Genomic DNA, 544,641 nt, shown 5'->3' on the forward strand with positions numbered 1-544,641 from the left:
TAACCCCCAACAGCTAATAAGATAAACCTAGATTTATAAGTAAGAGCAGCACCCCTGCCTTGCTTCGCATCACGAGGGACGTGACTAAATGTATATGCTGGTGGGCAGGCCTCATTTAAGGGGAGGACAGCTGTAGGTTTATGCCAGGTTTCACATAGCCCAATCATATCTAAGTGATGATCAATAATTAGATCATTGATCAACAATGATTTTAAGTGATGATCAATAATTAGATCATTGATCAACAATGATTTTAAGGACAGTGATCTTATGTTAATGAGACCCAGTCTAAGGAGCTCAGTGGGGTTGACAGTTGAACTGTTTGGGTTTAGGGGTGGCTCCAGAGTAGCATATATAAGATTCCTAGAAGTAGGTTTAGGTTTGAGACATTCCACGTGCATTGTAGGTAGCAGACACGAAATCTTTGCTATTGCTGGAACAACCACTGGGCCATCCTCAATTTCAACATCATCCAATATAGTAATGGGTATTAAGTTTGGAAAGCATATCCCTCTATAATTTTTATGGACACAACTACGTATTTAATGTCAGTTTTTTGTGGTCACCCCCATGCTCTGGGCCCCGGGTACATAGTACCCTTTACCCCCCCCCCCAGTCCGACACCTGTGTGTGTGTGTGTGTGTGTGTGTGTGTGTGTGTGTGTGTGTGTGTGTGTGTGTGTATATATATGTGTATATATATATATATATATATTTTATTGATTCTGCTTATCCATCTGATTCCCTTATCGATACCTCTTGTGGATTTTCTGTGTACTAAAAGTAGGCTTTACAGGTTTTCTGTGTCAACAACATTTTAAATTGGTTGCTGGATCCTTGTTCTCTGGAAATAAATAAAAATAAATACAATCTGTAGTTTTTGTCAAAAGCATTTGCTTTCAGACATTTTGGCATGAATGTCTCTCCATACCTCTGAGTTGAGCTCAGCCAGCTGCTGCACATCAGCGCAGGACATCTCGTTTTGGGAGGAAAAAACGTTTTGATCGATTGCAGTTTTTGTATTACAACGTTTGAAAAGAGGTGTCATTTGATTTAAATGGCATTTCGCTTTGAATTTATTAATTCTGACTGGACTCTATCATTCTAACTTGACTCGGCAGGGAGCTGTGCAGCGTTTGGAGCTGTGTGAACAGAACAGAGGACAATTCTCGTTTCTTTCTTGCAACAAGGCAGGAGTCCCGGTTAGTGACTTTAATCCTCACAAAAGTGATTTACGATTGACATATTCAGGGATGAAAGTGGTGAAAAACAAAAAAGCAGAAACCCAAATTTACCCCCCCAACACCACCCGCACAAAAATTTTGGAATTCTAGAAGCTCTGAAATGCAATCTGGGACTATTCCAGACAATAAACTGCAGTGAGTGCAGCATCCATTTTGGTGAGGGGGAAAAACCCCAACTTTCCTTATTCAAATTCATTCCAGTAGTATCCTGCCCTTACTAGGATGCAGCAGTTTTTCAGCTTGGCAGATAGTTCTGGAGGAAATCACTGAAGAAATTAACAAATTGAAAATACTGTTTGACAGAAACAAATTGTCATTAAACTTAAATAAAACGGGGATGCAGTGGAGGTGTAAGAGTAACTAGGTGTTCACAGGAAGGCAGGCATCGACATTAACGCTTGTCCGATTGTCCGGGACAAGTGTAAAATGTGATCGGACAAGCATGCTCTAATTGTTGTCCGACCAGACAAGTGGCATTTTTTTGGTTTAAAACGTTCATATTCTTTATTTTCATTGCTCTGAACCAAAATACCTGACTGCAGCCTTTTTCTTTTCTTATTTACATCACGTTTTGTCTCTCACCTCGCGAGAAATCGTAATCGGTTTGTCCCGCCACTCTCCACGCAGCGGACAATCAGAAAACATGATAACAATGCGTGCGTGAGACCACTGTATGGAGTGTGCATTCGTAGTACAGGCTGACATTTTTTCGGGAATCCCATGGGATGGGAGTCAACTGTGATTCACGTGATTGGTACGGTATGGAATTAAAAATTCACAGGAGCAGACAGGAGCGAGAACCAAGGTTTTAGGCAGCGAGCCTGGTGTCATTTGAGCGGTTAATTTTCGAAAAAGACGCCGAAAAAGTAGCGGGCAGCTTTGCTTAAAGCCGTCTAAAATTAAGTCTGGTTCCAATTGCTGCAGCCAGCCGTGTGTGTGCGCGCGCGAGTCGGGTGGCTGCGAGGAGGGAGAGGGTGGGGGAGGGGCGAGTTGAGCGCAGTGTGAAACGCAACACAAACTAAACTGTGGCGCTGCCTTTATTTCTCTCTGGACTGTTCTGACGGTACGTCCTATTCACATGGTGTGCACATGTCGGTGACAGTTATACTGAAATTGTGAGATGAAATAAATTGGTCAAAATTCCTTAAAATGAGAATATATGAATGAACAGAATAAAAATCACACACACGTGTGTTTAAAAAAAAAAAATACCTGATGTGGAGAAACTGCAGTGATGTTCAGAAGCAGAAATCACATAAAGCAGCTGAGAACTCGCAACTTTTAGTCCGGCGGTTAAGGGACAAATTTTTGGGGAATCATGCACTTTTTTACAAAAGCGCCAAAACTTTATCTGAGGAACCTTATAGTGTCCTGAAGTATATAAGATCGGGAGACATTGAATCCATAAACGTCTACACTCTAAAAACTTGGGTTTAAGAGAATAACCATTTTCAGCCTTCTACAGCATATAATTCATGACAAACTCTTATCCAAATGTCTATTTAAGTTTATAATTTAAACTTTTTGGTTATGAAAAATGTATTAAGGCTAAGTAGGGATGCTTCGAATGTACTTCAGTGTGCTTACACTCTTAGAAAAAGCGTTAATCTAGGGAAAGTGACTAAATATGGTATAACTCATTGTGAATATCAATATACCTATGCAATATAGCTGTTTGCGAGCATAGGACAAAGGAAAGATGCTACTCATGCACTCTAACATATTTACACTCTAAAATAACAACGGTGTTTGAATGGAAAGAAATGCTTTTTTATTAATTACAAGAAATCAATTTTGTTTTTATGGCCATAACCATTTAGTTTACAATTTAAAACACTCAGTTTACCTCATGCTATATCTTCCATAACATAAAATCATGACTCTATATTTAATTTACTTAAAGTGACTGAAAGCTGTTTTCACGCATAGAAAAAGAAAGTATGCTACAAATTCACTTAAACATAGTTTACACTCTTAAAAAATAATGGTAAATTAATGTTACAATTTAACCTCTTTCCATTTTGAAACATACCACTCTGCTAATGTATAAGGATGTACGACAACGTATGATGCCGCACGACGGACGATACATGATCACATAGCTCAGTATAGCTTTGCACTAGTTGCAGTAGCCATTCTCTACAGTTTAACAAGGTCCAATCTTGATCACTGGCTCCCTACATAATAACCATATGATCATATTGTCATATGAATAACAAAATATACACTGTATTATAACCATGCAAACACCCTTTTAAAAAAGCAGGATACAGGGCTAAAATCAAATGTCTCCCGCTTTGACATGACTTAATATAGCCTAAAGAGTCCCTGGACAAAGTTTGGCGCTTTTGTAAAAAAGTGCACGATTCTATCCCTTAACTGCTGGACTACTTAACAGGCTGTTATTTTCCACAGATATTTATTTTAGATGACTTAATGTAGTTGTTTAATGTTCAAGCACAAAATGTGACTGAGGAGGAGAAAAAAAAGGAAATGAACTCTAGTCTGAATAAAAATACAAGCTGCTGATTTTTATTTTTCAAAATTAGGCTGCAGCTCTGCGCTTCATTTATTTCAAAGTCAGTTACCGCTTATTTTCAAAAATCACGAGTCAAATCACGAGTCAAATCAGTCTGCATTGTTCAGTTTTGTGTATTTTTTCCTTCTTTATAAGAGTTTGGTTTTTGTGTTTGTTATACTAAAAAGTTTTAAAAAACAATAAAATGTTAACACTTTTCCTTATAGTAGTTCTTTAATTTCAGAAATGGAACAGAAACAACCACAAATTAAAAAAGCAGGGACTGTATGTAAAATGAAGATAAAAATGTTATGTTCCCACTTTCTCCACTCAACACCCACAGAAGCTAAACATTCTTCCAAAGTTGTGTCTTGGTGGCTTCCCTCACTTGTCTTCTTCCAGCATGGACATTCAGTTTTTGAGATCTGCCTACCTGACACAGATTTACCATAAAGTACCACACTGTTTGTATTTATGAATGATTGATGTAAATAAAGTCTAAGAAATATTCAGTGAGTTGGAAATATTCATGTATTCATCCTCGGACATTTCCCAAGAAAACTGGCTGTAAATATTATTAACTAATTCTTCCATTAACAATAAACTGCCCTGTCCCAACCTTTTTTTCTTTGAAAATGCTGCAGGCCTCAAATGTAGGAATGGATATATATTAACAAATAAATAAATAAATAAAGCTAATCTCACAAAACAAATATGTTGGTTTCATACAGTCTGCAGTTACAGAAATAGAAGACAAAGTAAATGTCAGGATCATTACATGTCCACCACCAACCACATTTTGAAAAACTATAAGACCACAGGCCATGCATTATTTATGTTTTGTGTCTTTTAGTAACGTTTTTTAGGGCCTGAGTAGGAAAAAGTCCTACGAGGACCCTATTGTAATTACGCTGTTTATTATTATTATTATTATTTATAGTAATAATTACTCCCCCTCTAGCTGCCACCTTATCGTGGTGGGGGAGTTTGCGTACCCGGATGATCCTAGGAGCTATGTTGTCGGGGCTTTGTGCCCCTTGTAGGGTCTCCCAAGGCAAACAGGTCCTAGGTGACGGGTCATACTAAGGGCAGTTCATGACCAGTAAAAAATCAAGGACCGAGACATTGCCCGGTATGGTGGAGCCGGGGCCCCACCCTGGACCCAGGCCTGGGGTTGGGGCGGTCGGGCCTTAGCCCATGGGGCCCGGCCGGGCTCAGCCCGAAAGAGCGACGTGGGCCCGCCCTCCTGTAGGTTCACCACCTGCAGAGGGGGCCATGGAGGTTGTGTGCAGAGAGGATTGGGTCGCGGTCGAGGGCGGGTCCTGGGACCTCGCTGGGGGCGAATGAGCCTAAGCTTGTGCGGGAGATTGAGAGATACCGACTAGAGATAGTCGGGCTCACCTCCACACACAGCTTGGGCTCTGGTACCCATCTCCTGGAGAGGGGCTGGACGCTCCACTTTTCTGGTGTTGCCCACGGGGAGAGGTGGAGAGCTGGGGTCGCATTGCTTATTGCTCCCCAGCTCAGTCGCCATGTGTTGGAGTTCACTCCGGTGAACGAGAGGGTCGCGTCCCTACGCCTTTGGGTCGGGGACAGGTCTCTCATTGTTGTCTCGGCCTACGGGCCGAGCGGCAGTGCAGAGTACCCGACCTTCTTGGAGTCCCTGGGAGGGGTACTAGATAGCGCTCCGACTGGGGACTCCATTGTTCTCCTGGGTGATTTCAACGCCCACGTGGGCGGTGACGGTGGGACCTGGAGGGGGGTGATCGGGAAGCACGGCCTCCCCGATCTGAACCTGAGTGGTGTTCAGTTGTTGGACTTCTGTGCTAGTCACAGTTTGTCCATCACGAACCCCATGTTCGAGCACAAGGGTGTCCATAAGTGCACGTGGCACCAGGACACCCTGAGCCAGAGGTCGATGATCGACTTTGTAGTCGTATCATCTGACCTTCGCCCACATGTCTCGGACACTCGAGTGAAGAGAGGGGCTGAGCTGTCAACCGATCACCACCTGGTGGTGAGTTGGATCCGATGGGAGGGGAGGAAGCCGGTCAGACCTGGCAGGCCCAAACGTATCGCGAGGGTCTGCTGGGAACGACTGGCAGAACCCTCTGTCAGCAAGGTCTTTAACTCCCACCTCCGGGAGAGCTTCTCCCTGATCGCGGGGGAGGTTGGAGACATGGAGTCCAAGTGGACCATGTTCTCCACCTCCATTGTCGATGCGGCCGCTCGTAGCTGTGGTCACAAGGTCTCTGGTGCCCGTCGCGGCGGCAATCTCCGAACCCGGTGGTGGACGCCGGAAGTAAGGGATGCCGTCAAACTGAAGGAGTTCTACTTGTCTTTGTTGGTAGGTGGGACCCCAGATGCAGCTGACAGGTACCAGCAGGCCAAATGTGCCGCAGCCCGTGCGGTTGCAGAGGCAAAAACCCGGGTCTGGGAGGAGTTTGGGGAGGCCATGGAGGAGGACTATCGGTTGGCCAAGAAGAAATTCTGGCAAACCATCCGACGCCTCAGGAGGCGGAAGCAGCTCTCCACCAGCACTGTCTACGGTGCGGGTGGGGAGCTGTTGACCCTGACGGGATGTTGTCGAGCGGTGAAAGGAATACTTCGAGGATCTCCTCAATCCCATCGTCACGTCTTCCGAAGAGGAAGCAGAGACTGGGGACTCAGAGGCGGACACATCCATTACCCAGGCCGAAGTCACCGAGGTGGTTAGAAAGCTCCTCGGTGGCAAGGCTCCTGGGGTGGATGAAATCCGTCCTGAGTACCTTAAGTCTCTGGATGTTGTGGGACTGTCTTGGCTGACACGCCTCTGCAACATCGCGTGGCGGTCAGGGACAGTGCCTCTGGATTGGCAGACCAGGGTGGTGGTCCCTCTGTTTCAGAAGGGGGACCGGAGGGTGTGTTCCAGCTACAGGGGATCACACTCCTAAGCCTCCCCGGTAAGGTCTATTCCAGGGTACTGGAGAGGAGAATTCGACCAATAGTCGAACCTCGGATTCAGGAGGAGCAGTGTGGTTTTTGTCCTGGTCGCAGCACACTGGACCAGCTCTACACGCTCCATCAAGTGCTTGAGGGTTCATGGGAGTTCGCCCAACCAGTCCACATGTGCTTTATGGATCTGGAGAAGGCATTTGACCGTGTCCCTCGGGGCACCCTGTGGGGGGTGCTCCGGGAGTACGGGGTCCGGGATTCTTTGCTAAGGGCTATCCGGTCCCTATACGACCGCAGCAGGAGCTTGGTTCGCATTGCCGGTAGTAAGTCAAACCTGTTTCCAGTGCACATTGGCCTCCGCCAGGGCTACCCTTTGTCACCGGTTCTGTTCATTATCTTTATGGACAGAATTTCTAGGCGCAGCCAGGGTGTAGAGGGGGTCTGGTTTTGGAACCACAGAATCTCATCTCTGCTGTTTGCGGACGATGTGGTTCTGTTGGCTTTATCAAATCAGGACCTTCAGCGTGCACTGGGGCGGTTTGCAGCCGAGTGTGAAGTGTCCGGGATGAAAATCAGCACCTCCAAATCCGAGGCCATGGTTCTCGACCGGAAAAAGGTGCTTTGCCCTCTTCAGGTTGGTGGAGTGTCCTTGCCTCAAGTGGAGGAGTTTAAGTATCTCGGGGTCTTGTTCACGAGTGAGGGACGGATGGAGCATGAGATTGACAGATGGATCGGTGCAGCATCTGCAGTGATGCGGTCGCTGTATCGGACCGTCGTGGTGAAGAGAGAGCTGAGTAGGGGGGCAAAGCTCTCGATTTACCGATCGATCTACGTTCGGATCCTCACCTATGGTCATGAGATTTGGCTCATGACCGAAAGAACGAGATCGCGAGTACAAGCGGCCGAGATGAGTTTCCTCCGCAGGGTGGTTGGGCGCTCCCTTAGAGACAGGGTGAGGAGCTCTGTCACTCGGGAGGTGCTCGGAGTCGAGCCCCTGCTCCTCCACGTTGAAAGGAGCCAGTTGAGGTGGCTCGGGCATCTTTTCCGGATGCCCCCTGGACGCCTCGCTGGAGAAGTGTTCCGGGCACGTCCCATCGGGAGGAGGCCCCGGGGAAGACTCAGGACACGCTGGAGGGACTACGTCTCTCAGCTGGCTTGGGAATGCCTTGGGGTTCCCCCGGAGGAGCTGGGGGAGGTGTGTGTGGATCGGGAGGACTGGGCGGCTTTGCTTGAGCTGCTGCCCCCGCGACCCGACTCCGGATAAAGCGCAAGAAAAATGGATGGATGGAGGGGTCGAGTAGGAAAAAGTCCTACGAGGACCCTATTGTAATTGCACTGTTTATTATTATTATTTATCATCATTATTATTAATTATTTATTATTCTCACTTTTGAAATCCAAATTTCTGCCTTTTCCCATGCTCAAAAACTCACCAAACTTTGCAAAGTCAGCCGGCCGGATCCGAAATTCGATATTTTGGGGGTCTCACACATCGTTGCAGCGAAATAGCTCCCCCTACAAGTTTTCAAAAAAACCCTCCGCATTGGGGTTTTTATCGTAGCCTCACAAAATTCGGTACACATATTTACCATGCTACGAGACACAAAAAAGTTTCTTAATGAACATCATGGTGAAATGTCTACAGGAAGCCGGTCATTTTGATTTTAAGTTTTGATTTTGAGGTAATTTTTGCCATTTTTGGCCATTTTCATGACTTTTTTGTACGTCTTTGCAAGTCATACATTTGTACCAATTTTCATCTCCCTACTCCAAAAAAACTCCTATCATCGCCTACGTTCACCAACTTGTTCTACATGTTTTAGAAGTGGAATGAAGTTGATTGGGTTAACTATGTGACATCAGGACCTGTTTAAGAATAAGTTCCATGGCGAAGGGTCAAAATGGCGGCACCATAGCGGCCATTTTTTGTACGTCTATGCAAGTCACGTGTACCAATTTTCATCTCCCTACTCCAAAAAAACCCCTATGGGGAGGGTTTTTTGAAAGTTTCAAGGGGGCGCTATTGAGGCATTTTGCCCCGCCCATGGGCGACGCCCCTATAAATTGTAAGAGGTTGTCGTACTTGACCTGTGTATCAATTTTCATGATAATATGACAAAAATTAAAGCCATCAAAAGGAAGAACGTAATTTCATGGCGAAGGGGCGATATTCGGTATGCTGCCACATGGACGCTGTCACTCGTAACTTCACGGTGATCATCTCCTACGTTCACCAACTTGTTCTGCATGTTTTAGAAGTGGAATGAAGTTGTTGGGGTTAACTATGTGACATCAGTACCTGTTAAAGTAAAAATAGGACATTTCCTGTTACCCCGGGGGGGGGGGGGGGGGGGGCGGGCGCTATGGCGGAGGTGGGAAGTTATTATATGCAGACGTTCACGGCGGAGGCCTCATCATGTCCAGCAAGTTTGAAGGATCGACGATGAAGTATGTGGGCGTGACAGCCATTCGAAGTGATAGCCAAGACCAAAGAGCTGTCTAAGGACACCAGGGACAAAACTGTAGACCTGCACAAGGCTGGGATGGACTACAGGACAACAGGCAAGCAGCTTGGTAGAAGACAACAACTGTTATGCTTATTTATTAGAAAGTGGAAGAAACACAAGATGACTGTCAATCTCCCTTCGTCTGGGATTACATGCAAGATCTCATTTTGTAGGGTAAGGATGATTCTGAGAAAGCTCAGAACAACACAGGAGGACCTGGTCAATGACCTGAAGAGGGCTGGGACCACAGTCGCAAAGATTACATTAGTAACACATGATGCTGTCATGGTTTAAAATCCTGCAGGGCTGCAAGGTCCCCCTGCTCAAGCCAGCACATGTCCAGGCCCGTTTGAAGTTCACCAGTGGCCATCTGGATGATCCAGAGGAGGCATGGGAGAAGGTCATGTGGTCAGATGAGACCAGAATAAAGCTTTTTGGAATCAGCTCCACTTACCATGTTTAGATGATGAGAACAACCCCAAGAAAACCATCCCAACCGTGAAGCATGGGGGTGGAAACATCATACTCTGGGGGTGCTCTTCTGCAAAGGTTACAGGGCGACTGCAACGTATTGAAGGGAGGATGGATGGGGTCATGTATTGCGGGATTTTGGCAAACAACTTCTTTTCCTCAGTAAGAGCATTGAAGATGGGTCATGGCTGGGTCTTCCAGCATGACAATGACCCAAACATACAGCCAGGGCAACTAAGGAGGGGCTCCGTAAGAAGCATTTCAAGGTCCTGGAGTGGCCTGGCCAGTCTCCAGACCTGAGCTCAATAGAAAATCTTTGGAGGGAGCTGAAACTCCAAACCTGAAAGAGCTAAAGAAGATCTGTATGGAGGAGTGGACCAAAATCCCTGCTGCAGTGTGTGCAAACCTGGTGAAAAACTACAGGAAACGTTTGACCTCTGTAATTGAAAACAAAGGCTACTGTACCAAATATTAACATTGATTTTCACAGGTGTTCAAATACTTATTTGCAGCAGTAACATACAAATTAATTATTTTTAAAAAATCATACATTGTGATTTCCGGATTTTTTTTTTTTTTTAGATTGTCTCTCACAGTGGACATACACCTAAGATGAAAATTTCAGACCCCTGCATGATTTCTAAGTGGGAGAACTGGCAAAATCGCAGGGTGTTCAAATACTTATTTTCCTCACTGTATGTGTACCGAATTTTGTGAGGCTCGCCAAAGTTTGACGAACCCTAGCAGCCACGCAGTTTGAACTAATTCCATTCTTTTGAACAATTACATTCCACCAACTTGTTCTGCATGTTTTAGAAGTGGAATGAAGTTGATTGTATTAAGTATGTGACATCAGGACCTCTTAAAGTAAAATGGCAAAAAATAGCTCAAAATCGAAACTTAAAATCAAAATGGCCGACTTACTGTCGACATTTCACCATGACAGTAAGAGACTTTTTTGTGCATTCCAGCATGGTAAATATGTGTACCGAATTTCGTGAGGCTACGACGAAAAATCCCCTATGCGGAGGGTTTTTTGAAAATTTCTAGGGGGCGCTATTTCGCTGCGACCTTGTGCGCGACCCCCAAAATAACAAATTTCGGATCTGGCCGGACGACTTTGTAAAGTTTGGTGAGTTTTTGAGCATGGGAAAGGGCCGAAATTTGGATTTTAAAAGTGATGATAATAATAATAATAATAATACATAAATAATAAACAGCTCAATTACAATAGGGTCCTCGTAGGACTTTTTCCTACTCTGCCCCTATTAATAATAGTAATAATAATAATAACAATAATAAACAGCTCATTTACAATAGGGTCCTCATAGGACTTTTTTCTCCTCTGGCCCTAATAAATAATAATAATAAACAGAACAATTACAATAGGGTCCTTGCAGGACGTTGTCCTACTCGGGCCCTAATAATAATAATAATAATAATAATAAATAAATAATACAATTACAATAGGCTCCTCGTAAGACTTTTTCCTACTCGGGCCCTAATAAATAATAATAATAATAAACAGAACAATTACAATTGGGTCCTTGCAGGACGTTGTCCTACTTGGGCCCTAATAATAATAAAAATAATAAAACAACACAATTACAATAGGGTCCTCGTAGGACTTTTTCCTACTTGTGCCCTAATAAATAATAATAACACTATGTAACAAATGTTATTTTTGTTTTGTTCCTGGGTACACAGTGTGTTTTCCTAACCTGTTATGTCTTAAATAAATAGAAAATAGCTGTTATTCCACAGAAACTTTGCTTCTGTGATCAGGACAATGATATTTTGAAATTTGACTGTTTTCAAGAATATTCTCGATTCGCCTTCACTGCTACTGAGTAGTCTTCTAGAATATAATATTCTTTAACTGCTATAACTGTCCAGAATTTTGTAGAAGTTTCGAGAATTATCTAGAATTTCAAGAAACTTTCTAGAACGTTAAAAAAAATAAAATCAAAGTTTGTGCTGAATGTAGTCATTTTTCCATAGACTTTAGACATAAGCTGTTGAAATATAACACTTAGAAGCCAGGAACAAAAATTGTGTTACATAGTGTAATAAACAGCGCAATTACAATAGGGTCCTCGCAGGACGTTGTCCTACTCGGGCCCAAATCACAACGTCTATAAACCCAGAGAATATATTCACGAGAGTTTTAGGCACAATATACAGAGAGTTTAATGCTGTTGGCCGTGTGGAGCCTGATAAGAGCGTCTCAAATGCATTCCTCCTGTCGCGACTGTACTGAGATGACCCATAATGCACCTGGACACAGCATGTCCACACTAAATCCTTCAAAATTAGTGCAATACTTTAAAACTAAAACATATAGCTGATGTTTTCATTTTATAAAACTTCAGAAGTGATGTTAATTTAATGTCCAAAATTAGTTTGGTTAAAGTTTTAACCATGAGGTAAAACTGTATGCCGGTGAGTTAGTATAGTGTCGAGAGCAATTATCTCTTCTTTGGCTGCAGAGGATAGAGCGGTTTCTCCTGAAACCAGCTGTCCTCTCTTTACACAATATAGAGCTGTTTATCTGCTACTAAACACTTAACAGTTAAGCGCTAAAATCTTTGATATGAGACTTAACAAATATTTTTTAACTGTTTCAGATTTATTCACTTCACCTACAAAAACATGTTTGCGATCTAAAAATGATCAGACCAAAACTTCTCGGAAGGTAATTGGTCCGATGATGGTTTTTAAAGTTATTTGAAAAGCTAATCCTATAATGAAAACATTCACACTGCGCGCAGCTCTGACTGTACCAAGTCATCGCTGCAATATGGGCTTGTGGTAAGGCTGCCGGACTACTTGCGAGGTTTCCCGGATGTAAACAAGAAGACATCCAACATGGCATGAAGCCACACGCATGCATCAGTGAGAGGGTAAGTACACACTGCTCCACTCTGAATGTGCCAGTCGTGGATGGATGAGCAGTAACGGAATGTAAACGTGAGGCCCAATAAAATTTAATTTTGCTTCTTCATGAGTGCTGAAATTATTCATTTTGTGCCTCAGAAAATATTTTCTGGACTTATTCCTTGCTATATTTGATATATTTATGTATTTTTAAATCGAAATACACTTTTTGTTGTGGGACTACTTTAGGTGTAGTGATCACTTCTTGGTGATGAGGCAAGAGTGCGGATACGCACAAAATATTAAAAATCTTAATAGTGGTTCAGCTCAACTGAGAGAGACCACTGTCTGAGCAGTGGCAAGTGGTAGAGGATGGAAAACTTTAGCTTCGATAATTAGTGGTTCGCGGATTAACGGAACTGTGCCCACCACTGCAGCTAGTTAAGCGGTGGAACAGTCTGAATTGTCAATACCATGTTTTAGTGTTAAGAAGAAGAAGAAATAATATCAGCCCTGAGGCTCAGTGGTGCTGGTGCTTATCCATGGATTCCATCCTGGTGGATACCAGTCCATCACAGGTTACTTCCCCAGGCAAGGCCTGCACCCATTTAGAGATGGGTGGACTGGGATAAGGCAGATGTAGGACACAAGTAGCGTGATTAGAAATCAAATCCAAGTCTACATATTGGTAGCTCAACTCCTTATCCCACTGAGCTACCTACTCTGCAATCTACCAGTCCAATTTTAAAGAGACTAATATGAAATAGCTGCAGAAAATTACGTATGCATTTATACATTGGAATAAAGGTTTAGATACCATGGAATTTGTGTTATGATTTAGAGATTTTATTTTAAATTGATGAAACAGAAATTCTGACTTTAATTAAAATTAAAAAAGCTCTCATTTTAATTTCCCTGGTGTCTGTGTGGGTAGCAGCTGGTCTGTTGTAATGTGCACCAAGCAGTGCATTAAACATTCATGCTGAGGGGCCAAGGGAGACAAAGACAGAGCACAGAGGGACTTTAGACTAAACATGGTCAGTTCCACTGACCGGTGAAAATAAACTATTCTAGTCAACTGCTGAGCGGCGTGGTGTAACCAATAGTAACAAGTCACTATTGAATTGTGTCCAGGTTCAGATGAAGCTGTGCCCCCACGCTTCAGCAGTGATATCTTGGGGCATGAAGACTCAAAGTTGGATCGTGGGGTGACAATCAGACATACAGAAGGCATCTACAGCAAGAGGGCAAAAACTGGAGGCGTCAAAATGCAAACAACAGGACACAGAGGTGAGCTGAACACAGGCCACTGTTTACCCTTCAGTTTATTTTGCTACATCAGATCCTCTGCAACATTTTTTCATTGTCTTGAAGTAACAGGGTGGACAAATGTTTATTTCTTGTAGGTGTTTTTGTGGCAGCTGACTGCAGCTTACACCCGTGTATAAATCGAGCTCCAAAGCCACCTTCTCGGGTGTCTTCTGCCCTGACCACAGTGCCTTCATCATGCTACCAGGAGGTCTCTAAGAGAGACCAGGGAACCAGCCCAGTGCAGTCCCTCAATTATGACCAACCACAGGCCAGAGGTCAGGTATTTTATCCAGCTCACCTTGAGCCAGGTCCAGTCTCTCAGGTAAGGGCGGAGCAAGACAAAGAGAAGAGGGTTTCTGACCTGAATCAGCCTGCCGCCAAGCAAAGGAGCAGCACTCTGGACCAGTTGTGGCAAAGGTGCTATGATCAATGGTACCTAGATGAGTCCCTTCCGACGAATGATAGACAGTCGCTGCTGGAGCGGGCCGAGTGTCTGTCACTTCTTATTCAAAGGACAAGGGCTAATACTCTGTCAGAAGAACAGCACAAGGAATATCAGAATCCTTACACCATGGAACAAAGGAGCAGGAAGAAGGGAAAAGATCCTGCAGTGGTGAGAGACAGAAGGGGGAGTGTTGGAGAGGTTAAGAGGGGTGTGTGTGCTGAGTTCACAGCAGTGAGAGAGGAAGTGCCTGAACGGAGAGAGGAGTGTTCCTCCCTCGTCTCCACCCTGAGACAGCAGCTCTGTCCTCCAGAAAGAGAAGAGTCAGACAACTTGTCCACCGCATCTGGCTCTATGTCCACTGTGGATACAGCCCGGCTGATCCAAGCATTCGGCGCCCACAGGGTCCAGCGCCTAAACCCAAGCTCCAGCCTCAGTAAACTGTACAACACCATCCACAAGCAGAGGGACGAGACGGGAGGGAGTAAAAAGCTACATAAGGCGCCTCCTGCCATGACTGTGCCGTCAGACGTTGCTGATGAATCCTCAGTATGTGTTGCTGCCTTCTTGATGTCTTAATCACTGCTGTTAGTGTGGTAAAGCCAAATTCTGATCATGTTTAACAAGTTATGAGCTTTAGTTCAGTTTTAATAGTTTACTTTTACCAGAATGATAAAATTTGGATTAAGTTTTTTTTTTGTTGTTGTTGTTGAATAGAAAACCAGAATTTATTAGGACTATTTGTCCACCCTTTCATTCATTACCCAACCTGCCTCTGCATATATAGTAATGGTAAATGGCAGAACCATTTATGGACATTAATACACATACAGTAGTGTTCAGAATAATAGTAGTGCTATATGACTAAAAAGATTAATCCAGGTTTTGAGTATATTTCTTATTGTTACATGGGAAACAAGGTACCAGTAGATTCAGTAGATTTTCACAAATCCAACAAGACCAAGCATTCATGATATGCACACTCTTAAGGCTGTGAAATTGGGCTATTAGTAAAAAAAAAAGTAGAAAAGGGGGCGTTCACAATAATAGTGTGGCATTCAGTCAGTGAGTTCGTCAGTTTTGTGGAACAAACAGGTGTGAATCAGGTGTCCCCTATTTAAGGATGAAGCCAGCACCTGTTGAACATGCTTTTCTCTTTGAAAGCCTGAGGAAAATGGGACGTTCAAGACATTGTTCAGAAGAACAGCGTAGTTTGATTAAAAAGTTAATTGGAGAGGGGAAAACTTATACGCAGGTGCAGAAAATTATAGGCTGTTCATCTACAATGATCTATGCTGTGACAGTTAGAAGACGCCTGTGTGAAGCTAATTTATTTGCAAGAAGTCCCTCTGTTAAATAAAAGACGTGCAGAAGAGGTTACAATTTGCCAAAGAACACATCAACTGGCCTAAAGAGACATGGAGGAATATTTTGTAGACTCATGAAAGTAAAATTGTTCTTTTTGGGTCCAAGGGCCGCAGACAGTTTGTGAGATGACCCCCAAACTTTGAATTCAAGCCACAGTTCACAGTGAAGATAGTGAAGCATGGTGGTGCAAGCATCATGATATGGGCATGTTTCTCCTACTATGGTGTTGGGCCTATATTTCGCATACCACGTATCATGGCTCAGTTTGGAAGAGGTCATGTTGCCTTATGCTGAAGAGGACATGCCCTTGAAATGAGTGTTTCAACAAGACAGTGACCCCAAGCACACTAGTAAACGAGCAAAATCTTGCTTCCAAACCAACAAAATTAATGTGTTGCAGATGTGAAGAAATCGTGAAAAACTTATACAACTAAATACTAGTTTAGTGATTCGCAGGATTGCTAAAAAAGCAGTTTGAACATGATAGTTTTGAGTTTGTAGTGTCAACAGCAGATGCTACTAATATTGTGAACACCCCCTTTTCTACTTTTTTTTTTTTTTTTTACTAATAGCCCAATTTCATAGCCTTAAGAGTGTGCATATCATGAATGCTTGGTCTTGTTGGATTTGTGAGAATCTACTGAATCTACTGGTACCTTGTTTCCCATGTAACAATAAGAAATATACTCAAAACCTAGATTAATCTTTTTAGTCACATAGCACTACTATTATTCTGAACACTACTGTATATACAATTTATTCTTGCAAGACAGACGGTATGGTGTGTGTGTGTGTGTGTGTGTGTGTGTGTGTGTGTGTGTGTGTGTGTGTGTGTGTGTGTGTGTGTGTGTGTGTGTGTGTGTGTGTGTGTGTGTGTGTGAGAGAGAGACCTCATCTGCCCTTCCCGATCAGCCTACAGCATCATACTCAAAGCCAACTGACAGCTTCTATCAGGAAGGGCCGACCACCAAAACAACACGAAGACAGACAAGAACGAAAGGCAAGTGGTGAAGGCAATAACTGTGAAGTGATGAGAAATGAGACACCGAGGAGACGAGGCCCCAACCATACAACTTACCAGGACAGCCAACCACACATGAACAAGTAGTGACAGCAACAGTCTGTTGTCTAATTAGTGAGCATCCATACCTTAATCTATGACACCAGAGTCTTGATCCCCTTGAGAGTACCCAAAACCGAATTATGGGCCACAAACGCACAACCATCCACACACAGAGACCCAGATCACAGCTAAATATCTGATCACTACTGTGGCTGGTGTGTTGGGCACAGAAAAAAAAAAAAAACAGAACCTCACCATATGACGTGGACCACTCTGGCATGTCAGAAGCCATACGGCCGCTTTCACGCAATAGACGGACATGGATCCAGGACGCAGGGCCCCAAGAGAAACCAGGAGAAAAAGGGCAGTGGAAGAGCACGGGCCAGGAAGGGCAGCCACCAGAGCCACCGGGACAGGCTGATGAACCACCAGGGGAATGGTTCAGCAGCGCCAGAATGCACCCCCAACACCGCCCTCCCCCCACGGAAGCACAGGAAGCATACCCAAGGGAAGCACACCGGCATGGGGCCAGAAAAGGGGGGCCCCAGAACCACACCACCCGGACCAGGGCCCACAAAGGGAGAGCGAGCGGTGGCGAGGATGGGGGTGCAGAGGAGCCATTGCAAAAAAAAAAGTCTGGGCAGAGACCACCAAGCCAAATGAGGACGGCGTTCGGCCCCCAGACAAGAGGCGGGACCCAACCCCCCAGGCCAGGAAGCACACGAGGCCCCGCAACACCTAAGACTCCCCCAGCACAGCCAGCAGGACCCCCCAGCCTCCAATCCAACCCCCACCCTGGACCCCACCCCAAACACCAAAGCCCAAGATCATGAGACCGCCCAAACGAGAGCTGGGCAACATCCCACTCCATAGAGACCATGGCCCCCAACCCCCCCCGCAACTGCCCACGCCCCACCGCAACCACCCCCACCTCTGCTAACATATTTTTGGAGGCGTGGTGAACAAAGCGTTATAATTACAAACATTAAGAGTAAAATCAGTTGAGTACCTACCTGTTACATGTTTTGTAGTAGATGTGCAGTTCTATCCCCTGCAAACAGAGAAGACTTGGTTCAAAAAGAAACCGCTCTATCCTCTGTAAACAGAGGAGAGCTGGTTCCAGAAGAAACTCCTCTATCCTCTGCAGGCAAAAGGGAAATGGTCACAGAAATTGAAAAAAAGCTCATTTCTTTTGACCCCATACTGATAAGCTGGCAATATCACCCAAGTCATCCAGAGGCATGCAGTTTTAACTCACGGTTAAAATTTTAAACATACTAATTTCGGACAAGCTATTTAAATTAACGTCGCGTCTGAAGTTTTATAAAGTGAAAATGTTAGATATATATGTTTTAATTTTAAAGTATTGCACTAATTTTGAAGGTTTTAATTTGGGCATGCTGTCTCCAGGTGCATTATGGGTAATGTCAGTACCTTCACAACAAAAGAAATGCATTTGAGACACTCTGATCAGGCTCCACACGGACAACAGCATTAAACCCTTTGTATATTGTGCCTAAAACTCGTGAATATATTCTCTGGGTTTATAGACGTTATTGTATTTGTTTTATGTAAAAATGCCAGAAGAAGCCCAGGTTGCTTCGCCATTATTTTCAATTGGAATTGACCCCGGTTATATCAGACGGTTGTCAAAATAACAATTCGACTTTGTGGCTTTTTGCAAATGGCTTTTTTTTACAAATAAAAAAGGCATATTTTACAAAAGCACATTTATATGTAAACACTAACACATGACACGACACACCTCGCATTAATGTTCTGGTTTTTACATAGAATGAATTAGTCAACCAATCAGTGTTAGCGGAGGCACATTTTACTCATAATCCCTTTGTGTTTGTGACAAAACTTCAGAATTAGTGCATTATTTAATAGAGAAACTGAGAGCCTACACAGAAACATGCATTATTTAAAATTCAAAGATATATGTTTATATTTTAACTTTGTAAAATGACAGAATTGACATTAATGGAGTTATTCTATCGGTATTAATTTTATTTATAAATCAAATCCATAAGTCAGCACTGCTTTATTTTCCAAGACCTCCGCCTCACAGCGACACTGCTATTGAGTAGACAGTTGGGCTTCGCTGCTCCTCTCAGCTGCGTCACTGCTGGAAGCTATGTAGTAAACAGGAGCTTCTAGTAGTGGGCAGGGCGCACAAAGACAGAAGTGCTGACTCATTGTTTGGGTCTGGTTGCCTTTGACGCTACCAGAAGCAATTGTGGTGTTAAAACTCAAAATCAGCTTGTTAGTAGTTGCAAGTGTACTGGAGACAATACTGGAAGTTATCGATTTTCTGTAGCTTCCGATATATTTTTGGGTGGTTTATTGGTTTAGCTTTATAAAAGATAACTTTTTTTGTTAGCTGATTATCTGTTATTGAAGCTAACTTTTTGGTTAGCTGTGCCCACCACCAGTGTTACTCTAATCTAACCACTTTTTTTTTAGTAACGAGTAATCTAACGCGTTAATCTTTCCAAATCAGTAATCAGATTAAAGTTACTTCTCCAAGTCACTGTGCGTTACTATCATTTTTGCATTGTGGGTCGATAGCAGCATTAAACTTAGTCCGTGGGCAGGGGGTGTGGGTTCGACTGAACTGCCCCCTTTAAGCGAACTGTGAGCTTTTCATCCATGGTTTTCTGCAGCAAACGTGTGGTTAGTGTCTTTCTTTCGTAACACTAACGAACACTACATAGGTGAGACTAAGCAACCTTTACACAAAAGGCTATACCAGCACCGCAGAGAGGGCGCCAGTGGACCTCAGTCTGCAGTTCATCTCCACCTTAAAGACACTAACCACACGTTTGAGGACAAGGAAGTTAAAATATTAGCCAGAGAGAAGAAATGGTTTGAGAGAGGGGTCAAGGAGGCATTCTTTGTGAAACGTTTGAAACCCAGCCTTAACCGGGGAGGGGGTCTGAGACACGCTTTATCCCCTGTTTACAATGGGGTACTCAGGTCAAAGCAGTTTCAGTCTTTTGTTCATGGTAATGAGTCATTCATGTCATCAGCAGAGTCGTCAAGGGAGCCATCAGGAGAGGGACAGCTGCCCTGTCATTAGGAGGGTGCTAACTAGAGCACAGTAGGTGCTAATTAGAGCTATTGCTTAGTCACCAGCCTATAGCAGTCTGCATCTCGGTAGGAGGGGTCTGGTTAGGTTTAAAACTCCAGTTTTTGTGACTTCTTGATTATTCTTCTCTACAAGAGTCAAGACAGAAGTCAGACCACCAGAGCAAGAATTTTAGCTGAGGAAGCTTCTGCGATTTGAAGCGAAACGTCCTCGTGTCAAGCAACCCAGTCCAGTCGAAGATTCAAGCTTATTTACTATGGAAACCACCTGGACAACTGAGAGCCTACACAGAAACTAAAAAAGTAACTAGTAATCTAACTTAGTTACTTTTACAATAAAGTAACTAAGTTACTTTTTCAAGGAATAATCAGTAATTGGATTACTGTGAATTGTTCTGTAATTTATGTTTGTAGCATGGCCCAAGCAGAGGGTCACCCCTTTGAGTCTGGTCTGCTTGAGGTTTTTCTTCGTGAAGAGGGAGTTTTTCCTTACCACTGTTACTCTGGGGTGTGTGAAGCGCTTTGAGGCAACTCTGTTGTGATTTGGCGCTATATTTGGCCCTCAGCCCCAACCAGTCCCAGCAGAAGACTGCCCCTCCCTGAGCCTGGTTCTGCTGGAGGTTTCTTCCTGTTAAAAGGGAGTTTTTCCTTCCCACTGTAGCCAAGTGCTTGCTCACAGGGGGTCGTTTTGACCGTTGGGGTTTTACATAATTATTGTATGGCCTTGCCTTACAATATAAGGCGCCTTGGGGCAACTGTTTGTTGTGATTTGGCGCTATATAAAAAAAAATTGATTGAATTGATTGATATATAAATGAAAATAAATTGAATTGAAAATTGGGATTACTTTTTCAAAGTAACTGTGGCAACACTGCCCACCACTGATTAAAAGGGTGTGGGCGTCACATGCAGGGAGTGAGCCACACACACCAGCCCCACTGGGCCCCGCGGCCCACCCCCAGACCCAACGGAGGCGCCAGGGAAACCATGAGATAGGGGGAGGCGGGCAGTCCCGGACAAGCGCCAGACGCCCAGGGGAAGAACAAACCAACAGGGGGGACAGGGGGCCATGCAGCCGGAGATGGACAAGCCACCCCGCATGGCGGTCCCCAAACCAGGGAAGGCACGAGATGAGACCCAAGAGCGGCACGGGCATTGAGGGAGACAGGCGGGCCCCACAGACCCGGAGGGAGAGGCAGGGGCGTGGTGGGCCAGATATGCACCGGGCCCCAGCCCACCAATGGAGAGCGGACAGACTCCCACATGAAAAGGAACGCTGGCTACCCAATCCCCCCACCCCCCAAATAAGACCAGCAGCCCTGCGGCACAGCACCGGGGCCCTCACAGGCAGCCCCCCCCCCCCAAAGGCACAGAGGCGCACCCACACCCCGCAAGGGAGGAGCCGGAAGGGCGTGCAGGCCAACCCCCCCCCCCCCCCCCCCCCCGAAGCCCGCAGAGCCACCATGCAGCACCGGAGAGCAGACCCCCAAAGCCCAACCCCAAATCCCCAAGCAAGCCCAGGGCTCCACACCCAGAGAGCCAAAGTATCCCTGCATGCACAGGCCGCACAGCCCCACCGTACCCGAGGGGCCATCCACTCTAAAAGACACAAACTCGCTTCTCCACCAATTCAATCATTTTTAAGAGGAAAAAAAACACAGTGTCAATCTCTGACAGCAAGAGTACCACGATGAGCTGCAACCTGGATCTGCAGCACAAGAAGGAAGAGTGAGTAGGTCAACAATAATGGGTACAAGTCATAATCTAATATTAATACAGTACTTTAACAGATGCAAGAGTGGCATTCCCTAACAGGCAAAAAAAAAAAAAAAAAATCAGACCTCCAGTTTCCCATTCAAATTTACTCTAATACAGACCATGTTTCATTGTGGTAATTGGTTTCTTAATGAAGCAGATATTTTTTCCATTGATATATGTTTGGAAAGGTTTGAGCAGCAGTTAATATTGATTGATTGTTTATCTTTCCAGTTCAGCAAAATTGTTTTCATTCATTTCACTACACGTGAACTTTAAAATCATTGAAATGTCTTTTAGTTCATTGTGCAGATGGTGGTCCAGATACAGAACATCATTGATAATTACAGATCTTTGTCAGCTCTGCGTGTTTGATTTTGTCCTTCTGATGTGCAGTTTGCTGCTGATAACTCATCATCCTCTAGTGCTTATGCGTACCCACCACATCATGGACCCTCCAGAGCTCTGGTAGCTAAAAAGGCTATTAAACTGGTCAATAAATGCATCCAGGCAGGTGAGTCAAAGCACAGACATCAGACACACACACACACACACACACACACACAATGTGACATTTCAGTTAGTCCATGAGCCAGTCATGAATTTTGACCTAATTGGTACCACTTAAGGGGATAGTAGAGAAGCTTGAATCTTCGACTGGACTGGGTTGCTTGACGTGAGGACGTTTCGCTTCAAATCACAGAAGCTTCCTCAGCTAAAATTCTTGCTCTGGTAGTCTGACTTCTGTCTTGACTCTTGTAGAGAAGAATAAACCAGAAGCCAACAAAAGCTGGAGTTTTTAACCTAACCAGATCCCTCCTACCGAGAGCCCGACTGCTATAGGCTAGTGACTAAACAATAGCTCTAATTAGTACCTATTGTGCACTCTCCTAATGATGGGATGGAAGCCTCCCCTGATGGCTCCCTTGACAACTCTCCTGATGACGTGAATGACTCATTACCATGAACAAAAGACTGAAACTGCTTTGACCTGAGTACCCTATTATAAACAGGGGACAAAGCGTGTCTGAGACCCGCCCCCCCGGTTAAGGCTGGGTTTCAACTGTTTTACAAAGAATGCTTCCTTGACACCTCTCTCAAACCATTTCTTCTCTCTGGCTAAGATTTTAACTTCCTTGTCCTCAAACGTGTGGTTAGTGTCTTTCAGGTGGAGATGAACTGCAGACCGAGGTCCACTGGCGACCTCTCTGCGGTTCTGGTATAGCCTCTTGTTTAAAGGTTGCTTTGTCTCACCTATGTAGTGTTCATTACAGTTTTCCTGACATCTGATATAATACACTACATTGCTCTATTTGTAACTAGGGATCCTGTCCTTAGGGTGAACTAATTTCTGTCTCAAGGTGTTAACCAGTTTAAAGTAAACTGGGATTTTGTGCTGTCTGAAGATCCTCTGTAGTTTTTCCCCTACTCCTGCTAAATAAGGGAGAGACACTCCTCTTCTTCTTGTCTCCATCTCCTGTCTATCTGGTCTCTTTGTTTTCTGGGACTTCTACACTTTGTCCAGGGACCATCGTGGGTACCCACATACTGTGAGGGCTTTCCGTACAAGTTGTTGTTCTTTAGCCCTTCCCTCTGCAGTTGTGGGCACCTGTAGGGCTCTGTGTTGAAGAGTCCTGATCACCCCGAGCTTGTGTTCAAGGGGGTGGTTTGAGCCAAAGAGCAGATATTGGTCAGTGTGAGTGGGTTTTCTGTAAACCTCTGTCTGGAGCTGCCTGTTCTCTCCAATCATAACATCACAGTCCAAGAAGGCTAAATGGTTGTTTCTGGCATCCTCACATGTGAACTTGATATTGGAATCCACAGAATTGATGTGTTCTGTAAAGTCCTCGACCTCCTGTTGCTTGATTTTAACCCATGTGTCATCGACATATCTGAACCAATGACTGGGAGAGATGCCTGTGAACGATGTCAAGGCTGTCTTCTCTACTCGCTCCATGTACAGTTTGGCCACAATGGGGGATACCGGAGACCCCATCGCACAACCATGGATCTGCCTGTAGTAATTCCCCCTAAACAGGAAATACGTGGTGTTAAAAAAGATCTCCAAGAGTTGGCAGATGTGGTCTGGTGTGAGTTTGGTCCTTTCAGGTAGAGACACATCCTCCAGCAGTCTCTGCCTCACAGCTGAGATGGCCTCAGTGGTGGGGATGCAGGTGAACAACGAAGTCACATCAAATGACACCATAGTTTCATCTGCCTCCAGCTGCAGGTCCTTGATCTTGTTCACAAAATCTTGTGTGTTCTCCACATGGTGGTCTGAGTTACCTACTAGAGGAGCCAAAATCCACTTGAGGTGCTTGGCCAAATTGTATGTGATGGAATCTGTGCTACATACAATAGGCCTGAGTGGCACGTCCTGTTTGTGGATTTTGGGCAGTCCATAGATGCATGGAGTGGTGTCCCCCGGGTACAGTCTGTAGTATGTCTGCCTGTTGATGAGTCCCTCTTTCTCCAGGTTTTGGAGGTAGCTAATGATTTTCTTCTTATAGCCACTTGTGGGGTCTCTCTTCAGACGTTCGTATGTATTGAAGTCACTGAGCAAGTTGTTGATCTTGGCCTCATAGTCCGATGTGTTCAGGACCACTGTGCATCTGCCTTTATCCGCTGGCAGGATAAGGATGCTTTGGTCCTTCTGCAGTGCTGCCAAAGCTTTCTGTTCTTCTCCTGTGATGTTGGACGCTGGCAGGATCCTTATCCTGCCAGCGGATAAAGGCAGATGCACAGTGGTCCTGAACACATTGGACTATGAGGCCAAGATCAACAACTTGCTCAGTGGCATTGAAAGGTTGAAAAAACAATACACAGAGACTGTGAAAAGAGTCTCACAATTTTATGGAAAAAAGTCCTGTAAACCTGTCATCTGTGCACACATATTTAACAATCTGCAAATAAATGCATAAGTAAAAAATAAATGTCATGTGTGGTTTTACTCATTTATATAAACAAAAAGCTTTTTGAAAGAGAAAATGATCATGTTTATAAAGTTTATCATCTCTTTATTAATAGTTATATTCAGGTAGAGATATTTGTGTTTGTAAAATTGTTTGTGTTCAAATTGTGTATTGTTTGTGTAGATTTGAATACACTTTGGTGAGCATCCATATTTATGCAGAAATTGTTTTGAAACCTTTATTTGCAGATTTGGAATTCTGTGGAGGAAACTGCAGTGGTTCCTGACCCATTTTATAATTTTTCGTGCCCATGAGTTGAAATGACAACCAACTCAAAGGAATGATGGAATAGTGATTGTTTGACAAATAATGTAAAATTAAAAAGTCCAACCAGAGAGCAAGGAGAACAAACCTTATGAAGGAGTCTCTAAATATTTAGATTGATTTATTTTGCTTCAGGTTATTTTTTTTTTTATACAAGTATGGAACATTTTGCTGTATGCATTAGACATTCACTTTTTTATTACAGCATTTGTTTTGTTTACACTTGAACATTCCTGCCCAAACATTTAGCAACAAATTGGAAATTTTATTTATTTATTATTATTTGGAACAGTGAAATCTGTTGTTGTTGTTGTTTTTTTTGTTGTTTTTTTTGTTTTGTTTTTTGGACAGATTTGTTGTCCTGCTTTGGGAAAACAGAGCAGTTTTTCAGTTGAAATATCTTTTCCTAGGTGATACTGAGATTGTTAATAATGGCACTTGGCGCCACACCAGGGATGTTGGAACCACGTTTCCTTCACCTGGAGAAAGCAGACCTCCTTGGCTGCTCTCCTCGTCTTCTTCCAGTGTGGTGAGAGAAAGCGGAGGGCAGAAGAGCAGCTGGAAGACACAAAGAAAGAATGCAAAACCTGAAGGTTTGTCCAATGACTGACATTGACTGACAATGACTTCTATTCTACTCTACAGAAGCGTATTGCATTCACTTGATAAATTTATTTTTTGGTTTTTCAGAGTAATTATTTGTGTTTTTCGGAATAATTATTTCTGTTTTTCTGAGTAATTTATTTTTAGGGGTTTTTTTTTGTTTGTTTTTTTTTTTTTGCTATTTTTTTCAGTTTTTTTTTTTTTTTTTTTTTTTTTTTTTGTTTGTTTTTTTTTTTTTTTTACTATTTCTTGAGTCATCACGTAGCCAGTCTGAATGCATTTCAAATGCATCATCCTGTATCCGTGGAGCATACCGTATATGTCTAACTGATGCTGAAGAAAAGCTGCTATGTCTAGCAGATCTGAATGGGCTTTCCTTCTGAACAGCCGCAAAGTCCTCTAATGCAGTGATTTTCAACCTTTTTTGAGCCGCGGCACCCTTTTTATATTTACAAAATCCTGCGGCACACCACCAACCAAAATAATATTATAATGCTATTACCTCTGGTTTTGCGCAAAACCCAATTATCGCAATAGAAAATCGATACAGAAAACACCGCATTTCGAAAATCCCCAAGCATTTTGCGCTCTGATCTCAAGTAGGGCTGTCACGATTAGGAATTTCTGGAGACAATTAATTGTCAGACAAATAATTGCGATTGACGAATATATTGTCTATTTTTTTTATTTTTTTTTCCCCTTCTTTATATTCTGCTATTGTAGTATAATTACACAACTCTTGAAGAACGTTTGGCTTCTGTGAGTGGAGAAACTGGGAATGGTGCAACATTTTTATTTTTATCTTCATTTTACATACAGTCCCAACTTTTTCTGAATTGTGGTTGTTTCTGTTGCATTTCTGAAATTATTTCTCCTCATCAGTCACGTTTTGTGCTTAAACACTGCATTAAGCCCATATTGAACAAATAAATACCTTTGGAAAGTAACAGCTGTTAAAGTTCAGAGTTCTCACCTGCTTTTTGTGATCTGTGCGTCTGAACATTGTTTTTTTTTTTTTGTGGCTCAGTTCATTCATATATTCTCATATTTTTAAATATGTTTTTAAAGCTATTTGACCGTTTATTTTATCTCATGATCTCATAAATTCAGCATACGACGCGCACATGGTGTGAACAGGACGGTAACGGCAGAATCACACCGGGAGAGAAAGTTCAGAGAGAAGTAAAGGCAGCTTCACGTTTCTGTTTTGTTAACGTTCACTCGGGTTAAAATCCTCTCTCTGCTCCGCGCTCGCTGCGCACTGAACGTGTCGCGCCTGCATTCAGGAATCTCCCTCACCCACCCCCTCCCTCACAGTCTGCAGCCTGTTAACTCCGCGCGCGCGCACACAGGCACAGACACACACACCGACAGCTCCGCATTTTAGACGCGGCTTTTGAAGGAGACGACACTGTTTTAATCGGCCGTCAGCCTCCTTGTTATTGTCCCGCCTTAAGACGAGAGCGAGGATGCAGCACGTTTGACATCAGATTCTGAGTCGTTTTATGCTTTGTGGATAAAATAAATAATTCACGGTAATCGCGAATATGAAAAATAATGGCGAATATGAAAAATACCCACGGCACCCCTGACAATCGATCACGGCACCCTAGGGTGCCGCGGCACCCCGGTTGAGAATCACTGCTCTAATGCTCTCTAAACTCAGAAAAAACTGGTCTGAAAAACAGAAGATTTTTTTTTTCAGAAAATCAAGAAAAAATTAATCTGAAACTCCAAAAAAACAGAAATAATTATTCCAAAAAAGACAAAATAAATTACTCAGAAAAATACCCCCCCCCCCCCCCCCCCCAAAAAAAAGTATCAAGTGAATGCGGTATGCTTTCGTACTACTCTTCTTTTTTAGATATACCTTAGTGTACACTAGTGGAGTTCTACCTTAGAATTGGAATGTATTATAGAAGACATACATTACTGATTTGGATGTGTTAATTTTCTTATGCAAATTCATCAGAATGTTCTAACTAGTATTTAACTAGTAACTAGTATCACATTTACAGACACTTATCCAGGAGACGTACGGTCTACAACCACAATGAAACACACCAGTGTGTGTCGGGGGGATTTTTTTTTATATGTTGTAAAATCTGTCATAGTTGAAACAAAAATATTCCGGTTCATCACAAACACACTGCCGGGAGTTTTTCCATCATAAGAACAAGGTTTCAAACTGAACTTCTGGGATGCATTTCTGTGAATGTGAGAACGGGGCTGGAATCACTTCTTGCTTCCATCATGATGGTTATGTTTTTGTTTCTGTTTGTGGCTCAGCAGGTTATCTCAAATGAACATTGACAGCCTATAGTAAAATTTGGTGGAGAAATAGGCCTTAGGTCTTGATCACTGATCTTTTATCCTGATTTCTTTGATCCCAATCCTTCCTATGATCTGGTTTTATAGGATCAAAGGAACCAGGATCTCCATTTAGTGATCAAGGTCAGAGATCAGCGATCCAAATCAAACTTCAGGTTTGAAGATGAGTGCTAAGCATAGTGCAGCAGATAACAGAATATTTACAGAGGAGTCTTTCAAATTGTGAAACAACCTCTAAATTTGACACAAATACTCCTTCGACATTGCTTTTTTTTTTGAAGAAAAAAAAGACTGGCCACTTGAATTTTCAATAAGCAGCCAGGTAGGGGTCAAATGAAGAATTACACAGGGGTCAAAATTTACAAAAGCTCCAATCATATTGAAAACTACACCACATTATTGGTCTGATCACAGATATTCCAAAAAGGTATAGTTTGGACTATATATGATCGAATGCTATGGAGTTATGAGGTAAGAACAGCAAGAATGGTGACAAAGGTCAGTTTGTTTGTACAGGGGTCAAATGTTAAAGTTTATCCGATTTTGGTAAAACATTTGGTCAAAAGACTAATGTCTAAGGAGTATGTGTGCCAGTTTTGGTGTTAGTTTCCAGAAATGAACATTTGTTACAGTTATCTGCTCTACTACGTTAAGAGTTCATTAGTCAGAAACAGTGGATCAAAGTTCAGGAACATGAGAGATGAGTGAACAGGATCACAGCTCAGAAATAAAGGTGAATGATCTGGATCAAAGTGAGTGTTTAGGATCCCATTATTGTCTATCCATGATCTGTAATGATCTAAATGTGGTAGACTGAAATGTATTCTTGCACAGGGGGAGAGTCTAATTGCATGTACATCCTGAGGAGTAGAGCTTTGTTTTGTTTTGTTTTTGTCTTAAATTTAAAGGGGGCTGTGGGGAATTGCTGAAGGTTTACCGTCTGAGTGCTGTTCTAGTTTGTTATTAAATGCTCTGTGTTTAACTCACCCCATCTTGGTTCTGGTTGCAGGGTTTTAAGTTTACTGGTCCCTCCTTCAGATTTACTGGCCACTAGAAAAGTGGGTGAAAATCTCACCATGCAGTCAGTGATGCACTCCAATGAAACGCAGCCAAAAACTTTGACATTGTACAAATTAAAATTCCATGTTTGTAACTTTTTAATTTTCTATAGTGATGCCTGAAGTCAAGGACTCATGTGTCACAGAGTCACGGCAGTTTGGATTTAGACGGACTTCAAAGTCACAGAGTTCTGGACGTGAAGCTTTTTGACCACCTCAGGTTGCGGCTGCATCATAAAATGAAAATTATTAAAACACTTAGTTGCTCTGCTCATCTGTTGACCTAAAACTCTCCGTCAGACCAGTGCAGGCAGGTGACGTCACTGAATGTTCTCTTGTCAGACAGCAGGTGGCAGTCTGCAGTGGTTTTGTTTTGTCTGGAGTTACTTCAGAGGTTGTTTTTAAAGTTAGGTTCAAATAAAATAAAGTCAAACCTAAACACTGTACTGAGTTGTTCTGTTTCCTTGCAGCTGTTTCATGGTTCATCCCTGCTGATGACCTGAGAGTGGAGGAAAGGAAGGAAAACCATCCGGAGGAGGAGTCATCTTGGAGGCCATACACCTGGTTTGAACCATACAGCAGAACCGATCCATGGAGAGAACCGCTTAGACAAAGACAAGCGCATAATTTAGATCCAAGAAGAAAACCAGCTGCTTCAGGTCTGACTTGCATTTCTCTCCAGGTCAGTTTACTGAGGCAGTATTTTTCTTTCTAAATTTTTAAGATGAGACTTGTCTCTGTTCTTCGAGGATGCCGCTGTGGCATGCAGGATATCACCACAATAAATCACAGCCCATATATATCCTCCCTGCCTTCATGTTTAACTGAACATATGACTTAAGTTAAAATGTATATTAACAAAATCACTGATGATATGATGTCTGGCTACACGGATCTCTGCAGAACGAATCCAAAACATTAACATTTTAACTCTCCAGGAGGCTCTGGAGATGCGTCGTCCAGATTTTATCTCCCAGTCGAGGCAGAGGATGAAGTGCTTGGCTCTGCAGATGGAGGAGAGAAAGCTGCAGGCCGTCCTCAACAAACAGCGACATGAACACTTTCACCATCTTTGTCCCCCGGGGAGGCTGCAGAGGTTTGCAGGTACCAGAGTCCTCTGCTCGCATGTTAAAAGTCCAAGTCTCCAAAGAGGACTACAGTTGCTTGCAAAAGTATTGTTTTGCAAGCCACTGTAAATGTTTACTATGATCCATTAGCCACATTTGGTCTCTATCCCCTGCTGGCCGAAGGCCCGAAAGGGGATTATGTTGTGGCGTTTTCCATCCGTCCGTGTGTCCATACCAAAAAGGGGATAAGCATTCTGAAATCAGCTCCTCTGACATTTTTAGGAGCAATTTCATGAATCTTGGTATCCACCTTATTCCTGCGGGCGCTGCTGTCGAAGCGGTCATAGGTGCAACTTCCTGTTAGACACCGGAAGTAGCTGTGAACCATTGTTTACTAGTTGTTTTTCGTTTCCTGGACGGGTTTATATGAAAGTTTATTTTTTCTAAATGATGATCAGCTCCCGTAGCATTTAAAAATGTGTTTTCGCAGCTCGGGAACATATTGCGCTGTTCGCGTTTGTACTAACAAGCAGATGAAGTTAAATTTGTGGCTACAACAGCGATGTTTTGAACATGCAGGTATAGGTTGCTAACCGACTGACCGAGAGATAAGGAACGCAGAAGGATATGGCTGAAAAAACTCAACTTGAAAAGATAACCTAAAACATTACACGTGCTTTTTTCACTTTGTTGACAAAAAGCCCACAGAGTAACCCCCTACTTTGTGGTTGGGATATAACAGACCACCAGAAAAGAGACCGTTAGCTGGGTGCTAGCTATGATTAACAGCAGTGTCATGAGAATAACAGGTGTGTTTTCATGTGTTTGGAGACACAGCACTGTAGTATTAGACATTAGTAACAACATGCATTACCCTTTTCTGAAGAGTTAAAATGTAACATGCGTTTGGACTGCTGGTCAGTGTGAACCTAAAAATGCCATAATTTCAGTACAGACATAACAAAACATACTGCATCGTTGAGATGCAGTATTTTAATCTTAATCTGAATTTAATATTTTAGCTGTTATTATGTACCAGGTTTTCTCTTGGTTTCTGGAGCACAGAGGCGATGCTGTTATCAGTGGGAAGTAGTGGGGTTGATGGAAGGTGAAACTCAAACCCAGGCTCAGTGATCAGGGACTTTAAGGATTTTGCTGATCGCTACGTCTGCCTTAAGGTAAATAATTTGTGTCCCAAGACCTCTTTTAACAGAATGGGAGTGACCTTATTACTGTGCAGGTGGTGACACGCCTCAGAGCTTTTCAGATTGTTCATCGCCTCCCCGTCCAATTCAATTTAATAGCTTATAATGCGCCAAATCACAGCAAAAGCCATCTCAAGGCACCTCACACGGAGCAATTCAACATAAAATTTAAATAAATAAATTAAAAATGAATAAGAATTTCAAATACATAATTAATTAAAAATAGAAGTAAAAGAATAAAAAAAACTATTCATAAGAAAGAGAATAAAAATAGTTTTTCAGTCTTGACTTAAAAATGTCCACGGACTCCCACGATGAGAAGAGGCTCCGTCCGACGCGACAGTTAAAGTAGCTAAAAATGCTACTGTATGTTATCTTAGGCCACTTCATGTCATCCTTCCACCGCTCTATATTTGTAGACAACAGGACTGTAATATTGTCTCGTTTGAGCTGTGACTGCTGCGATTTACATCTCTAAGCCTCGTAGACAGTGGATTAGCGCGAACAGTTAACGTACCTGAACAAACGCCGGTTCTGGTTCACACTGGAAGTCTCACCCATAATTCACGCAAAGCCTCATGGGGGCTCGGAATAAGGTTGATAATTCCTTGTTATAGGTTGGTAATACGCATATTATCATGTTGTTATGGCCGTTGATTAACAAATTTAGATGCCGTCAGTTTCATGAGTGGGTGTCTGCATTCTGAAATCAACTATCACGTACCATAAAATGTTATCAAAATGTACCAAGCACTTGTACCAAAGCAGCATTTGCCAGCAGGGGATATTGTGCTCTGTTGTTCAAACTGACTGTTTTTTTTTCCCTCTTTGTGCAGGTGCTGCTCGGATCAGGAGGGCCGTCCCTAGGAAGGAGATGATCCAGAGGTCCAAACTGTAAGCATTTTCTCCCCTGCTTTGGAGAACCAGTGAAGTTGAGGTGGTGTCAGCTGTTGCTTTTGCAAGTTCTAAAATGACACCCAAACTGAGTTGGGAAGTCTGGTGTCAAGTGATCAACTTTATCTCACATCTGATAAAATATGGTTTGGCTGTTTCTTTCTTCTCTTGTTAAAGATGTTTTCCTGATTCAAAATCAAAATATATTTCATGACACACTGGCAGGCATACGTGTGGGAACCCCTGGGCTTTGTAATGTCAAAAAAAAAGTGTGTGTGTGGGGGGGGTTCTATATTAAATTTCACCCTTTAGTGTAAAACAAGTAAAGTTTTTTTTTTTTTTTTTTTTTACAGAGCTTTCTTTAGACAAGTTGAGGGATGGAAACATGAACATTTCAAAGTCACTGAATATATGTCTTAGAGAGGTCTTCCATTGTAGATTTTTATTTTGGATATGATTGTGTATGTTTTTGGCACAAAAAGAAAGAAAAATTTGATACCCATTCGAGGGCTGAAAATGAATGTGGTCTGTGGTAAAAGTAGCAACACAGTGAAGACGTCCAAATTGCGGAGTCTTATAAATATCCTGGCACAGTGTATCAACTGACGTTTACCTCTAACACAGACTCTCTTGTCCAGCGCGGACACCAGAGAATCTTTTTGATGAGGACCCTGAACTTTTTTTTTTACTGTCATTCAGAGGATTTTTAAAAACAAGTCTTAACACTCTCTTTTATCTGCTGGATTAACGTATTAACGTATTACCCATAAATGAAAAGAACCACCTGAACAGCTTCATTAAGCTCTGCTCCAAGATCAGTGTTCCTTAAAGACAAACAGGTGAAAAAGAAGGCAAAGAACATAATCAGCCACTCAGATGGTGTTTTGTCTTCGGAATTCTAGGTGACGCCGTCGGGCTGCTGCTGTTATTATCTACGTCTGAGGAGAAATAAAAGATACTCTGAATCTTTTATTGTCTCTGCGATCAGGCTGCTTGATTCTGACAGCTGCCATTTCAGTTTTTTTCCTTGGTTAAAGTCTTGCTGTTCTTATGCCATGTTCACACTTGGCGCCACAAGAGCGACAGCGGCGAGAGGTTGCCATGTAATCCCTATGGAAGGACGCGTTGTGGCGCCACAAAAGTCCAAGCCATGCGAATAAAGCGATTTTGAGCGATTGGCTCATTTGTGGCGCAACAGTCTTAACCCCTTAATGCCTGAATTTATATAGCTGTATATAAAAAAATGTTTTTTGTGTGTTTTTGCCTTTAAGTAGATGGTAAATAATGTTGAGATTATTAATTTCACTTTTGCACAAAAACTAGATAGTAATATTGGGTATTCTGGTAATGACTTTATGTTATAATGTTATAATAATAATGGTATGTTGCAAATTTGCGACAAAGGGCATACAGGTCAATTTGGTAAGTTGCATATTTGAGTCAGAGATTGTAGCATATATGCGACGATGGGCGTTAAGGGGTTAATGGCCCAGTCACACGGCACTTAACGAAGGGCAACGAAGCCCTGACGAAACAAGAAATCTGGACTTTGGTTGGCATCGTTTAACCTTCGCACAGCTTCGTTCCTGCAGCTGGAGCTTCGTCAGGATTTTTAAACAGTTGAAAAATTTGAACGAAGGGCAACGAAAACCTCAATTCTTCTGTGTTTCGTTTTGCTGTCCTTCTTGACGTTTTTTAATTGTTTGTTTAGTTTTTGTCACGTTATTGTTTAATTTGACTTTGTTGGAGCAGCTGAATGTTTTCACACAGTGCAGAAGCCAGTTTGTGAGCGCTGAGGCTGCTGCTGCTTCATGCACCATCGGAAATTACAGGGCAAACTCAGCCTGCTTGCCTGGATTTTTTTTATCTGGGTGGGGGTCAGCTTCAGTGGGCTCAGGCACCATACATAGGCCAGAATTTATCCTTTGTGTGGATACAGTTAATTATTTTGCCACAAGCAACTGCTGAATTTGAAACAAAAAAAAAGTTGTGTAATTTCCGATGATACCTGAACATAGCAGCAGAGAGAGCAGCAGCTCCTGCGTGCGTTTATTATTATTTTTTATTAAGTATAAAAATATGAGTGTAGGAATGACAATCCAGCCCTTATGTACATGTGGCAACAGGTAGATAATTAAAAAAAAATATAAAGAGCTGTTGTGGAAGGCAGAATTCACGTGGATCAGCTGCAGCTCATGGAATAACCGCATGAGTCAATGCGCATTCACACGCACTGATCAATTTACTGCTCTCATATATTCAGTCATCTTTACACTTATATTTATTCCGTTTTGACAGTTTTCTCTTATAAATCAATATATATGGCTTAGTAACGTAATACAGTGATACAGCAGTGACCACGACACAGCAGAGTTTTTTGAAGCGAGCGCGCAACAGACAGTGAGGGTTCTGATGATGATGGAGATGATCCCTCTTTTGTTCTGGACGAGGAACCAGAGCAGGTGGTCCGCCGACGTGCACACAGATCTCCACAGCTTCTGTTTGTAGTTTGTCCAGGACTCAGGCGCTATGAGCTCCGTCCCAGCGCCGAGTCCTGGAACTCGGAGATGCAGACACACACTGCTCCAGCTGTGGCTACAGGCGCGTTTCGTTTAAAGCGTCGAGATCGTGAGCTTCGGTTTTGTTAATTTCCTCTTTCGTCCCTTTTGCGTTCTTGCTTCGCAGGCTGTTCGGTGATAAAAGCTCTTTCGTCCACCTTTTCTCAACGAATTGTGACATTTTTTACTTTTTCCCTTCGTTCAGGAATCGCCATGTGACTGGGCCAATAGGCTATGAAATTGGGCTATTAGTAAAAAAAAAGTAGAAAAGGGGTGTTCACAATAATAGTAGTGTGGCATTCAGTCAGTGAGTTCATCAATTTTGTGGAACAAACAGGTGTGAATCATGTGTCCCCTATTTAAGGATGAAGCTAGCACCTGTTGAACATGCTTTTCTCTTTGAAAGCCTGAGGAAAATGGGACGTTCAAGACATTGTTCAGAAGAACAGCGTAGTTTGATTAAAAAGTTGATTGGAGAGGGGAAAACTTATACACAGGTGCAAAAAATTATAGGCTGTTTATCTACAATGATCTGCAATGCTTTAAAATGGACAAAAAAAACCACAGACGTGTGGAAGAAAACGGAAAACAACCATAACCAGAATGGCAAAGGCTCACCCATTGATCAGCTCCAGGATGATCAAAGACAGTCTGGAGTTACCTGTAAGTGCTGTGACAGTTAGAAAACGCCTGCGTGAAGCTAATGTATTTGCAAGAATCACCAACAAAGTCCCTCTGTTAAATAAAAGACATGCAGAAGAGGTTACAATTTACCAAAGAACACATCAACTGGCCTAAAGAGACATGGAGGAATATTTTGTGGACTGATGAGAGTAAAATTGTTCTTTTTGGGTCCAAACAGTGAAGACAGTGAAGCATGGTGGTGCAAGCATCATGATATGGGCATGTTTCTCCTACTATGGTGTTGGGCCTATATATCACATACCAGGTATCATGAAGAGGAAATGACCTTGAAATGGGTGTTTCACCAAGACAATGACCCCAAGCACACTAGTAAACGAGCAAAATCTTGGTTCCAAACCAACAAAATTAATGCCTCGCAGATGTGAAGAAATCATGAAAAACATGGTTATACAACTAAATACTAGTTTAGTGATTCACAGGATTGCTAAAAAAGCAGTTTGAAGATAATAGTTTTGAGTTTGTAGCGTCAACAGCAGGTGCTACTATTATTGTGAACACCCCCTTTTCTACTTTTTTTTTTACTAACAGCCCAATTTCATAGCCTTAAGAGTGTGCATATCATAAATGCTTGGTCTTGTTGGATTTGTGAGAATCTACTGAATCTACTGGTGCCTTGTTTCCCATGTAACAATAAGAAATATACTCAACCTGGATTAATCTTTCTAGTCACATAGCACTACTATTATTCTGAACACTACTGTATAAGCATTCCATTATTTTTGGCTTTGATTTTGTTTGGCATGTTGTAGAAATTTGAATGTAACAGCATTTTGTATGACACTGTTCATCTCTTCTAGCATGTATGAGAACCTGCCGGAGGTTCAGAGGAGGAGAGAAGAGGAAAAGAGGAAAATGGAGTATTGTCTCAACAGACTAAATGCTGAACTCTACAAAAAGGTAAAACACCACATCAGTGGAAAGAAAAGATCTGAATGTTGAAGCATTAGAAAATCACTGAGGTTTGTCTGGTTGCAGCTGCACTTTCTTCTGACAGAATCAGTTAGTTTTTGTTTTTCCTCCCCCCCTCAGAGAGTCACTGAGCGTGTCCTCGGCAGGAGAAAAGCCTGGCACTGAAGTCTGTGTCAAAGGTTTCTTATTTTTATTTTTTAGGTTTGTGCTGCAAGAAGCATTTTAATAACATTTACAACAAAACTACCTACCAAAGGTTTTTATAACAAACCTAAAGTTTCTGATTATGTAGAATTCTGAGTGATTTTCACGACAGCTTTGTGCCCTTGTGTGATCGCACTTGAACATGTATTTAAATAAAAAGATGAAAATAAAATACATCTGACTTCTGAGAATGAACATATTCAGTAATATTTGCTCAAACAAGAACAGACGACCAACAGGTGGTTTAAATTGTTTTATTGATTGACTGTTGGTTGTGTGTGAAGCCATGGGGGATACACTTATGAGCTGCAGAGATCTGAACACCAGCCACTCTGACTGCAGATAAATAACGGAATAAACAATATGAGACATCCTTTGAGCTGAGTCAGATAAATGTGACATTTGGGTGAATTTTTCCCCCCAATTTAAGCCCAATAAAAGTTGATTCTTATGTAAAATGCGCTCAGGATTATGAAAACGAAGTCAAGCATGCAAAATCGTTTACAGTTTCAAAGTTACAGTGCTTTTATTGAGGAGTTTACAGGGTCCCAATTAACTGATACTTTACTGAAAGTGGTGGGCACAGTTCCGCTAATCCGCTAACCACTCGAAGTTAATGTTTTAATTATCGGATTATCTTTTCAGATAACTTTGAAAACCATCATCGGACCAATTAAGTTTTGGTCCGATAATTTTTAGACTGCTAACATTTTTGCAGGCGTGGCGAACAAAGCTTAACAGTTAGAAATATTTATTAAGTCTAAAATCACTTGTGTACCTACCTGTTAAATGTTTTGTAGTAGATGTGCAGTTCTATCCTCTACAAACAAAGGAGAGCTGGTTTGAGAAGAAACCGCTCTATCCTCTTCAGGCAAAGGGATCTTTTTTTGATCACAAAAAAGAATAAAAAAAAGCTCATTTCTTTCAACCCCATACTGATATGCTGGCAATATCACCCAATAACAATAGAATAACTCCATTAATGTCAGTTCTGTCATTTTAAGTTAAAATAGAAACATATCTTTTAATTTTAAATAATGCACTAATTCTGAAGTTTTGTCACAAAAACAAAACCAAGTCCAGAGGCATACAGTTTTAACTTACGGTTAAAATTTTAACCAAACTCATTTTGGACAAGTTATTTAAATGAATGTCACGTCTGAAGTTTTATGAAGTGAAAAATATCAGATATATGTTTTAGTTTTAAAGTAATGCACTAATTTTGAAGGTTTTAGTGTGGACATGCAGCTGTGCCCAGTGCATTAGGGGTATTCACAACAGAACAAATGCATTTAAGATGCTCTGATCAGGCTCCACACGGACAACAGCATTAAACTCTTTGTATATTGTGCCTAAAACTCTGGTGAATATATTCTCTGGGTTTATAGACGTTTTTGTGTTATATGTAAAAATGCCAGAAGCCCAGGCTGCTTCTCTATTATTTTCAGTTGGAAACATTGCATTCGATTCCTGTTTGCTTTATAACGTACTGCTTATGTCAAACACTGTCTGTCCTCTTTGTTCCAGAGTAATATACTTATATGTCTGAAATTCAGTTTGCTTTAATTAAATTCCACACATCTTAAATGTAGCAGACACAGATTATCTGGAATTTTGTTTTGGCAAGTTTTCACTGTCTCTACTGCCATCTACTGGCCAATAGTGTTTATGGCAGTATTTGACCTAAGTACTAAAGCGCCTGGGTACCAGTAGGTGCCAGTGTTCTATTTATTTTGACAATGGTTATATAACTACGACTTCATTTTGTTTTTGTGACAAAACTTCAGAATTAGTGCATTATTTAATATTAAAATATGTTTATATTTTAACTTTGTAAAATGACAGAATTTACATTAATGGAGTTATTCTATTGTTAATTTTATTTATAAATCAAAACCATAAGTCAGCACTGCTTTATTTTCCAAGACTGCCTCACGGTGACAGTTATTGAGTAGAGTTGAGCTTTGCTGCTCCTCTCAGCTGCTTCACTGCCGCAAGTTATGTAGTAAACTGGAGCTTCCAGTAGGGGCACGGCGCTCAAACACAGAAGTGTTGACTCGTTTGGGTCTGTGGTCGCCTTTGATGCTACCACAAGCAATTCAGCTTGTTGTGTACCAGAGACAGTACTGAAAGCTATCGATAAGCTGTAGCTTCTGATCATTTTTTGGGTGGTTTAGCTTCATAAAAGATAACTTTTCAGTTAACTGATTATGTTATTGAAACTAACTTTTTGGTTAGCTGTGGCCACCACTGACTGAAAGCAAATCTGAGCCTGGAACTTTGGAGTGAGGCAGGTACTGAAAAAAGACATCCAAGCTGTCCAGAGGATTTGATGGAATAAAACCAACTATGTAGTCTGATTTTGTAATGGAAGAAGGATTCTGTGTGTCTGCCTTTGTATTGTCATTTTGCACGGTAGACTGTGCTTGCCTGCTGCCTTCGCGCGTTGAGGTACCAGGCAGTGGTTCTGTAGGCTCCACTTGCCGCCTCATTTCAGCAGCCTTCTGCCTCACTTTAGATATAGATTCCTGATGTCTTTTAGTAGAAACCAGCTTCCTCTTTCTTTTCTCTCAGCTGTGAGGACTCATAGGTGTCATTTAATTGAGGTCGTCCCCTCAATTAAATGGCTGCTGTTCTGTGGAAGCTCCAGACTTGAGGTTTTCAGATTTGTTTCCTTTGCCTCTGGAAACCTGAGTTGCATGGCAATGATATGCACTTTTCTCATTCTCACAAAGTTGAGAATATTCTCCAGAGGGGCGTCTTGCATGTTTAGACCCTTTCTACTTTGGCATGTCTCCTTCTAAAAGTCACTCTGCAATATAAAAAAAAAAAAATGCCATTAACCCATTGATGTGAAGTATTTGTATTTTGGAAACTCAATTAAAATCTATTCCTGCAGCTTCAGCTACTTTAGTCATCATCATAGACAAAAGTTCTATGATGAGTGCATTGCCTTACAGAAATGCTAAAATGAAAAACACAAATTTGTTGTAAACAAACAAACCCTTAATCTCTTCTGTGATCACATGTGCCTAAATAATATATGGGCTCCTTGAGTTCTGAAATTTTGAAGAACCAAGTTCACTACCACAGGAAAAGGACAACGTAAAAGTCTTCTTACTGTAACATTTTATATTCAAACAAAATTGTCACGTGACTTCTGCTGGAATTTTGTGTTTGTCACAGAAATTTGACATGAAATATATTAATATACATAGAACACAACACAAACACTAAAATCAAAGGTTAATTGAAAAACAAACTGCTTATTTTTCAAGTTACAGCTGATGACATTTGAAAGTCAAAACTGTCACAAATCTGCGTTTTTACATGTTTTGGAGCATAAATCATTCAGAAGCTTGGTTAAGGACTAATTTTCAGACTTAGATGTTTTCATTTTAAAGAACTATTTTCTTTGCCATGAAAAACACAATCCATCACAAGATTTGTGCATGTGGAAGCTACAGGATTTTTTTCCCCACACAAGTGTCACATTTTTCTGACCCAGACCTCAAATCCAGTTATATATGCAGATCGACTTTGCCCATTAATTGCAGAATAAAACTTCAAGTCATGTCAGTAATGTAAACAGTAAACAAATAGCTTAATAAAATCAGTGGTGACAAATGAGGCAAAGCAAATCAAAACCATTGGCAAAGATGAAGTCTGACTTTAAATGAGGTTAAAATAAGGCAGATGACTGTCGCCCTGGAGGGTCTGCAGGTTTAAGGCTCGCAATTTTCAGTGACAGAACTCAGCACTTAATCCAGTGTGTCAAATCTGCTCAGGAATTTACACGATAAATACAGAATAATTTAAATCCTATGCTTTCAGCTGAGGAGTCTAAAGTATGTTTTAAATAAATAAACATGAAAACTGTCAAAAAACAAAAACCTCTAAACCTGAACATTTTTTTCAACATTAAAATTTCTCTCTCTTTCCCTCTCTCTCACTCACACACACACACACACACACACACACACACACACACACACACACACACACACACACACACACACACACACACACACACACACACACACACACACACACACACACACACACACACACACACACACACACACACAAAGGCAGTGCATGATATTGTTCTACTCTGTCTATAGAAACTTCTTCAGTGTGCAAAATAAAGTCAAAATAAACAAAATAAAGTTTGGCCTCGTATGCTGCAGACATGATGAGCCGCATGGCCACAAAGGAAAGATTTTAAAAAGCCAACTGGGCACCATGCAGCAGCACGGGAGGACCTGAGAGACATACAGCTGATTCTCCAAGAACGTGACCTCATGACTACCGATCTGGGATGAGTCGATCCTGGATGGACTATTGGGCTCTAGATGGAAACCAAGCAAGTAGCTGATGGAGGGCGTCGGGATCAGGAGCACAGGCTTAACGTTGCAGCAAACTGTGCACACTCTGGAGCTGAGACTGAGACAGGACGATGCGGTGGACCTGCTCCTGTCCACGGGGACACAGCATCATGACCCGACCTACCAGTACCGTGTCAGCTTGCTGCTCCTCCTTCACCTGCACGGACAGAACAATGGTGATGGTGCAGTTATTTTTTATTTTTTTTTTACTTTATTTTTATTGTTTTTAAAGGTTCATACCAACATTAAATCAACAATAACATCAGTCACAGTAACATAACAGTCTGAAGTTACAGATTTCTATAACAGATTGACAGATATTTTAGTACAATATCAAATCAAAATATGTGTCACTACATTGGTGCCATTTAAGAAGATTTTCCACTTTTTCCATTGCTTGGCATATTTGTCCCCTTTCAGCTTAAGATTATAAGTAATTTTCTCCATCCCTGAAATATTTTCCACAATACTGATCTGGTCTGGTTGTAACCATTTCTTTGTGATTGCTTTTTTTTAGAAGCAGCTAAGATGATTTTTGTGAGATACATGTCTTCATTCCTCACCACTTCGGTTATGTTTCCCAGATACAACACCAGACATGTAAGATGGTGCAGTTATTTTAAGAGACTGTTGCCACACTTGCACAAGACAGAAAACTAAGATCGCACATTATTCTGGAGCTACACACTGAATTTACAGAATGGTTCCGAAGAAGAAAACTGCAATAAAAAATAATCCACACAATTTGCAGAATTTGTCCTTTTTTTTTTTTAAAGCTAAACTACCACTTTTCATTACAGACATCTTAATGTTTGTGTTGCTATGAAATCCATGTGTCTACCTGGGAAAAGAGATTCCTTCAAACAAAGTGGGGAAGATTACTTTTATGTATGAAAATTGTGTGTGTGTGTGTGTGTGTGTGTGTGAGAGAGAGGGAGAGACAGACACACACACAGTTACTGCCTGTATTCTGGTCACATGACTGGCTTGCACATAAGACACACCGGTGACTCCACCTCCTCAAAAGTATGACTCGGCCTGCCTCTCCCTCTCCACACAGGGGAAAAATACACACACACACAAAAAAATCATTACTCTGGCTACCACAATCCAGGCAGAAAAATACACATCTGCCATCCAAAATATCTTTGAGAAAGAAATCAGTCCAACGATGTATGTCAAAATGAAGGCGAGGTGCTGTCGCTGATAGACGTATTCCTTCTTGATAAACTCAGAATTTAAATTTATAAAAACATTATTTATTCAAGGTGATTCATTAAGCCTTTTGATGCCATCAAAATCAAGCTTAAACTTATTAATCTCTTTATAGGCAGCACAAATGATTTTTCAAAACTGAGTAATGAGAAGTGTGGGTTTACTTCTGGCCCAGTCACACGGCACATGATGATTCCTGAACGAAGGGAAAAAGTAAAAAAAAAAAAAAGTCACAATTCGTTGAGAAAAGGTGGATGAAAGAGCTTTTATCACCGAACAGCCTGCGAAGCAAGAGCGCAAAAGGGACGAAAGAGGAACTTAACAAAACCAAAGCTCACAATCTTGACGCATTAACGAAACACGCCTGGAGCCACAGCTGGAGCAGTGTGTCTGCATCTCTGAGTTCCAGGACTCAGCGCTGGGACGGAGCTCACAGCGCCTGAGTCCTGGAGAAACTGCAAACAGAAGCTGTGGAGATCTGTGCACGTCGGTGGACCACCTGCTCTGTTTCCTTGTCCAGAACCAAAGAGGGATCATCATCATCAGAATCCACACTGTCTGTTGACACGCTGGGCGCTACGTCTTGCTCCAATTAAAAAAAAAAAAAAGTGTGCCATGGTCACTGCTGTATCACTGTATTATGTTCTAGGGCATATATATTGATTTATAACAGAAAACTGTCAAAAGGGAGAATAAATATAAGTGTAAAGATGATGAATGATGAATGATGCATGATGAATATATCAGAGCAGTTAATCAGTGTGTGTGAACGCGCGCATTGACTCACAGGTGCGGTTATTCTGCCAGCTGATCACTGATGATCAGCTGACGTGAATTCTGCCTTCCAGAACAGCTCTTTATATCATCATTTTGATTCATCTACCCATTGCCACATGTACAGAAGGGCTGGATTGTCATTCCCACACTCATATTGTTATATTTAATACAAAATAATAAGCGCACGCAGCTGCTGCTTCTGCTAATGCTGCATTCAAGTACAGTCAGAAATTACACAACTTTTTTGTTGTTTCAAAGTCAACAGTTGCTTGTGGCAAAATAATTAATTATATCCACACAAAAGATTAATTCTGGCCTATGTAAGGTGCCTGAGCCCATTGAAGCTGACCCCCACACAGATAAAAAAAAAAAATCCAAGCAAGCAGGCTGAGTTTGCCCTGTAATTTCCAACGGTACATGAAGCAGCAGCCTCAGCGCTCACAAACCGGCTTCTGCACTGTGTGAAAACATTCAGCTGCTCCCGCGAAGTCAAATTAAACAATAAAGTGACAAAAACTAAAACGATTAAAAAACGTCAAGAATGACAGCAAAACGAAACACGGACGAATTGAGGTTTTCGTTGCCCTTCGTTCAAATTTTTCAACAGTTTAAAAATCCTGATGAAGTGCCAGCTGCAGGAATGAAGCTGCGCGAAGGTTAAACAATGTCAACGAAAGTCCAGATTTCTTGTTTCGTCAGGGCTTTGTTGCCCTGTGTTAAGGTCCGTGTGACTGGGCCATTAAAAACTAAAATGTAAACATCTGATTTTAATTGCCACCCTGCCCAAAAGCTGAATTTGTCACTGTAATGCTTTAAAGTTTTTGTGGAAGTCTCGATCTCTGAGTCAGTGAATCTTTGATGCAGAATCTGTTTTGCGTTCACCTTTACAAAGGAGGCAGAAGGGAACGTGGCAAAATCAGACGAGACTTGTGCTCCAGGCTGCTGGCTGACGACGTGCTCGGCGACCTCATCCTGATGGAGACCAAACCAGATACAGACCAAAGAAAACAAGTCCGTAAAGCGTGCAGTCATGTGACTGTTTAATTAGCACTTTTTATCCTGACGTGCAGTGATGAAGTGTGCGTGTACCTTTAGTCTGTCCAGAGTGTCACGGAGAGACTGTAATCTAGCCGTCTGTTCCAAGAGCTGGGCCCCAGGTGTCACTGCAGTCCAGAAATAAGATAGAAAATAGATATTCATACAGAAAATTAAATAAAAAAAAAAAAATTGAGGAATAAAACAAAATGGCAATTAAAAGTAAGAATAAAAATAAGAAAATTATTAGTACATATAATGTTTGATTTATTTTTTTTTTTTTATCATGAGTCAACAGAAAGTCTAATTTGAAATTTGCATATTTTTGTTCCAAAAAAGAAACAAAAAGAAACCAGTGACACTGGATTAAATACACTCAATTTTCTTTGATACTGACACCCTGAACCTGATCATAAAAATTACACAGTAATTTAAATCAACCTGCATGTTATAATGAAAAAGAAATTGGGTTATTGGGTTTGGATCTACAGCTGGTTTTGTAGATGACACTTGATTCAGATACAGCCTCAACTGTTTCCTGTGTCGGAGTAAGGAAACATTAGCAGAATCCACAATGATGTGACAATAAAACAACTGTGGCTGCTTTTGGCAAAGAATACTGTCTGTCTAGAACACTGAAAGTCTGATAATAAAAAACATAAGCACTTCTTTGGGCCTTCTCAGTTTGTCCTCCAGAAATGTATGATACCTGCATTTCTTCCACAGAGATAGAATGTGCAAACACTTTAAAGTAGACCTGCATTGAAATAAATGTGGTCAGATTTCAGAAAGAAATAGCTGATATGTATTTATAAGACCCTTGTGAATGCAGTAAAGTAAATCTGTAAGCCCAAATTTGTAATTCAGCGGAGAAATCTTTGTTTAAAAATGACAAATTTGCAGCTAAAATTTAGCCCTCTGTGAAAACAGTTTGTACAGCCGTATCATTTCCATGACGTCAGGGACAAGACGACGCGCTCCCGCCTTCAGTCCGATCCCGCATTGAAATCGATTTTATCTGTTAATAATGTTACTTATACACGTCCTGGTTTCAACATCCAAAAGTAAGCTGCAATGAATGTGAGATACAGATCTGTGTGCTCAGATCAGCAATGACCGACAGCGGGTGCCGTTCTTCCTCTCCCGCTCTCTGCCTCCGCTGCGCTTATTAAGTCTGCGGGCTCGTTAACGAGCTTGTTAACCGCCGACGCGGGCCACTCACACTGCCCGAGTCTGCTTTGCAGCCGGGGTGTTGTACCAGATTCAGCGCACAACACCGGCATCACCTCTCTGTCTACTGAATGGAGCTGCAGCACACTTGGCACAAGTCCTGAGATTACGCTCGCTGTTTTAATGCGAAGCGGCCGGTACACCTGTTGCTGCAAGGACAGACTTCTTGCGGCAAAATCCACAGCACCGTACGTCTCGGCAATCAGAGCCCCAGAGCTCCATGGACGCTGAGAGAGGTTTATATATTTTTAATGACTGGGATTCTTTGCGGGTCTCGCCTCCATATGCCGCGATGGTACCGGAGGCGAAAGACAGTAGATTTTCTTTGTGACACCACTCAATCAAATGAGCGTATGAAAAAGTCCCCCAAAATAATTTTCAAGCACAAATAAAAGAAATGTGTACTCACCAAACGTGCCGCAAGACAATATGAAGTTTTAAAAAAGTAGATCCTTCCGTATAAGACAAGAAAAAGGTGCAGATGCAAACTGACGTGAATCCACAAATTACAATTGGTGCAATGCATGGTGGGAGAGGGTCTTGTCCGTGACGTCTCAGCAGCGTCCATGATGAGTGGGACAATGTGCGGAGGGCTAAATTTTAGCTGTAAATTTGTCATTTTCAAATGAAGATTTCTCCGTTGAATGACAGATCTGGGCTTGCAGATTTACTTTACTACATTCAGAAGGATCTCATGTGTAAATGTAAGTCATTTTTGTTCAAAAAATCTGACCATTTTTTTCAATGCAGGTCTCCTTTAAAATTCAAATTCGTAGTTTAACACAGTTTTACAAATTTTACTGCAAAATGGAAACATATTTGTGACTGTTTTTGTTTTCTGTTGCAGATATGAGATACAGTAGTGTTCAGAATAATAGTAGTGCTATGTGACTAAAAAGATTAATCCAGGTTTTGAGTATATTTCTTATTGTTACGTGGGAAACAAGGTACCAGTAGATTCAGTAGATTCTCACAAATCCAACAAGACCAAGCATTCATGATATGCACACTCTTAAGGCTATGAAATTGGGCTACTAGTAAAAAAAAAAGAAAAGAAAAGGGGCTGTTCACAATAATAGTAGTGTGGTATTCAGTCAGTGAGTTTGTCAATTTTGTGGAAGAAACAGGTGTGAATCATGTGTCCCCTATTTAAGGATGAAGCCAGCACCTGTTGAACATTCTTTTCTCTTTAAAAGCCTGAGGAAAATGGGATGTTCAAGACATTGTTCAGAAGAACAGCATAGTTTGATTAAAAAGTTGATTGGAGAGGGGAAAACGTATACGCAGGCGCAAAAAATTATAGGCTGTACATCTACAATGATCTCCAGTGCTTTAAAATGGACAAAAAAAACCAGAGACGTGTGGAAGAAAATGGAAAGAAGAATAACCAGAATGGCAAAGGCTCACCCATTGATCAGCTCCAGGATGATCAAAGACAGTCTTACAGTTACCTGTAAGTGCTGTGACAGAATACGCTTGTGTGAAGCTAATTTATTTGCAAGAATCCCCTGTAAAAGTCCCTCTGTTAAATAAAAGACGTGCAGAAGAGGTTACAATTTGCCAAAGAACACATCAACTGGCCTAAAGAGACATGGAGGAATATTTTGTGGACTGATGAGAGTAAAATTGTTCTTTTTGGGTCCAAGGGCCGCAGACAGTTTGTGAGACGACGCCCACACTCTGAATTCAAGCCACAGTTCACAGTGAAGACAGTGAAGCATGGTGGTGTAAGCATCATGATATGGGCATGTTTCTCCTACTATGGTGTTGGGCCTATATATCGCATACCAGGTATCATGGATCAGTTTGGATATGTCAAAATACTTGAAGAGGTCATGTTGCCTTATGCTGAAGAGGACATACCCTTGAAATGGGTGTTTCAACAAGACAATGACCCCAAGTACACTAGTAAACGGGCAAAATCTTGGTTCCAAACCAACAAAATTAATGCCTCGCAGATGTGAAGAAATCATGAAAAACTGTGGTTATACAACTGAATACTAGTTTAGTGATTCACAGGATTGCTAAAAAAGCAGTTTGAACATAACAGTATTGAGTTTGTAGCGTCAACAGCAGATGCTGCTATTATTGTGAACACCCCCTTTTCTACTTTTTTTTACTAATAGCCTAATTTCATAGCCTTAAGAGTGTGCATATCATGAATGCTTGGTCTTGTTGGATTTGTGAGAATCTACTGAATCTACTGGTACCTTGTTTCCCATGTAACAATAAGAAATATACTCAAAACCTGGATTAATCTTTTTAGTCACATAGCACTACTATTTTTCTGAACAATACTGTATCTGGCACAGCACACAAACAAAATAAAGTTAAATAAATAAAGCGCTTCAAGCATCTGATGCAGATGAAAAAGCGCTATATAAATGCAGTCCATTTACCAAAGTGTCCTCATTTTACAAACCAATATAAAGAATTCAGGTTTGGGGCTCTGATAACTGACTATATTAAAGCTTCAAGAATAGGATGTTCATGTTTTGTGCAACAACCAGCTGAAGATGCCACATTGGAAAGGATCATAAAAGAAGTGAAATTTCAGGTGCAGTTTACCAGAAAGAGACTTGTTTGTACGTCTATGCAAGTCACACATGTGTACCAATTTTCATCTCCGTACTACAAAAAACCCCTATGGGGAGGGGTTTTTGAAAGTTTCAAGGGGGTGCTATTGAGGCATTTTGCCCCACCCATGGGCGACGCCCCTATGAATTGTAAGAGGTTGTCATGCTTGACCTGTGTATCAATTTTTATGATGATATGACAAAATTAAAGCCGTCAAAAGGAAGAACGTAATTTCATGGCGAAGGGGCGATATTCAGTATGCCGCCACACAGAAGCCGTTACTCGTAACTTCACGGCGATCATCGCCTACGTTCACCAACTTGTTCTGCATGTTTTAGAAGTGGAAGGAAGTCGATGGGGTTAACTATGTGACATCAGTACCTGTTTAAGTATAATGTTCCATGGCGAAAGGGTCAAAATGGAGGCGCCATAGCGGCCACACCCTTCGACACAGATAAAAGCTTTTGAAAACTTTTGATCAGTATCGTCTCTGGATGATCTGGAAGAAATTTGAAGTGCACTGGACAAAATCCCTAGGAGGAGTTCGTTCAAATACAACGTGTGGAAATCACCCCAAAATGACAAGAAAATTCAAAATGGCCGACTTCCTGTTGGGAGTAGACCCATGGTGCAAGAGACTTTTTTGTACGTCTATGCAAGTCACACGTGTACCAATTTTCACCTCCCTACTCCAAAAAAACCCCTATGGGGAGATGGAACAGAAACCCTATGGGGAGGGTTTTTTGAAAGTTTCAAGGGGGCGCTATTGAGGCATTTTGCTCCGCCCATGGGCGACGCCCCTATGAACTGTAAGAGGTTGTCGTGCTTGACCTGTGTATCAATTTTCATGATGATATGACAAAATTAAAGCCGTCAAAAGGAAGAACGTAATTTCATGGCGAATGGGCAATATTCGGCTTGCCGCCACACGGACGCCGTTACTCGTAACTTCACGGTGTTCATCGCCTACGTTCACCAACTTGTTCTGCATGTTTTAGAAGTGGAATGAAGTTGATTGGGCTAACTATGTGACATCAGGACCTGTTAAAGTAAAAATAAGACATTTCCTGTTACCACCGGGGGGCGCTATGGCGCAGGTGGGATGTTAATATATGCACACATTCAGGGCGGAGCCCTCATCATGTCCAGCAAGTTTGACGGATCTACAATTAAGTATGTGGGCGTGACAGCTGTTCGAAGTGAAACGGCGTGCTCCGAAAAGCTCGCCAAAGTTTGACCAACCCTAGCAGCCACGCCGTTTGAACTAATTACATTCTTTTGAACAATTACATTCCACCAACTTGTTCTGCATGTTTTAGAAGTGGAATGAAGTTGATTGGATTAAGTATGTGACATCAGGACCTCTTAAAGTAAAATGGCCAAAAATGGCAAAAAATAGCTCAAAATCGAAACTTAAAATCAAAATGGCCGACTTACTGTCGACATTTCACTATGACAGTAAGAGACGTTTTTGTGCATCCCAGCATGATAAATATGTGTACCGAAGTTCGTGAGGCTACGACAAAAAACCCCCTATGCGGAGGTTTTTTTTCGCGATTTTGCTGCGACCTTGTGCGCAGCCCCAAAATATCGAATTTCGGATCCGGCCGGACGCCTTTGGAAAGTTTGGTGAGTTTTTGAGCATGGGAAAGGGCTGAAATTTTGATTTCAGAAGTGATATAATAATAATAATAATAATAATAATAAACAGCACAATTACAATAGGGTCCTTGTTGGACGTTGTCCTACTCGGGCCCTAATAATAATAAATAATAATAAACAGCGCAATTACAATAGGGTCCTCATGGGACATTTTCCTACTCGGGCCCTAATAACAATAATAATAATAAACAGCGCAATTACAACAGGGTCCTCGTAGGACATTGTCCTACTCGGGCCCTAATAATAATAATAAATAATAATAATAATAAACAGCGCAATTAAAATAGGGTCCTCCTAGGACTTTTTCCTACTTGGGCCCTAATAATAATAAATAATAATAATAATAATAATAATAAACAGCGCAATTACAATAGAGTCCTGGTAGGACGTTGTCCTACTTGGGCCCTAATAAATAATAATAATAATAATAAACAGCGCAATTACAATAGGGTCGTCATAGGACTTTTTCCTACTCGGGCCGTAATAATAATAAATAATAATAATAATAATAAACAGTGCAATTACAATAGGGTCCTCGTAGGACTTTTTCCTACTCAGGCCCTAATAATAATAATAATAAACAGCACAATTACAATAGGGTCCTCGTAGGACTTTTTTCTACTCGAGCCCTAATAATAATAAACAGCGCAATTACAATAGGGTCCTCATGGGACATTTTCCTACTCGGGCCCTAATAACAATAATAATAATAAACAGCGCAATTACAACAGGGTCCTCGTAGGACATTGTCCTACTCGGGCCCTAATAATAATAATAATAATAATAAACAGCGCAATTAAAATAGGGTCCTCCTAGGACTTTTTCCTACTCGGGCCCTAATAATAAATAATAATAATAATAATAATAAACAGCGCAATTACAATAGAGTCCTGGTAGGACGTTGTCCTACTCGGGCCCTAATAAATAATAATAATAATAATAATAATAAACAGCGCAATTACAATAGGGTCGTCATAGGACTTTTTCCTACTCGGGCCGTAATAATAATAATAATAAATAATAATAATAATAAACAGTGCAATTACAATAGGGTCCTCGTAGGACTTTTTCCTACTCAGGCCCTAATAATAATAATAATAAACAGCACAATTACAATAGGGTCCTCGTAGGACTTTTTCCTACTCAGGCCCTAATAATAATAATAATAAACAGCACAATTACAATAGGGTCCTCGTAGGACTTTTTTCTACTCGAGCCCTAATAATAATAAACAGCGCAATTACAACAGGGTCCTCGTAGGACTTTTTCCTACTCGGGCCCTAATAAATAATAATAATAATAATAATAATAAACAGCGCAATTACAATAGGGTCCTCGTAGGACGTTGTCCTACTCGGGCCCTAATAATAAACAGCACAATTACAAAAGGGTCCTCATATGACTTTGTCCTACTCGGGCCCTAATAAATACCAGAAATCCTGATCGCTACTGGTTTACTGTCTACTGCTGTTCCTCTCCTTCCCGTCTTGTGTCTTCCTGTTGCTCCTCCTCCCCCTGAGTGAGGAGTTGTACAGTCTGATGGTCTGAGGGACAAAGGAGTTTTTCAGTCTGTTGGTCCTGCACTTGGGAAGGAGCAGTCTGTAGCTGAAGAGGCTCCTCTGGTTGTTGATAACAGTGTGCAGAGGGTGACTGGGGTCATCCATAATGTACAGCAGTTTGTCCAGTGTTCTCTTCTCTGCCACCATCACCAGAGAGTCCAGCTTCATGCCAACCACAGAGGCAGCCCGCCTGATCAGTTTGTCCAGCCTGGATGTGTCCTTCTTGGATGTGCTGCACGCTGCGGTGTAAAAGAGGATGATGGTTACTATGGACTGGTAGAACATCCACAGGAGTTTCCTACAGATATTAAACAACAACAACCTCCTCAGAAAGTACAGCCTGCTCTGTCCCTTCCTGTACAGGTGGGTGGTGTGGATTGTCCAGTCCAGTTTGCTGTCCAGCCACAGCCCGGGGTACTTGTAGGAACTTAGGAACTGTAGGGATGGTGCCTGGTTTACTCTAAACATGACACCTGGCATTCACACCAATCATCAGGACTAGAGAATTTTTTTACTCATGGTTTGAGAGTCCTTCAGGTGCCTTTTGGCAAACTCCAGGTGGGCTGCCATGTGCCTTTTACAAAGGAGTGGCTTCTGTCTAGCCACTCTACCATACAGGCCTGATTGGTGGATTGCTGCAGAGATGGCTCTTCTTCTGGAAGGTTCTCTTCTCTCCACAGATGAATGCTGGAGCTCTGACAGAGTGACCATCGGGTTCTGGGCAGCCAGCTCTAGGAAGAGTCCTGGTGGATCTGAACTTATTCCATTTATGGATGACGGAGGCCACTGTGCTGATTGTGACCTTCAAAGTAGCAGAAATGTTTCTGTACCCTTCCCCAGATTTGTGCCTCGAGACAATCCTGTCTCAGACAATTCCTTTGACTTCATCCTTAGTTTGTGCTCTGACATGCACTGTCAACTGTGGGACCTTATATGTAGACAGGTGTGTGCTTTTCCAAATCATGCCCAATCAACTGAATTTATCCCAGGTGGACCCCAACTAAGCTGTAGAAACATCTAAAGGATGATCAGTGGAAACAGGATGCACCTGAGCTCAGTTCTGAGCTTCATGGCAAAGGCTATGAATACTTCTGTGCATGTGATTTTAATTTTCAATAAGTTAGTAAAAATCTTAAAAAAAAACAACAAAAAAAAAAACTTTCTTCACATTGTCATTATGGGGTACTGTGTGTAGAAGTTTGATGGGAAAAATATAAATTTCATCCATTTTGGAAACAACGTAATATAAAATGTAGAAAAAGTGAAGCACTGTGAATACTTTCTAGATTCACTGTACTTATCTATTATATCCTTTTTTGTATTATTTGTGTCCTGCTTGCCTAAATTTTGTCTGACTATGCTGCTGTCAAGAGTGAATTTGCCCAGCATGAAAACAAAGTCTTGTGTAAAGTTTAGGACCTATTTAGTGACTTGCAAATATTCATGTGTCCATCCCCGGACTTATCTACACAAAAGTGGCTGTAAAAGTGATTATTTGTGTACAAAGCTGCCTTTGCAAAAAAAAAAAAAAAAAAAAAGTATAAATTTTTGCTACCATGATGAGATTTAGTGTGTGGTGTTGTTTCTGTGATGCATTGGGATATATTTGTTCCTCTACATGTGACAGCAGTCTTTTTAAGGTCTCTGCACACCTGGAGATTTTCCAGTAATATCCACCACCTTAACGTTGGCACTCAACTGCAGCAGTGTCTCCAACAACTGGTCAGTCTTGCGGTAGAGGGCGCTAGAGAGCACCTCTGGACGGGTGTCTCTGGATGGAAGCTTGGTCACTCGGAGAGGAGGCAGTGATGCGAGCTGGGTGTGCATCTTCTCTGCCTGAGGAGGAGAAGACCTTACTGCAGCCGTATGAACTCGCAAATGTATAAACAGGTCTAAATGCGAGTTAGTATTCTACAAACAAAACCACCAGCTTCAGTCTGTCCTCATTAATGTGGTACGTGTATGTGTACAATGAACCTCTTTAATATGTATAAACATCTTTAATGAAAGATGGGTTGGGGGGGGGGGCACTTCAACAGCTGACCAATAAGTTTTAAACTATTGTAAGTTTTCTGAAATGAAAAATGTGCACATAGCACACACCTAGCATTTGGCCCAATCTCTCTCAACAAGTTTTACCTTGTACTCAGTCATCATCAACCACTTTTTCATAGAGTTTTGGGTATCTGCCCACTCTTCTCAGCAGAATTGGTAATTAATTGCGTTGGTTTTCTGGCACCGACCAGACTTTAAGGACTAAACTAGATATTTAGACCATTTTATTCATTCTACCACCAGCTCTGATGTGTGTTTGGAGTAACTGAGTTGCTGAACATCCAGCAACTCCAGTTCCATATGGAGGCGTATGCATGGCTCCTGGTGTTCCTCAAAGCTAAGTACTTAGCAGGAACTGATGGGATCAGGTGTGCACACAGTATCATGACTACATAGGTAGTTTAGAAATATTTAACATTACATATAATTAAAAGTTGTGCACCAAATATCCATCCATTTTCTTCCGCTTATCCTAGGTCGGGTCGCGGGGGCAGCAGCTCAAGCAAAGCCACCCAGACCTCCTGATGCACACACACCTCCCCCAGCTCCTCTGGGGGAACCCCGAGGTGTTCCCAAGCCAGCTGAGAGACGTAGTCCCTCCAGCGTGATCTGGGTCTTCCCCGGGGCCTCCTCCCGATGGTGCACCAAATAATTTGTTTTTATTAATATTACAGATGTATGTTATACAACCCCTGGCAAAAATTATGGAATCACCGGCCTCAGAGGATGTTCATTCAGTTGTTTAATTTTGTAGAAAAAAAGCAGATCACAGACATGACACAAAACTAAAGTCATTTCAAATGACAACTTTCTGGCTTTAAGAAACACTATAAGAAATCAAGAAAAAAAAGATTGTGGCAGTCAGTAACGGTTACTTTTTTAGACCAAGCAGAGGAAAAAAATATGGAATCACTCAATTCTGAGGAAAAAATTATGGAATCACCCTGTAAATTTTCATCCCCCAAACTAACACCTGCATCAAATCAGATCTACTTGTTGACATTGACCCTATGCCATGACATTGACCCTATGTGTCTTTTTTACAAGGAATGTTTTCGCAGTTTTTGCTCTATGGCAAGATGCATTATCATCTTGAAACATCCCCAAACATCCTTTCAATTGTCCAAAATATCAACGGAAACTTGTGCATTTATTGATGATGTAATGACAGCCATCTCCCCAGTGCCTTTACCTTACATGCAGCCCCATTTCATCAATGACTGTGGAAATTTACATGTTCTCTTCAGGCAGTCATCATTATAAATCTCATTGGAACGGCACCAAACAAAAGTTCCAGCATCATCACCTTGCCCAATGCAGATTCGAGGTTCATCACTGAATATGACTTTCATCCAGTCATCCACAGTCCACGAATGCTTTTCCTTAGCCCATTGTAACCTTGTTTTTTTTTCTGTTTAGGTGTTAATGATGGCTTTCGTTTAGCTTTTCTGTATGTAAATCCCATTTCCTTTAGGCGGTTTCCACAGTTCGGTCACAGACGTTGACTCCAGTTTCCTCCCATTCGTTCCTCATTTGTTTTGTTGTGTATTTTTCGATTTTTGAGACATATTGTTTTAAGTTTTCTGTCTTGACGCTTTGATGTCTCCCTTGGTCTACCAGTATGTTTGCCTTTAACAACCTTCCCATGTTGTTAGTATTTGGTCCAGAGTTTAGACACAGCTGACTGTGAATAAACAACATCTTTTGCAACATTGCATGATGATTTACTCTCTTTTAAGAGTTTGATAATCCTCTCCTTTGTTTCAATTGACATCTCTCGTGTTGGAACCATGATTCATGGCAGTCCACTTGGTGCAACAGCTCTCCAAGGTGTGTTCACTCCTTTTTAGATGCAGACTAACGAGCAGATCTGATATGATGCAGGTGTTAGTATTGGGGATGAAAATTTACAGAGTGATTCCATAATTTTTTCCTCAGAATTGAGTGATTCCATATTTTTTCCTCTGCTTGGTCTAAAAAAGTAACCGTTACTGACTGCCACAATCTTTTTTTCTTGATTTCTTATAGTGTTTCTTAAAGCCAGAAAGTTGCCATTTGAAATGACTTTAGTTTTGTGTCATGTCTGTGATCTGCTTTTTTTCTACAAAATTAAACAACTGAATGAACATCCTCAGAGGCTGGTGATTCCATAATTTTTGCCAGGGGTTGTACAACTATTCCAACTCAGAAACAAGAACAGTGCAAAGCAATCATTGCAGTGACAGTCATGACCAAGATGAGTGTATGTAAACGTCTGAGAACAACTGTAGAATCACTACGAAGTGCTGAAGTGGACAAAGAAAGAGAAAAAATATATATCAAGATTATGTTTTAAGAATTAAGTCCAAATTCATTTTAAACACAAATGAAAGCTTTGATTGAGCTTAAAATAAAATAAAAATAGAAAACTGCCTTTAATTCAGACTGCAGAGGGGCACAAGAACGAGTGCTGTAAGGAGGTGACAGCGGGAATGAATGACTTGGCCTTCTGTGCTGCCAAAATGTTTGATTCATTTATCTTTTGTACAGAAACTCATCAAAACGTGGAAACTAAGTCAACACAATGTGGAAAATAAACAGTTTCTCAGGCACATGCAACAGCATTTTGAGTGCCTGATGAAGAACATCATCTTAATTAGGTATTTTTCTCTCTGTGGCCTCTCCGGGGATGTGTACTGCTCTGATGTTGGCTCACCTTTAGCCTGTTGTTGTCATTCTTCAGGTGTTTGATGCACAGTCTCTGTGTTTCGATCTGCTGAGTCAGCAGTGGTGAGTCGATCACCTGGGAACCCGAACCTGCAGCTATACCGGACATCATACTGGCTGCAGGTGAGAGCAAGTGGACATCAGCCACATCAGACGTGGAAATTTATTTTATCCTTTGTAAAATGTGAAGATGTGCTTGTTTTCTGCTTTGGCACAACAACGATTGAACACCAGGAGATTATAATGACAGCAGCAGCTCTTAAACTGCTTCAAATGACTCAAATGACCTTTTGACCAAAGTAAGCTGCTTGAATTAGACTTACACCAGCTAAACAAACTTAGAAAGTTTGTTTAAACAAAGAAAATGATGTCTTTAGATTTTGGACAAAGTCCTTCAGGCTCTGAGACACTGAATCGTTGTTTGATATAAAGAAACAATTAGTTAGTCAATTTAAGTCTAAACTTAAATTGCCTAATGTCCACCATACACCCTAAAATACAATCACCTCATCTAAACCTCAGGGAGTACCAATAGGGTAAGTGCCAAGTGTTTACTATGTATTGTTGTTAATGTGTTGACAGATAGACAGATGCAAGCATGACAACATTATGGCCCACATGTTATGTACACAGTGGTGAGACATAAAAATGATGAAGAGATTGATTTATAATAACAATAGTCATCAGGAGATGACATATCCCCCTATTCCCCACAAATCAGTAAAACAAAGTGTCGGGGAATCATACACTCGTATACTAAATATGAATGAAATAGGTCAACTGGTTCTCTTGAGATATCGCGCTAAGAAGTGAAACCAGACGAGCGGGTGGACATGCTGATCGCTTATATCCCCCCATATTCCATGCCGGAGGGATAAAAACTGTAATTTGTGACAAATCAAAGTGACAAATTTTCTGCTCTGTGCAAAAATCTCTCAGGGCACTCGTGGTGTCTGAGCACATTCATTATTGCTCCCAATGTCAGCAATTATTTCAGCTACTGAAGAAGTTTAAACTTTTTTTTTTTTTTTTTTGCTTAGTCCTCAAACGAACATAAAGTAGCTGTAATGAAACATGCATCCAGGATTAAACTGCAGACAACATGCAAAATTAAAACATAAAGTGTCTCCCCTGAAATAATAATAATCCACATGCAGCATCAAAGAGATGCACTCAAAGTGGTGGATACCTTTTTGTTCCTCTGCAGACACAGGAGGCAAAAGTTAAAAAGAACAAACCACACAGAGAAAAGAGGATGTTTCAAGAAACATGAAAACAAAACGTTAAGCTGCACAATATAGACTCTAAAACTATTTAGTGGAGGTACAAAAATGTAGGACAGACAGCTGAATAGCTCTGCCTCCTGCACTATTCCAATAACAAGCAAGATACTTACATGAATCACATATCCACTTAAAAGTTTGGAGTGTTCTATCTCAGGCAGTGTCATTAGTTTTCCCCACAGTCACCTTCCCTTTTCACAAAGCTACACCAATGACATACTGTAGTGTTCAGAATAATAGTAGTGCTATGTGACTAAAAAGATTAATCCAGGTTTTGAGTATATTTCTTATTGTTACATGGGAAACAAGGTACCAGTAGATTCGGTAGATTCTCACAAATCCAACAAGAAAAAGCATTCATGATATGCACACTCTTAAGGCTATGAAATTGGGCTATTAGTAAAAAAAATAGTAGAAAAGGGGGTGTTCACAATAATAGTAGCATCTGCTGTTGATGCGACAAACTCAAAACTATTATGTTAAAACTGCATTTTTAGCAATCCTGTGAATCACTAAACTAGTATTTAGTTGTATAACCACAGTTTTTCATGATTTCTTCACATCTGTGAGGCATTAATTTTGTTAGTTTGGAACCAAGATTTTGCTCGTTTACTAGTGTGCTTGGGGTCATTGTCTTGTTGAAACACCCATTTCAAGGGCATGTCCTCTTCAGCATAAGGCAACATGACCTCTTCAAGTATTTTGACATATCCAAACTGATCCATGATACCTGGTATGTGATATATAGGCCCAACACCATAGTAGGAGAAACATGCCCATATCATGATGCTTGCACCACCATGCTTCACTGTCTTCACTGTGAACTGTGGCTTGAATTCAGAGTTTGGGAGTCGTCTCACAAACTGTCTGCGGCCCTTGGACCCAAAAAGAACAATTTTACTCTCATCAGTCCACAAAATATTCCTCCATGTCTCTTTAGGCCAGTTGATGTGTTCTTTGGCAAATTGTAACCTCTTCTGCACATGTCATTTATTTAACAGAGGGACTTTGCAGGGGATTCTTGCAAATAAATTAGCTTCACACAGGCATCTTCTAACTGTCACAGCACTTACAGGTAACTCCAGACAGTCTTTGATCATCCTGGAGCTGATCAATGGGTGAGCCTTTGCCATTCTGGTTATTCTTCTATCCATTTTGATGGTTGTTTTCCGTTTTCTTCCACGCGTCTCTGTTTTTTTGTCCATTTTAAAGCATTGGAGATCACTGTAGAGGAACAGCCTATAATTTTTTGCACCTGCGTATAGGTTTTCCCCTCTCCAATCAACTTTTTAATCACACTACGCTGTTCTTCTGAACAATGTCTTGAACGTCCCATTTTCCTCAGGCTTTCAAAGAGAAAAGCATGTTCAACAGGTGCTAGCTTCATCCTTACATAGGGGACACCTGATTCACACCTGTTTGTTCCACAGAATTGCCGAACTCACTGACTGAATGCCACACTACTATTATTGTGAACACCCCCTTTTCTACTTTTTTTTTACTAATAGCCCAATTTCATAGCCTTAAGAGTGTGCATATCATAAATTCTTGGTCTTGTTGGATTTGTGAGAATCTACTGGTACCTTGTTTCCCATGTAACAATAAGAAATATACTCAAAACCTGGATTAATCTTTTTAGTCACACAGCACTACTATTATTCTGAACACTAATGTAGACAGGTGTCTATGAAGAAATTGGGTGTCATCTCTCGGGATCAGCAACACAGCTGATTGCGCCTCTGCATCATTAGCATAATGGTTACCCTTCAGCTGTTCTTTCAGCTTGAGGGAAAAGAAAAAAGTTGGAGGGTGCAAGATAGGGTAGAAGTGGTAAGACCTCATAAAATTCAAGCCGCTGTAATGCATCCTCTGTTTGTTGACTCGTGTGGACGAACACTGTCATGCTGAAGAACTGCATCTTTTCCAGAACCAACTCGCTTCAAGTGTGCATATAGCTTTTGCAAAGTGTCCACATATCAGTCGGAGTTGACAGTTTTGCCCTCTTCCAAAAAATTCTTTGAGGACTATGCCACTGCAGTCCTAAAAAAATGGTGGTCAAGATTTTTCTCGCTCAAGGAATGACTTGACATTTTTCTCCTTCAAACGTCTTGCCCACCTCCTGACGTGAGAAATTCAATAACAGAATGTTGTAACAGCACGTCCATGAACGTTACCATTTTTTTTACTGACTACTGTGTGCATGTGTTACATCAAAGGCAATTCTGCGCATATTTGAAATTTCAGAAGAAAGCAGTGTGGTGTAGTGACGGTCTGTAAGTGAAGGATTATTGTTGCGCCAGTTTCACTTCTATATCTTGCTTGTTGAAATGATCTCCACTGTAGGCAGAACTTGTCAGCTGGGCCTTGTAAATAAACAGGCAGGTAAGTCCCACACGATTCTGAGCACAGTTAGAGTAAGAGACGCTGGGTCTGGTATGAGGTTCCTTTCCTCACTGCCTTTGCATGATATCAGGCACCGATCTCAGCAAGCAAAAAACAACTTTTAGGAGGAATTCTAATAATAAAATTGTGCTTCATGAGAAATATCAAATAATCCAAATAGGAGAAACTCATGAGAAACATGTTATTTAGTTATTTAGTGTGATGGGTATGTTACACTCACCCCCCGAAATTCCTGTGACGATGGAAGCTATTCCTGATGGGCCAGTTCCCCGCAGACCATCAATGGTCATTTTTGATTGGCTATTGATGCGCTGTTTGAGCTCTGCCTTCTCGGACTCCAACTGATCAATGTCGGCCTGCAGAGCATCCATCGTCTCCTCAAACTCCCTGCAGGAAAGACAACAGCACAGAGAAGTAACCAACCAGCTGGACACTTCTGAAGCTTCCGATCCGATGGACACTCTGTGCACAAGCTTACTTCTCTTTCCTCTTCAGCAGAGTCTGGGCCTCGTCCAGTCGCGTCTGGATCTTCTCCACACGTTCATCTGCATCTTTGGAGGAACTGTCCAGCTTCTTCTCCAGCAGACTGAGCCGAATGTTTGCCTCGCTCAGTTCCTCTCCCTAAATCACACAAACTCAGGTTTTAACATTTTAACTCTCTAAGTACTCTTCACTTATGCGGCAGAATGTACTTATTTACTGTAATAGTTGTATTGTCACTGTAAGTACACTGAGTGAGAACAGGGCACAAGGTGAACATGGCTCTGTTCAGCTGTGTGTCTACCTTAATCTTGAGGGATTTTTTCAGCTCTTTGATAACTGTTTCTCTGTCCTCCAGCTTTAAGCCGAGACCTTCTGCGTCAGTGATTTCTGCGCGAAGTGCTGCTGCTCGCTGATCCACTGGTGGCATGTTCTAATGGACATCAACATTGTACCAAAATAATAACGTTCTTCTGTAGTAACAAAACCGTTCACCAGCTGAACTGAAGCGCAACGTTTATCGCTTGACTTACCTTGTTCTGAACCTTCTCCGAGTCATACTCTCCCTCCTGCATGGCTGTAGCCATTTTGTTCATGGTTGCTATGACAACGCCACAGGACTGTCTCAAACACTCGTAGGGGTTGGCGCCCTGTGATCCATAAATCTGAAAATGGCAGCTTGTCAATAATGAGAGATGTGAACGATTGCGTGTTGGCTGACACTCCAGATCAATTACACACCAGTTTTCATTTCTGCATTTATTTCCATGTATAAACCTGTTACAACACATTTTTCATGACTTTTCAGCAAATTTAACATTAAAGCAATATGTGGTGTGAATAGTAAATTATTTCAGATTAATGTTACATTCCTGTCCACGTTCACCTGCTGCAGCTGCAAAAGACAATCCAGAGGCTGATTTATCCTCAGTTATGGTCTAAGAAGGACAGTAAGAAATTCATTCTGTTGGTGCAGAGACACTTGGATATATGTCTGACGAACTACAATGACTTGCAGTCTTTGATGTTCAATACATCGATCCTTGTCCTATACAAAAAAGGACCTGTCCTACACTAGTGGGTAAAATGACGAGGACAATCCAATGAACACCAACGGCAAGATGCACACATTAAACGGGAACTCTGGGCATTTTCAATCTAGGCTCTATTTTTAGACATTTTTGTGTTCATCTTTTCACCCGGGAGAAACAACTTTAATCAGTTCCATGTAGATTTAGAGCACTGGAAGTGTTTGGTACCATAGAAAAGATCCCTATGGAGTTAAATGTGTGTATGTTTACCTCACTTAAAGCAACTGACTATTACAGTTAGTCACCAAATTTTGTCCTTATTCAGAGACAACACGCTCCACCAAGTCATAAGTCGATTATCACCAAGGGGCTCGTTTTTCTAATTACAGTAGGGTCGGGTATTTGTTAGTTGAGAACAAACCCATGTTCTGACGTTTACGTACCTGCTCTCCGGCTTTGAAAGCCACATCCTCCAGTTTGACAGCTGACAGCCCGTCCTGTTCACCGAGCGGTGACATCATTTGCGCGCCTGCTGCTGCCACTTCCTGCAGCACCGCCACCACCCACGTCAGGTGCTTCCTGCAGTCTGATAGTGTGTCTGACACCTGTAGGGAAAAATTCAAATATCAATGTTATTAAGATTAACATAACATCAATGAACCATAATTTACTGAAGAGATTTAGCTGAAATTTGCCAGCCTTGTCCACTGTGTATACACCTCAAATGATTCTAAAGATCAAGTTCGTGCACACAGTTTTTATAGTTACTGCCCTTGTTTTTGTCCGTTCACAATCAATACAGACAGGAGTAATAAAACTAAAATTTAACAAAAAGTACAAATGAAATTTTTCATAAAAATTTTTCATTCGGAAGATTCAGACGGCTTTCGGTGGCTTTTCAGTCGTGTTACTATCCGAAAAACTGTGGACGAGGTGAGCATGTCACAACATGTCCTATGAGACTTCATCACAGTGGCACTTTTGTTCCGCCATCAGCTTCGTGACGATGAATTTCGCTGCAACTCTTTTCATGGCAAAATCTTCTGTCACAGTAGAATGTGCCGAAAAAGTGCTGATGTTCACCTCTTCCACAATTTCTCGGACAGTCACACGACAGTCCCACATCACCACAGCGTTCACTTTGGAAATTATCTGGTCATTTCAGCATGTTGATGGCCGACCGGAGCGTGGCTCGCTCTCCACCATTGTGCAGACGTCTTTAAACCGGTTGTACCGCTCCTTAATCTGTGTGATGCCCATAGGATCGTCACCGAAAGCCGTCTGAATAATCCGAATGGTTTCCACCTGGCTGTCGCCCAGTTTCTGGCAAAATTTGATGCAGTCGTGCTGCTCCAGTCGTTCTGCCATTTCCTTGCAAAGTAAAAACGACGAGAAACTCCACCCATCCTCACACAAAGGCTGCTTACAAGCAAATGATGCAATCGACAGGCGTGAAAAAATCACGCATGCGCACGAAGGTTCAAAGTTGGCTCATGCAAGCACACGTGATTCAAATCCATCAGGTTTTTGAAAAAAATAAAAAGGTCGTATACTTTTCTAACAGACCTCATACATATTTGCAGCAGTTATGCCATATTTTTATGCATGAAGGTATCGCCCTTATAAATTAATGTTTTGTTTTTGGATACATTATGGGTAAAACTAAGTGGCAAGTGAAGTCAGTTTTTTTCTTATCAAAAGTAAATTTTGTGGATGTCAGTGTCTTTGTATTTATTTCTCACAACAGAGGAAAGGTGGCCCAAAAGTGTTAAATATTGACAAATATTACTTGTTGAAGCTTAAACATTTATTTTTCCATGAATTATTTCTATAATTTTCACATACGTTTAACAACAGATTGTGGGTTTAGGGTTTAGGAGGAAGTGGAGTCACTTCACTGCTGGGTCATGAAAAATCATGTGTTTTTCATTATATTGTAAGCTGATTCACTGTGCCCCAGACACTGATTCACTGGGCACAGTGAATCAAAAATTTTAAAATTGATTTTAAACACCTGTAAATTACACTTGGGGAGAAATAAAAAACACAGCCTTATAAACAATAACTTGCTGTATTAAATCTAGGGATGCATCGATCCACAATTTTTCACTTCCGATCCGATCCTGATACCTGAATTTGTATATCTACCGATACCAATACTTTTCCGATCTGACACCAGAGCACTGTCTGCTTTAATATTATATTATTATTGTTGTTGATTTTATGAGAATTTTCTAAAAAAGGAGACCTAAATATTGAACTACAATTTGCCAGAAGGAGCATCTAAGATGAAAGCCTAGATTTGATGTTTTTATGAAAGAATTAAGTACTTTTATTTTTTTTTATAGAATTTTATAGCTTTATTTTTATACAGTTAAAGAGAAAAGACAGCATCTTGATAGTCTTCACAAAAGGTTAGAAACTTTAGTGGAGGAAGAGGCCCATAATAAGATCAAAAGTTCATAGTTAAAATTCAAATGTCTGAGCATTTAAAAAGTAACGAGTGGCAAATCAGGAAGTTTCACAACCTTTTAGTGCAGAAAAGGCGTACTTTCAGTGGGGGTAGTTTTAAAGATACACCCAGACAAATTAGTTACAACAGGGAAAATTGGGTAAAGAATCTCTCAGACAGGGTTCTAACACAGACAGAAAAGGATGTGGTCGCGAAAGGACTAAATTTCTCAGTGACCCCTAAACATATTCCGACAGTAGAATACATCACTGTAGTAGAGTCAGCCATTAAACATAACAGGATGTCAGAGTCAGAAGCTGGGGACCTCCAACTAAGAGTCACAGCAGTGCTGAACAGTGCTAAGCCTCCTCCGTTCAGCATCACAGGAGAAGAACGGAAAGCTTTGTCAGCACTGCAGAAGGACCAAAGCATCCTTATCCTGCCAGCGGATAAAGGCAGATGCACGGTGGTCCTGAACACATCGGACTACGAGGCCAAGATCAACAACTTGCTCAGTGACTCCAATACATACGAGCATCTGAAGAGAGACCCCACGAGCGACTATAAGAAGAAAATCATTAACTACCTCCAAAACCTGGAGAAAGAGGGACTCATCGACAGGCAGGCAGGCAGCTTTTGTGGCTTCTGTTTGTTCTTCTCTGTACCCTGGGGACGCCATTCCATGCATCTATGGACTGCCCAAAATCCACAAACAGGACGTGCCACTTAGGCCTATTGTATGTAGTAGGGCTGTCACTAATGAATTATTTTCATTGTCGATTAGTTGGTGATTATTTTTTCGATTAATCGACTAATCAAACGATTACTTTCTTTTCTTGCTAAAAATGCATCAAGCTGCTGTGCACATTAGAATTGACCTTTTAAGTCCACTTAATGGACCTTAATCAAAATACTTATAATAAATTCAGATAAACAAAACACACATTTAACTTAAAAGTGTAAAATAAAACGTTTGAGGAATGGAAAGAGAAGGACAGCAGATGAGAAGAACAGCAAAAGTAACAGTGTAAAGATTTAACATAAGACAAACTGGACAAGATTGAAGACGGGAAAGAAGAAGAGAACGGTTCTATCCTTGCAGGCGGCCGAGCGTTCCCCATCAAAACAGTGAGCGTTAGTTTCTGGACCTGTTTGCCAGAGTTTGACACAGCACAGCGGGGGGGAGGGGGGGTTGTGAGTGGCCTGCTGCGGTGCAAGCCCACAGACTCGGTAAGCGCATCAGAGAGAAAACATAAAATAGTCCCAAATACTCACACATTTTTATCAAGTTCTGTTAACTTAAATAAATATTTGTGTGTTCACTCACTGTGTGGGACCATGGTATAAGCGGATTAAACAACGAGAAGCCATGCATTATACGGTTTGAATGCACTTCGCGGAGTAACACCACTCCACTTCGCGTCGTGGTGTTTTAGACTCCGAGTCGTGCATTCAAACGGTATAATGCACGTCTTCTTGTTGTTTAATCCTTACATATATCAATACACGATAACTGTTGGGTAGCTAAACATGCTAGATTACCTTGTGTTGTTTGGGGTAGATTCGGCTGCCCTGGGATGTTTGCGTTTCAGGTGCTCGTGCATGACTGTAGTGCTGCCATGATATGCTAGCACGACTTTGCACAGTCTGCATGTAAGTGACTTGGCGGCTTTGTTTTCTGTGAAATGCTCCCATGCTTTGGATTGTTTCGGTCTTGCTCTAAATTTCTCTGTTAACTCCACTTCGGCTCCTTGCTGTTGCTGCTCCGCCATTGTTTATCCGAGTGCGTTGTAGCGGAGTCTTTGCATAGAAAAAAAAAATCACTTGGCTACCGTATCCGCTTCTCCCTTGAGGAAACACCGCCCCCCCAAGTTCCTGTTGCAGTTAGCGCTTCCACAAAATGGAATGGTAAAACATGACTGGGCGATTTGTCGACAATGAAAATATGTGCCGACAAATTTTCATTGTCGACATTATCAATAATGTCGACTAATCGTGACAGCTGTAGTATGTAGCACAGATTCCATCACGTACAAGTTGGCCAAGCACCTCAAGTGGATTTTGGCTCCTCTAGTGGGTAACTCAGACCACCATGTGGAGAACACACAAGATTTTGTGAACAAGATCAAGGACCTTCAGCTGGAGGCAGATGAAACTATGGTGTCATTTGATGTGACATCGTTGTTCACCTGCATCCCCACCTCTGAGGCCATCTCAGCTGTGAGGCAGAGACTACTGGAGGATGCGTCTCTATGTGAAAGGACCAAACTCACACCAGACCACATCTGCCAACTCTTGGAGATCTGTCTTAACACCATGTGTTTCCTGTTTAGGGGGAATTACTACAGGCAGATCCATGGTTGTGTGATGGGGTCTCCAGATTGGCCCCATTGTGGCCAATCTGTACATGGAGCTAGTGGAGAAGAGAGCCTTGACGTCGTTCACGGCCATCTCTCCCAGTCACTGGTTCACGTGAGGATGCCAGAAACAACCGTTTAGCCTTCTTGGACTGTGATGTTGCGATTGGAGAGAACAGGCAGCTCCAGACAGGGGTTTACAGAAAACCCACTCACACTGACCAATATCTGCTCTTTGGCTCAAACCACCCCCTTGAACACAAGCTCGGGGTGATCAGGACTCTTCAACACAGAGCCCTACAGGTGCCCACAACTACAGAGGGAAGGGCTAAAGAACAACAACTTGTCCAGAAAGCCCTCACAATATGTGGGTACCCACGATGGTCCCTGGATAAAGTACAGAAGTCCCAAAAAAACAGACCAGACAGACAGGAGACGGAGACAAGAAGAAGAGGAGTGTCTCTCCCTTATTTAGCAGGAGTAGGGGAAAAAACTACAGAGGATCTTCAGACAGCACAAAATCCCAGTTTACTTTAAACCTGTTAACACCTTGAGACAGAAATTAGTTCACCCTAAGGACATCAGGAAAACTGTAACAAACACTACATAGGTGAGACTAAGCAACCGTTACACAAAAGGCTATACCAGCACCGCAGAGAGGGCGCCAGTGGACCTCAGTCTGCAGTTCATCTCCACCTTAAAGACACTAACCACACGTTTGAGGACAAGGAAGTTAAAAACTTAGCCAGAGAGTAAAGTCAGCCATTAAACATAACAGGTTGTCATAGTCAGAAGCTGGGGACCTCCGACTAAGAGTCACAGCAGTGCTGAACAGTGCTAAGCCTCCTCCGTTCAACATCACAGGAGAAGAACAGAAAGCTTTGTCAGCACTGCAGAAGGACTAAAGCATCCTTATCCTGCCAGCGGATAAAGGCAGATGCACGGCGGTCCTGAACACATCGGACTACAAGGCCAAGATCAACAACTTGCTCAGTGACTCCAATACATACGAGCATCTGAAGAGAGACCCCATGAATGTCTATAAGAAGAAAATCATTAGCTACCTCCAAAACCTGAAGAAAGAGGGACTCATCGACAGGCAGGCATACTACAGACTGTACCCTAGGGACGCCACTCTATGGACTGCCCAAAATCCACAAACAGGACGTGCCACTCAGGCCTACTGTATGTAGCACAGATGTGCCGTGGATGTTGGCCAAGCACCTCAAGTGGATTTTGGCTCCTCTAGTGGAGGAGACCACCATGTGGAGATCACACAAGATTTTGTGAACAAGATCAAGGACCTTCAGCTGGAGGCAGATGAAACTATGGTGTAATTTGATGTGACATCGTTGTTCACCTGCATCCCCACTGCTGAGGCCATCTCAGCTGTGAGGCAGAGACTGCTGGAGGATGCATCTCTACTTGAAAGGACCAAACTTACACCAGACCACATCTGCCAACTCTTGGAGATCTGTCTTAACACCACGTATTTCCTGTTTAGGGGGAATTACTACAGGCAGATCTATGGTTGTGCGATGGGGTCTCCGGTATCCCCATTGTAATAATAATAATAATACATCAACAGCAGTTGAGAGGTTCTATTTCATTCCTCCTGACTGCCAGAGGGTGGTGCTTCAGAATATATATAAGACATATATATAAGAATATATACCAACAAAGTCACACCATTGGATGTGACCTGGGTGATGTCACTGGTTGTCTTTACATGCCAGACGCACCCAGCGCGCACTCTGAGGAGGTTGAGAACGCATTTAGCTACGATTGCCGCTCTCGCTTGTAGCCTCGCAACCCACCTTCAGTTGGAGCTAAGTGCACTGCAAACATCCTCCAGAGGCTGTGAGATACGACTTCACAGTTTTGTATTCTTTGACTGACGCCTGTCATGACTACATCTTCCTCGCCGGGTGCGCGCCTTCACCACTGCCCTGCTGGGTATTTTCCTCTGTGCACAGTTGAAGTCATTAGCTGCTAGCTGCTAACCCTTTAGCTGTGTTGTTTTGACGAAAACTGGCTACAACCCCTGGCAAAAATTATGGAATCACCGGCCTCGGAGGATGTTCACTCAGTTGTTTAATTTTGTAGAAAAAAAGCAGATCACAGACATGACACAAAACTAAAGTCATTTCAAATGGCAACTTTCTGGCTTTAAGAAACACTATAAGAAATCAAGAAAAAAATTGCAGTGGCAGTCAGTAACGGTTACTTTTTTAGACCAAGCAGAGGGAAAAAAATATGGACTCACTCAATTCTGAGGAATAAATTATGGAATCACCCTGTAAATTTTCATCCCCAAAACTAACACCTGCATCAAATCAGATCTGCTCGTTAGTCTGCATCTAAAAAGGAGTGATCACACCTTGGAGAGCTGTTGCACCAAGTGGCCTGACATGAATCATGGCTCCAACACGAGAGATTTCAATTGAAACAAAGGAGAGGATTATCAAACTCTTAAAAGAGGGTAAATCATCATGCAGTGTTGCAAAAGATGTTGGTTGTTCACAGTCAGCTCTGTCTAAACTCTGGACCAAATACAAACAACATGGGAAGGTTGTTAAAGGCAAACATACTGGTAGACCAAGGAAGACATCAAAGCGTCAAGACAGAAAACTTAAAGCAATATGTCTCAAAAATCGAAAATGCACAACAAAACAAATGAGGAACGAATGGGAGGAAACTGGAGTCAATGTCTGACGAACTGTAATAAACCGCCTAAAGGAAATGTGATTTACATACAGAAAAGCTAAACGAAAGCCATCATTAACACCTAAACAGAAAAAAACAAGGTTACAGTGGGCTAAGGAAAAGCAATCGTGGACTGTGGATGACTGGATGAAAGTAATATTCAGTGATGAATCTCGAATCTGCATTGGGCAAGGTGATGATGCTGGAACTTTTGTTTGGTGCCGTTCCAATGAGATTTATAAAGATGACTGCCTGAAGAGAACATGTAAATTTCCACAGTCATTGATGTTTTACGTTGATATTTTGGACACTTTTCTTATCCCATCAATTGAAAGGATGTTTGGGGATGATGAAATCATTTTTCAAGATGATAATGCATCTTGCCATAGAGCGAAAACATTCCTTGCAAAAAGACACATAGGGTCAATGTCATGGCCTGCAAATAGTCCGGATCATAATCCAAGGCACGACAAGGCTCCAACCTGCAAAGCTGATCTGGCAACAGCAATCAGAGAAAGTTGGAGCCAGATTGATGAAGAGTACTGTTTGTCACTCATTAAGTCCATGCCTCAGAGACTGCAAGCTGTTATAAAAGCCAGAGGTGGTGCAACAAAATACTAGTGATGTGTTGGAGCGTTCTTTTGTTTTTCATGATTCCATAATTTTTTTTTCCTCAGAATTGAGTGATTCCATATTTTTTTCCCTCTGCTTGGTTTAAAAAAGTAACCGTTACTGACTGCCACAATTTTTTTTCCTGATTTCTTATAGTGTTTCTTAAAGCCAGAAAGTTGCCATTTGAAATGACTTTAGTTTTATGTCATGTCTGTGATCTGCTTTTTTTCTACAAAATTAAACAACTGAATGAACATCCTCCGAGGCCGGTGATTCCATAATTTTTGCCAGGGGTTGTACTTGTTTAGTTGTTGTCGCTAACCCCGTTAACTACGTGGTAGTGTGTGTATCAGAACCAGTATAGTGTACTGTGCTGGGCATGCCGTGAGTGTTTTCCACTCCTTGAAGTACTTTCGTCTACGCTGCCGCCATTTTGCTAAGTTCAACAGCTCCGCTGGAAGCTAGTGTTGTCGTTGGTGTGACTTAGCACTTGGACTGTATTTCGGCTGTGTGCATCATGTTACCATCCCCTCCCCCCTCATTAAAACCTGTCTCCCCATAATTTCTCCACTGATCACAAATATCATAAACTCCTCACTGTCCTCTGGTTCTGTTCCACAGTCTCTCAAGCTGGCAGCTATCACGCCCATTCTCAAAAAACCTGGTCTTGACCCCGATAACTTCATCAATTTTCGGCCCATATCCAACCTTCCCTTTCTGTCTAAAATCCTAGAATGGGTCATTGCTGATCAGCTCCAAACCTACCTCAGTTCCGTTAGTCTATTTGAACCTTTCCAATCCGGCTTCCGTCCAAAACATAGTACTGAAACAGCTCTTCTCAAAGTCACCAATGATCTCCTCCTCTCCTCTGACTCCGGCCATCTCAATATTCTCATTCTCCTGGACCTCACCGCTGCCTTTGACACCATCAGCCACTCCATCCTCCTGTCTCACCTCAAGACCTCCCTCAACATCACCAGCTCCGCCCTCTCCTGGCTTCAATCATACCTCACAAACCAGCAACAGTTCATCCACGTTAACCGCTGCTCTTCCTCCATAGCCCCCCTATCTCAAGGTGTTCCCCAGGGTTCGGTACTTGGTCCTCTCCTCTTCATTCTCTACATCCTCCCTCTCGGAAGTATCATCCGTCATCATGGTCTCCACTTCCACTGTTATGCTGATGACATACACCTTTACATTTCCACCACATCCATGAACCTTAACATTCACTCCACCCTCACCCACTGCCTGTCTGAGTTAAAAACTTGGATGCAACACAATTTCTTGAAATTAAACACTGACAAAACAGACATCATCATCATCTGCCCTAAAAACATCACAAAATCAACCCATTTTTCATTCTGTTTTGACAACACTACACTCACTCCATCCCCCCTTGTCCGCAATCTTGGAATCCTTCTTGACCCCACCCTGTCATTTGACCCACACATTAAACAAATAACCCGGACTGCATTCTTCCATTTGAAAAATATCGCACGTCTCCATTCATCCCTCACTTTCTCCGCTGCTGAAACCCTTATACATGCTTTTATCACATCCACAATCGACTATTGCAATAGCATCCTCTATGGTTTACCTTACAAAATACTCAACAAACTACAGTATATACAAAACTCTGCTGCCCGTCTCCTCACCACACCCGCACTCGAGAACACATCACCCCCGTCCTACAAAACCTACACTGGCTCCCCATCACTCAACGCATTCACTTCAAAATCCTCCTGATCACTTTCAAAGCCCTCCATAACCTGGCCCCCACATATCTCACTGACCTCCTCCACCGCCACACTCCATCACGCTCTCTCCGCTCCTCCGACACAAACCTTTTGTCCTTTCCCTGTAGGACCAGGCTCCAAACCTGGGGAGACAGAGCCTTCTCCATCGCTGCCCCTACCCTCTGGAACTCTCTGCCTCAACCACTTCGTGCTTGCCCCGACCTCCCCTCCTTCAAGAAAGAACTCAAAACCCACCTGTTTAAGTTAGCTTTTAATGTACAGCCCTGATTTTTAACGTTTTTTTTTTTCTTAGTGTTTTTTATCTTTTTCTTTTGGTTTGTAAAGCGTCTTTGAGTGTCCAGAAAAGCGCTATACAAATAAAATGTATTATTATTTATTATTATTATTATTACTACTGTGGCTGTGAGTGCTCCACGCTCCGTGCCTTTTATTAGCTTTTACACTGTGAGTGCTTCACGCGCCGTGCCTCGTATTAAGTCTGCGGCTGTGTGTGCTTCACGCTCCGTGCCTCGTGTCAAGTCTACGGCTGTGAGTGCTTCACGCTCTGTGCCTCGTGTTACAGCCATGACTGTGAGCGATTCACGCTCCGTGCCTTCTGTTAACATTACGCAGTGAGTGATTCACGCTCCGTGCCTTGTGTTAGCATTACGCTTTGAGTGATTCACACTCTGTGCCTTGTTATGACTGTGGTTGTGAGCGATTCATGCTCTGTGCCTTGTATTAGCATTACGCTGCGAGTGGTTTACACTCCATGCCTTGTGTTACTATTTACACTGCGTGTGATTCACGCTTTGTCTTTCTATCTGTAGCACGCAGTTCACAATGTTGTCAGGGCCTTTGTTGCATAGCTGTAGTACCTGTTTGGCTCCCGTGAGACCAGATGATGGACATAAGTTTTGCCCCTCGTGTCTTGGGATCGGACACCTGAGGGAAGCCCTGGCGATGCCTGCCTTAACTGTGCCAGCATGCCACTGGCAGAGAGGTCTGCTAGACTCGCGGCATTGGAAAGTGGGATGCCTAGTGCGACTTTGACCTCCAGCCCCAGGAAGGAACCAAAGCGCAATAAACGCCCACATGCAGGGACCCCTTCTGCTAAGAAGGTTACTCATGACCATGCTTTGGCTGAAAAGGTTGAAACGCTGACTTCTGAGTTTGCTCAGATTAAGTCTTTGCTACTGAATCTACAGCCTAGGGACGCCGTAACAGTTCCTGTTGTCCCTAATGAGGCTGATCAGACTGATGTAGTTACTCAGCAGGAAGAAGATGTTATGTCTATTGCTGCGACTGATTCCTTGTACATAACAAGTGATACAAACTGTGTGGAGGATCAGGATGAGAGGGTCTCTCTCCAAGCCATTCATTAGTGGGCTCTCACACCTCTGAGGCAGAGTCCCTGCCGCAAACCGGACCTGGACTACCTGGCAAGCTGTTCAGTTGGCTTTATCCAGGCTTGGCGTCGACAATCCCCCTGCGGAAACCACCACTTCAAGTGTCTTTTTCAAAGTCACTCAGAAACCTGAGTTAAACGTTCCAGTTTCGCAACCATATATCGAGGAGCTCCACTGATGTTGGGCAGACCCGAAATCATTAGACCCATCTATCGCAGGACTGCAGAGCCCTTAGCTATATGTGTGATTCGGCGCAGTATGGTCTGAACCGTATGCCCGCCATTGACAGCATTATTGCGAACCTGGTTGTGGCTCCGGCTGATGCTGCTTGGCCGGATGCCCGCTGCCCACAACCTCAGTGTAGGGTCACTGATGACCTCCTCACCAAAAGCTATGACATAGCTGCTCGCAATGGTTGCCTAGGCAACTCACTGTCCCATATAGCCCTTGCCCTCTCAAAGTCTTTGAGGGAGGCAGAGGTTGATGATGCTCCTCAAAGTCTTAGCGATGCCTCACTCCAAACCTTTGCTTATATGTCCAGAGAGCTTGGCAGACTAATGTCAACACTTACCATCACTAGACGTCAGGTGTGGCTTGCGCATTCCCCACTGTCCGAATCCTGCAGAGGTACACTCCGTTCACTGCTGGTTCTTCCAGGCCAAGTTTTTGGACCTGTGGCCCAACAAACTTTGGAGCGTGCTGTTGAGGCTAGTAAATCTCGGCGACAGTTTGTTGACCTACGCCAGTCTTCCAGGCCTCAGCTAGTCAGACGGGCTACAGATTTTCACTCTACATCAAGGCTCCCGCCTACTCCCAGAGTTGCACGTACCTTCCCACTTGAGGGACAGCTCTCCCAGCGGCTTGCCTTTCGGGAGCCTACGGGCAGACCCCCGAGAACTGAACGGTTTCTCAGAGCTTCCAGTAATCGTGCCCAGAGGTCCTTAGGGATACGAGGCAGAGGTGGTCGGGTTTGACTGCCAACGTTTGGCCCCCAGCCATTTTTTTCTAAATCATCTCAGCCACTGGGAGGCTCAAGTTCAAGACCCATGGGTCATTTCAACCTTGTTTGAGGGTTATAGAATTCAGTTCAGATGTCGTCCTCCAAAGTTCAGTGGGGTGAGGGTGACTGTTGTTTCCGACCCCCTGCAGTCTGCCGCCCTACAGCGGGAGATTTTGGAACTCCTGGGGAAGGAGGCCATAGAGCAAGTACACAGTTCAGACCAGCTCAGGGGGTTCTATTCAATTTACTTCTTTGTTCCAAAGAAGGATGGCGGCTTTCGTCCTATCCTCGATCTCCGACGTCTGAATCATTATCTCAAGGTGATGCAGTTTCACATGCTCCGCACAGTAGACATCCTTCAAGCTATCACACCAGGAGACTGGTTCACAAGTGTCAACTTAAAGGACGCCTATTTCCATTGCCAGTGGCACCTCGTCACAGGCAGTTTCTCCGCTTTGCTTTTGAGGGTCAGGCATACCAGTTCAGGGTGCTTCCTTTCGGCCTCTCTCTGTCCCTCTTACATTTACCAGATGTATGGCTGCAGCACTAGCCCCACTGCAAGCTCTTGGATTAAGAATCCTACCCTACTTAGACGATTGGCTTGTCTGTGCTCCGAATCAGGAGCAGGCGCACAATGACACAGCTCTTCTACTGAATCATGTCTCTCAGAACTCACACTGAATTTTGCGAAGAGTTCTCTTGTTCCCCGCAGAGAGTAGACAATGTAATTTGTCTCGTCTCACACATTCAAAGGGCTGTGACACTGCCTTTTGGTTTGCTGCTCCGGTTGATGGGCAAACTGACTGCAATGTCGCTAGTGGTACCTTTGGTACTTCTGTTCTTGCGTCCCCTACAGATTTGGATCAACAACCTAGGCCTCAACTCAAAGATGCATCAACACAGGCTTGTACGACTGTCCAACCAGTGCCTTCTGCACCTCAGACACTGGGGGAACGTGGACTTCATCTGCAAGGGTGTCTCCCTAGGCTCCGTCCCTTCTCATCGAGAGGTGGTTGTTACAGATGCAAAGGCTGGGGGGCCGTGTGGAATCACAGGATGGTGAGGGGTGTCTGGAGTCCTCAGGAGAGACTTCAACACATACGAGGTCTGTTAGAAAACTATCCGACCTTTTTATTTTTTTAAAAACTATAGGGATTTGAATCATGTGTGCTTGCATCAGCTAAGCTTGAACCTTCGTGCGCATGCGTGAGTTTTTTTCATGCCTGTCGGTTGCGTCATTCGCCTGTGGGCAGGCTTTGAGTGAGCACTGGTCCACCCCTCTCATTGGATTTTCATTGTCAGCGAAATGGCTGAGCGATTGGAGCAGCGCTGAATCAAATTTTTCCAGAAACTGTGAGAGACAGCCAGGTGGAAACCATTCGGAAGATTCAGACGGCTTTCGGTGAGGATACTCTGGGCGTCACACAGATTAAGGAGCATTACAACCGGATTAAAGATGGCCCACAGTGGTGGAGGGCGCGCCGCGCTCCGAGCAGCCATCGACAGGCTGAAACGACCAGATCATTTCCAAAGTGAACACTGTGTTGATCCGGGACGTCGTCTGACTACCAGAGAAATTGCAGAAGAGGTGGACATCAGCACTTTTGCGGCACATTCCACTGTTACAGGAGATTTTGTAATGAAAGACGTGCGGAGGAATTCGCGCGTCAGGACGGAGCCGCAATGGCGCACAACAAAAAGCACGTCCGTGTTGGAAGTCTCACAGGACAAGTTGTGACATGCCCAGCTGTTACACAATTTCTCGGATACTCACTCGACTGAAAAGCCACCGAAAGCTGTCTGAATCTTCCGAATGGTTTCCAACAGTGAATGGTTTGAGCAGTGTTGTCTGCCTCCACTCCCCACTGCTGATGCGAGATGAGTGTGACTCTTCGTGACCTTGTTGGTATTAAGTCATCCAGGTGCTAAAGCACCGCCCTCTGGCGGTCAGGAGGAATGAAACAGAACGAGAGTTACGAATGTAACTACGGTTCTATGAATTCCGGATGACCGCCAGAGTTGCTTTTCACTCACAGTCTTGCAAGTTCATTCCGAAAAGAAGCAAGCGCTGGGTGCATCTGGCATATAAAGACAACCAGTGATGTCACCCGGGTCACATACAATAGCGTTACTTTGTTGGTATATATTCTCCACCGCTCTGTGCTTGCGCACATGTAGTTATCCAGGTACTAAAGCACCGCCCTCTGGTGGTCATCTGGAATTCAAAGAACCGTAGTTACATTTGTAACTCTCGATTCACAGCGGCTCTTCTCCGGTATCGGATAATGTTGCGGGTTGGATTGGTATTTTCCGATACGTGAATTACAGGATCGGAACGGTCCCATCCCTAATTAAATCCACAACAGAATGACCTAAACGTATGCATAATATGTTTATGCTGCCACAAAACAACATTTCTGATCCATGATGCCCCGGTTTCCCCTAGCCTCTCCAAAATCGTATCTGTAGTTACCTGCTGCCCAAAGTTTAATGCTGCTGGGATTCCAGATGCATCAGTTCCAGGCATTCTACGGCGTATCTTCTTGCAGAACTGGCGGATGTCACTGCAGGACGTCTCCAGGTCCTTCAGCAGCACAGCAAGGTCGGCCTTCTCCTGACCCGCATGCAGGAACGCCCGCAAACGGCCAACTTCCACAGCCATGCAGTCCAAGGCACTCTGGATAAACTGCACACAAACAACATAACAAAGCCTGGATTTAAACAGCTTGACTCACAGTTTAAATATTCATAATCGTGGTGGTTCACAAGTTGAATGCTTTGAAAAGGAGCTCAAAGAAAACTGTTATGAAGAGTGATGCAATTATGGAGTCAGGCCAATCGGTATCTTTTAAAACACATCATCAAACAATTCAGGACTGAAGAAATTCATAAAAACGTAACAATATCTAACTCTGTATATAAAGGTGAAAAGTATGCAAGTAGAAGGGGTGTGCTTGTAGTTTTTAAAATTGGTGCAGATTCTTCACAGCACACGCAGCTTCAACTTTATCTAAATTCTGGGTCTTTTAGTGAAGCTTTGGGTTAGTGGCCGGCGATCACCTTAGTATTTCTTCTGTTTTTCTTGTTGTTTACTGCTGACGAATTATACTGTATCTGTTGTCTTTCTGATGCCTGATTGTTTTTTTTCTCTGTTTGAGGTGTGGCTCCATCCAGAGATGGATGTGATGTCTGTTTCTGCAACCCTTGTTGGGAAGGTGTCATGACACGGACCCACAACAGGGGGCGTTAATGAAGGGACAATGGAATAGCCAAAAAGTAACAATTTAATGTTGTGAAGGTGCACAACGTGATACAGACAGATACAAATGTGTTATATCAATCTAACAAAAGGTGACGTGTGGCAGGCTCGAAGATAGGAGACATCCGGTGAGAGAGAAGCCGGAACCCACACAAGCCTCACCACCAACGGACCTGAAGAAACACCGGAGCCGCCAAGCCCTGCGCCCCAGGTGGCCACTGTCTTCAGCAGTCAGACCCGGTACTGCTGGCAGAAAACAGAAACAGTTCTGGATGAGTGTGAGTCCGCACACTCAGTAATCCCACAGTCTGTGTTCAGTCAAGGAGGGAGAACCTCCACCTCCAATCACACACTCGTGCAGCTCCTGTCTAACCACTTATCTGATTGGAGTGTGAAGCGAAGCCGTCGCTGATCACACCAAACGCCACAGATAAGGCAAACACCACAGGATAACGGCTGCAAAAGAAGTTCAGATTATTACTCAACGTTTCGAGTCAGCAGAGAAAATTACCTGTATGGTAGACGATTTCTCGGCGAGGAGGTGGAGTTGCAGTCCGGTCTTTATAGTTGTGGTGATGGGTGACAGCTGGTGTTGATTGATGACAGCTGTCACCTCCAGCAGCTCCAACGCTCTCTCGTGCTTGGAGACCGCACTCCAAGCAGGGCGCCATCTGGTGGTGGTGGGCCAGCAGTACCTCCTCTTCAGCGGCCCACACAACAGGACCCCCGCCTCAACGGGCGCCTCCTGGCGCCCGATCAGGTTTATCCGGGTGCCGGGCGTAGAAGTTGGCCAGGAGGGCCGGGTCCAGGATGAAGCTCCTTTTCACCCAGGAGCGTTCCTCCGGACCATACCCCTCCCAGTCCACCAGATACTGGAAGCCCCGACCCTTGCGACGTACGTCCAGAAGCCGACGCACGGTCCACGCCGGCTCCCCGTCGATGATCCGGGCAGGAGGTGGGCCGGGCTGAGGACCTTGGTGATGGGAAAGGGTCCAATATATCTGTCCTTCAGCTTGTGTGATTCCACTTGAAGGGGGATGTCCTTCGTTGATAACCATACCTCCTGCCCAGGCTGGTATGCAGGGGCCGGGGAACGCCGGCGGTCTGCATGGGCCTTGACCTTCGTCCAGGCCTTCAACAGGGCAAAACGGGCGGTCCGCCACACCCAGCGGCACCTCCTGAGGTGGGCCTGGACCGAGGGCACACCGACCTCACCCTCCACAAGCGGGAACAATGGGGGCTGATACCCCAAACACACCTCGAACGGGGAGAGGCCGGTGGCAGATGACACTTGGCTGTTGTGGGCGTACTCGATCCAGGCCAGATGGGTACTCCAGGCCGTCGGGTGCGCGGAGGTAACGCAACGGAGGGCCTGCTCCAACTCCTGGTTGGCCCGCTCTGCTTGTCCGTTCGTCTGGGGGTGATACCCGGAGGAGAGACTCACGGTGGCCTCCAGTTCCTTGCAAAAACTCCTCCAGACCTGAGAGGAGAACTGAGGGCCACGGTCTGAGACGATGTCCGCTGGTATCCCATGCAGACGCACGACGTGGTGGACCAGGAGGTCTGCTGTCTCCTGGGCCGTAGGGAGCTTCGGGAGGGCCACAAAGTGGGCCGCCTTGGAGAACCGGTCCACTATTGTCAAGATGGTGGTGTGGCCCTGGGACGGCGGGAGGCCCGTGACAAAGTCCAGGCCGATGTGGGACCAGGGGCAATGAGGCACCGGTAGGGGTCGGAGGAGTCCTGAGGTCCTCTTGTGGTCTGCTTTGCCCCTGGCGCAGGTGGTGCAGGCCTGGACGTAGTCCCGGACGTCGGCTTCCATAGACGCCCACCAGAAGCGCTGCTGGACTACTGCCATGGTCCTACGCACACCAGGATGACAGGAGAGTTTGGACCCATGGCAGAAGTCCAAAACCGCAGCTCTGGCCTCTGGTGGGACGTACAGCTTGTTCTTCGGGCCGGTCCCCGGGTCCGGGTTCCGTGCCAGGGCCTCCCGAACGGTCTTCTCCACGTCCCAGGTGAGGGTGGCCACGACAGTGGACTCGGGGATGATGGTCTCTGGGGGGTCTGACAGCTCGGCCCTGGCTTCCTCTTCATGCACCCGGGACAGTGCATCCGACCGTTGGTTCTTGGTCCCGGGGCGGTACGTAATCTGGAAGTCAAAGCGCCCGAAGAACAGTGACCAGCGGGCTTGCCTGGGGTTCAACCGCTTGGCGGTCCGGATGTACTCCAGGTTCCGATGGTCCGTGAAAACCGTGAAGGGCACCGTCGCTCCCTCCAACAGGTGTCTCCACTCTTCAAGAGCCTCCTTCACCGCCAAGAGTTCCCGATTGCCGACGTCATAATTCCTCTCAGCCGTGGTCAACCTGCGGGAAAAATAAGCACAAGGGTGGAGGACCTTATCGGACTCCCCGCTCTGGGACAACACGGCTCCTATCCCTGAGTCAGAGGCATCCACTTCCACTGTGAACTGGCGAGTAGGATCGGGCTGCACCAGTCGAGAACCGGCGTTTCAACTCCCTAAACGCGACTTCGCACCAATCCGACCAGGTGAAGGGGACTTTAGTGGAGGTCAGGGCTGTCAGGGGGCTAACTACCTGACTGTAGCCCTTTATGAACCTCCTGTAGAAATTTGCAAAGCCGAGGAACTGTTGCAGTTTCCTACGGCTTGTTGGGTGGGGCCAGTCTCTCACCGCCGCAACCTTGGCCAGATCAGGGGCGACGGAGTTGGAGGAAATTATGAACCCCAGGAAGGACAAAGAAGTGCGGTGGAACTCGCACTTCTCGCCCTTCACAAACAGCCGGTTCTCCAACAACCGCTGTAGGACCTGACGTACATGCTTGACATGAGTCTCAGGGTCCGGAGAAAAGATGAGGATGTCGTCTAGATACACGAAGACAAACCGGTGCAGGAAGTCCCGCAAGACATCATTAACCAAAGCTTGGAACGTCGCGGGGGCGTTTGTGAGGCCGAACGGCATGACCAGGTACTCAAAGTGACCTAAGGGGGTGTTAAATGCCGTCTTCCATTCGTCTCCCTTCCGGATCCGAACCAGGTGGTACGCATTCCTAAGATCAAGTTTGGTAAATATTTGGGCTCCATGCAGGGGCGTGAACACCGAATCCATCAGAGGTAACGGGTATCGGTTGCGAACCGTAATGTCGTTCAGCCCTCTGTAATCGATGCATGGACGGAGCCCGCCGTCCTTTTTACCCACAAAAAAGAAACCAGCACCCATCGGGGAGGTGGAGTTCCGGATCAACCCGGCAGCTAACGAGTCCCGGATGTAGGTCTCCATTGATTCACGTTCCGGACGTGAGAGGTTGTACAGCCTGCTGGACGGGTACTCAGCGCCCGGAATCAAATCGATGGCACAATCGTACGGTCGGTGCAGGGGAAGAGCGAGTGCCAGATCTTTGCTGAAGACGTCAGCAAGATCGTGGTACTCACATGGCACCGCCGTCAGATTGGGCGGGACTTTGACCTCCTCCTTAGCTATCTCACCGGGTGGAACCGAGGATCCTAAACACTCCCGGTGGCAGGTTTCACTCCACTGCGTCACAACCCCAGACGGCCAATCAATCCGGGGATTGTGTTTCAACACCCATGGAAAACCCAAAATCACTCGGGAGGTAGAAGGTGTTACAAAAAACACTATCTCCTCCCTGTGATTCCCAGACACCACCAAAGTCACTGGCTGTGTCTGGTGTGTGATTAATGGAAGAAGAGTGCCATCTAGTGCTCGTACCTTCACAGGGGAAGGCAGAGCCACCAGAGGGAGCCCTACTTCCTTTGCCCATCTGCTGTCCAGCAGATTCCCTTCTGACCCCGTGTCTATAAGTGCTGGGGTGTGAAGGGTTAAATCCTCACAAAGGACTGTGACTGGGATTCGTGCTGATTTTCGGGGTTCCCCCGCGTGCGTGTTATGGCCCACCCTTAGCAAAGTTTCTAAGGACGGGCGTTGTAGTTTGACCGTTTGGGACAGTTCCTCTGTATATGACTGTTAGACCCACAGAAAAAACACTCCCTGCGGGCCTGCCTCCCTTGTCTGTCCTTTGATTTTATTTTGGCCCTGCTCGTGTCCATAGCTTCGTCAGCAGGGGGAGCTGTAGCCACACGGGGCCCTCTGGCTGTGGAGCGTGGGGACGACGGCATCCTTTCGGACCCGGAAGGAAGAGGGACGGCCTGTGCCCGGTCACGCCCCCCGCCCTGCTCCCGACGGTGTTCCTCTAACCAGTTGTCTAAGCGTATAACCAGGTCGACAAGCCCGTCAAAATCCTGCGGTTCCTCCTTAGCCAGCAGGTGCTCCTTCAGGACCGGAGACAGTCCGTTTATGAAGGCGGCGCGGAGTGCAACGGTATTCCAGCCGGACCTCGCAGCCGCGATGCGGAAGTCGACTGCATACTCGGCTGCACTCCGGCACCCCTGTCGCATTGACAGAAGCATGCTCGAAGCAGTCTCGCCTCTGTTGGGATGATCAAAAACCTGTTTGAACTCCCTTACAAACCCAGCGTATGACGTTAAGAGACATGAGTTCTGCTCCCAGAGCGCCGTAGCCCAGGCGCGTGCCTCTCCTCGAAGCAAATTGATGACATAAGCCACCCGGCTAGCGTCTGACGCGTACATGACGGGACGCTGTGCAAAGACGAGCGAGCACTGCATCAGGAAGTCCGCGCACTTCTCAACACAACCTCCGTACGGCTCCGGAGGGCTTATGTATGCTTCAGGGGATGGTGGGGGGGGTCGTTGAACGACCAGTGGAACGTTTGTGTCTGACAAAGGATCAGCAGGAGGAGGTACTGCAGCAGTGCCTTGATCGCGTGCCTCCACCCTGGCGGTGAGAGCCTCCATCCTCCGATTGAGGATAACGTTCTGCTCGGTGACCAGATCCAACCGAGCAGTGAAAGCGGTCAGTATTTGCTGCAGCTCCCCTAACACGCCTCCTGCTGGTGCCTGTGCACCTTGCTCTTCCATTGGCCGTTCAGGCTCGAGTTGACGCCCCTCGGGATCCATGACGCTGGCCGAGAAATCCTGTTGGGAAGGTGTCGTGACACGGACCCACAACAGGGGGCGTTAATGAAGGGACAATGGAATAGCCAAAAAGTAACAATTTAATGTTGTGAAGGTGCACAACGTGATACAGACAGATACAAATGTGTTATATCAATCTAACAAAAGGTGACGTGTGGCAGGCTCGAAGATAGGAGACGTCCGGTGAGAGAGAAGCCGGAACCCACACAAGCCTCACCACCAACAGACCTGAAGAAACACCGGAGCCGCCAAGCCCTGCGCCCCAGGTGGCCACTGTCTTCAGCAGTCAGACCCGGTACTGCTGGCAGAAAACAGAAACAGTTCTGGATGAGTGTGAGTCCGCACACTCAGTAATCCCACAGTCTGTGTTCAGTCAAGGAGGGAGAACCTCCACCTCCAATCACACACTCGTGCAGCTCCTGTCTAACCACTTATCTGATTGGAGTTTGAAGCGAAGCCGTCGCTGATCACACCAAACGCCAATTCCACAGATAAGGCAAACACCACAGGATAACGGCTGCAAAAGAAGTTCAGATTATTACTCAACGTTTCCGAGTCAGCAGAGAAAATTACCTGTATGGTAGACGATTTCTCGGCGAGGAGGTGGAGTTGCAGTCCGGTCTTTATAGTAGTGGTGATGGGTGACAGCTGGTGTTGATTGATGACAGCTGTCACCTCCAGCGGCTCCGACGCCCTCTCGTGCTTGGAGCCCGCACTCCAAGCAGGGCGCCATCTGGTGGTGGTGGGCCAGCAGTACCTCCTCTTCAGCGGCCCACACACCAACCCTCCTGTCCTGTGCACCAGCAAAATTTCCTTTACAGTGGTCCCTCGCTATAACGCGGTTCACCTTTTGCGGCCTCGCAGTTTCGCCAATTTTTTGCATGCTTCTTTTTTTTTTAACAGCGCATTGTGTTCTGCGTCCTTATCAGGCGGGCCGGTCCGGCACAGGTTGGCATCACCGCGATTGCTCTCACTGCCTCCGCAGCGGGTCACTCACACCGCTCCACTGTCTGCTGTGCGGAGTTGCGGCCAATTTCTGTCAACAGGTCCAGAGACTACGCTCGCTGTTTTGCTGCAGAGCGCTCCAGCAGCCCGCAAGGATAGAATTCTTGCGGAAAAATCCGCAGCACCGCATGGTCTCGGTAACCGCAGCCGCAGAGCTCCGTGGCCACTGAGAGAGGTTTGTATCTTTTTAATGACTTGAATTCTTTGTGGGTCCCGCATCCGTCCTGCAACGGTAACATCGGAGGCAGTGAGCGAAGAAAGAGCACGAGCATTGTGTTCTGCGTGTGCCTGTTTATAATCTTCTCGCTCAGAAGAAAAAAGAGCGCCAACAACTACCCATAACTGCGTTCTTCACTTGGAAAAGACACCTGCACCGAGGTGTCACTTAGTGGAAAAAGACGCTACAGCAGAGCGGCGCCAGGACGCAGAGGCACGGTCAGAGGAACTGTGAAATACTGGTCAGTCACTATTAATAATTTCTTATGTGTCCAACCTCGTAGGTTGATCGTTAAAATTAAATTTGTTGGTTCTAAAAGCTATCATAAATATTTATAGGAAACGTTCTATTTTTATTTCTCAAACAAATGTTTGGGCCTGAAAACAGGTTTTGATCTTTGGTTTCATTCTATAATACTGGACTTACGAGGTCTGTCAATAAAGTAACGGTCCTTTTTATTTCTTTCAAAAACTATATGGATTTCATTCATATGTTTTTACGTCAGACATGCTTGAACCCTCGTGCGCATGCGTGAGTTTTTCACAAGAGCTGGACATCAGCCATTTTCCGGCAGATTTCACTTTTAACAAGAGATTTTGTCATGGAAAGCCGCGCGGAGGCTTCGCGCGTCACGACCGATTCGCTTTGGAAGCGAGACAAAGGAACACCTCCGTTTCGGCGTGTCAGAGGACAAGTTTGGACATGTCCAGCTCTCCACAATTTCACTGATACTTACTGAACTGGTAAGCATTGAAAGCCGAGATAGACATCTCCAAACTTGTCCTCTGACACGCCGAAACGGAGGTGTTCCTTTGTCTCGCTTCCAAAGCGAATCGGTCTTTACGCGTGAAGCCTCCGCGCGGCTTTCCATGACAAAATCTCTTGTTAAAAGTGAAATCTGCCGGAAAATGGCTGATGTCCAGCTCTTGTGATAACCAGAGAAAGAGCACACGACGGTCTCGTATCCACAGAGCCATCCGTTTAGAAATGGTCCGGTGACTTGTGCTGCGTCGTCGCAGCTCGGAGCGTGGCACGCCGAGCGTCCTTAAAGGGGTCCTTAAAGCTGTACTAACAGAACTTATTCTCTGTGAAGCCCGTAAAATTTTCACCGAAAGCCAGATAAATTTTTAGAAAGGTTTCCAGGTGCCAGTCTCTAACAGCTTCTGAAAAAATTCTGATGGAAAAAAAGTCCTTTTCATTCCGCCATTTCCAGACAATGAAAATCCGACGAGGGGGCGGGACCACTCCTTCCTAAGGCGTGCTCACAGGCGAATGACGTCACCGACAGGCGTGGAAAAACACACGCATGCGCACGAGGGTTCAAGCATGTCTGACGTAAAAACATACGAATGAAATCCATATAGTTTTTGAAAAAAATAAAAAGGACCGTTACTTTATTGACAGACCTCGTATTTTTCTACTAAGGTTTGAACTTTGAGAGTGTTTACACAGGAGAGAAAAGTGAGAAAATGTTAATGCCTGTTTGAGAAAAGTGTATAAAGTGTGTAGTGAGGGGTTTTACAGCCTTAAAACATCTATAATAATTGTAAAAAATAACGCTTACTTCGCGGATTTCGCCTATTGCGGGTTATTTTTAGAACGTAACTCCCGCGATAAATGAGGGACCACTATATATTCATTTTGTAAATTGTTTTGTCAAGTGTGTCTGTAGCATGGCCCAAGCAGAGTGTCACCCCTTTGAGTCTGGTCTGCTTGAGTTTTCTTCTTCAAATCATCAGAGGGAGTTTTACCTTACCACTTTCACCTGTGTGCTTGCTCTGGGCGTTGGTAAGGTTAGACCTTGAGGCAACTTTGTTGTGATTTGGCACTATATAAATGAAAATACATTGAAATTGAAAACTGGTAATGTTGGTACTCACTTTGATGTGATCGGCCAGCTGCATGGTGCAGTCCTCACTCTCCTCTGCAAGATGGATACTGTACAGGTGCTGAAAACAACACATATGCACAATGGCCAGTGTCATACACAGTCCACAGCCGCAGTTATCGGTTTAATTCCAGCCGAACAATTAAAGTTACATAAGTATTCAAAGCTGTCAATGACTTCTATTTCCGTTTATAAATCCATCAGTAAAAGGAAGATGCAGATCCACGTGTACAGTAATGTTCAGAATAATAGTAGTGCTATGTGACTAAAAAGATTAATCCAGGTTTTGAGTATATTTCTTATTGTTACATGGGAAACAGGGTACCAGTAGATTCAGTAGATTCTCACAAATCCAACAAGACCACACATTCATGATATGCACACTCTTAAGGCTATGAAATTGGGCTATTAGTAAAAAAAAGTAGAAAAGGGGGTGTTCACAATAATAGTAGCATCTGCTGTTGACGCTACAAACTCAAAACTATTATCTTCAAACTGCATTTTTAGCAATCCTGTGAATCATTAAACTAGTATTTAGTTGTATAACCACAGTTTTTCATGATTTCTTCACATCTGTGAGGCATTAATTTTGTTGGTTTGGAACCAAGATTTTGCTCGTTTACTAGTGTGCTTGGGGTCATTGTCTTGTTGAAACACCCATTTCAAGGGTATGTCCTCTTTAGCATAAGGCAACATGACCTCTTCAAGTATTTTGACATATCCAAACTGATCCATGATACCTGGTATGCGATATATAGGCCCAACACCATAGTAGGAGAAACATGCCCATATCATGATGCTTGCACCACCATGCTTCACTGTCTTCAATGTGAATTGTGGCTTGAATTCAGTGTTTGGGGGTCGTCTCACAAACTGTCTGCAACCATTGGACCCAAAACGAACAAGTTTACTCTCATCAGTCCACAAAATATTCCTCCGTGTCTCTTTAGGCCAGTTGATGTGTTCTTTGGCAAATTGTAACCTCTTCTGCACGTCTTTTATTTAACAGAGGGACTGTGTGGGGGATTCTTGCAAATAATTTTCCGTTTTCTTCCATGCGTCTCTGTTTTTTGTCCATTTTAAAGCATTGGAGATCATTGTAGATGAACAGCATTTTCCTCAGGCTTTCAAAAAGAAAAGCATGTTCAACAGGTGCTGGCTTCATCCTTAAATAAGGGACACCTGATTCACACCTGTTTGTTCCACAAAATTGATGAACTCACTGACTGAATGCCACACTACTATTATTGTGAACACCCCCTTTTCTACTTTTTTTTTTTTAACTAATAGACCAATTTCATAGCCTTAAGAGTGTGCATATCATGAATGCTTGGTCTTGTTGGATTTGTGAGAATCTACTGAATCTACTGGTACCTTGTTTCCCATGTAACAATAAGAAATATACTCAAAACCTGGATTAATCTTTTTAGTCACATAGCACTACTATTATTCTGAACACTACTGTATGTGTGTCTACCTGATAGTACTTGATGGCTTTGGTGAGCGGCTCCACATTGACTGTTTCATCCAGCTGGTCTTTGTGCAGCAGGTCAATAAGGAAATCCAGCGAACGTTCATGGACACTCATCTCCGGGTACAGAGAACCGATCTTCTTGTAGACCTCCACTGTGCACTGGGACAGAGCCCTAACAGAAAAAAACAAACTAGAATCAATATACAGCAGGTATTACATGTCAATATGAAAGTGAAAAAAAAAAAAAAAAAACCCCAGCTTCATTTCTTTGACAGTGAAATGGACTGCATTTAAATAGCGCTTTTCCATCTGCATCAGACGCTCAAAGCGCTTTACAAATAATGCCTCATATTCACCCCAGTGTGAAACTGCTGCCATACAAGGTACTTACTACACACAGTGGCCTATAAACAAACCAAACTCTGTCCTCTTTAAAGCAGCCTGATGGAATATTAGATTATATCTTCTGTTTAGGTGTCAAACTGCAAGCAAACCAATAACAACCGAGTCTTATCTCTTACCCTTACCAAACATGCACCTGTGTTCTCATGGCAAAGGTACAACAGCAACAAAACACGCTGAAGACTCGAGTTCTGAATGTCATGAGGTGTGCTTCACACTTCGACATATATAGCTGACTCCAAGTTGTTAGCTGCACAGTCCTCCCTGGGAAAGCCACTCAGGAGCGTCAATAATCATGGTGCATCCAGAACGTATTCACAGCGCTTCAGTTTTTCCACAATCTGTTGTTACAGCCTTATTCCAAAATGGAGTAAATTAATTTTTCCCTTCAAAATTCTACTCACAACATCCCTTAACATGGAAAAAGTTTTTTTTTACACTTTTGCAAATTTATTAAAAATAAAACACTAAAAAAACACATGTACGAGTACATAAGTATTCACACCCTTTGCTCAATACTTTGTTGATACACCTTTGGTTTTGTCCATTCCTCTTTGCAGCACCTCACAAGATCCATCAGGTTGGATGTGGAGCATCGGTGCAAAGTCATTTTCAGATATCTCCAGAGATGTCCAATCGGATTCAGGTCTGGGCTCTGGCTGGGCCACTCAAGTACATTCACAGGGTTGTCCTGAAGTCACTCCTTTGATATCTTGGCTGTGTGCTTAGGTTCACTGTCCTGCTGAAAGATGAACCGTCACCCCAGTCTGAGGTCAAGAGCACTCTGCAGCAGGTTTTCATCCAGGATGTCTTTACATTGCTGCATTCATCTTTCCCTCAATCCTGACTAGTCTCCCAGTTCCTGTTGCTGAAAACATCCCCACAGCATGATGCTGCCACCCCCATGCTTCACTGTAGGGATGGTGCCTGGTTTCCACCAAACATGACACCTGTCATTCACGCCAAAGAGTTCAATCTTTTTCTCATCAGACCAGAGAATTTTGTGTCTCATGGTCTGAGAGTCCTTCAGGTGCCTTTTGGCAAACTCCAGGTGGGCTGCCATGTGCCTTTTACTAAGGAGTGGCTTCCATCTGGCCACTATGCCATACAGGCCTGATTGTTGGATTGCTGCAGAGATGGTTGTCCTTTTGGAAGGTTCTCCTCTCTTCACAGAGGAATGCTGGAGCTCTGACAGAGTGACCATCGGGTTCTTGGTCACCTCCCTGACTAAGGCCCTTTTCTCCCAATTGCTCAGTATAGACGGGCGGCCAGCTCTAGGAAGAGCCCTTGGGGATCTGACCTTCTTCCATTTACAGATGCTCACTGGGACCTTCAAAGCAGCAGAGGTCTCGGAGGTCTACAGACAGTTCCTTTGACTTCATGCTTGGTTTGTGCTCTGACTGTCAACTGTGGGACCTTATAAGTAAACAGGTGTGTGCTTTTCTAAATCATGCCCAATCAACTGAGTTTACCCCAGGTGGACTCCAATTAAGCTGTAGAAACATCTCAAGGATGATCAGTAGAAACAGGATGCACCGGAGCTCAATTTTGAGCTTCATGGCAAAGGCTGTGAATACTTCTGTACATGTGAGTTCTTTGCAATAATATAAAAAAAGTCCAGTGCTGTGAACACTTTCTGGATACACTGTAAACATAAAGATTTTCCAGGCTGATCTAAACTTTGCTCTTTTTGAGAACAGAAGTACAGCATCTTTGATGGGATGAAATCTGCAAACTTACTGTAAAGATGGCATCAAAAATTATGTAAGGCCACTTTAAGTGCAGCAAGTGAAAAAGAGTGCAGTTCTTGTAATGTTCTCATTGTTTGTGCACACTGATTTTCTGCTTGGGTTTCAGTTCAGAATGCCTCTAAATAACCTCAAATAACCAAAATTTAACAAACTCAAGTTTCAATGCAATGTGCCTTTGAAGAGCACATTAAATAAGACTTCTGCAACACACTACATACACTATAGTCAAACAGCAGAGTGACATTTTCCGCCAACTGTGTATCCACTGTTGAACGGCTCCATCACAGTCATGCAGCTGATCTGTGGTCATCCATCGGGTCAGTGTGCATTGCTTCCAAAAGCCTCGCAAACTATATCAGATTTGCGCAAAACTCTTTCCTCTACTCCACTGTCTCATTCATGCGTGCATGCATGTTTTTTGTTTTTGTTGCAGCTGCTTGTAGATATGAAGATTAGAAGTGTTATTTTAGTCTTTATTATATGATTCTTTATGTATTTTTGTGGATTTTTAAAAAAAATGTGCACCAATTTGTACTGATTTTTTTATTATTATCTTTCATTAAATTGGAATTTCTGATCTTAAAGGAGGGTGTGTTCAGTTTTGGTTCCCTGTCTGAAGTTTGGAAGGATGAAAGCCACAACTTAAAATGCACTGAATAATGAGCAGATTGAAAAGTCTGTGAATGTGTTCTGTATTCCCACACTAAGGTCCCTGCGCTCAGCCTGTCTATGAAATAATCTGCATATTTGACATTTATTTCATGCCCACACATCTTCATGCTTGTAACGTTAATTCAATGCATTTAAGATAATAATTTGCAACAGGCACTGAAGACATAATTTTACTCTTAAATAAATACAGAATTAAAATTTACAATAGTTTATAGCATAGTGAAGCATGGTGTGAGCTGTGTTAGACATGTTGAAAGTTAAACATTGAGTGTTACATGATCAACCTTTATTTAAAGTGCAGCATTAATTCAAAAATGCACAAACGCATTCATTAAAATTAGTATCCCCTCTTCTCATGGCAACAATAAATCACATAAAGTAGCAGCTGTGAAGGTGCGGTTTATGCAGATACGTACTGCTCGTATTTGTGCAGCGTGGCCTGCAGCAGACTGAGTGAGTAGCCGAGGCCGGCCGCAAAGCTCAGCTGCTCGCCGATGGCTCCCTTCAGCCCCACTCGCTCCACACAGTACTCATTCAAGTCAAACTTCTCCTGGGCTTGTTTGCTGATCAGCTCAGCCTGCACGTGCACACAGACACGATTTATTTTGAACTATAATACATATAAAGATATTCCAGGCTCTTCTTCCCCGTTGACTGCATGCCTGTTGGATCAAAACTCATGTCTGGAGAAAGTCTACCCACAAGCTTAGCCTGAGAATGATTGCAAAATAAACAGTGATGTTTCAAATCCCCCACAAATGCTTAAAAGTCTCATGTCTGCATTTTAAAATGGCTAGTCAAAAATACTTCTGATGTGTCAGCTGTTGCAAAAACCAAATCTGAACAGCTGTATCTGTAGCTGTTCAGATTTGGTTTTGTGTTAAGTAAAATCATAAAACATGTTTTTGCTTGTTGAGTCCAGGTGAAAGGCCTTTATTAAACAAACTCAATTTTGTATTTATGACATGAATGACTGTCAAACATTCTAAATTATGAAGTTCTTTAAGTAGAATTTGATACAATTCCCTTACCAAAAAGTAGTATATGCAAGTACGAGGTCTGTGAGAAAAGTAACGGACCTTATTATTTTTTTCAAAAACTATATGGATTTGAATCACGTGTGATTACATCAGACATGCTTGAACCTTCGTGGGCATGCAAGAGTTTTTTCATGCCTGTCGGTTACGTCATTCGCCTGTGGGCAGTCTTTGAGTGAGGAGTCGCCCACCCTCTCGTCGATTTTTTCATTGTTTAGGAATGGCTCAGAGACTGCTACTTTGTTTGATAAAAATTTTTTCAAAACCTGTAAGGCACAACTGAGTGGACACCATTCGATAAATTCAGCTGGTTTTCGGGGAAAATTTTAACGGCTGATGAGAGATTTTGGAGTTTTACTGTCGCTGTAAGGATGGCCCACGGCGCCTGACGGAGATCTGCGATCCGAGGCGGCGTCATCTCGCTGTTTCAAGCTAAAAACTTCCTAATTTCAGGCTGTGTGGACCCAAGACGTCGTGAGATAACAGAGAACTTTCAGAAGAATTCGGGATCATGAGTTTATCCAGACATTCCACTCTTAAAGGAGATTTTGTAATGAAAGAACGTGTGGGCAGATTCGCATGTCGGGCCGGACCCGACCGCGGGGGGGTCGCCACAGGAAAAACACCTCCGTTGGAAACCTTAACGGACAAGTTGGAACATGACCAAGCTGTTAAACAATTTCTCAGATACTCACTTGTTGAAAGCCATCAAAAGCCGCCTGAATTTTACAAATGGTTTTCAACACAGAGGTATTTTTCATGTCGCGGCACAGACGGATTTGCCACGTCGTCACGGATCCGACTCGGCAAATTTGTCTGCACGTTCTTTCATTACAAAATCTCCTTTAACAGTGGAATGTCCGGGTAAACTCCTGATGCCGGCTTCTTCTGAAACTTCTCTGTTCTCTGACGACGTCCTGGGTGAACAGAGCTTTAAATTAGGATGTTTTCAGCTCGAAACAGCCAGACGGACGCCACCTCCGACCGCGCCGCGCCGATCCGCTTTGTGGGCTGTGCTTAAAGTGAAAGAAACTCTACAATCTCTCATCAGCCGTTAAACTTTACACCGAAAACCAGCTGAATTTCTCGAATAGTGTCCACACGGATATCTCTCACCGGTCCTGAAAAAATTTGATAAAGCAACGCGCGCTGTCTCCCTGCAGCTTCTCAGACAAAGAGATTCCGACGGGAGGGGGAGTCCACACCTCACTCAAAGCCTGCCCACAGGCGAATGACGTCACCGACGGGCATGACAAAACTCACGCATGTGCACAAGGGTTCAAGCTTGTCTTACGTAAGAACATATGAATCAAATCAATTTATTTTTTGAAAAAAATAAAAAGGAACGCTTTTTTTTAATCACAGACCTCGTATGTTTCAAGTATACTTCTAGTTTACTTTTTATATACTTATCAGTACTATTTTTTGGTAAGGGTTCTTAATTTCTTTTACATTTTGCAAGGAGCTAATAGGATTAATAAATGGAATAGTTTTGACTGTGTTGAATGCTTGGTCTCCAAAGTAAAAGGTCAAAGAAGGTCGACGTGTCCATTGGATTCTATGACATGTGATATGTGTTTCCCCGTAACATGATAACTAAGCATGACAGATGGTGCAAACTATTCCATTTATTAATCCTATTAGCTCAACCAATAATTTGCATCACTTTTAACCAAAATTGAAGTAACTAACCTTTAACCCCTGTACAAACTGAAACTGACCTTTGTCACTATTTTTGCTGTTTTTACCCCATAACTCCATGGAATTCAGTCATAGATAGTCCAAACCGTTTTGGAATCATTTTGATAAGACAAATAATGTGGTGTAGTTTTCAACATGATTGGAGCTTTTTTTTAAATTTTGACCCCTGTGTAATTCTTTATTGACCCTGTAGCTCATTAGAGGTCAGCTCCAGGATGGCTCCATACCTGAAAATAAACATTAGTTAATTTAGAGTAAGTGTGCCAAATTCTATGCTTTTATCACAAAATGCACTACTGTTATGGAAATTTTAGCTAAGCTGCAACACTATGATACTGAATGTGAAATGACAGAAAGATAACACAGTAGCACAGAATGATGGTAGACATTGGGATATGATAATCCAGTCATGTGACAGATGAATGACAGGTCATGACAGTATTCCTCTAACTTGAGGGTTGCAAACTAAAATCTACAAATATGTGGAAAAAAAAGTCCAGTCAAAAAAAATTATTTAATGCTTGTAATGTTAATTCAATTCAAATCAATAAGACATGAAGTCCTAATGAAATGACTGAGGCCTCCATCTTTTTAGTTTGTAAAATGATTTTGTCCACCGCCAACCTTCATTCCTCTCTTTCATCCTTCCTCATCACAGCACACCAAACACACCATTATAGGGAATAAAAACACTTTATTTTCTGCTTACCTTGCAAATAAGCCTGGGAATAAGCAGCAGCACCAGTATGCAGTCATGGTCGCTACCGTGACGAAGGAAGGAGTCAGGCATGAAGGAAGTCAAAAGAGAAACATGCCTATTGGCCTGTCCCACCTCCATCTTCCTCAGCTCCATCTCAATGGCCTGGACATGTGAGTGCAAACATACAGTTAAAAACAAACAAACAAACAAACAAAACAGCTACATGTCACCTAAGGCCGTAATTATTGGATTAATTAATTTATGGATTCGCCGACTGTTCTAAAAATCACCAAGTCAGTGAAAAAAATTGCCAACAGGCACATTTTTGGATTTTTCCCACAGACTGCTTGGTGCGCCGGCCAAAAATTTCAAGACTTGAATGGTTTTCTTTCTTTCTTTCTTTGATCGTCGGTCTTCAGCCCCAAACAAGATGGCAGAACATGCCACATTTTGTGTGTGTATCGTTCATGAAAGAGGTGCGGGCGATAAACGGTTCTTTCACAGAGTTACAGCCCATGAAAATGTTGGTGAACATGTGGAGATGGAGGCAACAAAATATGTTCCATATCAGCAATCGTGAACAAAACAATCACCCTGGCACTGGACGAAAAAATGACGGTGTTGGAGTTGTCAGAATTTTCAGTCCTCAACACTTTTCCACGTCGTGAACCGCAGACATAAGTGTGATTTTGTGTCACAGTGACTTGGTTTTACAGTCGGCAAAAAATCACAGTCTGCTTGGAAGAAATTCTGCAGCTCTGCTCAAACAGACTTAAAAAAAAGCCAAAGCCTCTGAGTGTGTGCTGATAATCTATGAGCAGGACCTGAATGAACTCTGATCTAGGGCTGCCACAAATGACTATTTTGATAGTCGACTAGTCAACGATTATTTTTGCGATTAGTCGACTAGTCGGATCATACGTAATTTCCTAAATTAAGGCCTGCAGCATTTTCCGAGAAACGTCAGGATGAAAACATAAACATTTCCAAATCAGTGACTATTTCTTAGAGTTCATTTACATCAATCATTCAGAAATACAAACAGTGTGGTACTTTATAGTAAATCTGTGTCAGGTAGGCAGTTCTCAAAAAATAAATGTCCATGCTGGAAGGAGACAAGTGAGGGAAGCCACCAAGACAACTCTGGAAGAACGTTTGGATTCTGTGAGTGGAGAAACTGGGAATAGTGCAACATTTTTATTTTCATCTTCATTTTACATATAGTCCCAACTTTTTCTGATTTGTGGTTGTTTCTGTTGCATTTCTGAAATTACAGAACTGCTATAAAGAAAAGTATGAACATTTTATTGTGTTTTAAAACTTTGTGGAGCAAATGCAAACACCAAATTCCTATAAAGAAGGAAAAAGTACACAGACGTGCAGGAAAACTTTGATATAAACTGAACAGAGCAATGCAGGGTGACTTGGCTCCCCCTGTTTTTGTATAAATAAATCAGAATAAAATAAGAGGGAACTCACTTTGAAATTAATAAAACATATAGCTGCAGCTTATAATAACTTTGAAAAATAACAAAATTCAGCAGCTTGTATTTTTATTCTGACTCCAGTTCATTTTAGTGTGATGAAGTCATTCTTAAAAGTCATTTTTCTTTTCCTCATCAGTCATGTTTTGTGCTTGAACACTACATTAATCTTAAGATTGAATAAATACATACCTCTGGAAAATAACAGCTGTTAAAGTTCAGAGTTCTCACCTGCTTTTTGTGATCTGTGCCTCTGAACATCAGCTTCTCCACATCAGGCTTTTATTTTTATCCCATGCATGCGTAATTTTGGCTCAGTTGATTTATATATTCTCATTTTTAAGGATGTTTTAAGGATATTTGACAGTTTATTTCATCTCATGATCTCATAAATTCAGTATACGACGCGCACATTGTGTGAACAGGTCGGTGCCATCAGGACCGCATGGGTAGAGAAAGTGGAAAGAGAAGTAAAGGCAGCTCCACGCTTTGGTTTTGTTGTGTGTGTGTGTTTTTACATGTTCTCTCAGGTTAAATTCCTCTCTCTGATCCGCGCTCGCTGTCTCAGGCGCACTGATGGTTCCCTCGCTCGCAGTCTGCAGCCAGTTGCCCCCAAGCGCGCGCACACACACACACACACACACACAAACACCCCGACAGCTCCGTTGGTAAACTGTGCATTTTAAACGGCTTTGAACAAGATGGCCATTGTTTTAATCGGCCGTCTTTCCAAAATTTGAACATCCAAATGACAGCAGGACGGCTTGCTGCCTAAAACTATGAATTGAGAGAAAAACAAAGACTTAAATAAAATAAATGACTCATCGACTAATAAATTAGTTGTTGATGGTTCCAATAGTCGACGTAGTCGTGACTAGTCGACTAGTTGTGGCAGCCCTACTCTGATCAGTGAGGAGTGAAGAGTTAAAGTTATAAATTCAGATGAGTTTTGTGCTTTTTTCCTTTATATTTTCATGGTTTTCACAAAAGCATTTTTTTTAATTCACTTTTACTGTTTACGTTCAGTTCTTTGTTAAAAAAAACAAAAAAAAACAAAACAAAACAACGAATGTGTTTTGCCCCAAACATTGGCTGTAAACCAACGGAAAACATAAAATAGTTCAATTCTGAGTGTTGATTTAGGTGTCCTATTGGCTCAATAATAGCTTAAGTCAATCTAAACTTTGATTATTATTATTATTTTACTGATCAAACCTTCAAACAATGTTGTTTTTCCTCGACCAACCCTTGGCTTAAGGAAAAATCCTTAAGCCAAGAACTATGGCCTAACACGCATTTGAGGAAAATGAATCACAAGAAAAGGGGAAAACCATCCCACCCCCGCCCCATTGTGGATCACATTATTCCACTGCCTGTTTCTAACCTTGGCGTAAGCCTTCGTCTCTGCAAACTTAATCTTGAAATCAAACATCTCAGCTGGAGGCTGCTGCTGCAGCTCTGCTGATGCTTCCTGCTGGCTGGTCAGCTCTCTATTCACTTCCTGCAATGAAAACACAGCATCACGTAGAAATGTGTGCTAAAGTCACGTGCTGTAAACACTCTACAGCTGAACACAGCTGTGTCAGGCCGTTACAACCATCTTTACCTGCAGGTGGGCGGTGAGCTCACGGTACTTTTTGATGGTTTGCTGATAATCGGCGACAGTCTCTTGCGCGGCTTCCACCCGTTTCTCAGACTCTCGCACTCTTGCCGCTCCCAGATCCACCATCTCCCTCAGTTCCAGCTCAGTCTCCCTGGCATTCTCCTGCAGCTCGTCGTTCATCTCATTGATCGCTTCCTGTCATGTTGAGCCAGCGATAAACAGTGTTAAGGCCTAGCTGAGGTTCTTCATGAAAACATTATTTACTATAATAATACAACATAACAGTGCCTTTCATGTTTTTCTGATTTTGGCGTAACGTTCTCATTGAAGTAGCCTTTCCAAAGGCCACGCTATCTGCAGGTGGCGCTATTTTTCTAGGGATTATTCCTCATGCTAACCTCCTTACTAACAAGAACTGACAGCAGAGGGTTACGTGTCCCTGCACATACTGTGACTCAAATAATAATACACACAGTGAATTGTTCATTCATGGTTCCAAGAGCTGAGAACATTTTGAGTGGTACCTCCATCTGCATTCAATAATTTAACATAATTCAAGTTGTCCTCTCCTTCCATCCTATATGTATTTTTGTACAACAGTTGAATGGATCCTTGTCAACTGATTGGTGCTTTGTATGTCACGTGACATGATTATTCGCCCCATTTGTGATGCATTGCATTTAGAGTGCAATTTGGTTCCATACATTTGGTACTATTGTACTCTACGCGCACACGCGCAAATGCACGCACACACACACATACACACACACAATAGGGCTGCCACAAATAGTCGACTAGTCACGACTAAGTCGACTATTGAAACCGTCGACAACTAATTCAGTAGTCGACGAGTCGTTTATTTTATTCAAGTCTTTGTTTTTCTCTCCATTCATAGTTTTAGGCAGCAAGCCGTCCTGCTGTCATTTGGACATTCAAATTTGGATAAGACGGCCGATTAAAAGTGGCCGTCTTGTTCAAAGCCGTTTAAAATGCACAGTTTACCGAAGGAGCTGTCGGGGTGTGTGTGTGTGTGTGTGTGTGTGTGCGCGCAGAGTCAACTGATTGTAGACTGCGAGGGAGGGGGGGAAGATTCCTGAACGGAGGCACGAGACGTTACATTCTGCTGAGAACCATCAGTGCACGTGAGACAGCGAGCGCGGAGCAGAGAGAGGCTTTTAACCAGAGTGAACATGTTTAAAAAAAAAAAAGAAAGAACCAAAAGGTGGAGCTGCCTTTACTTCTCTATGCACTTTCTCTACTCGTGCGGTTCTGATGGCACCGTGCTGTTCACACCATGTGCGCATTGTATACTGAATTTATGAGATCATGAGATGAAATAAACAGTTAAATATCCTTAAAAATGAGAATAAATAAATTAATGGAGCAAAAATTACACATACACGGGTAAAAAACCCTGTTGTGAAGAAGCTGCAGTGATGTTCAGAGGCACAGATCACAAAAAGCATGTGAGAACTCTGAACTTTAACAGCTGTTATTTTCCAAAGGTATTTATTTGTTCAATCTTAAGCTTAATGTAGCGTTCAAGCACAAAATGTGACTGATAAGGAGAAAAAAATGACTGTTAAGGATTTTATATATATATATATATATATATATATGTTATCACTGTTAAACATTTGTAGCTTTGTCTTCTTTCTCATGAGAACGGTGTTGTGCTGTTTTGCACTTCACCCTGAGAACGTACGTGTTATTCAACCTTGTTTTAGCTTTGTCTTCTTTCTCATGAGAACGGAGATGTGCTGTTTTGCACCTGTCTTAATGCAATCCTGAGAATTCAATTTTGTTTTAGCACTCTGGGGTCAATCTGAACTGGGAATGAAGGACTGGATGTACTTATTGTTATAACATAACTTTGTTTTCGTAGCCGCTAACGACTGGGAGTAAAAGAACTGAAGGTTGAATTTTGACTGATTGTGATGCTTAGTGTTCCAGGCAGATGCAAAACAGCTGATAACTGCAACAGACGAACGAGATGTGCTGACCTGAAGTGTTCTTCCTTACAGCTGCACTTGACGTATGCGTTTATGTTATGGGAAGAAACTTGTCTTGCGTCATTACCCCCACCCTTAGGACAAGTTTCTTGTTTATGTGATGAGGGCGTCTCTTAATAAAAAGAGCGGAAAAGCAGGCCAGACTTTAGTGTAGCCTTGGTGTACAGCCTGGCCGCACTCCGCGCGTAATATTTGACTTTCTGTCTCACTGGTGTTTCTTGACTCTGTTTGTCTTGTTAAAGGTTTAAAAATGTTTGGAGGAGAAAATACCCAACAATGACTTTTAAAAATGACTTCATCACACTAAAATGAATTGGAGTCAGAATAAAAATACAAGCTGCTGATTTTTGTTATTTTTCAAGTTATTATAAGCTGCAGCTATATGTTTTAATTATTTCAAAGTGAGTTACCTCTTATTTTATTCTGATTTATTTATAGAAAAAATATGGGAGCCAAATCAGCCTGCATTGCTCTTTTCAGTTTATATCAAAGTTTGCCTGCACATCTGTGTATTTTCTTCCTTCTTTCTAAGAGTTTGGTGTTTGCATTTGCTCCACAAAGTTTTAAAACACAATAAAATGTTCACACTTTTCTTTAAAGCATTTCTGTAAGTTTAGGAATGCAACAGAAACAACCACAAATCAGAAAAAGTTGAGACTATATGTAAAATGAAGATAAAATAAAAAATGTTGCACTATTCCCAGTTTCTCCACTCACAGAAGCCAAAAGTTCTTCCAGAGTTGTCTTGGTGGCTTCCCTCACTTGTCTCCTTCCAGAATGGACATTTATTTTTTGAGAACTGCCTACCCGACAGATTTACTATAAAGTACCACACTGTTTGTATTTCTGAATGATTGATGTAAATGAAGTCTAAGAAATAGTCATTGATTTGGAAATGTTCATGTTTTCATCCTGACCTTTCTCGGAAAATGCTGCAGGCCTTAATTTAGGAAATTATGTATGATCCGACTAGTCGACTAATCGCAAAAATAATCATTGACTAGTCGACTATCAAAATAGTCGTTTGTGGCAGCCCTAACACACACACACACACACACACACACACACACACACACACACACACACACACACACACACACACACACAACAAATCCACTGTGCTGTAAGTTGTCTGATGTGATTTTTTTTCGCTCCACTGAGGAAATACAGTCTTTTTTTGGTAGTACATGCGCGCACAAGCGCCTTCCTGCATGTTCACATAAGCCGGACAGCGCTTAGCTTTAAAATAAACATGGAGTTTGTTTTGCTGACAGACAATGGTTTGATGCGCAGCATGGCGGACTTCATCGTCAGAATTATTTTTGGACTCCTATTTAGAGTGATGCACCACAACTGGATTAATTTCTGACCTTATTTTTTTTGTGGCACTGAGGAGGGACCAAAATTTAAGTCCCTTTTCTGTTGTTTGTAAATGAATATAACATAAAATGACAAGGATCTATTTTAGTCGTTATATAAAACAAATAATAAATGTTTTTACATTCTTCAATGGTATGAATATTTAATTCGGTGAAAGCTGGAACGTACCATTCAACAAGGCTTCGTTGAATGGTACGTTCCAGGTTTCACCGAATTAAATATTCATATCACTGAACTCATAAACATTCATTATTTGTATGTCATAAAAGCAACACAACACATGCTGTGATTTCATAATTTTTTTAAACACCAATAAAAAGTTTCTCATTTTCATCAGGTGTTATCCTTAATAAGTGTTATCCTTATTCCACTGATGTTACTACAGCAAGAAAGGAAACAGTGTATCTTTCTTGAACTATGACTCCAATCAAATAAGATGCAAACACTACAAGGAAGTACCTACATATTAAAGAGCGTGGCCTATACAAGAATGAAATGAGTCAGAAAACTGTGGCACATTAATTTTCTGTCCTTTAAATATGCACAGAGGTAAAATTTGATTTTGGGAAATGCAATGTTCTCCAGACTGAAGAAAAAAAAAAATCAATCCAGATTGCATTCCTTAAATTAATGAACAGAATAAATTTTTCTTTGTCTGAATCCATCATGATATTTTGTGACCTCTGCTTGTGCTGGTTTGTTTGTTGCAGCAGCTGATGGCCATAAATAGAGTTTTAGCTTCATCCTGGGTATCTTCTGTACCTATGCTCAGAGTGAGATGACATTTTTCTCTTACCAAATCAGTGACGGTCTCTCTAAGCTCCCTGACTTTCTCCTCCAGGTCCAGGTTCCGCTCTGTAAGAGTCTCCACCATCTCCTCTGCTCCCAAAGCAGCATCCACCTGAAGCAGAGAGCACCTCATCACTAGAAAATGTTATCATGACCGATGAATGAAAAAACTCCTGAATTTGGAGACCACCCAAAACAAAATCCTCCCCTGCATTTAAAAAAAAAAGAAAAGAAAAATTCATCCACGATTTGGGTGGCCTGCCATTAAGCTGAAACTGTAGAGTTTCAGCATAATCTATTTGACAAAACACTAACCTGCTCTTTCAGCTCATCAATGGTCTTTTCTGCCACTGTCATCTCTTCCTGCAGTTTTTCTTTCTGGCTCCTCAGAGCGTCCAGCTCCACGTTCTTCTTCTCCATCTGCTTCTGCAACTTCACATGTTCCTGCTTCTCAGACGCAGACAAATCACGCATCCTGATGCACAGGGAAAATACGCCATCACAGCACAGACCTTACTGCCATATCAACCAGTGGTTTGAATACAAGTCACGGAGAAGCAACACCAGTCAGATCGGGACTATTGCCGGGTTTCTTTCCTGCCTCACATAACCAATTATGTGTATATTTATCATCTTTTCTTTATTTACTCTTATTTTTAATGAAGCAAAACAACACTACAGTACTTTTCATTGCAAGCCTTACTGCTATGATGCAACAAGTTCATTTTGGGAAAAGCAGCAAACCTACCTGACCAGTGCTTCCTTCAGTCTGCTGTTCTGCTCTTCCAGTTGTTTGACATGGTAACTGGAGGCTGCACCATCTGAACCTGAACCCCAACACAAACAAAAATGGACAACTACACATCTGTATTTGAGATAAACTGTTGTGCATTTATTCAATATCAACTTCCAAGAAGATGTAAACAGTATCTGAACACTCCAACACATGGGTATCTTGAACGGTGCTATAGAAATTTACATTATTATTATTTATTTTCCCTTAAACAGAGCTGGATGAGGCACAGTTTACGATGTTGAGATTCTCTTTGGGAGTGACGAGGATGGACAGGATTAGGAATGAACATATCAGAGGCACAGCTCAGGTGGGACGGTTTGGAGATAAAGTCAGAGAGGTGAGATTGAGATGGACTGGACATGTGCAGAGGAGGAACCCAGGGCACATACAGTAGTGTTCAGAATAATAGTAGTGCTATGTGACTAAAAAGATTAATCCAGGTTTTGAGTATATTTCTTATTGTTACATGGGAAACAAGGTACCAGTAGATTCAGTAGATTCTCACAAAGACCAACAAGACCAAGCATTCATGATATGCACACTCTTAAGTAAGTAAGTAAGCTTTATTTATATAGCACTTTTCACAGACCAAGGTCACAAAGTGCTTCACACGATATAAATAGACAATAAAAACAACACATACAAATATAGAACAATAAAATAAATTGACACTAAAATGCCAGTTTAAAAAAAAGGTGTCTTTAGTTGCTGTCTAAAAACATCCACAGAATCCAGTGAGCGAAGAGAACAGGGAAGCTCATTCCAGAGGCGAGGTGCCACAGCTTTAAAAGATCTGTCCCCTCGAGTTTTAAAACAAGTTCTGGGAACCATCAGCAGGTTCTGATTGGAAGACCTCAAACTCCTGCTGGAAACATAAGGCTGGATCAGGTCCTTAATGTATTCCGGTGCCTGCCCATGTAGAGCTCTAAAGGTCAGCACAAGGATTTTGTAATTTATCCTGTAAAAAACAGGGAGCCAATGTAAAGACTTGAGGACAGGAGTAATATGCATTCATCATAGCTTAAGGCTATGAAATTGGGCTATTAGTAAAAAAAGTAGAAAAGGGGGTGTTCACAATAATAATAGTGTGGCATTCAGTCAGTGAGTTCGTCAATTCTGTGGAACAAACAGGTGTGAATCAGGTGTCCCCTATTTAAGGATGAAGCTAGCACCTGTTGAACATGCTTTTCTCTTTGAAAGCCTGAGGAAAATGGGACGTTCAAGACATTGTTCAGAAGAACAGCGTAGTGTGATTAAAAAGTTGATTGGAGAGGGGGAAACTTATACGCAGGTGGATCTGCAGGCAAATCAACACAGGCTGTTCATCTACAATGATCTGCAATGCTTTAAAATGGACAAAAAACCAGAGACGTGTGGAAGAAAACAGAAAACAACCATCAAAATGGATAGAAGAATAACCAGAATGGCAAAGGCTCACCCATTGATCAGCTCCAGGATGATCAAAGACAGTAAGTTACCTGTAAGTGCTGTGGCAGTTAGAAGACGCCTGTGTGAAGCTAATTTATTTGCAAGAATCCCCCGCAAAGTCCCTCTGTTAAATAAAAGGCATGTGCAGAAGAGGTTACAATTTGCCAAAGAACACATCAACTGGCCTAAAGAGACATGGAGGAATATTTTGTGGACTGATGAGAGTAAAATTGTTCTTTTTGGGTCCAAGGGCCGCAGACAGTTTGTGAGACGACCCCCAAACTCTGAATTCAAGCCACAGTTCACAGTGAAGACAGTGAAGCATGGTGGTGCAAGCATCATGATATGGGCATGTTTCTCCTACTATGGTGTTGGGCCTATATATCACATACCAGGTATCATGGATCAGTTTGGATATGTCAAAATACTTGAAGAGGTCATGTTGCCTTATGCTGAAGAGGACATGCCCTTGAAATGGGTGTTTCAACAAGACAATGACCCCAAGCACACTAGTAAACGAGCAAAATCTTGGTTCCAAACCAACAAAATTAATGCCTCACAGATGTGAAGAAATCATGAAAAACTGTGGTTATACAACTAAATACTAGTTTAGTGATTCACAGGATTGCTAAAAATGCAGTTTTAGCATAATAGTTTTGAATTTGTCGCATCAACAGCAGATGCTACTATTATTGTGAACACCCCCTTTTGTTGAACAGGTGCTGGCTTCATCCTTAAATAAGGGACACCTGATTCACACCTGTTTGTTCCACAAAATTGATGAACTCACTGACTGAATGCCACACTACTATTATTGTGAACACCCCCTTTTCTACTTTTTTTTTTTTACTAATAGCCCAATTTCATAGCCTTAAGAGTGTGCATATCATGAATGCTTGGTCTTGTTGGATTTGTGAGAATCTACTGAATCTACTGGTACCTTGTTTCCCATGTAACAATAAGAAATATACTCAAAACCTGGATTAATCTTTTAGTCAGATAGCACTACTATTATTCTGAACACTACTGTAGGGAGAAGGATGCTGAAGATGGAGCCAACAGGCAGGAGGAGAAGAGGGAGGCCAAAGAGGAGATTTATGGATGTTGTGAGGGATGACATGCAGATGGTTGGTCTGACAGAGAAAGATACAGAGAACAGGGTGAGATGGAAATGATTGATCTGTTGTGGCAACCTCAAGCGGGAACAGCCGAAAGAAGATTATTTATTCTCCCTTGCTGTGTGACAGTATGTGTAAATAGACTCTGTGCATTCTATTTTATGCACTCTAGATATTTGATGTTTGAGAAATGTCAGGACTACAGGAGATAGTTATTATTGTTGTTATTGTCTTATTGTTTTTATTAATTCTTCATTTTTCAGCATGAGCCTTGTAGTCACAGGCTCTTTTTAATAACTATTCCTTATGTTCTTCTTTCAGCTGCTCCTGTTTTGGGGTCTCCACAGCAGCTCACCCATCATTATACTGCATTAATAATATTCTTTTTTTTTCTTAAATATTAATGATTGCAAACAATCTTTGGTTTTTCTTCCTTAAAAATGTTTTTCAGACAACACTAACACCAAGTGATGAGAGATGGAATAATGTGATATTTCCCATAGTCTATGTATGAATGTTTCCACATTCAACTTAATAAAAGAAAAATGCATCAGAACTAAAACGTTTTCCCTAACAAGAGCATAAAACATGTCTGTATCTTAGCAGTACCTTTTTCTTCAATCTCATGTTTTAGGATCTCAAGGTCCATGGTGAGCTCATCCACTTTTTCCTTGAGGGAGTCTACCTCCAGTTGCAGAGATTCTGCCCTCTCTTCAGCCATTTCTTTATCCAGTGTGGCCATCTCAATTGCATCCGCAGTGTCTGACATTTCCTCCATGTATCGCTCCTTGGCCTCAAGCGCTTCTTTTGCCTCCTGAATGTAAAAAATAATGTTTTCATTAATGGGGATATAATTTTGTTTTTTTTGAAACAGGCAATTCTTCTCACAAATCCATCTTAATTAATGTCATTGCATTTTTTAAAGGTGCTTAAATTATACATTACACATTAATATAGCAGTCTACAGTTATTTTCTGTGTTAAGACTGAGTGGTTCAATTGCTTCCTGAGCAGAGAATGAAGCAACACTCCTTCTGTGCTCTGAGGTTTTCTGGCCAGTTTATATTGCTGGTCGGGCCACGTGTGCATGTTTAGTGCATGACAGTTCCATGTGTGCACGTTTTGTGCATTAGATTTCCATGTGTGCATCTTTAATGCATGTGAGTCTGGCCCTATGAAACAACTGCCCCTCCCCACATTAATAATGACACACCTTTTACTCACTCAGGGCTTGAAATAGTATGTGCATGTGCTAGTTTATGCACGTATCATTCGAGCGGTGCACGTAATTTTATACTGCACTTGCACTGGTGAAAGTAACTTTATCCAAGTTTTATCAACTATAAGCACCAGTAGAATGAACCAATAAAGGAATAAATAAGGAAAAAAAACAATTTCCAGTGTGTTGTCTTTGTCTTCCCTGCGTTTTATGACTCTCACACACGGAGCGAGTTGATGTGATGATTCGTTAGCGTGCGCACGTAAAAAAAAAAAAAAAAAAAAAAACTGTCTGCTGCTCTTCCCTCAAACTCTGTCATGTGGTTATCCACACCGGACCTGCTTTGAGTTGCTTCAGCCCCTTTCACACCGGGGCTGCTCCCAGTTGCCTCATGTGTCGCTATGACGATGCCACATGGAAGCAACTCAATGCCGAGACAATGCAGCTCGGAGCCACAACAGCACGAGGGACGCAAAGGAAGAAGCAAATCAGACGCTGAAAATTAAACATGTTTCATTTTTGTTTGCATCCTGTGCTCGAGGGTTAAGTGGTTTCAGCGCAAGTCAGAGCAACAGGACGGTACTCGACGTGACTGTAAGCCACACACTCACAAGACGTTACTCGACGCCAATGATTCCTGCTGTGTTCCATTGTTCCCGCAGTATAAATCACACAGGATTGTTTTTATACCATGTACACAATGCAGTACAACTACACCTTCAAAAAATGAGCACAGAAAAAAAAATGCTGATGGCAGCAGCTGCTCTTCCTCCTCCTGTGAGAAGACTCTCACTAAAGTGTTTAAATAAAATCCATAAGTCCTGCTCACAGACTGATTGCCAGAGACAGGACATGTCCTCATCCAGTAAAAAGTCCAGACATCTCCAGTCCTCTCACGGACTGTTCGTTCACGCGCGCACATGTGAAAAACTGTCTGGCTGCAGGCAGTTAGTTCCTCGCTCTCCGCTCAAACTCTCTCATCTCTGTGTTAAAAAAAGGACATAAGTCCTGCTCACAGACTGATTGCCAGAGACAGGACATGTCCACGTGAAGTATAACTCCAGACATCTCCACATTTACTCACGGACGGTTCGTTCGTGTGCACGCATCTCGCGGTCACAGGAGGAAAGATAAACTATAACAGAACTCAGAGCGCAGAACTGCAGCTCAGCACTAGAACAAATATAAACTAGAAGAGAAGTCAGAGTGCACAGTCTGGCTGCACTCTGGCTGCAGCCAAACTGTGCACTCTGATTTCTCTGTGCAGAGAACCTGCAGGCTGCGTTCTCACCTCCTCTCTGCCCCCTGCTGCGCGCACCTGATGCAGATATTCCTGTGTCGTCATGACGCAACAGGAAGCAACTCGAAGTGGGCCCAGTGTGAAAGTGACTTTTGGTTGTGCAAGTAACCTTTTTTTTGGTGCAAGTAATTTTTTTGTTACTAGCACCAGTGCAAGTAGGTTAAAAAATGTATTTCGACTCCTGTCACTGCACAGCTTTTTAATTTTTTTTCAAGATGGTGGATGCCAGTGCCCTTTCACAACCACATTTTATAGTAAATAAATCAGTCACATTTACAGGCTAAACATGCTTCTGATCAAGAAAGTGGTTGGACTACAATCCACTTATGTCTGGCTTTTTCCACATCGTGTGCAAATCTAACTGCCATTCCTTCTACTCGAGGCACAGAGTGATAATGAGAGTAAGATGGTTTCCCTGCTTGATCAGTGTTGTTGGTCATTCTACAGTCATTCAAAAAAAGCACGATCAGTTTTTATTACTTGAAATAAATATAGCCAAATTATAATGTACCTGCACCCCCAGTAAAAATCTGGGCACCCCTGATGATTTCCATGATTTTCCTTTATAAATCATTGTTTGTCTGGATCAGAAATTTCAGTTAAATATATCATATAGCAGACAAACACAATGATATTTTAGAAGTGAAATGAAGACTGTAGTATTTACAGAACGTGTGCAATAATTATTTAAACAAAATTAAGCAGGTGCATAAATTTGGGCACCCTTGTCATTTTATTGATTTGAATACATTTAGCACTAATTATTGGAACACAAAATATTCATGTTTTCATGAATATTTAGGACCCTTGACCTCCTTATACTGGTGAATCCAATCATGAGAAAAGGGTATTTAAGGTGGTCATTTACAAATGTTTCTCCTCTTTGCATCTCTTCTAATGAGTGGCAACATGGGAGCCTCTAAACAACTTTCAAATTACCTGAAAACAAAGACTGTTCAACATCATGGTTTAGGGGAAAGATACAAAAAGCTATCTCAGCTGTGAGGAACATAGTGAGGAAATGGAAGACTGCAGGCACAGTACTAGTTAAGGCCCGAAGTGGCAGGCCAAGAAAAATCGACAAGCTGAAGCGAAAGATGGTGAGAACAGTCAAAGTCACTCACAGACCTGCTCCAAAGACCTACATGATCTTGCTGCAGATAGTGTCTCTGTGCAATGTTCAACTATACAGCGCACTTTGCACAAAGAGATGCTGTATGATGCTGTAATGCAGAGGAAGCCTTTTCTGCGTACACGCCACAAACAGAGTTGCTTGAGGTATGCTAAAGCACATTTGGACAAGCCAGCTTCATTTTGGAATAAGGTGCTGCGAACTGATGAAACTAAAATTGAGTTATTTGGACATAACAAGGGACGGTATGCATGGCTGAAAAAGAACACAGCATGCCAAGAAAAACACTTGCTACCTACAGGAAAATTTGGAGGTGGTTCCATCATGCTGTGGGTCTGTGTGGCCAGTGCAGGTACTGGGAATCTTGTTAAAGTTGAGGGTCACATGGATTCCAGTCAATATCAGCAGAGTCTTGAGAACAATGTTCATGAATCAGTGACAAAGTTGTAGTTCAACAAGACAACGACCCTAAACACTGCTCAAAATCTACTAAGGCATTCATGCAGAGGAACAAGTACAATGTTCTGGAATGGCCACCTCAGTCCCCAAACCTGAATATTACTGAAAATCTGTGGTGTGATTTTAAGCGGGCTGTCCTTGCTCGGAAACCAACAAACCTGAGATGTTTTGTAAAGAAGAATGATCCAAAATACCTTCAACTAGAACCCAGACTCTCATTGGAAGCTATTCACCTTATTCAGGAAGTCAGGGTGGGCAGCTCCATTTTGTCAAACAACTTCCGGTTTGTCACTGTGTCGATGATTAGCTACGTGAGAACACAGTACGTTAGAAGTGTCCAAACATGAGCAGCATTAATTGTTCAGTTGGTGGGTGCCACAACAACTGGAAGAAGAGGAAACTGTCGCTTTCAGAACAATGTTTTGAACATGGAAAGCAGAGATCTGAGCAGAGAGGCGCTGAATTTGAAAAATCCACCCAAACGTCCCAATGTCCGTTCTTTTTATTTTATGGAGAAAAAACCCACAACACTGCATCCTTACCCAGAGAAATGGTTGGACTATGACGCTCCGTTGAAGAAGCCACGGCGGACGCTAGTGAGACAAACAGGTAAGCTGTGTTTGTAGCGTTAGCTGCCATTTAATTTACTCATTTTCTGGCATTTGATACAACCAAACACTGCATGAAATAACACCATACCTATATTAACATTACGTAATCTTGGCATTATGGTGGTACTATTTGTCGGGTAGTATTTTAACTTGATTGTGCTTTTATACGCACTTCAGCTGTGCTGTGCGGCACGGAGCTCGTAGTTCTTCACAGCCAAACTGTCCACGTCGAGTGACAACACAAAGTAGTTAAAAATAATCGAGGGCCAGTTTTTCATGCCATCTTCCCACTCTGTTATAACCCGTGGGTGAGCCAGAGTTGATCCCTTTGAGCTTTTCAAAAAGGTTTTTATTTCTACCCGTGTAATATTGTCCATTGTTCTATACTGAAACACCGCTCACCCGAAGTCCTAAGACAAAACGGAAATGACACTGTTGTAAAAGTGGGTGGGGATGAATAAGGTGATTAGAGGCTGTTATTTCTGCAAAAGGAGGATCTACTAAATATTCATGTACAACCCCTGGCAAAAATTATGGAATCACCGGCCTCGGAGGATTTTCATTCAGTTGTTTAATTTTGTAGAAAAAAAGCAGATCACAGACATGACACAAAACTAAAGTCATTTCAAATGGCAACTTTCTGGCTTTAAGAAACACTATAAGAAATCAGGAAAAAAAATTGTGGCAGTCAGTAACGGTTACTTTTTTAGACCAAGCAGAGGGAAAAAATATGGAATCACACAATTCTGAGGAAAAAATTATGGAATCACAAAAAACAAAAGAACGCTCCAACACATCACTAGTATTTTGTTGCACCACTTCTGGCTTTTATAACAGCTTGCAGTCTCTGAGGCATGGACTTAATGAGTGACAAACAGTACTCTTCATCAATCTGGCTCCAACTTTCTCTGATTGCTGTTGCCAGATCAGCTTTGCAGGTTGGACCTTGTCATGAACCATTTTCTTCAACTTCCACCAAAGATTTTCAATTGGATTAAGATCCAGACTATTTGCAGGCCATGACATTGACCCTATATGTCTTTTTGCAAGGAATGTTTTCACAGTTTGTGCTCTATGGCAAGATGCATTATCATCTTGAAAAATTATTTCATCATCCCCAAACATCCTTTCAATTGATGGGATAAGAAAAGTGTCCAAAATATCAACGTAAACTTGTGCATTTATTGATGTAATGACAGCCATCTCCCCAGTGCCTTTACCTGACATGCAGCCCCATATCATCAATGACTGTGGAAATTTACATGTTCTCTTCAGGCAGTCATCTTTATAAATCCAAACAAAAGTTCCAACATCATCACCTTGCCCAATGCAGATTCGAGATTCATCACTGAATATGACTTTCATCCAGTCATCCACAGTCCACGATTGCTTTTCCTTAGCCCACTGTAACCTTGTTTTTTTCTGTTTAGGTGTTAATGATGGTTTTGTTTAGCTTTTCTGTATGTAAATCCCATTTCCTTTAGGCGGTTTCTTACAGTTCGGTCACAGACGTTGACTCCAGTTTCCTCCCATTTGTTCCTCATTTGTTTTGTTGTGCATTTTCAATTTTTGAGACATATTGCTTTAAGTTTTCTGTCTTGACGCTTTGATGTCTTCCTTGGTCTACCAGTATGTTTACCTTTAACAACCTTCCCATGTTGTTTGTATTTGGTCCAGAGTTTAGACAGAGCTGACTGTGAACAACCAACATCTTTTGCAACATTGCGTGATGATTTCCCCTCTTTTAAGAGTTTGATAATCCTCTCCTTTGTTTCAATTGACATCTCTCGTGTTGGAGCCATGATTCATGTCAGTCCACTTGGTGCAACAGCTCTCCAAGGTGTGATCACTCCTTTTTAGATGCAGACTAACGAGCAGATCTGATTTGATGCAGGTGTTAGTTTTGGGGATGAAAATTTACAGGGTGATTCCATAATTTATTCCTCAGAATCGAGTGAGTCCATATTTTTTTCCCTCTGCTTGGTCTAAAAAAGTAACCATTACTGACTGCCACAATTATTTTTCCTGATTTCTTATAGTATTTCTTAAAGCCAGGAAGTTGCCATTTGAAATGACTTTAGTTTTGTGTCATGTCTGTGATCTGCTTTTTTTCTACAAAATTAAACAACGGATCCTCCGAGGCTGGTGATTCCATAATTATTGCCAGGGGTTGTATTTTTTCTGTTGGAGTACCCAAATTTATGTACCTGCAAAATTTTGTTTAAAAAATATTGTACACTTTCTGTAAATCCTACAAACTTCATTTCACTTCTCAAATATCACTGTATTTGTCTGCTATATGATATATTTAACTGAAATTGCTGATCCAAACAACCAATGATTTATAAAGGAAAATCATGGAAATCATCAGGGATGCCCAAACCTTTTACATACAATTGTATTAGCAAAAAACTCTTTTTACCTTCCAATGATTTTTGTGTATGAACCATTAGTAAATAATTTTGAGGTCACTTGTACCTTTGTACATAGATTTATTTTACTTGCCCCCAAACATCAAAAATAATATTTAACTATTTTCATTCAACTGCTTATCTGTTATCCATACATCCTTTACTCAGCTTCGTTATTATCATTGTGAATTTTTTGCAACTGTCCACGCAGACATCCATCTGTCCTGTTACTTATTCACCACACAACCTCTACATCTACTCAATGGACCCATGCTTTTCACCCGCTTAGCCTCTTTGAGCTGTTTCTGCAGCTCAGCCTGCTGCTCCTGCATCTTGGTCTTCCACTCCTGCAGTTGCTCCAGCTGGATTTTGTGCTTCTCCAGCTCCTTGAGCTTGGCTTTGTCTTCTGTCCTCTTCATCTTCAAGGTCTCCAGCTTCTCCTCTAGGTCCTTCACTTGGGCACGCAGCACCTCCTCCTCCTAAAGCAGGGGATGAAAAAGCAGAAAGACAAAGATGTAAAAGCAACATTGGCGATGAAGCCTCGCAGAGTACCGTTAATGCACAGAAGTAAAGCTTGATCACTGCTATACTATCTCCATTTCTTTACTGTCACATTTAGAATTTCTTCAGTGTTCTGTCAAACTGCATCCACACTACAAAAATGGCCATTATGTGCCAAAATGTTGTACATGAGGGCACAGTTCTACTGTTTAATTAACATTTACTGTAAATGAGCAAGCGCACATACAACTACGGGCATAAGAAAGTCGGCTTCCTCAAACCCTGTTCTCACTTTCACGAATACATTGCAGAATGTCAAAGTCATTAATGTGGCCCCCAAATGTGATTTGGTGCCCTGTTTGATGGTGAAACAAGGCTTATACCACTGGATGTGTAAAAAATACAGCAGCATAACTGCAGACACTGCAGCATGCAAGTAGTATAAGTTTAGTAGTAGTATAAGCAACCCTGAGATGCGCAGCTGACAGTGGCGCATCTCAGGGTTGCTGCGTGACCTTCACCAACTTGCCTCAATTCGGATAACGGACCTCTTCAAATTTAGTGCACATAAACAATGTCAAATGTGTATGTGCTGTCTTTAATTCTGATGTGTGCCATTATTACGGTAAACAAGTAATAATTGTGGACTAATTGCTGTCTGAGGTAACTGGAGTGTAAACATAATTTCTCCACTGTGAGATCGATAAATCTCAAGTTTACCACAACTGTAGCACCTCCATAAAAACCCACCAGTGATGTTAGTGTGTACAACAACATTACAGGCTCCACAGCTTCATGGAAGGAATGGCAAGGACTACAAGAGTATGGCAAAGGTTGGAAAGGGAAAAAAAAACTACATTTTTGAACTTCCTGAAAATTCAGCCACATTTAAAATAACTCTACTGACAGCCTATCCTGGTTCACCATGGACACCATCCTGTGCCCACTAAGGTTTTTCAAGAGGCAAGGGTGAGGTTTTAACCCGTGAGCATGCATATCTATGAAAGTGTGTTGTGTTGGCCATTCGGCTGCTCCCGACGCGCAGTGAACACATCAGCTAGCAGCTCCTGTAGCTGCAGCGCTCTGATCGCTTCATACGTCTTTTATGATGAAATAATGATGAATTCATGTGGAAATGATTGTTGTACAAAAGCTTCAGATATCTGTCACTGAGATAGATGATGACTGGAGTACACTTTTAAGAAGAAATGAGGTGTTAATCTGTGAACCGCGGCTAATGACGCATGCGCAGTGAAGGCAGGACAGATGGATTTTTAGTGGGGACTGTTCGGTCAGTGACACCGGCTCCAAATGGGACCAGTTGTAAAATAAACAATAAAAATCATAACCAATCAATCAATTTTTTTTATATAGCGCCAAATCACAACAGTTGCCCCAAGGCGCTTTATATTGTAAGGCAAGGCCATACAATAATTATGTAAAACCCCAATGGTCAAAACGACCCCCTGTGAGCAAGCACTTGGCTACAGTGGGAAGGAAAAACTCCCTTTTAACAGGAAGAAACCTCCAGCAGAACCAGGCTCAGGGAGGGGCAGTCTTCTGCTGGGACTGGTTGGGGCTGAGGGAGAGAACCAGGAAAAAAGACATGCTGTGGAGGGGAGCAGAGATCAATCACTAATGATTAAATGCAGAGTGGTGCATACAGAGCAAAAAGAGAAAGAAACAGTGCATCATGGGAACCCCCCAGCAGTCTACGTCTATAGCAGCATAACTAAGGGATGGTTCAGGGTCACCTGATCCAGCCCTAACTATAAGCTTTAGCAAAAAGGAAAGTTTTAAGCCTAATCTTAAAAGTAGAGAGGGTGTCTGTCTCCCTGATCTGAATTGGGAGCTGGTTCCACAGGAGAGGAGCCTGAAAGCTGAAGGCTCTGCCTCCCATTCTACTCTTACAAACCCTAGGAACTACAAGTAAGCCTGCAGTCTGAGAGCGAAGCGCTCTATTGGGGTGATATGGTACTACGAGGTCCCTAAGATAAGATGGGACCTGATTATTCAAAACCTTATAAGTAAGAAGAAGAATTTTAAATTCTATTTTAGAATTAACAGGAAGCCAATGAAGAGAGGCCAATATGGGTGAGATATGCTCTCTCCTTCTAGTCAGTACTCTAGCTGCAGCATTTTGAATTAACTGAAGGCTTTTTAGGGAACTTTTAGGACAACCTGATAATAATGAATTACAATAGTCCAGCCTAGAGGAAATAAATGCATGAATTAGTTTTTCAGCATCACTCTGAGACAAGACCTTTCTGATTTTAGAGATATTGCGTAAATGCAAAAAAGCAGTCCTACATATTTGTTTAATATGCGCTTTGAATGACATATCCTGATCAAAAATGACTCCAAGATTTCTCACAGTATTACTAGAGGGTAATGCCATCCAGAGTAAGGATCTGGTTAGACACCATGTTTCTAAGATTTGTGGGGCCAAGTACAATAACTTCAGTTTTATCTGAGTTTAAAAGCAGGAAATTAGAGGTCATCCATGTCTTTATGTCTGTAAGACAATCCTGCAGTTTAGCTAATTGGTGTGTGTCCTCTGGCTTCATGGATAGATAAAGCTGGGTATCATCTGCGTAACAATGAAAATTTAAGCAATACCGTCTAATAATACTGCCTAAGGGAAGCATGTATAAAGTGAATAAAATTGGTCCTAGCACAGAACCTTGTGGAACTCCATAATTAACTTTAGTCTGTGAAGAAGATTCCCCATTTACATGAACAAATTGTAATCTATTAGACAAATATGATTCAAACCACCGCAGCGCAGTGCCTTTAATACTTATGGCATGCTCTAATCTCTGTAATAAAATTTTATGGTCAACAGTATCAAAAGCAGCACTGAGGTCTAACAGAACAAGCACAGAGATGAGTCCACTGTCCGAGGCCATAAGAAGATCATTTGTAACCTTCACTAATGCTGTTTCTGTACTATGATGAATTCTAAAACCTGACTGAAACTCTTCAAATAGACCATTCCTCTGCAGATGATCAGTTAGCTGTTTTACAACTACCCTTTCAAGAATTTTTGAGAGAAAAGGAAGGTTGGAGATTGGCCTATAATTAGCTAAGATAGCTGGGTCAAGTGATGGCTTTTTAAGTAATGGTTTAATTACTGCCACCTTAAAAGCCTGTGGTACATAGCCAACTAACAAAGATAGATTGATCATATTTAAGATCGAAGCATTAAATAATGGTAGGGCTTCCTTGAGCAGCCTGGTAGGAATGGGGTCTAATAAACATGTTGATGGTTTGGATGAAGTAACTAATGAAAATAACTCAGACAGAACAATCGGAGAGAAAGAGTCTAACCAAATACCAGCATCACTGAAAGCAGCCAAAGATAACGATACGTCTTTGGGATGGTTATGAGTAATTTTTTCTCTAATAGTTAAAATTTTGTTAGCAAAGAAAGTCATGAAGTCATTACTAGTTAAAGTTAATGGAATACTCAGCTCAGCTTCTTATTTTCTTCAATTAGTGATGAGTAGAAAGATGTCCTAGCTTTACGGAGGGCTTTTTTATAGAGCAACAGACTCTTTTTCCAGGCTAAGTGAAGATCTTCTAAATTAGTGAGACGCCATTTCCTCTCCAACTTACGGGTTATCTGCTTTAAGCTACGAGTTTGTGAGTTATACCACGGAGTCAGACACTTCTGATTTAAAGCTCTCTTTTTCAGAGGAGCTACAGCATCCAAAGTTGTCTTCAAAGAGGATGTAAAACTATTGACGAGATACTCTATCTCCCTTACAGAGTTTAGGTAGCTACTCTGCACTGTGTTGGTATATGGCATTAGAGAACATAAAGAAGGAATCATATCCTTAAACCTAGTTACAGCGCTTTCTGAAAGACTTCTAGTGTAATGAAACTTATTCCCCACTGCTGGGTAGTCCATCAGAGTAAATGTAAATGTTATTAAGAAATGATCAGACAGAAGGGAGTTTTCAGGGAATACTGTTAAGTCTTCTATTTCCATACCATAAGTCAGAACAAGATCTAAGATATGATTAAAGTGGTGGGTGGACTCATTTACTTTTTGAGCAAAGCCAATAGAGTCTAATAATAGATTAAATGCAGTGTTGAGGCTGTCATTCTCAGCATCTGTGTGGATGTTAAAATCGCCCACTATAATTATCTTATCTGAGCTAAGCACTAAGTCAGACAAAAGGTCTGAAAATTCACAGAGAAACTCACAGTAACGACCAGGTGGACGATAGATAATAACAAATAAAACTGGTTTTTGGGACTTCCAATTTGGATGGACAAGACTAAGAGACAAGAGACAAGACATAACCAATGAATATACCTGTACAGTATTTAGCACAGTGCTTTAATTTACCTCAAATTATTTTATTTTACAAACTATATCTCCTCATTTATGAATGGTTTTTCTATTAAAGAGTTAAAAACTGAAGGAAATCAACTGTAAGTGAGAAGGGGTTTCATCATGTCACAGCACCAGGGCTGTAAACAAACCTTTATCATTATTTGTCATCAAAAGTTCTGTTTTTTTTTCTTCCCCTCATCCACACTAAAATACGAGGGCATCACCAGATTCATCTGCCCTGGGAAAGTTACATTTGGGAATGCAAATAATGTTAGCTTAATATGGGCAAGATGCCAAAACACACACAGAAAGAGAGAGAGAGAGAGATGTCACTTCAGTTTTCATCAACTTAGTGTGGAAACAGTCTGACAGAACAATGAATGTGCAAAGGATTGCACTCTGCAGTAGCATCACTTTCATCCTTGCATGCACCAGAAAGCTTTAATCTCACTTCGACACACAGTGACACCACCTGTAGAAAGAAGGCAATGAATATTAAGACGGACCCGCACACACATGCATGCGCACTCACAGAGTTGGCATGGATAGACAGTCACATGTGCTAAACAGCAGGAAAGTTTAATTCAATTCCAGTATCAGCATGCATTTCTTTGAAAAATCACCTTCTTTGAAAACAGGAAGACCCGGACTCATTCCAATTAAACACTAGCAACCACACTGCTTGACAAGGTGTTAAAATAGCTGTGACAGAAAAACAACACTTCAATATGCAAGCACGTCACACCACTGCACCTGCGTTTCCATAGCGACTTCCTCCTGGGGTTGGGGGATAGGACAGTCTGATTAATCTGGTCATAAAATTAAACACGAGATGACAGATGGCCTTATGATGACCACTGACATTTTCAGAGTAAATTAATGTCCATGTTGTTTCAATTTCAGTTGATTTATGAAGAAGTTACAACCAAATTTATTTGTGAAAAAAGACTGAAGGTTTAAAATTAACTACTGGCTGCTCCCATTAAGGGTCGCCACAGCAGATGATCTGTGTCCATCTCACCCTGTCCTCTACATCTTCCTCTGTCACACCAACCACCTGCATGTCCTCCCTCAGCACATCCATACACCTCCTCTTCTTCTCCTGCCTGGTGGCTCCATCATCATCATCCTTCTCTCTGTGTACCCTGGGTCCCTCCTCCACACATGTCCAAACTATCTCAATCTCATCTTTCTGACTCTCTGTCCTACCTATACCATCCCTCTGATCTGTTCATTCCTAATCCTGTCCATCCTCATCACTCCCAAGAGAACTGCAGTATCTTCAGCTCTGCCACCTCCAGCTCTGCCTACTGCTTTTTGTTAGCCTCACCTTCTCTAAGCCATACAACAGAGTGGGTCTCCCGTCCGTCTTAGACTTTCCCTTTCACTCTTGCAGATAGTCTTGTTTCACAAATGACTCCTGCCACCTTTCTGCACCCACTCTACCTTGCCTGCACTCTCTTCTTCACCTCCTTACCACACTCTCTATTACTTTGGATTAAAGTGTAGGTGACACATAATGCCATGTTTTCATTAATACAACCTCTGGCAATAATTATGGAATCACCGGCCTCGGAGGATGTTCATTCAGTTGTTTAATTTTGTAGAAAAAAAGCAGATCACAGACATGACACAAAACTAAAGTCATTTCAAATGGCAACTTTCTGGCTTTAAGAAACACTATAAGAAATCAGGAAAAATAATTGTGGCAGTCAGTAACGGTTACTTTTTTAGACCAAGCAGAGGGCAAAAAATATGGACTCACTCAATTCTGAGGAATAAATTATGGAATCACCCTGTAAATTTTCATCCCCAAAACTAACACCGGCATCAAATCAGATCTGCTCATTAGTCTGCATCTAAAAAGGAGTGATCACACCTGGGAGAGCTGTTGCACCAAATGGACTGACATGAATCATGGCTCCAACACGAGAGATGTCAATTGAAACAAAGGAGAGGATTATCAAACTCTTAAAAGAGGGTAAATCATCACGCAATGTTGCAAAAGATGTTGGTTGTTCACAGTCAGCTGTGTCTAAACTCTGGACCAAATATAAACAACATGGGAAGGTTGTTAAAGGCAAACATACTGGTAGACCAAGGAAGACATCAAAGCATCAAGACAGAAAACTTAAAGCAATATGTCTCAAAAATCGAAAATGCACAACAAAACAAATGAGGAACGAATGGGTGGAAACTGGAGTCAACGTCTGTGACCGAACTGTAAGAAACCGCCTAAAGGAAATGGGATTTACATACAGAAAAGCTAAACGAAAGCCATCATTAACACCTAAACAGAAAAAAAACAAGGTTACAATGGGCTAAGGAAAAGCAATTGTGGACTGTGGATGACTGGATGAAAGTCATATTCAGTGATGAATCTCGAATCTGCATTGGGCAAGGTGATGATGCTGGAACTTTTGTTTGGTGCCGTTCCAATGAGATTTATAAAGACGACTGCCTGAAGAGAACATGTAAATTTCCACAGTCATTGATGATATGGGGCTGCATGTCAGGTAAAGGCACTGGGGAGATGGCTGTCATTACATCATCAATAAATGCACAAGTTTACGTTGATATTTTGGACACTTTTCTTATCCCATCAATTGAAAGGATGTTTGGGGATGATGAAAAAATTTTTCAAGATGATAACGCATCTTGCCATAGAGCAAATACTGTGAAAACATTCCTTGCAAAAAGACACATAGGGTCAATGTCATGGCCTGCAAATAGTCCGGATCTTATTCCAATTGAAAAGCTTTGGTGGAAGTTGAAGAAAATGGTCCATGACAAGGCTCCAACCTGCAAAGCTGATCTGGCAACAGCAATCAGAGAAAGTTGGAGCCAGATTGATGAAGAGTACTGTTTGTCACTCAAGTCCATGCCTCAGAGACTGCAAGCTGTTATAAAAGCCAGAGGTAGTGCAACAAAATACTAGTGATGTGTTGGAGCGTTCTTTTGTTTTTCATGGTTCCATAATTTATTCCTCAGAATTGAGTGAGTCCATATTTTTTTCCCTCTGCTTGGTCTAGAAAAGTAACCGTTACTGACTGCCACAATTTTTTTTCCTGATTTCTTATAGTGTTTCTTAAAGTCAGAAAGTTGCCATTTGAAATTTGTGTCATGTCTGTGATCTGCTTTTTTTTTCTACAAAATTAAACAACTGAATGAACATCCTCCGAGGCCGGTGATTCCATAATTTTTGCCAGGGGTTGTATTTAAGACTAAAACTAAACAACAGTTTGAAATTTATCCATTCCTGGTGCACGGTTCTTGAAGACATAAATATTTGGATTTTGAACTGCGCACCACTAACAACCAGGAACTTCCCAGCGAGTGCCAACATTGGACAAGAAGGAGGAAGTGGCGTCAGCTCCAGAGCCATTATCATAATTGTCCCATTAATTTATGGATTTTTACAGGCTACTGACAGCTCCGTTTCCACCAAGTGGAAACACTTATATTGACGAACGCGTACACATGGTGTCTGCAGCTTCTCCACTTGACACAGAGACAGACTGCGTTCAGACTGAGACGTTATGAGCATATGACGTTGGAACTACTAATGGATATCTTTACATATGTATATGTTAATTTGTTCAACCAGAACCTCGCCAAAAATTTGACAAAACCTTGTGTACAAGGAATAGAGCTTCATGATGTAGCTTTGCGCTGCAAGTTAAAAGACTTGCATTGATTGATAACAGTGATTTTCACAGGTATTGAAATACTTATTTGCAGCAGTAACATGCAAATAAATTATTAAAAAAAACCATACATTGTGATTTCCGTATTTTTTTTTTTTTTTTTGGATTATGTCTCTCACAGTGGACATGCACCTAAGATGAAAATTTCAGACCCCTCCACGATTTCTAAGTGGGAGAACTTGCAAAATCGCAGGGTGTTCAAATACTTATTTTCCTCACTGTAGGTTGAAGAAGATTTCAATCAATCAATTAATCAATTTTTTTATATAGCGCCAAATCACAACAAACAGTTGCCCCAAGGCGCTTTATATTGTAAGGCAAGGCCATACAATAATTATGTAAAACCCCAATGGTCAAAACGACCCCCTGTGAGCAAGCACTTGGCTACAGTGGGAAGGAAAAACTCCCTTTTAACAGGAAGAAACCTCCAGCAGAACCAGGCTCAGGGAGGGGCAGTCTTCTGCTGGGACTGGTTGGGGCTGAGGGAGAGAACCAGGAAAAAGACATGCTGTGGAGGGGAGCAGAGATCGATCACTAATGATTAAATGCAGAGTGGTGCATACAGAGCAAAAAGAGAAAGAAACAGTGCATCATGGGAACCCCCCAGCAGTCTACGTCTATAGCAGCATAACTAAGGGATGGTTCAGGGTCACCTGATCCAGCCCTAACTATAAGCTTTAGCAAAAAGGAAAGTTTTAAGCCTAATCTTAAAAGTAGAGAGGGTGTCTGTCTCCCTGATCTGAATTGGGAGCTGGTTCCACAGGAGAGGAGCCTGAAAGCTGAAGGCTCTGCCTCCCATTCTACTCTTACAAACCCTAGGAACTACAAGTAAGCCTGCAGTCTGAGAGCAAAGCGCTCTATTGGGGTGATATGGTACTACGAGGTCCCTAAGATAAGATGGGACCTGATTATTCAAAACCTTATAAGTAAGAAGAAGAATTTTAAATTCTATTCTAGAATTAACAGGAAGCCAATGAAGAGAGGCCAATATGGGTGAGATATGCTCTCTCCTTCTAGTCCCCGTCAGTACTCTAGCTGCAGCATTTTGAATTAACTGAAGGCTTTTTAGGGAACTTTTAGGACAACCTGATAATAATGAATTACAATAGTCCAGCCTAGAGGAAATAAATGCATGAATTAGTTTTTCAGCATCACTCTGAGACAAGACCTTTCTGATTTTAGAGATATTGCGTAAATGCAAAAAAGCAGTCCTACATATTTGTTTAATATGCGCTTTGAATGACATATCCTGATCAAAAATGACTCCAAGATTTCTCACAGTATTACTAGAGGGTAATGCCATCCAGAGTAAGGATCTGGTTAGACACCATGTTTCTAAGATTTGTGGGGCCAAGTACAATAACTTCAGTTTTATCTGAGTTTAAAAGCAGGAAATTAGAGGTCATCCATGTCTTTATGTCTGTAAGCTAATCCTGCAGTTTAGCTAATTGGTGTGTGTCCTCTGGCTTCATGGATAGATAAAGCTGGGTATCATCTGCGTAACAATGAAAATTTAAGCAATACCGTCTAATAATACTGCCTAAGGGAAGCATGTATAAAGTGAATAAAATTGGTCCTAGCACAGAACCTTGTGGAACTCCATAATTAACTTTAGTCTGTGAAGAAGATTCCCCATTTACATGAACAAATTGTAATCTATTAGACAAATATGATTCAAACCACCGCAGCGCAGTGCCTTTAATACCTATGGCATGCTCTAATCTCTCTAATAAAATTTTATGGTCAACAGTATCAAAAGCAGCACTGAGGTCTAACAGAACAAGCACAGAGATGAGTCCACTGTCCGAGGCCATAAGAAGATCATTTGTAACCTTCACTAATGCTGTTTCTGTACTATGATGAATTCTAAAACCTGACTGAAACTCTTCAAATAGACCATTCCTCTGCAGATGATCAGTTAGCTGTTTTACAACTACCCTTTCAAGAATTTTTGAGAGAAAAGGAAGGTTGGAGATTGGCCTATAATTAGCTAAGATAGCTGGGTCAAGTGATGGCTTTTTAAGTAATGGTTTAATTACTGCCACCTTAAAAGCCTGTGGTACATAGCCAACTAACAAAGATAGATTGATCATATTTAAGATCGAAGCATTAAATAATGGTAGGGCTTCCTTGAGCAGCCTGGTAGGAATGGGGTCTAATAAACATGTTGATGGTTTGGATGAAGTAACTAATGAAAATAACTCAGACAGAACAATCGGAGAGAAAGAGTCTAACCAAATACCAGCATCACTGAAAGCAGCCAAAGATAACGATACGTCTTTGGGATGGTTATGAGTAATTTTTTCTCTAATAGTTAAAATTTTGTTAGCAAAGAAAGTCATGAAGTCATTACTAGTTAAAGTTAATGGAATACTCAGCTCAATAGAGCTCTGACTCTGTCAGCCTGGCTACAGTGCTGAAAAGAAACCTGGGGTTGTTCTTATTTTCTTCAATTAGTGATGAGTAGAAAGATGTCCTAGCTTTACGGAGGGCTTTTTTATAGAGCAACACACTCTTTTTCCAGGCTAAGTGAAGATCTTCTAAATTAGTGAGACGCCATTTCCTCTCCAACTTACGGGTTATCTGCTTTAAGCTACGAGTTTGTGAGTTATACCACGGAGTCAGACACTTCTGATTTAAAGCTCTCTTTTTCAGAGGAGCTACAGCATCCAAAGTTGTCTTCAAAGAGGATGTAAAACTATTGACGAGATACTCTATCTCCCTTACAGAGTTTAGGTAGCTACTCTGCACTGTGTTGGTATATGGCATTAGAGAACATAAAGAAGGAATCATATCCTTAAACCTAGTTACAGCGCTTTCTGAAAGACTTCTAGTGTAATGAAACTTATTCCCCACTGCTGGGTAGTCCATCAGAGTAAATGTAAATGTTATTAAGAAATGATCAGACAGAAGGGAGTTTTCAGGGAATACTGTTAAGTCTTCTATTTCCATACCATAAGTCAGAACAAGATCTAAGATATGATTAAAGTGGTGGGTGGACTCATTTACTTTTTGAGCAAAGCCAATTGAGTCTAATAATAGATTAAATGCAGTGTTGAGGCTGTCATTCTCTGCATCTGTGTGGATGTTAAAATCGCCCACTATAATTATCTTATCTGAGCTAAGCACTAAGTCAGACAAAAGGTCTGAAAATTCACAGAGAAACTCACAGTAACGACCAGGTGGACGATAGATAATAACAAATAAAACTGGTTTTTGGGACTTCCAATTTGGATGGACAAGACTAAGAGTCAAGCTTTCAAATGAATTAAAGCTCTGTCTGGGTTTTTGATTAATTAATAAGCTGGAATGGAAGATTGCTGCTAATCCTCCGCCCCGGCCCGTGCTACGAGCATTCTGACAGTTAGTGTGACTCGGGGGTGTTGACTCATTTAAACTAACATATTCATCCTGCTGTAACCAGGTTTCTGTTAGGCAGAATAAATCAAGATTTGCAAATAATTGTATTCTGTTTTTATTTACATTTTACACAACATCCCAACTTCATTGGAATTGGAGTTGTATTTGAAAAATAGCTGACATTTTCAGTCCCTCGTGACATTTTTCATATTTTAAATTGTTTCTAAGGAGGAAAAAAAAAACAAATAAAAAATCAACACTTCCTCATCACTTTTTTCTGATGTCACAGATAGTAAAACTATTTTTTTAATCAGTTGATTATGACCAAAGAGCTGGAAAACAAAACAGTTTATCATCTCCACCCATGCTGAAATTGCCTGCATTATTTATTTATTTATTTATTTTTATAATCACCAATACGTGTTCTGAAGGTTTTCCTCCAAAGCTTAATGTCATCTAAATAAGCCTCAAAACCATAACGCTGTGTCCCCCACAGTTGCTTCAGAAACACCTTCAGACTGGACTTAAAAAAGCTCCACATTAGAAAAAAAAATCTTCCAGACAGGACATAAAAAAAAAGAAAAAGAAAAAAGCTCCACATTAAAAAAAATAATCGTCCGAAAACAGCTCAACCTCTGCTGTGTTTACAATTGATTTGGGCTTGAATCAGCAGGTGCCGTTCTGGTGATGATGTAGCAACATTATGGCCACAACTGACGTCTTAAATAGAGCGCAGGCTTCAGACAGCTGTAGTTTATCCTTCACCTGCACACTTATCAACTTTTATTGTTCAGGAGTTTTTAAAATATTAACATTTCATCATTTTTAGTGATTATTTGTGCACATGCTTTTGGTGTCACCTACACTTTAATACTTTGGAGTATTTGAACTCATCTACCTTTACCAGTTCTACTCCTTGTAACTGCAGTATTCCACTGGGCTTCTTCTCATTCACACACATGCACTCGGTCTTGCACCTACTAACTTTCATTTCCCTTCTCTCCAGAGCGTATCTCCAACTCTCCAGGCCAGTATCAATCTGCTTGCTACTCTCACTACAGATCACAATGTTATCTGGAAACACAATAGTCCATGGACACGGGCACGGACATGGTCTGACCTCATTGTCAACCTGTCCATCACCACTGCAAACAACAAAGGGCTCAGAGCTGATCCTTGGTGTAATCCCACGACAACCTTGAGTGCATCTGCCATTCCTACTGTGCATCGCACCACTTGTACAATCTCTATACATGTCCTGCACCACTGTCACATACTTCTGTGCCACTCCAGACTTGCTCATACAGTATCACAACTCTTCTCTTGGTGCCCTGTCATAAGCTTTCTCTAAATCCACAAACACACAATGCAGCTCTTTCTGGCCTTCTCTATACTTCTCCATCAGCACTCTCATCACAAACATTGTATCTGTTCTTGTCTTTTTCAGCATAAAACCATATTGCTGCTCACAGATCTTCATCTCTTTTCTAAGCCTAGCTTCCACTATGCTTTCCCAAAATTTAATGTTGTGACTGATCAACCTTATGCCTCTGTAGTAGTAACTGGCTGCACATCCTTTCCAGCATGGTCCCTCTGTCTGGTAAATTGGTACAAGCCGTTTTCTTTGCCCTTAGTGTTCAACTTCATGTAGAGCTTGCAATATGCCTTTTACATAGCATATACCACATCGTTTCATCTTCTCTCTGACTATCCTTATTCTTTTTCACTAAACTTTCTCTGTATGCCTTCTTGAACATATTCATTGAACCACCAAGTCTCCTTTGTGTTTATTCCTCAATCCAGATTTCACACCCAGTACTTCCTTGCGTCACCCTCACCATCATCTGCAGTAGTTTTCCAGTTGTCAAAAATCATTTCATTTACATGCAGTGCCCATCTCACCTCCTCCCTCAATTTCAGAAGACAGTGTTGCTCCTTCAGCTCCCACCATCTGATCCTTGGTTCAGCTCTCATTGTCACCTCCAAAGTCATCCTACAAACACCATCCAATGTGGTCTAAGGACAGTCTCCCCTGCTACCAACTTACTGTCTCCAATTTCTTTTTGGTAGCATCTGCGACACAGAATGTCATCCTAACTGTAAGTGAGAATCATCCTCCACTCTTATACCTTATGCAAGCACACCTTATGCTCTTTCTTCTTCTTAAAATACGTATTCACCCCAGACAAGTCCATCATTTTTGCTAAATCTTTTTGTAAGCTTTAATGAATGATTTGATTCAGAAGTGTCTTTCCAGGGAAAAATCCGTTATCAAAAAGTGGTGATATTCAAACTTCAACATGATGTGGTTTCCTTCAGGATTTTATTTTGGGTTGAATTATTTTTAGTCTGAATCAATGTTATCAGAAAAAAATCTGATAATTTCTGATAACATGAATCAAGGATGAATGAATAACATTAATAACATGAATCAATGTTATCAGAAAAATTTTTTCCATCATTTGTCTGCTGTGTGTCTCCATGTAATCCTGTAAACAACTAATTGCATTCGTAACTAACATCCGTGGATGACTCAAAAGCTAAATTAAAACTAATTGGTTGATTTGTCTGTCCAGGCTTCACCAAGTCCCTACCCTAACCTAACCCTAACCCTGAGTTTTTTGGATGGTATCAATAAGAACTAACACCATGTTAAAAAAAAACATATGTTATATGTTTAAAAAACCATATAAAATGCAGAACTACAGTTCTGCATTTTATATGATTCCTAAAATAATAATAAAAGAATATATGCTATCTTCTTGTACCAAACTAATACACACCTTGCTTGGGATAGGAGCTGGAGGGTTTCCAGGGGAATGGAGTGTGGGGATGACCGGCGCAGCCAGTGGGGTTTGGGCTGGGGTGCTGGGCTCGCTGCTACTCATCTCGCCAGCAGAGGCTGAAGCTGAGCCGGAAGCAGCCCCCTTCCCACTTGCAGTTCGGCTGCTCTGCTGTGGAAATAATGGAAATGTTTTTTTTTTAAATAAAAGATGATCTTCAACAAATCATGGCCATAAATACAATGGCAATATCGCAATGGTGTGAATGATGTCAGATGATGTAACAACAGCCAAAATGAAAGTTGCAATATTTTTCTGCAAGCGCTACTCTAAAAGACTATCCTTCCACCTTCCTATATTCTCAGCAATTACAATTTCACAATAAATAACACCTGAGTTCCAAACGTTCAGAGGCCCCTTAACTGCTTAATTGTGATCATGACAGACTACAGCTGATAGCTTTTCTGTGGCAACATAAAAAGGGGTTGGATTGACCAACATGCAGTGTAATGGGAAAATGCAAGTGGCTATGTAGTACAAATCAGAATGAATCAGAAATGTTCATCCACTCATCATCTTGTGGTGAGGGCTTGTGGTGTGTTGTTGAAAAAAAAAAAGATTCACTCAGAACAACTGTGGAGGAGGAGGAGGGCAAAAGCAAAAAGAGATATACAGCTCCGGTGCTGAAATCTGGCAAGTGAACTACAAGTAAGCCTGCGTCTGAGAGCGAAGCGCTCTATTGGGGTGATATGGTACTATGAGGTCCCTAAGATAAGATGGGACCTGATTATTCAAAACCTTATAAGTAAGAAGAAGAATTTTAAATTCTATTCTGGAATTAACAGGGAGCCAATGAAGAGAAGCCAATATTAGTGAAATATGCTCTCTCCTTCTAGTCCCTGTCAGTACTCTAGCTACAGCATTTTGAATTAACTGAAGGCTTTTCAGGGAACTTTTAGGACAACCTGATAATAATGAATTACAATAGTCCAGCCTAGAAGAAATAAATGCATGAATTAGCTTTTCAGCATCACTCTGAGACAAGACCTTTCTAATTTTAGAGATATTGCGCAAATGCAAAAAAGCAGTCCTACATATTTGCTTAATATGCGCACTAAAGGACATATCCTGATCAAAAATGACTCCAAGATTTCTCACAGTATTACTGGAGGTCAGGGTAATGCCATCCAGAGGAAGGATCTGGTTAGACACCATGTTTCTAAGATTTGTGGGGCCAAGTACAATAACTTCAGTTTTATCTGAATTTAAAAGCAGGAAATTAGAGGTCATCCATGTCTTTATGTCTGAAAGACATTCCTGCAGTTTAACTAATTGGTGTGTGTCCTCTGGCTTCATGGATGGATAAAGCTGGGTATCATCTGCATAACAATGAAAATTTAAGCAATGCTTTCTAATGTTTCTGTGTAGGCTCTCAGTTGTCCAGGTGGTTTCCATAGTAGAGAAGCTTGAATCTTCGACTGGACTGGGTTGCTTGACGCGAGGACGTTTCGCTTCAAATCGCAGAAGCTTCCCCAGCTAAAATTCTTGCTCTGGTGGTCTGACTTCTGTCTTGACTCTTGTCGAGATGAATGATCTGAAGTCACAAAAGCTGGAGTTTAATAGAGCACAATAGGTTTTAATTAGAGCTATTGTTTAGTCACTAGCCATAGTCTGCCTCTCGGTAGGAGGGGTCTGGTTAGGTTTAAAACTCCAGCTTTTGTGACATCGGATCATTCTTCTTGACAAGAGTCAAGACAGAAGTCAGACCACCAGAGCAAGAATTTTAGCTGAGGAAGCGCACACACACACACACACACACACACACACACACACACACACACACACACACACACACACACACACACACACACACACACACACACACACACACACAGCTCCTCCGGTAAACTGCGCATTTTAGACGGCTTTGAACAAGACGGCCACCGTTTTAATCAGCCGTCTTATCCAAGGTTGAACGTTCAAATGACGGCAGGATGGCTCGATAGGCCGCGAAAGGTGAACCGCATTAGCGAGGGACCACTGTATTTATTTTAGGAGCAAAATGCGAATGAAAGGGTTGAAATACATTCTCGCACACGTGCGCCCGTTTTATTTTTTTTCCTCACACAATCAAATTTTAGGCGCAATATGCGAGCAAAATGCTCACACTGTACAGCCCTGGGAGGAAGTGACTAATGAAAGTAACTCAGACAGAACAATCGGAGAGAAAGAGTCTAACCAAATACCAGCATTACTGAAAGCAGCCGAACATAAAGATATGTCTTTGGGATGGTTATGAATAATTTTTTCTCTAATAGTTAAAATTTTATTTGCAAAGAAAGTCATGAAGTCATTACTAGTTAAAGTTAAAGGAATACTCGGCTCAATAGAGCTCTGACTCTTTGTCAGCCTGGCTACAGTGCTGAAAAGAAACCTGGGGTTGTTCTTATTTTCTTCAATTAGTGATGAATAGTAAGATGTTCTAGCTTTATGGAGGGCTTTTTTTTATAGAGCAACAGACTCTTGTTCCAGGCTAAGTGAAGATCTTCTAAATTAGTGAGACGCCATTTCCTCTCCAGCTTACGGGTTATCTGCTTTAAGCTGCAAGTTTGTGGGTTATACCACGGAGACAGGCACTTGTGATTTAAGGCTCTCTTTTTCAGAGGAGCTACAGCATCCAAAGTTGTGCTCAATGAGGATGTAAAGCTATTGACGAGATAATCTATCTCACTCACAGAGTTTAGGTAGCTACTCTGCACTGTGTTGGTATATGGCATTGAAGAACATAAAGAAGGAATCATATCCTTAAACCTAGCTACAGCGCTTTCAGAAAGACTTCTACTGTAATGAAACTTATTCCCCACTGCTGGGTAGTCCATTAAAGTAAATGTAAATGTTATTAAGAAATGATCAGACAAAAAGGGGTTTTCAGGGAATACTGTTAAGTCTTCAATTTCTATTGACAGAGTGCTCACCCAAACCAGAATTTGTGGACATAATGTACTCAGGTGCAGTCCAGACTGTATGGATGAAAATTTTACCTTGTAAACAAAAGCTTTTATATGATAAAATCTCACACTTTTGGGCACACAGTGCCCTCTATCATGAACTGGTATCGTATGCATGGTGTGTTTTTTTTTTTTTTTTTGTCATTTCCGACACACTACCACCGAATTAAGAGATGTGTGTGAAACAAAAGTGTTGATGTGTATCGCGCGAAAAACAAACAAACAAAAAACCTGACACACTATGTGGCCTGGGTGTGCAGGCTGCACAGTGTGTCATCGTAGGTTCACCCCTTAACATTTAGCTTTTTATTGACTTTCCACCAAACCTGACTTCAGCTCTATTGAAAATATCTGGAATTTGTTTTCAAGTCAAGTCCATGCTCAGAAACTAATAAATTTATTCGAAATGACCAATTCTGCCAAGAAGAGTGGTTAAACATCAAACCAGAATTGTGCTAGGAGCTAGTTGATGGTAGCCACAAATGTCTGGTTAAGGTGAAACTTCCTAAAGGACGTACAACCAAATATTAGATGTGCAGTATGTAGAATTTTGACCCTGGACCTGATTTCAAAAAGTTCAAAATAACTTTAAAAAGTTCTTTTATAAATGTTGCACAGTCATTTTGCTCTAGAAAATGGTTCAAAGAAATCACTGACAGGACATTTATGTCTATGATGAGTGGATGTAAATTTTGACAACAGCTGTGTACATTTATTGAGCAATGTGGTTGAATTTATAATCCACAAAACACTGTTCTACAACAGATGCTCAAGATAACCACAAACCAGGTTTAAGATACAAATACCAAACTCCCAAAGAGCAATTTTTAAACTTCTTCTTCTTCTTCGTCTTTCGGCTGTTCCCGTTAGGGGTCGCCACAGCAGATCAATCGTTTCCATCTCACCCTGTCCTCTGTATCTTCCTCTGTCACACCAACCACCTTCATGTCCTCCCTCAGCACATTTATAAACCTCCTCTTTGGTCTCCCTCTTCTCCTCCTGCCTGGTGGCTCCATCCTCAGCATCCTTCTCCCTATATACCCTGGGTCCCTCCTCTGCACATGTCCAAACCATCTCAATCTCGCCTCTCTGACTTTGTCTCCAAACCTTTCAAACTGAGCTGTCCCTCTGATATGTTCAATCTTGTCCATTCTCGTCACTCCCAAAGAGAATCTCAACATCTTCAGCTCTGCCACCTCCAGCTCCGCCTCCTGTCTTTTTGTTAGTGCCACCGTCTCTAAACCGTACAACATAGCTGGTCTCACTACTGTCTTGTAAACTTTCCCCTTCACTCTTACTGATATTCTTCAGTCACAAATCACTCCTGCCACCTTTCTCCACCCACTCCACCCTGACTGCACTCTCTTCTTCACCTCTCTAACACACTCTCCATTACTTTGAACAGCTGACCCAAGTATTTAAACTCATCTACTTTCACCACTTCTACTCCTTGTAACTGCACTATTCCACTTGGCTCCCTCTCATTCACACACACTCAGTCTTGCTTCTACTGACTTTCATTCCCCTTCTCTCCAAAGCATATCTCCACCTCTCCAGACTAGACTCAACTTGCTCTCTACGCTCACTACAGATCACAGTGTTATCTGCAAACATCATAGTCCAATGGGGACTCCTGTCTGATCTCATCCGTCAACCTGTCCATCACCACTGCAAACAGGAAAGGACTCAGAGCTGATCCTTGGTGTAATCCCACCTCCACCTTGAATGAGTCTGTCATTCCTACTGCACATCTCACCACCGTCACACTATTCTTGTACATATCCTGCACTACCCTAACAAACTTCTCTGCCACTCCAGACTTCCTCATACAATACCACGGCTCTTCTCTTGGCACCCTATCATAAGCTTTTTATAAGTCCACAAACACACAATGTAACTCTTTCTGGCCTTCTCTGTACTTCAACAGTATTCTCAAGAGCAAACATTGCATCTGTAGTGCTCTTTCTCGGCATGAAACCATATTGCCGCCCACAGATCTTCACCTGTTTTCTAAGCCTAGCTTCTACTACTCTTTACCACTGATCATTGATCAACTTATGCCTCTGTAGTTACTGCAGCTCTGCACATCACCCTTGTTCTTGAAAATAGGAACCAGCACACTTCAGCTCCACTCCTCAGGCATCCTCTCACTTTCCAAGATTTTATTAAACAATCTGGTTAGAAACTCTACTGCCATCTCTCCTAGACATTTCCATGCCTCCACTGGAATGTCATCTGGGCCAACTGCCTTTCCACTCTTCATCCTCTTCATAGCAGCCCTCACTTCTTCCTTACTAATCTCTTGTACTTCTTGACTTACTCTCACCACAGCATCCAGCTTTATCTCTCACTCATTTTCTTCATTCAACAGCTTCTCAAAATATTCCCTCCACCTTCTCAACACACACTCCTCACTTGTCAGCACATTACCATGTGCATTTTTTACCACCCTAGCCTGCTGCACATCCTTTCCAGCTCTGTCCCTTTGTCTGGCCAATTGGTACAAGTCCTTTTCTCCTTCCTTACTATTAAACTTCGTGTACAGCTCGCAATATGCCTTTTCCTTAGCTTTTGCCACGTCTCTTTTCACCTTACACTACATCTCCTTGTACTTCTGTCTACTTTCTTCATCTCTCCGACTATCCCAAAACTTTTTCGCCAACCTCTTTCTCCAAGTCTCGTCTTCCTTCCACTGTCCAGATGTCATACCCAGTACTGTCCTAGCTGTCTCCCTCACCACATCTGCAGTACTTTTCCAGTTGTCCAAAATTGCTTCCCCTCCAACCAGTGCTTTTCTCACCTGCTCACTAAATTTCACACAAGTCTTCCTCCTTCCATTTCCACCATCTGATCCTTTGTTGAGCTCTCACCCTCTTCTTCTTTACCTCTAATGTCATCCTACAAACAACCATCCTATGCTGTCTAACGACACTGTCTCCTGCCACCACCTTACAGTCTCTGATTTCTTTTAGCTTGCATCTCCTATAAAGAATGTAGTCCACCTGTGTGCACCTTCCTCCACTCTTATATGTTACCCCGTGCTCCTCCTTTTTTCTTAAAGTAGGTGTTCACCACAGCCATTTCCATCTTTTTTGCAAAATCAACTACCATCTGTCCTTCCCCATTCCTATCCTTGATACCATATCTACCCATTACTTCCTCATCACCTCTGTTCCCTTCACTAACATGCCCATTGAAGTCTGCTCATATCACCACTCTTTCATGCTTGGGCACACTCTCCACCACCTCATCTTACAGACTCCAGAAATCTTCTTTCTCCTTCATCTCACAACCTACCTGTGGGGCATATGCACTGATGATATCATCACCCCTTCAATTTCCAACTTCACACTCATCACCCTGTCAGACACTCTCTGAACCTCCAACACATTTTTAACGTACTCTTCCTCTAAAATCACCCAACACCATTTCTCTTCCTGTCCTCACCATGGTACAACAACTTGTACCCACCGCCGATGCTCCTGCTCTCACTTCCCTTCCACTTGGTCTCTTGCACACACAATATGTCTACCTTTCTCCTCTCCATCATATCAGCCAGCTCTCTCCCTTTACCAGTCATACTACCAACATACAAAGTCCCCACTCTCATTTCCACCCTTCTCGTTTTCTTCTTCTCCCGCTGTTTGTGGAAACGTTCTCCTCCTCTTCTTTGTCGTCTTCGCCCAGCAATTTTTAAATTTATGTAATGCAAAACAAAGCAATTCTGAAAATGCCCTCAACTGTGAAAAAGCAGCATCTACACAGCAAGGTGAAAACAAACCATGTCTTGTGAGAATAATCAATGAAGATAGGCTGCACTATTAAAGACAAATAAAGCAAATCAGTAAAAATGGGAATACAGCAACCAATATGTGAGCCGACTGCAGTGCACACAATACAGAACATGTTGATGGTCCTCCTGTGAAAATAAAACTGATTATCAATAATGCCAGTGATGCAGTGTTTCTCCCCATACACACAAAGTACTGCATGAAATACAACAATCATAAATAAAGCAAACAAATAAAAATGAGACACCCTGATGACTGCTGCTGGGCTCACCTTAGGCCTTCTGGCTGTGGTCTGAAGAGGAGAGGGAGGAGTAAGGAGGACAAGACAGGAACAGAGGACAAGAAGTGGAAAAGGTCAAAGGGCAGCAGAAGGGCAGGGGAGGTGAGGGAGGGAAACAGAGCCTGGGTTAGTGGCATAATACATATTTAATATTACAAAATGATATTACAAGCAATAAGGTGATAAAAGCGATGAATCTGAACAGTGTTGAAATGTGGAAAATTTACTGGCAAAACAAAAAACAAACAAAAACCAACAAAAGTAAAACCTGTAATAGACCCTTTTTTTCCTCAGCGCCACAGAAAAAAGCCTTCTGCTGTGAATCACCTATTGTGTAGCATACAGGTTCCTGCATTGGCATTTCCATTCTGATCTTCTGCTGTATTGTTTAACCCTGTCTCCAAGGCATCCTCCCTGCACACGTGATAAAATCATCAGTCTCAGCACAGATACTGTGACTGGTACTGCTACTGTGACCTAAATGACTATTGTGTCTCAAGAAGCGGGTGAGATGTGGCTCTTAGAGCACCATTCTGTGTTTATGTACAGTGGGACCACAGCTTGTTATTTTGCCAATGTCACCTATTTTAGACATAATGCACATCTGCTTGAACAACATTTTTTATGATGTGTGCAGGAAATGTCCACATTTGTACTTTCTGGGCAGCATGTACTCCAGACCTGAGGAGGGGAGGAGGGTCTTCAGTTTGGTGGGCTCAGGGTCTCATCACTGTTTTGTGCAGATGATGTGGTCCTGTTGGCATCATCAACCTGTGACCTCCAACACTCACTGGGTGAGTTCATAGCTGAGCGTGAGGCTGGGATGAGGAACAGCACCTCTAAATCTGAGGCCATGGTTTTCAGCAGGAATCTAATGGATTGCCTACTCTGGGTAGGGAATGAGGTCTTGTCTCAAGTGAAGGAGTTCAAGTACCTCGGCGTCTTGCTCACAGGTGACATTGTGACATTGGCCAGAGAATTGGCACAGCGGGGGCAGTACTGCATTCGCTTTATCTTACTGTTGTGATGAAAAGGGAGCTGAGCCAAAAGGTGAAGCTCTCGATCGACTTGTCAATCTTCATTCCTACTCTCATCTATGGTCATGAGAGTTGGGCCATGACTGAAAGTACTAGATCACAGGTACAAGAGTCAGAAATGGGCTTCCTTAGGATGGTGGCTGGTGTCTCCCTTAGAGATAGGATCATTTTTGAGGAGCTCGGAGTACTGCTGCTCCTACGAAGGAGCGCCTCCATTTCTGGTTCCTACGCAAAGGTGCAGCGTAGCTGAGAGGAGATCCTGTGGAAGACCCAGGACAAGGTGGAAAGATAATATCACCGCAATGGCCCTGGGAATGCCTAGGATTAATGTGGCACCAGAAAGGGAAGTATGGGATCCCCTGCAGGAGCTGTTGCCCACACGACCTGATCCCAGATAAGTGGTCGAAGACGGGAAGGAAATCTTTTCAAGAATATCACAGTATGTAAAAAACAAGAACTATACTGTAAGCAGCATTATTACTGCGGCTGACAGGTAAAACTTCAGCATCTAATTTAATGTTAATTTTATTGAGTTTTGCCATTAGAAAATCCTAAACTGTGAAAATGTAAAAATCTAAAATATAAAATCTAAACTTTTCATAGATATAAATCAGACTTACAATTAATGTGACTAAATGTTATGTTTGAATGTATATTTTCCAGTTGATTGCATGAAGTGTTATTTAAAAGATGTCGTCCCTTTCATTTTTTTTAAACATTTTATTCATAAAAATGATTTTGTTCTCCACGACCATAAAATACAGCAACAAGACACATTTCTGTGAACAGTATGCTGGGAAACTACACCATTTGAGGGTCAAACAGCTACTATGCTACATATGCTAACATTAGCATCAAAAACAAACATGGGAAACCTTCAATTATAACTGAAAGTGTCAAGTAAACGGACAAAAATTCAATGTGAAACTGAAGCATAAAGACAGTGAAGTACACAGCTGACAAGCAATCTGAGCTCATGCTGGGAAGAACTCAGGACCAAATCTTGACCTATTTCACACAGAACCTTTCTTGGATATCTGCTGGAAGGGTAGGATCACACGCACACAGGTCTGCTCTGGCAGGTGTCAGTGCTAAGATTCGTTACATTTACAATATTTTTTTTACTTAGTTTCCCAACATGAGTCAGCGGGAATGCCAACACTTTACCACAGCATTATTAGATTATTTTCCTGGCAATAATTTAGAAATTCCGAGCTCCCATGTTCTACACAACGCAACATAACCATTTCAAAATTTACTATATTTGCCATGGAATTCCCCAGAAAAAAACTCTACCAGCAATAAAACTGGCTGTAATTTTGCATTATTCCATAGAACTAAATATACAATTTAGATGGATTTCAAGACAAAGTAATTGCTTGTCTGTTATTTTTCAAAATTCAAAAGGGACTACACCTTTAAGAAAAATTGCAGTAAACATTATTTTTCACTCCAAACACTACTTCTTTACACCTTGATTTTTAAATTTTTGAAACTCAGACTTTTAAGTGACACATTTTCAGCCCAAGCATCCTTTAACCCAGGTCTGTGAACATGCTGCTCCATCATCTGAAACCACCAAACAATATCATTTTACAGTATGCAAACTTCGTAAGCTGCACTTTGCCCTTGACCCAATGTCTCCCGTTGCTTTGTCTTGAATGTGGCCATCACTTTAGCTTGTTATCAGTCTTATTTGAACTGGACCATTTATCAGAAATTAAATGGAGCTAACAGCAGTCCAAATAAGAGCTGACGTGTCTAAAGCTACAGCTTGCGGCTGTAGACAGAACAAGCTGTACTGAATTAACATCAGCCTGTTGCGTTTATCTGCAACGAAAAGACTTGATTCTCGCTGATGGTCTAAAACTCAGTGGCTTCAAAATGTTATGGAAGGCATGGCTTCTGCATGATGTGACCAAATTAAACACACACACACACACACACACACACACACACACACACACACACACACACACACACACACACACACACACACACACACACACACACACACACACACACACACACACACACACACACACACACACACACACACACACACAGAGATTGATTCAAACACAAAAAGCTTCTGTAGACACAGTGAATGATTTAGTGAAACTCAAGATAATAAGAACTTAAACTGCCAAAAAGATACAGGAAACAAACATTTTTTACTTCATATTATTTTTCCACACTGGGAATTTAAATATCATTTAAGAAGCAGAAAAGATAACTTTCCCCATAGTGACATAAAATTATCTTTATAGCATTAAAAATGAATACAATAAATAAATAAAACTCAACAACCAAACAGAGAAAATCACGTGGAGGTCTGTACCTTCCGGGGTGCAGGAGTCTGTCTCATCATATTTTTGCAAGACACACACACACACACACACACACACACACACACACACACACACACACACACACACACACACACAGAGAGAGAGAGAGAGAGAGAAAGGTGATAAAACAGATAACAATGCTGCAATCACAGAGACCCAAGAGCTGGGTTCAGGACAGACAGACAGACAGACAGATGCTCAGGTTGCCAAGCTGCAGTACTGCAAATGGTTGTGCTGTTCTTTCTCCTGAGGCTATCATTCTCTTCTTGCTGCTATCATCCTTTTTTTTTTTTTTATTTTGTCCTGCTTCTCAGCCAGTGTCATAATCCAAGCTGCATGGTGGCGTTTGCCAGCGCTTCCTTCTTCGTTCTGGTCTGATTAAGAGTCAGACAACAAGCTGCTGTGAGCCTCCAATCCGACACTGTTCATGGGAGACGCCTCGCCTCCTCTAACAAGCCCCCTCCTCCCGGGCTCCTTCACCTTCTCGCTCCTCTTATTGTGATTTGTCAGCTGAGCCAGTTCCCTGCTCCCGCATTACATCACTGCATGCCTTCCTCCCTCTCCTCGGCCCAGTGCCCACCCACTCATCACCACCTCTACCATGGACAGACAACAAGGCATGTGCGCAGCAGCGACGGAGGACACAGAGCCAGAATGTGAGACGAAACATTGGGGGTGGGGAGTGTTACAATGAGATGAGAGGGCTAAATGAGCATGAGACCCCTCTTGTCTCCTAGCAACACATCCTCCTATAAAATAAGCCTCAGGAAAAGATCCCCAAAAGAAACAGAGAATTCATTTGACTGAACACACATTTCAAATTAATTTTTTTGTGTTACATTTTTCTTTATGTGTAGTTTATAAATGTCACAAGCTTAATATGACACAATTAATCATTTAATATGAAAATATTTCTTAATTAAATGTATTTAGCCAGCGCCCAATCACTACTTAAGTACTACACATAAACAGCAAAAAAAAAAAAAAAAAAAAAGAGATGAATTTTGGCTGAAACAACTAGCTGAAAATGGGCAATTAAGATAAATGACTGTTTATCTTTTAATTGCTGAAAAACGCTAAATTCCCATCCAGTGTGGGGGTTTTCTGTTTATCTCCACTTTGAAGTCACTGTGAATTAAAATTTTAATGATTTTTGGTTGTTATTTGATATATTGTTACTTTATAAAAGGTGAGAGACCTGTAGACATCACCACAGATTCTGAGAATTAAAATAAGTTTTTTTATTTTATTTTGGGGGGCATTTTGTGATACTGACAAAGCAAATAATAATTAAAAAAAAGACTACAAATAAATCAATCAGTAGTAGTATGTAAGTTCTTAATGGGCCTGAGGCCCATCGTGCCGAAACTGGTGCTTATCACCGGTTTCAGTGAAGCGGACAAGAGTCTATGACTCCCCTGGGTGGGACGCCAGTCCATCGCAGATTACTTCCCAACCAAGGCTGGTACCCATTTACAACTGGGTGGGCTGAGACAAATCAATCACTCAACAATAATATTAATTATATTTGTTGCATCTCTGCAACAGATTTGGAATTGTTTAATCATGTAATGTGTTGTGGGTTATTTATACTAATAAGCCAATATTATCAATGTAAATTCTTGTATTTGGCAAAACAGACAAATTTCAATAAGAGTATCAAAAACAGATGACCCATTCCTAAATAGCTGTGTGAATTCCAGAAGCCATTTGAGCCTCTATCATAATATCTGGCTCAGCTACACTAATCTGCTTATCTACATGAACAGCTCAGCAGGAAGAAAAAGAGAAATGTAAAAGGATTATTACAGCAACAATAATGTGATTAACTTTGTGTTGGGAAAGTGTAGTGACACGGACTCACAACAGGGGGCGTAAATGAACGGACAATGGAAGGAGTCAAATTATAACACTTTACTGGTGTGAATGTCACAACCAAACACAGCAGAATCAGAATGTGCAACAGTCAATTAATAAAAGGTGTCGTGTGGGCAGGCTCGACGATAGGAGACGCCCGTCTGGAAACGAACCGGAACCACACGATTTCCACCGCCACCTGAACCCGAGGAATACTGGAGCCGCCAAGTCCCGGAGTCCCCAGGTGGCCACCTTCCCGGCGTGTCGGATCTGGTACTGCTGGCAGAAAGCAAAAGACAGTCAAAGGGTGGGTGTGTGAACACCCAGTAACAATGGTGGGAATGCCACCTCCACCTCTCACTCAGCGCGTTGCAGCGGTCTCAGCTGAAAAGGAGCGCCGTCTTGCACAGCCTCCTCAAAAACGACCAGTTCTCCTGCAAACACTCACAATAATAGATTTATCGATCTCACAAAAGGGGCTGAGAGTATTACCTCCAGATGAAGATGATATCTCGGCAGTTTGGTGAAGGTGTCTTCCTGCTTTTATACCAGATGTGTTGATTAGTGACAGCTGTCACGGATGATGGGTGACAGCTGTCACCACGGCTTGTTCCCGAGGCGGCAGCGCCCTCTCGTGCCTGAAGCCCGCACTTCAGGCAGGGCGCCTTCTGGTGGTGGGCCAGCAGTACCTCCTCTTCTGGCAGCCCACACAACAGGACTCCCCCTCAACGGGCGCCTCCTGGCGTCCGACCAGGCTTGTCCGGGTGGCGACGATAGAAATCGGCCAGGAGGGCCGGGTCCAGGATGAAACTCCTCTTCACCCAAGAGCGTTCTTCGGGTCCATACCCCTCCCAGTCCACCAAATACTGGAAACCCCGGCCCATTCGACGGATGTCCAAAAGCCGGCGAACTGTCCAAGCCGGCTCCCCGTCGATAATACGGGCAGGAGGCGGCGCCGGACCGGGTGCACAGAGGGGTGAGGTGTGATGCGGTTTTACCCTGGAGACATGAAAGACCGGATGGATCCGCAGTGAGGCCGGGAGTTGGAGCCTCACTGCGGTAGGACTGAGGACCTTGAGGATGGGGAAGGGTCCAATGAAGCGGTCCTTCAATTTGGGGGACTTGACCTGGAGAGGAATGTCCTTGGTGGAAAGCCACACCTCCTGCCCGGGCTGGTAAGTAGGGGCCGGGGACCGTCGACGGTCTGCATGGGCTTTAGCCCTCGTCCGGGCCCTCAACAAGGCCGAACGGGCGGTGCGCCACACCCGACGGCATCTCCGCAGGTGGGCCTGGACCGAGGGCACACCGACCTCTCCCTCCACCACAGGAAACAAAGGGGGCTGGTACCCCAGACACACCTCGAATGGGGAGAGGCTGGTGGCAGAGGACACCTGGCTGTTATGAGCGTACTTGATCCAGGCCAGATGTTCACTCCAAGCCATCGGGTGTGCGGAGGTCGTGCACCTGAGGGCCTGCTCCAACTCCTGGTTGGCCCGTTCGACCTGTCCGTTAGTCTGCGGGTGATACCCAGACGAGAGGCTTACAGTGGCCCCCAGTTCCCGGCAGAAACTTCCCCACACCTGCGAGGAGAACTGGGGACCGCGATCCGAAACGATGTCTGTTGGTATCGCATGCAGCCGGACAACATGGTGGACGAGGAGATCCGCCGTCTCCTGGGCCGACGGGAGCTTCGGGAGGGCCACGAAGTGGGCCGCCTTGGAGAAACGGTCCACTATCGTGAGGATGGTGGTGTGCCCCCGGGACGGCGGGAGGCCCGTGACAAAATCCAGACCGATGTGGGACCAGGGGCGGTGAGGCACAGGAAGTGGCTGTAGAAGTCCCTGTGCCTTCTGGTGGTCAGCCTTGCCCCTGGCGCAGGTGGTGCAGGCCTGGATGTAAGCCCGGACATCAGTCTCCAGGGACGCCCACCAGAAGCGCTGCCGGACCACTGCCACGGTCCTACGCACCCCTGGGTGGCAGGAGAGTTTGGACCCGTGACAGAAGTCACGGACGGCAGCCCTGGCCTCTGGTGGGACGTATAGTCTGTTCGTCGGTCCTGTTCCGGGATCCGGGCTCCGTGCCAGGGCCTCCCGGACGGTCTTCTCCACGTCCCAGGTCAGAGCAGCCACGATAGTGGACTCCGGGAGAATGGGTTCCGGTGTATCCGACAGCTCGGTCTTGACTTCCTGTTCATGCACCCGGGACAGGGCATCCGATCTTTGGTTTTTGGTCCCGGGGCGGTAGGTGATCCGGAAGTCAAAACGGCCAAAAAACAGTGACCAGCGGGCTTGCCTGGGGTTCAGTCGCTTGGCGGTCCTGATATATTCCAGGTTCCGGTGGTCAGTGAAAACCGTGAAAGGCACTGACGCTCCCTCCAGCAGGTGTCTCCACTCCTCAAGGGCCTCTTTCACCGCAAGGAGCTCTCGATTGCCCACGTCATAGTTCCGCTCTGCTGGGGTCAACCTGCGGGAAAAATAGGCACACGGGTGAAGAACCTTATCGGTTTCTCCGCTCTGGGATAGCACGGCTCCTATCCCCGAGTCAGAGGCGTCCACTTCAACCACGAACTGGCGACCAGGATCGGGCTGCACCAAGACCGGTGCAGTCGAGAACCGGCGTTTCAACTCCCTAAACGCGGCTTCGCACCGATCCGACCAGGTGAAGGGAACTTTTGGTGAGGTCAGGGCCGTCAGGGGGCTAACAACCTGACTATACCCCTTAATGAACCTCCTGTAGAAATTTGCGAAGCCGAGGAACTGTTGCAGCTTCCTACGGCTTGTCGGTTGGGGCCAGTCTCTCACCGCTGCGACCTTGGCCGGATCCGGGGCGACGGAGTTGGAGGAGATGATAAACCCCAGGAAGGACAAAGAAGTGCGGTGAAACTCACACTTCTCGCCCTTCACAAACAACCGGTTCTCCAACAACCGCTGCAGGACCTGACGTACATGCCGCACATGGGTCTCAGGGTCCGGAGAAAAGATATCATCGAGATATACGAAGACGAATCGGTGCAGGAAGTCCTGCAAGACGTCATTAACCAAAGCTTGGAACGTCGCGGGGGCGTTAGTGAGGCCGAACGGCATGACCAGGTACTCAAAATGACCTAACGGGGTGTTAAATGCCGTCTTCCATTCGTCTCCCTTCCGGATCCGAACTAGGTGGTATGCGTTCCTAAGATCCAACTTTGTGAAGATTTTGGCTCCATGCAGGGGGGTGAACACTGAATCCAACAAAGGCAACGGGTATCGGTTGCGAACCGTGATCTCGTTCAGCCCCCGATAATCAATGCATGGACGAAGACCGCCATCTTTTTTTCGCACGAAAAAGAAACCCGCTCCCATCGGAGAGGTGGAGTTACGGATCAGCCCGGCAGCTAAGGAGTCCCGGATGTAGGTCTCCATCGATTCGCGCTCAGGTCGGGAGAGGTTGTACAGCCTGCTGGACGGGAACTCCACGCCTGGCAACAAATCGATGGCACAATCATATGGACGGTGCGGGGGAAGAGTGAGTGCCCGATCCTTGCTAAAAACGTCAGCAAGATCGTGGTACTCAACCGGCACCGCCAACAGATTGGGGGGTACTTGGACCTGCTCCTTCGCCTGGGAACCGGGAGGAACCGAGGATCCCAAACACCTCCGATGGCAGGTTTCGCTCCACTGTACCACCACCCCGGACGGCCAATCAATCCAGGGATTGTGTTTCAACATCCAGGGGAACCCCAGAATCACACGGGAGGTAGAAGGAGTCACAAAAAACTCAATCTCCTCCCTATGATTCCCTGACACTACCAGAGTTACTGGTGGTGTCTTGTGTGTGAGTAAAGGGAGTAGGGTGCCATCTAGTGCTCGCACCTGCAATGGTGTAGGTAGCGCCACCAGAGGGAGCCCTACCTCCCTGGCCCATCTGCTGTCTAACAGATTCCCTTCTGACCCTGTGTCTACCAGTGCTGGGGCCTGAAGGGTTAAATCCCCACTAAGGATTGTAACTGGGAGTCGTGCGGCAATATGTGTGTGTCCCACGTGAAGTTTTTGGCCCACCCTAAGCCCAGTCTCTAGGGGCGGGCGTTGGTGTTTAACCGTTCGGGGCAATCGCTCAATTGATGCTCCATTGAGCCACAAACAAAACACGCCCCGCGTGGAAACCTCCTCTGTCTATTAGGTGGTCTAAATGTGGCCCTGCTCGTGTCCATAGCTTCGTCAGCAGGGGGAGCTGTCGCCCCACGGGACGTAGAGGCCAGGGAGCGTGGGAAGGGCGGACCCTTCTCAGACCCGGAAGGAAGAGGGACGGCGCGCGCCCGGCCACGTCCTTCGTCTCGTTCCCGACGGCGTTCCTCCAACCGATTGTCTAACCGTATAACGAGATCAATAAGCCCATCTAATTCCCGCGGTTCATCCTTGGCCACTAGGTGCTCCTTTAGGACTGACGACAGTCCGTTTACAAAGGCGGCGTGGAGCGCAACGTTATTCCAGCCAGACTTCGCAGCCGCGATGCGGAAGTCGACTGCATAAGCGGCTGCGCTCCGGCGTCCCTGTCTCACCGACAGCAGCACAGTTGAAGCGGTCTCTCCCCTGTTAGGGTGATCAAACACAGTTCTGAACTCCCTCACAAACCCAGAATACGTGTGAAGGAGCCGTGAATTTTGCTCCCAAAGCGCTGTAGCCCAAGCGCGTGCCTCTCCCTGAAGCAGAGTGATCACATAAGCTATTTTGCTTGCGTCTGACGCGTACATGACGGGACGTTGTGCGAAGACGAGCGAACACTGCATAAGAAAGTCCGCGCACGTCTCCACACAACCTCCGTACGGCTCAGGAGGGCTTATGTATGCTTCAGGGGATGGTGGGAGGGGTTGTTGGACCACCACTGGAACATTAATATCTAGCACAGGATCGACAGGAGGAGGAGCTGCAGCAGCGCCCTGAGCGCTCGCCGCCACTTGCGCGGAGAGAGCCTCCACCCTGCGGTTCAGGAGGATGTTTTGCTCGGCTATTTGATCCATTTGAGCCGTAAAGGCGGTGAGAATATGCTGTAGCTCACCAATCACGCCTCCTGCAGATGCCTGCGCTCCCTGCACTCCCATTGGTTGTTCAACAACCTGGTGACGCCCCTCGGAGTCCATGACGCTGGCCGAGATATCCTGTTGGGAAAGTGTAGTGACACGGACCCACAACAGGGGGCGTAAATGAACGGACAATGGAAGGAGTCAAATTATAACACTTTACTGGTGTGAATGTCACAACCAAACACAGCAGAATCAGAATGTGCAACAGTCAATTAATAAAAGGTGTCGTGTGGGCAGGCTCGACGATAGGAGACGCCCGTCTGGAAACGAACCGGAACCACACGATTTCCACCGCCACCTGAACCCGAGGAATACTGGAGCCACCAAGTCCCGGAGTCCCCAGGTGGCCACCTTCCCGGCGTGTCGGATCTGGTACTGCTGGCAGAAAGCAAAAGACAGTCAAAGGGTGGGTGTGTGAACACCCAGTAACAATGGTGGGAATGCCACCTCCACCTCTCACTCAGCGCGTTGCAGCGGTCTCAGCTGAAAAGGAGCGCCGTCTTGCACAGCCTTCTCAAAAACGACCGGTTCTCCTGCAAACACTCACAATAATAGATTTATCGATCTCACAAAAGGGGCTGAGAGTATTACCTCCAGATGAAGATGATATCTCGGCAGTTTGGTGGAGGTGTCTTCCTGCTTTTATACCAGATGTGCTGATTAGTGACAGCTGTCACGGATGATGGGTGACAGCTGTCACCACGGCTTGTTCCCGAGGCGGCAGCGCCCTCTCGTGCCTGAAGCCCGCACTTCAGGCAGGGCGCCTTCTGGTGGTGGGCCAGCAGTACCTCCTCTTCTGGCAGCCCACACAACACTTTGAGCTTTTAACCTGAAATAATGTCACAATGTGAGTGTGAAAATGGGTGGAAATAATCTGAAATGGATGTAATTAAACCTGGGAAATAGTGGGTATAGGAGGTGAAATGTTTCTGTGCAGGACATGTAAATGTGAAAATGCTAAAAGAATTAAACTACAGCAACACAAACTAGACATCTAATAATAAGCACACAAAATGATACTCCCACTCTGCAACACGAGTTGTTTGCATGTATCGGTATTATACTGTATATCAGTGGTCGTAAATCTTATGTGATTAACCATCTCAATTCAATTTATTTATACTGAGCCAAATCACAACATCTGCTCTAAGGTGATTCATGAAGGTAAGTTCTAACCTTACCCACCCCTGAGCAATCACAATGGCAACAGTGGTAAGGAAAAACTCCCTCAGGCGTTCTTTGATTGTAGGAAGAAACCTCAAGCAGAACAGACAGAGAGGTGATCATCAGCTTTGTTCATACTACCAAAGCAGGTGGTCCACATGTGAACTAAACTGGTCAACCTCTGTAGATGTACCTGACAGACATGATTTGTTTAAGAAATAAACAAAACAACATCTCCTCTTTAAGTTGCAGGATCAAAATGGTTTTCTTTCATATACATCTTCAAATGGTGTGGTACAACTGAGTGATGTTTCATTAAAATCCATAAAACCATTTAGGAGGAGCTACACATATGATGCCAATATTATACACTATGATGCATTAGTTAAACACAAAATTACAATTTTCTCCACTTGAAGATGCTGGACAGGATTCATTATCCTTCATACAAAGCTCCATATGGTGTGCTACCACTGTGTGAAATGCTATAATAATTCGTATCTCCCCTTGAAGAAGTCAGACCAAAATCATTTTCCCCTGATGCGCACATTCAGATGGCCTGCCCCCACTGTGTGAAACTGACCAAAACGGCCTAACAGGTCTAACACTTACATGACGATGTTCTTAAAAAGAAGACTTGAAAGTTCAGCTACAATCTGACAGAAGGTACATTTGAGATGTAAGCCTCGATCTGATGTTTTGATGAAAGAACATCCTCCTCTATACCACTTCATCATGAAGCTGTGTAACTGGGGATAAAAAATACAAAACATGCAGTATGCACAATTTCTCCAATCACAACCAGAGAAGCCGAGAATTTCTTCTGGGTTTTCTGGGCGTCTTGGTGGCTTTCTTCACTCTTCTCCTTCTTGCACAGTCACTCACTTTAGTTACTCATTTGATTTAAATCTAGGCCATACATATTTACCATAGAGTGCCATACTGTTTGTATTTCTTCACAATTGATGTAAAGAAAGTTCAAGACATATTCAGTGACTTGGAAATGTTTATGTATCCTGAGTTGTCTGAAGAAAATTGGCAATAAAACTGATTATTTACAGGTATTATACCAAAGCTTTCTATTACTTATGCAACCCATCATCTTGGATTTTATATTTTTAATTCATTTACATGAAGTTGTAGAGATTTGTTTTCAGTTTGTGTTTAAGGAAGGAAATTTTAGAAATTTTTATTTTTTTGTATTTGATATGGCATAAACAAATTAAAACTTGTGAAATACCAAGTGTTCCAATACTTTTGAAGTGCACTGTATAACTATGGCTTCAAGAGTTTAAAGAAATAAGACTCCAAGAGACCAGGCTGCTGAAACAGAATAAAATAATGGTTTACTGTATGTGTATCCATTAGTGAACATCTGTGGGAAGTGTGTCTTCCTGAAATATTAAACATCTGTGTCTCTCTGTCTCTCTCTCTCTCTTCTTCTCAGATGAAGTGCAGCACTGAAGAAATCTGCAACTGAAGTGATAAACTGAGAGAGTCAGACAGAAATAATGATGATGTCGGGTGGAGTCGTATCAAGTTCATGCCTTCCCAGCACTCAGCCTGGATCACTACTTCCGAGGTCAGTGTTACGAAGCTTCCAGTAGAACTACACTGGATACAATTACTGCCTACAGCACCTTAACAAAGCATAACTACTACACATTTGTTGTCACCTCAGGATGGCATTTGATATTTAAGGAATCAAACTGCAGGAGGTAAAGAAAAAAAAAGCACCTGGACCCAAAAAATTAAACTGCACATCATTGTGTGGCAGAATACAAATCTAAACAAACTTTATATTACAGTGTATTTAAATGCAGTGGTGGGCACAGCTAACCAAAAAGTTAGCTTTGATAACCTTTAATCTGCTAACTGAAAAGTTAACTTTTATAAAGCTAAACCGATAAACCCCTAAAAAAAAAATTGCGGAAGTTACAGTTAAACCGATAACTTTTAGTATTGATTCCAGTACACTGGCAGCTACTAATACTTCTGAGTAAATTCAAAGGCAATCATGAACAACAACAAGCCACCGCTTTTATCTATGATCAGCCTTCTCTCAGCAAAAGAGACCTGGTGACCAGAGAAAAAAAAGGTAATTTATTTTCACAGCCATACAGTCTTGCAGACGTGTCACATGAGACATGCACAGCAAGGCAGTTTTGAATTATGGTTAAAACTTTAAAACAAACTAATTCCGGACAGGTTAACACCACCTCCGTTGTTTTTACAAAGTGAAAATATCAGCTATATGCAGTGGTGGGCACAGTTCAGATAATCAGATAACAGATAATTATCGAAGATAATGCTTTCATTATCGGATTAGCTTTTCAGATAAGTTTTAAAACCATTATCGGACCAATTATATTCCGATAAATTTAGTTCTGATAACTTTCAGTCCAATAACATTTTTTTTGGCGGTGAAGTGAGTAAGGTTTAACAGTCAAAAAGGTTTGTAAACAGCTAAAATTGTTCCTGACTCCAGGCTGTCTGCAACAGTCAGGCCGCTGTCAGAGGAGCTCAAAAGGGGGGAGGGCACTCTCACTGTGCCTTCACTGCACGTGTGTCATTTCAGTGCTTCAGCAACAATTCATAGATTGCCTCGTTTTTGCTTAAAACTGCGCTCCAGTTATCATCTATCTCAGCGACAGTTATCTTGAAGCCAGACGTGAGCGCTCTCAGAGCCTGACAGAGTTATAGATTTTACCAGTCATATTGAAAGCAACACCTCCCCGCCTCACTGACTGTAGTGAACTCAACCTCCCCCCTTCAAAACAAGCAAAATACAAAAAAGAAATAATTTTTGCATGATAGGGTTTGTAATCAAGATTTCTTGCAGTAATTGATGCGTAAACTGAAATCCATAAACTGCTTTTATATATATATATATATATATATATATATATATATAATGAATGATATTCTCATTCTCAGTCTTTTGTGAGACCCACATCATTCATGTTTAGGGAGATATTTTCAGTATTCATATTTTGCAATTAAAGGTTTGTGGATAAGTCACTATTTGCAGCTGATTCATGTTTTGGGGGTGAACAACTTATTTAATATTTATTTAGTATTACATGGAACTTAATTGATGATATATTTGTTTAATAAACAGTATGTTGTACTCCTTAATTTCATTTGTTCATGTAGATCATCATCTGATCTTGGTATGCTGCACCTTTTTGGAAAGCTCAGTGTCTACAACATATTAAAATTTCAGCTTTCTAGGTCTATTTTTCAGGGTTTTAGAGGCAAAAAATTAAGCTAAATTCACTATGTTGGAACTTTCACGCCATTTGGACAGCCTGAGGTCTTACTTAGCAACTGCTTAGCCAGCCAGTGTCAGTGTGCACTTAAAAAAAAGTAAAACTTCCAGTTCACAAGTCAAAGCACAAGTGCTGGTAAGGCTGCTGCTGTTGCAACACTTCGTGGAGAACAAGCTGAAAGAAGTTACACTGTGGACAAAAATGGTATGTAAGCAGCTCAAAAGTCTATTTTTGTGCATTTGTTTTGTGAACATAATATGAGCCATAGCTCCATAAACGGTTTAATATAAACTGACTTCTAATTACTGCTTTTGATGAAGATGTGTTTGAAGTGTTTGGGGTTTTATTTATTTTTTTGTGCGTTCCTTTTTGTGTTTGTGACTTAACCTTTACCCTGCAGCAGTGCCTGCAGTGCTGAGATTCAAAGGTAAGCCGTTAGTGTAATCCAATGTAGCCGTGCATCCCCTCGTCAATACTAAAAGTTATCGGTTATCTGTAGCTTCCGATAATTCTTTTATCTGTTTTATCGGTTTAGCTTTATAAAAGACAACTTGTCAGTTATCTGATTATCTGTTATCGAAGCTAACTTTTAGGTTATCTGTGCCCACCACTGGCTACAAGCTTTAGTTTTAAAGTAATGCACTAATTTTGAAGGTTTGAGCAGGCATTATGGGAAAATGAGCTTTCTGTCATCAGTCGTCGGCCGGTTTATTCATTCATTCATTCATTCAACTTCTACCGCTTAGTCCAATTAAGGGTCGCGGGGGGCTGGAGCCTATCCCAGCAGTCATAGAGCGTGAGGCGGGGTACTGTAATGTGTGTGTTGGGGTTTTTTTTAGAAATAAATCTGTATTTCTAAATATGTTGCTTTTTTCCATTTGTAAAAAAAAAAAAAAAAGGCAATTTGAAAACTGAAAATTCGGTTTGTTCAGTGTGATTCAAATGTGTGGCAATTGGTATTCGCACTGCCATGAACACTGCAATCTACTATTGTCACCTCTTCTCTTCCTTTCGCTCTGGTAGCCAGGTTTCCTCTGCTGGCAGAGGATTGAGCTCTACCTCTCGTAGCTGTCTGTCTGCTACAAAACACGCAACAGGCAGGAACTAAAATGTATGGTTTCAGGCTTTACAAATGTTTTTAACTGTTAAGCTTTATTCATTATGGCCACAAAAAGACATTAGCGGTCTAAAAGTTATCAGGACTAAATTGAGCGGAAGTTAATTGGTCCACTAATGGGTTTCTAAGTTAGCCGAAAAGCTAATCAGCTAACAAAAAAAGTTAGCTTCGCTAATTAGCGGTTAGCGGATTAGTGGAACTGTGCCCACCACTGTGTAAATGGCCATTTTTATGCAGGTCTGGCTGTTGTCCGCTGTGAGGTACAGTAGGTTGTGGGTTGGTTATGCAAATAACAACACTGCATATTTAATAGTATAAAAAAAATAAACCTGCAAAAGATTTTTTTCAACTCTTTAGAAGTAAGGCTCTATTTAAAAAAAAAAGTTTATCATCCCCACCTGCATGCTGAAATCAGCTGGCATCAATTTTTTATTTTTGCTGAATTTCATTGACGGCAGTACATGATGATGCAAGAACTGGTGTCGCAGACAAAATGGTGCCCCCCCCCCCAAAAAAAAAATTGGTCCGCCCTGCCTTCACTGCGCATGTCACTCTTGGGACCACAGCAGACGGACTCTCTACACCCAAAACAATTAAAGGGAATAATGTGATTATTAACCATCAGGTGACAAAGTAAAACCTCTTAAATCATTCTAAAGTCAGTTTTAAGCAGAAACGAGGCGATAAACGGTGAGTCACGACTGACGCTTTAAAATGACGGAAGCACAGTGAACGCAGCAACCGCTTGTCTGGCTGCTGTAGCGCTCTGATCACTTGCCCCATTTTTTATTATGAAATAATGCTGAATTTATGTGGAAATGATTGTTGTACAAAAGCTTCAGATAACTGTCGCTGAGATAAATGATGACTGGAGTGCAGTTTGAAGCAGAAACGGGGCGATAATTGGTGAACCGCGGCTGATGCACAGAAATGACGCATATGCAGTGAAGGCAGGGCAGACCGATTTTTAAGGGGTACTGTTCGGTCAGGGACACCAGCACATCCGCTAAGTGGTGAGTATGCTTTGGCCAAAGACAGCCGAAGTTTTACCGAGCCGGGCCTGGAATTTGCCATTTGTTGTCACTGACAACCACACAGTCAGTGACTCTGTCTCACTCACACACAGTATACATTTAGCACGCTATGTGCAGTACACTGACTGTATTCAACATGGAAACAAGATTTATTTTAAAAATAGGTGACATTTTCAGTTCCTCACTTGGTATGCAGATGCTGTATGTGTCATTTTTCATGTCTGAAATGGCGTTGTATGTACCCGTTTCTAAGAAAAAAATGGCTGCCCTCATCACTTTTTTTCTGATATCAAAGATGATAAACTAATGTTTGTTTTTTATGGGGCCTAATGCACTGACTCATGCCATTTTTAACTACACACAGTATTCATTTGTATATAGAACAACTTATGAACATGGCAGCAGCAAGCAGTGAGAACTGGACTCCACGACACTGTGTTTAGCCCTAGAGCTACACTTAAAAACATTGCTGAGGAGGAGATGCAATCCAGGAGATAATCAAGAAAACCCCAGCTGACAGAAAATCCATTTTACGCTGATCTATTATGCTCTGGAAGAAGGTGGAAACCTGAGTTCACCTTGGCTACAATCTGACATTTTCAAGTCGCTGCAGCATCAGTACGCCTGCGTGTATGACTCAGCTGAAGATGATTTTTAAAGAGCTTTGGACTGTCAAGAACCTCAAGATGAATCCTCAAGCAGACCAATCTAAAATAATCCATGAAGAAATACAACATTGATTTAATCTTACTCAATGTACATTTGATGAAATAACACAAATATATATAATTAAATGGGCTTGAAGAAATCTAACACTATCTCTAAATAAAAAAAACATTTTAGGACCATGAATCTAACTCATTATAGAAGCCTAGAAATATGGATATTATAAATTCCAAAATGACTCAAATACAGCTGCTGTGACACTTAATTCAGGTGGCCACTATACTACTAAGTACACGTTGTGTGTGTGTGCACAACAAAACATTACAAGCAGTAGAACTATTAAAGGGTCCTCTTCTTGATTTAGTTTTTTTAATGCCAGCATAATTTAGTCAATAGAAGTGGTTCTGAAGTATCTCTAGTCAAAACAGTGATTCAAATAAACTGCTCAACCTTGCCTTCCACACATCATCCCCACATGAATGTGTGAAAAATATGTTGAGAAATAAACGATTTAGCAAACAGAATTATCTTGTGACCTCATGATACTGAAGTTGGAAGGGAAAGCAACTTCAAAAAATTTGTACCTTCACACCTAAGTAAGTATAAAAAAGATTGCAACTCTGGCAGACGTAACTCATAATTCAGTGAGAGTTTCACGTAGAAGCAAAGGAAAAACTTTTGAAACTTCCCACACACACAAAAATGTGCATTTTTCAGATGTTCAGATGTTCTACCTGATGACATCTCGCTTGCACTGAGATTCATTTTTCAGCAGTGCAATATTGCAAATATCTTGAAAGACAAAAAGAAGGCAGGTTTTGTTTGACTTCATTGTGACTTTCACATGCTTCCAAAACGAGATGACAAATGTAAGAGCTGAATCAATGCAAACAGACTAGAGCAGAAAAGACAAGCCAGCACAATGTGGGACAGGTGTGTGGAACGAGTTTGTTTTGTTTTTGCACGATCATCACACATTCTGTAACAAGAATAATGATGGTGGTGTGGCGAGCTGTGAGGAATCGTAGGTAAATGGGGGGGGGGGGGGGGGGGGGGGGCTCTGTTGCCATGCAGTAGTGAGGCCATTCAGAGCTACAGACACCACAGCCACCATGACATTACCACTGTACCGAGGTTAGAGAAACATGCACCACCTTTTTGGGCTTCACTCCTCGCTGCATGGTCAAAGGAGAAAAGGGCAGGAAGGTAGAGTGAGGGTTAAAGGTCAATCTAAAGGAATGCAGAAGTGGCACGTTGTGGTGAAGGAGACTGTGGGAGTCTGGTCGTGTGTCACAATCATCTTTCTGCTCACCCAAACATTCACATACATTTTTTTTTTAAACAAAAAGCATTTTTTAAAGCACATAAAAATACAATACATATAAACATGTTAAATGTTCAAACACCCTCTTAATGTCAGTATCTTAAAATGGTAAACATTTACATCTCATACCTCATACACATGCATATAGTATTATGTGTGAGTACTACTAAATACATAATGCATATAAACTGGTTTTGACATGACAAGAAAAAAGAGCTTTGCAGCGTTGAGACTTTTACTGTCGTGCAAACAAAATGGAAATTACAGCTATGGCATTTCACCTGTTGTCAGACATAATATGAAACGCTAATCTAAAAACAAAAACAACAAAAAAAAAATAGAAATCCATCACGATGTGCACAATACCCTTGCCCTGCTGTAACTAGCACACACACATCTCCTATAAAACTGTCACAGATAGTGTAGTGATCATAATCACTACACTATTTTAATTGCTGAATATAGCAAAATAAATATGACTATGACTTCCCAATTGATATTTTATTACATTTCTGATCAATGTTTACTTTTTTCCAAGTATAACTGATCTCTGTTGTTGCAGTCTCTACTGGTAGAGACTCCAATCGCAATCTCTACTGGTAGAATCGCAGTTTTTACCAGATCGCAGTCTCTACCTTGACATATATATATTCAAAAGTAGTACTGCATTTTCCAGAGTATAAGTGTATTTTCCAGAGTATAAATCGCACTGAGTGTAAGTCACAGGATCTCCCAAACTAGGAAAAAAAAAAAAACAATAAAAAAACCACGACCTATACTCTGGTAAGTATGGTAAATCTTTTGTTTTGTGATGAAACACCTGTATTACAGTAAGAAACTGGTCAACCTCTGTACTGAAGAGGCTAAAAAGGTCTGCTTATAGATTAATTGCCAAAGGTAATGTATACAAAATTGTACAATCTCCAAATGAAGATGTCAGACCATAATTTTTTTCCTTCATGCACATCTTCATATGCCATTCTAACACAGTGTGAAGTTTTATTAATTCAATTTCAATTTATTTCATTTATAGTGCCAAATCAAATCAAATCAATTTTATTTATATAGCGCCAAATCACAACAAACAGTTGCCCCAAGGCGCTTTATATTGTAAGGCAAGGCCATACAATAATTACAGAAAAACCCCAACGGTCAAAACGACCCCCTGTGAGCAAGCACTTGGCGACAGTGGGAAGGAAAAACTCCCTTTTAACAGGAAGAAACCTCCAGCAGAACCAGGCTCAGGGAGGGGCAGTCTTCTGCTGGGACTGGTTGGGGCTGAGGGAGAGAACCAGGAAAAAGACATGCTGTGGAGGGGAGGGGATCAATCACTAATGATTAAATGCAGAGTGGTGCATACAGAGCAAAAAGAGAAAGAAACACTCAGTGCATCATGGAAACCCCCCAGCAGTCTAAGTCTATAGCAGCATAACTAAGGGATGGTTCAGGGTCACCTGATCCAGCCCTAACTATAAGCTTTAGCAAAAAGGAAAGTTTTAAGCCTAATCTTAAAAGTAGAGAGGGTGTCTGTCTCCCTGATCTGAATTGAGAGCTGGTTCCACAGGAGAGGAGCCTGAAAGCTGAAGGCTCTGCCTCCCATTCTACTCTTAAAAACCCTAGGAACTACAAGTAAGCCTGCAGTCTGAGAGCGAAGTGCTCTATTGGGGTGATATGGTACTATGAGGTCCCTAAGATAAGATGGGACCTGATTATTCAAAACCTTATAAGTAAGAAGAAGAATTTTAAATTCTATTCTAGAATTAACAGGAAACCAATGAAGAGAGGCCAATATGGGTGAGATATGCTCTCTCCTAGTCCCTGTCAGTACTCTAGCTGCAGCATTTTGAATTAACTGAAGGCTTTTCAGGGAACTTTTAGGACAACCTGATAATAATGAATTACAATAGTCCAGCCTAGAGGAAATAAATGCATGAATTAGTTTTTCAGCATCACTCTGAGACAAGACCTTTCTAATTTTAGAGATATTGCGCAAATGCAAAAAAGCAGTCCTACATATTTGTTTAATATGTGCACTGAATGACATATCCTGATAAAAAATGACTCCAAGATTTCTCACAGTATTACTAGAGGTCAGGGTAATGCCATCCAGAGTAAGGATCTGGTTAGACACCATGTTTCTAAGATTTGTGGGGCCAAGTACAATAACTTCAGTTTTATCTGAGTTTAAAAGCAGGAAATTAGAGGTCATCCATGTCTTTATGTCTGTAAGACAATCCTGCAGTTTAGCTAATTGGTGTGTGTCCTCTGGCTTCATGGATAGATAAAGCTGGGTATCATCTGCGTAACAATGAAAATTTAAGCAATGCTGTCTAATAATACTGCCTAAGGGAAACATGTATAAAGTGAATAAAATTGATCCTAGCACCGAACCTTGTGGAACTCCATAATTAACCTTACTCTGTGAAGAAGATTCCCCATTTACATGAACAAACTGTAATCTATTAGATAAATATGATTCAAACCACTGCAGCGCAGTGCCTTTAATACCTATGGCATAAAATAATAAATAAAATTTCTGTAATAAAATTTTATGGTCAACAGTATCAAAAGCAGCACTGAGGTCTAACAGAACAAGCACAGAGATGAGTCCACTGTCTGAGACCATAAGAAGATCATTTGTAACCTTCACTAATGCTGTTTCTGTACTATGATGAATTCTAAAACCTGACTGAAACTCTTCAAATAGACCATTCCTCTGCAGATGATCAGTTAGCTGTTTTACAACTACCCTTTCAAGAATTTTTGAGAGAAAAGGAAGGTTGGAGATTGGCCTATAATTAGCTAAGATAGCTGGGTCAAGTGATGGCTTTTTAAGTAATGGTTTAATTACTGCCACCTTAAAAGCCTGTGGTACATAGCCAACTAATAAAGATAGATTGATCATATTTAAGATCGAAGCATTAATTAATGGTAGGGCTTCCTTGAGCAGCCTGGTAGGAATGGGGTCTAATAGACATGTTGATGGTTTGGAGGAAGTAACTAATGAAAATAACTCAGACAGAACAATCGGAGAGAAAGAGTCTAACCAAATACCGGCATCACTGAAAGCAGCCAAAGATAACGATATGTCTTTGGGATGGTTATGAGTAATTTTTTCTCTAATAGATAAAATTTTATTAGCAAAGAAAGTCATGAAGTCATTACTAGTTAAAGTTAAAGGAATACTCGGCTCAATAGAGCTCTGACTCTTTGTCAGCCTGGCTACAGTGCTGAAAAGAAACCTGGGGTTGTTCTTATTTTCTTCAATTAGTGATGAGTAGTAAGATGTCCTAGCTTTACGGAGGGCTTTTTTTTTTATAGAGCAACAGACTCTTTTTCTAGGCTAAGTGAAGATCTTCTAAATTACTGAGACGCCATTTCCTCTCCAACTTAGGGGTTATCTGCTTTAAGCTGCGAGTTTGTGAGTTATACCACGGAGTCAGGCACTTCTGATTTAAGGCTCTCTTTTTCAGAGGAGCTACAGCATCCAAACTTGGCTTCAATGAGGATGTAAAACTATTGACGAGATACTCTATCTCACTCACAGAGTTTTGGTAGCTACTCTGCACTGTGTTGGTATATGGCATTAGAGAACATAAAGAAGGAATCATATCCTTAAACCTAGTTACAGCGCTTTCTGAAAGACTTCTAGTGTAATGAAACTTATTCCCCACTGCTGGGTAGTCCATCAGAGTAAATGTAAATGTTATTAAGAAATGATCAGACAGAAGGGAGTTTTCAGGGAATACTGTTAAGTCTTCAATTTCCATACCATAAGTCAGAACAAGATCTAAGATATGATTAAAGTGGTGGGTGGACTCATTTACATTTTGAGCAACTCCAAGTGAGTCTAATAATAGATTAAATGCAGTGTTGAGGCTGTCATTCTCAGCATCTGTGTGGATGTTAAAATCGCCCACTATAATTATCTTATCTGAGCTAAGCACTAAGTCAGACAAAAGGTCTGAAAATTCACAGAGAAACTCACAGTAACGACCAGGTGGACGATAGATAATAACAAATAAAACTGGTTTTTGGGACTTCCAATTTGGATGGACAAGACTAAGAGTCAAGCTTTCAAATGAATTAAAGCTCTGTCTGGGTTTTGGATTAATTAATAAGCTGGAATGGAAGATTGCTGCTAATCCTCCGCCTCGGCCCATGCTACGACCGTTCTGGCAGTTAGTGTGACTCGGGGGTGTTGACTCATTTAAACTAACATATTCATCCTGCTGTAACCAGGTTTCTGTAAGGCAGAATAAATCAATATGTTGATCAATTATTATATCATTTACTAACAGGGACTTAGAAGAGAGAGACCTAATGTTTAATAGACCACATTTAACTATTTTAGTTTGTGGTGCAGTTGAAGGTGCTATATTATTTTTTCTTTTTGAATTTTTATGCTTACATAGATTTTTACTGGTTATTGGTGGTCTGGGAGCAGGCACCGTCTCTACGGGGATGGGGTAATGAGGGGAGGGCAAGGGGAGAGAAGCTGCAGAGAGGTGTGTAAGACTACAACTCTGCTTCCTGGTCCCAACCCTGGATAGTCACGGTTTGGAGGATTTAAGAAAATTGGCCAGATTTCTAGAAATGAGAGCTGCTCCATCCAAAGTGGGATGGATGCCGTCTCTCCTAACAAGACCAGGTTTTCTCCAGAAGCTTTGCCAATTATCTATGAAGCCCACCTCATTTTTTGGACACCACTCAGGACAGCCAGCAATTCAGGGAGAACATGCGGCTAAACATGTCACAAATCACAACAAAGTTGCCTCAAGGCACTTGACACAAGTAAAGTCTAACCTTACCAACCCCTAGAGGAAGCACACAGGTTCAAACACAGCGCGTTTGAACCTGTGTGGTGGACTGGTGGTGGCTGGTGGACTTTTACCTGTGTGAACAGCGTGGCTTCGTAGTAAAAGAGTGCCGGTACTAGACTGGCCTGTCTGTAGTCCAGACTTGTCACCCATTGAAAATGTGTGGCACATTATGAAACGCAAAATACGACAAGTTAAAAACTCCCTCTGAAGATTCGAGGAAGAAACCTAAAGCAGACCAGACTCAAAGGGGTGACCCTCTGCTTGGGCCATGCTACAGACACAACTGACAATACAAATATAACAGGAAATTTTGGGATTCCATGCTGGTGCAGAGGAAGAAGAAGAAGAAGAAGAAGACACCCACTCCTACCTCTGGATGGAGCCGCACCTCAAACAGAGAAAAAAAAAAAAAAAAAAAAAACAGAATCAGGCGGCAGAAAGACAACAGATACAGTATAATTTGTCAGCATTAAGCAACAAGAAAAACAGAAGAAATACTAAGCTAATCACTGGTAACTAACCCTAAGCTTCACTAAAACACCCAGACTTTAGATAAAGTTGAGGCTGCGACCTGCTCTGTGTACTAATAAAATGAAATGTATGACAGTATGCTAGCGATACGAAATGGAAAATAAGTGCGTCTTAAGTCTGGACTTGAAAGTCCAGGCTTAAAATCCATCAGCTGTTTTAGGAGGAGTTGCGCTTACAAGACTCAGATGAAAAGGCAGACAAAAGGATGGACAGACAAGCAGAATGATGCTATATACCCCCACCCCCCATCCAAAGTTTTGTGTGTGATTGTATGGACAAAAAACTAAAATTACACATGGCTTTTTTGGGGTTGGGTGTGTGTGTGTGGGGGGGGGGGGGGGGGGGGGGGGTAATAGTGTGCCTACATAGAGAGAGTGGCATCAACATAAGGTGCCATTTTGGTTCCAACTGCGCTTAACTACTGAATGAAGCTTTAATGTTCTAATGTTTCTAATAATTTAACAACATACAGGTACAGGTGCTATCAAAATAAATATAAAAATAGTTAAGCTATGAATGAATGAATGAATGAATGAATTAATGAATGAATGAAAACTGTTTATTTCGAACATTTGATACAACAACAATTACAAGGTAGATCAGTAAAGACAACAACAAAAAAGTTCCTACTGTGTACCCAACATGTCCGAAAAGGGGTAGGGTGAAGCATCAGCTTATTTATCCCTACCCCTTCTTCCCCACAACCAGTAATACCCTTTGCCACATATACACATAGATTCCTACACACCTAAACCGATATCAATATATATATATATATACATATACATACACATACACATATATATATACATACACACATCAACATACATACACATATACATACACATATATACACATATACATATATACACATATATATACACAAACATAAATATACACCTACACATACCTACTTACATACAAAATACTATATATTTACAAGCCGAAGCAAAAAACAAAAACACCCTAACCCTCATTACCCTTCCTCCTCCCTATACCCAGAAAAAAACATATTTTTGTACCGCTGTTTGAACTGGGTCATGCTTGGACATTGCTTGAGCCCCACTCCCAATCTGTTCCACATCCTCACCCCACAGACAGAAATACAGAAACCTTTTAATGTTGTTCGTGCCCACTGATGCTTTAAATTAAATTTCCCCCTCAGACTGTAATCCCCTGATCTGTTAAAAAACATATTTTTAATATTTGCTGGAAGTAAATTGTTTATTGCTTTATACACAATTTGTACTGTTTGAAAATGAACCAAGTCTGTGAATTTTAAGAATTTGGATTGTAAAAATAGTGGATTTGTATGATCTCTATAGCCAGTATTATGAATAATTCTTATAGCTCTTTTCTGCATTACTGATAGTGATTGTGTTGTACCTTTATAAGTATTACCCCATACCTCTGCACAGTACTGTAAATATGGTAAAACCAGTGAGCAGTAAAGAATGCGGAGTGAGTTGTGGTCCAGAATATGTTTCGCTTTGTTTAGAACTGAAATGCTTCTTGACAGTTTACTTTGTATATGTTTTATATGAGTCTTCCAGTTTATCTTATCATCTATTATCACCCCCAGAAACTTATTTTCATGTACCCTTTCAATATCTACCCCCTCGACTTGTAACTGAACCTGTATGTCTGTATTACAATAGCCAAATAACATGTATTTTGTTTTACTTAAGTTTAATGATAATTTGTTTCTGTCAAACCATATTTTCAATTTTCCCATTTCTATACTGATCCTCCTCAGTAACTCCTGCAAATCCCCCCCTGAACAAAAAATGCTTGTGTCATCTGCAAATAATACTAATTTTAATATTTTGGAAACATTGACAATATCATTTATATAAATTAGAAACAGTTTTGGACCCAATACTGACCCCTGTGGGACGCCACAAGCATTGTCCAAGCATGATGATGTATATTCCCCCAACTTCACAAACTGTTTTCTGTTACTTAAGTAGCTTCTCACCCAGTGCAACACCAACCCCCTAATCCCATACTGTTCAAGTTTATTGATTAATATGTCATGATTAATTGTATCAAAAGCCTTTTTAAGGTCTATAAATATTCCAACTGAATGTAATTTGTGGTCTATGGCGTTTGTAATCTCCTCAACTGATTCTATTAATGCAAGTGATGTTGAACTATGTGCTTTGAATCCATATTGACTATCAGTAAGTAATTTATGTTTATTTATGAATTTGTCTAATCTATTATTGAATAACTTTTCTAATAATTTGGAAAATTGTGGAAGCAAAGAAACAGGTCTATAATTTGTGAAGTGGTGTCTATCCCCAGTCTTATACAGCGGCACAACCTTAGCTATTTTCATTTGATTGGGAAATTTACCGGTTTGAAATGATAAGTTACAGATGTATGTTAATGGTTCTACAATCCATTCAATGACCTGTTTTACCACCACCATATCAATTTCATTTAAATCGGTAGATGTTTTATATTTACAATTATTCACAATGTCTATAATTTCATTTCCATCCACTGCTGTGAGGAACATTGAACATGGATTTCTTTCTATAAGATTATTATCCCAATCCTCAGATTGGGAATCGGGAATTTTTTCTGCCAAGCTTGGTCCAATATTTACAAAAAAATTATTAAAACCGTTGACTACCTCATCCTTATTTTCCTTCTTGACATTATTATCAATGAAATACTGAGGGTAACTCTGTTTTTTATTACCATTTTTGATAATGCTATTTAATATATCCCATATTCCTTTAATATTGTTTTTGTTATTATATAATATGTTACTATAATATTCCTTCCTACATACCCATATAATATTAGTTAATCTATTTTTGTATTTCTTATATCTATTTTCTGCCTCTTTAGTCTTTAGTTTTATGAATTCTCTATACAGTGTATTTTTCTTATTACATGCATTTCGTAACCCTTTCGTCATCCATGGTCGAGCTTGGATTTTTTGTTTTCTGTAGTCTTGTTTAATTGGACAATTATCATATAATGATGTAAATATTTGTAAAAAAAGTTTCATATGCACTATCAACATCACTTTCACTGTATACCTTTTCCCAGTTTTGCTCCTGTAAATCCTTCTTTAGTGTGTTCATGTTTTCCTCTGTCCGCACTCGCCTGTATTTTATTTTCTCCACTGGCTGATTCCGCCGATGGTTTCTATTATAAACGATGAAAACTGGTAGATGATCACTAATGTCATTGATTAATAATCCACTCACAGTGTTATTCTCAATATCATTGCTGAATATATTATCAATTAAGGTGGCACTATGGGATGTAATTCTGCTTGGCCTGGTGATTTTTGGATATAAACTCATACTGTAATATATACAGCATAACTGCTATCAATTTACAATTTATGATAATTTATTTAATTAATTTAAAGCCTGATTTATGCAGCTGCAGCTCTGTAACTCTGTGTGATACAATGATGTGTGTGACCGTTTTAAAGTTTTCAGTTCTTGGATTATGCTTTATTCTGGACTAATATGACCCTCAACAAGATTTTCTTTCTACAACCCCAATTCCAATGAAGTTGGGATGTTGTGTTGAATGTAAATAAAAACAAAATACAATGATATGCAAATCCTTTTCAACCTGTATTCAATTGAATACACCACAAAGACAAGATATTTAATGTTAAAACTGATAGACTTTTTTGTTTTTGTGCAAATATTTGCTCATTTTGAAATGGATGCCTGCAACACATTTCAAAAAAGTTGGGACAGTGGCAACAAAAGACTGGGAAAGTTGATGAATGCTCAAAGAACACCTGTTTGGAACATTCCACAGGTGAACAGGTTAACTGGAAACAGGTGAGTGTCATGACTGGGTATAAAAGGAGCATCCCCAAAAGGCTCAGCCATTCACAAGTTAAGATGGGGCGAGGATCACCACTTTGTGAACAACCGCGTGAAAAAATAGTCCAACAGATTAAGAACAATGTTTCTCAATGTTCAATTGCAAGGAATTGAGGGATTCCATTATCTATGGTCCATAATATAATCAGAAGATTCAGAGAATCTGGAGAACTTTCTTAAGCGGCAAGGCCGAAAACCAACATTGAATGCCCGTGACCTTCGATCCCTCAGGCGGCACTGCATTAAAAACCGACATCACTGTGTAAAGGATCCTACCGTGTGGGCTCAGGAACACTTCAGAAAACCACTGACAGTTAACAGAGTTCGTCACTACATCTACAAGTGCAAGTTAAAACTCTACCATGCAAAGTGAAAGTCATACATCAACAACAACAAGAAACCTGCTGCCTTCTCTGGGCCTGAGCTCATTTGAAATGGACAGAGGCAAAGTGGAAAAGTGTGCTGTGGTCTGATGAGTCCACATTTCAAATTGTTTTTGGAAAACATGGATGTCGTGTCCTCTGGACAAAAGAAGAAAAAGACCAGCCAGATTGTTGCCACCGTAAAGTTCATTTCAACATTGAGATCAGACGGGACATTTTATCTGATGTGAGGGAAAAATCCATTATATACTATGTTTATTATATGGAAAACAATACAACTTTGGGACTTTTTATGTCCGGTGACTGCAAATATCCGGTTTATACGATGACGGTTTAGGTGAGTTTTACGGTATATGGGACTGAACAATATATTTACCTTGCAAAGCTTTGACAATGAAGTCGCTTCCATCCCACACACCTGACTTTATTTTCCCAAATTTTTATTCTGTTCGGATCTGAAGGGAATCTGCACATCTTGAAGCCCTTGCTGTGTCTGTTTGTGCCTCAAAACGCTCAGCAACCTGTCATTTTTAGTGAATAAACAAATAAAATAGCTGGATTTACAGTAGTGTTCAGAATAATAGTAGTGCTATGTGACTAAAAAGATTAATCCAGGTTTTGAGTATATTTCTTATCGTTACATGGGAAACAAGGTACCAGTAGATTCAGTAGACTCTCACAAATCCAACAAGACCAAGAATTCATGATATCAATTCAATCAATTTTTTTTTATATAGCGCCAAATCACAACAAACAGTTGCCCCAAGGCGCTTTATATTGTAAGCCAAGGCCACACAATAATTATGTAAAAACCCAACGGTCAAAACGACCCCCTGTGAGCAAGCACTTGGCAACAGTGGGAAGGACACACTCTTAAGGCTATGAAATTGGGCTATTAGTAAAAAAAAAAGTAGAAAAGGGGGTGTTCACAATAATAGTAGTGTGGCATTCAGTCAGTGAGTTCGTCAATTTTGTGGAACAAACAGGTGTGAATCAGGTGTACTCTATTTAAGGATGAAGCCAGCACCTGTTGAACATGCTTTTCTCTTTGAAAGCCTGAGGAAAATGGGACGTTCAAGACATTGTTCAGAAGAACAGCGTAGTGTGATTAAAAAGTTGATTGGAGAGGGGGAAACTTATACGCAGGTGGATCTGCAGGCAAATCAACACAGCTGGGAGCTGAACATGTACAGGAGCAGCCTCCAGCACAGCTGCTTGAGGTGAAGCAATTGAGCAGCTCATTCCTGCAATGCCTCCATCTCTGTACACCTGATCTCTCCTAAACCCACCAGAAAGTCACCCTGCCCCCACCCCACACCCACCTCCACCGGCCCGTATCAAGACTATCGTCCCCCAAATGCCCCAAACATACAGAGGACTAAAACCAGTGTAAACCTGAGATCTGTGATCAAGCTCACAAAATGATACCACCCCACTCTGCCATGTATTATATATTGTCTGTGATGAAATACCTATGGTAAATTAACTAATAGGTCAAGATGAAAAAAAATGTTACAGAGGCAAGAAAAGGACGTTCCTTATAAAATTATTAAATTACTGATGTCGTCAACAACAACAACACATAGAGTTTGTTTGACAAAACAAAGTGTGTGTGTGTGTGTGTATGTGTGGAGGTACAGTTTGCATGCATGCTGTGCCATTCTGTTTATACATGCGTGTGAAGGTATAAGCTTTCATAACTGGTCCTGATTTGCTGCAGGGAAATGTGGTACCACAGTGCAGTTTAATCATCTGACTCACCAGTTTTGCGGACTTTGGGGTTTCTTGGATCTCTATTGGAAAAACAAAAGCAAAAAAGAAATGAAAACAAACTCTCATTCACCACCAGCACTTACTGTCCCATAAACCGTCAAACACTGCAGAGATCCTGAACTGTAACAACAATGTAAACAGATTAAAGCCAACATGACTTTGACCTGTCACAAAGTGGTTCAGCTGTGGAAATCCACTTAAGAGGTCCTGTTGATCACCCACAAGCTTTAAACAGTTCTTTGACAATATTGGATGGTTGTTCTGTTGGTGATCCACCAGAATGTGTGCTCATTTTGCTGCGGTAGCAAGGCTCTCTTGTATAAGCATTGAGGAAAATATTAACTTTTTTGTAAAAAGAAAGACAACTACATCAGTACCATCTGGTACCATCATGGTCAGTTTAACGTAAAGAGAACAACAACAACTACTACTACTACTACTACTACTACTACTACTACTACTACTTGGTGCCAACAGTCAGACGATGGCTAATCTAAGACAACTCAAACTTCCTTTTAGTTTTTTAGTTTACAAAAATCTGAACTACCATCCAAGCAGTAATATAGGATCTTAATATCACTAACCAAAGGACAAATATGCTTAAAGTTACATGTAGCTTGTCAGTTTATTTCATTTCCAAAGCCCAGGTCTAATGCCCACTGCTGTTTGTTTCCATTTTTCTTGTGATGATAAAATTATTCTATGGATTATTCCCTGCAGCAGGCTCATACGTGTCCAACAGATGGCGGCGCTCAGCAGATGGTATCTACATAGACCCATTTACATTCTGGGTGTCTCTACAAATGATTCCCAGCGTGGCGCCATATTGTCTGGCAGAAAACATAAAGAAAAAGTGAGTGCCAGTGAGCGCTCAAGTGAGACAATGGTGAATTCATGCACAGTGTTCAAGTGTGAAAACCGTGATAATAGTTATTTTTTGACATCCTGAGTCATTACTCATCAAAGAGAAAGGTCTGAGGAGCGTTCTAGCAAGCGACACAGGCTGTGGTTAGCTCGGATCAACCCTGACCAAAGCAAACAGCATTACAAAGTGTGCTCTGAGCATTTCATCTCACATATGTATTTTTAGTTGATAATTCTGAAATGACTGAAGCAATAAGCATGTCACGGAAGCTCGTCGGTATATCACCATCTCATTTAGGTTCTTCAGACTTTATTTTGCGTATATGCTCCAGGGGAGCATTAGCATGGCAAAAACCTTTCAGCTTCTCTGGGGGTGTCCCCCCCCCCTTTTTAAGCATTTTTATTTATTTGCCTCTCACATACCTGGAAAAGCTCCTGGCCATCTAACCATGTTCCTTTAGGTTCTTCAGACTTTTTTCAGTAAAATGGTTCTTGTGAGCATGAGCATGACTAAAACCCTCCACCTTTTTAAGCATTTTCTTTGTTTTGCCTTTCAGCTGACCCCGCTAATTACAGCCACTTCAAGCATTTTTTTTTAATGTGGACGTAAATTAATATTCAAAGTTTTCAGCTAGTTGACAGTAGGGCTGTACAATATGGACAAATTATCGTATCTCCATATTGTTATATCAGTACAATATGACTATGATTTGACACAAAGTGCAGCAACAGTGAAAGTTAAACATTCTTAAACAAAACAGTAATAATACCACAATTATTTTGCACTCATCATAAGGTTAGAATACAGTGCCCTCCAAAAGTATTGGAACACTTGGAATTTCACACATGTTAATTTGTTTATGCAATTCTAAATACAAGAAATACAAAAGAATAAATAAAGAAAAAAAATTCTAAAATTATCTTCCTCAAACTCAAACTGAAAGCAAATCTCTAAAACAAGTCAGGGGGTGGAAACATGAACATTTCCAAGTCACTGAATATGCTTTGGACTTTACTTACATCAATTACTAAGAAATACAAAAGTTTCTTTCACCAAAACATCAAATCTAGGCTTTCATCTCAAATGTACTTTCTGTCAAATTGTAGCTGGACTTTCAGGTCTTCTTTTTAAGAAGACCACTTCATCGGGAAGCTGGATTTTATATTTTTAATTGATTTATATCAAGTTGAGAAACACTGAGGAGCAGCATCTTACATCTCATATATAGTGCAGCAGATAAGAGAATATTTAGAGTGGAATCCTGCAAATGGTGACACAAGCATCAAATTTGGCACAAATAATCCATAGACATGAACTCTTTTGAAAAAAACTGATTGGCCACTTGAATTTTCAATAGGCAGCCAGGTCGGGGTCAACTGAAGAATTACACAGGGGTCAAATTTAAAAGATGCTCCAATCATACAGAAAACTACACCACATTATTTGCCTGATCATAAAGATTCCAAAAAGGTATAGTTTGGACAATCTGTGACTGAATGTTATGGAGTTATGAGGTAAAAGCAACAAGAATGGTGACAAAGGTCAGTTTCAGTTTGTGCAGGGGTCAAAAGTTAAAGTTGCTCCAATTTTGGTAAAAAATTGTGCAAATTATACAGAAGCTGAAAGGTTTTGGCCATACTAATGCTCCCCTGAAGCATTTACCCAAAATAAACTCTGAAGGGCCTAAATGAGATGGTGAGATGCTGACGAGCTTTGCTCGTTCATGTCCGCGACATATGCATATTACATTCGTCATTTTAGAATTATCAACTAAAAATACGTATGTGAGATGATATGCTCAGAGTACACTTTGTAATGCCATTTGCTTTGGTCAGGGTTGATCTGAGCTAACCACAGCCTGCGTCGCTTGCTAGAACACTCCTCAGGCCTTTCTCTTTGATGAGTAATGACTCTCAGGATGTCAAAAAATATTACTGGGAATCATTTGTAGAGACACCCAGAATGTAAACGGGTCTATGTAGATACCATCTGCTGAGCGCTGCCATCTGTTGGACATGTATGAGCCTGCTGCAGGGAATAATCCATAGAATAATTTTATCATCACAAGCAAAATGGAAACAAACAGCAGTTGCCTTGGTGGCCATTAGATCTGGGCAGTGAGTACTGGACCTGTAATATCTATGTATATACACATACACACACACCCGTCAGACGGCCCAGGGCCAAGCATCAGCCCACCCCTTTTTTTGAAGAAAGCTTTGAAGAAACACCCACCTGGTGCGTGTGTGTGTGTGTGTGTATGTGTAATATCACACATCCAGTACTGAATACTGTTTGAATAAAGACAAAGCATTACAAAACTATGCAAAAGTCTGTGTCCTCACCTCGTTTGGGAACCTTGGTGGTGCCTGTCTCAGGTGTCTCAGGAGATGTTGTATCAAGCCCATCATCAACTAACTGGATCTGAGAGACAGGAACAAAGAGTCAACAATGATCCCTGCTTCATTTATCAGATATCCCCTTCAAAACAAAAAGCAGAATTGTCAGAGAAAGTGCAGCAAATGTTCAATATCAGCACTCCCTACGTGAATGACAAATTTCTCATCTCCATAAAGCAACAATTAAGTGTCAAATAGGAGGGGGAAAAAAACCCAGTTATGTTATAGGTCACAGTTAGCTGAGCAAAAGGATAATGCTGTAGCATGAAGACAGCTACAGCATTTAGTTTTGTGCTTTGTCATTCTGTTGTGTCAGTGTTATAATGTGGGGTGGATGGTCGAGTGTCCAGGTATCAAACTGATTCCAGAAAGGGCCAAAAGGGTGCAGGTTTTCTTTGTAAACACCAACTCCGTCAGGTGATTTCACTGATTAACATCACTGTGAGCAGATGGCAAGAGTTCATCAATGAAATCACCCGGTGGAGTTGGTGGTTACAAAGAAACCTGCACCATCTTGGCCCTTTCTGGAATGAGTTTGACACCTATGGTCTAGTGGTTAAACCAGAGGCCCTGAGACCAGAGAATCCTTGGTTCAAATCCATGCCACTAGAAATCACTAAGGGCCCTTGGGCAAGGTCCATAATCCCCCAATTGATCCTGATGTGCAGTTGAGCACTTTGCATGTCCTGCCATCAGTGTGTGTGAATGGGTGAATGCAAGGCATCATTGCAGTAATTGCACTGCATAAATGGAGACCATTTTATGTGTCTAACGAATCTGACTTCATTGTCTGCAGTGCTGTGTGAAAGTGTGTCTGTACTGTCTGAGCATATTACCCCCTATGAGCAAGTGCTTGCTCATAGGGGGTCGTTTTGACCGTTGGGGTTTTTCTGTAATTATTGTATGGCTTTTGCCTTACAATATAAAGCGCCTTGGGGCAACTGTTTGTTGTGATTTGGCGCTATATAAATAAAATTGATTTGATTACAATCAAAATAAAATTAGTTCAAAGCCAATCTGAACCTTATCACAATGACACTATAATGACAAGTAACAAGGGTCCAAAGGGCTTAACCAAAATAAATGACAGTGTTCTGGCACATCTTTTGGAACTTGGGTATAAAAAATAAAAAAATTAAAAAAATTAAAAAAATCGCTGTTGCTGCTGTATGTACCTGTGACTGTCTCACAAATATCCCATGATTCTCCTCACAGGTGAAGTAACGCTTGCCCTGCACAGTGCCATCGTTCTTGCCCTTGGCCTCATCAAGGATTACGCCCACCCATTTTCCAGAAGCGAAGAGTGTAGTACCGATGTAAGCCACTGTGCCGTGCTGTCCCTTCCCAATCACCTCCACCAGAGAGCCAACCTTGACAGGCCGGCTGCCCCCGTCAGAGCTCATCCTGCTGTTGCTCCCGCTGCTGGTGGTGGTCTGAGACAGAACAAGCAACATCGTCACAAATTCAAGCTTATACTGCCACTCCTTGCTGTAATTTCATGTGTATGTTTTAAAACGCACTGTGACTACAAGTCAGACAAATTAGATTCACATGGTATAGTGACTACACAAAACTGAAAAAAGGATCATACTGAAGAAAATAGAAGGAAATATTTTTGTCTGATTATTTTCACTATCACTACAGGCTTAAATTAATTTGTTCCATGCTAATGTTAAAATCCAAGCTATCATTTTTGTGTTTTTTTTTTCCATGCTCAGGTACCTGAGCACCCTTTAGCTAAAATAAGCTGTAGAAGTAAAAATTTCCAAACAGAAGAAGATGCATTCAGACAAGAAACAACAATCAATAAAGATGATGAAATTTATCTACCAACTTAAATGGAATTACCATTCTCTTTAATATCACTAGTTGTATATAGCAGCAGGAATTAACCACTAACTGTTTTATCTGTCATTCAGTGAGGAGTGTACACAAACATCATAAATATCACAACTGTAACATATTTCATTACACAACACTTTATCCATCACACCCCCATAAGACATGTTTTTTCTGTGCTTGCACAGGTCAGAGGCATATTCATTGTTAGAATTTTACAGAAGCAACTGCAGCCGCTTTAAAGGTAAATTTCACAGCAAACAAAAAGCCTTTTTCAGAAAGCAAGTCATCTTTTTTTTTTTTTAATACAGCATCAAATCACAACACAAGTCTCCCCTTGATACATGAGTATGGTTTCAATCTTACCCACCCCCTGAACCAACATGAGTAAAGCCCCCTTCACACAGGATGGTGGCAATTGCAAGTTTGTTCAACCCCCACCACAGATAGGATTAGGCTTCATATTATAATAGGTGAGTCCCTCTTGACTATTTCCAGGCATGTTGTGGTTGCAAACTGTCGTGTAGAAAAAAATCTACTTATATAGTAAAACGTTCAATGAGGCGTTTTCATGAAAGTGCCGTTCTGCGCACAGCAGAGGAAAAAAAACAACAAAAACCCCGCACACATGCATAATCCAAACTAAATGTGCCCCTTCCAGAAGGACAACCATCTCTGCAGCAATCCACCAATCAGGCCTGTATGGTAGAGTGGCCAGACAGAAGCCACTCCTTAGTAAACGGCACATGGCAACCAACCTAGAGTTTGCCAAAAGCACCTGAATGGCTCTCAGAACATGAGAAACAAACTTCTCTGGTCAGATGAGACAAAGATTGAACTCTTTGGTGTGAATGACAGGCGCCATGTTAAAAGGAAACCAGACACCTGCCCTACAGTGAAGCATGGGGGTGGCAGCATCATGCTGTGGGGATGTTTTTCAGTGGAAGGAACTGGGAGACTAGTCAGGATTGAGGGAAAGATGAATGCAGCAATGTACAAAGACATCGTGGATGAAAACCTGCTCCAGAGCGCTCTTGATCTCAGACTGGGGTGACGGTTCATCTTTCACCAGGACAAGGACCCTAAGCACACAGCCAAGATATCAACGGAGTGCCGTCAGGACAACTCTGTGAATGTCCCTGAGTGGCCAAGCCACAGCCCAGACCTAAATCTGATTGGACATCTCTGGAGAGATCTGAAAATGGCTGTGCTGTGACGCTCCCCATCCAACCTGATGGAGCTTCAGAGGTGCTGCAAAGAGGAATGGACAAAACTGCCCAAAGATCGGTGCACCAAGCTTGTAGCATCATATTCAAGAAGACTTGAGGCTGTAATTGCTGCCAAAGGTGCAAAGTATTGAGCAAAGGCTGTGAATACTTACGTACATGCCATTTATAGTTTTTAAATTTTTAATAAATTTGCAAAAATAATAATTAATAAAAACTTTTTTCATGTTATCATCATGGGGTGTTGTGAGTAGAATTCTGAGGGAAAATGGATGTAATGCATTTTAGAATAAGGAATAGAATAGAAACTTTATTGTCATTGCACATACATACAATGAAACTTGTCCTCTGCATTTAACCCATCCTAATTACAGTTAGACACAATCCAACCACTAAGAGCAGTGGGCAGCTACAGTCCAGCGCCTGGAGACAAACTCCAGATGTAAACACTGCCTTGGGCAGAGGCAGAGAAAGGAGCAATCCCTAAATAAATAAGCATGTTTTGATTGTGGGAGGAAACCGGAGTGCCCAGAGGAAACCCACGCAAATACAGGGAGAACATGCAAACTCCACACAGAAGGGCCGGGAATCAATCCCATGACCTTCTTGCTGTGAGGCACCAGTGCTAACCACTAAGACACAGTGCCGCCCCTGAAATATAAGGCTGTAATATAAAGTATGGAAAGAGTGAAGTGTTGTGAATACATTCCGAATGCATTGTATAAAGTCCAGTAATCCCAAAATCAAAAGGCTCAAAAGACAACCAAGATGTGAAGAGCAGGATCCCATTGATATCTCCTATACAAATACAAAAACAGACATACCTTAAAAGACAGCATGATCTATGCAATGAATACAGTGCATAGCATCATATCAATGAATATTTTCACATTAAAATATGCTTTCTAAGACCATTTCAGCACACAGTGCCCATATAAGCTGTGAGGCGAGAAAAATCATTTTAGTGTGATTTTGGACACACTGAGCAACACAGAATCACACAAATCTGTGTCTTAAATACCAATGAATAGTTAAACAGCACTACCAAGGAGCCAAATGTTTGCATAAATTCTGTCAGCAATCACATTTCATATTGCAGTTCTAGTGTGCAGTAGAACACTTTCACTGTGCATCAACTGAACATAACCCAATTTATAGCTTGATGTCCTTGAACAAACAGTAACTCAGAAGAATAAACTTGATATTCTGACCTTGTGAGAGAACATTTTCAGATTCTCCTTCAGCTCAGTGTAAATAAATACCATTTATATAGTATTTTTTAAAGGTGAGACCTGAAAATAAAAACAGAAAGGTTACAGCTTATAGCATTAGTACCAAGACATTTTTATTTTTGAACTACAAGAGTCTGTATTGATAAGCTTTAACAATAAGACATTAGAACCTTATTTTTTAAAAACACTGTGTCACTATGTCTAAAATAAAATTTGTACTGTCACCACTAGCTGTGGTCCTCATTTTTTAAAAAGGGGACCCCCAGAGAGTGTGTGTCAACTACAGGAGCATCACACTACTCAGACTCTATGATAAAATCTGCTCCAGGGTGCTGGAAAGGTGGATTCGGCTGATAGTCAAATCTCAGACTGAAGTCGTTGAACAACCGACCAACTCTTCACTCTCACAAGGATTCTGGAGGAAGGCCTGGAAGTATGCCCATCCAGTCTACATGTGTTTTGTGAACTTGGGAGAAGGCGTATGATCAGGTACCCCAGGAGATACTGTGGGATGTGCTGTGGGAGTATAGAGTGAGGCGGTCCCTTCTCAGGGTCATCCAATCTCTGTACTCATAAAGTGAGTACGCACTTTGACGTACCTCGCTAACGCTTGGGCTATACTGTCACCGCAGTCTGATATTCCTGTACAGACTGAGGTTTATATATATATATATATATATATATATATATATATATATATATATATATATATATATATATATATATATATATATATATATAAACAGTAGAGTTCAGAATAATAGTAGTGCTATGTGACTAAAAAGATTAATCCAGGTTTTGAGCATATTTCTTATTGTTACATGGGAAACAAGGTACCAGTAGATTCAGTAGATTCTCACAAATCCAACAAGACCAAGCATTCATGATATGCACACTCTTAAGGCTATGAAATTGGGCTATTAGTAAAAAAAAGTAGAAAAGGGAGTGTTCACAATAATAGTAGTGTGGCATTCAGTCAGTGAGTTCGTCAATTTTGTGGAACAAACAGGTGTGAATCAGGTGTCCCCTATTTAAGGATGAAGCCAGCACCTGTTGAACATGCTTTTCTCTTTGAAAGCCTGAGGAAAATGGGATGTTCAAGACACTGTTCAGAAGAACAGCGTAGTGTGATTAACAAGTTGTTGATTGGAGAGGGGGAAACTTATACGCAGGTGCAAAAAATTATAGGCTGTTCATCTACAATGATCTCCAATGCTTTAAAATGGACCAAAAAAACAAAAACAAAAAAAAAACAGAGACCTGTAGAAGAAAATGGAAAACAACCATCAAAATGGATAGAAGAATAACCAGAATGGCAAAGGCTCACCCACTGATCAGCTCCAGAATGATCAAAGACAGTATGGAGTTACCTGTAAGTGCTGTGACAGTTAGAAGACGCCTGTTTGAAGCTAATTTATTTGCAAGAATCCCCCGCAAAGTCCCTCTGTTAAATAAAAGACGTGCAGAAGAGGTTACAATTTGCCAAAGAACACATCAACTGGCCTAAAGAGAAATGGAGGAATATTTTGTGGACTGATGAGAGTAAAATTGTTCTTTTTGTGTCCAAGGGCCGAAGACAGTTTGTGAGACAACCCCCAAACTCTGAATTCAAGCCACAGTTCACAGTGAAGACAGTGAAGCATGGTGGTGCAAGCATCATGATATGGGCATGTTTCTCCTACTATGGTGTTGGGCCTATATATCGCATACCAGGTATCATGGATCAGTTTGGATATGTCAAAATACTTGAAGAGGTCATGTTGCCTTATGCTGAAGAGGACATGCCCTTGAAATGGGTGTTTCAACAACACAATGATCCCAAACACACTAGTAAACGAGCAAAATCTTGGTTCCAAACCAACAAAATGAATGCCTCGCAGATGTGAAGAAATCATGAAAAACTGTGGTTATACAACAAAAGATTCACAGGATTGCTAAAAAAGCATAATAGTTTTGAGTTTGTAGCGTCAACAGCAGATGCTACTATTATTGTGAACATTACAGTATCTTACGGTATCTCGCCCAAATATGAAAGCTGCTGACAGTTTTGGGCTCGTAGTCAGACCTGTTCGCTACACCTCCATTAAGAACTTGCTAACAGATGGTCCAGTTGTTAGCTGGTAAGCTTTCAATCTGTGCGTTTTTTACGATGCTGTTTAGCTATTTATGGAGTATGTTCGCGTCCGACTTGGTTTTTCTCATCGTGCTTTTAGCTTTCTGGATTGTAACAAATGTGATACGCGTTCCGGACCGATTGTCATGGTAACCAGTCTGATATGGGAAAATATCAGACCGGAAATCAGCCAATCAGAGTGTGCATAGTGTCACAGGCATATAATAAAGAGTTTTACTTTTGGGCTTTCTTGACTCCTTATCGGTCCTCTAACATCATTTAGAGAAATGTAGTGATTGGCAGACCATGGTTTGTGGAAAACATTTCAACATAAGCTTTGAGACTGTGTCAGTTCTTTATGAGCATTCTGATTTATTTACTTTTTGCCACCACAATTTGCCATTATTATAATGAATTATTTTCAGAGCTGCAACAATTAATCAATTATTAAATTAACTGGCAACTATTTTAATAATCAATGAATCATTTTCAGTCATTAAAAAAATCAAAATGATCAGATTTCTGCTTAAATGTGAATATTTTCTGGTTTCTTAATTACTTTGTCTCCTCTTTGACAGTAAATCAAATATCTTTGTGGACTGGGGACAAAACAAAACATTTGAGGACATTATCCTGGGCTTTGGGAAACAAAGTTTTTCAGGATTTCATAACATTTTATGGACCAAAGGGCTAAACGATTACTAAAGAAAATAATCGACAGATGCACAGGTTAACAACTCTGCAATAAAATAAAACTGCTGTAATCATCAACCTTGAAACATCATGAAACAGATGTGTAAGCTGTAATTCCTCCCTACATCCTTGACTTGCATAGTGAGCTTTTATGTGCAACACTGATAAGACATACAGCCAGTAGTTATTCAAAAACTGAAATACTGAGATTATAAAAGGTTTGTCTTATTACTCATGTCATCCCTTCCAAAAAAGTCTACTTATGTAACATATTTTATTTAATGGGTGTGCTGTCACAGTAAATTCTTCAAACATTAGTTTCAGAGATAAAATCTCTTTAAGTCCTTCATATTCCTAAACAGAAGCTGTAACTGAAGAGTTTCAGTCAGGCTTCAGAATTCATCATTGTACAGAAACAGCATTAGTGAAGGTTACAAATGATCTTCTTATGGCCTCAGACAGTGGACTCATCTCTGTGCTCATCCTGTTAGACCTCAGTGCAGCTTGTGATACTGCTGACCATAAAATTTTATTACAGAGATTAGAGCATGCCATAGGTATTAAAGGCACTGCGCTGCAGTGGTTTGAATCATATTTATCTAATAGATTACAATTTGTTCATGTAAATGGGGATTCTTCTTCACGGACTAAGGTTAATTATGGAGTTCCACAAGGTTCTGTGCTAGGACCGATTTTATTCACTTTATACATGCTTCCCTTAGGCAGTATTATTAGAAAGCATTGCTTAAATTTTCATTGTTACGCAGATGATACCCAGCTTTATCTATCCATGAAGCCAGAGGACACACACCAATTAGTTAAACTGCAGGAATGTCTTTCAGACATAAAGACATGGATGACCTCTAATTTCCTGCTTTTAAATTCAGATAAAACTGAAGTTATTGTACTTGGCCCCACAAATCTTAGAAACATGGTGTCTAACCAGATCCTTACTCTGGATGGCATTACCCTGACTTCCAGTAATACTGTGAGAAATCTTGGAGTCATTTTTGATCAGGATATGCCCTTCAATGAGCATATTAAGCAAATATGTAGGACTGCTTTTTTGCATTTGTGCAATATCTCTAAAATTAGAAAGGTCTTGTCTCAGAGTGATGCTGAAAAGCTAATTCATGCATTTATTTCCTCTAGGCTGGACTATTCGTTCTCAGACTGCAGGCTTACTTGTAGTTCCTAGGGTTTGTAAGAGTAGAATGGGAGGCAGAGCCTTCAACTTTCAGGCTCTTCTCCTTTGGAACCAGCTCCCAATTCGGATTAGGGAGACAGACACCCTCTCTACTTTTAAGATTAATCTTAAAACTTTCCTTTTTGCTAAAGCTTATAGTTAGGGTTGGATTAGGTGACCGAAAAAGTGCTGATGTCAAACTCTTCTGCCATTTCTGTGGTAGTCAGACGACGTCCCGGATCAACAAAGCATTTACTTTGGCAATCAACGGCACATTCCACTGTTACAGGAGTTTTTTGTCATGAAAAGATGTACGGAGGAATTCGCACGTCGGGACGGAGGCTCAGGGCACAGAACAAAAAGCAACGCCATGATGAAGCCTCACAGGACATGTTGTGGCACGTCCAACTCGTCCACAATTTCTCGGATAGTCACACGACTGAAAAGCCACCGAAAGCCGTCTGATTTTTCTGAATGGTGCAAGAGCTGGGCATGTTAGGGCTTGTCCCGTGAGACCAACACGGAGGTGCTTTCGTCCCGCACCATGAGCAGCTCCGTGGCGAATTTCTCCGCTCCTCTTTCCATTACAAAAACTCCTGTAACAGTGGAATGTGCCGAAAAAGTGCTATGTCCAGCTGTCTTGCCATTTCTCTGGTAGTCAGACGACGTCCCGGATCAACAAAGCGTTCACTTTGGAAATGATCTGGCCTTTGAGCCTGTCGATCGCCGCTCGGTGCGCAGCGCGCCATCCGCTGCTTTGGGCCATCTTTAATCCAGTTGTAATTGTCCTTAATCTGTGTGATCCCCATAAGATCTTCACCGAAAGCCATCTGAATTTTCCAAATGGTTTCCACTTGGCTGTCTCTCACACTTTCTGATGAAGCAAAGCGGCAGTCGATCAGCCAATTTCCTGACAATGAAAATCCGACGAGGGGGCTGGACCACTCCTCCCACAAGGCGTGCTCACAGGCGAATGACGCAACCGACAGGTGTGAAAAAACTCACGCATGCGCACGAAGGTTCAAGCTTGGCTGATGCAATCACACATGATTCAAATCCATATAGTTTTTGCAAAAAATAAAAAGGTCCGTTACTTTTCTAACAGACCTCGTATGCACCACTCTGCATTTATTCATTAGTGACTGATCTCTGCTCTCTTCCACAGCATGTCTTTTTCCTGACTCTCTCCCCTCAGCCTCAACCAGTCCCAGCAGAAGACTGCCCCTCCCTGAGCCTGGTTCTGCTGGAGGTTTCTTCCTCTTAAAAGGGAGTTTTTCCTTCCCACTGTCGCCAAGTGCTTGCTCATAGGGGGTCGTTTTGACCGTTGGGGTTTTTCTGTAATTATTGTATGGCTTTTGCCTTACAATATAAAGCACCTTGGGGCGACTGTTTGTTGGGATTTGGCGCTATATAAATAAAATTGATTTGATTTGATTTAACTTCTCCTGACAGTATGTCTCGTCTAATGAGATCAAAAGCATGTCAACATTCTGCAAACAAATGTCAGCTTGTCTACATAATGCATTTTTAAACCAGTTAAAGTAATCAAAGCTAAATTAAAAAAGGAACAGTTCTGTGTGGAGTTTGCATGTTCTCCCCATGTTTCCATGGCTTCCCTCTGGGTGCTCCGGCTTCCTCCCACAACCAAAGACATGCAGGTTAGGTGGATTGGAAACTTTAAAACTGTCCATAGGTGTACGTGCGGGTGTGAATGTGTTTGTCTATATGTGGTCCTGCGACAGACCGGTATCCTGTCCAGGATGTACACGCGCTCACGCGCTATGACTGCTGGGATAGGCTCCAGCCCCCTCATGACCCTTAACTGGAGCAAGTGGTTGAAGATGAGTGACTGAGTGTATGGGACACCTTGTCTACATGTCTGCTGGTAAAGCTTTGGAACCAAGCATTCAGTGTTGCTCACTGAGTGTTCCAGCCTGTTTGCTGAAGGCAGCACTGACCTGAGGAGGTCATCCTGAATTATTTACTGCAACTCTACACTTGGATCATTCAGAAACTTAAACTAACAACAAAGGTCTATGTTAAAAAAGGTGCAGAGCTTCACGTGCAAAGACTGATGCTGAACTACCTTCAGTCTGATCATTATCGCTGAGATCAAAGTCTTATGGCAGGTCCCAGATAATGACTGCATGAACAATCCAAACTTCTGCCTGTTGGATTTTACCGGTGATTTGCTAAAAGTAAATAGGCAAATGATGGTGGCAGGTAACGTGACGCAGACAATGGTATGTAAATGAGAATTTTGCATGCTATAATGGGTGTAAGCACAAAATTAAATTCAATCAGCTACTGATGTATGGAACCTTGTGCTTCACTGTGCACAACTCTGCCAGACAACTGAGTATGTGGCAATTTAAAAAAAATCTCTAATTTCATACATCTAATTAATGGTCCATCCAGGGTATTTCAGTAAACTGGTGAATTATTATGGTGCTATGAATTATTATGGTATTATGGTACACTCAAACAGATTTCACTCACGAACATTCCCAGGTCAGACGGGAAATCGCGCAAAACTTTGAGACCAAACATTACTTCAAAGTAAACAAACATGGTGGACGAGGAAGAAGCAATGGCGATAGTTTGTGGACTATTTCTGAGAAAAAAGCATACAAAAAGAAAAACAAAAAGGCATTGGTTAAAGAAGTAGAGGCAGCATAAGCACCAGACTTTCTTGTGTGCCATGGCAGCTGTTTTGATTTTGGATTACCCTCCGCTCTTCCATCACCTTGCTTTCTGATTGGCTACATGTCACATTCAACAGGCTGCGTGCTCTTTTGTGCTCTGGGCACACCCCACGCGCTGGGATATTGAGCAAAGACAATCCAACATGTTGAATATTGACGATTTGAGGAATGAGAGGGCCCGATGTCCTTCTGAGCAGACTAGAGCACTCTTGTCAGCAGGAATATCTGATAAGATTATCTTTAGAGCCATCACAATAGTCAGGGCTTCCTTAAGATTGTCGGAAGGAAAAAGGTCACAGCAAAAAGGTCATGGGATCGATTCCCACCTATATCCTTTCTGTGTGGAGTTTGCATGTTCTCCCCATGTTTGCGTGGGTTCCGTCCAGGTGCTCCGGCTTCCTCCCACATCCAAGACATGCAGGTTAGGAGGATTGGAAACTTTAAATAGTTCATCCGTACGTGCGCATGTGAAAGTGTTTTTTTTATATGTGGCCCTGCAACAGTGGCGTCCAGGGTGTACCTCACCTCATGCCCTATGACTGATGAGCTAGGCTCCAGATCCCCCCCCCCCCCCCCCCGACCCTTAATTGGAGCGGGCGGTGAAAAATGAAAATTGTGAAAAATGCCCTTTTTTTGCCATTGTTGGGAGCCCTGGGGTGCTCACAGATATTCAATCAGAACCCCAGGATTGTGTCAGGATGTGAGGTTCTGCCTGGTTTTGTTTTCATGCTTTTATTATGTTTGCTTCTGTGTAGTCTTATTCTCTTGTCGGGGTTTTTCCCTGCTTGGGTTTTACTGTCCCTGTCTCTCGTTTGTATCTCTTGTCTCTTGGTGGTGGGCATTTCCCTCTCCCTGGCCACACCCTCATTCTGTTGAGTTCCACGCACACTTGCTCCCAGCAAGTGTGCGTGGAACTACACCTCATCACTTGGGTGTTTTTAAGATCCTCTTTTTGCCCTGTTACCTCGCCAGATTGATGCGCTCTATGCCTTCTCTCCAGCCTTCTTTATCTCATTCTCGACCTGCTTGCTTCCCGTGTTCTTTGACCTCTCACTTGTATTTTCGACCATGCACCTGCCTGATGTTCTTGCTCTTGTTTGCCTTGTTGGATTGCCTACCCGTGTACCAGACCCTGTTTTTTCCCAAGTAAACTGCTTTTGCCTACTAAGCCTTGAGTCCGAGTCCAGCATTTGCCAGTCTTGATAGATCAATCTGGCCAACGATGGATGCAGCAGACACGGCTCCATTCCAAAATGCCGTACGCCACCACAGTAGGCAGCTGGCAGGGCAAGAAGACCGGCTCACAGCTCTCAGTGCCGGTTTTAGTGAGCTTGCACAAAGACAAGAGGCCTTCATGTCATCTGTAAGTTCCCAAATGGAACTTCTCTTGTCTAAGCTCGACATTCAGCCCGGCCCCGCCCCGGCAAGATCCAACCAGCCGCCACCTGATTCACCGGCCGCCCTACAGGCTTCGGTAGCTGAGTCTGCCCTCTGCACCCAGCTCTCCCGCCTGGAGCAATTCTCTGGGGAGACCGGTGATGTTCTGCCGTTCATAACCCAATGTGAACTGCATTTTGAATTAATGTCCACCATGTTCCGGTCAGATAAGACCAAGATAGCCTACATGATCTCGCAGTTATTCGGCCGGGCTGCAGCGTGGGCTACAGCGGAGTGGAGCCGTCAGGCGCCATCTTGCTCCTCCCTCCAAGCATTCACTACAGCCTTGAAGCAGGTCTTCCAGCACACGTCTCCGGGACGTGAGGCAGCGCGCTCCCTTCTAAGGCTGAAGCAGGGCACTCGCCAGGTGGCAGACTACGCTGTTGACTTCCGGGTCCTGGCTACCAAGAGTAAGTGGAATCCTGCCACCCTCCTCGACGCCTTCTACCAGGGGCTGGCTCCCGACGTCCAGGATCAGCTTATTTCCGTCGATCTGCCCCAGGAATTGGATGATCTGTTCGCCCTCGCCATCAGGATCGACCGGCGCTTCCCGGAGCACTCGCGCTGCGAGCCTCGTTATGCTCCTCGACGCTCCGTAACGCCAAATCCCGGACCATCAAGCACCCACCATGCAGACGTCGAGGCAATGCGTCAGGACCCCGACAAACCCATGCAGGTGGGCCGAACACGGCTGTCTCAGGAGGAACAGTGCCGCAGACGGGACGAAGGACTTTGTTTTTATTGTGGACAATCGGGTCACGTGGTCACTAGTTGTCCAGTCAGGGGTGCTGCAATGAGGTCTCAGGCGTCAGTGCGGGTGAGTCACAGTTCAGTTTCTACCTCAATATCTCAAAATGTAATTACTGCTACAGTAATTGGAATCTGATCATTGTTCCGAGGTTGTGCATGTCTTTGTGGATTCTGGCTCAGATGCCAATTTAATGTTATCCTCTCTCGCCAGGTCCCTGCATCTTAAGTTGTTTCACGTCGGTCGCCCTCTGGTGGTCAGGGCAGTGGACGGCCACAAATTAGGACACATAACACATAAAACACAGCCTGTCCATCTCACAATAAATAGCAACCATGTTGAAACCATTAACTTCCATGTGTTTGATCAAATGACTCACTCTGTGATCTTGGGGCATCCCTGGCTGCAACAACACAGCCCTAATTTCGAATGGTCTAAGGGAGTGATTAAGGAATGGGGTTCCTCCTGTTCTGAGAAATGTTTAATCAAATGTGAATCCCAGCAACAACCTGTTTTTTCAGCTCTCCAGGAGGTTCCTATCTGCTATCATGATCTAGCACCCATGTTTAGCAAAGCTAAAGCTAAATCGTTCCCGCCTCACCGTCCTTACAAATTGTACAATAGACTTATTGCCCGGAACCAGTCCGCCTCGTGGTAAATTGTATTCACTGTCCAGTCCAGAACGCACTGCCATGTGGGAGTATATCCAAGAGTCACTCATTGCCGGCCTGATACGACCATCCTCCTCACCAGATGGAGCAGGATTTTTCTTTGTTGAAAAGAAGGACAAGACTCTGCGTCCGTGTATTGATTATCGGGGACTGAATGAAATAACAGTCAAGAACCGCTACCCACTGCCACTAATGTCATCCGTCTTTGAATTGTTAGAGGGGTCCAAAATATTTACCAAGCTAGATCTATGAAACGCCTACCATTTAGTCAGGATTAAACAAGGGGATGAGTGGAAGACTGCCTTCAATACCCCCACTGGTCACTATGAGTATCTTGTGATGCCTTTTGGCCTTACCAATGCGCCAGCAGTGTTCCAGAACCTAGTTAATGACGTGTTGCGAGAATACCTTAACAGGTTCATTTTTGTATATTTGGACGATATTCTGATCTTCTCGCCAGACCTTGAAACCCACACCTGACATGTGCGAACTGTTTTACAGACCCTCCTACAAAATGATCTTTATGTCAAGGCGGAGAAATGCAAATTTCATAAGTCAACAATTTCCTTCCTTGGTTTTGTTATTTCTGAGGGAAGGATCCAGATGGACCCCGACAGGGTGGCAGCAGTGCAGGATTGGGTGGTGCCCAGTAGCCGGAAAGAGGTTCAGAGGTTTTTAGGATTTGCAAACTTCTACCGTAAATTCATTCGTAACTTTAGCTCTGTTGCCGCACCCCTTTACAATGTGACCTCCTCTCTCCGAGCATTTAAATGGACCCCGGAATGTGATGAGGCCTTCAGGGTCCTAAAGCAGTGGTTCACAACCACCCCCATACTACTCCTTCCTGACCCCGCACAGCAGTTTGTGGTGGAGGTCGATGCTTCAGATATTGGTGTGGGTGTCATCTTGTCTCAAATAAATCCCACAGACAGATGGCTGCATCCATGCGCCTATCTGTCCCGTAAGTTGTCTCCAGCGGACTGCAACTACAGCATCGGCGACCGCGAATTGCTGGCAGTCAAAGTGGCCTTGGAGGAGTGGCGACACTGGCTCGAGGGGGCACAAGTACCATTTCTCATGTATACCGACCATAAGAACCTGGCTTATTTACGCTCAGCAAAACACTTGAATGCTCATCAAGCTCGGTGGGCAATTTTCTTTAGTAGGTTTAAGTTCGTCCTTACTTATCGACCCAGGACTAAGAACGGCAAACCGAATGCGTTATCCAGGCAATTTGATGGCCCTGACCCTCCTGGATAATCTGGTAGTATCCTCCCGGCTTCTTGTTTTGTTTCGGCCCTCACGTGGGACATTGAGTCACGGGTTAGAAATGCTCATGGTAATGATGCTACTCCGGCAGGCTGTCCGGCGGGGAAGCTATTCGTTCCGGTCGCATTAAGAGGGGAAGTTATTGAATGGGGTTACAGTAGCCGGTTTTCCTGCCACCCACGTATCAAGAAGACATTATTTGTAGTTCAACAGCGATTTTGGTGTCCACGGGTGGTTGCAGACATGACCGAGTTTATTAACGCCTGTCAAGTATGTGCCATGTTTAAGACCTCCACTCGTCCTCCCGCCGGTTCATTATATGCACTGTCTGTTCCTCTGCAACCCTGGACTCATATCTTTCTTGATTTTGTCATCGGCCTTCCACCCTCAAAGGGTCATACTGTGATTTTAGCTGTTGTGGACCGCCTCTCGAAGATGTGTTATTTTGTGCCTTTATTGAAACTACCCTCTGCTAAAGAACTTGCCGAAATAATGCTTACACATGTCTTTCGTCTCCATGGCTTTCGGCAGGATATTGTCTCTGACTGGGGTCCGCAGTTTATTTCTGGATTTTGGAGGGAGTTCTGCCATCTCCTCGGGGCCACCTCCAGCCTTATGTCCGGGTAGCATCCCCAGGCAAACGGTCAGTCTGAACGGTTTAAACAAGAATTGGAAAAGGGTCTCAGAATTCTATGTTTACAGCATACGTCAACCTGGTCCTCATAAATTTCTTGGATTGAACTAGCCCACAACAGTTTACCATTGGCTTCTTCCAGGTTTTCTCCTTTTCATGTGGTTTACCGTCATCAACCTTCTCTCTTCTCTTCCTCTATCCTTTGTTCCTCTGTTCCATCTGCCCTTAGTCTGATTGTCAGGTGCCAATGAACCTGGGTCGCTCTTCGGCCCTTTATAAGGTGACCGTAAACGGTCGGTTGCCCCAACTTACTCGGGGGGCCGAAGGTTTGGTTGTCCACCCGTCACTTGCCGCGCCGTGGGTTTCGCGCAAGCTGGCTCCCAGGTTCATTGGTCCCTTCCCCATATCGAAGATCATAAATCCTGTTTCCGTCCGTCTTTGGTTGCCTCCGTCTATGCGTGTTCATCCCACATTTCATGTTAGTCACGTCAAGCCGGTGAGGTCTAGCCCTCTGTGTCCTCCGGCCGTTCCCCCGCCTTCCGCCTGGTTTGTGGGCGGGGGGGGGCGGTGTTTTCTGTGTGGCGGCTTCTGGCTTCGTGTCGCTGGGGTTGCGGCTTTCAGTATCTGGTTGATTGGGAGGGGTATGGTCCGGAGGAGCGGTCGTGGATTCCCTCCCGTTTTATCCTGGACCCCGGTCTCATCCGGGATTTTCACGTTGCCCACCCTGCTGCTCCGGGGCTGTCTGGGGCCGGCCTTTGTGTGGGGGGGTACTGTCAGGATGTGAGGTTCTGCCTGGTTTTGCTTTCATGCTTTTGCTATGTTTGCTTCTGTGTAGTCTTATTGTCTTGTCTGGGTTTTTCCCTGCTTGGGTTTTACTGTCCCTGTCTCTCTTGTTTGTATCTCCTGTCTCTTGGTGGTGGGCGTTTCCCTCTCCCTGGCCACACCCTTATTCTAGTGAGTTCCACGCACACTTGCTCCCAATCTACACCTCATCACTTAGGTGGATTTAAGATCCTCTTTTTGCCCTGTTACCTCGCCAGATTGATGCGCTCTATGCCTTCTCTCCAGCCTTCTTTATCTCATTCTCGACCTGCTTGCTTCCCGTGTTCTTTGACCTCTTTTCTTGTATTTTCGACCACGCACCTGCCTGATGTTCTTGCTCTTGTTTGCCTTGTTGGATTGCCTACCTGTGTACCAGACCCTGGTTTTTGCCCAAGTAAACTGCTTTTGCCTACTACGTCTTGAGTCCAAGTCCAGCATTTGCATCCTGTCACACCCATTTACCAGTCTTGATAGATTGTCTGTACCAAATTTTAGAAAACTAAATCCAGCAATTTTTCAGAAATTCATCGGAGAGTGTACCATATATGAATGTTGATGGCATTAGTCCTATGGACCTCAGTCCAAAAAGGAGTAAAAATACTTCAGTCGCTGATATACAAAGTATCATTACTACTATGACCCAGTGATGTATGTGACACAAGTGTGTACAGGGGTCGAAATACATTTTTTTTACCTACTTGCACTGGTGCTAGTAACAAAAAAATTACTTGCACCAAAAAAAAAGTTACTTGCACAACCAAAAGTCAGTCTTATCAACCTTAAAACTCCTCCTCTGATGTGTCAGACTCTTCCTTTCTGGGGAGAGTTTGAGGGGAGAGCAGCAGCAGCGGCAGCAGCAGCAGCAGCGGCAACGGCAGACAGTTCTTTTTACGAACGAATCGTCCGTGAAGATTCTTTTATTTATTAACTACACAGATGTATAATAAAACAAATGGTGACTGGTTTATAACACAATTATGACAGTTTGAGGGGAGAGAGCGAGGAACCACAGCGACAGCCAGTTTTTTTTTCTTTTCTTTGTTTACATGTGCGCATGCGAACGGGGCAGGAGGTCCTCAAACTGGAGATCCAGCAGCTCCAATTATTTGCTGCAGCTCCTGCAGCAAATAATGAAACTCCCAGAATTGGGAACATCTTATGAGGATGTTGTGAACCCAGGGACGGTGCCGCTGGCAACGTTTGTCAGCTTTCCACAACAAATAGAGCACAGCAACTTGAGCCGCGTGTGAGAGTCATAAAACAGCGGGAAGACGAAGACAACACACTGGAAATTGTTTTTTTCCTTATTTATTCCTTTATTGGTTCATTCTACTGGGGATTATAGTTGATAAAACCTGGATAAAGTTACTTGGACTAGTGCTAATGCAGTATAAAATTACATGCACCGCTCGAATAATACGTACACAAACTAGCACATGCACATACTAATTCGACCCCTGGTGTAGGTTGTGAGAAGTCTGTGGTAGATACAACTACAGTCAGTGAGACCTTCTCCAGAGGAGTCAGACACATCAACCTGGTGACATACTTGCCTTTTGATTGGGGCCATCAGAGGACACTGCAGAAACGGTGACAGTTTTTGCATGTCAAAAATGTCAACAATTGTACATTTGAGCTGTTTTTGTTTTAACTAAAGACTAAAACTGCACCCAAATACTTTGTATGTGCTAAGTCAGTGAATACATACTATCCAAGCATTACTGTAGTATGTACATACTAGAAGGAAACAAGCGAGTAGCAGTGACACAATTGACATACTATGTTTCTGCCATTTTACCAAGGTATTTATAGATGGTGCATATGTACAGCCAGTCTGCTCTGTGTCAGCCTGATCCCATCAAATCTCAGAAGCTAAGCAGTGCGGGATCTGGTTAGTACTTGGATGGGAGACCACACTGGAACACTAGTGGCTGTGAGTGTTTCTCCTGCTGAGTTGCATCAGGAAGGGCATCCCGCGTAAAACTTGTGCCAAATACCAATGCAGATCTCGCTGTATCCACTGTGGCAACCCTGAACAAAACGGGAGCAGCCGAATGGAAAACAAACAAAAAAGCATATGCGCATACATGCAGTGAAAATTTCTATTTTGCAAAGAATTTTTTTTTTCAAATGGCTCCTAGTGTATATTTGTACAATGCCACAGCCCCTTGGATGCTGCTACTGTTTTTAAAATACAATCCATTTGCCCAATATATTTTTTTAATTTTCCCCATTCTCTTTTGGTTACCAGCCTCCAGCTGCATCTTGCTCCTCCCTCCAAGCATAGTGCCGTCCATTCGCACACAGACATACTAGCTTTCTGACATTAAATGTTTGGTTAAATTCTTTGTCTTGCTTGTGTCCAAAACACGACAAGAGCAATGCAAAGAATTCCTATAATAATAAATAAACATACATTCTCAGATACATACATACATACATAAATCATAATTTTATTTAATGTTCTTTTGTGTGAACCGAATCAAGACACATGCAATATGGTTTCTGAAACCTTGGGTAATTTTGAATGTCATAATGTACAACCCCTGGCAAAAATTATGGAATCACCGGCCTCGGAGGATGTCCATTCAGTTGTTTAATTTTGTAGAAAAAAAGCAGATGACAAACATGACACAAAACTAAAGTCATTTCAAATGGCAACTTTCTGGCCTTAAGAAACACTATAAGAAATCAGGAAAAAAAAATTGTTTGTTTGTTTTTAGACCAAGCAGAGGGAAAAAAAATATGGACTCACTCAATTCTGAGGAAAAAATTATGGAATCATGAAAAACAAAAGAAGCTCCAACACATCACTAGTATTTTGTTGCACCACCTCTGGCTTTTATAACAGCTTGCAGTCTCTGAGGCATGGACTTAATGAGTGACAAACAGTACTCTTCATCAATCTGGCTCCAACGTTCTCTGATTGCTGTTGCCAGATCAGCTTTGCAGGTTGGAGCCTTGTCATGGACCATTTTCTTCAACTTCCACCAAAGATTTTCTGGACTATTTGCAGGCCATGACATTGACCCTATGTGTCTTTTTGCAAGGAATGTTTTCACAGTTTTTGCTCTATGGCAAGATGCATTATCATCTTGAAAAATGATTTCATCATCCCCAAACATCCTTTCAATTGATGGGATAAGAAAAGTGTCCAAAATACACTCAACAAAAATATAAAAACAACACTTTTGGTTTTGCTCCCATTTTGTATGAGATGAACTCAAAGATCTAAAACTTTTTCCACATACACAATATCACCATTTCCCTCAAATATTGTTCACAAACCAGTCTAAATCTGTGATAGTGAGCACTTCTCCTTTGCTGAGATAATCCATCCCACCTCACAGGTGTGCCATACCAAGATGCTGATTAGACACCATGATTAGTGCACAGGTGTGCCTTAGACTGTCCACAATAAAAGGCCACTCTGAAAGGTGCAGTTTTGTTTTATTGGGGGGGGATACCAGTCAGTATCTGGTGTGACCACCATTTGCCTCATGCAGTGCAACACATCTCCTTCGCATAGAGTTGATCAGGTTGTCAATTGTGGCCTGTGGAATGTTGGTCCACTCCTCTTCAATGGCTGTGCGAAGTTGCTGGATATTGGCAGGAACTGGTATACACTGTCGTATACGCCGGTCCAGAGCATCCCAAACATGCTCAATGGGTGACATGTCCAGTGAGTATGCCATCCATGCAAGAACTGGGACATTTTCAGCTTCCAAGAATTGTGTACAGATCCTTGCAACATGGGGCCGTGCATTATCCTGCTGCAACATGAGGTGATGTTCTTGGATTGGCACAACAATGGGCCTCAGGATCTCGTCACGGTATCTCTGTGCATTCAAAATGCCATCAATAAAATGCACCTGTGTTCTTCGTCCATAACAGACGCCTGCCCATACCATAACCCCACCGCCACCATGGGCCACTCGATCCACAACATTGACATCAGAAAACCGCTCACCCACACGACGCCACACACGCTGTCTGCCATCTGCCCTGAACAGTGTGAACCGGGATTCATCCGTGAAAAGAACACCTCTCCAACATGCCAAACGCCAGCGAATGTGAGCATTTGCCCACTCAAGTCGGTTACGACGACGAACTGGAGTCAGGTCGAGACCCCGATGAGGACGACGAGCATGAAGATGAGCTTCCCTGAGACGGTTTCTGACAGTTTGTGCAGGAATTCTTTGGTTATGCAAACCAATTGTTTCAGCAGCTGTCCGAGTGGCTGGTCTCAGATGATCTTGGAGGTGAACATGCTGGATGTGGAGGTCCTGGGCTGGTGTGGTTACACGTGGTCTGCAGTTGTGAGGCTGGTTGGATGTACTGCCAAATTCTCTGAAACGCCTTTGGAGACGGCTTATGGTAGAGAAATGAACATTCAATACACGAGCAACAGCTCTGGTTGACATTCCTGCTGTCAGCATGCCAATTGCACGCTCCCTCAAATCTTGTGACATCTGTGGCATTGTGCTGTGTGATAAAACTGCACCTTTCAGAGTGGCCTTTTATTGTGGGCAGTCTAAGGCAGTGATTCTCAACCGGGGTGCCGCGGCACCCTAGGGTGCCGTGATCGATCGTCGGGGGTGCCGTGGGTATTTTTCATATTCGCGATTATTTTTCATATTCGCGATTACCGTGAATTATTTATTTTATCCATAAAGCATAAAATGACTCAGAATCTGACGTCAAACGTGCTGCAGCCTCGCTCTCGTCTTAAGGCGGGACAATAACAAGGAGGCTGACGGCCGATTAAAACAGTGTCTTCTCCTTCAAAAGCCGTCTAAAATGCGGAGCTGTCGGTGTGTGTGTCTGTGCCTGTGTGTGCGCGCGCGGAGTTAACAGGCTGCAGACTGCGAGGGAGGGGGTGGGTGAGGGAGATTCCTGAATGCAGGCGCGACACGTTCAGTGCGCAGCGAGCACGGAGCAGAGAGAGGATTTTAACCCGAGTAAACAAAACCAAAACATGAAGCTGCCTTTACTTCTCTCTGAACTTTCTCTAAAGGTGTGATTCTGCCGTTACCGTCCTGTTCACACCATGTGCGCTTCGTATGCTGAATTTATGAGATCATGAGATGAAATAAACGGTCAAATATCTTTAAAAACATATTTAAAAAATGAGAATATATGAATGAACTGTGCCACAAAAAAAAAAAAAACAATGTTCAGACGCAGAGATCACAAAAAGCAGGTGAGAACTCTGAACTTTAACAGCTGTTATTTTCCAAAGGTACGAGTATTTATTTGTTCAATCTTGAGCTTAATGCAGTGTTTAAGCACAAAACGTGACTGATGAGGAGAAACAATTTCAGAAATGCAATAGAAACAACCACAATTCAGAAAAAGTTGGGACTGTATGTAAAATGAAGATAAAAATAAAAATGTTGCACTATTCCCAGTTTCTCCACTTACAGAAGCCAAACGTTCTTCCAGAGTTGTGTAATTATACTACAATAGTAGAATATAAAGAAGGGGAAAAAAAGAAAAAAAAATAGAAAATATATTCGTCAATCGCAATTGTCTGACAATTAATCATCTCCAGAAATTCCTAATCGTGACAGCCCTACTTGAGATCAGAGCGCAAAATGCTTGGGGATTTTCGAAATGCGGTGTTTTCTGTATCGATTTTCTATTGCGATAATTGGTTTTGCGCAAAACCAGAGGTAATAGCATTATAATATTATTTTGGTTGGTGGTGTGCCGCAGGATTTTGTAAATATAAAAAGGGTGCCGCGGCTCAAAAAAGGTTGAAAATCACTGGTCTAAGGCACACCTGTGCACTAATCATGGTGTCTAATCAGCATCTTGATATGGCACACCTGTGAGGTGGGATGGATTATCTCAGCAAAGGAGAAGTGCTCACTATCACAGATTTAGACTGGTTTGTGAACAATATTTGAGGGAAATGGTGATATTGTGTATGTGGAAAAAGTTTTAGATCTTTGAGTTCATCTCATACAAAATGGAAGCAAAACCAAAAGTGTTGCGTTTATATTTTTGTTGAGTGTATCAATGTAAACTTGTGCATTTATTGATGATGTAATGACAGCCATCTCCCCAGTGCCTTTACTTGACATGCAGCCCCATATCATCAACGACTGTGGAAATTTACATGTTCTCTTCAGGCAGTCATCTTTATTAGGGTGATTCTTAGACTACAGGCACTTATTATGTCCTTTGATGATATTGTATGAAAAACAGAAAAAGGGGAAGTTTCACACTTTTATAGTTATCTTTACAATGAAAGTGTGTTAAGAAATTTGTTCTAGTAGTCTATGATGACTTTTTCACCTTTTTTCAGCATCATTATATGCAAATATTGCCGTTTTGTGCTTGTCCCACACCCAGACTTTTGATCTTCAATGATAAAAATGAATCGTAAAGAAACGTTTTTTCTAATGTTTTAAAATATCTCTGAATAAAATATCAGTAAAATAATCAAAACATAATTGGGGTATTCAATGTCATACAACTGTTGTGATTTTTTTTTTAAACAAAACGTAGTTGTCCCACACTATTGCCGTAATTTCCACCACAACACTGTAATGTGTCCCTTTAAACAGTTTGTATGAAAGATTGTTTGGGTAGTTTCTATGGAGATAAACAGTGACATCAGAGCACATGTATACAGCGCCAAATCACAACAAACAGTTGCCCCAAGGCGCTTTATATTGTAAGGCAATGGTGTGGTGGAAATTACATTTACAAGGCCAATAGTGCCCGTAGTTAAAGAATCACCCATAAATCTCACTGGAACGGCACCAAACAAAAGTTGCAGCATCATCACCTTGCCCAATGCAGATTCGAGATTCATCACTGAATATGACTTTCATCCAGTCATCCACAGTCCACAATTGCTTTTCCTTAGCCCATTGTAAACTTGTTTTTGTCTGTTTAGGTGTTAATGATGGCTTTCGTTTAGCTTTTCTGTATGTAAATCCCATTTCCTTTAGGCGGTTTCTTACAGTTCGGTCACAGACATTGACTCCAGTCTCCTCCCATTCGTTCCTCATTTGTTTTGTTGTGCATTTTCGATTTTTGAGACATATTGCTTTAAGTTTTCTGTCTTGACGCTTTGATGTCTTCCTTGGTCTACCAGTATGTTTGCCTTTAACAACCTTCCCATGTTGTTTGTATTTGGTCCAGAGTTTAGACAGAGCTGACTGTGAACAACCAACATCTTTTGCAACATTGCGTGATGATTTACCCTCTTTTAAGAGTTTGATAATCCTCTCCTTTGTTTCAACTGACATCTCTCGTGTTGGAGCCATGATTCATGTCAGTCCACTTGGTGCAACAGCTCTCCAAGGTGTGATCACTCCTTTTAAGATGCAAACTAAGGAGCAGATCTGATTTGATGCAGGTGTTAGTTTTGGGGATGAAAATTTACAGGGTGATTCCATAATTTATTCCTCAGAATTGAGTGAGTCCATATTTTTTTCCCTCTGCTTGGTCTAAAAAAGTAACCATTACTGACTGCCACAATTATTTTTCCTGATTTCTTATAGTGTTTCTTAAAGCCAGAAAGTTGCCATATGAAATGACTTTAGTTTTGTGTCATGTCTGTGATCTGCTTTTTTTCTACAAAATTAAACAACTGAATGACCATCCTCCGAGGCCGGTGATTCCATAATTATTGCCAGGGGTTGTATTGTTTAATAATAAACATACACCGGTAAGGTGACACCAAAAAGCAAGTACTGATCAATTCTGAACAACATCCCACCATACGCCCTGACGTCATGTGTCACTGGGACCAGGAAGCTGACTGACTCAGAGACGGATGACAAACAGGCGTCTTCCCAGGACCATGGACAGTGTCTGCTGATAAGAAAAGCCTCATAAATCAATTACAGCAACAGCTTTTTAAATATGGTCTCTTGATTTACAGATCATGAAGAGAGTCATTGCACGTACTCGTATCTAAAACCCATCATCACAACACAGACGTCAGGCCCAGAGGGCCATCGGAGCTGAACAAAGAGACAACAATTCAAACAGAGGAACGCAGCAGTGAAAATGGATGAGACACTCTTTTGTTCAGACTAAAACCAGATGACAAAGTGAAACAAATTTACCACACATCAAGAAAAACACTAGAACCCAGATCAGCAGTATTAACCTAACAACAGTCTCGAAATCTGGACTGTCTAGAGTCACACCAACCTCTTTACACACTCACCCGGGTGTTCCTCCTAGACTGTAACATGTTTCTTGGTTGCAGATCCCCTGAATCGACTGTCTTGACTAAAGTAGCCTGTTATTGGGCAGAGCGTCAGCCACACGGAAGGGAGAAGGACGACTGGTGATGCTGTCAGAGTATGTCTTCCTCTTTGTTGATCAAACTAAGCCTCTCCTGATGCTCCGAACACAAAATTACTTTCAAAAGTCCTCCTTGCTAATCACATGGAAAGCCAGTGAGAGCACAGCTGTCAGAAGTTTCTAATGGGCAGATTGTGCCAATTCTGCTTGTCAGCTCAACCTCAGCATACATGAATGGGACAGAGTACGACAGAAGGGAAAACAGAGGTATATATATATATATATATATATCAAAAAAATAAAAATAAGGCGGGCTCAGTCTGCTGTGAGTGTCTGAGCTGAGCAGCAGCACTGCACTGTGCTAATGAGCTGGTTTCTGCAGGAGGGAGACTGGTGTAGGCCCAGACAATGCAGCTGGGTCCTAAAGCCTGTATGGTGTCTAAAAGCCATTATTCAAAACTGATGTAACATTCATCACATTTGCAGTCGTGTAGTTTATTTTAAAACAGCCCTGTTTATGACAACAATTACATGTCACGTAAGAAATATTCCTGCAACTAATTATATCCTTCAACAATCATTACAGTTAAACACTGATTAGGCAGCCAACAAAAACAACTCCCATTTGTAACAGCATCGCTCTACATTCTCTGCACTGCCAGCTGTCATATTAAGGTCAAATCTCATCAAAAAGCTTTTCACCTTGATTGATATTTTGTCTGATATGAACATTAATAAGGAATACATTTTAGCCTACAAATTTAAAATGAAAAACACAAGCAGCAGGCTTTCACAGGGGCATTTGATACCATTTCATTGTGACTGAAAACAAAGACCCGGACGATTCTCTATAACGCAATGCAGGCAGCACAGCACAAGTACAGGCCAGCAGATTGCATTACTGTGCAGCCTGATGTTTTGGCTCATCAGAGCAAGGATTAACTCGCTTTTATCAGTCAAGTGAATGGCTGTGCGTGAGGTTTTTTTTAACTCTCTCTCCTCCTACTTGTGTTGTCATCTTTTTTACAAAGGATGCAAATGCTGCAGGGTTTCTCTGTAAAAACTTTCATTTTCAAGTCAGATAAAAAATTCACACATGCGCACAAAGGTTCAAGGTTTGCTCATGCAAGCACGCATGATTGAAATCCATCAGGTTTTTGCAAAAAAATAAAAAATAAATAAAGGTCAGTCAGATACTTTTCTAACAGAACTCGTACGACACACTGCATACCGCCCCCGCCCTAAAAAACACTATTTCAACCATTCCCATTTACTTGGGGCTGCAACAGCAGATCCAGTATGGATCTCCATATTGATCTAGTGTGATATTTTATGTCAGTTGCTCCTGCTGACTCAAACAGGGGAGATGATGCCCTCGTGGTTAAAGCAGTGGGGTTAAGACCACAGAATCCTTGGTTCAAGTCTTCATCAGACTAGAAAATCACTTAGGGCCTTTGAGCAAGGTCCTTAATCCTCAGGTTGCACCTGGTGTGCAGTTGAGGGCCATGTATAGCAGCATGTCGACATCAGTGCAGAGCTCTGGACTGCCCCCAAATAGTTGCATTTTACAACTTTATTTATTTATTTATTTTTTGTAACAACTGCTCATGCACGTGTGACCTGCAAATATGGCAGATGGGGGTGGGGTGAGTGTTGGAAGTGATTAGTCAAGTTAGGGTTCAATAGGGCAGCGCAGTCTCGTTTGAACCCTGTGTGATATTGCAGGATTTGACAACTTATGGGGACAGCCAGTCCTGTTGCGCAATATATACACAGCATAACTTCACATGGAAAAATGGTGTACTGTTTTGTTTTTCGGCTGCAATCACCAAAGCAGTCGCAAAAATACAGTTATTTTTTATTCCCAGTGGAGAAGGGAAGACAAGGCAAATGTAAGAGGTCGTGTCGGTTAAGTGTTAGCCTACACAGCTAACCAGAGTAGCTACGTTCGCTCGCCTGCACAACCGCCTCGACATGTTTGAGCTCTGGGTCACAAAAACAAACCACAACACATGTCCACTTTACACCGCATCATCACTTTTTCTTTGCATTTTCACTTTGTGTGTAATTTGTTGTGGGCTGCCTGCTCTGTTCCTGCTGCTCCTTTTTCCCCCTCTGCACAGGTGGCACGCTGCAAGCTGATCGACACACCTGATCTCCATCCAATCAGCACCTGCATAAGAATCCCGGCTCCTCATTCTATCTTCGCCAGAATCTCCGCTAACCTTCCACGGTAAGCTTGGCCTCTCTATTTTTTCCAGAAATAGATTTTTTCTGACTTTTTGGGTGTTTCCACACACCACCTGTCTGAGCCTCAGCTTAGAGCTGACTTCGTCCTCGTTGCTGCCGCACCGAGACCAGCTTGACCTGCAGCTACACTCTGCATCTACCAACTGTTTGTTCACCTCTGCTCACACGAGCCGCTTCACACTGAACTCTACTTGGAATATCATACAAACTGAACTGTGAACTTTTCCTGATAACAAACACTAAGAAGCAACTGAACTGATTCCTGGCCATCTGCTTATTTGGACCAGCTGCAATCAGTTATCACTGATTCAAACTGAACTGTGAACTTTTATGATAAAACATAACTTGAAGAATTTGAACTGTATCACTCTAAGAACTGCACTCCTGGACCAACTGTGATAGTTTGTCACTGATTGACTGTGAGAATCACTTCTGGAAGTGACCGACTCAGCACTCACTACTCTGTCTCTCCTCCCCAGACACGTCGACAGCTTGCAGGCGACCACCTGGCTCTGTGTCCCTTCCACCTGAACTGAAGACATCTGGGCTGCGGTTCCCCTGGTTCCACCGCTGAGCGGGCCAGTCTCCATGCGGCTAGATTGCCGCACACTTTACTCATTAACCTCAGTATTTGAATAAATCTCTTTTCTAACATACCTTTTCTGCTCCCTGCTTTTGGGTTTGTCCTTCATCCATGCCGAACCATAACATAATTTGCCCAAAAACTCAGACAAAGTGCAGTGTTTCTGTCCCCGGAAGTAAAGAAATTACATCATATTTTACCCCTTTAACACCTGCCCTCAAACGAGACTGTGCTGCCCAATTCAGATAGCCACCTCTCTTAAAAAAAAAAGGGGGGGGGGGCAAATATAAAAAGGATGCAGATTTTATGTAACCACGTGGATGTGAACTGTCTGATATCAGCCAGAAATTTCTTCCCCAAATTTCGATATTGTTTACCCATAGTGAAGAATGGACCTCGAGTGGCCCGTTCCTTATCTGCAAGTGTGTTTTGTGTGGGCATGGTGACAGTGAACACCTCTATAGAGTATGAGAAAAACGGGGTTAAGCGGTAACTTTATTTTTTCCTGTCACTCTTTTTACTCTTGTAATTATCAGTGAGGTTTCAGTTAATATGAAGTAATTTCAAAGTGTGTAACTTTTTAGTTTTTTAAACATAGAAACACCAAATGTATTTCAAAATGAATACACCTCTATAACAATACTAATCCTTGTGTTTAAACCATGGGTTTGAGCCAGATGATTTTTGTTTGAATTATCCTTGCCCTTCTGTTTTTTTTTTTTTGTCTGTTTCTGTTTCTTCTGATGGTTAAGAAAATCTTGTAAAAATTGTAAAACCTTGTAACTGTTAGAATGGCCTAAGCAGTGGGTCACCCCTTCTCATCACCATAGGGAGTTTTACCACTGCCGCATGCGTGCTTCCCGGGGGGAGGGGGGGGATGCACTGTTGTGATTTGCCGCTGTACAAATAAAATAAAATAAACTGAACTGAATTGCGCTCCTAAAAATTTTCAGTAACAAGCTACAATGCTTCTACTGAAAAAGGTCAGCCTGGACTCCTGCGGTGTGCGTGTGTGTGTGTTAGGGTGAATTTGAGTCATCACTGTAAAGTGCTTTGAGATTCTGATTCTGATGGAAAAGTGCTATATAAATGCAGTCCATGTAACTACAGTGATACAAGAAGAAATAATATAACGTGCATGTTTTGATGGTGGGAGCTATGCAAAGGTAGCTCATGCAGCCATGCGGACAACATGTGAACGCCGCACAGAAAGGAACTGGGCTGTGACGCAAGAGTGGTAACCACCGTAAATGGACTGCATTTATATAGCGCTTTTCCATCTGCATCAGACGCTCAAAGCGCTTTACAATAATGCCTCACATTCACCTCGATGTGAGGGTGCTGCCCTACAAGGCACTCACTACACACCAGGAGCAAGTAGGGGATTAAAGACCTTGCCCAAGTGCCCTTAGTGATTTTCTGGTCAGGCTGAGATTTAAACTGAGGATCCTCTGGTCTCAAGCCCAATGATTAACCACTAGACCATCACCTACCCCGTGTGCTGCCCCCTTTCTCCCCCTTTTTATAAACATACCATGGCAATTAGGCAGGGCAGTCTCGTTTGAGTACAGGCGCTAAAGGGGTAAAATATGACGCATATGATGTAATTTCTCTACTTCCGGGGACAAAAACACAGCATTTTCTCTGAGTTTTTGGGCAAATTATATCCAAACAAAGTGAAAATGCGAAGAAAAAGTGATGATGCATGTGTTGCGGTTTGTTCATGACTCGGAGCACAAATGTGTCAAGGCAGTTTTGCAGGCCAGAGAATGTAACTACTCTGGTTAGCTGTGTAGGCTACATGGATGGGTATCGAGAACCAGTTCTTTTCAGGTAAAACATTAAGAAATTATTCGATCCACCGACATCAATAGCCTCTTTGCTTGTCCTTCAGAGCAGCTGTTGTTTTTGAGGGTCTTTGTCGGGAAAAAATGATAATTTCTCTACCTTGATTACAGGCCCTGCAGCGGGTCTGTAATCAACCGTTTCTGCAGTGCAGCTTTGCTTTGAACCTTAAACCAATGAAGCAGTGCGTCGATCCGCTGCTTCAATGGGTCTTTGCTTTGCGCCTCTTCAGAAGCGTCAACTCTGCTTCATAACCCCTCTCAAAGCCATTAAAATATATCAATTGTGAGTCACTTTGTGTGGATTAAAGTCAGTAACTGGGACTCCTGTTTTTTTGCGAGAAAGAAACGAGAATCGTCCTCCGTTCCATTGCTCCAAACACTACGCCGCCGAGTCAAGTTAGAAAGATAGAGTCCGCTCGGAATTAATAACTTCAAAGCGAATCGCCGTTGGAATCAAATGACACTTCTTTCCAAACGTTGTAATACAAACAATAAACTGCAATCGAACTAAATGTTTTTTTTTCCTCACAAAATGAGACGTCCTGGCTGACGTGTAGCAGCCCAAGACTGTATGGCTGTAGACTTGCAGACTCCAACAGCCGGCTGAGCTCAGCTCAGATGTATGGAGAAACATCCATGCCATTAATGTCTGAAAGGAAATACTTTTGACAAAAACTACAGATTTTTTTCTATGTACAGAGATCAAGGATCCACCGTGTAGATTTTATTTACTGTAAGTCCAGAGATCAAGGATCCAGTGACCAATTTCATATTTATTTAATTTAAGACTCAATAAAATGTTGTTGACATAGAAAACCTGTAAAGCCTACTTTTAGCACACAGAAAATTCACAGGAGGTATTGATAAGGGAATCGATAAGGAAGCAGATTGATAAGCAGAATCAATAATGGGATCGATAGATAAAATCTTATCAATACCCATCCCTAGTAAGCTAACACTTACCACCGACACGATGACTCCCATTTGCCTCGTCTTCCCTTCTCCACTGGGAACCAAAAAAACTGCACTTTTTGCGAGTGCTTCGGTGACTGCAGCCGAAAACAAAACAGTACACCATTTTTCCATGTGAAGTTATGTTGTGTATATACTGCACAACAGGAACGGCTGTCCCCATAAGTGGTAAAATCTAGTGATATCACGCAGGGTTCAAACGAGACTGCGCTGCCTTATACATTCTTGATTTCATGGGTTTACAACAAACACAATTTATATGAAGCAGTGATTCCTAAAGTGTGAGCTGTGGCCCCCTGGTAGGCTGTCTTGGCACTGCATGAGGCCATGAGAAGTCATTAAAATAAATAAAAATGTCTTCAGTTTTACATTTTGTAACAGAAATAACAGAATAACAAATTACCCCAAAATATTTATGATTAATTTTTAAAATGTAATCAGAATTAACTGCAATAGATTGGCTTCCTGTCCAGAGTGTACTCTGCCTCTTGCCTATATAACTCCTGGGATAGGTTCCATTCCCCCGTGACCCTTAATTGGAGTAAGCAAGTATAGAAAATAATACCCATCCCAGGAGTAAATTATTATCTGATTAATAAAACAATGGTTTTGTTTTATTAATCAGAATTAATAAAACAAAGCCACTTTTTGTTATATGTTTTTGTTAATACCGTTATTGTAGGGTTAAACTACGCTATTGTACTTTATATGCTAGTTACTGGCTTTGTTTAACCTTGTTGGCTAGCAAGGTTGGCTTATTAACGGCTAATTTAGCGGTAGCTCATCTAGCTATAGCTAGCTTATTTTCGTAATTTACATTTTTATTTTACATGGTGTAGATTTTTAATGATTCTTCAGTTTATGGGTTCTTTAATAGATATCAACATATAGTATCTAAGTTTGGGGTTTCCATTAGACAACATATAGAATATGTATTTTGTCTTCTTATAGTAGGCTAGCATGGTGAACTTTAGATAGATACCTAAACATACTACATCATAGCTTCTGTTTCTATAATAAACCATATTTATCACTTAGCCTACGAGCTATAATTTAATTTTACTACTGGTCTACAGACTAGGTATACATATAATACATTCTTCTCCTGTATGAATATTTAGGTTTTAGAAGCTAACTCCTATAATATTATGTAGCAACTATATTTCTTGTATATGTTGTTTATTACCCTTACTGTGTAAATATCACTTATATACACGGTGTCCATTTTCTTGACCGGCTTAGATGGGTAGGGAGAGTTCCCATGGGATAAAAAAAGTTTTTCAACCTACCATCCCTGGTTCTCAAGACCAAGCACCTAAGTGGCTCTACTCTACTCTATTCTACTCTTCTATTGTACTCTTCTTTTTTAGATATTTAGATATACCTTAGTATAGTTCTACCTTAGAATTGGAATGTATTATAGATGACATACCTTACTGAATTTTCATGGAATTTAGAATGTGTTGTTCTCCTTTTGTCTGACCTTGTTTAACATAATGTGTGTGCGTATATATAGTAAGTCCCTTCGGCTTCTCCCTTGTTTTCACTTGAGGTTGTTGCAGCAGTTGATTTTGGCACAAGTTTTATGCTGGGTGCGCTTCCTGATGCAACTCCATGTTACATGGAGAATGGGCAAGGGTGAATTTGTGTGTGTGTCTGGCTATCTGAATCTACCGAAGCAGGCAGATGTACAGGACCAGTCAAGCAAGTACAAAGAGGGTGAAAACAGTTTCTATTCAACTGCTGTTAAAGCTTTGAATGCCACTGGAACCACATGTCACCTGCCACACCTGAAATGAGTGCAATATTTGTTTACATGCAATATCCACTGCCACTGAAATATCCACAGTTTTGTACATACTTTTCTCTTTTTTTATGTAATCTCTTTTTTGCTACTAAGTATGATTTTTTTTTTTTGTGCACTGGACATACTGTTTTCATTCTGTTAAATTTTAAGTTTGCTTTCTTTTCTTCCCCAGACCGTTCAAGTCTGCACGTTTTACTCAGGTTTGTATTTGCACTGAAAGGCTTGCACCTTACCTTTCGTTGCACCTGTTACAATGATATAAAGAATCTGTATCTGTGCATGTCTACCTGCTCGCATGCACGTGTGCCCCAAGTAGACGTTTGCTTTTAATAGCTGTCATGGAGTTACTGACAATGTGTATTTTGTATGTGTTTGTATATTAAGTAGTGGAGTTTTGTGCTGAAAAACTTATCCTTAAAGATCATTCAGTTATTAAATACGGCCATAAATCTCTAAAAAGATTAATTTCCTGCTGTTTTTCATCCATGTCTTAACACTGAAGAAACAGATATAGAGAGGGTGATGTATAAATACACAATTATGCATGACTGTTATTCGTATTCTTCATAAATTAAAAGAAAGTAAATGCCGTGCTTTTCTCCCCTACTTAAAAGTCATATAATGTAAATATGTTTCCAAATACGTTTTCTCAGTCCGAATTAACCCAACTGGGTGACAAGAAGACAGGTATGACTATGGAGTTTCCATACATAAAGCCAGTAAATGCAGCATCCAATGGATCAAGATAGGAAACAATCATCTTGTTTCAGCTGCTCCCGTTAGGGGTCGCCACAGCAGTTCAATTGTTTCCATCTTACCCTGTCCTTCCCCTGTCCACATCCATAAACCTCCTCTTTGGCCTCTCTTTTCTCCTGCTGCCTGGTGGCTCTATCCTCAGCATCCTCATATGTACCCTGGGTCCCTCCTCTGCATATGTCCAAACCATCTCAGTCTCACCTCTCTGAGTGTGTCTAAACTGTCCCATCTGTTCAGTCCCTCTGATATGTTCATTCATATCGCTTCAATCTCTAATTGTTGCCACTCTCAGCATGTAGACACCCTAGTGTGATTCTCCATGTGAAACTGGAGGAAGGGCATCCAAGATAGAGCCCGACCGATATATCGGCCAGCCGATATTATCGGCTGATATAAGCCCTTTTCAAAGTACTCACTATCAGCCGAAATTTTGCCGATAGAACGCCGATAATTTCTCATAAACAGAACAGTTACTGAAATAATGTTTGGGTCGGCAATGTAAACTGTCCTTGCACCGTTTGTCCAGTAGATGGAGCTCTGACTCCATTCAACTGAGATCTGCTTACACCCTGCTTAAATGTGTTCATCACCGGCCCCCGTAGTTCGCCGTCACACTGCACTGATCGGCTGACAAAAGCATACGGGTAAGTTTACAAGGATGTTGTTTGTAATAAATTTGCGATTACATTCACCCCACATTTCTCCCGTTTCAGTTCAACTCAGTTTGATTAACTCAGTTTATGTAGTAAAGTGTCAAATGTGCTTCATTGCATCGGCCACGCTTTTTATTAAGCCCACGTTGTGTAGACATTATGTCTAGCATGAAAAACTTTTGTTTACTGCTCACAGGTTGAAACATTCAGATTCACTGGTCGTCCGGAAGGGTTCTGGGAATTACTGCCGTTCGCCATTAACCCTCTGGGGCCGACACCGTCATATACGATGGCTGGGACCAAGCTTTACTAAATTGTAAATAACTTTTTAATGATATGAGATAGAAACTTACATTTTTTTGCTGAAAAGTTAACTCCACAGACTTTCGATCCACCGTCGGCCATCTTGGTACTCCTTATAGAAGATGTGCGAGGACGTGCGCAATGTGAGTGTCCAATCGGAATTGGTTCTTCGTCACATGGTTTTCCAAAATCCAACCGCAGGGCAGATTTACCTCACGTGATATGGCAAAGATTGTTTTCAGGAGTATCTTACTTGTTGGCCCATTTGAATAGCCCCCTAACTGCTCCAATTGTATTTTTTGAACTTGAAAATTATTCTCTGTTATAAAGTTAATCAATATGAGAACAAAGCTTCAGCTTTTAGCTCATACCTTTTTTGTTAAGGGTCCAAAAAAGAACATTTTATTCATTAAAAAAAAATAATAATAATATCGGCTGATTTATTGGCTATTGGCAAATCAGCCGATTTATCGATTATCTGCATTTTTTCCATCCAAATATCGTTATTGGCATCAAAAAATCCATATCGGTCAGGCTCTAATCCAAGATAAAACTTGTGCCAAATTCCCCCAATGCAGACCTGCTGTGGCAACTTTGAACAACTGGGGGCAAACAAATGGACTGCATTTACAGTGAGGAAAATAAGTATTTGAACACCCTGCGATTTTGCAAGTTCTCCCACTTAGAAATCATGGAGGGGTCTGAAATTTTCATCTTAGGTGCATGTCCACTGCTTAACCACTAAACCATCACTACCCTGCAAGTGCAGCACTTTAGTGATTTACTACACAATGGCAATCCTGTACAGATGATTAGTTTCACAAATACCTTTATATTATTTTTCCTTAGCAACATAATTTTATGGTCTAGAAAATTATAATTATTCAATATTATTAATATTCCAGACAAAAGACAAACAACAACAACAGTCTGAAGACCTACTGTTAAAAGAGTAGTACCGTCGTTGGAAAAAAAAACCAAAAAAAAACAAACCAAAAAACATTTCAATAAAGCAAGTAGCACCAAGCCTTAGAAATGTTTTGCAATGTTAAAGAAGTACTCTGGCGCCACCCAGTGAATGCAAATGCTCATGCACCATTTCTTCATAACCTGCTGTAGAAAAAAAAAAATACTCCTGCAATCGATAGAGTAACATTGTAGTTATGACTATACATGTGCATTACACGAAACTACTTAATCTGCTGATTATGACACAGCGATAATAAATATCAGCCTGGCTGTGGTTGTATCCTAAATACTTTCTCACAGAACAGAAAACCTAAACAACAAATATAAATCACAACCAAGACTAATTTTGTGATTTATATATAGAGAAGAACAAAGACGAATGATCCCCATTTGGACAGATATCACGGGAAGCTGATAAACTCGTGTAAATGCTGTTATTACAGAATGTGTGCCGTTATTATTTTTAATTAAATGAAGCTGATGTGCGGCTGTCAGCCGGCGCTGGGACACTCCCTGAAACCAATACTAGCAACAGTAGCCACTAGACTCCCTCTCGACTAAAAATAAATAATAAAAATCCTTGACCGGTGACATTTCGGCAATAACACTACTTAATCACGTTTCCACGGAATGAAACCCACCCGCAGCAGATGTAATGTGGGCTAAATCTTACCTGGTTATAGGTTTAACAAACACGCTAATAGCTTAGCTTCGTCGATGCTACAGATTTCGGGTCCGTTGTGGTGTCCGAGCTTTCGCCTGACCGAACTGACCATCACATTCGGCTCGTCTTCTCCGTGATTTTTTTTATGTCATTTTCTCCACAGCTTTCCCAGTCTTTATTTTAAACAAAAACATTTTCTTTCTGACATAGTGATGCTGTCTTCTTGCCTGTTTTCTATGGTATACTTTAAATGACTGTTAAATGAATGTTAATTTTTACTTATTTCCTGTGTGGAAGGTTCGTGGATCACGACCATGTAATGTGGATTTGCATTAGGAAGGCCATCCGGTGTAAAACTTGTGCCAAATCAACATTCAGATCCACCAGGATCTGCTGTAGTAACCTTGAATTAAGTTCACACATACACAGGTATTTTTGAAAATGGGCATTTTCTGCCTTCAATTTGAAAGAAGAAAAAAAAAAAACAAAACAAAACCAAACATCCACAAAAACAGTTAAAAAAAAAAAAAAAAACCTGAATCCACATGAAAAACGCAAAACACATTGTAAAGTAGCGGTGGGCGGATCGGTCCTGTAAAATCGGTAATATTGATACCAACACTGGTATTGATATTATCAGTTATCAAGCTGTTCACCAATGAATATGGCTTTTTACACCCTGAAGAAAACCACACACATACAAGGGTGTGAAAAGCCATATTCATTGGTAAAACAACTTGATAATGATTTTATCATATACCTATAAATGATAAATGGTGTATGGTTTTCAGAAGGGTGTAAAAAGCCATATTCATTAGTGAACAACTTGATAACAATTTTATCATACGAGGTCTGTTAGAAAAGTATCCGACCTTATTATTTTTTTCAAAAACCATATGGATTTGAATCACGTGTGATTACATCAGACATGCTTGAACCCTCGTGGGCATGCAAGAGTTTTTTCACGCCTGTCGGTTACGTCATTCACCTGTGGGCAGTCTTTGAGTGAGGAGTGGCCCACCCTCTCGTCGATTTTTCATTGTTTAGGAATGGCTCAGAGACTGCTGCTTTGTTTGATCAAAATTTTTTCAAAACTGTAAGGCACAACTGAGTGGACACCATTCGATAAATTCAGCTGATTTTCGGTAAAAATTTTAACAGCTGATGAGAGATTTTTGTCTGGTAGTGTCGCTTTAAGGACGGCCCACGGCGCCTGACGGCAATCTGCGCTTCGAGGCGGCAGCGTCTCGCCGTTTCAAGTTGAAAACTTCCACATTTCAGGCTCTGTTGACCCAGTAAGTCGTCAGAGAACAGAGAACTTTCAGAAGAAGTCAGCATGAGGAGTTTATTTGGACATTCCATTGTTAACGGACATTTTGTAATGAAAGAACGTGCGGGCAGAGTCGCATGTCGGGCCGGACCCGACCGCGGGGGGTCGCGACAGGAAAAACACCTCCGTTGGAAACCTTAACGGGCAAGTTGGAACATGCCCAAGCTGTTAAACAATCTCAGTTACTCACTTGTTGAAAGCCATCAAAAGCCGCCTGAATTTTACAAATGGTTTTCAACATGGAGGTGTTTTTCCTGTCGCGGCGCACACAGATTCGCCGAGTTGTCACGGAAACGACTTGGCGAATTTGCTCGCACGTTCTTTCATTACAAAATGTCCTTAAACAGTGGAATGTCCGCATAAAGTCCTCATGCCGGCCTCTTATGAATCTTCTCTGTTCTCTCACGACGTCCTGGGTGAATTAAGCCTTAAATTAGGATGTTTTCAGCTCGAAACAGGCCGATGACGGCGCCTGGAAGCGCTGCGCGACGTCCCGCTCCGTGGGAAGTCCTTACACCGACAGAAACACCCCATAATCTCTCATCAGCCGTTAAACTTTTCACCGAAAACCAGCTAAATTTCTTGAATAGTGTCCACTCGGATATTCCTCAAAGGTCCAGAAAAAAGTTTGATAAAGCAACGCGCGCCGTCTCGAGCAGCGTGTGAAACAAAGGAATTCAGCCGAGAGGGCGGGACCACATCTCACTCAAGGCCTGCCCACAGGGAAATGACGTCACCGACGCATGAAAAAACTCACGCATGCGCACGAGGGTTCAAGCATGATTGGTGTAATCGCACGTCATTCAAATCCATATAGTTAAAAAAAAATAAATAAAAGTGTCGGTTTCTTATCTAATACACCTCGTATACAGTGGTCCCTCATTTATCGTGGGAGTTACATTCTAAAAATAACCCACGATGGCGAAATCCGCAAAGTAGTCAGCTTTATTTTTTATAATTATTATAGATGTTTTAACGCTGTAAAACTCCTCACTACACACTTTATACAGTTTTCTCAAACAGGCATTAACATTTTCTCACTTTTCTCTCCTGTGTAAACACTCAAAGTTCAAACCTTAGTAGAAAAAAATCTAAACGTTTTTCTATAAATAATTTTATATTGTATATAGTCCCTAGAGGCAACTATTTTTGGTTTCAAATCTGGGCAAATGCAGTCCCAGAAAATTCTGACTGTGACAAACAAGAAACAGATGTTGTAAACAAGTCAATGCTGCTAAAAAATACAAACTTGTAGAAACAAAGATACTACTCTGACATGGTTTTTTACATAAGACTGGCATAGCATGTTTCAAGTACACACATATATGTCAGAAGGTGGGGAGACATACCATATTCTGTCCCCCCTGGTTGAAAAGGTGGGGGGGACATGTCCCCCCTATCCCCCACCAAATTGTGCCCATGATTCCTGGTATCGCCTACCTTTATTGTAAAGCCCGAGAAATCCTAACCTTATAGCCACATTGGCCAATCAGGAGCACAAAAAAAAAAAAAAAACAGAGAAAAAGACAAAAACTCCTCATAAACAACTAAATTGTGACTTTCTGAAAACTTCACCTTGGAAGTTTAAATGCAAAAGCTCTGTTTTCAGTGACTTAAAATACAGTTTACAGGTGCATGAAAGGCAAAAACACACAGAAACCTAAGTTTTCTGAAATATCTGTGTATGTGTAGACATCAGGGCCTACAACCACTGGGTTTATGCAGAGAGAGCGGCGTCAACTCAGAACATGGTTCCATTTTGGATCCATCTGCGCTGAACTATTGAATGAACCTTTAATGTTTTCAATATTTTTTAAAATCATTTAACCACATACAACAACACATCCAGGTACAGATGCTATCAAAATAAATATAAAATAGTTAAGCTATCAAATTTACATAAATTTACAATTTATGACATTTAATTAATTTAAAGCCTAATTTATGGAGCTGCACAGCTGTAATTCCCTGTCATGCAATGACACGCATGACAGTTTTAAAGTTCTCCGTCTCTGGATTATGCTTTATTATGGACTAATTTGACCCTCAACAAGCTTTTCTTTCTACAATCATCACCTCCAATTCAAAAGGTAAGAGGTACAATTTCCTCTTTTACCAACTTCGTGCTGTAAACGTGCAGACTTTTCTGATCCATATGTAATTAGCATCCGCACTGCAAAACTATATGATGGCAGACGAAGTAGTGAAAGCAGGAAAGTGTCAAATCACAGCCTTTTGTGTCTGACTTAACAGGTGCACATCAGCCTGCGGGTCCGAGTCTGAGCACGGTGTGAAAAAAAAAAAAGGTCAATCTTTTAATCACAGAAATGACTCCGGTCCCACTTTCCTCAAATCGGTGAGTGTCAGAGCGCTGAACTTTAATTTGTACCTCTGTTACTGTGCACGTCCAGACTGTTCAGGGTTTTTAATGGAACTACATTGCGATCGGACGGGACATTTTATCCGATGTGAGTGAAAACTCCCATTATACAAAATCTGTTATATACAGTATTTATTACATGGAAAATACAAAAACTTTAGGAGTTTTTTTTTTTGTCCAGTTACTGCGAATATCTAGTTTATACAATGATGGTTTAGGTAAATTTTACTATACGTGGGACCGAACAATAAATTTACCTCGCAAAACTTTGATGATGATGTTGGCTTTCATCCCACATGGCTGACTTTATTTTCTCAAATGTTTCTTCTGTTTGGATCTGAAGGGAATCTGTACATCTTAAAGCCCTTGAGATGTCTATTTGTGCCTCCAAATGCACAGCAACCCATCATTTTCAGTGAAAAAATAAAATAGCTGGATTTCCATGCAGACAGACTTAACAGCGAATGCTATTTTGGAACAAAGATGGCGCCATGAATCACATGACAGTTTTTTTTTTGTTTGTTTGTTTTTTTACTCGTCATGTCGCCAATTAAGGCACTCTAGGTTTGTGTGACAGAAATCCTCTTTTTCCACAAATTGCTGAAAAGAAAATCACAGGTATCTATGAAGCATCGGCAACAATGCTCAAAATGAGCGCAAATCACATTTTTCTGAGCCTTAAAATTGCAAAATAGAGGTTCATTATTAACATATTCTTGCATTCTATCTTCAGTTACAATATATTGCTGTTCATGTTTCTGCAGAGAATTATTGCCCACTGGTGAGATAATCCATCCCACCTCACAGGTGTGCCATATCAAGATGCTGATTAGACACCATGATTAGTGCACAGGTGTGCCTTAGACTGTTCACAATAAAAGGCCACTCTTAAAGGTGCAGTTTTGTTTTACTGGGGGGGGGATACCAGTCAGTATCTGGTGTGACCACCATTTGCCTCATGCAGTGCAACACATCTCCTTCGCATAGAGTTGATCAGGTTGTCAATTGTGGCCTGTGGAATGTTGGTCCACTCCTCTTCAATGGCTGTGCGAAGTTGCTGGATATTGGCAGGAACTGGTACATGCTGTCGTATACGCCGGTCCAGAGCATCCCAAACATGCTCAATGGGTGACATGTCCGGTGAGTATGCCACCCATGCAAAAACTGGGACATTTTCAGCTTCCAAGAATTGTGTACAGATCCTTGCAACATGGGGCCGTGCATTATCCTGCTGCAACATGAGGTGATGTTCTTGGATGTATGGCACAACAATGGGCCTCAGGATCTCGTCACGGTATCTCTGTGCATTCAAAATGCCATCAATAAAATGCACCTGTGTTCTTCGTCCATAACAGACGCCTGCCCATACCATAACCCCACCGCCACCATGGGCCACTCGATCCACAACATTGACATCAGAAAACCGCTCACCCACACGACGCCATACACGCTGTCTGCCATCTGCCCTGGACAGTGTGAACCGGGATTCATCCGTGAAGAGAACACCTCTCCAACGTGCCAAACGCCAGCGAATGTGAGCATTTGCCCACTCAAGTCGGTTACGACGACGAACTGGAGTCAGGTCGAGACCCCGATGAGGATGACGAGCATGCAGATGAGCTTCCCTGAGACGGTTTCTGACAGTTTGTGCAGAAGTTCTTTGGTTATGCAAACCGATTGTTTCAGCAGCTATCCGAGTGGCTGGTCTCAGACGATCTTGGAGGTGAACATGCTGGATGTGGAGGTCCTGGGCTGGTGTGGTTACACGTGGTCTGCGGTTGTGAGGCTGGTTGGATATACTGGCAAATTCTCTGAAACGCCTTTGGAGACGGCTTATGGTAGAGAAATGAACATTCAATACACGAGCAACAGCTCTGGTTGACATTCCTGCTATCAGCATGCCAGTTGCACGCTCCCTCAAATCTTGCGACATCTGTGGCATTGTGCTGTGTGATAAAACTGCACCTTTAAGAGTGGCCTTTTATTGTGGGCAGTCTAAGGCACACCTGTGCACTAATCATGGTGTCTAATCAGCATCTTGATATGGCACACCTGTGAGGTGGGATGGATTATCTCAGCAAAGGAGAAGTGCTCACTATCACAGATGTAGACTGGTTTGTGAACAATATTTGAGGGAAATGGTGATATTGTGTATGTGGAAAAAGTTTTAGATATTTGCGTTCATCTCATACAAAATGGGAGCAAAACCAAAAGTGTTGCGTTTATATTTTTGTTGAGTGTATAAACTCCCACTGAAGATTTAAAATCTACCTTTGTTGGTCAGTTCAGCAAAATTTTGAAGAGAAAAAAAGCTGCATGTTAGCTTGTTTGTCCAATAGCAAATTTCCGCCTTGGTTAGTTTTTGGTTTTATTGTGTTGCTTGCAATGCTGCATACTAAATGTTTTTAATGCAGTTAAGCAAAATGTATTGGAGGCAGAGCTAAGCCTGGTGGTACAGAGTTGATATTAAAAATAAATGTACCTGCTCATGTAATGGATTTTTCAAATTCCCGTGGCAGTTTGCATGTCAAGGCTCATTAAGTCCTTCCTATACCATAATAAAAAGATTTCTGACAAACTGAGCAATCACCAAAGGTGAGTAGAGCACTCAGAGCACTGCTAACAATGTGTGAATTTGACAAAGAAAAGTGAACATATTCTGTAAGTGTGTGAACCAGTAGTCCTCATATTTTATAGTGTACAGGATTTACAAGGCAGAAATAGAAGACAGCATTCATAACCATCTGTTCATTAGTGTGGAATTGCCTGTAACAATAAATCAGTATCTTTTTATAAGTTTTGAATGACACCTTCAAATCTACGTGGTCGAAGGCCCCATCATGTTGATGCAGTAGCCCAAAAGGGACATATTTAATTCATTTGCCTTTTGCATTTTGTAGCATGGTAGGAAGACTGAAGAGAGAGAGAGAGAGAGAGAGAGAGAGGAAAAAAGGAATCAGTGGTTGCGCATGCAGGCCAACAAGTTTGAGAATGCTAATTTTTCTGAAATGGAGGAAAAACTTTACCAGGAGAGAAGGCAGGGAGCATGAATCCCCATTGCCAAAGAAGCAAACATGTAAAGGAAACTGGCAAAGGCATTAATGCAATCTGCAACCACACCACTAGATGACACCAAATCCTACACATTGTGGCTTTAACATCAAATCACTAATGGGTGAAATTATGACTGTAACTGTATGTGAAGGTAGCCTTGTGTGTAAATGTGTTCATTTCTTGAACACATTTATGTGTTTATGTGTATGTCGACGCTACGATAAAGTCTAATGCCTTTAAAAAAAAAAGCACCATTTTATCATGAATTAAAACAGGTTTTATAAATAATATCTGAAATAAAGCTTTACAGATGGAACTATTCAATAAGAGAACGACAGGCAAACGCATTCAAAATAAAGATAATTATGGCTAATCTTGATCACACTGTAGCACAGTATTTACTGTAAGAGGAAAAATTTTAACCAGTCATGGAATCTTACTAATGATTGCAAATGCTTAATTAAAGCAAATAATGAACAACCAGGATTTACGCCTGTATTATTCAATCACTCTCATACCAAAGGGGGATGCATCAATCATCAAGCCTTCCACTCTAACTACAGAAGGTGAACCTTGTACTTTTACTGGGTTTAACAGGATAAATGATCACCTGCATTGTTCTAAGAGTTTACCTGCTCTATGATTAATGCATTCTCCTGAAGTCATAAACATTGAAAGTGGACAATACTTTCACCCTGCAACAACACACAATCATTGTTTGTTCCAGTCTAATCAATCCTTTTGCACACCTTGCTGTAAATTGAGCCTGAACTCAAATAGAGTGAAGTTCGTGACTTTGGCAAAAAGCTGAGGAACAAGAAATTCCCTCATTTTCTCATAGCCCATGTGCACATACAGCTTCTGAGCATCTGTCTGCACCACAGATGTGACAAGGTACACAGCGCTGTAGCCCCTGTCACGGGTAAAATCAGACACTGTCCGACACAGAGCCTTAGCAATGCCCATCCCACGGTGACTACGCCTGACAGACATGCGTTTCAGCTCCAAACAGTCTGGGTGCTCCTTATTTCGCACGCAAGCCACGGTGCCAACAACCTGACCATCAATCTCAGCAACCCAAAAGCATGAATCCTCCTTCTCCATGTAAGTCTCCCTGATGTTGCAGAGGTCCAACCTGAGGGATGTGTCAATGTATTCACTGAACATGTAGATGACAAACTGTCGAATGCCAGCCAGCAGAAGGGTAACAGCCAGGATGGGCAGCAAGAAGGACTTGGAGCTGGTCATTAAAGTGCAGAACACACACATGAGCAACATCTGGGTCAGCGGCTGTTTCAGAATGTGCATGAAGGCTGAAGGCACGTGCTCACTCATCCCCAAGGTGAAGATTTCCTTCACTGTCTTGTCATCATCATCCCAATACTTCCTGATCTGAATATTGGCCATGGTTCTGTCCTATACAAACAGGAACATAAACTGTGATTTGAACAGTCATTTTGCAAACATATCATGTAAATCTGCATGTTTTGCTGATAAAATCTTTTTACAACCATAATATCTCTGTTCGCAGCATACATATCCCACAGTGGAATTATCATATTATATAATTTACAGCAGCACTTTAGTGATTTACTACACAATGCCAATCCTATACTGATCACTTTCACTAATACCTTTATTTTTCCTCAGCAACATCACTTTGTGGGCTTGTAAATTATTAACATTCCAGAATTGAACTTGTACCATATGGGAAAGCCACTACTGCACAAGACTCAAAAAAGTGCACAAAGCCATGGTCCAGTTGCAGAAATATTGTTAATATTTCCAAATGTTTACCTATTTACCAAAGTGAGAACATAACCATAATAAACTATGAGAGTAAATATTTAGCATTTTGTAAGAGACACCAGGGGTACAGCATCATTTTGACATACGAAGCACGCAGTATTCTGAAATGACAGATTCTGGGGTGAAAATAAATAAAATTAAATAAAACTATTGTCCTGATTTTGGGCAGCATGGTGGATGAGTGGTTATCACTGTTGCCTCACAGCAAGAAGGTCATGGGATTACATCCTGCCTGGTCCTTTCTTGTGTGGATTTTGCATGTTGTCCCCATGTTTGCATGGGTTTCCTCCCACATCCAAAGACATGCAGGTTAGGTGAACTGGAAACTTTAAATTGACAGTATGTGTGGGTGCGAGTGTGTTTGTTTGTCTATATTTGGCCATGTGATAGACTACTAACAAAAATAAGAACTTAACTATAAACTATTTGAAATTAAATATTTTGTAAGAGACACCAGGTGTAGAGCATCATTTTGACATTCGAAGCAGGCAGCATCCTGAAATGACAGATTCTGGAGTGAAAATACTGTAAATACCCCTAATTAGAGTAGTGGTATAGAGGATGGATGTCCTGGTTTTCAGCTGCAACAAAAGTCTTGCAGAGTAGCAGAATTTCAATATCCTCCAGGACCAGTTTTGGAAGATTTCATACATTATCATACTGTGCAAAAAAGATATATATTAATGTCCGTGCAGTTGTGTGCACTAAAATGAAATCACTATAAAATCACTTTTTTTTTAGCACAGCATCACTCACACCATCAAATCAATATAGCTCAAAACTACTAATGTCACTTCCTCATCTGGAATATATAAACATTTATCAGCAGGATTGAAATCGACATACACAGATGACACGAACTTGAAATTCCTGATGAGCCAGACGCTGTTTGTGACCGAGAGTTAAAAAACAAACACACACGCACACGCACGGCCCGCTCACTGACTTATTTCATCTTAATGCGTCAGTGCGGGTTTTAGTTCTTTTGCACCTTACATTAAGATTTCACCATGAAGTGAGGAAAAAAACACGCTCAGAAAATGCACTAAGGTCTAAAGCGTTTTCAAGTTAAATGTGTCTTTGTTACCTCTGTCTCTCGGTCTGCAGTCGCAGCACTTCCTGGATTTACTGAACGCCTGAGGAGGGTCTTACCGCTGATTGGCTGCCACAACGTGTGAAGTACGGAAGCGCATTGGTCCCCACGGGGTTTTGTTTGTTTGTTTGTCCCCCATGTTGTCTCACCCACTATCTGTGTATATATCATCAAACAATAATTTAAAATTGAATAATTGTTGCAACCTCAAAGTAATGACAGGCTACTTCACAATTGTCGTTAAGATTCTTTTTTTATGTCAATATTGTAATAATGTAAAGAAAGAAGTTTTTAGACCTTCACCCTCTGTTATACTCTCCACGTTCCTTGAGATTTAAATTATAGTTGAAACTTACAAATAAAAGACAAATTATTGAAGAAACACTCAATAGTTTATCACAGTGCTTCTGATTTTGTTTTGTTTTTTCGTAGCGATGAAATGTAAATTTAAAAACTGAAATTGTAGCAGGTATATTTGTTGAAATAGAGATCAGTCCCACATACATTTTTTCACATATTTGAAAATAATTGAGAATCACAGCTGTGAGCTGGCTGTTCTTTATGAAAAAATTAACAATTTAGGATTTTAGTACTGTGAAATTTACGTTTTCAAATATTTTCTACTTTAAAATACTCAGGTAAGCTAATCACAAGGCTAGGAATACTCACAACGCAGGTCTCCATGGTTCGTGCCCTTCAAGGATCGAAAGGATCGATTCAAAGCGGGAATGGCGACGTCACCAGTACCAAAACATCCAAAGCAAAGCTAATTTGCAGAGTTTTATTTCACCATGGGCAGATTTTTTGTGTCATTTCTGGTTTGTGGTTTCGTCTACCGAGCTCACAACTGCGGCTGTGCAAATCAGCACACTTATGAGTTCTCTGCATGCACTGTTTATGCTCCAAAAAAGAGCCATTTGAATTGTTGACAATTAAAATATGTACTCTTTGTATATTGTGCCTAAAACTCTGGTGAATATATTATCAAGGTTTTTAAACTTTGTTATTGTGTTTGTTTTATGTAAACATCTGAGAATCTCAAGTGATTTCTCTATTATTTACAATGGGAATCGCTGTGAGCCGCGATCACTTCCTGGTCATGCCATTCTGGGGGAAAAAGAAGTTTGCTCTTTAACTCCCTGCTTATTGTCCTTTACAACACTGTTTCTGCTGTATGTTCCAGAGTAATATATATAAAAGTTCAGAAATCCGGTTTGCATTTATGAAGTTCCATGCAGGTTGAAGGTAGCAGACATGGAATATTTGGAATATTTGTTTTAGCAAGTTTTTAGGTGTGCAAGAGTATGCAGTCATTTTTCCATTTTTCATTTAAAAATTCTCCACACATTCTTTGTTGAGGGCAGGTCAGAACTGCAGACCGGCCAGTCCAGTACTCGTACATTCTCTTTCCACAGTCAGGTCTTTGTAATGTGTGCAGAATGTGATGTTGCACAGTCCCCTGGAAAAAGATGTTGTCTTGAAGGTGACACTGACAAAACCATACCATGACAGACCTTGGGTTTTGGACTTCTGCTGATAATAGTCTGGATCAGGGGTGGGCAACTTGTTCCAGAAAGGGCCAAGAGGGTGCAGGTTTTCTTTGCAGCCACTGACTCCACCAGGTAATTTCTGTCACTGATTAACTGATTCCATCTGCTCAAAGTGATATTAATCAATGAAATCACCTGGTGGAGTCAGTGTCTGCAAAGAAAACCTGCACCCTCTTGGCTCTTTCTGGAACAAGGTGCCCACACCTGGTATGGATTGTTCTTTTACTCATTGGACTGGAGCACATGGTGTCCATTTCTTCCAAAAAAAAAAAAAAAAAAAAAGATCTAGAATACTGATTCATCTGACCACAATACACATACTGTGTGATGGTACAACCCAGATTCCTTCAAGCCCAGATAAGGTGACACTTCTTCTGGACTAGGTTAACATAAGGTTTCTTTTTTGCACAGTAAAGTTTTACATTTGTGAATGGAACTTTGTATTGTAGTGCTTGCAAATGTTTCCCAAACTAATCCCTTTCACATTGGTGGTTCTTGATGCTTTGTTGTCGGAGAGATTAGAGATCACCGGTGTTCAATTTATGCTTGCGCCTTTGCCCTATAAGCACTGAAATTCCACCAAATTCCTTGAATTATTTTAATGATATTATACACTGTAGAGGAAGGACTGTGCAAATCCCTTCCAGTCTTTCTTTGAGGAATGTTGTTTTTCACCATTTCAATAATTTTCTTATGCATTTGCTGCCAAACTGGAGATCCTCTGCCCATCTTTGCTCCTCAGACTCAGCCATTCATGGAAATGCAAATTCTAAAACCCCTAGCAGTGATCCTTGCATTTACTTTAACTTTTATTCTTCTATTGCTTGGTCTGCTGCTTTTGTACCAAATAAAGATGACAATCATTCATACATACATATATCTTCAACTGTTTATCTGGGATCGAGTTGCGGGGGATAACAGTCATCTGTTGATATAATTCATTCATTCATATTCATGATTGCATTTTGATGATGAATGCTTCGTTGGTCATTACTGTCATTGCTGCAAAGGTTTGCAAAGAACCAGTAGGCTGAAAGATCAACATATAATCAACGTATCCCACACATCAGAAACTATTCAGATCAAATATGAAATATAGATCTTGCAGTTGATTAGCAACAAGACAAGTTTTTAAAAGACAGCTAAAGTCAATTTTATTCAATCGGCGAATGGAAGAGGATCACGCCACACTTTTATTTTATTTTATTTTTTAATGTGATTTCTGGTCCAAAAGACAAGCTTATCTTCTAGTCCATTATTTTATAGTCCGAATCTCGGTGCTATTTGTTGTTGTTTTCTTGTCTGAAACTTGGTGCTAAATTGAGCTGTCGTCTACATTTCCACAGGGATACACTTTTTATTTTAATTTATTTAGATCTTATTGTTGTCTGTTCAATTTGTACTTACTTTATTTCACTGGTATCCCAGTGTAAATGATTATATATGCAGTGGGGAAAATAAGTGTTTGAGCTAAGCTACCACATGGCATTCATTCATTCTTTACTTTTGACAGACTTAAAGTTTAACCAGATGCTTTAAGGTGCGTCAAGTCTTTTGAATTCTTAAGAGAACTTCCGAGCTGAGCTTTTCAAATTAAGAGCGAATTTACAGAAAAGCGACTTTTCCTTTTCATAAGTTTTCAACGCTCTTAAAGTTTTACTTTTTTCTAAATTCACAAAGACTTTTAATTTGGCTTCAACAAATTTTTAAAAGCTACCAGACCATTTTCAACAAACACCTTCTACCTCTGGGTTCCTGCAAGCTGACAACGGAGCTGATTTGAAACCAGCAGCTAACCTGTCGGTAAAGCCAGCCAACACAAGCCCTGGGATCACTCCGGGACACCTCTGAGTTAACCTCAGACCCAGGTGAGCTCACGCTGCCCAGAGCAGGAATATCCACGACGGACGAAACAACTCTTCAACAGGAGCCAAGTGATCCAGGAAAAGGGTTTGTTGTCTATGCATACAAAGTGGCTACTTTTAATCCTTTGGCTCCTTTTTAAACATATTCATGCTTGTTTAATATTTTTCTTAATAATTGCCTTCAAAATTCATCACTAAATTCCAATCAGATTTATTTACTTAAAGTTTCGAGCTATCTCTCTTTCTTCCAGCGTCTCATTAGTAAGAAAATTGTTTCCATGAATGAACTTATTTTCATCACTGTCCATAAATGCCAGTAAAATGTTCATTTCTTGTATAAATTGTAAATAAATTCTAAACATTTCTGCTGTGGTTTATTTTGTGTACAGAAGGAAGCTCTTGGTCAACCGTATCATGAGAATTCAGACTTCAGATCAGAGATTGATTAAAATAAACGGAGACGGATTAATTCATTTGAGAATGATATATCCATCCATCCATCCATCCATTTTATTCCACTTTATCCAGAGTCGGGTCGCGGGGGCAGCAGCTCAAGCAAAGCAGCCCAGACGTCCCGATCCACACACACCTCCCCCAGCTCCTCTGGGGGAACCCCAAGGCGTTCCCAAGCCAGCCGAGAGATGTAATCCTTCCAGCGTGTCCTGGGTCTTCCCCGGGGCCTCCTCCCAATGGGACGTGCCCGGAACACCTCTCCAGCAAGGCATCCAGGGGGCATCCGAAAAAGATGCCCGAGCCACCTCAACTGACTTTCGACGTGGAGGAGCAGCGGCTCAACTCTGAGCTCCTCCCGAGTGACTGAGCTCCTCACCCTATCTCTAAGGGAGCGCCCAGCCACCCTGCGGAGGAAACTCATCTCGGCCGCTTGTACCTGCGATCTCGTTCTTTCGGTCATGAGCCAAATCTCATGACCATAGGTGAGGATCGGAACGTAGATCGATCGGTAAATCGAGAGCTTTGCCCCCCTACTCAGCTCTCTCTTCACCACGACAGTCCGATACAGCGACCGCATCACTGCAGACGCTGCAACGATCCGTCTATCGATCTCATGCTCCATCCGTCCCTCACTCGTGAACAAGACCCCAAGATACTTAAACTCCTCCACTTGAGGCAAGGACACTCCACCGACCTGAAGAGGGCAAAGCACCTTTTTCCGGTTGAGAACCATGGCCTCGGATTTGGAGGTGCTGATTTCATCCCGGACGCCTCACACTCGGCTGCAAACCGCCCCAGTGCACGCTGAAGGTCCTGATTTGACGAAGCCAACAGAACCACATCGTCTGCAAACAGCAGAGACGAGATTCTGTGGTTCCCAAACCAGACCCCCTCTACACCATGGCTGCGCCTAGAAATTCTGTCCATAAAAATAATGAACAGAACCGGTGACAAAGGGCAGCCCTGGCAGAGGCCAACATGCACTCGAAACAGGTTTGACTTACTACCGGCAATGCGAACCAAGCTCCTGCTGTGGTTGTACAGGGACCGGATAGCCCTTAGCAAAGGACCCCGGACCCCGTACTCCCGGAGCACTCCCCACAGGGTGCCCCGAGGGACACGGTCGAACGCCTTCTCCAGATCCACAAAACACATGTGGACTGGTTGGGCGAACTCCCATGAACCCTCGAGCACCCGATGGAGCGTGTAGAGCTGGTCCAGTGTGCTGCGACCAGGACGAAAACCACACTGTTCCTCCTGAATCCGAGCTTTGACCATTGGTCGAATTCTCCTCTCCAGTACTCTGGAATAGACCTTACCGGGGAGGCTGAGGAGTGTGATCCCCCTATAGTTGGAACACACCCTCCGGTCCCCCTTCTTAAACAGAGGGACCACCACCCCGGTCTGTCAATCCAGAGGCACTGTCCCCGATCGCCACGCAATGTTGCAGAGGCGTGTCAGCCAAGACAGTCCCACAACATCCAGAGACTTAAGGTACTCAGAACGGATTTCATCCACCCCAGGAGCCTTGCCACCGAGGAGCTTTCTAACCACCTCGGTGACTTCTGCCTGGGTAATGGATGAGTCCGCCTCTGGGTCCCCAGTCTCTGACGTGACGATGGGATTGAGGACATCCTCGAAGTACTCCTTCCACCGCCCAACAACATCCCCAGTCAGGGTCAACAGCTCCCCACCTGCACCGTAAACAGTGCCGGTGGAGAGCTGCTTCCGCCTCCTGAGGCGTCGGACGGTTTGCCAGAATCTGTTCGAGGCCGACCGATAGTCCTCCTCCATAGCCTCCCCGAACTCCTCCCAGACCCGAGTTTTTGCCTCTGTGGACCAGTGCGGACCAGTGGAATCCGACTGTTTAATTAAAAACGATGATATATTAGATGATATAAGAATGATATATTAATGTTTAAATTATAGTACCAATGCTATAAAAATAATAGGTGGTGCCCCAAGTAATAATTAAATAATAAGTATTAAACCCTAAATTAATTATTTTGCTGACCCGTTACATTGGGCCTAGTCCAATCTAATTCAATTTGGGAGTTTAACTACTCATTCACTATAAATTGCTACATATTAATGGTTCCCCGTGTGAGGGCCATTCAGTAATAAATTACTTTATTAAATAAATGTTACATGTTTTGGTTCCCCATTGCGAGGCCTTAATATCTGTAAATTAAAGATTGAAATAAAAACGTTACAATATTAAGGAACATTTTATGCTAAATGTAGCATAAAATTTTACGTTTTATTTTTTCTGACAAAGAACAACCAGACTCCTTTATTTTATTTTTTTTAAATCTCTTTAATCTCTTTAATAAACAAATCTCTGCAACCTCATCAAAATTAAAAAAATAAAACAAAAATATGAATAATAGATTGCTTGAGTACCAGAGATGGGAGTATAAGTGAAAACTGAAATATGAAACTGCATGTCTCAGGTGAGCCTGACTATCATGTGTCGATAGCTGACTTGGGACATGCAGTTTCATGATTTGCAACTCTGCTGAGTACACACACATTTGAAGATAAAACAACTAAGGTATCACTTGTACAGCCTAGTGGCTTTAGATAAGTCACAGGATGGCTACACCAACAGTTGTAAATCCATTAAAAAAAGGAAATGAGTTTGGCACAGGCTGAACATTTGATCTTTTATGGTTTTTGTGGTACCACATAAAATCTGAACACCTTGTTCTCGTCTTCAGGATGTTTCATCACTCATTCAAGTGAATTCTTCTGTTAGTTTGTTGAGCGGCTATAATGACAAAGATTGTTCAAGATGTTCAGTTGCTTTCAAGTAAATTTAGATATTGCATCACCTGCATTCACCCTATTGAGATACCCCATAATCCCTTGTGCGCCAGAGTCGCTGTAGCCTAAACAACATACTAGAAAAACCACATGACAATTGCAAATGAACATTATACTACCAAAATGCAATGTTTCATGCATTTCATAACATTTATAAGAAACTGCATGCATGAGATCCTGAGAACTTGCTAAAACAAATATTCCAAATATTCCATGTCTGCTACGTTTAACCTGCATGGAACTGGGTGCAAAATATTATTTTTATTATGACAACCCAGTTCCAGTGAAGTTGGGACGCTGTGTAAAATGTAAATAAAAACAGAATACAATGATTTGCAAATCCTCTTCAACCTATATTCAATTGAATACACCACAAAGACAAGATATTTAATGTTCAAACTGATAAATTTTATTGTTTTTTTTGCAAATATTTGGTCATTTTGAAATGGATGCCTGCAACACGTTTCAAAAAAGCTGGGACAGTGGTATGTTTATCACTGTGTTACATCACCTTTCCTTCTAACAACACTCAATAAGTGTTTGGTAACTGAGGACACTAATTGTTGAAGCTTTGTAGGTGGAATTGTTTCCCATTCTTGCTTGATGTACGACTTCAGTTGTTCAACAGTCCGGGGTCTCTGTTGTCATATTATGCGCTTCATAATGCGCCACACATTTTCAATGGGCAACAGTTATGGACAGCAGGGAGCCCAGTCTAGTACCCGTACTCTTTCACTATGAAGCCACGCTGTTGTAACATGTGCAGAATGTGGCTTGGCATTGTCTTGCTGAAATAAGCAGGGACGTCCCTGAAAAAGACTTTGCTTGGATGGCAGCATGTGTTGCTCCAAAACCTGGATGTACCTTTCAGCATTGATGGTGCCATCACAGATGTGTAAGTTGTCCATGCCATGGGCACTAACACACCCCCATACCATCACAGATGCTGGCTTTTGAACTTTGCACTGGTAACAATCTGGATGGTCTTTTTCCTCTTTTGTCTGGAGGACACGACATCCATGGTTTCCAAAAACATGAAATATGGATTCATCAGACCACAGCACACTTTTCCACTTTGTGTCTGTCCATTTCAAATGAGCTCGGCCCAGAGAAGGCGGCGGCATTTCTGGATGTTGTTGATGTATGGCTTTCACTTTGCATGATAGAGTTTTAACTTGCACTTGTAGCTGTAGCGAGGAACTGTGTTAACTGACAATGGTTTTCTGAAGTGTTCCTGAGCCCACGCAGTAAGATCAATTACACAGTGATGTTGATTTTTAATGCAGTGCCGCCTGAGGGATCGAAGGTCACGGGCATTCAATGTTGGTTTTTGGCCTTGTCGCTTACATGTAGAAAGTTCTCCAGATTCTCTGAATCTTTTGATTATATTATAGATTGTAGATGATGGAATCCCTAAATTCCTTGCAATTGAATGTTGAGAAACATTGTTCTTAAACGGCTGGACTGTTTTTTCAGGCAGTTGTTCACAAAGTGGTGATCCTCGCCCCATCTTTGATTGTGAACAGCTGAGCCTTCTGGGGATGTTCCTTTTATAACCAATCATGACACTCACAATTAGTGTCCTCAGTTCCCAAAAGCTTACTGAGTGTTAATAGAAGGAAAGGTGATGTAACACAGTGGTAAACATACCACTGTCCCTACTTTTTTGAAATGTGTTGCAGGCATCCATTTAAAAATGAGAAAATATTTGCACAAAAACAAAAAAGTCTGTCAGTTTGAACATTAAATATCTTGTGTTTGTGGTGTATTCAAATGAATATAGGTTGAAGAGGATTTGCAAATCATTGCATTCTGTTTTTATTTACATTTCACACAACGTCTCAACTTATTTGGAATTGGAGTTGTAGAGAAATTACACCATATGCGTCATATTTACCCCATTAGGGCCTGCCCTCAAACAAGGCTGCTGTGCCCAGTTGACATCTCGCAGAGTGGCGACCTTTGTGAAATTGTGTGAGATTTTGCAGAATTTGAAACCTCAATAGGGCAAATGGATGACTGAAAACAGTCAGTCAATAGTATAACATGATATTCAAATCTCTTTTTGAGCTCATCTATACAGTGTGTTGAGTGTTGAAAAAGTTTTGAGAAAGTGCTTTGCAGAGAGATGAACTAAAAATAATTATTATATTTTGTTGTTATTATTACATACACAAATGCACAAATTATTATTATTATCAATTCATTCACAATACCATATGTGTCAACCTTCCTCCAGAAAGGGCAAAGAGGGTAAACACCAACTCCACCAGGTGATTTCACTGATTAACAGCCAGAGTTCACCAATGAAATCACCTGGTGGAGTTGGTGGTTACAAAGAAACCTGCACCCTCTTTGCCCTTTCTGGAGGCAGGTAGACACCTATGCAGTACCCACTAATTATATTTAAGGTTCATGGGGAAGCTGGAGCCTATCCCAGCAGTCATAGGGCGAGAGGCAGGGTACACCCCGGACAGTACATTGCAGACCCACTGGTAGATAGACAAACACATTTGCACCCCTACAGTCAATTTAAAGTGTCCAATTCACCTAACCTGCATGTCTTTGGAAGTGGGAATAAGCCGGAGCACCCCAAGGAGAACATGCAAGCGCCACACAGAAAGGACCAATTAGGAAGCAATGCCTGGAACGTCTTGCTGTGAGGCATCAGTGGTGACCACTAAGCCACTGCTCTATTTTTGCTGTTGCTGTTGTTCTTGAGATGGTGGTGGCCTTGAGGCAGACGTGTGACTAGATTATAATTTATTTAATCCTCTGTCAGACAGGAAGTTCACTTAAGTGCCCTGCCATAAAAAAAAAGAAATTCACTAAAGTGCCCTGTCGTAAAAATAACCCCCCCCAAAAAAACAAAAAAAACAAATTGTGACTGCACAAAAGGGACAAGTGACAGAAGACAGCAAGTCATCAATGATGACTCTTAAAGGAGTTCCAAGCTTCAGTAACTGATGGACTTTTTTTTTTGTATAAAGAAACCTAATAATTTACTTTAATTTTAGTTCATAAAAAAAAACCAAGGTGAAAGTCTGAGGGTTTTTGTGCACCACCTTTAGCCACTGTATTATGGTCACAGCTTTATAGAAGCCTTTATGAGCAGCGTATGCCTCTAATTTTTGATTTCTTTACCATTATTGGCATGTAACAAATGTCCAGCAGTTTTTATCACATTAAATCAGCTGACAGCTCTTTGTGCAACATGAACAGCATATGAATAATAAGCATAATATTTTAGTGTTACTCCTAAATGCAACAACAACAATAACCACAAACCCTACACCAGTCATCGTATCAGTCCCAGAACTCTGCAATGCCAAAAATCAAGAACATGAACCAAATTAATCTGTTGAGGTGATTTTTTTTTTTTAGGTGGGAGGGGGTGCAGCTCTAACAGAATCAGGTACAACAGTGATCATTAAAATGCAAAACTACTATAAATAGTTGGTTGAATAGCACGATTGATTTTTGTCTTTGTCCTTTGTTCTCTTTGGTATTTGTGGCTGATCATATTGATTGATTGAATCACACAGTCGTAAACACTGCTTAGCAGAAGTCATCAATGGTCTTGAGTGGACAAAGGTACAACAGAGTCATTTATGTCAGGCTTGTCAACATATCCGATCTCATTCTCATGATTTGAGTTACATTCTGAATCCACAGAAGAACATCATACCCTTGGGTTCTGTAAGTGTTGGGACAGTGATTTTTGTAATTTTGCCTCTGTACACCATGACAATAGTGTTCAGATGACAGTTGATGCAGGGTAAACTCTTCTCTTTAATTCAAGGGGTTTTATAAAAATATCACACCAACCATTAAAGAATTACAAACACATCTTTTTTACAGCACTTTTATTTAGGCAAGTCAGAGGGCAGATATGAACAAGTTACCAAATATGTCTTAAGTTTCCCACTGCCAATTCTTGTCCCAAATTTCTGTCCCAGTTTCAAAATTGAGAAACTTGCCCCAGTTTTCATGCATAAAGTGCTACTTGCATGTTTTTCCTCAACACACTAAAATAATGGCAAACATCTAAAAATTGTCTTCCGCTGAAGTGCATGACATGCTTTTCCTGACGCTGCAGAAGACCAAAAGGAGGCTTCTTCTCAGAGAACGGTAGCTTCCGAATACTGCATATTGCAACGGCTCATCCACTTTCACCTACTTTTACACGAGTGCTCACCATTCTGCAACAGTAAAATTAAATTATTCCAAGATTTGTCGATTACGATTTAACCCGACTATGCAAATTTTTTAAACACATTAAAACATTTCCAGATTGCTCACAATGTTTTACAATGCTACTTTTAGCACAGAATACACTCATTTTACTTACAGCCTCTGAAAACACAGGGACTGTATAAAATAGTTGTAATTCATAAATGTTTAATGCAATATTTTTGTGAAATCCCTTGAATTAAAGCTGAAAGTGTGCACTACAATCACAGCTGAAATATTTCAAATCCATTTTGGTGTACAGAGGCAAAATTGCAAAAAATGGTGTCACTGTGCAAGTACCTGACTGTACAAGTTCTCCTCACAATCCCATTGTGGCTGTCTGAAAATTAACTCAACACAAAAACACAGCTTATATTAGTTTACAGTACAGCACCATTGAGGTACAATCAATTAATTCTGCAACATTGTGAATAAATTATTGTCTCAGTGGAATTTGTCTACCACTGAAATTATTATAAATATTTTCCATTTTATGGAGCAGAATTTGCAGTAAGATGATCATCTATAAAACTATCATTCTATAAACAATTTTGTTTGTACAAAACATTAATTTTTCTGCACAGCTGAGCTTTGTGCAGAAATGGAAGCAGTTTGTTATCAATATTTCCTTCCTGTTTTGTGATACTTTAGCCCAGTTTGATATCGCCTGCGAACAAAGTGATGAGCAGTATGATGGTGAAACCGGTGAGCAGCCCGGCATTCTCAAGCAGGAAGAAGATGACCTTGGCACGTCTTTGCGTTTGTTCCCTTGCTATGGCATCCATCTCTGGAAACTGAAATGACAAAGAACAGTCAAGCACAGTCTTATCCCAGACAACATGCTGTGCGCTGTAAAACCACATCAGTTACAGTGCCTTGCACAAGTATTTAGCTCCTTGGTATTTCACATATGTATATTATTTTATTTATGCCATTTCAAATACAAAAAGTAAATCAGGCTTCTCAATATAAAAAAAAATCTATCTTCCTTAAACTCGGACTCAAAGCAAATCTCTACAACTTGATATAAATTAATTAAAAATATAAAAGCCAAGATGATGGGTTGCACAAGTAATCAGCCCCTTTGGTAGAATACCTGTAAATAATCACTTTCATTGCCAGTTTTCTTCAGACAAGTCAGGGGATGGATACATAAACATTTCCAAGTCGCTGAATATGTCTTGGACTTTATTTACATCAGTTATGAAGAAATACAAACAGCATGGCACTCTATGGTAAATCTGTGTGGAGCTGATAGTTCTCAAAAACTGAGTGACTGTGCAAGAAGGAGAAGAGTGAGGAAAGCCACCAAGACACCCAGACAACCCAGAAGAAGATCTAGGCTTCTGTGGCTGTGATAGGTGAAATTGTGCATAGTGCACATTTTGTATCACCAGTTCTACATCTTCATGATGAAGTGGTACCAACACATCAATTCTAGGCTTCCATCTCAGATGTACCTTCTGACAAATTGTAGCTGAACTTTCAGGTCTTCTTTTTAAGAAAATCCTCCTCTATACCACTAGACAGTTATAATGCACAATCACAAAACCTTTTATTTCTTGGTCCAAAAACAAACAAACAAACAAGCAAACAAAAATAAACAAACAATATTATAATTTGCTGTCACTATAATAATTATCAGTGAGTCATTTTATGTAACTCACCATGTCTGCTAGTGCAATGTACAGGAACATTCCTCCTGCAATACCAAAGATTGCATTGGGTGCAAAGCTGCTTCCAAGCAGGATGCCAATTACAAGTCCAACGTAACAAGACATTGATGATAACACGTTAAAGAAAATGGCCTGTGGTACACTCATGCCAGCATTCAGTAGGATCACAAAGTCACCTGCAGAGAGAATAAAACAAAGATGGGCATTTGTCACTCTTATCTCAACACCACTGATAACACTTTACACTATTAAATAATCTGTGTCTCCCAAAGTCCTGAGCCACCTATTCTTCTAAAAAAGTGAATTATGTTGCAATTGGAACCAGACCCCCCCCCCCCCCCACACACACACACACACACCACCACCACCACCCCCAAAAGCCAGAAACAAAGTTTTCTGCCATCATCAGTATTAGCTTTATTACTGCGTAGGTATTCATATACAGTGGGGGAAAATAAGTATTTGACCCCCTGTCAGTTTTGCAGGTTTTCCCACCTACAAAGAATGGAGAGGTCTGTCATTTTTATCGTAGGTACACTGCAACTGTGAGAGACAGAATCTAAAAAAAAAAAAAATCCAGAAAATCACAATGTATGATTTTTAAATAATTAATTTGCATTTTATTGCATGAAATAAGTATTTGACCCCCTACCAACCAGCAAGAATTCTGGCTCACACAGACCTCTTAATTTTTCTTTAAGAAGCCCTCTTATTCTGCACTCTTTACCTGTATTAATTGCACCTGTTTGAACTTGTTACTGTTATGTGGGCCGCCAGAAGAGGAGGTACTGCTGGCCCAACACCAGAGGGCGCCCTGCCTGAAAGCGGGCTTCAGGCACCAGAGGGCGCAGCCGCCTCCCTGGAACACCTTCAGACAGCTGTCAGTCATCACAACAGCTGTCATTCATCACCCCTCATCAGCCCACCATAAAAGCCTGGCAGAGACGTCACATCCCTGCCGAGAAATCTTCTACCTGACAAGGTAAAACTCTCAGCCGTTTGTCTGTGCCGTACGCACGTGTTCTTTTCTCTGAGTTTTGCAGGAGTACCTGTCACCTACTTTTAGCTGAGAGCTGGGTTTGTGGTTCGTAGAGGAGTGACGTTCTTCACCCCTCACTCTCGAACCAGATAAGTAGCATTTTCAGGCTCTGCACGAACTGTGTTCCTGTGTTGGAGGTGGAGATTCTCCATAAAAAGGAACTGAACTGTTTTTGCTGATTGTTCTGCTGGGTGTGCACACACCCACCATAAACTGTCTTTACTTCCTGCCAGCAGTATCAGATCTGACAGCTGGAGACGGTGGCCACCTGGGGACTCGGGACTTGGCGGCTCCGGTGCGCTCCAGATCCGTTGGCAGGGGAAATCGTGTGGGGCCCGGCTCTTCTCTGGACGGACGTCTTCTATCCTCGAGCCTGCCATCACGTCACCTTTGTATCATTGACTGTGTTCCAAATTTGCATTTGTCTGTATACCATTGTGCACATTTCACAACATTAAATTGTTGTACTTTTGACTTTCCATTGTCCGTTCATTTACGCCCCCTGTTGTGGGTCCGTGTCACTACACTTTTCCCCAACAGTTACAGGTATAAAAGACACCTGTTCACACACTCAATAAATCACACTCCAACCTGTCCACCATAGCCAAGACCAAAGAGCTGTTTAAGGACACCAGGGACAAAACTGTAGACCTGCACAAGGCTGGGATGGACTACAGGACCACAGGCAAGCAGCTTGGTAGAAGACAACAACTGTTATGATTATTTATTAGAAAGTGGAAGAAACATAAGATGACTGTCAGTCTCCCTCGGTCTGGGATTCCATGCAAGATCTCACTTTGTGGGGTAAGGATGATTTTGAGAAACACAGGAGGACCTGGTCAATGACCTGAAGAGAGCTGGGACCACAGTCACAAAGATTACATTAGTAACACATGATGCTGTCATGATTTAAAATCCTGCAGGGCAGCAAGGTCCCCCTGCTCAAGCCAGCACATGCCCAAGCCCGTTTGAAGTTCACCAGTGACCATCTGGATGATCCAGAGGAGGCATGGGAGAAGGTCATGTGGTCAGATGAGACCAGAATAGAGCTTTTTGGAATCAACTCCACTTACCATGTTTAGAGGATGAGAACAACCCCAACAAAACCATCCCAACCGTGAAGCATGGGGTGGAAACATCATAATCTGGGGGTGCTCTTCTGCAAAGGGGACAGGACAACTGCACCATATTGAAGGGAGGATGGATGGGGTCATGTATTGTGAGATTCTGGCAAACAACCTCCTTCCCTCAGTAAGAGCATTGAAGATGGGTCATGGCTGGGTCTTCCAGCAAAGACAATGACCCCAAACACACAGCCAGGGCAACTAAAGAGGGGCTCCGGAAGAAGCATTTCAAGGTCCTGGAGTGGCCTGGCCAGTCTCCAGACCTGAACTCAATAGAAAATCTTTGGAGGGAGCTGAAACTCCAAACCTGAAAGATTTGGAGGAGATCTGTATGGAGGAGTGGACCAAAATCCCTGCTGCAGTGTGTGAAAACTTGGTCAAGAACTACAGGAAACGTCTGACCTCTGTAATGCCAGGCAAACATTTCTGTACCAATTGTTAAGCTCTGTTTTTCTAGGGGGTCAAATACTTATTTCATGCAATAAAATGCAAATTAATTATTTAAAAATCATACAATGTGATTTTCTGGATTTTGTTTAGATTCTGTCTCTCACAGTTGAAGTGTACCTACAATAAAAATTACAGACCTCTCCATTCTTTGTAGGTGGGAAAACCTGCAAAACTGACAGGGGATCAAATACTTATTTTCCCCACTGTAAAAGGAATTTATTTTGGTGTGATGGTGTATACTAATGGCCATAAGAATACTGTTCAGTAATTTAAAAAATAAACAAAATAAGCAATAAGCAAAAATAGGGCAGTAAGAATTATTGCGCAATACTGTCCAAGGAATACAGTGAATACAGAGAACAGGTCAAGTCTGGGAGTCTGTGCTGGTCTCATGCATAGCAGCATCCACCACACTACAGAAATATTCTGGGTGGCAGTCACCCAGGCAGACAACTGGTCCACCCCCACCTCTTAAATGTAGCCATCTATATGCCACAGCCAGGTGAAGCTTGGGTTTCCTCTGGGCCTTTTCCAGTTGCTTGGGTTACCTGCAACCACTGACACACCTGTGCACTGGATCATGCAGAGAGAAGCATGCCACGTAGCAGTCCATCACACTGCAACTAACTCATATGAGTATCTCTAAGTCACTTCTTGTTTGACACAAAGTAATTCGAATGGTGCCTGAGGATCCTCTGAAAAGACCAAAGACACCCACCATGGGCTTCGGTCACAGGTTAACATTCTTGTCTCTCCACAGTGTGGATCCTGAATATTTGCAACTTTGTTCTCCTGGAAAGATACTGGCATTGTCAGATACCTTTTTTCCCTCAAGACTCCATAAGCTTTTGCTGGCCTCAATCTCAAAGCCTGATGACCCAGAGACAGGAATGTCATTGTTGAGATAAGTGAATTTCTCTACAGCTTCAACACTTACATCACATACAAATACATTTTTGATGGCTGATAAGCCTGGATCTTAGTATTGTTCCAGGACAATCACAAATCCAGACACTTTGACTCTTTACTCAGCTTTTCAAGTGCCACAATCAGGGCCTCCACTAACTCCACTAAGATCCCAGCACTGCTGTAAAGTCAATGTTGGGAAACCTTTCCTTGCCCCAAAGGCCACAACCCAACATCCAATCCATGCAAGCACTGAACAGGGAAGGAGCCAGAATGCATCCCTGACAAACAGATTTCACTGGATAGAAGTTAAAGATTCTTCTCTCACTCTGTACAGCACTCACACTATTGGTGTATAGGCTGGCTATGATGTCTGGCAACTTATTGGGGATGCCACAAATTTCAAGTATGTCCCACAGAGCACTCAGTTGAATCAAATAAGCACAACCAACAAAAAAGCTTGCCTTCAATAAGTACTCACAGAGCTAGGATGCACTCGATGGTTGACTTTTTGGCCATGAATCCAAAGTGCTCCAGTCGCTGAGCAGCAAGTAGCGGAAACTGTATCTTTTGAAGTTTGAACCATGAAGTATGTTTCCCAGCACAGACAGCAGTGTAATTCCTCTATAGTTGCTGCAATCCAGGTAATTACACTTTTCTTTCCAAAGACTGACAAAATGACATGTCTTTTTTGCCAGGCATTTGGTAAGGATTTTTTTTTACCCTTCTTCTAGGTAGAAATTAAGTTTACTTGCAATGCCAGGAAAGCAGCATCTCCACCCACCTCTAGGATTTCAGCTCAGTATCATAGATCCCTGGTGCAGGGGTGGTGGTCAAGTGCTTACGTGCTCTTGCTTCTAGTGTGGAAGATTCTCGGTTCAAAGCTGCCTGGCCATTCTACTTGTAATGTGGAGTTGAATCAGGAAGGGCATTCGGTGTAAAACTTGTGCCAAAGTTGGTGTCTGGTGTTTGAAACCTGATAGAGACAAACTGAAGGAACTTACTTTTTACCACAGAGCCCTGGTACTGCCTCCCCACCTAGATCACCACCTTTGTGATCTCACAAACATTTGTTGATTCATAGCTGAGTGACAGATCAGCTACCAGAACGCTGGCAGTGTGAATGTCTAACATCCTGGTAGGAGGATCAGCCTTAACATAAACTGTGCGTAAACTGTGTGGAAACTGTGCGTGCAGTGACACACATTGACAGGCAGTAGCACACAATGTCTGCGAATAAGTTGCACAATGTTCACAGCGAGTTCACGCAAGTGGCACAAAATCTATGCGTGCCAGAAATTTTGAACATTTCAAAATCTTCTTTGCGTACTCGCACATAGCCGCGCACAGTTCATGGACAGTTTACAACAGTTTACAATGAGTTTACTCAATGGCACTGTAAATTAGGTGCCAGTGCAGGGATCAAATTTGCGCAAGTGTCAAATCAAATCAAATCAAATCAATTTTATTTATATAGCACCAAATTACAACAAACAGTTGCCCCAAGGCTCTTTATATTGTAAGGCAAAGCCATACAATAATTACGGAAAAACCCCAACGGTCAAAACGACCCCCTGTGAGCAAGCACTTGGCGACAGTGGGAAGGAAAAACTCCCTTTTAACAGGAAGAAACCTCCAGCAGAACCAGGCTCAGGGAGGGGTAGTCTTCTGCTGGGACTGGGTGGGGCTGAGGGAGAGAACCAGGAAAAAGACATGCTGTGGAGGGGAGCAGAGATCAATCACTAATGATTAAATACAGAGTGGTGCATACAGAGCAAAAAGAGAAAGAAACACTCAGTGCATCATGGGAACCCCCCAGCAGTCTAAGTCTATAGCAGCATAACTAAGGGATGGCTCAGGGTCACCTGATCCAGCCCTAACTATAAGCTTTAGCAAAAAGGAAGGTTTTAAGCCTAATCTTAAAAGTAGAGAGGGTGTCTGTCTCCCTGATCCGAATTGCGAGCTGGTTCCACAGGAGAGGAGCCTGAAAGCTGAAGGCTCTGCCTCCCATTCTACTCTTAAAAACCCTAGGAACTACAAGTAAGCCTGCAGTCTGAGAGCGAAGCATTCTATTGGGGTGATATAGTACTATGAGGTCCCTAAGATAAGATGGGACCTGATTATTCAAAACCTTATAAGTAAGAAGAAGAATTTTAAATTCTATTCTAGAATTAACAGGAAGCCAATGAAGAGATGCCGATATGGGTGAAATATGCTCTCTCCTTCTAGTCCCCGTCAGTACTCTAGCTGCAGCATTTTGAATTAACTGAAGGCTTTTCAGGGAACTTTTAGGACAACCTGATAATAATGAATTACAATAGTCCAGCCTAAAAGAAATAAATGCATGAATTAGTTTTTCAACATCACTTTGAGACAAGACCTTTCTAATTTTAGAGATATTGCGCAAATGCAAAAAAGCAGTCCTACATATTTGCTTAATATACGCATTGAATGACATATCCTGATCAAAAATGACTCCAAGATTTCTCACAGTATTACTAGAGGTCAGGGTAATGCCATCCAGAGTAAGGATCTGGCTAGACATCATGTTTCTAAGATTTGTGGGGCCAAGTACAATAACTTCAGTTTTATCTGAGTTTAAAAGCAGGAAATTAGAAGTCATCCATGTCTTTATGTCTGTAAGACAATCCTGCAGTTTAGCTAATTGGTGTGTGTTCTCTGGCTTCATGGATAGATAAAGCTGAGTATCATCTGCATAACAATGAAAATTTAAGCAGTGCTGTCTAATAATACTGCCTAAGGGAAGCATGTATAAAGTGAATAAAATTGGTCCTAGCACCGAACCTTGTGGAACTCCATAATTAACCTTACTCTGTGAAGAAGATTCCCCATTTACATGAACAAATTGTAATCTATTAGATAAATATGATTCAAACCACTGCAGCGCAGTGCCTTTAATACCTATGGCATAAAATAATAAATAAAATTTCTGTAATAAAATTTTATGGTCAACAGTATCAAAAGCAGCACTGAGGTCTAACAGAACAAGCACAGAGATGAGTCCACTGTCTGAGACCATAAGAAGATCATTTGTAACCTTCACTAATGCTGTTTCTGTACTATGATGAATTCTAAAACCTGACTGAAACTCTTCAAATAGACCATTCCTCTGCAGATGATCAGTTAGCTGTTTTACAACTACCCTTTCAAGAATTTTTGAGAGAAAAGGAAGGTTGGAGATTGGCCTATAATTAGCTAAGATAGCTGGGTCAAGTGATGGCTTTTTAAGTAATGGTTTAATTACTGCCACCTTAAAAGCCTGTGGTACATAGCCAACTAATAAAGATAGATTGATCATATTTAAGATCGAAGCATTAATTAATGGTAGGGCTTCCTTGAGCAGCCTGGTAGGAATGGGGTCTAATAGACATGTTGATGGTTTGGAGGAAGTAACTAATGAAATAACTCAGACAGAACAATTGGAGAGAAAGAGTCTAACCAAATACCGGCATCACTGAAAGCAGCCAAAGATAACGATATGTCTTTGGGATGGTTATGAGTAATTTTTTCTCTAATAGATAAAATTTTATTAGCAAAGAAAGTCATGAAGTCATTACTAGTTAAAGTTAAGGAATACTCAGCTCAATAGAGCTCTGACTCTTTGTCAGCCTGGCTACAGTGCTGAAAAGAAACCTGGGGTTGTTCTTATTTTCTTCAATTAGTGATGAGTAGTAAGATGTCCTAGCTTTACGGAGGGATTTTTTTTTATAGAGCAACAGACTCTTTTTCCAGGCTAAGTGAAGATCTTCTAAATTAGTGAGACGCCATTTCCTCTCCAACTTACGGGTTATCTGCTTTAAGCTGCGAGTTTGTGAGTTATAACACGGAGTAAGGCATTTCTGATTTAAGGCTCTCGTTTTTCAGAGGAGCTACAGCATCCAAAGTTGTCTTCAATGAGGATGTAAAACTACTGATGAGATAATCTATCTCACTCACAGAGTTTAGGTAGCTACTCTGCCCTGTGTTGGTATATGGCATTGGAGAACATAAAGAAGGAATCATATCCTTAAACCTAGTTACAGCGCTTTCTGAAAGACTTCTACTCCCCACTGCTGGGTAGTCCATCAGAGTAAATGTAAATGTTATTAAGAAATGATCAGACAGAAGGCGGTTTTCAGGGAATACTGTTAAGTCTTCAATTTCTATACCATAAGTCAGAACAAGATCTAAGGTATGATTAAAGTGGTGGGTGGACTCATTTACATTTTGAGCAAAGCCAATCGAGTCTAACAATAGATTAAATGCAGTGTTGAGGCTGTCATTCTCAGCATCTGTGTGGATGTTAAAATCGCCCACTATAATTATCTTATCTGAGCTAAGCACTAAGTTAGACAAAAGGTCCGAAAATTCACAGAGAAACTCACAGTAACGACCAGGTGGACGATAGATAACAACAAATAAAACTGGTTTTTGGGACTTCCAATTTGGATGGACAAGACTAAGAGTCAAGCTTTCAAATGAATTAAAGCTCTGTCTGGGTTTTTGATTAATTAATAAGCTGGAGTGGAAGATTGCGTGCTAATCCTCCGCTTCTGCCCGTGCTACGAGCATTGTGGCAGTTAGTGTGACTCGGGGTGTTGACTCATTTAAACTAACATATTCATCCTGCTGTAACCAGGTTTCTGTAAGGCAGAATAAATCAATATGTTGATCAATTATTATATAATGTACTAACAGGGACTAGAAGAGAGAGACCTAATGTTAATAAACCACATTTAACTGTTTTAGTCTGTGGTGCAGTTGAAGGTGCTATATATTTTTTCTTTTTGAATTTTTATGCTTAAATAGATTTTTACTGGTTATTCGTGGTCTGGGAGCAGGCACCGTTTCTACGGGGATGGTGGTAATTGAGGGGATGGCAGGGGGAGAGAAGCTGCAGAGAGGTGTGTAAGACTACAACTCTGCTTCCTGGTCCCAACCCTGGGTAGTCACGGTTTGGAGGATTAATAAAATTGGCCAGATTTCTAGAAATGAGAGCTGCTCCATCCAAAGTGGGATGGCTGTCGTCTCTCCTAACAAGACCAGGTTTCCCCAGAAGCTTTGCCAATTATATATGAAGCCCACCTCATTTTTTGGGCACCACTCAGACAGCAGCAATTCAAGGAGAACATGCGGCTAAACATGTCACTCCCGGTCCGATTGGGGAGGGGCCCAGAGAAAACTACAGAGTCGACATTGTTTTTGCAAAGTACACACCGATTCAATGTTAATTTTAGTGACCTCCGATTGGTGTAACCGGGTGTCATTACTGCCAACGTGAATTACAATCTTACCAAATTTACACTTAGCCTTAGCCAGCAGTTTCAAATTTCCTTCGATGTCGCCTGCTCTGGCCCCCGGAAGACAATTGACTATGGTTGCTGGTGTCGCTAACTTCACATTTCTCAAAACAGAGTCGCCAATAACCAGAGTTTGTTCCTCGGCGGGTGTGTCGCCGAGTGGGGAAAAATGGTTAGAAATGTGAATGGGTTGGTGGTGTACAGGGGGCTTCTGTTTAGAACTGCGCTTCCTCCTCACAGTCACCCAGTCGGCCTGCTTTCCCAGCTGCTCGGGATCTGCTGGAGGGGAACTAACGGCGGCTAAGCTACCTTGGTCCGCACCGACTACAGGGGCCTGGCTAGCTGTAGGATTTTCCAAGGTGCGGAGCCGAGTCTCCAATTCGCCCAGCCTGGCCTCCAAAGCTACGAATAAGCTACACTTATTACAAGTACCATTACTGCTGCAGGAGGCCGAGGAATAACTAAACATTTCACACCCAGAGCAGAAAAGTGCGGGAGAGACAGGAGAAGCCACCATGCTAAACCGGCTAAGAGCTAGTAGCTGCGCTAAGCTAGTGGATTCCTAAAAACACACAAAGTGAATAATGTGTAAATAATTTAGAGGTGATTCAGCAGAGGGAGTGCTTTAGTTAAGGCACGTGAAGATTACACTGTGAAACAAATCGTTATCTAGTTAACTAGATCAATCTAACTGTGCAGATTAAACAGCTAAACAGATACAGCAAAACACCGCTGTGCTCGGAACAGGAAGTGATACAATACCGCAGTGAGAGCCAACCACCAGTAGAGGCAGTAATGAATTCAAGGCACGTCAAGGCACCTTTATACTCAAAGTAGCCGCCCAACTGTCCCGTTATTAGTATGCAAATTTAATCAGCTTATTCACTTCCTAAGAGTTATTTATATCAAATGGCTAAAATGTATGAGTTTCTGTGCTCACAGATGTCAACATACAGTTGAATGCAAAAGTTTGGGCACCCCTGATGATTTCCATGATTTTCCTTTATAAATCATTGGTTGTTTGGATCAGCAATTTCAGTTAAAATATATCATATAGCAGACAAACACAGTGATATTTGAGAAGTGAAATGAAGTTTATAGGATTTACAGAAAGTGTGGAATAATTCTTTTAACAAAATTAAGTAGGTGCATAAATTTGCACACCCCAACAGAAAAAAAATACATCAATATTAGTAGATCCCCCTTTAGCAGAAATAACAGCCTCGCTTCCGATAGCTTCCAATGAGAGTCTGGATTCTGGTCGAAGGTATTTGGACCATTCTTCTTTACAAAACATTTCCAGTTCAGTCAGGTTTGTTGGTTTGTGACCATGGACAGCCTCAAGCGACTCTGTTTGTGGCGTGTATGCAGCAAAGGCTTCCTCTGCATTACTCGATCATCCAGCATCTCTTTGTGCCAAAGTGCATTGTATAGTTGAACGATGCACAGAGACACTATCTGCCAGCAAGATCATGTAGGTCTTTGGAGCAGGTCTGTGGGTTGACTACGACTGTTCTCACCATCCTTCGCTTCAGTTTATCTGACATTTTTCTTGGCCTGCCACTTCGGGCCTTAACTAGTACTGTGCCTGCGGTCTTCCATTTCCTCACTATGTTCCTCACAGTGGAAAACTGACAGCTGAAATCTCTGAGATGCTTTTTGTATCCTTCCCCTAAACCATGATGTTGAACACTCTTGTTTCAGGTCATTTGAGAGTTGTTTAGAGGCTCCCATGTTGCCAATCATTAGAAGAGATGCAAAGAGGGGAAACATCACAAATGATTCACCTTAAATACCTTTCCTCATGATTGGATTCACCTGTGTAAGGAGGTCAAGGATCAATGATTAGTGCTAAATCACCTCTCATCAATAAAATGACAAGGGTGCCCAAATTTATGTACCTGCCTAATTTTAAATATTGCACACTTTCTGTAAATTGTTGTGTGGGCCGCTGAAGAGGAGGTACTGCTGGCCCACCACGACCAGATGGCACCCTGCTTGAAGCACGAGAGGGCGTTGGAGCAACCGAGAGTGACAGCTGTCACTCATCATCAGCACCAGCTGTCACTCCATCCACGGACTCATCACCATCACCTATAAAGGCCGGACTGCAATTCCACCTCCCCGCCGAGAAATCAGCTACCATAGAGGTAATTTCTCTGCTGAATCTAAACTGAGTCATAGTCTGATCTCTTTTGCAGCCGTTTTCCTGTGGTGTTTCCTTGTCTGCTGGATTGGCGTTTGGTGTGAATAGCGACGGCTTCGCCTCACACCCCAACCAGATAAGTGGTTAAACAGGAGCTGCACGAGTGTGTTATTGGAGGTGGAGGTTCTCCCTCCCTAAGGAACACAGACTGAGGGATTACTGAGTGTGCGTACTCACACTCATCTGTACTGTTTCTGTTCTCTGCCAGCAGTACCAGGTCTGACAGCTGGAGACCGTGGCCACCTGGGGACCCAGGACTTGGCGGCTCCGGTGTTCTTCAGATCTGTTGGCGGTGGAAGCCGTGTGGGATCCGGCTCATTTCTGGACGGACGTCTCCTATCCTCGAGCCTGCCCACACGTCACTCAATGTATAATTGACTGTATTTCCAAACCTGTTATTGTCTATATTCCGTTGTGCACGTCATAACATTAAATTGTTACTGTTTTGGTTTATCTATTGCCCGTTCATTTACGCCCCCTGTTGTGGGTCCGTGTTCCTACACTTTCACAACATAAATACTAGAAACTTCATTTCACTTCTACGTAAAATATCAGTGTGTTCATCTGCTATACGAGGTCTATTAGAAAAGTATCTGACCTTATTATTTTTTTCAAAAACCATATGGATTTGAATCACGTGTGACTGCGTCAGACAAGCTTGAACCCTCGTGCGCATGTGTGAGTTTTTTCCACGCCTGTTGGTTGCGTCATTCGCCTGTGAGCAGGTTTTGAGTGAGGAGTGGTCCAGCCTCTCGTCGATTTTTTCATTGCCAGGAAATGGCGGAATGATTGGGCTTTTTTTCCATCAGAATTTTTTCAGAAACTGTTAGAGACTGGCAGCTGGAAACCATTAGAAAAATTTATCTGGCTTTCGGTGAAAATGTTATGGGCTTGGTAGAGAATAAGGAGTGTTACTGTCGCTTTAAGGACGGCTCCCAGTGGCTGCGGGGCACGCCGCGCTCTGAAGCCGCCATCGATAGGCTGAACGACCATTTCATTTCTAAACGGATGGCTGTCTGGATCCGTGACCGTCATGTGCAATTTCTCTGGTTATCACAAGAGCTGGACATCAACCATTTTCCGGCAGATTTCACTTTTAACAAGAGATTTGTCATGGAAAGCCGAGCGGAGGCTTCGTGCGTCACGACCGATTCGCTGATGAAGCGAGACAAAACCACCTCCGTTTTGGTCTCACAGGACGGCTTTGAGATGGCGTTCAGACAGCTGTCGGTGGTTTTTCCATCGATTGATTATCTGAGAAATTGTGGATGTGCCTGGACATGCCAGAACATGTCCCGTGAGGCTTCATCATGGCGTTGCTTTGTGCCATGCGGCACCGCCGCGACGCTCGAAGCCTCCGCTCCTCTTTCCATGACAAAAACTCCTGTAACAGTGGAATGTGCCGTTCATTTCCAAACTGGACGCTGTGTTTTATCCGGGACATTGTCTGACTAGCACAGGAATTGTGAAAAGACGTGGACATCAGCACTTTTTAGGCACATTGAGACAGATGTGCGGAGGAATGTGCCGCATGGCACAAAGCAACGCCGTGATGAAGCCTCACAGGACATGTTCTGGAATGTCCAGTCACATCCACAATTTCTCAGATAATCACTTGATGGAAGAACCACCGACAGCTGTCTGAACGCCATCTCAAAGCCGTCCTGTGAGACCAAAACGGAGGTGGTTTTGTCTCGCTCCAGTAACGAATCCATCGTGATACGCGAAGCCTCCGCTCGGCTTCACATGACAAAATCTCTTGTTAAAAGTGAAATCTGCCGGAAAATGGTTGATGTCCAGCTCTTGTGATAACCAGAGAAATGGCACATGATGGTCACGGATCCAGACAGCCATCCTTTTAGAAATGAAATGGTCATTCAGCCTGTCGATGGCGGCTTCAGAGCGTGGCGCGCCCCACAGCCGCTGGGGGCCGTCCTTAAAGCAACAGTAACACTCCTTATTCTCTACCAAGTCCGTAACATTTTCACCGAAAGCCAGATAAATTTTTCTAATGGTTTCCAGCTGCCAGTCTCTAACAGTTTCTGAAAAAATTCTGATGGGAAAAAAGCCCAAATCATTCTGCCATTTCCTGGCAATGAAAAAATCGACAAGAGGCTGGACCACTCCTCACTCAAAGCCTGCTCACAGGCGAATGACGCAACCGACAGGCGTGGAAAAACGCACGCATGCGCACGAGGGTTCAAGCTTGTCTGATGCAATCACACGTGATTCAAATCCATATGGTTTTTGAAAAAAATAATAAGGTCGTATACTTTTCTAATAGACCTCATATGACATAATTAACTGAAATTTCTGATCCAGACAACCAATGATTTATAAAGGAAAATGATCAGGGGTGCCCAAAATTTTGCATACAACTGTACACAGAACTGATACACAGTAAATCAGCTCTACCGTCTTGTCAAATCCAGTGTTTCTACTCCAATAAGAGTTGATTTTACACTGTGATAGAGTTGATTTAGTACTGTGATAGACTAAATGTTATCCCAGCAGAGTAAATTTTACGGTAAAATTTACTGTGTAGTGTCCCCCACACCATGTTCACAGTGGCATGAAAGAGAAGTGCCAACAATTCAAATTGAAGGGGTTCACTAAGATAGTACGAGGTCTGTCCATAAAGTATCGTACCTTTTTATTTTTTTCAAAAACTATATGGATTTCATTCATATGTTTTTTACGTCAGACATGCTTGAACCCTCGTGCGCATGCGTGAGTTTTTCCACGCCTGTGGTAACGTCATTCGCCTGTGAGCACGCCTTGTGGAAGGAGTGGTCCCGCCCCCTCGTCTGATTTTCATTGTCTGGAAATGGCGGAATGAAAAGGACTTTTTTTCCATCAGACTTTTTTCAGAAGCTGTTAGAGACTGGCACCTGGAAACCATTCGAAAAATTTATCTGGCTTTCAGTGAAAATTTTACGGGCTTCACAGAGAATAAGGACTTTAACTACAGGTTTAAGGACCCCTTTAAAGGACGGTCGGTGCGCCGCGCTGCGAGCTGCGACGATGCGGCACAAACCACTGGATCATTTCTAAGCTGATGGCTCTGTGGATACGAGACCGTCGTGTGCTCTTTCTCTGGTTATCACAAGACCTGGACATCAGCCATTTTCCGGCAGATTTCACTTTTAACAAGAGATTTTGTCATGGAAAGCCACGCGGAGGCTTCGCGCGTCACGACCGATTCACTGATGAAGCGAGACAAAGGAACACCTCCGTTTCGGAGTGTTAGAGGACAAGTTGGGACATGTCTATCTCGGCTTTCAGTGCTTACCAGTCAAGTGAGTATAAAAGAACTTGTGGAGAGCTGGACACGCCACAACGGAGGTGTTCCTTTGTCTCGCTTCCAAAGCGAATCGGTCGTGACGTGCGAAGCCTCCGCGCGGCTTTCCATGACAAAATCTCTTGTTAAAAGTGAAATCTGCCGGAAAATGGCTGATGTCCAGGTCTTGTGATAACCAGAGAAAGAGCACACGACGGTCTCGTATCCACAGAGCCATCAGCTTAGAAATGATCCAGTGGTTTGTGCAGCATCGTCGCAGCTCGCAGCGCGGCGCACCGACCGTCCTTTAAAGGGGTCCTTATACCTGTAGTTAAAGTCCTTATTCTCTGTGAAGCCCGTAAAATTTTCACTGAAAGCCAGATAAATTTTTCGAATGGTTTCCAGGTGCCAGTCTCTAACAGCTTCTGAAAAAATTCTGATGGAAAAAAGTCCTTTTCATTCCGCCATTTCCAGACAATGAAAATCCGACGAGGGGGCGGGACCACTCCTTCCACAAGGCGTGCTCACAGGCAAATGACGTCACCGACAGGCGTGGAAAAACTCACGCATGCGCACAAGGGTTCAAGCATGTCTGACGTAAAAAACATATGAATGAAATCCATATAGTTTTTGAAAAAAATAAAAAGGTACGATACTTTATGGACAGACCTCGTATGTGTATGAGTGGACTACATTGTATTAAGTTGTGCAGATCAGATGTTGTTTTGTGCTTTTAGGTGAGCGAGTGAGTCCCTTCAGCTGCTCCCTTGTTTTCCCACTCGGGGTCACCACAGGAGCAGATCCGATGGTTTTGCATGTTGAATAGGTACAAGTTTTACACCGGATGCCCTTCCTGATGCAGCTCCACATTACATGGAGAAACTGACATGGGTGGGGTTTGAACCAAGAACCTTCTGCACTGAAACCAAGTGCCCTAACCGCTTCACCACCACTGCTGCTCTATTAAGTACTTTTAGGTGACGTGGTTTTCTATGAACTCACTCAGCTCGTGTGGAAACTCCTCACATATGATGGCAGTGGACGTACTGAAACCCGCCAGTAGTGACACAGTGAATGAAGCACCGATAGCCAGGCCATCGATGAAATTGTGCACAGCATCACTCAGCGTTATCATCCATGCTACAGTCTTGATGCTGCTATACTGCCGGCCGCGCAGCCAGTGGCACGTCATGCTGGACACCTGGACATCCTGTGAGAAATCCCAGACAAAGCTGCTGAAAAGGAGCCATATTCAAAGGGTGTACTGGCAGTAATCTGGATTTGTTAATCCACAAATATAATTTAGTGCTGACTGTACAGTTCAAACCAAAGTTCAAATGATGCAAAAAATATGGATCGAAGTCCATGTGCAAATTTTATTAGCATAACAGGTGATAAGCGTGTGTAAATGAATGCATGTGATTGCCTCAGGTTTATGTGATTGTAATTAGAATGAACTGCGTGCCCCAGTGATGCAGTCACACTGGTCCAAAGGTAAGCTTTGCTTATTGCAGGGGGTTTCCTACACTCAAAAAACTGATTCATTGGATGAACTCAATTCAATTGAGAGCAGGATTTCCAGCTAATAAATATATGTAGCCCCAACTCAAATAAAGCACATCCATGCAAGATAATTTAATTTGATTTTGTTGGGACTACATATATTTATTAGTTACAAATCATGCCTATTATTGAATCGAGTTCATCCAATGAGTCATTTGTTTGTGTGATACACTCAAAAAACTGACTCATTGGACTGGATATTCATCTAATCATCTAACTGTCTTGCATGAATGTGCTTTTATTTGAGTTGGGACTACAAATATTTATTAGGTCGAAATCCTGCACATAACTGAGTTGAGTTGGAATTGAGTTCAGCCAGTGAGCCATTTTTTTGAGTGTAGACATGCAGACATAAAATTGTGGGATTTTGTGGATATTTAAAATGAAGCACCACTCACATTTAGTTGTCAGATGTACAAGGGGTGATTGAGAAGGGTGCAATGTTGAGAAATGTTGGTTTCTCATCCTACTTAATCAGGCTCAAAACTTCTCCTTGCCCCTCATAGTTGCATAACACTGGTCAACTAAAATGTTTTTTTCTTGCATGGATTTTGAGAACTGATTTGGGGTAATTTGGGGTGCTGAAACTGAATCTGAGCTCAGATTTCCTATATCATATCACATTTTTTTGCAATCTTTATGTTCCGTATTGATGGATTACTCAAAAGTTGCTCATTCACTCACGAGTTTGATGTCACTATTCATGCACAAAAGCAGCTTCAAACACAGTTTTTAAACCAGGTTCGTGAAATGTAAACAAGAGCCATAATATCATTCATGGCGTAGAAGAGGTGTGGGACTACAGATTTTACTTCAATGCTTGATATGAGAAATATGTTTTCATATCTCAAAAACATGATGTGACTGTTGGGAAAGTGTAGTGACACGGACCCACAACAGGGGGCATAAATGAACGGACAATGGAAGGTGTCAAATTATAACACTTTACTGGTGTGAATGTCACAACCAAACACAGCAGAATCAGAATGTGCAACAGTCAATTAATAAAAGGTGTCGTGTGGGCAGGCTCGACGATAGGAGACGCCCGTCTGGAAACGAACCGGAACCACACGATTTCCACCGCCACCTGAACCGAGGAATACTGGAGCCGCCAAGTCCCGGAGTCCCCAGGTGGCCACCTTCCCGGCGTGTCGGATCTGGTACTGCTGGCAGAAAGCAAAAGACAGTCAAAGGGTGGGTGTGTGAACACCCAGTAACACTGGTGGGAATGCCACCTCCACCTCTCACTCAGCGCGTTGCAGCGGTCGCAGCTGAAAAGGAGCGCCGTCTTGCACAGCCTCCTCAAAAACGACCGGTTCTCCTGCAAACACTCACAATAAACAGATTTACAAAAGGCTGAGGATATTACCTCCAGATGAAGATGATATCTCGGCAGTTTGGTGGAGGTGTCTTCCTGCTTTTATACCAGATGTGTTGATTAGTGACAGCTGTCACGGATCAATCAATCAATCAATTTTTTTTTATATAGCGCCAAATCACAACAAACAGTTGCCCCAAGGCGCTTTATATTGTAAGGCAAGGCCATACAATAATTATGTAAAACCCCAACGGTCAAAACGACCCCCTGTGAGCAAGCACTTGGCTACAGTGGGAAGGAAAAACTCCCTTTTAACAGGAAGAAACCTCCAGCAGAACCAGGCTCAGGGAGGGGCAGTCTTCTGCTGGGACTGGTTGGGGCTGAGGGAGAGAACCAGGAAAAAGACATGCTGTGGAGGGGAGCAGAGATCGATCACTAATGATTAAATGCAGAGTGGTGCATACAGAGCAAAAGGAGAAAGAAACAGTGCATCATGGGAACCCCCCAGCAGTCTACGTCTATAGCAGCATAACTAAGGGATGGTTTAGGGTCACCTGATCCAGCCCTAACTATAAGCTTTAGCAAAAAGGAAAGTTTTAAGCCTAATCTTAAAAGTAGAGAGGGTGTCTGTCTCCCTGATCTGAATTGGGAGCTGGTTCCACAGGAGAGGAGCCTGAAAGCTGAAGGCTCTGCCTCCCATTCTACTCTTACAAACCCTAGGAACTACAAGTAAGCCTGCAGTCTGAGAGCGAAGCGCTCTATAGGGGTGATATGGTACTACGAGGTCCCTAAGATAAGATGGGACCTGATTATTCAAAACCTTATAAGTAAGAAGAAGAATTTTAAATTCTATTCTAGAATTAACAGGAAGCCAATGAAGAGAGGCCAATATGGGTGAGATATGCTCTCTCCTTCCAGTCCCCGTCAGTACTCTAGCTGCAGCATTTTGAATTAACTGAAGGCTTTTTAGGGAACTTTTAGGACAACCTGATAATAATGAATTACAATAGTCCAGCCTAGAGGAAATAAATGCATGAATTAGTTTTTCAGCATCACTCTGAGACAAGACCTTTCTGATTTTAGAGATATTGCGTAAATGCAAAAAAGCAGTCCTACATATTGTTTAATATGCGCTTTGAATGACATATCCTGATCAAAAATGACTCCAAGATTTCTCACAGTATTACTAGAGGTCAGGGGTAATGCCATCCAGAGTAAGGATCTGGTTAGACACCATGTTTCTAAGATTTGTGGGCCAAGTACAATAACTTCAGTTTTATCTGAGTTTAAAAGCAGGAAATTAGAGGTCATCCATGTCTTTATGTCTGTAAGACAATCCTGCAGTTTAGCTAATTGGTGTGTGTCCTCTGGCTTCATGGATAGATAAAGCTGGGTATCATCTGCGTAACAATGAAAATTTAAGCAATACCGTCTAATAATACTGCCTAAGGGAAGCATGTATAAAGTGAATAAAATTGGTCCTAGCACAGAACCTTGTGGAACTCCATAATTAACCTTAGTCTGTGAAGAAGATTCCCCATTTACATGAACAAATTGTAATCTATTAGACAAATATGATTCAAAACCACCGCAGCGCAGTGCCTTTAATACCTATGGCATGCTCTAATCTCTGTAATAAAATTTTATGGTCAACAGTATCAAAAGCAGCACTGAGGTCTAACAGAACAAGCACAGAGATGAGTCCACTGTCCGAGGCCATAAGAAGATCATTTGTAACCTTCACTAATGCTGTTTCTGTACTATGATGAATTCTAAAACCTGACTGAAACTCTTCAAATAGACCATTCCTCTGCAGATGATCAGTTAGCTGTTTTACAACTACCCTTTCAAGAATTTTTGAGAGAAAAGGAAGGTTGGAGATTGGCCTATAATTAGCTAAGATAGCTGGGTCAAGTGATGGCTTTTTAAGTAATGGTTTAATTACTGCCACCTAAAAAAGCCTGTGGTACATAGCCAACTAACAAAGACAGATTGATCATATTTAAGATCGAAGCATTAAATAATGGTAGGGCTTCCTTGAGCAGCCTGGTAGGAATGGGGTCTAATAAACATGTTGATGGTTTGGCTGAAGTAACTAATGAAAATAACTCAGACAGAACAATTGGAGAGAAAGAGTCTAACCAAATACCGGCATCACTGAAAGCAGCCAAAGATAACGATACGTCTTTGGGATGGTTATGAGTAATTTTTTCTCTAATAGTTAAAATTTTGTTAGCAAAGAAAGTCATGAAGTCATTACTAGTTAACGTTAATGGAATACTCAGCTCAATAGAGCTCTGACTCTTTGTCAGTCTGGCTACAGTGCTGAAAAGAAACCTGGGGTTGTTCTTATTTTCTTCAATTAGTGATGAGTAGAAAGATGTCCTAGCTTTACGGAGGGCTTTTTTATAGAGCAACAGACTCTTTTTCCAGGCTAAGTGAAGATCTTCTAAATTAGTGAGACGCCATTTCCTCTCCAACTTACGGGTTATCTGCTTTAAGCTACGAGTTTGTGAGTTATACCACGGAGTCAGACACTTCTGATTTAAAGCTCTCTTTTTCAGAGGAGCTACAGCATCCAAAGTTGTCTTCAATGAGGATGTAAAACTATTGACGAGATACTCTATCTCACTTACAGAGTTTAGGTAGCTACTCTGCACTGTGTTGGTATATGGCATTAGAGAACATAAAGAAGGAATCATATCCTTAAACCTAGTTACAGCACTTTCTGAAAGACTTCTAGTGTAATGAAACTTATTCCCCACTGCTGGGTATTCCATCAGAGTAAATGTAAATTTTATTAAGAAATGATCAGACAGAAGGGAGTATTCAGCGAATACTGTTAAGTCTTCTATTTCCATACCATAAGTCAGAACAAGATCTAAGATATGATTAAAGTGGTGGGTGGACTCATTTACTTTTTGAGCAAAGCCAATAGAGTCTAATAATAGATTAAATGAAGTGTTGAGGCTGTCATTCTCAGCATCTGTGTGGATGTTAAAATCGCCCACTATAATTATCTTATCTGAGCTAAGCACTAAGTCAGACAAAAGGTCTGAAAATTCACAGAGAAACTCACAGTAACGACCAGGTGGACCACGGATGAGGGCCACGGATGATGGGTGACAGCTGTCACCACGGCTTGTTCCTGAGGCGGCAGCGCCCTCTTGTGCCTGAAGCCCGCACTTCAGGCAGGGTGCCTTCTGGTGGTGGGCCAGCAGTACCTCCTCTTCTGGCAGCCCACACAACAGGACCCCCCCCTCAACGGGCGCCTCCTGGCGCCTGACCAGGCTTGTCCGGGTGGCGATGATAGAAATCGGCCAGGAGGGCCGGGTCCAGGATGAAGCTCCTCTTCACCCAGGAGCGTTCTTCGGGTCCATACCCCTCCCAGTCCACCAAATACTGGAAACCCCGGCCCATTCGATGGACGTCCAAAAGCCGGCGAACTGTCCAAGCCGGCTCCCCGTCGATAATACGGGCAGGAGGCGGCGCCGGACCGGGTGCACAGAGGGGTGAGGTGTGATGCAGTTTTACCCTGGAGACATGAAAGACCGGATGGATCCGCAGTGAGGCCGGGAGTTGGAGCCTCACTGCGGTAGGACTGAGGACCTTGAGGATGGGGAAGGGTCCAATGAAGCGGTCCTTCAATTTGGGGGACTTGACCTGGAGAGGAATGTCCTTGGTGGAAAGCCACACCTCCTGCCCGGGCCGGGGACCGTCGACGGTCTGCATGGGCTTTAGCCTCGTCCGGGCCTCAACAAGGCCGAACGGGCGGTGCGCCACACCCGACGGCATCTCCGCAGGTGGGCCTGGACCGAGGGCACACCGACCTCTCCCTCCACCACAGGAAACAAAGGGGGCTGGTACCCCAGACACACCTCGAATGGGGAGAGGCCGGTGGCAGAGGACACCTGGCTGTTATGAGCGTACTCGATCCAGGCCAGATGTTCACTCCAAGCCGTCGGGTGTGCGGAGGTCGTGCACCTGAGGGCCTGCTCCAACTCCTGGTTGGCCCGTTCGACCTGTCCGTTAGTCTGCGGGTGATACCCAGACGAGAGGCTTACAGTGGCCCCCAGCTCCCGGCAGAAACTTCTCCACACCTGCAAGGAGAACTGGGGACCGCGATCCGAAACGATGTCTGTTGGTATTCCATGCAGCCGGACAACATGGTGGACGAGGAGATCCGCCGTCTCCTGGGCTGACGGGAGCTTCGGGAGGGCCACGAAGTGGGCCGCCTTGGAGAAATGGTCCACTATCGTGAGGATGGTGGTGTGCCCCCGGGACGGCGGGAGGCCCGTGACAAAATCCAGACCGATGTGGGACCAGGGGCGGTGAGGCACAGGAAGTGGCTGTAGAAGTCCCTGTGCCTTCTGGTGGTCAGCCTTGCCCCTGGCGCAGGTGGTGCAGGCCTGGATGTAAGCCCGGACATCAGTCTCCAGGGACGCCCACCAGAAGCGCTGCCGGACCACTGCCACGGTCCTACGCACCCCTGGGTGGCAGGAGAGTTTGGACCCGTGACAGAAGTCCAGGACGGCAGCCCTGGCCTCTGGTGGGACGTATAATCTGTTCGTCAGTCCTGTTCCGGGATCCAGGCTCCATGCCAGGGCCTCCCGGATGGTCTTCTCCACGTCCCAGGTCAGAGCAGCCACGATAGTGGACTCCGGGAGAATGGGTTCCGGTGGATCTGACAGCTCAGTCTTGACTTCCTGTTCATGCACCCGGGACAGGGCATCCGATCTTTGGTTTTTGGTCCCGGGGCGGTAGGTGATCCGGAAGTCAAAACGGCCCAAAAACAGTGACCAGCGGGCTTGCCTGGGGTTCAGTCGCTTGGCGGTCCTGATATATTCCAGGTTCCGGTGGTCAGTGAAAACCGTGAAAGGCACTGACGCTCCCTCCAGCAGGTGTCTCCACTCCTCAAGGGCCTCTTTCACCGCAAGGAGCTCTCGATTGCCCACGTCATAGTTCCGCTCTGCTGGGGTCAACCTGCGGGAAAAATAGGCACACGGGTGAAGAACCTTATCGGTTTCTCCGCTCTGGGATAGCACGGCTCCTATCCCCGAGTCAGAGGCGTCCACTTCAACCACGAACTGGCGACCAGGATCGGGCTGCACCAAGACCGGTGCAGTCGAGAACCGGCGTTTCAACTCCCTAAACGCGGCTTCGCACCGATCCGACCAGGTGAAGGGAACCTTTGGTGAGGTCAGGGCCGTCAGGGGGCTAACAACCTGACTATACCCCTTAATGAACCTCCTGTAGAAATTTGCGAAGCTGAGGAACTGTTGCAGCTTCCTACGGCTTGTCGGTTGGGGCCAGTCTCTCACCGCTGCGACCTTGGCCGGATCCGGGGCGACGGAGTTGGAGGAGATGATAAACCCCAGGAAGGACAAAGAAGTGCGGTGAAACTCACACTTCTCGCCCTTCACAAACAACCGGTTCTCCAACAACCGCTGCAGGACATGACGTACATGCCGCACATGGGTCTCAGGGTCCAGAGAAAAGATGAGTATATCATCCAGATATATGAAGACGAATCGGTGCAGGAAGTCCCGCAAGACGTCATTAACCAAAGCTTGGAACGTCGCGGGGGCGTTAGTGAGGCCGAACGGCATGACCAGGTACTCAAAATGACCTAACGGGGTGTTAAATGCCGTCTTCCATTTGTCTCCCTTCCGGATCCGAACTAGGTGGTATGCGTTCCTTAGATCCAACTTTGTGAAGATTTTGGCTCCATGCAGGGGGGTGAACACTGAATCCAACAAAGGCAACGGGTATCGGTTGCGAACCGTGATCTCGTTCAGCCCCCGATAATCAATGCATGGACGAAGAGCGCCATCTTTTTTCCCACGAAAAAGAAACCCGCTCCCATCGGAGAGGTGGAGTTACGGATCAGCCCGGCAGCTAAGGAGTCCCGGATGTAGGTCTCCATCGATTCGTGCTCAGGTCGGGAGAGGTTGTACAGCCTGCTGGACGGGAACTCCACACCTGGCAAAAAATCAATGGCACAATCATATGGACGGTGCGGGGGAAGAGTGAGTGCCCGATCCTTGCTAAAAACGTCAGCAAGATCGTGGTACTCAACCGGCACCGCCGACAGATTGGGGGGTACTTGGACCTGCTCCTTCGCCTGAGAACCGGGAGGAACCGAGGATCCCAAACACCTCCGATGGCAGGTTTCGCTCCACTGTACCACCACCCCGGACGGCCAATCAATCCAGGGATTGTGTTTCAACATCCAGGGGAACCCCAGAATCACACGGGAGGTAGAAGGAGTCACAAAAAACTCAATCTCCTCCCTATGATTCCCTGACACTACCAGAGTTACTGGTGGTGTGTGAGTTAAGGGAGTAGGGTGCCATCTAGTGCTCGCACCTGCAATGGTGTAGGTAGCGCCACCAGAGGGAGCCCTACCTCCCTGGCCCATCTGCTGTCCAACAGATTCCCTTCTGACCCTGTGTCTGCCAGTGCTGGGGCCTGAAGGGTTAAATCCCCACTAAGGATTATAACTGGGAGTCGTGCGGCAATATGTGTGTGTCCCACGTGAAGTTTTTGGCCCACCCTAAGCCCAGTCTCTAGGTGCGGGCGTTGGTGTTTAACCGTTCGGGGCAATCGCTCAATTGATGCTCCATTGAGCCACAAACAAAACACGCCCCGCGTGGAAACCTCCTCTGTCTATTAGGTGGTCTAAATGTGGCCCTGCTCGTGTCCATAGCTTCGTCAGCAGGGGGAGCTGTCGCCCCACAGGACGTAGAGGCCAGGGAGCGTGGGAAGGGTGGACCCTTCTCGGACCCGGAAGGAAGAAGGACGGCGCGCGCCCGGCCACGTCCTTCGTCTCGTTCCCGACGGCGTTCCTCCAACTGATTGTCTAACCGTATAACGAGATCAATAAGCCCATCTAATTCCCGCGGTTCATCCTTGGCCACTAGGTGCTCCTTTAGGACTGACGACAGTCCGTTTACAAAGGCGGCGCGGAGCGCAGCGTTATTCCAGCCGGACCTCGCAGCCGCGATGCGGAAGTCGACTGCATAAGCGGCTGCGCTCCGGCGTCCCTGTCTCATCGACAGCAGCACAGTTGAAGCGGTCTCTCCCCTGTTAGGGTGATCAAACACAGTTCTGAACTCCCTCACAAACCCAGTGTATGTGTGAAGGAGCCATGAATTTTGCTCCCAAAGCGCTGTAGCCCAAGCGCGTGCCTCTCCCCGAAGCAGAGTGATCACATAAGCTATTTTGCTTGCGTCTGACGCGTACATGATGGGACGTTGTGCGAAGACGAGCGAACACTGCATAAGAAAGTCCGCGCACGTCTCCACACAACCTCCGTACGGCTCAGGAGGGCTTATGTATGCTTCAGGGGATGGTGGGAGGGGTTGTTGGACCACCACTGGAACATTAATATCTAGCACAGGATCGACAGAAGGAGGAGCTGCAGCAGCGCCCTGAGCGCTCGCCGCCACTTGCGCGGAGAGAGCCTCCACCCTGCGGTTCAGGAGGATGTTTTGCTCGGCTGTTTGATCCATTCGAGCCGTAAAGGCGGTGAGAATATGCTGTAGCTCACCAATCACGCCTCCTGCAGATGCCTGCGCTCCCTGCTCTCCCATTGGTTGTTCAACAACCTGGTGACGCCCCTCGGAGTCCATGACGCTGGCCGAGATATCCTGTTGGGAAAGTGTAGTGACACGGACCCACAACAGGGTGCGTAAATGAACGGACAATGGAAGGAGTCAAATTATAACACTTTACTGGTGTGAATGTCACAACCAAACACAGCAGAATCAGAATGTGCAACAGTCAATTAATAAAAGGTGTCGTGTGGGCAGGCTCGACGATAGGAGACGCCCGTCTGGAAACGAACCGGAACCACACGATTTCCACCGCCACCTGAACCGAGGAATACTGGAGCCGCCAAGTCCCGGAGTCCCCAGGTGGCCACCTTCCCGGCGTGTCGGATGTGGTACTGCTGGCAGAAAGCAAAAGACAGTCAAAGGGTGGGTGTGTGAACACCCAGTAACACTGGTGGGAATGCCACCTCCACCTCTCACTCAGCGCATTGCAGTGGTCGCAGCTGAAAAGGAGCGCCGTCTTGCACAGCCTCCTCAAAAACGACCGGTTCTCCTGCAAACACTCACAATAAACAGATTTACAAAAGGCTGAGGATATTACCTCCAGATGAAGATGATATCTCGGCAGTTTGGTGGAGGTGTCTTCCTGCTTTTATACCAGATGTGTTGATTAGTGACAGCTGTCACGGATGATGGGTGACAGCTGTCACCACGGCTTGTTCCTGAGGCGGCAGCGCCCTCTCGTGCCTGAAGCCCGCACTTCAGGCAGGGCGCCTTCTGGTGGTGGGCCAGCAGTACCTCCTCTTCTGGCAGCCCACACAACAGTGACTGGGAATACTAATACCAGATTTGGATTCAGCGCCCCCAAATTACCCAAAATCCACTGAAAAACTCCATGCAAGAAAATCATGTTGACTAGTGTAATGTGACCCCTTTAAAGCTAATTCTTTCCAGAGCAACTTATTTTCCTCAGGTGGAATTCACTGAAGTAGCATTCATGGAGTGATAAACTCCCCTTTAAATGGATGTGAAACATTTGCAAGACAAACTTTTGAAGGAGAAATATAATGCCACCAGTGTTGCTAATGTGAAACTTGAGCACAGGAGCACAGAAACATTTGGGACTCTGCAGTGACAAAAAGTCTCATTTATTAGCTGCAAACACAACAAGGTCTCTTTGTGCTCTGGTCAGACAATTCCTGCATTTACTGGGAGAGGAAGGATCCTGGGCCTTCAGTTTGGGTTAACTGCTTCATGCCTGTGTGTCGTCAGCATGTGTATGTTTGTTCAGTGTTTTGGTACTAATATAAATCAGAGTCTTCAACGAACTCACTGATACTGACTCAGTTCCAACTACACGGCATCACTGATAGTAGCTCACCATGTACCTCCTTAATAAACAACCATGCTTGTGAAAAAAGTATACACACACACACACACACACACACACACACACACACACACACACACACACACACACACACACACACACACACACACACACACACACACACACACACACTTTTTTTTTATTTTTACAGTAAAACTAGCCTAAAAAGAAGTCATTTGTGCATAAGTATTCACACCCTTTGCTCAATTCGTCCTATTGAGATATCCCATAATCCCATGCGCGGCAGAGTCGCTGTAGTCTAAACAACATAGAGAATCCACATGATGACATTTGCAAATGAACATTATACTATCAAAATGTAGTTTTTTATGCTTTTGAATGAATGAATGAATGAATTTATTCGGCACACACGGGTCAAAAACAACAACAAATATAAACCGGATATTCATAATCACCTGACAAAAGCAAAAGTCCCAATGCTTTTGTGTGGTTTTCCATGTAATAAATACCGTATATAATGTATTTTCTCTCACATCAGACAAAACTCCTATCGTAATGTATTTACATTAAAAACTCGTCGCATATATCGGACAGAGCAGTCTGGACATGCCCAGCACAGAGGTACGAAATGAAGTTCAGCACTGACACTCACCAATTTGCGGAAAGTGGGTATTGTAGTTCCTTGATTAAAAGACTGGCCGTTTATTTTTTCAAACCGTGCTCAGGACTGCAGCCTGACGTGCACCCGCTAAATGAAAGAGACTGCAAAAGGCTCTGATTGGTTACTGTTACGTTTTCACTCCTTCCTCTCCCATCATATTTTAAAAGTTTTTGCAGTTCGCCCGCCAGTTCCATTTCAATCATGGATCAAATATGTTTGGCAGAAAAGTCCACAAATATCACCAATTTTACAACATGGAGTCAGAAAAAGATGCTCAAATGCAATTCATGGAGGAAACTGCACGTATTATACCGTCAGATTGGAGGTTGATGATTGTGTAAAGAAGTGGAGCTTATTGAGGGAAAAATTAATCCAGAAAAAGTTCCTGCTGTAAAATGAAATAAGACACGACAGAGAACTTTAAAAGAGTCACACGCACATCTACGTCATTGCGTGGCCACAGAGATGGAGAAGCATAAATTAGGGTTTAGGATTTTAAGGTACCACTCCACAGCTGACTTACAAAACAGAGTGACTCGACCAAATGTAATGTTTTTAATGCACATAATGTCTGGTGCTTATTTAAGGCAGGCGTTTATTTTTTCAGACGAACGTTTGACCCGGTCATTAAATAAGGCAGGCGCACAGTGAAACACACCAGAATCCAATGAAAGGCTCATTAAAAGGCTGCTAATGAATCTTTCATTGGATTCAGGTGTGTTGGAACAGGGAGACAACACACTTGAGGACCGAACTTGGGCACCCCTGATATAGACAAACAAACAAACAAAACAAACTAAAAAAAACAAACTCATTCATGCACGCACACCTACGGTCAATTTCAAGTTTCTAATTCACCTAATCTACATGTCTTTGCAAACACGGGGAGAACATACAAACTCCACACAGAATCAGGACCAGGTGGGAAAATGATTAGAACATTATATTTTCTGTTAGCTCACATCCCTCCATTAATTTTCTAAACTGACTTATTCTATATAAGGATCAGTGGGGGGAGGGCTGGAGTCTCTGGACAGACCACCAGTTTATCACAGGGACTACACGCACGGTACATTTACACCCTCACTCATGGTCAATTTTAAAGCTTCAAATTCACCAAACCTTGCATGTCTGTGAATGTGACAGGAAGCACCAGAGGGAAACCATACAAACTTACACAAAAAACAGCACGTTGGATTCGAACCAGATACCTTCTGGCTGTGAGGCAACAGTGTGAATTACTAAGCCACCGTGCTGCCCTTACATTGATTCAGTTAGAATGTTTGAGTTGTGCATTCACGTCCTCGTGAAAAAATAAAAATTTCAAAGTGCAATCATTTTTTTTTTGATTGTTTGTTGTCGTTGGGTGGCACAATGGATTAGTGGTTAGTACTGTTGCCTCACAACAAGAAGGTCATGGGATTGCTTCCCATCTGTGCCTTCCTGTGTGGAGTTTGCATGTTCTCCCCGTGTTTGTGTGGGTTCCCTCCGGGTGCTCTGCCTTCCTTCCACATCCAAAGACATGCAGGTTAGGTGAACTGGAAACTTTAAATTGACCATAGGGGTGAGTGTAAATTAATTTGTCTATATGTGTCCCCACCTCTCACCCTATGACTGCTGCTGGACTAGGCTCCAGTCTCCCCCCCCCCATGGCCCTTAGCTGGAGTAACGGGTATAGAAAAGGGATGAAGAACCTTTTTTTCCCCCATGATAAATTCCTGGTAAGTGTATCTGGGTCAGCAGAGGGCTGTGAACAATAAAACAGTGCATAATTGCACTGATAAGACTTCAGGGAGGAATCGCCAATGTTTCATGTGTTACAACTTAGAATGAACTTCTCATTATAACAGTGTAGACTCTGTTCTGCAGGTTATTAAGGCCCCTTTACACATAATGCGAATTAGGTCGATTTGTGTAGAACTCCAGGGTGACACACGGCGGTAGAGTCATATGAGCGCACCACGAAACATTGCATGGACAGGCAGGTGTGCACGATGCTGGCGCGAAGGTTCTGACGCATGCAACGGTGTCTGACGGTGAACAGCAGCTGTGTAGCTGTGTGAGCTGCTGTTTCTGCTCGCATTGTGTTCCACAGGACGAGCTGCACCACATCGCGCTGCTGATGTGGAGGAAAATGAAATAAATCCAGCTGTATAATTAGTGAATATCACTGGGTTTATATAAATAATACATAAAGGGGGACGCCATACAGAACCCTGCGGTTAAATAACCCTGGTTAAAAGAAAAACACCACTCACAGGATCTGAATCCACACACTCTGATTACCAGACAGAAATTCTACCACTGCACCACAATCACTGTCTTGTAACACGAGCGTGAAATGGCTCAAATCAACAAGCAGACAAACGTATTTTCTAATAAAAGAAAAAAATATGCTGTGATAACTGACCAAACAGCATTTGGTACAACATATTTCTGCTGTTATGTGACTGAAAGTGGTGTATTTGTTGTACTGTTGGCCTATCATATGGTCCTGTGGTGCACAGCTCAGTTGTCCTATCAGACAGACGTGACATTCAGGGTGTCCACATAAACTGATGATCCTGTGCCTGACAGCTTGTCAGTGTGCGAGCTCTCCAGCCCATTGCAGAAGCAATATATGTTTTATGTTTATCAATGTGAGGGCTGCAAAGTGCACATATGTGCGTGTCTGTCAAAACAGTGTGTGTTCTGGAGCTTTGATGTCCAGAACAGAGATGTCAACAGCTGCCACGGCCTCTGTGATCACATGAGTGGTTTGTAATGTGCACATTACAGTGGGGGAAAATAAGTATTTGACCCCTTGTCAGTTTTGCAGGTTTTCCCACCTACAAACAATGGAGGGGCTCCGCATTTCAAGGTCCTGGAGTGGCCTGGCCAGTCTCCAGACCTGAACTCAATAGAAAATCTTTGGAGGGAGCTGAAACTCCAAAGCTTTGGAGAAGATCTGTATGGAGGAGTGGACCAAAATCCCTGTTGCAGTGTGTGAAAACCTGGTCAAGAACTACAGGAAACGTCTGACCTCTGTAATGGCAGACAAATGTTTTTGTTAAGCTCTGTTTTTCTAGGGGGTCAAATACTTATTTTATGCAATAAAATGCAAATTAATTATTTAAAAATCATACAATGTGATTTACTGGATTTTTTTTAGATTCTGTCTCTCACAGTTGAAGTGTACTTACGATAAAAATTACAGACCTCTCCATTCTTTGTTTGTGGGAAATCCTGCAAAACTGACAGGGGGTCAAATACTTATTTTCCCCACTGTATGTATTTTTTGCATTGTCTTATTGAAAAACGCATAAACATCCCTTGAAAAGACGCCATCTTGAAGGGAGCATATGTTGCTTTCAATTCTCAATAGATTTTTTTCTGCCTTAATATTACATCACAGAAGTGTAAGTTACTTTTGTCAAGGGTACTGATATGACCCCAAACCATGACAGACCCTGGCTTTTGGATGTTGCTGTTAACTGTCTGAATGGTCCTTTTTGTCTTTGGTCTGGAGCACACAATATTGCAGGTCATCCAAAAATTAGCTGTAACAGTGATTCATCTGACCATAGTACACATTTCCTTCTGAAGAAGGTTATCATAAGGTTTCTTTAAAGTTTCTAGAGACAGTTGTTTATGTAACTCTGTATTGTAGTGCTTGACAAAGGTTTCCCAAAGTAATCACTTGCCCACATGGTTATATCAGCTATTGATGCATGAAGGTTTCTGATGCAGTGCCAAATGGGAGATTGGAATTCACAGGTGTTCAACTTAGGCTTGCGCCTTTGCCATTTATGCAGTGAAGTTCTTCCAGATTCCTTGAATAATTTCATATTATATATATTACAGAGGGAAAAATATGCAAATGCCTTCCAATCTTTCTTTAAGCGTAGATGACATTTTGACTCTCAATTAGACAATTATAAGCTTAGTAAGATTTTGCTTTTTTTTTGCAGAGGAGACAAAACATAATTGCTTTTTACAATCAGTCTGGTGTGTCAAGTGTCACTAAATGCAAAAAGGTTTTCACACGATGTATAGTATACAAATAATGAATGTTTATGAGTTCAATGGTACAAATTTTTAATGAGGTGAGGGCTGGAACATACCATTCAACAAGGCAAAGCCTCCAGACATTCCAGTATGTTCCAGCCCTCACCAAATTAAATATTTGTTATATTGAAAGAATGTAAAAACATTCATTATTTGTTTTATTTTATAATTTATAAACAACAGAAAAGGGACTTACATTTTGGTGTTCCACTGGTGCTTAACAGTCCAACATGAACTTTCCAAAAAAACGGAGGTGTTCTTTATCTCGCTTCCAAAGCGAATCGGTCTTTACGCGTGAAGCCTCCGCGCGGTTTTCCATGACAAAATCTCTTGTTAAAAGTGAAATCTGCCGAAAAATGGCTGATGTCCAGCTCTTGTGATAACCAGAGAAAGAGCACACAACGGTCTCGTATCCACAGAGCCATCTGTTTAGAAATGGTCCGGTGGCTTGTGCCGCATCGTTGCAGCTCGGAGCGCGGCGCACCGAGCGTCCTTAAAGGGGTCCTGAAAGCTGTAGTAACAGTCCTTATTTTCTGTGAAGCCCGTAAAAGTTTCACCGAAAGCCAGATAAATTTTTCGAATGGTTTCCAGGTGCCAGTCTCTAACAGCTTCTGAAAAAATTCTGATGGAAAAAAAGTCCTTTTCATTCCGCCATTTCCAGACAATGAAAATCCGACGAGGGGGCGGGACCACTCCTTCCACAAGGTGTGCTCACAGGAGAATGACGTCACCGACAGGCGTGGAAAAACTCATGCATGCACACGAGGGTTCAAGCATGTCTGACTTAAAAACATATGAATGAAATCCATATAGTTTTTGAAAAAAATAAAAAGGACCGTTACTTTATTGACAGACCTCGTATGTGGCCCCACGACAGACTGGCGTCCTGTCCAGGGTATGCCCCGCCTCACGCCCTATGACTGCTGGGATAGGCTCCAGCCCAGTGTGACCCTTAACTGGAGTAAGTGGGTATAGAAAATGGATGGATGGATGGATATTAACCTGAATTTGCACTAGTAGTTGCTATTGTATTATTACTATTATATTATTATGCTTTAATTATATAATAAACCTAAATTAAATTCAATCTAATTTTGTGAAGCAGCATAATTTATATAGTTTATTTATTTGTATTGTAGTAATTCTCTCATGATGCTTTATCATCCCACTCCCAGGTGTGACACCACTGTTGTAGCACTCTGGTACCTGAGAAGGCTCTGTGGCCACTTGTGGAGGGTCTGCGTTTGGACTGCTCTTATTTGTGGTGATGGTGCTGATGTGGGTCAAATTGATACCGTCCCATTTCTCCAGTGTGTCTCCGTTGTGGAGGGGGTTTTCTGGATGTTGCTCTGCAGGAGTAAAATTGCTGTGGCTGTGGCCGTGCTGACAAGAAAAAATGATGGAGTCACATATCAATAATAATTATAATAAAACAGTAACAGAGTGGAGACGTATACACATAGAAATGGTTAAAAATGAATTCTTTCGGGTCTACATTTTGCATAAAGTCATGTGGTTTATATACAGTGCATGCAGAAAGTATTTGCAGCACTTGAAATTGATTAAAAATAACAAGCTAAGAAATCATATGTACATAAATATTCACACCCTTTGCTCAATACTTTGTTGATGCACCTTTGACAGCAATTACAGCCTCAAATCTTCTTGAATACTGGGGCATTGACCCATAGGGAACCACGAGTTCTACATGTGGTTGTTTATATTATATACAGAGGACAGCTGACTTTTGGGGAAATTTATTTTTTGGCCCATGTGAGACACTGTTGAGACACAATTCTGCTGTTTTGTCTGGAGTGTGAACATGTTCATTCTGTGTTTGGGGTCACATGCATACAGAAAATGTCCACATTTGAATCTGCTGTCTGGGATGTTAAAGGATGGACACACTGATGAATTCTGTCAGGTCTGTAGCAACCTCAAATACTTTTATTGTGAAATACAGGCTCTTATTGTGGAAGTGCGTATTGGTCCAATTACCTTGCTGTTTTCACAACTTGAATCCTCATGAAAAAACATGTAAGTACGACAAAGGATGAAAGTCAGCTCTTTCTGGATTTGAATTGATGCTCCAGATACATAGACACACAGAGGCCACTTGTCTTTTATTATATGGATGATGCCACAAGCCTCGCCCTCAAACTGCCACCTTATCATGGTGGTGGAGTTTGCATACCTGGATGATCCTAGGAGCTATGTTGTTGGGGGCTTCGTGCCCCTGGTAGGGTCTCCCAAGGCAAACAGGTCCTAGGTGACGGGTCAGACTAAGGGCAGTTCACAAGCTCCCATGACCAGCATGAAATCAAGGACCGAGATGTTGGACCTGGTATGTCGGAGCTGAGGCCCCACCCTGGAGCCAGGCCTGGGGTTGGGGCTTGCACGCGACCGCCTAGTGGTCGGGCCTTAGCCCACGGTGCCCAGCCAGGCTCAGCCCGAAAGAGCGACGTGGGCCCACCCTCCTGTGGGTTCACCACCTGCAGAGGGGCCATGGGGGTCTGGTGCAGAGAGGACTGGGTGCTTTGCTTGAGCTGCTGCCCCCACGACCCAACTCCGGATGAAGCAGAAAAAAATGGAATGGAATGGAATGATGCCACAAGCTTGGTGCACCTATCTTTGGGCAGTTTTACCCATTCCTCCTGGCAGCACCTCTCCATCAGGTTGGATGGGGAGTGTCGGTGCACCACCATGTTCAGATCTCTCCAGAGATGTTCAATTGGATTCAGGTCTGGGCTCTGGCTGGGCCACTCAAGGACATTCACAGAGTTGTCCTGAAGCTACTCCAAAGATTTCAATCTTTGTCTCATCAGACCAGAGAATTTTGTTTCCCATGGTCTGACAGTCCTTGTTTCTCCAGGTTACACTGGAGTTGCGTCAGGAATGGCATCCGGCGTAAAACTTGTGCCAAATGCCCATGCAGTGTCACAGACCGAACGGTCCTCTCTGGCTTCATTGCACATGCATCATTTGGGACCACAGCAGCTCATCTGAGACGGACTCTCTTCCCCCAAGCAATCAAAGGGAATTATTAACCATCATATGACAAAGTAAAACCTCTTATATCATTCTAAGTCAGTTTTAAGCAGAAACGAGATGATAATCGGTGAGTCGCTACTGATGCTTTGAAATGAAGGAGTGAACACAGCACCAGCAGCTCGTGCTGCTGCTGCGCTCTGATCGCTTCCTCCATCTTTTATTTTGAAATAATGATCAATTTATGCGGAAATGATTGTTGTACAAAAGCTTCAGATATCTGTCGCTGACAGAGGTGAGACAAAGTCACTGTCAAGTCATTCTCAAGTTATCAATCTGCAAGTCCCAAGTCAAGTCTCAAGTCAGCTTGCAAACAGCTGACTTGAGACTTAACTTGGTACTTTGTCCTACTTCTGGTTGCTGGCAGACCGATTTTTAGGGGGGTACTGTTCGGTCTGTGACACCGGATCTGACTGTATCCGCTATGGCGACCCCAAACAAAACAGGAGCAGCAGAATGGAAAACAACACCACCAACATGGTCTGAGAGTCCTTCAGGTGCCTCTTGACAAACTCCAGACATGCTGTACTAAGGAGTGGCTTCTGTCTGGCCAGTCTACCACACAGATCTGATTGGTGGATTGTTACAGAGATGGTTGTACTACTGGAAGGTTCTCCTCTTTCCACAGAGGAATGCTGGAGCTCTGACAGAGTGACCAAAGTGTTCTTGGTCAACTCCCTGACTTAGGCCCTTTTCCCCCGATCGCTCAGTTTAGACGGCCAGCCAGCTTTAGGAGGAGCACTGGTGGATCCAAATTTCCATTTATGGATGATGGAGGCCACTGTGCTCATTCAAGGCAGCAGAAGTGTTTCTGGACCCTTTCCCAGATTTGTGCCTGGAGACAATCCTGTTTCAGAGGTCTACAGACAATTCCTTTGACTTCATGCTTGGTTGGTGCTCTGACATGCACTGTCAACTGTGGGACCTTATATGTAGACAGGAGTGTGTCTTTCCAAATCAATCAATCAATCAATTTTTTTTTATATAGCGCCAAATCACAACAAACAGTTGCCCCAAGGCGCTCTATATTGTAAGGCAAGGCCATACAATAATTATGTAAAACCCCAACGGTCAAAACGACCCCCTGTGAGCAAGCACTTGGCTACAGTGGGAAGGACAAACTCCCTTTTAACAGGAAGAAACCTCCAGCAGAACCAGGCTCAGGGAGGGGCAGGCTTCTGCTGGGACTGGTTGGGGCTGAGGGAGGAGAACCAGGAAAAAAGACATGCTGTGGAGGGGAGCAGAGATCAATCACTAATGATTAAATGCAGAGTGGTGCATACAGAGCAAAAAGAGAAAGAAACAGTGCATCATGGGAACCCCCCAGCAGGTCTACGTCTATAGCAGCATAACTAAGGGATGGTTCAGGGTCACCTGATCCAGCCTAAACTATAAGCTGTAGCAAAAACGAAAGTTTAAGCCTAATCTTAAAAGTAGAGAGGGTGTTCTGGCCTCCCTGATCTGAATTGAGAGCTGGTTCACAGGAGAGGAGCCTGAAAAGCTGAAGGCTCTACCTCCCATTCTACTCTTACAAACCCTAGGAACTACAAGTAAGCCTGCAGTCTGAGAGCGAGCGCTCTATTGGGGTGATATGGTACTACGAGGGTCCCTAAGATAAGATGGGACCTGATTATTCAAAACCTTATAAGTAAGAAGAAGAATTTTAAAATTCTATTCTAGAATTAACCGGAAGCCAATGAAGGAGAGGCCAATATGGGTGAGATATGCTCTCTCCTTCTAGTCCCCGTTAGTACTCTAGCTGCCGCATTTTGAATTAACTGAAGGCTTTTTAGGGAACTTTTAGGACAACCTGATAATAATGAATTACAATAGTCCAGCCTAGAGGAAATAAATGCATGAATTAGTTTTTTCAGCATCACTCTGAGCAAGACCTTTCTGATTTTAGAGATATTGCGTAATGCAAAAAGCAGTCTACATATTTGTTTAATATGCGCTTTGAATGACATAACAAGCCTGATCAAAATGACTCCAAGATTGCTCACAGATTACTAGAGGTCAGGGTAATGCCATCCAGAGTAAGGATCTGGTTAGACACCATTTTTCCTAAGATTTGTGGGGCCAAGTACAAGAACTTCAGTTTTATCTGAGTTTAAAAGCAGGACAATTAGAGGTCATCCATGTCTTTATGTCTGTAAAACAATCCTGCAGTTAGCTAATGGTAGTGTGTCCTCTGGCTTCATGGATAGATAAAGCTGGGTAATCACTCTGACTAACAATGAAAATGTAAGCCATACCGTCTAATAATACTGCCTAAGGGAAGCATGTATAAAGTGAATAAAATTGGTCCTAGCACAGAACCTTGTGGAACTCCATAATTAACTTTAGTCTGTGAAGAAGATTCCCCATTTACATGAACAAATTGTAATCTATTAGACAAATATGATTCAAACCACAGCAGCGCAGTGCCTTTAATACCTATGGGCATGCTCTAATCTCTGTAATAAAATTTTTATGGTCAACAGTATCAAAAAGCAGCACTGAGGTCTAACAGACAAGCACAGAGATGAGTCCACTGTCCGAGGCCATAAGAAGATCATTTGTAACCTTCACTAATGCTGTTTCTGTACTATGTGAATTCTAAAACTCGACTGAAACTCTTCAAATAGACCATTCCTCTGCAGATGATACGTTAGCTGTTTTACAACTACCCTTTCAATAATTTTTGAGAGGAAAAGGAAGGTGGAGATTGGCCTATAATAGCTAAGATAGCTGGGTCAAGTGATGGCTTTTTACAGTAATGGTTAAATTACTGCCACCTTAAAAGCCTGTGGTGCATAGCCAACTAACAAAGATAGATTGATCATATTTCAGATCGAAGCATTAAATAATGGAAGGGCTTCCTTGAGCAGCCTGGTAGGACTGGGGTCTAATAAACATGTTGATGGTTTGGATGAAGTAACTAATGAAATAACTCAGACAGAACAATCGGAGAGAGAAAGAGTCTAACCAAATACCGGCTTCACTGAAAGCAGCCAAAGATAACGATATGTCTTTGGGATGGTTATGAGTAATTTTTCTCTAATAGTTAAAATTTTGTTAGCAAAGAAAGTCATGAAGTCATTACTAGTTAAAGTTAATGGAATACTCAGCTCAATAGAGCTCTGACTCTTTGTCAGCCTGGGTACAGTGCTGAAAAGAAACCTGGGGTTGTTCTTATTTTCTTCAATTAGTGATGAGTAGAAAGATGTCCCTAGCTTTACGGAGGGCTTTTTTATAGAGCAACAGACTCTTTTTCCAGGCTAAGTGAAGATCTTCTAAATTAGTGAGACGCCATTTCCTCTCCAACTTATGGGTTATCTGCTTTAAGCTACGAGTTTGTGAGTTATACCACGGAGTCAGGCACTTCTGATTTAAAGCTCTCTTTTTCAGAGGAGCTACAGCATCCAAAGTTGTCTTCAATGAAGGAGTAAAACTATTGACGAGATACTCTATCTCACGTACAGAGTTTAGGTAGCTACTCTGCACTAATGAGACTTATTCCCCCATGCTGGGTAGCCCTCAGAGTAAATGTAAATGTTATTCAGAAATGACAGACAAGAAGGGAGTTTTCAGGAATACTTTTAAGTCTTCTATTTCCATACCATAAGTCAGAACAAGATCTAAGATATGATTAAAGTGGTGGGTGGACTCATTTACATTTTGAGCAAAGTCAATAGAGTCTAATAATAGATTAAATGCAGTGTTGAGGCTGTCATTCTCAGCATCTGCTGTGGATGTTAAAATCGCCCACTATAATTATCTTATCTGAGCTAAGCACTAAGTCAGACAAAGGTCTGAAAATTCACAGAGAAACTCACAGTAACGACCAGGTGGACGATAGATAATAACAATAAAACTGTTTTTGGGACTTCCAATTTGGATGGACAAGACTAAGAGTCAAGCTTTCAAATGAATTAAAGCTCTGTCTGGGTTTTTGATTAATTAATAAGCTGGAATGGAAGATTGCTGCTAATCCTCCACCCCGGCCCGTGCTACGAGCATTCTGACAGTTAGTGTGACTCGGGGGTGTTGACTCATTTAAACTAACATATTCATCCTGCTGTAACCAGGTTTCTGTAAGGCAGAATAAATCAATATGTTGATCAATTATTATATCATTTACCAACAGGGACTTAGAAGAGAGAGACCTAATGTTTAATAGACCACATTTAACTGTTTTAGTCTGTGGTGCAGTTGAAGGTGCTATATTATTTTTTCTTTTTGAATTTTTATGCTTAAATAGATTTTTGCTGGTTATTGGTGGTCCGGGAGCAGACACCGTCTCTACGGGGATGGGGTAATGAGGGGATGGCAGGGGGAGAGAAGCTGCAGAGAGGTGTGTAAGACTACAACTCTGCTTCCTGGTCCCAACCCTGGATAGTCATGGTTTGGAGGATTTAAGAAAATTGGCCAGATTTCTATAAATGAGAGCTGCTCCATCCAAAGTGGGATGGATGCCGTCTCTCCTAACAAGACCAGGTTTTCCCCAGAAGCTTTGCCAATTATATATGAAGCCCACCTCATTTTTTGGGCACCACTCAGACAGCCAGCAATTCAAGGAGAACATGCGGCTAAACATGTCACTCCCGGTCCGATTGGGGAGGGGCCCAGAGAAAACTACAGAGTCCGACATTGTTTTTGCAAAGTTACACACCGATTTAATGTTAATTTTAGTGACCTCCGATTGGCGTAACCGGGTGTCATTACTGCCGACGTGAATTACAATCTTACCAAATTTACGCTTAGCCTTAGCCAGCAGTTTCAAATTTCCTTCAATGTCGCCTGCTCTGGCCCCCGGAAGACAATTGACTATGGTTGCTGGTGTCGCTAACTTCACATTTCTCAAAACAGAGTCGCCAATAACCAGAGTTTGATCCTCGGCGGGTGTGTCGTCGAGTGGGGAAAAACGGTTAGAAATGTGAACGGGTTGGCGGTGTACACGGGGCTTCTGTTTAGAACTACGCTTCCTCCTCACAGTCACCCAGTCGGCCTGCTTTCCCGGCTGCTCGGGAACTAACGGCGGCTAAGCTACCTTGGTCCGCACCGACTACAGGGGCCTGGCTAGCTGTAGAATTTTCCACGGTGCGGAGCCGAGTCTCCAATTCGCCCAGCCTGGCCTCCAAAGCTATGAATAAGCTACACTTATTACAAGTACTGTTACTGCTAAAGGAGGCCGAGGAATAGCTAAACATTTCACACCCAGAGCAGAAAAGTGCCGGAGAGACAGGAGAAGCCGCCATGCTAAATCGGCTAAGAGCTAGTAGCTGCGCTAAGCTAGCGGATTCCTAAAAACACGCAAAGTGAATAATGTGTAAATAATTTAGAGGTGATTACGCAGAAGGAGTGCTTTAGTTAAGGCACGTGGAGATTACACTGGGAAACAAATCGGAATCTAGATAACTAGATCAATCTAACTGCGCAGAATTGAAACAGCTAACAGATACAGAAAACACCGCTGTGCTCCGGAACAGGAAGTGATACAATACCACAGTGAGAAGCCAACCACCAGTGAAATATCATATCTAATCACAGAATTTACCCAGGTGGACTCAACCAAGCTGAAGAACATCCCAAGGATGATTAGTGGAAAACAGGCTGCACCTGAGCTCAATTTTGGGCTTCATAGCAAAGGCTGTGAATACTCATGTACAACCCCAATTCTAATGAAGTTGGGACATTGTGTAAAATGTAAATAAAAACAGAATACAATGATTTACAAATCCTCTTCAACTTATATTCAATTGAATACACCACTAAAACAAGATATTTAATGTTCAAACTGATAAAATGTATTGTTTTTGTGTAAATATTTGCTCATTTTGAAATGGATGTCTGCAACATGTTTCAAAAAAGCTGGGACAGTGGTATGTTTACCACTGTGTTACATCACCTTTCCTTCTAACCTTTCCTTGGGAACTGAGGACACTAATTGTGAGTGTCATGATTGCGTATAAAAGGAGCATCCCCAAAAGTCTCAGCTGTTCACAAGCAAAGATAGGGTGAGGATCACCACTTTGTAAACAACTGCATGAAAAAATAGTCCAACAGTTTAAGAACAATGTTTCTCAACATTCAATTGCAAGCAATTTAGGGATTCCATCATCTACAGTCCATAATATAATCAGAAGATACAGATAATCTGGAGAACTTTCTACACGTAAGTGGCAAGGCCGAAAACCAACATCGAATGCCCGTGACCTTCAATCCCTCAGGCGGCACTGCATTGAAAACTGACATTATTGTGTAAAGGATCTTACCACGTGGGCTCAGGAACACTGTAGAAAACCATTGTCAGTTAACACAGTTCGTCACTACATCTACAAATTTTACCATGCAAAGCGAAAGCCATACATCAACAACATCCAGCAACGCCGTCACCTTCTCTGGACCCGAGCTCATTTGAAATAGACAGATGCAAAGTGGAAAAGTGTGCTGTGGTCTGATGAGTCCAAATTCAAATTGTTTTGGAAATCATGGACGTCGTGTCTCTGGACCAAGAGGAAAAAGACCACATGCAAGATTGTTCCAGTGCAAAGTTAAAAAGCCAACATCAGTGATGGTATGGGGGTGTGTTAGTGCCCATGGCATGGCAACTTACACATCTGTGATGGCACCATCAATGCTGAAAGGTACATCCAGGTTTTGGAGCAACACATGCTGCCATCCAACCAGCATCTTTTTCAGGGACGTCCCTGCTTATTTCAGCAAGACAATGCCAAGCCACATTCTGCACGTGTTACAACAGTGTGGCTTCATAGTAAAACGAGTGCGGGTACTAGACTGGCCTGCAGTCCAGACCTGTTGCCCATTGAAAATGTGTGGTGCATTATGAAGCTCAAATACAACAATGGAGACCCTGGACTGTTGAAAATCTCTCGTCGTACATCAAGCAAGAATGGGAAAGAATTCCACCTACAAAGCTTCAACAATTCGTGTCCTTAGTTCCCAAATGCTTATTGAGTGTTGTTAGAAGGAAAGGTGATGCAACACTGATTGTGTACGATATAGCCTTTTAACCGTCACATTGTCATTACATAAATCTGCGTTATTGTTACAGTCTCATAATTTGACATTTGCCAAGTCATTAATTAAAAGCCAAATTAGCATTCTTATCAGTTATTAAACCTGGAACAAATGATTCATGGTATAATTTAGCAATAAAATAAATGGTGTGCTTGCAGTAAACTCAATTGTTATCTTACCTCATATTCTACCCGCAGAAAGATTTTCAGTATCTTCTCAGTAATAAATAGGAGATAAAATCCACCAAATATTGCGGCTGCATTGTGCACATAGTCCCCCTGTGCGGGACTGAAACCCAGGGCCTGTTGGTTTGTGAGATAATTAGCATTATATATGCTGCCTTATGATCCATATGTCAATCTATATTAGCATCCTTTCATTTCTCTGTGAGGTATTTACAAAGGGTGATTGAGAAGTTTCGAGCCTGACCCAGAAAAAGTAGTGCATGGCTCTTTTGCATTCTGAGAAAACATTTCTCAACATTGTGCTCAGTGAGTCAAAACTTCACACATTCTTGAGAAATGTTGGTTTCTCAGAATGCAAAAGATGGAGAGCCATGCACTAATTTTTCTGGGTCAGGCTCAAAACCTATCAGCCCCCCCCCATCATTAAGACACTATTTATTTATTTGGAACCCCATTAGCTTCCACAAAGTGGTTGTTAGTCTTCCTGGGGTCCAAAATCTTAAAATCACAATACAACTACATTTCAGCGATTAATAATGCCTACAATTAAAATCACAATACAACTACATTTCAACAATTAATAATGCTATAATTGTTGCACTATAAGATCATTTATTTAGCCCCAGCCCCACCTCTCTCACAAACCTCTGGTATCAACTGAAGAACAGCATTGGAGAGAGCGTCCCAATGGCCCAGGCCAATGAAATAGGGTCAAACACTTGGAAAAATGGTTTCTGAGAAGCGGAAACCAGCAAAAGACCAAGTAGAGATGCCAGGTTGATCACAGTGACGGACAGAAACCCATAACCCCATACTGTAGAAAGAAGACAAGAATTAATTATGCATACGCATGATGGGGTATTGGATACTGCAAAGTGACATAGAAGAGACCTTGAGAATTGTAGTATCTGGCCATGACACACCATACATCAAAGTTTAAGCTGAGTATGAGTTCTTCAACGTACAGTTTGAAGAACTCATACTCTCCACAGCTGGAATACTCCACTCCAACAAACATGCAGCACAACAATAAAAGATAAAACAGCTCAGTATTGTAAGAGTCATGATGCATAACAAATAATGGCTGATGCACATCCAAAATGTCCTTGTAACTATCTGATCTTAACCTAAATGCTTTTCAAAATGGTTTTGCACTGAGAAGGAGTCATCAAAAACCAGGCGGCGTGCTGCGGGTTTCTACACCTTGGTTGGTGTCGGCATACACGCTCCAGAAATTAAGGTTAAAGACCTGGTGAAAGCTGGATTTCCTCTTCAGAAAAGGGGAATTCCCGCTTTCGCTAAAAAAACTTGGTTAAAGTCCTTGGGTAGGCTGGCACGCACTGCCTTAAACGTAGAGCTGAGTGTCTCAGTCAAACGGTGCTTCACAAAATGCTCACCGGTGGTCCTGATTTTTATTGTAATTTGGTTTACAGTAGGTTAAGGTCCTTGGATACGGCCAGCGTGCTGTGTTCTAAACGTAGGGGCCGGGTGTCCCAGTCGAATTGGCGCTATCGCAAAAACGCTCATCGGTGTCCTGATAACATGCTAAATGTTTGTCTGTGGAATGAGTGAAGCCGGTGAGTGTGTTTCTTCTTTGTCTGTTGTGAGTGAATGTGGCCATGTTGTATTCCTTTCTTGTCCAATGCATGGGGGTTGAGTGTGTTCTTTGTCCACTGAGTGAGTGTGGTCATATTGTATTCCTGTCTTGTCTACATGCATGGGGGTTGAGTGTGTCCATGTTCCACTTGTAGCGGGATGAAAGTCCCGGGTCCCAATTGAAAAGACGTTCCCGCTAGCTTGGCTAACGGGGAGTTCCCCTTTGGCTGACCTGGTAGAGGAACGGTCTTTTGGTGCGAGCCGTGTGGGTTTGATCCCCCACCGTCGTCCCGGCCACGAAGGTCCTGCTGGTTCAATCGCTTAATTGCTGTGGCACACAGTATATAGCTTTATATATATATATATATATATATACGTATAGACAGCCAGTGTTGCTCTGTATGCACCACTCTGCATTTAATCATTAGTTGTTGATCTCTGCTCCCCTCCACAGCATGTCTTTTTCCTGGTTCTCTCCCTCAGCCCCGGCCGGTCCCAGCGGAGGACTGCCCCTCCCTGGGCCTGGTTCTGCTGGAGGTTTCTTCCTGTTAGGGGGGGGGGGGGGGGGTTCCTTCCCGCTGTCGCCGAGTGCTCATGGGGGGTCGTTTTGACCGTTGGGGTTTTTCTGTGATTATTGTATGGCTTTTGCCTTGCAATATGAAGCGCCTTGGGGCAACTGTTTGTTGTGATTTGGCGCTATATAAATTAAATTGATTTGATTTGATTTGATATATATATATATATATATATATATACTCAACAAAAATATAAATGCAACACTTTTGGTTTTGCTCCCATTTTGTATGAGATGAACTCAAAGATCTAAAACTTTTTCCACATACACAATATCACCATTTCCCTCAAATATTGTTCACAAACCAGTCGAAATCTGTGATAGTGAGCACTTCTCCTTTGCTTAGATAATCCATCCCACCTCACAGGTGTGCCATACCAAGATGCTGATTAGACACCATGATTAGTGCACAGGTGTGCCTTAGACTGCCCACAATAAAAGGCCACTCTGAAAGGTGCAGTTTTGTTTTATTGGGGGGATACCAGTCAGTATCTGGTGTGACCACCATTTGCCTCATGCAGTGCAACACATCTCCTTCGCATCATCCGTGAAGAGAACACCTCTCCAACATGCCAAATGCCTGCGAATGTGAGCATTTGCCCACTCAAGTCGGTTACGACGACGAACTGGAGTCAGGTCGAGACCCCGATGAGGACGACGAGCATGCAGATGAGCTTCCCTGAGACGGTTTCTGACAGTTTGTGCAGAAATTCTTTGGTTATGCAAACCGATTGTTTCAGCAGCTGTCCGAGTGGCTGGTCTCAGACGATCTTGGAGGTGAACATGCTGGATGTGGAGGTCCTGGGCTGGTGTGGTTACACGTGGTCTGCGGTTGTGAGGCTGGTTGGATGTACTGCCAAATTCTCTGAAACGCCTTTGGAGACGGCTTATGGTAGAGAAATGAACATTCAATACACGAGCAACAGCTCTGGTTGACATTCGTGCTGTCAGCATGCCAATTGCACGCTCCCTCAAATCTTGCAACATCTGTGGCATTGTGCTGTGTGATAAAACTGCACCTTTCAGAGTGGCCTTTTATTGTGGGCAGTCTAAGGCACACCTGTGCACTAATCATGGTGTCTAATCAGCATCTTGGTATGGCACACCTGTGAGGTGGGATGGATTATCTCAGCAAAGGAGAAGTGCTCACTATCACAGATTTAGACTGGTTTGTGAACAATATTTGAGAGAAATGGTGATATTGTATATGTGGAAAAAGTTTTAGATCTTTGAGTTCATCTCATACAAAATGGGAGCAAAACCAAAAGTGTTGCGTTTATATTTTTGTTGAGTGTATATATATATGTGTGTGTGTGTGTGTGTGTGTGTGTGTGTGTGTGTGTGTGTGTGTGTGTGTGTGTGTGTGTGTGTGTGTACATAAACTTTAATGTAAAACTATTTGGAAGCTTCAAGTTTCTATTGGATCTAATGGAACACGTCGTTGGACACTGTGACTTACTATGGTAACAGTCAAAAACAACTGAATTCCTCCACTACAGGGATCCCAGTTACCATGGCATCGAGAGAATGGGTTTTTTTCTGTAACTCTGTCGACTGCTATGCATGAAAATCTTTCTGAGATACTCAAACCACCCCGTCTGACATCAGCAACGTTTCTTGTCTCAAAGTAATCTGTTTATTTCCTGCACTCTAAGAAATAAAACATTGAATTTAATTGATAAACTTAAGGTAACTTTTCCCACATAATATTGTCAATTAAGTGCAAAACAATATTAATTAAATCAAATGAAACATTATAACTTAAATCCCTAAAATTAACAATTGCAAGTATATTGAAAATAATAGTATTAATAACATTTAAAACCCCTGTGTTTCATTTCTTAGAGTGTGTTTTCCTCTTTGGTGGTGGCTGTGTGTCACCAGCTGACTTGTATTTTTACAAAGAGGCACAAGGGAAGTGGCTTAAATCCACTAAATTGTGTTTGGACTGTTATCCTTCTGATAACAGCAATAGCAAGCTCATAGCAATAGCAAGCTGATAGCAAGCTCATTTTGTAAGTGTTGCAGGTTGTTTGAGATCTGTGCAACAGACAGAAGAAGATTATAAATGAAACAAACTTTTTCTCCAGTCATGCAAGAATGATACTTTACACTATCCGCTGATGTGGATATTTTTATGTCTGTTACTTAAAGGGGCAAGATGTTATTGCGCAAGACGCTATTACTGAAAAAAATAATTGCAAAATCTGTATTTTGTTACAGTGATAACCAAGCAAATTTAAGGTAAGTCTTATATATAGTGCAGCAGATAACTGAAACAATCCTGCAAATGGTGATAGAAGCACAAAATTCAGCACAAATTCTCCTTAAGGTGCCTTGACACTTGCACGAATTTGATCCGTGCACTGGTACGCAATCAGCCATGCCAGAGAGTAAAGTCATTGTAAACTGTTATCAACTGTGCATGTTGCAAGTGCACAAAGAAAATTTTGAAATGTTCAAAATCTCTGGCACGCATTAATTATGTGAACTTCACATGAACATTGCACAAACAATTCAAAAACAGTGAGTGTCAGTGCGAGTCACTGCATCATTACAGCACATCGCAGTGCAGCTCATCTGAATGATTATGATGAGATGTTAAATCTATCATAAACATAACTTTACAGATACTCATAAGAAGGAATGCAACAATTTTACCACGCTATTGCAATATAAATATTACAAATAATTACCTTTTAGACAAGCTGCAGTTGCAGAAAATTCCTCTGTGATTCTGGAAGCGATTAGAGGTGGTTTCATCAGTCAAACTCTGAGAGCAAATGATTAATCCGCTGCGAAATATTTATTTTATATAATGCAGCATCCAGCGGCACAAAGTACAGCATCCAGCGGGACACAGTGGGTGGCACTGGCACAACAAATCGCGGGCCAGTGCTGGGGTTAAATGCATGGTTAATTCTCTTTGGCAGAATCCTTTTCATTGGCAGGTGGAAGGTGGAACACTTATATTGACGAGCGCACATGCACAGTGTTTCACGACTTCTCCACTCCACACGGAGGCAAAACTAAGTATTTTCACCAGTGGTGGGCACAGTTCCACTCATCCACTAACCGCTAATTAGCAAAGCTAACTTTTTGATTAGCTGTGCCCACCACTGATTTCCACATTATTTTATTTTTTAATTTTGTGGATCATGGGATAATTTCATCGCATGCAGAATGAGATGTTATGAGCAGATGAGGGGCAGTGAGTCTTTCGACTTGCGGTGCAAAACGGCCTGCGGTGGAAGAAGAGGAGGCTCTGTTCGCAGCAGAGACTCGAACCATCATCCGCAGACGCAATCAACATAATACATGTAGCTGACCGTGCCAGTCCCGGATCGGTACAACAGAGACTCAAACCAGCAGACACAGTTAACAGATTACACATGTGCCAGCGCTGCAACCTGGCACCAAACTGTTGGTGCCACAAAGGGACTTTTCTTCAGCCAGGACCAGGAATTAAATTATTTTCAGATGTAGTTTTCCAAATGTGGATATGTTTTCATCAGACTGAAGATGATCTTACTGAAACGGACAGGTAAGACTATACATTTACTCCGTGTGTGAATGGTTTTAACATTTAATAATAACATGTTACGCTACTAACATACAGTACATTAACTGTATTCAAGAAGGAAACAAGATTTATTTTTAAAATAACTGATATTTTCAGTCCCTTGTGTCATTTTTCAGATTTGAAATGTATGTACTTATTTCTAAGAAAAAAAATAAATAAATAAAAAAGCCACATCACTTTTCTCTGATGTCACAGATAGTAAACAAACTTTTTTCTCAGTTGATTACAACCAAAGAGCTGGAAAAAAAACCCCAAAACAAAACAAAAACAAGCAACAAGAACAAGAAAAAAAAAAAAACAGTTTATCATCTCCACCCGCATGCTGAAATCGCCTGCATTATTTATTTATTTATTTATTTATTTTTATAATTACCATTCTGTGTTCTGAACTCTGTCAATATTGTCACTGTTGTCAGACTGAAGGTTTTCCTCCAAGGTTTCATCTCCCTCACTGTGGTCTAAATAAGGCTCAAAACCATAAGGCTGTGTCCCCACAGCTTCTTCAGAATCACCTTCAGACTGAACTTTTAAAAAAGCTCCACACCAAAAAAATAAATCGTCCAAAAACAGGTTGACCTCTGCATGTATTACAACCCCAATTCCAATGAAGTTGGGATGTTGTGTGAAATGTAAATAAAAACAGAATACAATGAATTGCAAATCCTCTTCAACCTATATTCAGTTGAATAAACCACAAAGACAAGATATTTAATGTTTAAACTGATCAACTTTATTGTTTTTGTGCAAATATTTGCTCATTTTCAAATGGATGCCTGCAACACATTTCAAAAAAGCTGGGACAGTGGTATGTTTACCACTGTGTTACATCACCTTTCCTTCTAACAACACTCAATAAGCATCAATAAACGGTCGACATCTCTGGTCTGGATGTCAGAGCTGCAGAACATGCACCGTGTTTTGACGGACATGTGTGTGTGTGCGCTCGCAGTCCTCACACTGAAAACATAAAACATATATTGCTTCTGCAACAGGCGGTAGAGCGCGTACACTGACAGGCTGTTCCAGTAGCACCAGACCATCACATCTGTCTGACAGGACAGTGAGCAGGGCGCCGCATGACAGGCCAACAGTACAACAAATACGCCACTTTCAGTCACATAGCAGTAGAAATACACCATAGCAAATGCTGTTTGGTCAGTTATCTCAGCGCTTTTTTCTTTTTTAGTAAATACTTTTGTCTGCTTGTTGATTGTAGTCATTTCACTCCCCTGTTATGTGATAGTGATTGTGGTGCAGTGGTAGAGTTTCTGTCTGGTAATCAGAGTGTGTGGATTCAGATCCTGTGAGTGGTGTTTTTTTAACCAGGGTTATTTAACCGCAGGTTTCTGTATTGTGCCCCCCTTTATGTATTATTTATATAAACCCAGTGATATTCACAAATTATACAGCTGGTTTTATTTCATTTTCCTGCACATGAGCAGCACGATGTGGTGCAGCTTGTCCTGTGGAACACAATGCGAGCAGCTGCAGCAGCTGTGAGCTGTTGTTCCTGCTCGACAGTCGCCGTCGCATGCACAAGCTCTCGCACCAGGATCGGCGCGAGGTTTCATGGTGCGCAAATTCAAACTGTTTTGCACTGCTTTGCCATATTTGTCCAAACGTCATCCAAACTTCACACCATGTGTGAAGGGGCCTTTATTCACAGATATAAATTGCTTTTTTCAAATATAAAAGTACATGATTATGTTAGTGGATTATATGTACATGAGTAGACACTTTACTTTCATGGCATCATTTGTCACAGCACCTTTCTTAACACAGGTTAGCACACCTGAGTAGCTTGTGAAATGAGCAATTATTGAATTCATTTAGAATTGAAAATAGTGTTTCAATCGAACAACGTGGTGGACACCGGTGGTCAGGGAAGCAATCCAACTGAAGAAGGAGTCCTTCTGGGATATATTATCTCAGAGGACTCCAGAGGCAGTTGCAAGGTACTGACAGGCCTGAAGGGTGGCAGCCTTTGCTGTGGGGGAGGCAAAGCAGTGAGTGTGGGAAGAGTTCGGAGCAACCATGTAGAAGGACATTCGGTCAGCACCAAGGTGCTTCTGGCGGACCATGAGGCACCTCAGGAGGGGAAAATGGGGAACCATCCAAGCTGTCTACAGTAAAGATAGGACTCTGTTGACCTCAACTGAGGATGTAATCCAGCGCTGGAAGGAACACTTTGAAGAACTCCTGCATCAGACTGGAGCGCCCTCTGTAGTAGGGACAGAGCTGGAAGCTGATGGAGGATTTTCATCTATTTCCCTGGTGGAAGTCATTGAGGTAGTCAAACAACTCTGTAGTGGCAAGGCCCGGGGGGTTGATGAGATCCGTCCAGAAATGCTGAAGGCTCTGGGTGTGGAGGGATTGTCTTGGTTGAGACATCTCTTCAACATTGCATTGAGGTCTGGCATAGTGCCTAAGGAGTGGCAAACTGGGGTGGTGGTCCCCATATTTAAAAGGGGGATCAAAGAGTGTTTGCCAACTACAGGGGCATCACACTACTCAGCGTCCCTGGTAAAGTCTATTCCATGGTGCCGGAAAGGAGCATGGAATAGACTCTTAATGTATAGCCCATTTCAGGGTTCTAGCTAGCGCAAACTTGCGTTATGGCCCGTTATGCTATAATTTTGGACTTTTACGCTTATTTTCAATACAGCGTCTGTAATCAACCGTTTCTGCAACGCGACTCCAGTTTGAAGCGTGAATCGAAGCAATGCTTCGATTCAATGGCTTGTGGCTCTTTGATTCACCATTAAAATATCATGAGTCACTTTTGTGTGGATTAAAGTCACTAACTGGGACTCATGTCTTGTTGCAATCGAGAAACGAGAATTGTCCTCCGTTCCACTGGCACAGCTTCAAACGCTGCACGGCTCTCTGCTGAGACAGAGTCCGCTAGGAATTAATAACTTCAAAACGAATTGCCACTTTAAATAAAATGATGCCTCTTACAAATGTTGCAATACAGACAATAAACTACAATCGACTAAAACAGGGGTGGGCAACGAGGGCCGAGACACTGCATGTTTTCCTTGCAACCAATCACCTCAGCAGGTGGGTTGCTGATGAGCTTCTCCCTTGAACATAAACACCTGGTTGTCAATGAAATCACCTGCTGAAACACCTGAACATTAATGAAATCACCTGCTGAGGTGATTGGTAGCAAGGAAAACCTGCAGTGCTTCGGCCCTTCATGGCACGATTGCCCACCCCTGGACTAATACGTTTTTTCCCCCCAAAATGAGACGTCCTGCATTCTTTATGAACCTGACGTGCAAGAGCTCAGCTCATAGATATGGAAAGACATTCATGCCAATAATAATGTCTGAAAGGAAATGCTTTTGACAAAAACTAACAGATTTTATTTCTGTTTATGTCCAGAGATCAAGGATCCACCATGTAGAGTTTATTATGTCCAGAGTTTAAGGATCCAGTAACCAATTTTATATTTATTTACTTTAAGACTCAATAAAATGTTGTTCAATTTCAATTTAATCAGCTTATAAAGCACCAAATGACAACAAAAGCTGTCTCAAGGTGCCTCAAACAGACCATAAAACATTAAAATAAATAAATAAAAATAAAAAAATTCAAATACCTAATTAATACCTAAACAGAAGTACAAGAATAAAACATAACAAAATAAAAACTACTAATAAGAAAGAGAAGAAAATAGGTTTTAAGTCTTGACTTAAAAATGTCCACGGACTCCGACTGCCTCACTGAGGGTCATGTACTGGCTAACCCAGAATGAGATTGCCCACTCAACAAACTTCCCCAGCCTTCTGGCCATGATGAAGGGACTTGGGCTGTCGTACCTGGCTTTCCCCCTTTGGGTACCCCTAGAATGGCCAATTTTTAGCTTGAATTTTCAAAAGCTTACCCCCTTCCGCACCATCCCCCCCACCCCTCGGTTGCTTCGCTCCCTTGACATTACCACTACGCTAAAATTTTATCCTAGCTACAACCCTGGCCCATGTCTTATATTTATTGAATTATTTCTGTGCGAGGATGTCCCCTGGTCTCCCTTGGGAGGTCTTCCAGGCACATCCAAGAAGGAGGAGGCCCCGGGGAAGACCCAGGACATGCTTATATTTCCCAGAAGGATTGGGAATGCTGTGGGATCCCCTAGGGAAGAGTTACAGGACTTGGCAGATGATAGGGAGGTGTGGCCTGAGCTGATTGCTCTGCTGCTACCGCAACCTGGATAAGCAGCTGTTAAATGAATGAATGTTTCATGGCAGAGCTGGTAAATTTCTTGAATGAAATAGCTGGGCAGTTTTGGTCATTTCTCTCCTGTTTCCTCCAAACATGACACCTGGCATTCGCACCAAAGAGTTCCATCATTGTCTTATCAGACCAGAGAATTTTGTTTCTCATTGTCTGAGAGTCCTTCAGGTGCCTTTAGACAAACTCCAGGTGGGCTGCCATGTGCCTTTTACTAAGGAGTGGCTTCCATCTGGCCACTCTACTTTACAGTCTTGATTGATGGATTGCTGCAGAGATGATTCCTCTCTCCACAGAGGAATGCTGAAGCTCTGACAGAGTGACAGTCAAGTTCTTGGTCACCTCCCTGACTAAGGCCCTTCTCCCCCGATTGCTCAGTTTAGATAGGTGGCCAGCTCTAGGAAAAGTCCTGGTGGATTCAAACGTCTTCCACTTACTGATGATGGAGGTCACTGTGCTCATTGGGACCAAAGCACCAGAAATGTTTCTGTACCCTTCCCCAGATTTGTGCTTCGAGACAATCCTATCTCGGAGGTCTACACACAATTTCTTTGACTTCATACTTGGTTTGTGCTCTGACGTGCACTGTCAACTGTGGGACCTTATATGTAGACAGGTGTGTGCTTTTCTAAATCATGCCCAATCCACTGAGTTTACCCCAGGTGGACTCCAATTAAGCTGTAGAAACATCTCAAGGATGATCAGTGGAAACAGGATGCACCTGAGTTCAAATTTGATCTTTATAGCAAAGGCTGTAAGTACATACTTATGTATGTACATGTCATTTCTTAGTTTTTTAAAAATATTTTTAGTAAATTTGCAAAAATCTAAACAAAAAAACCCCTCAAGTTATTCACATTGTCATTATGGGGTATGGTGTGTACAACTTTGAGGAATAAAATTAATTTCATCCATTGTGGAATAAGGTTGTAAGAGCGCTATGAATACTGTGCGGATGCTCTGTAGCTATCTATATACACTATATGTCGCAGCTGTGGCAGAGACTTTGGGGGGGCTCAGGGGCCTCGGGTGGTGTTAATGTGCCCCTGCCTGGGATAGTTCCGTGCTGTGGTGATGCACCGTCATAGAGCACCAGCGCATGAGCCCAAACCTGACCTAACCTGAGAGTACTAAATTTTTACTCACATCCAGAGGACTGTTGGATATGATCTCCTTATGGATGTGTGATGTATCCTTCATCTTGGGGAATGATGAAAGAACATTAACCAAATCCTTAATGCTTAACTTTGCACGCATTTCAGCCAGTTAATCTCCAGTGGTTGGGTCTTTAGTAAGTACAATATAAACAAATGAAGCAGCATTAGCCTTTTACCTAAATGCAAAAATCTGTCATGTACATCTCTGGGAAAGAAAGTGCCACCAGACCAAACTCAACAAACCCTCATGAACTGTGAATATTTGAGCTGTGGGGGGACTTAACAAATAAACCAGGAGACATGAAGCAACTTACCAGTGTAGTCGACAGGCTGCACAGTCTTGGAGGAGATGTAGGGGCAGGAGGGCAACAGCACCTGAGTCAATACAGCGGGACAGATCTTGTCCAGATCCTGCACATTCAGCTCGCTGACATTCACCAAGCCAAAGTGGGACAAGATTTCTTCCGCTGACGGACACTGAGCGGCACACACATTTTCTTATAGACACATGCTTTCATTATAGTTATTATTTATAATTGTAATTATTAAGGCTCAGTGTATAGTTTCTCATATTCACAGTGTCTTATAACTACAGCACCACAGTGGTAGAGTGCAAACCTCCACCAACACTAGTTTCCAATTCCACAAATTTTTACCTTGGAAAAAATTTCAAGGTCAAAGTCCAGAAGAGACTTTTCATAAACTAAATTAGATGTGATCAAATGTCAGGAGTATGTATTTAGTTCATGCGCTTGAATCAAAGATTTCGGTGGTGGTGTCAGTTTTTTCTTTCAATGTTTTCGATTTCTGAATTCTTTTTCAGATAATTTTCACAGAAAATTCATTATCTCTGCTATGCACAATTTGTCATTGCTTTTTGGCACTTGGTTCCCGACTGATAACTAAAAGATAGACAGGTATAAAATTGGAAATTGGAATTTTGGTAGTGTAGGTAAATCCATAACAAACAAACAAACAAAAATAGAGTGATTGAGGCATGTTTGACTAAGATATAATGTAAAAGATACATTAAATGGGGTTTTCAATGTTAATTTAAATGGGTACAAAATCTGTAATCTGGATCAGATCCAGATCAAACTTTGTCAGTTGATAAAGGATACCATCCCACACAATGCTCTCAAATATGAAAGAAACGTGATCTTTTTTGACTTTTTTGAGTTGGGAATTTTTGAATATTCATTCAATATTAAAGACAGGGATTTTTCCAATTTTCCAAGATTGTTCCTGACGTTGGCCTTTGACCTTGAAATTTGAATTAGTTCTTGGCTATCAGGATTTGAATCTTCAGTAAAAATTGCATAATGATATGTGAAAAATTGTGGGGTCCAAGCTGTTTATAAACAAACAAACAGGGGTGAAATCATTACCCCCTCCAACTTTGTTGGTGGAGGTAATTACATAAAATAATTCATATCTATTCCAAACATTCCTGCTTAAGATTTATTTGTATTTAGCTTGATCTTCAGTTTTTGAAATTTCTGTCCACATTAAATTTTAAAAAGTTTGAAAATTAATACAACCGATATGCTTTTGTGACATTATAATTAATATTTTTGTGAAGAGAAAGGAATATAAAAAAATACAATATTGACCACAGACCAGCAATGGAACATAAAAAAGTTCAAAACTGTAAAATCACACCCCCCCCCCCTTTTCCTTTTTTTTTTTTTTTTTTTTTTTAACCCACAGTATCATTATATGAATCAGTAAAACTCACCTCCTGGTTTGCCAGTGGATTGTCATTTTCTATTAGATCGGATCTTCTGGCAGAAATTAGCAGCAGCAAATTTTCTAGATTGTCTGTTGTGACTGTTCCATTTCTATTATAATATTTTAAAATATTCTCCAAAAATTCCAGTCCTTCTTGTCTGAACAAACTTAAACTGTGTGAATTTGTAATAAAAACCAAAGTGAAGGTCACAAAACACCCAAAACTACACATCATTACCAGCTGCTGTTGTAATTTTCAATGAATTGAAAATAAAATAAAATAAAATCTGCTACTCATGAAGTTCTAAAATCATCTTGTTCGAAAAGCTCGCGACAGACACGCAACGCAGTTAGTTGCAGAGTCCAGCTCAGGCAGCTTGTGGTTTCAGTGTTTGGGGGCAGCGCGCTTCCTGATCTGCTTTCAGTGGGTCTGTCAGAGGTGGATTAGGTCCAAAGATCAGCCTGTGCACAGAAACAAAGATACGGACCTGATTCATCGTGCACATTCACGGTTTCATTCTTTCTGTGTCTGTGTGTATGTGTGACACACAGAAAAGAAAAATAAATGTTTGCGAATGTTTCTCTTCTGTCACCACCTAGCGGCAGCTACTATCATTACATGATTTGCATAAAATCATTACCATTATATTATGCAATTCGAGAGCAACATAAACCTCTTGATGGAAATACTTATTATGCAATAAATTACAAACAAGAGGTAACATTTCTTACTTTTTAACTGAATGCCAGTCAACAAATATTGTGTTTGATACACAGTATCCTGTGTGCTTCAGACTACTTGTCTTGAGTCGTCTGAAGCACATACTGGGTTTCAAACTGCAATTTACTGCAAGTTACAAAGTGAAATGAAAGGACTGCAGCCATTATTCTCTTTACCTGTTTATTCCAATTAGGGGGTTTGGATCCTGTCCCAGTGGTCAGTGGGTAAAAGGCGAGGCACACCCTGGACTGCACAGTAAAATCACCAGTTAACACTGCCAGTGTACATGTGGGACCATATGTACACTGTCAGTGTTAATTTAACACTGTCACTGTGTTAGTTTTACACTGGTGATTTTACTGTGTGAGGGGATGTTTGTTAATTGCAAATTCGAATTTGCTCGTGTTGGAAGCACTAAGTACCAGCTGGGGTGCCAGTAAGTTACTGTAAATTTAGCCATGAAAGTAACTGTGTACAATGTATTTTTATTGTGAATCACAGATAATAATTTTCCCTGTTTGCTGGAGAACAATGTTTCTGGTCCATCTGTTTGGTTGAAGGAGATAAAGAATTTCTGTTCTTTTTCTTTCTCACTAATTAACATATAGACATGCATGCACATATAATGACATGCTGAGAGGACCTGTGTTCATGTTTTTTTATTTACAAATTAAATATACATTTAATTTATATTTAATTATATGAATAAAAAGCAACATCCAATTTGCCTCTGTTCTGACTTATGTTGCCACAAGATTTCCTTGTAAGTGTTTCCTCCCCCACTAAGGCCTCGCTCTCACTGCCTCCGATGTGCTTACCGAGTCTGTGGGCTTGGTAAGCGCTGCAGCGGGCCACTCACACCACCCCCTGTCTGCTGTGCGGAGCTGCGGCCAACTCTGGCAACAGATCCAGAGACTATGTTTTGATGCAGAGTGCTCCAACAGCCCGCAAGGATAGACTTCTTGTGGAAAAATCCGCAGCGCCGCAGGGTTTCAGTAACCGCAGCCGCAGAGCTCCATGGCCACTGAGAGAGGTTTGTATCTTTTTAATGACTTGGTTTCTCTGTGGGTCCCACATCTGTACCCTGCAATGGTAACACCGGAGGCAATGTGAGCGAGAGGTAAGAATTAGGTTCCACATGCCAGGCCTCTGGGGGCATGTTTCAGAAGGCAGGTTTAGTTAAAACTCTAGCTGAGTGACCCCTGCCTGTGCACTGGATGCCTGCATGGATTTCTCATCAAATTCATCTTTTGTTGTGTTATGTTCTGTTTTGTAAAACTTTGCAAAATCTTGTAATTGTTAGAATGTCCTAAGCAGTGGGTCACCCCCCTGAGTCTGATCTGCTTGAGGTTTCTTCCCCGATATCATCAGAGGGTTTTTCCTTACCACTGTCACCTGTGTCCTTGCTCTAGGGATTGGTAAGGTTAGACCTTAGGGGCAGCCTTGTTGTGAGTTGGTGCTCACACACACTCATCTTCAACCGCTTAGTCCAATTAAGGGTCGTGGGGGGGGGAAGCCAATCCCAGCAGACATAGAGCACAAGGCGGGGTACACCCAGGACAGGACACCAGTCTGTCACAGGGCCACGAACAGACAAACAAACATATTCACACCCACTCGCACACCCATGGAGAATTTAAAGATTCCAATCCACCTAACCTGCATGTCTTTGGATGCGGGAGGAAACCGAGTGGAGGAAACCCACACAAACATGGGGAGAACATGCAAGTCCACACAGAAAGGCCACAGGTGGAATTGAACCCAAGACCTTCTCGCTGTGAAGCAACAGTGGCTAACAATTAAGTCACCATGCCGCCCTTAGTTAAACCCACTATTACTAGTATTATTGGCAACCAAAATGTATTTTTCTCCCCCTAATGTAGTGCACCATTCTGAACCTGAAATTCACCCAGAGGTAGTCAATAAATTTGGTTGCTGCTCCTTCGCATTGAAAGGAGCCAGCTGAGGTGGTTCGGGCATCTGGTAAGGATGCCTCCTGGGTGCCTCCCTAGGGAGGTGCTCCAGGCACGTCCATCTGGGAGGAGACCCTGGGGAAGACCCAGGATTAGCTGGAGAGATTATATCTCCACACTGGTCTGGGAACACCTCGGGATCCCCCAGTAAGAGGTGGTCAATGTGGCACGTGAAAGAGAAGTCTGCGGTTCCCTGTTGGAGCTGTAGCCCCCGCCCAACCAGGAAAAGCAGTTGAAGATTAGTGAGTGAGTGAGTGTCTTGTGTTACTGTTATTGCCTATATATAGAAATGCACCCCAAAATGTATAAGCCAACACTCAGATACATTAATGCACAAAACAAATGGACAATAATGATGCTACTACTCTTCAGACAGTTTCTAAGACTATCATCTGACAACCCTTGTTTCACCAAAATATGTGCAAACCATTCACTGTGATGGTTTCTTCAATTTCTCAGCTATTTTTCATCCATACTACACATATGAGGTATCAAACTAATCATAATACCCCCAGATCATGACACAAAGTCACTATTATTTATTTGTCAGCGAAAATTAAATTTTTAATGATGTTTGAAACTTTGGAGAGACTGTTTGTTGAATTCGAGAATAAGACCCACCTGATATCAAACTTGAGGATGTATCTCAGGAGAAGGTACAACCCCAATTCCAATGAAGTTAGAACATTGTGTGAAATGTAAATAAAAACAGAATTCAATGATCTGCAAATCCTCTTCAACTGAATACACCACAAGGCAAGATATTTAATGTTCAAACTGTTAGACATTTGGTTTTTGTGCAAAATATTTGCTCATTTTGAAATGGATTGCAACACATTTCAAAAAGCTGGGACAGAGGGGCACAAAGACTGGGAAAGTTGATGAATGCTCAAAGAACACCTGTTTGGAACATTCACAGGTAACAGGTTAACTGAACAGGTGAGTGTCATGATTTGTTATAAAAGGAGCATCCCCAAAAGGCTCAGCGGTCACAAGCAAAGATGTGGCGAGGATCACCACTTTGTGAACAACTGCATGAAAAAATAGTCCAACAGTTTAAGAACAATGGTTTCTCAACGTTCATTGCAAGTAATTTAGGGATTCCATCAGCTACAGTCCATAATATAATCAGAAGATTCAGAGAATCTGGAGAACTTTCTACACGTAAGCAGCAAGGCCGAAAACCAACATGAATGCCCGTGACCTTCGATCCCTCAGGCCGGCATTGCATTAAAAACCGACACCATTGTGTAAAGGATCTTACCGTGTGGGCTCAGGAACACTTCAGAAAACCATTGTCAGCACAGTTCATCGCTACATCTACAAGTGCAAGTTAAAACTCTACCATGCAAAGTGAAAGCCATACATCAACAACATCCAGAAACGCCGTCACCTTCTCTGGGGCCAAACACATTTGAAATGGACAAATGAAAGTGGAAAAGTGTGCTGTGGTCTGATGAGGCCACATTCACATTGTTTTTGGAAATCATGGACGGCATGTCCCCAGACAAAAGATGAAAAAGACCATCCAGATTGTTACCAGCGCAAAGTTCAAAAGCCAGCATCTGTGATGGTATGGGGGTGTGTTAGTGCCCATGGCATGGGCAACTTACACATCTGTAATGGCACCATCAATGCTGAAAGTACATCCAAGTTTGGAGCAACACATGCTGCCATCCAAGCAACGTCTTTTTCAGGGACGTCCCTCTTATTTCAGCAAGACAATGCCAAGCACATTCTGCACGTGTTACAACAGTGTGGCTTCATAGTAAAAAGCGTGAGGTACTAGACCTGGCCTGCCTGCAGTCCAGACCTGTTTGCCCATTGAAAATGTGTGGAGCATTATGAAGCACAAAATACGACATGTAGACCCCGGACTGTTGAACAACTGAAGTCATACTCAAGCAAGAATGGGAAAGAATTCCACCTACAAAGCTTTCAACATTAGTGTCCTCAGTTCCAATGCTTATTGAGTGTTGTTAGAAGGAAAGTTGATGTAACACAGTGGTAAACATACACCGTCCCAGCTTTTTTGAAACTGTTGCCGGCATCCATTTCACAATGAGCAAATTTTGCATAAAAACAATCAAGTTTATCAGTTTGAACATTACATATCTTGTCTTTGTAGGGTATTCAATTGAATATAGGTTGAAGAGGATTTGCAAATTATTGTATTCTGTTTTTATTTACATTTTACACAACGCCCCAACTTCATTGGAATTGGGGTTGTAGAAGCTGTGGTAGAAGAACATATACAGTCACACACTTACCTTGATGATGCCACTCTTCTTTGTATTTGGAGGCCATAACTATGCCTGCTACCTGTCTTACTTCTCTGGCTTCTGGCAAACATATAGTCTTCACATCCAGGAGTATTGGACTTGATAAAGAAAAGGGAAAGATCCTGTGTGCCAGGCAATAGGGCAGCAGTTGACAAATCTATGGAAGAAACCTTCATGCGGCATTCAGAAATACACAGGATGACTGAAACCAGTGGCACTGTAGCATCTGGCATTCTCACCAAGCATTTCAACATTGGGTGAAGACCCATATCAGATCACAGTACCTAAATGCTACTCTGAGTATGGCAAATATGGCTGATGAGAATCCTGGAATTAAAGCAAAAATCTGCACAGCTTCAGCACTCCCATGCAAAATATTTAATAGACACTAATAGTGATGTGTTGGGCGTGGCCTTCTTCAGACATATTTTTGGTGCCAAACACAACTGTATATGTACTGAAACTAATTGCACTCACGTGACATGCAACCCGTAGATCAGGGTAGGCAACCTGTTCCAGAAAGAGCCATGAGGGTGCAGGTTTTCTTTGCAGCCACTGACTCCACCAGTGATTTTACTGATTAATATCACTTTGAGCAGATGGAATCAGTTAATCAGTGAAATCACCTGGTGGAGTCAGTGGCTGCAAAGAAAACCTGCACCCTCATGGCTCTTTCTGGAACAGGTTGCCTACCCCTGCAGTAGATGATAAAAAAAGAATAAAATCCAATCAATAGTTATCTTATCACAAATACAAAATACAACTCAGGTGTGAACCATCATACAGTATTGTAATGATATATTAATGTTAACCATATATAAATATATCTTAGTCTACTGAGAGCAATATAGTAGGTGCCACAGCCAGAGATACCAACAATAATAAAACACCAAGTGTAGAAATATAAATAAACATATAACTAGACATATACACAGCAGAGTGAGGGAACGCAGTCACAGTGGAAAAATATCATAAAAACAGTCCTCAAATCAAAATCTTCATTTAACCTCTGGGAGAGAGTGTAGTGAATGTATGGATCCAAAAGGCTTCTCTTTTGAGAAGCAGCTGATTAATGTCCTACCTTGATGGTTAAGTTGAACACGTTCAATACCCACATAACTGAATGAGCTGACATTATGTTGTCCTAGCAAAAAAATGACTGCCACGAGACTTTCGTGTCATATAGCGAATCTTAGATCTGTGTTCTGAAATTCTTGTTTTTAAAGGTCTTGTAGTGTTACCAACATAAGCCAGCCCACATGGGCATTTTAACATGTAAATCATATTAGATGTATTGTATGTAATAACTCTACTGATTTTAAAAGTCTTACTCGTCCTGGGATGTTGGTAAGAATCCTGGAACATGCCACAAAAATGTACGCCCACGAGAGGTCCAAAAGAGTGAACAGATGTTCAAGAGGCAACTGATGCTGTTAATAGCTTTCTCAACCATTCTCCATTGATAACAAAGAGCTAATGATCATTCTCTCATCAGGCGGTACTACAACAGCCATAGCAGGTGATGACTTGAATGCCGAGGCAAAAGGTCAAGAAGCAAAAGATGCCTTCATCCAAGATAGACTGGAGAGACTGGTCAAGACTTCTTATAACCTGTGAAAAGGATGAAATTGAAGACCTTGGATGATATGAACATTATGACAAATGTTATCTTGTCATTATAACAAGATAACATTTGTCTTGTCCAATTACCTTGTTTTGTTTATGTGAGGATATATTGTGACGAAACAGATAATGAGATGTTCATGATATAGAAATGGTCTGTTTGTGTCACATAATTGTTGGAAAAAAGTTCTGCTTTTATTATTTGTCCCAAATATGGTAATATTTTAAAGTATTTCTTTTTTCGATAAGTGATAATTATGTCACCATGTTAGTGTAGAACAGCTATAGACTAACCTGAAGAAGTTTTAGTTGGTCATAAAGTCTATGTGAGTGTGTATGTATGTATGTATGCGAGGTGATCAGGTTATGTTACTATTTCACAATCACTTTCCATTTTGGCTGTAAATGAGCAAAATAACAATGAGTAATGTGTTCATACAAGAGTTTCTAGTTAATGACTTTCCTTATTGCTGAAGTATTTGTATATAATACATTTGGGAATTTACAAGTACCACTGTTATTACATAAACACACAGACAGAATTCACTACTGGAAATCACCGGAAATGTGTCACTGTTTTTGTATCCACTGATCTGTTGTCCATTCACATATCAATAGTTCTGTTGTGGGCTGGGGTGTTTGGCTGGCTTGGTTTTTGTTTTCTGTTTCTCCCACCAGGTGGTATGCATTCAGGACTGAGTGGCTGAGCATTAGGACCTCACCCTGAACACCTGAGGCTTGTTATCACATGCAGGTCATCAGGACTCACAGCTGTGGTGTATTTTGTCCTTAATCAGAGATTGCTGCATTTAAACCTTGAATGCACAGTGTGTGATTGCCAGAGACTCGACCTTGTGAGCAGATGTGTGAGATCGACGTCAGGAGAACAATCTCACCATCACGGACGCAGAGACCGCTCCAGGTTTGACGCCACAGTCTGTGAAGGAGGATTGGGTGAGGTCTCATGCTCTTCAGCACACTTCCTGAGGTAATTTGGTTTTGGTGACTTTTGTGAAGTAATGACAGTGGATTTGGTGAGCTGTCACGTTATGCTAATTGTCTAATCAGCTTCTGCTGCAGTGGAGATTTGAACTGAGTTGTTCCGTGCCTGCAGGGTGAGAAGCTGATGTATAGATTTAAGCTAGGAAGTGTTTGCTGATTGCGTGCACCTTTGAGTTGTGTCCTCTCTGTGTGGAGTTGGACTCACCTCATGTTTTTCTTTCTTCAGACTCGGTTTGTCGCGGCCACCTGGGGGGTGTCGGCGGGGTCCCTGGGGTCCGAACTGCTGTGGCTCCGGACCGTTTGCGCTGTTGAGAGCGCGCGCTGTGTTTTCACCTCACCAGACCGCGGACATTTTTGGTTGTTTAGCACTCACTGTTATGTTTATTAAATTCTGTTATCCTTTGAACCGTGCTCTGCTTATTTCATGCTTGGTCCTTCAAACGCTGGGTCGGTTCTCCGCCCGCGTCCGTAACATAACAGTAGTCTCTGGCCATTTAACAATGGACCAGTGGAAGCAGAGACGGTATTTTTGCCGGGAAGGCTGCAGCAGATGTTGGAGCTGATCTGGGATCAGTTGCGGGTGCGCTCCGCCCGGGTTGTGCGTGTTGGTGCGCGCATGGCGGAGTTTACAGCTTGGGTCGTGTCGCACCCCGCTGTTACGGCTGTAGCCCCGTCTCCTCCCGCGCAGCGGGCTCTGACGCCTGTTGTAGCAGCCCCGGTGGTATTTAGTTTGCACGTTCTTCTTACTTATAAGGTTTTGAATAATCAGGTCCCATCTTATCTTAGGGACCTCGTAGTACCATATCACCCCAATAGAGCGCTTCGCTCTCAGACTGCAGCTTACTTGTAGTTCCTAGGGTTTGTAAGAGTAGAATGGGAGGCAGAGCCTTCAGCTTCAGGCTCCTCTCCTGTGGAACCAGCTCCCAATTCAGATCAGGGAGACAGACACCCTCTCTACTTTTAAGATTAGGCTTAAAACTTTCCTTTTTGCTAAAGCTTATAGTTAGGGCTGGATCAGGTGACCCTGAACCATCCCTTAGTTATGCTGCTATAGACGTAGACTGCTGGGGGGTTCCCATGATGCACTGTTTCTTTCTCTTCTTGCTCTGTATGCACCACTCTGCATTTAATCATTAGTGATCGATCTCTGCTCCCCTCCACAGCATGTCTTTTTCCTGGTTCTCTCCCTCAGCCCCAACCAGTCCCAGCAGAAGACTGCCCCTCCCTGAGCCTGGTTCTGCTGGAGGTTTCTTCCTGTTAAAAGGGAGTTTTTCCTTCCCACTGTAGCCAAGGTGCTTGCTCACAGGGTGTCGTTTTGACCGTTGGGGTTTTACATAATTATTGTATGGCCTTGCCTTACAATATAAAGTGCCTTGGGGCAACTGTTTGTTGTGATTTGGCGCTATATAAAAAAATTGATTGATTGATTGATTGATTGATTGATGATTGATGTATGATTGACGATGTAGGCCAATGGTAGTTTTTTTTATTGGTCTATTATCCGTTTCTTGTTTTAGTATAGGGTGTTTTTATCAGGGGTTAATTTGTTGTTTTTGTTGGTTTTTAAGCACTGTCTGTGGTCTGAAGTTGAAAATGCAGGCTGTCTGGAGCATAGTTTGACCCTGGTGACTTTATGTTAGTCTGTTAGTCTTTCTTTTTTATTTATTTTGGTTTCACCTCCCAGGGTTTGATTGGACGGTCCTCTGGGGGGTGATGGGGGGGTAATTGGGTTGTTTTGTCTTTTTTTTGTGTGTTTTTGTTGTGCCCTCTCTTCTCCTCTGGCTCCAGCCATGTGAGCTGTACGTTGTTGGCGTTGCTGGAGTGGTGCAGTTTGGTTATGCTGGGCATTTCCCAGGTAACCTCTGCACCCGGGAGGGGGTTTGGGGTATTTTTTTTAATTCCCTTTGCAACCTCCAGCCTTGGCGCACCTCTGTGCCGTTTGCCATTGGTGTTGCTGGGGTGGTGCAGGTCGGTTATGCTGGGCATTTCCCAGGTAACCTCTGCAACCGGGAGGGGGTTTGGGGTATTTTTTTTAATTCTCTTTGCAACCTCCAGCCTTGGCACGCCTCTGTGCCGTTTGCCATTGGCGTTGCTGGGGTGGTGCAGGTCGGTTATGCTGGGCGTTTCCCAGGTAACCTCTGCACCCAGGTGGGGGGTTTAGGGTTTTTTTTTTGTTACTTCTGTTGGGTATTTTCTCCTCCAAACATTTTTAAAACCTTTAACAAGACAAACAGAGGTCAAGAAACACCAGTGAGACAAGAAGTCAAATTTACCGCGGAGTGCGGCCAGGCTGTACACCAAAGCTACACTAAAGTCTGGCCTGTGCTTCGCTCTTTTTATTAGTGAATCCCTCATCACATAAACAAAAACTTGTCCTAAGGGTGGGGGGAATGACGCAAGACAAGTTTCTTCCCGTAACATAAACACATACGTCAATAAGCGCAGCTGTAAGGAAAAACAGTTTCTTTCTTTACTCTTATCGTCGGAGGTCAGCACATCTCGTTCGTCTGTTGCAGTTATCAGCTGTTGTGCATCTGCCTGGAGTGTCCTGGTCTTCACGCTAAGCATCACATCACAATCAGAATAATAATAAGTACATCCAGCTTCTCATTCCCAGTTCAGATTGACCCCAGCATGCTAAAACAAGGTTGAATAACACGTACATTCTCGGGTTTAAGTGCAAACAGCACAACACCGTTCTCATCAGAAAGAAGACAAAAGGTACAAATGTTTAACAGTGATAACATATATATATATATATATATATATAAAATCCTTAACATTTCCCACCTGTTTATCACCTGTTAAACATACAGTAGGCATCACCCAGCTTAGTTAGTTAGTTTATTAACTTAGTTTATTCTGTCCACGTTTTTATTAATTGAACACCACCAACAGATGGAAGATTCGAATCCAGCTGCTATTTGATCAACCAGTTTATACTCGTCAGGCACTCCTCTGGGGACTCCTATTGCATCAATATATGTTGGATTTCCTACTCCTTTCCAATCTCTTTTTACTCTATGTCTGGCTATGCCTTTCTGCCAATCCTCAGGAATAAGAGAGGCTGGATATGTCGTAACGTCTTCAGGGGTCATGGGTAACAATAATGATATTAATGCACAATAACCTGACACATTTTGTGGCAGTCTGTCAAAGATTCTGTTATCACCACACCACCACCATACATCACTCCTACCGACTGGTATAAATGAACCGTTTTTCTGTATTATTCGACTACACCACTTGTCTTATTACTTTTTCAGCTAAAGCTTCATAGGCTAAGAGTGTGTTAACTCACAACTCCAGTTCAAGCTTGAACTGTAGTTGTGAGCTTTTCAATATCACATAATTCTCAGTACAGTCATTACAGTTTTCTCCACTAAGGTCTGACTGTTTCAATGCTTGATATTTTGGCATAGTTTGTTGGAAGGCCAGATTACACTGTACAAATGTATTTGACCCATTTTGCCACCCATTGTTTTGATATAAGGATCACACAACACATGCAAAGTCCAATCAGAATTAGGACTATAATAACTGGTGTCACCATTTTCAATAGTAACTGCCAACATGGTCCTGAAGTCAACCAGGACCAGGGATTCCACCGTTCACGGCTAGGGTGTCTTTATGCATTGCATCACGAAAGTTTATTCAGCTCTTCCAATGCGTCCTGCATATCCACTGAATGAATGGAGTCTGGGATGAAAGTACAGCATGTTGTGTTCAGCAGAACACAAACTCCTCCCTGTGAACCAGTAAGCAAGTCTAAAACCATGCGATTTTGCATCACCATGGTACGTAAAGCATCTATTTCAGTGTTTTGAGCTGCTACTATTTTTTTAGTTACATTCATGAACAGACCCAATCGATAATTCAGAGTTTCAATCATTAATGAATTTTTTCCCACTCCTATCCAGGGAACAATGAATGTGCTATTTTATCTCCTACAGACCACAATTTTTTGGTCCTTTAGTACATCCGAGCCCCACATGTGATTATGTGGTCTGGGTATATCAATCTCCTCCGTCTGGTGCTGCCATTCTTCTCTGTGGAGGTCTTACCACATATGTATGGTCAGTCACCTGGGTAGGTGCACACACACCACCCCAATTTGGTGGGAGACTCATGTACAGTCTGGAACCACAAAGCCAATAGATGTCATCATACACCGGAGTACCATTTACAGGTGGTAGCAAAACTTACTAACATAAGCACATGATTCATCCGTTCCCCATGGACAGGAGCCTGTATAATTACATCCCCGTCCAATGTGATGAAGATAAGTACCATCCACATATTATGTTTTGGTTAGGCTTAAATTATTTGATAAAACATACGTTTGGGTACACAGACGTTTCTTAATTTTACCTACATTTTTATTCCCTGTCCCGTAAAAGCAAATTGGGAATGGCCGTTGTGATGACAATTTAACGTGATGATATTTTTGCGTTTCCCTTCAGTCTAGTCAATGGAGCAGCACTTGGGCACGCTTGTACGTCCTCTGTTGAAATCCCTATCATATAAGTGGTTGCACTGAGGCAAGTGGTGTTACATCTTATCAGATTTGCTGAGAACTGCTGCCCCCGAAATACAGTTTGATTATGCATCCGTATGATAAGACATTCTGTCACCCTAGCAGGGTACGGTTTAGCCGTCAGAGCTGGGTGTGTTGAGGATATAGGTATTTGCGAACAAACATAACAATTAGTAACGTAATTCCATAGCCAATAAATGAATATATCTGTACCACATATTAGTATGGTATATATGAGGGTGTCCATCTGTCTCATTCACATTATGAATAAACCTCTTCTGACGTTGCTTGCGTTGTTCTCTGGCTTGGTCCACAGTGAGCTGCAATTCTTGGGTCAACCACCAGGCCAGGAATCCGGGGAGCACGAAACACACTAAGATCACAACGCAACCGGCTGCCCTACCAACAGTCCGGCAGCGGCGGCGCTGAGCACGCCGCTCCGGGGTCTGCTGTAGTTCAGTCATGATTGCTAGGATACAGTGTTGTTAACCACCTCACCTAATAGTGCAAGGATCTCCCTGCTTCACTGGCATTGAGACAATCTATTGCTAATTAAATAGACTCCCTTTGTAGCCAGACTTCCCCTTACACTGTGGAGGCCGCCAACACACGCTGTATCTTACAGTGATGTATCCACGTTGATCTCTCCGCTATCTTTACTGCAGTTGGTGTTGTTAACAGCACTCGGTATAGACCTTCCCAACGAGGACTGGACCAGTTCTTCCTCTTAATCACTCTGATGAACACCCAGTCTCCTGGCTAGACTACTGGAAGGCCGTCCTGTGGAAGATCAAAATTATTCGGCAGTAAATGTGTTTAAGTTATCTCTTTCTGTGTTAATGTCTTTTTCATAAAATTTGCTAATGTTTGTTCCTCATCTGCTGTTTTAGTATCCATGTCAAAATTGGTAGACGATATGGTCGTCCATAAAGTATCTCAAATGGTGTTAACCCTGATGGTGTTGGTGTTATTCTCATATACAATTTTACTAGGTCCAACATTCAATCCAGGTTCGTTTTGTCTCTTCTATACATTTCCTTAATCTTATTTTTATTGTGCCCTTTGTCCTTTCCATTAATCCGGCACTGTGTGGATGATAAGCACAATGATTTTTGAGATTGACCTGTAGCGCTTCTCCTACGTATTGCACTATTGTATTAACAAAATGCGCTCCATTATCTGAATAGACTGTTTCTGGTATTCCAAATCATGGAATGATGTCTTTGCACAATGCCCTAGCCACTGTAAGTGCATCTGCATGTTTTGTAGGGAACAATTTTACCCATTTTGAGAAGGCATCAATTATGACTAAACAAAATTCCTTCCCTTCATGTTTACTCAGCTGTATATAATCCATATGAATCACTTGAAAGGGATATTGTGGTGTTGGAAATTTGCCTCTTTGGGGTCTCAAATTGCCTTGTGAATTGTGTTTTGCACATGTCATGCATGCTCTACAATGCTGTTTTGCATATGCATCGAACCCATAAAGACAAAAAATAGATTGCAATTGCGATATCATACCCCCTGATGAGACATGCGTCATGCCATGGCTCATAATAGCTGCCCATTTAAACATATTTTTTGGCAATATGGGTTTCTTTTGTGGTCATATCCGGAGGGGTGTCATATAGGAGAAAAATAGAAAGAGCTGTTGCTGCCTTTGCGGTTTTGTCAGCAACGTCATTTCCTTTTGAAACACTGTCAGAGCCTTTGGTGTGAGCCGCACATTTGCATATAGCAATTTGGTTAGGCAATTTCACAGCTTTCAGTAGTGCAGTTAGGAGAGTGGCATGAGTCACTGGCTTTCCAGATGATGTCACCATTCCACGCTCTTCCCACAGTTTTGCAAACACATGCACTGTGCTAAAGCGTACTGGCTGTCTGTATAAATTGTTACAGCCGTACCTTTAAACAGATAGCAAGCTGCAGTTAAAGCAACTAATTCAGCTGCTTGTGCTGAAAATGAGGATGGCAACCATCCACATACACAATTGTACTGTTTGGGATGGGTGTGTCCCAGAGGTCTGGGCGTGCTTTCGTACAGACCGTAGCTACATCAAGACAATTGTGCGGCTCACCATCCTCAGGTAAAGGTATCAATGTGGATGGATTCAATGTTGTACAGCGCTCTACCGTAAGGTGTGGTTGTGATAATAGCAAGGACATACACGAAAGATGTCTTGCTGGGGACAAAAGGCTCATGTTTGTCTGCAACAGAAGTGCAGAAACTGCATGTGGAACTTTCAGTGTCAACTGATGGAATAGAACAACATTACTGCTACTTTGAACAGCCATAGAGGCTGCAACAACAGCCTGTACGCATGGTGGTAGAGCACTTGCTACTGCATCCAATTTAGATGAGTAGTAGGCAACTGGCCTCAATTTTGAGCCATACACTTGAACCAAAACACTAGTCATGAACTTATTCTTACAATCAGCTGTTTGAATGAATGGTTTACTATAATCTGGTAGTGCCAAAACTGTGGATGACACTAATGTTTGTTTTACTTTTACAAAAGCTTCCTCAGCATCTTTGTTCCATTCCAACACGGTTGACATTGAAATATCATCCTTGTACATCAAATCAGAAAGTGGACTAGTCAATTCTGCATTGCAGGGAATCCATGCCCTGCAGTAATTAGTCAGTCCAAAAAATGACATCATCTGCTTTTTGGTTTGTGGTTTTGGAGCGTGCAAAATTGCTTCCTTCCTGTCAGACAGGATAGTACGCCCTGTGGCTGATAATTCATGTCCTAAATATTTTACTTTATCCCTACACAACTGAACTTTGTTTTTACTCACTTTGTGGCCATTATCAAATAAGAAACATAATAATGCTACTGTGTCAGTTATGCAGTTTTCTCGTGTGTCAGAGGCAATCAAATGTCATCGACATACACTAATAGTTGGCTATCTGCCGGTGGAACGAAATTAGCTAAACATGCTGACATGACTTGAGAATAAATAGTTGGACTCTCTGCGTAACCCTGCGGTAATCTGGTAAATGTATATCGTTGTCCTTTAAAGGTAAAAGCAAACCAGAATTGACTATCTGGATGTACTGGCACAGAGAAAAATGCATTACTTATGTCAATTACTGAGAAACTATTAGAATTTGGTCTCAGCGAATTTAACAAGGTGTGTGGATCTGGGACACATGGTGCTCTTTTAATCACAGCAGCATTTACTGCCTGCAGATCTTGAATCATTCTCCACCCCACTGAGGGCGGAGCCTTTTTTACAGGAAATATGGGTGTGTTACATGGTGAATCTGGACATGGCACTATTACTCCTGCTGTTAATAAATTCTCTATTACTGGCCTGATTCCTTCAATGGCATCAGGTTTCAATGGATACTGTCTTACACATGGTCTGTATTCTGTTTTTGGTCTTATAACTACAGGTTGTGCATTTTTATCAGTCCTACGTCTGAAGGACCTGTTGTCCACAATCCTGATGGTACAGAAGAGAGAGATCATCCTCTTCAGGACTCAACTGAAACACTCAGGATTGTGAAGTGGACACATCAATGTGTGTTCCAGCTGTCAGCACCAATGAGACATTAACTGGCACTTTATACAATTTAGTTGATGGACTGAACTCCGTTCGTGGTCCAACTCTGCTCCAATCAGTGGCTGACAAAGCTGTTATGACTGTCAGTCCCAATTCTTGCCATTCTGTCAAATATGGTTTACAAAGTGACACATGTAATGGCATACCTGTGAATCTCAATTTTAAAACATCTTCAGTGGCACCTGTTACTGTTATGACAGCTGTTGAGTTGCCATCATGAATCAAATCGGTCATTGTCAGCTTCACAGGTGAAATATTTTTTCAATTTGTTTTCATACACTGGTGTTCCTGGCAATATGCCACTATGGACTCTAAATACACTCTCAAATCTGCATCTAAACTCTATCCATGGTTCTCCTTCTTTCTGAGTTGTCCTGGTAATTTCAGTATAATTTATCTTTGGTCCTAACACACCTTTTGCACGTGTAATCATAGCTTCCACTCTTGTTTTCAAGACTGGATCATCATGTGGCAATGGTACGCCATCCTGGTCTGCAGGATTCCAGTCTCCGCGTATCTGACTCCATTTTAGGGCCACATGCTTTCATCCACACCTGTTGGACTTCAGGTCCACTAAGGTGGTAAGAACTTCTAATGTTTTCTATATCCTGCATAAATCCCTCAATGTCGACATGTGGCGATGGTATCATGTCGACTGCTGCTTTGATATCATCAGCATTCCATGTTCGATATACGAGCATGGTTGATCGCTGTCCTGCTGTTCCTGCACGAGGATTTGGTACTTCTATCATAGGATAGGCACCTCCCTGGTCACTGTGTTCCACCATGGGAGGGGCTGTAGGCACTTTCGCTTGACTGCGTGTTTGTGGTTTTTCTGGTTTTTCACTTTTTACCTTAGGTTTTACTGCCAAATCATACTGTGGTGGCGGTACATCGTCATCCTCCGGTAGAGGAGATAAAGGTGTTGTTGTCACCGACGATCCAGCCGGCGGTGGTTGCTGAGGTTGTTCTGGTTCTCTGTGCTGAATTATCACATCTTCTTCTGCCTTACCTACAGCTTTCTTTTCCTTGCTTTCTCTAATCGTCGCTTCTCTGCTCCCTTCTGTCTGTTCTCTGCTTCCTCCTCCCAAAATGCCACTAAATCTGCCCCTACTTTCTGCATCTTTTTCTCATCACCTTTATGTTGCTGTTCTAACTCCTTCTTCAGCTTCTGTATACTGATCAGGTTCAGTCGTCCGTCAAAGTCATGTTTATTTATCCAGGTCTCCAATTTTTTGTTGTTTTTGGATTTTTTTGCTTCCATAAATTTCCAGTCGTCAGTTGATAAATTTCCCTTATTTATAGACGTCTTACCCCCCATTTTTATTATCCCTTGTTATAATTTGGACTTCAGACGGGGGCACACCTAGGGTGTTCTAAATCTGAAGTTTTCACACTTTCTTTGGACGTGACAATTAATTTGCCGTCGTGTGGTTGATTCCTTTCACCTCCCCGTAGGAAGCGGAATCACTTGCCTGCTGCTTCCACACGCACGGTTGTCACTAACGTTGTCCAAAGTATTACACTTTCACACAGTTATTTACACTTACACAAAACACTATTTACACATAGAAACACTTTTAATAATCGTACGCGTATTCTTATGCCAGGGGAGCTCGCCCTCCCGTGAAATTTAACTAATGTCCTGCATTAGGGGACTCCGCCGTCCCTGCCAAATTTAACTACTTTTTACAGTGCACGTATTTCTACCCGGGATTTCCTTTACGTATTAAAACAGAGGAGTCCGTACTCTCCTTCCGGAATTTAACTACGGGCGTCCCTCGCAAACCGTAGAGGAGTCCGCCCTCCTCGCGGAGTTTAACTGCTTTGCATTAACAGACGATTCCACGCCATCGCTTACGGAGTTTAACTGTTTTATGTGATCACTTTTATCCCCTACCGGTACGCGTATATAAACAGAGGAGTCCGCACCCTCCTTACAGAGTTTAACTGCTTTGCATTAACAGACGATTCTGTATCATCGCTTGCGGAATTAACTGTTTATGTGATCTGATCACCACTCACTCAGTACTATTTACAAAGAAATTCTACTCACTGACTCGACTTCCTGTCTGTCTTCTTCGGGAAAATCTCGTCAACCAGACGATGCCAACGGTGGTCGACAATTGCAGACACGATCGACCTTGGCCAAGGATTTACGTCTGGACTTGACGACCTCCGCTGGACACCTCCGGTATTGTTGAGATCCCGGACGTAGCCCCCAGTCAATGTTGGGTATTTTCTCCTCCAAACATTTTTAAAACCTTTAACAAGACAAACAGAGTCAAGAAACACCAGTGAGACAGAAAGTCAAATTTTACGCGCGGAGTGTGGCCAGGCTGTACACCAAAGCTACACTAAAGTCTGGCCTGTGCTTCGCTCTTTTTATTAGTGAATCCCTCATCACATAAACAAAAACTTGTCCTAAGGGTGGGGGGAATGACGCAAGACAAGTTTCTTCCCGTAACATAAACACATACGTCAATAAGCGCAGCTGTAAGGAAAAACAGTTTCTTTCTTTACTCTTATCGTCGGAGGTCAGCACATCTCGTTCGTCTGTTGCAGTTATCAGCTGTTGTGCATCTGCCTGGAGTGTCCTGGTCTTCACGCTAAGCATCACATCACAATCAGAATAATAATAAGTACATCCAGCTTCTCATTCCCAGTTCAGATTGACCCCAGCATGCTAAAACAAGGTTGAATAACACGTACATTCTCGGGTTTAAGTGCAAACAGCACAACACGTTCTCATCAGAAAGAAGACAAAAGGTACAAATGTTTAACAGTGATAACATATATATATATATAAAATCCTTACAACTTCCCTGTTCACCCTCCGGCTTCAGCGCGGCCTTTGAGCCGTATATGCCATCGGCGTAGCTGAGGTTTGGGGCAGTGGAAATATACCGCAGTGGTGGCTGGTTATAAAAGTCGGAGGGGTGGCGCCGTTTGTGCCGTCTGCCATTACCGCTGTTCCACTCCTCCCGGTTGACTTTTGGGGTATAGTCGTGGTTGGTGACACTGGACGTACTTCCAGTTTCCACTGCGCTGAGGGGGTGGGGTTGGGGTTGTTGTTTTGTTTGTATGTTTTTTTTTTACCCGGTTTTCCGCCCTCAGGGTGTGACTGTGGTGTCCTCTGGGGGGGAAAGGACTGTGGGTCCATCTAGCCGTGGGCGGCCGGGGGCTGGGTCTGTTAGTCATGAGGGGGGGCTTCTCCTGGGGTTTGATGTAACGGTCCTCTGGGAGGCGCTGGGAGTCCCCGTGGGTGACTTTGGGTCCCAGAGGACCTCGGCTGTGGTTATTACTCCTGGAGCTGGCGGGAGTCCTCTGGGGGGTGTTGGTCCCTACATGTCATCCGGGGGTGGGGGGGGGGTGGGGTGTTAGCGCTGTGTTTTTGTTTGCAAGCTTAAGTTTGGGTTGTGTTTTTTCTTTTCTCCTCTTCCCGGGGTTTGATGGAACGGTCCTCTGGGGAGGGGGGGGGGGGGGTTTGTATGGTTGTTTGTGTTTGTCTTTTTTTTTTGTTTATGAATAAGCAGACTTTAACACATAGTCGGAAGAAGGCTGAGTGCACAGGTTTAAGAACTCCTGGCCAAACTTATGCAAAGTGAACTAAAGCAAGAGTCGACAGGAATGAACGCAAAGGTGACTCTAACAGGTTTGCTAAACGAAACAGAGGGCAAGACCATTCAAGTCAACAAGGGATGTCTCTGCACTGGAGTGTCAGCTGCGGAGCAGTCTGCTGCAGACAGGCTCAGGATGGGAAAGGATGGGCTCCAGGATGAGAGTGATGGTCTCGGCACAGAGTTCCCTCTTGACAGAGAAGAGGCGGCTGGGAGCGTGCGTTATCCAGCTGAGGGAAGAGCTGGAGAGGCTAAACATTGGGATGATCAATGACTGCATGAAGAGATTAACGTGCAGGTGGAGCAGCTGATGATGGAGCTGTCATCAGAGCACAGTAACGCACAGCTCCTGGAGATGGGCCTTTCCCAGCTGGATCGTCAGCACAAGGAGCCGAAACTGAAGCTGCAGGAGGTGTTTTTTGTTCCCAGCCAACAGTCCAGCCATGGCCCCTGGAGGGGGGCTTTGTTTTTTCTGGCCCAGGTCCGTGTGGTCGCCGGGAAGCTTCCTGTGAGGGTGGGGTACTGTTGTGGGCTGGGGTGTTGGCTGGCTTGGTTTTTGTTTTCTGTTTCTCCCACCAGGTGGTATGCATTCAGGACTGAGTGGCTGAGCATCAGGACCTCACCCTGAACACCTGAGGCTTGTTATCACGTGCAGGTCATCAGGACTCACAGCTGTGGTGTATTTTGTCATAATCAGAGATTGCTGCATTTACACCTTGAATGCACAGTGTGTGATTGCCAGAGACTCGACCTTGTGAGCAGACGTGTGAGATCGACGTCAGGAGAACAATCTCACCATCACGGACGCAGAGACCGCTCCAGGTTTGACGCCACAGTCTGTGAAAGAGGATTGGGTGAGGTCTCACGCTCTTCAGCACACTTCCTGAGGTAATTTGGTTTTGGTGACTTTTGTGAAGTAATGACAGTGGATTTGGTGTCCCTCACACCTTGTGTTAGTGAGCTGTCACGTTATGCTAATTGTCTAATCAGCTTCTGCTGCAGTGGAGATTTGAACTGAGTTGTTCCGTGCCTGCAGGGTGAGAAGCTGATGTATAGATTTAAGCCAGGAAGTGTTTGCTGATTGCGTGCACCTTTGAGTTGTGTCTCTCTGTGTGGAGTTGGACTCACCTCATGTTTTCTTTCTTCACAGACTCGGTTTGTCGCGGCCACCTGGGGGGTGTCGGCGGGGTCCCTGGGTCCGAACTGCTGTGGCTCCGGATCGTTTGCGCTGTTGGGAGCGCGTCGTGTTTTCACCTCACCAGACCGCGGACATTTTTGGTTGTTTAGCACTCACTGTTATGTCTATTAAATTCTGTTATCATTTGAACCGTGCTCTGCTTATTTCATGCTTGGTCCTTCAAACGCTGGGTCGGTTCTCCGCCCGCGTCCGTAACATAACAAGTTCCCTTTGTTTGAAGACTGTCAGTTTAAATAAATCAGGTTTTATACATTTTCTTTTCTGGAAGTTTTTTTTTTCCTTTTAAAGGCGGCAGCCCTATTTTAGAAATATTTCACCAAAGTCGAAAAATTTACAGTGGGTACAACTGTGATTATACATTCATAACTTAAAATTAAAGAAGAACTGGGGGAAAAAAAATGCAGAAAACCTGTGAGTCTTTGGTGGTGGTTCTCTGAGGTGAAGGAGGATGCAACACGCAGCATCATCACAAACTCATAACCCCGATTTACCATTTGATTTCAAAATTTAAACTTTAATATTCCATCTTCTTCAACTCACATTCTTTGATGTGACTTTTCCTCCTTTAATGTCATCGTTTGTTTTCCTGTTTATACACCAGCAGTGACACACTGATTTTTCTGATTCACAGCAGCACACACAGAATGGAGCTGACGGCTTTGTTGGTGGTCTGGATGAGCGGACTCCCTCGGCTGCACCAGGTGTTTTATTGACTCTGACGTTTTCACCAAAATGTGCATCAAATATAATAAAGATGTCAACTTGTGTCAGCTGAGGGCAGATCACTTATTCAGTCACAATCCCAAAGTCACTGAGGCTGGAAAAGTACAACAGTGGCGCCAGCAAAAAAAAAATTCTAAGGGTGGCTAGTGGGGGCTAGGCAAATCTTAGGGTCGCATACCCGACCAAAAACAAACAAACAAAAAAAAAAAACAAAAAAAAAAAACTATTTGATATACTGAATTTACAGTGTATTCATATATTTAAACCCTGATTTTTTATTATTGCACTCACACTTTAATTACATTAACTTAATATATTTGGGTTATTCAACTATTCATGACAGAATACAATGACTGAGACAAATTTGACAAGACTGTACTGTTATTGTTTCGTGCAGACTAACAGGCCAGCATCAGGGTAGGGAGGGCACCCTATATCACCACAAGATGGCGCTGTTGCACTAAGAATTTGGGCACAGTGATGTAGCAGCTTAAGATTTATTATTATAATAAATATACTATAGCAATTAGCCTACATTAATTTGCTGGCCTTTGCCTTGAAAATCACTTCACTTAGTATTTAAATGAACATCAATGCATTTGAACCACACAACAATTGTTTTCATTACTCCTTTATTGTACAGTGCACAAATTTCACCTTAGGTTCAAAACCATTTCTGCACCAGCCACAAAATAAAATCAGAACAGGATTATTTTAATACAAATCAGAGTAGGATATTTTATGTTCAAATCAGAGCAGGATTATCCTTCGGTTCTTGTGCCTTTTAGCAAAAACATCCACGGATTCATCAAGATTTATGGCCTTTGACCTTCTGGATTCTATACTCAGCACCCTAAATTACTCAAATGTTCATCAGACATTGAGTTTCGTAGCACTGTCTTAATCAATTTTAAAACTGAAAACCTGCGCTCACAGGCTGCTCGTTGTAGTATCACTAGACTTGTTGCTGCTTCCATGCATGCATGTGTCTTTTCAGTTTCAAAATCTGACGTTCTCCAGCTCAGAACTCCGAAGAGGGGGAAGAGAACGTAGGCGGCTGTGTCTACTTTTAGGGCCTGAGCACCGAAGGTGCGAAGGACCCCATTGTGCTCTGTTTCTTATTCTTATTATATTATATATTATTATTGTTGTTGGTGTTGTTGTTGATGTTGTTGTTGTTTTAACACCGTTTTCACATTATTAACTGTTGTGATTTAAAATATATTCCCTAAATCCACACAAATCCAATGTGCCAAGGGGTGGCTCAGAGTAATCTGGTGGTGGCTGTAGCCACCCCCAGCCACCACATGGGGACGCCAATGACGTACAACTCAGGTTTGATGCTTTTCCCTTAAAGACAAACATCATAAAACACTGACATCATTAATCATGCTGTAGTTTGTTTGGTTGTGTGTTGTCGGTTCCACTGCTCCTCCAAGGTGTTTGGGCCAATTTCCACCAAACACGCTGTGTGCATGAAGGTTGGCCTCAGAATTGCACTTAAAGGGATGACTTTGGCAAAGGTCAACTTAGACCATCAAGGTCAAAGTTCAAAATTTTAATCTCACCCCCCATATTGATGTCCACCATACTTAGCACACATACAGGTGGGTTCTTGATTTGTCAGTGAAGGTTGACTCCAAAATTGCCCTTAAAGACTTCATTTTGGCAATAGTCAAAGAATTTGGATTGGAATTTTGATAAAAGTCAAGGTGACTGGGGTTAAGTCACAGGCTGTTGTCACCCCGACTATCTTCGTGCCCACAGGTTCTGTTACCCAGTAGTTTGTAAAATTATGTAGTTGTATGATGTCACGTGCGTCTCTTTTGTAGGATAGGGTTTCCACAAATGGCTTGAAGAAATTCTCACAGCACAGATTCTGCCCATTGTGGAGAATTTCCAGAAGAAATTCCTCAGAGGTAGCCAATCAGCACACACACTGTCAGAAGGACATCAGTGTCTGAATTGTTCAGTCACATCATAAACATGGAGTTGGAGAAAACAGATTGCACACATTTCATCAGAATATGTTTGTGAATATGTTTCCTTCTTTCCATCCTTCAGCTGCAGAGTTGGACAGAAGGCTGCAGACAGCAGCAGATAATTTCACCACAGCTGCCTCCAAACTGCCAAGAAGTGAGACATGATCCCCAACTCTTTCCTGCAGATTCTCACATACAGTATATTATCGATCATCTTGATCATCAACTTATTAGTGCTAAATTTCATCATTTAAACAGACTAACTAAACCATTTTGTTTTCTTTTGACAGAAACCAGATGTGTGGCTCACTGTGGTGAGTGCTTTTCTTTCATTCTGTTGTTGTTTTTATTGTTGTTTGTGACAAATATTTTCACCACATCCAGTCTTTTCCACTGCACAGTGTTACTTCCACCAACAAAAAAGAACAAAACCATGCTAATAATATTGTGTAGTTTTAATAGCTGTGGAGTTATGTTTGAAATGAAACATAGTTGATTATCCTCATTTTTTTTTGTTTTGTTCCTTAAAAAATTGGTAGGTGCTAGTGATTTTCTGAGAGACTCAGACAGACAACAAATTTCTGTTTAATTGATGGTAAAACACTTTATTTCACAGTTTCTTTTCTGTGGCGTCGCCCTGGAAGAAAGAATTTAAAAATCAAAATTTAACCTGTAGGTTTTTGGTTCAACACTCTGTTATGTGTCGGACGCAGCTCGGAGAACCAACCAGCGTTTGAAGGACCCAGTATGAAATAAGCAGAGCACGGTACAAAGGCTAACTGAATTTAATACATAACAGTGATAATATAATAACAAAAAGGTGCGGCCTGGCGTGGTGCGCTCCCAGCAGCGCTAACGGTCTGGAGCCAGAAGCTGTTTCGGACCCAAGGACCCCGCCGACACCCCCCAGGTGGCCGCAACAACCGAGTCTCAGGAAGTGTGCTGACGAGCGTGAAACCTCACCCCCTCCTCTTTCACAGACTGTGCATCAAACCTGGACGTTCTCAGCATCCGCTGTTGATGAGATGGCTCCCGAGACGACGATCTCACCCGTCTGGTCACAAGGTCGTGTCTCTGGCCAATACACATTGTGCACTCCAGTCTTAAATGCCAACATGTTCCAATCCATCCAGATGCACCACAGCTGTGAGTTCTGACGAGTCGCAGGTGATCAGGGTGAGGTCCTGACAGCCTCAGCAACACAGCCACTCAGTCCCAAACGCACGCCACCTGGGAGGAAAACCAAAAAACAGAAACAAACCGGCAGCCAGGCCCCCCCAGCCATATAACAGTACCCCACCCTCACGGGAAGCCTCCCGGCGACCACACACACCTGGCCCAGGAGAAACACCCCCCTCCAGGGACCATGGCTGGAAACCGTGTCCGCGTTCATCCTCCAACAGACTGGTTGAACTGGCTGCATCTTTGCCCTTGTTTCTGACAGTCTCTTAGCACAGGTGTGGCCAGGAGTTCCTACACCTGTGCGGTCAGCCTTTATCCAAACATGTGTAATTAGTCATAAAACAAAACACAAACAACCAAAACACCCCCCCCCCCCCCCCCCCCCAGAGGACCGTTCCATCAAACCCCAGGGAAGGGGAGAAAAGAAAAACAACCCAAACTTGAGCTCACAAACAAAAATGCCAAAATACCCCCCCTCCCCCCCCCCAGAGGACCGTTCCATCAAACCCCAGGGAAGGGGAGAAAAGAAAAACCCAAACTTGAGCTCACAAACAAAAATGCTACAACACCCCCCCCTCCTCCCCCCCAAACGACATGTAGGGACCAACACCCCCCAGAGGGCCTCCCGCCAGCTCCAGGAGTAATAACCACGACCGAGGTCCCTCTGGGATCCAACGTCACCCACGGGGACTACCAGCGCCTCCCAGAGGACCACTTGTCAACCCCAGGAGACGCCTCCCCTCATGACCAATGGACCCAGCCCCGGCCGTCCATGGCTAGATGGGCCTACAGCCCTTTCCCCCCCAGAGGACACCACAGTCAAACCCTGAGGGCGGAAACTGGGGGGCGGAAACAAAAAGATACCCCAACCCCCCCCCCTCCCCTCCCGGGTGCAGAGGCTACCTGGGAAACGCCCAGCACAACCCAACTGCACCCCTCCAGCAATGCCGACACCACGGCACACCCGGCTGGAGTCAGAGGAGAAGAGAGGGCATAACAAAAACAAAAAGAGAAAAAACAACCCAAGTACCACCCCATCACCCCCCCAGGGGACCGTTCCATCTAACCCTGGGGAAGTGAAACAAAAAATAAATAAAAGGAAAAACAAACAGACCAACACACAGTTGTTTGGGTCCCCTTTTTTTTGTTTTTTTTTGTTTTTTTTGTCTTTTTTTGTTCGTTTTCAGACAGGCTGCAGGGTCACAACCCCAGACAAATAGTGGAAAACAAAAAATAAAATCCCACACAAAAACCAACTCAAAAAACACCCACACAAAATGAACTAACACAAAACAAATCAGTGAGTTATACCGTCAAGCTCAACCAAATGGAACACACCTGTTCCTACTCAAGAGCTTGACGGTAATGTGATTCAGTCACCACTAGGGGGAGCCAGAGTGCTAAAAAATGAAAAAACCCCTTTGGCGACAGAAAAAACAAACGAGCTGCTTTTATGTGCGCAGCTGTGTGCAACACACAACCAAAATGTGCTCAACTAAATAACGCCGGAGCTGATACAACAGACGCAGTAGTTACCTTTGTCCGGGGAAACGGGGCTACGACTGTAACACAGGAAGCCCAGCGACCCGTGCTAACAGAGCTCCGCCGTGCGCGTGAACCCATTACAAACGCACTCTTGCAGCTCCCGTTTAAACCTCTTATCCGGTCGGAGTGTGACGCGAAGCCGTCGCCAGTCACACTCCACCACGACCCACGGATAAGGCACAAACACAGGAACACGGCTGCAAGAGAGCACAAATTAGTATCCAGTAATGGGTTCTCAAACACGCACCTTCCGGGCGGAGAGCCCCGCAACTGATCCGGATAACCACTGAACGTCTGCTGCCGCCTTCCCGGCGCGTTACCGTCTCTGCTACCGCTGGGTCCGTGATGTTTGGCCAGAGACTACTGTTATGTGTCGGACGCAGCTCGGAGAACCGACCAGCGTTTGAAGGACCCAGTATGAAATAAGCAGAGCACGGTACAAAGGCTAACTGAATTTAATACATAACAGTGATAATATAATAACAAAAAGGTGCGGCCTGGCGTGGTGCGCTCCCAGCAGCGCTAACGGTCCGGAGCCAGAAGCTGTTTCGGACCCAAGGACCCCGCCGACACCCCCCAGGTGGCCGCAACAACCGAGTCTCAGGAAGTGTGCTGACGAGCGTGAAACCTCACCCCCTCCTCTTTCACAGACTGTGCATCGAACCTGGACGTTCTCAGCATCCGCTGCTGATGAGATGGCTCCCGAGACGACGATCTCACCCGTCTGGTCACAAGGTCGAGTCTCTGGCAAATACACACTGTGCACTCCAGTCTTAAATGCCAACATGTTCCAATCCATCCAGATGCACCACAGCTGTGAGTCCTGACGAGTCGCAGGTGATCAGGGTGAGGTCCTGACAGCCTCAGCAACACAGCCACTCAGTCCCAAACGCACGCCACCTGGGAGGAAAACCAAAAGACAGAAACAAACCGGCAGCCAGGCCCCCCCAGCCATATAACACACTCGTCATGTTGAATGTTGAACGGTGTCTTTTCCCTCCTTTTAAAGTGATCCCGTCCCTGGCTACAACTACAGGAGCTGTATGAGCGGATTGTGCTGACAGGGGTTAGGGTTGATCCTGATCCATGAACCCTGTGCCTGACTCCTTCCACCACCAGAGGGCAGGACTGGATCACTGGTGACTAATTGTTTTACTCAAAGACATTTTTGGGCAGGGCATAAAAACAAAACAAAAACAAACAAACAAACAAAAGATCAACCAAAGAGCAATTATGGGACAAGAGAGATGACACAGAAGGTGTTAGTCATTGTATTTAGCAACAGGTAACTGCTAACTAACAAAGTTAGAGACAAGTTGACAAACAACACGTTAGACCATATTGTTGGGATGGTGTCGTAGCACGGACCCACAACAGGGGGCGCAAATGAACGGACAATGAATAAGCCAAAAAGGTAACAATTTAATGTTGCGATAATACACAACGAAACATACTGTAATCTGCACAGTCAATTTAACACCAGGTGACGTGTGGGCAGGCTCGAAGAGAGAAGCAGTCTCACACGGCTTCCACCACCAACGGTCTGAAGAACACCGGAGCCGCCAAGTCCCGAGTCCCCAGGTGGCCTCTGTCTTCGGCTGTCGACCCTGGTACTGCTGGCAGAAAGCAGAAATATGATGAGTGAGTGTGAGTCCGCACACTCAGTAAATTCACAGTCAGCGAGGGAGGGAGCACCTCCACCTCCAATCATACACTCGTGCAGCTCCTGTTTTTCCACTTATCTGTTTGGAGTGTGAGGCGAAGCCGTCGCAGTCACACCAAACGCCAAAATCCCAGATAAGGCGACAACCACAGGACAACGGCTGCAAATGAGATTAGATTATTATTCTTTAAGGATACAGCAGAGAATTACCTTGGTAATGGTAGTCGATTTCTCGGCGGGGAGGTGGAGTTGCAGTCCGGCTTTTATGGTGGTGATGATGAACGAGTGACAGCTGGTGCAGAGGATGAGTGACAGCTGTCACTTCTTCTGGGTCTGGCGCCCTCTCGTGCTTGGAGCCCGCACTCCAAGCAGGGCGCCCTCTGGTGGTGGTGGGCCAACAGTACCTCCTCTTCAGCGGCCCACACAACACATATTTGATAATTAAAAATACCACAGCACCATGTTCACAGACAGCAGTGGGGCAGTACTGTGTGCACAATTTATTAAATAGAACCCAAAAAAAGACAAAGTGCTAAAAATTTGGAGTACATGGCACTTGTACGAGTTGGAATTAGCCTCGGACTTCAAGGGGCATTACTGGAGGCCTGAACTGGGAAAATCCAACCTTCAAGTACAAAGAAGAGTTTTTGAGCCATGTCCAAATCAATAAATAGATAAATAAATATATAATCGAATGATTTTTGACATATTCTTTGACTTTTATTTCATTGCACACAGTATTAACCCAAGATATCTGATGTTTTGTAAAGTCAACGTCATATTTTCATTTCTTAATATACGTCCATTCCTGCATTTAAATCCTGTAACATCAACACTTTAGATATTTTGGTATTGAGGATACTAAGCTATGAATCATTTCAGGTGTTATTTTGTCCCATTCTTCCTGCAAACACGTCTTAAGGTCTGCAACAGTATGATGTTGTTATTGCATTTTTTTGTTTCAAAATTCTCCATATTTAAGGGAACATGTCAGCACTGCAGGCAGGCCAGTGCAGTTTTCATACCCTTTTCTTCTGTAGCTGTGACTTTGTAATGCGTGCAGAATATGGTTTTGCAGTGTCTTCTTGAAAAACGCATGTGTTGCTACAAAATCTCCGTGTACAACCCCAATTCCAATGAAGTTGGAACATTATGTAAAATGTAAATAAAAACAGAATACAACGATGTGCAAATCCTCTTCAACCTATATTCAATTGAATACACCACAAAGACAAGATATTTAATGTTCAAACTGATAAACTTTATTGTTTTTGTGGAATTATTTAGTCATTTTGAAATGGATGCCTGCAACACATTTCAAAAAAGCTGGGACAGTGGTATGTTTACCACTGTGTTACATCACACTAACTGTTGAAGCTTTGTAGGTAGAATTCTTTCCCATTGTTGCTTGATGTACGACTTCAGTTGGCAGTGGCGGTGCCAAGGGGGGGCTTGGGGGGCTTAAGCCCCCCCAATAATGAGCCATGCCCTTCCTCAACCCCCCCAATAATTCTGCCAATAATGTGAATAGTGACTGACATATTTGTGGATCTCAACTGTTGGGAAAGTGTAAGTACACGGACCCACAACAGGGGGCGCAAATGAACGGACAATGGAATAGGTCAAATAACAACACTTTACTGTTGCGAACGTGCACAACAAATACAACAAATTACAACAATGGACAAAATTCAATTCACAAAGGTGTCGTGTGGGCAGGCTCGAAGATAGGATACGCCTCTCCAAAGTAGAACCGGAACCACACGGTTTCCTCCGCCACAGGACCCTGGGAATACTGGAGCCGCCAAGTTCTGAACTCCGAGGTGGCCACTGCCTCCGCGTGTCGGACCTGGTACTGCTGGCGAGGAACAAGAACACAATTAAACGTGGGCGCGTTTGCACCCAGCAACCTGCACGGCAGGGAAGCTACCTCCACCTCTCGTTGGAGAAAAAAGTCTGCAATCACTCACAAAAATCACAAAGGTTACTGTCAAGCAGTCAGCTGAGATTATTACCTTCCAGGTAGAACGATATCTCGGCAAAGAGGTGGAGACGTCGTCCTGCTGATATACCCCTGCCGATCAGATGATTGGTAACAGCTGTTGCCGGTGATGCGTGACAGCTGTCACCCTGGCTGCTCCTGTGAGCCGGCTGCGCCCTCTGGTGCCTGGAGCCCGCACTCCAGACAGGGCGCCCTCTGGTGGTGGGCCAGCAGTACCTCCTCTTCTGGCGGCCCACACAACACTCAACTGCAGTTTTGCACTGAGAATGTCTCAATATTGCGTAACTGAGCAAAGTGACGAATGTGTGTCTTTTGTGATCCACCAATGCTGAATCACCCTTCACAAACAGAATTTTCAGTTTTGCAAATAAACATTTATTTGTAAAAACCCACACACAAGTTACAAATCAGAAATTTGTGTTTGTGGATCACAAAGCACGTGCACAAATCAAAGGATATTTGTAAATCACCCTCTGTGCATTTGCAAGTATTAATGAGACAAATTTAACTCCATACTCCAAAAATTTAGGTTTTCTAAATATTTATTACAGCCACTTCACTTATCTTTATAATTTTATTACTGGTAAATTTTGGAATTAATTTACAAGTGACAAGTGACAAAGTTTTTTTATTCGGCACACAAAATATTCAAATAGAAAAAAATGAACAATTCCACAAACAAACACAGACAAAACTAGTGAGTCCGAAAGGGTGTGGGCTGAAGCAAAGCTTATTAGCGCCCACCCCTGCTAGTACAAGTCCAACAGTTCTAATCAGTCATATTTACATAAATACAAATTCACTACTACATGTCGACACACAGACATACACATCAATATACTATTCACTTATATTTATATAGTACCAGATCACAAGAAAATCGAATCAAGGCACTTTACGCCAGTAAGGACTAACCTTACCAACCCCCAGAGCAAGCACTAGGCAACTGTGGTGAGGAAAAACTCCCTATAAGGAAGAAACCTCAAGCAGACCAGGCTCTTGGGGGTGACCCTCTGCTTGGGCTGTGCCATATATACCTATATACATACTTATATACTTTACAAACATAAATATATACATACATATACACAGTCACTTGTATACATATACACCTACGCATATCTATATATCTACATACGCATATACATACCCACACATTCAAATATACAATAAGTCCCACTTATAAATTGAACATTCCATATAAATCAAATTATATTTGCTTCTTTATGATACTTAGACATAATGTTCTTTTTGAGTAGTTTCTTAAATCTTACTAAGGTACTACTCATTCTAACCTCTGTTGAACATTTGTTCCATTTCCTCACCCCAACCACAGACACACTAAAACCCTTTACATTTGTTCTTACTGGTGGTTTCATAAAAATTGCACAACCTCTTAAACTATATCTGGATTCCCTCAATCGGAACAGACTCTGGACATGTCTCGGTAAGGCTTGGTTTTTCGCGCAAAATAAAGTTTGAAATGTAATGTAATCGACCAAATCTATGAATTTTAATACATTTAAAGACACAAATAGAGAATGAGTTGGTTCACGATATTGTTTATTGCAGATGATTCGTATGGCTCGTTTTTGCAAAAGGAATATTGGATTGGTATTTGATTTGTAAGTGTTTCCCCATGACTCAACACAATATGTCATATATGGTACCATCAGAGAATGATATAAAGTAAGTAACCCTTCTTGCGGCAGTAGGTCTTTGGCTTTATACAAAATGGCTATAGTTTTTTGACAATTTTGATTTCACATAATTTATATGTGGTTTCCAGCTAAGTTTATTATCAATTATAACACCTAAAAATTTATTCTCTGTTACTAACTCAATTTCCTTATTGTTTATAGTTAAATTTTTACATTTTGGTGCCTGTTTATTTCCAAATATAATACATTTAGTTTTCCCAAGGTTGAGTGACAACTTATTAGCGTCAAACCAAACCTTAAATTTTTCCAGTTCTTTCTCCACTATGTCCAGAAACTGTTCAAGATTTTCACCGCTACAGAACACAGTTGTATCATCCGCAAAAAGGACACATCTCAGTGAACTTGACACCCAACTTATATCATTTATATAGATTATAAACAACAAAGGACCCAGCACTGAGCCCTGCCGCACCCCACATGTGACATCCCTGAGTTCAGAATTTGTATTATTGAATTGAACATACTGAAATCTGCCTTGTAAATAACTAGCTATCCATTCATATGCCAGACCTCTGATTCCATATTTCTGCAGTTTAATTAATAGTATTCCATGGTTAATTGTGTCAAACGCTTTCTGTAAATAAAAAAAAAACACCTATTGTGTATTGTTTATTGTCAATTGCAGTTGCTATACTTTCCACAAAGTCCATCAAAGCATGTGATGTAGTTCGAGACCTTCTGAATCCATATTGTTCTTCACAAATGATGTTATGCTTCAGTAAATAATCATTTAATCTTTTAGGAAATATTTTTTACAAAATTTTGGAAAATTGTGGCAGGAGTGATATAGGTCTATAATTAGAAAATGTGTGTTTGTCACCAGTTTTAAATAGAGGAATTACTTTGGCTATTTTCATTTGAGAAGGAAATTTACCAGTACTTAGTGACATATTGCAAATATAATTGAACGGTTTTACTATACAATCAATAACTTTTTTTTAATAAAGCCATATCCAAATTATTAAAATCAGTCGATTTCTTACTTTTTGAACCATGAACCAGATCAAGTATTTCCCTTTCATGAGTACCACCAATGAACATTGAAACAGATTTGTTAAACGTTGAATTATTACCCAGAAGTTATTAGTTGATGAGTCAATTTTACTGGCAAGATTTTTACCCACATTAACGAAGTATTCATTAAAGTGTTCAGCAACAGACTCGTCGTTATCAATCGTGATGTAGTTGTTACTCTGAAAAAATGAAGGATAATCTCTAGTTACTCTATTCTTTTTTATTATTTCATTTAATATGTTCCATGTGTTTTTGATATTATTTCTATTTTTGACAAGTAACTCATTATATTTTTTTACTGAGTCTCATGATATTGATTAACTTATTCTTATATGTTTTATACTTACTTTCAGCTTCCTTAGTTCGTAGTTTTATGAATTGTTTATATAGTACGTTTTTCTTTTTACATGCCCTCTGAAGCCCCTTAGTTATCCATGGTTTGTTGCTATATTGATTTCTATATATTTTGTCAACAAATGGACAGTGTTTATTATACAAACTGGAAAAAATGGAAATGAAAGCATCATATGACTTGTCAACATCATCAACAAAAACATCTGACCAATTCTGACTTGATAAATCCTCCCTTAAATTATCAATTGTTTCAGGTGTTACTTTTCTACTCATGAATTTGATATTGCTTCGATACATACAACAACCCTCCAATGCAAAGACTGAGAAAACTGGCAAGTGACCACTGATATCACTGACCAGTAGTCCCCCACTAAGATACTAAGATTTAGATGATATGGTTATTATCTCACAGGAATATATCACAATTATCTGGGAATTACTTTTTGCGCAGGAATTCATCAAGCACGTTGGCCGCAGCCGCGCACTAACACAGAATATACAGAAGCTGTATATCGTTGTTTGGCCAAAACGAACATCCACTGAACTTGCAATCATTCTAAGTGATGTGTGTGTGCATTGATACCACATTTTAGAGGAGCATGAGTGACTAAAACATATACCTTGGTATTTATAAAGCAATTTACTATATATTGTTCATTTTGATGACATTTTGTGGAGCCCCTCCAACTTTTACCCCAGCCCCCCCCTCAGTCCCCCCAACAAAAATTTCCTGGCGCCGCCACTGTCAGTTGGTCAACAGTCCAGGGTCTCCATTATTGTATTTTGTGCTTCATAATGCTCCACACATTTTCAATGGGCGACAGGTCTGGACTGCAAGCCAGTCTAGTACCCGCACTCTTTTACTATGAAGCCACGCTGTTGTAACATGTGCAGAATGTGGCTTGGCATTGTCTTGCTGAAATAAGCAGGGACGTCCCTGAAAAAGACGTTGCTTGGATGGCAGCATGTGTTGCTCCAAAACCTGGATGTACCTTTCAGCACTGATGCTGCCAACAGAAATGTGTAAGTTGCCCATGCCATGGGCACTAATACACCCCCATACCATCACAGATGCTGGCTTTTAAACTTTGCACTGGTAACAATCTGGATGGTCTTTTTCCTCATTTGTCCGGAGGACACAAAGTCCACGATTTCCAAAAACAATTTGAAATGTGGACTCATCAGACCACAGCACACTTTTCCATTGTGCGTCTGTCCATTTCAAATGAGCTCGGGTCCAGAGAAGGCGGCGGGTGAGGGATCGAAGGTCATGGGCATTCAATGTTGGTTTTGGCCTTGTGCTTACGTGTAGAAAGTTCTCCAGATTCTCTGAATCTTCTGATTAAATTATGGACTGTAGATGATGAAATCCCTAAATTCCTTGCAACTGAACGTTGAGAAACATTGTTCTTAAACTGTTGAACTATTTTTTCACACAGTGGTGATCCTCACCCCATCTTTGTTTGTGAATGGCTGAGCCTTTTGGGGATGCTCCTATTATACCCAATCATGACACTCACAATTAGTGTCCTCAGTTCCCAAACACTTATTGAGTGTTGTTAGAAGAAAAGGTGATGTAACACAGTGGTAAACATACCACTGTCCCAGCTTTTTTGAAATGTGTTGCAGGCATCCATTTCAAAATGAGCAAATATTTGCACAAAAACAATAAAATTTATCAGTTTCAACATTAAATGTCTTGTCTTTGTGGTGTATTCAATTGAATATAGGTTGAAGAGGATTTGCAAATCATTGTATTCTGTTTTTATTTACATTTCAAACAATATCCCAACTTCATTGGAATTGGGGTTGTACTTTTTGGAATTAATGCTGCCACCACAGATGTGTAAATTACCTTTGCCAAGGACAGTGACACAACGCCATACCATGACAGACTTTTGGCTTTTGGACATGCTGCTGATAAGAGTTGGGATGGTCCTTTTGTTCTAGAGCATATTTTGTCCATTCCTTCCATGAATCTGGAATACTGAATCATCTAGCAACAATACAACACAATACGTGCATGTTTCCACTGTGCATTTGTGAATGTAACTCAATGTTGTAGTGTTTGACACAGGTTTCCCAAAGTAATACCTTTCCCATGTAGTTATATCAGTAAGGGCCCCTTCACACATTGTATGAATTTGGTCGATTTGCGCATGAAGCAGGAATCGTATACAAAACGTGTAAAATAGTAGCTGCCTCCAACACCTCGTACACCTGTTGCTACAACTATTTGAGCACGCCAGCGGCTGAAAGACAGCGTGTGCTCTGTGAGAGCCCATCAAACCCTCTCGCAGCAGGTGTCACACACGAACATCTAAAACCGCTCACTTGGCACTTAGAAAATGTGTGGCTATTCATACTATTATGAAAACATTCAGCAAACAATCACTGTTGAGCTGGATGTGAAATTTGTCTAAGTGCCCTACGAGTGTGGCTTTGCAAACAGATACAGTGACACGTTGGTGTGTGCACTGAACTAACAGGGGGTATGGCTGCCCACAGGAGCGGCTGTGGAGATCTGTGGTTCTGGACATCACGGCTGGGGAACACGTACCGTGTTTATACATAAAAACATATATCGCTGTTGCAATGGGCTGCAGTGAGTGCACGCACAGCGTGCACATTGACAGGCTACCCCAGGTGATGCGGACTGTCAGATCATAATATGCAGCGGCAATTTGATTGTCACGTTACTCACATGAGCTCTGTTCCACATGACACGGTGGCAGTCTTGTGGCACGCCATCCACAAAACACGTGTCTGGAAGGACACATGCGCCGGGCTGGCTGGACACGCCGCCAGCAGATGTGGACATGATAAGAGCTCCCTGCTTCTCATTCATGTCATTTCATGACTATATGTCTGTGACCATGGGTCATCTACAGGGGAACAGACGGATCATACTTGTATTGCCTGCTTGATAAGAGGGATTCAATAAAATGCAGTGTTTTTATATGATGTGTGGTATTTCTCTTTTAAATATGTCAATGTCCTTATTGATATCAGGTATCTTCTCACATCTTCCACAGGACAGTGATGGTAGCTCAGTTGTAAAGTTTCTGTCTGGTAATCAGAGCTTATGGGTTCGAATACCGTGAGCGAATTTTAAATTTTTTTTAACAGGGTTATTTAACCACGGGGTTCTGTATTGCTTCCCCTTTTATGTATTATTTACACTCAACAAAAATATAAACGCAACACTTTTGGTTTTGCTCCCATTTTGTATGAGATGAACTCAAAGATCTAAAACTTTTTCCACATACACAATATCACCATTTCCCTCAAATATTGTTCACAAACCAGTCGAAATCTGTGATAGTGAGCACTTCTCCTTTGCTGAGATAATCCATCCCATCCCACAGGTGTGCCATATCAAGATGCTGATTAGACACCATGATTAGTGCACAGGTGTGCCTTAGACTGCCCACAATAAAAGGCCACTCTGAAAGGTGCAGTTTTATCACACAGCACAATGCCACAGATGTCGCAAGATTTGAGGGAGCGTGCAATTGGCATGCTGACAGCAGAAATGTCAACCAGAGCTGTTGCTCGTGTATTGAATGTTCATTTCTCTACCATAAGCCGTCTCCAAAGGCGTTTCAGAGAATTTGGCAGTACATCCAACCAGCCTCACAACCGCAGACCACATGTAACCACACCAGCCCAGGACCTCCACATCCAGCATGTTCACCTCCAAGATCGTCTGAGACCAGCCACTCGGACAGCTGCTGAAACAATCGGTTTGCATAACCAAGAATTTCTGCACAAACTGTCAGAAACTGTCTCAGGGAAGCTCATCTGCATGCTCGTCGTCCTCATTGGGTCTCGACCTGACTCCAGTCGTCGTCGTAACCGACTTGAGTGGGCAAATGCTCACATTCGCTGGCATTTGGCACGTTGGAGAGATGTTCTCTTCATGGATGATGCGAAGGAGATGTGTTGCACTGCATGAGGCAAAATGGTGGTCACACCAGATACTGACTGGTATCCCCCCCCAATAAAACAAAACTGTACCTTTCAGAGTGGCCTTTATTGTGACAGTCTAAGGCACACCTGTGCACTAATCATGGTGTCTAATCAGCATCTTGATATGGCACACCTGTGAGGTGGGATGGATTATCTCAGCAAAGGAGAAGTGCTCACTATCACAGATTTAGACTGGTTTGTGAACAATATTGAGGGAAATGGTGATATTGTGTATGTGGAAAAAGTTTTAGATCTTTGAGTTCATCTCATACAAAATGGGAGCAAAACCAAAAGTGTTGCGTTTATATTTTTGTTGAGTATATATCGACCGAGTGATATTCACTAATTATACAGCTGGTTTTATTTTATTGTTCTCCACATCAGCAGGGTGATGTGGTGCAGCTGTTCACACTGTGTTCCTGCTCGAAAGACAGTTGCGTGCACAAACAGTCGCACCGGGATCATGCACACCTGCCAGTCAGTGCAATGTTTTCGTGGTTCACTCATACGAGCTGTTTCGCCATGAATTGCCCTGAGTTGTACTTATTCGTACTATGTGTAAAGGGGCCCTTATTGAATAATGATGGTTCTTGATGCAGTGCCGTTTTAGGGATTGTAGCTCACGGGCATTCAGCTTAGGCTTGTGCGCTTGCCCTCTTGTGCACTGAAATTCCTCCAGATTCTGTGATTTTATGCAATGTAGAAGGAAAAATCTGCAAATTCCTGGAGAGCCTCTGCCCACCATTGCTCCTCAAAGAGACTCAGCCTTTCGTGGATACCACGTTTCCTCCAATCACAATAAACACAATTGACATCACTTATTCGAAACAACATCACTATTTAAGTTATTATTATTTAACTTCATCACTAGCACTATATTGTCCTATCCCATTGTTTTTCTTTGTTTTTTGGAATGTGTTAACACCCTGAAATGGATCAATGGATGTATATTCGTTATATTACAATGTATTTTAAACAGTCCCAGTGGAGTTACTAGTGTATTTGTTTGTTTATGTTTCAGTGATGGCAACAGAATCTCAAACTGACCAGGATGGAAAGAGATACCTCTCAGAATGAAGTGAGCCACACAGAAAGTACAACTTTATTATACTGATTTCATGGGAGGAAAATTAATTTTTATGAAACATTTGTGATATTGTGTAAAATAATTGTAAAACAAAAGCAAAAAATGTGATAAGCAATTTTAATTCTCTTTGCTACATTAAATATCTTCTTTTTGAAATAAATATTGATTATTTTTATCTGCTTGAGAACTAGTATGACTATATTGTCGTCATAAAAATCAAAATAAAATTATACGAGGTTTATTAGAAAACTAACCAGCAGTTTTATATAAAAAAAAAAATTATATGGATTTGAATCACGTGCGATTACACCAGACATGCTTGAACCCTCGTGCGCATGCGTGAGTTTTTTCACGCGTGTCGGTGACATCATCCGCCTGTGGGCAGGCTTTGAGTGAGCACTGGTCCAGCCCTCTCGGCTGAAATCCTTTGTCTGAGACGCTGCTGGAGACGGCGCGCGTTGCTTTATCAAAATTTTTACAGGACCTGTGAAGGATATTCGAGTGGACACTATTCGAGAAGTTCAGCTGGTTCTCGGTGAAAAGTTTAACGGCTGATGAGAGATTGTGGAGTTTCTTTTGCTTTAAGGACAGCTCACAAAGCAGATCGGCGCGGCGCGGTCGGAGGTGGCGTCCGTCTGGCTGTTTCGAGCTGAAAACATCCTAATTTAAGGCTCTGTTCACCCAGGACGTCGTCAGAGAACAGAGAAGTTTCAGACGAAGTCGGCATGAGGAGTTTATGCAGACATTCCACTGTTAAAGGAGATTTTGTAATGAAAGAACGTGCGGGCAAATTCGCCGAGTCGGTTCCGTGACGACGCCACAAATCCGTCTGCGCCGCGACAGGAAAAACACCTCCGTGTTGAAAACCATTTGTAAAATTCAGGCGACTTTTGATGGCTTTCAACAAGTGAGTATCTGAGAAATTGTTTAACAGCTGGGCATGTTCCAACTTGCCCGTTAAGGTTTCCAATGGAGGTGTTTTTCCTGTCACGACCCCCCGTGGTCGGGTCCGGCCCGACATGCGACTCTGCCCACACGTTCTTTCATTACAAAATCTCCTTTAACAGTGGAATGTCTGGATAAACTCCTGATCCCGAATTCTTCTGAAAGTTCTCTGTTCTCTGACGACGACTTGGGTGAACAGAACCTGAAATGTGGAAGTTTTCAGCTTGAAACAGCAAGACGACGCCGCCTCGGAGCGCAGATCACCGTCAGGCACCGTGGGCCGTCCTTAAAGCGACACTACCAGACCAAAATCTCTCATCAGCCGTTAAAATTTTTACCGAAAACCAGCTGAATTTATCTAATGGTGTCCACTCAGTTGTGCCTTACAGTTTTTGAAAAAATTTTGATCAAACAAGCAGCAGTCCCTGAGCCATTCCTAAACAATGAAAAAATCGACGAGAGGGTGGGCGACTCCTCACTCAAAGACTGCCCACAGGCGAATGACGTAACCGACAGGCGTGAAAAAACTCTTGCATGCCTACGAGGGTTCAAGCATGTCTGATGTAATCACATGTGATTCAAATCCATATGGATTTTGAAAAAAATAATAAGGTCGGATACTTTTCTAATAGACCTCGTATTTTGACCACATTCAGAATTTTTGTCTCAAACTAATTTGAAATCTTGTTTGATCCTGATACTTGTGGTTGTGGACACTGAGGACTAGGGATGGGTATTGATAAAATTTTATTGATGTCATTATCAATTCCGCTTATCGACCCAATTCCTTAAGGTGCATTTACACATATAAGCAAGACGCTACGAATGTCATTTTTCTGTCATTCGTGACACATTCCTGACATTCTTAATGTGACTTAACGCATCTGAATAGGTTTCTTAATAGTGCGTGTTGGTGCGTGATATTCTTGATATTCGTGGAGCATGTTTTTTGCCTGTCAAAAAATCTTCCACGAATGTCACACACCACCCTCATTTCGTCTCACGTCGTGGAGGTCGCAACTGAGTGTATTGATCCGTCTTGATGAGTATTGATCCTAATAGAACGTGACAACGTTCGTAGTGGTTCCTGTGATGGTTCTTGGAGCCCAAACTGTCAAGCGTTATTACGAAGTGACATGGAAACTGTCAAGTTTTGACACGACTTGTAACGCGGCGTCGCATTTCACTGCGCGCCATGACGAGTCAGTTTTCTGTCACGTGTGCACAATTAAACTCGGCTCCAAGTGTCGTTCCACAGTTCCTGCTGAAGCTCCTCAGGACGCTCCTGCAGGTGTTCCACCTGCTGTTGTAACCGATGAGCGGGGAGAACGAGTCTGAGCAACCAGAGGAGGTGAGAGGAGACTCACGTGCAGCCAGACATCTCTGCACCTCCTCCAGTCCAGCGAAGGAAGAAGCGCTGCGCACAATTAAACCCCTGCTGCACTGCAATCAGTTTGATTGCTGACACCAAGTCGGCTAAAAGTCTAATTTCAGTGCTCTTCCACGCGCTCCTGCAGGTGTTCCACCTGCTGCATGTGCCTGATGCCGCATGAAGCCACATATCTGGCTCCACACTCCATGGCACAGACCCCAACTACGCATGCAGTCACAAAGTTCTTCTGAAAAACTGGAGCGATCTGAATTTGGATGGATGAATATGGGTGTGGTGTGTGTGTGGAGGACAATTCACAACGTGACAGAACTTAACGATGCACGAGGACGAGGACACCTGACGCCTCTGCCCGAATCATCACATTCGTGATCAGCGGCCAAGAATGTGCACTTCGTGGCATTCGTGACTTGTCGTCGTTATGTGTAACGTAGCATTATCGATTCCCTTATTAATACCTCTTGTGAATTTTCTGTGTACTAAAAGTAGGCTTTACAGGTTTTCTATGTCAATATTTTACTGAGTCTTAAAGTAAATAAAGATGACATTGGTCATTGGATCCTTGATCTCTGGACATAGAGATAAAAAAAAAAAACTGTAGTTTTTGTCAAAAGCATTTCAGACATTAATGGCACAAATGTAACTCTATACATAGCCTCTGAGTTGAGCTCATAAAGAATGCAAGACATCTCATTTTCGGAGGAAAAAAATGTTTTAGTCTGTTGCAGTTTGTTGTCTATATTACTACCAGGTTCTACTGGCAGAGCAGGCTGGACATAATTGCAAGACACAGGAAAACAGCTCTGTAGAATTAAGACCTTTACTTGGTACAAATGCAAGGGACGTACACAGAAAGGCAGTCCAAAAAGAGCAACAGTAGCACAATCATCAGGTAAAGGTGTGGTCCAGGTACACAGGCAGGTTGTCAAAAAGCACGATGAGACAGTCAAGGCAAGGCAAGAAACACAAAGAACAAAGCTAGAAAGAGGCACAAGGCACATTGATCAGGTGAGGAATAAAGGCAAACGGTGAGGCTTATAAGGCACCCAGGTGATGAGCAGCAAATCAAGAACAGGTGTGTGGAAACTTCCAGAACCAGGGTGTGGCCAGACAGAGGGAAATGACCACCATGAAGAACAAAGAAAGGGCAGAACAAACAAAGAGAGACAAGAAAGAGCAGGACAGAGAAAACCCAAGCAGAAAGGGAGAGCAAGTGACAGACAGATAACAAACGCAAACAAAACGCATACCACACAAAGTTCAATTCCTTCCAAACTCTGTTTCTGCCACACCTGTAGGTTCTGGCACCCATGTTTTTTTTTTTTTTTTTTTGCCCTTTTTAACATCGGGTGTATTGACAACAATGTTTGAAAAATAGTTCATTTAAAAAAAATTTGTTTCAATTTTTTTTCATTATGTGGACCTCTGCATATGTGTTTGTATCACAAAGCGGTCAGTCAGCTGTTAAAAGTCTGAGGACTCAACCCCCCCCCCCCCCACACACACACACACTGAAAAAAAACACAATTAGTGAATTTGCTATTTCAGCACTTGCTATAAATCATGGGTACGCCCCAAAGGTCATTTGTGATACATTTGACCCAGAGGCAATAAGACACTAATGTTTTCATAGCTACGTAGAAAAGGTCAATGCAAAAACTGTTGGAAAAATTGACTTTGGACATGATTTTGGACAGGACAGATGGAATTCATGGAAATGAAGCAAAGTTCGCTCATAGTACACTGTGTCCCAAACAGGAACTGCCGAATTTTGTGTCCACAGTGAAACAGGAAATGTCAAATGTTGAACACTTCCTGGATTGCCACTTCCTGGTTTGACAATAGATGAGATCTCGTGGGATCTTCAGTGGCAAGCTGAGACTGAAACAGGAAGTGCCAAATTCCTTCACTTCAGTCACTTGTGTTGGAGATGACATGGAAAAAAAATGTATGCAATAGTCTGTTAACAGTCAGAGAGACACAAAATATAAATAAGGCAGTGGCAAGAAAATTTGTAACATTGCACATCACCCTTTGACCTAAAAGACAAACAAACTGTGACAAATTACGCCAACAAATTGTAGTTTTAATAAACAGTGATGATTCTCAAACTTTCAAACATCGCAACCCACTTTGAAATCTAAAAACCTTGAGCAACTCACACAAACCCAACCTTTAATCATAATGTTGATCAAAACATGAGCCTGAAGGGGAAGGAGGAAAGCTGTTTGGAGTGTTGAAGACACCAGAAATGGGAAAAGGACAAGGAGACTCTTAAGTATCACCTGACTGTAGCTGACAGATGGCAACTTTCAAGCGGTGGGGATGGCCCAGTTATCTGGCTGGGTGGTTGCCATCCAGGATCCAAAGTGGTTTTGTGTTGTGGTGGATGCTCCCTGACATGATAATGTGAAAACTCTTGTCACTGTGCACTTTTGATTTCCTGAACAGCAGGAGGATGGCACACTGGCGTCCACACACAACATTTAAAGCAGCTGAGTGGATCATACACAGCACAGTGACTGACAGCAGCTCTTATCTACCCTTACTGCAGACATGAAAAATCATGGACATGTTTATGTTTTTCCAACACGCCGTCCTCAGGCTCATTCTGCTGTGGACTACAGGTAACTTACAGGAAGAGCAACTGCATCATGATTTGTAATTCATCGAAATTTGCAGTGTCCAAAGAATGAAAATCACAAAACAAAGTAAATTATCCTTCATTTGTAACTATGACATGTAGGTGTTACTGATGGGGAGAAAGTTACCCAGAATCCTGTGCTGTGGGGAAACGAAGGCCAAGACGCAACAATGACCTGCAGCCAAAACATAGTACCGCAATGGTTACATATTTACTGGTACAGACAGCTACCAGGAGACGGGCTGGAACGCATTGTTTTCACAACAATCGTCAGCAAGGAGCATGACTTTGGACATTTTAGCAAAGAGAAATTTTCAGCCACCAAACCCAACTTTGAGAATGGAACATTCACAGTGAAGAATTTGCTTCCACAAGACAATGCTATGTATTTTTGTGTTGTAGGGGACCCAACACAGTGATACACATTTTTACAGCACCTGCACAAAACCACAGATCTGTTCCAAACATTATCTTACTGCAGGGAAACCTGCTACCTGAATGATGTGCAGAAGGACTTAAAATTGACACATCTTGTATCTCTGAGGAAATTTAAGACAATTATAAAAGCATTTTTTTCAGCAGGATACTTAAGTAAGCAACCGAAGACCTGGATGATGAGGATGGTGTTTACATCAGGTATCGATGGCAGCCTGTTCAATCTACGGCACCTGCAGTCCCACACCAAGACCCAGGAAAGGCTGATCTTGGACATCCTCTTCACAGATGACACTGCGCTCGTTGCCCACACAGAACAAGCCCTACAGTGAATCACAACCTGTCTCACAGATGCTGCTCAGTTCTTCGGCCTCGGTATCAGCCTCAAGAAGACAGGGAGAATACCACCCCTCCACCATCACCATCAGCAAGACAGAGCTGAAATAAGTTCAGTAATTTACCTACCTGGGCTGCACCATCTCATCCAATGCAAAGGTGAACAGCACCTTTGGTGTTGAACAACAACAGCTTGAAATGCAAGACCAAGATCAGTGTTTACAGAGCTGTTGTGCTTAGTACGCTGCTCTGCGGCTCTGAGGCCTGGATCACATACTGCAGCCACATCAAACTCCTTGAACAAAATCTAACCATCCTTTGCATCCACTGTAGTGACTTTGTCACCAATGTTGAGGTCCTCGACCAGGCAGAAGTTCCCAGCATCGCAGCCATGATACTGAAATACCAGCTTCGGAGGGCTGGGCATGTGACCCAGATGGAGGAACATTGTCTTCCCAAGATTGTCATGTATGGGGAACTGTCAACTGGCCATCGTGACAGAGGAGCACCAAAGAAAAGATACAAGGATTGCCTCAAGATGTCACTCAAGTCCTGGAACATTGACCCCCATCAGCTGTCAACCGTTGCTGCCAAGCGGGATGGCTGGCATCACACAGCCTACACAGTCTGTCAAAAACTTTTAAGTCCTATGACATGAAACTCTAAAGAGAAAATGTCAGCAGAGAAACACCACATCTGTCTTTGTGCACCCTGCCCACTACTGGAAGCTCCTGTTTGCTATGTATGTTGCAGCAGTGAAGCAGTTGAGAGGCATTAAGCTCAACTCTACCGCAGCAAAAGGAGCCTAACCTCCAGGTTGCCACAAAAAAGTCATTATTCCTTAACAGCATGTACAACCCCAATTCCAGTGAAGTTGGGACATTGTGTAAAATGTAAATTAAAAACAGAATACAATGATTTGCAAATCCTCTTCAACCTATATTCAATTGATTACACCACAAAGACAAGATATTTAATGTTCAAACTGATAAACCTTTTTTTGTTTTTGTGCAAATATTTGCTCATTTTGAAATGGATGCCTGCAACACGTTTCAAAAAAGCTGGGACAGTGGTATGTTTACCACTGTGTTACATCACCTTTCCTTCTAACAACACTCAATAAGTGTTTGGGAAGTGAGAACACTAATTGTTGAAGCTTTGTAGGTGGAATTCTTTCCCATTCTTGCTTGATGTACGACTTCAGTTGGGACTGATTAATATCACTTTGAGCAGATAGAATCAGTTAATCAGTGAAATCACCTGGTGGAGTCAGTGGCTGCAAAGAAAACCTGCACCCTCTTGGCCCTTTCTGGCACAAGTTGCCCACCCCTGATATACAAAGAGTTTAATGCTGTTGTCTGTGTGGAGTCTGAACAGAGCATCTCAAATGCATTCCTCCTGTCGTGACTGTACCCATAATGCACTGGGCAGAGCATATCCACACTAAAACCGTCAAAATTAGCGCAGTACTTTAAAACTAAAACATATATCTGATATATTTATTTTATAAAACTTCAGACGTGACGTTAATTTAAATAACTTGTCCGAAATTAGTTTGGTTAAAATTTTAACCATAAGTTAAAACTGCGTGCCTCTGGATTACTTGGGTGATATTGCCAACATATCAGTATGCGGTCAAAGAAATTAGTTTTTTTTTTTTCTTCTATGACCAGTTTGCTTTGTCTGTAGAGGATAGAGTGTTTTTTTTCTAGAACCAACTCTAATGTTCAAATCTTCAAAAAATTATAGATCTGACCAGTTTAGTTGTACAGTGTGTGGTGTCAGCCACACGGTAAAAACAACACACACCACAGATTTCACACATGAACATTCCCAGGTCAGACACCTCGCTTTCTGATTGCATGTCACATTTAGCTCCTCACGTCCTTATGAGCAGATCAGAGCGTTCTTACAACCATACACGGCAGGAATATCTGATAACATTATATGTAGCGTCATCACGATTGTCAGGGCATCCTTAAGATTGTCGGAAGGGGAAGATCGGGTCTGATATCATCCTAATTATCTTGCCATGTAAAACAGGCTTGATGTTATGATGCCTCATGGAGCGACTGATTGATTGATTCGTTGTTATGACGCCGCACAGAGCTGCTAAACCGATCGGATGTTATGACACCACACTGAGCAACTGATTGATTCGTTGTGTTATGACGCCGTACTGAGCAACTGATCGATGCGTTATGACACTGTCCCCGCAAAGTTCAATGACCAAATACCAACATTCTGGGCGCAATGAACATGTTTTCACTATTATTTGATTTCTTTGTGCGACTGACATCGGTATTCAAGCATTCAAAAGGTGATTCCTATCGCACACAACTCCAACCACACACGAGAAAGTTTTTTGCCAGTTCTTGTTATTGAAAGAAACCTTGTCTCCCTAACCGGATAGAGTTGTGGATGTCATCACGCGTGTGCTTAGGCGCTGTCTAGCGGGATCTTGGAAATTTCTTTTTTATACAAATGAAAAAAATGACATTTTACAAAAGCACATTTATTTGTAAACACCAACACATGTTACACTGATTCACTCATGTTGGTTTTTACATAGAATGAATGAATCAACCAATTAGTATGAGCGGAGGCTTAGTTACCCATAAACCCTTTGGGTATCTGTGTGTTAATGTTCAAATCTTCAAATTAGTGCATTATTTTAAAATTAACAGATATGTGATATATATATCACTTTGTACATTTTAAGAGTTTACATTAATGTACACTCAACAAAAATATAACGCAAACACTTTTGGTTTTGCTCCCATTTTGTATGAGATGAACTCAAAGATCTAAAACTTTTTCCACATACACAATATCACCATTTCCCTCAAATATTGTTCACAAACCAGTCTAAATCGTGATAGTGAGCACTTCTCCTTTGCTGAGATAATCCATCTCACCTCACAGGTGTGCCATATCAAGATGCTGATTAGACACCATGATTAGTGCACAGGTGTGCCTTAGACTGTCCACAATAAAAGGCCACTCTGAAAGGTGCAGTTTTATCACACAGCACAATGCCACAGATGTCGCAAGATTTGAGGGAGCGTGCAATTGGCATGCTGACAGCAGGAATGTCAACCAGAGCTGTTGCTCGTGTATTGAATGTTCATTTCTCTACCATAAGCCGTCTCCAAAGGCGTTTCAGAGAATTTGGCAGTACATCCAACCAGCCTCACAACTGCAGACCACGTGTAACCACCACCAGCCCAGGACCTCCACATCCAGCATGTTCACCTCCAAGATCGTCTGAGACCAGCCACTCGGACAGCTGCTGAAACAATCGGTTTGCATAACCAAAGAATTTCTGCACAAACTGTCAGAAACCGTCTCAGGGAAGCTCATCTGCATGCTCGTCGTCCTCATTGGGGTCTCGACCTGACTCCTGTTCGTCCTCGTAACCGACTTGAGTGGGCAAATGCTCATATTCGCTGGCGTTTTGGCATGTTTGGAGAGGTGTTCTCTTCACGGATCATGCGAAGGAGATGTGTTGCACTGCATGAGGCAAATGGTGGTCACACCAGATACTGACTGGTATCCCCCCCAATAAAACAAAACTGCACCTTTCAGAGTGGCCCTTTTATTGTGGGCAGTCTAAGGCACACCTGTGCACTAATCATGGTGTCTAATCAGCATCTTGATATGGCACACCTGTGAGGTGGGATGGATTATCTTCAGCAAAGGAGAAGTGCTCACTATCACAGATTTAGACTGGTTTGTGAACAATATTTGAGGGAAATGGTGATATTGTGTATGTGGAAAAAGTTTTAGATCTTTGAGTTCATCTCATACAAAATGGGAGCAAAACCAAAAGTGTTGCGTTATATTTTGTTGAGTATAGTTATTCTATCCAGAATAATTTATTATTAAGCAAAACCATAATTCAACCTGCTTTCTCATTTCAAGAACCTCTGCCTCATCACTGGACCTCCGTATCCTGTCAGGGCAAATGATGCTCTTCCTATTGCTTGGGGCAGAATGCACAAAGACAAACACGATGCATTTGCTGTTTGGGTTTGTGATTGCTATTGGTTCTGTTAGGAGCTTTGGTGGTTGTTTAAACTCAAAATCAGCTATTAGTAGCTAAGAGTGTATGGACGGCAAAGTTCAAAGTTATCTCTAGCCTTCTGATAAGTTTTTAGGCAGTTTAGCATTTAAAAAAGATAACTTTTCAGTTAGCTGATTACCAGTTATCGAAGCTAACTTTTTGGTTAGCTGTGCCCACCACTGCTTAGGGTGAATACTGCCATGAACACTACTGGCCAGTAGATGGCAGTAGAGACTGTGAAAATGTGCCAAAACAAATATTCCAAATAAATAATCCGTGTCTGCTACGTTTAATCGGCATGGAATTTAATAAATGCAAACCGAATTTCAGACTCAGTCATTTTATATCTATATATTACTCTGGAACAAAGATGACAAACAGTGTTTTAAAAGACAATAAGCAGGACATTAAAGAGCAAACCAATTGAAAATAACGGAGAAGCAACATGAGCTTCTTCTGGCATTTTTACATAAAACAAACACAATAACAATGTCTATAAACGCAGAGAATATATTCATGAGAGTGATAGGCACAATATACAAAGAGTTTAATGCTGTTGTCTGTGTGGAGCGTGATCAGAGGGTCTCAAATGCATTTCTCCTGTTGTGAACTTTTACTCATAATGCACTGGCACTGAGGCATGTCCACACTAAAACCTTCAAAATTAGTGCAATACTTTAAAACTAAATCATATAGCTAACATTTTCACTTTATAAAATTTCAGACGTGATGCTAATTTAAATAACATGTCCGAAATTAGTTTGGTTAAAATTTGAACCATAAGTTAAAACTGTATGCCTCTGGATGACCTGGGTGATATTGCCAGCAAATACTAGGGTGTTAAGATATCAGACTTTACAATTATATTTTTAACTACTACAGCTTTATTCACTACACCTGCAAAAATATGTTAGTGATTTAAAAATTATCGGACCAAAATTTATCAAAGATAATTGGTTCGCTGATGGTTGTCAAAGTTATCTGAAAAGATAATCAGATAATGAAAACATTATCTGCTGAACATCACACAGTGTCGGCGTTCCAACCTGATTCCATGACACCTTGCAAGTGGCAGATCGATCGTAACTCCTGAGAGGTGGGGGTGGACTGGTGGTCTGACTGGGTCATCTCAATCAGGACCCAGGATGGTCCAATAGTGTTTTGATTGTGGCAATGCGTGGCAGGAGACCTGACCTGGCTGACAATTTGTGGTTGCTATAAACTTATTTCTTCCATATTTTTGGTAGAATCAGAGAACAATCTTCATTTTTGTATCTGATCACTTTTAGCTCTTTTCAAAGTTCAAAACTCAAAGGGGAGTTATTTCTATCTGTGCATGAGAATGATGTACTGCAGGGGGCCCTCAAGTACCAAATGTAAATTTGTGATACAGCCCCTTGGTGGATGATGTCACATTATGCAGTGACGCTCCAAATTACACCTCTTCATTTTTCTTTGAACATTTAGGAGTCTGGTGGTTTGAGCTTTCTGAACATGGATATCATCATCAGTCCTGGCTTCATCAGATTATTTGTGTTTTTGCTGTGGATCCCAGGTCATTTACAGCCAGATCAACTACAGACTAAAGTTTATACCACCTTGATTTTGTGTAGTTTTCTTCTAAATATGATCATTGATAAATCTGTCATTCAAACTTTTCCCTACACAGGACTAACGGATGGATCTGACGTCACCCAGGAATCCACAGTGTGGAACAAAAAGGATATGAAAATGTGACAATACACTGCAGCCACAATAAGGGATGTAGGATATTACCAGATGTAATGGTACAGACAACTACCAGCAGAACAATGCAATGTAACAAGTCGTTTCACTACCTTCAACCAGTAAACTGATTATGAACATGGCTTCATTGAGGAGAAATATGCTGTCGCTTAAGCCTGATGCTCTCAGTGGAACATTCACAGTCAAGAAGTTGGTGCCGGAAGATAACGGCTTGTATTTCTGTGCTGTGTATCAGGCATTGCACAAACTGGGTGGACACAAATGCATTCTCAAATGACTGATCAAGTTCAAAAGGTTTAATAAGTACAACAGGCAGGAGGTCGGTGCACGGGGAATCCAGCAGCGAAGCAAAGGTAGCAAAAGGCGAGTGGCTGAGATGTAGGCCAATAAAGAGGCACAGGTCAAACACAGTGTATGGGCTATTAGAGGCAAGGCAAAATCAAGGTAAAATCGAGGCAGAGTCAAATACAGGCAGGCAGAATGGAGCAAGGTACAAGGCTGGAAAGTGACATAAAATCAACAATCTGGCAGTGAGCTGTGAGACTGTAACAGGGTGATGAAATGCATGTGTGCAGATGGCTCTGGAAGGGGGCGTGGCCAGGGAAGACAAAAGTGAGTGCAAGGGAGTGCAGTGAGACAAAAGCAAAGCGAACTGGGGCAAGATAAGAAAGTGACAGAGAAACCAACGGTGCAAAACGTGATATGCTCGACAAACAATAATTAATGCGAACAACATAAAAGGGGAAAAAACTAGGAAATAACGAGACTAACCTACAAGAGGATCAATGATTATAATTGAAACTAGAACCGGACTAACGCAGATTAAAGCATAAAAATAAATGACAGAAACCAAAACCAGTGACCAGAGAATACAACACAAAATAAATGATAATCAGAGAATGCAATAAATAACTAAAGGAACATAACCAGATAGGAAACACTTGAAGGTAAATAATAACCAAAACCTATGACTAAAGCATAATACAAAAAAATGTGATAAATAGAGCTAAACTAAGACTACAGCAACTATGGAACCAAGATTGAAAGCAAACAATAAACAAAGCAAAACTATATACATGCCAGGCAAATGATACACTGAAAATTGTTGTGTGGGCTGCCTGAAGAGGTGGTACTGCTGGCCCACCACCATAGGGTGTCCTGCCTGAAGTGCGGGCTTCAGGCACGAGAGGGCGCCGGAGCAACCGGGAGTGGCAGCTGTCACCCATCAACAACACCAGCTGTCACTCATCATCATCAATCACATCTCCATAAGAGCCGGGCAGCATCTTCACCTCACTGCCGAGAAATCGTCTACCGTTCAGGTAAACCGCTCAGCCTGTGTAAACAACAGTAGTAACGTTTTTGCTTCTGTGTGTAACATTACTTTTGCAGACAAACCTGTTTGTACGTAAGGAGTAGTCGTGTGTTTGGGGAGTTGGCGTACTCCGCTCCTCGGTTAAGGACTACTAAGTCTACCAACAGGATCTGCACGTAATTCTGGAGTATTGTGATTAAGAGGTGGAGGTGCTTTCCACCATTGTACTGAACTGTTTGCTGGGTGTTCACACACCCACCATCACCTGTCTGTTCTTCCTGCCAGCAGTACCTGATCTGACAGCCGGAGGCAGTGGCCACCTGGGGACCCAGCGCTTGGTGGCTCCAGGGTTGCTTCAGGTCCGGTGGAAGTGGAAGGCGTGTGGGATCCGGCTCTTTTCTGGACGGGCATCTTCTATCCTCGAGCCTGCCCACACATCACTGTGACTAATTTGACTGTTGATCTCAATTGTGTTGTCTGTTGCTCTGTTGTTCACATTCACAACATTAAATTGTTATATTTTTGGCTTATTCCATTGTCCGTTCATTTGCGCCCCCTGATGTGGGTCCGTGTCCCTACACTTTCACAACAGAAAATAAATGAAACAAGACAAAACATAACCAAAGCATAACCATGATTACATGACATGACATGAATAAAAACACAAAAGACTCAGAGTACAGAAGTGGAAAAAAGTCCAGAACCATAACAACTGGCCCAAAAGGGCTGGATCATGACACTTTGAGCAAACACAGTGATACAAACGTACTGTGTAGCTGAACAAAAAACCCACTGCACAGCTCTGACAGCTCTATTTATCTGGTGTGCTGCAGGGGGACCTCGAGTACCACAAATGCTCCCTGATACACTATGATACAATATGTGGGTTTTGATAAATGAGCTTACAGGCAGCATTGCTCCCATTCATGTCTCTGCAAGTCAGCTCCTCCCATCACATACTGACAACTGGTTTCTGAGGTCTTCATGATCAGAAACACCATAACAATGGCAGCAAGAGTGCTAAAGGTCATACTACTCTGTGTTGTAGGTACTGAAGTGATTCTTTTAACTTGTGTCAAATTTAAAAGTATTTTAAAGTGTAATATGGTTTTGATTGTAAAATGCAGCAGTTTTCTGGATATTTTACAGGTCTAAGTGATGGAAGTGATACCCAGACCCCCTGCTGTGGAAGGAACAAGGTCAATCTGCCATGATGGACTGCAATCATACTAAGGACACTACTTTTTACCAGATGTACTGGCTCAGACAGCTGCCAGGAGAAGGAATGAAACAAATTGTTTCGACGGCTCCAACTCCTCCATATAAATATGAAAGTGGTTTCAGTAAGGAGAAATTTCCAGCGATGAAGAATGACGCCCAGACTGGATTTTTGAAAGTGGAGATGCTCCAGGCTGAGGACAGCGCGGTGTATTATTGTGCCGTCAGCCAACCCAGTGACATAGATGACTTGGACAGCTGCACAAACACAGAACTGTTGGGGGTTACGGTAAATACCTCATTTTATGAATAGTCTAGAGCTCCCCCCACAGCTTAACACTGACATTATTAGCATTCTTCAAGGTTTTCATCAGTCTGTTTAGTAGGATAATAATCCTGTGACAGGATTATATAAAACATAAGAAGAGACACTCACAGAGTGTGACACCTACACTGATTTATGCAAATTAATCATTTGTGATTCATTTATAGCATAAGATATGTTTCAGTGTGGCCTTGATATTTGTTCAAGTCTTTGACAAATTTATTCCTGACTGGCCCACAACCCTTCTACCATATTTAATCTATAATGGATCCAAACTGCTTGAGTTAAACCGTTATGACCTTAAATTTAACCTTTCCAGGTCTCTTAAGTTCAAAAGGTCATGTGACCCACCAAAAGATGATACATGTGTTGTATGGCTGGGGGGGCCTGGCTGCCTTTTTGTTCTGTCTTTTGTCCTGTCTTTTGTTTTTCCTTCCAGGTGGCTTGCATTTGGGACTGAGTGGCTGTGTAGCTGAGTTTATCAGGACCTCACCCTGATCACCTGAGGCTGATCACCTGCGGCTCGTCAGGACTCACAGCTGTGGTGCATCTACATGGATTGGAACATGGTGGCATTTAAGACTGGAGTACACAGTGTGTATTTGCCAGAGACTCGACCTTGTGACCAGACGGGTGAGATCGTCGTCTCGGGAGCCATCTCATCATCAGTGGATGCAGAGAACGTCCAGGTTTGATGCACGGTCTGTGAAAGAGGAGGGGGTGAGGTCTCACGCTCGTCAGCACACTTCCTGAGGTACGTTAGATTTTGTGACTAACATTTATACAGTCAGTAAATGTGGTGTCCCTCACCCCTTATTATATTGAGCTGTATGTTGGTCGTGTAATCAGCTTCCACTGCAGTGGAGTTTTGTGAACTGGGTGTTCCATGCCTGCAGGGTGGGAAGCTGATTAGTAATTAAGCCAGGAAGTGTTTGCTGTTTGTGCACCTTTGAGCGTTCTCTCTGTGTGTTGAGTGTGGACTCACAAGATGATTCCTTCTTTCACAGACTCGGTTTGTCGCGGCCACCTGGGGGGTGTCGGCGGGGTCCTTCGGTCCGAATTGGTTCTGGCTCCGGACCGTTAGCGCTGCTGGGAGCGCACCGCAAAACCACCACGCCAGACCGCACACTTTTTTCACAGCACTGTTATGTTCATTAAACTCTGTTATCCTTTGTACCATGCTCTGCTTATTTTATACTGGGTCCTTCAAACGCTGGTCGGTTCTCCGGGCTGCGTCCGACACATAACAGTATTCTCTGGCCAAACATCACGGACCCAGCGTAGCAGAGACGGTAACGCGCCGGGAAGGCGGCAGCAGACGTTCAGAAGTTATCCGGATCAGTTGCGGGTGCTCTCCGCCCGGATGGTGCACGTTGGAGAACTGATTACTGAATACTGATTTGAGTGCTCGTGCAGCCGTGTTCCTGTGTTGTGCTTATCGTGGTCGTGGTTGGAGTGTGACTGGCGACGGCTTCGCGTCGCACTTCGACCAGATAAGAGGTTTGAATGGGAGCTGCAGGAGTGGGTCTGTAATGGGTGAACGCGCACGGCGGAGCTCTGTGGCACGGGTCGCGGTGCTTCCTGTGTTTACAGTCCGTAGCCCCGTTTCCCCCGGGTAATGATAGCTACTGCGTCTGTTGTGTCAGCTCCGGTGTTATTTAGTTGAATCACATTTTTGGTTGTGTGTTGCTCACAGCTGCGCACAAAAAGCAGCTCGTTTGTTTTCTCTGTCACCAAAGAGGTTTTTCATTTTTAGCACTCTGGCTCCCTCTTGTGGTGACTGAGTCACATTACCGTTAAGCTCTTAAGTTGGAACAGGTGTGTTCGATTTGTTTGAGCTTGACGGTATAAACCACTGATTAGTTTTGTGTTGGTTCGTTCTTGTGGGTGTTTTTTGAGTTGGTTTTTTGTGTGGGATTTTATTTTTGTTTTCCACTATTAGTGTCTGGGGTTGTGACCCTGCAGCCTGTTTGGAGCAACAAAACAGGACCCAAGCAACTTTATGTTAGTCTGTTAGTCCTTTCTTTTTATTTTTTTTTAGTTTCACCTTCCCAGGGTTTGATGGGACGGTCCCCTGGGGGGTGATGGGGTGGTATTGGGTTGCTTTTTCTTTTTTTTTGTTTGTTTTTTTGTTATGCCCCTCTCTTCTCCTCTGACTCCAGCCGGGTGTGCCGTACGTGTCGGCGTCACTGGAGTGGTGCAGTTTGGTTATGCTGGGTGTTTACAGGTAACCTCTGCACCCGGGTGGGGGTTTGGGGTATTTTCTTTTGTTCCCTCTCTTCTCCTCTGGCTCCAGCGCGTGTGAGCCGTAGTGTCGGCGTTGCTGGAGTGGTGCAGTTTGGTTATGCTGGGCTGTTTCCAGATAACCTCTGCACCGGGGGGGTGGGGGGGGGGGGGGGGGGGGGGGGGTTCGGGGTGTTGTTTTTTTTTTTTGTTGATTCCCTGTTCACCGGTCCGGCTTCAGCGCGCCTTTGAGTGCAGATTTCTCTGCCATCGGCGTGGCTGAGGTGTTGGGCAGTGGATATTACCCGCAGCTGGTGGCTGGTTTAGGAAGTCGGAGGAGTGGCGCCGTTTTGTTGCCGTCTCTGCCCTAACCGCTGTTCCACTCCTTCTCCGGTTGACTTCTGGGGTATAGTCACGGTTGGTGACACTGGACGTGCTTCCAGTTTCCACTGCGCCAAGGGGGTGGGGTTGGGGTTGTTTTGTTTGTATGTTTTTTTTTCTCCTTTTGTTTTTCCCCCCCAGTTTCCGCCCTCAGGGTTTGACTGTGGTGTCCGCTGGGGGGGAAAGGGCTGTGGGTCCATCTAGCCATAGACGGCCGGGGCTGGGTCCGTTGGTCATGAGGGGAGGCGTCTCCTGGGGTTGATGGAATGGTCCTCTGGGAGGCGCTGGGAGTCCCCGTGGGTGACACTGGATCCCAGAGGGACCTCGGCTGTGGTTATTACTCCTGGAGCTGGCGGGATGTCCTCTGGGGGGTGTTGGTCCCTACATGTCGTTGGGGGGGGGGGTTGTTAGTGTTTTTATTTGTTAGCTTAAGTTTGGGTTGTTTTTCTTTTCTCCCCTTCCCGGGGTTTGATGGAACGGTCCTCTGGGGAGGGGGGGGGGGGGTGTTAGCATTTTTATTTGCAAGCTTAAGTTTGGGTTTTTCTTTTCTCCCCTTCCCGGGGTTTGATGGAACGGTCCCGTGGGGAGGGGGGGTGGTTTGGTTGTTTATGTTTGTCTTGTCTTTGTTTTATGACTAATCAGACTGAACATGGTTGGACAAAGGCTGAGCCGCACAGGTTTAAGAACTCCTGGCCACACCGTGCTAAGTGACTGACAGAAAACAAAGGCAAAGATGCAGCCAGAGGAGAAGACATCAACCATTCTGTTGGAAGACGAAGGCGGATACGGTTTCCAGCCATGGTCCCTGGAGGGGGGTGTTTCTCCTGGGCCATGTTTGTGTGGTCGCCGGGAGGCTTCCCGTGAGGGTGGGTACTGTTGTATGGCTGGGGGGCCTGGCTGCCTTTTGTTTCTGTCTTTTGTCCTGTCTTTGTTTTCCTTCCAGGTGGCGTGCATTTGGGGACTGAGTGGCTGTGTAGCTGAGTTTATCAGGACCTCACCCTGATCACCTGAGGCTGATCACCTGCGGCTCGTCAGGACTCACAGCTGTGGTGCATCTACATGGATTGGAACATGGTGGCATTTAAGACTGGAGTACACAGTGTGTATTTGCCAGAGACTCGACCTTGTGACCAGACGGGTGAGATCGTCGTCTCGGGAGCCATCTCATCATCAGTGGATGCAGAGAACGTCCAGGTTTGATGCATGGTCTGTGAAAGAGGAGGGGGTGAGGTCTCACGCTCGTCAGCACACTTCCTGAGGTATGTTAGATTTTGTGACTAACATTTATACAGTCAGTAAATGTGGTGTCCCTCACACCTTATTATATTGAGCTGTATGTTGGTCATGTAATCAGCTTCCACTGCAGTGGAGTTTTGTGAACTGGGTGTTCCATGCCTGCAGGGTGGGAAGCTGATTAGTAATTAAGCCAGTAAGTGTTTGCTGTTTGTGCACCTTTGAGCGTTCTCTCTGTGTGTTGAGTGTGGACTCACAAGATGATTCCTTCTTTCACAGACTCGGTTGTCGCGGCCACCTGGGGGGTGGTCGGCGGGGGTCCTTGGGTCTGAATTGGTTCTGGCTCCGGACCGTTAGCGCTGCTGGGAGCGCACCGCAAAGCCACCACGCCAGACCGCGCACTTTTTTCACAGCACTGTTATGTTCATTAAACTCTGTTATCCTTTGTACCGTGCTCTGCTTATTTTATACTGGGTCCTTCAAACGCTGGTCGGTTCTCCGGGCTGCGTCCGACACATAACAACATGACTTAATATTAGTGTTTAGCTGTGTCTTTAATCCATTCCTTAATCCCTACACTATAAGCATTGGTGCTAAAATTCCTGCTTTGGCTTGAGATCTGTCTTTTTTACAATTTTTCCTCAATATCAAATCATTTTGACCTTGGCTGATCCTCAACATTCTACTGACTTTGGTCCATCTAACCTAAAGATGGACGGACACACAGGACTCAAAACATTAACTCAAGCATGGTCTACTGTTCATGGGTGGATTCCAGAATTGCCTTGGCAAGGTCAACCAGATGGTCAATCATTTAGGTAAAAATCAAGGTCATTGGGGTCAAATATCTTAACAGTATTCCCTGAAAACTTCCCTTCTGTCTGATCATTTTTAATAACATTTACATTTACCCTGATGGACTACCCTGCAGTGGGGAATAAGTTTCATTACACTAGAAGTCTTTCAGAAAGCGCTGTAACTAGGTTTAAGGATATGATTCCTTCTTTATGTTCTCTAATGTCATATACCAACACAGAGCAGAGTAGCTACCTAAACTCTGTAAGGGAGTTAGAGTATCTCGTCAATAGTTTTACATCCTCATTGAAGACAACTTTGGATGCTGTAGCTCCTCTGAAAAAGAGAGCTTTTAAATCAGAAGTGTCTGACTCCGTGGTATAACTCACAAACTCGTAGCTTAAAGCAGATAACCCGTAAGTTGGAGAGGAAATGGCGTCTCACTAATTTAGAAGATCTTCACTTAGCCTGGAAAAAGAGTTTGTTGCTCTATAAAAAAGCCCTCCGTAAGCTAGGACATCTTTCTACTCATCACTAATTGAAGAAAATAAGAACAACCCCAGGTTTCTTTTCAGCACTGTAGCCAGGCTGACAAAGAGTCAGAGCTCTATTGAGCTGAGTATTCCATTAACTTTAACTAGTAATGACTTCATGACTTTCTTGCTAACAAAATTTTGACTATTAGAGAAAAATTACTCATAACCATCCCAAAGATGTATCGTTATCTTTGGCTGCTTTCAGTGATGCCGGTATTTGGTTAGACTCTTTCTCTCCGATTGTTCTGGTCTGAGTTATTTCATTAGTTACTTCATCCAAACCATCAACATGTTTATTAGACCCCATTCCTGCCAGGCTGCTCAAGGAAGTCCTACCATTATTTAATGCTTCAATCTTAAATATGATCAATCTATCTTTGTTAGTTGGTTATGTACCACAGGCTTTTAAGGTGGCAGTAATTAAACCATTACTTAAAAAGCCATCACTTGACCCAAGCTATCTTAGCTAATTATAGGCCAATCTCCAACCTTCCTTTTCTCTCAAAGATTCTTGAGAGGGTAGTTGTAAAACAGCTAACTGATCACCTGCAGAGGAATGGTCTATTTGAAGAGGTTCAGTCAGGTTTTAGAATTCATCATAGTACAGAAACAGCATTAGTGAAGGTTACAAATGATCTTCTTATGGCTTCGGACAGTGGACTTATCTCTGTGCTTGTTCTGTTGGACCTCAGTGCTGCTTTTGATACTGTTGACCATAAAATTTTATTACAGAGATTAGAGCATGTCATAGGTATTAAAGGCACTGCACTGCGGTGGTTTGAATCATATTTGTCTAATAGATTACAGTTTGTTCATGTAAATGGGGAATCTTCTTCACAGACTAAAGTTAATTATGGAGTTCCACAAGGTTCTGTGCTAGGACCAATTTTATTCACTTTATACATGCTTCCCTTAGGCAGTATTATTAGACGGTATTGCTTAAATTTTCATTGTTACGCAGATGATACCCAGCTTTATCTATCCATGAAGCCAGAGGATACACACCAATTAGTTAAACTGCAGGATTGTCTTACAGACATAAAGACATGGATGACCTCTAATTTCCTGCTTTTAAACTCAGATAAACTGAAGTTGTACTTGGCCCCACAATCTTAGAAGCATGGTGTCTAACCAGATCTTTACTCTGGATGGCATTTCCCTGACCTCTAGTAATACTGTGAGAAATCTTGGAGTCATTTTTGATCAGGATATGTCATTCAAAGCGCATATTAAACAAATATGTAGGACTGCCTTTTTGCATTTACGCAATATCTCTAAAATCAGAAAGGTCTTGTCTCAGAGTGATGCTGAAAAACTAATTCATGCATTTATTTCCTCTAGGCTGGACTATTGTAATTCATTATTATCAGGTTGTCCTAAAAGTTCCCTAAAAAGCCTTCAGTTGGTTCAGAATGCTGCAGCTAGAGTACTGACGGGGACTAGCAGGAGAGAGCATATCTCACCCGTGTTGGCCTCTCTTCATTGGCTTCCTGTTAATTCTAGAATAGAATTTAAAATTCTTCTTCTACTTATAAGGTTTTGAATAATCAGGTCCCATCTTATCTTAGGGACATAGTAGTACCATATTACCCCATTAGAGCGCTTCGCTCTCAGACTGCAGGCTTACTTGTAGTTCCTAGGGTTTGTAAGAGTAGAATGGGAGGCAGAGCCTTCAGCTTTCAGGCTCCTCTCCTGTGGAACCAGCTCCCAATTCAGATCAGGGAGACAGATACCCTCTCTACTTTTAAGATTAGGCTTAAACTTCCTTTCGCTACGGCTTATAGTTAGGCTGGATCAGGTGACCCTGGACCATCCCTTGGTTATGATGCTTTAGACGTAGACTGTTGGGGGGGTTCCCATGATGCACTGTTTCTTCGTCTTTTTGCTCCTTATTCATCACTCTGCATTTAATCATTAGTGATCGATCTCTGCCCCCCTCCACAGCATGTCTTTTTCCTGGTTCTTTCCCTCAGCCCCAACCAGTCTCAGCAGAAAGACTGCCCCTCCCTGAGCCGGTTCTGCGGAGGTTTCTTTCCTGTAAAAGGGAGTTTTTCCTTCCCACTGTAGCCAAGTGCTTGCTCATAGGGGGTCGTTTTGACCGTTGGGTTTTTCATAATTATTGTATGGCCTTGCCTTACAATATAGAGCGCCTTGGGGCAACTGTTTGTTGTGATTTGGCGCTATATAAAAAAAAGTTGATTGAAAGTGATTAAGTTTCAGTAAAATGGGATGGGGGGAGCTTATCACATGATTTAGCTAGTGTTGGGTAAAGCAAACATGTTAGTTGGTTCACCTGTAACCTGAAGCAAACGTTACAAAACTAGTTAATATTAGCGTTTGTTCATAGACACGACACTTTCTAGTCAGGTGTCTGCTAGCTCTTGATTAGCTGAGCACAACTGAGAGAGCAAGTTAGCTCTCTCAGTTGTGCTCAGCAGATGGAGATGAAAAATGATGGAGATGAAAAATGTGCAGGTTACGGGTCCCTGAGGACTGGGGCTGGGAACCATTAGCCTCCTGCAGTATCCTTTGACATGCCCTATGCACTGGACCACAGACCTAAATAAGACAGGCAGACGACTGATGTTAAGAAATGGTCTGATCCACCTTATGAGTATTTGACATTGTATGACAAGATAATTCAAGACATGAAGATATGAAACATATTGCAATATTTTCAACTACAGGAAACTTATTTTTTACCTTTGTGTGTGTGTGTGTGTGTGTGTGTGTGTGTGTGTGCGCGCGGAGGGAGGGTGTCAGGCCCCTCAGTACCACCTGTAATTGAAACCATGATCCTGCAGAAAGTCACACAGACAGGTTAAAGGTCAGACAACCTTCCATTTTTAGAGTTGTAATAACAATTCAAAGAGCCACAAAGCACAAATGAAGAGAGAAAGACTTCGATTTACAGTTTTATTCTAAACTGCACCTCACAGATATTTTCACTGTTATTTAATCTTTCCATTATTTTCCCACTCAGTTGATGATGTGTTTGTGTTTTTGACAACATGTGATTGTGTCAAAATTGTGGTTAAACTACATATTTTTCTATATAGATTTGAATCATTCTAGAGCTAATAATTTCTTTTAATCCTCTTGATACGTCATTATAAAGGCATTTGTCTCAAGCACACAAAACAGGAGCGCTGCCAGAAGCCGAATCACACAGTAATGTTTGTCGCCGCCCACAATGTGATCAGTCAGTCAGTGACAGTGAAGAAGACGCCACGATGACAAACCTCACTGGGATCACTGTGCTGCTTCTCTGGCTCTCCTGTGGGTTTGAGTCCAAAGTTTTTTTGCTTCAAACGTTCACCTTTCAGTCATTTTTCTTTCTCAGTGTTTGTCTTTCATTAAACACAGGTCCTTCTTTGGGCACTGAAGTCCATCAGGTTCCTTCATCGATCGTGAAAAGCCGTCTCGGTTCTGCAACTTTCACCTGCAGTCATTCGATCAGCTCGTATAATACAGTCCTTTGGTACCAGCAGCCGATGGGCAACATGAGCCTTAAACTGATTGGATATATTGTATATAACCAATTGTTTGCAGCTATTGAGGAACATTTAAAAGAGCGTTTCAGTATCACTGGAGACGGTTCAGCCAAAGCTCAGCTTCGTGTATCACAACTGAGCGAAGCAGATGACAACGGTGTGTATTACTGTGCAGCGAGTGTGCACAGTGACTCAGTAACCGCCTGGTCCTTACAAAAACCATCTGATAAGAAGCCACAGAATGAAGAGAACACATCTGCAGCTCAGTGTAATAATGTCAGGACATTATCATTGATATCACCAAACAGCCAAACAGTACAGCAGGTCATTAACTAGAGATTAAACTTTACATTATTCTATCATTCATATTTTATATAACGGCTGAGTGGATCCTTGTCATTTGATTGGTGCTTTGTATGTCAATGTCACATGGATTATTCATCCCATTTGTGTTCCATTTAAGCCCCTTTCACACTGGCACAAACATAGAGCTGCGTATTGTGGCGTACCGTCTACGCCGAGTTGAGCAGCTCTACGCCCACTTTTAGCAGCTCCACGTTGAGTTTTTGCTCCCTCCGCAGCAATATGTTGAGGGCTACGCACGTAGGACGGAAGAAATTAAACATGTTTAATTTTTTTTGGCATTTTAAGCTAGTCTGCACAACACGGTGTTACTGCATACAAGTCTGTGCAACACGGCGTTACTGCATACAAGTCTGTGCAACATGGTGTTACTGCATACAAGTCTGTGCAACACGGCGTTACTGCATACAAGTCTGCACAACACTGGTGTTACTGCATACAAGTCTGTGCAACGAGGGTTACTGCATACAAGTCTGCCAAACACGGTGTTACTGCATACAACTCTGTGCAACACGGCGTTACTGCATACAAGTCTGCACAACACGGCGTTACTGCAATACAAGTCTGTGCAACACGGCGTTTACTGCATACAACTCTGCTGCAACACGGCGTTTACTGCATACAAGTCTGTGCAACACGGCTGTTACTGCATTACAAGTCTGTGCAACACGGCGTCTAATGCCATACAAGTCTGTGCAACACGGCTGTACTGCATACAAGTCTGTGCAACACGGCGTTACTGCATACAACTCTGTGCAACACGGCGTTACTGCATACAAGTCTGTGCAACACGGCGCACAGACACGGTACACATCCAAAAACTGAGTGCGTGCATCCAGAGTGAATCAGCTGGGAACATGATCAGGCAGCCACAGCGCCTCTGTGTGCATCAGAACAGCTGATCTAAGCTGATGGACGTGTTCGTGTGCTCAGACCAGGGAATCGAACCTCAGCTCAGGAATCCAGAAAACACAACAGAAACAGAACACAAACAGCAAGGTCGGTTGGTCACTCTCTTCTTCACTCTCTCTCTCTCTCTCTCTCTACTCTCTCTCTCTCTCTCTCAGGTTCTGATCAAACTTGAATAAGCACTGTGACTCTTCAAAATAAAAGCGCCATCGCTGCATGTCGGTGCGCTCATCAGTCAACCTGATCAATCAGGTCTGATCAAATCAGCCGACCTGATGGAGCAACTGGAGCTTTAACGTTTTAAAATGTCACAGCATTTTAAACTTCATTCATGGCAGCCTTTACCACAGCCACAATCAGCAGGCATCTGTACACAATGAAATGATCCACCTAGACCAAAAAAAAAAAAAAACATAAATAATTATGTTAAATTACTCTCCTGCATTCAGCATTCTGCTGGTACCACAGGACTGTATTATATGAGCTGATCGAATGACTGCAGGTGAAAGTTGCAGAACCGAACGGCTTTCATGATCGATGAAGGAAACTGATGGACTGCATCATCGACTGAACGGCTCATTAAGAGGGCCGGTTCTGTAGTGGTCTGGGCTTGGACTCTGTGGAGACAGTGGTGGAGCAGAGAACACTCACAAAGACCCATGCCATCCTGTCTAATGAGAGTCACCTGCCTGAACTCTGTCTTCGCCATCCAGAGAAGTTCAGTAAGCTCAAGATTTCGGTCATTAAGATGTTCTACAGAGAGACTGAGGAACTCATTTGTTCCGCATGCCATTAGGCTGCTTAATGAGGCCTCTTCTGGGAGAGGCAGGAGGGGAGAATGTGCTTTAGCAGCTAGTTTTTAGTTATTATTTATTTATTTCTGTGGTGGGCTTTGTTCCTTCCATTTTATTGTATCTTTTAATTCTATTTATCCTTGGAGCACAGGATAATGCACAATTTCCCTTGGGATTAATAAAGTATTTGTCTGTCTGTCTGTCTGTCTGACGTGCACCACACCGGTGCAGTACAGAACAGAACGCACTTCCAGAGGCAGAAATAACAGCTATGACTACATATGTGACAGTATGCAACTGTAAAAACCTCATGATACAGTCCACTGTTTTCCAAGTGCAACAACGTGTTCTGCACAGCCGACAGGAGTGAACCGAAAAAAAAAAACACGCAGCTGCAAGCAAATCTATGAACACACGAACACAGAAAAAACCTGTCTTGTGTCTTTGTCTCTCACCTTTATGCTGTCTGCTTTGTGTTTTCCTTTACTCACTCTCTTGGAACCTGTTCACGTATCTCTGCCTTTTCATCAGTCCACCTTGTGTTGTCCTCCCTATCCTGCTCCATGTATCATCCTTGGATTCAACCAGTCACACCCCTTTCGAGAAACTTCTCCCCACACATGCAGCTGTTTGCCAATCATTTCCTGTTCTATTTAAGTCCATTGTGTTCACCTCCTCACTGCTAGTTCGTTGCGTTTCACCGTCTTCGTCCCAGCTCTGTTTTTGCCTTTGCCTGATTGCCAGCCTGTGTTTTGACCCTGCTTTGTTTTTTTTGGACCCAGCCTTTGTCTTGCCCTTGATCACTGTGACGCCGTGTATTTTTGAACTTTGCTTGTTGAATGACCACGCCCCAGCCTGTCGATTCTCTGTACCGTTGCCCACGCTGACTGTCTATCTGTGTACCGTACTTTAATCAATGATTTTTTTTTTTTTAGATAAAGCCTTTTTCTTATTACCCTGTGTCCATGAGTCCTGCATTGTGTCCAGCCACCCAGTGTCTGCAGTCGTGACAGAATGAACTAGCCATCATGGACACAGCAGACTCAATCCACACCACCAAGAGGCCAGATATGGTTATATTAAGGAGATCTCGATCTAGAATTTTTTCTTTATCTGCTTTTGCGACTAGCCCCTCCCTGAGGGAGGAAATTTGATTTATTGGACCAGACTTATGAATTGATTGAGTGGAACACCTGGCTTTATGAATTCTTCCTGGAACTGTGAACGATCTGGACAATCTGTTCGTGGCCAGGTCCCTCCCAGCCTGAGTGTGACAACCAGAGCAGTACCTGCACACTCTCCTCTGCTCCCAGACCAGCAAATCTGATTGGAGCAACACTGGACGATGATTTTTCATCTGCGGCTGAGGGGCAGAACCTCCAGGACATGGCTACAGTATTTTTCAAGATACAAGATTTATTTTTTGAATACTGGGATAATTCAGACTGGCGAGACCGCCAGCAAGTCTTTTTTGGCACTAGATCAGATCCTGCAAGTGGAGCCAGCTCTCCTGAGAGCTTATCCAGAGCTCGTGGACATAAAGACACTGTTCAGACAGGGATGACTTCCCTCCTATATGGAAGACCTCGTAGACTTTCTGTTTGAGTCTGACATTTATGCTACCTGTTCCAAAGAACGAGTTCTATCACACTGTCCGACGCAGCGGTCACTTCACCTTGGCAGGCATCAGCACAGAAGCTGGCTGAATCTACTCAGTCTGAGACACCGAGTTTCAGCTCCATCCCTGAAGCTCCTATACACATTCCACAAAAACCTCGAGTGGCACCCGCACAGGATCAAGAGAGGAACGCTCACCTTTGATGGAACGCTCCGGGATCCTCCATACCTGTCCCTTCGGCGTATGTCCAGTCTGGTTTCAGTCGTCTCAAGTCAGCCACCTGTGCCTACACCCTGCAAGTCACTTACACTGCAGCCACGGTGCCCAGCTCCTTTGATCTCCTCATCCCAGGAAGCCAAAGCTTTTTTTGTTGCCCGACCCCTCTCTGACGATCACACCTCCAAGATCAGCGGATTTCTCGCCTCTGCAATCGCCAATAGAGCCATCGGGAAAAGTTATGTCGTCACAGAGCTCTGAAGATCCCACACCGTCAGCGGCTGGACCTGGTTATGGCGCACATGTGCCGGTTAGCAGCTAAATTCGACAGGGCATGCACCACGCTGTCAGCAGCTGGACTTGTCACGGCACGCACCTTGTCGTCAGTCACCGGACCAGCTGACTCTGCTATGCCCAAACCGTGGGAACCATCTTCAAGCGCCTCCTCTTCTCGTCCTAGCATCAAAGTCACCTCCTAAGAGGACTCTAGATTTCGAGACTAGCAGGCAGTGAGTTTTTTTCATTGCTTATTCTGCTCATGCTGTTTTTTTCCCTTCCCTCCTTCTTCTGATGTAGCAGCAGCACCGGTTGGTTTCCCTGTGTTTGATTATGTACCCGCCTGCATATTGCATCGAGCTATTGATTGTTATTCTCTGTACTCTGTGTTTCGGGGTCATTTTATTTTTCTGGCCCTCATACTGTTTGTTTTCTTTCATGAGTTCGGTCCTTTGTCAGTTTTCAATTTCAATTTATTTTCATTTATATAGCGCCAAATCAGAAAAGAGTTGCCTCAAGGCGCTTCACACAAGTAAAGCCTAACCTTACTAACCCACAGAGCAGCAGTGGTAAGGAAAAACTCCCTCTGAGGAAGAAACCTCAAGCAGACCAGACTCAAAGGGGTGACCCTCTGCTTGTGCCATGCTACAGACATAAATTACAGAAACAATACACAAAACGAAAATACAGGAAATGCTGTTGCTGCACAGGACATGTGGGTCTCCAGCACAAATACCACACCCATCTTTGGATGAAACTGCACCTTAAAAAGAGAGAAAAAACAGAATCAGGCATCAGAAAGACAAGAAATACAGTATAATTTGTCAGCATTAAACAACAAGAAAAACAGGAAATACGAAGGTGATTGCTGGCCACTAGCCCTAAGCTTCACTAAAAGACTCAGAATTTAGGTAAAGTTGAGGCTGCGGCCCGCTCCAATTCCTAATAAAATGAATTAAAAGATTAAAAAGCGTCGAACTATACTAAGCCAGTATACTAGCCATACAAAAGGGAAAATAAGTGCATCTTAAGTCTGGACTTGAAAGTCTCCACAGAATCTGACTGTTTTACTGATGCAGGGAGATCATTCCACAAAACAGGGGCACAATAAGAGAAAGCTCTGTGACCCGCAGTCTTCTTATTCACCCTAGGGACACAAAGTAGTCCTGCACCCTGAGAACGCAAAGCCTGGGCCGGTATGTAAGGTTTAACTAGGTAAGGTCAACTAGGTAGGGAGGTGCCAGTCCGTGAACAATTTTATAGACTAGTAGCAGAACCTTAAAATCTGATCTCACTGGGTCAGGAAGCCAGTGAAGAGACGGCAAAATGGGTCTAATGTGGTCGAACTTTCTGCTTTGTGTCAAACGTCTGGCTGCAGCATTTTTAACCAATTGGAGAGCTCTACATTGCAGTAGTCCAATCTGGAAGAGATAAATGCATGGATCAGGGTCTCAGCATCAGCCATAGACAGGATTGTTGTGTGGGCCGCCAGAAGAGGAGGTACTGCTGGCCCACCACCAGAGGGCGCCCTGCCTGAAGTGCAGGCTTCAGGCACGAGAGGGCGCTGCCGCCATGGACACAGCTGTCGCTCATTACCTCTTGACAGCTGTCACCCATCTACTCAACATCATCTCACTCCATAAAGACCAGACGTCATCTCCACCTCGTTGCCGAGATATCATACTTCATAGGAGGTAATACTCTCAGCCTTTTTGTGAGATTTGTAACTCTGTTATTGTGAGAATTTGCAGGAGAACCGGTCATTTGTGAGGAGGCTGTGCAAGATGGCGCTCCTTTTCAGCTGAGACCGCTGCAACATATTGAATGAGAGGTGGAGGTGGCATTCCCACCGTTGTTGTTACTGGGTGTACACACACCCACACTTGACTGTCTTTGTTCTTCGCCAGCAGTACCAGATCCGACAGTCGGGGACGGTGATCACCTGGGAATTCGGGACTTGGCGGCTCCAGTATTCACCAGGTTCTGGGGCGGCGGAAATCGTGTGGTTCCGGCTCTTCTTAGGACAGACGTCTTCTATCCTCGAGCCTGCCCACACGTCACCTCTGTGTATTGACTGTAATGATATTCTGTGATTGTCTGTATGTTCGTTGTGCACATTCACAACATTAAATTGTTACTTTTTGGCTCATCTATTGACCGTTCATTTGCGCCCCCTGTTGTGGGTCCGTGTCACTACACTTTCCCAACAGGATATCTCGGCCAGCGTCATGGACTCCGAGGGGCGTCACCCGGCTGTTGAACGACCAATGGGAGAGCAGGGAGCGCAGGCGTCTGCAGGAGACGTGATTGGTGAGCTGCAGCACATTCTCACCGCCTTTACGGCTCGGTTGGATCAAATGACTGAGCAAAACATCCTCCTGAACCGCAGGGTGGAGGCTCTCTCCGCACAGATGGCGGCGAGCGCTCAGGGCGCTGCTGCGGCTCGTCCTCCTGCCAACCCTGTGCAGGATATAAACGTTCCAGTGGTGGTTCAACAACCCCTCCCACCATCCCCTGAAGCATACATAAGCCCTCCTGAGCCGTACGGAGGTTGTGTGGAGACGTGCGCGGACTTTCTTATGCAGTGTTCGCTCGTCTTCGCACAATGTCCCGTCATGTACGCGTCAGATGCTAGTAAAATAGCTTATGTGATTACTCTGCTTCGGGGTAAAGCACGCGCCTGGGCTACGGCGCTCTGGGAACAGAACTCACGGTTGTTATCAGCATAAACTGGGTTTGTGGGGGAGTTCAGAACAGTGTTTGATCACCCTAACAGAGGAGAGACCGTTTCAACTGTGCTGCTGTCAATGAGACAGGGACGCGAGAGCGCAGCCGCTTATGCAGTCAACTTCCGCATCGCAGCTGCGAGGTCCGGCTGGAATAACGTTGCACTCCGCGCCGCCTTCGTAAACGGACTGTCGTTGGTTCTGAAGGAGCAGCTGGTAGCTAAGGAGGAACCGTGGATTTAGATGGGCTTATCGATCTCGTTATACGGTTAGACAATCGGTTGGAGGAACGCCGTCGGGAGCGAGGCAAAGGACGTGACCGGATACGCGCCGCCCCTCTCCCTTCCGGGTTCGATAAGGCGCCGCCCTCCCCATGCTCCACAGCCGCAGCGCTTTGTGGGGCAACAGCTCCCCCTGCTGACATTGTTAGGGAAACGCACAGGGCCAAAATGGGGAGGCTGATCCGTGGAGAGTGTTTTCTCTGCAGCTCAACTGAGCACACACAGAGAAACTGCCCCAAACGGCCAAAACGACAACAACCGCCCTTAGAGACTGGGCTAAGGAGGGGTCAAACCATTCAAGTGAGACACACACAAATTGCCACACGACTCCCAGTCACAATCCTGAGCTGGGATTTAACCCTTCAAGCCCGAGCACTGGTGGACACGGGGTCAGAAGGGAATCTGCTAGACAGCAGATGGGCAAGGGAGGTAGGGCTCCCTCTGGTGGCGCGTCCTTCGCCATTGCAGGTGCGGGCACTAGATGGCACCCTCCTCCCTTTACTCACACACAAGACACAACCAGTAACTCTGGTAGTGTCTGGAAACCATCGGGAGGAGATTGAGTTTTTTGTGACTCCTTCTACCTCCCGCGTGATTTTGGGCATCCCATGGATGTTGAAGCACAATCCCCGGATTGATTGGCCGTCTGGGGTGGTGGTTCAGTGGAGCGAAACCTGCCATCGGGGGTGTTTAGGATCCTCGGTTCCTCCCGGTTCACAGGCTAAGGAGGAGGTCAAAGTCCCTCCCAATCTGACGGCAGTGCCGGTTGAGTACCACGATCTTGCTGACGTCTTCAGCAAGGATCTGGCACTCACCCTTCCCCCGCACCGTCCGTATGATTGTGCCATTGATTTGGTTCCAGGCGCTGAGTTCCCGTCCAGCAGGCTGTACAACCTCTCACGACCTGAGCGCGAATCAATGGAGACCTACATCCGGGACTCATTAGCTGCCGGGCTGATCCGGAACTCCACCTCCCCGATGGGGGCAGGTTTCTTTTTTGTGGGCAAGAAAGATGGCGGACTTCGTCCATGTATTGATTACAGGGGGCTGAATGAGATTACGGTTCGCAACCGATACCCGTTGCCATTGTTAGATTCCGTGTTCACCCCCCTGCATGGAGCCAAAATCTTTACTAAGCTGGATCTTAGGAATGCGTATCACCTGGTTCGGATCCGGAAGGGAGACGAATGGAAGACGGCATTTAACACCCCGTTAGGTCACTTTGAGTACCTGGTCATGCCGTTTGGCCTCACCAACGCCCCCGCGACGTTCCAAGCCTTGGTTAACGACGTCTTGCGGGACTTCCTGCACCGATTCGTCTTCGTATATCTGGACGATATTCTCATCTTTTCTCCGGATCCTGAGACCCATGTCCAGCATGTACGTCAGGTCCTGCAGCGGTTGTTAGAGAACCGACTGTTTGTGAAGGGCGAGAAGTGCGAGTTTCACCGCGCGTCTTTGTCCTTCCTGGGGTTTATAATCTCCTCCAACATCGTCGCCCCTGATCCGGCCAAGGTTGTGGCGGTGAGAGATTGGCCCCAACCAACAAGCCGTAGGAAGCTGCAACAGTTCCTCGGCTTTGCTAATTTCTATAGGAGGTTCATTAAGGGCTACAGTCAGGTAGTTAGCCCCCTGACAGCCCTGACCTCTCCAAAAGTCCCCTTCACCTGGTCGGATCGGTGCGAAGCCGCGTTCAAGGAGTTGAAACGACGGTTCTCTACTGCGCCAGTTTTGGTGCAGCCCGACCCTAGCCGCCAGTTCATGGTTGAAGTGGACGCCTCTGACTCAGGGATAGGAGCCGTGCTGTCCCAGAGCGGAGAGACCGATAAGGTTCTTCACCCGTGTGCCTACTTTTCCCGCAGGTTGACCCCGGCTGAACGGAACTATGACGTCGGCAATCAAGAACTCCTTGCGGTGAAAGAGGCTCTTGAGGAGTGGAGACACCTGTTGGAGGGAGCGTCTGTGCCGTTCACGGTTTTCACTGACCATCGGAACCTGGAGTATATCAGGACCGCCAAGCGGCTGAACCCCAGGCAAGCCCGCTGGTCACTGTTCTTCGGGCGTTTCGACTTCCGGATCACCTATCGCCCCGGGACCAAGAACCAGAGATCGGATGCCTTGTCCCGGGTACACGAAGACGAAGTCAAAACAGAGCTGTCGGATCCACCGGAGCCCATCATTCCGGAGTCCACTATCGTGGCCACCCTCACCTGGGACGTGGAGAAGACCGTCCGGGAGGCCCTGGCACGGAGCCCGGACCCTGGAACCGGTCCGAAGAACCGTCAGTACATCCCACCAGAGGCCAGAGCTGCTGTCTTGGACTTCTGTCATGGTTCCAAGCTCTCCTGTCATCCAGGGGTGCGAAGGACCGTGGCAGTTGTCCGGCAGCGCTTCTGGTGGGCGTCTATGGAGGCAGACGTCCGGGAATATATCCAGGCCTGCACCACCACGTCTTCTATCCTCGAGCCTGCCCACACGTCACCTCTGTGTATTGACTGTAATGATATTCTGTGATTGTCTGTATGTTCGTTGTGCACATTCACAACATTAAATTGTTACTTTTTGGCTCATCTATTGACCGTTCATTTGCGCCCCCTGTTGTGGGTCCGTGTCACTACACTTTCCCAACAAGGATGGGATGAATCTTCGCTATATTTTGAAGAAAGCAGTCCTCATAATATTTCTAATGGTCAAAGGACAATGTAGGATCAAAAATTACCCCAAGGTTCCTCACTTTGTCAGTGTGATGTATGACACACTACCCTAGGCTAAGCGTTAACTGGTCAAATTGATGCTGATGTCTCACGGGACCAAGAATGATCATTTCAGTCTTATCAGAGGTTAAAAGTAGGAAGTTTCTAGATATCCAAGGCAAGGCAATCAAGGATTTTATGTGAATGAGATTACCAGCAGTTATCGGCATGTATAACTGAGTATCATCAGCATAGCAGTGAAAGGTAATCCCAAAACGCCATAATATGTGCCCAAGGGATGCTATATAAAGGGAGAAAAACAGGGGGCCTAAGACGACCCCTGTGGAACCCCGACTTTCATGTCACTAAGGTTAGAGGTAGTGTTATTGTACAAAACATAGTGACAATGATTGGTATGACATCAACCATGCAAGGACACTCCCAGTAATCCCAAAGTGATTTTCCAGCCTATCAAGTAGAATATGATGATCCACGGTATCAAATGCAGCACTGAGATCTAATAGTACAGAACCATAGTGTAGAAGATCATTCACTTTAGTGAAAGCCGTCTCTGTGGAATGGTATTTTCTAAAAGCAGACTGCAGTGGCTCAAAAAGATTATTCTCAGTGAGGTGGTCCATGAGCTGCTGTGAAACCACTTTTTCCAGAATTTTAGAGCAAAATGATAGATTTGATATCGGCCGATAGTTTTTCAATACACTTAGGGTCAAGATTAGGTTTCTGAAGTAATGATTTAATCACTGCAGATTTGAAACATATAGGAACAGATCCAGAAATTAAAGAACGATTAATAATTTCCAGCACAGTCGGGCCAAGAATGGGCCACAGGTCCTTAAACAGTTTTGTTGGTATAGGATCAAATAAACAGGTTGTGCTTATTTGTTGACGTTACGAGTTATGTCAGCATGCCTAGTGAGATATTATCAAATTCTGTAAATCTAGGTAATACCTCAGTAATACCTCGTCCTTTTGCTGCTTACTTGTTTTCAGTCCCAGACCCGTTAGTACTGTATCAGTAATCGATTTCTCCCTGTGTAAGTCTTGCCAGGGTTTTTGTGATTTGTATTTCTCCTTCTAAACAATTGGGTTCCGATAATGGATTTTTTTCTCGGTGCATTTATCGTCATTGGTCTCTGCAGTATTTCCTTTTGGTGGCCATTTTTTCCCTTGTACTCTCCGATAAAGCATGTTTCTTGCTCCTGTTTTTTCTCTGGTCATACCTGGTTTTGGTCTGCCTTTAGTGTTTGTGGGGGTCAATTTGTGAGCAGTGTCGTTTCCTGGTCAGTTTTGTTCACAGTGCCAGCCAGGAGGTTTTTTTGGGGGTGGGGGGGTTGTGCCTCTGCATTTCTTCTCTCTCCTGCCTTGCTCACATTTGAGGCTCCTCCATGTTTAGGTTCCTGGTGTTACTGTATGTTTGGTTCTGGAATTATGTGGGGTTCCTGCTCTGCGGCTTTACTCGGTGTGGCTTCTCCTCTGTTGCTTTACAGTGTTGGTTTTTTTCTGGTTTGGGTTTTGTGCCGAACCAAAAAGTCTTTTCTTGAAACAAGAAAGAGCTGAAGAGAAGGCACATGTCCATTTGGGGCATGACAGAGCACAAACTGCTGTGTTCAGCAGCATGAAATACCAGCACAAAGTGGACACTAGACGCAAAGGAGTTTGATTTACCTAATTACTATTATTACTGTTATTATTTTAATTATTGTATGACAGAGCCCTTTGTGTTATTTTGAGATAGTTTTTTCATACACAAATGGATGGATGGTGGTAAGCAAAAGCATCCTGAGCAAATTGGTCCTAGGTGAGGGTGATTACAAAACCTTTATGATGGACAAATAATCAAATAATGTCACCTTGCCTGGATTAGGTAACTGGAGCTTCCACCTGGAGTCACGCATAGGGGGAGTGAATGCTGGGTCGCCGGATCTACAACCATGGTGCTCGGTCGGGCTCAGCACCCTCTCAAAACAAAAAAAAAACATATGGTCTTACCTATATGTGGGCTCATAATCCACAAGAGGAGTGTAAAGGGTCTGGTGCACTGTTCTACAGTCAGTGGATAGGTACAGATGTTAGCAATGACTGACACCTGCAGTCATTCTGACAATAAATTGTAATTGGGCCCAGGAGATCAAACACACTGTGGGAAATAGACTGTGGCTGTGTAGATTTTAATTAACTCGGGAAGAACCAAGAAAGTCCGTCCCCTTTGCATCTCCTATATCAGCGAGGTGCTCAGTAACACAAACACATTCAGATGTGTACCACAAATGTGCACAGCTGATCATAGACAGCTGGCACACCACAACTTACCTGATAACTGATGTGTTTTATTTTGACGCAGTGTTTTGCCGCAAATCTTTTCAAATTATAATTATAAACATATATAAATTAATAAGAAATCTGTGATCAAAGCAAAGATTTGATAACACCAAAACAATACAATTCTAAAAACCTGTTATGTTTGATAAAGCTTAAAAGTGTACTCCCTTTATATTTTAAACACAATCTGACTAAATGTAATATATTATCAGTGGTGGGCACAGATAACCAAAAAATTAACTTCGATAACAGATAATCAGATAACTGAAAAGTTATCTTCAATAAAGATAAAACAATAAACCACCAATAAAGATAAAACAATAAACCACCCAAAAATGTATCGGAAGTTACAGATAACCAATAAATTCCAATATTATCTCTGGCACATTTACAACTACTAGTAAAACAAATTTAATAGCTTCTAGTAATATTAAAAATAAGAACAGACCCAAACAATGAGACCACACCTTTTTCTTTCAACATTCTGCCCCTGCTGGAAGCTCTTGCTTACTACAGCACTCCCAGTACAGAGGCACACCGAGAACAGCCATAAAGCCAGCTCTCTATCAATTACAATGCTCCGGTCAGGCGGAGGTCTTGAAAAATAAAGTCATGCTGAGTTATGGTTTTGATTTATAAATAACATTAATACCAATAGAATAACTCTATTAATGTCAATTCTGTCATTTGTACAAAGTTAAAATATAACATATATCTTTTAATGTTGAATAATGCACTAATTCTGAGGTTTTGTAACAAACAGACAGATCGCAAAGGATTCTGGGTAAAAGTGCCTCTGCTAAACACTGATTGGTTCAGTCATTCATTATGTAAACCAACACGTTAATGTGACGTCTGTTGTGTGTTGGTGCTTAAAGATAAATGTGCTTTTGTAAAATATTCCATTTTTTTATTTGTAAAAACAGGCATTTTTACAGAGCCCTGGAAGTGTCATCGCAAAATGTTTTGCATGTGGAGAGAATGTGCGCACGTTTTATGATGTTGTAAAATGTGCTTTACACTGTGCGAGATGATTTTTCATGCAGGAATTTTTTGGACCGAGTTTCAGGTTCATCGTGCGTCCTGCATCGTGTAGTGTACATGAAGTATCAAGCTGCGGTCAACATCTAACGATCACCTCCTGATCGCCGATCGTATGGTCGAATGAGAATCAAACCTGTTTGATATATTATTGTGGTCGGCGGCCGTCATGAGAGTTTCCTGCTGCTGAAAAGCTACAAGCATCCAAACGCTTACACTGTGCCTGTGCAAACACTGCAGAGCTGGCTTGTAATGTTATTATTATTATTATTATTATTTATTATTTTGCTGTTGTTTTGTTTTGTTTTTAAACTTCATTTGTAAAAAAAAAAAAAAAAAGCCATTTGCAAAGCCAAAAAGTTGGTTTGACAATCATCTGATAGAACCGGGGTCAAAATAAATAGAACACTGCCATCTACTGGTTCCCAGACGCTTAGTACTTAGGGCGAATACTGCCATGAGCACTACTGGCCAGTAGATGGCAGTAGAGGCCTTGAAAACAAAGTTCCAGATAATCCCTGCCTGCTACATTTAAAATGCGTGGAATTTAACAAACGCAAACACAAAACCAACGTCTATAAACGCAGAGAATATATTCAAGAGAGTTTTAGGCACTAGAGTTTAATGCTGTTGTCCGTGGAGCCTGAACAGAGTGTCTGAAATGCATTTTTCCTACGTGACGTACAGAGATTACATCATCGTACCCATAATGCACTGCGGGGCACAGCATGTGCTCACAAAACCTTAAAAATTAGCACATTATTTTAAAACTAAAACATATATCTGATATTTTCACTTTATAAAACTTCAGACATGACAGTAATTTTAAATAACTTGTTCTTGACCTTGCTGAGAGAGGGTTCCACCAGTCGTTCCCAGCAGACCCTCACGATACGTTTGGGCCTGCCAGGTCTTACCGGCTTCCTATCCTCCCAGCGGATCCAACTCACCACCAGGTGGTGATCAGTCGACAGCTCTGCCCCTCTCTTCACTTGAGTGTCCGAGACACGTGGCCGAAGGTCAGATGATACGACTACAAAGTCGATCATCGACCTCCGGCTCAGGGTGTCCTGGTGCCACGTGCACTTATGGACACCCTTGTGCTCGAACATGGTGTTCATGATGGACAAACTGTGACTAGCAGAGAAGTCCAACAACTGAACACCACTCGGGTTCAGATCGGGGAGGCCATGCTTCCCGATCACCCTCCTCCAGGTCTCACTGTCGCTGCCCACGTGGGCGTTGAAATCCCCCAGGAGAACAATGGAGTCCCCAGTCGGAGCGCTATCTAGTACCCCTCCCAGGGACTCCAGGAAGGTTGGATACTCTGCACTGCCGCTCGGCCCGTAGGCAGAGACAACGGTGAGAGACCTGTCCCCGACCCGAAGGCATAGGGACGCGACCCTCTCGTTCACCGGAGTGAACTCCAACACTTGACGACTGAGCTGGGGAGCAATAAGCAATGCGACCCCAGCTCTCCGCCTCTCCCCGTGGACGCCATAAAAATGAAGTGTCCAGCCCCTCTCCAGGAGTTGGGTACCAGAGCCCAAGCTGTGCGTAGAGGTGAGCCCAACTATCTCTAGTCGGTATCTCTTAACCTCCCGCACAAGCTCAGGCTCCTTCCCCCCTAGCGAGGTGACATTCCACCTCCCAACAGCCAGGGGCTGTGAGCATGGACCGGGCCGCCGGGCCACCTGCCCTCGACCGCCACCCAATCCTCTCTGCACCCGACCCCCATGGCCCCCTCTGCAGGTGGTGAACCCACAGGAGGGCGGGCCCACGTCACTCTTTCGGGCTGAGACTGGCCGGGCCCCATGGGCTAAGGCCCAACCACCAGGCGCGCGAGCCGCAACCCCAGGCTTCGCAGGACCTGAGAGGCTGTTTTTGGAGCGGCTGCCCTCTTGTGCACACAATTCCTCCTGCTCTGTGCGCTGGACGCTGTATATAAAATCATTATTTTGTAGCGGATTAATCATTTTCTGCCAAACCTTGGATGCTGAAAACACTTCTAATCGCTTCTGGAATCACAGAGGACGGTTTCATCTGGATGCTTTTTTTCCCTCTCTTTCCTGCTCCATGTGGAATGTATTTTGAACAGCTTCAGGGAACTATTTTAATGTTTTTATAGCTTGATAAAACAGTTCCTAGCAGTTATAGTGCAGCGGCTAAGAAAATATTTAGAGCAAAATCGTGCAAATGGTGATACAAGCACCAAAGTTCGCACAAATACTCCTTAGACATTACTCTTTGGAACAAACTGACTGGCCACTTGAATTTTCAATAGTGGGCCAGGTAGGGGTCAATTGAAGAATTACACAGGGGTTGAAATTAAAAATGCTGAAATCATTTTGAAAACTACACCACATTATTTGTCTGATCGTAAAGATTTCAAAAAGGTATAGTTTTGACTATCTATGCCTGAATGATCAGAAGTTATGGGGTAAAAACAGCAAAAATGGTGACAAAGGTCAGTGTCAGTTTGTACAGAGGTCAAAAGTTAAAGTTGCTCTAATTTTGGTAAAAAGTGATACACATTATTGGTTGAGCTAATAGGATTAATAAATGGAATAGTTTTAATTGTGTTGAATGTTTGGTCTCCAAAGTAAAGGTCAAACAAGATCAGCGTCCATTGGATTCTATGACGTGACATATGTTACCCTGTAACATGATAACTAAGCATGATACATGATGCAAACTATTCCTTTTTAAAACCCTGTTACCTCAACTAATAATTTGCATCATTTTTTTTTACCAAAATTGGAGCAACTTTAACTTTGACCCCTGTACAAACTGAAACTGACCTTTGTCACCATTTTTCAATCAATCAATCAATCAATCAATCAATCAATCAATCAATCAATCAATCAATCAATCAATCAATCAATCAATCAATCAATCAATCAATTTTTTTTATATAGCGCCAAATCACAACAAACAGTTGCCCCAAGGCACTTTATATTGTAAGGCAAGGCCATACAATAATTATGTAAAACCCCAACGGTCAAAACGACCCCCTGTGAGCAAGCACTTGGCTACAGTGGGAAGGAAAAACTCCCTTTTAACAGGAAGAAACCTCCTCAGGGAGGGGAAGTCTTCTGCTGGGACTGGTTGGGGCTGAGGGAGAGAACCAGGAAAAAGACATGCTGTGGAGGGGAGCAGAGATCGATCACTAATGATTAAATGCAGAGTGGTGCATACAGAGCAAAAAGAGAAAGAAACAGTGCATCATGGGAACCCCCCAGCAGTCTACGTCTATAGCAGCATAACTAAGGGATGGTTCAGGGTCACCTGATCCAGCCCTAACTATAAGCTTTAGCAAAAAGGAAAGTTTTAAGCCTAATCTTAAAAGTAGAGAGGGTGTCTGTCTCCCTGATCTGAATTGGGAGCTGGTTCCACAGGAGAGGAGCCTGAAAGCTGAAGGCTCTGCCTCCCATTCTACTCTTACAAACCCTAGGAACTACAAGTAAGCCTGCAGTCTGAGAGCGAAGCGCTCTATTGGGGTGATATGGTACTACGAGGTCCCTAAGATAAGATGGGACCTGATTATTCAAAACCTTATAAGTAAGAAGAAGAATTTTAAATTCTACTCTAGAATTAACAGGAAGCCAATGAAGAGAGGCCAATATGGGTGTGATATGCTCTCTCCTTCTAGTCCCCGTTAGTACTCTAGCTGCAGCATTTTGAATTAACTGAAGGCTTTTTAGGGAACTTTTAGGACAACATGATAATAATGAATTACAATAGTCCAGCCTAGAGGAAATAAATGCATGAATTAGTTTTTCAGCATCACTCTGAGACAAGACCTTTCTAATTTTAGAGATATTGCGTAAATGCAAAAAAGCAGTCCTACATATTTGTTTAATATGTAATGACATATCCTGATCAAAAATGACTCCAAGATTTCTCACATTATTACTAGAGGTCAGGGTAATGCCATCCAGAGTAAGGATCTGGTTAGACACCATGTTTCTAAGATTTGTGGGGCCAAGTACAATAACTTCAGTTTTATCTGAGTTTAAAAGCAGGAAATTAGAGGTCATCCATGTCTTTATGTCTGTAAGACAGTCCTGCAGTTTAGCTAATTGGTGTGTGTCCTCTGGCTTCATGGATAGATAAAGCTGGGTATCATCTGCGTAACAATGAAAATTTAAGCAATACCGTCTAATAATACTGCCTAAGGGAAGCATGTATAAAGTGAATAAAATTGGTCCTAGCACAGAACCTTGTGGAACTCCATAATTAACTTTAGTCTGTGAAGAAGAGTCCCCATTTACATGAACAAATTGTAATCTATTAGACAAATATGATTCAAACCACCGCAGCGCAGTGCCTTTAATACCTATGGCATGCTCTAATCTCTGTAATAAAATTTTATGGTCAACAGTATCAAAAGCAGCACTGAGGTCTAACAGAACAAGCACAGAGATGAGTCCACTGTCCGAGGCCATAAGAAGATCATTTGTAACCTTCACTAATGCTGTTTCTGTACTATGATGAATTCTAAAACCTGACTGAAACTCTTCAAATAGACCATTCCTCTGCAGATGATCAGTTAGCTGTTTTACAACTACCCTTTCAAGAATTTTTGAGAGAAAAGGAAGGTTGGAGATTGGCCTATAATTAGCTAAGATAGCTGGGTCAAGTGATGGCTTTTTAAGTAATGGTTTAATTACTGCCACCTTAAAAGCCTGTGGTACATAGCCAACTAACAAAGATAGATTGATCATATTTAAGATCGAAGCATTAAATAATGGTAGGGCTTCCTTGAGCAGCCTGGTAGGAATGGGGTCTAATAAACATGTTGATGGTTTGGATGAAGTAACTAATGAAAATAACTCAGACAGAACAATCGGAGAGAAAGAGTCTAACCAAATACCGGCATCACTGAAAGCAGCCAAAGATAACGATACGTCTTTGGGATGGTTATGGGGAAAACCTGGTCTTGTTAGGAGAGACGGCATCCATCCCACTTTGGATGGAGCAGCTCTCATTTCTAGAAATCTGGCCAATTTTCTTGGATCCTCCAAACTGTGACTGTCCAGCGTTGGGACCAGGAGGCAGAGCTGTGGTCTTATACACCTCTCTGCAGCTTCTCTCCCCCTGCCATCCCCTCATTACCCCATCCCCATAGAGACGGTGCCTGCTCCCAGACCACCAATAACCAGCAAAAATCTATTTAAGCATAAAAATTCAAAAAGAAAAAATAATATAGCACCTTCAATTGCACCACAGACTAAAACAGTTAAATGTGGTCTATTAAACATTAGGTCTCTCTCTTCTAAGTCCCTGTTGGTAAATGATATAATAATTGATCAACGTATTGATTTATTCTGCCTTACAGAAACCTGGTTACAGCAGGATGAATATGTTTGTTTAAATGAGTCAACACCCCCGAGTCACACTAACTGTCAGAATGCTCGTAGCATGGGCCGGGGCGGAGGATTAGCAGCAATCTTCCATTCCAGCTTATTAATTAATCAAAATCGTAGACAGAGCTTTAATTCATTTGAAAGCTTGTCTCTTAGTCTTGTCCATCCAAATTGGAAGTCCCAAAAACCAGTTTTATTTGTTATTATCTATCGTCCACCTGGTCGTTACTGTGAGTTTCTCTGTGAATTTTCAGACCTTTTGTCTGACTTAGTGCTTAGCTCAGATAAGATAATTATAGTGGGCGATTTTAACATCCACACAGATGCTGAGAATGACAGCCTCAACACTGCATTTAATCTATTATTAGACTCTATTGGCTTTGCTCAAAAAGTAAATGAGTCCACCCACCACTTTAATCATATCTTAGATCTTGTTCTGACTTATGGTATGGAAATAGAAGACTTAACAGTATTCCCTGAAAACTCCCTTCTGTCTGATCATTTTTTAATAACATTTACATTTACCCTGATGGACTACCCTGCAGTGGGGAATAAGTTTCATTACAGTAGAAGTCTTTCAGAAAGCGCTGTAACTAGGTTTAAGGATATGATTCCTTCTTTATGTTCTCTAATGTCATATACCAACACAGAGCAGAGTAGCTACCTAAACTCTGTAAGGGAGTTAGAGTATCTCGTCAATAGTTTTACATCCTCATTGAAGACAACTTTGGATGCTGTAGCTCCTCTGAAAAAGAGAGCTTTAAATCAGAAGTGTCTGACTCCGTGGTATAACTCACAAACTCGTAGCTTAAAGCAGATAACCCGTAAGTTGGAGAGGAAATGGCGTCTCACTAATTTAGAAGATCTTCACTTAGCCTGGAAAAAGAGTTAAAAAAGCCCTCCGTAAAGCTAGGACATCTTTCTACTCATCACTAATTGAAGAAAATAAGAACAACCCCAGGTTTCTTTTCAGCACTGTAGCCAGGCTGACAAAGAGTCAGAGCTCTATTGAGCTGAGTATTCCATTAACTTTAACTAGTAATGACTTCATGACTTTCTTTGCTAACAAAATTTTGACTATTAGAGAAAAAATTACTCATAACCATCCCAAAGATGTATCGTTATCTTTGGCTGCTTTCAGTGATGCCGGTATTTGGTTAGACTCTTTCTCTCCGATTGTTCTGTCTGAGTTATTTTCATTAGTTACTTCATCCAAACCATCAACATGTTTATTAGACCCCATTCCTGCCAGGCTGCTCAAGGAAGTCCTACCATTATTTAATGCTTCAATCTTAAATATGATCAATCTATCTTTGTTAGTTGGTTATGTACCACAGGCTTTTAAGGTGGCAGTAATTAAACCATTACTTAAAAAGCCATCACTTGACCCAGCTATCTTAGCTAATTATAGGCCAATCTCCAACCTTCCTTTTCTCTCAAAGATTCTTGAGAGGGTAGTTGTAAAACAGCTAACTGATCACCTGCAGAGGAATGGTCTATTTGAAGAGTTTCAGTCAGGTTTTAGAATTCATCATAGTACAGAAACAGCATTAGTGAAGGTTACAAATGATCTTCTTATGGCTTCGGACAGTGGACTTATCTCTGTGCTTGTTCTGTTGGACCTCAGTGCTGCTTTTGATACTGTTGACCATAAAATTTTATTACAGAGATTAGAGCATGTCATAGGTATTAAAGGCACTGCGCTGCGGTGGTTTGAATCATATTTGTCTAATAGATTACAGTTTGTTCATGTAAATGGGGAATCTTCTTCACAGACTAAAGTTAATTATGGAGTTCCACAAGGTTCTGTGCTAGGACCAATTTTATTCACTTTATATATGCTTCCCTTAGGCAGTATTATTAGACGGTATTGCTTAAATTTTCATTGTTACGCAGATGATACCCAGCTTTATCTATCCATGAAGCCAGAGGATACACACCAATTAGCTAAACTGCAGGATTGTCTTACAGACATAAAGACATGGATGACCTCTAATTTCCTGCTTTTAAACTCAGATAAAACTGAAGTTATTGTACTTGGCCCCACAAATCTTAGAAGCATGGTGTCTAACCAGATCTTTACTCTGGAAGGCATTTCCCTGACCTCTAGTAATACTGTGAGAAATCTTGGAGTCATTTTTGATCAGGATATGTCATTCAAAGCGCATATTAAACAAATATGTAGGACTGCCTTTTTGCATTTACGCAATATCTCTAAAATCAGAAAGGTCTTGTCTCAGAGTGATGCTGAAAAACTAATTCATGCATTTATTTCCTCTAGGCTGGACTATTGTAATTCATTATTATCAGGTTGTCCTAAAAGTTCCCTAAAAAGCCTTCAGTTGGTTCAGAATGCTGCAGCTAGAGTACTGACGGGGACTAGCAGGAGAGAGCATATCTCACCCGTGTTGGCCTCTCTTCATTGGCTTCCTGTTAATTCTAGAATAGAATTTAAAATTCTTCTTCTTACTTATAAGGTTTTGAATAATCAGGTCCCATCTTATCTTAGGGACCTCGTAGTACCATATTACCCCATTAGAGCGCTTCGCTCTCAGACTGCAGGCTTACTTGTAGTTCCTAGGGTTTGTAAGAGTAGAATGGGAGGCAGAGCCTTCAGCTTTCAGGCTCCTCTCCTGTGGAACCAGCTCCCAATTCAGATCAGGGAGACAGATACCCTCTCTACTTTTAAGATTAGGATTAAAACTTTCCTTTTCGCTAAGGCTTATAGTTAGGGCTGGATCAGGTGACCCTGGACCATCCCTTGGTTATGCTGTTTTAGACGTAGACTGTGGGGGGGTTCCCATGATGCACTGTTTCTTTCTCTTTTTGCTCCGTATGCATTACTCTGCATTTAATCATTAGTGATCGATCTCTGCCCCCCTCCACAGCATGTCTTTTTCCTGGTTCTTTCCCTCAGCCCCAACCAGTCTCAGCAGAAGACTGCCCCTCCCTGAGCCTGGTTCTGCTGGAGGTTTCTTCCTGTTAAAAGGGAGTTTTTCCTTCCCACTGTAGCCAAGTGCTTGCTCATAGGGGGTCGTTTTGACCGTTGGGGTTTTTCATAATTATTGTATGGCCTTGCCTTACAATATAGAGCGCCTTGGGGCAACTGTTTGTTGTGATTTGGCGCTATATAAAAAAAAAGTTGATTGATTGATTGATGGTTATGAGTAATTTTTTCTCTAATAGTTAAAATTTTGTTAGCAAAGAAAGTCATGAAGTCATTACTAGTTAAAGTTAATGGAATACTCAGCTCAATAGAGCTCTGACTCTTTGTCAGCCTGGCTACAGTGCTGAAAAGAAACCTGGGGTTGTTCTTATTTTCTTCAATTAGTGATGAGTAGAAAGATGTCCTAGCTTTACGGAGGGCTTTTTAATAGAGCAACAGACTCTTTTTCCAGGCTAAGTGAAGATCTTCTAAATTAGTGAGACGCCATTTCCTCTCCAACGTACGGGTTATCTGCTTTAAGCTACGAGTTTGTGAGTTATACCATGGAGTCAGGCACTTCTGATTTAAAGCTCTCTTTTTCAGAGGAGCTACAGCATCCAAAGTTGTCTTCAATGAGGATGTAAAACTACTGACGAGATACTCTATCTCACTTACAGAGTTTAGATAGCTACTCTGCACTGTGTTGGTATATGGCATTAGAGAACATAAAGAAGGAATCATATCCTTAAACCTAGTTACAGCGCTTTCTGAAAGACTTCTAGTGTAATGAAACTTATTCCCCACTGCTGGGTAGTCCATCAGAGTAAATGTAAATGTTATTAAGAAATGATCAGACAGAAGGGAGTTTTCAGGGAATACTTTTAAGTCTTCTATTTCCATACCATAAGTCAGAACAAGATCTAAGATATGATTAAAGTGGTGGGTGGACTCATTTACATTTTGAGCAAAGCCAATAGAGTCTAATAATAGATTAAATGCAGTGTTGAGTCATTCTCAGCATCTGTGTGGATGTTAAAATCGCCCACTATAATTATCTTATCTGAGCTAAGCACTAAGTCAGACAAAAGGTCTGAAAATTCACAGAGAAACTCACAGTAACGACCAGGTGGACGATAGATAATAACAAATAAAACTGGTTTTTGGGACTTCCAATTTGGATGGACAAGACTAAGAGTCAAGCTTTCAAATGAATTAAAGCTCTGTCTGGGTTTTTGATTAATTAATAAGCTGGAATGGAAGATTGCTGCTAATCCTCCGCCTCGGCCCGTGCTACGAGCATTCTGACAGTTAGTGTGACTCGGGGGTGTTGACTCATTTAAACTAACATATTCATCCTGCTGTAACCAGGTTTCTGTAAGGCAGAATAAATCAATATGTTGATCAATTATTATATCATTTACCAACAGGGACTTAGAAGAGAGAGACCTAATGTTTAATAGACCACATTTAACTGTTTTAGAGAGCTGCTCCATCCAAAGTGGGATGGATGCCGTCTCTCCTAACAAGACCAGGTTTTCCCCAGAAGCTTTGCCAATTATCTATGAAGCCCACATCATTTTTTGGACACCACTCAGACAGCCAGCAATTCAAGGAGAACATGCGGCTAAACATGTCACTCCCGGTCCGATTGGGGAGGGGCCCAGAGAAAACTACAGAGTCCGACATTGTTTTTGCAAAGTTACACACCGATTCAATGTTAATTTTAGTGACCTCCGATTGGCGTAACCGGGTGTCATTACTGCCGACGTGAATTACAATCTTACCAAATTTACGCTTAGCCTTAGCCAGCAGTTTCAAATTTCCTTCAATGTCGACTGCTCTGGCCCCCGGAAGACAATTGACTATGGTTGCTGGTGTTGCTAACCTCACATTTCTCAAAACAGAGTTGCCAATAACCAGAGTTTGATCCTCGGCGGGTGTGTCGTCGAGTGGGGAAAAACGGTTAGAAATGTGAACGGGTTGGCGGTGTACACGGGGCTTCTGTTTAGAACTACGCTTCCTCCTCACAGTCACCCAGTCGGCCTGCTTTCCTGGCTGCTCGGGATCTGCCAGAGGGAAACTAACGGCGGCTAAGCTACCTTGGTCCGCACCGACTACAGGGGCCTGGCTAGGTGTAGAATTTTCCACGGTGCGAGCCAAGTCTCCAATTCGCCCAGCCTGGCCTCCAAAGCTATGAATAAGCTACACTTATTACAAGTACCGTTACTGCTAAAGGAGGCCGAGGAATAACTAAACATTTCACACCCAGAGCAGAAAAGTGCGGGAGAGACAGGAGAAGCCACCATGCTAAATCGGCTAAGAGCTAGTAGCTGCGCTAAGCTAGCGGATTCCTAAAAACACGCAAAGTGAATAATGTGTAAATAATTTAGAGGTGATTCAGCAGAAGGAGTGCTTTAGTTAAGGCACGTGAAGATTACACTGGGAAACAAATCGTTATCTAGATAACTAGATCAATCTAACTGCGCAGATTAAACAGCTAACAGATACAGAAAAACACCGCTGTGCTCCGGAACAGGAAGTGATACTGCTGTTTTTACCCCATAATTCCTAATCATTCAGTCATAGATAGCCCAAACTATACATTTTTGGAATCTTTACGATCACACAAATAACGTGGTATAGTTTTCAAAATGATTTCAGCATTTTTAATTTTGACCCCTGTGTAATTCTTCAATTGACCCCGACCTGGCCAGTGGCCACCTACTGAAAATTCAAGTGGCCAGTTGGTTTGTTCAAAAGAGCAATGTCTAAGGAGTATTTGTGCCAACCTTGGTGCTTGTATCACCATTTGCACAATTGTTTCAGTTATCTGCTGCACTATTAAGGTATGTCTATGGTTGATTTAATATCTTGGTAATGGATCACATGAGCTCTGAGTGCACTGAGGCAGTGACTCATCACGCTCCAAAGGAGCATTTAGGCAGAACGCCAGCTCACAAAAGAGTGATTTTTCAGTCAATATTGGACGAACACAAAGTTAAAATTTGGGTGACTGTGTGAAGTGGATGTGTGTGTAAAGCCGCGGAAGAAATAACTCCAGTGGTGCAGCTAAAAGCAGCACAAGAGCTGTGCAGCCACACAGAAGGAGAGCGCATGTATTGAAAGTGATCCACAGGTGTATATAATTAAAGCGACCACCTCATTCTGTATGCAGAACAGCACCGCGCGCAAAAGAGCAATTTTGCAGAAATAAACGGAAGAACACAAAGTTAAAAGTGATCACAGTGTAAAAATGACTGTGTTTAAACCCAGGGAAAAAATAAAGCCAGCAAGCCACAGATGGAAAGGAAGCCAGTGAGAAGGAGCAGCTGAGGCCATCTCTCCAGGAATGGACAACAGCAGCGCGTGCGCAAAAGAGCGATTTTGCAGAAATAAACTGACGAACATAAAGTTTATAGTGGGATTATGCTGTGTGTGTTTAAAGCTGCAGAAGAAATAAAGCCAGCGAGCCGCAGAGCCAGCGAGGAGCACAGATGCGGCTCTCCAGGGACCCTTGGTTCGGTTCCAGCTGGTCTGGTGCATTACAGGTGGACCTGCCTGGCGCACAGCGCACAGCTGCGGGACTGGAGCATCTATTTTTGGACTGCATTTAAAAAAATGTGACATCTTTAAATGCTGCTGTGAATCTGTGAATTGAAAACCCACACTTTAAAGCAGGGGTGGCCAAGTTCGGTCCTTGAGAGCCACATTCCTGACACTCTTAGTTGTCTCCCTGCTCCAACACACCTGAATCCAATGAAAGACTCATTAAAAGTCTGTTAACGAGTCTTTCATTGGATTCAGGTGTGTTGGAGCAGGGAGACAATTAAGAGTGTCAGGAATGTGGCTCTCGAGGACCGAACTTAGCCACCCCTGCTTTAAAGGGACCAGGTGTGGGAGGGCTGGAGGTTTGGACCAAACCCATGCCTAAACGTGCGCCAACATGGCGTTATCATGGCGCTATCATGGCAGTACGTGTCTTAGTGTGGCTGATGCGAGCCATTCGAGGCTGTAATGACAGGTCGGTTGTGGCTCACTAGAGGCTGCTACGTGGCACATGCAGGGTACAGAGATTCATCCTTCATTATTCAGTGGGACCCAGGCTTTATGAAACCCATCTCCTTGGCACTGATATTTGTATTTAATTTATATCAAGTTGCAAAGATTTGTTTTCAGTTTGAGGTTAAAGAAACAATTTTAGAAATTTTAAAATAGAGAAGCCTGAATTACTTTTTGTGTTTGAAATAGTATAAATAAATTAAAATGTGTAAAAGCATAAAGGGGTAAATACTATTGTAAGGCACTGAAGGGAAGGAGGATGCACTATGACACCACCCGCCACAAGATATGAGGGTTCACTTACAGAAAAGAAGACTGAAAGAATCAGGACTTTGAGGAAAACAATTTAAAAGACCAACGAGAGTGACATGTTTGCCAGAATAAACCAACACAAACCCCACAGCATGGCAGTTTTTGTTGTGTGGGCCGCCGAAGAGGAGGTACTGCTGGCCCACCACCACAAGATGGCGCCCTGCTTGAAGTGCGGGCTTCAAGCACGAGAGGGCGTCGGAGCGACCAGGAGTGACAGCTGTCACACATCATCCATACCAGCTGTTACTCATCCACTACTCATCACCACCACCATAAAGGCCGGACTGCAACTCCACCTCCCCGCCGAGAAATCAGCTACCATTCAGGTAATTTTCTCTGCTGACTCAAAACATTGAGTATTAATCTGAACTTCTTTGCAGCCGTTTTTCTGGTGTGTCCTTATCTGTGGGATTGGCGTTTTGTGTGATCAGCGACGGCTTCGCCTCACACCCCAAACCAGATAAGTGGTGAAAAGGAGCTGCACGAGTGTGTGATTGGAGGTGGAGGTGCTCCCTCCTAACTAAACACTGACTGTGGGATTACTGAGTGTGCGAACTCACACTCATCAGGACTGTCTCTGTTCTCTGCCAGCAGTACCGGGTCTGACTGCTGAAGACAGCGGCCACCTGGGGCGCAGGGCTTGGCGGCTCCGGTGTTCTTCAGCTCCGTTGGTGGTGGAAGCTGTGTGGGGATCCGGCTCTTCTCTCGCCAGGCGTCTTCTATCGTCGAGCCTGCCCACACGTCACCTGGTGTATGATTGACAGTCCACCATATTGTTATTGTCTGTACGTCGTTGTGCGATTCACAACATTAAATTGTTACTTTTGGCTTATCCATTGTCCGTTCATTAACGCCCCCTGTTGTGGGTCCGTGTCACGACACTTTCACAACAGTTTTGTTCCTCTGCATTAGTTTACCAAACATCATTTTAGTTACAGGTAATGCCATAAAAGTGCCGTTTTAAATTTAGTAATTATTATTTTTTATTTTTTTTGCAGCAAATCTACAATATGATGACTTTTTGTATGAACACATACTTTTAGTCTTCAGTGTACAAGCTCATGTTCTGTTGCTTTTTGCTGATGCAGTTTCTGCAGGTTCTTCCCTCAGTGTCTCTCTGTATTATAACTCAAATCATCATACACATTTCATTCATAAGGTGGCGCTATATTGCTACTTCCACCAGTGATATTTAATGACAGTTGGGACAAATTTATGGGAGGAGGATGCAGTATGACAGCACCCACCACAAGACACGAGGGTGCACTTACAAAAACAAAAGATGGAAATAATCAGGAGAAAAATGCAATGAGAGCGACATGTTTCTCAGAATACACAAGCACAAAAAAATCCCACAGCATGACAGGTTTATTCCTCTGCATTACTTTAACTAACACAATTTTAGTTGCAGGTAATGTTATAAAACGTGACCTTTTTTATTAATAGTTGTAATATTTTAACAGATTTTATCTTCAAACATGTTTTAGTCTTCAATTCACAGACTCATGTTGTCTGCTGCTTTTTGCTGCAGGTTCTTCTCTCAGTGATCAAGTCTATCAGACGCCACGAGAACTGTTCAGCAATCCTGGAGAAAATGTCAAACTGGAATGCTCGCACAGTATTCCGAGCTACAACCGGATCCTGTGGTACAGACAGACAAACACACAGCTGCAGCTTCTGGGTTACATGCTTGGAGACAGTGGATATCCTGAAACTGGAGTGGACGTGATGATGGATGGAAGTGCAGATACAGGCAAAACCTGCAATTTAACAATCAACAAACTCCACTTGAACAGCAGCGCTGTGTACTTTTGTGCTGCCAGTTTCCACAGTGCGACACATCTCTGCTCCTCAGTACAAAAACTGCACAATCACATCATTTTCTCATCACAGCTCCTTGCACCTGTATTAACCCAGAATAACCAACACCGTCCTTCCCCACTAATGCAGATCAGAGATTATAGTGGGAGGTTCCTCCTGTGGAACGATGCGGTTCGTAACCATCACCTGGTATAAATATAAATATATTACATCTGCTGCACTGTTGCTTCACAGAATCACTTTGATGCATATAAGTTTTTTAAAGTCATATTTTTATCCCCACAGGTCTTCCAGGGTGTGATACAGAATCCTGAAATCATCTCCAGTTTTGTGTCCCAATCTACAAAGATGAACTACAGCCACAAGAAAGATGCTGCTCAAAACCAGATGTACTGGTTCAGACAGCATCCTGGAGAAACCATGCAACTGGTGGTCTACACAGCTTTTGGTGGGGAACCAGAATATGACAAGACCTCTGAGAACAAATATTTTACCTTCACAGAGAACATGGAGAGCGGGGCTCTCACTGTGAAGAAGTTGGAGCTGGTGACAGCAGCATATATTCCTGTGCTGTCAGCAAACACAGTGAGACACACCAGCATCCAAACAAAAACTGCCCTGCAGGAGATCATTGGCTCTGAAGAGTCACATTTTGACGTTTACATCGTTCCTGTTCATGAAAGAACCGACTACACACAGGTGCTTTGGTACCACAAAACCACCCAGAGAACATTTTCAAACTCCTCGGCCACATAACCATATAAAAGGAGAGCAACTTACAGGTGGTTGTCCATGAATAAGGGCCCCTTCACTCATAACATGATTGAAGCCGACTAGCACACAAAGGAGGAGTTGGATGGCATTCGTAAAAAATCTGAGCCGCCTCAGATGCCTCGTGCAGCTGTCGTCATAACCATTTGTGCACATATGTGGCTTAAAGACAATGAATGCCCTGGACATGCTCAGCAGGTGTCGGCCAAATTCCAGTTGCCACACACGAAGGTCTAACACCGCTCGCTGGACACTTAGAAAAGGCGGGGCTATTCGCACTCCTCATATGAGAATAGACAGTAGGTGACCACATTCGACCTGTCTGTGAAAAGTTTCTAAGTGCAACACCTAGCAACACACATGTTTGTAACTGTGATGACACCCCCCCCCCCCCACACACACACACAAATGGACTGTGGAGTGTGTCGTCGCCCCCCCCCCACCAAAACACACACCATAAATCCAACATTGTCAGCTGTGGCCTGACCAGCTGGCCGCTGTGTGCTGCACCTCAGCTGGTGAACACACAGTGCACAATGCACATGAGTGTGTGAGTGCTCACGCCCTCATGAGGACCAGCCAGCGTCTGAGTGCATGGCACGGTGTGAAGGCGGCCCGGCCGGCTGATGCCACTTCCACCACGTAAATTGTAGTTTACATGACAGACAGAAAGAGTGGAAATTAAATAAAACAAATAAGGGTGAAGGTGTGAACTCATTCTTGTGTGATCGTGTCACGCAGCAAATTGCTTTTTTTGTTTTGATTGTTTAATCTTAACTGATTGTTATTTTAACGAGTGTTTTTTGTGGCTTGATTTGAGTATGGTGTAGAAGTTGTCTTTTGATGAAAAGACGAGCCGAAACTTCTCTCATTAAGACTCTTTGAGTCGAGTTTATTAACAGACTACCAACATGTCGCCGTAAGAATATATGGACTACAAACATGGCGTCGCGCGCCAACAGAAAGGCAGGCAAAAAAGAGCACGTCACCCGAACTCTTAAAGGGACCGCTCCTATTATATGAATCACATGGCACCTAACAGAATACTCATAAGAAAGTGAATTATGCCGTCAGTGTTGAGAGCACTACACATGCCCCCTCAGAATTCACTTTAACAGGACACCTGAACATAAAAAGAAAAGGAGAGAAAATAAATGTATCAACGGCGTGGGGGGCGAATCAAACGTCCAGTGCGGCTCCGCCGCATGGGAGAAGGCGGAACCGCCCCTTCAGTGGCTGTCTGCGGGGCTCCCCTGCGGCATGGTCGAGGGGCGGGGGGAAAAGGCAAAGGGGGTCTAGTCAGAGGCCGCCCTCGTTTCGGGGGTTGCGCCAACTCAACTGGCGTGGCCAGATCTAGGTGAGCTGGCTTAAGGCGGTCCACAGAAATACACTCCGGTTTGCCCCCAATGTCTACCACAAAGTGCTTGTTCCCAGGTTCCACGACACGGAAAGGGCCCTCTTAAGGCGGGCGGAGAGGTCCGTGGTGACCATCTGCTCGAATGAAAACATAGCCAGCAGAGTGTAGGCTACTGGGGACGTGAGAGTTCGGCAAACCGTGACAGGAAGTAGGAAGTGGAGCAAACACCCTGGCATTATCCAACAGGCTGGAGCGCTGGAATGTGGCTGACCAAGGGGCCGTGGTGTTAGGGACGAAATCCCCGGGGACCCGTAATGGCTGACCATAGACCAGCTCTGCGGAGGAGGCGCGAAGGTCTTCCTTCGGTGCTGTCCTGATGCCTAGCATGACCCATGGGAGTTTGTCAGACCAGAAACTGTCCTTCAGGCTAGCATGCAGGGAGGCTTTCATCGATCTGTGAAAACGTTCGCAGAGGCCATTACTCTGGGGGTGGTAGGCCGTGGTGCGGTGGAGTTTAACTCCCAAGCTACCTGCGACAGCGTTCCAAAGGTCAGAGGTAAATTGAACGCCCCGGTCTGAGGAAATGTCTGATGGGGTGCCAAAACGGCACACCCAGGTGCCAATAAATGCCCGTGCCACATCAGCCGATGTTATAGATGACAGTGGAACAGCCTCTGCCCACTGTGTGGTCCTGTCGACCATCGTGAGTAGATGAGTGTAACCCTGGGAGGGCGGAAGCGGGCCAATGAGGTCGATGTTGATGTGGTCGAAACGTCGTTCCGGCACTCGAAACTGTTCCAGTGGCGCTTTGGTGTGGCGGTGTACTTTGGCACGTTGGCACGCTACACAGGTGTTCGCCCAGTCTCTCACGTCCTTTTTGAGACCATGCCACACAAACTTGGCTGCCACCAGCCATTGTGAGGCCTTGGTTCCAGGGTGTGAGAGGCCATGGATGGCGTCAAAAACAGGTCGCCTCCACTTCGCAGGCACAACCGGCCTAGGAGAGCCCATGGAGACGTTGCAAAGCAGAGTGGTGCCAGCGTCGCCAAATGCCACATCCTGCAGCTGCAGCCCAGTAACGGATGAACGGCAAACTTGCACGTCCGGGTCTGTGGCCTGCTCTGCTGCCATGCTGTCATAATCAAGGCCAAGGTGGACCGCCCCCGCAACAGCGCGGGAGAGGCAATCTGCGACATGGTTGTGCTTTCCAGAAAGGTGTGCAATGTCCGTCGTGAACTCCGAAATGTAAGTCAGCTGTTGCTGTTGCCTGCCCGACCATGGCTGAGTGACTTTGGACACGGCGAAAGTCAGAGGCTTGTGGTCCACAAAAACGGTGAACTGGCGTCCCTCCAGCAGTGAACGAAAGTGTCGGATGGCGAGGTACACCCCAAGTAGCTCCCGATCGAAGGTGCTATACTTCCGTTCACTGGGACGCAACTGCCTGCTGAAAAAGGCGAGAGGCTGCCAGGCATTATCCACCCACTGCTCGTAAACCGCACCGACTGCATAATCTGAGGCGTCCGTGGTAAGTGCGATTGGAGCGGAGGAGGAGGGATGGGCCAACATGGCGGCTTTAGCCAGGGCTGTCTTAGCGTCCGCAAAAGCCTTGTCTCTTTCCGGGCTCCAGCCCACAGTGTGCTTAGGCTTGCCGCCTTTCAGAGCCTCATATAAGGGCCGCATGATTTGGGCGGCCCTGGGGAGAAAACGGTTGTAGAAGTTAACCATGCCTAGGAACTCCTGTAAGGCTTTGACAGTGAGTGGGCGTGGGAAAGTGGTGATGGCCTCCACTTTTGACGGAAGAGGAATGACCCCGTCCTTTGTGACTCTGTGCCCCAGAAAGTCTATGGTGGACAGGCCGAACTGGCACTTGGCTGAATTGATGATGAGCCCGTGCTCGGCAAGTCACTCGAACAGAGTGCGTATGTGCGAAAGGTGCTCTGAAGGTGATGAACTGGCCACCAGGATGTCGTCAAGGTACACAAACACGAAAGGCAGATCCCGTAGCACAAAGTCCATGAGCCGCTGGAAAGTTTAAGCAGCATTCTTGAGGCCAAACGGGGTGCGCAGGAACTCAAACAAACCAAACAGCGTGATCACAGCTGTTTTTGGGATGTCGAGAGGGTGTGCGGGCACTTGATGGTGTCCTCTGATCAGGTCCACTTTTGAAAAAATGACCTTACCAGCCAGGTGCGCTGAAAAATCCTGGATGTGCGGTACTGGATAGCGGTCAGGCGTTGTCGCGTCGTTGAGCCGTCGGTAGTCCCCGCAAGGGCGCCAGCCCCCCCCCCCGGCTTGGGGACGAGGTGCAGGGGGGAGGCCCAAGGACTGTTGGAGCGACGAATAATCCCCAGGCGCTCCATGGACTCGAACTCTGTCTTGGCCACGGCAAGCTTGTTCGGCTCGAGACGTCGAGCGCGGGCATATACAGGTGGGCCAGTGGTGTCAATGTGATGCTCGACACCGTGCTTGGCCGTGGAAGAGGAGAAAGTGGGCTGTGTGAGTGCTGGGAACTTGGCGAGCAGACGCTGGAAACTGTCCGTGACAGAGAGCAGGCTGGAGAAGTGCAGTGCATTGGAGTCGTTGAGGAAGCATGCATACGAACAGAAAGTTACGGCGTCGATCAAGCGCTGATTTTTAACATCCACCAACAGTCCATATCAATCAATCAATCAATTTTTTTATATAGCGCCAAATCACAACAAACAGTTGCCCCAAGGCGCTTTATATTGTAAGGCAAGGCCATACAATAATTATGTAAAACCCCAACGGTCAAAACGACCCCCTGTGAGCAAGCACTTGGCTACAGTAGGAAGGAAAAACTCCCTTTTAACAGGAAGAAACCTCCAGCAGAACCAGGCTCAGGGAGGGGCAGTCTTCTGCTGGGACTGGTTGGGGCTGAGGGAGAGAATCAGGAAAAAGACATCCACTTCGCAGGCACAACCGGCCTAGGAGAGCCCATGGAGACGTTGCAAAGCAGAGTGGTGCCAGCGTCGCCAAATGCCACATCCTGCAGCTGCAGCCCAGTAACGGATGAACGGCAAACTTGCACGTCCGGGTCTGTGGCCTGCTCTGCTGCCATGCTGTCATAATCAAGGCCAAGGTGGACCGCCCCCGCAACAGCGCGGGAGAGGCAATCTGCGACATGGTTGTGCTTTCCAGAAAGGTGTGCAATGTCCGTCGTGAACTCCGAAATGTAAGTCAGCTGTTGCTGTTGCCTGCCCGACCATGGCTGAGTGACTTTGGACACGGCGAAAGTCAGAGGCTTGTGGTCCACAAAAACGGTGAACTGGCGTCCCTCCAGCAGTGAACGAAAGTGTCGGATGGCGAGGTACACCCCAAGTAGCTCCCGATCGAAGGTGCTATACTTCCGTTCACTGGGACGCAACTGCCTGCTGAAAAAGGCGAGAGGCTGCCAGGCATTATCCACCCACTGCTCGTAAACCGCACCGACTGCATAATCTGAGGCGTCCGTGGTAAGTGCGATTGGAGCGGAGGAGGAGGGATGGGCCAACATGGCGGCTTTAGCCAGGGCTGTCTTAGCGTCCGCAAAAGCCTTGTCTCTTTCCGGGCTCCAGCCCACAGTGTGCTTAGGCTTGCCGCCTTTCAGAGCCTCATATAAGGGCCGCATGATTTGGGCGGCCCTGGGGAGAAAACGGTTGTAGAAGTTAACCATGCCTAGGAACTCCTGTAAGGCTTTGACAGTGAGTGGGCGTGGGAAAGTGGTGATGGCCTCCACTTTTGACGGAAGAGGAATGACCCCGTCCTTTGTGACTCTGTGCCCCAGAAAGTCTATGGTGGACAGGCCGAACTGGCACTTGGCTGAATTGATGATGAGCCCGTGCTCGGCAAGTCACTCGAACAGAGTGCGTATGTGCGAAAGGTGCTCTGAAGGTGATGAACTGGCCACCAGGATGTCGTCAAGGTACACAAACACGAAAGGCAGATCCCGTAGCACAAAGTCCATGAGCCGCTGGAAAGTTTAAGCAGCATTCTTGAGGCCAAACGGGGTGCGCAGGAACTCAAACAAACCAAACAGCGTGATCACAGCTGTTTTTGGGATGTCGAGAGGGTGTGCGGGCACTTGATGGTGTCCTCTGATCAGGTCCACTTTTGAAAAAATGACCTTACCAGCCAGGTGCGCTGAAAAATCCTGGATGTGCGGTACTGGATAGCGGTCAGGCGTTGTCGCGTCGTTGAGCCGTCGGTAGTCCCCGCAAGGGCGCCAGCCCCCCCCCCCGGCTTGGGGACGAGGTGCAGGGGGGAGGCCCAAGGACTGTTGGAGCGACGAATAATCCCCAGGCGCTCCATGGACTCGAACTCTGTCTTGGCCACGGCAAGCTTGTTCGGCTCGAGACGTCGAGCGCGGGCATATACAGGTGGGCCAGTGGTGTCAATGTGATGCTCGACACCGTGCTTGGCCGTGGAAGAGGAGAAAGTGGGCTGTGTGAGTGCTGGGAACTTGGCGAGCAGACGCTGGAAACTGTCCGTGACAGAGAGCAGGCTGGAGAAGTGCAGTGCATTGGAGTCGTTGAGGAAGCATGCATACGAACAGAAAGTTACGGCGTCGATCAAGCGCTGATTTTTAACATCCACCAACAGTCCATATCAATCAATCAATCAATTTTTTTATATAGCGCCAAATCACAACAAACAGTTGCCCCAAGGCGCTTTATATTGTAAGGCAAGGCCATACAATAATTATGTAAAACCCCAACGGTCAAAACGACCCCCTGTGAGCAAGCACTTGGCTACAGTAGGAAGGAAAAACTCCCTTTTAACAGGAAGAAACCTCCAGCAGAACCAGGCTCAGGGAGGGGCAGTCTTCTGCTGGGACTGGTTGGGGCTGAGGGAGAGAATCAGGAAAAAGACATGCTGTGGAGGGGAGCAGAGATCGATCACTAATGATTAAATGCAGAGTGGTGCATACAGAGCAAAAAGAGAAAGAAACAGTGCATCATGGGAACCCCCCAGCAGTCTACGTCTATAGCAGCATAACTAAGGGATGGTTCAGGGTCACCTGATCCAGCCCTAACTATAAGCTTTAGCAAAAAGGAAAGTTTTAAGCCTAATCTTAAAAGTAGAGAGGGTGTCTGTCTCCCTGATCTGAATTGGGAGCTGGTTCCACAGGAGAGGAGCCTGAAAGCTGAAGGCTCTGCCTCCCATTCTACTCTTACAAACCCTAGGAACTACAAGTAAGCCTGCAGTCTGAGAGCGAAGCGCTCTATTGGGGTGATATGGTACTACGAGGTCCCTAAGATAAGATGGGACCTGATTATTCAAAACCTTATAAGTAAGAAGAAGAATTTTAAATTCTATTCTAGAATTAACAGGAAGCCAATGAAGAGAGGCCAATATGGGTGAGATATGCTCTCTCCTTCTAGTCCCCGTCAGTACTCTAGCTGCAGCATTTTGAATTAACTGAAGGCTTTTTAGGGAACTTTTAGGACAACCTGATAATAATGAATTACAATAGTCCAGCCTAGAGGAAATAAATGCATGAATTAGTTTTTCAGCATCACTCTGAGACAAGACCTTTCTGATTTTAGAGATATTGCGTAAATGCAAAAAAGCAGCAACTTCAGTTTTATCTGAGTTTAAAAGCAGGAAATTAGAGGTCATCCATGTCTTTATGTCTGTAAGACAATCCTGCAGTTTAGCTAATTGGTGTGTGTCCTCTGGCTTCATGGATAGATAAAGCTGGGTATCATCTGCGTAACAATGAAAATTTAAGCAATACCGTCTAATAATACTGCCTAAGGGAAGCATGTATAAAGTGAATAAAATTGGTCCTAGCACAGAACCTTGTGGAACTCCATAATTAACTTTAGTCTGTGAAGAAGATTCCCCATTTACATGAACAAATTGTAATCTATTAGACAAATATGATTCAAACCACCGCAGCGCAGTGCCTTTAATACCTATGGCATGCTCTAATCTCTGTAATAAAATTTTATGGTCAACAGTATCAAAAGCAGCACTGAGGTCTAACAGAACAAGCACAGAGATGAGTCCACTGTCCGAGGCCATAAGAAGATCATTTGTAACCTTCACTAATGCTGTTTCTGTACTATGATGAATTCTAAAACCTGACTGAAACTCTTCAAATAGACCATTCCTCTGCAGATGATCAGTTAGCTGTTTTACAACTACCCTTTCAAGAATTTTTGAGAGAAAAGGAAGGTTGGAGATTGGCCTATAATTAGCTAAGATAGCTGGGTCAAGTGATGGCTTTTTAAGTAATGGTTTAATTACTGCCACCTTAAAAGCCTGTGGTACATAGCCAACTAACAAAGATAGATTGATCATATTTAAGATCGAAGCATTAAATAATGGTAGGGCTTCCTTGAGCAACCTGGTAGGAATGGGGTCTAATAAACATGTTGATGGTTTGGATGAAGTAACTAATGAAAATAACTCAGACAGAACAATCGGAGAGAAAGAGTCTAACCAAATACCGGCATCACTGAAAGCAGCCAAAGATAACGATACGTCTTTGGGATGGTTATGAGTAATTTTTTCTCTAATAGTTAAAATTTTGTTAGCAAAGAAAGTCATGAAGTCATTACTAGTTAAAGTTAATGGAATACTCAGCTCAATAGAGCTCTGACTCTTTGTCAGCCTGGCTACAGTGCTGAAAAGAAACCTGGGGTTGTTCTTATTTTCTTCAATTAGTGATGAGTAGAAAGATGTCCTAGCTTTACGGAGGGCTTTTTTATAGAGCAACAGAGTCTTTTTCCAGGCTAAGTGAAGATCTTCTAAATTAGTGAGACGCCATTTCCTCTCCAACGTACGGGTTATCTGCTTTAAGCTACGAGTTTGTGAGTTATACCACGGAGTCAGGCACTTCTGATTTAAAGCTCTCTTTTTCAGAGGAGCTACAGCATCCAAAGTTGTCTTCAATGAGGATGTAAAACTATTGACGAGATACTCTATCTCACTTACAGAGTTTAGGTAGCTACTCTGCACTGTGTTGGTATATGGCATTAGAGAACATAAAGAAGGAATCATATCCTTAAACCTAGTTACAGCGCTTTCTGAAAGACTTCTAGTGTAATGAAACTTATTCCCCACTGCTGGGTAGTCCATCAGAGTAAATGTAAATGTTATTAAGAAATGATCAGACAGAAGGGAGTTTTCAGGGAATACTGTTAAGTCTTCTATTTCCATACCATAAGTCAGAACAAGATCTAAGATATGATTAAAGTGGTGGGTGGACTCATTTACTTTTTGAGCAAAGCCAATAGAGTCTAATAATAGATTAAATGCAGTGTTGAGGCTGTCATTCTCAGCATCTGTGTGGATGTTAAAATCGCCCACTATAATTATCTTATCTGAGCTAAGCACTAAGTCAGACAAAAGGTCTGAAAATTCACAGAGAAACTCACAGTAACGACCAGGTGGACGATAGATAATAACAAATAAAACTGGTTTTTGGGACTTCCAATTTGGATGGACAAGACTAAGAGTCAAGCTTTCAAATGAATTAAAGCTCTGTCTGGGTTTTTGATTAATTAATAAGCTGGAATGGAAGATTGCTGCTAATCCTCTGCCCCGGCTCGTGCTACGAGCATTCTGACAGTTAGTGTGACTCGGGGGTGTTGACTCATTTAAACTAACATATTCATCCTGCTGTAACCAGGTTTCTGTAAGGCAGAATAAATCAATATGTTGATCAATTATTATATCATTTACCAACAGGGACTTAGAAGAGAGAGATATGCACACAAAAAGTCTGACCCTAAGAGGGGAACGGCTACTTTGGCAGTCACAAAGTCCCAGCTAAAGCGTTGGCCCCCAAAACACAGTTCAACATGCCTTGTGCCGTACGTACGGATGGGGCTACCATTGGCGGCTTCCATGGGGGGGCCGTGGGTGTCAGCTACCACGTCCACCTGTGAAGCAGGCAGTAGACTCCGCTGTGCCCCTGTGTCGCAGAGGAAACGTCGGCCAGAGACGGAGTCATGGATGAAGAGCAGCCTGCCGGCATGGCCGACGCTCACGGCCACTAGTGAGCGCCGGCCGTGGCGTTTCCCACTCCACTGAAGCTGCATGGAGAACGGCATAGTTTTGCCTTGGGGCCAAACCTGGCGTGGTAGAAGCACACACCTGAAGACCGCTGCCGACGCGGGGCTGCTGCTGCGATGAGCATATGATCATCCTGTACCTCTGATACAACACCAGCAGGGAGAAGGGCGGCTGCGCAGGGTTGCTGACTCGCCAGGAAACACTTGTCAGCCTCAGCAGCCAGTGCTCTGCAATCAGTGCTGGCGGTGTTGGCCAAAGCAGCTCTCACATGAGCAGGCAGTTGGCGTAGGAAAAGGTGGAGGAAAAGGAAATCTGGCTTGTTGTCGCCAAGCAGGTCAAGCATTCTGTCCATTAGCTCTGAAGGCTTGCTGTCACCGAGCCCTTGAAGACCGAAAAGCCTATTGGCCCTCTCAGCGTCAGACAGTTCGAATGTTCGAAGTAAGTATTCTTTCAGAGTTTCATACTTGTCCGTCAGAGGAGGACTTTTAAGAAGGCTCACCACTCTTGATGCCGTAGAACTTCCGAGGGCAGATACTACGTAGTAGTATTTAGTTTCGTCAGTGGAGATCTGACGCAAGGCAAACTGTGCTTCAGTCTGAGCAAACCAGGCCGAAGCAGAAGATTCCCAGAATTCGGGGAGCTTGAGAGACAGCGTTGGCAGTCATGACGATCTGGATACGTCCAGCAGACAAACGTCGGGGTCACCAGTGTAGAAGTTGTCTTTTGATGAAAAGACGAGCCGAAACTTCTCTCATTAAGACTCTTTGAGTCGAGTTTATTAACAGACTACCAACATGTCGCCGTAAGAATATATGGACTACAAACATGGCGTCGCGCGCCAACAGAAAGGCAGGCAAAAAAGAGCACGTCACCCGAACTCTTAAAGGGACCGCTCCTATTATATGAATCACATGGCACCTAACAGAGAATACTCATAAGAAAGTGAATTATGCCGTCAGTGTTGAGAGCACTACAATGGACTTTTAATTAGGGATTGTAATTGACTCAGCTGGGACTGATTCAGCTGCACGACGACACTGTGCTGATTGGGGGAGACGCACAAGTGTGCAAGATAAGAAAGGATGCAGTAGAAGGGGCGGGAGAAAAAAAACATAGAGGGTCAGTGAGCTGGCAGCAGCAGCAGGCTTAATTTGGAGGAAACAGGAGCTTGGCGTGGGCATGTGGCCAGAGGAGAAAGACGGTGACAGCACACTACCTGGGCTGATGACTGGCGCGTGGTGAGGACAGGAGGTCCGGGAGTTGGGCCGCGACAGCACTGAGGACCGCGGGAGTGCTGAGATACAGCGAGTGCTGGATACAACGTCTAACTACAGCTAAGTGAAGGAAAGAAATTAAGCCACCTCCTCCTTCTGTGTGTGTGGGTTTTTCCTCATGGTTTGTGTGGTGCTGACACGATCTCCCTCCTTTACAGCGTAGCTGGGCGCTGGAGGAGCGGCAGAGAGAAAGCTGTAGAGTGAGCTGGTACGGAGGCCCTGACAGGAATAACGTGGTGCCTACAAACACTTGTCAGGATATTCATGGCCTAGATACCCTTTTCATAAAAACTTACAAAGACAGCTTAACAGTGCCGATCACCAGACTTGTAAATCAATCCATAGTGGAAAACAAAAACTAAACTGACTGAGGCCATGGGCAAAGTGGCAGTGTGGCTATTAGAGTCAAGTTTAACCTTAAACATAAAGAAAACATCCACTATGTATTTTTACAGCAAATCAAAAAAGTGTAACTTTCTTAATTTGTATCTAATCGGGGAACAGATTGAAAATGTAACAGAATATAAATACCTAGGCGTTATCTTAGATCCTTCGCTTACTTTTAAAAAACATGTAAAACAAATGTCACAGACTTAAATTTAATATAGCAACTTTTAAATGTATCAGGAACTCCCATTTTAACGTAATGATCATGTCTAGATTCTTACTGTATCACTGGTCACAAAGAAATAAAACCACTTTGAAGTTGATAGAATTCATTCACAAACAAGCCTTAAAAATCTTGGACTGGAGAACAGGGCAGCACCATCACTGCCATGTTCTGGATAAATATAGATTGTTGAATTTTGAAAATATTCAAAGAATGGCTAGTGTCCGATTAGTGCATAGAATTTTACATAACTCTGCACCTGCTCCTCTGCAGAACTTTGTCCAACATCTGAAGTGACAAACAGAAGTACACGCTCCACTACCAGGGGGCAGTGTTGTTGTTGTTGTTCATTCGGTTGCTCCCGGGTTTGTTCGGGGTTGCCACAGCGTATACAGCCCGATCCGCAATGGCACAAGGATGCCCTTCCTGACACAACTCCAGTTTCACGTGGAGAAACACACACAGTAATTTAAGCTGTGTTGTAAATACTAGTAGAAATGAAATTGATTAGTATTATGTAGAGAAGGGTGAATTGTTTTGTGGTAGATGAATATATGTGATATGATCTGATTGTGACTGACTGTGATTATGCTCTGACTTTGCCTGTGAATGTGATTTATTGTGGCAGATGAATCTTAGAATATTGTGCAATTTCATTGTTAAACTAGAAGCACTCAGAGAGTGCAAACCTCCGCCAAGGCCATGGGGTCACTGACGCCATAACATCTACACGCTGTGGAATCATTGAACCTAAAAAAGTCTAACGATATTTGCTGAGTAGTAAAAAAAAAAGTTTCATCTGCTGTGACTGATAGCATGTATCCTTAGCGCTTGGCATCACAGTTTATTGCAACTTGCACCTTTCCCAGAAGCTACTGTCATCTGAGCACTGATATTGATATTGCATGTGCTTATAGACAAAAACAAATAAGTGACAAAATTCAATGTATTATTCAACTAAACTGCAAATAATTTTTTAACATTTATGAAATACTTCTCTAAACAAGGCCATAGGGTCACTGACCCTAAAGAGATTCCCTCCTTGGCACAGTGATCTATTCAACAATTCAGTGTTACAACCAAAACTATGATACATACACTTTTCTTTCCTTTATATTTGACATCATTGACCATGAAAACATACCACTAGAACTTGGAATCACTTTTATGTCTTTATTAGTTCAAAAGTTATTGTATAAAAACAATTGTTTGGTAATGCGGTTTTCTTCTGGATCTAGCTCCATAACATCTGAGACTACATCAAATCTGATGACACCTTACTGAATCAGTTATAGGGAACAGAGTCACAGAATGAATATAATAATGTTTTGGAATATTTAAAATGATCGCTTGTGGATAATTTTACCTTGGGCACCACTTATTTCAAAGTATAAGTACTTTTAGTTTAAGCATTCATTAATTGATTAGTGTCAATTTAATTAATCAGTCTCAGTTTCTAAAGGATAAGCTCCGCAGGTCAGATCCGACACCCTCTGTAAAACCATACAAAAATCACAGACAACTTCACACATTTAAGATATTTATTTAACCCTGGCAGGAGTTAAATAACAGGACATATCACAGTGTAAGTAAGTAAATTTTATTTATATAGCACCTTTCACAGACAAGAGCCACAAGGTGCTTCACAACATAAAAGCAGAGTACACCACACAAAACATCAGACAATGGCCGAGACATAAAAACATAAAACATAACATAGGATCACAGAGCAGCCTAAAAGCTAAGCAAACGCTTGAGTAAAAAAGAAAGTCTTAAGTTGGCTTTTAAAAGTATCGACAGAGTCCAGTGAGCGCAGAGAGAGCGGGAGACCATTCCAAAGCCTGGGAGCAACAGCCTGGAAGGATCGCTCTCCTCTGGTTGCAAAATGGGTGCGAGGAACCATCAACAGATTTTGGTCCACAGACCTCAAAGCCCTGGCAGGGGCATAAGGCTGGATGAGGTCACAGAAATAGGGAGGCGCCTGGCCATGTAGAGCTCTAAAAGTTAAAACCAAAATTTTAAAATTGATCCTGAAGGACACTGGCAGCCATTGACGCTCCTTTAAAATTGGGGAAATATGAGTCCTTCTGTTAGCTTGTGTCAGAATTCTTGCTGCAGAGTTCTGTACCAACTGCAGTCGACGCAACTCCTTCTTGTTTAGACATGAAAACAGTGATCAATTTATTGATGATGACCTTCAATGAGCAATGATTATATGATGTTCAGATAATTTGGTTTCGTAGCGGGAGTTTTAGGAGTAAGATTCATCCTAATTTAACAGGTAATTTACTATGGTATTAGTAACCTGAGAGAAGATTAATGATTTTGAATAGAGTTAAATAAAGCCACTCTGTTTATCTGACAACATAGCCTTACTTTGCGCAGTGCAGCGGGTCTCCGTGAGGTCTGATGCTGGAATTGTCTGGTTCAGTCGACGCCCTGTCCGCCACACAGCTTCGTCAGGGACCTTGACAAAGAGGCTCTGCTGGTCCGACCCGCTCGGTCTCGACAGTGGCGGGGATGATTTCTGTTATTGTGCTGTGGTTTCGCGGCGGCAGTTCAAGTCGCTGTTGAACGTCTCAGCTGACCGGGATGTTTTTCTCTGCAGCGCTCTGGATTCTGGCTTGTCAGAATAAAGGTTTGAGCATCTTTATTCTCTATCAAAAATCAAAAATTCGTCTTTCGTCGTCGTCTTTTGGAAGCTTGGTCAAATCAGAATTCAATGCAAAAATAGCTGACTTTAGAAGAAAAATGTTCGTGAAAGGAATTTGGAGTTTGAAGAAGAAAAAGGTTTTAATTTGAAAATTCAAAAAAGGAAGTTAAATGTGCACGTTTAACTTGACATAGGTTGCAAAAGTTATCTGTCGGAAAAATAAATTCTTGTCGGTACGCCAAACAAGAATGAGTCTTAAGTAGCACGTGGCTTTAAACAAGGGGTCATAAATCTTACTATTGCCGGCTAGGCGCGTCTTTAGACTCAAGAAAAGCAGCAAGATGCAGAAAAGTGAAGAGGAAAAGAGCGAAGAGCGGAAAGTGTAAGAGTGAAAAGTGTAATGTCGCGTTCACACCGGGCGCGACGCGAGCAACTTGCAGCCACAGGTTGCCATGTAATCCCTATGTAAGGATGCGTTTTGGCGTCAAACCGCGCAGCGCGACGCGATGGAGGCGAGTGAAGCGATGCGAGTGAAGCGATTTTGAGCGTTTTGCGCGTGATATTGCATCGCCTCACGTCGCGCTGCCCTCCTCCCCAAGTTCAAAAATCTGAACTTTTTCGTCTCGTCGCGCTGCGATGACCAATCAGGGACTGAATATGTAGTGACGTGGAGATGTCTGGAGTTTGAAGATGTTGAGTTTTTGGTGCGAACAGCAGCACCACAGCAGCGGGGAGCTGAGTTTCTTTTTATTTTTATTTTACGTGCGCGCGTGAATCGTCCTGGAGATTATTTTACTTAACTACACACCTGTATAAAGCAAATGGTGACTGGTTTCTAAACACAATTATGACAGAGTTTTTGGAGCGAGCAGCAGCCCTACTTGCAGCAGCGGGGAGCGGAGCTTTTTCCTTGTCTTTTTTTTTTACGTGCGCGTGCAAGCGAATCGTCTGTAGAGAATATTTTATTAATTAACTACACAAATGTATAATAAAACAAATGGTGACTGGTTTCTAAACACAATTATGACAGAGATTTTTGGGGGAAGAGCCAGCTGCAGCAAGCAGCGGAGTTTTTTTTTTTTTTTATTGTTTACATGTGCGCGCGCGAACGGGACAGTTGATCCTCAAACTGGGTCCCGCAGAGGTGGAAGGGCCGCTGAAAGCGGCCGTCACCCAGACACAGCTCCTGCAGCAAATAATGATACTCTCTCCGTGTGATCAAGGTCCGTCATTTTAGCTTGACTGACAACTGGAGCCGGCGAGCGGAATGGAAGCTCCTCCTATTTGATGACACACCGGGGCGAATTTTCGCAGCGAAAGTCCACCCAAGCAGAGCGACACACCGGGCGAAGGAGGCGCGTCCGTCGCCTGGCGACCCACGCAAATTTGTAGCGTCTGATCGTGCCCGGTGTGAACGCGGCTTAAGAGAGCGAATTCCCGGGCGCGAGCTATTTTAAAGGTTTAACAAGCTCCACCCCCAAGAATTCTGGGTAACATAGTTTCTGGAGTTTCCTTTGTCTAGTTTTATATATAAATCAACGTGGATCAAGCATTCCGCTTTGAAACCAAATCAAGTCCTGTAGAATAATTCTTGTAACTGGTTTACCTGGAATTACATACTACACACACACACACACACACACACACACACACACACACACACACACACACACACACACACACACACACACACACACACACACACACACACACATATACATACAACCCCTGGCAAAAATGATGGAATCACCGGCCTCAGAGGATGTTCATTCAGTTGTTTAATTTTGTAGAAAAAAAGCAGATCACAGACATGACACAAAACTAAAGTAATTTCAAATGGCAACTTTCTGGCTTTAAGAAACACTATAAGAAATTAAGGAAAAAAGATTGTGGCAGTCAGTAATGGTTACTTTTTTAGACCAAGCAGAGGAAAAAAACATGGAATCACTCAATTCTGAGGAAAAAATTATGGAATCACCCTGTAAATTTTCATCACCCAAATTAACACCTGCATCAAATCAGATCTGCTCATTGACATTGACCCTATGCCATGACATTGACCCTATGTGTCTTTTTGCAAGGAATGTTTTTGCAGTTTTTGCTCTATGGCAAGATGCATTATCATCTTGAAAAATGATTTCATCATCCCCAAACATCCTTTCAATTGTCCAAAATATCAACATAAACGTGCATTTATTGATGATGTAATGACAGCCATCTCCCCAGTGCCTTTACCTGACATGCAGCCCCATATCATCAATGACTGTGGAAATTTACATGTTCTCTTCAGGCAGTCATCTTTATAAATCTCATTGGAAAGGCACCAAACAAAAGTTCCAGCATCATCACCTTGCCCAATGCAGATTCGAGATTCATCACTGAATATGACTTTCATCCAGTCATCCACAGTCCACAATTGCTTTTCCTTAGCCCACTGTAACCTTGTTTTTTTCTGTTTAGGTGTTAATGATGCCTTTCGTTTAGCTTTTCTGTATGTAAATCCCATTTCCTTTAGGCGGTTTCTTACAGTTCGGTCACAGACGTTGACTCCAGTTTCCTCCCATTCGTTCCTCATTTGTTTTGTTGTACATTTTTCGATTTTTGAGACATATTGCTTTAGGTTTTCTGTCTTGACGCTTTGTCTTCCTTGGTCTACCAGTATGTTTGCCTTTAACAACCTTCCCATGTTGTTTGTATTTGGTCCAGAGTTTAGACACAGCTGACTGTGAACAACCAACATCTTTTGCAACACTGCATGATGATTTACTCTCTTTTAAGAGTTTGATAATCCTCTCCTTTGTTTCAATTGACATCTCTCGTGTTGGAGCCATGATTCATGTCAGTCCACTTGGTGCAACAGCTCTCCAAGGTGTGTTCACTCCTTTTTAGATGCAGACTAACGAGCAGATCTGATATGATGCAGGTGTTAGTTTTGGGGATGAAAATTTACAGGGTGATTCCATAATTTTTTCCTCAGAATTGAGTGATTCCATATTTTTTTTCCTCTGCTTGGTCTAAAAAAGTAACCGTTACTGACTGCCACAATCTTTTTTTCTTGATTTCCTATAGTGTTTCTTAAAGCCAGAAAGTTGCCATTTGAAATGACTTTAGTTTTGTGTCATGTCTGTGATCTGCTTTTTTTCTACAAAATTAAACAACTGAATGAACATCCTCCGAGGCCGGTGATTCCATAATTTTTGCCAGGGGTTGTATGTATGTATATATATATATATATATATATATATATATATATATATATATATATATATATATATATATATATATATATATATATACAAGAACACACTAAGTAAACATTCCCCAATGAACAGAGCATAACACATCAAATATAAAACTTTCATGCATAAATAGAAAAGAGTGACATGTTTCCTTTTCTCTTTTTTTTTCTTTGTTCTTTTGCTACAACAATACAATGAAATTTCCTTTTTAAAATGTGGTTAGGACGATTGGAGTCTGCAGGAAGTCAATAACCTGTCCTTCCCAAATCGTCCCACAGGGGTCATTCTTGTTCCATGGTTAGATTTGGATTTATCTAGCAGAGGTGGATAAAACATAATACTGAGTCGATTTCAACCCAAGAAGCTTTGCCATAATCTGAGGATCACGGGCAATCAATCAGTGACCTGTTTTGTTTTGAGTCTAGTGTGAAAAACCTCTTTTTTAGGACTTTTGGTGAAGAAATTGTCTTTCTGTGGAGGTTTTTTTTATGTGAGAGGGGAGTTGAGTTGCATCTGGTTTGGGGTGCTGATAAGAATTCACAGCTCCATGTGGAATGCTCTTTGGGGTAATCTTAAATCCTGAATGTGGTGGGGGTTTGTTGACAGATCCAAGCTGTGCATGGCTTAGAGCGTCTCCTCTTTGACACCTGGAGATATACCAGGCCTTGTTGTATGGAGTTTATCTTTCTTTGAAAAAACTCAATGGCCTCATCTTAATGCAAACTTAAGATGTTGGCTGTTTGATCACAGCTTTCCACTACATTCCCCCACTCGATTCGACTTTGGGTCTCCAACGTTGAATCGCCAAGATGAGGAAGGCTGTGACGGTCGGTGGGTGATGTCTTCCACTGCCGGTGAGGCTGAGGAGGGTTAGTGTCAGACTAGCAGAGTGGCTTAGGGTGACACCTACATGCTAAAGTGGTCCGACTATGGTACCACATCCTACATTTGCCAAATTATTTACATTATTCATGGCATGTTTGGCTACTCCAAATTTAGTAGCTTGAACACCTGGTCAGCTTCGTGGTCTCGGTCTAAATTTGGGTTAGCTTCAATGTCTTCAGACGGTTCGGCCGCACATTTTCTTCGGGCTAGTCTGGCGAGGGTTCGAGAACACCTGGTTATACCGTTATGAAGGGTATTGGCGTATCTGCGCACCCATAGAGCTAAGCCGAGGGTAGTTAAGTAACTGACGATTATGGCTACAAACAACAGTGTGTCAGGAGTAGACCAAGCATACGATAGGGCTTGGTAGGTTTTGAGATCTTGATTTCGAATCTCTTTCAAAGTTTTATCTGTTGGGGCCACGTCGATGACTTGAGAACCCTCATACTGGATTTTCTCAAGAGTCTGTTGGTCTATTTCAATAGCGGTTTGGTTGTAAAAGTCAGACACTTCAATGGCTCCTTCATATTGGTCAGGATGCAGGTGATAGAGAGATACCTCACCAATACAGAGCAGGGCGTTTTCGGGTACTGTGACCCACAAGGTTTTTCGCGGAAGTTCGATACGAGTCGACGTGTCATGATGGTCATACACTAGTAGGGCTGATTTTTCGGGGGTGGTGACTAATCAGCGTTGTCCTACTATCTCTACCTGAGTGTGCGTGACTTGGCGGAACGGCGTGATGGTTGTTGGACAGTGATTTGTCCCAGTAAGTGTTTTGAGACCGCAGATGCCGGCAGCGTCATCTCGAATGAACAGTTTGCTGGGACATAAGTAATGAATGTCTTTTGTGACAGTGCACATTTTGAGATTCGGCACTAAGTATAGCTCAGGATTAGCGTCGTTGAAAGCCACTACTGGTGGTGTGTGGATCTTAATTGTCTCCTTGCCAGAGACCTACGTTCATGACACTTTTGAGCCTGTAGATGTTTTCAGTAGTAGACAATTGGTAAGTTAATTAGAAATGCCATTTCAAGATCCTCTGGATCTACGTAGATTGGGATTGAGCTTCCCAATGTGTACGTGAGGTGAGCTTGTAACGGCGTGACTAGACTATAAGTTACGGACTCGAGAAATTGGTGGACCAGGGTTAAAGGGACAATGTAGGGTGGAATCCTACCGACGGCGAGGCTGTCAATGAAAGATCCGATGTCCCTGGTCATGTCTGCCATGAGCATATTCAACATCTGTGTGTGTGCATAGTCTTCCTGCAACACTGACGTTAGTTGGTCAATTACGCCTATGGTCTTTTTGAGCACGTTGGTAAGGGTGTTAAGGATTACCATGGTGTCTCGTATGGTTTGTCCGATGGTCTCAAGACCTTCTCTCTGTACGTTAAGCTGAGCCTGTATTTCAGGGATTACCTCTTGGAGCTCGCTAACGTGTCTCTTCACCATTGATAGTGTGACGGTGTTAACTGCTGATAAGCCGAAACTGAAGAGGGATCCTACAGCTGAGGCTGCCATTAGCAGACCTCCAATGAACCTCTTCTCTCTTTTGTTGAGTCCACTCAGTTCTATTTGCGTTACCGTGAACTTCTCCATCTGGTGTAGCATGTGGACCATGTCTGCCTCAGCATGCTTCAGGACAGACTTGGTCCACCGGCTACCTGCCCAGGAGACCAGGTTCACTGTATGCTGGCGAAGTTGGCCCTGTACACTTCTGTGGGGTCAAGCCTGATGAACACCCTCTGTGTGTGCAGGCGACAGCTTATCAGTAAGCCGGGCTGGTCCTTCAGGACGATGCCCAATTCTGGTCCGAATTCAACCACGTCTGGGAAGCTGTTGGCGATGGTTGCGCTGAGGAGCAGCAGGGTCAAGAGCCAGGTCATCCTGGCAAACACAACAAACATGGTTAGAAATTTGTCTTAAAGTGGTCAGAGATTTTCTTTTGCTTTTCTGGCTTCTCGCACAGAGTTTAAGCTATCTGACTGATTCTTAAATAGTGTTAGGCTGTCACCTTTTTTTTCTTTTTGATGTTGAGGACGGACTTCACGTGGTGGTTCACCCCCACTACGGTGGTACTGGTGAGATCACCTTAGTTGTTTTATTTGTCCTGTTGGAAGTTAAAGTTATTTTCTCAATTTGTCTCGATCGGTGTGATTCGATTGTTTCCAACGCGGCAGGTGTCGATATTCCTTCTTTGCGTCCTCTCGACCTAATGAGTGGTTTTAAGTTCTATCGGCGACTGTGACGTACCCGGCGAGTCCCATGGGGTTTTTGTGAGGCTTAATTTGGTTGCGGTGTACCCACTTGAAAACTGGTTCTCTTTGACCCTTGCTGACCTTGATTTGGTATACGACAGCAGAGAGTTTGTCAGTCACCAAATATGGTCCGGTCCAACATGGGTAGCAACTTGCGAGTTAACCTGGTTGTTTTCTGGCTGGGTTACCCGAATGAGTAGTACCAAACCTTGTCCCCCACTTTTATCTCATGGTGGGATGCCTTCTGGTCATAGTAGGCTTTTCGACCTTCTGCGCTTTTGTTTGTGAGTGTTTTTGAGCAAAGGACAAGGTGGCTGTCAGATGTTCAGTCAGATCAGTCATGTATTGTTGAGCCGTGTATGCTGTCGCAATGTTTGCCTCACCTGGCTGGTACAGCAGGTGGAGGGGGAGCGTCATTTGATGGCCTGTCATCATTTGAAAAGGGGAGAACCCCGTCGATTCGTGAGGGGTCGCCCGGATGGCCATGAGGACCAGTGGAAGTTTCACATCCCAGTCTCTGTGGTTGTCTGCCACATATTTGCGCAGGATGGTCACCACGGTTCGGTTGGCCCTTTCCACCTGTCCTGATGACTGAGGGTGTTGGCTGATGTGGAAGTTCGCCTTTACCCTCAGCACTTGCCAGAGCTGTTGCATGACTTCACTGGTGAAGTGGGTGCCTCTGTCTGAGTTTATGCGGATAGGTAGTCCAAATTGTGAAAAGATGTGATTCATCAACAAATAGGCTGTCGTCAAGGCTATATCATTCGGAGCCGGTAGACATTCCAGCCATTTGATGAAGTCACACGTGACAGTGAGGAAATACTTGTTTCCTCTTGCAGACTTCGTGAGGGGTCCTACCCAGTTGATTTGTAGATCTGACCAAGGGAAGGAAATACCTCTTTTTTTGTAGGGGAGCTCTGTGAATCGGGTTCACAGGTTGGAATTGGCAACAGACCAAGCAGCCTTTGATGTAATCGCTTACATCCTTCTGCATTTTTGGCCAATATGCCACCTGTCGTATCGCATTGTATGTTGCTTTCGTTCCTCTGTGACCTGCACATGCTGAATCGTGCCCATGCATCAACATCACCCCCCGGTGGTTACGAGGAACCACTAACGCAGGTGAAGAGAGATCTTCGGAAGCATAGAACAAGATGTCATGGAGCAGTTGTACGTTATCTCGGGTGTGGTACAGCTGTTTTAAGTCAGGGACGGAAGCAAAATCATCCTCAGTGAGTGGGTGAACTTGAGGATCAGTGAGGTGTAGCACCGTTTTGTTTATGGCCTGATCCAGAGCCTGGAGTGAAGCCAGGTCGGAGTCAGAGAAAGCTGGAGCAACCGAGGCTGTTGTGGGGACGGGAGCTGTGGTAGGGTCTGTGGCAGCAGTCCTGGCATGAGTCACCACTGATACAGCATGGATGGGTGGGTGGGGCAAAAGTGCCTCATCGAATGCCCACAGCGTGCCATCCAGAGCGCCTTGCTTGGCTAGTGTGTCAATTTCGGCATACTGAGAGGACTGTGGTCCCAGCTGGAATTTTTGTGGCTCATGTGGTGTGTTGTCAATCCACGCGACCCCCACTCCTGCCCGGGCTACTGTTTCATGGTGAAATGAGCAGTCGTCCTCATACGCAGTGATCATGCCTTGGCAGGCATTTTGGTCGAAGTAGTGGTGATTAGGGGAGTCGGGTGGTGACACGTCTTTGCTAAACGGGTTTGTAGCCAGTGTGTCTTCGGTGCAGCACTGGCAAGCAGCTAACCCTGTGCCTAGGGTAGTTTTGTGGTCTTGTGCGTACCACACCTCCATGTCAAAGCTTTGCAGTGCCATCAACCATGAGGCAACTCGTGAGTTTGTTACTACACCTTCTCGCAGTCTTTGACTGTTAAGGAATGTCACTGGTTGATGATTGGTTTCTACAATGACTTTTTGTCCGCCCAGATAGTTGGCGAAATGTTTCACGGCTCAGACTGTTGCTAGTAGGGCTTTTTCGCAGTCACTGAATTTAAGTTCCGGTGGTTGTAGCGTTTTGCTCGCGTATGCAACCACTCGCCTGTCTTTGTCGTACATCTGGTACAGTCCCGCGCTTAGGCATTGATTGGAGAATACCACCTCTAGGTGGAATTCCTTGCCACAATCAGGGTATGCTAGGCATGGGGCTGAGCAGAGTTTGTCTTTCAGAGCCTGCATGGCCTGTTCTTGGGGTTCACCCCATAGGAACGGCATATCAATTTTGAGCAGGTCTGTCAGTGGTTTCACCAAATCTGCATAGTTTTCAATGAATTGGCGGGAGTAGTTGCACACTCCCAGAAAGCTGCACAGTTCTGTTAGGTTCGTAGGTGTTTTGATGTTGGTGATCCCTTGGACTCGTCCAACTTGTGGTTGCACTCCGTCTGGTCCGACAAGGAGGCCCATATAGTTGACCTTGGTCCGACACCATTAACACTTTGAAAATTACATTTTTGCACCAGCATTCATGAGTTGGCTCAGGATGTGGTCTATCTCATCCAAATGTGTGTCTAATGTTGGGTTTCGCATTAGGACATCGTCAATATAGATAAAGGTGCCTCGCTCGTTTGCATCAGGGCACGCCTTGTTCAAGAAGATGTTAAACTCTGCAGGTGAGTTAGCATAGCCAAATGGGCACCTGGTGAAAGTGTACTGGCTGTTGGTGAAGGTGAATGCCAGTTTGTGTTGATCGTCTTCATGGACAGGGATTGTCCAGAACCTGGAGGCCATGTCAAGCATGGAAAAGTATTTTGCGTCTTTTACTTTAGGAAGTTCCTGCTCTAATCGAGTCATCGGCCATTCGAGATAGCAACACCTGTTGGTTGAGTTTGTGGTAATCGATGGTAAGTCTCCACTTACCGTTTGGTTTGATTACTGGCAATACAGGGGCTGAATAGTTGCTGTTGCACGGTCTTATGATCCCTTTCCCTAATAGGTCATCTATGATTTCCTGTACAGGTTCATAGGATGCCAGAGGAATTTTGTACTGTTGCACGAAGGTGGGTGGTGCGTTTGGAGAAGTTGGGATGCACACAGAGTGGATGTGGGTGAGTCCACAATCCAACGAATCATTAGCAAAGGATGTTCAGTATTTAGTAGGTCTTTTAGACATCCTCGTTCCTCATCATTCTTTAAGGCATCTGCTACTGCTACGACTTGTTCTGAGATGCAAATTCAGAATGAGAACCTGGGTTAAGGTTCAGAGCTGGTTCAGTGTCATTTCCAGCATTCGTTTTGTTTTGTGAGTCGACCGTAAGGGTCTGGAGGATCATGTGGTCAGGGTCATCAAGGTCTATTCTGCTGACAGTGTCTTCCTCTGAGATGTTCACTGGAAATACAGCGATTGCTCCTGAGGGTTTGGAAAAAACAACCCCCCGTTGTGAACAGGGAAGAAGCGATGGAGGGACTTGGCCAAGAACTGGGATGTTCAGCTCAAAGTCCTGGAATTCAGTGCTGATTAACCAACCCAGTGGGGTGGCTTTGGGAATCAGGATATCTTCGCCAGTGTCGTTATGCACCATCAAGCGGGTTGTCTGACTTCCTAGGCTCAGAAGTGGAGTGGCTTCCAGAGATAGTCCCAGTTTGGTGAAGAGCTGGGATGGCTGAAGACTGCCTGTGAGTGTTGGAGCCGTTGTCCTGGATGTATCACGAGGTGGAGTGGTGCATTTTTCAGGTTGGCGGGTATCGTGATGTGACCATCACTCACTACCTGACATGCATCAGGGATCAATTGTCCAGACCTTAGATACTCCAGATCGGAGTAAGTGGGGTCATCGCATGCTCTGGTCAAGGACCAGAGGACCTGATTGACTCTGTCAACCTGCACCTCCAATCGGACAAGGAGGTCGCCTCCTATGTAGACAGAGCGTGGTAAGTTTGGAACGACTAAGAATGAGTGGCTCAATTCTCGTTTGTTCCAGTGCATTCTGAGTGTGCAGATTCCAGTTGCCTTGAGTACCGTCTGGGGTAGAGGGTCCTATGGAAAACGGAAAGGTTTTTTCACGTATAAAATGTCTGGATTGGATTTGCTCAATGAGTCAAACAGACTTTGACTAATAGCTGATCTTTCGGCCCAAAGAGCCAGAGCTTGTCAGCAGGGTGTGTTTTCCAAATGGAGACCATCTACTACCAGAGGGCAGTACTCACTCGCATTATTGTCCTCTGGGGGCCATGAAGCATTCCCCGTGTCAACAGCAGACAAAATGTCCGCTGTGACCATGTCGCGTGGGGGTTCTGTATCATCTTGGATCTCAATGGCATAACACTGGGGCTTTGCCGGATGAGTCACCTCAGGCGGGTGAGGGTGATGGACCTGTGCCCACAGTTTTAACCGTTTGAAATTGATGAGGGGTTCAAATCAGTTGAGAAAATCTTTCCCTATGAGGAAGGGGACGGTGTCGAGTGCTGATATGTACACGAGGTGTACCAGACTCATGGGTCCGACAGTGATGTTGACCAGAGCCATTGAGGACAAAGTTGCCGGGTTGTTTGTGTAGGGCTGGATCTCCAACGAACACGGCGATAGTTTGAGGTTTCTGTTGGCCTGCCGTGCTGCTACCTGCAGTTCTTTAAACAGTGAGGTAGACATCAAGGTGACATCGGCAGCAGTGTCCAGAAGAGCCTCATGTCTTAGTGAGTTTGAGCCTGTAGGTCTTCCAATTTTTCTTCAGCAAGGGTCAAAGCCTGTTGTTTTAATTGCTGTCTCAGGAGTTTATTCTCCTCATGCAATTCGACATTTTGTTCCTTCTGCCTTTTTAGAGAAAGAACTGATTTGTCCATGAGTGATTCCGCGTTTTTGAGCTTCAGGGCTGTGGCAATGGCTAGCTTGCCAAGCACTGTAGCCAGGTTTTTCTTTTCCACAGTTGCTGCTAATGTCTGACTGATGAGTTCAGACATTTCAGCAATTATGTCTTTGCGCGTTGCTTGTTGCATGTCGTACAAGTAGCCAGGCAATATTTTGGCGGTCAGGTCGGATAAGACCTCTTCTAAAAGCTCACCTGAGTTGCTACGACCTTGGCTTTCCAGTTTGGTAGAAGTTCTTGGTTTGTTGTCACTGGGCGTGGCCATGTTGGCTTTCTGGGATGACGGTTAGACAGCGTCCACCAGAAACAAAACAATAAAGAATTGACGACAAAATAACAAGATGAGCGATAATAAAAATATTTACAGATGATCCAGCTGCAGAAGTGTGAAAGGGATTCATGAGTTAACTGCAGGTGAAACCACCAGTGGAGAATTCACACAAATGCAAAAGAAAAATGTTGAGTGTTATTCATTGTTTTATGTAAACACAAGTTGAACTTTTCTTCGTTTAGTTATTTTGATGTAACACCAATATTCTCTGTTTAGAATTGCTATGGGTTACACTTTGGTAAAGCTTCAGCACTTTCACTCTAAAAAGGAATCACTCCTGAAGGAGGTGTTCTTTTAATGAGGTAGGAGTGTTATAAACAATACATTTTTTCTTTATTGTTATTTAAAGGATCTCCTGATTAATCCTAATTAAATAGGATTGAAACTGTAAAGTTCATTAGCTAGTTGTGAAAACAACAAGATTAAATGTGTGTACTTGATTAGTATCAAGACCGTAGAATGAAAGATTAATATTTCCAATTAGAATTGGAGAAGCGACTTAAGAGTTAAAAAAAAAATTATTATGCAAGATAAGACTTGATAATAAATATTTCAGTTAATAGTAGTTATTCTTTTAAGTGGTAGGCAAAAGTTAAAGTCGCTGGAAATTATTTGCATGCAGTACAGGCTAGCTACCAGCAGTCGGCGTGCTATCTGGTTACTGTAGCATGCTGTTATGTTGTTAGCGGAAGCTAGACTAACTGGTCAGGCGCATTAGCTGCGGTGGTTAGCACCTGGGTTAATTCAATGATCAGAGCCTTGGCGTTTAAGAGCAGCTAACGGCCTGTTAGTAGTACGCTATTGCCTCGGGCTTTCCGATGGCTGATTAGTGTTCAATCCGAGTTAAGGGGCCGTTAGCACGGCTGTAGAAGCTAGTGCGTGTTAGCGCGCTGTTATCAGGCCCATACTGTTGCGCGTTGCGCTGACAGCGGAAATCGATTGAATGAAATTACAAGGACTGATTAACATGCAGGTTTCATGCAGTTAGTGACCGTTAGAAGCAGCTTGGTTCACCAAGTAATGCTTAATGAAACAAATCTTTATGATTTTCAACACCGCTCGTGGGCCGCTAAGCAAAAGCCGCTAAGGAAAATCGGAGCACAACGTGCTGACTGACTCATAAGTTTAGTTAAGTAGCTAATTTAACTAGTCCCTTGGAGTCACAAATACAGTGATTGCAATAATTGGAATCTCGCAATTTTGCAATATGTATCCAGGTGAGCAGTTTAAATCTGGAAAGTCACAGAATTTAACTGTCACCGAGGCCTCACATTAAACATGAATTTCTCATGTGGAAATAACACAGCGCTTTCTTTTTTGTCTTTTTCTCTCTCTTTCTCTCACATGCACACTCACACAGTTGAATAAAGACAGATTAAGTTGCTCTATACGCTTCCAACTTAATTGAATGTATTTTCTGTATGACTCACAGAGATTCAGACCTGATAAGTGTGCCTCACATCGGCTTGCACCAATATACTGTAGGGAATAGAGTCACAGGATGAATATAATAATGTTTTGGAATATTGAAAATTATCGCTTGTAGATAATTGTACCTCGGTGCACCACTTATTTCAAAGTATATGTTGGGAAAGTGTAGTGACACGGACCCACAACAGGGGGTGTAAATGAACGGACAATAGAAATGCCAAAAGATAACAATTTAATGTTGTGAAATGTGCACAACGGAATACAGAAAACACTTTAGGTAATAGTCAATTGAATCAGTGATGTGTGGGCAGGCTCGAGGATAGGAGACGCCTGTCCAGAGAAGAGTCGGGCCCCACACGTCTTCCACTGCCAGCGGAGACCTGCAATACACCAGAGCCGCCAAGTCCTGAGTCCCCAGGTGGCCATGGCCTCCAGCTGTCAGATCGGGTACTGCTGGCAGGAAGGACAAACAGATCAAGTGGGTGTGTGCACACCCAGCAAACAGTCAGCAAAGATACAGTTCCTTCCTGAGGGAAAAACCTCCACCTCCCAACACAGGAACTCTGAGTACGTGCAGTGCCTTATGTTACACTTAAATCCATTCAGGAATGAGGAGTGGGTACGCCAACTCCTTCCAACTTCCACAAACTCGGATGCAAGCTGCAAGTGTACAAAAGGTTACGACTGCAAAAAGCTCAGATGCAAAAACGTTACAGCTCTCCAAGCTCAGATGCAAAAACATTACAACTGTTAAGCTTAGCTGCAAAAATGTGTGCGTACGGCACAGAATGGCTGAGACGGTTTACCTGTTGGGTAAGCTGATTTCTCGGCAGAGATGTGGTGTCTCCTCCAGGCTTTTATGGTGATGCTGATTCTGTTGAGTGGTGACAGCTGTCAGCTCCAGGCTCCTGGGTCTCCTCTGCGGCGGCAGCACCCTCTGGTGCCTGAAGCCCGCCTTCAGACAGGGCGCCCTCTGGTGTTGGGCCAGCAGTACCTCCTCTTCGGGTGGCCCACACAACAGTATAAGTACTTTTAGTTTAAGCATTCATTAAATGATTAGTGTCAATTTAATTAATCAGTCTCAGTTTCTAAAGGATAAGCTCCGCAGGTCAGATCCGACACCCTCTGTAAAACCATACAAAAATCACAGACAACTTCACACATTTAAGATATTTATCTAACCCTGGCAGGAGTTAAATAACAGGACATATCACAGTGATCAATTTATTGATGATGACCTTCAATGAGCAATGATTATATGATGTTCAGATAATTTAGTTTTGTAGCGGGAGTTTTAGGAGTAAGATTCATCCTAATTTAACAGGTAATTTACTTTGGTATTATTAACCTGAGAGAAGATTAATGATTTTGAATAGAGTTAAATAAAGCCACTCTGTTTATCTGACAACATAGCCCGGTCTTACTTTGCTCAGTGCAGCGGGTCTCCGTGAGGTCCGATGCTGGAATCGTCTGGTTCAGTCAACGCCCTGTCCGCCACACAGCTTTGTCAGGGACCTTGACAAAGAGGCTATGCCGGTCCGACCCGCTCGGTCTCGTCAGTGGCAGGGATGATTTCTGTTATTGTGCTGTGGTTTCGTGGCGGCAGTTCAAGTCGCTGTTAAACGTCTCAGCTGACCTGGATGTTTTTCTCTGCAGCGTTCTGGAATCTGGCTTGTCAGAATAAAGGTTTGAGAGTCTTTATTCTCTATCAAAAATCAAAAATTCATCTTTCGTCTTCATCTTTTGGAAACTTGGTCAAATCAGAATTCAATGCAAAAATAGCTGACTTTAGAAGAAAAATGTTCGTGAAAGGAATTTGGAGTTTGAAGAAGAAAAAGGTTTTAATTTGAAAATTTGAAAAAGGAAGTTAAATGCGCCGGCGTGTTTAACTTGACAAAGGTTGCAAAAGTTATCTGTCGGAAAAATAAAGTAAATTCTTGTCAGTACGCCAAACAAGAATGAGTCTTAAGTAGCACGTGGCTTTAAACAAAGGGTCATAAATCTTACTATTGATGGCTAGGCATGTCTTTAGACTCAAGAAAAGTGGCAAGATGCAGAAAAGTGAAGAGAGGAAAAGAGCAAGAGAAAAGAGCGAAGAGCGAAAAGTGTAAGAGAGCAAATTCCCGGGCCTGAGCTCTTTTAAAGGTTTAACAAGCTCCACCCCCAAGACTTCTGGGTAACATAGTTTCTGGAGTTTCCATCATCTAGTTTTATATAAATCAGCGTGGTTCCAACATTCCGCTTTGAAATCAAATCAAGTCCTGTAGAATAAATCTTGTAACTGGTTTACCTGGAATTATATACCGCACACACACACACACACACACACACACACACACACACACACACACACACACACACACACACATATATATATATATATATATATATATATATATACAAGAACACACTAAGTAAACATTCTTAGATCTTGCCTCTACTGGTGGTTGGCTCTCACTGCGGTATTGTATCACTTCCTGTTCCGGAGCACAGCGGTGTTTTTCTGTATCTGTTAGCTGTTTAATCTGCGCAGTTAGATTGATCTAGTTATCTAGATTACGATTTGTTTCCCAGTGTAATCTTTACGTGCCTTAACTAAAGCACTCCTTCTGCTGAATCACCTCTAAATTATTCACTTTGCGTGTTTTTAGGAATCCGCTAGGTTAGCGTAGCTACTAGCTCTTAGCCGATTTAGCATGGCGGCTTCTCCTGTCTCTCCCACACTTTTCTGCTCTGGGTGTGAAATGTTTAGTTATTCCTCGGCCTCCTTTAGCAGTAATGGTACTTGTAATAAGTGTAGCTTATTCGTAGCTTTGGAGGCCAGGCTGGGCGAATTGGAGACTCGGCTCCGCACCGTGGAAAATTCTACAGCTAGCCAGGCCCCTGTAGTCGGTGCGGACCAAGGTAGCTTAGCCGCCGTTAGTTCCCCCCTGGCAGATCCCAAGCAGGCTGACTGGGTGACTGTGAGGAGGAAGCGTAGTTCTAAACAGAAGCCGCGTGTACACCGCCAACCCGTTCACATTTCTAACCGTTTTTCCCCACTCGACGACACACCCGCCGAGGATCAAACTCTGGTTATTGGCGACTCTATTTTGAGAAATGTGAAGTTAGCGACACCAGCAACCATAGTCAATTGTCTTCCGGGGGCCAGAGCATGCGACATTGAAGGAAATTTGAAACTGCTGGCTAAGGCTAAGCGTAAATTTGGTAAGATTGTAATTCACGTCGGCAGTAATGACACCCGGTTACGCCAATCGGAGGTCACTAAAATTAACATTAAATCGGTGTGTAACTTTGCAAAAACAATGTCGGACTCTGTAGTTTTCTCTGGGCCCCTCCCCAATCGGACCGGGAGTGACATGTTTAGCCGCCTGTTCTCCTTGAATTGCTGGCTGTCTGAGTGGTGTCCAAAAAAATGAGGTGGGCTTCATAGATAATTGCCAAAGCTTCTGGGGAAAACCTGGTCTTGTTAGGAGAGACGGCATCCATCCCAGTTTGGATGGAGCAGCTCTCATTTCTAGAAATCTGGCCAATTTTCTTAAATCCTCCAAACCGTGACTATCCAGGGTTGGGACCAGGAAGCAGAGTTGTAGTCTTACACACCTCTCTGCAGCTTCTCTCCCCCTGCCATCCCCTCATTACCCCATCCCCGTAGAGACGGTGCCTGCTCCCAGACCACCAACAACCAGCAAAAATCTATTTAAGCATAAAAATTCAAAAAGAAAAAATAATATAGCACCTTCAACTGCACCACAGACTAAAACAGTTAAATGTGGTCTATTAAACATTAGGTCTCTCTCTTCTAAGTCCCTGTTGGTAAATGATATAATAATTGATCAACATATTGATTTATTCTGCCTAACAGAAACCTGGTTACAGCAGGATGAATATGTTAGTTTAAATGAGTCAACACCCCCGAGTCACACTAACTGTCAGAATGCTCGTAGCACGGGCCGAGGAGGAGGATTAGCAGCAATCTTCCATTCCAGCTTATTAATTAATCAAAAACCCAGACAGAGCTTTAATTAATTTGAAAGCTTGTCTCTTAGTCTTGTCCATCCAAATTGGAAGTCCCAAAAACCAGTTTTATTTGTTATTATCTATCGTCCACCTGGTCGTTACTGTGAGTTTCTCTGTGAATTTTCAGACCTTTTGTCTGACTTAGTGCTTAGCTCAGATAAGATAATTATAGTGGGCGATTTTAACATCCACACAGATGCTGAGAATGACAGCCTCAACACTGCATTTAATCTATTATTAGACTCTATTGGCTTTGCTCAAAAAGTAAATGAGTCCACCCACCACTTTAATCATATCTTAGATCTTGTTCTGACTTATGGTATGGAAATAGAAGACTTAACAGTATTCCCTGAAAACTCCCTTCTGTCTGATCATTTCTTAATAACATTTACATTTACTCTGATGGACTACCCAGCAGTGGGGAATAAGTTTCATTACACTAGAAGTCTTTCAGAAAGCGCTGTAACTAGGTTTAAGGATATGATTCCTTCTTTATGTTCTCTAATGCCATATACCAACACAGTGCAGAGTAGCTACCTAAACTCTGTAAGGGAGATAGAGTATCTCGTCAATAGTTTTACATCCTCATTGAGACAACTTTGGATGCTGTAGCTCCTCTGAAAAAGAGAGCTTTAAATCAGAAGTGCCTGACTCCGTGGTATAACTCACAAACTCGCAGCTTAAAGCAGATAACCCGTAAGTTGGAGAGGAAATGGCGTCTCACTAATTTAGAAGATCTTCACTTAGCCTGGAAAAAGAGTCTGTTGCTCTATAAAAAAAATCTTTCTACTCATCACTAATTGAAGAAAATAAGAACAACCCCAGGTTTCTTTTCAGCACTGTAGCCAGGCTGACAAAGAGTCAGAGCTCTATTGAGCTGAGTATTCCATTAACTTTAACTAGTAATGACTTCATGACTTTCTTTGCTAACAAAATTTTAACTATTAGAGAAAAAATTACTCATAACCATCCCAAAGACGTATCGTTATCTTTGGCTGCTTTCAGTGATGCCGGTATTTGGTTAGACTCTTTCTCTCCGATTGTTCTGTCTGAGTTATTTTCATTAGTTACTTCATCCAAACCATCAACATGTTTATTAGACCCCATTCCTACCAGGCTGCTCAAGGAAGCCCTACCATTATTTAATGCTTCGATCTTAAATATGATCAATCTATCTTTGTTAGTTGGCTATGTACCACAGGCTTTTAAGGTGGCAGTAATTAAACCATTACTTAAAAAGCCATCACTTGACCCAGCTATCTTAGCTAATTATAGGCCAATCTCCAACCTTCCTTTTCTGTCAAAAATTCTTGAAAGGGTAGTTGTAAAACAGCTAACTGATCATCTGCAGAGGAATGGTCTATTTGAAGAGTTTCAGTCAGGTTTTAGAATTCATCATAGTACAGAAACAGCATTAGTGAAGGTTACAAATGATCTTCTTATGGCCTCGGACAGTGGACTCGTCTCTGTGCTTGTTCTGTTGGACCTCAGTGCTGCTTTTGATACTGTTGACCATAAAATTTTATTACAGAGATTAGAGCATGCCATAGGTATTAAAGGCACTGCGCTGCGGTGGTTTGAATCATATTTGTCTAATAGATTACAATTTGTTCATGTAAATGGGGAATCTTCTTCACAGACTAAAGTTAATTATGGAGTTCCACAAGGTTCTGCGCTAGGACCAATTTTATTCACTTTATACATGCTTCCCTTAGGCAGTATTATTAGACGGTATTGCTTAAATTTTCATTGTTACGCAGATGATACCCAGCTTTATCTATCCATGAAGCCAGAGGACACACACCAATTAGCTAAACTGCAGGATTGTCTTACAGACATAAAGACATGGATGACCTCTAATTTCCTGCTTTTAAACTCAGATAAAACTGAAGTTATTGTACTTGGCCCCACAAATCTTAGAAACATGGTGTCTAACCAGATCCTTACTCTGGATGGCATTACCCTGACCTCTAGTAATACTGTGAGAAATCTTGGAGTCATTTTTGATCAGGATATGTCATTCAAAGCGCATATTAAACAAATATGTAGGACTGCTTTTTTGCATTTACGCAATATCTCTAAAATCAGAAAGGTCTTGTCTCAGAGTGATGCTGAAAAACTAATTCATGCATTTGTTTCCTCTAGGCTGGGCTATTGTAATTCATTATTATCAGGTTGTCCTAAAAGTTCCCTAAAAAGCCTTCAGTTAATTCAAAATGCTGCAGCTAGAGTACTGACGGGGACTAGAAGGAGAGAGCATATCTCACCCATATTGGCCTCTCTTCATTGGCTTCCTGTTAATTCTAGAATAGAATTTAAAATTCTTCTTCTTACTTATAAGGTTTTGAATAATCAGGTCCCATCTTATCTTAGGGACCTCGTAGTACCATATCACCCCAATAGAGCGCTTCGCTCTCCGACTGCAGGCTTACTTGTAGTTCCTAGGGTTTGTAAGAGTAGAATGGGAGGCAGAGCCTTCAGCTTTCAGGCTCCTCTCCTGTGGAACCAGCTCCCAATTCAGATCAGGGAGACAGACACCCTCTCTACTTTTAAGATTAGGCTTAAAACTTTCCTTTTTGCTAAAGCTTATAGTTAGGGCTGGATCAGGTGACCCTGAACCATCCCTTAGTTATGCTGCTATAGACGTAGACTGCTGGGGGGTTCCCATGATGCACTGTTTCTTTCTCTTTTTGCTCTGTATGCACCACTCTGCATTTAATCATTAGTGATCGATCTCTGCTCCCCTCCACAGCATGTCTTTTTCCTGGTTCTCTCCCTCAGCCCCAACCAGTCCCAGCAGAAGACTGCCCCTCCCTGAGCCTGGTTCTGCTGGAGGTTTCTTCCTGTTAAAAGGGAGTTTTTCCTTCCCACTGTAGCCAAGTGCTTGCTCACAGGGGGTCGTTTTGACCGTTGGGGTTTTACATAATTATTGTATGGCCTTGCCTTACAATATAAAGCGCCTTGGGGCAACTGTTTGTTGTGATTTGGTGCTATATAAAAAAATTGATTGATTGATTGATTGATTCCCCAATGAACAGAGCATAACACATCAAATATAAAACTTTCATGCATAAATAGAAAAGAGTGACATGTTTCCTTTTCTCTTTTTTTTTCTTTGTTGTTTTGCTACAACAATACAATGAAATTTCCTTTTTAAAATGTGGTTGGAACGATTGGAGTCTGCAGGAAGTCAATAACCTGTCCTTCCCAAATCGTCCCACAGGGGTCACTCTTGTTCCATGGTTAGATTTGGATTTATCTAGCAGAGGTGGATAAAACATAATACTGAGTCGATTTCAACCCAAGAAGCTTTGTCATAATCGGTGGATCATGGGCAATCAATCAGTGAGCTGTTTTCTTTTGAGTCTAGTGTGAAAAACCTCTTTTTTTTAGGACTTTTGGTGAAGAAAGTGTCTTTCTGTGGAGGTTTTTTTTATGTGAGAGGGGAGTTGAGTTGCATCTGGTTTGGGGTGCTGATAAGAATTCACAGCTCCATGTGGAATGCTCTTTGGGGTAATCTTAAATCCTGAATGTGGTGGGGGTTTGTTGACAGATCCAAGCTGTGCATGGCTTAGAGCATCTCCTCTTTGACACCTGGAGATATACCAGACCTTGTTGTATGGAGTTTATCTTTCTTTGAAAAAACTCAATGGCCTCAAGATGTTGGCTCTTTGATCACAGCTTTCCGCTACACAGTACAGATTCAGCTACAATTTGGTGTTAGTTGTGAATCTGTAGCTTCATTTGTCAGCTCACACTGACACATTTTCTATTTTCCCTATATTTTTGCATATTTTGGATCACCAGATCCGGAATCCGGATCCGATCATCACCAAACTTTGTTCTTTGATAGAACATTTGACTATGTTACACCCTAATTTTTTTCAAGCCTTTCTGCCTTGTTTTGTGGAGTTAAAAACTAGAATGTCAAAATTTTCCCTATCCCGCAATGGTGAAGAATCCCTTAAAAAAATTCCTGGATCCAGATCGTGATCCGGATCACCACTAAAATTTAATCACTTGTTCCTCTTGTCATTTCCAACCACTCCACAAAATTTCATCAAAATCCGTTCAAAACATTTTGAGTTATCCTGCTGACAGACAGACAAACAAACAAACGTAACCGAAAACATAACCTCCTTGGCGGAGGTAATTATTTGATGTACCCAGGGACTGCGGATGGAAATGAGCTATTTAGCTATAATCAGGTGCAACTCATCTCTGTCTCACTGAGCTTAATGCTGTACATGGTCCCTTAAATAATCTAATAAAGTAAAATTTTGCTTCTGCCTCTGTGAACTTCTTGTTGGGAAGGTGTCGTAGCACGGACCCACAACAGGGGGCGCAAAGGAACGGACAATGAATAAGCCAAATAGTAACAATTTAATGTTGTGACAACACACAAGATCTGTAAAGTCAGTTAACACCAGGTGACGTGTGGGCAGGCACGAAGATAGAAGACCCCCGACGAGAGATGAGTCGCATCCCACACGGCTTCCACCACCAACGGTCTGAAGAACACCAGAGCCGCCAAGTCCCGAGTCCCCAGGTGGCCTCTGTCTTCGGCTGTCGACCCTGGTACTGCTGGCAGAAAACAAAGACAGGATGGATGAGTGTGAATTCGCACACTCAGTAATCCACAGTCTGCACACAGTTAGGAGGGAGCACCTCCACCTCTAATCACACACTCGTGCAGCTCCTGTTTAACCACTTATCTGATTGAAGTGTGAAGCGAAGCCGTCGCTGATCACACCAAACGCCAATCCCACAGATAAGGCAGACACAACAGGATAACGGCTGCAAAAGAAGTTCAGATTATCACTCAACGATTTGAGTCAGCAGAGAAAATTACCTCTTCGGTAGTCGATTTCTCGGCTAGGAGGTGGAGTTGCAGTCCGGCCTTTATGGTGATGGTGATGATGATGAATGAGTGACAGCTGGTGCTGAGGATGAGTGACAGCTGTCACTTCTTCTGGGTCTGGCGCCCTCTCGTGCTTGGAGCCCGCACTCCAAGCAGGGCGCCCTCTGGTGGTGGTGGGCCAGCAGTACCTCCTCTTCAGCGGCCCACACAACACTTCTGTTTTTATTATGTTGGACTGTGCTTTTAGTTTGGTAGAGTTTTATTTTTATAAACTTTATAATATTCATTTGGCTTTTTAGTTTTTTAACAGTGGAAGGATTTCTACGGTGGTAAAAGTTGAACCTTTTTATTAGTGTTGTGATGTTACCAATCACGACAATCGCTTTGCTCATATGCTTTGCTCTGGACATACGCCGCATGTCAGCTGACCACCAACACAGCTGGATGTGACCATGCGCGCAAGGTGTTACATTACAAACATAGACATCAGACAGATGCAGGACAAACACATAATAATACATACATAAAATTAAAATCACAGAACAAAGCAACAGACAGTGAGCCTTTTTGTTCTGTGAGCTGCTGAGGTCTGTTGACAGAGGTGGGTGTGTCCCCCTGCGACGTGCAGCAGTTCAGAAATCTGTGCTCACAAGTCACAGCTGGGGAACACCTGTAGTGGCTTGTAGGATACGACCTCACATAGCCACAGCGTGAAGCGCAGGCGTTGGCGTGCTGTCCTCTCGTGGGAATAAATGAAAACATATTGCTTCAGCTGATTTCCTCCATGGCGTGACATTCACAAGCGTCAGTGCACCACAACGCTTGTGAATGTCACGCCATAGAGGAAACCCCCTGAAGGGACACTCCCACGAGGCGCGTGTCACTGCGGGATTTCCCCACATTGTAGTAATTAAAACACATATCACATTTGCAGTGGATCACTGCTGATGTGTTCACGATGTGAGAGCCGGTGTCGCAGACCGAACGGTTCCCCTAAAAATCGGTCCCCCCGATGACACGGTTTACGGATTAAAACCTTGTTTCTGCTTCAAACTGCACTCCAGTCATCATCTATCTCAGCAACAGATATCTGAGGCTTTTGTACAACAATCATTTCCACATAAATTCAGCATTATTTCATCATAAAAGGCAGAGGAAGTGACCAGAGCACCACGACTGAAGGAGCTGCTAGCAGATGTGTTCACTGCGTAATGGACATTTCAAAGCATCACGGAATTTCATCTTGTTTCTGCTTAAAATGGCGTCGTTTCTACTTAAAACTCACTTTAGAATAATTTAAGAGGTTTTACTTTATCATCTGACGGTTAGTAATCCCATTAATCCATTTGATTGCTTTGCGTGAAGAGACTCCATCTCAGATGTGCTGCTGTGGTTCGAAACGCCGCATGCGCAGATGCAAAAGATGGACAGATTTTTAGGGGCGGACCATTTGGCCTGTGACACCAGCTCTTCATGAGATGGGAGCCAATTCTTCATGAGATGGGAGCTGCCCGGCTCTTCATGAGATGAGCGCGTCAGGTAATTCATATAAGACATGAAAGAGAGAACAGTAATCCACGTTATTTCATTACTTCCTGTATGTCTAGGCGGAGGCTAAATCCGCTCTTTATAACAGGAATTAAGTATTATAAATTGTGGTGGTTTTTTTTATTCTTTTCCTCCGCTGCTGTGTGCGTGACTTTCCACATGCTTGCACTGTGTGCGCATGATGCAGAAATCGTGCAAACCGTATAATGTCGTCCCTGTCGCCAACACATAATACACCTGTTGCTACAACTATTTGCGCATTTGAGCTCAACTATTTGAGCTCATTGCACCCTCTCGCAGTAGGTGCTGGACAAATTCCAGGTGACACGCACAAACACCAAACACCGCTCGCAAATGTGTGGCCAGTCGCACTCTTGGCACAACAACAGACTGCAGACAATCACTGTCATACTGCTGTGAAATTTGTCAAAGTTCCTCACGTGTGACTTTGCAAACACACACTGACACGTGGGTGTGTGCGCTCCACTCACGGGAGGCGTGGCTTCTGACAGAAGGAGCTGTGGTGATCTGTCATTCTGGACATTCCAGCTACACACCACCTACTGTGTTTGGACAGTCATGGACTAACAACTGTCCACTGTGAGGCGCATGTGTCTGATTGCTGTATTTACGTGGACATAAATAAAAACATATATCACCATGGTGGTGACAAGCTGCAGCAAGCGAGTGTGTGCACGGAGCAGACACTGACGGCCCCCCGGGTTGAAACAGACTGTCAGATCAGAGCATGCAGCAGGTGATCTGACCGTCATGTCACCCATGTGAGCTCTGTTCCACATGATGCGGTGTCTGTGCTGTGGCATGCCATCCACAAGACACATGTGTCGGGCAGATTTTTTGTGCGCAGCCAACTGGACGCACTGGACCAGTAGATGTAGACGTGATCAGAGCACACTGCTTCTCATTCATGTCATTTCATGACTGTATGTCTGTGACCATGGGTCATCACCAGAGGCACAGACAGATCATATTTGTATTGCTCGCTTGACAAATGCAATGTTTTTATATGTTGTGTGATTTTTTTTTTTTTTTTTTGTAATACTTCCACGTCCTTCCTGATATGAGGCAGCTTCCCGCAGCTTTCAAAGAACAGCTCTGTAGCTCAGTGGTAAAGTTTCTGACTGGGAATCAGAGGTTTTGAAAGGTGTGAGTTCACGTCCCGAGTGGTTTGTGTGTCTGTTTTTTTTTTTATTATTATTCCACATAAGCAGCACAATGTGGTTTTTATTCCTTCCACATAAGAAGTGTGCTGCACCTGGCACTGGTCCTGCTCGATGGACACCGGTGCGTGCACAAACTCTCGCACTGGGTTTGTGCACGTCTACCCATCGGTGTGATGTTTCGTGTGTGATGTTCGTGCGGTAATTTTGAACTGTTTTGCGCTGTTTCGCCATTTTCGTCCAAATGCCGTCCAAAGTTCGCACTATGTGTGAAGGGGCCATAAGGCACTGAAGGGGAGGAGGATGCACTATGATACCACCCACCACAAGATATGAGGGTGCACTTACAGAAAAGAAGACAGAAATAATCAGGACTTTGAAGAAAACACAATTAAAAAGAGCAACAAGAGTGACATGTTTGCCAGAATAAACCAAGACAAAGAAACCCCACAGCTGGCTGTTTTGTTCCTCTGCATTACTTTGACAAACATTATTGTAGTTGCAGGTAATGTTATAAAAAGTGATATTTTGAACTTAGTAGTTGAATTTCTTGCAGCAAGTCTACAATGGTGATGATACTCTAACGTTTTTTATCTTCAAACAATTTTAGTCTTCAATTCACAGACTCATGTTGTCTGTTGCTTTTTGCTGCTGCAGTTTCTGCAGGTTCTTCTCTCAGTGATCAAGTCTATCAGACGCCACAAGCACTGTTCAGCAATCCTGGAGAAAATGTCAAACTGGAATGCTCGCACAGTATTCTGAGCTACAACCGGATCCTGTGGTACAAGCAGCCTAAGAATGGACACCTACAGCTCCTGGGATACATGTATTTACAAAAAGACTATCCAGAGAGTGTAGAACATGTGAAGATGGAAGGGAGTGCAGTTACAGGCAAAACCTGCACTTTAACCATCGACAAACTCACCCTGAACAGCAGCGCTGTGTACTTCTGTGCTGCCAGTTTCCACAGTGCGTCACATCTCTGCTCCTCAGCACAAAAAACCTCATGAATCAATTCATCTTTCTCTGTATTATAACTCAAAGCATCATACACATTTTGTTCATAAGGTGGCGCTATATTGCTACTTCCACTAGTGATGTTTAATGACAGTTGGGACAAATTTATGGGAGGAGGATGCAGTATGACAGCACCCACCACAAGACACAAGGGTACACTTACAAAAACAAAAGCTGGAAATAATCAGGAGAAAAACACAATGAGAGTGATGCACAAAAAAAAAAAAAAAAAAAATCCCACAGCATGGCAGGTTTATTCTTCTGCATTACTCTAACATAATTTTAGTTGCAGGTAATGTCATAAAATGTTTATTTTAACAGATTTTATCTTCAAACATTTTTAGTCTTCAATTCATAGACTCATGTTGTCATATATAATCACACATCTTCTTATCACAGCTCCTTGCACCTGTATTAACGCAGAATAACCAACGCCATCCTTCCCTACTAATGCAGATCAGAGATTATAGTGGAAGGTTCCTCCTGTGGAACGATGTGGTTCGTAACCATCACCTGGTATAAACGACAGCTTTTGAAATATAGTACATCTGCTGCATTGCTGCTTCACAGAATCATGAGAATCCCTCAAATTCTTGTCTCGTGTATTTTATCATCTTTGGGGCTACACCTATGAGAAGAGAAGTGTGAGCTTTTGTTATCGAGTATTAACCTGCAGTACAGACTCCATATTGGGAAAATTTTAAAAATCAATTTGAAGTATATCATTTTTTAAAGCGATATTTTTATCCTCACAGGTCTCTTCCAGGATGTGATCCAGAATACTGAAATCAGCTTCAATTTTGTGTCCCAATCTACAGAGATTAACTGCAAACACAAGAAAGATGCTGGTGACAACCAGATGTAATGGTTCAGACAGCGTCCTGGAGAAACCATGAGACTGGTGGTCTACACAGCTTTTGGTGGGGAACCAGAATACAACAAGACCTTTGAGAACAAATATTTTGCCTTCAAAGAGAACATGGAGAGTGGGGCTCTCACTGTGAAGAAGTTGGAGCTGGTGACAGCAGCACATATTCCTGTGCTGTCAGCAAACACAGTGAGACACACCAGCATCCAAACAAAAACTGCTCTGCAGGACATTGAGATTATTGGCTCTGAAGGGCCACATTTTGACATTTTCACCATTCCTGTAGGTGGAGTTACAGCTCCAGAAATAATCTTCAGCGTCAGATTAAGGAGATGAAACGAGGAGGCACCTGAGATGAGAAACTATTGCTCCTCTGTGTTTAGAACAACATGTCCACACGAGTCTTTTACTCTGTCCTCATTAGTCATCTCATCCACCCTTCATATCTTTTCATTTGTATTTTGACCATACTTTATGCATTTTCTCACTTTCTAGGTGTTTGTCTGGAGGTTGTGGTTGTCCAGTATCCTTCAGATCTTCTCAGAAATCCTGGAGATGGAGTCCAACAGGTCTGCAGCCATGAAACAACCGACTACACATAGGTGCTTTGGTACCAGGAAACCACCCAGAGAACGTTCTCAAACTCATCGGCTACATGCCCATAAGGACACCTGCAAAGAACATTTTAATGTCAATGGAGACATTGGTGGAAGAAGGAGAAGGAACAAGTCTCTGTTTATAGTCAGCTTGCATTTTTTAAATAAAGTCAAAAATGTTTGGAAAGCCTAAAAACCATCCATGTTTGCTCTTGCTTTAGTTCATTCACTAATCCAGTATAAACTGACACATCAAGCAAACGTAACAAGCATCACCTTGAGGAGATGGAGGCGCAGGAGGTCACACCAAATTAAATATATATATTTTAATTTAATTTAGGTATTATTTTCCATGTCATTTCTCCATGTAATGTGGAGCTGTGTAAGGAAGGGCATCTGGCATAACACATGTGCCAAATTAACATGCAGATCCATCTCGCTTTTGCTGTTGCGACCCCGAGTGCAAACAAGGGAGCAGCCAAAAGAACTTTATTAACATTTAACATTAACATTATTAACATTATTTTCCATGTGCATTTTTTTTTTATATTTCTTAATTTAATACTTTCTGTCCTATGAATAAAGTGTATGCTGGATGTTAACTACATTTTAAGTTATTTGTTGATTTAATTATCATCATATGCTGGATGTTAACTACATTTTAAGTTATTTGTTGATTTAATTATCATCATATGCTGGATGTTAACTACATTTTAAGTTATTTGCCAGTGCTGTGATATTTTAAAGGTTATTTTCTCTTTTGTCACAATTAATTTCTTTGAACCACATAATATATCTATAAATAAGTAATAGCATTTGCAGTCAAATTCACACACTGAAAGGTGTAATATAAAGATATAATGGGTAGCACTTGCCCAGCTAAAACGTTTTGGAGCCTCTGTGTTTACACTACATGTCACCTCTTTTGGTCTCTGTTTTACGTCTTGAGCAAAAAGAAACCAAGCAAAGCTAAAGTTACATAATAGAAATGAGTAGTTAGGTACCTAGGTACCTGTAGGTACCTACAGCGGTTTACTGTAGCTGTACCTACAGCGGTCATTATCACAGCACAACTTTTCAGTTAGGAGATTAGTGGATATAAAAGCTAACCTTTAGTCACTAATGACAGCGACAAGCTTTGTCACTTGACTTTGACTTTCCTGCTACATTTCCCCAGTGTGTCTTTCAAAATCACTTCAGAGGTGTTATGTGGTTACAAAAACAACTTTTTTACATTTAGAAGTGTTAATTTATTATGGAAGCGTATTGCATTCACTGGATTAAAAAAAAAATTAGACCACTGATCTCGTAATTACAAGAAAATATCTCAAAATTATGAGATCAAGATCTCGTAATTACGAGAAAAGATCCTAAATTGTTTTATATAACTTCCGTACTTCCAGTCCCTCGCAGTAAAGAAGCAGGCTGAGGTTAGCTGATGATAACACACTGTAATCAAACACAAAGTGCTGATTTTCCTCGAAGGTGCTCCTGGATGGAGCACGGGGCGTCTCACCAAAATGAGACATGTCTCACTCCCCTCCAGACTTTCACTCACACAGCCCCACCGACCACTGAGGGACAAAGAGGGGCTCACTCACAGCCAGGCGCATGCCAGTCTGGGTGCCCCATGTCACGCCTCCCTGGAGGAGTTTCATGCATCCCGGAACAGTTTAGGGGAAAATCCACACTTCACAGTGTAGTTTCGGCACACACGCACACACACACACACACACACACACAAACAAAACTTATTGTAATTACAAGATTTTTCTCGTAATTACGAGATCAGCGGTCTAATTTTTTTTTTTTTTATCCAGTGAATGCAATATGCTTCCGTAATTTCTCACTAACTTTTACAAAACGTATGAGAAATGGATTTATACAGAAACACAGCTATTTCTGAGCATTTTTGGCAATCATGGAATATTTTGTTCGAGCAACCAGCAGACGTCACGCTGCTTTTTCACTCTGATTGGCAGACACCGTGTCGTGTCAGGTATATTTTGGCCCTGCCTAGCTGGTGGCAGACTGACTGTTGTCTCTTGCTGATGCAAAACACCCATACTAATTGAAAATGAATAAGTCATCACCTTCCCTCTGTCGCGTTCTGTCTTTTGTAGCTAATGTGACCGCAGCTTAAGACCCTGAACAAACCCCTCCCACTAGCTGCATCTGATTTGATGCCATGATGAGGTTGAGCTTAATGACATTATTCATGTACTTTTTGACACTAAGCTTCAGTGAACTCAGCAGAGACACTGAGATGATTTCACTTTCTCTGATAAAAAATTAAATTCAGACCTTTGCTTATATCTCTATTCACTTAAAAGTAGTCTGACCTCAACTGTTTGATATTGTGGAAGCTAAAATGATCTGCTTGTTCTTTTTCTCTTACCTGGCAGGTAAGAACTTGTTGAAATAACATAATTTGTCCTTTTAAAAGTTGGACAGATTTTTAAAAAATCACATTTCTGTGTCTCTCCAGGTTGTTGTCTGTGTCTTGAGGTCCTTCAGTCTCCCTCTGATGTCATTAGAAATCCTGGCAGCAGAATGCAGATTTTCTGCACACATACAAAAACTGACTACAGGATGATGCTCTGGTATCAGCGCCCAGATGGAGACAATACTATGGAACTCATGGGGTATTTGTACTTCAAAGCTGTCACGATGGAAGAGCCCTATAAAGAACATTTCAGTATGACCGGGGACATGGGTGGAAATACAGCAAAGAATGGCTCTCTTCTCATTGAAGCCACGGAACTCAAGCACAGTGCGGTGTACTACTGTGCAGCATGCAAAGCACGCTGACAAATATTCCCTACAAACTCAGCAAAAACTCACAACCCTTTATCACCAATGGCTTTGATGGAGACATAGAATAAACCACCAGAAAGCACCTGCTTGTGTGGTTGTACTTTGGTTTAATATATGCCAACCAATGAGATGAACTTTCTCTTTTCTGCTGTACTTTAACTCAATTTGTATTCATCTATACAGTCCTGGACCAGCATTATTGGTACCCTTCATTGTTAAAGATATCTATCTATCTATCCTTCTATAGAAAGATAAAAATCTTTAACAATGATAAGGCAGTAGATAAGGCAAAGGTACCCTTCACACATACATACACATACGTACAACTCATGGCGGTAGAGCTCGTATGAGCACAACACGAAACATCACGCCGATGGGCAGGCGTGCACGATGCTGGTGCGACGGTTCGTGCAAACGACAGTGTCTTTTGAACAGGAACACAGTGCGAGCAGCTGCAGCAGCTCGCACTGTGTTCCACGGGAGGAGCTGCACCACATCGCACCACTGATGTGGAGGAAAATAAAATAAAACCAGCTGTATAATTAGTGAATATCACTGGGTTGATATAAATAATACATCAAAGGGGACGTAATACAGAAGTTTAAATAACACTGGTTAAAAAAAATGCCATTCATGGGATTTGAACCCACACGCTCTGATTACCAAACAGAAACTTTATCACTACACTACAATCACTGTCGTCACCTTCCATTAGGGGAGGTGATGGTCTAGTGGTTAAGGCGTTGGGCTTGATGAAGATCAACGGTTCGAATCCCAGCCTGACTGGAAAATCACTAAAGGCCCTTGGGCAAGGTCTTTAATCCCCTATTGCTACTGGTGTATAGTGAGCGCCCTCACATCGGTGTGAATGTGAGGCATTATATGTAAAGTGCTTTGAGCATCTGATGCAGATGTAAAAGTGCTATATAAATGCAGTCCATTTACTGTCTTGTAACAGGAGCATGAAATGACTAAAATCAATAAGTAGATAAACGTATTTTCCATGATAACTGACCAAACAGCGTTTGGTATGGTACAGTGTGCGAACCACACGTATGCATGTGTTGGGGGTGGGGGGAAACACAAGCACACGTGTTGCACATGGCAACTTCACAGTTGTGGGGCACTTATTTCACTGCCAGCTCGACACTGATTGTCTGCTGACTGTCGCCGTGTTAATAGTGCAAATGGCCACACATTTTCTAAGTGCCAAACAAGTGGTGTTAGATGTTTATGTGTCCATCCATCCATCCATTTTCTTCCGCTTTATCCGGAGTCGGGTTGTGGGGGCAGCAGCTCAAGTAAAGCTGCCCAGACCTCCCGATCCACACAACCCCAAGGCGTTCCCAAGCCAGCCGAGAGATGTAGTCCTTCCAGCATGTCCTGGGTCTTCCCCGGGGCCTCTTCCCAATGGGATGTGCCCGGAACACCTCTCCAGCGAGGCGTCCAGGGGGCATCCGGAAAAGATGCCCGAGCCACGTCAAGTGACTTCTTTCGATGTGGAGGAGCAGCGGCTCAACTCCGAGCTCCTCCCTAGTGACCGAGCTCCTCACCCTATCTCTAAGGGAGAGCCCAGCCACCCTGCGGAGGAAACTCATCTCGGCTGCTTGTACTCGCGATCTCATTCTTTTGGTCATGAGCCAAATCTCATGACCATAGGTGAGGATCAGAATGTAGATCGATCGGTAAATCGAGAGCTTTGCCCCCCCTACTCAGCTCTCACTTCACTACGACGGTCCAATACAGCGACCGCATCACTGCAGGTGCTGCACCGATCTGTCTATCGATCTCACGCTCCATCCGTCCCTCACTCGTGAACAAGACCCCGAGATACTTAAACTCCTCCACTTGAGGCAAGGACACTCCACCGACCTGAAGAGGGCAAAGCACCTTTTTCCGGTCGAGAACCATGGCCTCGGATTTGGAGGTGCTGATCTTCATCCTGGATGCTTCACACTCGGCTGCAAACTGCCTCAGTGCATGCTGAAGGTCCTGATTTGATGAAGCCAACAGAACCACATCGTCCACAAACAGCAGAGACGAGATTCTGTGGTTCCCAAACCAGACCCCCTCTACACCCTGGCTGCGCCTAGAAATTCTGTCCATAAAAATAATGAACAGAACCGGTGACAAAGGGCAGCCCTGGCGGAGGCCGATGTGCACTGGAAACAGGTTTGACTTACTACTGGCAATGCGAACCAAGCTCCTGCTGTGGTCGTACAGGGACCGGATAGCCCTTAGCAAAGGACCCCGGACCCCATACTCCCGGAGCACCCTCCACAGGGTGCCTCGAGGGACACGGTCGAACACCTTCTCCAGATCCACAAAACACATGTGGACTGGTTGGGTGAACTCCCATGAACCCTCGAGCACCCGATGGAGCGTGTAGAGCTGGTCCAGTGTGCCGCGACCAGGACGAAAACCAAACTGCTCCTCCTGAATCCGAGGTTCGACCATTGGTCGAATTCTCCTCTCCAGTACTCTGGAATAGACCTTACTGGGGAGGCTGAAGAGTGTGATCCCCCTATAGTTGGAACACACCCTCCGGTCCCCCTTCTTAAACAGAGGGACCACCACCTCAGTCTGCCAATCCAGAGGCATTGTCCCTGATCGCCACGCGATGTTGCAGAGGCGTGTCAGCCAAGACAGTCCCACAACATCCAGAGACTTAAGGTACTCAGAACGGATTTCATCCACCCCAGGAGCCTTGCCACCGAGGAGCTTTCTAACCACCTCGGTGACTTCGGCCTGGGTAATGGATGAGTCCGCCTCTGAGTCTCTGCTTCCTCTTCGGAAGATGTGACAATGGGATTGAGGAGATCCTCGAAGTATTCCTTCCACCGCCCGACAACATCCCCAGTCAGGGTCAACAGCTCCCCAGCCACACCGTAAACAGTGCTGGTGGAGAGCTGCTTCTGCCTCCTGAGGCGTCGGACGGTTTGCCAGAATCTCTTCGAGGCCGACCAATAGTCCTCCTCCATGGCCTCCCCGAACTCCTCCCAGACCCGAGTTTTTGCCTCTGCAAACGCACGGGCTGCAGCACGGTTGGCCTGCCGGTACCTGTCAGCTGCCTCTGGGGTCCCACCTACCAACAAAGATAAGTAGGACTCCTTCTTCAGCCTGACGGCATCCCTTACTTCCGGCATCCAGCACCGGGTTCAGGGATTGCCGCTGCGACAGGCACCAGAGACCTTGTGACCACAGCTACGAGCGGCCGCATCTACAATGGAGGTGTAGAACATGGTCCACTCGGACTCCACGTCTCCAACCTCCCCCGGGATCTGGGAGAAGATCTAACGGAGGTGGGAGTTGAAGACTTCGCTGACAGAGGGTTCCGCCAGTCGTTCCCAGCAGACCCTCACAATACGTTTGGGCCTGCCAGGTCTAACCGGCTTCCTCCCCTCCCAGCGGATCCAACTCACCACCAGGTGGTGATCGGTCGACATCTCTGCCCCTCTCTTCACTCGAGTGTCTGAGACACATGGCCGAAGGTCAGATGATACGACTACAAAGTCGATCATCTACCTCTGGCTCAGGGTGTCTTGGTGCCACATGCACTTATGGACACCCTTGTGCTCAAACATGGTGTTCGTGATGGACAAACTGTGACTAGCACAGAAGTCCAACAACTGAACACCACTCGGGTTCAGATCGGGGAGGCCGTGCTTCCCGATCACCCCCCTCCAGGTCTCACTGTCGCAGCCCACGTGGGCGTTGAAATCCCCCAGGAGAACAATGGAGTCCCCAGTCGGAGCGCTATCTAGTACCCCTCCCAGGGACTCCAAGAAGGTCGGGTACCTTGCACTGCCGCTCGGCCGTAGGCCGAGACAACGGTGAGAGACCTGTCCCCGACCCGAAGGCGTAGGGACGCGACCCTCTCGTTCACTGGAATGAACTCCAACACATGGCGACTGAGCTGGGGAGCAATCAGCAATGCGACCCCAGCTCTCTGCCTCTCCCCGTGGGCAACGCCAGAAAAATGAAGCGTCCAGCCCCTCTCCAGGAGTTGGGTACCAGAGCCCAAGCTGTGCATGGAGGTGAGCCCGACTATCTCTAGTCGGTATCTCTCAACCTCCCGCAGAAGCTCAGGTTCCTTCCCCCCCCAGCGAGGTGACATTCCACGTCCCAACAGCCAGGGACTGTGAGCATGGACCGGGCCGCCAGACCACCCGCCCTCGACTGCCACCCAATCCTCTCTGCACCCGACCCCCATGGCACCCTCTGTAGGTGGTGAACCCACAGGAGGGCGGGCCCACGTCACTCTTTCGGGCTGAGCCATGGGCTAAGGCCCGACCTCCAGGCACTCGTGCGTGAGCCCCAACCCCAGGCCTGGCTCCAGGGCGGGGCCCCGGCTCTGCCATACCGGGCGACGTCTCGGTCCTTGATTTTTTACTGGTCATGGAGGTTCTGAACTGCCCTTAGTCTGAACCATCACCTAGGACCTGTTTGCCTTGGGAGACCCTACAAGGGGCACAAAGCCCACGACAACATAGCTCCTAGGATCATCCGGATACGCAAACTCCCCCACCACGATAAGGTGGCAGCTAGAGGGGGAGATGTTCATGTGTGTCACCTGGAATTTGGCTGACACCTGCCGCGAGAGGGTTCGATGGGCTCGCACAGCGCACACTCTGTCTTTCAGCCGCTGGTATGCTCAAATAGTTGTAGCAACAGGAGTACAAGGCAGCTATGATTTTGCATGTTTTGCACACGAATCCTGCTTCATGTGCACTTTATGCGCAACTTGACCAAATTCGCACTATGTGTGAAGGGGCCCTAAGATTCATTCAATTGATGATACAAGCACCAACTTTGGTATAAATACTTCTGAGAAGTCCTTTTTTTCCCCCAAAAGCTGTTAGTTGCAGGGGTATAATGTTGAAGTCATTGTTTCATCTACCCTTTGTTGTGTGGGCCGCTGAAGAGGAGGTACTGCTGGCCCACCACCACCAGAGGGCGCCCTGTCTGGAGTGCGGGCTCCAGGCACCAGAGGGCGCTGCCGCCTCACAGGAGCAGCCAGGGTGACAGCTGTCACCCATCACCTGAGACGAGACAGCTATCAATCAACAGGGAGGTATTTCAGCAGGACGGCATCTCCACCTCATTGCCGAGATATCGCTCTACCAAGGAGGTAACGTATCCAGCCAAACGGATCATCTTTTGACCATTAAATACTTTTTGCCTTTACACAGAAAGAGAAAAGACAGCAGGAGACTGTATTTTGGATAAGTACTCACATTCCTGCACTCACCTGTATTTTCCTGACAAGAGGTGGAGGTGGTGTTTCCACCCTGTGTGTTGCTGGGTGCAGCCGCACCCACACCTGACTGTATCTGTTCCTTGCCAGCAGTACCGGATCCGACGAGCGGAGGCAGTGGCCACCTGGGGTTCGGGACTTGGCGGCTCCAGTATCCCCGGGGTTCGGTGGCAGAGGAAATCGGGTGGTTCCGGTTCGACTCGGACAGACGTCTCCTATCGTCGAGCCTGCCCACACGACACCTTTGGAATTCGGTTACTGCTGTATTTGTAAATCTGTTGTGTTTGTTGTGTGAGTTCACAACAGTAAAACTTTGTGATTTGACTTTCTCCATTGTCCGTTCATTTGCGCCCCCTGTTGTGGGTCCGTGTTCCTACACTTTCCCAACACCCTTACTTAGTTTAGCCCGCAAGCCAATGCAATTTACTGGGGGTGTGTCCATTGCTGTGCACAAGCAACTACTTGGACACATAAGTAAGAGCAGTGAGGACATCCAAAGGACATGATTGACTTACTACTAAACTTTTGCATCCCAAACACTATCACACAATGTGCTGCATATACGTTCTACAGCAGGGGTATTCAACTCGTTCCACAAAGGACTGAGAGGATGCAGGTTTTCTTTGCAACTACCCACTCCAACAGGTGATTTCACTGATTACCTGATTCCATCTGCTCAAAATGATGTTAATCCACATACAGGCCTGCCATATACAGCAATATCAGTGGTGCCGTGTTTACGGAACACTTTTTGAAAATGACAAAAAGATAGCATCCATTTACGTGTGGACAGGGCCTTTATTTGTAATTTTAGATAAAATGTAAAGCCGAAGTTGCAGGAAATGACTTCCATTGGTATTTGAAAAAGGAAAAATGCTTGATCTTCTCTCACACAAAGGTGGTGGTGGGGTGTTCTACAGTTCCTTTATTCAGAGAGTAGCATCAACTGAGGACATGGTGCCATTTTGGGGAGAATTGTGCTGAACTACTGAATTAACTTTTTATGGTTTCAAAAAACGAGGTGGGCTTCATAGATAATTGGCAAAGCTTCTGGGGAAAACCTGGTCTTGTTAGGAGAGACGGCATCCATCCCACTTTGGATGGAGCAGCTCTCATTTCTAGAAATCTGGCCAATTTTCTTAAATCCTCCAAACCGTGACTATCCAGGGTTGGGACCAGGAAGCAGAGTTGTAGTCTTACACACCTCTCTGCAGCTTCTCTCCCCCTGCCATCCCCTCATTACCCCATCCCCGTAGAGACGATGTCTGCTCCCAGACCACCAATAACCAGCAAAAATCTATTTAAGCATAAAAATTCAAAAAGAAAAAATAATATAGCACCTTCAACTGCACCACAGACTAAAACAGTTAAATGTGGTCTATTAAACATTAGGTCTCTCTCTTCTAAGTCCCCGTTGGTAAATTATATAATAATTGATCAACATATTGATTTATTCTGCCTTACAGAAACCTGGTTACAGCAGGATGAATATGTTAGTTTAAATGAGTCAACACCCCCGAGTCACACTAACTGTCAGAACGCTCATAGCACGGGCCGGGGCGGAGGATTAGCAGCAATCTTCCATTCCAGCTTATTAATTAATCAAAAACCCAGACAGAGCTTTAATTCATTTGAAAGCTTGACTCTTAGTCTTGTCCATCCAAATTGGAAGTCCCAAAAAACAGTTTTATTTGTTATTATCTATCGTCCACCTGGTCATTACTGTGAGTTTCTCTGTGAATTTTCAGACATTTTGTGTGACTTAGTGCTTAGCTCAGATAAGATAATTATAGTGGGCGATTTTAACATCCACACAGATGCTGAGAATGACAGCCTCAACACTGCATTTAATCTATTATTAGACTCTATTGGCTTTGCTCAAAATGTAAATGAGTCCACCCACCACTTTAATCATACCTTAGATCTTGTTCTGACTTATGGTATGGAAATAGAAGACTTAACAGTATTCCCTGAAAACTCCCTTCTGTCTGATCATTTCTTAATAACATTTACATTTACTCTGATGGACTATCCAGCAGTGGGGAATAAGTTTCATTACACTAGAAGTCTTTCAGAAAGCGCTGTAACTAGGTTTAAGGATATGATTCCTTCTTTATGTTCTCTAATGCCATATACCAACACAGTGCAGAGTAGCTACCTAAACTCTGTAAGTGAGATAGAGTATCTCGTCAATAGTTTTACATCCTCATTGAAGACAACTTTGGATGCTGTAGCTCCTCTGAAAAAGAGAGCTTTAAATTAGAAGTGCCTGACTCCATGGTATAACTCACAAACTCGCAGCTTAAAGCAGATAACCCGTAAGTTGGAGAGGAAATGGCGTCTCACTAATTTAGAAGATCTTCACTTAGCCTGGAAAAAGAGTCTGTTGCTCTATAAAAAAGCCCTCCGTAAAGCTAGGACATCTTTCTATTCATCACTAATTGAAGAAAATAAGAACAACCCCAGGTTTCTTTTCAGCACTGTAGCCAGGCTGACAAAGAGTCAGAGCTCTGTTGAGCTGAGTATTCCATTAACTTTAACTAGTAATGACTTCATGACTTTCTTTGCTAACAAAATTTTAACTATTAGAGAAAAAATTACTCATAACCATCCCAAAGATGTATCGTTATCTTTGGCTGCTTTCAGTGATGCCGGTATTTGGTTAGACTCTTTCTCTCCGATTGTTCTGTCTGAGTTATTTTCATTAGTTACTTCATCCAAACCATCAACATGTTTATTAGACCCCATCCCTACCAGGCTGCTCAAGGAAGCCCTACCATTATTTAATGCTTCGATCTTAAATATGATCAATCTATCTTTGTTAGTTGGCTATGTACCACAGGCTTTTAAGGTGGCAGTAATTAAACCATTACTTAAAAAGCCATCACTTGACCCAGCTATCTTAGCTAATTATAGGCCAATCTCCAACCTTCCTTTTCTCTCAAAAATTCTTGAAAGGGTAGTTGTAAAACAGCTAACTGATCATCTGCAGAGGAATGGTCTATTTGAAGAGTTTCAGTCAGGTTTTAGAATTCATCATAGTACAGAAACAGCATTAGTGAAGGTTACAAATGATCTTCTTATGGCCTCGGACAGTGGACTCATCTCTGTGCTTGTTCTGTTAGACCTCAGTGCTGCTTTTGATACTGTTGACCATAAAATTTTATTACAGAGATTAGAGCATGCCATAGGTATTAAAGGCACTGCGCTGCGGTGGTTTGAATCATATTTGTCTAATAGATTACAATTTGTTCATGTAAATGGGGAATCTTCTTCACAGACTAAAGTTAATTATGGAGTTCCACAAGGTTCTGTGCTAGGACCAATTTTATTCACTTTATACATGCTTCCCTTAGGCAGTATTATTAGACGGTATTGCTTAAATTTTCATTGTTACGCAGATGATACCCAGCTTTATCTATCCATGAAGCCAGAGGACACACACCAATTAGCTAAACTGCAGGATTGTCATACATACATAAAGACATGGATGACCTCTAATTTCCTGCTTTTAAACTCAGATAAAACTGAAGTTATTGTACTTGGCCCCACAAATCTTAGAAACATGGTGTCTAACCAGATCCTTACTCTGGATGGCATTACCCTGACCTCTAGTAATACTGTGAGAAATCTTGGAGTCATTTTTGATCAGGATATGTCATTCAAAGCGCATATTAAACAAATATGTAGGACTGCTTTTTTGCATTTACGCAATATCTCTAAAATTAGAAAGGTCTTGTCTCAGAGTGATGCTGAAAAACTAATTCATGCATTTATTTCCTCTAGGCTGGACTATTGTAATTCATTATTATCAGGTTGTCCTAAAAGTTCCCTAAAAAGCCTTCAGTTATTTCAAAATGCTGCAGCTAGAGTACTAACGGGGACTAGAAGGAGAGAGCATATCTCACCCATATTGGCCTCTCTTCATTGGCTTCCTGTTAATTCTAGAATAGAATTTAAAATTCTTCTTCTTACTTATAAGGTTTTGAATAATCAGGTCCCATCTTATCTTAGGGACCTCGTAGTACCATATCACCCCAATAGAGCGCTTCGCTCAGACTGCAGGCTTACTTGTAGTTCCTAGGGTTTGTAAGAGTAGAATGGGAGGCAGAGCCTTCAGCTTTCAGGCTCCTCTCCTGTGGAACCAGCTCCCAATTCAGATCAGGGAGACAGACACCCTCTCTACTTTTAAGATTAGGCTTAAAACTTTCCTTTTTGCTAAAGCTTATAGTTAGGGCTGGATCAGGTGACTCTGAACCATCCCTTAGTTATGCTGCTATAGACGTAGACTGCTGGGGGGTTCCCATGATGCACTGTTTCTTTCTCTTTTTGCTCTGTATACACCACTCTGCATTTAATCATTAGTGATCGATCTCTGCTCCCCTCCACAGCATGTCTTTTTTCCTGGTTCTCTCCCTCAGCCCCAACCAGTCCCAGCAGAAGACTGCCCCTCCCTGAGCCTGGTTCTGCTGGAGGTTTCTTCCTGTTAAAAGGGAGTTTTTCCTTCCCACTGTAGCCAAGTGCTTGCTCACAGGGGGTCGTTTTGACCGTTGGGGTTTTACATAATTATTGTATGGCCTTGCCTTACAATATAAAGCACCTTGGGGCAACTGTTTGTTGTGATTTGGCGCTATATAAAAAAATTGATTGATTGATTGATTGATTGATTCAGATGTTAGTAAACCAGGGTTTAATGAAAGTTCAGGCAGAGTTTGGTACACAGGTAGGCAGACCAAGATAAGCAGCAGGATCCAAAGCATTAGGCAAAGACAACGTCAAAAACAGGCAGGTAGGTCAAAAACACAGGTAGTCAAAAACAGGACAAAAATGCTCAGAAGAATAAATGCTCAAAAGTGGCTCAAGGCTCAGCAATCTCCCGACCAGACAGGGAGACAGGTGCGACTAAAATACAGGGAGTGATTAGCAGGAAACGCAGGACAGGTGTGTGTGGAAGGATCTGGAAAGGGGTGTGGCAAGCTGGAGAGAGGATCACAGGGAAACACCCAACACCAAGCAGAAGACAAAAGAGCAGAAAGATCCCGCTACCAAACATGACAGTGACAAAAAATGGCAGCAACAAAATCAAGAAAAACAAAAAGACACTACATACAAACCCCAATCATGACACATCCAGGTAAAGGTACTATCAAAATAAATATAACTGGAAGCACTTGGAGAGCGCAAACCTCCGCCAAGGCCATAGGGTCACTGACGTCACATGCAATACCCTTTAGCAAAGAGACTTATTCCATGTCATTTCACGCATCTACAGTCATGTTTCAGATTCAATGGCTAACCCTTTGGGGTCCGAGGGCATTTTTCGGACAGTTCACTCGCCTGGCATAAATGTTTTATTATTGCTGTTAACAGCTCTCCCTGCATTCCACAATCAAGTTTCATGTCTCTTTTTTTCAGGACAACCCGTACTTTCAAAATATATATGCTATAGTTGTGTTTTGTAAGTGTAATAAAGGTTTACAATCAGAAATAAGAAAGGAAAACGTACAGCGTAAAATAATTTTCCACACACATTTATTCAAAACACACAGCAAACTATAATAAACAACTGTTTTTGACACTTTATAAAGGTAATTTGGGCTCTTGTGTGAAAGACTGTACAACAAAAATGTTCAAACAATAAACACAAATGCACATTTTGAACAATATATACAAAATGGTCTATGCGTTGTGTTTGTCTTTTTGTCAATTTCTGTTTGCTATTACACAAAGGTCACATCACAAACTTCTACTATGAAGCTGACTGTGTGTTTGTTCTCTCCTGCTCTGAAAGCAACATTCACACTTCGATGCTCATTCAGTTGAGGAGTGGCTCCTCCCCCCTCGTCCATTGATATGGTAAACAGTGCTTTACGCCGGAGCGAGAGAGCTTGCCACAGGCTTATCCAGTAGCGTTCACAGGAAAACTAATCGAGCAATCCTGATACTCACACACACACTGTTTGTGCATGTGAGATTATATGAGAGGCTCTCTGTCTGCTCCATCCGCTCACTTTCACTTTCGCTGTGCGTAATGGCGCAGGGCGCATTGGAGCAGCCAGGGGGCTATTCAAACGGGCCAACTAGTAACACATCACTCCTAAAAACAATCTTTGGTTTGTCATGTGAGGTGAATCTGCCCTATGATTGGATTTTGGAAAACCATGTGACGGTGAACCAATTCCATTTGGACAGTCACATTGCTCACGTCATCACACACCTTCTACGAGGACTACAAAGATGGTGGACGGTGGCTCGAAAGTCCGCGGAGTTAACGTTTCAGCAAAAAAAATTAAAATTAAAATTAAAAAGTTAGTTATAATTTAGTAAAGCTTGGTCTCAGCCGTCCTATACGACGGCGTTGGCCCCAGAGGGTTAAACCTTTAGATCTTCAACTGCATGAACTACACAAGTTTTTTTTTTTTTTTTTCTAATAACAAGTTTATTTAATGAGGATAAACAAATGCTAAATTATTGTTGTGTTGTAACTTAATTTCTGTTCAGCCTTTGTGACCTGTCTTCATGAAGTTAGATGCAAAAATGTTGAAATTGGCCCTACCCTGCAATGATAAAGAATCCTTAAAAAAATTACTGGATTCGGATCGTGTTCCGGATCATTACCAAAATGTAATGACTTCTAAGTTAGGCCAAGATACACCCCTGGTAAAAATTTCATTGAAATCCGTTGAGGATTGTTTGAGTAATCCCGCTAACAAACCAACCAACAAACAAACGGACGCGACCGAAAACATAGCCTCCTTGGTGGAGGTAAAAATAGATAAGATATTAAATTTATATGAATTTACAATTTATGATGATTTATTTAACCCTCTGGAGTCGAATGACGCATCCTCACATAAAAAGTCACATGACTTAATTAAGCGGACGTAACACTCAATCTGCTGCACTCTGAGGCTCCCTTTAAATACGTGTTGAAACATGGAGACTTCAACCTTTATAGCACTTTTTAAATTTTGTTAATAGGCCTAGTATAACTTGACTTATGAGTATTTAGCTTCAACAAAAACAAAGAAGATTTGAGCATGCGCATAACCGGTGGCAGGAGCTAATCAGTGTAGCAGCAGAAGCTGCAACTTTTCAAAGAGGCACATTGAGTAAATTAAAGCCTTTTCAGAGAAAGAGGCTCTACGTTAATCACTTGAAATAAACTTATTAAATGTTTAAAGCAAAGCAGTGTGTTTGTGTGTTTTTAAAAAGTACACTGTGCTGTGTGCTGCTCTCCACCTTACAAAGCAAAAGGAATTAAGTTTAACTATTCAAAAAATGCCTTTATTTGGATTTGGTCAGAGTTTTCATGTTTGTCAGGGTGCACAGTGGATTTATCAAAGTGGCTTTTGTAGAAAAGCTGCACTGCAGTCAGTTTTCACAGACTGTGTTCACTCTCACGCGCAGCCCCTCCACTGAAGATTTCACCAGCCACCGGCGCTTACGGTCCGGGAAAGTTGGAGTTGGGTCAGGAAGGACATCCAGTATAAATCTTGTGCCACATCCCAATGCAGATCTATGCTGGATCTGCTATGACCAGCCTGAATGAACTGGAGCAAAGGACAACAACAAATTATTATTATGACTTAAAGTAGACCTGCACTGAAATAAATGCAGTCAGATCTTTGGACCAAAAAATGACTTATATTTACACATAAGATCCTTCTGAATGTAGTAAAGTAAATCTGCAAGCCCAGATCTGTCATTCAACGGAGAAATCTTCATTTAAAAATGACAAATTTACAGCTAAAATTTAGCCCTCCGCAAAAGTGTCATCACATCCAGGACGCTGCCGAGACGTCAGGGAAAAGACCCTATCCCAGCATGCATTGCGCGCGCCAACTGTAATTTGTGGATTTACGTCAGTTTGCATCTGCACCTTTTTCTTGTCTTTTACGGAAGGATCTACTTTTTTTTAAAACTTCATATTGTCTTGCGGCACGTTTGGTGAGTACACATTTCTTTTATTTGTGCATGAAAATTATTTTGGGGGACTTTTTCATACGCCGTTTGATTGAGTGGTGTCGCATTGAAAATCTACTGTCTTTCGCCTCTGGTGTTACCGTCGCGGGGTACGGAGGCGGGACCCACGAAGAATCCAAGTCATTAAAAAGATATAAACCTCTCTCAGCGGCCACAGAGCTCTGCGGCTCCAATTACCGAGACGTGCGGCGCTGCGGAAAGTCTGTCCTTGCAGCAACAGGTGTCACCGGCCGCTCCGCATCAAAACAGCTAGCGTATTCTCTGGACTTTTGCCAAGTTGGCTGCACCTCCATTCAGTAGACAGGGACGTGGTGCCGGCTGCACAGCAGACACGGGGGTGATGTGAGTGGCCCGCTTCGGCATTTACTGAGCACGCAGACTCAGTAAGCGCAGTGGAGGCAGAGAGCGAGGCGTCGGGGAAGAACGTCACCCGCTGTCGTTGTCACCGCTGATCTGAGCATGCAGAGCTGTATCTCACATTCATTGCAGCTTACTTTTGGATGCTGAAACCAGGATGTGTATAATAGTAACATTACTAACAGATAAAAACAATTTCAATGCGGGATCAGTCTGAAGGCGGGAGCGCTCCGTCTTCTGCTGGACGTCACTGCGATGACCCGGATGTACAAACAGTTTTCGCCGAAGGCCAAATTTTAGCTGCAAATTTGTCATTTTTAAATGAAGATTTCTCAGCTGAATTACAAATTTGGGCTTACAGATTTACTTTACTGCATTCATAAGGGTCTTATAAATACATATCAGCTATTTCTTTCTGAGATCTGACCACATTTATTTCAATGCAGGTCTACTTTAATGTTAAATGCTTTAGGTAATAAAGCACTTTATCATCATCATCATCATTATCAGGGTAATTTCCAGCAACCTGTCATCAAACTACATGTCACATGACTCTAGCATCACTTCCTCATGACTGTTCTGTGCATTTCTTGGCCAGCCTCTTGTCACACAGTGCTGTTCTTCTTCTTCCATCACCATGATCATTACAGATTTTCAATTTTGGGCTAAAATGATAACATTTTTCTTTTTCTGTTGTTTTACAGGTAATCAGAGCAACTTTCTGATGAAAATCTCTGTGCTTTGTTCTCGTTTCACACCCTGTGTTTGTGTCTTCTTGTAGGTTTCTCTCTGGGGATTCAGATCCGGCAATCTCCCTCAGCCGTCATCAGACAATCTGGCCAAAGTGTGAAGCTGCTTTGTACATATGAACAAACGGACTACAGGGTGATGTTGTGGTATCAACAACCACACAGAGACAAATCTATGAAACTCGTTGGATTTGGTTACACAGAGTTTGGAAATGACAGCGTCCAAGAGCCATTTAGAAAATATTTCACATTAGCTGGAGATTTAAGTAGCAACAAAGTAAGAAGTGGCTCCCTTTCCATTAGTGACCTGAAAGCAACTGAACTCAACGCGGTGTACTTTTGTGCTGCCAGAGAAGCACAGTATAGCAGACGCCCATCTGCTCCTGACAAAAACTCTTCCCCTCTTAACTATTCATGTGGTTTAACGAGTAAGTTACACCACAAAAAGCACGTTAGTCATAGGGGATTGACTTTGATTTATTGCCAAGTGTTTAACATTCAGTTCCTGTGATGTTTCTTCATTTCAGCCAATTGGTGGTGGAGGGCAGTACAGTGGCTTAGCGGTTAGCACTGTTGCCTCACAGCAAGAAGGTCAGGGGATCGATTCCCACTTGTGGTCTTTCTCTGTGGAGTTTGTGTGTTCTCACTGTGTTTGTGTGGGTTCTCTCCGGGTGCTCCGGCTTCCTCCCACATCCAAAGACATGCAGGTTAGGTGGACTGGAAACTTTAAATTGTCTGAAGGCGTACGAGTGTGTGAATGTATCTGTCTATATGTGGCCCTGTGACAGACTGGCATCCTGTCCAGGATGTACCCCGCCTCACAACCTATGATTGCTGGGATTGAAGATAAGTAAGTGAATAGTGGTGGAGTGATGACCCTGGTGTTCAGTAGATGTCTTCCACTATCTCCCAAAGATCTACCATGGACATTTCAGGTGGTGTGGTCTCCCTGTTGCCAACTCCAGGAGGTAAATATTGCTTGATGGACAGACTAACATGGAAAGATAAATCATTTTTGAAACAGTTAGGCTTAACAGTGACCCCAAGTATAGCCCAGCTTGTTAACTGCAGCATTAGTGATAGACCATAGAGTAAAATATTGCTCGTATCAGCTGACATTCATTCATTTATTTTCTATACCGTCTTATCACCGCGGGACTCAAGCTTATCCCAGCAGTTATAGGTGGTAGAATTTCTGGTAGGTCTCTGATCTTTGGACAGTTTCCGCAAAACCTGACCTGTAAGACACTTCATGAATTGCTTAGCCAAGGTCAAATTTGCCAAAGGGTAAGTCACTGGGGTCAAAGTCAAGGTTATATGTTTTGGTCTGCCTATTCCACCCAGGTCCATTTTACCATGGCTGAAGGTTTACCCCACAATTAGCCTGAAAGGGTTAATTTTGAGAAATGTCAACATCAATAGGGGTCAACAACACGACAAGGAATTTTCAAACTATTTCAGATCAAACTTGGCACACATATGTCAGTGGATTCTGAAACTGGCCTGGCACGGTTTAGCCAAAGGTCAACAGTTTAGCTGAAGGTTAGGGTCATTGGGGTGAAATGTCAGATTGCTATAACCTTTACTATCTTCATACCTGCAGGTACAGTTACTAGTATTGTAGAATTTGATCCAGAGAGTTTTCAGTGTCTGAAACCATTTGTCTCTGTCATTTCCATCCCAGCCTTCAGCTCCACAAAATACTGCACTTCTTCCATTGTGATACTGAGACTCCATTATTTCTTCACATTCACCATGATCTCACCTTGTCTCATTCATCTCAGATGAATCCCACTGAAACTAACAGGTAAGAATTTCTATGTATTTTACTCTGCCAATCAATGCATTAATGGACGTATTTTGGTTGTTTAAACCGCAGGTTCAAAGCATGTGAAAAAAGCACCAGCTTTTTAGTTTGCATATATAATAGCGAGATAAACTGTGACTTCTAATACTGTGTTTTACTGCTTTTGAAAGATGATGACAGTGTTTGGGGTTTTTTATTGGATGTTGGATTTTTTATTCATTCATTTTTCATGTGTTCTTTTGTGTTTGTGATCCTTGAATTTACCCAGCAGCGAAAAGTGAAAGTGAAACTGGTTTATCAGAAGCCAACAGCGTAATCTGATGTGGCCACGTCCAAATCAATACTAAAAGTTATCTGTTATCGGTTATAAAGATAACTGATAACATTTTTTAGCAGTTTATCGGTTTACGGTCATAACTTATAACTTATATAGGTTAGCTTCGATAACCATTAATCCGATAACTGAAAAGTTATCGGATTAATTAGTTAGATTAATTGGTTAGCTGTTCCCACCACTGGGTATGTTAATTTCACCTTATGTGATATATACTCAACAAAAATATAAACGCAACACTTTTGGTTTTGCTCCCATTTTGTATGAGATGAACTCAAAGATCTAAAACTTTTTCCACATACACAATATCACCATTTCCCTCAAATATTGTTCACAAACCAGTCTAAATCTGTGATAGTGAGCACTACTCCTTTGCTGAGATAAACCATCCCACCTCACAGGTGTGCCATATCAAGATGCTGATTAGACACCATGATTAGTGCACAGGTGTGCCTTAGACTGCCCACAATAAAAGGCCACTCTGAAAGGTGCAGTTTTGTTTTATTGGGGGGGATACCAGTCAGTATCTGGTGTGACCACCATTTGCCTCATGCAGTGCAACACATCTCCTTCGCATCATCCGTGAAGAGAACACCTCTCCAACGTGCCAAACGGCAGCGAATGTGAGCATTTGCCCACTCAAATTGGTTACGACGACGAACTGGAGTCAGGTCGAGACCCCGATGAGGACGTCGAGCATGCAGATGAGCTTCCCTGAGACAGTTTCTGACAGTTTGTGCAGAAATTCTTTGGTTATGCAAACCGATTGTTTCAGCAGCTGTCCGAGTGGCTGGTCTCAGACGATCTTGGAGGTGAACATGCTGGATGTGGAGGTCCTGGGCTGGTGTGGTTACACATGGTCTGCGGTTGTGAGGCTGGTTGGATGTACTGCCAAATTCTCTGAAACGCCTTTGGAGATGGCTTATGGTAGAGAAATGAACATTCAATACACGAGCAACAGCTCTGGTTGACTTTCCTGCTGTCAGCATGCCAATTGCACGCTCCTTCAAATCTTGCGACATCTGTGGCATTGTGCTGTGTGATAAAACTGCACCTTTCAGAGTGGCCTTTTATTGTGGGCAGTCTAAGGCACACCTGTGCACTAATCATGGTGTCTAATCAGCATCTTGATATGGCACACCTGTGAGGTGGGATGGATTATCTCAGCAAAGGAGAAGTGCTCACTATCACAGATTTAGACTGGTTTGTGAACAATATTTGAGAGAAATGGTGATATTGTGTATGTGGAAAAAGTTTTAGATCTTTGAGTTCATCTCATACAAAATGGGAGCAAAACCAAAAGTGTTGCGTTTATACTTTTGTTGAGTGTATTTTACTCTGCAATGTTTTTTCCAGTGAATGTAACTTTTTCCCCACGTTTCTTCTCTCGGTACAGAAGGCTCCCTCAGTAAAGAAACTCAAGTGCTTCAGACTCCACCTGAACTGTTGGTACAACCAAATTACTCTGAACTTCACACATAAAATTCCGAGCTATAACACTATTCTGTGGTACCAACGCGCACAGGAGACACAGCCTTAAAGCTGATTGGATATATGTTTTATAGAAACCCTAATGACGAGCCGTCATTCACAAGGAGAGAGTAAAGCTCATCTTCACAGCATCAGCGTGAGACACCAAGACAGTGGAGAGTATTTTGGTGTAGCAAGTATACACAGTAATAAAGAGAGCAATTCTCTCACACAAAACCCACCCAGAAACAATCTAACAGACATCAGCACTCCAGCATGAAACCACGTGGTGGAACATCAAAGTGAATCAGAAAGTAATTTCCACAGAAAAAAGAAAAGAAAAGCTTTACTCGACCTTGTCTGTTTTTGTCCTTGTGCGACGCCAGAGATGAGAGTTGGGAAGGCAAATATATTTTTACAGCTAAAACATCATTCAGTCACTATTTCTCCGAGTGTCCGAGTTTTACAGCTACAGTTCTACATGAAATGGAACTGATAAGACATAAAAAAGTTTACTTATTTTAAAAAAAGATTACAAACACTTTAAAAGCAGCTGGAAAATTAGATTTTAGAAAAGATTTTTCCAAGTGATATTTTAATCACTGAGCTTTGTTTTCCAAATGTGACTTGAAGTGAAAGTACAAAGACAGACGAACTTTGTGTGGTTGAGTCTGAAACCAAATTTGGACAGCAGAGAGCAGTGATGCCACACTGACACAAACAGAGAGAGAGAGAGAGAGAGAGAGAGAGAGAGAGAGAGAGAGACAGAAAAACCTCCCCCAATCCTCATTCCCCCAACTTCCCTCATCTGTTGTCTTCAAGTTTTTTTTAATCTCCCCCCAAAAATTGCAATACAGCACACACTGCAAATGTCCCAACTTTATTGGAATTAGGGTTGTACAATGATTTGCAAATCCTCTTCAACCTATATTCAACTGAATACACCACAAAGACAAGATATTTAATGTTCAAACTGATAGACTTTTTTTCTTTTTGTTCAAATATTTGCTCATTTTGAAATGGATGCCTGCAACACGTTTCAAAAAAGCTGGGACAGTGGTATTGGATCACCACTTTGTGAGCAACTACTTGAAAAAAAAAAAATAGTCCAACAGTTTAAGAACAATGTTTCACAATGTTCAATTGCAAGGAATTTATGGATTCCATCATCTACAGTCCATAATATAATTTAATCAAAATCCGTTCAAAACGTTTTGAGTTATCCTGCTGACAGACAGACAAACAAACAAACGACTGAAAACATAACCTCCTTATATATATATATATATATATATATATATATATATATATATATATATATATATATATATATATATATATATATATATATATATATATGTATATATATATATATATATATATGTGTGTGTGTGTGTGTGTGTGTAAGGATTAAACAACTCGAAGCCGTGTATTCATAAAAATGTGTGAGTATTTGGGACTATTTTATGTTTTGTCTCTGATGCCCTCACCGAGTCTGCGGGCCGCTCACCCCCACCCCCTACTGCTGTGTGGAGCTATGACAAACTCTGTCAAACAGGTCCAGAAACTACACTCGCTGTTTTGATGCGGAGCGCTCGGCCGCCCGCAAGGATAGAACTGTTCTCTTCTTCTTTCCCGTCTTCGATCTCGTCCAGTTTGTCCGATGTTAAATCTTTACGCCGTTGCTTTTGCTGTTCTTCTTGTCTGCTGTCCTCCTCTTTCCATTCCTCAAACATTTTATTTTGGCCAACAATATTAAAATTCACTTGGAAATCTATGTTTTATCGCGTTTCTGTTATTTACTTGTCAAAACACAGCACAGATCTGCGCCATCTGATTTGTGTGTTGCTATGGTGACGACCAGAGCGGAGTGATTATAACAGTGACTTAACTCGCCGAACTACGTGTGCGTATACACGAAAATAATGCACACCAGTTAGACATGGAATTCTCACTACCCATGGTATAAATATATATATATATAGAGAGAGAGAGAGAGAGAGAGAGAGAGAGAGAGAGAGAGAGAGAGAGAGAGAGAGAGAGAGAGAGAGAGAGAGAGAGAGAGAGAGATTGATTCTATTCTAAACTCACCAAATTAAACAGGCGTATCATGAGGATAAAGTCTTTCATATCTGGTGGGCTTAGATAGACTAGCTCAATATTAACATATAGTATCCTAGAGACCTGTCTGCGAGTTGCTGGGCAGTCAGTGGATCCTGGATTAATGGTGGATTAGAAGGAGGTGTGGTTACCAACAGCCCATTTCAGCAACAGAAATGTACTGAATCAGAAAAGTAAATGGTTAATAGCTCATTTTCATTTCATTTATTAATTTATTTGAATGGGACAATGCATATTAATGAACAGACAAGTGCTGTAAATATGCCATATTTAGCTAAAGGCTAAAAGCTGACTGTTTTGTAGCACTTACATGAGGAAACTCAAAGTTCTTCCTTCTTTGTGTGTCTCTCTTATGAGGTATTTTTGAAGTTACATGGAGTATGAAATGAACTTGCCTGCTGGACACCAACTGCTGCTATTCCCTCCAACACTCTGCTTTATATTTCATATTTATTTACTCCTTGAAAGGTTACTTTAGAATTCTATCATTTTTACACTGATATCTGACCAAGTCTGCAGAAACAGATGCACAGAGTACAGAAGGATTAGGTGGAAGCATGACACGTCACAGTTTTGGTAATGAGGGTGTGATGATGGATCACCCTCACAAACACGACACCACCCTTATTCTCCGGCTTTCCAGTTCTCTAAAAGCACGGCTTGGCGATGTTGCTCTATTATTTTACATTTCCCTTCATCTGGTTTTCATGTAAGATCTCATTCTCAATTTGCAACAGCATTTTTTTTTAAATTGTATGTTTTCTGAATAATTGTAATAATTTACTTGTCTATTCAGCATCATACACTTGATAATCCCTTTTCTTTGCAGGTCGGGTTTGCGGCGTCAAGTTTTTGCCGTCTGAGCCGCAGATCGTAAGCAAAGGTGCCAAGGTCACCATTAAATGCAGTCACGATGATAACAGCCTTTTAGTCATGCTGTGGTATCAACAAATACATAGCACTGGTTCTCTGATCCTTATTGGATACGGATATTATCAAAGCTCTCCCAGCTATGAAAGTGGATTTGAAAAAGAATTCACTCTGACAAGAGAAGACACTGTGAGAGGAGCTCTGATCATTGGCAGTGCCAACCTGTCGCACTCTGCTGTTTATTTCTGCGCTGCCAGCACACAGTGATGTGGTTTAATGACACTCCCTCTACAAAAACCTTCATCTATTCTGACAGAGCAGCACAGAGGCAGGAACAACCTTCAGGAACAACCAGGAACAACCTTCTACAATATACAGACTCTTACTAGCAGGAGGATGCAGATGGCTGTCATTGGACTGTTTCTCATCTTCTTTCCATGTAATGTCCCCTCATACCTAATTAACTTGCGTTCATTTTTTTTTTAACATGCCTCATTTTCATTTTTGCATCTGTTTCTGTCTTCCCACAGATTCCGTTCAGAGTGTGTTGTTCCATCAGTCTCAGCCCAGAATAGCAAACATAAAGGTCACTGTAGAAATCACATGCAGCCACAGCGACAGCGGTCTTAACGTCATGCTCTGGTACCAGCAGACAGTGAACAGTCAGATCAGTTTAATAGGATACAGCTACATTAATAATGATCCCATCTACGAGAAGCAGTTTGAAGATGGCTTTGAGATGACGAGAGAGAACGTGCAGACTGGAGCTCTGATCATCGGGAGCGTGAAGCTGTCAGACACGGCGGTTTATTTCTGTGCCGCCAGCACACAATGATGTGGTTTAATAACACTCCTTCACCAAAAACCTGTTCCACACTGAGAGCCAGGAGAGCAGAACCTCAGTACACGAGAGACAAAGTATTGTTATTTACAGTACAGCAGAAGTGAGTATTCCCCCATGCTGTATCAGTTAAATGCCAAATAAGTCAATATTGTATTAGCTGTCAATAATCACGTTATAAACCCTATTCAGCCAAGATTAGTTTACCATGAGGCAATGGTGTAAAGGAATTAAAACTAGTGATCCTTAGTAGTTTTAGTCCCGCCTGAATGCACCATGTCAGTCTTTTCCTTTTTTTACGGACTGCATGGTCCCGTGACAGTAAATTACATCAAATTTTACCTTCCATAAACTGATCTGCAGAAATTACCTGATGTTATTCTGCAGTAATATAATGTGAATAGACACATCAGGACTGTGGAAAAGGGGTTTTATATCATTTATTCCAAGTATGGAGGCACATAAAGAGACGTTCGGAAATTAGTCAACCCAGCAACAGCAGAGATGTGACATTCAAATAAGAGGTTTATTTCCTTCTTTGCTTTGGCACATGCATCGAGTGCACTGTGAAGTGCACATTTCTGGATGCAGATTAAAAATAAATAAAGTAACATATTAAATACCAAATCAATGGGATGGGTTTGGTTTCCATTCTGTTTTAGAGCTGAGAACATGGAACTATGACTACTATAAAAGCAAAAGGCACAGAAGCCTGGTAACTTTTTTTTTTAGGAGTGACGACCATGAATCAGGCCTGTTTTGTTACAGTCACTGGAGCTGAGACTAAATAAAACCCCAAATATGCAAGGCAGCCAGGACATGAGGGATAAGTGTACACAAAATTCAAAGTGCTATAACCCTCTGGAGTCCAGGGTATAATTGGCCATTTTTGACTACTTTTGGTTTTACCTTTATAATTTACCATTAAAAAGTGTTTACCTGGTTTTGTTTGGTGTCATTTTTTTCAGCACAACCTCGCCTATGTGACTTTCCAGTTTTTCATTCATTCTGACCTACTGTATTAACACAGTGAACCTAAAATCACACATAAAACATAAAATCTGAGTAGAAAAAAGTTTTTTGTTTTTTTTTACTGTGAAAACCACAAACTTGTTTAATGAACCATTTTCATAACTTTAAATGTAAATATAAATTGTAAATTTCAAAAACATATGTACAAATGTAGCAAAAAACAAATACAACTATTTATATAAATGCAGGAAATGCTTCAGGCGTTTTTTTTTTGTTTTTTTTGTACAATTATTTACAAAACAGACAGATTTCACAATAAGATTTAGAATTGCAAAAACGTACAAATATAGTGCAGGAAATGCTAATGCTAAACTATTTAGAAAACAATCAGATGTCAAAATAAGATTTACAATGTAAATATGAATGGTAAATTTCAAAAACATATGTACAATGTAGTGCAGGACATGCTAAACTATTTGTGCCACTCAAAAAAACAACAACAACAAAAAAAAACACAATTCCTGTCCAACACAACACAAAGGGGCACATCGCAGTGTGTCACTCCTCTTGATGCCCACGTGAAGGCACCGTTGACACCTCAATCTGCCTTTTGTGGCTTTTTGGCGAGGATCTGTGCATGTCAAAATTGGCACAGGAACGTGGTTCTGGCTCCTGTTCTGTGGAACACCTGTTTTGTCTGTGCCACACAGTTGACACACCAGCTCCACCATAAAGTCCTTGTGTGTCATGGGCTGCACTTGCTTGACACTGCTGATCTCATGATGCAGCTCCTGTCCTGGCTGGACCTGATATTCAGCATATCACATTTGCAGCGGATCACTGCGTGTGGACATGCAGCCGGCATCGCATGTCCAGCATGCAGTGATCCGCTGCAAATGTGATATGTGTTGTAATTATTACAATGTGGGGGGGCACAGTTACACCCATGTGTGTTGCTAGGTGATGCCACACTCATGTTCCACTTTGACAATTTTCACAGACAGGTCGAATGTGATCATCTGCTGTCTGCTATCGTACCAGGTGTGCGAATAGCCCCACCTTTTCTAAGTGTGCAGCAAGCGGTGTTGGATGTTTGTGGAACACCTGGAGCTTGGCTGACACCTGCCAAGAGGGAGATTGAATGAGCACGGCATTTGCTGTCTTTCGGCGGGTGAATGGTTTTAGCGACAGCTGTACGAGGCGTTTACAGGCGGCTCCGACTTTTCATGAATGGCATGCAATTCCTCCTTTGTGCGGTAGTCAGCTTCAATCATGTTATGTGCGACGGGGCCCTAACCGGGTACTTACTACACTGAATGAACAAGGAACAAGTGAAAGTCGAGAGCACGATCAAGAGACAAAACTGAACGTAACAATATGACAGATGACACGGGACAGCTGGTGCACAGGACTGGATGCACGAGGGGATCATATACATAAATATACTAAGGACACACACCGCCCAGCAGTCGGGAGACCGACATGACACAAAAACCAATAAGACCCCAATACAGAGACCCCACAAAGACAGACTCCAAGCAACAATAGACACTCCCATCTCTGTTATTTATACCTACTTTTCTTATCCTTTCATTCATATACAGTGCATCTGGAAAGTATTTACAGCTCTTCACTATTCAAACATTTTATATGTTACCCAGGTAACAAAAAAATGTACCCAGAACATTATCAGAACATAACCAGAAATGTTCCCAGAATGTTACAGAAAACATTTGCAGAAAGTTCTCATTGATGGTTTTCTTGACGTCCTCTCAACATTACTAAATACGTTATGGGAACGTTACAAGAAACATTAGGATAACCCTAGGAGAATTCCTAGGTTCTGGGAACATTTTTTGTTACCTGGGTTTCTGTTCTGTTTATTTATTCCCCAAACTTGTAAAACGTAACCATTTTTGAGTTTTTTTTTTTTTTTTAAGGTTGGTGGACTGGGTCCCTGCGTGATTTTTTTAAAATCCCTCTTTCTCTGCGAATCAGCAGATGCATTTCAGCAGGAGGTTGAAGATGCAAGCCTCGCAGTCAGTTTTTTTTTAGTTACGGTGTTTGTAAAGCGTTGTGTGCTGCCCAAAAAAGTGAAAATTAATAAGCGAAACACTCAGTGCGAGTCTGAGCAAAATACAGAAGAAAGAGTGGACTTCTGCTGAGAGCCCCTCGGAGGCAGGGAGAGACAGCAGCCGGCCGCCGGGTCAATAGTCACTCCCACACGTTGAGCAGACCACGTGTTTTCTAAAAATAGACAAACACACTGCTTCACTTTAACCCTCTGGGGTCCGAGGGCATTTTTTGGACAGTTCACTCGCCTGGCATAAATGTTTTATTATTGCTGTTAACAGCTCTCCCTGCATCCCACAATCAAGTTTTATGTCTCTTTTTTTTAGGACAACCTGTGCGTTCAGAATATATATGCTTTTGTTGTGTTTTAAAAGTGTAATAAAGGTTTACAAACAAAAAAAAGAAAAAAGTAAAGCGGAAAATAATTTTCCATACACATTTATTCAAAACACACAGCAAACTATAATAAACAACTGTTTTGACACTTTATTAAGGAAATTTGAGGTCTTGTGTGAAAGACTGTACAACAAAAAGGTTCAAACAATAAACACAAATGCACATTTTGAACAACATATACAAAATAGTCTATGCGTTTTTGTCTTCATGGTAAAAGCAACAGAATTATCCAGTAACATTCACATGCAAACTAGTGGAACAATCCTGATAGTTACACACTCTTTGTTTGAGCACGTGAGATTGTCATCAGAGGCTCTCCATCTGCTCCGTGTGTTTTCAGTGATCGCTATGCATAATGGTGCAGGGCGCATTTGGAGCCCAATAGTATGTACTCATTGGAGCACCCAGGGGGCTATTCAAACGGGCCAAATAGCAACATATCACTCCTGAAAACGATCTTTGGCTTTTCACATGAGGTGAATCTGCCCTACGATTGGATTTTGGAAAACCATGTGACGGTGAACCAATTCCGATTGGACACTCACATTGCGCACATCATCACACAGCTTCTGTGAGGAGTACAAAGATGACCGATGGCTGGCTCGAAAGTCCGTGGAGTTAATTTTTCAGCAAAAAAAAGAGTAAGTTTCTATCTCATATCATTAAAAAGTTATTTATATATTGGTCTTAGCTGTCATATACGACGGCGTCGGCCCCAGAGGGTTAAATGTGTAGTAAGTCTATTTGAGATGATCTGTGGTGGACTCTCTTTCTCCTAAAAGGCTTTATTTTACTCTGTGTGTCGCATTGGGAAGTGGTAGCTTTTGTGCTAAATTGATTAGCTGTTACACAGCCTGTGTGCATGCTCTAGTCTTCTGTTTTTTTTCTGGGTATGTTACAGCACCACACACAGGCCTGGCATATGTACTACAACATTAAATGAAGCTTTGAGGCACAGAATTTGCCTCAGACATTTTTGCTGCCCTTACTATGAAATGTATAAAACAACATGAATTTACAATAAATTTGGTACTTTTCAATTATTTAAAATCATAAACAAGCAAGCAATTCAGATAGCAAGGAAGATGTAAAAGACAGACAGACAGTTTAGCTAGACAGACAGACAGACAGACAGACAAACACGGCATACAGATCAAATTACAGATATTAGTTCCTGCATCTTATATTTTCAATATAATGGATTCCATGCTTAAATAAGAGCCAGTACATTTCCTTATATAATTTATATAAGGAAATATATATATATATATATATATATATATATATATATATATATATATATATATATATATATATATATATATATATATATATATATATATATATACGAGGTCTGTCAATAAAGTATCGGACCATTGGCTGGGGAAAAAAAACTGGCTTACCTGGAGGGTTGGAAACCTAATCACCCTCGAAGTACTCTCCTCTCCACACACTTCTCCCAGCGGTGTCGCCACTGTTGGAAGCATTCCAAAAATGCCTTTTTCAGGATGGAGCACAGCTCCGCCGTCGTCGCAGCCATGATGTCCTCTCTTGTCTCAAATCGGGTTCCTTTTAATGGTATTTTAAGTTTTGGGAAGAGCCAGAAGTCGCAAGGGGCCATGTCAGGGGAGTAAGGTGCCTGCTGAACCACCAGAGTCTGATTTTTGGTCAAATAAGTCTGAATTAAATGAGAGGAATGAGTTGTTGTGGTGGAGGCGCCAATTTCCTCTGGCCCACAACTCCAGTCTCTTGCGCCGCACACCATCACGTAGACGACGGAGGACATCCCTGTAATACTCCTTTGTTATTGTTTGACCCTGTGGTGCGTACTTGTGGTGTACCACACCACGGGAGTAAAAAAAACCAGTCAGCATTACCTTGATCTTGCTGCGCACTTGGCGCGCCTTCTTCGGTCTTGGCGACGTGGAATGCTTCCACTGTGACGACTGGAATTTCGTTTCCGGATTGTACCCATACACCCAGGACTCATCTCCGGTGATTATAGTGTCCATAAAGCTGGGATCAGTGTGAATGGAGTCCAGCATGTCCTGTGAGACTTCAACACAATGTTGCTTTTGCTCCGCCGTCAGCAACTTTGGCACGAACTTCGCCGCCACTCGTTTCATGCCCAGATCTTCCGTCACGATGGAATGTGCCGAAGTCCTGTTAATGTCCACTTCCTCTGCAATTTCTCGGACAGTCACACGACGATCCCGCATAACCACAGCGTGCACTTTGGAAACAATCTCGTCATTTCGGCTCGTTGATGGCCGACCGGAGCGCGGCTCGCTCTCCACCGTTACGCGCCCGTCTTTAAACCGGTTGTACCACTCCTTAATCCGTGTGCTGCTCATGGCTTCATCTCCGAAACCCGTCTGGATTTTTCGATTCGTTTCTGCCTGGCTGTCGCCACGTTTCTGGCAGAACTTAATGCAGTAGCGCTGCTCCAAGTGTTCGGCCATTTTCTCTCAGGAAAAAATCCAACGAGGGGGGTGGAGCGTTCCTACCACAAGCCGTGCTCACAGGCGAATGACGTCACCGACAGGCATGGAAAAACTCACGCATGCACACGAGGGTTCAACCTTGTGTGATGCAATCGCATGTGATTCAAATCCATATAATTAAAAAAAAAAAAAGGACCGTTACTTTATATATATATATATATATATATATATATATATATATATATATATATATATATATATATATATATATATATATACGAGGTCTGTTAGAAAAGTCAATCAATCAATCAATTTTTTTTATATAGCGCCAAATCACAACAAACAGTTGCCCCAAGGCGCTTTATATTGTAAGGCAAGGCCATACAATAATTATGTAAAACCCCAACGGTCAAAACGACCCCCTGTGAGCAAGCACTTGGCTACAGTGGGAAGGAAAAACTCCCTTTTAACAGGAAGAAACCTCCAGCAGAACCAGGCTCAGGGAGGGGCAGTCTTCTGCTGGGACTGGTTGGGGCTGAGGGAGAGAACCAGGAAAAAGACATGCTGTGGAGGGGAGCAGAGATCGATCACTAATGATTAAATGCAGAGTGGTGCATACAGAGCAAAAAGAGAAAGAAACAGTGCATCATGGGAACCCCCCAGCAGTCTACGTCTATAGCAGCATAACTAAGGGATGGTTCAGGGTCACCTGATCCAGCCCTAAATATAAGCTTTAGCAAAAAGGAAAGTTTTAAGCCTAATCTTTTGGGGTGATATGGTACTACGAGGTCCCTAAGATAAGATGGGACCTGATTATTCAAAACCTTATAAGTAAGAAGAATAATTTTAAATTCTATTCTAGAATTAACAGGAAGCCAATGAAGAGAGGCCAATATGGGTGAGATATGCTCTCTCCTTCTAGTCCCCGTTAGTACTCTAGCTGCAGCGTTTTGAATTAACTGAAGGCTTTTTAGGGAACTTTTAGGACAACCTGATAATAATGAATTACAATAGTCCAGCCTAGAGGAAATAAATGCATGAATTAGTTTTTCAGCATCACTCTGAGACAAGACCTTTCTAATTTTAGAGATATTGCGTAAATGCAAAAAAGCAGTCCTACATATTTGTTTAATATGCGCTTTGAATGACATATCCTGATCAAAAATGACTCCAAGATTTCTCACAGTATTACTAGAGGTCAGGGTAATGCCATCCAGAGTAAGGATCTGGTTAGACGCCATGTTTCTAAGATTTGTGGGGCCAAGTACAATAACTTCAGTTTTATCTGAGTTTAAAAGCAGGAAATTAGAGGTCATCCATGTCTTTATGTCTGTAAGACAATCCTGCAGTTTAGCTAATTGGTGTGTGTCCTCTGGCTTCATGGATAGATAAAGCTGGGTATCATCTGCGTAACAATGAAAATTTAAGCAATACCGTCTAATAATACTGCCTAAGGGAAGCATGTATAAAGTGAATAAAATTGGTCCTAGCACAGAACCTTGTGGAACTCCATAATTAACTTTAGTCTGTGAAGAAGAGTCCCCATTTACATGAACAAATTGTAATCTATTAGACAAATATGATTCAAACCACCGCAGCGCAGTGCCTTTAATACCTACGGCATGCTCTAATCTCTGTAATAAAATTTTATGGTCAACAGTATCAAAAGCAGCACTGAGGTCTAACAGAACAAGCACAGAGATGAATCCACTGTCCGAGGCCATAAGAAGATCATTTGTAACCTTCACTAATGCTGTTTCTGTACTATGATGAATTCTAAAACCTGACTGAAACTCTTCAAATAGACCATTCCTCTGCAGATGATCAGTTAGCTGTTTTACAACTACCCTTTCAAGAATTTTTGAGAGAAAAGGAAGGTTGGAGATTGGCCTATAATTAGCTAAGATAGCTGGGTCAAGTGATGGCTTTTTAAGAAATGGTTTAATTACTGCCACCTTAAAAGCCTGTGGTACATAACCAACTAACAAAGATAGATTGATCATATTTAAGATCGAAGCATTAAATAATGGTAGGGCTTCCTTGAGCAGCCTGGTAGGAATGGGGTCTAATAAACATGTTGATGGTTTGGATGAAGTAACTAATGAAAATAACCTAGTTACAGCGCTTTCTGAAAGACTTCTAGAGTAATGAAACTTATTCCCCACTGCCAGTGACTCTAATCTGACCACTTTTTTTAGTAACGAGTAATCTAACGCGTTAATCTTTCCAAATCAGTAATCAGATTAAAGTTACTTCTCCATGTCACTGTGCGTTACTATTATTTTTCATTGTGGGTCGATAGCAGCATTAAACTTGGTCTGTGGGCAGGAGGTCAGGGTTCGACTGAACTACACACTTTAAGCGAGCTGTGAGCTTTTCATCCGCGTTTTTTTTGCAGCTGCTCGACTCGTCCTCACCTATTAAAGCACGGTGATCAGCACACCTGCACTGAGCTTTACAAAGTCATTTTTATACTTTTTTCCCTCCTTTATTTAGAATTCTGAGCTGAGCCGCTCTGTATCTGGTTGTTAAAAACAGCTGATCCTCCGCGACGCGTCAACAACTAACACTATTTTCCACTCAGATGCACCTAAACTCTCTTTCTGAGGACCACATGATGTGAAAACGCAATAAAACTTTCTTACCTGTAAATCTGGTCATGTTTTCTGCATAAATAAATGTTATCCATTCTTTGTGCTCAAACGCCAAAGCAGGGGCGAATCCAGATGGGATGGGGGCGTGGGGCAAGGATGTGCCCCCCTCACAACACCCCTAGATTAAAGGTCCAGTTTTGAAGCCGTTTTGTACCACAACTACTAATATTGCTTAAAATAATAATAATTTCGACAAGTAAAATGTTTAGAGAATTTAAATGTTAGAAAAATGTTAGAATTTAATAGTTACATTTATAAACAATGTAGGTTTGAAATTGCAAGTTTTACTGTTAGTGCTGTCAACAGTTAAATATGAGGTCAAGAAAGAGGTCTTTATTTTACTTTTTATAAAACAAGTATTTGTTTTCATTGAAGTCAAGAAAGGGTGACTATAAAGTGAGTTTTGGCAAAACAGGTATCATTGTCATGTTGACATGGGTTGTTGTCGGCAGCTGGGGAAAGTAACTAAAAAAGTAACTAGTAATCTAACTTAGTTACTTTTACAATTGAGTAATCAGTAAAGTAACTAAGTTACTTTTTCAAGGAGTAATCAGTAATCAGTAATTGGATTACTTTTTCAAAGTAACTGTGGCAACACTGCCCACTGCTGGGTAGTCCATCAGAGTAAATGTAAATGTTATTAAGAAATGATCAGACAGAAGGGAGTTTTCAGGGAATACTGTTAAGTCTTCTATTTCCATACCATAAGTCAGAACAAGATCTAAGATATGATTAAAGTGGTGGGTGGACTCATTTACATTTTGAGCAAAGCCAATAGAGTCTAATAATAGATTAAATGCAGTGTTGAGGCTGTCATTCTCAGCATCTGTGTGGATGTTAAAATCGCCCACTATAATTATCTTATCTGAGCTAAGCACTAAGTCAGACAAAAGGTCTGAAAATTCACAGAGAAACTCACAGTAACGACCAGGAGGACGATAGATAACAACAAATAAAACTGTTTTTTGGGACTTCCAATTTGGATGGACAAGACTAAGAGTCAAGCTTTCAAATGAATTAAAGCTCTGTCTGGGTTTTGGATTAATTAATAAGCTGGAATGGAAGATTGCTGCTAATCCTCCGCCTCGGCCCGTGCTACGAGCATTCTGACAGTTAATGTGACTCGGGGGTGTTGACTCATTTAAACTAACATATTCATCCTGCTGTAACCAGGTTTCTGTAAGGCAGAATAAATCAATATGTTGATCAATTATTATATCATTTACTAACAGGGACTTAGAAGAGAGAGACCTAATGTTTAATAGACCACATTTAACTGTTTTAGTCTGTGGTGCAGTTGAAGGTGCTATATTATTTTTTCTTTTTGAATTTTTATGCTTAAATAGATTTTTGCTGGTTATTGGTGGTCTGGGAGCAGGCACCGTCTCTACGGGGATGGGGTAATGAGGGGATGGCAGGGGGAGAGAAGCTGCAGAGAGGTGTGTAAGACTACAACTCTGCTTCCTGGTCCCAACCCTGGATAGTCACGGTTTGGAGGATTTAAGAAAATTGGCCAGATTTCTAGAAATGAAAGCTGCTCCATCCAAAGTGGGATGGATGCCGTCTCTCCTAACAAGACCAGGTTTTCCCCAGAAGCTTTGCCAATTATCTATGAAGCCCAAAGTATCCGACCTTTTTATTTTTTTCAAAAACCATATGGATTTGAATCACGTGTGATTGCATCAGCCAAGCTTGAACCTTCGTGTGCATGTGTGAGTTTTTTCATGCCTGTCGGTTGCGTCATTCACCTGTGAGCAGGCTTTGTGTGAGCACTGGTCCACCCTCTCGTCATTTTTTTATTGCGAATAAATGTCTGAACAATTTGGAGCTTTGCTGCATCAATTTTTTTCCAGAAACTGTGAGCGACCTCCAAGTGGACACCGTTCGGAAAATTAATATGGCTTTCAGGGATGATTTTGTGGGGATTACACAGATTAAGGAGTGTTACTGCCGCTTTAAGGACGGCCCACAGCGTCTGAGAGCCGATCGACAGGCTGACACCCCGCTGAAACAATCAGATCATTTCCAACGTGAAGGCTTTGTTGATCCGGGACGTCGTCTGACTTCCACAAAAAAGGCATAAGGCGTGGACATCAGCACTTTTTTGGCACATTCCACTGTTACAGGAGTTTTTTTCATGGAAAGAAAAGCGGAGGATTGCGTCACCGTGCTCTTCATGGCACGGGACAAAACCACCTCCGTGTTGGTCTCACAGGACGGCTTTCAGGTGGCTTTCAGACGGCTTCTGGTTGCTTTTCAGTCATGTGATTATCCGAGAAATTGAGCATGAGCTGGACATGCCCCAACATGTCCTGTGAGGCTTCATCACGGCGTTGCTTTGCGCCATGCAGCTCCACCGCGACGCGCGGGACTCCTCCGCTTTTCTTTCCATGAAAAAAACTCCTGTAACAGTGGAATGTGCCAAAAAAGTGCTGATGTCAATGTCTCCTGCCTTTCTGTGAAAGTCAGACGACGTCCCGGATCAACAAAGCCTTCACGTTGGAAATGATCTGGTTGTTTCAGCGGGGTGTGAGCCTGTCAATCGGCGCTCGGAGTGCAGCGCGCTCTCAGACGCTGTGGGCCGTCCTTAAAGCGGCAGTAACACTGCTTAATCTGTGTAATCCCCACAAAATCATCCCTGAAAGCCATATTAATTTTCCGAACGGTGTCCACCTGGAGGTCTCTCACAGTTTCTGGCAAAAAATTGATGCAGCAAAGCTCCAAATCATTCAGACATTTATTCGCAATAAAAAACGACGAGAGGGGTGGACCAGTGCTCACACAAAGCCTGCTCACAGGCGAATGACGCAACCGACAGGCGTGAAAAAACTCACGCATGCGCACGAAGGTTCAAGCTTGGCTGATGCAATCACACGTGATTCAAATCCATATAGTTTTTGAAAAAAATAAAAGGTTGGATACTTTTCTAGCAGACCTCGTATATATATACACATATATATATATATATATACGAGGGCTGTCAATAAAGTATAGGTCCTTTTTATTTTTTTCAAAAACTATATAGATTTCATTCATATGTTTTTACGTCAGACATGCTTGAACCCTCGTGCGCATGCGTGAGTTTTTCCTCGCCTGTCAGTGACGTCATTCGCCTGTGAGCACTCCTTGTGGGAGGAGTCGTCCAGCCCCTCGTCGGAATTCCTTTGTCTGAGAAGTTGCTGAGAGACTGGCGCTTTGTTTGATCAAACTTTTTTCTAAACCTGTGAGACACATCGAAGTGGACACGGTTCGAAAAATTAAGCTGGTTTTCAGTTAAAATTTTAACGGCTGATGAGAGATTTTGAGGTGATACTGTCGCTTTAAGGACTTCCCACGGTGCGAGACGTCGCGCAGCGCTCTCAGGCGCCGTCGTCAGCCTGTTTCAAGCTGAAAACCTCCACATTTCATTTGATCCAGGACGTCGTGAGAGAACAGAGAAGTTTCAGAAGAAGTTGGTTTCAGCATTTTAGCGGGACGCAGCCGGCGCGGTGCGGCGGCACAGGAAAAACACCTCCGTGTTGATAACCATTTGTAAAATCCAGGCGGCTTTTGATGGCTTTCAGTGGAGTGAGTATATGAGAAATTGTTTAACAGCTGGACATGTTCCAACTTGTCCTTAAGGCTTCCAACGGAGGTGTTTTTCCGTATGTTATTTTTTTTTATTTGAATATTTTGTAACTAATTTTTGTTTTCTTTCAGAATTGTTACTCAAATCCTCTGTTTTTTTTTTTTTTTTTAAATATACATAGTTTGAATTTTTGCATGTGCTGTAGTTATATGACTTAAAATTTATCACCATAGTGTCTGTGGGCTATTTTTAACTACAGATTTAAAGGTCTGTTTTTAAGACTTTTAAAAAAGGTGACACTATGATCCCTTTAAGTTTTCTTTCCAGAATGTCTCCTTCTTCATTCACATGTGGAATATTTCTGTTCCTGCTCACACGTAAGCTTCAGTCATCAGTGTCATCAAAACTGAATATCTGTTCTCAGTGTCATCTGAATATATTCATGTCACTGCTTCATTATTTTTCCAAATCTGCATCCTTTCACATTCCTGTAGTTGAATTTGAATCTCACATTAACTTCTGCAGGGAGAGTGAACAGCGTGAAGGTTCAGCAGTCTTCTGCTCAGATTGTACCCGACGGCACAGGGGAGGTGATGAGCTGCAGTCATGATGACAGAAGCCTGGCAGGGATGCTCTGGTACCAACAAAAATCCAGCAGTCACTCCATCAGCCTGATTGGCTACACAGTGTTCCAGGCCACCCCGAGATATGAGGGTCAGTTTGCAGACAGATTCCAGCTGAGAAGAGACGTCCTGACGAGAGGATCTCTGGTAATCCGCAGTGTGAATCTGTCAGACTCAGCTGTGTATTTCTGCGCCCCCAGCACACAGTGATGTAGTTTAATGTAACTGGTTCACTGAAAACCTCCAAACCAAACTGCAGCTTTACTGCTTTGAAGTTTTCAGTTTTGCTGGAAATTAAATTATGAGGTCTGTCAATAAAGTATCGTACCTTTTTATTTTTTTCAAAAACTATATGGATTTCATTCATATGTTTTTACGTCAGACATGCTTGAACCCTCATGCGCATGCCTGAGTTTTTCCACGCCTGTCGGTGACGTCATTCGCCTGTGAGCACGCCTTGGGAAGGAGTGGTCCCGCCCCCTCGTCGGATTTTCATTGTCTGGAAATGGCGGAATGAAAAGGACTTTTTTTCCATCAGAATTTTTTCAGAAGCTGTTAGAGACTGGCACCTGGAAACCATTCGAAAAATTTATCTGGCTTTCGGTGAAAATTTTACGGGCTTCACAGAGAATAAGGACTTTTACTACAGCTTTCAGGACTGCTTTAAGGACGGTTGGTGCGCTGCGCTCCGAGCTGCGACGACGAGGCTCAAACCACTGGATCATTTCTAAACGGATGGCTCTGTGGATACGAGACCGTCGTGTGCTCTTTCTCTGGTTATCACAAGAGCTGACATTGACATTGACATTGGGACATGTCTATCTCGGCTTTCAGTGCTTACCAGTCGAGTGAGTATAAGAGAAATTGTGGAGAGCTGGGCATGTCCCAACTTGTCCTCTAACACTCCGAAACGGAGATGTTACTTTGTCTCGCTTCATCAGCGAATCGATCGTGACGCGCGAAGCCTCTGCGCGGCTTTCCATGACAAAATCTCTTGTTAAAAGTGAAATCTGCCGGAAAATGGCTGATGTCCAGCTCTTGTGATAACCAGAGAAAGAGCACACGACGGTCTGCGGAGGGGGCGGGACCACTCCTTCCCAAAGCGTGCTCACAGGCGAATGACGTCACCAACAGGCGTGGAAAAACTCACGCATGCGCACGAGGGTTCAAGCATGTCTGATGTAAAAACATATGAATGAAATCCATATAGTTTTTGAAAAAAATAAAAAGGTACGATACTTTATTGACAGACCTCGTAGAGTAGTGCAGCATTCTGTAAACACACGGAGGTCCATGAAATCTGTGAATAGAAATCAAAACGGTTCTGACAGATTTTGAGGTAATTTTGTGGCAGTGTAGGACTTGAGTCTGGATATAAGTAATTAGATTTTGGAGTTGACCTGGATCTTCTGGGTGTAATTTTAAAACAAAATACAGGGTCTTATCAAAATTGGTGGTGATTTCGAATCGGGATGGGACGACTAGTCATAATAGTCGACTACAACAAGCTAACATCCGACAGTTCAGATTCAGATTCAGATTCAATTTATTCTTATACCCTTGGGTAAAATTAGTTTACAGTGAGTGAGTCACAAAAAGCACGTCCGCGTTGGAAACCATTCGGAAGATTCAGATGGCTTCCGGTGGCTTTTCAGTCGAGTGAGTATCCGAGAAACTGTGACAGCTGGGCATGTCACAACTTGTCCTGTGAGACTTCCAACACGGACGTGCTTTTTGTTGTGCGCCATTGCGGCTCCGTCCCGACGCGCGAATTCCTCCGCACGTCTTTCATTACAAAATCTCCTGTAACAGTGGAATGTGCTGCAAAAGTGCTGATGTCCCGGATCAACACAGCGTTCACTTTGGAAATGATCTGGTCGTTTCAGCCTGTCGATGGCCGCTTGGAGCGCGGCGCGCCCTCCGCCGCTGTGGGCTGTCTTTAATCCGGTTGTAATGCTCCTTAATCTGTGTGACGCCCAGAGTATCCTCACCGAAAGCCATCTGAATCTTCTCTCACACTTTCTGGAAAAAGTTGATTCAGCACTGCTCCAGTCGCTGAAAATCCGAGGAGGAGGGTGGATCAGTGCTCACTCAAAGCCTGCCCACAGGCGAATGACGCAACCGACAGGTGTGAAAAAACTCACGCATGTGCACGAAGGTTCAAGCTTGGCTGATGCAAGCGCACATGATTCAAATCCATATAGTTTTTTTAAAAAATAAAAAGGTCGGATAGTTTTCTAACAGACCTCGTATATATATCAAATCAAATCAAATCAATTTTATTTATATAGCGCCAAATCACAACAACAGTTGCCCCAAGGCGCTTTATATTGCAAGGCAAAAGCCATACAATAATTACAGAAAAATCCCAACGGTCAAAACGACCCCCTATGAGCAAGCACTTGGCAACAGTGGGAAGGAAAAACTCCCTTTTAACAGGAAGAAGGGGGAAGAGGAAGAAACCTCCAGCAGAACCAGGCTCAGGGAGGGGCAGTCTTCTGCTGGGACTGGTCGGGGCTGAGGGGAGAGAATCAGGAAAAAGACATGCTGTGGAAGAGAGCATAGATCAATCACTAATGATTAATTGCAGAGTGGTCAGTGGTGGGCACACTTCCGATAATAGATAATTATCGAAAATAATGTTTTCATTATCGGATTGTCTTTTTAGATAAATTTAAAAACCATCATCTGACTAATTATCTTCCGATGAATTACCGTCCGATAACTTTTAGACCGATAACGTACTAAACTAAGCTGAACAGTGAAAAACATTTTTAAAACTGTTAAAGCTGTTGAGACCTACCTGTTAAAAGTTTTCTAATAGGCATGTTGTTCTATCCTCTGCAAACAGAAACCACTCTATCATCTATAAGCAAAGAAAAACTGGTGACCAAAAAAAAAAAGTAATTTCCTTTAACACCATACTAATATAATCGCAATGTTACCAAGTCATCCAGAGACATACATGTTTAACTTATGGTTCAAATTTTAACCACTCATTTTAGACAAGTTATTTAAAATTAATGTCATGTCTGAAGTTTATAAAGTGAAAACATCAGATATATATTTTTGTTTTAAAGTAATGTGCTAATTTTTAAGGTTTTGTGAGCACATGCTGTGCCAGGCAGCAATGCATTATGGGTAGCATAAAGTAATCTCAGACGTTCACGACAGGACAAATGCATTTCAGACACTCTGTTCAGGGTCCACAGATAACAGCATTAAACTCTAGTGCCTAAAACTCTCGTGAATATATTCTATGGGTTTATAGACGTTAGTGTATTTGCGTTTGTTAAATTCCACGCATGTTAAATGTAGCAGACACGGATTATCTGGAATTTTGTTTGACATTTTTTCAAGGCCGCTACTACCATCTACTGGCCAGGAGTGTTCATGGCAGTATTAAACGTCTGGGTACATGACTGCTCTCAAAGTGTTGGTATTGTCCATTGTCCAGGCGCTTTTTGTGTGCATATATTTGTTAACTTTGTATTCTAAAACTACGGGTAGAAGTAATTCCGACTCCTTATCGGTCCACACGAACGACGTTGGCGCCATGTTTTTAGTTTTTGTGGAAGTGACGACAAGAGAATAAGGCTCCTGATTGGATAGAATTTTAATCAGTACCGCCACCCAAAGGTTTGGCAGACAAATTACAACACATTTATACGGTTCGATGTGGATTGTTTTTTTTTTAAAAGACGTAGTGTGGATGAAGTTCTTTCCCAAAACTGAAAGGGTAAGATATTCGGTTTTACAAATAACCGACAATGTGTGTACATGGCCTTATGTCTGTGAAAGGTACTATATAAATAAATTTACTTACTTACTTACTAATATTGAGTGTATGTTTTACAACATCATAAAAGTTCTAAAACATGCAATTGCGATGACACTTCCAGGGCTCTGTAAAAATGCCTGTTTTTACAAATAAAAATGGAATATTTTACAAAAGCACATTTATCTTTAAACCAACACACGACACACGTCACATTAACGTGTTGGTTTACATAATGGATTACTGAACCAATCACTGTTTAGCACATTTACCCAGAATGCTTTGCGGTCTGTGTTTGTTACAAAACCTCAGAATTAGTGCCTTATTCAACATTAAAAGATATATGTTATATTTTAACTTTGTACAAATGACAGAATTGACATTAATGGAGTTATTCTATCAGTATTTTCAAAAAAACATAAGTTAGTATGACTTTATTTTTCAAGACCTCCGCCTGACCGGAGTGTTGAAATTGATAGAAAGCTGGCCTTATGGCTGCTCTCGGTGCGCCTCTGTGGTGAGAGTGCTGTTGTAAACAAGAGCTTCCAGTAGGGGCAGGATGTTGAAAGAAAAATAATTATGATTAGTAAAGAGTTGATTCCGTGGATGCTCTCAGGATTTGTCTGTGCTGCTTTCTGCAGGGAGCAGCAGGGTCAAACATTGTTGCTTATTCTTTTGGCTGTTTACTGCTTTTGATGCTTTCAAAAGTGATCGTGTTAAAAATCAATTTCAGCTCTTTAGTAACTGCAAATGTCCCATAGACAACACCGGAATTTATCGGTTATCGATTATCTGTAACTTCCGATACATTTTTGGGTGGTTTATCGGTTTACCTTTATCAAAGATAACTTTTCAGTTATCTTATTATCTGTTATTGAAGTTAATTTTTTGGTTATCTGTGCCCACCACTGAGAGTGGTGCACTGAGAGTGGCCAAGTACAATAACTTCAGTTTTATCTGAATTTAAAAGCAGGAAATTAGAGGTCATCCATGTCTTTATGTCTGTAAGACATTCCTGCAGTTTAACTAATTGGTGTGTGTCCTCTGGCTTCATGGATAGATAAAGCTGGGTGTCATCTGCGTAACAATGAAAATTTAAGCAATGCTTTCTAATAATACTGCCTAAGGGAAGCATGTATAAAGTGAATAAAATTGGTCCTAGCACAGAACCTTGTGGAACTCCATAATTAACTTTAGTCTGTGAAGAAGAGTCCCCATTTACATGAACAAATTGTAATCTATTAGACAAATATGATTCAAACCACCGCAGCGCAGTGTCTTTAATACCTATGGCATGCTCTAATCTCTGTAATAAAATTTTATGGTCAACAGTATCAAAAGCAGCACTGAGGTCTAACAGGACAAGCACAGAGATGAGTCCACTGTCTGAGGCCATAAGAAGATCATTTCTAACCTTCACTAATGCTGTTTCTGTACTATGATGAATTCTGAAACCTGACTGAAACTCTTCAAATAGACCATTCCTCTGCAGATGATAAGTTAGCTGTTTTACAACTACCCTTTCAATAATTTTTGAGAGAAAAGGAAGGTTGGAGATTGGCCTATAATTAGCTAAGATAGCTGGGTCAAGTGATGGCTTTTTAAGTAATGGTTTAATTACTGCCACCTTAAAAGGCTGTGGTACATAGCCAACTAATAAAGATAGATTGACCATATTTAAGATCGAAGCATTAATTAATGGTAGGGCTTCCTTGAGCAGCCTGGTAGGAATGGGGTCTAATAGACATGTTGATGGTTTGGAGGAAGTGACTAATGAAAATAACTCAGACAGAACAATCGGAGAGAAAGAGTCTAACCAAATACCAGCATTACAGAAAGCAGCCAAAGATAATGATATGTCTTTGGGATGGTTATGAGTAATTTTTTTCTCTAATAGTTAAAATTTTATTAGCAAAGAAAGTCATGGTCATTACTAGTTAAAGTTAAAGGAATACTCAGCTCAATAGAGCTCTGACTTTTTGTCAGCCTGGCTACAGTGCTGAAAAGAAACCTTATTTTCTTCAATTAGTGATGAGTAGTAAGATGTCCTAGCTTTACAGAGGACTTTTTTTTTATAGAGCAACAGACTCTTTTTCCAGGCTAAGTGAAGATCTTCTAAATTAGTGAGAAGCCATTTCCTCTCCAACTTATGGGTTATCTGCTTTAAGCTGCGAGTTTGTGAGTTATACCACGGAGTCAGGCACTTCTGATTTAAGGCTCTCTTTTTCAGAGGAGCTACAGCATCCAAAGTTGTGCTCAATGAGGAAGTAAAACTATTGACGAGATAATCTATCTCACTCACAGAGTTTAGGTAGCTACTCTGCACTGTGTTGGTATATGGCATTGGAGAACATAACAAAGAAGGAATCATATCCTTAAACCTAGTTACAGCACTTTCCGAAAGACTTCTACTGTAATGAAACTTATTCCCAACTGCTGGGTAGTCCATTAAAGTAAATGTAAATGTTATTAAGAAATGATCAGACAGAAGGGGGTTTTCAGGGAATACTGTTAAGTCTTCAATTTCCATACCATAAGTCAAAACAAGATCTAAAGCAGGGGCGGTCCTGGAGGCGGGCCGACTGGGCAGCCTCCCGGGGCGGCATCCGGGGGGGGGGGCATCCGGGGGGGGGGGGTGGCACGACCGTGTGGGGGAAAAAAAAACAGGGGGGGGGGGGGTCCTGACCGGGGGGTTCGTGGTTACAACGCGCTCAACTTTTGTTCAGAATCAGCTTCTTATCACTGGTAACGACGCGGCTTTCCCTTCACTCATTCCCGCAGCTTCACAGTGCTTTAAACAGTCCACAGAGTTCAATAGCGACACAAAGCATGCAGCGAAACGAGACGAGTTATTGGATAAATGCTGGGCTTTGTCCCGCCCATCGGACGCTCAGCGTGTCTGGGGTCTATGAGGCAGTGGGCTGGCCTCGGCTGGCCCGGACGCTCAGCTTCTGCATGATGATTGGATGATCTGTCTGAGGCTGAATCCCTTTTTGATTGACAGTGAAATGAGCGAATCAGCGATCTTTTGGTGTAAACATCCGTGGGAGCATTTTCATTCTGTTCTGAGTTGAACCAGAGACTTTCCTAATCCTCTTAGCGGCATTTTCTTTGTTAAAAACAACTAGCAATAAATCAAGCTTCTATTTCTTGTGTTTGTTTGTTTTTTGTAGCTGCTTGTGTTTGGAGACTGACTTCTATCACTCTTTCTGACTTCTATCGCAGTTTCTGTCCCTACTGAGCAGCGGGTGCCGCTGAGCTCCTCCACCGTCACAAAGCACTCACAGGCGGACAAACTTCACACTAGCCTCGCGCCAGTCCCAGCTAGCTAGGTAGCAAGCTGCACATAATGGCAGACAATTTGAATGTTGTGGACCGGATTTTGGCAAAGCCATTTGATAGTCTTCCTTATGAAGAAGCCATGGCTGCTGTCATGGCTTCAGCTCTCAATGGTTTGCAGGCCAAAGTTAAAGCAACAGCCCCCAGTGCAATGTTTATGCATTGCTATGCACACAGACTGAATCTGGTTCTGTCTCAGGGGGCTAAATGCTTATCTAGTGCAGAATATTTTTTGCATCACTCTCTGGGTTTGCCACATTTTTCTCAAAATCCACAAAGAGGATGTCTTTTCTTGAGTCTGCAGGCTGCTCAAGGTTGCCCAGAAATGCTCCTACTCGATGGAATTTCACATTACGGATAGTGAGCACTGTGGCAAACAATTATGATGCCCTCCTGCAAACTTTTGAGATGATCACTGCAGATAAGTCCATGGATGATAACACATTAGACTGTGCCAAATTCTTTGTGTTTGTTATTGCAGTAGTCATTAAAACCGGAAATTTGTTCTTGAAAATAGCTGTTGTGAGTTAATTTGTGGGATTGTGGGTGTTCTGGATGAAGTTAGTGTTTTCATGGGTGGTACGCAGGGGGTTTCGCCCAGGTAGTAAATCACTCTAGGACCACCACTGATCTAAAGTATGATTAAAGTGGTGGGTGGACTCATTTACATTTTGAGCAAAGCCAATTGAGTCTAATAATAGATTAAATGCAGTTTTGAGGCTGTCATTCTCAGCATCTATGTGGATGTTAAAATCGCCCACTATAATTATCTTATCTGAGCTAAGCACTAAGTCAGACAAAAGGTCTGAAAATTCACAGAGAAACTCACAGTAACAACCAGGTGGACGATAGATAACAACAAATAAAACTGGTTTTTGGGACTTCCAATTTGGATGGACAAGACTAAGAGTCAAGCTTTCAAATGAATTAAAGCTCTGTCTGGGTTTTTGATTAATTAATAAGCTGGAGTGGAAGATTGCTGCTAATCCTCCCCCTCAGCCCGTGCTACAAGCATTCTGACAGTTAGTGTGACTCTGGGGTGTTGACTCATTTAAACTAACATATTCATCCTGCTGTAACCAGGTTTCTGTAAGGCAGAATAAATCAATATGTTGATCAATTAGCCAAGTGCTTGCTCACAGGGGGTCGTTTTGACCGTTGGGGTTTTACATAATTATTGTATGGCCTTGCCTTACAATATAAAGCGCCTTGGGGCAACTGTTTGTTGTGATTTGGCGCTATATAAAAAAATTGATTGATTGATTGATCAATTATTATATCATTTACTAACAGGGACTTAGAAGAGAGAGACCTAATGTTTAATAGACCACATTTAACTGTTTTAGTCTGTGGTGCAGTTGAAGGTGCTATATTATTTTTTCTTTTTGAATTTTTATGCTTAAATAGATTTTTACTGGTTGTTGGTGGTCTGGGAGCAGGCACCGTCTCTACGGGGATGGGGTATTGGGGGGATGGCAGGGGGAGAGAAGCTGCAGAGAGGTGTGTAAGACTACAACTCTGCTTCCTGGTCCCAACCCTGGGTAGTCACGGTTTGGAGGGTTTAATAAAATTGGCCAGATTTCTAGAGATGATATATATTATATATATATATATAACTAGACGAAGGAAACTCCAGGAACTACATTATCCAGAATTCTTGGGGGTGGAGCTTGTTAAACCTTTAAAAGAGCTTGCGCCTGGGAATTCGTTTTTTTTTTTTCTCTTTTCTCTTCGCTATTCACTTCTTTTCTTTTTCTTGAGTCTAAAGACGGGCCCTGGCCGTCAAGAAAATTTATGACTCTTTGTTAAAAGCCACGTGCTACTTAAACTCCTTTTTGTTTTGCGCAATTGCTTTTTCGACAGATAACTTTTGCAACTTTTGTCAAGTTAAACGTGCCGGCGCATTTCCGGCGCATTTCCGAATTTTCAAATTAAAACCTTTTTCTTCTTCAAACTCCAAATTCCTTTCACGAACATTTTTCTTCTAAAGTCAGCTATTTTTGCACTGAGTTTTGATTTGACCAAGCTTCCAAAAAGACGACGACGAAAGACGAATTTTTGATTTTTGATAGAGAATAAAGACACTCAAACCTTTATTCTGATAAGCCATACTCCAGAGCACTTCAGAGAAAAACATCCAGGTCAGCTGAGACGTTCAACAGCAACTTGAACTGCCACCGCCAAATCACAGCACAATAACAGAAATCATCCCTTCCACTGACGAAACCGAGTGTGTCGTACCGGCAGAGCCTCTTTGTCAAGGTCCCTGATGAAGCTGTGTGGGGGACGGAGCGTCAACTGAACCAGACGGCGTCCAGCATCGGACCTCACGGAGACCCGCTGCACTGCGCAAAGTAAGACCGGGCTATGTTGTCAGATAAACAGAGTGGCTTTATTTAATTCTATTCAAAATCATTAATCTTCTCTCAAGTTATTAAATATCAAAGTAAATTACCTGTTAAATTGGGACAAATCTTACTCCTAAAACTCCCGCTACGAAACCAAATTATATGAACGTCATATAATCATTGCTCATTGAATGTCATCATCATTAAATTGCGCACTGTGATATGTCCTGTTATTTAACTCCTGCCAGAGTTAAATAAATACCTTAAACATGTGAAGTTGTCTGTGATTTTTGTATGGTTTTACAGAGGGTGTCGGATCTGACCTGCAGAGCTTACCCCCTTTAGAAATTGAGACTAAGTAATTAAATTGAGACTAATCAATTGATCAGTGTTGCCACAGTTACTTTTAAAAAGTAATCCAATTACTGATTACTGATTACTCATTGAAAAAGTAACTTAGTTACTTTACTGATTACTCAGTTGGAAAAGTAACTAAGTTAGATTACTAGTTACTTTTTTCGTTACTTTTCCCAGCTGCCAACAACAACCCTCTGCCACCTCAACATGACAATGATACTTGTTTTGCCAAAACTCACTTTATAGTCACCCTTTCTTGACTTCAATGAAAATAAATACTTGTTTTATAAAAAGTAAAATAAAGACCTCTTTCTTGACCTCATATTTAACTGTTGATAGCACTGTAACAGTAAAACTTGCAATTTCTAACCTACATTGTTTATAAATGTAACTATTAAATTCTTTCTTACATTTTTTTTCTAACATTTAAATTCTCTCTAAACATTTTATTTGTTGAAATTATTAATATTTTAAGTAGTATTAGTAGTTTTAGTAAAAAAACGGCTTCAAAACTGGATCTTTAATCTAGGGGTGTTGTGGGGGGGCACATCCCTGCCCCACGCCTCCATTCCATCTGGATTCACCCCTGCTTTGGCGTTTGAGCACAAAGAATGGATAACATTTATTTATGCAGAAAACATGACCAGGTTTACAGGTAAGAAAGTTTTATTGAGTTTTCACATCATGTGGTCCTCAGAAAGAGAGTTTAGGTGCATTTGAGTGGAAAATAGTGTTACTAGTTGTTGACGCGTCGCGGAGGATCAGCTGTTTTTAGCAGCAGATACGGAGCGGCTCGGAGAAAAAAAAGCATAAAAAATGTCTTTGTAAAGCTCAGTGCAGGTGTGCTGTTGTCACCGTGCTTTAAGAGGTGAGGACGAGTCGTAGCTGTTGCAGAAAACCGCGGATGAAAAGCTCACAGCTTGCTTAAAGTGGGCAGTTCAGTCGAACCCCGACCTCCTGCCCACGGACCAAGTTTAATGCTGCTATCAACCCACAATATAAAAATAATATTAACGCACAGTGACTTGGAGAAGTAACTTTAATTTGATTACTGATTTGGAAAGATTAACGCGTTAGATTACTCGTTACTAAAAAAAGTGGTTAGAGTAGAGTTACGCGTTACTAAGTAACGCGTTACTGGCATCACTGCAATTGATGAATGTTTAAATTAAAAGTACCTATACTTAGAACTAGGTGGTCCCCTTTTCGAGGTAAAATTATCCACAAGTGATCATTTTCAATATTCCAAACACATTATTATATTTATCCTGTGGCTTTCTTTCCTACAGTATATTGGTGCAAGCCCGTGTGAGGCGCACTTATCAGGTCTGAACTTCTGTAAGTCATATGTAAACACAGTCAATTAAGCTGGAAGTGTATAGAGCAACTTAATCTGTCCTTATTCAACTGTGTGTGTGCATGAGAGAAAGAGAGAAAAGAAAAAGAGGAAAAAAGAAAGCGCTGTGTTATTTTCACATGAGAAATTCATGTTTAATGTGAGGCTTCGGTGACAGTTAAAATTCTGCGAGTTAAAGTTCTACTTGTGTGTACGTAATACAACGAATAATACTCCTCAACATTTTCCTTTTGCATTCGTGTGAATTCTCCACTGCTGGTTTCACCTGCAGTTAACTCACTAATCCCTTTCACAGTTCTGCAGCTGGATCATCTGTAAATATTTTTATTATCGCTCATCTTATCCTTTTGTTGTCAATTCTTTGTTTGGTTGCTGGTGGACGCTGTCTAATTGTCATCCCAGAAAGCCAACGTGGCCACGCCCAGTGACAACAAACCAAGAACTTCTACCGACCTGGAAAGCCAAGGTCGTAGCGACTCAGGTGAGCTTTTAGAAGAGGTCTTATCTGACCTGACCGCCGAAATATTGCCTGGCTACTTGCACGACATGCAACAAGCCATGCGCGAAGGCATGGTTGCTGAAATGTCTGAACTCATCAGTCAGACATTAGCAGCAACTGTGGAAAAGAAAAACCTTGCTACAGTGCTTTGCAAGTTAGCCACTGCCACAGTCCTGAAGCTCAAACATGCGGAAACACTCATGGATAAATCAGTTCTTTCTCTAAAAAGGCAGAAAGAACAAAATGCCGAATTGTGCGAGGAGAATAAACTCCTGAGACAGCGATTAGAAGAAACACAACAGTCTTTGACCCTTGCTGAGGAAAAATTGGAAGACCCACAGGCTTCCCCAGATCAGCCCGATGAATCAAATGCAGCATCTGATCCTGGAGCTAAAGACCAGACCTTTCTCCTGAAAGAAACTATTCAGGAACGTGACAATGAAATTGAGGAGTTACAAACTGAACTTAGCTCCACGCGTCTGGAACAAGGAGAAGCTCATGATTTACTCCAACAGGCGTATGGTGAGCTTAAAAGATTGAAGAGTCATGCTGGAAAACATGAAGACATTTTGGAGTCTGAAAAGCTGAAGAATCGTGAGGTGCTGAGACGTCTGACAGATACACAAACTCTTTTAGACGATACTCGAGAACGAAATGAGCGACTCAATACTGAAGTGCAATCATTAAAGCGCAAACTACAATTAAACTCCCAACCACGGGAGGACCCTGAACAAAAAGTCATGTGGGAAAATGGAATGCAAACGTTCACCACCACAGACCGCAAGGAAGTGCGCCCTGAACCTCTGTCAGGATCCATGTCGCATCCTCAGGAATTCCAACCTCCTTATCAGAGTATTGAGAGGACACCGCCTCTCCTTCCCACTCAGATGCATCCTACCACTGTCCTTATGACAGAGAACTGGATAAGATTGCACGGCTCATTAACCATTTTGAGCCAACTCCAGGAGGCTCCCCCAACACCTGTGCGTATTTAACGACATATGCTATTACCTCAGGGATTTCACTCATGCTACCGGTGAACATTACATCTACCTCATCAAGCGGACTTCCAGCCACGAGGACAGCTGGTTCGTTGAGCGTCAACCCGCCGAAGTACGACAAGACTTTGCTAAACTTAGCTTAGCATTAGAAAAAGAATATTCCGATCATTCCGTTCGGACAGGCCTAGCCGCCGCTATGGCCATCAAACCAGGCAGGCGCGAACGCCCCCAACAATATTACAACAGGCTTCTCTGTACCTATTTCGGTACCCGAAATGAACCAGGTATGGAACAGGACCTTAATTTTAAAACCTTGTTCCTTGAGAACCTCCACCCTAACACGAGTCATTATCTGGGAATCCTGGGAGATCCCAATGAGGCTCCCATACAGTACCTGCATGACCTTGCTAGGAAAGGTTTTGCTAAACAAATTAAGAGAGAGGGTAAATCCGAAGACAAAATGATCCTCAGCCTTGAAGCACCTAGGCCTACCCTCGAACTTGAAGGCACCTCCGGGAGGTCATTTAAACCTCATACTGGCTCTGCCACTACGTCACCTCGATAGATGAAACCATCTGTCAGAAGCCGACCCAAGGACTGGGGTGGACCACGAGCAAAACCGCAGTGGTCCCCACAAAACCAAAGTGACTTCGGAACGAGATAGGGCTCTGAACCTGGTGAAAATCAGGGTAATAAATTCAAACCCAGACAGTGGGAGAAGCCACCACATGGGAAGATCACCCCGATGACAGACGTGATTATCAGGAGACCGATCCCAAGGATGGCAGGGTTCCAGACACCCACACCAGGGACCACCTGGACACGACAATAAGAAAAGTTGGAACCGAGACTCCCCGAGAAAGAGATGTGTCCAAGCACTCAGGCAAGTATGTGGACTCAAACCTCCACCAAGAAATCCAGAAGATCATGAAAGGCCTCCTCCAGGAATTTGAGGATGAAAAGGCCAAAAAGAAAGCTAATGTGCTGTGTGTAAACCACATAGCTCCAACCACCCACCTGGTGTCTTCACAAACTCTGCCAGAGGCATCTGAGGAAGACCTATACCGGAGTGTAGACAACCCGTTAGCGTCACCATCCCAAGGCCCACGTCCTGAGACACTGTACCTTTCATGAGGCTCTTCTGGACACTGGTGCTGATGTCACCTTGATGTCTACCTCACTGTTTAAACAACTGCAGGTAGCAGCACGGCAGGCCAACAGAAACCTTAAATTATCGCCGTGTTCGTTGGAGATCCAGCCCTACATGAACAACCCGGCAACTTTGTCCTCAATGGCTCTGGTCAACATCACTGTTGGACCCATGAGTCTGGTACACCCCGTGTACATATCAGCACACGACACCATTCCCTTCCTCATAGGGAAAGATTTTCTCAACCGATTTGAACCCCTCATTGATTACAAATGGTTAAAACTGTGGGCATAGGTCCATCACCCTCACGCGCCTGAGGTGGACTCAACAGGCAAAGCCCCAATGTTATGCCATTGAGATCCCAGATGATACACAACCCCACGCGACACAGTCACAGCAGAATTCCGTCGGCTGTCGACCCGTGGAATGCTTCATGGCCCCCAGATGCACTGCTGGCCGAGAAAGATACTTTCCGCTGTAAGCTGTCAGAGGACACTAATGCGAGTGAGTACTGCCCTCTGGTAGTAGTTGGTCTCCATTTGGAAAACACACACCCTGCTGACATAGCTCTGGCTCTTTGGGCCGAAAGATCAGCTATTAGTCAGTCTGTTTGACTCATTAAGAAAATCCAAATCCAGATCCAGACATTTTATATGTGGAAAAATCTTTCCGTTTTCCAAGGACCCTCTACCCCAGACTGTACTCAAGGCAACTGGAGTCTGCACACTCAGAACGCACTGGAACTCATGAGAATTGAGCCACTCATTCTTAGTCGTTCCAACTTACCACGCTCTGTCTACATAGGAGGTGACCTCCTTGTCTGATTGGAGGTACAGGTTGACAGAGTCAAACAGGTCCTCTGGTCTTTGACCAGAGCACACGATGACCCCACTTACTCCGATCCGGAGTATCTGAAGTCTGGACAATTGATCCCTGATGCATGTCAGGTAGTGAGTGATGGTCACATCACGATACCTGCCCACCTGAAAAATGCACCACTCCACCTCTTGATACATCCAGGACAATGGCTCCGACACTCACAGGCAGTCTTCCAGCCATCCCAGCTCTTCACCAAACTGGGGACTATCTCTGGAAGCCACTCCACTTCTGAGCTAGGAAGTCGGACAACTCGCTTGATGGTGCATAACGAACTCGCGAAGACATTCTGATTCCCAAAGCCACCCCACTGGGTTGGTTCATCACCACTGAATTCCAGGACTTTGAGCTGAATATCCCAGTTCTTGGCCAAGTCCCTCCATCGCTTCTTCCCTGTTCACAACGGGGGGTTGTCTTTCCAAACCCTCAGGAGCAATCGCTGTATTTCCACCAAACATCTATGAGGAAGACACTGTCAGCAGAATAAACCTTGACGACCCTGACCACATGGTCCTCCAGACCCTTACGGTCCTCACAGTCCTCTCAAAAACAAAACAAATGCTGGAAATTACACTGAAACCAGCTCTGAACCATAACCCAGGTTCTCATTCTGAGTTTGCATCTCAGGTAGAACAAGTCTTGACCGCAGCAGATGCTTTAAAGAATGATGAGGAGCGAGGACGTCTAAGAGACCTACTCTATAAATAACAAGCGTCCTTTGCCAATGATTTATTGGATTGTGGACTCACCCACATCCACTCTGTGCGCATCCCAAGTCCTCCAAATGCACTGCCTACCTTCATACGACAGTACAAAATTCCTCTGGCATCCTATGAACCTGTACAGGAAATCATAGATGACCTATTGGAAAAGGGATCATAAGACCGTGCAACAGCACCTATTCAGCCCCTGTATGGCCGGTAATCAAACCAAACGGTAAGTGGAGACTTACCATCGATTACCGCAAACTCAACCAAAGGTGTCGCTATCTCGATGGCCGATGACTCGGTTTAGAGCAGGAAGTCCCTAAAGTAAAAGACGCAAAATACTTTTCTATGCTTGATGTGGCCTCCGGGTTCTGGACAATCCCTGTCCATGAAGACAATCAACACAAACTGGCATTCACCTTTGCCAACCGTCAGTACAGTTCACCAGGTGCCCATTTGGCTATGCCAACTCACCTGCGAATTCAACATCTTCTTGAACAAGGCGTGCCCCGATGCAATGAGTGAGGCCACCCTTATCTATGTTGACGAGTACTGTCGACAGGACCATGCCACAGCCCCTGTCCCCACAACAGCCTCGGTCGCTCCAGCTTTCTCAGACTCCGACCTGGCTTCACTAAGGCTCTGGATTGGCCATAAACAAAATGGTGCCCACCTCACTGATACTCAAGTCACCCACTCACTGAGGATGATTTTGCTTCCGTCCCTGACTTGAAACAGCTATACCACGCCCAAGATAACCTACAACTGCTCCGTGGCATCTTGTTCTATGCTTCCGAGGATCTCTCCTCACCTGCATTAGTGGTTCCTCGTAACCACCGGGGGGTGATGTTGATGCCATGGACATGATCATCATGCACAGGTCACAGAGGAACGAAAGCAACATACAATGCGATGCGACAGGTGGCATATTGGCCAAAAATGCAGAAGGATGTAAGCGATTACATCAAAGGCTGCTTGGTCTGTTGCCAATTCCAACCTGTGAACCCAATTCAACAGAGCTCCCTTACAAAAAAGAGGTATTACCTTCCCTTGGTCAGATCTACAAATCGACGGGTTGGACCCATCAGAAGTCTGCAAGGGGAAACAAATATTTCCTCACTGTCACATGTCACTTCACCAATGGCTTAGAATGTCTACCAGCTCCGAACGATACAGCCTTGACGACAGCCTATTGTGATGAATCACATCTTTTCACGATTTGGAACCTATCCCATAAACTCGGATAGAGGCACCCACTTCACCAGCGAAGTCATGCAACAACTCTAGCAAGTGCTGGGGGTGAAGGCGAATTTCCACATCAGCCACCACCCTCAGTCGTCAGGACAGGTGGAAAGGGCCAACCGCACTGTGGTGACCATCCTGCGCAAATATATGGCAGACAACCACAGAGACTGGGATATGAAACTTCCCCTGGTCCTCATGGCCCATCCGGGCGACCTCAGGAATGTCGGGGTTCTCCCCTTTTCAAATGATGACAGGCTTTCAAATGATGCTCCCCCTCCACCTGCTGTACCAGCAAGGGGAGGCAAACATTGCGACAGCGTACACAGCTCAACAATACATGACTGACCTGACCTGAACATCTGAAAGCCACCTTCTCCTTTGCCAAAAACACTGAACAAAAATGCACCATGAGATACAAGTGGGGGACAAGGTTTGGTATACTCATTCGGGCAACCCAGCCAGGAAAACAACAGGTTAACTCACAACTTGCTACCCCATTGGACCGGACCGTATTGGTGACTGACAAACTCTCCGCCGTCGTATACCAAATCAAGGTCAGCAAGGGTCAAAGAGAACCGTTTTCAAGTGGGTACACCGCAACCAAATAAGCTTCACAAAAACCCCACTGGGACTCACCCGAGGAAGTCACAGTCTGCCAAAGAACCACTCATTAGGTCAAGAGGACGCAAAGAAGGAATATTGACACCTACTGCGTCCTAAACAATCGAATCACACTGATCGAGACAAATTAAGAAAATAACTTTAACTTCCAACAGGACAAATAAAACAACTCAGGTGATCTCACCATCACCACTGTAGTGGGGTGAACCACCACGTGAATTCTGTCCTTAACAACAAAAAGGAAAAAGAGGCAATAGCCTAACACTCTAATTGACAATCAGTCAGATAACTTAAACTCTGTGCTATAAGCCAGAAAAGCAAAAGAAAATGTCTAACCATTTTAAGACAAATTTCTTACCATGTTTGTTGTGTTTACAGGCTCAGCTTAACGTACAGAGAGAAGGTCTTGAGACCATCGGACACCGTGGTAATACTTAACACCCATACCAACGTGCTCAAAAAGACCGTGGGCGTAATTGACCAACTAACGTCATGTTGCAGGAAGACTATGCACACACACAGATGTTGAATATGCTCATGGCAGACATGACCAGGGACGTCGGATCTTCCATTGACAGGATTCTGCCCTACATTGTCCCTTTAACCCTGTTCCACCAACTTCTCAAGTCCGCAACCCATAATTTAACTTGCCGATTGTCACTACTGAAAACATCTACAGGCTCAAAAGTGTTGTGAACGTAGGTCTCTGGCAAGGAGACAATCACCTTAAGATCCACACACCACCCGTAGTGGCTTTCAACGACGCTAATCCTGAGCTATACTTGGTGCCAAATCTCAAAATGTGCACTGTCACGAAAGACATCCATTATTTGTGTCCCAGCAAACCATTCGAGATGACACTGCCGGCATCTGCGGTCTCAAAACACTTACTGGGACAAATCACTGTCCAACAACCATCACGCCATTCCGCCAAGTCACGGACACTCAGGTAGAGATAGTAGGACAACGCTGGTTAGTCAACACCCCCGAAAAATCAGCCCTACTAGTGTACGACCGTCATGACACATCGACTCTTATCGAACTTCCGCGAAAAACTTTGTGGGTCACGGTACCTGAAAACGCCCTGCTCCGTATTGGTCAGGTATCTCTCTACCAGCTGCATCCTGACCAATACGAAGGAGCTATTGAAGTGTCCGACTTTTACAACCAAACCGCTATCGAACTAGACCAACAGACCCTGGAGAAAATCCAGTATGAGGGTTGTCAAGTCATCAATGTGGCCCCAGTAGATTCAAAATCAAGATCTCAGACCCTACCAAGCTCTATCATATGCTTGGTCTGCTCCTGACACCCTGTTGTTTGTAGCCACAATCGCCGGTTACTTGACTACCCTCGGATTAGCTCTGTGGGCGCGCAGATACAGCAATACCCTTCAGAACGGTATAACCAGGTGCTCTTGAGCCCTCGCCAGACTAGCCTGAAGAAAACGACGTGCGGCCAAACCGTCTGAAGACATCAAATCTAACCTAAATTTAGGCCAAGAACACAAAGCCGACCAGGTATCTGAGCTACTAAATTTGGAGTAGCCAAACTTGCGGCGATAATGTAAATAAATAGGTAAATGTAGGATGTGGTACCATAGTCGGACCACTTTAGCATGTAGTAGCCACCCTAAGCCACTCTGCTAGTCTGACACTAACCCTCCTCAGCCTCACTGCCAGTGGAAGACATCACCCACCGACCGTCACAGCCTTCCTCATCTTGGCAATTCAATGTTGGAGACCCAAAGTCGAATCGAGTGGGAGAATGTAGCGGAAAGCTGTAATCAAACAACCAACATCTTAAGCTTGCATTAAGCAGAGGCCATGGAGTTTCTTCAAACAAAGATAAACTCCATACAGCAAGGCCTGGTATATCTCCAGGTGTCAAAGAGGAGAAGCTCCAAGCCAGGCACAGCTTGGATCTGTGTCAAACCACCACCACTAATCAGGATTTAAGATCCCCAAATTGCATTCCTCACAGAGCTGTGAATCCTTATCAGTACCCCAAACCAGATGCAACTCAACTCCCCTCTCACATAAAAACCTCCACAGAAAGACACTTTCTTCACCAAAAGTCCTCAAAAGAGGTTTTTCACACTAGACTCAAAATTGTAACCACATTTTAAAAAGGAAATGTCATTGTATTGTTGTAACAAAAGAAAAAAAGGGGGAAAGGAAACATGTCACTCTTTTCTAATTATGCATGAAAGTATTATATTTGATGTGTTATACTCTGTTCATTGGGGAACATTTACTTAGTGTGTTCTTTTTATATATATGTGTCTGGTATATAATTCCAGGTAAACCAGTTACAAGATTTATTCTACAGGACTTGTTCGGGTTTTGAAGCGGGAATTTTGGAGCCACACTGATTTATATATATATATATATATATAACTAGACGAAGGAAACTCCAGGAACTACATTACCCAGAATTCTTGGGGGTGGAGCTTGTTAAACCTTTAAAAGAGCTCACACCAGGGAATTCGTTTTTTTTTTTTTCGCTCTTTCTCTTCGCCATTCGCTTCTTTCTTTTTCTTGAGTCTAAAGATGGCCTCTGGCCGTCAAGAAAATTTATGACTCTTTGTTAAAAGCCACGTGCTACTTAAACTCCTTTTTGTTTTGCGCAATTACTTTTTCGACAGATAACTTTTGCAACTTTTGTCAAGTTAAACGCGTCGAAGCATTTAACTTCCTTTCTCCGAATTTTCAAATTAAACCTTTTTCTTCTTCAAACTCCAAATTCCTTTCATGAACATTTTTCTTCTAAAGTCAGCTATTTTTGCATTGAGTTTTGATTTGACCAAGCTTCCAAAAAGACGACAATGAAAGACGAATTTTTGATTTTTGATAGAGAATAAAGACACTCAAATTATTCTGACGAGCCATACTCCACAGCGCTGCAGAGAAAAACATCCAGGTCAGCTGAGACGTTCAACAGTGACTTGAACTGCTGCCGTGAAATCACAGCACAGTAACAGAAATCATCCCTGCCACTGGCGAAACTGAGTGGGTCCGACCGGCAGAGCCACTTTGTCAAGGTCCCTGATGAAGCTGTGGCAGACGGAGCATCGACTGAACCAGACAGCGTCCAGCCTTTTATTGTGGGCAGTCTAAGGCACACCTGTCAGCATCTTGATATGGCACACCTGTGAGGTGGGATGGATTATCTCAGCAAAGGAGAAGTGCTCACTATCACAGATTTAGGACTGGTTTGTGAACAATATTTGAGGGAAATGGTGATATTGTGTATGTGGAAAAAGTTTAGATCTTTGAGTTCATCTCATACAAAATGGGAGCAAAACCAAAGTGTTGCGTTTATATTTTTCTTGAGTGTATATATGTATGTATGTATATTACGCATGTTGGCACGTAGGGCCGATTTGGCCATCGTCAGTTGTGAAGCTCTGCGGCATGGTGCTTCAATCTTGCGTGCGCCAACAGACCAGTGCGACCTTTGCAGGGCCTGCCACATGTGGCGCACATGTAACCAGTCTGCTTTGCTTCGTCTGGATTCTTTCTACGCAGGTCCTTTTTCTTCTTCAGTCCTTTGCTTCTGCATGAGTTCTGTGCCTATCCTAACTCTCTCACGCCATTTAACTCGATCGAGTGCAGCTGTTTCAACTTTGTCGATTTGACATTCCTTTGCAGCCGCCTTGACGGTGTCCTTGTAGCACATTCTTGGTCGTCCGGTATTGCGCTTTCCAATAGCAAGTTCTCCATAGAGCAGAGATTTTGGTAGGTGGCACTCGTCCATCCTGATAATGTGTCCTGTCCATTTCAGCAGTCGCCTTTTCAAAAGCACAGCCATCTCTGGTAAGTTACATCTTATGCATACTTCGTCGTCAGTCACATGGTCCCGCCAGTCAATTTTAATAATTGTTCGCATGCATCATTGATGGAACCGATTCATGTCGCGTATGTGTTTGGCGTATAGTGTCCATGTTTCGGATGCGTATAGTAGGACACTTATAACAACAGCGCGATAGAGTGCTAACTTAGCCTCTGCAGCGATGTTATGAGTCGACCACACTCTCTCAAGCAACCTGCCAAAAAGACTGACTAGCTTTCGAGATGCAGTTTTCGACATCCTTATCCGCTTGAGCATCTGACGTCAACACAGACCCAACATACGTGAAGGCTTCCATCGTCTTCAAAACCTCTCCATTAAGTAATATTGATGGGCTTTCCTGCTGCACGCGATCTGGTGGTGGTTGGTACATCACCTCAGTTTTCTTCACAGAGATTGTGAGACCGTAGCTTGTAGCAGCAGACGCAAATGCATTTATGAGTTGCTGTAGAGCCTGCTCTGAAAGGGTGAATAAACCACAATCATCTGCAAAGTGCAGATCACGAACCAGCCTGATATAGGTCTTCGACTTCGCACGTAGCCAAGATAGGCTGAACAAGCTGCCATCCATGCGAACACGAACATATACTCCGTCTTCGTTACCTGTCAATGCCTCGTTGAGCATTGCTGAAAAGAACAAACGAAAAGGATAGGCGCGATGACGCAGCCTTGTTTCACACCAGTGCTGACTGGAAACTTGTCGGTTTCTTTTCTATCGACACTGACATGGGCCATCATGCCATCATGGAGTTTTCGTATCACCATAAGTAGTTTTCTCCGGACAACCAAGTCTCCTTAGTACAATCCATAATGCTTCATGGTTCACGGTGTCGAAGGCCTTTGTGAGGTCGATGAAAACACCATACAGGCCAACGTTTTGTTCAACACATTTCTCCCGGAGTTGTCGCGCGGTGAAGATCATATCAATCGTGCTTCTTGCTGCTCTGAACCCACACTGACACAGAGCCCAAAAAGTTCTCAATGCGATGCTGGATGATTTTCGCAAGACTTTTTCCAGAAAAAGCAAGCAGTGAGATACCTCTGTAGTTGCCACACTCGGCACGGCTCCCCTTGTGTTGAAGATGGTAATGGTTGTCACATCCTTAAACTGTTGAGGAACTTCGCCGCTTGCTCATATCATCTCAAACAGTCTGTGGAGTGCACGCACCACTTCATATCCACCGTGTTTGAACACCTCTGGTGGTAGGTATCCTCATCTGGAGACTTCCCGCTCTTTAGACCTTTAATTGCATCCTCGATGTCCAACACAGTTGGCGTGTGGTTTGCACCCTCAATGACCGTACGCTGATGTAACTGCCGGATCAGTCATCATTTACAATTGAAGGCCGATTTAGCAGCTTGCTGAAATGGTCCTTCCATTGCTGTAATAGAGCTTCTTGGTTGGTGATAAGCTCGCTATTGTCCGCGCTGTGTAGTGATGGGAAACCCTTCTTTCTCAGTCTGTAAACTTCACTTGACCAATGAGTGGAAAGCTTCAGCGTCATTTGCATCTGTGCAAGCTTGTATGGCAGCCGCCTTTTTTCATTAACCATTCTGACTGGCATTTCCATGTGGCATCTCTGAAAGGAGCAGTAGCGACCTGCAGTCGCTCTGGTTCTTCGAGCAAGACAGCCTTGTGGGCAGCGGCTTTCTTGTCAATCAGTGACTGAAGATCGCCTACGTTGTTGCTGAACCAATCCGGGTTTTTTCTCATTTGCGGACCATCCCTCGCTGTTTCTGTCATTATATCACGAAGGTGGCACCAATTCGTCATTTGGATGTCATAGTGGACATGCCATGTGGCCTTGCAGCCTCTCCGTCATCTGTTCCTGCAGTTTCACTCTCGTGGTCCATCACGCAGGGCACGAACATTTAGCTTCTTCACTCCAGTGGACAGCCCACATCTCCGTTTAGTCTTTAGCTCATATTTCACGCAGCTTATTAGAAGTTGATGATCAGTCTGGCACCCAGCGCCACGCATCACCCTGGTTTGCGTGACATCCTGCAGGTCCTGTGACGCGTGATTTCAAAATCGATCTGGTGCCAGAGCTTCGACCGAGGGTGCATCCATGTGGTCTTGTGGACCGTCTTGCTTTGGAACCACGTTGTTTGTGATGGTGAGTGCATGTTCTGCACACTTTGACAGAAAGGCCATTTGAGTTGCACTTTCCGATTGCCATGCTTTCCTAGCTGTTCAGGCCAGAGATAGGATTCTGACCCACCCGGGCGTTTGAAGTCACAAAGGATCATAAGCTTGTCAGCAGCGGACGTTTCGCAGATGGCGGATCTAGTGTAGCATAAAACTCCTCCTTGTTGGCCCCCGACTTCATCATGGTAGGCGCGTACGCACTAATGACCGTGAGGAAATGGCCATACTGCAGAGGGATACGTGCCATTATCAACCGCTCGTTTATAGCTCGGGGAGAAGACTCCAGACGCGCTGCGATGTGGTACTTCATTACAATGGCCACACCGTGCTGGTAGGCTGGACCAGAAGTACGTGTATCCAGATGTTGGTTCGTGTAGGCTATCACACCACAAGGTACATACAGACGGGGTCCAGGTCCCATGGTGTGGTAATGGGTGGTGTGGGCATGTGCTGTCTGGTAAAAGGGGCTTCTATTCTATGAAAAGGAGAAGTCGCTTTTCTGTAAATTCGCTCTTAATTTGAAAAGCTCAGCTCAGTTCTCTTAAGAATTCAAAAGACTTGACGCACCTTAAAGCGTCCGGTTAAAACTTTGTCAAAAGGAAAGAATGAATGAATGAATGCTATGTAGTAGCTTGGCTTAGCTTAGCTTAGCAATGGGGCCTGGGCCCAAAAATAAAAATTAAGCGTTTACAAAGAAGAAAAAGTGAAGAGCGGCAGAGAGAGTGTGGAGAAGAGAGCAGAAGAAGGGCGTAGAAGGGGCTTGAGTGAGGCTCTGTGCTAACTTCTTAAAGGGGGACTGATGCCACCAAACTCCGCCCATTTAGGGTGTGTGTAATCTCACAGAAACTTCATGTCCTCAGAGCAGACTCAAATGATTCAACTATTTAAACACATTAATTAATTTGACATACTATTATTCTAAGACACTCAAATGGACACATCATTCATTGCCATTTAAGCACATCCTCTGGGTTAAAACAGAATACTTCAACATTTGACGATGGAGGCAGAATCACACTTAAACAACATCAGTGGCAAGAACACATATCATAAATGGAATGACTACATGCATTTTGTTGAATGATCAATACAAACAAACATGATAAGTCTTTAGATATAAATGAAGAAATACTGATCTAAATTTTATTTCAAACCAAAAGTCTTTTCCTTTGCTTTAAACCTCAAGATAAATGCTGATTGTCAAGACAAAGTTTATGACCACGTGTTATCATGGAGCAAATACTTATAATTGTCCACAAAAGCGAGCTGAGTATTGTCAATGAAAATCTTGGAAGAATGCAGAAGGGATCTACCTTTAGGTTATATTGACATACATGCAGTTTTAGCCTTTTATACAAAATATCATGCTTAACACCATAATCAGAACAGGTGTGAAGTAGTTTCTGTAGGCCCTTAACTGAGGGACACAGTACAACTATATCATCAGTGGTTACCAAGCATACTTTATCATTAACCAGATTACGATTTAGATCATATATATATATATAAAGGTCTTGGAGACAAAACACCTCCTTGAAGAACACCGTTACAGACCCTAAACATTTCAGTAGTATGGGATCCCCAGCGGACACAGGCCAATTGGTTATGATACCAAAATACTATTCTTACAAAGACTGTGGGTAGACCCCTGTCACATAACTTTTTAAAAAGTGTCCAAAGATTAACACGGTCAAATGCCTTGGAGGCATCCATAAAACAAGATACACAGGACTATTTCTTTTTCTATAGTAATCAATCACTTCACGAAATAAGTAGATACACATATCAGTGGAATGTTTAGGTTTAAAACCAAACTGATATTCTGAAGTTACAAATGGACATGTTCCAACTTGTCCTTAAGGCTTCCAACGGAGGTGTTTTTCCGTATGTTATTTTTTTTTATTTGAATATTTTGTAACTAATTTTTGTTTTCTTTCAGAATTGTTACTCAAATCCTCTGTTTTTTTTTTTTTTTAAATATACATAGTTTGAATTTTTGCATGTGCTGTAGTTATATGACTTAAAATTTATCACCATAGTGTCTGTGGGCTATTTTAACTACAGATTTAAAGGTCTGTTTTTAAGACTTTTAAAAAAGGTGACACTATGATCCCTTTAAGTTTTCTTTCCAGAATGTCTCCTTCTTCACATGTGGAATATTTCTGTTCCTGCTCACACGTAAGCTTCAGTCATCAGTGTCATCAAAACTGAATATCTGTTCTCAGTGTCATCTGAATATATTCATGTCACTGCTTCATTATTTTTCCAAATCTGCATCCTTTCACATTCCTGTAGTTGAATTTGAATCTCACATTAACTTCTGCAGGGAGAGTGAACAGCGTGAAGGTTCAGCAGTCTTCTGCTCAGATTGTACCCGACGGCACAGGGGAGGTGATGAGCTGCAGTCATGATGACAGAAGCCTGGCAGGGATGCTCTGGTACCAACAAAAATCCAGCAGTCACTCCATCAGCCTGATTGGCTACACAGTGTTCCAGGCCACCCCGAGATATGAGGGTCAGTTTGCAGACAGATTCCAGCTGAGAAGAGACGTCCTGACGAGAGGATCTCTGGTAATCCGCAGTGTGAATCTGTCAGACTCAGCTGTGTATTTCTGCGCCCCCAGCACACAGTGATGTAGTTTAATGTAACTGGTTCACTGAAAACCTCCAAACCAAACTGCAGCTTTACTGCTTTGAAGTTTTCAGTTTTGCTGGAAATTAAATTATGAGGTCTGTCAATAAAGTATCGTACCTTTTTATTTTTTCAAAAACTATATGGATTTCATTCATATGTTTTTACGTCAGACATGCTTGAACCCTCATGCGCATGCCTGAGTTTTTCCACGCCTGTCGGTGACGTCATTCGCCTGTGAGCACGCCTTGGGAAGGAGTGGTCCCGCCCCCTCGTCGGATTTTCATTGTCTGGAAATGGCGGAATGAAAAGGACTTTTTTTCCATCAGAATTTTTTCAGAAGCTGTTAGAGACTGGCACCTGGAAACCATTCGAAAAATTTATCTGGCTTTCGGTGAAAATTTTACGGGCTTCACAGAGAATAAGGACTTTTACTACAGCTTTCAGGACTGCTTTAAGGACGGTTGGTGCGCTGCGCTCCGAGCTGCGACGACGAGGCTCAAACCACTGGATCATTTCTAAACGGATGGCTCTGTGGATACGAGACCGTCGTGTGCTCTTTCTCTGGTTATCACAAGAGCTGACATTGACATTGACATTGGGACATGTCTATCTCGGCTTTCAGTGCTTACCAGTCGAGTGAGTATAAGAGAAATTGTGGAGAGCTGGGCATGTCCCAACTTGTCCTCTAACACTCCGAAACGGAGATGTTACTTTGTCTCGCTTCATCAGCGAATCGATCGTGACGCGCGAAGCCTCTGCGCGGCTTTCCATGACAAAATCTCTTGAAAAGTGAAATCTGCCGGAAAATGGCTGATGTCCAGCTCTTGTGATAACCAGAGAAAGAGCACACGACGGTCTGCGGAGGGGGCGGGACCACTCCTTCCCAAAGCGTGCTCACAGGCGAATGACGTCACCAACAGGCGTGGAAAAACTCACGCATGCGCACGAGGGTTCAAGCATGTCTGATGTAAAAACATATGAATGAAATCCATATAGTTTTTGAAAAAAATAAAAAGGTACGATACTTTATTGACAGACCTCGTAGAGTAGTGCAGCATTCTGTAAACACACGGAGGTCCATGAAATCTGTGAATAGAAATCAAAACGGTTCTGACAGATTTTGAGGTAATTTTGTGGCAGTGTAGGACTTGAGTCTGGATATAAGTAATTAGATTTTGGAGTTGACCTGGATCTTCGGGTGTAATTTTAAAACAAAATACAGGGTCTTATCAAAATTGGTGGTGATTTCGAATCGGGATGGGACGACTAGTCATAATAGTCGACTACAACAAGCTAACATCCGACAGTTCAGATTCAGATTCAGATTCAATTTATTCTTATACCCTTGGGTAAAATTAGTTTACAGTGAGTGAGTCACAAAAAGCACGTCCGCGTTGGAAACCATTCGGAAGATTCAGATGGCTTCCGGTGGCTTTTCAGTCGAGTGAGTATCCGAGAAACTGTGACAGCTGGGCATGTCACAACTTGTCCTGTGAGACTTCCAACACGGACGTGCTTTTGTTGTGCGCCATTGTGCCTCCGTCCCGACGCGCGAATTCCTCCGCACATCTTTCATTACAAAATCTCCTGTAACAGTGGAATGTGCCGAAAAAGTGCTGATGTCCCGGATCAACACAGCGTTCACTTTGGAAATGATCTGGTCGTTTCAGCCTGTCGATGGCCGCTTGGAGCGCGGCGCGCCCTCCGCCGCTGTGGGCGTCTTTAATCCGGTTGTAATGCTCCTTAATCTGTGTGACGCCCAGAGTATCCTCACCGAAAGCCATCTGAATCTTCTCTCACACTTTCTGGAAAAAGTTGATTCAGCACTGCTCCAGTCGCTGAAAATCCGAGGAGGAGGGGGATCAGTGCTCACTCAAAGCCTGCCCACAGGCGAATGACGCAACCGACAGGTGTGAAAAAACTCACGCATGTGCACGAAGGTTCAAGCTTGGCTGATGCAAGCGCACATGATTCAAATCCATATAGTTTTTTTAAAAAATAAAAGGTCGGATAGTTTTCTAACAGACCTCGTATATATCAAATCAAATCAAATCAATTTTATTTATATAGCGCCAAATCACAACAACAGTTGCCCCAAGGCGCTTTATATTGCAAGGCAAAAGCCATACAATAATTACAGAAAAATCCCAACGGTCAAAACGACCCCCTATGAGCAAGCACTTGGCAACAGTGGGAAGGAAAAACTCCCTTTTAACAGGAAGAAGGGGGAAGAGGAAGAAACCTCCAGCAGAACCAGGCTCAGGGAGGGGCAGTCTTCTGCTGGGACTGGTCGGGGCTGAGGGGAGAGAATCAGGAAAAAGACATGCTGTGGAAGAGAGCATAGATCAATCACTAATGATTAATTGCAGAGTGGTCAGTGGTGGGCACACTTCCGATAATAGATAATTATCGAAAATAATGTTTTCATTATCGGATTGTCTTTTTAGATAAATTTAAAAACCATCATCTGACTAATTATCTTCCGATGAATTACCGTCCGATAACTTTTAGACCGATAACGTACTAAACTAAGCTGAACAGTGAAAAACATTTTAAAACTGTTAAAGCTGTTGAGACCTACCTGTTAAAAGTTTTCTAATAGGCATGTTGTTCTATCCTCTGCAAACAGAAACCACTCTATCATCTATAAGCAAAGAAAAAACTGGTGACCAAAAAAAAAAAGTAATTTCCTTTAACACCATACTAATATAATCGCAATGTTACCAAGTCATCCAGAGACATACATGTTTAACTTATGGTTCAAATTTTAACCATCATTTTAGACAAGTTATTTAAAATGTCATGTCTGAAGTTTATAAAGTGAAAACATCAGATATATATTTTTGTTTTAAAGTAATGTGCTAATTTTTAAGGTTTTGTGAGCACATGCTGTGCCAGGCAGCAATGCATTATGGGTAGCATAAAGTAATCTCAGACGTTCACGACAGGACAAATGCATTTCAGACACTCTGTTCAGGGTCCACAGATAACAGCATTAAACTCTAGTGCCTAAAACTCTCGTGAATATATTCTATGGGTTTATAGACGTTAGTGTATTTGCGTTTGTTAAATTCCACGCATGTTAAATGTAGCAGACACGGATTATCTGGAATTTTGTTTGACATTTTTTCAAGGCCGCTACTACCATCTACTGGCCAGGAGTGTTCATGGCAGTATTAAACGTCTGGGTACATGACTGCTCTCAAAGTGTTGGTATTGTCCATTGTCCAGGCGCTTTTTGTGTGCATATATTTGTTAACTTTGTATTCTAAAACTACGGGTAGAAGTAATTCCGACTCCTTATCGGTCCACACGAACGACGTTGGCGCCATGTTTTTAGTTTTTGTGGAAGTGACGACAAGAGAATAAGGCTCCTGATTGGATAGAATTTTAATCAGTACCGCCACCCAAAGGTTTGGCAGACAAATTACAACACATTTATACGGTTCGATGTGGATTGTTTTTTTTTAAAAGACGTAGTGTGGATGAAGTTCTTTCCCAAAACTGAAAGGGTAAGATATTCGGTTTTACAAATAACCGACAATGTGTGTACATGGCCTTATGTCTGTGAAAGGTACTATATAAATAAATTTACTTACTTACTTACTAATATTGAGTGTATGTTTTACAACATCATAAAAGTTCTAAAACATGCAATTGCGATGACACTTCCAGGGCTCTGTAAAAATGCCTGTTTTTACAAATAAAAATGGAATATTTTACAAAAGCACATTTATCTTTAAACCAACACACGACACACGTCACATTAACGTGTTGGTTTACATAATGGATTACTGAACCAATCACTGTTTAGCACATTTACCCAGAATGCTTTGCGGTCTGTGTTTGTTACAAAACCTCAGAATTAGTGCCTTATTCAACATTAAAAGATATATGTTATATTTTAACTTTGTACAAATGACAGAATTGACATTAATGGAGTTATTCTATCAGTATTTTCAAAAAAACATAAGTTAGTATGACTTTATTTTTCAAGACCTCCGCCTGACCGGAGTGTTGAAATTGATAGAAAGCTGGCCTTATGGCTGCTCTCGGTGCGCCTCTGTGGTGAGAGTGCTGTTGTAAACAAGAGCTTCCAGTAGGGGCAGGATGTTGAAAGAAAAATAATTATGATTAGTAAAGAGTTGATTCCGTGGATGCTCTCAGGATTTGTCTGTGCTGCTTTCTGCAGGGAGCAGCAGGGTCAAACATTGTTGCTTATCTTTTGGCTGTTTACTGCTTTTGATGCTTTCAAAAGTGATCGTGTTAAAAATCAATTTCAGCTCTTTAGTAACTGCAAATGTCCCATAGACAACACCGGAATTTATCGGTTATCGATTATCTGTAACTTCCGATACATTTTTGGGTGGTTTATCGGTTTACCTTTATCAAAGATAACTTTTCAGTTATCTTATTATCTGTTATTGAAGTTAATTTTTTGGTTATCTGTGCCCACCACTGAGAGTGGTGCACTGAGAGTGGCCAAGTACAATAACTTCAGTTTTATCTGAATTTAAAAGCAGGAAATTAGAGGTCATCCATGTCTTTATGTCTGTAAGACATTCCTGCAGTTTAACTAATTGGTGTGTGTCCTCTGGCTTCATGGATAGATAAAGCTGGGTGTCATCTGCGTAACAATGAAAATTTAAGCAATGCTTTCTAATAATACTGCCTAAGGGAAGCATGTATAAAGTGAATAAAATTGGTCCTAGCACAGAACCTTGTGGAACTCCATAATTAACTTTAGTCTGTGAAGAAGAGTCCCCATTTACATGAACAAATTGTAATCTATTAGACAAATATGATTCAAACCACCGCAGCGCAGTGTCTTTAATACCTATGGCATGCTCTAATCTCTGTAATAAAATTTTATGGTCAACAGTATCAAAAGCAGCACTGAGGTCTAACAGGACAAGCACAGAGATGAGTCCACTGTCTGAGGCCATAAGAAGATCATTTCTAACCTTCACTAATGCTGTTTCTGTACTATGATGAATTCTGAAACCTGACTGAAACTCTTCAAATAGACCATTCCTCTGCAGATGATAAGTTAGCTGTTTTACAACTACCCTTTCAATAATTTTTGAGAGAAAAGGAAGGTTGGAGATTGGCCTATAATTAGCTAAGATAGCTGGGTCAAGTGATGGCTTTTAAGTAATGGTTTAATTACTGCCACCTTAAAAGGCTGTGGTACATAGCCAACTAATAAAGATAGATTGACCATATTTAAGATCGAAGCATTAATTAATGGTAGGGCTTCCTTGAGCAGCCTGGTAGGAATGGGGTCTAATAGACATGTTGATGGTTTGGAGGAAGTGACTAATGAAAATAACTCAGACAGAACAATCGGAGAGAAAGAGTCTAACCAAATACCAGCATTACAGAAAGCAGCCAAAGATAATGATATGTCTTTGGGATGGTTATGAGTAATTTTTTTCTCTAATAGTTAAAATTTTATTAGCAAAGAAAGTCATGGTCATTACTAGTTAAAGTTAAAGGAATACTCAGCTCAATAGAGCTCTGACTTTTTGTCAGCCTGGCTACAGTGCTGAAAAGAAACCTTATTTTCTTCAATTAGTGATGAGTAGTAAGATGTCCTAGCTTTACAGAGGACTTTTTTTTTATAGAGCAACAGACTCTTTTCCAGGCTAAGTGAAGATCTTCTAAATTAGTGAGAAGCCATTTCCTCTCCAACTTATGGGTTATCTGCTTTAAGCTGCGAGTTTGTGAGTTATACCACGGAGTCAGGCACTTCTGATTTAAGGCTCTCTTTTTCAGAGGAGCTACAGCATCCAAAGTTGTGCTCAATGAGGAAGTAAAACTATTGACGAGATAATCTATCTCACTCACAGAGTTTAGGTAGCTACTCTGCACTGTGTTGGTATATGGCATTGGAGAACATAACAAAGAAGGAATCATATCCTTAAACCTAGTTACAGCACTTTCCGAAAGACTTCTACTGTAATGAAACTTATTCCCAACTGCTGGGTAGTCCATTAAAGTAAATGTAAATGTTATTAAGAAATGATCAGACAGAAGGGGGTTTTCAGGGAATACTGTTAAGTCTTCAATTTCCATACCATAAGTCAAAACAAGATCTAAAGCAGGGGCGGTCCTGGAGGCGGGCCGACTGGGCAGCCTCCCGGGGCGGCATCCGGGGGGGGGGGCATCCGGGGGGGGGGGTGGCACGACCGTGTGGGGGGAAAAAAAAACAGGGTGGGGGGGGTGTCCTGACCGGGGGGTTCGTGGTTACAACGCGCTCAACTTTTGTTCAGAATCAGCTTCTTATCACTGGTAACGACGCGGCTTTCCCTTCACTCATTCCCGCAGCTTCACAGTGCTTTAAACAGTCCACAGAGTTCAATAGCGACACAAAGCATGCAGCGAAACGAGACGAGTTATTGGATAAATGCTGGGCTTTGTCCCGCCCATCGGACGCTCAGCGTGTCTGGGGTCTATGAGGCAGTGGGCTGGCCTCGGCTGGCCCGGACGCTCAGCTTCTGCATGATGATTGGATGATCTGTCTGAGGCTGAATCCCTTTTTGATTGACAGTGAAATGAGCGAATCAGCGATCTTTTGGTGTAAACATCCGTGGGAGCATTTTCATTCTGTTCTGAGTTGAACCAGAGACTTTCCTAATCCTCTTAGCGGCATTTTCTTTGTTAAAAACAACTAGCAATAAATCAAGCTTCTATTTCTTGTGTTGTTTGTTTTTTGTAGCTGCTTGTGTTTGGAGACTGACTTCTATCACTCTTTCTGACTTCTATCGCAGTTTCTGTCCCTACTGAGCAGCGGGTGCCGCTGAGCTCCTCCACCGTCACAAAGCACTCACAGGCGGACAAACTTCACACTAGCCTCGCGCCAGTCCCAGCTAGCTAGGTAGCAAGCTGCACATAATGGCAGACAATTTGAATGTTGTGGACCGGATTTTGGCAAAGCCATTTGATAGTCTTCCTTATGAAGAAGCCATGGCTGCTGTCATGGCTTCAGCTCTCAATGGTTTGCAGGCCAAAGTTAAAGCAACAGCCCCCAGTGCAATGTTTATGCTTGCTATGCACACAGACTGAATCTGGTTCTGTCTCAGGGGGCTAATTGCTTATCTAGTGCAGAATATTTTTTGCATCACTCTCTGGGTTTGCCACATTTTTCTCAAAATCCACAAAGAGGATGTCTTTTCTTGAGTCTGCAGGCTGCTCAAGGTTGCCCAGAAATGCTCCTACTCGATGGAATTTCACATTACGGATAGTGAGCACTGTGGCAAACAATTATGATGCCCTCCTGCAAACTTTTGAGATGATCACTGCAGATAAGTCCATGGATGATAACACATTAGACTGTGCCAAATTCTTTGTGTTTGTTATTGCAGTAGTCATTAAAACCGGAAATTTGTTCTTTGAAATAGCTGTTGTGAGTTAATTTGTGGGATTGTGGGTGTTCTGGATGAAGTTAGTGTTTTCATGGGTGGTACGCAGGGGGTTTCGCCCAGGTAGTAAATCACTCTAGGACCACCACTGATCTAAAGTATGATTAAAGTGGTGGGTGGACTCATTTACATTTTGAGCAAAGCCAATTGAGTCTAATAATAGATTAAATGCAGTTTTGAGGCTGTCATTCTCAGCATCTATGTGGATGTTAAAATCGCCCACTATAATTATCTTATCTGAGCTAAGCACTAAGTCAGACAAAAGGTCTGAAAATTCACAGAGAAACTCACAGTAACAACCAGGTGGACGATAGATAACAACAAATAAAACTGGTTTTTGGGACTTCCAATTTGGATGGACAAGACTAAGAGTCAAGCTTTCAAATGAATTAAAGCTCTGTCTGGGTTTTTGATTAATTAATAAGCTGGAGTGGAAGATTGCTGCTAATCCTCCCCCTCAGCCCGTGCTACAAGCATTCTGACAGTTAGTGTGACTCTGGGGTGTTGACTCATTTAAACTAACATATTCATCCTGCTGTAACCAGGTTTCTGTAAGGCAGAATAAATCAATATGTTGATCAATTAGCCAAGTGCTTGCTCACAGGGGGTCGTTTTGACCGTTGGGGTTTTACATAATTATTGTATGGCCTTGCCTTACAATATAAAGCGCCTTGGGGCAACTGTTTGTTGTGATTTGGCGCTATATAAAAAAATTGATTGATTGATTGATCAATTATTATATCATTTACTAACAGGGACTTAGAAGAGAGAGACCTAATGTTTAATAGACCACATTTAACTGTTTTAGTTCTGTGGTGCAGTTGAAGGTGCTATATTATTTTTTCTTTTTGAATTTTTATGCTTAAATAGATTTTTACTGGTTGTTGGTGGTCTGGGAGCAGGCACCGTCTCTACGGGGATGGGGTATTGGGGGGATGGCAGGGGGAGAGAAGCTGCAGAGAGGTGTGTAAGACTACAACTCTGCTTCCTGGTCCCAACCCTGGGTAGTCACGGTTTGGAGGGTTTAATAAAATTGGCCAGATTTCTAGAGATGATTATATTATATATATATATATAACTAGACGAAGGAAACTCCAGGAACTACATTATCCAGAATTCTTGGGGGTGGAGCTTGTTAAACCTTTAAAAGAGCTTGCGCCTGGGAATTCGTTTTTTTTTTTTTTTTCTCTTTTCTCTTCGCTATTCACTTCTTTTCTTTTTCTTGAGTCTAAAGACGGGCCCTGGCCGTCAAGAAAATTTATGACTCTTTGTTAAAAGCCACGTGCTACTTAAACTCCTTTTTGTTTTGCGCAATTGCTTTTTCGACAGATAACTTTTGCAACTTTTGTCAAGTTAAACGTGCCGGCGCATTTCCGGCGCATTTCCGAATTTTCAAATTAAAACCTTTTTCTTCTTCAAACTCCAAATTCCTTTCACGAACATTTTCTTCTAAAGTCAGCTATTTTTGCACTGAGTTTTGATTTGACCAAGCTTCCAAAAAGACGACGACGAAAGACGAATTTTTGATTTTTGATAGAGAATAAAGACACTCAAACCTTTATTCTGATAAGCCATACTCCAGAGCACTTCAGAGAAAAACATCCAGGTCAGCTGAGACGTTCAACAGCAACTTGAACTGCCACCGCCAAATCACAGCACAATAACAGAAATCATCCCTTCCACTGACGAAACCGAGTGTGTCGTACCGGCAGAGCCTCTTTGTCAAGGTCCCTGATGAAGCTGTGTGGGGGACGGAGCGTCAACTGAACCAGACGGCGTCCAGCATCGGACCTCACGGAGACCCGCTGCACTGCGCAAAGTAAGACCGGGCTATGTTGTCAGATAAACAGAGTGGCTTTATTTAATTCTATTCAAATCATTAATCTTCTCTCAAGTTATTAAATATCAAAGTAAATTACCTGTTAAATTGGGACAAATCTTACTCCTAAAACTCCCGCTACGAAACCAAATTATATGAACGTCATATAATCATTGCTCATTGAATGTCATCATCATTAAATTGCGCACTGTGATATGTCCTGTTATTTAACTCCTGCCAGAGTTAAATAAATACCTTAAACATGTGAAGTTGTCTGTGATTTTTGTATGGTTTTACAGAGGGTGTCGGATCTGACCTGCAGAGCTTACCCCCTTTAGAAATTGAGACTAAGTAATTAAATTGAGACTAATCAATTGATCAGTGTTGCCACAGTTACTTTTAAAAAGTAATCCAATTACTGATTACTGATTACTCATTGAAAAGTAACTTAGTTACTTTACTGATTACTCAGTTGGAAAAGTAACTAAGTTAGATTACTAGTTACTTTTTTCGTTACTTTTCCCAGCTGCCAACAACAACCCTCTGCCACCTCAACATGACAATGATACTTGTTTTGCCAAAACTCACTTTATAGTCACCCTTTCTTGACTTCAATGAAAATAAATACTTGTTTTATAAAAAGTAAAATAAAGACCTCTTTCTTGACCTCATATTTAACTGTTGATAGCACTGTAACAGTAAAACTTGCAATTTCTAACCTACATTGTTTATAAATGTAACTATTAAATTCTTTCTTACATTTTTTTTCTAACATTTAAATTCTCTCTAAACATTTTATTTGTTGAAATTATTAATATTTTAAGTAGTATTAGTAGTTTTAGTAAAAAAACGGCTTCAAAACTGGATCTTTAATCTAGGGGTGTTGTGGGGGGGCACATCCCTGCCCCACGCCTCCATTCCATCTGGATTCACCCCTGCTTTGGCGTTTGAGCACAAAGAATGGATAACATTTATTTATGCAGAAAACATGACCAGGTTTACAGGTAAGAAAGTTTTATTGAGTTTTCACATCATGTGGTCCTCAGAAAGGAGTTTAGGTGCATTTGAGTGGAAATAGTGTTACTAGTTGTTGACGCGTCGCGGAGGATCAGCTGTTTTTAGCAGCAGATACAGAGTGGCTCGGAGAAAAAAAGCATAAAAAATGTCTTTGTAAAGCTCAGTGCAGGTGTGCTGTTGTCACCGTGCTTTAAGAGGTGAGGACGAGTCGTAGCTGTTGCAGAAAACCGCGGATGAAAAGCTCACAGCTTGCTTAAAGTGGGCAGTTCAGTCGAACCCCGACCTCCTGCCCACGGACCAAGTTTAATGCTGCTATCAACCCACAATATAAAAATAATATTAACGCACAGTGACTTGGAGAAGTAACTTTAATTTGATTACTGATTTGGAAAGATTAACGCGTTAGATTACTCGTTACTAAAAAAAGTGGTTAGAGTAGAGTTACGCGTTACTAAGTAACGCGTTACTGGCATCACTGCAATTGATGAATGTTTAAATTAAAAGTACCTATACTTAGAACTAGGTGGTCCCCTTTTCGAGGTAAAATTATCCACAAGTGATCATTTTCAATATTCCAAACACATTATTATATTTATCCTGTGGCTTTCTTTCCTACAGTATATTGGTGCAAGCCCGTGTGAGGCGCACTTATCAGGTCTGAACTTCTGTAAGTCATATGTAACACAGTCAATTAAGCTGGAAGTGTATAGAGCAACTTAATCTGTCCTTATTCAACTGTGTGTGTGCATGAGAGAAAGAGAGAAAGAAAAAGAGGAAAAAAGAAAGCGCTGTGTTATTTTCACATGAGAAATTCATGTTTAATGTGAGGCTTCGGTGACAGTTAAAATTCTGCGAGTTAAAGTTCTACTTGTGTGTACGTAATACAACGAATAATACTCCTCAACATTTTCCTTTTGCATTCGTGTGAATTCTCCACTGCTGGTTTCACCTGCAGTTAACTCACTAATCCCTTTCACAGTTCTGCAGCTGGATCATCTGTAAATATTTTTATTATCGCTCATCTTATCCTTTTGTTGTCAATTCTTTGTTTGGTTGCTGGTGGACGCTGTCTAATTGTCATCCCAGAAAGCCAACGTGGCCACGCCCAGTGACAACAAACCAAGAACTTCTACCGACCTGGAAAGCCAAGGTCGTAGCGACTCAGGTGAGCTTTTAGAAGAGGTCTTATCTGACCTGACCGCCGAAATATTGCCTGGCTACTTGCACGACATGCAACAAGCCATGCGCGAAGGCATGGTTGCTGAAATGTCTGAACTCATCAGTCAGACATTAGCAGCAACTGTGGAAAAGAAAAACCTTGCTACAGTGCTTTGCAAGTTAGCCACTGCCACAGTCCTGAAGCTCAAACATGCGGAAACACTCATGGATAAATCAGTTCTTTCTCTAAAAAGGCAGAAAGAACAAAATGCCGAATTGTGCGAGGAGAATAAACTCCTGAGACAGCGATTAGAAGAAACACAACAGTCTTTGACCCTTGCTGAGGAAAAATTGGAAGACCCACAGGCTTCCCCAGATCAGCCCGATGAATCAAATGCAGCATCTGATCCTGGAGCTAAAGACCAGACCTTTCTCCTGAAAGAAACTATTCAGGAACGTGACAATGAAATTGAGGAGTTACAAACTGAACTTAGCTCCACGCGTCTGGAACAAGGAGAAGCTCATGATTTACTCCAACAGGCGTATGGTGAGCTTAAAAGATTGAAGAGTCATGCTGGAAAACATGAAGACATTTTGGAGTCTGAAAAGCTGAAGAATCGTGAGGTGCTGAGACGTCTGACAGATACACAAACTCTTTTAGACGATACTCGAGAACGAAATGAGCGACTCAATACTGAAGTGCAATCATTAAAGCGCAAACTACAATTAAACTCCCAACCACCGGGAGACCCTGAACAAAAAGTCATGTGGGAAAATGGAATGCAAACGTTCACCACCACAGACCGCAAGGAAGTGCGCCCTGAACCTCTGTCAGGATCCATGTCGCATCCTCAGGAATTCCAACCTCCTTATCATGAGTATTGAGAGACACCGCCTCTCCTTCCCACTCAGATGCATCCTACCACTGTCCTTAATGACAGAGAACTGGATAAGATTGCACGGCTCATTAACCATTTTGAGCCAACTCCAGGAGGCTCCCCCAACACCTGTGCGTATTTAAACGACATATGCTATTACCTCAGGGATTTCACTCATGCTACCGGTGAACATTACATCTACCTCATCAAGCGGACTTCCAGCCACGAGGACAGCTGGTTCGTTGAGCGTCAACCCGCCGAAGTACGACAAGACTTTGCTAAACTTAGCTTAGCATTAGAAAAAGAATATTCCGATCATTCCGTTCGGACAGGCCTAGCCGCCGCTATGGCCATCAAACCAGGCAGGCGCGAACCGCCCCAACAATATTACAACAGGCTTCTCTGTACCTATTTCGGTACCCGAAATGAACCAGGTATGGAACAGGACCTTAATTTTAAAACCTTGTTCCTTGAGAACCTCCACCCTAACACGAGTCATTATCTGGGAATCCTGGGAGATCCCAATGAGGCTCCCATACAGTACCTGCATGACCTTGCTAGGAAAGGTTTTGCTAAACAAATTAAGAGAGAGGGTAAATCCGAAGACAAAATGATCCTCAGCCTTGAAGCACCTAGGCCTACCCTCGAACTTGAAGGCACCTCCGGGAGGTCATTTAAACCTCATACTGGCTCTGCCACTACGTCACCTCGATAGATGAAACCATCTGTCAGAAGCCGACCCAAGGACTGGGGTGGACCACGAGCAAAACCGCAGTGGTCCCCACAAAACCAAAGTGACTTCGGAACGAGATAGGGCTCTGAAACTGGTGAAAATCAGGGTAATAAATTCAAACCCAGACAGTGGGAGAAGCCCACCACATGGGAAGATCACCCCGATGACAGACGTGATTATCCAGGAGACCGATCCCAAGGATGGCAGGGTTCCAGACACCCACACCAGGGACCACCTGGACACGACAATAAGAAAAGTTGGAACCGAGACTCCCGAGAAAGAGATGTGTCCAAGCACTCAGGCAAGTATGTGGACTCAAACCTCCACCAAGAAATCCAGAAGATCATGAAAGGCCTCCTCCAGGAATTTGAGGATGAAAAGGCCAAAAAGAAAGCTAATGTGCTGTGTGTAAACCACATAGCTCCAACCACCCACCTGGTGTCTTCACAAACTCTGCCAGAGGCATCTGAGGAAGACCTATACCGGAGTGTAGACAACCCGTTAGCGTCACCATCCCAAGGCCCACGTCCTGAGACACTGTACCTTTCATGAGGCTCTTCTGGACACTGGTGCTGATGTCACCTTGATGTCTACCTCACTGTTTAAACAACTGCAGGTAGCAGCACGGCAGGCCAACAGAAACCTTAAATTATCGCCGTGTTCGTTGGAGATCCAGCCCTACATGAACAACCCGGCAACTTTGTCCTCAATGGCTCTGGTCAACATCACTGTTGGACCCATGAGTCTGGTACACCCCGTGTACATATCAGCACACGACACCATTCCCTTCCTCATAGGGAAAGATTTTCTCAACCGATTTGAACCCCTCATTGATTACAAATGGTTAAAACTGTGGGCATAGGTCCATCACCCTCACGCGCCTGAGGTGACTCAACAGGCAAAGCCCCAATGTTATGCCATTGAGATCCCAGATGATACACAACCCCCACGCGACACAGTCACAGCAGACATTCCGTCGGCTGTCGACCCGTGGAATGCTTCATGGCCCCCAGATGCACTGCTGGCCGAGAAAGATACTTTCCGCTGTAAGCTGTCAGAGGACACTAATGCGAGTGAGTACTGCCCTCTGGTAGTAGTTGGTCTCCATTTGGAAAACACACACCCTGCTGACATAGCTCTGGCTCTTTGGGCCGAAAGATCAGCTATTAGTCAGTCTGTTTGACTCATTAAGAAAATCCAAATCCAGATCCAGACATTTTATATGTGGAAAAATCTTTCCGTTTTCCAAAGGACCCTCTACCCCAGACTGTACTCAAGGCAACTGGAGTCTGCACACTCAGAACGCACTGGAACTCATGAGAATTGAGCCACTCATTCTTAGTCGTTCCAAACTTACCACGCTCTGTCTACATAGGAGGTGACCTCCTTGTCTGATTGGAGGTACAGGTTGACAGAGTCAAACAGGTCCTCTGGTCTTTGACCAGAGCACACGATGACCCCACTTACTCCGATCCGGAGTATCTGAAGTCTGGACAATTGATCCCTGATGCATGTCAGGTAGTGAGTGATGGTCACATCACGATACCTGCCCACCTGAAAAATGCACCACTCCACCTCTTGATACATCCAGGACAATGGCTCCGACACTCACAGGCAGTCTTCCAGCCATCCCAGCTCTTCACCAAACTGGGACTATCTCTGGAAGCCACTCCACTTCTGAGCCTAGGAAGTCGGACAACTCGCTTGATGGTGCATAACGAAACTCGCGAAGACATTCTGATTCCCAAAGCCACCCCACTGGGTTGGTTCATCACCACTGAATTCCAGGACTTTGAGCTGAATATCCCAGTTCTTGGCCAAGTCCCTCCATCGCTTCTTCCCTGTTCACAACGGGGGGTTGTCTTTTCCAAACCCTCAGGAGCAATCGCTGTATTTCCACCAAACATCTATGAGGAAGACACTGTCAGCAGAATAAACCTTGACGACCCTGACCACATGGTCCTCCAGACCCTTACGGTCCTCACAGTCCTCTCAAAAACAAAACAAATGCTGGAAATTACACTGAACCAGCTCTGAACCATAACCCAGGTTCTCATTCTGAGTTTGCATCTCAGGTAGAACAAGTCTTGACCGCAGCAGATGCTTTAAAGAATGATGAGGAGCGAGGACGTCTAAGAGACCTACTCTATAAATAACAAGCGTCCTTTGCCAATGATTTATTGGATTGTGGACTCACCCACATCCACTCTGTGCGCATCCCAAGTCCTCCAAATGCACTGCCTACCTTCATACGACAGTACAAAATTCCTCTGGCATCCTATGAACCTGTACAGGAAATCATAGATGACCTATTGGAAAAAGGGATCATAAGACCGTGCAACAGCACCTATTCAGCCCCTGTATGGCCGGTAATCAAACCAAACGGTAAGTGGAGACTTACCATCGATTACCGCAAACTCAACCAAAAGGTGTCGCTATCTCGATGGCCGATGACTCGGTTAGAGCAGGAAGTCCCTAAAGTAAAAGACGCAAAATACTTTTCTATGCTTGATGTGGCCTCCGGGTTCTGGACAATCCCTGTCCATGAAGACAATCAACACAAACTGGCATTCACCTTTGCCAACCGTCAGTACAGTTTCACCAGGTGCCCATTTGGCTATGCCAACTCACCTGCAGAATTCAACATCTTCTTGAACAAGGCGTGCCCCGATGCAAATGAGTGAGGCACCCTTATCTATGTTGACGACGTCCTGTCGCAGACCATGCCACAGCCCCTGTCCCCACAACAGCCTCGGTCGCTCCAGCTTTCTCAGACTCCGACCTGGCTTCACTCAAGGCTCTGGATCTGGCCATAAACAAAATGGTGCCACACCTCACTGATCCTCAAGTTCACCCACTCACTGAGGATGATTTTGCTTCCGTCCCTGACTTGAAACAGCTATACCACGCCCAAGATAACCTACAACTGCTCCGTGGCATCTTGTTCTATGCTTCCGAGGATCTCTCCTCACCTGCATTAGTGGTTCCTCGTAACCACCGGGGGGTGATGTTGATGCATGGACATGATTCATCATGCACAGGTCACAGAGGAACGAAAGCAACATACAATGCGATGCGACAGGTGGCATATTGGCCAAAAATGCAGAAGGATGTAAGCGATTACATCAAAGGCTGCTTGGTCTGTTGCCAATTCCAACCTGTGAACCCAATTCACAGAGCTCCCTTACAAAAAAGAGGTATTACCTTCCCTTGGTCAGATCTACAAATCGACTGGGTTGGACCCCTCATGAAGTCTGCAAGGGGAAACAAATATTTCCTCACTGTCACATGTCACTTCACCAAATGGCTAGAATGTCTACCAGCTCCGAACGATACAGCCTTGACGACAGCCTATTTGTTGATGAATCACATCTTTTCACGATTTGGACTACCTATCCACATAAACTCGGATAGAGGCACCCACTTCACCAGCGAAGTCATGCAACAACTCTAGCAAGTGCTGGGGGTGAAGGCGAATTTCCACATCAGCCACCACCCTCAGTCGTCAGGACAGGTGGAAAGGGCCAACCGCACTGTGGTGACCATCCTGCGCAAATATATGGCAGACAACCACAGAGACTGGGATATGAAACTTCCCCTGGTCCTCATGGCCATCCGGGCGACCCCTCAGGAATCGTCGGGGTTCTCCCCTTTTCAAATGATGACAGGCTTTCAAATGATGCTCCCCCTCCACCTGCTGTACCAGCAAGGGGAGGCAAACATTGCGACAGCGTACACAGCTCAACAATACATGACTGACCTGACTGAACATCTGAAAGCCACCTTCTCCTTTGCACAAAAACACTTGAACAAAAATGCACCATGAGATACAAGTGGGGGACAAGGTTTGGTACTACTCATTCGGGCAACCCAGCCAGAAAACAACCAGGTTAACTCACAACTTGCTACCCCATTGGACCGGACCGTATTTGGTGACTGACAAACTCTCCGCCGTCGTATACCAAATCAAGGTCAGCAAGGGTCAAAGAGAACCAGTTTTCAAGTGGGTACACCGCAACCAAATTAAGCTTCACAAAAACCCCATGGGACTCACCGAGGACGTCACAGTTGCCAAAAGAACCACTCATTAGGTCAAGAGGACGCAAAGAAGGAATATTGACACCTACTGCGTCCTAAACAATCGAATCACACTGATCGAGACAAATTAAGAAAATAACTTTAACTTCCAACAGGACAAATAAAACAACTCAGGTGATCTCACCATCACCACTGTAGTGGGGTGAACCACCACGTGAATTCTGTCCTTAACAACAAAAAGGAAAAAGAGGCAATAGCCTAACACTCTAATTGACAATCAGTCAGATAACTTAAACTCTGTGCTATAAGCCAGAAAAGCAAAAGAAAATGTCTAACCATTTTAAGACAAATTTCTTACCATGTTTGTTGTGTTTACAGGCTCAGCTTAACGTACAGAGAGAAGGTCTTGAGACCATCGGACACCGTGGTAATACTTAACACCCATACCAACGTGCTCAAAAAGACCGTGGGCGTAATTGACCAACTAACGTCATGTTGCAGGAAGACTATGCACACACACAGATGTTGAATATGCTCATGGCAGACATGACCAGGGACGTCGGATCTTCCATTGACAGGATTCTGCCCTACATTGTCCCTTTAACCCTGTTCCACCAACTTCTCAAGTCCGCAACCCATAATTTAACTTGCCGATTGTCACTACTGAAAACATCTACAGGCTCAAAAGTGTTGTGAACGTAGGTCTCTGGCAAGGAGACAATCACCTTAAGATCCACACACCACCCGTAGTGGCTTTCAACGACGCTAATCCTGAGCTATACTTGGTGCCAAATCTCAAAATGTGCACTGTCACGAAAGACATCCATTATTTGTGTCCCAGCAAACCATTCGAGATGACACTGCCGGCATCTGCGGTCTCAAAACACTTACTGGGACAAATCACTGTCCAACAACCATCACGCCATTCCGCCAAGTCACGGACACTCAGGTAGAGATAGTAGGACAACGCTGGTTAGTCAACACCCCCGAAAAATCAGCCCTACTAGTGTACGACCGTCATGACACATCGACTCTTATCGAACTTCCGCGAAAAACTTTGTGGGTCACGGTACCTGAAAACGCCCTGCTCCGTATTGGTCAGGTATCTCTCTACCAGCTGCATCCTGACCAATACGAAGGAGCTATTGAAGTGTCCGACTTTTACAACCAAACCGCTATCGAACTAGACCAACAGACCCTGGAGAAAATCCAGTATGAGGGTTGTCAAGTCATCAATGTGGCCCCAGTAGATTCAAAATCAAGATCTCAGACCCTACCAAGCTCTATCATATGCTTGGTCTGCTCCTGACACCCTGTTGTTTGTAGCCACAATCGCCGGTTACTTGACTACCCTCGGATTAGCTCTGTGGGCGCGCAGATACAGCAATACCCTTCAGAACGGTATAACCAGGTGCTCTTGAGCCCTCGCCAGACTAGCCTGAAGAAAACGACGTGCGGCCAAACCGTCTGAAGACATCAAATCTAACCTAAATTTAGGCCAAGAACACAAAGCCGACCAGGTATCTGAGCTACTAAATTTGGAGTAGCCAAACTTGCGGCGATAATGTAAATAAATAGGTAAATGTAGGATGTGGTACCATAGTCGGACCACTTTAGCATGTAGTAGCCACCCTAAGCCACTCTGCTAGTCTGACACTAACCCTCCTCAGCCTCACTGCCAGTGGAAGACATCACCCACCGACCGTCACAGCCTTCCTCATCTTGGCAATTCAATGTTGGAGACCCAAAGTCGAATCGAGTGGGAGAATGTAGCGGAAAGCTGTAATCAAACAACCAACATCTTAAGCTTGCATTAAGCAGAGGCCATGGAGTTTCTTCAAACAAAGATAAACTCCATACAGCAAGGCCTGGTATATCTCCAGGTGTCAAAGAGGAGAAGCTCCAAGCCAGGCACAGCTTGGATCTGTGTCAAACCACCACCACTAATCAGGATTTAAGATCCCCAAATTGCATTCCTCACAGAGCTGTGAATCCTTATCAGTACCCCAAACCAGATGCAACTCAACTCCCCTCTCACATAAAAACCTCCACAGAAAGACACTTTCTTCACCAAAAGTCCTCAAAAGAGGTTTTTCACACTAGACTCAAAATTGTAACCACATTTTAAAAAGGAAATGTCATTGTATTGTTGTAACAAAAGAAAAAAAGGGGGAAAGGAAACATGTCACTCTTTTCTAATTATGCATGAAAGTATTATATTTGATGTGTTATACTCTGTTCATTGGGGAACATTTACTTAGTGTGTTCTTTTTATATATATGTGTCTGGTATATAATTCCAGGTAAACCAGTTACAAGATTTATTCTACAGGACTTGTTCGGGTTTTGAAGCGGGAATTTTGGAGCCACACTGATTTATATATATATATATATATATAACTAGACGAAGGAAACTCCAGGAACTACATTACCCAGAATTCTTGGGGGTGGAGCTTGTTAAACCTTTAAAAGAGCTCACACCAGGGAATTCGTTTTTTTTTTTTCGCTCTTTCTCTTCGCCATTCGCTTCTTTCTTTTTCTTGAGTCTAAAGATGGCCTCTGGCCGTCAAGAAAATTTATGACTCTTTGTTAAAAGCCACGTGCTACTTAAACTCCTTTTTGTTTTGCGCAATTACTTTTTCGACAGATAACTTTTGCAACTTTTGTCAAGTTAAACGCGTCGAAGCATTTAACTTCCTTTCTCCGAATTTTCAAATTAAAACCTTTTTCTTCTTCAAACTCCAAATTCCTTTCATGAACATTTTTCTTCTAAAGTCAGCTATTTTTGCATTGAGTTTTGATTTGACCAAGCTTCCAAAAAGACGACAATGAAAGACGAATTTTTGATTTTTGATAGAGAATAAAGACACTCAAATTATTCTGACGAGCCATACTCCACAGCGCTGCAGAGAAAAACATCCAGGTCAGCTGAGACGTTCAACAGTGACTTGAACTGCTGCCGTGAAATCACAGCACAGTAACAGAAATCATCCCTGCCACTGGCGAAACTGAGTGGGTCCGACCGGCAGAGCCACTTTGTCAAGGTCCCTGATGAAGCTGTGGCAGACGGAGCATCGACTGAACCAGACAGCGTCCAGCCTTTTATTGTGGGCAGTCTAAGGCACACCTGTCAGCATCTTGATATGGCACACCTGTGAGGTGGGATGGATTATCTCAGCAAAGGAGAAGTGCTCACTATCACAGATTTAGACTGGTTTGTGAACAATATTTGAGGGAAATGGTGATATTGTGTATGTGGAAAAAGTTTTAGATCTTTGAGTTCATCTCATACAAAATGGGAGCAAAACCAAAAGTGTTGCGTTTATATTTTTCTTGAGTGTATATATGTATGTATGTATATTACGCATGTTGGCACGTAGGGCCGATTTGGCCATCGTCAGTTGTGAAGCTCTGCGGCATGGTGCTTCAATCTTGCGTGCGCCAACAGACCAGTGCGACCTTTGCAGGGCCTGCCACATGTGGCGCACATGTAACCAGTCTGCTTTGCTTCGTCTGGATTCTTTCTACGCAGGTCCTTTTTTCTTCTTCAGTCCTTTGCTTCTGCATGAGTTCTGTGCCTATCCTAACTCTCTCACGCCATTTAACTCGATCGAGTGCAGCTGTTTCAACTTTGTCGATTTGACATTCCTTTGCAGCCGCCTTGACGGTGTCCTTGTAGCACATTCTTGGTCGTCCGGTATTGCGCTTTCCAATAGCAAGTTCTCCATAGAGCAGAGATTTTGGTAGGTGGCACTCGTCCATCCTGATAATGTGTCCTGTCCATTTCAGCAGTCGCCTTTTCAAAAGCACAGCCATCTCTGGTAAGTTACATCTTATGCATACTTCGTCGTCAGTCACATGGTCCCGCCAGTCAATTTTAATAATTGTTCGCATGCATCATTGATGGAACCGATTCATGTCGCGTATGTGTTTGGCGTATAGTGTCCATGTTTCGGATGCGTATAGTAGGACACTTATAACAACAGCGCGATAGAGTGCTAACTTAGCCTCTGCAGCGATGTTATGAGTCGACCACACTCTCTCAAGCAACCTGCCAAAAAGACTGACTAGCTTTCGAGATGCAGTTTTCGACATCCTTATCCGCTTGAGCATCTGACGTCAACACAGACCCAACATACGTGAAGGCTTCCATCGTCTTCAAAACCTCTCCATTAAGTAATATTGATGGGCTTTCCTGCTGCACGCGATCTGGTGGTGGTTGGTACATCACCTCAGTTTTCTTCACAGAGATTGTGAGACCGTAGCTTGTAGCAGCAGACGCAAATGCATTTATGAGTTGCTGTAGAGCCTGCTCTGAAAGGGTGAATAAACCACAATCATCTGCAAAGTGCAGATCACGAACCAGCCTGATATAGGTCTTCGACTTCGCACGTAGCCAAGATAGGCTGAACAAGCTGCCATCCATGCGAACACGAACATATACTCCGTCTTCGTTACCTGTCAATGCCTCGTTGAGCATTGCTGAAAAGAACAAAACGAAAAGGATAGGCGCGATGACGCAGCCTTGTTTCACACCAGTGCTGACTGGAAACTTGTCGGTTTCTTTTCTATCGACACTGACATGGGCCATCATGCCATCATGGAGTTTTCGTATCACCATAAGTAGTTTCTCCGGACAACCAAGTCTCCTTAGTACAATCCATAATGCTTCATGGTTCACGGTGTCGAAGGCCTTTGTGAGGTCGATGAAAACACCATACAGGCCAACGTTTTGTTCAACACATTTCTCCCGGAGTTGTCGCGCGGTGAAGATCATATCAATCGTGCTTCTTGCTGCTCTGAACCCACACTGACACAGAGCCCAAAAAGTTCTCAATGCGATGCTGGATGATTTTCGCAAGACTTTTTCCAGAAAAAGCAAGCAGTGAGATACCTCTGTAGTTGCCACACTCGGCACGGCTCCCCTTGTTGTTGAAGATGGTAATGGTTGTCACATCCTTAAACTGTTGAGGAACTTCGCCGCTTGCTCATATCATCTCAAACAGTCTGTGGAGTGCACGCACCACTTCATATCCACCGTGTTTGAACACCTCTGGTGGTAGGTTATCCTCATCTGGAGACTTCCCGCTCTTTAGACCTTTAATTGCATCCTCGATGTCCAACACAGTTGGCGTGTGGTTTGCACCCTCAATGACCGTACGCTGATGTAACTGCCGGATCAAGTCATCATTTACAATTGAAGGCCGATTTAGCAGCTTGCTGAAATGGTCCTTCCATTGCTGTAATAGAGCTTCTTGGTTGGTGATAAGCTCGCTATTGTCCGCGCTGTGTAGTGATGGGAAACCCTTCTTTCTCAGTCTGTAAACTTCATTGACCAATGAGTGGAAAGCTTCAGCGTCATTTGCATCTGTGCAAGCTTGTATGGCAGCCGCCTTTTTCATTAACCATTCTGACTGGCATTTCCATGTGGCATCTCTGAAAGGAGCAGTAGCGACCTGCAGTCGCTCTGGTTCTTCGAGCAAGACCAGCCTTGTGGGCAGCGGCTTTCTTGTCAATCAGTGACTGAAGATCGCCTACGTTGTTGCTGAACCAATCCGGGTTTTTTCTCATTTGCGGACCATCCCTCGCTGTTTCTGTCATTATATCACGAAGGTGGCACCATTCGTCATTTGGATTGTCATAGTGACATGCCATGTGGCCTTGCAGCCTCTCCGTCATCTGTTCCTGCAGTTTCACTCTCGTTGGTCCATCACGCAGGGCACGAACATTTAGCTTCTTCACTCCAGTGGACAGCCCACATCTCCGTTTAGTCTTTAGCTCATATTTCACGCAGCTTATTAGAAGTTGATGATCAGTCTGGCACCCAGCGCCACGCATCACCCTGGTTTGCGTGACATCCTGCAGGTCCTTGTGACGCGTGATTTCAAAATCGATCTGGTGCCAGAGCTTCGACCGAGGGTGCATCCATGTGGTCTTGTGGACAGTCTTGCTTTGGAACCACGTGTTTGTGATGGTGAGTGCATGTTCTGCACACTTTGACAGAAAGGCCATTTGAGTTGCACTTTCCGATGCCATGCTTTCCTAGCTGTTCAGGCCAGAGATAGGATTCCTGACCCACCCGGGCGTTGAAGTCACAAAGGATCATAAGCTTGTCAGCAGCGGACGTTTCGCAGATGGCGCGATCTAGTGTAGCATAAAACTCCTCCTTGTTGGCCCCCGACTTCATCATGGTAGGCGCGTACGCACTAATGACCGTGAGGAAATGGCCATACTGCAGAGGGATACGTGCCATTATCAACCGCTCGTTTATAGCTCGGGGAGAAGACTCCAGACGCGCTGCGATGTGGTACTTCATTACAATGGCCACACCGTGCTGGTAGGCTGGACCAGAAGTACGTGTATCCAGATGTTGGTTCGTGTAGGCTATCACACCACAAGGTACATACAGACGGGGTCCAGGTCCCATGGTGTGGTAATGGGTGGTGTGGGCATGTGCTGTCTGGTAAAAGGGGCTTCTATTCTATGAAAAGGAGAAGTCGCTTTTCTGTAAATTCGCTCTTAATTTGAAAAGCTCAGCTCAGTTCTCTTAAGAATTCAAAAGACTTGACGCACCTTAAAGCGTCCGGTTAAAACTTTGTCAAAAGGAAAGAATGAATGAATGAATGCTATGTAGTAGCTTGGCTTAGCTTAGCTTAGCAATGGGGCCTGGGCCCAAAAATAAAAATTAAGCGTTTACAAAGAAGAAAAAGTGAAGAGCGGCAGAGAGAGTGTGGAGAAGAGAGCAGAAGAAGGGCGTAGAAGGGGCTTGAGTGAGGCTCTGTGCTAACTTCTTAAAGGGGGACTGATGCCACCAAACTCCGCCCATTTAGGGTGTGTGTAATCTCACAGAAACTTCATGTCCTCAGAGCAGACTCAAATGATTCAACTATTTAAACACATTAATTAATTTGACATACTATTATTCTAAGACACTCAAATGGACACATCATTCATTGCCATTTAAGCACATCCTCTGGGTTAAAACAGAATACTTCAACATTTGACGATGGAGGCAGAATCACACTTAAACAACATCAGTGGCAAGAACACATATCAATAAATGGAATGACTACATGCATTTTGTTTGAATGATCAATACAAACAAACATGATAAGTCTTTAGATATAAATGAAAGAAATACTGATCTAAATTTTATTTCAAACCAAAAGTCTTTTCCTTTGCTTTAAACCTCAAGATAAATGCTGATTGTCAAGACAAAGTTTATGACCACGTGTTATCATGGAGCAAATACTTATAATTGTCCACAAAAGCGAGCTGAGTATTGTCAATGAAAATCTTGGAAGAATTCAGAAGGGATCTACCTTTAGGTTATATTGACATACATGCAGTTTTAGCCTTTTTATACAAAATATCATGCTTAACACCATAATCAGAACAGGTGTGAAGTAGTTTCTGTAGGCCCTTAACTGAGGGACACAGTACAACTATATCATCAGTGGTTACCAAGCATACTTTATCATTAACCAGATTACGATTTAGATCATATATATATATATATAAAGGTCTTGGAGACAAAACACCTCCTTGAAGAACACCGTTACAGACCCTAAACATTTCAGTAGTATGGGATCCCCAGCGGACACAGGCCAATTGGTTATGATACCAAAATACTATTCTTACAAAGACTGTGGGTAGACCCCTGTCACATAACTTTTTAAAAAGTGTCCAAAGATTAACACGGTCAAATGCCTTGGAGGCATCCATAAAACAAAGATACACAGGACTATTTCTTTTTCTATAGTAATCAATCACTTCACGAAATAAGTAGATACACATATCAGTGGAATGTTTAGGTTTAAAACCAAACTGATATTCTGAAGTTACAAAGAAATTTTCACATCGAGATAACAAAACCCTTTCAAAAACCTTAGAAATGCGATGGGTCTATAGTTGCATTAGTTGAATTAGGCAGGCATTAAATAAAAAACAGATTAGGACATGGATTCTGGTGCCTGCAAACTTCAGGTGTTCAGCAAAGATACCATCAGAACCACGTTTTACCACAATCCAGTTTACTAATAACATCACAAACTTCAGAGACCTGAAAAAGTTGGTTATATTGGTCAACATGATCAAGATGAGGGAGTACCTCATCCCTATGGGTTATTCACTGTACTGAATAAACCACTGAAGTGATCACGCCACATATTGGCAATCCATTCGTGACCAGTAACACCTTCAACTATTTCAGCCAGTGGCAACTTTTTGTTACCACTTACCACTTTTGTCCAAAAATTTACCTGGTCCTTTGGCAAGAAATATGAGGCAAGGGCGTCTGCGTGGGCAGATGCTTCTTCCTTCCTACAAATTCGGAGGGTGTCTTTAAATCTAGCATGAGTACATTGCATTTGTTTGAACACAGCACCGTCCTTGGGCCTGTTGAAGCTCACCCACAGCAAAACGGCATCCCTGGCCTCTTGATGGGCTTCTCTGACATATGTGTTCTAGGTATACTCTGCTTACACTTGCCATACTTAGATGATGGAATAAACCTATTGGATACCTTACTTACAGAACCTACAATATTGTTATACAATTTGCTGATAGACTCAGTATGACATTTCTGATTGCAAGCAGGATCATCACATAGTTTCAGCTTGGGACTCCGACGAGGGCGGTCACATCTCCTCCACTCTCCCCTATCTCTCTACTTTTAACCTTCAAGTCCCTACTTCACCAGACTGTGAATTCCTCAAAACTATATTGGATTCTGGATCTATTGGACTACTATTGGATTAACCATGGAATTGATCAGCTGGTCTCTGAACGCTATTGACACCATTTTTTCTACAAGAAGGTCAGGACCGGGGAATCCTGCCTGCCCAGATGGAACGTATCCTGCGGGCTATGTCCTCGACTCCTGGAGTTCCTGGCGTGTGGCATGCTTGGTGCCTTTCTCTGTTGAGGATGTCGAGGATTTATTCATTTTTAGTCTCATGGCAGCAGGGCTGGTACTTTTTGGCTTATGTGCTGCCCTGATCTACCGGAAAATTGGCAAGACAGCAGCATCAAGAACCACGGGCTCTCGCTTGTCCATCATGATTAACGAGGCTGGCAAGGCAGTGCATTCTCAGACTGCGTTGATTCTTGAACTCAGACGCAAATTGGATGACACCTTGGAGCTGATGCGTGCCTTGCAGTTGAAGCTGAAGGTTTCGGAGGCCGGTGAATATTCTTCATAATTCATAATTGTGAATAGTCTTAATTCATAATTGGGATTTGGCTGTTCAAGTGGGAACTGTTAAAAGTGTTTTTCACTGCTCTACTGCAACACTACAGGCTATCTAGCCTCAAAGTCAATTGCCCACTGTTTACCTCCAGAGGAATTTATTCAGGCTCTGGTGAGATTATTCAGCTCCATTCTTATCTCAACCCACAAGGACAATAAACTGACAGACTTACATATGGACTGAAGTATGCTCCAGTTTTCTCCTCTTACCTCTCTTCCTGCCCCCCCGCGGCAGGCCCACGTTCTTCCCAAGCTGGTAGGCGGCGCGACTTGACAGTTGCAGCGGCTACCAACACACTCACATCGCCTCAATTTGGAAAACGGACTGTTTCAAGTTTAGTGCACATAAATAATGTCAAATGTATATGTGTTGTCTTAATTCTTATGTGTGCCATTATTACGGTAAACAAGTAATAATTGTAGATCAATTGCTGTTTGTATGTGGAATGTGAGTGCGGAAATCTCGTTGTTGTAATGACAATGACAATAAAAGCTATCTATCTATCTATCTATCTATCTATCTATCTATCTATCTATCTATCTATCTATCTATCTATCTATCTATCTATCTATCTATCTATCTATCTATCTATCTATCTATCTATCTATCTATCTATCTATCTATCTAGTAGGAGATCATGGGGTATGGTAAGATAACCTAAGGCCTCTTCACAACGAACAGTATATTGAGACCTATCAAAATCTGAGGTTGGAGACCAATTACACCGAGATTCTATTTTATCAATACTAACTGGGCTAAGACGAGGAACATTACCCATTTTATGGGTAATGTTCCTCGTGTGTTACCGACACTGGAAAGTGGTCAGAAGACAGAACCTCCAGATGCAAATGAATATTAGATATACATTTGGGAATTCCCACTGTCGCCAAGTGCTTGCTCATAGGGGCTCGTTTTGACCGTTGGGGTTTTTCTGTAATTATTGTATGGCTTTTGCCTTACAATATAAAGCACCTTGGGGTGACTGTTTGTTGTGATTTGGCGCTATATAAATAAAATTGATTTGATTTGAATTGATTTGACATTTGTGTGCTTGATTTCTACATCAGATATAATGTATCCAAACTCTTCACAAAAATTGAACATTTCATTGCCAAAAACTGGCAATGGCAAAAACACATGAGGTTTCACTGTTCTGAACAATAGAGTATATAAAACCTAAATAATACATAAACAATTCATTTGTATAAAAAAAGAAAGAAATTTTCAAGATCCCGCTAGACAGTGCACATGTGTTGACATCACAACTCTATCCAGTTAGGGAGACAAGGTTTCTTTCAATAACAAGAACTGTGTGTGGTTGGAGTTGTGTGGCAATAGGAATCACCTTTTGATTGATTGATGTGTGGTTTGTAGAGTGCTCTGAACTGCTCACAAGGACGTGAGGAGCTAAATGTGACATGAAGCCAATCAGAAAGCGAGGTGCCTGACCTGGGAATGTTCGTGTGTGAAATCTGTTTGTGTGTGTTGTTTTTACCATGTGGCTGACACCACACACTATACAACTAAACCTGTCTGATCTATGATTTTTGTTTATCTCCACGTGTGTGATCTCTCAGGTTTTGGAAACCGACAGATAATCATCCACAATTTCTTGGATGCTGAAAGGCCACCGAAAGCCATCTGAATCTTCCGAATGGTGGAAGAGCTGGGCATGTCACATGTCCTGTGAGGCTTCAATATGGTGGCGCTTTTGCTGCGCCATCAGCTTCGTGCCGATGAATTTCGCTGCAACTCTTTTCATGGCAAAATCTTCTGTCACAGTGGAATGTGCCGAAAAAGTGCTGATGTCCACCTCTTCCGCAATTTCTCGGATAGTCACACGATGGTCCCACATCACCACAGCATTCACTTTGGAAATGATCCGGTCATTTCAGCATGTTGATGGCAAAAACAGGACTAATAAACTGGCGCTGGAAAGTGTACAGAGACAACAATCTGGCAGTGAGTTGTGAGACTGTGAGGGCTTAAATGCTCACAGTCTGCAGCTAGAGTACTGATGGGGACTAGAAGGAGAGAGCATATCTCACCCATATTGGCCTCTCTTCATTGGCTTCCTGTTAATTCTAGAATAGAATTTAAAATTCTTCTTCTTACTTATAAGGTTTTGAATAATCAGGTCCCATCTTATCTTAGGGACCTCGTAGTACCATATCACCCCAATAGAGCGCTTCGCTCTCAGACTGCAGGCTTACTTGTAGTTCCTAGGGTTTGTAAGAGTAGAATGGGAGGCAGAGCCTTCAGCTTTCAGGCTCCTCTCCTGTGGAACCAGCTCCCAATTCAGATCAGGGAGACAGACACCCTCTCTACTTTTAAGATTAGGCTTAAAACTTTCCTTTTTGCTAAAGCTTATAGTTAGGGCTGGATCAGGTGACCCTGAACCATCCCTTAGTTATGCTGCTATAGACGTAGACTGCTGGGGGGTTCCCATGATGCACTGTTTCTTTCTCTTTTTGCTCTGTATGCACCACTCTGCATTTAATCATTAGTGATCGATCTCTGCTCCCCTCCACAGCATGTCTTTTTCCTGGTTCTCTCCCTCAGCCCCAACCAGTCCCAGCAGAAGACTGCCTCTCCCTGAGCCTGGTTCTGCTGGAGGTTTCTTCCTGTTAAAAGGGAGTTTTTCCTTCCCACTGTAGCCAAGTGCTTGCTCACAGGGGGTCGTTTTGACCGTTGGGGTTTTACATAATTATTGTATGGCCTTGCCTTACAATATAAAGCGCCTTGGGGCAACTGTTTGTTGTGATTTGGTGCTATATAAAAAAAATTGATTGAATTGATTGATTAAATAACAGGTGGTGTAAACGAGGTGCATGTTTAGACTGATTAGGTAATAAGGTGCACGTGTGGAGGGAAGATTCTAGAAGGGGGGCATCTAGTGGACAAAGATTAAACACTGTGCAAGATAGGGAGGAAGAGAGTGCACAAAGTGGAGTGATGTAGGATGTAGGAGCGTGAGTGAAGGCAAACACAAAGCAGACAGCGTAAAAGTGAGAGAGACATGATGGCAGGTGCAGGGCGTGGAGTGAACATTAAAAGATGGGATGATGTAAAAACTGAGAATCGGGATCAGACAGACTATAACTATGAACATTAACCGGGATAGAGCATGAACATTATATATAATAACATTATAATGATACTAAGAAAATAAACACAAATGAGAAAAGCAAAATAAACAAGTGATAAACTAATGATCAATAAAGCACACACAAACTGACTGACAAAAACTAGAACAGAACTGAACAAAAGGCCAAAGTAAAAAGTAACAAAGAAAACAAAGTGACAAAGCAAAATGGAACATAGAATAAACACATAATGTAAATAAGCAACTAATAAATCAAAGTGGGCACAGAAGATGGGGGAAAGAAAAGGGATCAAGGCCTAAGTCAAGGGTGGGCATGAAAGAGACCTTATATGTAGACAGGCATGTGCCTTTCCAAATCATGTCCAATCAACTAAATTTACCCCAGGTGGACTCCAATTAAGCTACTGAAACATCTCAAGGATCATTAGTGGAAACAGGATGCACCTGACCTCAATTCTGAGCTTCATGGCAAAGGCTGTGAACACTTACGTACATATGATTTCGTTGTTTGTTTTTTAAATAAATTGTCAAGAAAATGTTTTTCACATTGTCATTATGGGGTATTGTGTGTAAAATTTTGAGGAAAAATGTATTTAATCTACAGTTGAACAAAAAAGTATTTAGTCAGTCCCTGATTGTGCAAGTTCTCCTACTTAGAAAGCTGAGAGAGGTCTGGAATTTTCATCATAGGTACACTTCAACTGTGAGAGACAAAATGAAAAAAAAAAATCCAGGAAATCACATTGTAGGATTTTTAAAGAATGTATTTGTAAATTATGGTGGAAAATAAGTATTTGGTCAATAACAAAAGTTCAATTCAATGCTTTGTAACATAATCTTTGTTAGCAATGACAGAGGTCAAACATTTCCTGTAAGTCTTCAACAGGTTTGCACACACTGTAGCTGGTATTTTGGCCCATTCCTCCATGCAGATCTCCTCTAGAGCAGTGATTTTTTGGGGCTGTCACTGGGCAACATGGACTTTCAACTCCTTCAACAAATTTTCTATGGGGTTGAGGTCTGGAGACTGGCTTGGCCACTCCAGGACTGTTGTGTGGGCCGCTGAAGAGGAGGTACTGCTGGCCCACCACCACCAGATGGCGCCCTGCTTGAAGTGCGGGCTTCAAGCACGAGAGGGCGTCATAGCAACCAGGAGTGACAGCTGTCACTTGTCATCAGCACCAGCTGTCACTCATCATACATCACCATCACAATAAAGGCTGGACTGCCACTCCACCTCCCCACCGAGAAATCAGCTACCACTCAAGGTAACTTTCTCTGCGGTAATTGTCTGTGACTAAACATTGTTCTGTGTGCAGCCGTTTTCCTGTGGCTACAGTCTGAAGCTGGATTGGTGGAAAGTGTGAGCGCGACGTCTTCACCTCTCACTCCTTCCAGGGAAGTGACTGACAGGAGCTGCACGGGTGACTCTGTTTCTGGAGGTGGAGGTTCTCCCTCCCGGAGGAACTGAGCAAGGAAGGATTACTAGGTGTGTCTTCACACACCCACCATTAACTGATCATCCATATGCTCTTTGGCAAACTTCAGACGGGCCTGCACATGTACTGGCTTAAGCAGGGGGACATGCCTGGCACTGCAGGACTTGAGTCCCTCTCTGTGTAGTGTGTAGCCTTTGTTACTTTGGTCCCAGCTCTGTGCAGGTCATTCATCAGGTCCCTCCTGTTGGGAAAGTGTAGTGACACGGACCCACAACAGGGGGCGTAAATGAACGGACAATGAAAGAGTCGAATATGAACACTTTACTGTTGTGAATGAGCACAACAACAATACAGAGGAATGTGAAATTTTGCAAACAGTCAATCACAAGGGTGACGTGTGGGCAGGCTCGAGGATAGAAGACATCTGTCCTGAGAAGAACCGGAACCACACGATTTCCTCCGCCACCGAACCCAGAGAATACTGGAGCCGCCAAGTCCCGAGTCCCCAGGTGGCCACCGTCTCCGAATGTTGGATCTGGTACTACTGGCAAGGAGCAGAAACAATAAGATGTGGGTGTGTGCACACCCAGTAACAACAATGGTGGAGATTCCACCTCCACCTCTCATCCACACTCGTGCAGCTCCTGTCACACAGCACTTATCTGGTGGGGTGTAAAGCGAAGCTGTCGCCGGTCACGCCAATCTCCAGATAATGCACTCCACAGGAAAAACAGCTGCAAAAATGAGTTTACTAAACACAGTTAGTTATACGGCTGAGATTATTACCTTCACAGGTCGATGATATCTCGGCAATGAGGTGGAGATGACGTTCGGGTTTTATGGAGTGAGATGATGTAGTGTAGATGGGTGACAGCTGTCAAGAGATAATGAGTGACAGCTGTCACCCCCGGCTGTGTCCGTGGCGGCAGCGCCCTCTCGTGCCTGAAGCCCGCACTTCAGGCAGGGCGCCCTCTGGTGGTGGGCCAGCAGTACCTCCTCTTCTGGTGGCCCACACAACACCTCCGTGTAGTTCTGGGATTTTTGTTCACCGTTTTCATCATCATTTCATGACCCCACGGGATGAGATCTTGCGTGGAGCCCCAGATCGAGGGAAATTAACAATGGTTTTGTATGTTTTCCATTTTCTTACAATTGCTCCCACAATTGATTTATTCACACCAACCTGCTTGACTATTGTAGATTCACTCTTCCCAGCCTGGTGCAGGTCTACAATGTTCTTCCTGGTGTCCTTTGACAGCTCATTGGTCTTGGCCATGGTTGAGTTTAGAGTCTGACTGTTTGAGGCTGTGGACAGGTGTCTTTTATACAGATAAGTTCTGACAGACGCCATTAATTAATGCCATTAATACAGGTAACAGGTGGAGGATAGAAGAGCTTCTTAAAGAAGAAGTTACAGGTCTGTGAGAGCCAGAAATCTTGCTTGTTTGTGGGTGACCAAATACTTATTTTCCACCATAATTTACAAATAAATTCTTTAAAAATTCTACAATGTGATTTCCTGGATTTCTATGCCCCGCCTTTCGGTGCAAGCACCGCACGGGGGCGGGGCATATAGCATCCGGGTTGTCTGTCCATCCATCCATCTGTCAGTTTGTCCATCCATCTGTCCGTCTGTCAATCCATCTGTCCGGTCGCAATTCGTTCGCCGCAACGTAGCTCAGCACCTATTGCTCTCAGAAACTTCATATTTGGTGGGTACATGCCTTGGAGGAGTACTTCACCTGGGTTCAAAGGCCGGTGACCTTGACCTACTTTTCAAGGTCACCAGTGGTCACAACTGTCAAACACACATGGTATACATGGTAAACATACATGGTATTCCTATTGACCAGGTGAGCTCACACAAGTACTTGGGGTTGCACATAGACAATACTCTCAGCTGGACTGTACATGTGGACAGTTTGTGTTCTCGACTCCATCAGAGACTTTATTTCCTTCGTAGACTTCGTTTGTATGGAGTCAATCAAAAAATAATGTTGTTGTTGTTATGTGTCGGACGCAGCTCGGAGAACCGACCAGCGTTTGAAGGACCCAGTATGAAATAAGCAGAGCACGGTTCAAAGGCTAACTGAATTTAATACATAACAGTGATAATATAATAACAGAAGGTGCGGCCTGGCGTGGTGCGCTCCCAGCAGCGCTAACGGTCCGGAGCCAGAAGTTGTTTCGGACCCAAGGACCCCGCCGACACCCCCCAGGTGGCCGCAACAACCGAGTCTGTGAAAGAAGGAACCATTATGTGAGTCCACACTCTACACACAGAACACTTAAAGGTGTACAAACAGCAAACACTTCCTGGCTTGATTACTGATCAGCTTCCCAACCTGCAGGCATGGAACATCCAGTTCACAAAACTCCACTGCAGTGAAAGCTGATACATGACTAACAAACAGCTCAATACAATAAGGTGTGAGGGACACCACATTTACTGACTGTATAACTGTTAGTCACAAAATCTAACGTACCTCAGGAAGTGTGCTGACGAGCGTGAGACCTCACCCCCTCCTCTTTCACAGACTGTGCATCAAACCTGGACGTTCTCAGCATCCGCTGCTGATGAGATGGCTCCCAAGACGACGATCTCACCCGTCTGGTCACAAGGTCGAGTCTCTGGCAAATACACACTGTGCACTCCAGTCTTAAATGCCAACATGTTCCAATCCATCCAGATGCACCACAGCTGTGAGTCCTGACGAGTCGCAGGTGATCAGGGTGAGGTCCTGACAGCCTCAGCAACACAGCCACTCAGTCCCAAACGCACGCCACCTGGGAGGAAAACCAAAAAACAGAAACAAACCGGCAGCCAGGCCCCCCCAGCCATATAACAGTACCCCACCCTCACGGGAAGCCTCCCGGCGACCACACACACCTGGCCCAGGAGAAACACCCCCCTCCAGGGACCATGGCTGGAAACCGCGTCTGCGTTCATCCTCCAACAGACTGGTTGAACTGGCTGCATCTTTGCCCTTGTTTCTGACAGTCTCTTAGCACAGGTGTGGCCAGGAGTTCTTACACCTGTGCGGTCAGCCTTTATCCAAACATGTGTAATTAGTCATAAAACAAAACACAAACAACCAAAACACCCCCCCTCCCCAGGGGACCGTCCCATCAAACCCCAGGGAAGGGGAGAAAAGAAAAACAACCCAAACTTGAGCTTACAAATAAAAATACTAAAACATCCCCCCCCCCCTCCCCAGAGGACCGTTCCATCAAACCCCAGGGAAGGGGAGAAAAGAAAAACCCAAACTTGAGTTTACAAACAAAAATACTAAAATACCCCCCCTCCTCCCCCCCAAACGACATGTAGGGACCAACACCCCCCAGAGGGCCTCCCGCCAGCTCCAGGAGTAATAACCACGACCGAGGTCCCTCTGGGATCCAACGTCACCCACGGGGACTACCAGCGTCTCCCAGAGGACCACTCGTCAACCCCAGGAGACGCCTCCCCTCATGACCAATGGACCCAGCCCCGGCCGTCCATGGCTAGATGGGCCTACAGCCCTTTCCCCCCCAGAGGACACCACAGTCAAACCCTGAGGGCGGAAACGGGGGGGGGGGAAACAAAAAGATACCCCAAACCCCCCCCCTCCCCTCCCGGGTGCAGAGGCTACCTGGGAAACGCCCAGCACAACCCAACTGCACCCCTCCAGCAATGCCGACACCATGGCACACCCGGCTGGAGTCAGAGGAGAAGAGAGGGCATAACAAAAAACAAAGAGAAAAAACAACCCAAGTACCACCCCATCACCCCCCAGGGGACCGTTCCATCTAACCCTGGGGACGTGAAACAAAAAGAAAAAAAAGAAAAAACAAACAGACCAACACACAGTTGTTTGGGTCCCTTTTTTTGTTTCTTTTTGTTCTTTTTCAGACAGGCTGCAGGGTCACAACCCCAGACAAATAGTGGACAACAAAAAATAAAATCCCACACAAAAACCAACTCAAAAAACACCCACACAAAATGAACTAACACAAAACAAATCAGTGAGTTATACCGTCAAGCTCAACCAAATGGAACACACCTGTTCCTACTCAAGAGCTTGACGGTAACGTGATTCAGTCACCACTAGGGGGAGCCAGAGTGCTAAAAAATGAAAAAACCCCTTTGGCGACAGAAAAAACAAACGAGCTGCCTTTATGTGCGCAGCTGTGTGCAACACACAACCAAAATGTGCTCAACTAAATAACGCCGGAGCTGATACAACAGACGCAGTAGTCACCTTTGTCCGGGGAAACGGGGCTACAACTGTAACACAGGAAGCCCAGCGACCCGTGCTAACAGAGCTCCGCCGTGCGCGTGAACCCATTACAAACGCACTCTTGCAGCTCCCGTTTAAACCTCTTATCCGGTCGGAGCGTGACGCGAAGCCGTCGCCAGTCACACTCCACCACGACCCACGGATAAGGCACAACACAGGAACACGGCTGCAAGAGAGCACAAATCAGTATCCAGTAATGGGTTCTCAAACACGCACCTTCCGGGCGGAGAGCCCCGCAACTGATCCGGATAACCACTGAACGTCTGCTGCCGCCTTCCCGGCGCGTTACCGTCTCTGCTACCGCTGGGTCCGTGATGTTTGGCCAGAGACTACTGTTATGTGTCGGACGCAGCTCGGAGAACCGACCAGCATTTGAAGGACCCAGTATGAAATAAGCAGAGCACGGTTCAAAGGCTAACTGAATTTAATACATAACAGTGATAATATAATAACAGAAGGTGCGGCCTGGCGTGGTGCGCTCCCAGCAGCGCTAACGGTCCGGAGCCAGAAGTTGTTTCGGACCCAAGGACCCCGCCGACACCCCCCAGGTGGCCGCAACAACCGAGTCTGTGAAAGAAGGAACCATTATGTGAGTCCACACTCTACACACAGAACACTTAAAGGTGTACAAACAGCAAACACTTCCTGGCTTGATTACTGATCAGCTTCCCAACCTGCAGGCATGGAACATCCAGTTCACAAAACTCCACTGCAGTGAAAGCTGATACATGACTAACAAACAGCTCAATACAATAAGGTGTGAGGGACACCACATTTACTGACTGTATAACTGTTAGTCACAAAATCTAACGTACCTCAGGAAGTGTGCTGACGAGCGTGAGACCTCACCCCCTCCTCTTTCACAGACTGTGCATCAAACCTGGACGTTCTCAGCATCCGCTGCTGATGAGATGGCTCCCGAGACGACGATCTCACCCGTCTGGTCACAAGGTCGAGTCTCTGGCAAATACACACTGTGCACTCCAGTCTTAAATGCCAACATGTTCCAATCCATCCAGATGCACCACAGCTGTGAGTCCTGACGAGTCGCAGGTGATCAGGGTGAGGTCCTGACAGCCTCAGCAACACAGCCACTCAGTCCCAAACGCACGCCACCTGGGAGGAAAACCAAAAAACAGAAACAAACCGGCAGCCAGGCCCCCCCAGCCATATAACAGTTGTTTTACCAGGCAGTGCTAGAGAGCCTAGTCAGATATGGCATGACTGCCTGGTACGGCAACCTCTCTGTGCAACTTAAAACAAAACTTAACAGACAAATTGACAATGCAATGAAGATAATTGGAAAGAAACAATATCAGTCCCTCAGCTCACACTATGAAGAGTCTGTCCTGAAAGCAGCTCAGAGGATATTGACGGAGCTCATGTCCTCCAGACAGAGTACACTCTCCTTCCCTCTGGGAGAAGGTATAGAGTCACTCTGAGCAGACTGAATAGACTCAAAAACTCATTCGTCCGCATGTCCATTAAATTGCTAAACAATAATGTCTAAAACTGGAATTGTGCAATACTTATGGTGTTTCTCCTGACTTCCTGTCATGTTAATTTGTTATGGATGTGGCTGTGTTTCTACTTGTATGTGTTTGTTTTCTTTTTGTAAAGGCACTTAGCATGAGTCCAAGACAAATTTCCCTGAGGGGACAATAAAGTGTATCGTATCGTATCGTAAGGTATCGTAAATCCTTCACCGCAACGTAGCTTCGTACCTATTGCTCACAGAAACTTCATACTGGGTGGGTACATGCCTTGGAGGAGTACTTCACATGGGTTCAAAGGCCGGTGACCTTGACCTCCATTTCAAGGTCACCAGTGGTTTCATTTGTTTTGAAGGCTGGCAACTGTGACCGACTTTTTATGGTCACTGTTTCTCACATCCTCTAAATAAACATGCCAATCTTCAGTTTTTTCATTGTATGTCCCAGTTTACATCAAACACATAAGGCTTCAACCCACCCCATACATGTACATATTACTGCGCTTTACATGGAAAATAATACTGCACGTGGGGCATTTCGTGATGAATGTCTCTAGTTTTTTCTCATTTTGTCAATCATAGTTGAAGTGTTCCTATGATGAAAATTACAGACCTCTCTCATCTTTCTAAATAGGAGAACTTGCACAATCAGGGGCTGACTAAATACTTTTTTAGCCCACTGTATTTTGGAAAATTTGGAAAAAGTGAAGCACTGCAAATATCTCAATATCCTGTACAAGCTTCACTGCGTAACTTCGTGGAGGCATGAGAAACTGACTACATCAGAGTCAGTGACCTATCATTGGCTTCTTTCAACAGTCTCTTTCTTTTTTATTTTGATTTGATGGAATAAACCTGTAAAGACTCAGAGGTATGTGGACTTTTTACCACCACTGTGTTTTATATCTGTACAGCCTGACAAGATCAAATCATTTCAATTTTAAGTCATAATTATACACTGACCTCTACAGGCCTGTTATGGATTTACAATTAATTAAACTGTGAATCATTCACTGAAGTATTTCCTTATTTTACTGTTTCCAGTGTGTTCAGGCAGTGAATCCTTTCTGAAGCAGATTGTTTCATTTAACATTTCAAGTGTTTTTAGGCATTGCATCTTTTCTGAAACAATTTGTTTCATTTATTTTGTTGAGTGTTTTAATGCATTGAATCACTTTCTGAGGCAATTTGTTTTATTTGAGCATTTTATTGTTTTAGGAAAGTGAGGCATGGTCTGAAACAATTGACTCATTTCATTTTTCAAGTCTTTCAAAGGACTGTTTTAATTTCTGAAGCAATTCATTTATGTTATGTTTTAATCGTTTTAAAATAGTGTCACTTCCTAAAGCCATTACCTAACTTGATCTTTTAAGCGTTTGCTTCATTTTATGAAGCAGTTTTATTCATGATTAATAGATTTTGTTCTGCATTTGACACATTTAACACATTTATCAATGTAATTTCCTTTGAAGAAAAAAAAACCCCAACCAAGTGCGAATACAATACAGTGCTTCAGGCTCTGTCTCTGCATCATTCACATTGAAGGATACCCAGGCAGGAAAGCAAAGAGATGTCACTTCCTGTGAGTGGCTGTAAACAAACAGAAACAGTTTTGCTCTTCCTTCCTGAGCTTGCTGCTTCTTTTCTTAGCTGTCACAGAAATAATTTGGCTCCGTGCTGCTGGTGCATCCGCAGCCAGACTCACAGATGGAGGTTTAGATATGTAAAAACAACAGGTGGGAGGAAGGTGAGAACGCAAGAAGCTTCACGTTTTTGTGTGGTGCTTTTTCACCGTGGGGACAGGGGGCCACGGTGATACAATCCCATAGAGCCACTGTACAGAAACCTCCTACCATTAACAGCCACTGTGCAGAGTGCTGCAGACACTCTGAAGCACAAAACACGGGTTCCCTGAAGGTGTGTAGGATGCCAGGCTGCTCCAACACACCAACATTCAATGGACGCAAGAAATAAAGTTTAAAAAATGACTTTTAATGCACATGTGGAGCTCGTGGAGATCTTCTTTACTAAACATAATGAAAGCCTTCAAAAATCAGACATCCTACACATTGGACCTTCTTCACCCTCAGGTTGGTGTCACCTGGTGACACCAACCTGAGGGTTTTAAACTCAGATAAAACTGAAGTTATTGTACTTGGCCCCACAAATCTTAGAAGCATGGGGTCTAACCAGATCTTTACTCTGGATGGCATTTCCCTGACCTCTAGTAATACTGTGAGAAATCTTGGAGTCATTTTTGATCAGGATATGTCATTCAAAGCGCATATTAAACAAATATGTAGGACTGCCTTTTTGCATTTACGCAATATCTTTAAAATCAGAAAGGTCTTGTCTCAGAGTGATGCTGAAAAACTAATTCATGCATTTATTTCCTCTAGGCTGGACTATTGTAATTCATTATTATCATGTTGTCCTAAAAGTTCCCTAAAAAGCCTTCAGTTGGTTCAGAATGCTGCAGCTAGAGTACTGACGGGGACTAGCAGGAGAGAGCATATCTCACCCGTGTTGGCCTCTCTTCATTGGCTTCCTGTTAATTCTAGAATAGAATTTAAAATTCTTCTTCTTACTTATAAGGTTTTGAATAATCAGGTCCCATCTTATCTTAGGGACCTCGTAGTACCATATTACCCCATTAGAGCGCTTCGCTCTCAGACTGCAGGCTTACTTGTAGTTCCTAGGGTTTGTAAGAGTAGAATGGGAGGCAGAGCCTTCAGCTTTCAGGCTCCTCTCCTGTGGAACCAGCTCCCAATTCAGATCAGGGAGACAGATACCCTCTCTACTTTTAAGATTAGGCTTAAAACTTTCCTTTTCGCTAAGGCTTATAGTTAGGGCTGGATCAGGTGACCCTGGACCTTTGCTCCGTATGCATCACTCTGCATTTAATCATTAGTGATCGATCTCTGCCCCCCTCCACAGCATGTCTTTTTCCTGGTTCTTTCCCTCAGCCCCAACCAGTCTCAGCAGAAGACTGCCCCTCCCTGAGCCTGGTTCTGCTGGAGGTTTCTTCCTGTTAAAAGGGAGTTTTTCCTTCCCACTGTAGCCAAGTGCTTGCTCATAGGGGGTCGTTTTGACCGTTGGGGTTTTTCATAATTATTGTATGGCCTTGCCTTACAATATAGAGCGCCTTGGGGCAACTGTTTGTTGTGATTTGGCGCTATATAAAAAAAAAAGTTGATTGATTGATTGATTGACCTGGTTGATTGTGGAGATCTGAGTGACTTTTTGTTTAAGGAGACTTTCAGTGTGACTCTGGAATTGAAGCTTACTTTGGAAAGGGAACCAAACTCACTGTTTTGGGTAAGTCAGAGCTTTCACAATGCAAACTGAAAATATCTGAAGGATTTATTTGACAAAGAAGCGATAATTAGTCAGAGAGAGAAATCTGAGCTATTGAGCAGAACTCAGAACACTGTGACCTACACTGACCCCGCTTACTTTGGTGAAGGAACCAAACTAACTGTTTTAGGTAAATATGTCATTTCAGTGCTGTATTTTAGTCAACTTAATGTTGGTTTAAAGGTTTGGTAAAGATGGATATTAGATGAAAAACTCCAGACAGTTAAAAGAGTTTCATGCTCTGTGTTTGTGCACTGTGACAACTTCAACGAAGCCTATTTTGGAAAAGGAACAAAACTGACAGTTTTAGGTAAATATGTCATTTAAATACTGTATTTTAGTCAATTTGATGTTGGTTTCAAGGTTTGGTAAAGATGGATATTAGATTAAAACTCCAAACAGACAAAAGAGTTTCATTCTTGGTGTTTGTGCACTGTGCATCAATGAAGCATTTTTCAGAAAAGGAACAAAACTGACAGTTCTGGGTAAGTGAATGGAGGAATGACTTGAAAAGACGTGCCCATAGAGTCACATTTTCAAAAAAGAACTGAAGTTTGGTTTGTGAGCTTTATGTGCAACAGAGTGCTTTTTGACCTTACGCTTCATTGCTGTGTAAATTACGAAGCCTATTTCGGCTCAGGGACCAAACTGATGGTTTTAGGTAAATATGTCATTTAAATACTGTATTTTAGTCCATTGGTTGGTTCAAAGGTTCAAAGCTTTGGTAAACATGAATATTAGATGAAAAACTTCAGACAAACAGAAAAGTTTCATGCTCGGTGTTTGTGTACTGTGACAACGCCTATGAAGCATTTTTTGGAAAAGGAACAAAACTGACAGTTTTGGGTGAGTGAATGGAGGAAGATTTATACTTCAAGTTGCATTTCCAAAAATGTAATGTGGTTTGTGAGCTTTAAAGGGTGAATTTAAATGAACTGGTTTATATTGGAAAGCAGATTAAAGTGTAAGTCTGCATGTGTGAACAAGACCATGAAAATGATTTCAAACTGACAAACTAGTGCGTACAGGAAGAGTTTTTGTTGCACACAAAAAGCTCTGTGTTCTTACGACGAGGCTTATTTTGGAGCTGGAACTAAACTCACTGTTTTGGGTAAGAAAAGCTGCAGAAAAAAAAATCAAACTGAGCTTTGCTTAAACTGAATGTGCGTGTGGGGAAAAAAAAGGCAGTATTTTAAAAAAAAATCAACTTTTAGACATTTCATTGGATGCCGGCAAACAAAATATGTCTATTCTGAAGAATGACTGATGTTTTAGCAGCAGAATTTAGTTTGTGCAGAAAAGACAAAACTGCAGCAGTCAACAGATTTGGCTGTTTGCCCAAAATATTTGTGAGTTCTTATCAGCGCTCTGACAGACTGTGAATTACCAGGCAGAGGCTCACTTTGGAGCTGGAACTAAACTCACTGTTTTAGGTAAGAAAAGACGTACAAATAATATTCAGTGGATGATATTGTTATTTATACGAGAGTCACCGGCTTAAGAGTTCTGCTTATTTCACAATATAAATAGACTTTAAATCAACTTTGTTGTGAAGGACTGAATTAATCTAGATTCAGATGTCACTTTTGGTGGCATTTTGTAAGATTTATAGTTTTGAAAAGAGGCACATATACAGAGCCGTCAGCGTTGCCAGATTGGAGAGTTTTTTCTGCAGCCTTGTATCAGTGTGAACAATTACGAGCCTGTTTACTTTGGCAGTGGAACCAGACTGACAGTTTTAGGTAAGAAAAATCACACACAAAAATCCTTTAATTTATGCTTCAGCTTAAAATATCTGAAAATTATTGCTGGTTGAAGTTTATTGCTGTGAAACAAAAATGCAGTTTTTGTGTGTGTTAATAAAGGAGCTGTATTTTTTAAAATCATGTTTTATATAGTTTGATATATGATTTTACTTTAGTTTTTTTGTGAAGCATTTTGTGGTTTTTATCTGTGATGTTAGAAAATAAATGTTACTAACTTCCTGTTTGCATTCCAATATGTCGTAATGTGCAAAGCTGTAAATATAATGTGCTTAATGTAAAACAATAATAACTAAAGAAAAATTCCTATGTTCTCTGTACAAAGTTGTGAAATGTGGCAATGACAAGGTGGATTTCCAAACAGAAGACAAAGGCAAAATTTCTTTCCTTGCGTTTATGAAAAAGTGCCAAGAAAAAAAATCTTTTCATAATTAACGTGGTTGCATTTCAGGTTAGCATTAGATATAAAATTAATCTTTTTTGTTGGTGGTGGTGGTTTTATCTTGTTTGTTTGTTTGGAGGGTGAATAAGACTTGAAAAGTTAATATTTCAAACATATACAATTTATGTTCTTTATTTTTGCAGAACCAGGCCATGACATCACACCGCCACAACGTGTATCAGTGCTTAAACCAAAGGGGTGCACAAACAACACGGTGACGTTGGTGTGCGTGGCATCGGGTTTCTATCCAGACCACGTCATTGTGTCCTGGAAGATCAATCAGGTCAAAGACACTAAAAATGTGGCAACTGACGCCATCGCCCTGCGGGAAGGTAAATATTACAGCATCACCAGCAGGCTGAAGGTCGCGGCTGACATGTGGTTCACAAGCAGCAACAAATTCACCTGTGTGGTCGATTTCTTCAACGGAACAGCAACAACACCCTATAATAAGTCAGTTTACAGTGAAGAAGGTACTTATTGTTTATTTGGATTTCAAATGTTGTTATTTTGCCACAGAAACAATGTGTATTTATCTAATCTATTTTTATAGATCCTCAGTGAAAAGACCCAACCTGGCAACAGCTAAATATGTGATTTTTTTGGTTATTTCAGCTATAAACACTTACAATAGTTTAGTTAGGATCATATAGAAAACCTTATTTTCAGGCTGGGATTCTCACATGAGGTGTCCTGGGCTGAAGACCAAAGGCCCCGTGTAACATGGGGCCCCACATGTTGTTTTCTCCACAATCATACAGTGGACAACACAACAATAACACAAACACTCACACAGAGAACTCACATCATAACAAGAAGAGGCCCTCAGAGAGTGCAGCACCAGCACCTTATGTGTTTGACACCGAGTCATGCAAATGAAATTTGTGATTTCATACCCTAATAATATGTGGTTGTCTGCAGCCTTGATCAATTCTTTCCACAATTCAAACATTTTAACCTTTATAACTGACTAACACACAACCCGTCCACCATGTTTAATCCATATGGGCTCCAAACAGTTTTAGTTACACAGTTATGAGCCTGAGTTTGACCTTTCAAGGTCATCAAAGGTCAAAGGATGCGTGACAAATAGAGATAAAAAAAACAAATAATGAATAAAAAACAAATAATGATATAGGACTTCCTATCAGTGTGTAATAGTAACCACAGGTGTATCTGTAACCAGTTCTTTAGAATCACCATTCACCGAAATTAATCACCTTTACAAAAGCAGTGAGGCAAAACCTTGACCTTCTTCTGTGATCTTCACTTTTAGATGTTTTTTTTTATTTTTAAAATCAAATGACTTTATCCTTGACTGACTATCAATCATTTCAACTACATTGGTCCAAAACAAATCAAAATCGCTCCATTATTGGCCAAAATTCATCTGGGTGGGGAGTCTGACCTGATCTGAATCTATTGAACATCTGTCAGCTGTAAAAAAAAAATCCAGACAAATGTCCTTATTAACAGATGAGCTGTTTTAAGACGGGGACAAAGTATCAGATTGGTATCATGTCAGGAAGTACTGGAGGATCCCGTATTGTATCGTGTCGGGCATGAAAAAGTTTTATCCTCCCAACTTCCTAATATCATCACTAGCAACCAATGACAAGAACCAACAATTGCTAACAGAAGATTGACCCATTGCATGATGGGAACTGATGCACCACAGGACATGAGAATTTTATTTTTTTGTCCATTAAAGAAAAAAAAAAAAAAACCATGTGCAATGTTTTAATGACACTCTTTGAAAATCAGTTTTGTTAAAAACAGCTAGTTTCACATATTTACAATAAATTAAATAATAATAATAATAATAACAATAAAGTAATGTTGGCAAAATTTTTATTTGGTGCTCTTTCCTTAAATTCTGTGATTTCATTAGGATCATTTTTATCCACTCCTGCTTATTATTTATTTGCTATACTTTATACTTATATAATGTGAACTGGTGTTAATCTGCCTCAGAAAAAAAAAACAAAATAAACCTCATATTTATTTACTAAATCGTTTTATCTTTTCTTCAGGTATTAGAAGCATCACACAAGGTAAATATTTAACTTTCTAGTTCTGCATGATTGCAGTTGACAATCTGCATGCCAAAGTTATGATCACATCACATTATGTTTCATATGCTTACTAAAATATAATAATATTAGTCCTCTCCTGTCAATTATTTGTGATCTTTGTGCAGACAAGTACATGAGAGTCATGCAGATGGCCAAACTCTCCTACTGTGTGTTCATCTTCAAGAGCTGCATCTACGGAGGTTTTGTGGCCTTTTTGGTCTTGAACCATCAGGTTTGTCCCACACAACGACAAAAAGTCTTTTAGTGCACATCGAAGCTTCATGACAGAGTTGTTGGTGTTTTTTTGGGGGGGGGTTTTTTTGGTTTGTTTTTGGTTTTTAGCAGCACTAAAGTGTTTCATTTCACACTTCAATTCATTTTCATACACATGTGAATTGTTATTCACATAAGAAAGTGAAGTAAATTAGTACACCTCTCATGTCTGTGTAAATGTGGGTTTTGATTCTTTTTTTCTTCATTAATATCACAGTAAATTTGATATTTTCAAATGAAATTTTAGCAAAACAAACTAAATAAAATAAAAATGTTGTAGAACATTTTTTACATTTTTTCTTCCCTTGCTTACAAGCCATAAAAAATGACAAATGAGGACGATAATAATCAGTTGACTTGAGATAGTTTCCATCAAGAGATTCCATTGTAAATTCAATGTGATGTAACACCAGATACAACATTTGCAATGATGCCTAAGATTTTTGCACAGTATTGTTGATGCAATCAAAGTTAAAAAGCTTGCATTTCAAAACATCTTGTGTTGACCATTTCTGCTAAGGAGGTGAAACTTTTGTCTTTGTGTTGCAGAGGGTCACTGGAAAGCAGTGCATCTGAGAGCTGTGATCAAGCCCCCGCCAAAAAAGCTTAAACCGACTGTAAATAGAATTTAAAATAGAGCAACTTCAAGAACGGCTTTTTTCAACTCAGGAAAGTAAGTTCTATAAGTTGGCAACTTATAGAACTTACTTTCCTGAGTTGAATAAATGATTTTAAGGCAGCAACTGAACTTAGGTTTTTAAGTTGAATCACCATGATAATTTTTGCAGTGTAATAATGCTGTGCTTCTGGTTATGAAGTGCTTTCTGTAGAATTGTATTTTTAAATAAAATGTTTCAAAAGGTCCTGTTAATCATGTTGTTTTTGTATTGTATTGTATTGTTTTGGAGGCATGAGTCAGTCATCCATAAGACAGATAACATGACCTCTGACACTGAGCATCTTTATTTCCAGCAGAGGTGTGACACATTTAAAATATTTTTTCCCCGCAAGAACTCTGCCATTATTCACTATTTCATTTTTCTGCAGCACAGTGTGTCACAAAGAGATGCACTTTGATGAGATTTTCTAACAAGAAAACTTAAAAGCGCTGTCAAAAGTTCAGTGATGCTCTTTTCTTGACACGTTCTGAATTGTACCATCCCTTAAAGGTTTTAAATCTTGTTTTTCTGTTTTGCACAAACTTGATGAGAGTAGCTCAGACTGTCAAACATTTATCTTTCTGATTCTGAACAGAAAATTAAATGCTTGAGTCCAAATCAACAGGAAATGAGTGCTGGGTTTGAGGCCCTGCAGAGGCGTGCAGAGGGGAGGATGTGGTTGCAGAAGAAACTGCACCTCCGACTCATGCTGAGTGACAACGGCTGGGGAATTTTTCCACTTTACCGCAACCTCCGCCTCCGTGCACCTGCGTGTGTGCACTGGTGGCCCACGCTCTGCACAGCTCGGTGCAAAAACAAAACCTCTGTGTCAACTGAAGCTTCACAAACAACATGTGTGTTATATCACACAACAGCTGTACAGCATCATTTGGTGCACCTACAGTGTGTGTGTGTGCACGTGTGTGTTTAAAGTGTGACAAGGATATAGAAGAGTTTTTATACAGTCACAGATCCACGGTGTCCACATATGCAAACATATATATATATTACATTTAAAGACCCCAGAATGAATCCAGCAGAGAGGAAAAGTGAATATGATCACATTTCTACATTTGTTGTGTTCAAAAACATGTTTGTGAGATAAACACAGAATATGATCACATTTCTACATTTGTTGTGTTCAAAAACATGTTTGTGAGATAAACACAGAATATGATCACATTTCTACATTTGTTGTGTTCAAAAACATGTTTGTGAGATAAACACAGAATATGATCACATTTCTACATTTGTTGTGTTCAAAAACATGTTTGTGAGATAAACACAGAATATGATCACATTTCTACATTTGTTGTGTTCAAAAACATGTTTGTGAGATAAACACAGAATGTGATCACATTTCTACATTTGTTGTGTTCAAAAACATGTTTCTGAGATAAACACAGAATATGATTACATTTCTACATTTGTTGCCTTCAAAAACATGTTTGTGATATAGGTCAGAAGAATAAAAAATCAGCTGCATTACTTTGTCACTGTATATAGGTCCCCTGGCCCATACTCTGTTATTAGATGAATTTGGTGAGTTAATAACTTGTCAGCTACTGCATTGTCAACATTCTGATTAATGGTGACTTCAACATTCAAACAAATAAGCCTTGTGATCCCCTCTGCAAATCATTTATGGAAATTGTGGATGTATTAGGATTCCAGTAATGCATTCAGGGTTCGATGCACATTATTGTAAATACCCTGGATTTGGTTCTCATATGTGGTATAGCTGTCACAAATATTGACTTCATACCTCTTGCATCAGTGGTGTCTGATCACTCACTTATTAGATTTACAGTTTTGCTGCTGTGTTTAGTGGAACAACAACCTTATTTATCATTGCTACGACACAGCAACTCCTCAACTACAACTGAACTTGAAGCTAGACTGCCTGATATCTCAGCTTCATATTTGGAAAATGCCCAATTAGTAGACAGTCTTGTGGATAGTTTAAACTCAGTGCTCAAAACTACACTCGACATTATTGCGACACCTATATTAAAATCACGCCCCCCCAAAACACAGTCACCTTGGTTCAGTGATTACTTGCGTGACCTCAAACATAAGGCTAGAGGTCTAGAATGAAAATGGTGTCGTTCAAAATTAGAAGTTTTCCACCTCGTGTGAGGTGATGGTATCTTAGACTATAAGCATGCACTACTGGCTACAAAGTGGACCTATTACTCTGATTTGATCAGCAAAAACAAGCATAACTCAAAGTTCTTGTTTGATTTGGTGTCAACACTTATTCATGGACAACCACCTATAAGTCACTCTCTTTTACAGCACAAAATGTCTTGGATTACTTTGAGAAGAAAATAGACGACATTAGGTTAAACATATCCCAGCATGCCTTAACCCAGCCACTACACCCTGCTATTGAGGTGGGTGCCATCACTGAGGTATTATCTAGATTTACAGAATTTGATAGGATCTCACTAGGCATGCTGACGAAATTCGGAATGTCTACAAAAAGCACAACCTGCTTATTTGATCCTATACCAACAAACCTGTGGCCCATTCTTGGGCCGACTGTACTGGAAATAATTCATCTCTCATTAACCTCTGGATCTGTTCCTAAATGTTTCAAATCTGCAGTGATTAAACCATTACTTCAGAAATCTAATACTGACCCTAGTATATTGAAAAAATATAGGCATATATCAAATCTGTCATTTTGCTGGTGGTTTCACAGAAGCTCGTGGACCACCTTACTGAAAATAACCTCTTTCAACCACTGCAGTCTGCTTTTAGAAAATATCATTTCACAGAGATGGCTCTCACTAAAGTGGTGAATCTTCTGAGGGCAATGGTTTTGGACACCACTACAGTTCTGGTGCTGTTAGATGTTAGTGCTGCATTTGATACTGTGGATCATCATATTCTACTCGATAGGCTGGAGAATCATTTTAGGATTACTGGAAATGTCCCAACATAGTTGACATCATATCTGACCAGTCATTCTCACTGTGTTTTGTGCAATAACACTACCTGTAACCTTAGTGACATGAACTTTGGGGTTCCACAGGGGTCCGTCTTAGGCCCCCTGCTTTTCTCCCTTTATACAGCACGCCTTGGGCACATATTGCGCCGTTTTGGGATTATCTTTCATTGCTATGCTGATGATACTCAGTTATACATGCCGATAACTGATGGTAATCTCATCCACATAAAATCCTTAGAAGATTGCCTTGCATCAGTGAAAAGCTGGATGTCTAGCAATTTCCTACTTTTAAACTCTGACTAGACTGAAATGATGGTTCTAGGTCCAGTGAGACATCAGCCTCAATTTGACCAGCTAACACTTAGCTGAGACTTGTGTGTCTTACAAAGTGACGAACCTTGGGGTAATTTTTGATCCTACATTGTCCTTTGACCTCAACATTAGCGACATTACGAGGACTGCTTTATACGAGGACCTGCGAAATATAGCGAAGATTCGGCCCATCTTGATTTGTCCCATATGGCTGATGCTGAGACCGTGATTCATGTGTTTGTTTCTTCTAGATTGGACTACTGCAGTGTTCTATTTTCTGGTTTACCACAGCCTAGCATTAGGGGTCTGCAATTGGTTCAAAATGCTGCTGCCAGAATTTTGACAAGAAGCAGAAGGTTTGACCACATTACAACAATATTTACCTCCCTTCATTCGCTGTGAGATCAGAATTTAAGGGTCTGTTACTAACAGAACCTTCACGAACTAGCACCTCCCTACTTAGCTGACTTAATTAAACCCTACATACCGGACCGGGCTCTGTGTTCTCAGGGTGCAGTACTACTTTGTGTCCCTAGGGTGAAGAAAAAGTCTGTGGGTCACAGAGCTTTATCTTATCATGTACCTGCTTTGTGGAGTGATCTTCCTGCATCAATAAAACAGTCAGATTCTGTAGAGACTTTGAAGTCTAGACTTCAAACCTCATCCACCATTCACCACCCCACTGTACCAGACATACTGTAAGGTACAATTCTAATATATTAGGTATGCCCAGTTGGGGTGAGGGGAGGTATGTTTAATATTTTGAAGTAAATATGTGGAACTGATCAAGGACAAAGTATTCAAAACATCTCTGGCTGAAATATGTTAAAATACTGAGGATTACACAGAGAAATATGTCAATTGCCCACAGAAAACCCTGATAATACATTATCCCACTGGTCACTACTGCGACCGACCATAAAAAAAAAAAAAAAAAAAAAAAAAAAAAAACCTTTTCAGCTGCTTTTCCTTGAAAATTAAAAAATAAATAAATAAATAAAATAAAAAATAAAAAATGAAAATAAAAATTGATCATTTCAAAGGGGTAATGGCACATGATTGACATATTTTCATGTCTGGGAAAAATTTGGGATTAAATGGGTTAATGATGTGAAGTAATAACGAGGTGACTGGTAGTAAGATAAATGGGTCATCAGGAACTTTTTCAAGCCATCATTCAAGAAGAAACCGACTGTCTATAAGGGAAATAAGGCATGAACATGTATAATGGAACCAGTTTGTAATAGTTTATTACTAGATTGTAGAATTCTAATATAAAAAAAAAAAAAAAAACACAAACTAAGAAAAACGGGTGCTTCCATTTATGTGTTGACATGAAATCTAATAACTGCAATATAGAAATGTCTGTTTATACTGTTTATCTTATTTAATCTGGGATTGTGCACATATTCAAATTAAGGTGCAGGAGCCAGCCAAAAACAAATACATAAAAAAAATATAGCTGCAAGCAGCCATGTGGGGGTCGAGTAGAAATGGCACCGTAGGTAGTTAATATTCGTTTGCTCACTACTAGGATAGTAACTTTACTGAAGATGAGATGGTGGGCAGCCACTGATAAACTATTCACCTGCGATAACCAAGTACAGCCTTCTAGTTATTTTGCAGATATATTTACCACTTAGCTTAAAACATTTACCACTTTTAAAACATTTTTCTCTGCTCAGCTGTCTATCAGTCAGTGTGTCCTGCTCGAGCGTGAGATCACGTTTCAAGACAGACTTCTACTGCTGCTCATCTTTTAGCCAATCAGAGGCGAAAAGGGCGGAACCCAGAGGTGAAAAGGGCGGAACCCAGAGGCGAAAAGGGCGGCACCTTTCCCTACCATCCTTTTTTATTATTATTACAAATGGTAGTATTACAGTGTCAAACAATTCAATGCAAAGTAAAGTAGTAAAGTAAGTAGTGTACGAAAAAGGAGAGGACAGGCTAGGAAGGAAGGGCTAGCAAGAATCACCCTGCTTGGACCAACATCTCTGCTATTTTGGCATTGTGGGATAGCTCGCGCCTACAGATTGAGCTCGCCGGACTACTTTCGCCATCCTGCTCAGCGTGCTGCTCTTGTTGGAGCAACAACACACAGAATGTGTTTCTTTGTTCCTGTTGGATCTCTTTCAGTGCAGCTTCTTGTTCTAACTTTAACACTGTTATCACCCAAGTCTTTCATCGCCAACTGTAAATGGTCATCAAACCATTCCAATCACATCGTTCTTAACTCTTCCGCATCAAACTCCATCGTGTCAATGTTTACAATGTGCTTGAGCAATAACAGGTGAAGTTGCTCGTAAACTTTAAGTTTCTTAAATATTTGTTATGGGCACTCTTAAAAGTTCAGTTATCTTTATAATTTTATTACTGGTAAATTTTAGAATTAATGTAGATGAGATATACTCATTATCTCACAATTATCTGGGAACTACTTTGCGCAGGAATTCATCAAGCACGTTGGCTGCGTGCGCATACTGACACCCAGTACCCAGAAGGTAAACTAGTGGCGTTCGTGAGAGTCTGGGAAAGGATATGCTGCCATCTTGCTAGGGGTTATGTTATACAGCTCATACAACATTGAAATATACACAGTGGGTCATACACATTTGACATACAGCTCATCTGAATACATTCAAAGCATTACAGACTGCTATAGTTTTCAGAGCCTTCTTATTTTCAGACATTTCAATTGAAAGAATGTACTGTTTAAAACCATTATAAAAAGCAATGAAGCATGGATTTTCCCTGAGAATTTACAACAGTGAATGTGAAATTTGGACATTAAAATCAAATGGTTTATCAAATGAGTTGAACTGGCATTGTATGAATTATCATTTAACCCAAACAGTACATTTTGTTGTGAAAGTGTAGGAACACGGACCCACAACAGGGGGCGCAAATGAACGGACAATGGAGGAAGTCAAATAACAACACTTTACTGTTGTGAATAAGCACAACAAACACAGCAGATTACAATAAGTCAATGAAGTGAATTCACAAAAATGTGTCGCATGGGCAGGCTCGAAGATAAAAGACGTCTGTCCAAAGCAGAACCGGAACCACACGATTTCCTCCGCCACCGAACCCAGGGAATACTGGAGCCGCCAAGTCCCGAACTCCCAGGTGGCCACTGCCTCCGCTTGTCGGATCTGGTACTGCTGGCGAGGAACAAAAACAGTTAGATGTGGGTGCGTCTGCACCCAGCAACACGTATGGTGGAAAACCACCTCCACCTCTCGTCGGAAAAAAGGAAACAAAATATCTGCTATCCAACACACAAAGCAACAGGTATTCCTGTCAGGAAGACAGCAAAGTCGGCTGAGTACGTTACCGCCTCGGTAGAGCGATATCTCGGCAAAGAGGTGGAGATGTCGTCTTGCTGATATACCACTGAAGATCAGATGATTGGTGACAGCTGTCGTAGGTGATAAGTGACAGCTGTCACCCTGGCTGCTCCTGTGAGGCGGCAGCGCCCTCTTGTGCCTGGAGCCCGCACTCCAGGCAGGGTGCCCTCTGGTGGTGGTGGGCCAGCAGTACCTCCTCTTCAGCGGCCCACACAACAGGACCCCCCCCTCAACGGGCGCCTCCTGGCGCCCGACCAGGCTTGTCCGGGTGGCAGTGGTAGAAATCGGCCAGGAGGGCCGGGTCCAGGATGAAGCTCCTCTTCACCCAGGAGCGTTCTTCGGGTCCGTACCCCTCCCAGTCCACCAGATACTGGAAGCCCCGGCCCATCCTACGGACATCCAAGAGCCGGCGCACAGTCCAAGCCGGCTCGCCATCGATGATCCGGGCAGGAGGCGGTGCCGGACCCGGAGCACAGAGGGGTGAGGTGTGATGCGGCTTTATCCGGGACACATGGAAAACAGGATGGATCCGCAGTGATGCCGGAAGCTGAAGCCTCACTGCGGCCGGATTGATGACCTTAAGGATCTTGAAGGGACCGATGTAACGATCCTGCAGTTTGGGGGAGTCCACTTTGAGGGGGATGTCCTTCGTCGACAACCATACCTCCTGCCGTGGCCGATACGCAGGGGCCGGGGTCCGCCGACGGTCTGCATGGACTCTTGCCCTCGTCCGGGCCTTTAGCAAAGCAGAACGGGCGGCGCGCCACACCCGACGGCACTTCCGCAGGTGGGCCTGGACCGAGGGCACACCGACCTCTCCCTCAACCACCGGAAACAGAGGGGGCTGGTACCCCAGACACACCTCAAAAGGGGAGAGGCCGGTGGCTGAAGACACCTGACTGTTATGGGCATACTCGATCCAGGCCAAATGGGTACTCCAGGCCGCCGGGTGCACGCAGCTGTTCTACTTCCTGATTGGCCCGTTCTGCTTGCCCTTTGGTCTGAGGATGATACCCGCACGAGAGACTCACTGTGGCCCCCAGTTCCCGGCAAAAGCTCCTCCAGACTTGCAAGGAGAACTGGGGACCGCGATCGGAGACGATGTCTGTTGGAATCCCATGCAGCTGGACGACGTGGTGGACCAGGAGGTCCGCTGTCTCCTGGGCAGTCGGGAGCTTCGGGAGGGCCACGAAGTGGGCCGCCTTGGAGAATCGGTCCACTATCGTGAGGATGGTAGTGTTGCCCTGGGACGGTGGGAGGCCCGTGACAAAATCCAGGCCGATGTGGGACCAGGGGCGATGAGGCACAGGCAGCGGCTGGAGCAGTCCCGATGCCCTGCGGTGGTCAGCCTTGCCCCTGGCGCAGGTGGTGCAGGCCTGGATATAATCCCGGACGTCGGCCTCCAGGGACGCCCACCAGAAGCGCTGCAGGACAACTGCCACGGTTCTTCGCACCCCCGGATGACAGGAGAACTTGGAGCCGTGACAGAAGTCCAGGACTGCAGCTCTGGCCTCTGGTGGGACGTAAAGTTTGTTCTTCGGCCCGATTCCGGGGTCCGGACTCCGTGCCAGGGCCTCCCGGACGGTTTTCTCTACGTCCCAGGTGAGGGTGGCCACGATAGCGGACTCCGGGATGATTGGTTCCGGTGGATCCGACAACTCCGTTTTGACTTCGTCTTCATGCACCCGGGACAAGGCATCCAATCTCTGGTTTTTGGTCCCGGGGAGATAGGTGATCCGGAAGTCAAAACGGCCGAAGAACAGTGACCAGCGGGCTTGCCTGGGGTTCAGCCGCTTGGCGGTCCTGATATACTCCAGGTTCCGGTGGTCAGTGAAAATCGTGAACGGCACGGACGTTCCCTCCAACAGATGTCTCCACTCTTCAAGAGCCTCTTTCACCGCAAGGAGTTCTCGATTGCCGACGTCATAGTTCCGTTCGGCCAGGGTCAACCTGCGGGAGAAATAGGCACACGGGTGAAGGACCTTATTGGTCTCTCTGCTCTGGGATAGCACGGCTCCTATCCCTGAGTCCGAGGCGTCCACTTCAACCACAAACTGGCAACTAGGATCGGGCTGCACCAGAACGGGTGCAGACGAGAAGCGCCATTTCAATTCCTTGAACGCGGCATCGCACCGATCCGACCAGGTGAAGGGGACTTTTGGAGAGGTCAGGGCTGTCAGGGGGCTAACTACCTGACTGTAGCCCTTAATGAACCTCCTGTAGAAATTCGCAAAGCCGAGGAACTGTTGCAGCTTCCTACAGCTGGTGGGTTGGGGCCAGTCTCTCACCGCCACAACCTTGGCCGGATCAGGAGCGACGGAGTTGGGGGAGATGATAAACCCCAGGAAGGACAAAGAAGTGCGGTGAAACTCACACTTCTCGCCCTTAACAAACAGCCGGTTCTCTAACAACCACTGCAGGACCTGACGTACATGCTGGACATGGGTCTCAGGATCCGGAGAAAAGATGAGAATATCGTCCAGATATACGAAGACGAATCGGTGCAGGAAGTCCCGCAAGACGTCGTTAACCAAGGCTTGGAACGTCGCGGGGGCGTTGGTAAGGCCGAACAGCATGACCAGGTACTCAAAGTGACCTAATGGGGTGTTGAATGCCGTCTTCCATTCGTCTCCCTTCCGGATCCGAACCAGGTGATACGCATTTCTAAGATCCAGCTTAGTAAAGATCTTGGCTCCATGCAGGGGGGTGAACACGGAATCTAATAATGGCAACGGGTATCGGTTGCGAACCGTAATCTCATTCAGCCCCCTGTAATCAATACATGGACGAAGTCCGCCATCTTTCTTGCCCACAAAAAAGAAACCTGCCCCCATCGGGGAGGTGGAGTTCCGGATCAGCCCGGCAGCTAATGAGTCCCGGATGTAGGTCTCCATTGATTCGCGCTCAGGTCGTGAGAGGTTGTACAGCCTGCTGGACGGGAACTCAGCGCCTGGAACCAAATCAATGGCACAATTGTACGGACGGTGCGGGGGAAGGGTGAGTGCCAGATCCTTGCTGAAGACGTCAGCAAGATCGTGGTACTCAACCGGCACTGCCGTCAGATTGGGAGGGACTTTGACCTCCTCCTTAGCCTGGGAACCGGGAGGAACCGAGGATCCTAAACACCCCGGATGGCAGGTTTCGCTCCACTGAACCACCACCCCAGACGGCCAATCGATCCGGGGATTGTGCTTTAACATCCATGGGATGCCCAAAATCACGCGGGAAGTAGAAGGAGTTACAAAAAACTCAATCTCCTCCCGGTGGTTTCCAGACACCACCAGAGTTACTGGTTGTGTCTTGTGTGTGAGTAAAGGGAGGAGGGTGCCATCTAGTGCCCGCACCTGCAACGGCGAAGGAAGCGCCACCAGAGGGAGCCCTACCTCCTTTGCCCATCTGCTGTCTAGCAGATTCCCTTCTGACCCCGTGTCCACCAGTGCTCGGGCTTGAAGGGTTAAATCCCCGCTCAGGATTGTGACTGGGAGTCGTGTGGCAATTTGTGTGTGTCTCACTTGAATGTCTTGACCCCCCCTTAGCCCAGTCTCTAAGGGCGAGTGTTGACGTTTTGGCCGTTTGGGGCAGTCTCTCTGTGTGTGCTCTGTTGAGCTGCAGAGAAAACACTCTCCACGGATCAGCCTCCCCATTTTGGCCCTGTGCGTTTCCCTAACAACGTCAACAGGGGGAGCTGTTGCCCCACAAAGCGCTGCGGCTGTGGAGCGTGGGGAAGGCGGCCCCTTTTCGAACCCGGAAGGGAGAGGGGCGGCGCGTATCCGGTCACGTCCTTCGCCTCGCTCCCGACGGCGTTCCTCTAACTGATTGTCTAATCGTATAACGAGATCAATAAGCCCGTCCAAATCCCGCGGTTCGTCCTTAGCCACCAGGTGCTCCTTCAGGACCAACGACAGTCCGTTTACGAAGGCGGCACGGAGGGCAGTGCTATTCCAGCCGGACCTCGCAGCCGCGATGCGGAAGTCGACTGCATAAGCAGCTGCGCTCCGGCGCCCCTGTCTCATTGACAGCAGCACGGCTGAAGCGATTTCTCCTCTATTTGGGTGATCGAACACTGTTCTGAATCCCCTCACAAACCCATCATACATCAGAAGGAGCCGTGAATTTTGTTCCCAGAGCGCTGTAGCCCAAGCGCGTGCCTTACCGCGAAGCAGATTAATCACATAAGCTATCTTACTAGCATCAGTTGCGTACATGACGGGACGTTGTGCAAAGACGAGCGAACATTGCATAAGAAAGTCCACGCACGTCTCCACACAACCCCCGTACGTCTCCGGAGGGCTTATGTATGCTTCAGGGGAAGGTGGGAGGGGTCGCTGAACGACCTGTGGAACGTCACTGTTGCGCACAGGATCGACAGGAGGGGGAGCCGCAGCAGCGCCCTGAGGGCGCGCTTCCACCTGCGCGGCGAGAGCCTCCACCCTGCGGTTAAGGAGGACGTTCTGCTCGGTCATTAGATCCAACCGAGCCGTAAAAGCGGTGGGGATTCGCTGCAACTCACTGATCATGCCTCCTGCAGACGCCTGTGCGCCCTGCTCTTCCATTGGCCGTTCAACAGCCGGTTGACGCCCCTCGGGGTCCATGACGTTGGCCGAGATATCCTGTTGTGAAAGTGTAGGAACACAGACCCACAACAGGGGGCGCAAATGAACGGACAATGGAGGAAGTCAAATAACAACACTTTACTGTTGTGAATAAGCACAACAAACACAGCAGATTACGATAATAGTCAATGAAGTCAATTCACAAAAATGTGTCGCGTGGGCAGGCTCGAAGATAAAAGACGTCTGTCCAAAGCAGAACTGGAACCACACGATTTCCTCCGCCACCGAACCCCGGGAATACTGGAGCCGCCAAGTCCCGAACTCCCAGGTGGCCACTGCCTCCGCTTGTCGGATCTGGTACTGCTGGCGAGGAACAAAAACAGTTAGATGTGGGTGCGTCTGCACCCAGCAACACGTATGGTGGAAAACCACCTCCACCTCTCGTCGGAAAAAAGGAAACAAAATATCTGCTATCCAACACACAAAGCAACAGGTATTCCTGTCAGGAAGACAACAAAGTTGGCTGAGTACGTTACCTCCTCGGTAGAGCGATATCTCGGCAAAGAGGTGGAGATGTCGTCTTGCTGATATACCACTGAAGATCAGATGATTGGTGACAGCTGTCGTAGGTGATAAGTGACAGCTGTCACCCCGGCTGCTCCTGTGAGGCGGCAGCGCCCTCTTGTGCCTGGAGCCCGCACTCCAGGCAGGGTGCCCTCTGGTGGTGGTGGGCCAGCAGTACCTCCTCTTCAGCGGCCCACACAACACATTTTTCCAATACAACACAGAATGCTTTTTAGTGTAGTTCTGGATGAAGTCACATAGTCTCTGCCAAAATGATTTCATAAGGGGACACGGCAAAAACAAATGAACAACCGTTTCAGAGTTCGTACAGAAACTACAGTCAGTTTCGATATCTTTACTAAATCTATTTTTAATGTAACATTTAATGGGATAGAATTTATGAATTAACTTCAGAGACACTTCTTTCACCTTATTAGTTATTAGATATCTGTTGGGCAGTAGCCAGACCTTCTTCCATGGAGTATCAATGACAAATGTGTTCCAGTATGAAACAACACTTGGTATTGTTGTTATATATTTTTGGAATATGGCTCTTGTAAATTTGTTATTATTTTTTGAGTGGTTTGGAAAGCAGACTTTCCCTACTGGTGTATCTTGGATTGCCACAATTTGAAGTGAGTCAGAACTCATTCTGCATTGACTTTTAAACAGCATGCAGACACCAGAGGAGATAGCACCAAATACTTTTGCAAAGTCTCCAGGAGTAACAGAGATTTTGTACTTCCGCAGAAACCTTCCATACGTGAACAATAAACCTTCCTCATTAAAGAGTTGGTCAAACCAAATAATGTTGTTTTGAAACCAGTATTCCATAAAAAGAGATTTGTGTTTGTATAGGATATCTTTGTTAGTTGTGCGGGATGAAGTTGTATTTGTAGATGACAGGCCATGAAAGAAAGGCCTGGCAATGAAAAGCGGACAATCTTACAGGAATTTTATCAATATTAAGTTGCAGACAAGAAAAAAAAATTTAAACCAGCCAATTTGGACAAGTGATTTGGGATAATGTTCCATACAGAAGAGGGATTTTTTTTTTTCTTACCATTTGTTTACCCAATTAATTTTAAAGGTGTTGTTTAAAGTTTGAAAGTCTAAAAAGTTTAGACCACCCCTTTCGTAGGGGTTCATGACAACAGCTTTCCTCAAGTAGTGAGTCTTATTTTTCTAAATAAAATCAAACAGCATTTTATCAATTTCTTTCAGAGTTTTATCACCAAGATATAGAGCCAAGGCTGCATAAGTTAAACACAAGATCCCTTCTGCCTCGGTAAGAAGGACTCTCCCTCTTATAGATAAGTCACGTAGAAGCCATTGGTTTAATTTACGCTTTTTTTTTTCTGTATAATTGGATTGAAATTGGAGATGCTTCTTGTGTTTTGAGCTTTGGATATTAAAATCCCTAAATATTGAACTTCTTTTTTTGATTGGAATTTCAGCTTTGGTGCATTCTTTGATAGCCATAACTTCACATTTTTTGATGTTGAGACACAAGCCAGAGGCCTCGGAAAATTCTTGAATCACACTGATGGCTAGAGGAATCTGATTTTCATTTTTTAAGAATAGTGTAGTATCGTCTGCAAGTTGCATACCAATTCATTCTTTACCAAGGAGAGAGATACCTTCTACAGCCCTCGTTTTAATATGACATGCCAAAAGTTGTGCCACAATTATAAAGAGGTAGGCAGACACCAGGCACCCGTGATGAATCCCACGAGATTCATCACAGGGATGTGCCACCTGGCAGTTTTATGGAGCTGCTACTATTGGTGTAAAGAGTTTTATGGCAAGGGAGAAAAAAATCTCCAAAGCCAAATTTCTTCAGAGAAAGAGAGGCGACGCTCCGCCACAGGAAAAACACCTCTGTTGAAAGCCTTAAGGACAAGTTGGAACATGTCCTGCCTGTTAAACAATTTCTCATGTACTCACTCCACTGAAAGCCATCAAAAGCCGCCTCGATTTTACAAATGGTTATCAACACGGAGGTGTTTTTCCTGTGCCGCCGCACCGCGTCGGCTGCGTCCCGACGCGCGGATCCGTCCGCACGTCTTTCATTAAAGAAATCTCCTTTAACAGTGGAATATCCGGATAAAATGCTGAAACCGACTTCTTCTGAAACTTCTCTGTTCTCTCACGACGTCCTGGATCAATAGAGCCTGAAATGTGGAGGTTTTCAGCTTGAACAGGCTGACGATGGCGGCTGAGAGCGCTGCGCGACGTCTCGCACCATGAAAAGTCCTTAAAGCGACAGAATCACCTCAAAATCTCTCATCAGCCGTTAAAATTTTCACTGAAAACCAGCTTAATTTTTCGAACCGTGTCCACTTCGATGTGTCTCACAGGTTTAGAAAACATTTTGATCAAACAACGCGCCAGTCTCTCAGCAACTTCTCAGACAAAGGAATTCCGACGAGGGGCTGGATGACTCCTCCCACAAGGAGTGCTCACAGGCGAATGACGTCACCGACAGGCGTGGAAAAACTCACGCATGCGCACAAGGGTTCAAGCATGTCTGACATAAAAACATATGAATGAAATCCATATAGTTTTTGAAAAAAATAAAAAGGACCGTTACTTTATTGACAGCCCTCGTATTTCATGCAAGTCAGTTTGTAAGTTAGAGAGTTCTAATTTCTCTTCATCTGATAAAGTATCAGGGGATTTGCTTGCTAAGTATGTAATCTTTGACACCACACTGGATTCCTTTTCTTTTCTATTTTTGGCTAAAACACTGCTAAACCTCCTGAAAAATTTCCCAAGTTCAAATTTTAAGAGCTCCCAATTTGTACAAAATTAATTTTCATTTCTAGCTTTAGACCAGAAAAGAGCTATAAGTTGTGTGACCTCTTTTTTGACCGTTTCATTTGATAATAAAGAGCTATTAAGTTTCCAGCATACAGAATGAGAAATACTCATTTGAGTGGCTGTGAGATTAATTCTAATAAAAATACCTTTATGATCAGTAAGAGGAGTGGGAGATATGTCTACATCAATTGTTGATCCTTGTTTAACAAGAGAGATCAGCCAAAAATTGATTCTTTACTGACTAGATCCTGTTTTGTTGCTCCAAGTAAATGCCCTGTTATTGGGGTATTTAACTCTACAGATATCATCAAGATTAAATTTATTCATAAATGCAGAAAGGTTAGTGTTTTCTCCATTTAATAGGCCTGGAGGCCATTTGTTTAAGGTACTATTTAGAATGATATTAAAATCACATCCTAAATAGTAGAGTGGCATACGGAAATCTGGCTAACAAGTTGAGGATTACATTGTCTATAGAAACAAGAAGTTGATCATTTTCTAGTTTTGAGTTGTAACCATAAATATTACATGTGATAAAGACTTTGTCGTCGTACTTTATCGCTTGGCAGATGAAGTGACCATTTGGGTCACATCAGTACACAGTACATTCCCATTGAATTTATGTTTGAATGTGGCGACCCCTGCTGATCATTCTGTGCCATGCCACAGCCATATGGAATTACCCCACTGACATTTCCAGTAGTTATCGTTTGTAACAGAGTGCGACTCCTGAAAATAGCCAAAATCAGATTTAAACTGCTTAGCAAAAAGAAATAAAGCTTTGCGTTTAATGTTGTTTTGCAAACTCCTAGCATTGAGCGAGAAGAGAGAAAGGTGAGAGAGGTTAAGAATAAGTAGAAACTCTAATAAATAGAGATGAACAAAGGATATTGTCTGAATAATCCCTTAGGCTAGCTCAAACAATGTGCTGCCAAGATCAGCACCAAAATAGGTTGACCTAATACTTATTAACATATTTAATTTGGGACCTTTTTCCTCTGTCTCTTTCCCTTTTAAATAAAAAAAGAAAAAAAGGCAATATTATTAATTATTGTTTTAAACTTTAGATCTCTTTTTTCCCTTGTTCAGAATGTATTTTGGTCATGAAATGAGCTCTTTGTTTAACATGACCTCAAAATAGTCAGTAACGGAGAAAAGTCGTCTGCATGAGTGAACGTAGTTGTACCAGAGTACTATTTTCTTCTTAAGGATAAATCTCAGAGCCATTTATGAATCCTCTTCCACCCACAAAGTAGGCAGACTTTCCATCATCACAAGCTTTCTTTATCTTCAGCCACAGCTTTTGTCTGTTGTCTCGGTCGTCTTTGGTCAAATCTTCAGTGAACCGCAGACATTTTGCTTGGAGAAAAGCGCAGTTCTTGGCCACCTTCCACAGCTCCTCCTTGTGTCGCCAGGAGATGAACCTGATGATGACTCCACGGGGCTTTGGGTCATCATGTCGTCTTCTTCCCACACGATGGGCCACATCAGTGGTGTCGGGGAGTTTCTCTTTCAGCGTCGGGAGCACTTGTTGGCAGATGGCAATCACCTCCTCTCTAATATTTTGTTTTACTGCCTCAACTATACCATGCAGTCTCAGGTTCCATCTCTTCCCATATGACTCAATGTCAAAGCAACACGGGATAGGCACTTGAGAGATGTCTCTTCTCTTTTTCAACTCATTTTTCAATGAGAGCAACTTTTTCTTTAATGGCTGTCATATCGAGACGAATGGTGCCAATCATGTCTTCAAGCGTGTCGCTTCTTGAGTTGATCAGATCAATAATCATTTTAGCAGTACTGTCAGAGGTAAAGTTGTACTCTGTAACTCAAGCTCTTTCACTAGCAGGTTTCTTAGCAAGAGGAGGCTTACTTGGAGTCACAGGTAACGGAGGAAACTCTTCTTTTTCACGCACTGTGTACTCCAGTCTGCTGCCGTAGTCGTGGTCACTGCTAATGGTTTCCGCCTCTTCAATGCTAGGTTTGGTAAATTCAAAAAACAAACAAACAAAAACGAGCACCTGCTGAGGTATAAAAAGTGCAGTTGCGCACTGTTTCCTAAAGATGTCAGTAGACTCAACAAGAAGTCCTCAAAAGCTAGAATCACTTCCTGGGGTCAAAGGACACTGACATGGCTGCTGTTGTATTTGTCTAGTGTTGTCTTCTCAACAACACGAACACAGTGGGCAGCTATCATTTTTTGTGTGCGTGTGATTACCGACCCGTGGCGACATGTTCCAGGTTGTGGGTGTGAGGAGCGCCTCCCGGCTTCTCTGTAGCAGGGGCGCCGTGATGGTGGAGAGTGTCCGCGGTCGGAAGTCCCGCAACGACCCGGTGGCCAAGTCCAAACAGGGCCGCATCAAAGTGCCGCCGCCTGTGGACCCGGTGGAGATGGTGGTTATGAAGGAGCGATTCTCCGAGTACCAGATGACCATGGTGGCGCTGCGGTGAGGCGGTCTAACGGCCAAAAACAAACGAGCCCCCACCACCACTACAAAAAAAAAAATCACAGCTAAGTGTAGTCACAGTTTCGTGACTGGAAATAAATATTCTAAACGTGTTGAAAATTAATATTGCAAAAACGAAATAGAAAAGTTTGAATAAATGAAAGCTCAGTTTTCTTAAAATTGTTCCCACATTTTTAAATAATGTTCTAAAAGCTTACACAGAGACTTCACAACAGTAATTTACGGGCTGGATACGAAATAAGAGTCAGTCCACAGGATATCAACAAATGGCTCACAGGTCTTGATTTCAGATTTGGTTAATTTTCACAGATTTTATAGATTTTTGGGCCCAATATGAAAAAATCCAAAATACTATGTTTGTATAACAGATAACTTTGATTATGGTTGTTCACCTATAGCTCTAAAACTTTCATTGTTTATATCTCTGTTGAAATAAATGGAATGTCATTTTTAAATTTTCCTATGATAACATAATTTTAATGCTGAAATGAGTATCTTGCGTGATTTGCAATGTGGAGGAAATTTGGCTCAACGTGGTTCTGACCCCTCCACTCCTCAAAACACTTTTTGGGGGAGGTCCCTTAAAGATCAGGTTGGAAAGGGTTAATTTGGAAGAAAATTTTTTTTTTTTTTATCAGATGCTAATGTCATCTACCCATGGGCCAAAAATCCTTTTCAAACTAACATGTTGCAAAAAGAAGTGATTCATATAGTGCTTTTAGCATCCTCAATGTCGCTACTTTAATTACCTGAACAGCCCGTGACAGTCGCTCTCATCTGACATTGCCATCATTGACACCTGCACAGCAACGCGGTCAGGGCGCGGAGTTGTGAAACGGTCAAATATTTTGCCACCGTCTACTTGATATTTTATGGTCTGAAATGATTAACCAAATTATTAACCAATCAGATTTGTGGAACAAATGTACTTGAATTAGAATTTAGTTTTTATCCCAAGTTAAAAGATGACCCTCAAAATGTAAAAATTGAGTCTAGGTGGTAAAATCCTTGAGTTCTATTGTAACGGTAAATAATCAGACTCTGCTCCATTTTGTAGTCACGAGTTTCGGCAGGAGATCCGACAAAAGCTGTATGAGGCAAAGAAGGGCTCCATAGCAGCAGAGTTGGCAAAGCAGGAAGTCATGGAGCATCGTGAGCTCATGGAGTGGAACCAGCAGGAGAACCTCCGCTTGCTGGAACTTAGGTGAGAAGAACCCATCCAAAATGAAAACAAGATTTGGAGTAGATGTGAAGGGAGTGTTGAAGTCCAGTCATTTTGGCTTCTCAGTGTCATGTTCCTGTTTAAAGGTGTTGTTTAATACACTTTCTTTCTTTGCTATTTTTTTAAGATGCACATTTTTCATGTTTAAAAATTTTGGACGGCTCAGCTTTGCTTCTCTGTGGCTTTCAGACTACAAAGGATCCAGAAGGAAAATGAAGAAGCTGAGCTCAGTAAGAAAGCAGCGGCCCTTCAGCGTGAGCGAGAAACAGAACAATTTATCAGAGAAAAAGAGAGAGAAATTTTGCAGTTACAGGTACGATGTTAAATATGTTGCTTGTACAAACCAATTGGTGTTTTTTTCATGTGTAAGAAATATCTCCTGTGCTCAAACAGCCTTATCAGTAAATGTTCCACACAGTCAGGTCTGTATGTATTTGGCCAGTGACAGTGTTTGTAAGTTTTCCCCTGTATGCCACCAGAACAGGGTTGAAATTCAACACTCAAGGTAATCCTGAAATGTAGACTTTCAGCTTTAATTTAATGCATTTAAAGGACACATCTTAGTCCAGCCAACACTATTAAAAAAAATTCTCTACCAGATTATATATCATTTCTTCCATGTCTTTAACTTGTACTCTGATATAGCTGATATAAATAAAATAAGCCAGTGTCTGTCTGAAAAATGTAAGACAGATTCATAGCCATTTTGATCCACATTCAGGATGTCACGTCGGGATCAGACTTTGATACTGACATGAGAGTCAACCTGGATTAAACACATCAACAAACGAGAGCAATCAGAGATTTCTGATGTCCGCCAATCTGGATCTAGATCACCTCCAAAATTTAATGGAGTCTTCTATGGCCTAATATCTATCTGTGATGCAAATGTCGCCAAAATCCGTTCAGTAATTTTGACATAGTCTTGCTAACAGATAGACAAATAAATAAACGCTGATGATTTTATTACGTCCTTGGCGGACATAAAAAAAGATGTCTGTATGAAGCTGAAAGAACACAGCTTTGGGTTCCACTGTACTAAGATTATAATATACAAATAATGAATGTTTATGAGTTCAACGGTACAAATATTTCATTCGGTGAAAGATGGAATGTACCATTGAAATATTCATTCCATTGAAAGAATGTAAAAACATTCGTTATTTGTTTTATATAAAGGTGAAAATAGATCATTGTCACTTGATATATTAATTTAGAAACACCAGAAAAGGGACTTACATTTTGCAGGGCTGTGAAAACTCGGTGGATCCGCTGGATTCCGCAGATTTCATCATGGGGAGGGGGGGTGGGGTGTTAGTGATGTACTCTTTAATCGTGAACATCACTCAGTTTTTAAAATGCTTATCGCAAAGCGTTCTTTTTTTTTTACAACATCATGTACGTTTTATAAGTCTGCGGATCTGTGTAACACACAGATCCGCAGACTTATAAACACAACTTATAAACTCCGCAGACTTATAAACACAGACTTAGGTAACAGTCTGTGTGTTACAGATACAAATCAGTCTCCTTGGATCCGTGGAGTTTCACGGAGGAAAAATGAACACTCAAAGCATCCCATGATGCACTGTTTCTTTCTCTTTTTGCTCTGTATGCACCACTCTGCATTTAATCATTAGTGATCGATCTCTGCTCCCCTCCACAGCATGTCTTTTTCCTGGTTCTCTCCCTCAGCCCCAACCAGTCCCAGCAGAAGACTGCCCCTCCCTGAGCCTGGTTCTGCTGGAGGTTTCTTCCTGTTAAAAGGGAGTTTTTCCTTCCCACTGTAGCCAAGTGCTTGCTCACAGGGGGTCGTTTTGACCGTTGGGGTTTTACATAATTATTGTATGGCCTTGCCTTACAATATAAAGCGCCTTGGGGCAACTGTTTGTTGTGATTTGGCGCTATATAAAAAAATTGATTGATTGATTGAAAGCATAGCTGTTACGACAGTTGTCGTAAAGCGGGACAGGTTGGTTACTGCGGCGACGCTGTGTGGCTCCTGTGTGACGCTTAAGCTCATCTTAGTATGTGGATATCCCAAACTTTTAGAGCTTTCAAGCTTTTCAAAGAAAATTTGTGCAGCATGTCTGTGTCACGGACCAACGTCGGACAGAGAGAAGCTGGCGAGAAAGACGGTTTGAAAAAGTCTTATAAGGACAAGAATCCGTGGAATTGTCGCTGGCTTCATCAACACACCTGAAAGATAAAAGAAATGGGAAAAGTGAACTGTGCTCTCTCAGGAAAACATGGTAAGAATTTTTCTCTCTCTGGAAAATAAAAATTCTGCTGTTCAAACCGGATTTTAGACAAGATTGTGACTTTTTTCACTAAACTAGACTTTCGTTGTAAAAAGACATTGTGGCTTTGAATGGATTTAGGCTGCATTAATTTACACAAGAATATGTGACTTTTTACTATAAGGTATGTTATTGATATTTTACCATGATTTTCCAAATATTCTACAAGCTTTAGCTGTGGTTTTTGAAATGCTGTAACAGTCTTTTCAGTCCTCATAAATTTCATGTATTTTAATTGTTCTGAGTTGATGCATAATTTGGTTTACAATTAAAAGGAAAATCATTCCAGGTCCTACTTTCACGTCATATTCTGTTATTTCAACGTCATCGACAGGTCAAATAAAAGGTTGAATATAGGATCATTTAAATATCCACTAATTTTGAGATTTGTTCTTCCAGGAGATGCTGAAAAAGTATCATTAGATAAAAATTTAATTCTGGGGCCCAGCTCCCCAAGACCCCCTGCAAATTTTCCTCGGATTTCACAATTTTCATTTCGCAGCCCTGATTTTGGTGTTTGTCACTGGTGCTTTGACATCAACAGTCCAACACGAACTTTAAATAGGAGACCAAAATTGTTCTCAGTCAACTTGGAAAAACATATAGTTTGTGATACTTAAAAAAACAAAACAAACAAAAAAGACTTTGTGCACTTCCTCAGTCCAGTGAAAATTCTCATCAGAAATTTGTCCAGGTTTTCATCCTAACAGCTCTTTATGTCTCCAGACAGCTTACAGCATAGTGCGTGTGTGTGTGTGTTAGCAGTATTAGCACCGTAATTAGCTCGTTCAGATCGTCATCCGTTAGCAAAACAAATGTGCTATGTTTAGTTAAACACCACCCCCACTAGTGTGTGCGTGAGTGGGGTTCGCAGCGTGCAGTGGTACAAAACATGGTGGTACAATCAAATTTGCACGGTAAATGGAACCATATTTTCACGCTAAATGCAAGACAACACAAATGGCACGAATAATCCATGTCATGTGACTTACAAAACACCACATGACAAGGATCCACTCAGCCTTTATATACGTAATTGTTAATAATTGATGAGGGGGCATTGGAACATCATGAACTGTAATGCCACAAACAAGGTTAAATGATTGAACTTGTATATGATCGCATTTCTTGCTCAGAAAATTCAGTCTTTTTGTTGCCATTGCGCAACCCTTTGAGCCCAGTGTCTGTGGCAGATATTCATTTGATATCTTATGTCAACTCTCTTAACTTTTACACTTGGTCAAGGAGCTAACCAGGCTAGTTGTGCTAGCTGCTAGCCGCTGGCTGTAAACGGTGCTTTTTAGACTTAGTTTGTCCCTCTCGGTGTGAATCCCAGAATGTCCCATCCACAGGACAGAAATGGGACAATCCTGCATAAGAACCATTTTCAAAGCCTTCAATCCCGCATGATGAAGCAAGCTCTTCACTCTTTTCCACGGTGGTGAGGAGCTAGTTTTTGTAGCTTTTCAGAGATGGTTGTAAACAGTAGACTTTTAAGGCTCAGAGTCCAACCTTCTCATTATAAATCACATAATATACCCTCCTACAACACACCTGTTCAACATTTTGACGTATTCCACATTAAACTACACGAAAACACCTAATTCCAAATATAAATAAATCCTTTGTTCTCGTCCGCTTCAGAACAAGCTGAACTGGCTCTGATGGAGGAACCACATACAAATTCTGAGCTTTTCAAGCAGCAGATGAAACAGGCTAAATTCCCCATGTGGCTTAATATCTCAGGGCTCTTGGCATCAAAAACAACACACAAAACACCAGTACTTTGATAATTCTTTATTATGTCCGTGAAGAATGTAATAAAATCATCGGCATTTATTTAGTTATTCGTCTGTCTGTTAGCAGGATTACGTCAAAACTACTGCACAGATTTTGACAAAATTTTCACCACAGATAGATATTAGGACATGGAAGTCTGCATTAAATTTTGGAGGTGATCTGGATCCATATTCAGGTTCTGCAGCAGAAATATACGACATTACACTGTAATAGCATGATCAGGAAAACACTATTTTTCAGCTTGTGAATTAAATATCAGATTGCAACATCTTGATCATTCGGATCATTCTGGATATTTGTCTGTTTGACTCTTTACTTCAAACAGAAGTATTTTTTCCTTTTCTTTATACTGTTGTTTATGCGCCAGTGACACCAGATCACATTCCATATATGAGAGAATTTACTTGGCAATAAATTTGATTCTGATGAGTATGCAATTACTGCATTGTGTTGTGGAATCTGGATGCAGGTAAAGGTTAAGTCTGGGTCTTTTATTTTGAGTCCTCATCAATGCTTGGTGGATGTCAGAAATTTCTGGTTGCTCTTGTTTTGAATGCTGAGCTCATTTCCACCTCACAGAATATATATTGGTCGTCCTGTACATCTGTTATTAAGAAAGACAAACCATATGGTACTGTGTGGTAAATCTGACAGCTCTCAAAATCGTAATTGTTGTTCTAGTCTCTTTATTCTAGATGCACATTTTTCAGTTCACTTTGATTTTTATTTTTTCTTGCCTTTCTAAACTGTGCAGGAGGACGCAAAGAACTTTATCACTCTGGAGAACTTGGATCAACGCATTGAAGAAGCTTTGGACAATCCAAAGAATTACAACTTTGCCATTGACCGAGAGGGACGAGTTGTTAAACACACAGTGCTGCAGTGAAGCATAGCAGACCACAAACGCACTGTGTTTTTCTTGTCAAGACTGAGTTAAACCTTAGTACACCACTGAAATGGATTTTCTTCAGATGCTGAAAACTGTTTAGATACATTTTTCATCGGCAAGTAATGACGTCACAGATACCTACATTTGTCAAGTTTTCAGTAAAGTATGAGCTTGATTTTCGGTTCTTTGTTGTTGGCTCTTTTCTTTTTTTCCCCCGTGCCTTAAGTGAGGAATGGACAATTTTTCCTACATTCTTCATGTTTCCACTTTAGAATTGTTCAGATTTGGTTGCTGTTTGTCACATACAGTTTTTGGTGTCATTACTCTCTGATCTTGTAACATAAATGAAAGTTTCATTGATGCTTCCAGTACAATAGAGCAAACCTTGACAGATTAAAATGGAATCCCTGTGGGGGCCACAAACTGCACATGTGTATGTGCAGTTTGTGGCCCCCATCCACGTTTCTGTGGCTAACTGCTCATCATTCGGCCTTAAATTTTGTGTTTGGAGCACCAGGTTTCTATAAGCTCCATTGAACAGTGTGATGCTGATGTTTTACGTTGCTCATTGGATAAAAACAAAAATTTGGTGAATTTTGTTGTTTTGTTCTGCTCTCTGGACTCCGTATCCACGGAGTCCAGAGAGCAGATCCATGCATCCAGTTTGGGTCACGGGAGCTAGAGGCTATCCTTGGGGGCATTGGATGGGAAGGCGGGGCACAGCGTCGACAGACAAACACTTTCATACGCTTGCGGTCAATTTAGAGTCACCACGAATTCATCTAAACCTGCACGTCTTTGGAAGTGGGAGGAAGCCGGAGCACCCAAAGGGACGCGATCCCACAACCTCAGTAACACATCGCCAAATTTATTATATGAAAAATGTATCAGAATGTAAAGAATGCCAGTTGAAAACCTATAAATAAATTACTGGAGCCACTCCAGCACTTTCAGAGGGGACTAAATCTGTCAGTGTGACACTGATGACATACAGTGGCTTGCAAAAGTATTCAGTCTCTTGATATTTCACACATTTTAATTTATTGTGGCATTTCAAATACAAAAATTAAATCAGACTTCTCTATAAACATTTCTAAAATTATCTTCGTTAGACTCAAAGTGAAAGTAAATCTCTACAACTTGATATAAATTAATTAAAAATATAAAAGCCAGGATGGGTTTTCTTAAAAAGAAGACCTGAAGTTCAGCTACAATTTGCCAAAAGGCAGATCTGAGATGCAAACCTAGATTTAATGTCCTCCTCTGTACAACTTCATCATGAAGCTGTATAACTGGGGCAAAACATGCACTATGCACAATTTCTCCAAACACAGCCACAGAAGCCTGTAATTTCTTCTGGGTTGTCTTGGTGGCTTTCCTCACTCTTGTCCTTCTTGCACAGTCACTCAGTTTTTGAGAACTACACAGATTTACCAGAGTGTGCCATGCTGTTTGTATTTCTTCATAACTGATGTAAGTAAAATCCAAGACATATTCAGTGACTTGGAAATGTTCATGTATCCATCCCCTGAGTTGTCTGAAGAAAACTGGCAATTAAACTGATTTACAGGTATTATACCAAAGGGGCTGATTATTTATGCAACCCATCATCTTGGCTTTTATATTTTTAATTCATTCATTTTCAAGTTGTAGAGATTTACTTTCAGCTTGAGTTTAAGGAAGATAATTTTAGAATTTTTTATATTGAGAAGCCTGATTTACTTTTTGTATTTGAAATGCCATAAACAAATTAAAATGTGTGAAATACCAATAATTTTGCAAGCCACTGTAATGCAGAATGAAGATGGTTTTGTATGGTTGGAGTAATTTTTCACCAAAGTCAAGGGTATAAGGTGGTGCTAGAAAATTTATACACCTTTGAGATTGTAAATATATTGGTAAAAATGATACTAAAACAATAAACACTTTTTTTGTTTAAAAAATTTAAGGTTACCTTCTTAAAATTTACCTCACACTTGGAAACAAATCTACATGATTAAATTAAACAAGATAGGAACATTAGTGAATGCAAATATGAATTTCACATTCATGGTGACTCTTGGAAACAGTACTGTTGTTTATTCTCTTTATTTGGTGCTGTGTGTTTGAGTATAGGAGTGTACATACAGCAATTATCTGGCCAAAATGATGTGACACTAAATAATAAAGAATTACAAAATAGAAAGACTATGAATAACAGTGGGCTCCAGAGTACTTCAAATGGAAGCTAATGCAGATGAGAAAACAAGTACTGACCTGAAGCACCTTAAAATAAATACATTAAAAAACGAACAGACCGGAGGCGGGCATGTTTTGACTTTAGGTCCAAAAATCATTTCTTTCAAAATGTCAGCATAGTTTATGTAAATCTGCCTAGCAACATGCTTGTTTACCTTTAGCCACTTAGCTAACACTGAAATGCAGAGCAGCTCATCCAAATTAGTATTTTGTTTGGAGATAAGTGCAAGTTTCTCATAATGTGCAAATTTCATCTGCCCATAATGCCCAGCATGGAAGTTCAACTCAAAACCAATTAGATGTTACCTGTGCAGAGTTTGGTGGAAGTTCAAAAGATTATATTCTTATCTATAAGTGTAAATATATTTCCCATATTCATGTCTGAAAGGAACTTTATTTCAGACGCACCTATAATTTCTTAACCTTGGCTAAATCTCTCGTCTGCCTGTCTCACTTCTGTTGTCACAATACAGTGCGTAGTACAAGCCAAAAATACTATAGTAGATCAGTGTAAGTAACTTACTAGCTTGTTTATTGCACTTTATCTTTGGAGGTTCTGAATGAGATTGAGGCAAGTGTCGACAGATGAGTCCCAACATTTGCTAGTTTCTAACTTTAGCGTGAAGTTACAGTTTGACATTAGCTAGCTAAAGCCAACATTTGTCTTAACATTATACAAATCAAGAATGTTTATGAGTTCAATGGTACAAATATTTTAATGAGGTGAAAGCTGGAATGTCTCAGCTTTCACTGAATTAAACACAATTCCAATGAAGTTGGGGCGTTGTGTAAAATGTAAATAAAAATGATACGATTTGCAAATCCTCTTCAACCTATATTCAGTTGAATACACCACAAAGACAAGATATTTAATGTTCAATCTGATAAACTTTATTGTTTTTGTGCAAATATTTGCTCATTTTGAAATGGATGCCTGCAATACATTTCAAAAAAGCTGGGACAGTGGTATGTTTTGCATCACCTTTCCTTCTAACAACACTCAATAAGTGTTTGGGAACTGAGGACACTAATTGTTGAAGCTTTGTAGGTGGAATTCTTTCCCATTCTTCCTTGATGTACGACTTCAGTTGTTCAACAGTCCAGGGTCTCCGTTGTCGTATTTTGCGCTTCATAATGTGCCACACATTTTCAATGGGCAACAGGTCTGGACTGCAGGCAGGCTGGTCTAGTACCTACACTACGAAGCCACGCTGTTGTAACACGTGCAGAATGTGGCTTGGCATTGTCTTGCTGAAATAAGCAGGGACATCCCTGAAAAAGACGTTGCTTGGATGGCAGCATGTGTTGCGCCAAAACCTGGATGTACCTTTCAGCATTGATGGTGCCATCACAGATGTGTAAGTTATCCACGCATGAGCATTAACACACCCCCATACCATCACAGTTGCTGGCTGTTGAACTTTGCGATGGTAACAATCTGGATGGTCTTTTTCCTCTTTTGTCCAGAGGACACAATGTCCATGATTTCCAAAAACAAGTTGAAACGTGGACTCATCACACCACAGCACACTTTTCCACTTCGCATCTGTCCATTTCAAATGAGCTCAGGCCCAGAGAAGGCTGCGGCGTTGCTGGATGTTGTTGATGTATGGCTTTCGCTTTGCATGGTAGAGCTTTAACTTGCACTTGTAGATGTAGCGACGAATTGTATTAACTGACAATGGTTTTCTGAAGTGTTCCTGAGCCCAAGCGGTAAGATCCTTTACACAATGATGTCGGGTTTTAATGCAGTGCCGCCTGAGGGATCGACCGTCTTTGCTTGTGAATGGCTGAGACTTTTTGGGATGCTCCTTTTATACCCAATCATGAGTGTCCTCAGTTCCCAAACACTTACTGAGTGTTGTTAGAAGGAAAGGTGATGTAACACAGTGGTAAACATACCACTGTCCTAGCTTTTTTGAAATGTGTTGCAGGCATCCATTTCAAAATGAGAAAAACCGAGACGATACAAGGAGGTCTTCCACACCGCACGCCAAGGAACCGGCCCACTACAGACCAGTTGCCCTGACCTCCCACCTCATGAAGACCATGGAGCGGCTCGTCCTGTCTCACCTCTGCATCATGGTGAGTGACATCCTGGACCTGCTGCAGTTCGCCTACAGGCCCAACATCGGGGTAGATGACAGCGTCATCTACCAGCTGCAGCGGGTGCTCACCCACCTGGAGACCAGCGGGAACGCTGTGAGAGTCATGTTCTTTGATTTCTCCAGCGCTTTCAACACCATCAGACCGGCGCTGCTGCAGGGGAAGCTGGAGGATGCAGGTGTGAATGGACATCTCGCTGCCTGGACCATCAACTACCTCACTGACCGCCCGCAGTACGTGCAGTCTGAGGTGCTAAGGTGCAGCACCGGGGCCCCCCAGGGCACTGTCCTCTCGCCTTTCCTCTTCACCCTTTACACATCGGACTTCACTTACAACATGGACAGCTGCCATCTCCAGAAATTCTCCGATGACTCTGCCATTGTGGGTCGTGTGTCTGAGAGGAACGAGCTGGAGTACCAGTCAGTCATCATAGACTTTGTGGACTGGTGTGAGCACAACCACTTGTGTCTCAACACCAGTAAGACGAAGGAGATGGTGAATGACTTCAGGAGGAAACCACCACCTCACCCACAGGTGAGCATCCAGGGGGAGGACATTGAGACCGTGGGCAGTTTCAAATACCTGGGTGTTCACCTCAACAACAAACTGGACTGGACTCACAACACTGACGCCCTGTACAAGAAAGGCCAGAGTCACCTCCACCTCCTGAGGAGATTGAGATCCTTTGGAGTGAGCAGGCTTCTGCTTAAGACCTTCTATGACTCTGTTGTAGCCTCTGCTCTCCTCTATGCTGTCGTCTGTTAGGCCCCGGGCAGCACAGAGCAGGAGAGAAAGAGACTGAACAAGCTGGTCAGGAAGTCCAGCTCTGTCCTGGGCTGTCCTCTGGACTCTCTGGAGGAGGTGGTTGGGAGGAGGTGGTTGAGAGGAGGGTGTTAAGTTCAAATTCATCATGGACAACTCCTCTCACCCTCTGCACCGGACTGTAGTGGAGCTGACCAGCTCGTTCAGTGACAGACTGAGGCACCCTCAGTGCAAGAAGGAACGATACTGCAGGTCATTCCTCCCTGCTGCTGTCAGACTGTACAATAACACTGTGAAATAACCACATGCAATAATATGTCCACAAATCATGTGCAATAACAACTCGTTTACAAATCCCAGCACTAATGTCACCTTATCACATCTAAATTCCACTTCACATATTGTAAATAAAATGCTCCTATTTTTTAATTCCAATCATGTTTATAT

At 42.9% G+C, this 544,641-nt stretch overlaps 6 protein-coding genes and 4 gene segments (V, D, J or C); 6 read left to right on the forward strand and 4 right to left on the reverse strand.

Annotated features, from left to right (window-relative positions):
* The first annotated feature begins 1,157 nt into the window (after positions 1–1,157).
* LOC117501065 (Alstrom syndrome protein 1-like) lies at positions 1,158–36,513 on the forward strand. The gene is made up of 10 exons (XM_034159872.1): positions 1,158–1,201; positions 13,685–13,840; positions 13,957–14,852; positions 21,979–22,096; positions 25,229–25,411; positions 29,281–29,492; positions 29,749–29,914; positions 31,919–31,976; positions 36,037–36,136; positions 36,269–36,513. The coding sequence occupies exons 2-10, from the start codon at positions 13,819–13,821 to the stop codon at positions 36,311–36,313; spliced, it is 1,800 nt and encodes a 599-aa protein (XP_034015763.1). The 5' UTR covers positions 1,158–1,201; positions 13,685–13,818; the 3' UTR covers positions 36,314–36,513.
* A 4,124-nt stretch (positions 36,514–40,637) lies between these two features.
* Positions 40,638–200,972, reverse strand: dctn1b (dynactin 1b). 8 transcript variants are annotated; one of them, XM_034159869.1, is made up of 31 exons: positions 200,863–200,972; positions 166,376–166,633; positions 165,147–165,225; positions 161,925–161,956; positions 150,388–150,408; positions 135,055–135,072; positions 131,668–131,688; positions 124,598–124,768; positions 110,183–110,380; positions 103,380–103,584; positions 100,177–100,255; positions 99,744–99,903; positions 99,436–99,540; positions 95,251–95,442; positions 95,029–95,145; positions 92,170–92,322; positions 89,139–89,299; positions 85,901–86,069; positions 84,416–84,484; positions 75,499–75,711; positions 61,197–61,358; positions 60,256–60,387; positions 60,027–60,155; positions 59,721–59,863; positions 59,463–59,629; positions 56,746–56,757; positions 55,546–55,673; positions 52,448–52,631; positions 43,822–43,895; positions 43,615–43,704; positions 40,638–40,897 (listed from the first exon to the last, which is right to left on the reverse strand). In XM_034159869.1, the coding sequence occupies exons 2-31, from the start codon at positions 166,601–166,603 to the stop codon at positions 40,760–40,762; spliced, it is 3,750 nt and encodes a 1,249-aa protein (XP_034015760.1). In that variant the 5' UTR covers positions 166,604–166,633; positions 200,863–200,972; the 3' UTR covers positions 40,638–40,759. The 8 variants fall into 8 exon arrangements, with proteins under 8 accessions (XP_034015760.1, XP_034015756.1, XP_034015755.1 ...); XM_034159865.1 differs by lacking the exon at positions 200,863–200,972 and adding an exon at positions 189,970–190,190 and having other exon boundaries at positions 124,598–124,765; XM_034159864.1 differs by lacking the exon at positions 200,863–200,972 and adding an exon at positions 189,970–190,190.
* A 6,899-nt stretch (positions 200,973–207,871) lies between these two features.
* Positions 207,872–210,566, reverse strand: LOC117500959 (probable N-acetyltransferase CML1). Of its 2 annotated transcripts, XR_004557897.1 has the most exons (3): positions 210,514–210,566; positions 208,258–209,033; positions 207,872–208,218 (listed from the first exon to the last, which is right to left on the reverse strand). XR_004557897.1 is itself a non-coding variant. In XM_034159756.1 (2 exons), exon 2 carries the CDS (start codon positions 209,022–209,024, stop codon positions 208,350–208,352), a length of 675 nt encoding a protein of 224 aa, XP_034015647.1. In that variant the 5' UTR covers positions 209,025–209,033; positions 210,514–210,566; the 3' UTR covers positions 207,872–208,349. The 2 variants fall into 2 exon arrangements, 1 of the variants encoding a protein (XP_034015647.1); XM_034159756.1 differs by having other exon boundaries at positions 207,872–209,033.
* An 11,438-nt stretch (positions 210,567–222,004) lies between these two features.
* Positions 222,005–277,430, reverse strand: LOC117500919 (zinc transporter ZIP8-like). Its single transcript, XM_034159706.1, is given in 9 exon segments — positions 222,005–222,240; positions 223,114–223,298; positions 238,430–238,637; positions 255,130–255,306; positions 264,174–264,296; positions 264,825–264,910; positions 264,913–264,993; positions 275,640–275,802; positions 277,064–277,430. Coding segments are annotated over 9 exon segments (1,398 nt in total). The 5' UTR covers positions 277,292–277,430; the 3' UTR covers positions 222,005–222,093.
* A 90,459-nt stretch (positions 277,431–367,889) lies between these two features.
* Positions 367,890–386,098, reverse strand: LOC117501066. The gene is given in 10 exon segments (XM_034159875.1): positions 367,890–369,612; positions 369,700–370,075; positions 370,078–370,414; positions 370,729–371,560; positions 371,648–372,023; positions 372,026–372,394; positions 375,508–375,832; positions 375,952–376,452; positions 384,783–385,063; positions 385,654–386,098. Coding segments are annotated over 10 exon segments (5,565 nt in total).
* Positions 386,099–405,231: 19,133 nt separating this feature from the next.
* Positions 405,232–405,924, forward strand: LOC117501068. The segment is given in 2 exon segments: positions 405,232–405,419; positions 405,572–405,924. Coding segments are annotated over 2 exon segments (444 nt in total).
* A 25,404-nt stretch (positions 405,925–431,328) lies between these two features.
* LOC117532244 lies at positions 431,329–432,211 on the forward strand. The segment is given in 2 exon segments: positions 431,329–431,602; positions 431,694–432,211. Coding segments are annotated over 2 exon segments (468 nt in total).
* A 12,128-nt stretch (positions 432,212–444,339) lies between these two features.
* LOC117532245 lies at positions 444,340–444,944 on the forward strand. The segment is given in 2 exon segments: positions 444,340–444,488; positions 444,637–444,944. Coding segments are annotated over 2 exon segments (384 nt in total).
* A 65,689-nt stretch (positions 444,945–510,633) lies between these two features.
* Positions 510,634–516,063, forward strand: LOC117501073 (the record flags this gene model as incomplete). The annotated part of the segment is given in 5 exon segments: positions 510,634–510,769; positions 512,988–513,317; positions 514,878–514,898; positions 515,045–515,151; positions 515,742–516,063. Coding segments are annotated over 5 exon segments (621 nt in total), but the record flags the coding sequence as incomplete, so codon positions are not given.
* A 16,467-nt stretch (positions 516,064–532,530) lies between these two features.
* Positions 532,531–539,272, forward strand: mrps26 (mitochondrial ribosomal protein S26). The gene is made up of 4 exons (XM_034159777.1): positions 532,531–532,856; positions 533,935–534,081; positions 534,289–534,412; positions 538,954–539,272. The coding sequence occupies exons 1-4, from the start codon at positions 532,642–532,644 to the stop codon at positions 539,083–539,085; spliced, it is 618 nt and encodes a 205-aa protein (XP_034015668.1). The 5' UTR covers positions 532,531–532,641; the 3' UTR covers positions 539,086–539,272.
* Positions 539,273–544,641: the final 5,369 nt, after the last annotated feature.

The sequence above is a fragment of the Thalassophryne amazonica genome, chromosome 19 (assembly GCF_902500255.1).
Source record: "Thalassophryne amazonica chromosome 19, fThaAma1.1, whole genome shotgun sequence".
Classification (NCBI taxonomy): Eukaryota; Metazoa; Chordata; class Actinopteri; order Batrachoidiformes; family Batrachoididae; genus Thalassophryne; species Thalassophryne amazonica.

Coding starts and splice junctions, on each gene's coding strand:
- LOC117501065 (XM_034159872.1), top strand. CDS start 13,819: ATGCAAACAACAGGACACAGAG. Junction 13,841..13,956: donor GCAAACAACAGGACACAGAG/GTGAGCTGAACA, acceptor TATTTCTTGTAG/GTGTTTTTGTGGCAGCTGAC. Junction 22,097..25,228: donor CAATAAATGCATCCAGGCAG/GTGAGTCAAAGC, acceptor ATCTTTTCCTAG/GTGATACTGAGATTGTTAAT.
- dctn1b (XM_034159864.1), bottom strand. CDS start 189,996: ATGTTACAGTCTAGGAGGAACACCCGG. Junction 161,957..165,146: donor CACCAAGGTTCCCAAACGAG/GTGAGGACACAG, acceptor TTTTTCCAATAG/AGATCCAAGAAACCCCAAAG. Junction 103,585..110,182: donor AGCTCAAAGAGGCTAAGCGG/GTGAAAAGCATG, acceptor TTTTACATTCAG/GAGGCAAAAGAAGCGCTTGA.
- LOC117500959 (XM_034159756.1), bottom strand. CDS start 209,024: ATGGCCAATATTCAGATCAGGAAGTATTGGGATGATGATGACAAGACA.
- mrps26 (XM_034159777.1), top strand. CDS start 532,642: ATGTTCCAGGTTGTGGGTGTGAGGAGCGCCTCCCGGCTTCTCTGTAGC. Junction 532,857..533,934: donor ATGACCATGGTGGCGCTGCG/GTGAGGCGGTCT, acceptor TCCATTTTGTAG/TCACGAGTTTCGGCAGGAGA. Junction 534,082..534,288: donor CTCCGCTTGCTGGAACTTAG/GTGAGAAGAACC, acceptor TGTGGCTTTCAG/ACTACAAAGGATCCAGAAGG.